Source organism: Antedon mediterranea, chromosome 7 (assembly GCF_964355755.1).
Source record: "Antedon mediterranea chromosome 7, ecAntMedi1.1, whole genome shotgun sequence".
NCBI classification, from domain to species: domain Eukaryota; kingdom Metazoa; phylum Echinodermata; class Crinoidea; order Comatulida; family Antedonidae; genus Antedon; species Antedon mediterranea.
This window is the reverse complement of record NC_092676.1, coordinates 15,543,571-16,120,286: the sequence shown is the minus strand read 5'-3', so window position 1 is coordinate 16,120,286 and position 576,716 is coordinate 15,543,571. Positions and strand designations below refer to the sequence as shown.

Here is a 576,716-nt window from a genome sequence, read left to right as displayed (position 1 = left end):
GGTATTACATGTTTTTTACTATGCTTATTTGCCCATCTTCTTTCTATCATCAGTATATACCATGTAATGCTATTATTTTAATATTCAATTTCAGTTTTATTCAAATATAATATTTCATATTTTGAAGGGTTTGTGCTACCCGAAAGCTTTGCAATTTCTTTCTGGCTGTTTTACTTTATCCTTTTGAATTAGCATTTTGCAGATTTTATTTGGATCTCCATTGATCCAGCCTCTGATACCCACAGCATTGTTGTTAAAATGACAATAAATAGTATTGTATTGTATGTTTTAATTAAACTAATACAATTATTATTATATCTGTAGGCTGCTAGAAGGGAGATGGAGAGACAAAGACAACTTGAACTAATAAAAAATAAAAAACAGGAGTTAGATTCTATCAGAATGAGAGAGCAAGAAGAAATTAGACATTTAAAGGGAAAGGCAAAAACACTACAATGCGAACTGGGAACGTTGGTAAGTCGCTCATAATATCATCATTGTAATGTTCTTTATCTAAAAAAATTTATTGTATTTCAGCTTTAAGCTACCTTCTAAGATTTTAATTGTATGAAATAAATATATCTTGAAATATAATTATATATAATAATCACCATTAACTGAAAAAAATTCCATTGCCATTAGCAAAATCTTTACTGTATCATCGTCAGGGTCATTGTCATCATTATCGTCATAAAATTATCAAAATCAATCACTATTGATTATTAGATATTAATTGATATTTCCTTAAATTGTTTTCTCTTTGTTACATCTGCTTCTTTAACATCAACTCGACATTTATTAAACCCTTCCATCAATATTGAATGAAGAATAAAGAAGCAATATATTTTCATTGTTGTTCTCTTACTAAAATTTATGTAATGCTAGCTATTTTTTTTTATTTTAGGAAGATAAAAAGAATGAATTAAATAGGTTGTTAGAAGAAAAAAAGAATAGTGTAACAGGCCAGCATACATCAATCATTCTGATGTCACAGAGTAGAGATGTCAAAGTTACTGATATAGATAGGCTACAGCAGGAAATTCAGGTAAGACATTCAATATAACTGGAATGATATATAGTAGAGCAGTTAATGACATGAGCTGTGCATTTTATTACCAAAGCATGAAACTTGGCACAAAGTTTCTTTGATGTATATAGATTCAAAATATCGGGGGGTGCCAAGTGTCCAACGTCCGGTATGGCGGCCATCTTGATTTCAAAATGGCCACCATAAAAACAAAAAATGTTCATATCTTGGCAACTATACACATTAGAGACTTAATTCTGGTCTCAAATTGTTCACAAACTATATATTTCTATTTGCTCTAATGAAAAGTTTCGTCCAAAAATGACCGGAAATGACGTTTCTTACAGTTTGACCTTTGACCTCGTATTTGTATATCTCTGTAACTACTGGTCATTTTCAATCGATTTTGGTGTCATTTTGTTCAGAATAAATACATTTATATTTGTAGTAATAAAACGTTTTCACATAAAATGACCGGAAATACAATTTATGACCTTTGACATTAATTTATTGATTTTTAATTATGTGAATATACTGTAGGTGGTTTTTGTTGGTCTAAAGTGCACCTAATTTTGAACTTTAACCTGATAGGCGTAATTATATTAAATGATTAATGGACTTAAATTGTATATAGTACATAAAATTGGTAAACATTGTGCTTGGTGGTACCATTAGTTCAATGATGTTGGCACCTTCTGATTCGCTAAAAGTTTTAATAGTTTGACAGAGGAAATAACATACATGTTATCGAAAAGGTGATAGTATGAGCTTCTTTTCGAGACAGACTGTAATTGATTGTCAAATGAATATAGTACGATGATCGTGTTTATATCAATATATTATTAATGACCTTACAAAGAACCCTTTCTATTTCAACAATTAAGCCATAGTTATTCTACAATTTATTGTTTTCCAAGTGGTAGGCCTATTTTGATTGCATCTTATTTTTGTATGCTTCCTCGGTTAATATGGTCCTAACCCTCCTTCTTTGTCTGTACATGATCTTATACCCCATTCTTTGTCTGTGGATGGTCTTTACCCGCTTCTGTGTCTGTTGATGGTATTATTACACCCCTTTCTTTATGTGTGGATGGTCTTACACCCATTTCTTTGTCTGTAGATGGTATTACACCCATTCTTTGTCTGTGGATGGTCCTACACTCCCTTCTTTGTCTGTGGATGGTCCTACACCCCTTCTTTTTCTGTGGATGGTCCTACACCCCCTTCTTTGTCTGTGGATAGTCTTATGCACCCTTCTTTGTCTGTGGATGGTCTTAGACCCCTTTCTTTGTCTGTGGACGGTCTTATACCCCTTTCTTTGTCTGTGGATGGTCTTATACCCCCTTCTGTGTCTGTTGATGGTATTATTACACCCCTTTATTTATGTGTGGATGGTCTTACACCCATTTCTTTGTCTGTAGATGGTCTTACACCCATTCTTTGTCTGTGGATGGTCCTACACTCCCTTCTTTGTCTGTGGATGGTCCTACACCCCTTCTTTTTCTGTGGATGGTCCTACACCCCCTTCTTTGTCTGTGGATAGTCTTATGCACCCTTCTTTGTCTGTGGATGGTCTTAGACCCCTTTCTTTGTCTGTGGACGGTCTTATACCCCTTTCTTTGTCTGTGGATGGTCTTATACCCCCTTCTGTGTCTGTTGATGGTATTACACCCCTTTCTTTGTCTGTTGATGGTATTAAACCCCTTTCTTTGTGTGTGGATGGACTTACACCCCTGTCTTTGTCTGTGGATGGTCTTACACCCTTCTTTGTCTGTGGGTGGTCTTACATCCCCTTTTTTGTCTGTGGATGGTCCGATGGTCATACACCTCCTTTTTTGTCTGTGAATGGTCTTATACCCCTTCTTTGTCTGTAAGTGGTCCTATACCCCTTTCTTTGTCAGTGGACGGTTCTACACCCCCTTCTTTGTCTGTGGATGGTCTTACACCCCTTTCTTTTTCTGTGGACGGTCTTATACCCCCTTCTGTGCCTGTGGGTGATCTTATACCCCCTTCTTTGTCTGTTGATGGTATTACACCCCTTTCTTTGTCCGTTGATGGTATTACACCCCTTTTTTGTATGTGGATGGTCTTATACACCCCTTTCTTTATGTATGGCTGGTCTTCCACTTCTTTAATTTGTCTGTGGATGGTCTTATACCCCTTCTTTGTCTGTAAGTGGTCCTATATCCCTTTCTTTGTCAGTGGTGGATGGTCTTACACCCCCTTCTTTGTCTGTGGACGGTTCTACACCCCCGTCTTTGTCTGTGGATGGTCTTACACCCCTTTCTTTTTCTGTGGACGGTTTTATACCCCTTCTGTACATGTGGGTGATCTTATACCCCCTTCTTTGTCTGTTGTTCTTTGTCTGATGGTATTACACCCCTTTCTTTGTCCGTTGATGGTGTTACACCACTTTTTTGTATGTGGATGGTCTTATACACCCCTTTGTGTATGGATGGTCTTGCACTCCTTTAATTTGTCTGTGGATGGTCTTATTTCTTTGTCTGTGGATGGTCTTATATCCCCTTCTTTGTCTGTGGATGGTCTTCTCCCCTTCTTTGTCTGTGGATGGTCCTACACCCCTTCTTTGTCTGTGGATGGTCCTACACCCCTTATTTGTCTGGGGATGGTCTTATACCCTCTTCTTTGTCTGTAAGTGGTCCTATACCCCTTTCTTTGTCAGTGGATGGTCTTGCACCCCCTTCTTTGTCTGTGGACGGTCCTACGCCCCCTTCTTTGTCTGTGGATGGTCCTATACCCTTTTTTTTTTGTCAGTGGATGGTCTTATACCCCCTTCTTTGTCTGTGGACGGTCCTACATCCCCTTCTTTGTCTGTAGATGGCCTTACACCCCTTTCGTTGTCTGTGGATGGTCTTATACCTCTTTCTTTGTGTGTGGATGGTCTTACACCCCCTTCTTTGTCTGTGGATGGTCTTACACCCCCTTTTTTGTCTGTGGATGGTCTTATACCCTCTTCTTTGTATGTGGATGGTCTTACAACCCCTTCTTTGTCTGTGGATGGTCTTACACCCCCTTCTTTGTCAGGACCCACTACTTTGATTGATTTGAAATTAGACATGGTTTCTTGTATGATTAGGAAACCAAGACCTTTAAAGTGAAAGTCCACAGGTGGATGCTTAAACAGGTCTTGTACAGAACAGTATATTGTAGGTCCATGTCACTAATTTGAGGATTACTTGAATAATTATATTGAGATGTCTTTTACGAATTGATTTAGTTCGGATTTTGCTAAAAAATCAATGACTAGAGAAAATCGAGGAAAAGGATTCAGATGAAAGGTTTACAGCAAAGGCCCATTACCATAAAAATGGAGTACATTTTTTTAGATGCAACGAAAAAACAATTGACACATCACAGTTTAGCAAACATGTCGGCATAGATGAGCTCAGTGATCTGTCATACTTTATGCCTATCCTATCACATCAAAAGTTAAAAATTCAGAATAATAATTCCGTGTCATTTATTTCGGTAAAAAAATTAGGTGCATTTATACCAATTTAACCACATACAGTATGTTCACATAATTATATATGTCAAAGGTTATAAATTGTATTTCCAGTCATTTTATGTGAAAATGTTTCATTACTACAAATATAAATGTTTTTATTCTGAACAAAATGACACCAAAATCGATTGAAAATGATCAGTAGTTACTGAGATATACAGATAAGAGGTCAAAGGTCAAACTGGAAGAAACGTCATTTCCGGTCATTTTTGGACGAAACTTTTCATTAGAGCAAATAGAAATATGTGGTTTGTGAACAATTTAACACCAGAATCAAGTCTCTACTCTTTATAGTTGCCAAGATATGAACACTTTTTGTTTTTATGGTGGCCATTTTGAAATCAAGATGGCCGCCATACCGGACGTTGGACACTTGGCACCCCCCGATATTTTGAATCTATATACATCAAAGAAACTTTGTGGAAAGTTTCATGCTTTGGTAATAAAGTGCACAACTTGGCTATTTTTATGGCGTTAACTGCTCTACTAATACAAATAATGTTTATGAGACAGAGGTGAGTGGAAAATAGAGCAGTCAATTTTTCACCTACTTTTATTCAATTTATCCATCATAAATCATTGACGAATGCTAGGCCTGAAGCTAAGCAATTAAAAAAAGGCAGTGCTCCAACTTTAGACGTGTAGTAGAACTGATATAGATGGCGCGCACAATTAGAACATCACATGGCTGAAATTCTCAACATTTGAACGTGCATTAGAGCGTGTTAATTATCGCCATTAGATATCACTTTCAAATGACACATGATTTGTAATTAACCAATCAAATTGCAAGAATACAATCAGGTGTGTTATAATAATCAATACTTAATACTACATTTCTGACATAAAACTATGACAGGACAGCAGAATTAAATAGTTTTTTTGCTGTACATACATTTTCAGTGGTTTGCCTATTCAAACAAATGTAATATTATTTGTAATCAAATCTATTAAATACTAAAAGCTGGCAAATACCCTCATCCTCAATCTAATCCCATCCAAAGTTGTAGTTTCCTCACCACAAGCTGCATAGAGTTGAGTCATGTTAAATGTATAATCAACAAATATGTCGGCCTCTTTGCAATATGTTTCAATTTTTCATAAAAAAATAAAACCCATACTCCGGTAGCTATCCCATCAACCTCTGAGAAGTTGATAAAATCTACTGTTAAATACAGTGAGTTATGCTTGGCAGAAAAATCTGAGCTTTTAATTGATTATATTATGCTATTTTGTAAGGAAATTCGAAATCGAAAGCAGTTGGCAGATCAAGAGAAAGATCAAGTACACAGTTCTTCCAAGCAACCTATTAGAGAGAGTGGTATATGTAAGTGTCATCAAACTATCACAAATTTAAACCAATTTATGGTCATTACAGTTTTATTTTCATTATCATACAGTAGAACCCATCCTTTGGGACACCCCTATACAGGGGACAGCTCTGAAGGAGAATGATAGTAATACATTATTACTAACCCCTATACAGGGGACAGCTCTGAAGGAGAATGATAGTAATACATTATTACTAACCCCTATACAGGGGACAGCTCTGAAGGAGAATGATAGTAATACATTATTACTAACCCCTATACAGGGGACAGCTCTGAAGGAGAATGATAGTAATACATTATTACTAACCCCTATACAGGGGACAGCTCTGAAGGAGAATGATAGTAATACATTATTACTAACCCCTATACAGGGGACAGCTCTGAAGGAGAATGATAGTAATACATTATTACTAACCCCTATACAGGGGACAGCTCTATTATGAGGACACTTTCTAATGAACTGAAGGAGAATGATAGTAATACATTATTACTAACCCCTATACAGGGGACAGCTCTGAAGGAGAATGATAGTAATACATTATTACTAACCCCTATACAGGGGACAGCTCTATTATGAGGACACTTTCTAATGAACTGAAGGAGAATGATAGTAATACATTATTACTAACCCCTATACAGGGGACAGCTCTGAAGGAGAATGATAGTAATACATTATTACTAACCCCTATACAGGGGACAGCTCTATTATGAGGACACTTTCTAATGAACTGAAGGAGAATGATAGTAATACATTATTACTAACCCCTATACAGGGGACAGCTCTATTATGAGGACACTTTCTAATGAACTGAAGGAGAATGATAGTAATACATTATTACTAACCCCTATACAGGGGACAGCTCTATTATGAGGACACTTTCTAATGAACTGAAGCAGAGGTAGTAATGATAGTAATATTACTAACCCCTATTCAGGGGACAGCTCTATTATGAGGACACTTTCTAATGAACTGAAGCAGAGGTAGTAATGATAGTAATATTACTAACCCCTATTCAGGGGACAGCTCTATTATGAGGACACTTTCTAATGAACTGAAGGAGAGGTAATAATGATAGTAATACATTATTACTAACCCCTATTCAGGGGACATGCTTTTGTTGGGTCCTAAAGGTTCCCCTTTAATAGGAATTCTACTGTATTTTTAAAATGTTTTTCAATGGTTTTAAAAGTATTAATAGAGGTGACATAACCTAATGTCATGGATCTGAGCAAATACTAACAGCAAGTTTATTTCAAATGAATACAAATTCTTTGATATATAATTGTTTTTTTTAGCTGACACACACGCAACAGTGATGCATAGCCTAAATAACAAGAAATCTACTTTAGAAAAATTAAAAGTGAATGTGAAGCAAGTAGAGAAAGATACAGCTACAGCATTGGAAACCATTGATCATACAAATAAATCATTAAAAGTAAGTCATTTTGATTTACATCTTATAAAATAAGAATAATCAAAACAATAAATGATAAAAGGCGCAGTTGGCCTAGAGATTAAACTTTTTTCCTGTTATCTCCAGCAGTCATTAAAATGGACCTGAAATGGAATTTCGATTTTCAAGAAATTCACACATGTTATTTAAATGTATCAAATTAACACAAACCCATACAAATAAAAACAAAATGTATAGTATTTTGAGTAAAAACGAAATTTTAAGATACCATGGTAAATTAGCGAAAATTACTCACGCCATTGCAATATTCTATTTCAACGGCCGTCGGAAGCCTCTATATTCACGACGTCACATATACACACGATGATATCGAGAGCGTGTATGCATGCCGCCCGATAGTCAGTGAATGATCGACGGCCTGGAAAGATACGCGAAGCGTTGACACTAATACTAATTTATTCAATATCTAATGTTGTTGAAATATAGGTCCCTAAAATGTACTTCGTTTGTTCTAAAACCCGAATTTAGAAGGCCTAATTCCCAAACCTTTACTAGGCCTAGGCCCCCAATCCAGTGCGTGGAGTCGATCCACCACCCACATCATGCGGCGAGGCTCCGTTTCATGTGCATCCAAGGACCAAAGCGATATCAACAACTTGCTGTGCTCATTGTCAAGCCAAAGTAAAATATGAATAAAATTCGTTTTCGAACTGCCTGATTCGTGACAAATAAATTATCATCTCATATTACTAATTTAATTCTGCTAAACTAAAAACTAAAAAAACTAACACATTTTAGCAGTATAAATTACGAACGATACAAAATACACGAACGGAAAATATGGATACGCATCATTGCGCACGGAGCTGTATCCCGGACAACGTTGCCAGGCCAACTTCGGTATTGCCAGAAAAAACCCGTTGATTTTAAGATTTTAAATCGTCATTTACTCGATGAATAACCGCTTATACGGTAATAATTTTATCTAAAAAAATTCTAAATACGTTTCTGCAAATGCACAAGCATTTTTTAGAAAATACTCCATAGATTTCAAGAGTTATAGCCAAAAAACTGCAAATTGTCCATTGGAGGGATAGGAATATATTCGCAAAGTGACGTCACCCGCAAATTTTTTTGATTTTCAAATGGGGCTTTCCCCAAAAGGGCCAATTTATATTTTGTAACAATATACATTCTAGCAACACCTAATAGCCCCCAAAACATCATTCTAAAATAAAAAAAAATCGAAAATCCATTTCAGGTCCATTTTAATGAATCAGCAGTATATTTATTAGCACTGGTTAATTGTTATCTTTTAGAAAAAAAGATTTTAGAAAATCTATTACGGTTTTTCACTAATTGAATTTAGTGCATTATGAGAAATGCCTTTTATGGCTCAGCAATGTTTACTCAAAGCTGTTGTTTTTTTTTATTATCTTTTTGTATATTCGATAAAGAGATTTTTATATCTAGTATTATATGTATTAAATAATGAATTACGGATATTATCTACGATCTATTATCTGTGATTTTTAAGGATAGACAACTGCAAATTTGGTACACTATAAAATAAACAGTATATAGCTCTTATTATTACACAAGAACAATAGCAAAACTATATTGATGAGTTGGGTACTTGGATATTCACTCTGGATATATTACTGACCAGATGTAAGAATACTTGATTTGAGAACTTGAATTTTTACTTTTTCCGGGGAAGAGAAAAAGAAACCAAAAATAACAAGTATTTTTTATTTTTTGTTGAAGAAAGGGCTTACTATTCTTAACTAATCACATTTCCAATGATGCTCTCTTTTTAGGAACTTCAGGCTCAGCTAACCAAAGAACAATCTGAGTTAGAAAATCTACGACGAAATTACAATATCAGGATAGATGCTGCAAAGCAAATAGAAAAAACCAGAAAACAGTGAGTTTTATTACCCATTTGATTTTTTTGGTTTTATTATGTTCAGAAATTCCTGGTTTTATCAAGTTTATCAATAATATTCTAATTTTTCTTTTTTATTCTAGTTTTTGTTTCACTGAAAAATGGACAAACTATTGTTAAATGATTTTGAGTTTATGTTAAACATGTTAATAAATAAAATTACATAATTCTATTGTTGTTTTACAGAGATGGTGAAATGGCTGCACAGGCTGAGAGAAAGCGAAGAGAAGATGAGGATAAAAAGGATAGAGAGAAAGCAGAGCAAGAGAGGCGGAAAAAGGAAGAACAAGAAAAGAATGATAAATTAGAAGCAATTAGGAAATTACAAGAAGTTGACAAACAAAAAAAGGAAATGGAATTAAAATTGCAGAATACATTGCCACAAAAGAGTAATTTTGAGTCATTTGCTAATTTTGGTGAGTCCCAGTCAGAATTTATGAAATCATAGCCAAACAAGATAGGGTTGAATATTTGTTTAGGGTAATTTATTTTTCGTCTTTAAACAACAAGTAGTAGAAGAGCCTAAATAATTAATGTGTACATATCAGAATGTTATTTTCTGGCATATTATAGTGCCTGACATTACTGGTTATATCATTTTTATATTTTATTTTTACAGATGCTTTTGGAAAAGATCCATTTTCAGATACACAACAAGGTATGTTTAACAACATAATCAATAGGCTGTTAGTATTATACCTATAAATAAAACATTTCAAGACAATATTTTGAACATTTTAATGTTATCGTTCAACTAAAAACTAAGTATAGATTTGATCCTTAATTTAAATTATAATAAAAAAAAAAGTTTTAATTCTTATAACATTTTTTTTTTTGTAGATGTTTCAACCAAGTCTCAAAATTCAACAAATTCCAATGATCCATTTGTGAATGTCTTTGGAGGTAGCTATTATGAATTATTATATGAAAGCAGTCAATCTTTCAACTCAAAAAATATTCTCGCCATACAATGCATAAACATTCATTATTTGTATGATAACATACCTACTGTTATACAATACTTTTATTCAAATAATTAGTCGCTATCATCTTAAATAGAAGGTCAAAGGCTAGGCCATTAAACAATTTAGCTCACAGATTTTTTGACGAAGGAGAAATTATAGGCCTCTAACACTACAGTTGAGCCATGTCTAGGCCCAATTTGTTGCACAATAATTTTAAAAAGCTGACCAAGCAATAGTACATTCACTAAATGCATGACAGAACACACTGTGTTTTGAAATCATATTTTTTTCTCTATAATTCATTTTAAGCATTTGCTTGATAATAATGAATGAATGAACACATGAAATCTATAGTATCTTTACAATCCATTTTTTTATTTTAATAGATCAGTCGATGTTCAGTAAAGAAACAAACAATGATGCATTCTCATCTTTTGGTGGTAAGCAAATAATACATTTTTGATAAACTTTTTTGTCCAGTATTTCAAAATTGAAATTAGGTAATCAAGTAGAGTAGTTGAATTCTCAATATATTTTCTCTAAAATTATTAGTTTAATCATGGAGGTATAAAAAACCTCCATGGTTTAATGATTTCATTAATATAAAATCCAAAATTATTTCAAATAGAATACTCCAAAGTCACATTCCACATTGTGCACAGCCCCAGGGAATAACAATTTCAACTTGATTTATTCATAAAGGTCCAAACCAACACAGGGTATAGTGTTAAGTTAATAGTGTTAAGAATGTTTTTAATTTTATTTATAGCTAATCAGTCATCAACCAAAACTGACAACAAATCAGAGGGATTCGCAAATTTTTCTGGTAAGATTTTTGTTTTTCCCTAACCAAATCCTCCCATCTGCAGCACAGCTGACCTTAACATGGCCTAGTAATTTAATCTGGTCTATCGTCCATTATTTTGGCTTGTCTACTCCCCATTGTATTTTTTTTAAATGCAAAGAAGTTTAACTGGTTTTTTTTTTAGATTTCAGTTCGTCAAACTTTGATTTTGGGAAAAATGAAAAGGCGGCAAAAACTAAACCTATTCCAGCAGCTAGGACATCACCAGTCAAATCACCAACTACTTCAGCATCGCCAAAGATTTCAGAAGACAAGCCTAGTTCGGAATACTCGCGGTATAAGGCACTATTCCAGTTTGGTGGTGAGAACGCTGAAGACTTGGAGATGAAACCGGGTGATATTATATTGGTAAGAACATTGTTGTTAGTTACTTACATGTTTCAAAGGTTTGCCAGTGTAGAACAATAGAAGAACGGTTAGGGGAGGAAGACGATTATCCTGTGTTCAATAGAGCGTAAAATCATATACAGTCAACATAGCTGTTTTATTAGTTATGCACTTTGCGCAAAGACGTCGGCCGGCTGTATTTCTCTCTCCGATCCCTCTCCTGTCTTGTGGCGCAGGGCCCTTCTTAATCGCTTGGCTCTGTTGATACAGCATAGGCCTTCCTAGCTAGGGGCCTTGCATTCAAACGCCGCTTTTAACACAGCCATTTTAACCTAATAAAAATGTTATTTCATTAAACAAATAAATAAGAAGTTCAAATATCATTTAGAGTTTAAAAATTTCACGTTTAATTAATTAATTTGAACTGTATATTTAAGGTTATATGTACACTATTTCTAGTAAATCTCCATAAACGGGAAAATGGCAACTTCATCATCCTCTAAACGGAATTTCACGCTAAGCTCCGTCCACTTAAAAGCTCATACATAAATTATTTATGAGCACTGTCCTGTGGCTTCCTGTTATGTTTCTTAAAGTCCCTAATGTTCCAACTAATTGACAGAAGTTGACCATGCACCTAGTGTACTATATTTAAAAGCTTTGTGAACTTGGCAAATTAAATGACAGGTTGTAGTCATGTGATCCTGCACATGAACAAAATGGCAGACTTCAGAGTCTAAGTCATTTCAAAAAGTTTTGTAATGTAGACCACAAAAACTGTTGTGACCGTTTTTGTTAAGTATTCTAGAGCACATTAAACTTAGCTATGTTGTTTAGTTATTCAGTTTTATATTAAATAATATTGTTGATAAGTATAAAATAATATCATATCATGTTCCTCACAGGTTGCAAAAGATCAGGCAGCAGAACCAGGTTGGCTTGGAGGAGAAATTAATGGTAGAAGCGGCTGGTTCCCAGAAAATTATGCAGAGAAACTACCATCAGGCACAGTAACGCCAGAACCAACAGTCTCAACGACATCGTCTGTCAAATCTATTGCGCAATCCTTCCAAAATGCATTTTCTTCTTCCAACAGCACATCAAATACTTTTGCAGCTGATAGCAATTTTGGAGACAGTAAATTTGGAAGTGATAGCAATTTTGGAAGTGATAGCCATTTTGGAGGCGATACATTTGGAAGCGATAACTTTGGAAGCAGTAGTAAATTTGGAACAGATTCTATTTTTAGAACCGACAGTAAATTTGCTGCTGATAATAGTAATTTTGGAGATAATAGTAACTTTGGAGACAATGATAAATTGAGTAACGATAACAACTTTGGGGATAGCACTGATGGTGCTTGGGCTAGCTTTGGTGACCAGTCTCAACCAGTGCAAGAAAGGTGAGACTGAATTCAAATATGGGTTTTAATTTGATTCATATTTCATCTTGCTTTCTTTGTAAATGTAAATGGAGGAATAACCTGCGACTTTGCAGCCTACTGGGCTGAATTGTGTGAACGACACATACCACAACTTTCTACTCCTCTATGGAAACCTTCCTACGTACATAAATGCATATGCATGATAGAAAAAAAAAACACCAAACTAAACAATTATGATGAATATAGGCACCAATGTATTAATGAAAGATTGAAAATTAAAAAAAATATAGGCACCTAGTAGGTACAGAGTATAATTAACAATTTAAGTAGAAACAGAAGAGCATTATACTTAATGCGGTATATTTATTTGTTTGCAGCATTTATGATACTTTGCAAGGTGCTCCTAAACCCATAGATAAATCAAAACAGACTGCTTTAGTAGCTCCAATGAGCTCATCACCTTTCAAACAAGTTGTACCATCAGAAACAACACCAACAGAGGTAAGAATTATTGTTATATTTGATTTATTTAGTATCATATACAATAAAAAAGAATGTAAGTGACATTTTATGAAGAATATTACCATTAAACATTGACATCGATTTGCAAAAATGGGGATGATGTTTTCTCAATATTCATTTGTTTTATATATAAAATAAAACAGCTTAAAATTTGTTTTTTTTTTCCACTATTTTTTATAAAAAAATCGTAATACTGTAAACGTAGTTATGCAATGTATATATATTTTGTTGCCATATTGATTATTTATTGTACTAGTACTAATTTACTATTATGTTGCTATCTATGTAGATTCAAACCATGAATTCAGACGCATTATACGCGCAAGCAGTGTTTGTATGGAAGGCCAAGACTGACAATCATCTATCATTTGAGAAGGGTGACGTCATTAAGGTCATAGAGCAACAGGATATGTGGTGGTATGGTAATGTGAATGGTCAAGAAGGCTGGTTTCCAAAATCTAATGTCAAGTTAATTGCTGCACCAAGTAAAACGTAAGTACCATATTGACCTATAATTAGTCACAATTCAAATGAACTACTCTATTTAATTCAAATAAATTCTCTGCTTTGAATACATCCCCTCTTGAATAAGTTCCACCTAGAACACCGTCTGGAACACCCTCATCCTTGTTTAGTTTATCCCTCTAAAAAAAAAAATTGAGGTTTAATATTATAAGACTGTTTAAAGTTATTATTTTATTTGATGTTTTTATCCGTGTCTATTTTAATTGTTGTTATTTTATATATTTTTTCACTCATAAGCCAGAATTGGCTGGTCTTGTAATTCAAACAAGATTGTGATTAAATAAATAAATACAAATAAATACAAAATATTAAATACAGTAATAAATACCAATATTTTTTAATGATAATATCAACACATCATCAAATGGTCGACATCCGCCATATTGTTCCGATCCCCCACTCGATAAAGAAGTTTTTTTAACTGGGATAAATTGCGAAATAAAAAGTTTGCAGAATGCTAATCTAGTATTATCATGAGTAAATGTGGTAGGTTTTGTAATGCCACATGCCTAACCCTAGTATCCTCAGTCATTGACTCCATTCCTCAAATAATCAAATCAAATCAAATGTTAATAATTGTATATTTATATATTTTGCAGAAAAACGAATGCTCCAGAAATAAATGTTGATAAGATAGCAACAGAAGTAGCAGCAACCACTGAAGTTGGTTAGTACAATGTATAAATCCATTTCTATGTTTTCATCAAGGGAAATTACATTACTCGGCTTTAAAACAGCAAAAATACAAATACAGATTCAAGTTTCTAAATGGATCTATTTATAATATATAAATTATGAATTTTAAGAGTTGGATGGTGAAAATATTTCATGAGTTTAATAATTGACTGCTCTATGTTGAATGAGGCAGAACCGCGTTGAAAGAGCAGTCAATTTTTCATCGAATAGCAGTTCTCCAACTTTGACAGGCAAATGTTGATTTTCGAACACGATCAGTCAACAAAAATTCTGAAACTTTTTACACAAAGCTGAACCTGCATAAGAGTGCGTTATTTATCACCATTAGATATCACATTTCTGTTAATTACAGTGAATTCCAAATGACTTGTGATGCGTAATTAACCAATCAAATCGCAAGAATGGTGTGTCAGGTGTTTTATAAACATATTTAATTAACAAATCATTTTTATTGATTTATTATCATTTGTAGAGTATGTGACACTCTATACATTTTCTTCTGAGGAACCTGGAGATCTTCATTTTGAAGCGAATGAAATTATTTATGTTACGAGTACTGAGGGTGAGTGGTGGACCGGTAGAATAGGACAGCAGACAGGTACATTCCCATCAAACTACGTTCAGAAGGTAGAGGGCGGTAAGCAAAAACTGACATTGTCAATGCCTGATTTCAGTGCAAAAGGAGGAACGTTACCAAAGAAAGGCATGTTGCATTCATATTCCTAATATGTTTTGATTAATAGATTTTAACATTTAAGTGCATCGTGCATATGATAAAGATCGCATTGTGTATTTATTTTTTTTTTAATACAACATTCATCAACTGCAAGTACATGACTTGTCTGGAAAATGTAGTAACAATTAAAAAATAATGAATGTTTATAAGTTGAATGGTACAAATATTCCATCATGGGTCATGAAATATTCACCACATTCAACAAATACAAAACATTCACTATTTTTTAAAACTAATTTATTTAATCCACCATGTCCATCCTAAAGTCAAAGGCTAGGAGGCTAAGGCCATAAAAAAAAAGCAGATCTCTTATTTTTACTACCGATTTATAGAGGCTGCACACTACAGGTTTTGAATACCCAACAATCAGCAGCCTCTTGAGGCACCATATTCCAATTTTTGTCATGTGAATGTTCAATAGACCTTTCACAGTACAAGTAATGAATGGCACATACAGTATAAAGAATTCAACCAGACACTCAGGTGTGTTATAACATTTATAATAAATTACTTTCTGGAAACAAAAAATAATCAACAAACTTTGTGATTGTTGTGTAGAAATTGCAAGAGTTATAGCAGCATACCAGGGTACTGGACCTGAGCAGCTTACGCTTGGTGTTGGCCAAATGATACAGATACGTAAGAAGAATGCAAGTGGCTGGTGGGAAGGTGAACAACAGGTAAGCTGGTTCATCTTGTACTACTAAAGGCCAATTTACACAGACGAGTTCACACGTACAATTTGAGCGGGTTACTGCTCCGCATTTTGTGTAAATGGTCATAAGCAATAACATAGATTCTGTTTTTTTTGTTTACCGCTTACTGTTACTGTTACACTATCAAAACTATCAATTTGTGTAAATTTATTGACTTTAATATTTGTTTGTATTAAAATATTATTGTTAATTTGGATGTTTGTTTTACATCATACATTGTACGCTACAAATCTCATTACACCCTTTTTCCTATTTCCATTATAAATTTAAAAACAGACCTAAAGTATGGCATCCTTGCTATTCTCATAACTAGCAAACAATCAATTCAGGGCTGCCTTAATTCATTTGTAAGGATAATCTGATTCGTTCATTCACTTACTGTACATTTCCCAAAACTTATATGACTAGATTCAAAACAATCCTGTTACACTATATTTGGAAGCTGTTCCTTCTGCACATCCATATCGATCTCTAAAGACCTCTTTTCCATGTTTTGATGATGTGTGTGTTCGTTCTATTAATATTCTCTTTGTTGCAATGTCTCAATATATTTCATATACTCCTCATTTCATTTTTGTTTTGTGTTTTCAATAGATACGAGGCCAAAAGAAGCAGATTGGTTGGTTCCCAGCAAATTATGTTACCTTATTAACCTCAAGTGGTGGTAGTGGAAAGACAACTCCATTGGGTGCACCCTCACCTTTAACCCTTGATGTGGTGAGTTTTAACCTAACTTTTTTATCAATCAATTCAGTTAAATTTATTCATCTTATCAACATACAACTATTTCATTATCTTGATTCTATCATGATAATAATTTATTGAACAAACATCTGCACACTTCAACATGAAGGTGCATTCTCTTACATACTACTAAAAAAACACATTACAGTACTATTACATAATAACAATATTAAAGCTTTGTCTACACTATCAAATTAGTTTGACAAAAAAAGTGTGATGCACCCCAATATGGTAGTGATATACCAAAATATGGTAGTGATATGACATCATCATGTCCATATATGGGCACATCACATTTTTTGTCACATAAAGTTTGATAGTGTAGACAATTGGCTTTATAATAAAAAATTTGATTGAATATATGTTGATATAAAGTTTTCAATCAATATACTTTGATCTAAATAAGATTGAATATACTTGTCTTCTTTTTGTTTGTAGTTTAGAAATGTTTTATTTTTTTAATGCACTGTACTGATTGTATTGTTTTTATATTTCAGAGGTCAACCACTCCAGCTGCAAACATGAGTAAGTTGCTACATTAAAATGACACTCTTGATCATTTGTATATTCACAGTCAAATGTTTGTGATATTTATATTTATTTTGACTGGTATTCCTTTGAAGTATAATTGCTACTGTAGTATAGAATCTAATAAATTGTTCATTTAGTTTCTAATGCACTCTACCCTGATCTTGCATTTCAAAAAACCCTGGCCAACTAACCGTCTCTTTTAAAATTTTCAATATAACCCATCATTTATGTATTTTGCTGTGTCTACAGCACATGTAGGCCAATTTTTATTGCATGAAATTATCCCACATGTTAAACTAGAGGGGCTAAAGAATGGGATTGTTCTTTGATGTCGAAACAATAATTTGGCTTTGTGATCATTGATGCATGACTTGCATTGAATTGAACTTGAATCACAATAGCATCAAATGCACAAACCTTTGCACTAACCAATTTCAGTGTGAAATATGATGCCTTATTTGGGCATTTATGTGTATACAGTAGAAACCCTATTGTAGTGTTAAAACATATACTTCCCTACATTCCAATAGATGTACTGATTATGTTTAAATAACATAGTATAAAACAGACTCCAAATAACAAGAGGCAATTCATGATTCAATGTTTCAATCTTTATTTGATCATCATCATCAGGAATCATCATCATTCCTGATGATCAAATAAAGATCAAAATGTTGAACCATGGCTTGCCTCCCCACATTTGTTTCATGGGAAAGTCTCCCCATAATAGGTGTGTACCCTGAACAGGGGCATCTAAAAGGAGGGGTTCTACTACATACATATTATTAAGAGTGATGAAAAATGGGCATTATTTCTATGGATGTAAATACTAATGCTAATCATATCTATGCCTTTTCTGGATGCACTAGATATATGCTCCTAGTGAGAAGAAGTTTATTTAATTTTATAATAGTCTTTTTTTACAATCGAAAAAATATAATAACCATCTGGTATTTGTTTCTTTTAGTTTGTCAAGTAATTGCTCTCTACCCCTACACAAGTCAGAAGGAGGATGAACTTACATTTCAGAAGAATGTTGTAATTAATGTGATGAATCAAGATGACCCAGACTGGTGGGAAGGTGAACTCAACGGTGCCACTGGGTTCTTCCCATCAAACTATGTCCAGGTGCTTACTGACTCCACACCCAATAATGATTGTAAGTTACGTTTTATTATTTTAAACAGTGCATGTGTGTATATTATTTATGTAGAAATCATTAAGCTAGAGCAAAAAGTTCATGAAAAAAATATCTGTCTCAGTTTCATCTATAACTGCAACTGTTTTCTTTATTCACTCTGATTCTTTTATACATATTAATATACAAAAATTATGTTATGCTAGTATTAGGAATAGATAGAATTTTATATGTATTATATTATGTGCTGACCTACTGCTGTTTTAGTGTTTAGTGCTCTACGTTTAAGGGCAATTTTACAGTAAAATTATCAGATGCAGTATACAAATCTAATGGGTGTTTGTCTAAACCTCTTCCACATGCCAAATAAAATAGATTTTTTCAATCAAAAAATAAGTATCTTGATGCAAACATTTATTTAATTTATTGAAATTGTATTTCTTTTTTATACTGGGTAACTTTTTTCAGTTCCAGTATATAAAACTTATGAGACAAATAAAATACAGATACAAAAAACAATGATACAAACAACAAACCTATTTATTGCTAGCATTCAATATCTCAGCATTCAAAAGCTTTTTACTCCAAAATTAAAATTCTACCAGATACAACTTTTAGAAAAGAAAATTTTACATGTTATAACTGATATTGAATCTGGTAGAATAATCAGAAAACATTAAGTTGGATCTCAATGATAATCATAATTTCTTCGATCCATAAATAAAGAAATCATGGTCATTGCTTGTATACTTGTCTTTGCCTGTTTGGGCAAACCTTGTTCCTTTCACGTGATTTAGGTACAAACTTAGCACAACACTTTTGAAGTCAAGATATTAATGATCTTACATACTTTTATTGGATTTTAAAAAAAATTATATTTATACCGGTGACCTCTTCAGTCAAAGACTGGTCTCTCGAAGTGCCCAGTCATGATGAGTGACTCTGTGTGACAGTGGCAATGTGTATACTACTAGTGCACCAGGGTAACCCCCTACTTGTCTCAAAAGATGTACCAGGTTCTTAAAGTGCACATGAGCTAGAGTGCACACTGGACTTGAGGTTTATAGTCCTTATCGAAGAAGACTACCACTAAACCATGGAGCAAGTAAGCCTCGAACCCTTGCTGATATTATGGCTACGTATTATGGTTCCACTGACTTAACCGCTCAACCATCTCATAATTATTTAACAATTTGTTATTAAAAAGACCACTATACGAAAACAATCATGATAACAGAACACTTTTTCTGTAATTTTTCTTGATATTTTGTTTAATTGATACATTATTTATTTACATTTAATTTCTTATAGTAAATAGCTACTCTTCTAATTTGCTTTATTTACACTCTCGCTATCTCTATTCTCTTTTAGGACAGAATTAAGTTTACGAACGACTCACTACCAAATTTGATTTAGGGAATACATTTCACGGATTTGTTTATTATCGTGCTATACGTGATGCAAGATGGCAAGACAACAAGATTAATGGAAAGTAACAAACACTTTGGTGTTGGAATCTTAAGCAATTAACTATTAGACATAAAACAAATGTCATTTTGTAACAAAACCATTTACAAAATGTATCCTTTTTGAAAATTGTAAAGTTTGGTAGTGGGTCGATTGCTTCCATCAAAGCAACTCAAGGATTTATTTTATTTTTTATTAGTTTCAATATATTAGACTAAAAAAGTAGAGAATTGGTAGAACAACTTTAGACCTGCTATCAAATTACCTAATAAAGGATACGCAATTATAATTCATTTTAATTTATGCTAATCAGGTTGAGTTCACTATTGTTTAGGGTAATAAAAATATACATATTATTAACAATATAAATATATGTTTACATTTTTCTTTGGTAGATACTATACCATAAAAATATATTTAATTACTAACAGTTAATGATGTTTATTTATCAATTAATATTATATATTTAGTTACTCACAGTACTTCAGTGAACTTTAAACAAACAGGGAATATTTTCAGAACAATATCTTTCTTTCACCTTACATTAAAAGTCTTTGAAGTTAGGTTAATTTACTGACTGACCATCCCATGAAAGCATATGTGGTCTAACAACCAGGCATTTGCATATCATGCAGAAGAGACTGAGTTCGAATCTAATTTTTTACATTTTACAGATTTCTCATCTTTTCTGTTGTCACCCATTCTTAAATCCCTTGATTCTTATTTAATATTAAGTAAATATATAATTAAATAATTATTTATCTCATCCTTAATATTATTTAGACCAAGTTTGCCGAAAGAAATCGTTAATACCTGTGTAAAATAATTAAACAGTAATAATGATGTACAAATTATATTATGAATATTTAATCTTATCATATTATAGGATTCTAATCCCACCAGTGTTTGGAATAAATTTTATTATAATAAATTATTATTAGTACTAGTATTACAAATTAGCTGTAAGGGAAATTTAAGGAAATTTTTTGGTTGGTTTCAGAATGAACTTCTAAGCGAAAAAAAAATAGATTAGGATTATGTGTTTTAACGAAATAAAGGCCTATCAACAATAACTAGATAAACATACATTTTTTTTTAGCAAAAGAAATTAGAAAAGTTCTCATTCTAGAACTATAATTAATAGGATAACCATTTATGCTGCTTTGGATAAAAATACTATTTTTAAAAATTCAATCAAATGACATCATGATCAATAAGAACAATAACATTTGTTATTCAATTGATCTTACTAATCAAATTTTATTAGACAAGGTAGCATAAATGGGTTATCCAAAAATAGTTGAAAAAAACTGATGAAAACTTGTATCAATTTCTTTTGTTTTATGTAGAAAAATGTATATTTAACTAGTTAGTGTTGATCGTTATCGTCCTATTATAAATAAGATAAGATTAGTAATTTATTCAAACTGTCATTTCTAATAAATGCCTAAATTGCCTACAAAACTTGAAATACAATAATGAAAAAAAACCCAGGGTAATCAAAGGCCTTTAACGAAATAAAACCCAACACAGAAAATCCTTGTACTCATATGGTCTGACTTTAACATTAATTTCACCAAAGTTGTTCTCAAGTTGTTGAGATATGTTGGTTGTAGAAGGCCCCTTTTAAAAGCTATACTGCACACCTTCCTATTTGTTGCATTATGTCATGGGTTAGGAAATATTTTTTTTAATAATCCTAGTGACTTCTATATGAGATTTGTTTTAATTTTCTCTCTGACATTTAGCATTTTATTGCAGTGCTCATGATTACAATTTTGTTTGAAAAATAATATTTTTGGGGTTTATTTTTATTATGTTTTTTTTTTTTATTTTTCAAATGGGTAATTTTACTACATGAGATGTTACTGTTTATTTAGGGAATTATCACTAGCACCAAAATATGTTACATATTAATGAATTGTAATATAATAATTGTATATTGTAGTTACATACTAAATAACATTACCTAGTAAGTGTTTGCCTTTCTGATTATTATTATTTTAGGAGAGGAATGATAATATCAATTTTACCTGGATGTTTTTTCGGTTGATTGTCGCAGTAGAACAGAAGGGTATAAAATGTTAATTGTTGTAGGAATTTAATATGGTACCAGCTCATTAACAATAACTGTATTTCAATGTTAATAATATATGTCTATATAGTATAAATAATTATATATTTTAACTGAGAATTTTAGTACTAACAAATGTAGTCTTTATTTTACACTATAAATGTTGTAGCACGTTCTGTCTTAACTTCTTATTATATTTTGTGAATTTTTTCAAATATTGTTTCTGTAATGCAATATTTGCTTAGAATGTTTTTCAATCGGAGGCATTGCTTAAGTGTTTAGCGCGCTCAGTAAAACCATATATGAAACAATTTGTTTGACATATAATACTTAACCTAAACAGTACTTTGTTATGAATTCACATATCAGAATATTTGACACGTCACTAAATTTACCACTGTAATTGGGTTTTTTAAACAAAATTCTGAATTTGGAATAATCAGAGCAATAGTGCCAGTTTACATTCAACTTTCCCAATACCTCACTTTCTGAAAACAAAAAACTTTCCCAAAAGTTGACTTTTCTTGAATTGTAAAAACTACTAAATTCGTTTTTTACCTTTAAAAACACATTTTGAATACCAGTATTTCTCAAAAAACAGATTAGGCCTTTTACAAATAACTTGCTATGACATCACACATATGTGTAAAACCTGTTTGTGTACTTGCTATGATGACATCACACATATGTGTATAAAAACCTTATTGTGTACACAAACTTAAATTTGCCATAATAACGAACCTTGAAGTAGGCATTTAATATTGTAGAGAAAGTACATTGAATCCTAAGAATGCTTCTAGACTCAGCAGTGATATTGCCTATTGATTCATGTAGAATAACAGCATTGATTCTCATTCCAATTCTGAGTATTTGTACCTGCCATCATATGTATTATTTAATTAAATTTTCTCACCTAAATACCTTCACTTCTATCAAGGCTGTCATGTTTGTAATTTCCACCTATACTATATTTTTATAAACATCTAGTCTTGTATCATAAAACAGTATTAAATAGCTTTATGTCTACAGCTTGGCCAGTGACGAGAAAATTGAAGCCCTGATTCTTTTTTAAATGTCTTTGTTATGCTTTTTTCAATTTCCTTTAATGACCAAGTAATAGTCAAAAAGGTTCTGGATATGAAATTGGCGAAAATGGGGGGTTGATTATACTTAGATTTCATTACAAATGGAAATGGTCAAAGTCCTACATAGGGGTAGAATTATACTTAAGCATGGGTTATATAAAGGATATTATCTTTATACTTGCCCCAATGTTTTTTATTTATCCACAACATTTAACAGCAAACACATGCTTCATAAAATATGTTTATCATTGGAATAACTTCCAAAATTAATGTGTCCTAATGTTTTTATTGATTAAAACTTCAATAGATTTCCCGAAAATCAAGTTTAGTTTTTTAATTATTTACATCCACTTTGTAATAATTTTGTCTAGATTCTATATATCCGAACTTTACCTGCACACTCTTGAATATTCATCTTGTATTTTATGCAACATTAGTAATAAGAGGTTGATAATAAATATATTAGAATATTAATGTTAAATATCATGACAATGTTTTAACATGTTTTATTGTATTTTATTTTTAGTCGTGTATGTATTAAAAGGTATCTTCATTGTCAAAATAAATAAATGCAGGTGTTGACATTAACAGTACAATAACATGAACATTGTGATTATTATTTCTGTAAGCTTGACCAGATTTCAAATACCGTACAGGTCACCAGTACAGTATGCCACGTTTCAACCTTTTTGACGAGACAAACTCATTGATAAATACTACTTTTCTCTTCCTATCACATTAATTTATTACTTAAGAGATTTTCCAACATCAAGGGCTCACGCTTTGATGGTCTCCAGACAACCAGGACTTGCTTGCTTTGCTCTCGTAAATGCACAACTTTAAGTCATATAGAAAGTCTATAAAAAGTTCAGCAAGTAATGTAATATATATTTATTTGACTTTTTCGCAACTTTTGAAAGTGGTTTCGTCATTTATGGTAGCATTTTGTCTTGTTGCTTTAAAGTTACAGGTTCAATTTGAATGAATAGACCCACATTTTCGGGCAAGTGGACATAATATATCGACACTTTTTTCGTGCCAATTTTCTTGTATGTGGTATTAGACTCGCACTTTGAGCTCATCTCATGGCTATGCTTTTTATATTTATCCCATACACACACAAGAGAAATTAATTTAACTCAGCAAATCTCTCAAACCAGCAAATCTCTCAAACTTTCCATAAGACGGCCAATTTATTTTGACATTTATAACATTCTATATTTTACCCAAGAAATTTATTTTATTATTTTTTCCCGGATTTTTTATTATTTTTTTGTCTTTGTGGAATTCCTTTCATGTGCCTTTTATCTAGTATCATATATTCAGAATGGATTATTTCTAATTCAAATTCCACTACCTTTGTCTTGCATAAATATTTCAATTGATCTACAGTAGTTGTAGCAGTTTGGAATGTCAATCGCGTCGCTAATTTACAATCAATAAGAATCAATAATTACTATATTAAATAAAACACTGAAGAGCTTCTGTTAAATTACAACCAATCAAATACAACGTGTGTAGCAGTTCCATCACCATCTATGAATAACAGGCATAATACAGTAAAAATCATTGTCATTCATTAGAAGTATTAAGGAGAGTATGCACACAGTTTGCAACTTGATGCATGACTGCAGACTGCTATCACATAATGTAGGAATTCTACCTACATGCTCATCATAAGGATATTAATAATATAATGGGATTATATTGTAATTACTTGCAATGAATGGTAAGATAATTACGATTGTTAAGTCTTTATTAATATTGATCATGTTTCATGTTGTGCATCTTATACATCATAGTATGATGTCTGTAGCAAAACAAACAAACTCGTCATGGTGACCTAATCTTCAAAATGTTGCTGATGATATGAAGATGCCCCTTGACATGAAGCTTACGTGTGTCCAAGTTTCATTTAAAAAAGGCTGTTAGTTTTTAAGTTATAGTCAATTTAAGAATTTCAGAAAATCAAAAAAGTCGGGTGCACAACTACATATATACGTGCACCTACTGGCCGAGTTACAGCTGAACAGCTTTCACCGTTTTAGAGATCTGCTGCGCACAAAAATGAGCAGAAAAAATGAATTTTTTGACCATTACAATAGGCTATCACTCTACAGAGAGGGATAGCCTAATAATAATATGCAATTACGATATTAACAAACAGTATTAATTAGAATTTAAAAGAAAGTTTTTGTTGCCTTAAATCAGTGTAACAACAATCTCAATAACAATGTGAACTCGTAATAATTTGGGCATGTCAATCTGGTCAAACTAAAGAATAATAAGTTGTCAATATGAGATTCATTTTAAAAGCCTATTTCACACATCTCTTGCAGCAACGAATCAGTATTCATTGAGCCACATCAAACACACAAAATGCATTAAATTTTAGGCATCTGTTCAAGTTGAAATTCATAGAAAACACAGATGAAATCTATACAGCGCAGGTTGAAAATATCTGCTACTTTACTATTAAACAAATTTCTTTCCATTCCATTATTCATTATATGTACTTAATTGTCATATGTTAATGTTATGTTAAAAAAGATGATTTTAAATCTGCCATGTAACTCAAGAATGATTTAGATATTATGAAAGAGTCATGAGTGGAACTAGGTCAGGATTGAACCCTGGACCTTTAGATTGGAAGGCAACCACCAAGCTACAGTGCTAAATATTTAAATATTTATAACAGTAATGTACATTAAGATATATTATAATATATCAATAATAAGAATATTATCATAGTCGTATAGTCTCAATCGCAATCATTGCCATGTACCTTTCCTTAATATGGATCAGTAATACTTGTATAATCTTATTATTTTTTAATCTTACTAAATTGTTTAGTTTTTTGTTGGTCTTTGGTTCCATGTTCCATGACTTTTGAATCTAATATATTCGTTTACATTTGAAATTATTCTGTATAATGCTCAGTAAATTTATGATCTGCTCATCATTATTATTTTATCATAATTATTATTATTAACTACAGGATTATCCTTATAAATTTAATTGTTGAGATATTAACTTGTCTTAGGCAGTCCCGCCAAAAAATATTTTATCTTTTTGAGTTCAATTTTTTACTTAAAAAAAAAATCTTATATTTGATTATAATATTGTGTTATGAATACGAATTGCACTGGCTGTAGTAATAATTACAAATTATTATATCATTTTAGTTGGTGCAATTTGATATTTCCTATTAAATTAATTCATTATTCACATCACGTCGTTTTAAATCAAATACATTGTAACCAAAAACAACTGTTGTTTTTGGATCTTTGAACACTGTTTTAACAAAGAGCTTCGGTTAAACTTGCTACAGACCTCGTTAAATTTATTACCTTTGATTCGGTTAATCCCCAGCTAAAATGCTTCGTGAGTTGACACGCAGTTCACCTTTGAATGTATTAGATCGTCGTCGTAGAAGCTGTTGCATGATGGGATTCAGATAAGGCTTTGAGTTCGTGTATTATGTGTGTGTGTTAATATATTGTTCTGTATAATATACAGTAATATTTACACAAGAAGAAATCAGAGGTTTTTAATATTTTCTTTCAGCTTCATATTTACGATGTAAGTACTTTAGCCACAGTGTAATAAATAAAAAAATGTTTTTAATTGTTAATTAATTAAATTTTATTGGAATAATTTTAAAAAAATAACCACTGTGTATAGTATAGGTTATTGACTTAAGAATATGGGATAGGCGCACATGCCACTGTACACAAAAAAAGGAATATATCTACATCTTTTCTTATCTAAAGATTACATAATAATATTTATTATTTTTTTAGATCTTTATTATTTATTTATTTATTTATTTATTCTTTATACTGGGTAACCTTCCCAGTAAAAAAAAACTGTTCTCCCAGTGGGATTATATAGAATTATAATTTTATAAATTATACTAATAACCCCACCATTTTAAAATTGTTTCATTGTTACTGAGTGAATGTACTGTATTGTGTTTTTTTTATTATTTAAATATATTATATTTTAAATTAGTATAATTATAATTTGTTTTTCTTTTTTTTTGACAAAGTTTTATTATAGTCAGTGTGGAATGAGCCAATTTCACCAGGTTAAATATTCTTCATTTACATACACCCCAGTTATTTTTGCTATTTTGGGTCATTTTATGTATGCTAAAAAATATTAGCAGCTTATTTGCATACTAATCTCGACAGGATGAAAATTCAAATCTCTACTCACAGTTGGCATTTGTGTTCACAAGTCATATGATCAGTTTTAGTTGGACATCACCAATTCTACCAAAATACAAACACTAATACATTTTTATTTTTCCAAAATTTCTTCTTTAGTGTCCCAAATTCTGGCCTACTATAAATGTATTCTTAAAACAATAACTATGTTTAAATGTTTTTTATTGATAATTTGTTAATAAAATGTGTACGTATTTTGCTAATGTCCCATACATTTATTTATTATATCCATTTCAACAGTACAAAAATATATAATCTAAAAATATAAATACAGTATACTGTATCAGCTGTAGGAAAATTCAGAGAGACAAAAGCTAATGCCGTCACCGGTAAGATGTTACTCCCCAGCTCTCCCAATATTATTATTGTATACTTTTTAAAATTAATTCTTGATTTTTGTCCATCTGCAATTTTACTTAATGGATTAATTAAAAGTAAAATGGTTGTAAGGACCTTGAATTGGACCATTAATATTCATATTTAATATCTATTTAATGATATCAGAAGACACATGTTTGTGATTACCGGTATTGATAAGGTAACCATTCATCCCGCTATTACCAGCATCTGCTGTTTGTAATGACAATATTTAGTATATAAAATTGGTGTTGCTTCACCATCATCATCAAATGAAAAAAATCGAAATCCCTTGATATTGTGTAGCAATAATTATGTTACAAAAAGTGCGATATATTTATGCAGTAAATAACTATAAATTATTTTAGTTTGCAGCAATAAGTAATTTTTTTCTCTTTTGTGGGGGAAACCCACTTTTATTGCAATGATAAACAATATGATACAGGTTATATTATCTATCTATCTATCAATAAATATATATAAGTAATATTACACAGTCTGAGGTAAAAAGATTATAGAAAATATTTTGGTATTGTGTTGAAATCTAAATATGATAAAACAAATATGTATACATAAGTAATGTATTGTATATATGTGTAAACATTGTTCAATCCTGTATAAATACCCTGTGTAATGTTTTACTACAATGAGTAAGAGCAGACCATATTATATCATTGAAGTAGGCTTATATGTTAATAATCTATTAGAATGACAATAAAAAGACAAACAAAACAAAAGCATATTATACATTGTAGATTATTGATGTTTATTATTTGTAATCAGGTTTAACAAGTATTTTATATAAGTTTGTGTTTTATTTTTTTGGAATTACTTTTATACAGGGTGTAAGGATATTTATTTGTTGGAGGCAATGTCTGAGACAGAGCAGAAGCGGCAAGGTCGTGTTCATGAGCTACTGGACACAGAGAAGGCTTACCTTGATGACATGGTTCTTGTGGTTGAGGTAATATTGTGTTGAGTCACCACATCCCAACCCAATAATGGAAACATTGTTTCTGTGGAAACACATTCATGGGATCCAGCAAGGGTCGTATGACAAAACAACTTATTCCCATTTTGAAACGTTTACACTATTTAATCAATTGATTCTTGAAACAAAAATTACCAATTCATTTTACTAATTTGAAAAAGCTCATATTAAATTCAATGATTCAAATTATTTCATCAGGTATTTAAAAAACCAATGGAAGAACAAAAGCGATTAAGCAGTCAGGAACTTGGAATGCTTTATGTTAATTGGAATGAACTTATACAGTGCAATACTAAACTTCACAAGTAAGTGAGATTATACCCAGGTCAGTACTTAACATTACCATTATGACAACCAATTGTCACCTTTTCTAACATTTTGCAAATAATGAAATTAGTTCTAAGCTACCTATTGACTCCCGTATAAAATATAAGATCCTTTTCCTAACATTTAAAGCGCTACTGCTTAATCAACCTACTTATCTCCTTGATCTTCTTCTCTCCTACATCCCTCTTGCTTGTCTTCGTTCGGCTGATCAAAACCTACTACCTGTTCCTAGAATTAACACCAAATATTATGGACAAAGGTCTTTTATGTTCTCTGCTGCTTCTCTTTGGAATTCTCTCCCTCGTCATTTTACTCATTCAATTTCTATTGCTATTTTTAAGAACTTAAAACGCATTTTTTTAACATCCAATATTTGGTTTAGTTGATTCTGGCGCTATACAAATACCTAAAGTATTATTATTATTATTATTATTATTAACAATTGCAGTTCACTAGCAAGGTTGCATACATAATTAAGTGTCTTTTGTATTCTATAATCTATAAGTATCTGTATCTGTCTATAAGATAAGTAAAAGAATGTTTATATTTACAGAAGAAGTTTAAAACTGCCCTGTGAATGTTAATTAATTAATTTTGAAATTAAATGATTTGACACCCCAACCGAGATTCAAAACTTCTGCATCATATGCAGATGTCCTAGCCATTAGGCCGGTCAATAGATTGGCTGCAAAACTAACTCATCGCCGACAGTGATGGAAACAGGAGTCTTCAAATTTGCACCAATATATCTTTTGAAAAAATTATTTCGTACAGTATATAAAAATAATAACTTAAAATATTAAGAAAATAGGATATAAATACTTTTCAGTTTTTATAAAATAACTTCTATTTGTACTGCAAGAAAATTATTGGTTTTTTGGTATTAAATTCTTGCATTTTTCGCATATGAGGATTGTATAAAGATAGATTCTTGCATTGATACACTCACAAACAGTGTGGTGCATGACTTAGTAGGGAACTCTACTTCAACTGGATTATCTATTTGGCCGATGTTATACAATCACATTGCATAGAGCCTCTCTGGAATTACATTAGACTCTTAACCAATATATTGAAACCTGTTTTAGAAAGATGCATCTAGAAATTGAACAATGTATTAAATAAATCATACAAAATCTTTCATACATTTTTTATTCGAAATAATTAATGGATGCTCAAAAACATTATTTATAAATTCTATTATTCTATTATACCGCTAAGAAGTTTTAACCTGTAGTAATCTGGCGTACACACATAACAAAATGATGTTAAAAGGCTAAGATATAAAAATGTATTTAATCATAAATAGATATATCTCTCCAAGGTTATTCTTTGTGATAAAACTAGAAACAGTGCAATATCTAGGACACTATCACCTGAGGGAATACATCCAAGCAGCTTACACATAGATTAATGCTGAAATTAATAATGTTCTTTTTTTTTCTAGAGCAATGCTTGTACGAAAAACTATGAGTGGAAAGAATCAACCCGTAGAACAGATTGGTGATATTCTATGTGAACAGGTAAAGCATGCTTCATGTTTGCTAATTGATTCTTACACTCTTATCAATTTGTAATACTATTATTATATGCTTAAGTACAGTGAAAAAAATCATTAAAACATTGTTATTTATGATGTGCACACAATCTAGGTGCAATATATGCTTTAACACTATGACCAACCCCTATTTAGGGGACACTTTATTGGGCCCTAAGGGTGCCTTAATAGGATTTCTATTGTAGTTATTAGTTTTTAGTTTTTTATCAGCGACACATATTGTCACTATGTTGCAACCAAAATAAAAACAAATGAAACAATGAAAGCAAAACATAACAAAACATAAACAGAAATAGCTAAGTGTACTTTAAGGTTTATCGCAAATTGCTTGTGCTACGCATGGTGGGAAAGGTTTGGAAGCAAGCATCACATTGTATACGTACATGATTTGTTGTTTGTATGTACACGTTGTGACGTTTGCACACAAACCCTTCTCGTGCATTGTGCAATGACGTTCCTCACAAAATCAAGCTATTTGCGATAAATCTTATGGGTGCATAACATGTCAAACATGGCACATCACATATGCCAGCAGATGACTTCATGGCCCTTTATCATTAATTTTTTGATGGATTTAGATTCTGTAGGTAAAATGTACAGAATTGCATATTATAAAGTACGACTTTGGTAATTGTTTAACAGTGTAACGTAACCAATCGGCTGCAGTCTGCATAGGCTAATAGGCTAGACAATCGCCTACTCTTTTTTTATTTAGTGTATGGCATTTATCTTCATGCATATACAGTAACCCCTTCAGTTTAATGTCACATCAAAAAGATGAGGCAATATATGTGTGCGTATTGCTTACAGCTGCAGACAAGAAGTCATAGGCATGTCTGAAACGTGCCTTTGCATGAAACTGATCTCTACCAATCGTGCCATTTTGTTTCTGAACAAATTTAGATTGAATATATCCATATTATCAGGTTTTTCTACATCTAGGTTTTACATAAGTATTGAATTAATGATTCTAGAAACTTGTCTAGTTATACATCATTTATTTACTAGTTATTTAATATGAATTTTATATGAAATATTCAAGAGGGAAATTGATGTGTGACAGTAATACCTACAAGGTTGGTTAAACGTGATGAATACCATGTGAAATGGAAACATGTGTTCCACTTCAAATGACCTGAATCCATAACATTGTCTGTCAAAAGCATTATGCTAAATATTACATGAAATGCCTTCAACCAAATATATCCGGCATATTTATGAAATATGGAAACTGCATTAGGAGAATAAATAGGTATTGGGGCTAATAACTGCAGGTTCAGTTTCAAGTAAATTTTAATGATAGTTTCTGATGAAAATTTAGCAAAAATGTTTATGTAAATGATGCTTATTTAAAAACAATCCATTTAACATTCAATTAAAGCCTCATGTATGTTACCCAGCATTAACCGAAAAACATAGTCAGAACATTTTTATCTGATTTTGCTTTTAAAAAAAAGCAATTACAGGGCCAAAATCTAAAATAAAAAGGGGTTAAAGGATAAAAATTCACTCATACTAAAATGTGTAATAATTAACCCTAGTTTTGATCACATTTTGTGTCAGTAAATCTTGGCAATATAATAATTCTTTTATTGTCATTATCAATGATTTTCTTAAATCGATTTTTACCTGAAATTCATATAAAAAAATAAATATCCTGGATTTATATAGCGCCTAATGTTGTGAAACCTCTAAGCGCTGTACATAAACTAACACAAAAAAGTGGATTCCGACCATGCCAAAAAAAAAAAACCAAACCGCAGTAAGAGGATATTCACATCATTGTCACCATGAAAATTATGTTAAAAAAAATTTGTTATACATATTGTTTTAATGTTAATATTTTTCCATATTTTCTTATTTTTACCTTTCCAAATTCAATAGGATCATAATTTTCTATCATTGATATCTTTATTCTACTTCTCATGCCGAATTCTCTTTCCCATGACTTTAGCTTTCTTAAATAAATTAGATGATGCAAATGTATTATTCAAAATTTCAACATGATGGATTGCTAATATTACCGGCATCGTTATCACATATCATTCAAGCACGACCATCTTCGTCTAAGTCTGAATTTAAAACTATCCATTTATTAGTGAATGCTTGAGGCACACTTTCACACATGGCACTACCCACCTTCGTATATCAGTCAGACATAATATGAATAAAGTGCATGTTACTGCTTCAAGGACTTTTTGTATAACAAAACAAAAATAAGTTACAGAAATTCCAGATGATGATTATTGTTGTTGACAAAAAAGCTTTTATTATTGAATGTTTTATCATAGTATAGTATAATATAGTATATATATAGTACTAATGTATTATCTCTATCATGATTTTTAAATTAGACGTAATTTGGTGAAACTTCAGTGCAGTATAAAATTAACTAATTAAACTGAAAGGATGAACAAAGAAAACTAAGAAAGTAATTAAATTATATGAAATTGGAAAGAGATAAAGGCAAATAAAACTAATATATGCGTGGAATATTATAAGGAGATGTTCAAACATACTGTAGTCTCACTGACTGAATTTCTCTTTATGTCATCTTTATTTGGCATTGATTAAGTTTTCATGACAATTTCATTCTGCTTCATTAAGCACATATATGACCCATGAACTGATGATAAATTTTGAAGATTTTGTATGTGGCAATTTTTTATGTGAGAATGAATTGCAATTGTTATGACCTTTATATATCAAAACAAATATATAAATAATTCTATTGATTACAAATAATTTTACAAAGGTATATGCCATTAATATAGCTTTTCTAGAGGCATTATTAGAAAAATTCTGTCCTCATGAAAGCCATATTCTTTTAACATTTCCTGAAGGCTTATTAGGCAAGATATGCAAAAAACATTCAAAAAAGGCAAATAATGCACTGTTTTTACAAAAAGTATTTTAGTACTATTAGTATTAATTTGTTATTAGCCAGTTGTAAGGTTTAAAACTGTATGTTTAACCCTGACATAGTTACAATTGCTAACAGGTAAAAAACATTGTTGACTTCTAGCTAGCTTAGCATACTTCCCAGATTCTAAACAAGTGGCCCACATTGGCTTATTAAAACAAAACTACAGTAGGCCCTATACAAGATTTAAAATCTACACCCTTTTAAAATTATGTCTTATTATGTTTTAAGGTCTGTCTACACTATCAAACTAGTTAAAAAGTGAAAATTTCAAGCTGGTTACGGCCGTGATTAGTTTGACGAAAATAGTGTGATGTCATGTCCAAATATGGTAGTTTTGGGACATCATTGTTTCCATATTATTGGATCACATTTTTTGTCACATGAGGTTGGATAGTGTAGACAGAGCTTTAGACTCGAAAGTATAATTTAATTAATTAAATTATGGATAAGGTTTGTCAATATGGAATATATAATTTTGTTTTCCACATAGAATAATTCATATCGTGCTTGTTTTTTTAGCTTCCTCATCTGACCCCTTACATAAGGTTCTGCAGTTGTCAACTAACTGCTTCTGCCATGCTGCAAAAGAAGATAGATTCAGACCCATCCTTCAAAGACTATTTAAGGGTAAGCTCATGGTGTTATATTCATTTGATAATTATTTATTTTAGAAAGTATCCATAGAAAGAAAAATAAGAATATACAGTAAGTATAATATAATATTTATTGGTTCATTGTAAAATATGTTGGAAATTTTCCAAACAGTGTACCATAAGTTCAGCGTCCGAAGCTGTATATACATACTATATGCAATAGAATATGTAAGAGTAAATCAATCTAGGTACAAAAAGAAACATGTTTTTCAATGAAACAGACAAGATGATAATGTACACAAATCTGAGGAAACTAAAAAATTCCACCATTTTCTATATAACTTCTTTTTTTAAATAAATTCACCTTTATTTATTTCCACCTTAAACAGCTATATTGATGGTACTTCAACCATCACTACTTTTCACAAATATTTTATTTTTATTGCTAGAACATCGCCAGAGACAAGAGAACCAAAGGAATGCCTTTGAGTAGTTTTTTAATCAAACCAATGCAACGTATTACTAGGTATCCAATGTTAATTGAAAAGGTAAGTGTTCATTTAAAATAAACGTACCCTAGTAAAGCTGTCCTGGCAAAATTTACATTTTACCTGATGGAATGGTGTGGAAAACCCAACTTCTTTGTTAAGGGTTAATTGGTTCAGTCTGAATCTGTTGTGTTTTCTGGCTTTATATAGATTTAAAAAAACAAACCTTCATTACACGATTACAAAATTTGTTGAAGTAAGCCACAAACATGCTGTTAGTGCATTATGTTTTTCTTCAATTCAAGTAGACTTGCCTCCCACACAGTCTTGCCTCTTGCAGTATGCCATCTTTTTGCATTCATTTGCATTTATAATATTGTCTTATTTATTGTTTGAATATTCCATTTTAATGTTACATAATTGATTCACTTTGACCAAAAAATTTGGATAAAGAATATATTTACCTGAAAAACTGTAATTTAAAGCAAAAAATACTTCTGTCAGATAATGGATATTATTATTCTTTATTCAGTCTTTTGATAAGTAAAATCATTATTGTTGTTTGTTTTTATTAAAACTTCCAAGATCTAAATTTAAAAATACATCTTTAATTATTTAAGATAAAGAAGAATCGTAGAAGAGATACACTTTTTGTTTTGATTAGTTTTGTGAGGCATGTTTAACTTGTCCATGGCACAATGTTATTCTTCACCAGACACATGTTATAAAATTCTCAATAGAATGCGTTTATATGTATATTTCAATAAAAGGTGTTAGAACTGCTGACAAGTTTTAATGAAATTTGGCACATATAGGAATCATTTAGTTTAGTTTTTTGTAGGAGATGCATTATATATAAATCAATATTAATCAAGACTATAGATATAATATATCGGTCAGTATAATTTTTATATAATGTCACATTAATTGACTTTCGCTTTTTTCAGCTCGACCTGTCTTTATACTATGAAAATTAAAATTTGACATTGAAAAATATGCAAATCAACAAATTCTTTCTTATTCTTGAAGATTTTAAAATATACAAGTGAAGATCATATAGACCATGATAACATCAAATTAGCTCTTGAAAAAGCAGAAGAACTTTGTCAGCAAGTGAATGAAGGAGTAAGAGAACGAGAAAACTCTGATAAGTTAGAATGGTTACAGTCACACATTGATTGCACAGGATTGCCAGAGGTACTATTATAATGTATATATATATAATTATAATTTATTTATAATGAATTATTCATTTTTATTTTACTTAAAATCACATCCAATGACCAAAAGCCAACTACTGTAATATTCTATTGGATGTATAACAATAATAACAGGCAGTTATTATATATGAATATATCCAAGGTGTGTCTAACAAAAAATTTGATATTACTTCTGCAGGAACTTGTTTTCAATTCACTAACCAACTGTCTAGGTCCAAGAAAATTTCTACACTCCAGTGTGTTACTTAAGGTATGTAAATTCTACTGTTTTGTATATACAGTACAGTAATATGGAATTTTTTAATTTTTGCGTGACAGCAGAATTGATTTAATATACAGTCAATATAAATACAATAATGTTAGTTGCAAATAAATCTGTAAATAAGGCCAAAACCAGAAAAAAAAACTTATTTTTCTTGTCTCTTTAGACCTTATATTTGATAAAAAAATACAGATAAACGATAACAATATAGCAATAGTTATGATTACCATTAGCATTATTATTAGATTAGTGTGCATCTCATATTAATCTTCGTGATACATCTGAAACTAGAAACCCACTCCGAGAGGGCATACCTCCGCCTACTGTAAAATTCTCCTACATAAGATTTCTCCGGTAAAAAAAATATATATATATATATATATTTGTGTGTGTCTTAATGCTGTTTGTGATTTAGGCTAATTTCATTACAAGCATGTGTGTTGGGTGTAATGGTTATGTAACAAGCCTTTCAATTAACAATAGCTTCAGTTGACTAACAATAGAACAGCAACGTGAAAATCAAACGAGTGAATTTGAAAAGAAATAGGTTTTCTAAACTACTCGCATCAAAAAACGGGCACATTAAATCAAATTATGTTTTAAAATTACAAATCACAAATTATAACTCTTGCCTCTTGTTAAAAAATGAAGTTTTTTGGACAAGTAGTTCTCGAGAAAATGCAATTTCAGTTTACTTGTTACTTTAAGACTGCTCGCCGGCTTTTGAAAAATTCTGTCCTATCTTTCAACACTAGCAGGTCTAAAAAAGTATACTAAAAAGTGGTCCAGAATCAGGACTGTGGTCCCAAATGGTCCCAAAATTTAATGGAATGGTCCTTGACCACATATCTATCTGTCTATTCATTTTGGTAAAGATCTTGTAATTACTTTTTGAGTAATCCTGCTAACAAACAAACAAACAAACACACGCTACCGATTACATATACCTCCTTGGCGGAGATAAATAAGAATACATTTTTTTAATGATTAAATTGATTATTCTAAATATATCTACTACCATTATACAGTATGTTACACAATGTCCCACTGCATTACTTTTTTTTAATCTATCTTACGGTATATAGTATATTTGTATGCTCCTCATTGCAGAGTGCCTTTGGAAGGAAGAATTATCTTTAAAAAGGAATGATTTTTATTTTCTAGTCCCATGTTAGTATATGAATAATATTAGAACCTCTTTAACCTTTCATTAAATCACTAATTGTATTATTATTATTATTATTAATATTTTATTATAATATGTAATTATAATATGTTTTGTTTTGTTATCAGGTTAAAAGTAACAAGGAGCTGTATGCCTTTTTGTTTAATGATTTCTTGCTGTTAACACAACCAGTTCGCCCTGGTCTTCTTTTTTCATTCTCTGATAACAAAAATGAAATGATGTACAAAATGTATCGACAGGTATGTCTTTTATTAATTTTTAAATATTATTATTGCATGAATCTGATATTATATGAACCAAATACTCATTGAGTAAAATTTGATGGAAAACTCCCTAAAAAACACCATCATTTTAACCTCATTATTAATTTTATCATTCATCACTGATATCATCATCATCATTCTCATTATCATTCAATATGTCTTATAATATATCTATAGGCCTACTATATTTATATTTAACATTTTCTTTGCAGCCTTTATTTCTGAGTGAGATTACAGTGAAGGTACCATCAGATGTACAAGATGAATGTGTGTTTCACCTTACTCACATTGAGAAAGTTTATGCTCTCAAAGCAGAAACAGAGAAAATTAAGTAAGTATTACCAAACATTGTATCAAAACTCAAAGGTAAATTATCTATAACTAGCGTAACAGCAACAGAAGTTGATCTTACATAACACGGGTATTCCATGACACAGTCACCTGCCTACCTCAACCCTCTTATCACAAGCTCACTACTTCATACAGGCATTGATGGCTATGCACTCACTGACTAAACCAAGGAGGTCTACAGGAAAAAAACAGGCATTAAAATATTTCGAAAAGGCTAAAACCACCCAAGGCCTCAGACCTGTGCGTTACATCACTGCATACATGCTCTACCCATCATAAAGACCTGTGATGGTTCTGAAATTTGTCATTACGGAGGGCAAAAGTATAAAATTAAAATGTGTATATAACTAATAATTTGCACAGTTGATCAAAATTTGATTATACTATGTTAGAATAAAAAATGTCGGATTATAGGTGGGGAGGTGGAGGGTGCTCATCCCTCGATATGCCACAATGAGAAAAGCAGTCCGGTTATTAAATGTATCAAATAAAGATTTCTGACTTCTTTTTTTTTAATTTACAGAAATAAATGGATCAAACAAATTGAAAATGCTTCAAAACACTCAATTGAAACAGAAAAGAAGAAGCGAGAGAAAGCCCAAAGAGGTAAATATTGTAAACTAGTGATTTAGTGAAGCTGTAACTTGGTGGCTAATATACTTGATTGACAGTGTTCAATCCTGACCACTGTAAGAGGGTTTTAACTCACCACTCTTTTCAATAAATTAGAAAATAGGTTATCCATCCTGTAATTGGTTGAGTTTACCCACTTTTAGATGCGTATGAAATAACATTTTTAAATCTAAAACAAGTAAATATTTACAGAGAAGAATAAACCCATTCTGTGTTATAGAAAGATTATGATCATGATTACCTTTCTTCTTTTGTGTTATGTAAATCTCTCTTAATTATTCTCTGTTTTAGTACGTTCAATGCGAAGCAAGGGAATTGGACGTTTGCTTGTCGTGATTATTGAGGGCGCTGATCTTAAGCCATCAAACTCTGTTACTGGTAAGGGAATGCGAGTTGTCTTTATCAATGATTAAAATACTTACAATCAAATTACAGTTAACAATTATATATTTCACACCCTACCCATTTTTTATGAACATTTTCATAATAAATTGTGTACTTGGACAATTTTCATTTGAAACTATAAAATCCCAGTATAAACATACAGTATCATTAGTTAAATTTGTTAATTAGTTAATTAATTATTAACCCAAGCTATTGTTCGTTTTAGTTACTGTATGCCAACCAAGCTTCACTTGTTGTGGTTGCCTTTTTTTGTGCAATTTTCTAATATTTTGGAATAAAGTTATTTAAATAGGTACTTATTGTCCTGCTGTTACAGACTTTTTAAATATATATTTCAACAGTTTTATCAATGTTTGAATGTTTGTATGCATTTTATTAGCAAATTAATTTCTCTCTTAGTTTTACTGATTATTGACACATAATATTTGACATTACATTTTATTGAAGGTCGTGCTGACCCATATTGTGAGGTTAGTATGGGAGGTGAGGAGAACCGTACACGTTTTATTCCAGACACATTGAACCCGAAATGGAACTATAATATGCAGTTTATTGTGAGAGATTTGAACCAAGATGTGCTATGTTTAACAGTCTATGATAAAGACTTCCTCTCTCCTGATGGTAGGTGTCTATTTCAATCATTCACTTTTAATAATTTTTCATTTAACGTTCATTTATTCATGAAGTATAGTACTTGTTTTGTTTGTTTGTTGATTAGCACAATAGTGCCTACAATTTTTAAGTTATCTTTCTACAAAAAGAAAAATGTGTTTTCTTTTAACAAGATCCGAAATATAAACATATACCCTCTGTGTGGCAATATTTTGCCAAGTACTTCACTCAGTTTCTGGGTTCTTTCATATATTTATTAGTGTGTTTGTTCTCTTAATTCAAAATGAATTAGGCCTACTGTTGTATCTGAAATACATAGTATTTATATACAGTAGTATACTAGTAGTACAGTACACTGCAATACCATCTTATATTACACAGCCTATGTAAATACGTGAACGTGATTGGTTGAAACTGCATCACATGACTACCGCTGCGAGGATCGTAAATCGTATATATCCTACCATCTGTGTATGCAGTTTATATTGTATACATGGGGTCTGATTAATCAAAATTACTCTTTCTTGACAAATGATGACAAAGCTTATTCCTTAAGATGAAATTATAGGCTTCAGTTTTTTACTTAAGCACTGCCTAACTACTGTATCTTGACTTAAGCAAAAAGATTATAATGGTATTTTTTCTTTGTATTATAGTGTAGTGTAGTTAGATAGGCCTACCTGTATCTTAATCATATTAAGAGTTTGTTTTACTGATACTCTTTGCAAATAGTCTGTATTACTGTACATCATTCATTACTCATTCACATGAAACAAATGTTAATCAAAACAATGTAATGTTGTAGTTTTTAAACTGAAATATTACAATTATTAATTATTTGGTTTGTTATTTTAGATTTTCTGGGAAGAACAGAAGTTCGAATAGCAGATATCAAAAAGGAAAATTACGGGAAAGGACCGATTACAAAACGATTACTCTTACATGAAGTATCGACGGGCGAAGTAGTGGTCAAGTTTGACCTTATTTTATATGACCAGACATGACAGGTTTACCGGTCATCTTAACCTACGCTGCTAGCAAATTTTTAGAGTAAAAATGTGCAAACATAACAATAATTGCTGTATTTTAAAGATGAGTTACTAGACATCATAGCTATATATTAGAAGATAATGTAATACATCCTCTGCAAAGCAATCTTTGTATATTTTTAAGATAGCATTATGAATAAAATGATGGTTGAATACAACATGTGTTCACACTACTGTATATTTATATTGATATATTCTTCATAATATAAGCTATTCTACATAAAAACAAATAGAGGCCTACAATAGACAGGGAGTTGCTGATTAAAAATTCCCTCGCATAATTATCTTGTATATTCTGATAAATTTATAAATATACTTTTAATGTGTTTTATTGTTTTTATTTTGTTCAGTAAATGTGTGATATATTTGTACAATTTTTGCTAAGTTGATAATGTAGATGAGATTTTAAGATTTATATTTTATTTTTCTATTGATTCTTATATTTCAATGGTTCTATTCCTTCACGTTTGTCACGCTTCTTATAAATGCATATTACAGATTTGATATTCAAAATCATGTCATTCAATTTAAGAGTATAAAGGTCAATAGATGTAATTTAAATATTGCTTGTCCCTATTAGGAAAAAAAGTGCATTTTCAATTCAATGGTGCAGTTATTTGGTAAATTGGCGCTTTGTAGAATAAGTTGTTTAATCATTTTATTTGTGTTTTTAGTACTATTCAGATAGTACTAACTCATTATTTATTGTAAAACTTTCTGATAAATACCAAATGCCCATATTTTCGCTCAAAACTTGCCGTGCTGAAGCTTCAAAATCATCTCTACAATTAGAACTCATTATGAAAATCTGATCATGGCCCAATTGTTTACAATAATGATATTTCATTACATACTTCTAAACACCTAACTTATGTGACCAGGTTTTTCTATTCAGTCTATGCTACTGTAGGTTCACCTCTTTCGTGTACCAATGCCAATATGTGATTTTTCTAGCTCTGTATAGTATTTGACTGTCAAACCCATGTTTTTACCAGAGGCAGAACCAGGATTTTAAAATAAGGGTGTCAGGCTACCTAATAAATGACCTATCTATGATCTATCTATTTTATCGGCCTTCCATCAGCTGATGTTTATTTTACTATTTTTTTAACAATGACCTTACATTGTTCTATTTTTGCCATATACAATAAAGAAGTAGGTAGAAAATAACATGCGGATGTGTAAGTTGATTGCTATGATACCGTGGAGGAATTTCCTAAAGTATGCTCTATGATCACCTTTTTTAAGTTTGTTTACTACAGTATTTCTATATGTAATCTTTTGTTTGTTCTATAGACTAAACTATATTGCATGCCAATCTTATTTAATATTTCTTTTTGAGGTACTTATAGAATAGTAAATTAGATAAGAAAGATTGCCAAATAGTTTTTTTGTAATTTGATCAGGGCTGAATATAATTGAATCATAAAAAATATAAATAAGTATTATTGTAAAGTAAATACAATTAATACTCACAAATTGAAGATAGTTACTAATATTTATTATATCACAAAAGAATGATAATAAAAATATGAAATTAACCTATGAATCATGTTAGGATTTGACAAATTATGAACAAAATAACGGTCATGCATTTTTAAAGGAACTTTGAAATAAATTCAGTGTTAACCTTTTCAATACTAAATTTATTTATGATATTTTTAGCTCTGTAAATTCAAGTTGTGTGCATGCATTAAAGTTTAAATACAATAGTAGCAAAATTAGATCAGACATATTTTTAATCAATAGTTTGTTTTAAATATTAGGTATATACTGTATTCACAGAAAACTAGATCAGTATATTACAATAAAACTACATGGATGGTTTACTGGCCAATAAGGCTTGGTTTAATTTTAGGAGCCTTAATTTTATTCAGCTTTGCATATATGTGCTATTACATGGAGACTAAGTCAAGTGCTTCTATGCTAAATAGTGTTAAGCTCTGTCTGCACTAATAAACTTTATGTGAATAGAAAATGTGATGTGCCCATATATGGACAAGATGACGTCATATCACTACCATATTTGGGCATACTTTTTGATAGTGTATATATAGCTTAACATCACATCCATATGAACACTTACCTTACCAGATAATATAAGTACAAATGTATAGTATATAATACAGAAGGCCTACTCCTAGCAGAAAAATGGCATGTTTCCTTGATTGCAAGCCTCAATTATGTATGCTATTAGAAGTCGATCAGGGGACATTTTGGCAATTACATTCATTTAATGATTTAACAGTATTATGGGCAAATTTCATTTGTATTTCATGTGCACATTTACCTTTACATGTCACAGTGCTATACCACATATGACAAAGTTACTTAAGTTATTCTAATTGCCTCTATAAAGAAGACAGAAGCCAGTGAATGTTTTAGAATTTAAAAGCACAACCTCACATTTAGTTGTATTGCGGCGTTAATCACTTAATTGATCTAAAATGTAAAAACGGAATAATTTTGAATATTAAAAATGTAAAAGATTTATAGCATATAAAGTCTGGTTATTTTAATTGTATCATCTGATATAGAGTCGAGCGGTTAAGGCATGGGCACTACAAACCATTGTACTGTAGCCATAATATCAGGACATGTTCTGGCTCTCCTGCTAGTAGAACAAGGTCCTGTTTCTGCTGCAAAAAATATGCCTAATAACGTGTGAATAAAGTGAACCAAGCAGAAACAGGACAACTTTAGTTGAAACGCAAAATAACAGTTATTTGATTGACATCCACTGACTTTGTGTCAACTACACTGCAGTAACTTTTGAATTAACGCCAGTGGCCATTGCATTCTGGGTAGTACCAAAAATTTCGGTCGACGACCACACACTGATAGGTTATTTAGGAGAAAACAATTAGCAGAAATGCAGTCGATATAAAAATTATATTTTAACTCTATTTTGATATAAACGGTTTATTCAGCAGTATGCAGCAGAAACAGACCCCAGGTCTTCTTGGATATAGGTCGGATAAAGACAAACATATGGTTCGTCTATGGTGCATCTTTCGGAAGAGAGAGGAGTTACCCCGGTGTACTGGTCAATCTCAGCCCCTGTCAGTCTTGGCAATGTAATGTGGCTTTAATGATTAATGTTCAACATTCTAATAAATAAACTGATTTATGTTGACCAAAAATGCTTCCAATATGCCAATTGACACCATTATTACCTCCCTGCTGCTTGATAGATGTATCATCTAATGGACGCATACATCATCACAATCATCTTCTACCATGAGATTGTGTGAACATGTTCTGTATGAATTGCTACATATCAGCTTACATACATTTAAATAGTACAAGTACTTAAATGAATACAAACACACAGATAAATTAAAGTTAATAAATTTTAATTTTAACATACATCAACAATTTCATCCAATCATATTATTAATTGTCTAGTGTCATCCACAGCAAAGGTATATGCTCAGTTTATGGGTAAATTATGGTTTGAAATATTTGAATTACTAAACCTTCTAAAACCATTTTTCTGTAGTAAGGATATTCAGTTTGTTATCATGCAATCTCGTATTGAGATACAGTAATACATTCTACCTATAGAATAACTAGATTTTCTTAAACATTTTCTTTTAATAGATTTGTCATGGTTTTCACTTTAGTAGCTGTAGACATATCAATATACTTGTCACCAACCTCTACAATCATACCGCTAATAATAGATGGATCCACCTGTTGGCGAAAAAAAAAACATTATACATTTAGGTCGTGTTCGTACGGTGGTTAAAATAAGCGCTTAATTTCACCCATGCCTCGGGTTATAAATTGAGCGTTGTTCGTACTTGAAATATTTAACCGCTTAAATTTTTAATCGACGAATCACAAACCGGAAATTACGTTTTAAGGTCAGTTGTCTTTTTACAACCTACGACCCCATTTTCGCACGCTAGTTTCGTGTTGTATATTTTATAGTCGCGATCTTTCTTTACAATAACAATTACTTGCTACCTTTTACACTGCTTATCCTTGCGACAAACCTTATGCCTCTTAACGCCGATAATCCTGCCGAAATATGCCTTCTCCTGACAACCATTATTTTACTCCTTGACAAAGAATTTGAGCCCAATGTTACACGAAACACCACCGACCAGCTAGGCCTACTAAGCGGTCTACACCAACAAGGACAGCACCAGCTGACGATCGCTCTCGAAGCGTGTATGGAAGAGCTTCGTAGGAGAAATGACGGGCCTAGGCAGCGAACGTTTGTCAAAATTTGACACATTGCCTCTATCGGAGATTTATTATCCTCGAAGGCCGAGTATAATTGGATTATCGCTGAAATAACCTGCAAATTTGGTGAACATTTTGCCTCAAATTTTTTGTAGCCTGAGGCAAAAGTTATTTGGGTCACGCGAACGGAAATCGGGAATAACCTGGTATTTTCAACCCCTACGAACAGGCCCTTAGACTGCAGTAATTAATAACCTAGTGGCATTGGACAAATGTAATCTTACTACCCATTCTCCTTCATTTCACATCAAATGGTTCATATGCTATCTCAAAGAGTTAATTTTCATGACTTCCATGACCTTCTAATTCTATTATTTTAACAGAGCTGATTGTATTCTTGCAATTTAATTGATTAATTACGCATCACATGTAATTTGCTGTTAACCCTACCTAAAGCAAAGTGATATCTATTGGTGATAATTAACACTTTATTTTTGCCACGCGACATTGACTAATCGTGTTCGGAAATTGTTATGTGCGCTGTCTTATAACTGTTCTACTCCATGATTAAAGTAAGCACTGTCTCTTTGAATGGCCTAGCTTTTCTAACTTTACGATGGATAAATTGAATAAAAGTAGGTGCTCATGAAATATCCATCCAACTCATAAATATTCATTATTTGTATACTATTCTGAAATTTTACATGAACTGAAAGGTTAAAATGTCAAAGTATAGCGAAAAAATTGTATGTTTCTTTCCAAAATACTTTGTAATTTTATTATTTTAAACTAAAAACTACAAAGAAACGATAAAGTGTTTACCTTTAAGGTCAGGTTGAGTGTTTCACCTTTCTTTATAAAGCCAGCCAATGACGTTTCTAGAGACTTTTTAGCAGCTGCATCAAGGGCCTGAAATAGAAATACATTATCAGTATGAGAAAATACTCCTTCTAAAATTAAACAGCTACTGTATTCTTTTACAATCCAATGTATGCAGGTAATATTCTATCATAATTGTTTCTACTATACATGGTATACATGAATGGTAATAACTAATCTGTAGGCCAAAAGAAAATTATAGGAGACGCAGAAAATTATAGGAGGCAGAATTTAATAAACAAGAATCTACAACACCTCTAAATATAAAATTACATTATTACAAAATAAACCAAGAGTGGGTATATCAAAGTCTCCTAGTCCATTAAACATACAATGTCATGATTTTACTAAAACTAAAATCGAGAGTGTATGTTTATAGTCACAGGAAAAGGTTCTATATCAGGTCTAACATGGCTAGAAATTTAGTTTTTTATCCACAAGCAAATCCTTGCTAGTTCTACAAAATATAACTAACAAAATAAAGAACACAACAACTGTAGCAAGCAAGCAAGCAAATGTTAATAAATACCATAAATAAGCATAACATAGTGTACATTTGCTGGACTAAAAAGAAAGGTTTTTTCTGTAATAAATTACAACCAGCAAACATTAGCTACCTTTGAAATTTTCAACTAGTGATAATATTAAAAATCTACTAGAAATTTGTTTGCTAGGGCATTAGAGGTTTCCCCTGAATAGGATTGTCGAAACATATTTTTTCTTGATTGTTTTTACAGTAGGCATGTCCCAAAGGAGAGGTTACACTATATATATTTGAGATAGTTTCCATCAGTCTGATTTCGTGAGTGTATTGTTTTTATACTATACTGAATCTTCTTACAGTAGCTGTTGTGATTGTAGAGACAACTTCTCCCTTGTGTGCTCCCATGATCTGGTTCCAGGAACTGAAGATATCATTCAGCTCTTTTACTCTATTGTTTTCAGTCAACATCGTAACAAAGTTTTCTGTAACCTTTGAATACTTTTTCTCCTTCATCCATTTCCCTAAGACTCCTGAAAAATGTTTTAACAAAATATTTTATTCAAGTTAATAATAAATATGGGAACAATTTGGTAACATATAGTAGAACTAACAAACTTTCAGAAAGGAATTTAGAAATATGGAGTTTAGATAATAAACTAAAATAGTTTGTATGAGAAGTGGATTATTATACAAAAAAGGAATATTTACGAGTGCAATGGTACAATTAATTTCACAGGGTGAAAGATGAAAGGTTATATTTTCATGTGGCAAGGATATTGCACTGTGAGGTAAGAGTTCAATAGAGTATTTAGTGAATATCATGTGACCCACAATCTTCTAATCAAATTAAAAACATCTATTCAGAAAGGAAAAATCCCAGTAACCTAATCTCAATTTTACATACCTGATTTATCTTGCTTCCTTATGACTGGATTACCAACAAAATCTGCCAATTTTACATCCTTCTTCAATAAATTCTATTAAACAATGAAATGATGTATATAATGTAGTAAAATGTTAAAATCAGTAACACAAATACTACTGAGGGAAGAAGGTGATCACTCACCAACACTTTTCTTCCTTGTGTGTGTTTGTTCATTACAGTCATCCTCTTAATGTGTATTCTCAACCATGGATGCGGTATATGCGGCATGGGCTCAGTGGAGGCTAGAGTGATTATTACACGCTTTAACATACATGTATGATTGGTGTACATTTGCCTCACATTTTGACAAAAGTTGGCATTTGAATATTGCGTGTACAGATACTAAAAGCTAACAATTGGACCACTTACTTGGAACTCTACAAGCTCTTTATTGACTTGATCAAGTTGTTTTTCCTTTGTAGCAGCTGAATAAAGGGCAGTAGCATACCGTCCACCAACTCCATATACTTGTAGAGGCGTCTAAATAAATATAACCAAACAATAATTTATAACATAAGTGGGTACATCCACTTTATACAGGGGTACATTTAAAGGTGAACGAAAAAAGTTAATGAAGTTTTTCATACCTTGACCAATTGACCCTGTCGAATGGCTGAAGTTGACAGCTTTCTTGCCTACATCCAGAAAAAAAAAACAATGAAACCAATTTAATGATGTGTTGTGGTGTTATGAAAAGACTAGGGAGCAAGCAAGTAGGATGACAGAAGACAGGAGGAGGAGATGGTTTCAGAATACTGTTTCAGTGTTAGAGAAGGCACGCTCTAATCAGAGTTTGCTTTGACGACGTTGTGGTGTTACAATTAAAACAAATCAAGTTTGTCTAAATTTAACAACCAAGATGATGCACATGCGCTATGCTTAGTTTTGATGATGTGAGCACACCGTGCACATACTATTCATCTCGTACAACAAATCTCCTTTCTTTGCGAAATGATGTGATGACACCGACAGTTTCTGAAGGCTAATTTAATTTACTAAATTATATTATTTCTAGGCCTAGATTAGGTCCAAGCCTAGCCTAGTCTAAACATATTGGAAATGGAAAATTAAAACTCTAGGCTATTTGGTTGAACTTGAGAGGATATAAATTTGGCCCTTCCATAATCGACAGCCGAAAAACTAAGCATATAGGTTAGCTATATGGAGATGGAACAGCGTTTTTACAGACAGTAGAGTAGCTACCAGATTCATATTCAGCAGGGCAGGGAGAGGGAGTATGGTCGAAGCGGCCGCCAACCAAAGCGGCCGCCAGTTTAATATCGTCATTTGTATGGAACGCCATGTGCGCTTTAATCTTTGATTGTCGTTGTCAACGCCATGGCCTATGGCGAGTTGAGTTACAGCTAAATAAATATAAGCCAACTCATGTACTATCAAATCTTTATATTTCTATAATAATTAAGTTTGCCTGCCGATAAATCAATGTATATTTTATTTGTATTTACTATTAACTAATACATATATCGAAATATATTTTGCCGAACCTTTATATCTCGTTTACATACTATTGAATCCTTATACAGTATTGCAATAATAATTTACATATACGGTATTGCCGAATCTTTATATCTCGTTTATATGCTATTGAATCCTTATACAGTATTGCAATAATAATAATTTACGTACGGTATTGCCGAATCTTTATATCTCATTTACATACTATCGAATTTTATACAGTATTGCAATAATAATTTACGTACGGTATTGCCGAATATTTATATCTCATTTACATTTAACTATCGAATTTTATACAGTATTGCAATAATAATTTACGTACGGTATTGCCGAATATTTATATCTCATTTACATTTAACTATCGAATTTTATACAGTATTGCAATAATAATTTACGTACGGTATTGCCAAATATTTATATCTCATTTACATACTATCGAATTTTATACAGTATTGCATTAATAATTTACGTACGGTATTGCCGAATCTTGATATCTCATTTGACATACTATCGAATCTTTATACAGTATTGCAATAATAATTTACGTATACGGTATTGCCGAATCTTTATATCTCGTTTACATACTATCGAATCTTTATACAGTATTGCATTAATAATTTACGTACGGTATTGCCGAATATTTATATCTTGTTTACATACTATCGAATCTTTATACAGTATTGCATTAATAATTTACGTATACGGTATTGCCAAATCTTTATATCTCGTTTACATACTATTGAATCTTTATACAGTATTGCAATAATAATTTACGTACGGTATTGCCGAATCTTTATATCTCATTTTTACATACTATCGAATCTTTATACAGTATTGCATTAATAATTTACGTACGGTATTGCCGAATCTTGATATCTCATTTGACATATTATGTACTATTGAATCTTTATACAGTATTGCATTAATAATTTACGTACAAATAAATTGCTGTCATCATGTTATTGTAATTAAATTATGATTGCGAACACTACTAGTTATTTTACTAATTAATTAATATACAATAACAAATATTTTTAATTATTAATATATTTATATATTTTGATATACTTTATTGATTGGTTTATTTATATATAATTCTTAATAATTGGCTTATTATTATATTATATTAATATACAATATAAACACCACAATGTATTTTAGACTTTATTAAACATATGTATATCATTTAGAACAGTTAAAATAAGTAATCATCGATTCGCCATTTCATTTAAAAGAACGTACGCGTATCACATTCAATCTGTAAAAAAAAGAGAATAAATTACATAATAATGTAGATTGTTATTTACGTCCGAGGTAAAGAAAACCTGTCGAAACAATGACAATCAAAGATTACAAAACAACGACAATCAAAGCGCACACGGCGTTCCATACAGATTACCGTTATTGAACTAGCGGCCGCTTTAGTTGGCGGCCGCTTCGACCGTAATCCAGGGAGAGGAGGCCTAAGGCTAGGCCTAGGACTCGGCAGTAATAAGTCACTTTTTTATCTGTATACGTTAAAAATATATTTATTACAGACATTGATAATTGATACTACTAAATACTTGTATTGTAGGCCTATATTAATCAGTATTTTACAACTTTACCAAAACAGAAAATTTTGCCGGTGAAGCCATGTTTTTAGTTTTTTCACGTCCGAGCGAGCCACTAAACCAATAGTATTTATATTTTGGGTTTTAATTACTGTAACGTTTTTGTATTGCTTCATTTAAGCTAATTGTAAATGTTTTATATTTTCTTTTAATTTATGACACATTAAAAATGTAAAATTTGATATAAGAAGAAGAATGTTTTATTTATTTAAAAAAAAATGTTGTTGCAGTATTTGGTTACGCCTGCGCACTGATGTTTTGCATAAAATGAAAGAATGCCTTTTTAAATGCGTGTACATTTGTGATCATCCGTCAAACTATATTTGATTTGAATTTATTTGGAAAATCATTATAAACAAGAAATATTTCTTACAAAAAACGCCATTCAAATTTTGACGTAATAGTTTACTGTTCTTTCTTTATTCATGCTTTTTTTTTATAGGTATTCTATTTGCTAATTTAAGAAATGATGATTTTATTATCAATTATTTGTGTTAACGATGGCAGTAGTAAACAATCTGAAATGAACAAAGTCGACCGTGGCCTACTCAGAACAAATATATAATCCTAAGTTATACTATACTGTACATATTCCGGCTCGGGTTGGGTCCCCACATTACCCCAACCAGTAAACAAAATTATAATTTCTAGTCGCCAACAATCGTAGGCCTACTCACTAATCAAACAAAAGTTCATTTACACCACCATTCGCCAAAATTTACCCGAAGAAGGATTTTTTGGACAATTATTCAATAGGCTACCCGCCCGGTCTACGTTGACAGACAAAACGAAATTGTTATTTAACAGGGTCTTCTTACAGAATACACTGTCTGCATACATCATTTCATAGACTCCCAAACGTGCTGTGGGGTTTTCGCATGCCCAGTCCGAGTTTACAAGTTCCGTTTTTTCAGCGTGATGATGTGATGGCAATTTCAGTAATAGTTCCGTCCTCTTGAATCCCTCTTGAATATAACTGCCTAAAGGCGCGGCGCGAAAAAACATTACAAATAAATACATTTATAAAAGATTTTCTAGGATAGCCCTAAAGGTCATTAGCTTCATTCTTCGCGCCTTCTCTAAATGATTTCTTCGACTTTGCTTTTTTATGATTCATTGTCTTTCTTCAATTTTTTATTGTTAATTTTAACTTTTTATTAAATGTTAACTTTTTATTAGGGTCTATAGGCCTATAGGTCTTTTATAATTCTTAAAGAGTTTTATATTTATTTTTGATGTTGTAATTTGTACTTTTATTGTAAGCTGATGTCATCCATCTCCTTCTTTTGTTAATTGGCCCATACATGGTGGAGGAATGAATAAATATGTATAGCCTAGGAGGCATACTGATACTATTCTATCACTTTCTTAGGATTTGATTCATTAAAATGTGCTTGATGAATGAACTCTTTAATTTTCTCTTCATTTAGAATAAAATGACTGTACTGTATTAACATGGCGCTATAAATTATTAATTAATTTATAGCTACATGTATTCACTAAAAAATGAATAACCCCACGCATACTAAAAACAAACTTCCTGAAGTTAACGCGCAAAACGTATTTCCTCTGATGTCAACGCATTTCAAACGGCGACACCAACCAACGATTATTAACGAAACACAACACATGGACTTTTTGCCTGTAAGGAAGTAGGCCTAGTCGTAAAAACAAACTTTAAAATGCCTCGATATGAACTGTCTCTTATAATGCGAGCTTTAGAAAGGGTTCGTCAGCTTTGATTTTTGAATTTCTTCTATGTTAGTGACTTAATAATATGGAAACGATAATTTAATTGTATGCTAGGCCGGCCTACTAACTAGCTAGGCTAGGCTAGGCCTCTATCTAGTAGGCTAGGCCTAGGCCTAGTACTACTACCTAGGCAGGCCTAGCCTAACTAGCTAGCTAGACTAGGCCCTAGCCTAGCTAGGGTGCAGGTCAAGTCGGCCCCAAACCGTCTCGGCCAAAGTCAAGTCGGCCCACGTCAAGTCGGCCCCAAGTCAACTCGGCCTCACGTCAACTCGGCCTCACGTCAACTCGGCCAAAAACTAATCGGTCAACTCGGCCACAATCAAGTATGGAACGCAAAAAGTACTTAATATTATTATGATTTATTATTACTATTTATCCACTCTTAAAAAAAAACGTTATGTCTAAAGATACGGTACCGTATCCATACTTTTAAAAACTAAAGGTACGGTAATTATAGAGGGCGCTATGTAATGTGGATGTTAATCAAATAGGTTATTGCATTGGTTTTCTGCAAGCCAGCTGTGTAGCCTAGTGGGCATGTGATGAGGCTTTGGCTTAAGGGGTTGGGGGTTCGATACTCTTCTTGACGTCTTTTTTTTTTTTTTTTTAGTTTTTAATTTAAGAGAGATTATTTAGAGGGTTAGGTTTTTAATATTTAGGAAGGAGTTTAATATTTAGGAAGGAGTTTTATATTTAGGAACGAGTTTTATATTTAGGTACGAGTTTTAGGAATGCAATTTTACCGTACTTTTAGCAAACGGAAGCGCCCTCTATAATTACCGTATCTTTAGTTTTTAAAAGCATGGATACGGTACCGTATCTTTAGCAACGGCGAAAAAAAAAATAAGAAAAATACTCATATACAAGAATATTTCTTACAAAAAACGCTGCTCGCTTATTGTTATTGCTAAGGTCAAGTCTGGGGATCGCTTCATCACGCCTAGATACTTCATTCAAGTATCCTATTACAAACAAAAACTTCAATGGACTGTTTTGATAATAATTCAATGATTATCTGACAGCGAATTATATCATGGGACTCATAAATACCAGAATGCTTTGGGATTTGTCGTTAGACTCTTTTCTCAGCCGTTTTTGGATTCAACAGGTGGTACCAATAAATTACAGTGGAGTTTCCATTTTAACAAAAATGTCAAAGTGTAGTACTATAAAGCTGCTTGATTTCATCTAATGAATGAGTCATCTTGTGTGACGTAGCCGGCTAGAGCAGCAGCGTGAAAAAAATGATGTCATTGCCGATATTATAGCTCCATGGTTCCACCATTTGGTCATAGAAAAATTATCGTACATATCGTTTTTGTCCATGATTTGCGTTTTTAAAAAAGGGGAATCCCCCGGTCAGCGAAAACACGTAGCACTTGTAGATATCGAAATAGCTGCCAAATGCGCAGCTACGAATTGGTTTCAGATGTTGTCGCCTAATCAAATGCATACACTGAAGAAATCTACGCGTGATTCAACCATGGAGTTAAAGCCCCCTTCCCTACATTTTTTAGATCTAATTTAAGATCACAAACTATATTTAATGTAAAAATAATACTATATGGTCCTATTGCGATAACTTTTTTCGTCTTTAACTTTTCAGCGAAAATACCGTGTTTTCCCCAATTTGTATCAACTGAGTCTGGCAAAAATAGAAAGACAATTAATGCAGCAACTATACAACGTCAGGCTAGGTATATAGCTAGCGTACGATGTTCGTACGTTACCGATGTTTACCAGCTAGGCCTACAAAACTAAGCCTAGCTAGGCTAGGCCTAAGACCGTCCACGAGAGGTCGATCGCCGCGAGCTACTTAGGTACTGTAGTGCATTGTTTCTCACTTTTTATCATAATTTACCATAAAACGTACATTTAAGACAAGGAATGACATGGTTTAATGTTTTTAAAGTGAAATATATGTATTATTTTCCAAAAAACGTCCAAAATTGCATGGAAGGGGTCTTTAACATTATTTAATACCTCAATGATTCAACCAAACAATCTTATTACACCTAATAAATGTCCTCGCATATCGGACATGTTTATTGAATTTTGACGCACTTACGAACATACGTGCCCACGTACGTGCATCATCATTATTGGGTCTACAATGTTCCAAATTCAAAATGTTTATATTGTAATCATTAATAATAGTATGAATGCTAGCTTATTAATCAATTGTTTGTTAATTTTATTAAACGTAAATAAAGGAAAGATGGTGAAATCCTCCTTATTTTTTTTGCTAAATGTAGTATTGTCTAAATATTAATATTCATTAAAAAAAAGTCATAGGTAAAAAATATTATTTTATCAATCCCCTTCCTTTGCACCTTTTGCATTCCATACTTTAACGGGGCCGAGTTGACCGATTATTTTTTGGCGGAGTTGACGTGAGGCCGAGTTGACTTGAGGCCGAGTTGACTTGGGGCCGACTTGACTTGGGGCCGACTTGACTTTGGCCGAGACGGTTTATGGCCGAAATCCCTAGCTAGCTAGGCCCTAACTAGCTAGGCTAGGGTTCGCCTATTACTACTAGCTAGGCCTACCCTGCATTGCCCCATAGGCCTATGCCTATTAGGAGATAGGGAAACGTCAAACTCAGTCAGCCTTCTGCTGGACCTACTTCTCTTAACTACTACACAGTACTACAACTAGGCCCTAGGCCTAGTCTAGCTAGAGTCTACTACTAGAGAGGCCTAGGCTAGCCATTTTTGCTTCATTTGGGGTTTTTTTCATCGTTTAAAAAAAATTTTAATTACACTAATATTATTAAAGAACTTAGAAATGCTACTCAATAGATGGAAAGGAAGAAACCTAACCTTTTTTGGCAAAGTTACCATTTAAAAAAGTTTAGCTTTGTTTAAACTAACATACAATGCATGTATAATTGATGTACCAGATGATGTTATTTTAAAATAAATAAATTGATATATAACTTTTTATGGAATGGAAAAACAGAAAAAATAAAAAGAAAAACTTTAATCGGTAAAATGATTAAAGGGGGCATAGGTATGCCTGATTTCGCATTACACATAAACTCTCTGAAAATGATATGGGCAAGAAAATTACTGTGTAGAAAACATGTAAGATGGAAACTCTTACCACTATACTATTTTAACAAATTTGGAAACGAACAACTAATTTTAAGTATGTCAAATATCAATTTAAAAAATAACATGGGCTTAGATAATATACCATCTTTTTATTATAATGTTCTAAAGTGTTGTGTTGAATTTAATAATATGAATAATGAAGGTACAATTAACAAGTATGAAGAAGTGATAAAGCAAAACTTATGGGGTAATAATTATATTAAATATAGAAACAAACCACTATTCTTTAAGAACTGGATAGATGCAGGTTTTAATCAAATTGGAGATATAATTATTTTCAGTCGTCTAATGAAACCTATAGAAATAATTAAACAACTACGTATTAAGAAAAACTGGATAGCTGAATATGTTTCTTTAACTAGAGCTATTCCAAAAGAGTGGTTAAGTATAATTAAACATAATATGCCAAATATGAACCAATATATGAATGTGAAGCTGGAATACAATATCAACAATATAATTAAGATGACGACAAAAGATGTTTATTCTAACTTTGTTAATAATGTTTTTATACCCCCGAAAAGCATACTTAAATGGAATAACATTTTTAACAAAGATATCAAGTGGTGTGATGTCTGGAAAAGAAAAGTGAAAAACGAAAAAACTAAGAAATTTGCCCAGTTGAATTACAAATTACTAAATAGAATTGTACCTACAAATCTAAAACTGTATAACTGGAAACTGAAAAATAATAACATATCTAACAATTGTGGAGTCATTGAAGACGAAAAACATATGTTTTACTATTGTACTGTAGACGTAATACTGTGGAAAAAATTGACAATATATTTAAAAAAGCTAGATAACAGCAGTAGCTCGTTCAAAGAACTCCTGTTAGGAAGTAAATGTCAATTAAAAAATCAATTGTATTCAATGGCTGTGTACGTCATATACATAATTAAAATTAAAACTGAACTTAAAAAACCTGTATGCCAGAATCCCTGGATTCAGTTTAAATAATATGAATACACTAGGCATGTTGTAACTTATAAGTGGCATCCATATTTGTATTTTAAAATGTACAGTATTATATCATGTACAAAATGAAGTGTAGATTTTTATGGTTTCTGTATGCATATAATTAAAACACTATGTATAAAGGTTAAAAGAGTAAAAATCAGAAAATAACGAAAAAAGTAGAAAACGGAAATTTAATGTACGAAAATGAAATGTGAACGAAATATGTATGAAATATTGAATGAATAAAGGTGGTGGTTAACCACAAAAGAGGGAAAAAAAATTATTATTGAAGTGACATACTATAGGCCTATATAACAATTCAACATGTTAACACATATGCAAATTTCAAAAATTAAAAAATATTATATTATCAATTATTATTACTAGGCCTAGGCCTATGTGTCCGAAATTACTGTCTGTAGACTAGAAATTTAACCTTTATAGGCCTGGCCCTAGGAGACCAAAAAAACTAAAATAAAAGGCCTAACTAAATATATAATTAATTAATATATATTATTATGCTTCAATTGTATACAAAGGCAGCAAGTGATTACAAAAAAGATATTTTAGCTTAAACGTCTCCAAACGGAGTGTTGGTAACACTCAAATTAGCAGTGATTTAGTGTAATGTTTAAATTTGGTTTCAGCCAACACTTGTTGAGGCCATGAAACGAGTTGTGAGTGAATTGATTAATCAAGGTGCCATTGTACGAGGTATGGAAAGTCTTGGAGAGCGACAGCTACCATATACAATGATGGCCCATGCTCAAAAGTTTTATTATGGACAGTAAGTAATGTATTAACAAAACCAATTGAGTAAAATTGGGCCTCAAAAACATGATTATAATATGTTTTAAAAAGTATTTTCAGGTTTTTTTTATGGGTAGTTGGAGAGGACCACAGCATTCCCATTGATAATAATGATCCTTTACAGTATAATGATTCCACTTCAGTTGTGTTTTTATCCTCAATTCATGTACATACTAGTCTTGTCCAAATAAAAAAATCAATTCCCGAAAAGTACCAAATTATTGACTATTATGATGTAACTAATCTACTAAATAATATACACAAGTATTTGTCTATCCAGGGAAGAGTGAAAAATACTGGTCTATACAATTGACAAAATATAGCCTTTGTTGCTCTTTGTTGCTCTGCTGTTTGTAATGGCTAGGCCTAACCTACTACTACTCTACTAGTATTGAGTTTTTTTTTGGTGAAAACAAATAAAATAACAAGTTTTTAAATATCAGACAAAAAATAAATATTAACAGCAAATTTTGATTCATCATCATGCTTAATGTTTTTGCTGAAAAATATATGTTAACAATTTGGTTTTATTCTTTCCTTTACAGTTACTTTATTTTAGATATTGAAGCGTCAACACGGTTATGTCACAATATCAACCCTTACTTCAAGAGGGATATTGACATCATAAGAAAACACTTTATTGTTCCACATTATATTAAATATAAACCGTTTGAATGTACTGGTCCCTATACTGGAATGTACGCACCAGAATCAAAGAAATTAGAAACGGACAAAAAGTTACGGAAGAAACTTGGTGTTATTGAATGATGACATTACACTGTAGTGCTGAATTACTAATAGAAGTCTAAATGATTTTATGAACAATAAATGTTGGTTAGACTTGACCTCTAACTAACCACAAGACTTGATCATGTTTATTCTGACTACAGTTGATGTGAATCATGGTCTGTGAAGATGTCAGTGTTAAGAGAATTCCAATCATCACACAGAACAACAACGGTTGCTGTAATAATGTAATATTATATGCGTCACCTATATAAATAACAAGTGATTTTTAAACATGTTGCTAAACTAATAAATGTTTACAAAATCGACAGTGATCACCACAAATGACACTAATTTTATGACAGACATTATGTATGTGAAATGGATTTTGTTTTTCACGAATTCCAACTAATAGCAATAATTTCCACTATATATTTAGGCTCAATATACTACTAAATTAATTAAGATTACAATTAAATTACACGTTTTAATAATTTAGCATGCATGCAAATAAGACCAATAAATGGAAATTTAATCAAGCTAAAGTTTGGTGTAGCACTATACATCGCGTTTTTCAGAAACGTGGTTAGTGTCACTGAGTCACTATGATTTAACAGTTTAACATACAAGTGTTGGCATTTGGAAGATTGGTTTTGACAAAGTTTTAAAGAAATGTTGAAAATGAAATACTGTATAAACGTATAATAAAATGAGTAGTGACAATATATGGGTTCCTGTTTTTACTCCGATATATTCATAACGCAATCCTATAATTGTCTCGCTATGTCTTAATTTAATTGCATATTCATTGTTGCACGGCTGCAGTGAATTTCATATTATAAACAAAATAGGTCTAATACTCTGACTTTTAATTCTGTTTACACGACAAAATTGGATATTTTTGCTAATTTTGATAACTTATTAAACAGTTACCGATGGGATATGTATTGGTTCCGCTTTTACTATGTATCTAATAGTAAAAACTTTACTTGTCATGTGGTATCTGTTCTTGCTTTTCTTACTTTAGTTCCACTTCAGCAAGGTTAGTCCCACCCTAAATCAGCTATTGGATGTTGGTATTTGTCTTATAATAATAGTTCATTCTTATATAGCGCATACGCAAGCTCTCAATGCATGTTAATGCTTTTATTAGTCCAAATCAAGTACACATTGTTGAAAATGTAGATAAAAAAGGCTTATTAATTTAGTATAGCAATATCACCTTGATTTGTTTCTGTGGGGAAATCGACCGATCTTTTAGCTCTTTAGATTTTACACTTTTCGTCATCGTTTCAATCTAACTCATGGAGGTATAGTTGACCCTGTGAATCATACACCATTTGGAGCCAAACTCCCTCGATTTGTATATGGATGGGCAGTTTCGTCGATCGCTTATTGTATCAGTTATAGATTAATAAATCCGAGTTTTTGTTGCCAGGTAATCATCCTGAAACAATGAAAGCTGTTGTAAACACAATACAGTACTGCGTCACAATCCTCCTCGCCCTCTAATTCGATAGTGTCGATTTTATGTATGTTAATTATTTATGATATGTAGTCTGGAAATTGAATATATAAAACTAGTTTAAAATAAGAACATATCTCACAGTATTCACTAAAGTGTGCAATCGAAGGAACAAGGTGTAACAAATAAGGTATGTATATGTTATGTTTTGCCTGTATAAACTGATCAATTTCCAATTACATTGTGTTTGATAACTCATTCGCGTTACATTGCTTTTCGTCATGCTCTGACTCGTCTACAAATCTAAAAGCAAATGTCAGAGTTGTACACTTGAGAAGATTTTTGTGCTAAAATTGTAAGTAAAATTGTTTACTTTCTTAATATCACGACCGCATAGTTTGTTAAACTTTACATCACTTAGTTTTTAAATAGTTTGTAAGCCCATATGTTTATAATATACAAACGGGAATCACGGAATAGGGCCTACAGTAAACAAACAATTTTTTGTTAATGAATTGAGTAGATTCATGACATTTTAAATGTATTTTGTATTTAAGGAAGACAATTGACTCAACATCGAATTGTATATGTCTCTATAGACGAAATGCAAATAAATAGTTATATTTTTGATATTTTGATTACGTTCGTTCATGCTAGATATATAACAGAAAACTCACAATGTAATAATATTGTACAAGATAAAAGCAGGAAAAATAATATTACTACATATTTTATTCATTTATATAGATATTTTGATTACGTTCGTTCATGCTAGATATATAACAGAAAACTCACAATGTAATAATATTGTACAAGATAAAAGCAGGAAAAATAATATTACTACATATTTTATTCATTTATATTATATTATTTATTACAAATCCGGTAAAAATAATCAAAGGCCTAACACAAAAATGTACAAAATCTTGATATAACAATAGGCTACAATAAATATAAAATGTTATTAAATGTTTAAACTTGAACAATATCTTGGCATAAATTAATACCAACTGTTAGTGTTAACACGTATTTCTTAAATATTTGTTGCCTTTGCTTTTCATTTTATCACATATTTACAAAGAACAGTTAATAACACAATAATAAAAATATTTTGTATTTAAACATTAGGCCTAATTTGAATAATAATTTATGTAAAACAAAATCATTATTTGTTTTGCTTCTTCTTCACATCTATTTAAGGCATTATGCATAACTTATATTTTAAAAAAAAACTGAAATCAAGTAGTAAATAATGTTGCTACAGAACACTGTAGTACCCCTTACGCATTGGATTGTAGTAGGCCTATTAAAGATTATATATTATATATAATATGTATATTATATATTATATGTAGTCATATAATATGTATATTATTTATTATATGTAGTCATATAATATGTATATTATATATTATATGTAGTCATATAATATGTATATTATATATTATATGTAGCCATATAATATGTATATTATATATTATATGTAGCCATATAATATGTATATTATATGTAGTCATATAATATGTATATTATATATTATATGTAGTCATATAATATGTATATTATATATTATATGTAGTCATATAATATGTATATTATATATTATGTAGTCATATAATATGTATATTATATATTATATGTAGTCATATAATATGTATATTATATGTAGTCATATAATATGTATATTATATATTATATGTAGTCATATAATATGTATATTATATATTATATGTAGCCATATAATATGTATATTATATATTATATGTAGTCATATAATATGTATATTATATATTATATGTAGTCATATAATATGTATATTATATATTATATGTAGTCATATAATATGTATATTATATATTATATGTAGCCATATAATATGTATATTATATATTATATGTAGCCATATAATACGTATATTATATCATATGTAGCCATATAATATGTATATTATATATTATATGTAGCCATTTAATATGTATATTATATATTATATGTAGCCATATAATATGTATATTATATATTGTATGTAGCCATATCAGTCATTCACAACGCCGATCACGCATCATTATGTAGTTCTTGGTAACGTACCATCAGTGACCACATCTTCAAAATACTGAATATTAAGAAAAATAAAATAATATGGTAATGAGTATTGTTATTACTCAGTGTACACTACAAACTACCATAAATAGTTTACAAAATGGCCGTAGGTTATGCTATTCTATGCTATAATTTTTTTATAAATTTGCCATAAATACATAATGATAAGCATAATGACCCATGTCCTAAATACAAGTGAAAGATAATCTTTTAATGTATGACGTACCGGTACGGTACATTTTTAGTCGCGTGCAACTTGACTCTATAGCTCACTATGTCGGTCGGTTGGTGGGTCGGTCGGTCGGTCGGTGTAAAGACTATTTGCGCACGCGACTGCAGCCATGTATATGGCCTTGTTATTTTCTTTGCCTCGTTGTTAAGCAAATGTTTGTGAGTTTGCGCAACTTTGGGGTTTTTAGATCATTGTGTAGTAGGCCTAATAAGCGGTCTATTTAAAACAGAAATGAAAATTATAATGTTCGCGGTAACATAATAATCTACTAGAATATATGACGATGATGTTTACAGTATTCAACATCTGTTGCTGATATTTCCAGAGATATTGTTTTCAAGTGTGACAACCCTGAATATTGTTGTGTTTATCCTTCAGACGGTGCTTCGTGAATTCTAAATAGATTATAAAAAAACAATTACCTAACTGCAAATTAAATATATGTTAACGTGCACAACAGTTGGAGAAAATTGTATTATGTTTAAGTGTTTAGCACAAACCGCATGAAGTGTCACTAAATGCACTCGCGCACAAAACCCATATAAGCCGGTTGATACTCGGTTTGTTTCTTTCCAGCGGCTTCTAAAAAGAACTTTAATGTTGATGTTCATGTAGTTATTAACGTAGGCGTTTTAATATATTGTAATAATCAGGAATAATATAAGTGAATACGTAACGACTATGCAAGTTACTTTCAACAAGCACAGGTCACCACTTTTTATAGTGTTACTTTAGTAGTTCGTCAAACCAACTTTCTTACAATGGTCATGTGACCTATAGGCCTATATTAGACACATTTTTCCTGTTCTTCAATTCCAAACTGGATTGGTGATAATTTCACAGTAACACTAAATTTTCTTCTATTACAGGAATATATAACTGCATTTATAAAAGAATTTATAAATGACTTCTACGATAGACATTATGCATCCACCACATATAATAACATACATCGTAGGATTTATAGTTTTATTGTGTTTTGTGGAAAATATTAAAACGCAAGATGTTTGTGCTGTGGAAGGTGTCTGTTCCTGTACTACAGAAGATGGCCGGCTGACTGTAGATTGTTCGAATCGAGGCTTAATAAGCGTACCAGACGGTATTCCAAATAATACTCAAATTTTGTAAGTGCTTCAATTTTGTTGTAATTGAACCTTTTCTGAATCTAGATTGAACAAACACTTTTTCAATTATCGTGTTTTGTGTGTTCGAAGTAGGAGTCGATATTAGTGTGCAAAGTTATTTTAAATTAATTTATTGTGTATATTGAAATGATATGATACCGTGTCAAAAAATGTACATATATTACTTAATTTCTTTACTGTAGAAAACTGAATAATAATGAATTGCAAAAGATTCCAGTGGATGCCTTTGCAAACCTTCAAGAATTGGTTCAGATGTAAGTATAACATCCACATTCATCAACAGTGGGGTGACTTTTTGTCAAAACTTATTGTTGTTATAACTGTATTATTGTAGGAGATTTTATTGTTTTTACTTTCAGAAATAAAATTATTTTTAATTGAATTAAATTCTGTATCGCAGTTACTTATTATTATATTGTCCATAAAATACCTTTTATGGGTGGATTGGAACAAACAATTATATTACAATGGCATAACTTGAAGGATTTCGAAACAGGAGGATAAGGCGTGGATATTTTAGATGAAGTAATGAACAACAACACATTTTCACTTAGAATTGCCTTTATTACAATTTTGTTGTTTTTGTTTGTTTTTTTTTTATTGTAGGGAATATTAAGTAAGTATTAAATATTAAACCAACATTGATAGATTCGATAAGTAATATAAATATGCATACATAAACTGGAACATGTGATAAGTTTGCAACAATAAGCCCACGCGGTAAAAACCAACATTAATAAGTTGATATTTATTTAATCATTTTCAACCGTTACAAAAACAAATAACGAAATATATTATAATTATCTTAAAATACAGAAACCTGAATGAAAACAATATTGAAACACGTTATTTAACGGGTGCCTTGTTTGAGCCTCTTGTAAACCTACACTCTCTGTAAGTATTACATTTTTGTGGATTGATATTGGCACATTATTACAATAAATTTGTTAAATTAATTTAGCTTAGTTAAATACTATTAATTACAATTAAAGTAATCGTTTTTATTACCATCACACCCTTTTTCAGATCTTTGACCAATAATCGTCTAACTACATTAGATGAAAGTCTGTTCAACGTCTTCTCTCAATTAAAGTTACTGTAAGTGTTATTTATCATCCATGTAAACATTGTAATCTTATTTAGTTGTATTTTATGTTTACTATAAATTACGTTATTAATCAATTAGGGCTTATTCTTTTTTGTTTCGCAGGGATCTTGCAAGCAACTTATTTGTATGTAATTGTGATATGCTGTGGATGCGTAATTGGCTGTTAAATAAGTTTCCTGCAGACCTCCCTACTGTCGCCAACGCTAAATGTTCCTCGCCGCCTCAAACTGCAACTTTGGACATAAGCGTCGCTGAGTTCTGTTTACAAAGTAAGAACAGTTTTGTCTACTCTATTTGTATTATTTACTTCGAATTTAAATCTATGTCTTTCTTTTAGTACGGTATGTGAACGTAATTCAGTGATGCTTTATTTGTTATTTTTATTGTTCAAGTTTTAGTAACACTACTAGTATACCTTTGCAAACCTTTGTAAGAAAACTCGGAGTTTGCCAGTGTTTTGGAGAAGTTCTATTAAGCTCTGTGTGCACTACCAAAGTTTATGTGACTATAAAATGTGATGTGCCCATATATGGATATGATGATGTCATATCACTACCATATTTGGGCACATCACCCTTTTTTGTCAAACTAGTTTATAGTTTATATTACTTACATTTTCAGATCCTTCTTGCTACACGTGTTCGGGGGCAAGTTCGAATGCAGAATGCAATCGACAGGGAGTTAGTGAATGTTCTGATTCAGAGGTAAACTAATTTAATTATACATATGGCTTTATAAATCCAAGCCATTCCAACATCAGTTCTATTCTATACACATAGTATATATTAGTAAAATGTATTATATTTACTGTTATTTATTGTTATGCATATTGTAATGTAGGCCTATTATACTACATCGACAATCGGTCAATTTCCGTATAACTCTTTTTTCATTATACCAATAGTCTGTATGCCTACTTTTTTCATACATATAATTATTGGTGAATTTCTTTTGCTGTTGGTTGGGTTGGGAAATAAAATAAAATAAAAAGTTGTTACTTAAAAGTTTCCATTCCTCCACATATCCACATCATACTTTACTTCATATTCTAGCTCCCACATTTTTTTTCCTTGAGATATCGCATTTATAACATTCCTCGCGGGTAACGACCTAATATAGGCCTATGGAATACAATTCGCTTTATAATTACTTTACCATTTCTGATATGAGGTCTGTCTGACGGGAATATTCCTCGTTGATTCTTCTACACGCATCGTATACGCCGTTGTATCAGGTACATAACTATTACATATGTAGCAGCATGATTGTATGTTTTCTGGTTTTGTAGCGTGCATATAGTGTTTCAATTATGTATATGAAACCACGGTGTGTCATCTGCATGTATGAAAATACTCATCCTAAACCTTGCCAAAACTTACTACTACTTACTACTGTTCGGTATAATACTGCTGTACGCCTATACTATATGTAATAATTATAAATTATTAGAGAATTCTTTACAATATCTCCCATTTCCATACTTTGCATAGTTACATGTATATTTGAAAACGTTTGATTAGGCCTAAATGTATGAATATTGGACTTAATTGGCATGTTCCACAATGTTTCCCATCATTGTTAACTTTACTAATGGCTCATATACCGTACTTTCTTGATTCTAAACTTCAATTTATATACACTGTTTAGGCCTAAATTACAGAAAAACCCTTGCATGATACTCTCATCACATCAATTAGGCATATTACAGTCTAGTTCGATAGCTATATTAAACACATAATTCTAAGCCAAGGCCTACACAATGTTTACTTTGTTCTTATTAGACTTTAGGTATTTAATTTATTTCCAGTATTTTGTAATTATTTATTATCAATGGGAAGAATAGATTCAAATATGTTTCATTGGTTCATCAAATGGTATGCGCGAGTAGAGACAACACCTAACTTTTACACGCAGAGGAAAAAGATCTTAAATTCAGACTAAAGGTAATATATAGCCAACAAACTCTACTATTTTTTTAAAAGTTGTATACCCTAACTAAAAGAAGACTCCATGATGGCGAATAATAGGCCTACTAGGGCAAATACTAAATCAATTGACTTAACAAGAAAAGCTAGACCCTCCAAAAGTCCAGAAGCAGATGATCCAATCGAAGCCTCCGGCGATCGAGAGGGGGAAACTCAAACGCTTGCCGATCAACTAGGTAGGCTATCAGAACAACTTAATGGTAAACTAGATAAAGTCCTAGAAAATAAAAAAAAAACTACAACAAAAGTCTTACCAAACTGGAAACAACTGTCAAAGATCTAGAAAAAAGTGTGGAATATGCGCATGATTCAACTAACAAAACGAAGGATGAAATAAAAACAAGGCCAACAGCCATTAAGTCGCGTGCTACAATGCATAGTGATACCGGACCGACAGACAGACCGACAGACAGACTGACCGACATAGTGAACTATAGAGTCGCGTCCACGCGACGAAAAAGGCATAATTTTGACGAATTTTTGAACTTTTTCATCAAAAACGTGCGCAAATTATTCAATTCGACGTGCTCATATGACGTAATTTTAAGTCGAAATTGTTTAAAAGTTGGTAAAATTATTATAAAAGGCTGCCAAAACATAAATCACGCGAAAAAAGTATGTATTTAACGTTACGTGCGCACCGCGCGCGTATGGGAATTTTTGACATGCTCAAAATGACAAGAAACGCGTAGAAAGTTGATTAATTGGAAATAAAATCAAGAAAATGGAGGAGTATGAAAACAAAATGGCGGCTTATCAGGATAAAATGGCGGACATGGAAAATTCAATCCTAAAACAAGAAAGATACAGTAGGAGTTTTAATCTAAGGTTTGGAGGAGTTATAGAAAATGCTACAGAAAACACCCAGGACTTATTACAAAAAGTACTACGCGAAGAACTCGGACTCTCGAGGACATCGAAATTGAAAATTGCCATCGCACCGGGAAACGCCGTTTAGATAAAAAACCGAGGCATATAATATCTAAATTTCTGTACCGTCCACAAAGAAACCAAGTCCTAAAACTAGGAAAAGTAAAATTAAAAAGTAAATCACAAAACGTATTTATTACTGAAGATTTACCTGATGCGGACATGAAGAAAAAGAGAGAATTATCTATAATTATGGCGCAGGCATATGCCGAAAAACGTAAGCCCGTATTCAGAAATGCACAACTGTTTATCGACGGTAAGCCATACAAGCCACTAAAATAACTATAATTAAGTCATTAAGCCAAATTAATTAATGTTCAATTAAACACAATTAATTAATGTTTATGAATTATATTTCATACCTACATTACCGCAGTCTTGTAGAACGTAGACTAATTATGTGATTGTAGATAGTAGTATTTCTACCGTTATATGTAAATAAACGCAGTTTGTTTGTTTATGTCGCGCACCTGGCTGTTATGTTCTGGATATCTCTGTCCATTCATGCTTTAATCAGGTGACCCACGGCAGGTGTGCGACGATAGTGTTACATAATGAGAAATACCAACAACAATTAAGTGGCTGTTGATGATGTAAGTTTCAACGTAGTTGTTTCCCGGTAATTCATCGATGAGTTACTGGGTTGATCAAACTCGTAAACGTTAAACACATCATTTTAATGAAACACAACACAACTAAATGTAAGTTACACTATCCGTACTTTACTAGTGATGTATAATGACAAATAATAACAACATTAAGTGGCTGATGTGATTAATAAGTGAGACCGTTTCAACGTAGCTGTTTACCGGTGATGCTTTGACCACTCCCTGCTTTGACACACCAGTAATTTGCCATAATAATACATTCTGGACATCGGTGAGTTAGATTGATCAAAATCGTTTAAGTTAACCAAATACTTAATTGGCGTCCATGATCATCATTATTGTTTTATTGCCTGTCGTTTAGTTGTTGTTGGTATGTCATGATAAAACAATTCATATTACATTGTATATATTGTAATTTATTGTACATACTTGTTAACTTGGGCTATATAGTGTTAACTCAATTGTCCTAAAATCACCGTATTCGGTTCAGAAACCATTATCTGCTGTAAGCAGCTTGCTCGGTTGTATTTATTTGTCATTTCCTTTTCTGTCTAATTTAAATGTTTAAATGTGACCTTTTTGATAATGTAAATGTGAGCATAGAATATTGTAACTTCACTGAACATTCTAATTTATCATCAAACTTTTCTATATTTGGACTAAACTGTCGTAGTGTTGTTAATAATAATTTGACTTAATCTCAAACTATTCTCCGTCATTGCCTTCAGTGAAACCTGGTTAACCGAAAAAGATAATATTAATCTATACCAGTTACCAGGATACAGTTTGATTCACAATGATAGGAAGGATAAGAGAGGTGGTGGGGTAGCGTTCTATGTTACCAACAAACTAACATATATTATTAGAAATGATCTGTCATCTTGTATGACTGAAGCAGAGACTATTTTTATTGAGATTGAGTTAGAATCAGGAAATAATGTTATTTGTGGTATAGTTTATAGACCACCCTCACGTTCCTTGCAACAGTTTGATGATGAATTAACATGTGTAATGCAAATGATTAATCTAGAAAAAAGGAAAGCTTACCTTGTGGGAGACTATAACATAAACTTACTCCAACAATCTACCGACAACACTATCCAATCACACTTAGACACAATATTTGTCATTTCAGCCAATCATAAAAAGTCCTACTAGAATATCCGATAATTGTGCTTCAATAATTGATAACATTTATTGAAACATCGATTCTTTTACTACGTCCCTTAAAAGTGGAATACTAATTACTGATATTTCTGATCACTTCCCAATATTCTGTGTAGATACTTTGGAAAAACATAATAAGCAATATCCTCGATTTGTATATAACGAAAATACTCTCCTCAACAAACGGAGTATTTTTTCCAAGAATTACAAAGCAATCAGTGGAATGATGTGCTATCCTCAAATAATGCGAATGTTGCTTATCAAAATGTTACAAACACTTTAAATAAAGCAATTGATAATTGTTTCCCTTTAAAACGAATTAGAAATAAGGCGACCAAGTTGAAATCTCCTTGGATCACAGCTGAAATTGCCAGCGCTATCTCTCAAAAACATAAATTATATAAAAAGTACAAACAAAATAACACCACTACTAATAAAATCACGTACATACATTTTAGAAACAAGTTAACCACTACTATTAGAAATCGGAAAAAAGAATATTATATGGTCCAGTTTGAACAAAATAAACAAGATATTAAAAAAAACGTGGACAATCCTAAATGATATAATGGGTAGGAAAAAGACAACCAATTTGCCTACAAAAATAAAATTGGGTACTGAGACTTTCTCTGATAAGGATGAGAAAGCTGATGCATTCAACTCTTTTTTTTATTAATATTGGAGAAAAACTAAATAATAAATTTAGGCATGAATGTCAAAATGATCAAATCACCCACAGAACTTTCTTAAAGGGAAATTTTACCTCTTCGATTTTTTTTTAAACCTGTTACTGAACATGAACTTAACCACTATATTTAAAAAACAAAGAATACTTCTCCTGGCCATGATGGTATAAGTGCCCAACTCATAAAATCTGCTTCCCCGTTTATTTTAAAACCTTTATTGCATATTATTAATACGTCATTATCATCGGGCTGTGTCCCGGCTGATATAAAAATTGCTAAAGTTATCCCGGTATTTAAGAATGGTGACATCTCAGATATAAATGATTATCGGCCTATTTCCATTTACCCTTTTTTCCAAAATATTTGAGACGATTGTGTATGATCAAACGATTTGTTACCTCTCAAAATATAACGTACTGAGTAAGACACAGTATGGATTTAGACAACACCATTCAACTAGTCATGCTTTAATACAATCGATTGAAAAAATCACAAACGCTATTGCGAATAAAGATTTCACACTAGGAGTTTTCCTTGATTTATCAAAAGCGTTTGATACAATCGATCATGATATATTATTAGATAAGTTAAGATTTTATGGTGTAAGAGGAGTTCCGCTAAACTGGTTCTCAAACTATCTTAAAAAAAGACTACAATACACATTTATTGTTAATACTGCATCTAGTAAAATGACAGTAAACACTGGAGTTCCTCAGGGATCCATATTGGGTCCATTATTATTTCTTATATTCATTAATGATATTAGTCTAGCATGTTACCATGTAGACATGATTATGTATGCAGATGACACAAATGTGTTTTATAGTACAGTCACAATGATATTAGTCAAGCTTTTGATACAATGAACCAGGAGTTATCTATACTTTCGGATTGGTTTATTGCTAACAAATTAACGCTAAATGTAAACAAATCAAAATATGTTATATTTAAGGCTAGAAATAATTCAGCTGACACTACCTCAGAAGAATTGAGGATGGGAAATGAATGTATTGTAAAAGCTACTGAAGTTAAATTTCTAGGCTTATTTCTGGATGAAACTTTATCGTTTAATTTTCATGTAAAAATGAGGTAGCAAACAGTATTTCTAGAATAATTGGTGTCTTAAACAAAGTGAAGTCTATGTTATCAAGTAAAATCTTGTTAACGGTATACAATGCACTTATATTACCTAGAATAACGTATGCTATCACAGTATGGGGTGCTACTTCTGCTACAAATTTAAACCGTATACATATTCTCCAGAAAAAAGCACTTAGAAATATTTGTCATGTTTATTTTATGCATCCTTCTCATCCACTTTTTATTTCGACCCAAACATTAAATATTGTTGACCTTTATATGAAACACACTGCTATATTTATGTATCAATATAAACATAATCTATTACCTGAATCATTTAATAACTTATTTAGTACATCTGCCTCATTCCATAATTACTCAACTAGAAACAGGTCAAACTACTGTCCACAACTAAAACGCACCAAAGTCGGAAAGCAATGTATTTCCTACCAGGAACACATATTTGGAATAATTTAACAGACTATATAAAACAATCCCCCACTTTAAGTTTGTTTAAACAGAGATTAAAGCAATATTATAACAATAGAAATACTTAAGTAAATCACATTATGTTATTTTGGTTTGTTCTTTTTGTTTGTACTAATTGTTTGATCTTTTTTGTTAGGGTTACATGCTTAAAGCACTTGTGCTTATTTTGTATCCCATTCCATTATCTTATTATCTGTATTGTATTTGTATATGTTTTTATTTTGATTATGGAATAAAAATGTCGATGAATTGAATTGATTGAAATACAAATTCTTGGCAAAAAGAGGAGAACAAGTTCGTTAAAAAAAAACACACTTCAATTAAAATATCATATCATGATTGATGACATTATGACACTTTTCTTCTCACCTTTTTCCAGACGGCGTGTAAGAATAAAATTTCTGTCGTCAACGGTGTATACACTATAACAAAAGGTTGCCAAGAACTCAGCTCATGCGTGTTCGAAACTTACGAAAACTATAATAGTTGTTCGGACAGCCCGGGCGTAACGTCTGTATGCCGTTACTGCTGCCAAGGAAGCGTGTGTAATGATTTGGAGAAGGCATATGGAGGTAGGTATCGGGCAGCTTGTATCTACTGTACATGTCCAAATACAAAGATATTATAAACTTGAATAAGAATGATAAGTGGGTCAAACTACTACAAACCATACTGCGTTGAAACACCGGTTCTCGTCAGATCACCGAAGTTAAGCAACGTTGGGCCCGGTTGCGTTCTGGATGGGAGACCGTCTAGAAATCGTGGCGGGTGCTGTATATACTGGAGAGTGATGGTGTAATGGTAATATCGGACTAGCATGTGATAGGCATGGGTTCGAGGTTATCTGTACCATACTAATTGCATCCTTAGGCAAGATGCTTTAACTCTCATTGCCTAATCTGGTAGGCGCTGCACTGCTGGCTGCCGTGGGTCCGTGGAGGGCCTAATCCGAATTTCCTCACTGAGGACAAATATTAATACAAAACACAAAAAAAAATACAAAAAAATAAAGGCTTTTGGAAGTTTTGGAGTTTGGAAGTCTATGAGAAATGTAACATGTTCACTGTTAACATTAGGCCTAATATAAATCCAAATTACTAGAGAAAATAGGTATCAGTGGCTGGATTAAAAAAAAAAGCAAAAAATCAAAGTGAAAAAGTAAAAACGACCAGAAAGAAACTAAACAATCTTTCCTCAGGGTTAATGAGAGAAAAACAATAAGCAACTAAACAAATAAAGCAATTAAACGGCCACCAGCCCATCACACATGATGACTATTCAGTCTGTTACAGTTTTTAATGACGCATTACTACGTCACCTTTTTCGTTTTAATGTTTCCAGTTAATTACCGGTAGTTATTGGAATTCAACAAAATGCAACTTTACGCCAGTGGTCTGCAACAGCTTGTGGAATCTCTACTAATATTTATCTTTTACAATTATCCTACTGAAGGCCTAATTATTTAAATTAAATAAAAAGCGAATGAATATCATATAACTTTACTGTGATATTATTTCAAAAATTAATATCTAAAATATTGATGCAATAAAATAGAGCTGTTAAATATAAATATTCTATATTATTTTCGTTAGAGACCCGCCCAGGATTGGTACTCGGAGATATTTTTATTTATTTGTGTTTAACTATTAATTTAACTGTTTAATCTTTTTAAATTATTATACAAATAATCATTTATCCGTACCGTTAAATGAAGAGAATATTTCAAATGTTGACTGCTTTATTTAACGATGCCGAGCCTTGTTAAATAGAGCAGTCAATCTTTCAACGAATAAAATATCTTCTTCATTTTAATTCAACGAATACAAACATTCATTATATATTTTGTTTTTTGAATTCTCAAAAATGTTTACAAAACCTGAACGTTCATTAGTAGGCCTACCCGTTCATTATCACCATTATATCATTTTCCGTTCAGTATAACTAATCATATAGAAAGCATACACTTATATATGTTATAATTCTTTTATATTATTAGTAAATGAGCTAACAACTTTACCGCCTATTATGACGACCACAGCGTCACCATGTGAACTTCCCGGTAACAACGATACTGCTGTCAACTGTACATTCCTTTATGTCGCCTGCAACCATACACTCGAAGATGTAATTGGATTAAATTGCACTGACGATTTTGATGATGACATCAGCGAAGGTGATGTTGTTGGTCCTGGTAATAGTGGTGGTAATGGTGGTGGTGGTAATGGTGGGGAAAATAATGATGACGATGATGATAGTGATGAAGAAGAAAGTAATGTTACCTCACAACCACTTTCTACTCAGCCTGGGGCAGAACCTACAGAACCATCATTGTCAACTACTCTTACTAATTCTTCTTCAACCACACTATCAATGAATAATACGACTGCCTCAACAACTCTAATGACCACATCACTTCAGAATTCAACAACTCATTTTTTTAATGAAACATCTGGACAAGAGACAGTGCAGACATGTCCAGGTGAAACGTTGACAGATCTCAAGGGCACATTTGTTTGGCTACAAACTGAAGGCGAAACCATAGCAAAAGTCGAATGTCCGTACAACTCAGGCAACTTTTCAACAAGAAAATGGTAAATACAACTATGACGTACTACCAATACAAATGTTTAAATATACATATCTATCAATTAACCTAAAATATAATTCTTTCAGAATTATTTTATTACTTCTCGTCTTATATTGTGTCCATGTCACCATTAGCTGAAAACATCTACAGAAGATAGTATTTCGTTATCGTTTACATTCTTTTAGTTTTTCTTCCTCTGCTTTTCAATCTTTCATTTATAACATCGAAAATGTTGCATACTTTCTCCTTTTTTTTTGTCACCAATATATCTATTTCTATATTTCATTCTTTCAAAATAAATCAGAGATGTTTTCTAAATTTAAATCGTACCAAATTCTCAGTACTTTCTAGAAGTTGATAAAACAAATTACAGGTAAACCTAGTTTGGAAATCAAATATGGAGGTCATGGGTCCCAACAACGAGTACGTCAGTAAGGGGTAAAGTGTTGGCAAAACATTTTACTAAGTTAAAGATGTATTGTCCCTTGAAACACAAAAAATGAAAAAAAAAATATTCTAAATTTTAATTAGCCATATCAAAGTAATATTAAAATCAAAAATTCGAGCCAAAAACAACAAGTTTACGTAATTAACAGGTAAATTAATTAGATTACATTTCGTCTGGGAAATCGTCGCAAGCGAAAGTAAACAAAGATTTTAAACCGTGAGTATGCATTATGCATGATGCTAATTAGGATTGTTTACAACTCGTCGCGGTTGAGAAGGTGTTTCACACAGATCGCGAGGAAGTTATTTATGATTATGCATACAGAGTAGCCAAACAAGCGCGTTGCATTATGAGATATGTTTAAATTGTAAACTTTGACTGGAAGTCAAAGTTATTTTTTGAACAAAAAAACATCTGTATTTCGGTTAAATTATTTTTTTTTTCGACTAATTTTTGGTGAAAGTTAATAACTATTATGATACTTCAAAATTACCCACTTTTTTTCAAAATAAAAAAAAAATGGGGGGGGGGGAGAATTAGTCAAAGGGACAATACATCTTTAAGTTTGCAAAGAAAATTGAAATCATTAATATATGTACTGTACAGCTTGATCATATCGGAATCTGGTGCGGTAGAATGGAGTGAGATGAACACCACAAATTGTGCTTACGAAAGCGTCTTGACACGAGATTTGCAGGCTTTGGTGTCCACAGAGGTCACTGCAGGTAAGTCAAACTTGCACAAAATAATATGCATATTATGAATATTTTTATAAGTGATGGTGATAATGAATAGTACAAAACGTCGTGTATCTTGTTGTTGAATGTTTGAGATTTTTCACCACTAGAGGCTGTTGTCTGCTCCGCTTCTGAGTGTGCGACGACGTTTATATTAGCATATATTCTCCATCTATCAGAAATACATACAATCGGATGATGGATCCCGCGCCTAACTTTCATAACACCAGATAATTTGTATCGACACAGAAATATTGGAGCAGCTACCAATATGTTCAAAGGTGATCAAAGTTAATCGATGGGTGTGGCATAGCATAATATGCTATGCCATAATATGCTATGCTGTCGGCGCAATATATTGCGCCAACAGTAAAGTTTTTTTTTCCTAAAAAATTGTTTTCAAACAACTTTACATCAGTGGTGTATCGGTAATTATTATACTTTTTTTTCAGAAAGTGCATTGCCACTTTCTACTATGCTGATGGATATGACGTCCTCTGCTGGTGACTTCACGGCCGATGACGTCGAGATTGTCGTTACGGTAATGGAAAACTTGGCAAACAATATTGCTGTTTATGAAAATTCTAGCAGACCGGTTATGGGGAACGTGATGGAAAGTGCAAGTCAAATGGCAGAAGATGTAGACCAGCAAGTACTGCATGACGGCGAGGAAGAATCACAATCCAGTACCAGGTATGCCTAAAAGCTGCACAAAGAAAAGCAGCAATTCGTACGTCATCAAAGTTTATAACACACCATCTTTGCCATTTTATTGGTTAATTAAGTATCACGTGTCGTTCAGTATTCGTTCTACTGAATGGCAAAGTGATGATGATAATGAATAGTACAAACCGCCGTGTATCCTGTTGTTAAATGCTTGAGATCTTTCTACCACGAGAGGCTGTAGTCTGCTCCGCTTTCGAGTGTGCGACGTTTATATTAGCATATTATTCTCCATTGCGTTCCCAAATGATTGGCGATCTTTCGTAAAACGACGACGACCCAGGTGAAAGGTTGTCACAAATACTGATATTTTGCTCAATACATTCCTCAATTCAGTTATTTTCACATTATTCCGGAGAAAAATATTCTGGAATATTAGTTCAGCAGCCTTAGATAAATGATCTAAGAAAGATATTCTGCATGAACTATTGTGTAATAAATATTATTAGTGATATGACACTCAATACTGATATCTGTAAATAAACGAAACATTGCCTGAAAAAGTATACTTTAAATAAATGTATATTTACAGAATATTACACAACATCGATGTGTTTGCACGTGATGTCATCTTAAATGATACAACCCTAGGTGTTTCTACGAAGACTTTTGATGTTGCCGTTCTTGATGTTGATGGCACACTCGATGAAAACGTTGTCTTTGTTGGAGGACCAGATTCACAGGTATGCTAGCACTATAAGTATGTATCGATACTAAATTACAAGCCATTGTCTAAGGCCACTGGAGTTAAATTAGGCTTCTATATATTTTTTTACTTGGGATAAAATGGAGCAAGTGAAACAAACAAGTTTAAAACTGATTCATTTAAATATGACGTCAGTTAAAAATATGTTGACAAAATAGTAATAAGCAGCTGCTTTTCGTTGTAATAATACTCACTATGTTTTTTCTCATAAAAGGCAAATATATTTGTCAATATTACTATTGATGATATTGCGAGTGATATTACATCTGTTACTATGCCGAGGTCTATATTCGAGCAAATCGGACCGATACCAAGATGCCAGTTTGTTATCTTTTCAGACACAGTTTACTTTGATGTAAGTGCTGTCAAAGTTCTTTTATGTAAATGAGAACGTTTTCATCTTTAACAAAAAATTGAATCGAAGTTAAAATTATTTATAACAAAATAATTATTATGTATTGAAAAAGTATTCATTTATAGTCATGTTTTTAATATTGTAACTTGTAGTTTTATATAATAATATTGTCAATCAGAAGTGCTGGTTTTTCTTTTTTCTAATTAGGTTTTATTTTATTACCAGTTATTCCTCTTCTAGTCATTATACTATCTCTTATTCAGATGTACTTATTCGTTTTAGGTAATCGGTGAAGTTGTGGATACAAACATGAATCTCACAGATCAACCAGTTTACATCACCAATTCGACAACAGATGAATTTTTAAACGAAACCTTTGAAGAACCAATTCAAACAAACGTACTGAACAGTTTTATTATATCGGCTACAATTGGGGACTTGAAGATAACGGATCTGTCGGAGCCAATTTCTATAACTCTTATTCACAGACAAACAGACGTAAGTTTTTAATCTGTGTTTATGCCATAGATATATTAGGTGAAGATACTGTGTGCATGTTTTTATTTCATTCGTAAAGCACAATGTACACTTGCATAAAATAGTGACAAGAATGTTTTTTATTCTAATAATAACGTTTCTTTGAATTATACAGTTTCGTTTTTTGTTTAACTTGAATTATTATTTTTCGTTATTTCAGAATGTTGGAAATCCAAAATGTGTATTCTGGAATTTTACTGCTAACGGTAATGTTATAAAATAGCAATTTTGTAAAGGTTTTTGCATTGGGGTAGTTTTGTAGATGGCAATCAGTTGCTCATTTTAACAATTTTCTTTTACAATCCAAAATTTCAGGAGGAATCGGAGGTTGGTCAACTAATGGGTGCTGGGTTGATTCAACAAATGATACAAGTACAACGTGTCAATGCAACCATTTCACAAACTTTGCTTTACTTATGGTAAGTGATTTCATTATATGAATAATTAGAGCTATGTGTAAAAAACAGAGAAATATTTATGAAAACAGCTTACAAAATGTGGTTGCAGCTACTAGTGGCTTTGCTATTTATAGACATCTAGCTACGTACATTGCAGCTGATACCTTGGTTATTTATAGACATCTAAGCATTAGTCCGTGTCTGATGCTATGTATAGACATGTTATAGCTACGTATATTGCAGCTAATATCTTGGTTATTTATAGACATCTAGGCATTAGTCCGTGTCTGATACTATGTATAGACATGTTATAGCTACGTACATTGCAGCTAATATCTTGCCTATTTATAGGCATCTAGGCATTAGTCCGTGTCTGATGCTATGTATAGACATGTTATAGCTACGTATATTGCAGCTAATATCTTGGTTATTTATAGACATCTAGGCATTAGTCCGTGTCTGATGCTATGTATAGACATGTTATAGCTACGTATATTGCAGCTAATATCTTGCCTATTTATAGACATCTAGGCATTAGTCCGTGTCTGATGCTATGTATAGACATGTTATAGCTACGTATATTGCAGCTAATATCTTGCCTATTTATAGACATCTAGGCATTAGTCCGTGTCTGATGCTATGTATAGACATGTTATAGCTACGTATATTGCAGCTAATATCTTGGTTATTTATAGACATCTAGGCATTAGTCCGTGTCTGATGCTATGTATAGACATGTTATAGCTACGTATATTGCAGCTAATATCTTGGTTATTTATAGACATCTAAGCATTAGTCCGTGTCTGATGCTATGTATAGACATGTTATAGCTACGTATATTGCAGCTGATATCTTGGTTATTTATAGACATCTAGGCATTAGTCCGTGTCTGATGCTATGTATAGACATGTTATAGCTACGTATATTGCAGCTAATATCTTGCCTATTTATAGACATCTAGGCATTAGTCCGTGTCTGATGCTATGTATAGACATGTTATAGCTACGTATATTGCAGCTGATATCTTGCCTATTTATAGACATCTAGGCATTAGTCCGTGTCTGATGCTATGTATAGACATGTTATAGCTACGTATATTGCAGCTAATATCTTGCCTATTTATAGACATCTAGGCATTAGTCCGTGTCTGATGCTATGTATAGACATGTTATAGCTACGTATATTGCAGCTAATATCTTGGTTATTTATAGACATCTAGGCATTAGTCCGTGTCTGATGCTATGTATAGACATGTTATAGCTACGTATATTGCAGCTGATATCTTGCCTATTTATAGACATCTAGGCATTAGTCCGTGTCTGATGCTATGTATAGACATGTTATAGCTACGTATATTGCAGCTGATATCTTGCCTATTTATAGACATCTAGGCATTAGTCCGTGTCTGATGCTATGTATAGACATGTTATAGCTACGTATATTGCAGCTAATATCTTGCCTATTTATAGACATCTAGGCATTAGTCCGTGTCTGATGCTCTGTATAGACATGTTATAGCTACGTATATTGCAGCTGATACCTTGGTTATTTATAGACATCTAGGCATTAGTCCGTGTCTGATGCTATGTATAGACATGTTATAGCTACGTATATTGCAGCTGATATCTTGCCTATTTATAGACATCTAGGCATTAGTCCGTGTCTGATGCTATGTATAGACATGTTATAGCTACGTATATTGCAGCTGATATCTTGCCTATTTATAGACATCTAGGCATTAGTCCGTGTCTGATGCTATGTATAGAACCGGCGGGGGATAGTTTATTACCATTAGTTAAGGTCTAATGTAATGCACCTAGAGGGGTCAGTGATCCATTAGGCGCTATATAAATACTGTTGTTTATTATTTATTTTATAGACATCTTATAGCTACGTATATTGCAGCTGATGTCTTGGCTATTTATAGATATCTAGGCATTAGTCCGTGTCTGATGCTATTTATAGACATCTAGCTACGTATATTGCAGCTGATATCTTGGCTCCTCCATTCCAGTTATAAACCCGTCAAAGCTTATTCAATTGTCCTCTTTATATTGCTTGATTATTATGAATTTCTACCAATTTTCTTTACCAGAGAAATATAAATGCATTTTGTTTTCTAGGATGTATATGGTGATACGGCAGAGCTGCCCGAGGAGCATCAATTAGCCCTCTCTTACATTTCGTATATTGGATGTGGCCTTTCCATTCTTGGTTTGTCACTGACACTCCTGACTTATGCTTGTTGCAGGTAACTATTTTAATCCAACACATTAAATCAAAATACCATGTGTACGTATTATGTTATTTGGTAATTCAATACAAATTTCAATTAAAATCTAAATGGCTGGTGATACAAATGTGTTCGTAACTGATGTTTAATTGTCTTAAATTTGCAACCATAGAAAGAAAGAAATTGTTACCTTTTATTTTTACTCTTCTGTATAATACTTAAATTTACATTTCTTCTTTTTCTTTATTTGCATTTTCTACGTATTTCTTAAGGTATTCGTTGTTCTGTTCGAATCGTTCATCGTCTTACGATATATTTGAATTGAATCAATCAGCAATTTTCCCCAAAACTAATGTCATTATTGGAAATATCCACAATGGTTCAAGGTACAAACATAGTGCTAAAAAATAATTGCAGTGCAAAATAATAAATGAACATGCTGATACACAATCTAATATCATTAATATTACTTGTTTGTAACGCATATCAAAATAATGCTTACTTGAATTGACCTTTGACATAGCCATGTGCTAGAGCTGTATTATTCAAATTGCTTGCGTGGTTAAAGGCCAGATTGTGTAATGTTGGTGGTGCATGTTGGGTATAACGTTTGTATTCTTTCTGTAAACCCTTTTTGAAATTTCCAATGCCTCCTGTGTTTCATAATATCTCACTTTTAAGAAAATTACCCGAATTTTAAATAAACGGACAACAAATACAGTTACACTTATATGTAAATATTACAAAAATATAGACTATATTTATTAGATAATTATTACATAATGACAACAGCACTTTCAAAACAATTATGTATTTCAACATTCTCTGTATAATTTTATCAAATAATAAAAGGAAAAAAATGTTTGAAAAAAGGTGAGACATTGGCCAAAATCGAAAAATGCGTGCCTCGCTATGCATGATGGAAGATAAAATAAGATAAGCACCAAAACATCAAATTTATTATGTTAGTAATTGCAAAATTTATTGAATGACGAACTATGGTTTTACGGGGTTAACATTAATTAAAAGTTTAAAACGACGTTCAGAAGCTGGTAGCTCTATTTTTGAACGAAATAATTAAACAATTCTCAAATCTTCTTATACTAAATAGTATATTCCACACTGTTGTGGTTCAAGACACAATAAAAATGACGCTGTGCCTGTTATGGCAATAATAGTAACAAGGTAATGTTGGCTTTGTAGTGGCTGGTTTTGTTATCGTTATCTTGCATTCTGTATGAATAATAACGTAATCAACATTTTATTTACAAGCTTACATTATCCAAAAGGAGATCCACGAAGGTGAGACTGATTATACTATAGAATTAAAACATAGCATTTGTTTTATTTTTGTATTTATCAGACATTTTGTTTGTTTTTTAACGTGCCTATCCTCCTCATTCATTTACTTGATTGTGAGACATTCTCAACCATACTTTTCTTCCTTTTTATTTTGGCAACACATGGTGTACCACAAACCTAATCTTTATTTTTGATTTCTTTTTTAAAAACATGCCGTAACTTTTTCTTTTTTTATAGAAAAACTAAAGCTGATAAACGAGTAAAGATTCTCCTAAACCTCGTGTTGTCGTTACTAATGGCAAACATCTTTTTCATCATGGCATCATTGACAGTCGAGTTTGAGGAACTGGATGAAGTCTGCCGTTTTATGGCAATATTCCTGCACTACTTTCTACTATCAACCATGACGTGGATGGCTCTTGAAGCCTTCAATATGTATCTGTCATTGGTCAAAGTGTTTGAGCAATATTATTCACACTTTATTCTAAAACAAATGATATTTGGTTGGGGTAAGACAATTATTTAGTTGTCTGAAATTGTTAGATATGTTCCCTAATCTATACTCTCAAATTTTTGAAATTCTATAAATCCCTTCAACGAATCTTTTTCAAAACTATACTCTCTCTTCTCTTTATATATTAAAGTTGTTTTAAGTTTATTTTGTACATCCTTATCTTTATCATTTATAAATTAACCAGGTTGTACAAAATTTGTTCTGTACGTCTTAATTTGTATATTTATATTTTATTATAATAATCTTGTTCATATTCATAATGTTTTAAGATTCCCAAGCACGCCTTAGCCAGATGGCGTGCCAGAAATACCTGTAACCAACGGACCCTCTGTTTGGTTAATGCATCATATTAAATGATGTTTGTCTTTTTTTTTATCACCAGGCGTACCATTATTATTCGTTATTGTCACGGTATCCATTGATGTTGACCACTATGGATTATACAGTGGAGCGTAAGTAATATTTAATTATTAAATAATTATTTCGTTATTATAGTATCTTTTAAATTATCAAAAACATCAAAGTAGGCCTACCCCGCAAACTGAAGCTAAACTAATTTAAATTTTAAAATACTAAGTTCAGTACCAGTAGATATACTTACTATACTGCAATTTCTTTTTTCTTCAGATGCTGGTTGGATCGAACGGCATTTTACTGGGCGTTTATGATACCGGCTTTGATTATATTAATATTCAACTTTGTAATCTTTACAATGGTTATGAAACAACTTTGTAATCTACGTCACACAAAAATTACCAAAACGGAGCGTTTCACGGCATGGGCCCACCTTCGTGGTTCAATTAGCTTAATGGTTTTGTTAGGTCTCACCTGGGCAGTAGCAATATTTGCTGTTAGTGAGGCCAGCCTAGTTTTTAGCTATTTATTTGCTATATTAAATACCTTTCAAGGTTTGAGCATATTCATTTTCCATTGCCTCGCGAAGAAAGACATTCGTCAACACTGGCGGAGACTCTGTTGTCCATGCTGTGGAGGTGATGATTTATCGTCAGGTGAGAGACATAAATACAGTAATTTATTTATAGTTAATTAACGTTAACCAAAATTATCAGACTATAAATTGAGTAAGATCTCTGTGAGATCGGTGCTATCGACGTCCATGGAGTGTTCTGGCAACTCATCCAACGGAAATTATACACAGTAGGCCTAAGATAAAGGATTTGAAGTGGTTTTGGTTTTTGGCTTTTGGTTTTAACAAAGCTTTTATTTCCCATGGTTATGTTTCCATGCCAGGTTTTGGTTCGTCAGGCAAGTTTCGCTCAGGCACCAAGCGGCAAAGAATCACATGGTCTACTGATGCTCGAAATCAGACGAAGAAGGGATTACCATCTGCTCATACAAATGGTTCGTCTGCGTCGGCGCATAACACTAACAGTGAGTTATCAACTACTGTATAACGGAGTCGTAGAAGAAGTAGATGTTCTTTGTTCATGCAGTATATGTGGCTATATTGTCTTTGCTAAACTAAAAAGTGTCTTCTGCTTTTAATGTCATAGTTATTATGTTTAGTGTTAAGTTTCTTTTATTTTCAATGCGTAGGCCTATGCCTTGTAAGCATAATGCTATTCTACGTTGAATACTTTTACGTTAAGTGTTGTAAAAAGGAGATTGTGTCGCACTTCTGTAACCAATATGCCAGGCTAAAGCTAATTTTGTACATACCCATGTAAAAAAAAATAATTTTTTAGAAATATGCATCTTGTTTTATTTAGGATATGTGTCTCGTACGTATACATTTTTCTTCTTAATGTTATGTCTATTCAACATTTATTTTAAACTTTTTATGTGCTTATTGCAGAACATCGTTTTGTTTTCATGTTTCTAGCTTAGTTAAGGTAATTGTTACGTCAGTGCTTGTATTATGTTTGTCCAGGTATAGGCATACAAACTTCTATTATTCTAATATAAAATACAACCAAGTAGGGATTTTGGGAACCATTAACGAATCAACTTAATATTTTTCGTAATGTTCTGGAGATACAAAGTCTTTCAATCAAACAAACGTTGAACTTTTGTGTAAAATTCTCAAATATTAATGATACCTCTAAAAGATACATGTTTATCTATTTCAAATGTAATAATGTTTATGTATTAAAATGCATACACCGATGTCTTTCTTGTTCTGAATCTGAATATTGGTTTATCTATTGTCAATTTAGAATTGTATTACCTAAATCGTCACTAGAATCTAAAATTCATTTTCCAGCTTCCGACTACAACTCAAGAAATAGTGGTAATTATCCATACACGAATGGCGAAGCGATGTTGAACAGACCACCATCATATACGATGCAACCAGAATAAAGATCATGGAATACATAGTATTCAAGCTATAACTGCGGTCTCACTGGCCACCTCTTTTAGTTGAGATAACGCGTCTAAAAGAAAATGGAAAGCTTGTAATCATGCCATATCGAGGACAATAAAATATTTATTTTTCCTTCATGAAAGTATTCCAGATTAACTTAGCATCAACGACAATTACGTAATCCCTTAATTCAGTTACGCACACACTGACGTTACACAGGCTTTAGCTTAGGTTTGTTTATTGTAAATGGTACGAGAGAATGAAAATGTGTCTTGGGTAGTTATTGTGGTTGATTTAACAGTAATATCATTTAAATGTAGAGATATTCATTTAAGCTACGTTAGTCATCACAAGTATGACTATATTATCTATGATTTACATCTTTTTTTGCACGGCAGGATTTACGAAGGGGGAAAGTACGTCGATGACATTGTTGCTGACATTGTTGCTCCTGATAATGAAAATCACGTATCATATTCATTCATAATGATATGAGTATTACCTAATTCATAATTATCTGTTAAAAATAACCAGAGTACCCTCTCTAAAATGGCTCGTTTCAATTATTTATATAAATAATAACTATATCAAGGTATCTTTAGACCTATTTCAGTCATAAAGTTACTTCACTGATATCTTTCAATATGTCAACAAAGTATATTTTCTTAGAGTAGTTATTATTTATTGTATTAATTCTAATTTTGAAATTAGTCCTGTAAATAATACGAACTAGCAGTAACCCGTAAGTATAAGCATTTATTTATTTGAGCATGTATCGGAAATTATTTTTGGTAGGGATTAAAAAATGCGTTTATACATATTACTATCATTTGATTATCTTATTTAATTCATATATTTAGTTTTTATATATTTTATAAATATTATATACTGTACTTTGTGGTGTAAGTAAACACATTTATCTATGTAAACAACTTCGGACGATAGTAAAAGTTACAGTAGGAAATCATTGCACTATTTTCATCCCATTCACTTCACTAAAATGACGTATTCCAATAGATTCTTCCTGCACTTTTCCTGGACTGTTAATTGCTATACTTTTTTGTCAGCATCGTCGTCGCCATTAAGAAAGTCAAGGAGTAAAAGTGGATGATTCTTCTACCTTTGTACTTGCTATAAATTCTTTCTTGAAACATTTTCATATATAGAAGTTTCTCATACATTGAACTACTGCCGGCCTTACATTAGGCCTATTACTGTACGTGGTCATAGATGACAATTTGGGTGGTTGGTTCAGTTGCTTGGTTAGACGTTCCTTTGTTTTGCTTCTTGGATGTTTCGAGATATGAGAAGCAATCTTCCAATTGTAACATTGACTGCCATTTTGTATTCATCGTCGCCAAGCCAAGGAATCACTTTAAGGAGTGAGAAGTTTTATGATTTTATCTCTTTCTAGACACACACGCCTTGACTGTCAAGCTACTATATGTTTTTAGTTTCATTTTCGTTTTACGTCCACAACCAGACGTTCACAAACTTCAACAAGCTTCAACTCATTTTTTTTATCATCTCTGTTTAAGATGTATTTCTTGATTTATTTTGAGACAATGTTTAGAAAAGTATTCATTTTGTTATGAATGTATTTTATGAAATCGTGAAGGATTTGTGTGTAGCTATGTCAATGGTCAATAACTTTTTTCTATATGACCAGCCGTTTTTAGATATAGTGCGATAAAGGTCAAGGGTAACTAGTAAACATTTAGTCAAAATTGTATATATTTCGAGTATTTAAATACAAATATCTTGTCAATAGACAAAGGAGTAATGGAGATATGACCAGAGACAACTGAATACAAATCCTGAAAGCTACTTCTCTATGTCCAAGGTCAATAACTTTGCCTCCGGAAATTTTTAAACAAAATATTGCATTTACAACAAATTTAAATATATAAGGTCTAAGCAGTTTGAGACCATATTTAAATTTCTATGACCAGCCGTTTTTAAGATAATATACAGTACGGGTCAAGGGGAAATAGTACAGAAAAATAGCATTTCCCGTTACATTTAGTAAAAATGTTCTATTACAGCGAATATAAATAAATATATATATATATATATATATATATATATATATATATATATATATATATATATATATATATATATATATATATATAGCCACTGATACCCACAGCATTGTCATTTTTTTCAGTAATTTGCCTTTGGATATATATATATATATATATAAATCCAAAGGCAAATTACTGAAAACAAAGCCATATAGATGGCTGCAGTCGCGTGCTCATTAGTGTTTACCGACTGACCGACCAACCTACCAACTGACCGAAATTACTGAACATGTTTAAAAATGTTGAAATGTTTAAAAACATTTATATTTTTTTAATTTACACGTGCGTAGCCTGTCACTTTTGACGTGCTCGTATAACGTAATTTCGAGTTGAAAAGCAAGTCAAGAAAACAGAAATCGGGCAAAAAGAGTGCGCAATAACATTTAACGCGCAGTGCGCGCGCAAAATTCTGCGCACTCATGGCAATTTTGTAAACGCTTAAAATTGCCTGAAACGTACTCTTATTTCATCGAAAATAAATTTTGAAAATTTTAAGCGCGCGTACGCATGCGTTACATGCGCTACGCACGTAATTGTATTGCCATATGATGATTTATGCCCTGAAATTTATGAGTACCAAATTTTATTCAATTGTGATTCATGGTTGTGAAGATATGATTACAAACGTGATTTCGTGAAATCGTGCGTACACCGCGTAATTTTTTATTGCGCACCGTAAAAACATAACCACATCGATTCCTGGCCATAAGGAATATACTGTGAAAAATTGACTTAGCTAGATTAAACTGATATCAAGATAAGGTCAGAAAGCGATAAAACGCATAGTGATACCGGACCGACAGACAGACAGACCGACCGACCGACATAGTGAACTATAGAGTCGTCCACGCGACTAAAAACAGCTTAAATAGTGGTTAATATTGAAACTTAAATTTTGGTAGTCAATGGAATAATTTTACCGATCTGGGAGTATGTTCCTAATGTTAAGTCCAAAAGGTTTTGTGGTTTTAAGTTGTAATTCCCAGTGGTTTTCTTTGTCTTTGTGAAATAATTTGATTATCACTACTAAAATGAGCGTAACGAAATCAAAAGCAGCGGAGCCAACGCCTAAGCCTGCACCAACAACTCAAAATTCCCGCCAGCTGTGCCACGTCAGCGGATACCGGCGATATCAACGCACTGAGGCGTGAGCTTAAAGACAAGGTATCGGATATTTATACCCGCATTGACTCCGGCCTAGCTGCTAGGGTGTCACGAAACCTAAGACCACGAAAGCTAAGACCGCCTAAGACCTAAGATCACGAAAGCTAAGACCCAATACCTAAGATTACAAATATTTATCTTTCGCACCTGCCTTGTACTTTAACTCCCAACATTTATTCTAAATACCACACCTTAGAATTAGCACTTTATGAAAAAGAATCACATAAAAAGTAACAAATACATTTTCAAATTGATGATTTTACAGACGTTTTTCTCGCACACATACTGTTTGCGAATTTCGCATGGCCTACACTACAGTTAGGCCTACATCATGTTCAATGTTTTTGTTTCTATGGAACGTCAATAGAGCAAAAATTATATAGAGGGCTGAAAACTCTGTGGAGTCCATCTACAGTGTGGATGGAACAATGTGAAATTAAAATTGTAATAATAATAGTATAATCATGCTAGTACGAAGAAATAAATACTCGCAAATAAATTTTAATTTAAAAATCATGATAATAAGTTTTTTTGTTTCGTTTTCTTTCTGTTTTTATACTTGTACTATTATTGTTGCTCTTTTGGCGCTTCATAGAAACAAAAACATTGAGCATTAGGAGTTACAGTATACAAAGAAACACGTCTGTAAAAACGTCAATTTAAAGGATTTATTTATTTGTTTTTATGTGTTTCTCCTTCTGAAAGTACTTATATAAGTCCTAATTTTAAAGTTTGATATTCAGAATAAAGTCAGTTAACAAATTTGGAGTCAAAATACAAGAAAGACAGGTGCGAAAGAAAAACATCCTCTGAACCAACACAATGGAGTAAATATATACCAACAAACAACCAGTCAAGTTTGTTTGTTGTAAAGGAAAAATATACATTTACTCAACGGGCGAAAATAATGTGAGTTTATCTATGTTTTGCGGTAGTATTTAATTATATTTATGGTAGTAAATGAAATCTACTATGTTTAAAATTATGTATGGATAAACAAGTATTGTTTTTAAGCTGTAGTATATCTTAGAATTTGCAATCTTAGGTCTTGGGTCTTAGCTTTCGTGATCTTAGGTCTTAGGGGGTCTTAGCTTTCGTGGTCTTAAGTTTCGTGACACCCCTAGCTGCTATTATTAAATGTCAAGATGCCCTGAATTTAAGGATGGAATCTGTGGAAAATAAACAAAAAGATGGGGATAACTCATTGGAATTCTATGCTGACACATCTATGGAAAATAAAGCCGCGGTAAACAGCCTTACTACCAACATGGAAAAATTGGAATCCGAATTGAATGATAAGCAACGGAAAATCGATGTACTTGAATCTGAATTCGCGTGGTTATAACTTGCGTTTCGGAGGATTGCCCGAAGAAAAGGGTGAAAACTCAATGCAAAAAATAAAGGATATCATTAAGAATGAACTTGCACTAGGTGATCTGTATTGAGAACGCTCACAGAACAGGTAAGCCGAACTCACAGTCAACTAAACCTCGTAAAATTATTGCAAAATTTTTCTACAGACCCCAAAGATGAATTATTAAAGAAGGCGAGATCTATTAAAACTAAATCATTTTTCTTTTTCGAGGACTTGTCTTATACGTTGACGCAAAAAATAAACATTGTATACTTGGCGGAGACTGCAAATATCGATTTATGTATGACCTTCATTGTTAAGAAGATTATTAATTGCATTTTATTATTTAATTCAATATGTTTTGTTACTAACTTTTACCTATGTTACATTTATCACAGTCTTGGTATATTTCATGTTCACTCCACACTAAAAATGTATTATTATGGTAATTGAAAATTTATTTTTGCATTTACCGTTTCATGATATCTGCATGGACTCCGATTTTATAAACCATACATCTAACTTAAACTTCAATCCTTTAACTGAAGATTTAGATAAATTTGATAATCAATCAACAGATTTGTTTAATTAAGTTAATATCAGATCTGATCTTAATTCTTCCAAGCTCTTCCTTTTCCATCTTAACATAAGAAATATAAACATGAAGATGGACTCACTTGAATTTTTGTAGATAATTTATGTATTAATTTCTCCATTATAGGTTTTTCTGAGACTTAGCTCAATGATGACTCGCCAATTCCTTCCTTGCAAAACTATTCCTACTTTTCTAAAAATAGATAGATTAGAAATGGTGGTGGGGTTGCATTATTTGAACGTAATGATTTAAATATTCAAATTGGACATGATATTTCGCTTTCTTTTCCATTTGAATCTAATTTTGTTGAAATAATAAAACCAAATAAAAAATCCATTGTTGGAATTATAATCGTCCACTCGGAGGCACAATTGACCACTTTACCATGGCCTTCAATGATGTTTTAAATCAAATAACTATGAAAATAAACAATGTCATATTACGGGTAATATCAATATTGATTTAATTAAATATCAAAATCATCACTGTACCAGTAATTATCTTGACACAATTATTTCAAATTCTTTTTATCCAACCATTTCGAAACCCACCAGAATAACGACAACGAGTGCTTCACTCATTGACCACTTTTATTCCAACATAATTGATTCTAATATTTGTTCTGGTATACTTATTTTTTACATTTCTGACCACCTTCCAATCTTCCAAATCATTGATGGGGACACATACCACCCACTTAAACCTGATGATAAACTTTCTCCTCACATAAAAGATATAAATGCATTTTGCAATGAGTTAGTTATTGAAGACTGGTCGAAAATGTACAATTGTGATTCAAAATCGGCATTTGATACTTTTTTTTTTAATTGTATAACATTCATGATAAGCATACTTCTCATAACACTATACCCTCCAGGAAAATACCCAAACAACCGTGGATGTCACCTGATTTAATAACAAGTAGTAGAAGGAAACATAAACTGTACAACAAACCTATTTTCTTTCAGAATCCCAATCACAAATCAATATATAATAAATATAACAATATGTTCAATAAACTTTGTCGTACAGAAAAGAAATGATTAATTTTCTAAATTTGACGCTATCAAAGGTAATCTTAAAAAAACTTGGTCTGTGATAAATTCTGATCCAAATAAGTCTAATAGAAATTACCCCACACTCATTGAAACAAATGATAAAACCATTAAATCTGATCAAGGCATTTGCGACTCTTTTAATAAATATTTTTCCTCAATCGGTTCTTCTCTTTGCAATTCTATGTCAGATTCTCAAATTGATTTTATGTCCTATCTTCCAAACCCAGATTTACAATCATTTTTCATTAATCCTCAGTGACCGAATATAAAGTTTTACAAACAATTAATGATTTAGATTCCACTAAAGGTGGTGGTCATGACAAAATTACGTCACGTATTATTAAAATAGCTTCCCCTTACAATGTCAAACATTTACCCTTTTCTATTAACTCTTCTTTTTTGACTGGCAATTTTCCAAATTATTTGAAGCTCGCCAAAGTTATACCTGCTTCTAAAAAAGGCAGCAAAGATATACTTTCAAATTATAGACGAATTTCTTTACTTAGTGTTTTCTCAAAAATAACAGAAAATTTAATGTACGTGCGTCTTTATGACTTTCTTGACTGCTATAATATTCTTTTTACACATCAATATGGTTTCCGTAAAAATCATTCTACATCTCATGCGATTATTGGTTTTGTTAACAATGTAACTTCTTCTTTTGAACAAAGAGAATTTTTGTTATCAGTCTTTGTTGACTTATCTAAAGCATTCGACGTTATTAATCATAAGATTCTTATTAGTAAATTACATAACAATGGTATTAGAGGTATTGCTTTAGAATGGTTTACAAGTTACCTAAAACATAGGAAACAATATGTTTCTTTGGGTAACTGTGTTTCATCGGAGGAGGAAATCACTTGTGGGGTGCCACAAGGTTCTGTCATTGGACCATTGTGATTTCTAATTTATGTGAACGATTTATCCAGAGCCAGTGACACCCTTCGGGTGATTTCCTTTGCCAATGACACTACACTTTTTTTTATTCCCATCCTGATTTAAATGTTTTATATGCTACAGTGAATAATGAGTTAATATGTATAAATGACTGGGTCATCTCAAATAAACTTATTATCAACTCACAAAAAACAAATTATATCTTTTTTCATACACAACAAAGAAAGGCTAATTATTCAAATCGATTTATCACCATAAATGAAAAAATTATTGAACGCATGCCTAAAACACTGTTCCTTAGTGTCTATATTCAAGAACATTTGAGGTGGACCTATCATCAAACTCACGTAGCAAAAAAGGTTTCTAAAATAATAGGAATTATTAACAAACTCAAATATATTTTCCCACAACGTGTTCTTCTTTCTTTATTGTTCGTTCATTATTGTAATATAATTTGGTGTGCTGATTACCCTTCAAATATTAACAAAGTAAACAAACTGCTTAAACGTGCTATTAGAATTATTACACTTTCCACTTATGAAACCCCATCTAAACCTTTTTTCAAAGAACTTAAGTTGCTAAATTTATTTGACATACATAAATGCCACGTGGCCTCTTTTATTATTATTTTTTAATATATTCACAACAATCTACCAACTTCTATAATTAATTTATTTAATAATGTCGTACATTATCATGATTATAAACTTTGTAACATGCATTGTAACTTCCAGTTAAATATTCCTTTTAGAAGACTTGAGAAGTTCGCAATTGTTTATTTCCGTTTCGGGTTCCAGACTCTGGAACGAGTTGGATGTCACTATCAAAAGTTTAACTTCTCTTTTTACCTTTCGTAACAAATTAAAAAGATATTATCTATCATTGTATTAAAGTGTTCATGAATTTTTACCATTATATTTTGTTTTTTGTTTTATTGAGTTTATTGATCTTATTTTTGTTTAGTCTGTAAATCAACAATGTAAATATTCTTTACTCTAAAAGGGTCTTACGACGTGACAAGATTTTTATCTTCTAGTATAGTAATGATCCTATTATGGTTCCTTTACATCAAATATATTTTATATCTTTTTACTACTTGTTAGTTATACTGAGCCATTGATGAAATAAATGTTGTTGAAATAAATGTTGTTGAAATGAACAAATTATTTTTTTCAGAGGGGCAATATATCTTGAAATATCTTAAAAAATAACATTTTCTACTGTTTGTTATGTTAGTAGTAAAATTTGGTTACGTTAGTGGTTAATGAAATTTACGACATAGTTTTGCGGCGATCATCATTGCATACTCGAATATTGGTCTAGTAGATGTGATGTAAACTTGGGCATGGTCTTCAAACTGTTTTAGAAGACTAAGCATGTGAAGACGTCTTCCCCCTTTACTAAGGGTATAGTCGACCTGGACATCACATTTTAAATAATCCTGAATGAAAACATCAATGATTTTTGCATAGTTAGTTCTCATTTACTGCCAGTAATATAGGTGTCATATAGGGTGACGACTTCATGAAACAAAATGCGAGTTGTTCGCATTTCGATGGGTTCAATTGAAATTTGTTTATGGTTGCCCATTCGACTAAATCGTCAACATCGTATTGAGACATTGCATTAGGGTTAACTACCTCACCCAGTGAAAAATCATCAACGAATGATGGCGGACCGGAACACAATTTCTCCAAGCTGTGTAACTTGTGGTACACCACAGGATAAAGTGTCCCAGTCGGACCAAGTCGATTGGTATCTGTCTCGTTGACGCCTTTCAGAAAAAACGTTACATATCCAATCAACAATCCAGGACTCGGCACTAAGCGCAATAAGATTACTTGCTGCAACTGTATTGTCTAGGCCTACACCGTTAAATGCTTTAGCGAAATCAGTTATAACCAAGCGCCCTTTTTTGCGCGGTTTGTCAGTTCCTTTGAAGAAGGTTGAGCTTGTCAATCAGATAGTGGGATGTAGAGCATCTTTTCGTGCACCCATACTGGCTAGTGTCCATATTCGGTCAAATATCTTTTATCACGAGGCTGTATACAATTCCCCTACTTTGGCAAATTGTGAAGTCAAAGAAACTGAAATATAATAATTAATTTTATCTCAACCGTAGGTTGTAATAGTAAATAATTAACGATTATTATTTACCTGACGTTTCGCCAACTATCAGTTGACTTTCTCAAAGGTAAGTTATTCTTCCTCGGTCACATTTGCCTCATTTGAATACACGGTCACACTAGACTGAACAACTATGCCATCAGAGTCAATTGACGTGACTATCCCAACCAAAATGTTTGGTCGAGTGGTAAAGGGTTTACTCTAAAACACTGGAACCCCTGGGTTCGAGGTCTATCAATAGCGTGTTTTTTTTTAATAGTTGAGAGAGATTATTTAGAGGGTTAGGTTAAGTACATTTAGGAAGGTAATCTCTTCTTCTGTCTGTACTGCATGACGATTGGTGTGTACTGCATGACCATTGTGTGTACTGCATGACGATTGGTGTGTACTGCATTATGTTTGGTGTGTACTGCATGATGTTTGGTGTGTACTGCATGACGATTGGTGTGTACTGCATTATGTTTGGTGTGTACTGCATGACGATTGGTGTGTACTGCATTATGTTTGGTGTGTACTGCATGACGATTGGTGTGTACTGCATGACGATTGGTGTGTACTGCATTATGTTTGGTGTGTACTGCATGATGATTGGTGTGTACTGCATGATGTTTGGTGTGTACTGCATTATGTTTGGTGTGTACTGCATGACGATTGGTGTGTACTGCATTATGTTTGGTGTGTACTGCATTATGTTTGGTGTGTACTGCATTATGTTTGGTGTGTACTGCATGACGATTGGTGTGTACTGCATGACGATTGGTGTGTACTGCATGGTAAATGTGAACTGAAGGCAGAGGAGGCGTTCCATACTAGAACACTTTTAATTTAAGCATAAAGCATGATAGGTTTTTTGAAAATCATACATAATTTACACACTCTTTTTAACAAACATACCAAACCAAATGTTAACAAGTTTTTATTTATCTCGAAATAAAAAACACCAAGGTATATCTCTAATATCTACCACGCTCAGGCTCACTATACCAACACGAATATGAAAAACCAATGTCGCCTATAATTACTGTGTTATATATATAAAACTATGCACTAAAAGTGTGTTTTAAAGCGTTATGACGGTACAGGAAACGTTATTCTTTGTATTGGCCAAGTTTTATTTTGAAAATCCTTGCCCTTAAAAAATAATGTCACTTTAAACTTCATGATATGACACAAAACCGCCTGTCACCGGCCAATTTCATAATATTCTCTAGTGTAAAAATTAAATATAATCCCATTTATCATTGTAAATACTGTATATTTTGGAGCCTTACCTATACGTTTAACGCATGTAAGTGACATTTTGACAAAAAATTAGTTTTATTTTTAAAAATTCTTCAATTAAATATGTCGCACAAATGACGTAACTTACGTTACAGACTTTAAAAATGCATTAAATATCAATTAATAATTACCTATAAGAGTGTTTTTCTTCGTATTATGTGATTTGTACTCTTGATAACGATTATATTGCTTGCGCGGATGAAATATAATGTAAATACGTTATAAAATTGCCTGGAAAGTGTTAATGAAAAACGATTGGTTAAGCGATGTAACCTACGTTACCCCATTTCTTCTTAGGATCCGGTTTGTGCACACACATGTTATAATAATTTATAAGATTAGTTACGTCAAGTTTAATTTTAAACTGATTATTTTGTTGTTGTTTTAAGATTTAATTATTTGAGCCTTTGAAGTTCATTTGAAATTTACGTTATGGTAACTTACGTTACCATATATATTGTTACTGATGAGTTTTAATATTGTGGACATTTCTAAGGAATACAGATATTCTTATGATCAAGAAAACGCCCTCTGACACAATAAAAAGTTTTAACCACGTGATTCGGCAGACAGCGGCAATTTTGACCACGTTTTTATAAATACGTTTTCACAATTTCATAGTTTATTCGTCATATATCAGATTTTCGAGTATATTTTAGTAAGTATTCAAATGCTTAATTCACTAAAGATCATTTAGAACAACTTTCCTAATGTTTATAATTTAGGAAATTAGACAGATATGCAAGTATGTTATTACATTGTACAATTTACACTAGTAAGCTAGCATAGGCAACAAAGTAACGTAAATTACACTACATGTAACGTAGGTTACCATTTTATATACCTCATTTCTAAGACGTCTTGTTTTTTTTCTACTCAGTATATTCAAATAATTTAAGTTATATTATACAGGCAATAATGAACATTACCTCCAACCGGAGTTGATTTTATTTAGGGTTATTTTATGGGAAGTTTCTTTGCCCTTGATACTATGGTAACGTAAGTTTCACATTGATGTTGTATGTCTATGTTGTTGTAACATTACCGAACATAGTGATATTAAGATAATATCTGTGTATATATGTTTATGAATATTCATTGTCAAACGTATGTCATGTACCTGGATACATCTTGTGTCTTTGTAATATCGATACTCACAAGTATTAATAGTATTGTTCATGGTAACGTAAGTTACATAATTTACTACATACAAAGTCAATGTATTTTTTTACATTATGGTTATTTAAAATGTAAAAATATAATTTAATATTTGTTTATTTTGATTTAATACTAATACATTTTGTTAAACACTAGGTGACACTGGTGATAATGGTAAAGTCACGAGCCGAGATTCAGGCAGCGTATCGGGAACGACAAAAAGAGAAGCGAGGAGCAGAGTACTTGCAAGCAGAAGCAAGACGTGTAATGAAATACTATGTTCCGTCAGCAGAACTTACAACAAAAGATAGAAATGCACGGAGAGCGACGGTGAAAAGAAGAGTACAGAAACATCGAAGGTACGTGAAGCAAGTTCAAGCCCAACTACAAGTACAACACCCAGAAGAAGCTGACGAACCTAGTAGTAGTAATGATGATTCAGCCATATCTTCCGATGTGGTTTCACCAACTTCTCCTCTACGCATCAAGATGTCGTTTAAGAGACGTATTTCTACTCGAAAACGTGTTGGCAGAGCACTAAGTCGAGCCCATCGTCGCATCGAAAAATTAAATCTGGAGTTACAGAAAATGACCAGACAAAAAAAAAAACCATAAACAAGCGCTATGAAAGAGCTCTGAAGAAAGTAAATAAGAATTGCATCCCATCTACCAGTCATGACTCGTCCATGAGTAGTACTGACTCTCCAAGATCGAAGCAAATCAGGATTTACGAAATGCAGGTAGGTCACGAATGAATGTACTGTTTTATTCACGCATAATTATTATTAATAATGACAATATTGGCTATTTATAATATAGAGCAAATATCCACAAAATGTACTCAAGGCCTTATAAATGATAACTTGTTCCATGTCGTGTATGGTGATGTGAATATACGTATTTTCTTTTTCTGCCCATTACATGCCGCTTAAACCATTATCTTCCTGGACATATCAATTGAGAAAATATTTAAATATTCTAAACCGTACTTAATTTAGTATTGATGTAATTTCCAATTTTCTAGGTATGTCACCAAGATCAGTACCCAAAGGGTTGAAAAAAACAACTCCTGCTTTCACATGCACTGCTTGATGAAATAAGAGAGAGCACAGAGATAAATCAAGGGCAGAAGGCCAGAAGAATGATTAGCAATGTTCTATCTGGAAAGATAATCAAGAAATACAGGTTAATCGCGCGTGTTTCAATGGAGTCGGGCCTTGGTCAACGTAACCTATCCAAGACGAAAAAGCAAAGAATCACAGCTGCGAAGTATGTAGAAAAGGGGTGGGGAGTTCTTTATAATGAAGTATTAGGCTTCATGGAAAGAGATGACAACTCCAGGATGATGCCAGGAAAACGAGATGCCTGCAAAACATCTTCTACCAAAGAAAAACGCCAGATAAGATACCTCAATGATTACATGATGAACTTGTTTGCCAAGTACAAAAGTGAAAATCCCGAGCAACGGAAGGTTTCTTTTTCCTCGTTTAAGAAAATCCGACAAAGAAATGCTAATATTAAACTTGTCAAATTCACAGCAAGAAACACAAGTCTTTGCCTAAAACATCAGAACTTTGCCCTTCAGTTAAAGGTATTAAAATCTCTAGGTGTGATCACAATCACAAGCCCCGATGAAGCAATCAAATCAATCACCGACACACAGATATCTGATCTTGCCAAGCGTATACCAGATCAAGAGATCCAGTATGAAGAATGGAAACGTGTCCCGGACAATTTCGGTAAGAAGAAAACTAAACTTGTTCAACAAAGAGTCGACAAAAGCACATTTGCAGACTTATTTGTAACTACAACTATTGATTTCCGAAAACATGCACAACGGGTTACAGCACAATACACTGCTATAAGAGAGTGTAAAGAAAACCTGCAAGAAGGAGAATGCGTCATACATATGGATTTTTCTCAGAATTACACATGTGTGCCGATGGAAGAAGTGCAAAGCGCCTACTGGAATCAGACCGGTGTTACTTTACACCCTATAGTTGCTTACTTTCATGATGGCGAAATTAAGCATCATAGCATGGTAGCGGTTTCAGACACCCGCGCACACAACGCTTCTACTGTGTTTGCAATTTTAAAGAAGCTGGTGCCAAAATTGAGAGGGATCTTGCCAGAATTAAAGACTATCCATTATTGGACCGATAGTCCAACATCACAATACCGGAATAAAACAATATTCTCCATCATATCTAATCACAACATACTTTTCCATAATATTAATGCCAGCTGGGACTACTTCGAAGCTGGGCATGGAAAAGGGCCATGCGACGGCATTGGCGGAACAGTAAAACGCTTGGCGGACGAAGCCGTAAAACGTGGTGCGGCAGTGATCCAAGATGCCCACGACTTCTTTGCTTGGGCTTGTCAAGAAAGAGAAAACCTCACGCACAGAGTACTTTTTTGTTACTAATGAGGAATGTGTGGCTGCAGAATCGGAAATACAAATGAAATGGCCAAACATAAGACCTGTTCCCGGGACTACAAATCTCCATGCAGTGAGAGGCATCAGTGGAGAAGTGATGGTACGCGATGTATCTTGCTACTGTAGAGCGTGTCAAGAAACCTCTTCTGCTAGCTGATAACATGTGCCCCGGATGGATAGTCCATAGCTTAACGAAACGTCAAAAGCAAAATACCAAGCAAAGCAGCAAAATTCAATTCCATGTTGATGATTGGGTATCGGCATTATATGATGAAGAATGGTACATCGGCAAAGTTGTTGATATAGATGATGAAGATGCGTTGGTGTCTTTTTTTAAATCTGGCAGCAGAATTAACAAGAACATATTTCAGTGGCCAAATAGTAAGGATGAAATATGGATTCCTATTGATAAAGTTATCTGCCGTGTTGAAATTGAAACAAAGGGTTGTACGGGTAGATTGTTCTACATTTCAGACCAGGAGAGGGAACGGATAAATCAAAATGTTGAAACATTAAAGGAAATGTAACTTACGTTACTAAGAAAGTTGAGACTGATATAAGCATTAGGCCAAGCAACTGTAAAGTTCACAGAATTATAATAAATAATAATAATCATATTAACCAAAACAATAGTATGTACACTAGCATTATAAAACTCACTAATTTACATTTTAATATGGGAGTTTTTATAATTATAATTAATAAAATATGCATTGAATTAAAAGAAAATAAAAAAAGGATGATTTAATGAACATATAATCTGTTTGCCTACAAAAGTGATGGCAATGATCTAAAATACCAATGAGGTTTATTGTTAAAAGTTACAAATGTTGTTTTTATTTAACTATTTTGATGACGAATTCATCTTTCAATTCAGTAATTTACGTTACTGAATACGTAATTTACGTTACTCAATTGTAACTAAGGCCCTGTTTCTGCTGCCAACTAAATACCGTATATTATACGGTATTTTTTGAATACCGTATATATACGGTATATTTTTGGCAGCAGAAACTGCGCTCATAAAAAATATACCGTATTTTGTATACCGTATTTTCCCCACAAAATTTGTGGATAAAATACGGTATTTACAAATTTATACCGTATTTTTTGTACCCGTTTCTGCTGCCAATAAAAAATACCATATTTTTTTTTACATGACAAAAGGTCAACATTCGTGTTTTTGTTTTCTGTCACTGTCAGCTGTTTTACACACGTGTATATATATATTCGGCGAAAATGTGGAGCGAAGACGTCACAGTTTTACTAAATAAATTTGTGTGGGGAAGCTAAAATGTCTGGCCAACTAAAAGGTAATAAAAGGGACAACCACATTTATAAAGACATTTCTAAAATAAAAAAGCAGGAGTATGGAATAGACTTGTCTCCAAAGCAAGTAAACTCAAAGCTGAAGAGCCTGCGAAAGCAGTACAACATTGCAAAATACAATAACTCGGGGAGGGAACGAATTAATTGTCCCCATTACGATGTTTCTGTGCTCTCACAACATCTCTATCACTAGGGCTAGGCTGTTGAAAGTGAGACGTAAAACTTCCTTTATTGCGACTTTTAATTATCGATCAAATAAATAAAATGGCAATTTGGGTAAAAAAGATGAAATTTAACACGACCACCCAATAAGTATTGTTAGCAGAAACGGGGTACTAAAAAATACGGTATAAAAAATACCGTATTTTATACCGTATTTTTATACCGTATTTTGAGCAGTTGCAGCAGAAACAGGCCCACAGTATACATTTTCTAAGAAAGATTACACCAGTTTTGTCATAATTATGACTATTTAATAGAGTACAATAATGAGTGTTATTTTATGTGAATTTAAGACAGGAATGTATGCGGACATACAAGAAATCAACAACAACCTTTGATTGACGACTCATTTTATTATGGATGGTAATAAAGTATAAACTATAAAATACAATATGTACTAGTGAATGTAACAATATGTAAGTTATTATAGGCCTACATGTTTTTGTTTGATTACATACACTATTTTATAGTTTCATATTCATAGAAATATAATGTTGCCTTTATAATCGTTTACATTGAAAGTCGAAAATAAAACATGTAACGTAGGTTACAACCACGATTCCAGTTGCGATCATTCATTTTGTTGACAATTTTACATTGATAAATATTATGTGAGGAAAATAACAGAGAAGTAAATATAGATGTTGCACTTTAGTTTAGTAACAATTATAAAATGTTTCGTCAACATTTGTTTTTGAGAATTTTCATTTCCTAATGTTGCTAATATACTGAGCCCGTTAGCATGTGGCACCTTTATTATATTTCTGACAAGAGACAGTATCTGTTCCATGACATGAAACCAATATGCACCGGTATATATCATTCTTCCTTATAAAGAGTATGACTGATTCTGACTAATTCAAACACATTTTGTATGCCTCGACCATTTTTATAATTAATTGTAACTTCACCACTTCGAACAACCACTTGAGCTTTTTTATCATTACTGAATACAGTATTTTATCCTGACGACATTGACCTCAGCTGATTGTCGAGGCCAACGATGTGATTAATGTGTTATATAACCTCAATCACCTGTTAACTCCACCACCCTTGATTGTTTTCATAACGCATATTATTTGTCTGTATTTTACTTTCATTGGACAGCCGCTTTTTCAACGAGTATTCACAGTTTTGGAAAGGTGTAGGCCTACACTGTAGTTTACGGTAAGTTCATAAAACTAGGCCTAGTTAAAAACATTTCCAGTACAGTTTCGGTCGTACATGGTGATAGGCCTACATCCCCACCCCAAACAAACAATTTCCTATTAGGGTAAGGGATAATTTCCTATTACAATTCTGGTCAATTTGATAACCTACTACCCTAGCCAATCCCCACCATCTTCTCAAACACCATGATATGTTTTTTGGCACTTATTCATTAAGGTGATATCAATATGTCAAGCAAGACAATATTCGCTAGTTATTAAAAATGTCACATGTGCTCCACGCAAAAATGTTTGTAGGCCTATACCAGCTATAGGTTAAATAATGTGTTTTTTAAACATTTTGTGTATTTCTATTGTATTAGAGCAAATATAAATACTCCTTTGCGAGTAATTTGCGACTAAAATACTAGTGTTTGCTGAGATATTAATATGGCTATTTTCTTGACCAAAGTGTCACGTTCATTTTTGGCAAAAGTTGTCCATTAAAGCATGGAGAAATAAGTTAGTTAACTTATTTCCATGATTAAAGTGAATAGAAATATGAGGCCTGGCATCACAAAAGCGGCGCAGAGTCGCAACCCGAACTTTTGAGATATTTAGCCTTGAAGTTCAGAATGTGAAAAACGGTCTAACCTACCAATTTAAAAATTTCAATAAAAAACGATACTATAATTATTAAACACTAATCTTTAACATATCAAACTCTTGTTTATAAAAAAAATATCACAAGTATGTGTATTTTGCAATTATTTAAGTCGTTTCCATTAAAATCATTAGAAAATTGTATTTTTGTTCACTCAAAAATCAACTTTTGTTTGGTACCTAATGGATTAGGTTAGGTTGCTGAATTTTCTAAGAAGAATTTATGAATCCTTGACTGTAACAAAAATGTTTAAATACTATGATATTAATGCCATGAGATAAATGTGAATGTGAATAAAAAAAATTATCTGTGTATTTTGACACTAACTACGACTAACAATTTCTGAGATATGAAAAGTGTGCTCTATGCTAAAAATGTTTGTGCCGGCTATATGTCAAAGGTCAAAATTAGGGGTATATTGACAGTTTATGATTTTTATTATATTAGAACAAATATTAACATACTGTATACTTTGCGAGTTTGTTGAGACCACACTTATCACTTCTGACCAGTGGTTACCGAGATATTCATATGGCCAATTTCTTGACTAGTGGTCAGAAAGGGGTTTCCGTCCACTTTGGGAAAAAGTTTCATATTAGAATGAATATAAATATGGTCTTCTGAGTAGTTTTTCCAATTCCAATACACCCAGTAGTTACCAATTTACGCAAAAACTTTGACCATATTGACCCCTGTAGTGACCAAGCATCCCAATATTTTTTTGGCCAATAGCAAAAAATGGATTCGTATTGATAAAGGAAGCAAAAAACCATAGCATAGTTTGCTAGAGGGTGCATCCTTTCTGGCTCCCAGTAATAGTAGATAACAGAAGGCCTGGTTGGCGGCTATACAACCAGAAAGGACTCTTTACAAAAGAGGGGGGATCATGCACAACGTGGTGGGGGTTTGGAATGTGGGTGTGGTGTCTCCAGGGAAAACCTTACATAACAATGTATGCGATATTTACGCGATGTGTTTTAAACGGATACATACTAATGGTTTTACATGACAGTATAGAACATAAAAACTGCCAAAATCTGCCTATATAAACGTTATGTACACTTTATTACTGTATAATGCATCCATCGTGATGGAATTGTGAGTTAAATCATTTAAAAACGTATTCTACTGCAATGACTGTACACTAATGTAGTACTTTAAAACAGTGCGATAAGTCCTGTTCAAGTCACGGGATCAATGAAGGCTACCGTATTTCGAGGAATGTGCTAAAACACTTGATTTTTATTATACACATTATACCCAACACGAAATTGTTAAATCATGAGTAAAAAAGCTTCCATTGTTAGAAAATGCAGCCAATTTAAATTAATCTAACCTTGACTTGTGGTGTGTACAACACGGAACCACAAACGATTTGCGGCAGGAGATGAATTATTTAGAATTACTACTGTAATTCTTTCATGGACGGATCAAAGAATTTAAGATTAAAAAGTGTGTCTTACAAAAATGTCTAATATATTGCTTTTGTTCTATTTAAAGGAGCGGCGCGATGATTACAGTTTCCACCGTTAACCGCATATTTCTCATTTTCATATTCATAAATGGCAATTCGTAAATTCAAAATAATCACATTTTCACAAAAGATGGTTTCACCAGGGAGTTGTAACTCCCTGGTTTACACAAATATATTTTGCCTGAGCATAATGATACTTGATATTGTCTTATAGTCTCATTATGCACATTATGTGAGCTAATTTGACCTCAAATGTGACCTCATTATTTTCAATTTTTCCCCACTCGGTAGAAACAATCATGGGCCATTAACGATAATGCTTGTAAACGATGGCCAGTATTTTACTGTTAAAGATGGGGATGGAACCATCTATTTTTCTATTTTATAAGTAAAAACATTATTTGTTTTCGTATTTTTTCAACGGAAATGAATAACTACAAAATAACCTATTCAAAGTTTAATTTAATTAAAGATGTAGGCCTATTGTCCCTTTGTCAAATTCCATAAAAAATAAAAATTAGAATATTTCGAAAAAAAGTGGGTCATTTTGAAGTATCATATTAATAGTTATTAACTTTCAACAAAAATTAGTCGAAAAAAAATAATTTGACTGAAATACAGACGTTTTTTTGTTCACAAAATAACTTTGACTTCCAGTCGTTTTTGATCAAAACATATCTCATCATGCATAATGCATACTCTTGGTTTGAAATCTTTGTTTACTTTCGCTTGTGACGATTTTCCAGACGAAATGTAATCAAACTAATTTACCTGTTAATTACGTAAAATTGTTGTTTTTGTCACGAATTTTCCACTTAAAGTGAATAATTTTAATATTACTTTGATATGGCCAATTTAAATTTAGAATATTTTGACCTTCATTTTTTTGTGTTTCAAGGGACAATACATCTTTAATCTTTTTTTAGAGGTGGGGGACAATACACCTTTAACTGTAGCAAATGATATAAAACCAGTTATTTTAGATAATTTCACAAAAATATAGGTAAACATGACAGAACATTATAACATCACAATAGGAGGAACTGTCGACAGTTTCCTAGAATGTATCACTGTGTGCATCACAATTTAGGTCTGAAATGTATATAGGCCTAAATCCATACCACCCATTACAATTAAAATGTTTTTCTTTTTCTGCGATCTCATTAATTTTTAGAAAATCTAAATTAGTTTTATTTACCTTAAATTTAAATTGTGTACATTTAATTTACATATATTTATTAGCTTAGTTCTTCGTTTTATTCAGTTTTACTGTTTTTGGAAAAGTATCAGTGACTATGTTTGGAGAGCTTCCTCTCCGCTCTCCCGTATATGTTCAGCATTTCGTCTTTATCACTTTTAAAAGATCACCGGTACCTACTAAAGCTTAACATTAACTTTAGGTGATATTAAAGTTACTCAATTGTTGTTTTTCCATTTATACATGTACATTCTGGTACATGATTATATTCCAAGTAAAATGTGTTTATTTCGTTTTTTTTAATTACAGTTGTATATCAAACAAGATAATGAATAAGAAAACAGCAAGTGAGATGATAAAACATTTTGAACTTCAAGTACATGTTGAAGGAGGATACTACAGAGAGACATACCGGACTGAGCATAGCACAGCTATATATTACCTGGTATCAAAAGATAATAGCATTGCTTTGCATCGAATAAAGGGCAAAGACGAGCTTTGGCATTACTATACTGGGGACCCTATCGAAGTTTCCATTTTGAAACCTGATGGAAAAGACCATTACAAACAGTATATATTAGGACCAGACATAGAGAAAGGTCATAAGTTCCAGCTGTTGATTCCAGCAGATCACTGGCAGAGTGCAAGATGCGTGGCCGGTGGAGAATGGACATTCTTTGGCTGCACTGTTAGCCCGGCCTTTGAATATAAAGATCTTGAGATGGCAAAATAAACGGATTTAAAATTAATCAACAACACAATTATAACTTTTAGTTAGACGATGGAACGTAGCACATATGATTAAGAGCACAGATGATTAAGAGCACGAATTAATTCTAATTTTTATAGATAGGCATATATAGCATAAGATATTAATAATGTAATTTCAATTATTTTGTTTAATATGGATAGACTCCATATAACACAAAGCAGTTGAGAAACACTTGTTTCTAATTCTTTTCCCAGACTGGCACTTTTAAGACTTATAGGGATACTATAAAATAAATTGAATAAAACAATGTTGATATCGATATAATTATATTGCTTTTTTTTGCTTATACAATCCATTGAATGTATAACGTCTTTGGTGCAGGGTTTCTTGTTTATTAAATGTTTCTATTCGAAACTACCAATCGCAAAACATTACTGTAGTAGGCATACAGTTTGAAATTTAAACACAACTATTTTAATGGAAAAATTTGTTAAAATCTTTATTTAAATTAACAACAAAGCGAGAAAAGAACAGTGTAACACTTTGATAAAACACAAAATTGGCATTAAATGATCATTAACTTTGGTTTTCGTTATTTAATTAATAATTATGAACCATTTTCTACATTTTCATACGAAAGCAAATAATCAGTATAATATATTCATCCGCAGACAAACCTACGCTGTCATTACGTTAAAAATAGTCTATGAAATGTTTTTCTTTTGAAGAATATGTACGTTTTAAATTCAAACATTCAAACTAAAATAGTGGTAAATAAACTACAGTGGTTTAGTTGGTAATAATGAAATAAATAAAGAGAAAATGTCGTTAGTGTTCGGAAACTGTTTTCAAAGCAAAGAAAGTTAGTCAAAACCAAGTTTAACACATTAAGTAATGGGTCATCGGAACTGTCGCTTGTGATTCATGGTAAAATGAAGACATGTACTAATGTTCTACTACAGTACAATAATGCCTATAGAAATAGCAATCATATTTATGATATGCATTGATTTAATAATTTCAGATCCTCCTGTGTTACATGTCTGTGGTTTACTAGGTCTACTAATTGATCCTGTATTTGTCGACTCCGTCGCTTTGTTCTTATCACCATCATCAGCAGTGCACGTAATACCATCCCCTGTGTACCCCTCCGGACATTGCGTGCACCAATACATATTAGGTAAATTAATGCAATCAACCAACGGATAGCAAGGGTGAGATTCGCATTCATTTATATCATTTTCGCATAGCGTTCCGAACCGTCCTTCTTGGCAATTACAAGTGAATAATCCCAAGCCTTGTTTTTGGTTAGCTGGCTGTGTACATATTCCAAACGGTTCACACAGACAATTAATTATTTCTAAAGTCAAATTAATGGTACGCTGGTGTCCCTCGGTGTTATAAAGTAAAACTTGAATGTACATGTTTTCACCGATGTAATTATCATTGGGAACAGTCCAAATAAATTTGCCATTTGTTGTAATTGAAGAAAGCGAAGGTCCATTGACGAATTGAAACATCACTGGTAATGACGAAATCTCATTTACAAATTGAATTCTTAAACTTTCTCCTGCAAATGCTCGGATTGTGTAATTCTCTGGAAAGATTAAATCAAGTATTTCACAATCTCCCGTAATTTTTTCGGGAAATACTATACATCCTGGTTCTACAACAGCGCATGCTCGTTCTCTTGATCTTTCTCCATCTATGCATTCTGTCCAATTGCTCCATTGGTTAGTGCATTCCACCGTTTTAGTTGATAAAACCTCCATATATGCGTCCCAACAAACTTTTGAATATGTTGCTGAAGTGTTAGAAGCATATGTAGTATCAATACAAACTTGGTCATTTGCTTGTCTGTTAAGTAAACGATCTCGAAAGAAACTGCTGAGCGGAGTCCCAGCACTTGAAATTTGATGAAAATTCTCAAGATCTTCTGGCTTCAACTTCATTCCCATCCAAAACATCTCAACATCAATGTCTTCTGATTTTTCCACTTCCGCCCAAAGTTGCTCATTTATCATGAAGTTTAACATGCTTTTGTTGAAAACTTTAGCAATATCATCAGCGGGGTACTGGTTTTCAGCCCACTTTATCATCTGACTGTAACTACTTTTTGCTCCATCTGTTAAAAGATTACATGGTACTGACGTATTATGATATATCCAATGACCATCTTGGCAACAAAACAATATTCGTGTGTTTAACTTGCCAAAAAGACAACACAACAACAACGTCCACAGAACCAGATGTTTAAGCATGTCGTAAACATTTCATCACATTTGTATTTACTGAAAAACAAGAAGTCTAGTTTGTTCAGATCTGACAGTGTAACTGATAAAATATTCTGTTTTATATACGTTGAACAATACAAACAACATTTATATAGCCCTATCCTATAGTATAGGCCCTATGTGTAGACTATAAAGAAGAATACGTTTCGATACAACTGCTGCTATTTTAGCTAGGCCTAGGGCTTACTACAGTAGCCTTCCCAGTCGCCTAACCGTTTAGTCTACTATACACTAGAACCTATCTAAATTAGGCCTAGCCTAGCTAGGAAGGTTTAGTTTAGCCTGGTAGGTAATATTAATAATATATAAATAGGGCCTACTATAAAGAAAAACCGTTGTGACAACACTTTTTCTACTGCGGTACTAGGTCTAGCCTAGGCCTACTACTACTGTGCCTACTAGGCCTAGGCCTAGTCTGTAGGTAGGTCAAAACTAGCTAGGCCTAGTAGTAGTAGGCCTACTGGGTGGGCCCATTTTGTAGGCCTAACTAGGGCCTCCTAGCCTCTAGTAGGCCTAACTAGAGGCCCTGGGCCTAGATAGTCTAGGCTACTAATAGGCTAGTAGTAGGCCTCTAGGCCCTAGCCTACTAGTCTAGAGGCCTTCTATCTAGCCTACTACTAGGCTAGGCCTAGGCCTGCTACTAGGCATAGGGGGCTAGGCCTAAATGGCCTTAGGGCTAGGCTAGGCCTAGCTAGAGGGTAAACAAGGCTAGGCCTAGCTAGTAGGCTAGGCTAGCCTAGTAGGCCCTAGGCCTAGTAGGAGGCCTACTGTTAGTAGGGCTTAAATACACTATTCTCTGGAGCCTCTCCACATGCCTACCTAATGGCCTGGCTAGGCAAGGACTACAACAATTTAATTTATTAATTTATTAATTAAATATGGTGGTAGGTACTTACGATTAGGAATGAACAATTTTAAAAAGATACGGTATAAAAAAAAAGTAAAACTAAAGCATGCAACAAACAACCATTTTCTCGCCTCGATTTTTGGTGTGATATGATTGGCACAAAAAGTTTTGTGATGATCATACGCGTACGGTACGCGCGTGTCGTACGTTTTTCGTGGAAAAGCTGGCCCGCCGGGTTTTCTGTCACATCATGAATATTCATGTATGGATTCAAGCCCTCTATAGTTTCTGCCTTAACCCTACTCACACACTATCTTTGCCTTCCGGCGTTGGCTTTACTTTGATTTGACCAAAAATTAGATCGAAAAAAAATTACCTTTAAAGTTGTATTGTCCCCCAAAACATGAAAAATGAAGATCAATTAAATCAAATTTTGAATAGACCATATTGTAGCTATAATAAAGTTGTTCACTTTCGCCGAAAAAAAATCCGAAAAAAATTATTAATTTCGCTAAGAAAAAAGCAAAATAAGTTAATCAATTTTCCCAACTTGTCAGCTCAAAATTTAGGCCGATAGAGCTAACTCATAAATATGCATGATATGTTAATGAGCATCGACACAGCTGGGATCTGATCTAACAAACATGGATGATGCACGTTGTGTACACAACACCCACAGCCAGATCGACGCGACTCGACTGGGGGTTTCCCCTGATCGTATGTAAAGCTAAGCTGTTAATTTGTCGGTAAGTAGGCCTAGACGGTTATTTTAAATATAATAATTATATATATAACGCAAACTAGACAGACGTTTGTAATAACAGGAAGGTAATTAATTAACTTAGCCTGGGATTTTTTCAGGGCTAGGCCTAGAATAATACATGCATAGGCCTAGGCTAGTAGTAGTAGTAGTAGAGGAGGCAGGCTGCTGGGACAATCGGGTCTCTGCAGAAAATGCCCAGCTAGGCCCTATACATTGTACTCTTCATAGACTGGCCTAGGCTAGGCCATCAATCCGAAAATACAGCCAGCCTGCTGTACCATATACATAATTTACAGTTGAATCTTGTTTAACTAGTTTTTATGATAAAAATAAAACAAACATTTTTTCAGGGAAAATGGTTACAATACAACTTACAAGCCTGAAGTTGAGAACCTTCCTCCAGCAGCACTGTACAAGTAGACAGAGGGGAAAAGCCAGCTTAGCCATTTTACCACACAAACTACTGTTCTTTACCATGTAACTCTGTACTGTAGTAAGTCAAATATTTGTTTTCTCTTTATTAAGTCTTAGTTGTAATGTGTTTTACCGTAGAAAGTTAGTGTACTTATTTGTCAAAGCAAGCAATTTCACTAGCCCACATTTTGCACTAAATGTGCATGATCTAGACCTATTTATAAATACCAAATTCCAGGTTTTCGTACTTTGCCGAAATTAAAAACTTTAGATTTTGTGAAATATTTAACTTATTTATACATCATTATTTAAACATTTTTATTTAAAGACGTTGAGCTGATGAAGACTGGAACAGAGGTCACATTTGTACTTCATAAAGACAACTGATGATAGACTCTGTATATGATTGGATATTGCAAGAAAAATATTTGTGATGCTGCATTCGGCCAATATGTTCCTGTTCAGCTTGTAAAATGTTGTATAATTTTTTTTATAAAGCAATAATATTTGTACAGTATATTATTTTGTAAACATAACATTCAATAAATAAAAAATACTACTACAACAGTACACAGAATAAATTCTTCAATTTTACTTACACTTCATAATGTTACTGTAAATATTACATTGCAAAAGGAGTTAATAAAAAATATATATAGGCCTATATACAGTTACAGTATATCTTATTGAATTCCTGTATTGTTTTTTGTGTCAATTTGTCTACTAATATCAATGTGTTGATTGTGGCAGTAATTACGGCAGCTATAGTCTTCTAAGATCGCTCATATCCATTACAAAGTGTCATTTTAATAGTAAGAAATGTTTCAATAAATTGTGAATGTTGCCGATACATTTTGTGTTTCTCACTACTTCACTTGCTCTTATTGTTCAATCAATGTTAATACCTGAAAAAAAAGAAGAAAATTGTGTCAAATATCTGCATAAAATGGTTAATTGTGCAAATGTTGATTTGAACCTATTGCATTTGATGCAGAAAATATTTTTAAAATACTGTACAGTAAACATTCAAAACAATATTTAGATTTATTTGGTAATTTTCTCTGCAGAATAGATAGTTGAAATCCTAACAAATTAAACCAATTTATCAGGATGCCAAACAAAATTATAAAAAAAAAATACATCCCTCCTGGTGGTGGTCTAGCCCTAGCTAGTAGTGTACTGCCTAGCCTAGGCCTACTACCTCTACTTATAGAAACAGGAGGCAGCAGTAAGGCTACTCGAGACTGCCTGCCATGTGGTTGTGCTAGTTAGTACTAGGCCTACTAGTATGTAGTAGACTAGTATACAGTAGCAGAAAACTCGGGCCTAGGCCTAGCTAGGCCTCTCCTGCTAGCGAAACAAAAACTCACCTAAATGAATAAGATTCAACATCAAAGTTACCAACTGCAGTTCTACTTAGTATTCTGCTAGCTATAGTTTTCGTGTTTTCTTCAAGATCGTCTCGCGTCACTACTCGACTCTCTCTATGCATTGCTATCGTCGCGTTGTTGGCTGTTTGTTGAGAGAACCATCATCCACAAGATGTATCCATACAATATGAATATTTATGAGCTAACTCAGGTCAAGGGTTAAATTAAACCGGAACACGTTTGTCTTCCAGACAAATAGCTTCCGGTTGGTTAATTTTTGCTTTAAATTACGATTTTCTCGAGTAAAACATTTTTTTTTTCGATCCAATTTCAGTTCAAAGTGAATAACTTTTATGTGCAATTAAAATGGCCTATTCAACAAAAATATTAAAAAAAAAAATGTTTTCAGGGGGACAATACATCTTTAAAAACTGCAATTTAAAGCAAAATAATTACAAGTCTGATTTTGATTAATCTTCATTAATTATACTTTTGAGGGACTATAATACAACTTTAAAAAATAATTTCTTCATAACAATAACATTAACCGTAATAATTATTAAAAACTATAAGCATTCTTTAACAAAAATTGGTATATATAAAGTGGATTTGCCTATGCCTATATAAATTATTAGAAGCAAAAATTATCAAAGTTGAACAATTGTCAGAAGAAATTATAATTATGCACTAAAAATATATTACGAATAACTTAACTTTAACAGTGGTGGCGCCAGCGGGGGGGGGGGGCTACGGGGGCTCTAGCCCCCTCGTCGAGAAGCCTAGCCCCCCCCCCCCCCCCCCCCCGTCGGGGAACACGGGTACTTTTTGTCGGGGAATATAATATACAGTAAAAAACGTTCGCGTTCACTTCATATAGCTTCAGCGCCTAGAAAACCACGACGTTCCATTGACCGTAAGAGTACGTCAGAGAGCTATTATGCACTTTTATGCATTCATTTATTGCCAGCGATCTAACTTACTACTAAACATTAGCTAGGTTCGCACTTGTCTGGCGGTATCCCTTTGTATACGAATCGTTCAACGTTGGGTCGAGACGCGTGATATCATGGTCCATCCAGGGACCAAAATGTGTACTGTAGTTATTTTCCAGGCGAAGTTTACTGACGGTTACGTCGTGTACTGCGTCGACGTACGCTACACTACAGCAAAAACGAATTAATTGTTCGTATGTTCACCAATTTTTTTAATTTACAAGTAACCTTCTGTACCGTGGGGCACCTAAAATAAATTTTTCATCCATTACTAAACAAAAAACATGCCATTTTCGCTTAGCCAACATCTTATTATAGCTAAGTTATTACATTTTCAATGTCCTGTATGTCATGAATTTCTCACCACTCGGAAGTCCAGATGGTACGCACGCATACACTTGGGAGGAATAAACTTATTTCCCCGACTGAAAAAGGTCTACGCTTGCGTTTTTTAAGCCTCTAGGCCTGATGTTTCCAACGTATAAAATGCAATTTTTTGAAGACCTGCAGCTCTAGTTTTAAACAGTTTCTTAGCTCAGCCCCAACAATAAAGCTGGTCATATTTCGAAGTACAAGAAGTCCATTTTCCGGGACCTAACATCTCTATTTTTCAAACATTTCTTAGCTCAGTCACAACCTTGATACTGAGGAACTTATATATTTTGTTTCATGTTTTGAAGTATAATAAGTACCTCCAACTCTATTTTTCTAAATTTTCTTTGAACTTTTATTTTTTAAATTGAAAAATATGGATTGAAACAGTCATCGCGCATCGTTTTTTTGCACGCAGTATTTTATTTATGCATTATAAAAAATGGAAAAAATGGCTACCCTAAATCTGATTAAAATGACCTCAAATGACGCTAGAACGCGTTGCTTCCGGGGGCTTCGCCCCCTCGACCCCCACCGGGGCCCTTGGCGGCCCCCTGGCCCCCAGCCTAGTGATGCTCGCTTCGCTCGCATAGCCCCCTCGTCGGGGAATGTAGCCCCCGCGTCGGGAAGATCCTGGCGCCACCCCTGAACTTTAAGACAATTAATAGATGAAACCATTCTCAAGAACAAAATAATTCTTCCATCTATTGGATTTGTTATGATCCAATCTAGCAAATGTCGGGGTAACACCGATGTTTTGGCAAAGTTGTAGAAAATCGACAGGCCTGCTCAGATTCAAACTTTGCCAAAACACCAGTGTTACCCCGACATTTGATAGATTGGAAACACTCTTTGTTATTGAGAATTGGTTCCATGATGGCTCCGAAACGTCGATCTTTTTTGTCATTAGATTTTATCTTAAAGTTATAAATATATTCATTAAGAAAATGATCAAACCTTTTATGTTAGATCGTTTTGTTATACTGAAATAAAGTGAGTGAAGACCTTAAAGAGAGAAACAAATATGGAGATACTGTATGCTAAAATGTAAAGGTTACAATGTGATAATTTATATTGTGATATTAAAAATATAAAAACATGTTATATGATATATATATGTGTTATAATTTATGATAGATAAGGAAAGATAACTAAACAAATTAAGGGGGAAATATAGATAGATATGTCGTTATAGATGACTGTTATATATATTACAATTTGTTAGCATCACTGTAATGTGATAGACAGAATATATAAATATGATTTTAATGTGGTAAATTATTATTATTTTTTTTTTTTAAACTAGTTTTACCTTTTATACATAATGTATTTATATATTTTTATCAAATTTTGTAAAATACTACTTTTCAGCCTTTTGGCTGCCGTTGTATTTTGATGTCTTTTTATGAATAAATATACCTAAATGATGATTTAATATAAATAATGTTCAATGGGTTGATAGTATTAATATAAGTATGATGTGTTAAAAATCTAAATAATATTTAAGTAAAAAAAACAGAATATTACGAAAAAAGGTAGAAGCTGAAACAATGACCTGACTGGTGGTTAACGAAAACCACCATTGGATACCATGTTGTTTATTTTTTTTTATTTAGGCCTACGATGTAATCAGTGGATCTTGATTTTTGTTTGTCTCTGATGATAAAAATACATACAGTAGGCCTACCAGAGCAATTTATACAAATAATGAATGTTTATGAGTGTAATTTACAAATAATAGCAAAATCATACAAACGATCTAAAGCTAATTTGCAAATCTAAAAATGTACTACCACCGCGAAACCAGTAATAACATTCAATTTTCGCGGCTAAAATACAAAATATGTGGCGCTGTTGTATTTCAAAACAAATATAGAGTACGCGAAAAGATTTTTTTCGTACACAAAAAAGTACTATTAAACGATCGTCTGATAGTGCGTAAATAGTGCGTACTATTGCACGCCATGTGACCCACAATCGTCCAATCAAATGACAGGAATTTATTTAGGTATATTATTATATATTATAATACTGTAGCTCTGTAGTAGAACACTGCTCTGCATCATGTTATCAAAGTTTGCGCGGCGGCTGAGTCATGTTCAAACTCGTCATTGACTGGTTATTACTTAAATCCATTAAATAGTTAATTCTTTAATGCTATATGACATTCAATGTTTTGTGTGGTAATAATTGCGGCGGTAGTAATTGCGAGAACTTTAAATCTTCGTTTTGTTGTGTGTGTGTGACGTGTGTACGTGTGGATCGTGCACACTTTTTTAGACAGATGATGACAAAAAATGCAATAGCGCCACCATGCGTGTTCACAAAGTTTTTTCGGCGGCTGAGTCAAAACTATCAGTGCATGCAGCAGCAGTGTGTGAGTGTGGATTGCACTACACGTGCAATGTGTGCGGTACTTGTCCTCGTAAAACAGCATCAAACCATGTTGTTAGGCTTGGCCTAGGCTTAGACTACTTCCCTTGATGAAAAATGATTTGCTGTACTTTTTTTGGTAAGTCCTTGAACATATTATATTCTTATAATTTCAGATGCATATAGGCCCAGGCCTAGACCTAACTACAGTAGGCTAGGATGGCCTAAAATGGTTGAAATCAAGGTTTTAGTTAATAAAATAATATTAATAAAAATTAGGCCTAGCTAGCTAGGCCTAGGCCTTTTTAGTATCCCTTACTACTAGCCCTAGGCCTAGCTAGGCCTACTGTACTACTAGGCCTAGCCTAGTACTAGCCCAGCTAGGAGGTAGGCTGTATGATTGAAAAAAATTACAAAAATCACTGCTTAAAATCCATCAAAAAATACGGTACTGTCACAATAAATATGGTCTGGGGCCAAAATCGGTCCGGCCGGACCAGTTTTGGCTCTAAAATTGTGGCCAAAAGCAGTCCGCCACTGCCAAAATCGGTCCGGGCTTTTCTTCTGTCGATTTTAATTGAATTACTAGGCATATGATGCTGTTTTAAGTTGTTTATGGCTAGAAAAATATCCCATGATATATATTAGTAAGTTATCTTGTCGGATAAATACTATAAATAAATGTATTTTATCTAAAAACATGACTTAGGTGTTCACTCATATTTCGGCCTGCCACACACTCACATGAACAGGTATGAGACGCTGATATTGCCAGCTAGATTTGATTTATGATTGAGGCCTTTTTCCTTCCTCAGCCTAATCAATATTGGATAATTTTTTTCTAATAATTGTATTGAATTGATATGTTGATTGATTAACCATAAATAATTAATAAATTAAATTGTTTTTAACATCATGGGGAAAGATGTTAAAAAAGAACAAAATGGATTAAAAACAGGCAGAGATACATTGTATACAAAAAGCCTAACATTTAGTACTTATTATTGATGAGTTATTACTAATAATGAGAATTAAAAAAACAGGCTTAATTTATAATATTAAAATAACAAATAAAACCCCATAGTTTTCAATATAATGACTATTCATGGCCTTTTTTTTAATGATATATACATTATGACTCATTTTGCGCACCATATATTTGTAAGACCGGACCATATTTGGCGGCCAAAAACAGTCCTACTGCCCGGACCGATTTCATCCAGGCCGGCCCAGTTTTGGCGGCCAAAATTGGTCCGGCCGGACAGGTTTTGGCAGCCATAAATGGTCCCCCGGACTGATTTTGGCAGCCAAAACTGGTCCGCCGGACCGATTTTGGCCCGGACTGATTTTGGTGTGACAGTACCACTTGTTTAATAATAATAATTTTAATATACTAGGTAGGCCTAATTACTAAATACTAAATACCTAAATACTAGGCACAGCAAAAAAACATACATTTTCAGTTATTTATTGTCTCACACATTTTCGACTGAAAAAGTTGGCAGGTATTATTATATATAAGGAATGCACACATAACCATCATGATGAAAATTTAATTATGGGAATGGAGATAAATACTACATAAATACATAGAAATTAGCAAAATTGGGACTAAAATTATGGGTAACCCCCAACAAAGCAAAATAGTTACAACCCGCACCACGTTTCTATACTAACTAACACTATAAAGCATATGTACTTTTTCTTTTTTGCATCCTGCCTTTCCTGTCTATTCACCAAGGATTGTTTCTTTTAAAATTAAAAGGTGTATAGATAACTATATGTATAATTTATTCTAGACTATCTTTCAATAGAATGATAAATTAAGGTAATAATTTGCTAGATTGCTTAAAATGAAAAATCATTTTGTTTATTTTTAAAGAATATCCATGAATTGAAGAGTTATGTATAATATTCAGTGATAATAGAATGCCAGTGAACCATGCCCACAAGCAAACCAGTTGAGAAAGCCAAGCCGATGCTAGGCTCAATGAGAGGACTGTTTGTCCGAACAGGCAAACAGAGACAACGAACACAATCAGAATCTGATACAAAAGCACTTCACAGACTTGAACTGGATGATATTGATCTATTTGATGAGGATGACAATACCTGCTTTGATGATTGGCAGAAACTGCCATCACATACTAAGTTTGGAAGCAAAAGAAGAGTACGCTCTGCTTCGGCCTCTGCCAATTCATTTTCTGTAAGCGCAACTTTACCAGATGGAAAGCAAACTTTGGTAAGTACTAAATTGTTTCGTATTATATGTAAAGTACCTGTATACGAAAAAAATGCTGATTGAGTCTAAAAGATAAGAAATATACACAAAAACAGACAAATTAACAAAGACCATCACACTACATTTGAACCCCTCATTTGGTACACCCCTATTCAGGGGATACCCTCATTAATGGTCAAACAGGGGGAAATATTTGTTACGACTACGGCCAACCCATACATACAGAGGCCCCCTTATTAATTAAGGTGACGACGACACCTTTGAGTGTGCCAATTGGTTGATTCAACCCCTATTTTTCCCATCACAAAAACAACAAAAAAGACCAAATAATAATGATTATGTAAATCGCTATTAATACAAAAATGGATTATTTAGGTTTTAGTAAAAACATTAAAATTGGCTAAAAACGCTGGCAGGCAGTGGCAGTTTCTAGTGGGAAAACCTCGGGCAGTCAAAATGTTAAGGGATGGTAGTGTCCCCTATAATTCAGGGGTTTGCAAACCTGCTCAAACAGGGAGGTTCGAGTTCATGAAAATAGAAAGATAAAACAAATAAATATGTTTTAGTACACATATTCAACATTATGAATAATGATTCCAACTATAATATGTAGTCAGGCGGAAAAACTACTGAGGTAATTGTTTTTTAAAGCTCTACAATTATAAAACAGCAAGTGAAGTCAATATCAATATGGTTGTATTATTTTAACAGGCATCCACACATTTAAAACTGACCTGGAAATAGTGCAAGTGACCTCAACTATTTAAACACCCCTGGGCATCAAGACTCTTGAAATAGAGTTATATTATACAACAAATGATAATAAAAGCTATGAAAACAAAAGGTCAAACAGACAAATATTACAATACATGTTTATACATCAATGCATTGTAATAGTTTAATTAATTTGTCAATGTCAGATCTTCCAAATCTATTACTAAATGACTGGGAGGGCATCAAATAATAATACTAGTTTTCAATGCTGATGTTTTCTCCCAAACAATTAACTGGTGTTAGTGAGTGGTCAAAAGTGTCACTTTTACTTTCAAGGTACTGTAAACCTTATATTAAATAGTGTATGTGTTTGAATTTTATCCAATTTCTGTAGAAAAAATGTAGGTAATTACTAATTTATTCATTTATTGTTTCAATCTGTTCGTAGCAAAAGAAACAGAAACTCATCCATCATCCAAAATTAATTTCAAAATAAATATGTGGGTGATATAAAACCACCAGTGAACCACTAATCAAAATATCCTTCAGTTCTTGTAGGCCTGTTTCTGTACGGTATTTTTTTAATACTGTATACGGTATATTTTTTGCAGCGGAAACGGTGCTCATAAAAAATATACCATATTTTGTATACCGTTTTTCCCCCATCAAATTTGTGGATAAAATACAGTATTTATAAATTTATACCGTATTTTGGTTACATATTTTGGTTACCCTTTTCTACTACCAATAAAAAATACTGTATATTTTGATTTTCTGTAAGCTTTTTACATTGGATGGATAACCTATAGTAGTCAACAAAAGTAAGGAACAACATCACAACACTTGCAAATAATCTGTTGGGGAAACAAAGATTTCAAGAAAATTAAAAGGGAACAAACAGGACAGCCAGATCAGAAAGAAATTTAGCAAAAATTAAAGGAGAGTATGGGGTGTGCAAACTTGTCGTTGAAACAAGTCAATAAACAAAACAGACAGAGACTGTGAAAGCACAGGCTACACCATTGCCAAAGATAACAAATTCTAATTCAGGCAAGGAAGGAATAACTTGTCCCCATTTTGGAGGAATCGAACGCAGTGGCGGATCTAGGATCTGACGAGCGGGGGTGGCCACGAAAGTGGGAAACGAGGTGCGTAGCACCGAGCGGGGGAGGGTTTGGGAGGGGGTGTCCCCCTGCCGAGGCTCCAAAAAATTTTGAAAAAATAGATGCTTACACACTGTTTAATAGGCTAGAGAAACTGTTTCCATCACACTTAATAACAAATATTACATAATGTAAATTTAAATACATCCTTCCTAAATACTGTACGGATCTTTTTCGACGAACTAATAATAAACTTTGATTGAAAAACCTTCAAACAAAATGAACATTTGGTAATGCGGTACTCCGAAAATGCCTCGATAGAGTGCATGTGTTGTGTACCGTGTTTTGGTGGTCTGTTAACCTCAGAGATATATACCCTACAGCCGGGTGAATAACTCAATGTAATTTGGTATACAATGATTGCAGTAATCGCCGTGTCTATAACACAAATCAAAAAACGCCAAATACGCCACATACTTTTTTCGGCCGTCCCGTGTACATACAAGACATTTCATGTTTATTTTATGCCTATAAAATAATAAAAGAACACCATGTTTCTCGTTTATTTTTATCGTTTATACTGCATACCATAATATTATACAAAAAACTTTCATGCGCGAGAAAAAAGTTCCCGATATTACACTCCACTCAGGGGTGTAAATATACCACGCTAACGCTTGTGCACACACGGACCAGGGCGGCGGAAATTAACTGCAATGGAAAATGGTGTATTTTGGAGAGTGATGACGTCAGCATTCACACGAGGAGCGAGCTTGACAACGTGACGCTGGTAGTTTTAGGAGTGCGTGTGTTTTGAAAATGGGTATTTTCCGAAGATTGTAAATCGTGTTTTCTTTTTAAACTCTTGAATTCATAATAGTAGGCCTAATTGAACTCTTAGCTCTTTCACTGTGTAGGCCTATTTACACACAACTATTAATGCTAACCCTAGCTCTAGTAGGGCCTAGCTAGGCCTACTCTTCTTAATTAAAAGATTAATCCACGTCTAGCGACGGTCAATCGCGATTAGGTTGCATCTTTTTTTTTTTTTTTTGAGAATTAAGGGGGGTGGCTAGCCACCCTATTCACCCCCTCTAGATCCGCCACTGGAACGGCAGGTTTGGTAAAAAAGAGGAATTTTAACACAACCACCCAAGATAGTACTTCTAGCAGAAACAGGTACCCAAAAATACGGTATAAAATATACTGTATTTTTATACCGTATTTTGAGGGTACTTTGTGCAGCAGAAACAGGCCTGTAGAAACTTGAATTCTTTCTGAATAATAATAACTCTGCTGTAAGTGTAATACCAATGGACATTATCCCTAACAACGGACTATACCATTTTCAGAACATTGGGTTTTACCACCATCCTACATACACAAGGTGTAACTGTCGGATAATTCAATTTGTAGTTGGTGTAATTTATTAGACACAATATGGTAGTTCAAATTACTTTAAATGGTGTTTATCTGTGAAGATAAAAAGCATGAAATATAACCTGTAATATAATATTAATGAGATGCAGTTTATAGGTACCGTATTTGTTAACCTAACAATAATTTCTTTTCAATATTTCCTTCCTTCCTTCCCAATTGATACAATGAGTTTGAACTCTTTCCTTGACCTTATATGGAAAATTAATAAAAGAAGGGACAAAATTACATAAACAACCTCATATTGGTGGCTTCCTCTCTCTCAATCTGAATCCTCTTTGGGGTAGTCTGGTTTTACCAACAATGAACAAAAAGTACGTCAGGAGGGCCCAGATCTGATTTGTAGTCCACATCTGTTTCTGGACCAATTGTCTTCTGTGTGATGTAGGTTTGATCAAAAGTAGGAGCCTGCCTATATTGAAATTGCAAGCATTTATTTTGTTCAATATTTCTAAAGTAATGTAGCGCCCTTTTCTGCTGCCAAGAAAATACCGTATTTTATACGGTATTCATACCTGTATACCGTATTTTTTTGGCAGCAGAAACTGCGCTTATAAAAAAAATACCGTATTTTGTATACCGTATTTTCCCCACAAAATTCGTGGATAAAATACGGTATTTACAAATTTATACCGTATTTTTTGTACCCTTTTCTGATGCCAATAAAAAATACCGTATTTTTTTTTACCTGCGACATGAGGTCAACATCAAGTTTTTATTTTCTGTCGCTGTCAGCTGTTTTACACACGTGTATAGATATATTTGGCGAAAATGTGGAGCGAAAACGTCACAGTATTTACTATATAAATCTGTGTGGGGAAGGAGGGTGTGGGGAAGGAGGGGAAGGGGAAGCTAAATGTCCGGCCACCTAAAAGGTAATAAAAGGGACAACCACATTTATAAAGACATTTCTAAAAAAATAAAGCAGGAGTACGGAATAGACTTGTCTCAAAAGCAAGTAAACTCAAAGCTGAAGAGCCTGCGAAAGCAGTACAACATTGCAAAAGACAATAACTTACTAATACTAGGGCTATCGTGTTGAAAGTGAGGCGTAACTTCCTTTATTGCGACTTTGAATTATCGACCAAATAAATGAATGGCAATTTGGGTAAAAAGGATGAAATTTAACACGACCACCCAAGAAGTATTGTTAACAGAAACGGGGTACTAAATAATACAGTATAAGAAATACCATATTTTATACCATATTTTGAGCAGTTGCAGCAGAAACAGGCCCTAGGATACCGATCAACCTACTGTAATTGCTTGTGGGGATTGGACAGTCCAGTTTAACTTTAAATGGGCTAAGATTTCTTAACGTTATGGAATGTCCAATCCACCTAATCTATCTCAACTGTAGTGTCATACTTTATTCAATTTAAACAATTATTTGAAAGTTCCACTATTTTTCAAAGCAAACTTAATCACACTCACAGTGTTCTTCTATTCTTCTAAAAGTAGATTTAGTACTTATTGGCATTCTTCCAAATTCTGACACCAAAATGGTTTATGTGTGAGAATTAGGTCAGTTTTGGGATGAAAAGTATATTTTTATTTTAATAACACACATGTTTGTAAACATGTGTATCTATCAACATTCATATTTCATGTTTATTTTGATATTCCCATGTGAATAAATGTATTGGTGGCAGTTGTTAAGCGATACTGAATATATGAAGGCTCTGCTTTATTATTAAAAATAGTAACTATAATATTATAAACATGTTTTGATATAAAAACAAAACCAAACATTTATAAAATACAGTACAAATTATATCAAAGGCTTGATAAATAAAATGTTAGATCATCTGCAGTCAGTACATTCTATACTGTTCAAATATAAATATGTTATATTATTGTGTAATCAATGTGGTGGGGACGTTTATTCAAGGAAAAGTAAGATAAGGAGACGTTTATTCTGCACAATGTTCCATGGGGGATGTTTAATCGAGGGAGGCATTTATTCAACGCAGGATGTTAATAGAGAAGCTTTACAACTCTTTTCAAAATTATATAACGTCGTGTACAGTACCACAAACTTTATATCAAAATGTTTAAATTTGATATTCCAGCCTCTATTTTATTCATTCAAGTTTAATGATTTCAAACTATTTAAAAAATATTGTCTTAATATACTTGGCTTTTCCCTTTATCCAAGAACTTCATGACCCAATAAAATCTCAGGCTGGACTCATTTGGTGTTTGTCCCAGTGGACCAGTTAAGTTCATTCAAAATACCATGTAATTCACATGTTCAATTTAGTTGATTTCCCTATAGACTAAATTTCATTCAGAAATGCCCTCCTTTATAAGTTACTTAATATTAGGTCAATATAGTATTTCATGGCAAAGTTCATGTCTAGTTTAGCATGAATTTTCAGAAAAAATAAATGTTTTAAGAGCTTTTTCTTACCAAAATATATCAGACCTAAAAAAAAGAAATGTATAAACCATTATGTTTATTTTGTGTATTATGTACAATATTTTACGCTGTGTTGATATTCCCACTAAATAAGTGCCTTAGATTTAGAAAAAAAGAAAGAAAAAACCCATGACCGATAACTGTCATCGTGTATACATTCAAACATAAAATTTCATATTTATTATTTTATATCAAGTGTATCATTGCCATTGGATTGGTTGCATTAAGGATTTTGTATTATCCCCTTTCAATGAATGGTATTGATATTCTCTCCATTCAACTCATACAAATGTAATTTATACTGTACTAAATACCTGTTATATCTTTTAAAGCTTTGTCTACACTATCAAACTAGTTTGACAAAAAAATGTAATGTGCCTTAGTGGTAGTGATATGATGTCATCATGTCCATATGGGCACATCATATTTTTTTGTCACATAAAGTTTGAGGTTTAAGCTCTGTCTACACTATCAAACTGTATGTGAAAAAAAAATGTGATGTGCCCATATTATATATGGACATGATGATCATATCACTACCGTACCATATTTGGGTATACCACTACCATGGGTGCATCAAACTTTTTTTGTCAAACTAGTTTGATAGTGTAGACAAGGCTTTAACCTTTAGTCACAATTCGTATTATTGTATATATCTACAGCACATATTTGTTGTGTGGCACGCAGACTAATATTCAGACAACCCAACCCAATCTACTTTTTTTCTCTAATCGTTTGACACTATTTGAACTTTCATCTTTTTTTTTAATATCTGAGAAAACTTTGTTTTGTGACAGTAAAGTAAGAATTGAATGTACAGTCGACTCCGCGCAAGTCGAATTCGCGTAAGTCAAAAAATCACGAAAGTCGAATTTTTAGGAAAGTCCCAATTCTTTCCTATACATTACTGTGTAATTTTTATTTGTAAGTCGAATTTTTCTAAGTCGAAATTCGTCTAAGTCGACGTCTTTTTGCGGTTCGAATAGACACATTCTTTAGTGATTTATATCGTGTAAGACGAAGTCACAAATTACGCGGCAACAACGCGCTAAAAAAGCCGATGAAACGTATGTAATTCGATAAACAAACGACAGAGGGGATAATGTGGGATCATATCGGTTCTCTCAAGCAGGTTGTATAGTATAGGCGGCGTCCTACAACTCGCGCTAGTGTATAGTGTATGAGTTGTTTTTCAGAGTTGAGAACTTGAGCGGTGTTTTGTGGGTACCTATTTTGTGCTAGACAGATGGCAATAAACAATGGATACCGATTTCAAATAAGAACCGAAATGTATTTAATATACGTTTTTGTATTGTTTCGGGCTTAAACCATAAAAGAAAATACAGTTTATCATTGCCGATAAAGAGGCTTAGCATTTATTAGGCCTAGCTAGCTAGCTAAGCAAACTCAATTCAAGAAGGCTCATCGCGTGGGCCGCGATCGCAACAGGACAGGGTCCACTAGGCCTAGCCATAGCGCAGCTAGTGAGTGAACCTAGGCCTAGCATTTTTTTTTGCAAATCTGTAAGTCGAAGTTCGCGTAACTCAAATTTTTATACCGGTCCCATTAATTAGATTCGACTTAGGCGGAGTCGACTGTATTATAATTCTTTGGATTGGTGACCCTTTCCTGACCTCTGAATTAATCTTGTTTTATTGGTAAATTTATAGCAACATGAGAATGGAATTGTGTCAGGCTATGATTTATTGAATGAAACTACAAAATTCTTTCACTTTACAAGCAAGTTTACACTTCTTTTATTTTGAGTGTACCTTGTAAATAAACCATCTAGACACAATAAATATAAATTTCTATCATTTTGTTTCAATTCAAAAATTTGATTTTCCACAACAAAAGAGACCTCCAACTTGTAGGACAAGGACACCTATGTTGAACTGGACTAGAAATGGGATTTGGTATTCATTGTAAAAACACTTTAAATAACATTAACAGGTTTTTTTGGCTCTAACCGGTATGGTTTCAGAAAATTACACATGAAATAAACCATTATCGCATACTGGTAGGTTAGGCCTAGAGCCATTAAAAACATAGACTATAAAGAGCAATAACAATTACATGTTAAATAGTATAATAATTCATACTTTGCTTGATTTACTGGAAATTCTTTCTAGTATTAGGATAACACTGGCAGAATCAAATTCATACAAAGAATAGAATACACTAATTTGTAGCTTAAAGAGTTTCAATATTTGCAAATGTGGTAGCTAGAGACTGCATACAAATAAAATCACAGACGGGTTCTTTGCTTCATTCGATATATATTATTATCTGGAACATCAAGTCACATTCATACTGTACATACATGTTCAATATAATTACACCTGCAACATCATCGGTTCACATTCATATACTCAGATGTTTACCAATCAGCATACACAAAGAAATATGCACAAAACATAAAAATGTACATTCAAACCCATTGCGTCGTCTGGTAAATTAAATGGCAGTTTACCGGCTCCGAGCAAACCAATCTCAAATTCTTCATAGCATTACAAGAAATCTATCCATAAACCTAGTATTACATTACAATATCATAAACGAATTCATTTATTCTTACAAAGTAGTAAAATAACTTTAAACACTATCCATTACAAGAACAGGAACATCCCATTTTAAACACTATCCATTACAAGAACAGGAACATCCCATTTTAAACACTATCCATTACAAGAACAGGGACATCCCATTTTAAACACTATCCATTACAAGAACAGGGACATCCCATTTTAAACACTATCCATTACAAGAACAGGAACATCCCATTTTAAACACTATCCATTACAAGAACAGGAACATCCCATTTTAAACACTATCCATTACAAGAACAGGGACATCCCATTTTAAACACTATCCATTACAAGAACAGGGACATCCCATTTTAAACACTATCCATTACAAGAACAGGAACATCCCATTTTAAACACTATCCATTACAAGAACAGGGACATCCCATTTTAAACACTATCCATTACAAGAACAGGAACATCCCATTTTAAACACTATCCATTACAAGAACAGGGACATCCCATTTTAAACACTATCCATTACAAGAACAGGAACATCCCATTTTAAACACTATCCATTACAAGAACAGGAACATCCCATTTTAAACACTATCCATTACAAGAACAGGGACATCCCATTTTAAACACTATCCATTACAAGAACAGGAACATCCCATTTTAAACACTATCCATTACAAGAACAGGGACATCCCATTTTAAACACTATCCATTACAAGAACAGGGACATCCCGTTTTAAACACTATCCATTACAAGAACAGGAACATCCCATTTTAAACACTATCCATTACAAGAACAGGGACATCCCATTTTAAACACTATCCATTACAAGAACAGGGACATCCCATTTTAAACACTATCCATTACAAGAACAGGAACATCCCATTTTAAACATTATCCATTACAAGAACAGGAACATCCCATTTTAAACACTATCCATTACAAGAACAGGAACATCCCATTTTAAACACTATCCATTACAAGAACAGGGACATCCCATTTTAAACATTATCCATTACAAGAACAGGGACATCCCATTTTTGCGCCATGTTTTGTAACTAGCATACCTACGGTATGCACATACTTGTGAATGACCATACATCATAATAACCATAATAATAATAATAAACAACATACAATATCATTTCACTAGTTTTGAATGATAGAACTGCAAATTGGAATATTGATAATAATAAAAAATGTAAATTATGCGGTACAAATTCGAACGAAGACATCCATCATTTCATCCTTAATTGTCCAGCTTTAAATAATATACGTAATCAGGAATTATTTAATTTATATGTGGATATGTATAGAAATTGCAGCAAAGATATGTTTGATACTTTTTATACTTCTCATGAAAATGACAAACTTAAATATATTTTGGGATACTCAGATAATTTAATTGATGAAGAGTGTGAAAATATTTTGGATAGTTTTTGTAAAAGATACCTAAAACAAGCATGGAAATTTTGAAATGATTCACTGAATTCCATGACTCAATAAACTATGTTATCTACATTGCTACATTAAGTAAATTGAAAAGGGGTGGGTGAGGGGGTTTGTGGGTTTACGTAATAACCTGTGTTTAGTCAGGTGATTTTATTTAATACACTTTTACTATATTTTGTTTTGTATTCATTTGTGTAAAGTAATGATCTACTGTATGTATCGATGTAAATTGGTGGGGGGGGGGGGGGGGGTAGGATAGGGGCTGATAGTTGCTTTTGCCTTTTTACTTTTCTGTTAATTGTTAATGTTATATTTTATATTGTTATTGTGAAGGATGCACCTTTGTGTGCCACCGATCTAAAAGTGCAATTCCAAATAAATAAATAAATAAATAAATAGTTAATTAACATGGTAAATATAAGTATAATAGGATTATCAATCAATCACAGAATCTTAAAGTATTCTATAATGATGTCAATGCATTTTATCTACAATATATTTCAACGTACCAATAACCTTCTATTACTCTACCTTCTATCGCCGGTAAAATACGCTGAACACTCGCACATGTAACCTTACAGTATATAGTACAGTACCAAAAATACATCCATGGCATAATATAATTCAATTAAATACCGCCCTCCCACACAAATGTTGACGTTTTGCAAAATTTATGTTCTTTTTAAAGTATTTAAATTCGTCTTTTGTGTTATTTGATAGGACTGCTGTTATTAGTGCTGCTTTAAACAGATTTAACACTTTGACTGCCAGAGGTTTTTCCAGTTAGAAACTGCCACCGCCAGCGTTTATAGCCCAATTCGATGTTTTTATTAAAGCTGATTGAAACTATGTATGTGATCTGATTTACATGTAATTTAGACTAAAATAATCATAAAGATTTTAGCTTTACAATGGTACCAAGAACGATTTTCAAATCGCAATATGTAAATCGTAATAGTAAAATGAAAGTAACGCACTTTTTTAGTTTTTCATAGTTTCGCGCAAGAAAGTCGAGATATTCGCGATTTTGTGCAAGACATCACAATATGAAAATATCGCCCGGTGAGATCAACAAACAACGAAAAAGTTACTTACACGGCACCGGTAGGCCTATAAAAACAAGTTATCACTATCGAAAAATGTATTACATTTTATAAATCATAAATCTTACATCAATGTTTCGCCAAAATCCACATAGTAAAGACACCAGGCCTGGTTAACTAGGCCTAAAGTTGGTCCGGAACCGTTTTCCGACTAGGCCTAGGCTATAGCCTAGTTTTACTATAGCCTAGCTAGTAAACTGATGATAATATTCATACCATTTCTAAACAAGTTTGTTGCGTGAAACTCGGCCACTTACAGTGAAACACCAAAACAATTTAGGGTATACATACAATAATAAAATTAAAGACTTCTTATTGAAAATTCATCCATTATTTTTTATTCAGATAACAAACAAACATGCCAATCCACATAAACCTTTGTAAATGCTTCGGCGGCATAGCTAGCGCGCGACCGATACACAATGCGCCAAACCATCGCTGTACGCGCTACTGTGATGCGCGGTGTATGTTATTTCGACAGGTACCATTTTGACAATCGTTCGTAACCAGATTAGTTACTTTCAAAAAGTAAAATATTCACGGTCCAGACCGAATTTAGTGTCCATATCTATAGTATATACCAATAATTAACCTATCTACCGGATTTCGTAAAAAAACGTGAAAAACGAAGATCTTCGTGTTTGGCAGTCAAGCGTTGTGTTTCCAAAAACGAAGATCTTCGTGTTTGGCAGTCAAAGTGTTAACAATCAGAAAAGTAAACAGTAAAAGAAGATGCATAAAAATACATAATTAGATAAACTTACTTCTTATGATGTGAACTAGTCTCATTTGGAACATGTTATTTTGTGCGGATTTCGTGAAATATTTTGATTATCTTGAGCATGATTATTACTTTTTACTTTTTTTTTGTACATATTGTTGTTATGTAGATGTATTTAAATAATAGTCACCAAACTGAAGAGTACTCGCTTATTTTTGGTGTACTGTTGGGTGATGTTGTAAAATTGTAATTTGTAAAAATTGTAAATTGAATTGAATTGAATTGTGAATAAAGTAATTATCACTTTAACTTTGTACAGTAGATCAAATTTAACCAATTAGTGCTGTGGTTATCAACAAGGGTTGTGAAATGCATACCCTAGCTACCACACATTTCTTTCTACATTTGTTTTCATACATTAGGTCATTAATAGTACAGTACTGTAGTTACAGTACCTTTCTCATAATTTTATCTTTCTTCCTTGAAGTTGCACTGGATGATGTGTGGCTTGTAACTTTGTATTGTAAACTTTGATCACATTGGACATTTGGTCAAATTAACCGAGTCACCAGCTAAAGTTACCAACAAAAGTCCAATCCGAATACTGGCTACAATTCTAATGGTTAATTTTACCGACCACTTTCTGCCCAGTAGAACTTACCAGAGTCTCTCTCAGTAAACTAACCACGATGGCTAAAAGTCCAATCCGGAACGTGTGACTCTTTGTTTTTTTACAGTAAAGTTAAATTCTGTTAAAACAAATATAAATAAATTTACTGAATGAAAATGTGCAAGTGCGATGACATTGGTATAGTTAACCGTGGTTAAATTTACCATTTTACCCAGTAGAACTTACCAGAGTCTCTCTAGTCTCAGTAAACTAACCACGATGGCTAAAAGTCCAATCCGGAACGTGTGACTCTTTGTTTTTTTACAGTAAAGTTAAATCAAACATAAATAAATTTACTGCATGAAAATATGCAAGTGCGATGACATTGGTATAGTTAACCGTGGTTAAATTTACCATTTTTCAAATCCATTGCGAAAAAAGGCTATAGCACTGTAGTAGATAAATTTAGCTGATATTTAAGTGTTTAAAGCCCCCTTCCCTGCGTTTTTTAGATCTAATTTAAGATCACAAACTATATTTAATGTAAAAATAATACTATATGGTCCTATTGCGATAACTTTTTTCGTCTTTAAACGGTTCAAAATGTGAAAAATAAGTCGATTCTAATAATTATAGCGGCCCGCTATAAATCCCAAAATGCATTGCGCGCGGATTGATATTTTTGTTTTTCACCTGTAATTCGCCCACTTTTCGATCGATCGTGAGGCCAAAACAAATGGAAGACTCCTAACTTTTCAGCGAAAATACCGGGTTTTCCCCAATTTGTATCAACGGAGTCTGGCTAGGTATATAGCTAGCGTACGATGTTCGTACGTTACCGATGTTTACCAGCTAGGCCTACAAAACTAAGCCTAGCTAGGCTAGGCCTAAGACCGTCCACGAGATCGCCGCGAGCTACTTACTGTAGGTAGTGCATTGTTTCTCACTTTTTATCATAATTTACCATAAAACGTACATTTAAGACAAGGAATGACATGGTTTAATGTTTTTAAAGTAATATACAGTACTGAATACATATCATATACCAAGCCCACACATTTTACACGGGTGTGAAAAACGCGTGACTCGCGTGTAATTAGGTACTAACAATACTGTCCATATTCACTCATGCATTACTGCATTGAGTAATTCAACTGCAGCGAACTGTATTTATAATTTGTTGATGTTTTGTTCATATATATTATTATCATCAAACAGACAATAACTGGAATTACAGTACAGGATAACAGCATTTTATATAACAAAATATAGGCCTATTTGAAATAAAAAATCGATTTATTTATCATAGTGCAATCATGGAGGTAAAAACCTCCATGAATCATGATGCAATCTGTGATTGAAAATACTAGGCCTAGTTAGTAGGCCTACTACCGGGATCGGAGTACAGTACTACTATTCTAGGCCTAGTTTGCTTTCAGGGTTTGTTTATATATATTTTTAAGTCATATTTATTAAGTATTTGAGAAAACTCATTAAAAAAAACAAGGTAGAAAAGACCCAACAATATCTTTCAAAACACGATCGTTGCTGGTGGCCGAATGACGTACTTTCTGTACGCACCACGTTGTAGAGTTCATCCATTGAGTACACACAGTAATTGCTAGGCCAAATAATAACAAAGGTTTTACCATTCCCCGTCGGGGAGGAAAACATTTATATAGTATTACAACGCCAGTATTGACATGCATGTATTTAGCGCGGTAACTAATGTACACCCCTGTTACGGACTGGACCATTAATCGCTCCACGAAACCACGTTGGAGCGATTCTCCTCCGCACACAGCCAGAGCGAGAAGCTGCGAGAGAGAAGCGAGGTCGAATAAATACAAGTTTTTACCATTTCCCGTCCAGGGGAAATCAGTTCTCTTATAATTACAGCCCCGATACCGTGCGCATATGTTTACGTTGATATTATTTAATTGCACACCTCATTTTGGACTGTACCATTTTCGGAACCTTGTTTTGTTTTCATTATAAACATGGGCTGATGTCAGACAAATATCTGCTTTAAACGTCAATTTAGCAACTTATTAAGTCGTTTCATAAGCAGAGAATGTATAAAGCAAGTATACAATGCAGACATGTTAGATAGAAATATACTAAAAGACATGTAATAAACGTGTTAGAAGAACGTAATAATTGTACTTTCTACACCGAGCGGCGGAAAACCCATTCACAGTCACAGTTATTTGAGCGAATACTGTACTTGGCCTAAAACACTAGCGCTGTATTTTAATTTAAATATTTGGCTTACGGTTACGAAAATACAAGGAAACATCATTTTATAATTTTACTATTATTAGGCTATTTATTGACCTATTAAAGATCGCTAAATATGTTTTTTTTTGTGGGGGGCTTAGGTACAGTAGCTCTCTATTCTAGCCTCCCTGTTGTACACTTCTCACTGTACGCCTCACATTATATAAAATAATACGACGTGAACTCTAAACAAAACCCCGATGAAAAACAATTTACATGAATTCTATAAACTTTCTTATTTATTGTTTGCCTAAACAATAGAGAAAAAATAAACTTTGTTACATACAGTAACGGGCGGGTTCAGATTACCTAAATATGATGGTAGAGGCCTAAACAATAGAAACAAAACAAACTGATACCCACGTGTGTGTTGTCGCGGGCGTCGTACCGGGAGTTCCATATTTTACCAGTAAAAAGCTACAAAGTGATGACGTCATGGTCCACACGGCAAATACAGGCACACGGCAATTACACATATTTTACACGCGCGACAAACGCGGGTTATGGTACATGATTTGTAGTCAGTACTGTATATGTATTATTTTTACAAAACGTCACAAATTGTAGGGAAGGGGTCTTTAAGTGATAATATTATTTATAGTGTACAAACTATAAAACATGGTAAACAATAAATGTGTCATTTATACGTCTCAGTGTATGCAAACTTTTAAAGTATCAATATAGTTAGATAAATAGTTTTTATTGTTTGTCTTGGCATAGTTACTTAACTGTAGGTCTAGTAGTATACACATTAGCTTGTGTGCATGTTTCAGAAATAGTAGGGTTACCCTAGCTGGTGTTTTGGTTCATTTGATTTTTAGTTTCTGTCTTAAATTCACTGCATCAGCTAAAGACTAGTTCAATCTGTTTAAGTGGAAACCACAAGAATGCAAGTATGTCCCAACCAACAAGGATTTACTTAATTAGCAGAAGACTGTGAAAAGTACAGGGGCCAGATTTGGATGAGCAAAACTAAAATTTTAGGATAGGTATGACCCATTTGACTAGCAGTTACTTTTAGAAAACTGTATCGGCTGCCAACAAAGAAAATTTATGTTATGAATTATGTATCTTGTCATAACTATTTCAATTCACTAAAGCCTAATCATTAGATACAAGGAATGACTGTCATACACTAAATTGGATTATCTCTTTAGTTTTGATCTAAGCTACTTTATTGAATAGAAGTACAGTCTATAATTCTCTGCCGACGTACTATGCAAGAACCAACAACCAGTAATCATAAAATAGAGTTTTAAACTACAGTATATAAAATGCTCTTGGGCGTTATTGTTATTGGAGGGAGGAGTTTCAGGAGGCGTTTATTTTTTGGGTGTAATATGGTAACATGTATAATCAAATAAATACACACGTAGAAATTAAAAAATACAGCTCAATTAATATTAAGAAGTGATAAATACAGTTAAAATTGCTTTGTAAATTGTAGATCATGTCAATCAATAAATTCTAATCCAAATAGAAATGTGTTGTAAAACAGTATTGTGTATATGCAATTTGCGGGACGTTTATTCAAGGAAAAATAAATAAACACCCGCATCCATTTATTCAAAGGGGAGTTTATTCAAAATGATGTCTTATGGGGGGAGGTTTATTCAAATAAATATGGTATGTAGAAAGGGTTTATATTCTAGTTGCACCTGTTCACAATGTATAATTGTGTGTGAAAGTTCACTGGTATTACTGTAAATAAAATTACTTTCATTCATGAACACAACAAATTGAGAAAGCATCATTACTGGTCATCATTATGCCTGTTATTAATTGGTCAGTTTCGAAACGATAGTTGATGAAGACAATCATAGGATATAAATTTCAAATTGGTTGTGATATTTTTAGAAATTTGTGTGCTGCCCTCTATTTTTAATATTGGCAAAAAGTAAATTTCAGATTGGTTGTGATATTTAGAAATGTGTGTGCTGCCCTTTATTATTAAGATTGGCAAAAAGTGATGTCCCTCAGAATATCATTCAGAATATCATTCATGATATCATTAATATAAAGTTCAATATACACCCTCAGGATCAGGAAATGTGGTCGCTTACAGGAGGTGACCGCTTACGGGAGGTTCCGCCAAAATTACGTATTATGACTATGTATGATATTTTTCAACGTTCATAACGAGACGGGCCTTTAAATTCTCCAGCTATTTGTATTTTATTGTTTATGATTAGGTGGTTTAGTATTATTTATGATTTTCAGACACATTTTAAAAGCTTTATCATGAAAATGGTCAGTCAAAATATGTGTAGTTTTCATCTCATCTAAAAAAACACAGAAATGTTCTTCACAGAAATGTTTTTATAACTGCTTCGAAATAAAGCTAATATATAAAGCACAATAAGTATCAAAATTGTATTTTTGTTGTCAAAAGTTAATACAAATTGTTCGAGAGGTGGTCACTTACAGGAGATAACAAATGCACTAATAGGATAGGAAGAACAAACAGGCTTTTGAAAGTGTGGTCGCTAACGGGAGGTGGCTGCTTAAGAAGGTTCAACTGTATTATAGTCCAGTCAAATATCACCCTCAACATGGCATAAGCTAGTACCCTAATGAAACTTACACAGCTGCTACTTAATGAGTTACCCGTTTATGTTGAATTTCTCTGACCTCTTGGCCCCTATACGCCACTGATCAAGAGTAGCCTAGTGTTGATCCTTCACTGGACCTAAAAGCCAACCCTGGGTATTCTGAATCATGATATTGCTACACACTGGCTCTACAGAATCCATACTCTGCAACTGATTCAGTAGCCATACTACTGTATATAGCCTATAAAGCTCTGTCTACACTATCAAACTTTATGTGACAAACAAAAATGTGACTCTTTTTTATAGTTGAGTTCCTATTCCCAAATTGCACTACTATTATTTTCAGCATCTTACATCCATATCTTGTGGCTATTGTTTCCTCTGCAAATAGCTGGAAATGTATGATTTCCAGCCATCTAGAAGGAAATGTTCCTAGGACAAAAACCCCTCACCCTTCTTCTGATAAGTATATTCAATTACTGATGCTATGGAGTTTATTATAATACACTTCTGTGTGGACTTTAAAGGTGATTACTATTATTTTTAGCATCTTAAGTTAATATATTCTAGGCCCAATGTGTGCTTGGTAAAGCCTCAATACAAAGCTTTTTAACACTGTTTATCTGCCCTTCCTGCTTGCCTTACATTCAATTGTTTAAGATGAATGACTCAGACATGAGCCTAACAACAAGCCTCAGTAGTGATTGCCAGCCATCTTTTTATGGCTTTACCGATGAAAGCATCAAGTTACAGAAGGAATTACTCTACTTCAAAGTTGCACGTGTATGTAAGGTTCTGGAATCTAAAAGCTCCTTTGTCACATCTACCCCTACTCCCAAATCAAATTCTACAGACTTCTCAACTGGAACTAAACAAGTTAATGCTGCCTCTCAAACCCCTGGTCAATGGGAAGAATCACCTACACTGAAATCAAAACTCAGGAGTCAAGAAGACAGAATTGCTGACCTTAAAAAACAAGTTTATGAACTTAAGAAAGTACAAACAAACTTTGTACAGCTGACATCAGCTTTTAATGAACTGTGCGGAACGAACGAAACTCCTGTCTTGAAATACAACTCAGAAGCTTTCAGGAAAAATCAAACAATGAATTTGTTCAACCAAAACATGTAGTTGCCAATGTTAGTGCACCAACCACTACTCAAGATGCAATTTTACAACCAACAAATCATTTCGTAATTCTTGACACCGAGTCCAGTGAAAATAACTGTCAAGATCAATCAGACGATGCAAAATGTGAGCTGGTTAGATCTAATGAAACTAAACAACGTAAGACAGATATCATGAATGAAACTGTTACTATCAAAAGCCATCAAATACCAACAAGAATTTAATCATCGGAGACTCAATGCTAAAGCATATTAAAACTAGAGGCCTCCATCAAACATCTGTCAAAACAATGAGAGGGGCTACAACTAAGCAAGTTTATGAGCAGTTGGATGAGGTAAATTTTAATGGTATCGAAAATGTCATAATACATGTAGGTACAAATGATTGTGCTGTTCCAGACATTAATCTTACAAGCCTAGAGAATGACTTTACTGACCTTGTAACAGAGTTGTGGACAAAAGTTTCCGGTGGAAATGTGTATGTATCGGCAGTATGCCCTCGTTTTGACAATGCCCACTACAACATGCAAGTGGAAAAGCTCAATGATTCATTAAAGCAAATGTACGGAAAATACTTTATCGATCATTCATATACCATTGGTTTGAAAGAAAGTTCTAGGTCTAACTTCACATCTCATGGCCTACACTTGAACCAACGTGGCACATCAACTCTCATCAAGAGTATAAACAACAGTATCCAAATCCTTCAGAAGAACAGCAAGAAACAGCAAAGAATGAAATCACCTAGATGTCATTTTTGCAGCGAAACCGGACATATTAGCAGTAATTGCCGTCATGGTCAACCAGTGTTTTGTTATATCTGTGAACAACTTGGACACAAAATGAAATACTGTAAAGCAAAACATGTCAAAGATCAATGAAAAGTAGGCGAAGAAGTTGAAGCCGGAACAGCTGTACAAAGTGCAAATACTAATATAACCAATTTTAATACTTCTGTTCCATTATCTAAGGATTATGCAAATGTTAAACCTGATAAAAATATTGTTACTAGTATATATAATTATAACAATAGCTCTTCTAAATGTAAGCAAACTCTTAATTTAATGTGTACTACAGTACTTGCCAAATTTGTTTATTATCTTATGATTTTTCTTGTTTTCCTAATCCTTCAATCAGACTTAATAATTGGTGGTGCGACAATTGTTTTATACAAAACGCTTTAATGGAACTACCTTTTTGTAATTACTTTAACAATTTTAATTATGAAATAAGTAGTAAAAAGGGCTTTAAAATTGCCCACTTAAATATACAATCACTTAGAAACAAATTAGACAATGTCAAAACACTTCTCCATGAATATAACTATGATATATTTTGTATAACCGAAACGTGGCTAAGCACCAATATTGATAACAATGAGATTTTAGTAGACGGATACAAAATTTGTAGGCTTGATAGACCAAATACTCAAGCTGGCGGTGGAGTTCTATGTTATATTAGAAGTGGTATTGCCTTTAAAGAAATCCAAGAGCTGAGATCTGAAAATGTTGAAGCTCTTTGTTGGATTGAAAAAAATTTAACATATTCTAAACCTTTACTTATAGGTAATATTTATAGACCACCTAATGCTAAAGTTGAATATTTAAATGAACTTGACAACATGTTCCAACAAAGTACATCATTATATAATGATGTGATCTTGGGAGACTTTAACTTAGATATAAATAATAATACTAACGCAAGAAAAATTAATAAAATAGCTAAAAATAGTAATCTTAACCAACTAATTAATGAATTTACAAGAATAACTAACACTAGTAAAACAATTATAGATTTGATTTTTGTCACTAATTGTAATATTTCAACAGCAGGAGTATCAAGCCATGGAATAAGTGATCACTCCTTAATATATCTAATTCGAAAAACTAAAAAAACACATATTCCTCCAAAGTTTATAACCTCTCGTTCTTTTAAAAAATTTGACCAAAACAAATTTATAGAAGATTTAAAATGTATTGACTGGGATCAAATCAAGCTTTACTCTAATGTTAACACTGTCTGGTTGCTATGGAAACACTTATTTGGTGAGTTATGTAATCGGCATGCCCCTTTAAAGACAAAGAGAGTGAAAGGATCACTTCCTGAATGGATAACCACTGATTATATAAGATTAACAAAAGACAGAGACTACTATTATAAGAAAGCTCACAAAACTAATGAACCTGTAGATTGGGACAAAGCGAAACAACTGAGAAATCAAGTTAATAATTTAAATAGGAATTTAAAAAGAAAATATTGTACAAATACTATTAACGAAAATGCTAAAAATCCCAAGAAATTATGGAATACAATAAATAAATTAATACCTAAAACTAAACCCAGTATAAATAATGTATATAAAGATAATAATAAAAACTATACATCCAATGATAAGGACATAGCCAATGTTTTCAATGCTCATTTTACTTCAATTGGAAGTTCTTTAGCAAATCAATTTACTAACTCCAATAATACTAACTCCAATAATACTAACTCCAATAATTATACTAGTAACACTTCAGAAAATTGTTTTGCGGGTAACAAATTTGAATTTGATCTTCTTACCCCTGATTACATTTTTAACCAGTTATGTAAATTGTCAACTAATAAAGCTATGGGTGTTGATAACTTTGATTGCAAACTTCTTAAACTAGCTGCTCCGATAATTTGTGACTCACTCTCATATATTTGTAATCTTTCTATGTTCAGTTCTAGATTTCCAGATGAATGGAAACTAGCTAAGGTAACACCTGTATATAAAGATGGGGATATGTCAGACCCTTATAATTTCCGCCCAATTTCTGTTTTACCCATACTTTCAAAACTCTTAGAACGTGCTGTGCATGATCAATTATACTTGTATTTAAGAACTAACAACCTTATAAATCCCTCCCAATCGGGCTTTAGAAAAGGTCACTCTACAGAAACTACTCTTTTAGATGTTACTGATTATATTTTAGATAACTTTGATAAAGGTATTTCATCTGCTGCTTTATTTCTTGACTTGAAGAAAGCATTTGATACAGTTAACCATGAAATATTACTTACCAAATTAAGGAAATATGGCTTAAATGATATTGCACTTCACTGGTTTAAATCATACTTAAGTGGACGATCTCAAGTTGTTTGTATAAATTCAACAAAATCTGAAACTATGAATGTTAATATTGGTGTCCCACAAGGATCAATACTGGGACCTTTACTATTTATTTTATACGTAAATTCACTTCCTGAATTTTTATCATGTAAATGTGTGATGTATGCAGATGATACAACACTCTTATGTAGTTCATCTGACCCTTTAATACTTCAGAATCAACTCAATATCAATCTAAACAAAATTATAGAATGGTTTGATCATAATCAACTCACACTAAATCTTAATAAGACCAAGCTTATGGTTTTCAGCACAAATCAGAAAACGGCAACATTTAAGAATATAACTTTACTTCATAATAATGATACTATTGAAAGAGTTGATTCTTTTAAGTATTTAGGTGTCATGTTTGATCCTCAACTAAATTGGAAGGAACATATTGACAAAATGTCTTGTAAAATAGCTAAACGTATCGGTGTGATTCGTCGTATTAAGATGTATCTTCCTATGTATACTTTAAAAATGTTAGCAAATGCTTTAATTATTCCATTATTTGATTATTGTTGCTGTGTTTGGTCCAATTGTAACATAAGTTTTTCAGATTCTCTTCAGGTTTTAATCAACCGATTATAGGTAGAATATTGTTATCAGTAGACATGTATACCCCTATTAATGATATCTTAAATACTCTTGGATGGAGTAGACTTACAGAAAAATGGAATGAAAATATTCTTATAATGCTATTTAAATGTTTAAAAGAAATAGCTCCAAGATACTTAACAATATTATTTCAATTTACTGTAGATAACCATAATAAATGCACTCGCTCCCAAAGTAATAATGATTTATCTATTCCGCTATGGAATAACTCTCAGGGTAAAAGAACTTTTGTTTATAGATCAACTAAATTATGGAATTCTCTACCAAATAACATAAAATCAGAACTCCATATGTCTTTGGCAACTTTTAAATCTTCACTATAGAAATCATATATGTATTAACCTTTTTGCCTTCACAATTGTAAATAGTTTTATATCTGTTTTCTTTCTTTTTGTTTTTCTTTTATATTTTATTTTTGTTGTAAATATGTTTACTGAACCACTTTGGAAATCAGTACATTTGTATTGAAAGTGTATTTCAGTTTAAAGAAAGAACAAATAAATAAATAAGTAATACTTAGATCTAGAGGTCAAAGCTCTCACCTTAATTTACCCTGGATCATTTAAGGAAATAAAATGATCAAATAAAGTCATCAGTTGCATTACACTGGTTTTATTTCATGTGTTTTAATCAATCAATTTGATTTTCCAATAAAGCACTGGTCATTTTTACACAGATTTTCAGAGAGAGTTTTATTTAATTGTTCATATAAGATGGCAGTAGACCGATTTTAGTTGTTATAACAAAGACCATGTTGCAGCTTAAAATAAATATAAGTTGTATGTGGTTGGAATTGTGTAATAACATTATTATCCATTTTGTTGTCTCATAAGGAATGATTAATTACTTAGTTTTCCAGGGACAACTCCAGAATGATCATCAAATTTTCGGTGTAAAAAATCAGCCTGGGCCTGGCCTACTAAATGGGTTTTTACTTTATAGTGTTGTTGAGTTGAGTCCATTGTTATTAGTACCTTAATATTTATTATTTCAAACATTCCAACCATCAAACATGTGAATGATATATTGTTAAAATATCGTCTATCAATTATCATCAGCGTGTACAGGGTTTGTTTACTAAAAAACCTTTGAACGCCTGCCCGGTGATGTTTTCATACGCCAAGTTCCAAGCATGCCATGTCTGTGAAATATTTATTAAAAGTGTTAAAAAACGTTATTTTCTCAATATCAGGCATTTATAATTCAAATCTATTAGATTAGAATTTTGTGAATATTCCTGTGAGAGATCGACTACAAAAACCATGATTTCACTGTAAGCCAATCAAAGCTGAGCTTTGCCATGATGATCGGCAGAGTTCATGGTTGATTGATTTTGGATTCTGGTTTTTGACGCAAATACCCATAAGCAGAACATTTTATCTCGCACATGGTCTCTCTAGACTAATCCAGGGCCGGATTCAAAGGGTGGCAGGGGGTGGAGATTGGCATAGCCGCACAACTTTGTATAAATATCTACTTAACCGCGTACAGCATTAATGCATTTATTGTAGTAAATGTTTTAACTTATCAATTTGTTGAGTGCGTCTATAGGCTATACAGTACGCATTGAATGCAAAACACTGACTCTGTTTGAAGAATGATCAAAACAATCAAACGATCGGTGGTTCCCACAAAACACACAAAAATGTTTCGTCACCTGTGTGATTACACAAATTACAATTGCTGATATCTGATTTCTGCGCAATACATGTACAGCCAATTAGAGGTGCCATTTATCACTTCTTTTTTTTTTATGTGCGAGAGTACCATTTCTGACCACAGGTTTACCCCATGGTGGAGGTTGTGGCGAGTGTACCTGGTCTGTGGTGCCCGCTCCCCCCCCCCCCCCATTTCAACATGCTGAATCTGCTCCTGTGATCAGTGCTGCACCTACACCAGACTCATGTTCCGGTTCTAACCTCCAGGGGGAAATTTCATTTTTAAATTTTGTTTAGCAATATTGCTAATAAAACTGATTTTCGAGTCGAGAAACATAGTTTTGTATTGTATTTTTTGCTACACAATTTTAAAAATGTGTAGCAAAAAGGTTGTTTTGTATAGCTTTTTGCTATGCTACTGTACACTGGCGAAATTATTCTCTGACCTCTCTTATTAACTTGTTTGGTAATTCCAGTCATTTACTTTTATTATTAGATTAAATTTCATAAAGTTTGTCAACTATTACTTTATTCCAATGATGGTTTAGGCAATCTGAATGCACTGTATATTTGCATGGGTATTTTTAGCTATACATCATCTTATAATATTTCAACAGTTTAATGTCATATTTTATTTCATTATTAAAAGCTAGTAGACTTCCAGGCTACTGTACATATGAATATTTACCTTATGTTGCACATTTTTTTTACACTGGAATGTCAACATAATGAGGCAATTGCTATGATTAAAGTCTGATCATGTGCAGTATTAAATGTGTACAGTAGGCCTACATGTTTAAGAAATTATCTAAGAATTATAATAGACATTTTCAATGTGTCTGTGTTCCTGCTCTACAGGCACATGCCTATGTCCCTAACTCTTAAAGACATTTTAAATGTCCTGTGTCACTGATCTACAGGCACATGTCTGTGTCCCTACTCTAGACATTTCAAATGTCCTGTGTCGCTGCTCTACAGGCACATGTCTGTGTCCCTACTCTAGAGATTTTAAATATCTAATCTAATGATATTTTATTTTTAAACGTGTTTATGCTCTTAAAAGATATTTTAAATGTATTGTGTCCCTTTTCTGAAGACATATTAAATGTTTCCGTGTTCTTATCTAATCTAAAGATATTTTATATTTAAGTGTGTTTTTCCCTACTCTAAAGACATTTTAAGTTTTTCTGTGTCTGCTGCTTTAAAGACATTTTAAGTTAATGTCTGGCGCTATAACATTTTATAATTTGAAAAAGTGTCCTGAGATTTTTTAGAATTTATTTAAAATGATATTAGTTAATAAGATACGTTAATTAGTATTCATAGTTCCTTGCAATGTATAATTAGTGTGAGTTCCCATTTAATATAAGATTTATTTGAAATCTTACATCATAACTTAAAAACTGCTTTTTTTAATGGAATATGTTGTACTTTGCAGTGAATACCACAAGGTACCGTTTTAAAAAAAGCTTTTAATGAAAACAATTACAATTTTGGTTAGGAGTGCTTGACCCTCAGTTTATTCTGAAGCATGGTTGTTTTTTTTTATCACGGATGATTAAAATCCGAACAATTGGCTACAAAAATAAAAATAAGCTAAAGGATTTCTGTAGACAAATAGTGTTCATTGTTGTTAAAAGTACATTTCATTGAATTCAATTACACAATCATTTTATTAGCTTACAATAACCACCTCTTATTATCTGAATAATTAAGAGGTGTGGTTATACTAGTTGATTGGTCTTTCAACATACAATTTGAATATTTAGTACATAGCTGTGATGGGTTGTTCCATTATATTGATGATGATGACGTGAGTTTCAGTTTATTTACCTTTTCTGTACCTGAATGTGTCAGTTTGTAAATATTTATTACAAATTTCTTCATGGAATCATGTTAAACTAAACATTATTTTGAATTTACTGTATACAAAATAATGATTAGATTTGTTTACACTGTAGAATTACGGATTTACTCAATTTAATTATTGGATTCTTTTGTTGATGAAGTTGTCTTTGGCAGAAGTCCATGAACATTATACTTTATGATTTACATAAACAGTTGATCGATTGATTGATTTATGCAGCTGAAGTGTTAACTTTCACCATCTTGTAATATAGTATTCATTACCGTATTTTCAATAAATAAACACCTGTGGAAATATCTTTGAAAGTTGTGCATTTCACCAGCTAACTCTGATAGGTAATGTCATAAGTTGATGATTTTTATTGCAAGACAGTTTATCATCTTGAATGCTAATGGTGTACTGTTTGCTTGATTTAGTTGCTAATAGTTTGGAATTATACTATAAATACTTGCAAAATGATTTACTGTAATAGAAAAAAGTAGAAGAAACTTTCGAACATATCGAATAACAGGAACAACACAGCACATAGAATATTCAGGGTTTTCAACATTAACAACAAAAACTTTGTCCACATCATTCACGAAGACAAAAACGGTAAGCATTCATGTTTGCTCAACACAAATCGTTATGAATCGTAAGTTACTTGCTCGACGGAAATCTGTACCGGTCATTTCTAACATCCAGGATGAAGAAGGAAAAACTCTAAATATTGAATGCACTTTGAAAATATTTCAAGAAAAAAGTGAGAGACAATGGAAACATAATGATTGGTTTCATAAATTTTCAAACAGACGTCGTTCATCAATGCCTGGTGAGCTGCTGGTTAACCAGACGTCCTCTGATAAGGATTATGATAGTAAGAGAAATTCGCTAGATAGCCTAAATACCAATGATAAAAAGGTTAGTAATGAACTTTGAAAGCAGTGGAATTTGAATGTAGAAAACAGTTAAAAGTTCTCATTTAGTGTATTCTAGTTAATAAATTAAATTGTAGTTAAGTTGTACAGTAAATCAGTAAATCCGCTTTCACACAGAGCTGTGATACTATATAAGGGCCTTTTTCTATTGAGCAGAAAATACCGTTTTTAATACCGTTCTTTTCAACGGTTTTGTCTTGCCAGGAGAAATGGGTCTCCACAAAATAGAACCGATCTTAAAAACGGTTTCAAATACCCCAACTAATTCTGGTCGATCGCAAAGAACCGTTCTGAAACTGGTTTCCGTGGAGCAATTTTTAGCTGCAACACAATTTCGGTCTCAATTTGACCCAAAAAACTTAACTCTGCTGCACTGACGATTGCGGTCAACTCGCAGTCAAAACCGCGCGATGAGACCTAGGCCTAGTCATTTTTATTTCTCTAGATAGTGAGTATTTTATTTAACTAAAAAATGTAGACCGATGCAATTACGAGGTTCGTATTAAATATGTGGGGAGAAGAAAAGATGAGGGAGAGGCTAGACGGGAGTCGGAAGAAAGACTTGCATGTTTATAAGAATATTAAAGTGTGTGAAAGACAAGTTCAACTTGACAATATTGGAGGGTGCGACGTACCTTCTAAGGCTTTTAGGAAATGTTTCTCATTCTTCTTTCTATCTCCCATACTACCTCCCATACTTCCAGTTGAAAAATTGACTGCTTTATTTTTCAACAAATGCCATTCTCCCCATTCAACGAATACAAAACATTATTTATTTTATAACACATCTACTTTATTCATTGTAAATCATTGATAAATGCTAGGACGGGAAGCTAAGCAATTAAAAAAAGGGCAGTACTCCAACTTTAGATACGGAGTAGAACTTACTGTAAAGCCTGGTTTCCATAAAATCGCTACATGACCAAGCGTAGCGATTCTATGGAATTCTAAAAGCCGATTGCGTCGGCGACATCTGCGCGTGTAGCGGTTTCAATGAAAACGCTGTAGCGACGGTGTAGCGATTTTATAGAAACCAGGCTTTATAGATGACATGCACAACAAGTCAATCAAACTGAATTCTCATTAGATAGGGCTAATTCCAATTGACACATTAATGCAGAATTGACTAATCAAATTGCAAGAATACAATCAGGTATATGTTATACATCTCATTTCACTGTGACCTAGTTCACGCTCTAATAGTAATAGTAGTAGGATAGAAAATATGTTGGTTTTACAATTTAGTGAAATTGAGTGAATACAAAGTTATGGTATTCATTTATCAAGGAATATTTGTAATTCCTATTTATTATGAGGATTTACTGTTAAATACAAATGGTATTGCTATTTTTATATAGCATAGTCACCTAGTTATTCAGTTTATAGTGAATGCGGCTTCGATTTAGTTATTGTTCTGTTTAAAAGGCTGACTAACTTTTAACCCTTTTAAAGTGAAATAAATATCTATCTTTTCACATTTAGTTTTATTCTATTTGCATCGTTTGAAAGCCTTTCTTCACAACTTTACAACAAGCCTGCACTTTCTTGTATTATTAAGTGCCCTTTTTAAGAGACATAAGACCACTAGTAAAAGGATGGTAAATAGTCGTAGCTAGCCTAGATAATGATGACTTTTGCCCTCTTTTTTTGGAAAAAAGTACCCTCCTTTAAAAATCGCTACTGGATTTTACCAAGAAACCAAAATGTTGTTTTTGGCATTAAAAAAAATAAATAATACTGTACCCTACCATTAACTTTAAAAAAATAAACAAGAAGAAGTAATTTTATTAATATATAAAAATACCAAAATGGACAGAGGTTGTATTATTTTGTAATTTTTCATTTTTCATAAATTCGCTTTATTCATTTGGATATGAAAAAGAAACAAAACAAAAACCAATTTGACAGTCACACTCACTGTATATGTATTTAAATAATAATTTGTTGGAAAAATATTACTATTGTTACAGTATTGCTCTATACACCTACATTTCATTTAATTACTTTTAGGCCAGGGTGGTATTAATAAAAATGCATACAGTGGAATGGATTGACTTTTTTATATATATTTGTCTTTTATCATGTACAACCGCAACTCTTTTTTTGTTTGTTAGCTGTACAATGATTTCTTAGATTTTAAGCTTCTTTTTTTTATGATGTTGGCTCTGAGCCGGTTGCGGCATAATAATACCTAAAGTGTAAAGTGCTTCCGGGAGCTTCCCCAGGAAATTTTGACAGGCCCAACCAATAGATTCTTACACACATGCCTCTCCCTATCTCATTTGGAACCTCCTGGCTGCCTACTGTAGTACTACTAAATGAGACATAAAGGTAAAGGGTAAAGGGTGAGTCCCGTGTTCTCTGAACGTAGGGGAATGAGCTGTTAGGAGCTCATTGTACTAAGCCTCGGCATTATGTGGTAGGGTGGCCAGTTCCTTCCCACACCGCCTTTTTTCTCCCTAGTATTTTCAACCAGGTACTCATTTTACAGCTGAGTGGAGTGGGAGTTGTCGGGCATTGAACCCGGGTCTATCTATACGACAGTGAAGTGTCCTAACCACTCAGCTATCCAACTCCTCAAATGAGACATACATTGATATAATATTTTAGGCCCTGTTTCTGCTGCCAACTAAATACCGTATATTATACGGTATTTTTTGAATACCGTATATATACGGTATATTTTTGGCAGCAGAAACTGCGCTCATAAAAAATATACCGTATTTTGTATACGGTATTTTCTCCACAAAATTTGTGGATAAAATACGGTATTTACAAATTTATACCGTATTTTTTGTACCCGTTTCTGCTGCCAATAAAAAATACCGTATTTTTTTTTACATGACAAAAGGTCACCATTCGTGTTTTTATTTTCTGTCGCTGTTAGCTGCTTTACACACATGTATATATATATATTCGGCGAAAATGTGGAGCGAATACGTTACAGTTTTACTAAATAAATGTGTGTGGGGAAGCTAAAATGTCTGACCAACTAAAAGGTAATAAAAGGGACAACCACATTTATAAACACATTTCTAAAAAAATAAAGCAGGAGTATGGAATAAACTTGTCTCCAAAGCAAGTAAACTCAAAGCTGAAGAGCCTGCGAAAGCAGTACAACATTGCAAAATACAATAACTCGGGGAGGGAACGAATTAATTGTCCCCATTACGATGTTTTCTGTGCTCTCACAACATCTCTATCAATAGGGCTAGGCTGTTGAAAGTGAGACGTAAAACTTCCTTTATTGCGACTTTTAATTATCGATCAAATAAATGAATGGCAATTTGGGTAAAAAAGATGAAATTTAACACGACCACCCAAGAAGTATTGTTAGCAGAAACGGGGTACTAAAAAATACGGTATAAAAAATACCGTATTTTATACCGTATTTTTATACCGTATTTTGAGCAGTTGCAGCAGAAACAGGCCCTTAGTTGGAGGTGCTTCAGCTTTTTATCTATTGACCTCATGTTAACTGTACTTTTGAAGGAATGTTAACACTCTTTGATTTTGTTTCTTAATTGTCAGCTTTTTGGTGAACATGGAATGCGTGTTCGTGATCTGATAGCTGATGTGATATTTCAACACAAGTTACCACATTTTCGCGTCAAGTTGGCTACAAGTCGTGCAGTTGTTAATGAGGATGCTGACGCAGTTTTACTCAATGACAAAGACATTTTAATAGAGTTTCCAAAAGATGATGATTTCGGAACAGGTAAACATTTTGTTTTTAAATCTAGAGAAACTATCAGTTCTTTCTACTACTAAAAATGATGCCTGTTTTTACAGTGCTATATATTGGGTACAAAAAGTATTTACTCAGGAATTACTTACTTTGCTTATATTTCCTACTTGTATAAATCATAATGGGTTTCTTAACTTTTCCATACTGCATTTTTTTCGTTTTGAAATTTGAATTAATTTTTAAATATTTACTAAACTTCCCTTTTTAGAAAACTCTCGCATTAAAAACCCCTATGTTACTATCTAATCAGTGCATAGGGTACATCTTGTACAGTAAGTTTATTACTCTCCATAAGATGACATACACTTTTTGACCAACCAATAATGAAATAAATAAATTCAAATACCTGGAGTATTGAGCAACACAAAATATCATCATTGCCATACACAAGCTAAAAGTTTGGTCTTCTTTCTAGCTAACAAACCTCTAGTAGCTTAACAGCTATGAGCGCTCACTGGCTAAGCTCCAGAGCCCAGATAGAAATTCAGGCATTAAAATATGTTGATAAAGACTAAAAAAGCCGAGGCCTCCAGCGTTGGAGGCGGGGGGGGGGGGAACTTGGGGAGCCTCAGGCCCCTGCATTACGCCACTGTAAACCTCTGATGGTCACCTCCTGTAAGCAGACACTTTCTTGTCCTTTTACAAAGAGTTCAACATTGAATTGATAACTCCAACTCCATTATTACTCTGATGTACTAAACTGTATAAAGATTGTTAATTAAGGTGATGATAAGGTGTTGTATCATCTGAAAGCTTTGGCCTATACTGAAGAAAGTTACTTAGATCTTTTAAAGTGTTTACAAACTACATATGCAAATCCAATAAAGTAAGTAAACAAAATAAGGTTTATTATAAATGTATATTTTATATCGTATTACTCAATTTAACATTTTTTACATCAAAAAAATATTTTTGTAATGTTTTGTTACATATTGGTGTTACACATACAGCATAAGAATAACATGGCTTATGCACGCGGTAATATAATCCATTGATTGAGATACCAAGGTGTTCACATGTACGGCTGGTTGTGGATCAGTACTTTGATTTTCACAATAGAAAACATTTTAGTATTAACTGAAGTAATGTTAATATTATATTTTAGAGATGAACCATTTTTGACAGAGGATGAGTATCAAGTAGTCTTTGGAAAGCTAGAATCTGTTTTAAATGCTAGTTCAACACTGTTATCTAAGGTAATTCAAGTTCAATATAATATTATTCAGCAAAAAGTTTGCTTTTTATAGAGGGCAGTGTTATACTTTTTTTTCTGGTTCATATCAGTCAATTTTGAAAATACATACATTATGTAATAGTTTATTCTTTTACCTACCTCTAGTTAAAGAAAATAACTGATGACTGGAAAGAAGAGGATACAACATTAGGTATGTTTTTAATTGAAATAATGTTCATTTTGATAAATGTATGCATAATATAACATTCTAATATTATTAAGATGTTCTTAAAATATGTCTCTTAATCTTGCTGTCCAATTCTGATGCTAACACTGGAACAAATTATTATTTATTTCGTCATTGCAGTGTTTTTTAGTCTATTGTACTGAAATGTGAAACAATTATGCACTACTATTATTATTTTATTTAATACAAATTTAAAGCTTTTTTAACAATTTTTGTTTAAACAGGATGTCTTTTTGGTGAAGATTTTTGGAAAATATATGTGGATTATTATACAAATTATAAGCAGCTTAGCAGGTATGTTACATACATTTCATACATATTTGTTTATCTGTTAAATTAATAAATATAGGCCTATACTGTACCCCTGGATACAAAACTTGCGATAAATCAGCTGTTTCTAAAACGTTCCAGCATTACTGGATTTTTCATTTGCACCTTAAACGCAAGCCTATTAATCACATGAAAATAAGAATCTGAGCGACAAGTTTCATTTCATTTCAAGGACATTTATTAATATCAATAATGGCAAAATAATACATATATTATTATATAATCATTTTGTAGACCATTATTGGGTATCCTGTATTAGAAGAAAACTAAATTTCTTGTCGCATACACTACAGGAAAAAAAAGATAACAATAACAAATCAACATAAAAAAAAAACTGCTTACAACTTATTTTAAAGTGTTATTAAAAAATTTAGTTGATTAGTTAGTGGATTAAGCATTTTTTAACTGTCATCCTTATCCCATGTTCGTAGAATTCTTGATCTAAAAAATGGTAGCAAACTTTATAAGAGGAACCGTAAATTATAGTTCTGAGGTGTTAGGCCTATGTGAGAAAAAACTATAAAATAATAAGTATCAGTAGATAGATTATTATGGAAGAATTTATAAATAATAGATGCAGCAGCTGACACAATAGGTCATTGACATTTACTGTAATATTAAAATCTTTAAAAAGTGGCTTAAGAAAGGAAAACATATAAAACAGGCTATGCCTACTGTATTTCATCGACAACAGGTTCCTAGCCTTGGCGCCGCACATGGGACATCACAGTACAATTTTGTCACCCAAGTATGAAATATTTTGTTGAGTTTACCTGAGTAAACTTTTGTATTCCAAACGAACGGTTCTTCTAATTGAGTCCAAAGAGTTACATGTTTAATTGATTTTAGTACAAACACAACCTATGAAATAATTGATACTCCTTGATTGTGTCGCACTAACGAGTTCAATTGGTTAAGTTTACTTCAGATTACCAACTTGTATGCTAAATAATGATTTGTATTGTGTGCAGTTTTTGGTTAATAAATCATGTGGCAAGTCAAGAAGGGTATAAGTTATTGCCAATGTGTATGTGAGATTCAAATATCCAGAATTTTATTACTGTAAAACCACAAATTAAGAGCTGTATAGACTTTTGGCTCCTTGTAGTTGTTATTTAAAATAGTGCCTATTTGCACCTATTAGACCCCATTTACACTTACGATTTAGGCCGGCCCTGGGTCGGCAATTGATAAGTGTAAATACTCCAAAAAGTTAGGCCGGCCCTGGGCCGGACGCAGATCTGGGCCACCTCTCCAGGTAGGTTCAGGAGCGGCTTTTACGTTTGGGCCGGCTTACGCAGTGAACCGTGAACAACGTTTGACCTTTTTATGAGGTTGTTGTTATGACGATCCGACATTCTCAGTACATACCGTACCTTCCTCCTTTTCGGGCGACAATTTGTTTTCTTCATTATATAGTTAAATTTATTTTCCGACATCTTCTTTCAATAAAGTATTCCTCCGCTTGTTTCGCATATACATAAAATATAGCCATATTATATATAAAACAGTGGAGTTCATTTTGTTTTTAATGGGACAAAAAACAACAATACAGTATAAATATAAAACGGTCGGTTCGCGCGGAGAGTTGAATTGACGATCGAGAGAGAAAAATGTAAACAAACTGTACTTCGTATCCCAGCATGCAATGGTACTTCCGATAAAATTATTTACGACCAGTAATCTGCGTCGCTAGTGTAAACGCTCTGGGGCCGGCCTAAAAGGTAAATATTTGCAACCGGCCCAGGACCGGCCCTGGACCCAAACGTAAGTGTAAATGGGGTCTTAGTCAGCACAGGGCTAATATTATGAGTCTAACTTTGCTCGGCTCCTCATATCATCTTGTTTAGTGTTACATTTCTAAATTTAATTCAGATTTATTGTTCACACAATCATACTCTGAGGTGGATACTGCATTTATTAACAAAATGACAGATTTATATGATATTTGTCAATAATCAAACATATTTTTAATGAGTTTTTAAATTATTTTAACTGAATCAAAAGTTGTTAAATGTTTGATGGGAGTTCATTCCAAAGAGAGGATGCAACAAAGAAAAAAAATGAAAACATCAATTTAGTTAAATTTACTTGTTATCATTTCAACAAACAAGTTGCATATTGTAAATGCTTTCGAATTTTTAAAAATGATTATATTATATGCTTTTAGAAATTTAATTAAACAATTGTAGTCCTATTGTATTAATTATTATTGTAATATAATTATTGGTTGTTGTGATTTCTTATTGTATACACACCTCTTTTCTTATCTTAAGTCTTCTGCATCAAAAGGTGGCCACAAGTCGGGAATTTGTCTCCTTTTGTAAATCTCAACGCGGTGCTATCAGGCATTCTGTAGAGTCTTTGCTTCTTCTACCGGTAAGTGCATTTGATGTTGTTCATAAAATATAGGAAGTTACTTAAATTGTAGAATGAGATTCTTAATGCAGAATATACACAAATTTCATGTTGGACTGGTGGTCCATATCGTCTTAAACTTCTCCCAATGTAAATTTATTATGAAAATTAAGATTAGGCCTCTACTGGCTCAAGGAGGCCTACCATGATCAACAGGACCAACAGATTTACATCCCAATCAAAGGAAGAGGCATTGAGAGTAAAGAATCTTGCCTAAAGGATACAATAATTATGGTATACACTAGATGGGCCTGGAACCCATGCTTCACAAATCTCCTACCATACTACTTTTAGTTTGGCTACAGGATCTACTGTTCATGTTGCATGTTGTATTATTTGATTAATGTGATTATAATAATGATGTTGACTATAAAATGGTGTGTACAGGTTTTTCAGTAGTTATTCTTTCAGTCCTTGAGTTTTTAAGTTCAAGAGAGGATTTCATAAAAATACACTGATACAAGCAACTTTAATTTCTGTATTGCAATTGAATATTAAACTATACGCAGCATGCAGATACAGCAGAACCCTTAATAAGGAGAAACTTTCAAAATCCAACCCCTCTTACTTGTCTCCTTTATAGAGGTTGACCCTAGTGCATTTTCCCTGTTCGTTTTATTGAGAATATAATCCTCTTTATAATGGGAGGTTGTACTGTAATTGAAAATAAACTACGTACATATTTATCCCTTTATCAATTTAAATGAAAAGTAATGCAAGACTACCTATGTGTTTATAACGGAATGCCCATATCACATTGCGGGTATTTATTAAGTTACAGTAGGTTTTGAGCAGGTTTGGTTAATGCCATCGACCTCTTTTAACAAAAAAACCTTAACGGCATTATATTCCCCGTATATATTCCCAGCACACAGTTCTATGAGAGAGAAAGAAACACAAAATAAAACAAAGCAGATACTCTAAAATAAGAATAAATCACCTGATAGATGATAGAGTTCAATTGATCACTGAAGAGGATGATGTCATCATTGCTCATGATGATGCTATTATTAGCACAATTTATATTAAGATAACATCATTAAAATGAGTTACTTGCTTGTTATTCACTAATTAGGGCAATACTACACCCAAGTAGAGAGTAATGATAAGGCTGTAGTAAAGTATGTTTACAGCTATTATGTTACCCTGCTGTAAATTAGTTTGTCTTTTTTAGGGGTTGTAGGCAGTCAATGCCACCTTCATCTTTTTAATTTTTATTTATTACGCTCATGTAAATCAACACTATTTTCTTTGTTATTCATGAAAGGATTATAAAACTATAATTACTGTAATCATAGAGTAGTTCACTAAGTATAATATCGCTATGCTGTAATACAGTAGTGGGTTGTCAATTCTTTCAGTACAGCTCCAATCTCTTGAAAAAATGGATACACACCACATCTGAAGTTTTAAAAACGGGAGGTGGTATTTTGTTAAGGTCAACAGCGCCCTTTATTATCAAGACCAGGGAGACATAAGGAGTTCTGTGTGACGAGCAAGCGGTATCTATGTGTGGGGAATTTCCTTTCCGTTCAGAAAAAAATAAAAAATTATCGTTAATGGCTTAAATATTGTAAATTTATTTGTGTGTATACTATAAAGGTGTTTTGTTATATTTGAATGTAGAAAACAACACATTTAGTAATCCGGGAGAAAATGTGAAAAACCAGGAGCACGATGTTAGGCCAGAAGACTTTTAAAATATGGGAGTCTCCTGGCCAAAGTAGATTAATTAAGAACTTTTGGAAATGGGAGAGGGGAAGGGAGAAGAGGAACTGAAAAATTATTACTTTTTTGATGCAAAAAATACATACACAATTGGTATAAATACGTCCTTAGTGATGTTTCGTTGACATGCTGTCAACTTCTTTAAATAACTGTTTGGATGGTCTGTACAGTCTTAGAGACCTTGTGTAGCGCGTCGTTGTCGTGTTTTGGTTCAACAAAAAGTAATAATGTTCCAGTTAATTATATTCGGAACCAGATGAATTTATTTAAGAGAGAAGGGGAACATCTAGTGTGTCTACATGACAACCAGACTTGTGTAATATTAACAACTTATTTCTAACCGTAAAGTGTAGCCATCAAAAAGTAATTATCCTCACTATATATGACCTCCCTTTTCTCGCGAGTCTGCGCCCATAAAACCAGAGTGTTCCTGATCAGTGATCCAGCACCACTTGTATAAATATTTCTTCCACTATTTCTTCAATGTTAGAACACAATTGCAACAGCAATGGTTTTTCTTGAGTTTTGTAGTGAGTGTCGATGTTTGTCATTGTTGTTGAGACAAGTAAAGTCTTTCATCCATTCAAACTTGGACTTAGTTTCAGGTTGAATCTTATAAGAAAATAAAATGAACTGTTTTAAGTAGAGTAGTATTCATTTAGTAATGATGAGTAGAAAAATATATCAAATTTTATCAACTAAAGGATAAATAGGTTATACTGTACTTGAAATCATACTATTGAACTTTCACATTGGCACGGTAAACGAAGGAGACAGTAACTTTAAATACAAAGGACTAAAACTGCGTATAATGCATATAAGCCCAGTACACTCTGTTCTGTTCATCATAGCGACTGTATTTGATTAATTTAACCATCACACTCTGTTAATTTACCGTCTCCTTTCGTATACCATCCCAATGTAACAGCTTATACATACATGCTGTCAGCACCTCCATGCTGTCAGTGTCATAGTCTTAGTTTGCACACACTTGCCATTTCCTTCAAACAATTAAAATGTGATTTGAACAAAAAAATTCTGATCACAAATGTTAACTTACCGAAGCAAGATATGTTAACAGGTGTGTAAATCTACTTTAAAAATCTTTCCATCCTCTTTTTGCCAGTATCTCTTGGGATTGTTTGGTCAACAGGTTTTTTGGATTTCTGAACAATAATAAAATCCACAGATTTAGATTTTGGATAATGTTTTTTCCCAAAAAACTCCATAGCATGGAGCAATTTGATAAATTAGTCACTAAATTATCATCACCCATTAGAATGCTGAATTCCATTTCAAGTTGGCAATCTCTTAGTGTCTTTAATTCCTTTCCTATCAAAGATCCATCATCACAAGAAGGCAAGATTGCTGCTAGTTCCTCTTTCAGATTAAACTGTTGACACCAGTTTCCATTGGCAGCAGATGCAATACTTTTTAAAGCACGCTTTCTTAAGGCAAGGTCTTTCATCTGTTTTGTTTCTTGTAATAGTCGCTTTGCACCTTCTAAACTTCCCATTTCTGTTGCACATGTAAACATTCTTATTGCTTAATGCTATCTCCAGCTGCTTTCTCTCCTTTTGCTACAAATAAGTCCATGGTAAGTTGACGGACATTTTCTTGATCTTTATCCTCACCTCTGATAATGGCTAACATGTTACTGCAAACATCAAGATTAACAATCTTCAAATTCACTCTGGCGAAACTAAAGAGAAGTTCTCTTTTTTGCTCTTGGTTTGGATTTGGTAAGCGTCCATAGTGAAATGCTCTCAAGGCTCCCTAATAATAACTATAAGCAATCTCAAAGTTACCAACCTTTTCATGAAGCTTTGCATTTTCTAAGTTTGGTACAAATTTTCCTTGGCCATTTAACTTTAGGATTTTGATATCAAAAGGTTTTTGTAAATATTTGATTAGTTTATCAACATAATTTTGGTACTCATCTATGAATTCAATAGGTCCATAATACCAGAAGTGTTCTTGACAAATGATTCAAGAGCAATATCTAAACAAACTTGTTTTCTCAAAGTTGCCTCTTCATATAGTTTTATTGATATCAAATAATGTGCATACTGCTGGTTGATGTCAAACTTTTCAAATGGATCGTCATCAAACTCAAGGAGGAGATTATCATACATATCACATATTTCGCTGTGTTCTCTAATTAAATGGAGGGCATTTACTTGTATTCTGGCTCCAATGTCAGATGGTTTGAGTCTGATGGCACTCTCAAGACATTGTAATTGTTTTCTTGTTTCATTCTTTTCCCGGTAAATAACTGCCTCTTGAACATAGATACAGGCTGCTTCACCACATGTTTCTTTAGCATGTTCTATAACATTATGAGCTTCTTTAAAGTATCTGGAGTCACATTTAGGCTGACTACATTTCCAGTTGTTTTTTTTTTCTTCTACATGTACAACTGCCCATCCGGATATAACATTGAGCAACAATACTCAATACTCTTGGTGTGGAAGCATGTTCTTGTGCTTCTTTGAGTAGAGTCATTATTTTGACTACAGCAGGATCTTCCTCTTTAAACACAAGTTGATGGTCGTCATCTTGGTTTGTTGATGCATTTCTTGTAGACTCTGTTTCATATTCTCTTCTGTATATGTCAGCTAAGATCACCTTTGCATAGGCATGATCAGCGTCTAGCAGTGGTGGCGCCAGCGGGGGGGGGGGGGGGGGCTACGGGGGCTCTAGCCCCCTCGTCGGGGAGCCTAGACCCCCCGTCGGGGAACACGGGTACTTTTTGTCGGGGAATATAATATACAGTAAAAAACGTTCGCGTTCACTTCATATAGCTTCAGCGCCTAGAAAACCACGACGTTCCATTGACCGTGAGAGTACGTCAGGAGGGCTATTATGCACTTTTATGCATTCATTATTGCCAGAGATCTAACTACTAAACAATAGCTAGTACGCACTTGTTTGGCGGTATCCCTTTGTACGAATCGTTCACCGTTGGGTCGAGACGCGTGATATCATGTTCCATCCAGGGACCAAAATGTGTAATGTAGTTATTTTCCAGGCGAAGTTTACCGACGGTTACCGAAGGGAACACGGGTACTTTTTGTCGGGGAATATAATACTGTATACAGTAAAAAACGTTCGCGTTCACTTGGTAGCTTCAGCGCCTAGAAAACCGCGACGTCTCATTGACCGACCGTGAGAGTACGTCAGAGTGCTATTATGCAATTTATATGCATTCATTATTGCCAGCAATCTAACTTACTACTAAACATTAGCTAGGTACGCACTTGTCTGGCGGTATCCCTTTGTACGAATCGTTCAACGTTGGGTCGAGACGGGTGATATCAAGTTCCATCCAGGGACCAAAATGTGTAATGTAGTTATTTTCCAGGCGAAGTTTACCGACGGTTCGGGTACTTTTTGTCGGGGAATATAATTCGTTCGCGTTCACTTCGTAGCTTCAGCCCCTAGAAAACCTCGATGTTTCATTGACCGTGAGAGTACGTCAGAGTGATATTATGCACTTTATATGCATTCATTATCGCCAGCGATCTAACTTACTACTAAACAATAGCTATAGGTACGCACTTGTCTGGCGGTATCCCTTTGTACGAATCGTTCAACGTTGGGTCGTGATATCATGTTCCGTCCAGGGACCAAAATGTGTACTGTAGTTATTTTCCAGGCGAAGTTTACCGACGGTTACGTCGTGTACTGTGTCGACGACGCTACACTACAGCAAAAACGAATTATGTTAATTGTTCGTAGGTTCACCAATTTTTTAATTTACAAGTAACCTTCTGTACCGTGGGGCACCTAAAATAAATATTTCATCCATTACTAAACAAAAAAACATGCCATTTTCGCTTAGCCAACATCTTATTATAGCTAAGTTATTAAATTTTCAATGTCCTGTATGTCATGAATTTCTCACCACTCGGAAGTCCAGATGGTACGCAGGCATACACTTGGGAGGAATAAACTTATTTCCCCGACTGAAAAGGTCTACGCTTGCGTTTTTTAAGCCTCTGGGCCTGATGTTTCCAAAGTATAAAATGCAGCTCTAGTTTTAAACATTTTCTTAGCTCAGCCCCAACAATAAAGCTGGTCATATTTCGAAGTACAAGAAGTGCATTTTCCGGGACCTAACATCTCTATTTTTCAAACATTTCTTAGCTCAGTCACAACCATGATAGGGACTTATATATTTTGTTTCATGTTTTGAAGTATAATAAGTCCAATTTCCAGGACCTCCAACTCTATTTTTCTAAATTTTCTTTGAACTTTTATTTTTTAAATTGAAAAATATGGATTGAAACAGTCGTCGCGCACCGTTTTTTTGCACGCAGTATTTTATTTATGCATTATAAAAAATGGAAAAAAATGGCTACCCTAAATCTGATTAAAATGACCTCAAATGATGCTAGAACGCGTTGCTTCCTGTCCCCCAGCCTTGTGATGCTTGCTTCGCTCGCATAGCCCCCCTCGTCGGGGAATGTAGCCCCCGCGTCGGTAAGATCCTGGCGCCACCCCTGGCGTCTAGTTTCAAAATTTTATTCATGATTGATTTAACATCACTTAATCCAAAACATTGATACTTTGCTAAATTTTTTGTGAATCTTCGCCATTTTATATGCCCAAGCAGAAACATCCACTCAACATTTTGTGGACATATTTCAGTTGCATGTTTCAGCTCATCTTCACTTTCTTTGCACCTTGATGTTGATAACATTGAAAGTGCAAACCCTTTGGTTGTACAAATACTCGCATCAAATTATGTTTTTTTGTCACCCTCGTATGCTGTAAGAAGTGCCTTGAGTTTCTTGTAACTCTCTTTCTTCTGCTTGAGATTGGTTGCAAACTTGCATTTTAATGCCCAGTATATTGATTTATAACCATCTTTGATTGGTCCATCAGGTAAGTTTGATATCTCCTGAAGAGCATCTTCATTCTTTTTCTTAGCTTCTTCTATTTATTGTATTTCCTTTAAACTTTGATACATGTAAGTAACTTTCAAATAGAAGAGTCTCAATGGTGAATGATCCTCTGTCTTCTCTGTGCTCTGCAATTGATTGTTTGACTGATTTAAATGATTTAGATGAATTTTCAAGATTCCAATTTGCATGAAATTCAACCAATTTCAGTAAATTGTTGTAGTCAGAAATGTTGATTTCCATTTTATTACTGTCAACAAAAATTAAACAAATATTAGGTGACATGACTGTTAAAATCTAATTCAATAATAAACATTTATTTTTGTTTTAATTGTTAATAAACATATTTCCCTATACAGTATGTCTTTCAGTCAAACAAATATAAATGTTTATTTTATTGCTGGTTCTGCTTAATAGTTTGTATGGTAACTAGTGCATTGTTTCTCTTTTTTTATCGTAATTACCATAAAACGTACATTTAAGACCTGGTTTAATGTTTTTAAAGTAATAATATATATGCATTATTTTTACAAAACGTCACAAATTGTAGTAAATGGGTCTTTAAGTAGGAAGCCAATCAATGATAATGGTAGTATACGGCTCCTGCCTCGCTTTAGGAAGAGTCTGAGAGTGATAATTTGTTTTCATATTTTAATGTAATGTATCTATTAGAAAATGAAAATGTTCTTCGTCGCCTATAATGTGCAATTGATCTGGAAATTCCCCATCCTGATGTATTCAAATATTACACTCTAGGGTGTGTTGTTGGACTATGATCTAGATCTCATAATCCAACAAAGTTCATTCTTCTAAAACTACATTCTATCATATCTTTGCAATATTACACAATAATAGATAAAAAGAATTTAGGTACCTGGGTCGACTGATGAGTAAACAAAAACAGAAAAAAAATTCAAAACTTTCTTCATTACTATTAGTACATTTGTTATTCTTTATTATATCATCAAAATTGTAATTTTTACTTTGGTATTCATCTATCCCACTTGCAAGGTTTTTGGGATGTTGCAACCTACATGTAAATTGGTACACACAAATTTGACTTTTGGGTCTTCTTTAACAAAACTTGTTATTTTAGATTGTGGAAATACATTGGATATGGTTTTAATTAAATCAATTTTCAACTGTCATGAACTCTGTTTTTAAAACTATGATTGGAATTCCCCCAATATTCATAAAATGAGGGAACATTATTACCGTATATTTCGGTGTATAAGTCGCACTTTTGACACGCAAATTTGACCTCTAAATTAAGGGTGCGTCTTATACACCGAACATAAATGCCTCACCACACAGATTGTACATAGGCCTAGGCTATCGTCACCTCGTTTGCTAGGCCTGAGTAGGCTAGGCCTAGCTACAGTAACTAACTAACGTAATGGCAACCTGCTTCTGCCTAGGCCTAGTTTTCAAGTCATTTTAGCATGATGTTATACTAAATATGATGAAAAGATTTGTTCATTATGGCGCTCCGATAAAATTTCATTTGTAAACGTTTACGTCGTACGATTGGAATAGTATTTATTTATACAGTAGTTATACGCACGATCGCCGTACCCCAAGCGCAAGCCCTTCTTTTGGTGGCACATGGTGTACGGTATTCGACTAGTATATTCTCCAGGTGATTATAGCATGGACCTAGCGTACACACTTCTCGGATACATAGATACTAATCGAATACGATTGTCCATGAAAACGTGCGCCCTCTCGAAATGATCGAGCGAGGCTAGCCCACACACGTGCGTGTTACACACACGGTCATGCACTCGATGTTGCGGCGAAACTCATGAATAACAAGTTAGAAAGAACTTGTTGAGGCTGGGCGCGGTCGAGCCTAGGTAAGAAAAAACCTAAATAAAGGACGCCGTTGTAGATATAACAAAATATATTATTACAATAATATTGATTACAATTTAAAAAAACATTGTTTTGATGAAATATAAGGTGCGTCTTATACATCGACGATATAAAAAATACCGATATTTTACTCTCAGTTGGGGGTGCGTCTTATACACAGGTGCGACTTATACACCGAAATATACGGTACATCTTCACTAGATATATATTATTACAGATATATTCTGATTTATCACTGTAATTTAATGTGTAACTATTTCTTTATTATAAGAGTATATCTTTAACCTTATTAAAAACACCACCATTAAAACCAAGCAATGTAATATTAATAGCATAACAAAAATCCTATTAATAAACATACAATTTATATTTAAATGACAAATTAATTTAAAGTTATAGACAAATCAAACCTACTACTGTAGTTATTTACAAAAACTATTACAGTATTATTACTACAGTACTCTGACTTCATTTACTTTTCATTATCAACATCCACAAAAACCTTAAGAGTTGTATTTGTACAAGATTTCTTTTCTGTTTAGGGAGAGCTGTTGAACCCACAAATGTGAAAACGACCACAAATGTGAAAACAACCACAAATGTAAAAACGCATTACCCACAAATGTGATAACGCCCACAAATGTAAAAAAGAAAAGATACTTTTTCGCCCATAAATGTAAAAAAAAATCAAATCAAATTTAGTGCTAGACTCAAACAATTTTGATCAAGTTAATATATCATGATTATATTGAGTTGTTTCAATACTTGTGTGTTCACGATACGTCTGTTAGGGTCGTCGTTAAGGCGTTGGATTATTACTATTTTGCTGCTCGTGCGTGCGATATTTCATTATTAACTTGTTTGTTTAAAGTACGTAATAGTTCAAGACGATATTTGTTATTTGCTGCGCACGCTCACGATACTACAAGGACAAGTCATATATCTATTGCTACTTGTAGTGTTTGGTTGTTAACTCGTTGGCTTACTGTTATGTACGTATTGTTCCCTCCTGGGTTTCTTATGCCTAGGTTTACCTGTGGAATAATTACACACACTTTTCGCATCACAACTTTAATTACTGATTTACACAGCAATGGGCAAATGTTTCATTAAGGAAGGATACGTTGAATAAAAATTCACTTAAGAAATGCCGTAAGCTGTTTTCAAACTATTAATCAGCCCACTATTTATTATTATTACCAAACACCAACATCATGTTTCTCGCGAAGTAGGCCGAAACGTCCATAGCGCAAAAATATACCTCCATATAATGTTTAAAAAAAAAAACGTTTTACAACTCCCTGGTTGAAACCCACCATGCAGGGAACTTGCAAGGTGATTGACACACCTTACCGTGAACCCGGAAATTACTTACCGCGCGTAGAGTTAATATTTACCGATTGAAATCAGAAAATTTCTTATAAAACCCTTTATAATATCTTCCTAAGATAGAAATATGGAACAATATCGTAATAGTGGAAACTAATGTTATCAAATCTACGTTTCGCGGTACATCTGAGATAGATAAGGTAGGTATCCAAGGCGGAGATTAGTACCGAAGTTTTTCCATTGTGCTCGCCTATGTCAGATTAACCATAATTATAGATTATTGATATTGACAAGTGCCCAGGTCAACCATAAGAAACTGCACTTATTAAACTTGCTCAGAGAGGAATAGCATTGCTTGTGTTTTATTATAAATAATATCTTATCTACAATATTTTACTGAAACACAAGCGCAAATACAATATTACAGTGCTATGTAAACACTGCAATGTTCAAAATGGTTGTAATATTATTACATTAACTGAAATGTACTGTATGTACACTTATATTTTTTTCTGGCATGTTTGAACAGATATTTTTTCTTCATTATTTTTGTGTAGAGCGCCAGTGAATGTAATTTACTACCTACAGTACTCTGTGCTATATAAATGTAGTCACAATAATTATGAATTTGAACACTAATTATGAAAAAGCGCCAAACAAATTTGACAACGTTCATTAAAGATGTACAGTATTGTTCCCCTGAAAAAATAATGTTTTTGTTGAATATGCCATTTTAATGTCACATAATAGTTGTTCACTTTGAACAAATATTGAACCAGAAAACAAATTATTTACCTGAAAAATTGTAATTTAAGACAAATTGGCTGCCTGCCAGCCAATGTGTTTTTGGTTGAAATTAACCATTTATTTTGTCATTTATTAAGTAATAACATTATTTCTTTCGTGTTTTTTTTCTACGGAAGTAATTAACTTTGTTAATATAAAACAACAAAATGGCCTATTCAAAGTCTGATTTTATTAATCTTCATTTTTCATTTTTTTTGGGGGACAATACATCTTTAACAGTTATATATATGTTATTCTATTCTAGTTACATTATTTGTATTAATTAGCTTATGTAATAATTTTGACAAATAATTCTGTACGTAATCGAAAATCTTGATTTATAATTTTGGAAAGTATAGGTTCTTTCTTAGTGTATACTGGGGAGCTGGAACCTGCTTATAACAGCCATTAGACTCATTAGCAATAGCCTGGCTTACTTCATTATTCACTTGTGTTAGGATATCTAGTATGTGATTGGTATGGTGGAATTTTTTCAAATTTTGTGTCAGCTTTGTAATGTACCATGATCCATAGGTCTTGCTCCTGTATGACACGTTGCCAGGTGCTGTGGCATATCCAAGCAGGAAATCAGCATCATCCGGGATATTCTCTGTAGGCCTAGCAGTAGGTGGAGCATCGTCTGTTTCCATATTTTGCACGTGTTGCTCAGCCCGTCTAGTTCCTTGGCAGGCTTGTAGAAAGAATAACTTTGGTTTGTTTGCTAGTGTCTTACAAAACCCTGTACGAAATGCACTAGTCATATCTATTATTTTACAAGGGACACTGTCAATGCCATAAACTTTTCCAAGGTCACCATGGGACAATATACAGCACACGAAACAATCGTACTTGGAATGATCCATTTTACGAACATCAATTATTTTATTCATCATCTGTTCGCCAGTTGCATTGCGTATCACCTCAACATCAAATCCCAAGTAGTTGAAAACATGCTTCAGATTTGCTGTTGAGGAATTAAATTAATTTAAATGTTACCAGTCCGTTAATTCAGTACAAACTAAAAAACAAACTAAACATTATTATTAAAACTAGAGGGTGAGCTCGCTTCGCTCGCTCCCCCTCTAGGAAGTGTAGACGATGGTTCTCGGAATGATAATGACTCGGGTAAAAGGTTTTAGAAGGACATTCTGGCCTGGACGATTTCGGTCGGTTACCATTATTTAAATGCTTTTGATATTCGTGAAACTAAACCTACTCACTAACCTGTTTCACAGTGTCTTAGATGATTAATAGCGTTTTACGTATAGTGTTTATTGTAGATGAAAAGTGGTAAAAAAAGTGGCGATAATTATTTTCATTGATGTTTTATTGGGGAGGTGTTCCGGGCGTTTATTCTAATAAATACCATCCTAATTGGTATAATTAATACATTATTCCGCGACACAGTGAGCTGTTTTGGCCTAAGAAGGAAGACGTTTTAGACGGCTCTCAACATGGGCAGAAGTATCCCAGGGTCCTGACGGGACACAGATAGTGCACAGTATACATAAAGTCCTGGCAGCTAACTCAACAACCCGGCTATTGGGTTTTCATTCGATTTCAAACAAAAGCTCTTATCATCTCATCAATGTGCAATACCACTCGATGTAGGAAATCATTTGTCCACAAATTCATTCATGTTTCCAACTCAACATTTCAAAGATAGTTGTTTTTTTATTCCTTCTGTAAATATAACTTGTTTACTAATATAGTTTTAATGTATTGTATTGATTTTTTAATGTTTTATATATTGTGTTTTTAAGCATGAAGGAAAAACCAATTTCATGTTCGCCTTGTTGTGTTCATGACATTGACTTATCTTATCTTATCAATTCTCTCGATGTAATTTTTATATAATTATTTCCCACAATTTACTCCTATGTTTTATGAATGTTTTATGAATATATTTAATTTGATCTTTATGTACTACTATACCTTCACACGCGCGGTCCGAAAATAAACAAATTAATAAAATGGCTACCAAGCACCAACTTAGTTGAAACAGGGAGTTGTTTTACAACTCCCGGGTTGAAACCAATGATTGACACACCTTACCGTGAACCCGGAAATTACTTCTACCTCGCGTAGAGTTAAAATTTACCGATTGAAATCAGAAAATTTCTTATAAAACCCTTTATAATATCTTCCTATGATAGAAATATCGTAATAGTGGAAACTAACGTTATCAAATCTACGTTTCGCGGTACATCTGAGATAGATAAGGTAAGTATCCAAGGCAGAGATTTGTATGAAGTTTTTCCATTGTGCTCGCCTATGTCAGAATTAACCATAATTTATATATAGATGAACATGAAGGCATTACAGTAGTCGCTATTATAACACGCCTGAGTCTATCCTTGTAGGATCTAATACTTGGACTAAATTCTAAGAATCTTTTTATTCATTTTACTGTTCTTTTGTGTGCTATATTTTTTACTATGTAATATCTAATAGATGTCAAGGAAGATAAGAAAGATGATGACATGAGAATTGATCAAGTAAAAATAAATGTGAAAAAGAAAAGTGAAGTTAAAGGCACCTGCTAAATCAGAAAGTGTTGATATAAAACCAGCTAGTCTTAAAAAGTGATCTATTTCAGTCTTTGATTGTAATTTAATTAAATACCATGGGCTAACTGTAGCTAGCTATGATACCAGGGAAGAGCTAGCTATGCTACCAGGGAAGAGTGAAGTGAAATTCCAATATTACATTTAAAGTCTCCTAAAATTGAAAGTAATATACCTTCGTCAACCTCTGAACCTTTTCTTTCTTTTAGTTGACTCTCTTTAGTAAACTGCATATTGTTTATAATGAGGCATATTCCACGTGTAGCGTGGGTCATACTGTATTCCTGAATCTGCAATCCTATTATAGTAAAAATAATAAATTAAATTAATCCTATGCAGCTTCAATGAATTTGAATAAAATTATTATGTATTTTTTTTATATCTAGGTAGTATTTATTTGATTATGCATGTCATCATACTACCCAAAAAAAATAAACGCTCCCCTAAAAACCCTTCTGAATAATAAATGCCCGGGGCGTTAATATTAGGATGAATTCGGTAAGTTACATCTAGAATTCTGAAAAAAACTGTTGAGCTCGACATTTCTATCAAAATGTGGTCAACAATACTTTCTAGCATATAAGCAAAAATACAATTACAAACAGTAAAAGGATTTGTTTTAAATCCTATAATGAAACAATTTAAAGCATACGTTATTGCATAACATTACTGTCCAAGGACAAGTTGTGTAGATATGTTTTTTGTTTGAAACAATCACGTTAGTAATGTATAGTATTTATGGTCATCTTTTAACCAAATTTTATATTAGAATGAATGTAAATATCATGTATATTTCGAACAATTTGATACAAAATTTAGTTTCTACGACCAGTACTTACAGAGACAGGAAAATGCCCTTGTATGTGGGTCAAAGGTCAAAAATGGCATTTCTGATAATTTTTGACTAAAATGCCCCATTAGACTGAATATGAATGCATGCCTTCTGAACATCTTGAAACCAAAATTGCTTACTGCGACCAGTGGTTGCCGAGATACAAGTACTTATTTATATTTGTTCATATAACCATTGACCCTGACCCTTTGACCTTTTGTAAAATTTTTAAAAATGTGTAACAAATAACAAAATGTATATTTCGAACAATTTAAGACCAAATTCAAGTGTCTACGACCAGTTACACATTAGGCGCAGGAGCCCCGGATAGCGTTACGTTTGAAAACCCCAAAAAGTGAGGTTTTCAACCATTAGCGGCATGACTGATGTGAGTGATTAATGTGTTTTACGGACGGTTTCAAGGACTATCCTACCAGTGGGTTGTTCACTGGTCAAATGATTGACACTTTGTATCACCGTTTGTAACTGGAGCTGTGACGACCTTTGTAACTGGAGCTGTGACGACCTTGCAAGAATACTAGGCCAGAATTTTTAATTGAAAAGTGCCTTGGTATTAACAATAACATGGAGATGGAAACAAATTTGTCTATCTTTCTTTCTAAAATAAATGGTCACTATAGTTTCAAACTAGGCTTAGTCCACCACATTAGTAATTACGAATCGAAACCTAAATTAAAATTGTTGGTATTCTTTGGCCGTTGTTTGATTAATTACATCTTCATGCCATGTTTTTTTTTTCTAATGATTTGGCGATACGCTCCTATATTAATTAGGCCTACTAGCAGAGGGTTTGATGAGTTTTGAAAAGTTATGGAAATGTGGTCTAACATTTAGCAATTCAGTTTTTTAAGGCCCTTCTTCCTTGTCCGAGCCTTTGGAAATATTAAAAAGTTATATTAATATAATATATTCTGTGTTTTCATGTTTTGAGAAATTGTATATCATTTCAGATGTTTCGCGCTGCGCTTTTATTTGTTTCGCGCTTCGTCTTGTTCGAGCTTCCTCCGTACAACCGATAATTAATATGATTTTTCATTTCATTTTTTGTACATTATTAACAAATAGCATACAGAACCCCATACAGAACATACCCTTCTCTGAGAAAACACTTGTGGGCGATTCCCCGAATACGACATGATGGAATAGCTTTGGAAACTTTGACTTTGGAGTAGGCCTAAATCGAAACGTCAAGCAACTCAACAGTTCTTTTCAGAACTAATATTATATTATTATATATATATATATTATATTATATATTATTATATAGGCCTACGTGGTGTACCGCAAATTTATATCAACAAATATGTAACTTGTTTAGCACGTTTAAAATGGATAGCAAAACATATTAAAAAAAAAAACCTGAATTATTTCAAACAGACAGCACATTAGTTCAAACGGATAGCACAATAGATAGCTCAATCAAATGGATATAACTATGATATAACTGTACTGTGCATTCTATACGGATTATCGGGTAGCACATTCTTTCAAATGGATAGCACATTCTTTCAAATGGATAGCACATTCTTTCAAATGGATAGCACATTATTTCAAATGGATAGCACATTAGGTAGCACAATCAAATGGATATACAGTAGTACTGTACATTATTCTATGATTATCGGGTAGCACATTCTTTCAAATGGATAGCACATTAGGCCTATTTCAAATGGATAGCACATTCTTTCAAATGGATAGCACATTATTTCAAATGGATAGCACATTATTTCAAATGGATAGCACATTGGGTAGCACAATCAAATGGATATAGTACTGTACATTATTCTATAAGGATTATCGGGTAGCACATTCTTTCAAATGGATAGCACATTAGGTAGCACAATCAAATGGATATAGTACTGTACATTATTCTATACGGATTATCGGGTAGCACATTCTTTCAAATGGATAGCACATTCTTTCAAATGGATAGCACATTGGGTAGCACAATCAAATGGATATAGTACGTGTACTGTACATTATTCTATACGGATTATCGGGTAGCACATTCTTTCAAATGGATAGCACATTATTTCAAATGGATAGCACATTAGGTAGCACAATCAAATGGATATAATTGTACTGTACATTATTCTATACGGATTATCGGGTAGCACATTCTTTCAAATGGATAGCAAATTATTTCAAATGGATAGCATGGATTTGGGTAGCACAATCAAATTGAGCACATTGGGTAACACATTGCATCAAATGGGAGCCTACTGTACAGTTATTCTATTGAATTGAATTGAAATAACCTCTTCAGTCAAAGACTGGTCTCCCAGAGGGCCCAGTTGGTGATCAGTGGCTGTGATGTACTAATACACCGGGGTAACCCCCCACTCGTCTCGAAAGATGTACTAGGTTCTTTAAAGTACACACGAGCTAGATGTGTATTCTATTATCGGGTGTAGCACATTAAAATTGAGAGGATAAGATGGACATCATAATTTATTATTAAGGGGAAAAACAGCAAATCCTTACTGAGGGGACACTCCTATAAAGCGGACATTAAGGGGACGGGGAACATTTAAGCTCAGTGCCAATGTTCACTCAATATATTTTCCATCACAAAATAACAAAAAAAACGAAATATTTATATCCATTTATCGTTATTAAATAAAAATGGATATCATGATAATTATGATACTTTGTTTGTCTTGAAAGTTTTCATTGGTGAAACGTTGCCTGCTACATTTTGAATTTCCGAGTCCAGATCAGTATTGGTATTGGTTTTCCGTGATCTATTCTAACTAATGAAACAATTTTTAGAAAATGATATATCTGATAGATATCATCTAAGTGATGTTTTACATATAAGTTATAACGTTTAACTTTTCATTCTCCATGCATTCAATTCTTTTAATATAGTTCTTGTATAACACCATATCAAGTAGTAGTAGAAATTATTGTAGGGTTTTCTTATTATTCAGTCAATTCAGTGTTTCTATACAGAAAAGAGTAGTCAGTGCATGGCCTTAACATCAATTAATTGTATAATTTGCACCCAAGGTCGAATAGCAAGAAACTCAGGTCCAGTTACATTGGTGTTCATTGGTCAATAGGAAATGAACAGCACACTTATGGGTGGTGACAAAGTTTAGTTATTGATAAATTGTCCTTGGGAAAAACACATTAGTTGGGTTGACCATGGGCTGACAGAGTTAACGACTTCGTAACGCTATCCAGGGCTCCTGCGCCTAATGAAAGATACATATATGCCCTGGGTTGTGGGTCAAAGGTTATAAATGGCATTTCCGGTCATTTTTTAATAAAATGTCCCATTAGACTGAATATAAATGTATACCTTCTGATCAATTTGAGACCAAAATTACCTTGATGTGACCAGTGGTTGTCGAGATTTAAGGACTTATTGGTGTTTGGTATTATAACCTTTCACCCTGACCTTTTGACCTTTCGCCACATTTTCAAAATGTGTAACCAAGCCAAAATTGATTTTTTGACCACCCAAAACCAATTTCTGAAGTTAAATTCTCTGGACCTCAAAGTGCACACGAAAGTTGATCTAGCTACTCGAGTATAATGTTATGATAAAAGTACTGTATACCACTACAAAAAATAATCGGCCTGAAAACAGGTATGATATTTCTACAGTATTATTAAATTTAAAAGATTTATTTAAGCTTACAAAAACAAATTACTGTATACAATTTTTTTTTAAATAGTTAAATTAGGTAAGTCATTATTAAGATATCTACCAACAGAGAATCACATTACTACATTTTAACTGAAGCTTATACTGTACATTTATCATTGTTTAATACAGTAAATGCAACAATGGAGTCAATTTTGGAATCATCATTTTAAAATGCAATTCAAATCATCTACAATGTAAATAGTGTAAACTTAGAAGCATTTAATGTTGAAATGCCATACATTATCCGTACATTAAAATACAAACTAGTACAATTTAAAATATGATTAAATTCAAGTTATTTACCTTTACATGCTTTTACAAAAGCATTTGGAGTTGTAACTGGAATGGTATCTTCAAGTGAAGCAGGTGTTTCACCTAAAAACCTCTCTGTTTTGGTGTCATCATTCAAATGAACTTCTGAATTTTCTACAAGTAGCTTTAAAAATGTAATTAAAATGTATGCTGATAATTTTGCGAAAAAAGGTTAAATGTACAAAGACCATGGTGTAAGAACAAAAGTAAAGATAGACTTTCCTAAATTTATTATAAAGACTTTCAATGTGTGATGCAAAATGTGATATTGGATCTACAGGAATGAAAGATGATAATAAAGTGATTCAAAATAATATTACAGTGTGATTTAACTTATAAAGTATGTGGGTCGCAACATAGAACCAAGACTAATTAAACAATTATTAAGGAAAGGACTTTAAAAAAAAAGTATAAGTACCTTGGCAAAAGCTGCACTTTGTATACACCAGTTTCCATTGGCAACAGAAGCAATACTTGTCAAAGCACGCTTTCTTAAGGCAATGTCTTTCATCTGTTTTGTTTCTTGTAATAGTCGCTTTGCACCTTCTAAACTTCCCATTTCTGTTGCACATGTAAACATTCTTATTGCTTTAATGCTATTTCTAGCTGCTTTCTCTCCTTTTGCTACAAATAAGTCCATGATAAGTTGACGGACATTTTCTTGATCTCTCATTTTATCCTCACCTCTGATAATGGCTAACATGTTACTGCAAACCTCAAGATTACCAATCTTCAAATTCACTTTGGCGAAACTAAAGAGAAGTTCTCTTTTTTGCTCTTCGTTTGGATTTGGTGAGCATTCATAGTGAAATGCTGTCAAGGCTCCCTGATAATAACTATAAGCAATCTCAAAGTTACCAACCTTTTCATGAAGCTTTGCATTTTCTAAGTTTGGTACAAATTTTCCTCGGCCATTTGACTTTTTGATTCTCATATCAAAATGTTTTTGTAAAAATTTGATTATTTTATCAACATACCTGTTATACTCATCTATAAATTTGATAAGTCCATTCTCAGAAGTGTACTTCACAAATGATTCAAGAGCAATATCTAGACAAACTTGTTTTCTGAAAGTTGCCTCTTCAAATAGTTTTATTGATATCAAATAATGTGCATACTGCTGGTTGATGTCAAACTTTTCAAATGGATCGTCATCAAACTCAAGGAGTAGATTATCATACAGGTCACACATTTCCTTTTGTTTCGTAAAAGAACCAAAGGTGACAGCTTGTTGTAATCTGGCTCCAACGTCCGATGGTTTGAGTGTGATGGCTCTCTCAAGACATTCTAATTGTTCTCTTGTGGCCTTCTTTTCCCGATAAAGAACTGCCTCTTGAACATAGATACAGGCTGCTTCACCGCATGTTTTTTTAGCATGTTCTATAACATTATGAGCTTCTTTAAAGTATCTGGAATCACATTTAGGCTGACTACACGTAAGGTTCTTTTTTATTCTTCTACATGTGCAACCACCCATCCGGATATAACATTGAGCAATAATACTCAATACTCTTGGTGTGGACGCATGTTCTTGTGCTTCTTTGAGTAGAGTCATTATTTTGACTACAGCAGGATCTTCCTCATTTTTAAACACAAGTTGATGGTTGTGACCTTGTTCGGTTGCTGCATTTCTTAAAGACTTTGTTTCATATTCTCTTCTGTATATGTCAGATAAGATCACCTTCGCATAGGTATGATCAGCGTCTAGTTTCAAAACTTCATCCATGATTGATTTAACATCATTCAATTCAAAACATTCATACTTTGTTAAATTGTGTGTGCGCCTTCGCCATTTTATGTGTCCAAGCAGAAACATCCACTCAACATTATGTGGACATATTTCAGTTGCATGTTTCAGCTCATCTTCACTTTCTTTGCACCTTGATAATGGTAACATTGAAAGTGCAAACCCTTTAGTTGTACAAACACTCGCATCAAATTCTGTTTTGTTGTCACCCTTGTATGCTGTAAGAAGTGCCTTCAGTTTCTCGTAACTGTCTTTCTTATGTTTGAGATTGGTTGCAAACTTGCATTTTAATGCCCAGTATATCGATTTATAACCATCTTTGATTGGTCCATCAGGTAAGTTTGATATCTCCTTCAGAGATTCTTCATTCTTTTTTTTAGCTTCTTCTATATTCTTCGTATTTCCTTTAAACTTTGATACATGTAAGTAACTTTCAAAAAGAAGAGTCTCAATGGTGAATGATCCTCTGTCTTCTCTGTGCTCTGCAATTGATTGTTTGACTGATTTAAATGATTTAGATGAATTTTCAAGATTCCAATTGACATGATATTCAACCGATTTCAGTAAATTGTCGTATTCAAAAATGTTGTGTTCCATTGTACTACTGTCAACAGAAATATTTAATAATAGTGTTTTGCATATTATTATAGTTACCTATTTTATTATTGTTATTAGTAATTTACCTTTGGATATGTATATTTATGTATTACTTATTTATTTTTATATATTTTTTTTTTTACCATGTTTAATGAGGGTGATCCATCCAGCAATTGCTTAGGGACCCTCAGAGACAAACATATACACAAGATGCTCTACATAAACTAAGTCTTATTACAAGTCTTTGGGAGTAGAGTTGTAATTTTGTCCTTAGAAAAAATTCTGACATGTGACAGGACTCGAACCCAGGACCCTTGGAGTGGTAGCCAAGCATCATAACCACCAAGACACAACTACACTCAAATATTTTAATATTGATATTTTTAACTAATTTGACTTTTGAGATCCAGAGCATGTTTCTCCAGTAATTTGACTTTGGATTTATAAATATATTACACCAATGAGTACTGTAGTCAATTTGATCATGTCAAAAAATAAATTATCTCAATTGATTGGCATAATATTCTACTTTATAGTATCACAATTTATAATACTTAGATGAGATACATACTTTGTTGTAAAACAGTATAACAATGATAACTCACCTCAATTATAGATTCTACTTTCTTTCGAAATATCTTTACCAGCAAATGTCATCAGTTCATACTCATTTATAATTTGGGAATGATCTGGAAATTCCCTGCATTATTTCTGAATGCGTGACAGTTTACACTGTTTTCTTTCTGTTATTCAAAATAGCAGTATAACAGGCATGAACAACAATAGATAATATCAATTGAGGTACCTGGCCCGACCAGTGAATAAAGAAATATGACAAAAGACAACAAATCAATAGAAAGCAAAGCTCTATCGATAGAAATGGCTTATGAATAGAGGGAAGTATAGTACAAGCCATATCATGTATGAGTTGGATAAACAAAACAGGACAAAAACTAGTTATCCTAGAGTTTTAGACCATGTAGACTGAAAACTATGTTTAAAGGAAGTAGTTTTGTAAAAAGGAATATGTATTTGGTTAGCTCTCCCAGTTTTGTGATTATGAAAATTATAATTGAAGTAAATAAATCATCAAATTTTTGGTTGGAAGGAGCGAGTTCGACCATGAAAAAGGCTGCTTTGTTCATTTTAAAACCAAAAGAGGTATGAAATGACTCCATAGATAAACAGGAATATTAAATAGAGCAGTCAATCAACAGATGAAATATTCTCTCCATTCAACGAATACAAAACATTAATTATTTATTTAACATATATAATTAGATCCTTGTCATTTTTTGGAGGATTGTGGATCACATGGTATCTATATATAAATTTACGTAAGGGCAAAATTCGGTAAATCGCGCGTTATTTCTAGAATGTTTACTCGATGGTATATAAAGTTGGTTCGTACTTTTGGTACTGATTTTAACCACCAGATGTAACCCTGTTTACTAATTAAATTGAGTTCGATAATTAGTTATTGACGATTAAAACGAATTTAGGTTCAACGATTTGCCCCAAATAGGGGTGTTTTTCGATCGCGGTATACACTGTCTAATGGATGTCCGTCTTGAAAAATACCCGCACACAATAATACGAGGATGCTTCGCATTTTCCTATCTCCTCCTACGATAATTGTTTTTAATGGCTGAAAACCGGTTGAACAGCTCGAGTACAGCATCATAATGTTGAAGACAGGCCGATTTAAAAAAAAAAATACTATTTTGATAGATTTAATATACGTTTATACAAATGTATTGATTTGCGATGAATGGAACATTCCAATCTCTGTTCCACAAGTGTCTATTCCCTCAGGCGTCGTAAAGGCAAGTACTGTATACTCATAACAGAAATTCGATCCATTTTTTTTCCAACCAACCCAACCATTTCAATCTGTGCTGCAGAGGTTGGATATACATTTTTTTAAACAGATAATGAGCTAGCGCTTTCACTCGCCGTATATTATGTACACATCTTTATTATTGCAGTTAAACCACCCACATCACCACACTTCCCTCACTGGCATGAGTAGCGTTGTAAAACCAGTAGAGGATGGGCCTACGGTACATCACATGCCCTAACTAAACGCAGAACAACTTTGGAGGGTAGGGTAGGAACCAACTTAAGTATGAATTGGCTCTAAGAAACAATTGAAAACCATTATGCCTACTAATTAAGTTGAGTTAGATAACTTAATATTTATTGACCATTAAATCGAATTTATGATTTTGCCCGAATAGAGGTGGTTTTCACAAATTGTTTTAAATTATATAAACATATACACGTCGTAGTGATGTATCGTTACATGTACTATACTATTTCAATCGACGGTGATAGTTTCAACAAAGTATTAAATCGCAATGTTTTACTGTGTATAGTGGTATATTATTTGTAAAACATGAAAACAATTAATATTTCGTTACTAAATGGATAAAGAATATATTTAAAAATTGTTCTTCTTTGCACCCATCCTCTTCCCCATCCCTCAACCCTAATGTTACATACAAAACACAAATTAAGTTTGTTTAAATTTGACTTAAACAATGTGTCTCATTTTGTGACAAGTTTCTCTTTCGGAAGTAATTCCCAGGGTGCTAATTTTAGTTGAGTACATAAATCACAGTGTCTATTTATTCGTTCCTGTAAACGACATGTATTATTGTCCTGCGGTACGTACATTTGAAATCGCCAGTTCTTTAACGCTGAAATTATTATGTATTCGATAACCATCTGTGGGCACGACCTAGATGGTACGCGAGCGAAGCGAGCGTACCATCTAGTTCAATAAATTGAACCATCATCAAGAGTGTATTTTTGTACAGTATAATAATTAACTAGAGCATCAGAAAAAAAGAAAAAGATATACATGCAAAAATACAAGTAAATTCAGTAATGCTTGTGTTCTTCATTAATGATGGTCAGAACATTTGAACAAAATGAAAATATTAACTTCAGTGCCACAATTAAAACTAATTCTTTGTTTAAAGAATTGGGGCTTCCAGAATCTATTATGTTTATTTACCTCCACCAAGGATGTATATGTAATCAATCGCGTGTGTCTGTCTGTCTGTTTGTTAGCAGGATTACTCAAAAAGTTATTGCAAGATCTTTACCAAAATGAAAATACAGATAGATATGTGGTCTGCTAGTGATAGGACAAAATTTTCAAAAGCCGGCGAGCAGTCTTAAACAGGTCTTGTACAGGTTTTTTGATGCGAGTAGTTTTAAAAAACCTATTTCTGTAACCTATTTCAACTGTAGCTTAGCTTCAAAGTATTTCTGTTGAATATTTTTCTAAGCTTGTTGCCGGCAGGAAAACAATCTTTTACTATAGCTAAAAACTTTTGCTGAATGGTGAGTTAAACCAAATTATGTTTCTGGTGCGCGATTTTGTGGGCTTCTGCTGTTCAGCATTGAACTCAAGTTGATGGTTATATCCGCTTTCTTTGAGGGCTTCTTGGTATAGGGGTACAGATGCATGAAATGTATCCTTGTCTGATGAAATGTCAGAAAGGCATCTATTTATAGCAAGTGGGATGTTGCGGATAATAGATGGAGGATGGTTGCTATCGTGGTGCACGTAGGTCGGTTTGTTATTAGGCTTAGTAAAAGGTCGGAAGATCCCTGCTCTTAGATCGAACGTTACATCCAAATAATTGACTAATTTCTTGTTAGCATCAATTGTTAGCTTGAGGTTGTTCTCCTGGAAAAAGAATATATATATATATTTCCGGAGAAATCTTATGTAGGAGAATTTTACAGTATGCGGAGGTATGTACTCTCGGAGTGGCTTTCTAGTTGTACTTAGATGTTTCATGGATTCAAAATAAAAATAAGCAATAAACAATATGAGTTGCATTTATATCTACAGCTTTATTAATACCAATAACCATTAATATTGTCAGTATAGCATTGCACAAAATGTAATGTAAATCTCAATAGTAACTACTGTACCATTGAACATTATCTATTCAAAGTTCAAAGTCACTAAATGTTAGTAAGTTCTCTAATCACTAAAATATTTTAGAATGAAAATAAAATTCCAATAAACCATCTTTTCAATGTTTTGAAGGTAAACACTTAATTTTCTTAATATTACACTTTTAAACATACAGGTGCATATCGAAAAACATTCTCTAATTTTGCGCCATGACAAGAAGCTGTGCACAACTCGTTTTTCCAACAGTTGCACGAACAACCTCATTAAATCAGTAGAATTTGAAATTAACTGATTTGTAAATAATTTCTAATCTTTTTTTAAGCCTATTTAAAATAATTACTACTATATAACATCATTATCAACATCATATAACGATCATTCTTCTGAAGAAGCTGTCCGAGCTGTCAAGCAGGTTTAGTTTCGCAAATTTTTGTTTTTTCGAAAAGAATTTAAAATTCATGAATATCCAAAACCAGATAAACATTTTTAATCTCGGTTATATCTAACTACTAAACTAGGTAAGACACATTTAATTCCAACATGATTTCTAACATAATGATCTAATGTAATCTTATTCAGGCCTTGCAATGGAAAATTGATCAGAAAATCACATAAATGTTCACCTTGTAAACTATAACCGGAAGTTAGCATTCCTTAGCAGTCATCCAGCACCACTTGTATATTTCTTCCACTATTTCTTCAATGTTAGAACACATATCTGCCCCTTTCTGACAGAAGGAAGTAACCCACAATTTCAAATATTTTTTTTTTTTTTCATATTTTTTTTTTTTTAAAGCAAGACCTAATATTTCTGATAAAAAAAAAAGTTCAACAGTCATTTGTTACAGAGATACATATCTTTAAAAAGAAGTAAACTACATGATCTTGTAATTTTCTTTATCACAAAAAGAATCAATGGCTTTTACTTCTTATGTCAGAACTGGTAAGTACAGTGTAACTATATTGTTATTCTGACAAAAAGAAGCAATGCCTTTTACTTCCTTTTATCAGAAACTGTAAGTAGTGTACTATATTTATAATTCTTACAAAAAGAAGCAATGCCTTTTACTTCCTTTTATCAGAAACTGTAAGTAGTGTACTATATTTATAATTCTGACAAAAAGAAGCAATGCATTTTACTTCCTTTTATCAGAAACTGTAAGTAGTGTACTATATTTATAATTCTTACAAAAAGAAGCAATGCCTTTTACTTCCTTTTATCAGAAACTGTAAGTAGTGTACTATATTTATAATTCTGACAAAAAGAAGCAATGCATTTTACTTCCTTTTATCAGAAACTGTAAGTAGTGTACTATATTTATAATTCTGACAAAAAGAAGCAATGCATTTTACTTCCTTTTATCAGAAACTGTAAGTAGTGTACTATATTTATAATTCTGACAAAAAGAAGCAATGCCTTTTACTTCCTTTTATCAGAAACTGTAAGTAGTGTACTATATTTATAATTCTTACAAAAAGAAGCAATGCATTTTACTTCCTTTTATCAGAAACTGTAAGTAGTGTACTATATTTATAATTCTTACAAAAGGAAGCAATGCCTTTTACTTCCTTTTATCAGAAACTCTGAGTGGTGTACTATATTTTAAATTGGGATTGAAAAGAAGCAATGGATTTTACTTCATTATGTCAGATAGTATAATATAAAAGTTCAAGAAAACTTTTTCTTATAAACAGAAAAAATCAAATTGGTATTTATTTTTGGTGGTTTTTTAAATCCTTCAAATTTGAAAACATGTCATGATATTTTTGAATAACCATACAATTGTTGATAAATATTTTAATAATCACTAATATTAATCAAATCTTGATTGTTCTGGGAAAAGGCTGAAAACTTTTCAAGCAATCAGCACATGTTAGTTTCTCCATGTGCAGAACTCTTTTTGTTCAACAATATTAATATTCTAAACAAAAATATTAATAGGTAAGTACCTTTACCTTTTTATTTTTTTTATCATTGCAACTGCAATATTCTATCATACTGCTAGGCCTATTATATTAGTTGTAGGCCTAGGCTAGGCTTATAGTATTAGTGTATTATGTAGTGCCTTACATGAACACCTAGGAACTTCAGATACAAAATTATTGAGGAAAACGTTCATTTTATACAGTGTTTCCAGAAGCTTAAAATGTGATTTTTATAGCGGCTTAGAATCAGGAACCTATCTTTTTTGTATTATTAGTAGCAAAAAAGCCACTGTAATTATAATTACTCTAAATATTCCTACAATTTAGTGGATTTATTTTTATTATTTCAGAAATGCAGAGGATAAGAATTAATTCTAGAGTGTCCACAGAGGCATGGAGGTGTGACCAACCAAATGTTGCTGATACTTCCCGTTGGTCTTACAATTTATTTGGGAACAAATGGAGAGATGCACGTTTGTTTGGGACAGTAAAAAGAAAAAATGGAAGTAAATGGATTGTCACATTTGATGTTGACGGTGAAGAACTTCCATTTGACTCAGATCATTTACTTTATGAATCACCAGATACTCCATTTCAAGATATTCCTATTAAAGGTAATGTGTGGAAAGAATGAGAATGCATTACAGCACTACTTGCCTTGACTAATGATAAATAAACAACTTTTATTTTTTTATTTTACAGCTATTCCAAATACTGAAGTCAGTGAATCTATTCCAAATACTGAAGTCAGTGAATCTATTCCAAATACTGAAGTCAGTGAATCTATTCCAAATACTGAAGTCAGTGAATCTATTCCAAATACTGAAGTCAGTGATTCTGTTGCGAATACTGAAGTCAGTGAATCTATTCCGAATATTGAAGTCAGTGAATCTATTCCGAATACTGAAGTCAGTGAATCTATTCCGAATACTGAAGTCAGTGAATCTATTCCAAATACTGAAGTCAGTGAATCTATTCCGAATACTGAAGTCAGTGAATCTATTCCAAATACTGAAGTCAGTGAATCTATTCCAAATACTGAAGTCAGTGATTCTGTTGCGAATACTGAAGTCAGTGAATCTATTTCGAATATTGAAGTCAGTGAATCTATTCCGAATACTGAAGTCAGTGAATCTAGTGTGAATACTGAAGTCAGTGAATCTATTCCGAATACTGAAGTCAATGAATCTATTCCGAATACTGAAGTCAGTGAATCTATTCTGAATACTGAAGTCAGTGAATCTATTCCGAATACTGAAGTCAATGAATCTATTCCGAATACTGAAGTCAGTGAATCTATTCCGAATACTGAAGTCAATGAATCTAGTGTGAATACTGAAGTCAGTGAATCTAGTGTGAATACTGAAGTCAGTGAATCTGTTGCGAATACTGAAGTCAGTGAATCTGTTGCGAATACTGAAGTCAGTGAATCTATTCCGAATACTGAAGTCAGTGAATCTGTTGCGAATACTGAAGTCAGTGAATCTGTTGCGAATACTGAAGTCAGTGAATCTATTCCGAATACTGAAGTCAGTGAATCTATTCCGAATACTGAAGTCAGTGAATTTGTTGCGAATACTGAAGTCAGTGAATCTAGTGTGAATATTGAAGTCAGTGAATCTAGTGTGAATACTGAAGTCGGTGAATCTATTCCGAATACTGAAGTCGGTGAATCTATTCCGAATACCGAATTAGATGAGTCTCTGAATATTGGCGCGAATGAATCTATTTTCAATATTGAAATTAATGCAAGTATTCTTGATTTTATGTCAAATATTGAAGCCACTGAATCTATTCTGATTGAAATTGATCCAAATACTTTAAATGTTGACGGCAATGAATCTATTCTGAATACCGAAACTGGTATTCCAAATATTGAAGTAGATGAATCTATTCGTAACATTGACACTGATGAATCTGTCAATAGTGAAGCTGGTGGAAGTACAGATTTGGATCATACTGCGTCTGACATGGATGAGGCCCTTTCAAAGCATCCATTATTACCTCCTTGTCAATGTTCGCAAAAGAAATGCTATACAAAATTAGATCTTGAAAATCGGAAACAAATTCACATTGCATTTTGGCAGCTCTCCTACAATGAACGTAAATCATGGATTTTTAACCACATTGAACAAATTAAACCAAAACGGCCATTGAAACATCAGACCAAAAATGTAACCAGACATTTTTGGTTACCCGGTATAGTACCTCCTGAAAAGGTGTTTGTTTGTAAATGCATGTTTCTGCACACTATTGGTCATAGAAGTGATAAAGTGGTAACTACTGCACTAAAAACAACATCAGCCATGGGTTTAACTCTCAAAGATAAGAGAGGCAAACATAATCCTAAGCACAAAATATCAGAAGATCAAAACAAATTCATGGTTAACCACATAATGTCATTTCATCCACATATCTCTCATTACCGTCGTGAACATGCCCCAAATCGCTTATATTTACCAAGTGAATTGACAATTAATATAATGTATGCTGATTATCAGGAGGAATGCAGGAAACAGGAACAAAGATGTCTAAGCTATGTATCGTATACAAGAGCAATTACTTCACTCAATATCAGTTTTGCAAAGCTTGGCACTGAAGACTGTGAGATATGTGGGGAACATAAACTCCATGTAAGTAGTTCTAAAGAAAATGATGATGTAAGAAGGCAGAAGAAACAGAAATTCAATGAGGACATTAAAGTATGTTCTGATAATCAGTGTGCGAAGTGTTCATTTTGGTTAAAACATAAACAAAATTATGATAAAACAAGGGAAGCTTACAAAATTGATAAAAGTTCAGTTCAAGAAGACAAAAATACATTATACTTATCAACCGACATGCAGAAAGTGATTCTCATTCCACGGTTGCCTGGTTATAAGGTATGCCTTTTCACAAGGCGTTTAGTTGTGATTAATCAAACTTTTGCCCCAATCAACAAACACTCTGTTCATAAAAAAGAAGCACTAGGCATCCTATGGCACGAAGGTCTATCAGGCAGGAATGATGAAGATGTGACAAGTGCTTTTGTGAAAGCCATTGATAATGTCAACTTTAGGAACCACTTTAACTTTGTCATTTGGATGGATAATTGTGCTGGTCAGAACAAGAATTGGACATTATATACTGCTTTAGTTCATTTAGTAAATACACCTCATGGGCCAAACAAAATTGCGCTAAAATACTTCACTGTAGGGCACACATTTATGTCTGCTGACAGTTTCCACCGCCAGGTGGAAAAAGAAATGAATGAAATGAAGGAAGTCGGAGACTGGAATGATTTTGTGATGTGTGTCCAGAATGCTGGCAAAGTCTATGAAATGAAAGTTGAAGATTTTATTTGTTATGAAAGCGGCCTAAGCCAAAGTAGGAAATCAAAGGAAACTAGGCCACTCCTAGAAAATGTTAGTGTTGCAGAATTTAGAAAGGGTTCAACATCTTTACATTATAAAACAGACCATCATGGACAGTTCAATGCAGCCATATTTTTAAAGAAAAAGTTAATCAGTAAAATAGAAGAGGGTTCACTAGTATTTCCAGCAAAGACAACTGCTCGTGGAATAAACAGTACAAAAAAACAACACATCATTTCTCAGTTAGGACCATTGATGCCCCCTTCCAGATTGAAATTTTACAAGGGGTTACCCTGCGATGATAATCTTGCTGATTTGCTGGCCACACGCTAACAATTTCTAGGCACTGTGAATGACCGATACGAATCAAATAAAGGAAAATTAGAATCTACCCCGATTATTAAAAGCTCATGCTAATAAAAATGTCTTTTATAATTATTGCTGTCTAGCTATTAAAAATTATATTAATGAATTTAAAAAGGAGAAACAAATACGACAAATTGTTATCGGCTTCAACTAACAATTTAACAATTCTTTCAACTTATATTATGTTATACTATAAAACTCTTTAAATTGTATAATGGCAGTTTTTGTTTGTGCTGTCATTGGTAAAATTGTTTGGACATTTTTGTGGTATGCTAAATGAATTTGTGAGAAACCTTTTGAAGGCGCATATTTATGAAATTGTCTATAATATGAGGTCGAAATTATTGTTACATCATTTTAATGAATTTGAGAACGATAAACAATACTGTATGACAAATCCAACAAAAAAAATGTAACAATACTTTCAATTTATACCATATGTTTTACTATTAACGCTTTAAACTGTATAATGGCAGTAATTTGTTGTGTTGTCGCTTTTGAAAGTTGTTGTTTTACAATAAATAAATTTGTGAGAAACTTAATAAAATAACAGTGATTGAAAACCGCAATGTAATTAACTTTGAAAACTCATGTTTATGAAATTGTCTTTTATAACAATTGAATTTGTAGTTATTACTATTAATAATTATTTGTTGAAATGATGAATAATAACACAATTTGTTGTATATTGTTTATCATTTCTTAAATTAATTCGAAATAAATCAATTACAAACAAATTTATATTATTTTTATTGGTGTATGTGTTTTAATACCAAAGAAGAAACATTACTAAAATAAAAATCTTCGCCTGAATAAAATTAATATACAGTAGCTGATCAAAATTTCCAATGAGATTCATTTTCTTCTTATCCAATGATGTTGATGAGGTTTTAGTTTTTTTATTATACAGACAAAGTCCACATTTAAAGGCATTGTTTTTCCTGACAAAAGGAAGCACAGGATCATACTTCCATTTGTCAGAAATCAAACATTCACCTTTTTTGTATTTATTGAATACAATTTTCTGACAAAAAGAAATAATCAAAAATATTCTGCAATCTCACTTTTTTTTTCTTTTTTTTTTTTACTAAAGTTTAATTTATAAATTTATCAATTATATTACACAATTGGCTATTCAGTATCATGTGCAGTTTTAACAGGAATTGAAGGAACATGTTTTGGTCAATTACTCAAAACCATGTTTTTGTTGATTACTTCCTTTTATCAGAAAGGGGCAGATATCTCTTGCAACTGAGATGGTTTTTCTTGAGTTTTGTAGTGGTTGTCGATGTTTGTCATTGTTGTTGAGATGTCTAAAGTCTTTCATCCATTGAAACTTAGGATTAGTTTCAGGTTGAATCTAAAAATAAAATGAATGATTGTAAAGTCTAATTTTTTTTGTGGCCCCTATGCCCCACCTGGATGCGCCCTTGTGCCCACCTGGATCCGCCCATAGCCCCACCTGGATCTACCTCTATGCACCACCTGGCTCATGTTTTTTTTTTCAGTTGAGAAAAGTTAAAGCATTTTAACTTTTATTCTTAACTAAACGTGGAATGCAAAAATAAACTTACCGATGAAAGATACATTAACAGATGTGTAAATCTATTTTCAAAATCATTCCATCCTTTTTTTACCAGTATTTCTTGGATTGTTTGGTCAACAGGTTTTTTGGATTTCTGAACAATAATAAAATCCACAGATTTAGATTTTGGATAATGTTTTTTCTCAAAAAACTCCATAGCATGGTTGAGTATATTACAGCCTTTAGTAGCACATTCGATAAATTAGCCACTAAATTATCATCACCCATTAGAATGCTGAATTCCATTTCAAGTTGGCAATCTCTGTCTTTAATTCTTTCCCTATCAAAGATCCATCATCACAAGAAGGCAAGATTGCTGCTAGTTCCTCTTTCAGATTAAGCTGTTTACACCAATTTCCATTGGCAACAGATGCAATACTTGTCAAAGCACGCTTTCATCAAGGTCTTTCATCTGGTTTGTTTCTTTTAATAGTCGCTTTGCACCTTCTAAACTTCCCATTTCTGTTGTACATGTAAACATTCTTATTGCTTTAATGCTATCTCTAGCTGCTTTCTCTCCTTTTGCTAGAAATAAGTCCATGATAAGTTGATGGACATTGTCTTGATCTCTCATTTTATCCACACCTCTGATAATAGCTACTGCAAACATCAAGACTACCAAACTTCAAATTCACTCTGGCGAAACTAAAGAGAAGTTCTCTTTTTTGGTCTTGATTTGGATTTGGTAAGCGTTCAGAGTGAAATGCTTTTAAAGCTCCCTGATAATATGTAAAAGCATTCTCAACGTCGCCTATCTTTTCATGTAACTTTGCATTTTTAAAGTTTGGTACAACTTTTCCTTGGCCATTTGACTTTGCAATTTTGATATCAAAATATTTTTGTAAATATTTGATTTAGTTTTTCAACATAGCTTTGGTACTCCTCTATAAATTCAATAGGTCCATTCCCAGAAATGGTCTTCACAAATGATTCAAGAGCAATATCTAAACAGACTTGTTTTCTTGAAACTGCCTCTTCGTATTGCTTTATTAATATCAAATAATATGCATACTGCTGGTTGATGTCAAACTTTTCAAATGGATCATCATCAAACTCAAGTAGTAAATTATCATACATATCACATATTTCGCTGTGTTCTCTAATTGAACGTAAGGCATTTACTTGTTGAAATCTGGCTCCAATGTCAGATGGTTTAAGTTTGATGGCACTCTCAAGACATTCTAATTGTTCCCTTTTTCATTCTTTTCCCGATAAAGAACTGCCTCTTTAACATAGATATAGGCTGCTTCACCATAAGTTTCTTTAGCATGTTCTATAACATTATGAGCTTCTTTGAAGTATCTGGAATCACATTTGGGCTGCCTACATTTCCAGTTGTTTTTTATTCTTCTACATGTACAACTGCCCATCCGGATATAACATTGAGCAACAATACTCAATACTCTTGGTGTGGAAGCATGTTCTTGTGCTTCTTTGAGTAAAGTCATTATTTTGACTACAGCAGGATCTTCCTCATTTTTAAACACAAGTTGATGGTTGATATCTTGGTTGGTTGCTGCATTTATAGACTCTGTTTCATATTCTCTTCTGTATATATCAGCTAAGATCACCTTTGCATAGGCATGATCAGCGTCTAGTTTCAAAACTTCATCCATGATTGATTTAACATCATTCAATCCAAAACATTCGTACTTTGTTAAATTTTTTGTTCGTCTTCGCCATTTTATGTGTCCAATCAGAAACATCCACTCAACATTGTGTGGACATATTTCAATTGCATGTTTCAGCTCGTCTTCACTTTCTTTGCACCTTGATGTTGATAACATTGAAAGTGCAAACCCTTTGGTTGTACAAACACTCGCATCAAATTCTGTTTTTTTGTCACTTTGATATTGTGTAAGAAGTGCCTTGAGTTTCTCGTAACTTTCTTTCTTCTGCTTAAAATCGGTTGCAAACTTATATTTGAATGCCCAGTATATCGATTTATAACCATCTTTGATTGGTCCATCAGGTAAGTTTGATATCTCCTCAAGAGCTTCTTCATTTTTTTTCTTAGCTTCTTCTATATTTATCATATTTCCTTTAAACTTTGATACATGTAAGTAACTTTCAAATAGAAGAATCTCAATGGTGAATGATCCTCTGTCTTCTCTGTGCTCTGCAATTGATTGTTTGACTGATTTAAATGATTTAGATGTATTTTCAAGATTCCAATTTGCATGAAATTCAACCGATTGCAGTAAATTGTTGTAGGCATAAATGTTGTGTTCCATTTTACTACTGTCAACAAAAATTAAACAAATATTAGGTGACATGACTGGAAACATTAAAAATCAAATTAAACAATAAACATTTATTTTTGTTTTAATTGTCATAAACTTGCATATTTCATTATATGTATTTCAGTCAAACAAATATCAAATGTTCATTTTATTGCTGGTTCTAGTCCAGTAGTTATTAGTTTGAATGGTAACTAAATATTAATTTATAACAATGAATTGTGTAGACACATAAAATATCATTATATATTTGTAAATCAATTAAAAATAATGGTTAAATATCCAGATGTATTGTAAGCATTACGAGATTTCAACAATACGAGATATTTACAATATTACTGATATGCTGTCTTCTTAGCTAAACCTCTAAAGCTGGTTTGTTCCTTATTTTTTTATGAGATAAACTCATTTGCATATTTAAAATAATAAAAATAACCATATAATATTATGAATCAACAAATAATGTAAGAATACTCTATGGGCCTGTTTCTGCTGAGCAGAAATAATCGATTATTAACCGATTGTTTTTTTAATCGATTATTTTTGGGCAGCAGAAACGGCGAAAAATGAAATAACCGATTAAAAATAACCAATTAAAAAACTCAATCCATTGCATGTTTTATACGATTATTTCTTGTTTTAACCGATTATTGCGGAGCAGTTTTGAGCTGCAACACAAATAGCGATTATTGACCACACTTTGACCCATAGAGCATGCTGTTTATTTGCGCGATCGACGACAATCGGCAAAACAAAGATGTGGAGCAATTAAATAACATTTGATTGTTATTATTTTGTGGGGGCAAATTATACCGAGAGACTCCAGGATTCTGCATTACAAGTACACCGTTACATCCCTCCCAGTCCAGGCTAACGATGTTTTGCATGTCCCTTTTTAGGCCTGTTGTTTTCGGTAGAAATTATAGCCCAGCTACTGGGCTAGGCTAAGCAGAGTAGAACCAACGACGAAAAGAACTTTCTCGCTGACATGCCATTATTAATACATCATTATTCTGTTGTATGTGGTACGGTAGATGTTTATTTTACAAATAATATAGCTTTACGTAAGAGTTCAATTTTTAATTTTTAATCCTACATGTGAGAGTTTTAGGCAGCGAAAGGATGTTAACAAACCAACTCTCATCGGCCTTCTATAACTTGAACTGCATGGTGGGTATGGATGACGTGATTTTTAAAAAGCGGTTACCAGATAACCGATTATGTGGTTTGTGGTACTTAGGAAAAATCGATTATTTTTTTTTTTTCAGCAGAAACAGACTCTATAACTCTAATAACACCCTTTTCCAATTGTTGAGACCTCTATAATTAGAATTATTGTAGTGGTGGCTGTTTATTTGCATATTTAACTTTAATTTATGCATATAATTGATTTTCATATACCTGTATATTTCTCTCACTTTGTAACATGTTTCTATTCAATTTATTTGTATGAATCAATGTTTAGATAGCAAATTCTTGAATTTAATCAATTTCATTTACGATATAACATATGGTATTATTGATGTTATTTACTCTGAATAACAATTATTATGGTAGCTAGATTTTATTTCTCTCTACTCCCTTTTATAGTCTAAATCTCCTCCATGTTCCTTGTGTTCCTTTCTCTGTGTCTTGTCTCTGATATTCACATGACCTAAGGTCCAAGTCACATTCATTATAGAGGGTTACATTAATAACAAAAACACCTTATTCTCATATGCAAATTAGTTTACCTTCCAAATATATGGATATTTTGTATCCACTAAATAATTTCAAATAGAATAGTACTTTTTGCCTTTTGGATTTATTTAAAAACATGTTTCCTATGGGTTTTTCATTTAATTTAAGGTCACAAACTGCATTTTATGTCAAATTAAATACTATATGGGCCCCGATATGATATTATTATATTTTTTTCGTCTTTAAACAGTTAAAAATGTGAAAAATAAGTAGATTCTAATAATTTAAGCGGCTTGCTATAAATGCACCATGCATGGATTGATGTTTTCATTTTGCTTATCTTTGATGAACCCACTTTTGGTGCGATATTGGGAAGATTAAAGATAAACTTTTCAGCGTAATGTTTTTAAAGTATATATTTACAAACTCAACAAGACAAAAGTGTCTTTAAGTAATGGTAAATGACAAATACTGTAATCAACTTCTGTAAAAAAAATATGTTTGTACTGTACACAAAGAGACATTTAGTATTCCTATACTATATAACAAATATAATAAATACAACTTACATTAGATTGTGTCAATTATACATCACCAAAAGCCTAATGTTTCCATTACCATCCTCTCTCACCAGTTCATATTCGTTTGTAATGTTTGATTATTCTGGAAATTCTTTGCTAAATGCGCATGTCTGATAGTTACACTAATAATGTGGATTTGTCTTGATCGTCCAATCATATGCCATTACATTTACATATTCATTTAAAAACTTCCTTATACATTTTCTCAAAATAACAGTATACAAGACATGAACAAACAATAGATAAAAATAACAAGGTACCTGGGCCGACCAATAAATAAAAAGGAACAGAAAAACAAATCACATGGAACCTAATAGTTTTAAATACAATACAACTACTTTTGTCTGAACTAAACTGAATTTTTTGTAGGCCTATCTTTTATATCAGAGGCACAATCTCAAGGAGATGGGTAACAAGTATACAGTAAATAAAAAGAAAAGATAATATTTACAAAAAATGCTGTGGCATGACGTTGTTAGTCAAGCATATTTGAAGGAAAAAGAAAGAAAAAACAAATTAAAACAATGAAAAATAAAATCATTTTAGTTGTTATTGTCATTTAGCCAATAATATAAATAGCACCCTCTATAATTGTGAATGACTGTTTATACTTGATACTTGATAGGCTTTCAATCAATACTATACCAGCTCGACCAGTTGATATTCAGGAGCCCTCTTTAGTTTAGAATTAGCAAGTTGTCCTGAGAGGAATTGATGATACAGATAGATTTGTGAATTGATGTAGTAGCTACAAAATGCTCGAACTACATTCTGACTAGTTAAGCCTTCACTGGGTTGTCCCAACAACCACCGGAAAGCATCAATATAACAAACTTTAACTGATTGTGAAAATATGTGATAATACCATTATGGCTCTGTGGTCTAGTGGTATGATACTCACCCTGTAAGCGAGAGGTCGCAGGTTCGAATCCTGCAAGAGACTTTTTTTCATACAACTAATAAATATAGAACTTTCGCCAATGAGCTATGCTCGACGTGATTATGAAATCATGTTCTGAATATGAGCACTGTCAATAATTTGACAGTGTAATTTATATATCATTTACACAGTGCTACGCAACACAATTGATTTATGTATGTATAAATTAATTTGAAATGATAAGATGAGGAAATCTGTGAGATATAAATAATAATAGTAAAAGTGATATTAGTATGTATTAGTAATAAAGAAATCCATAAGTAATAATATAAATAAATTGGATAAAATAAAATAAGGCCAATTTACCTAATAGTGGTAACGTTAAGCAGCAAACTTTGTTCCTTGTCCTACATAGAAGGCCTGTCTGCTTCATGTTTTGTGTAAATGGTCATAAAAAGTAACATATAGATTCTATTTGAATGAAAGTTCATACGTGCTGGTAAAAATATGTAATGTTTTTTAAACGAACTTATTAAATATTATATAGCACAAAATTCAACATACCTGTACCTTGAATTTTCGACATGTTTCACATGTCTTCATCAGAGGAATCTTATGAGAAACGTGCTGTAAGTTTGTTTCAAAAAAACATTTTATATAGATTCTATATTTTGTTTTGTGTTATCGTTTACCATTACCGCTCGTCTGTGTATTGGCCTAAGGAACATTTAACAACTCAGAATTGAATAAACTGTGTATAACTATAATGTAATGTTGAAATTCCAGAGAGGAGTGGAAGATTTCCAGGGAGAGCATAATTATGGAAAATATGTGCCCCCTTCCATTTTGATTCTGCATCTGCTATAATCTATTGTTGAAATAAATAAATAAAGCTTATTTTATAGTATTTAAACCTCAATGACCTGTGGTAAAAATATGTGTTAGATCTAATGATAAAGATGTATAAAAATAAAATAACACAAGGTTGAATTCTTCTGGTTGAATTTGTAAGTTGGTCTGAGTACAAATCCACATAAGCTTCAGTCAGGTTTTAGAGCACAGTGATCTTATTGTTGCATTCTAATTCATTTCTCTATGACTTGCACTTGAACTTACTGTTAAGTCCAGACTTTGTTTACTTTTAGCAAAAGATACCTTTTAAAATGTTTGCTTCCATTAAACTGTCTCAGATGCCTCCATTCATGGTCTATTTCTATACCTCAACTATTTTTTTATATTTTTAAAAGTTTATCATTTCTAATAGAGTTAATAATGCAAAAATGCAGTATTTATTTTATGGTACTGTAGATTAAGTGTATCCTTGCCATTTGATTGGTTTAATTTTGTATCATGTGCCATACATAATATTGCCTCCCATTTCAATGTCCTTCGATTTGACATTGATTCATGGAAAAAAAAAATGAAAGCATTGTATTAATTGAATATAGTTTACTCTGGAATAAATAATAGGTGTTAAAAATAATGTTATAAACAAAAAGATTTAATGTTTTGTACATATTTGTTTAAGAGGGAGAATTCATTCAATGACAGCCGTGACAGTCAACTTATGAAAATGTTCTATCCTCATTCAACTCATAAACTATATTTTTATTCTATATTAATTTATAATTTTGTTCAAATTTTGGTAATTGTATTTTGTATGTCAACACCACATTTGCTAACCTTGATCCTAAATGTAGTTTTAACTGCAGGTGGTATAAACATATCACTATAGTGTGTGTCAAGGTACCTTCCCTGGCACATGTAAGAAGTGTGACCATTACTTAACATTGGACATTGTTTACCACACATTAATTAATAGGTCAAGATTCAAGGTAGAGAAAGTTGCATGTTGAGATACATAAACAGTTGTAGTAGGATAATGAACTTACTAACAATAAATCTAAACAGTTTGTTTATGTTTCCATAATATATTTAAGTAGGAATGTTGTTTTAGGTTTTTATTCTTACACTATACGATATAGTTAGTTTAAAACAATTTCTAGTACTAAATATATGAATGACCCTACAAACAAGGAGTGAGTAATGTTGTAGGGGTGGGGGCATGACATATGCCCAAGGAGTGAGTAATGTTGTAGGGGTGGGGGAATGACATATGCCCAAGGAGTGAGTAATGTTGTAGGGGTGGGGGCATGACATATGCCCAAGGAGTGAGTAATGTTGTAGGGGTGGGGGCATGACATATGCCCAAGGAGTGAGTAATGTTGTAGGGGTGGGGGCATGACATATGCCCAAAGAGTGAGTAATGTTGTAGGGGTGGGGGCATGACATATGCCCAAGGAGTGAGTAATGTTGTAGGGGTGGGGGCATGACATATGCCCAAGGAGTGAGTAATGTTGTAGGGGTGGGGGCATGACATATGCCCAAGGAGTGAGTAATGTTGTAGGGGTGGGGGCATGACATATGCCCAAGGAGTGAGTAATGTTGTAGGGGTGGGGGCATGACATATGCCCAAGGAGTGAGTAATGTTGTAGGGGTGGGGGCATGACATATGCCGCCAATAGTTTTACGTACGATGCATTTTTATACCCGATGCATTTGATTCGCATATTGTGGTGAAGTTTGTATCATGTGAGGGAAAAATTTGTGAGGGAGCTAGTTAATTTTGTATTAGCAAAATAAAAACCAATAAATTTAGAGAGGATATACTTTTTTAAATACTCACATATTAATAATATTTTACAATTTCACTTTTTTTTTTTTTTTTTTTTTTTTTTTATTCATACTCATCCAACAGCGAGTAACTCGCCAATTACGGGATGGATAAACTATTTAATAATTTCAATCATATCAATCATATTATTATTAAACATTTTATTGTTTAGAAAAAATATGTTTATTAATTAAATTTAAATATTGTAATATATTTTTATATTGGGAAAGGAGCTGTGCAGTACCACTCATTTCTATCTAAAATCTAGTTCTTTCGATAGTAAAACATTTCTGTTTTATCACCAGACACACTAATCCTATTATTCATAATGGGTTTTTTTGCCTTCAGTCAATTCAACACAGTGCTTTTGCAAAAATTGTTTAAAAAAGCATTAAGGTCAAGTTTAAGATTATTTTAGAACAGTGAGTTGTTGAAATGTGATTAGGATTAAGGTGCAGATCAAGACGATTAAAATGGAAAAGAGTTATAAAAAGTTTATTGATCTAATTGATTACATTGTTTCTTTCTTAACAGATTAATCTGAGATATATATACATGTTTGTTGTTATACATGCACGTCAAACTTCCATGTTGTAATATACCTACTAACATAATTCTAATAAAAACAGAATTCTCTATACACAGAAAATTAAGAAATGTAAAAATGAATAATAAAATTTTTTTTTTTAGCATACGAAAGACATAACAACAACAGATTTGAGAAACCAGATTGTTAATTACATCAAAGTTAATTAATTCATTAACAAGTTCTATTTCTGGTTGTTTTGCACTGTAGGCATATATAGGTTTGTTTATAGCTCAGTACAGTTGTTTTGCAAATGGTTTCAATTTTACTATTCATGGGAGGTGTGGACATATCTTGAAATATTAAATTAAAAAATATGCATTAAGAAAACTTACTCCTTTGATCATTTACCATTTCCTAATGAAGTAGAAACTGTACACACTAATAAATCGTGTCATGCGTAACATTGGTCGTGTAAATGAGCAAGCATACCTGACTGTTTCATTGCCGATAAAGGCATGCTTCACGGTTATTAGGACAAGACAAATGTGCACGTAGACTCATTGTTTTGCTGCCTTGTTTATGATTTCCGTTCTTGATTCGTGCACGTGTTAAGAGAGCGCTGCTACAGTTTCCAGAGCACTTGTTTTTGTCTCATGAGAAATGAATATTGTTATATAATAGGTGATTATAGTTGAGTAGATTCCATCATAATTTAAGCTTGTTTTTCTTTTGCTATTGTTTTTTGGTTTTTTTTTTGTTTAATCCTGTTCAATGCGGTAAGAAGTAATAAAAAGCGTTAGTATACAATTCCAAATCTGGCGACAAAAATGTGTGTTTGTTTGTTGCTTTCATTGTTTACAATATTTTTTTCTCCATCAAGGCATATCATTTTGTTAGAATGGTAAAAGAAATCTGTATTATATTACACATTCTTATTGACTTTCCTTTTAACATGGATTTTCTAGCTAGCACTAAAATTCATTTCGTTAATAAATATCGTTTATATAAAAATAAATATACTTGCTCAACTATTTAAAATTCTTAATAAAAAAATTAAATTAAAAATAAATTTACCTTTCACAAGGTATGATAATAGTGTCTACATTAGATTGACAAAAAAAAGTGTGATGTTCCCAAATATGGTAATGGTGGGACATCATCGTGTCCATATGCCATGGCACATCACTTTTTTTTTGTACTTTATTAGTTTACCATCAATTTGTTATGAGTAGAGTAGTCTTCTTATTCAGTAGTATAGTTGATCCAATAGGCTGCTTCTGCACTCATCATCATTTCAAAGTTGTCTTTTTGAAAAATGAATATCAGTAAGGTACCTTGTAATTGTTTGATATTAGGGGAAATAGAAATTGTTTATATATGTATCTGTCATTAAACCCAAAGATAAACTACTCTGTTGTTTTAAATTGAGGAGGTAAACAGTTCTACCAATGGTCAAGGTGGCAGTTTCACCTCAGATGAACAAAATAATGTTATTTACTTAACATTGTATTCATTACTTAACATTGTATGTTATTTACAATCAATTATTTATTCATGGTCATTTGTAAGTGACCCAAGGTGGTGAAAGTGAGGTGATGATTGGTAGAACCAGTCCACAGTTAAAAGTGTGACTTCTTTAATTGATAGAATACTACAGTGTCATTCCCTGTTTTAAAGCAAATTTCAAACTTTTCTAGTCAAGGGCATGACCAATATTTAGCTGGTCAGGGCTGCGAACAGTTAACAGTCTGGAATTGATGAAGATGGAAGTGATTGAAAGTTTAAATGGAGAGAAAATTATTAAAAAAAATATGAATGAATTTTATTTTGGACCTGCTGAGCTGACCATTATATTTTATCGTTATTATATTCACTGCATTCTCAATGCTATGTGTCACAATTTTTCAGGCACTGCAATTTATGAATCGTTTTCTGTAATACATTACCATTTTGTTTATTCATTGATTTTTGGTAGCTGATTCTGAAAGGTACAGTAAATTATTATTATTAATTATGACCAAAAATAAAGACCTTTCTCATTTGATTATAAGGTGCGGCTGCTTAAGTTAAAAGAAGTACTAATTGCACTGGTATGAACAGGTTTTTGAATGACTATCTGTTATTAGATGTTAATTTTGAACTTTATGATTTAAATTATATATTTTTATTTTAATATTGAATTTTTTTTGTTAACCCAAAGTTTAGTAGCTAAAGATCTGTCGCCGAGGAGGGTACCTAAAACCCTGAATAAGTGAAATCAATTATAAGATGTGCCATATAATAATGTCATCAGTTTTACATTTAATTAATTCGCAATATTATTAACTGCAAAGTCATGAAGGCTACATATTAATTCATCAAATGCATATGGTTTTGGTGATAGATTGACTGTCATAAGGTTCAATGGTCATACATAACACATGTACATTACATTTTACAAAGGACTGACACTTTTTAGAGTGCTAATGAATTAACTCTCCATTCTTAGTAGTCTAGTTTTGATTTTTAAAATGATGCTTCATAAAAACAACTAGATACTTATAGAAAGTCTATTGAAAAGGGACAAATTTCACTGGTAAAACGCCGATTCAATTAACATCCTCTAATATCATTTAACCTTGAGGCAACTTTTAGCTGTCGCAATCTAAAATAATGAATGGAGGTAAAAAACTTTCAGTACTTTAATAACTTTTTTCGTTATTTTTGTTGAAATATTTTTCATGTTGTTTTACGAATTGTGAACGAACCACAATGTTGATTTGATGGGAATCTAATAATTATCATGAAGCATATTAATAATAATTTTATAATAGGTTCTATCTTTTGAAAATATAAACAAAAAACCTTAATATTTTTTTTGGATGAGAGGATGACCAATTATAACCAAGATAATCATGACATAAAAAGAACAATGTTGTCAAGATCTTTTGTTTTGTTAAGAGGTTGGAGCACTATTTAGAAACATCAGTGTTTCATTTCTCAGCTTGGTGTGACAGTTGCCATCTTCTTATGCCTCCTTCCTATTAATCAATCAATTTAGTAGCAGAAATATTTAGAGTAGAACAATTTTGTTTCATCATTACCATAAATCATACTACATTATAAAATTGTATTTCTGAAATGTTCATGGAAACATTAGAATTCAATTGAAACCATCATTAAAGTTCACCTTGGCACACTATAGCAGTTTCCTTAAACTTGGATCTAAATCCTTTACTTAGAATTTATGAAACTCATCTTTGATCACCACAAAAATTTGTTTTAAAGCTACTCATAATATATTAACTTTTTGTGTGTGTATATTGGTGCAGTGCCAACATTCCTGGACCCATTCACCATATATAATACTTTATAACTTGGTTTGGTCACTATACAAATCAAGTTATCCGGACACCATGTTATAAAAGGATAATAAACCTGGTAGCGTATCTTACTTGAGTCTTATGATTTTGGATCAATACAGTTATTTATATAAAATAAATAAGACTGTTTACTTTGTTTATTCACTCCACACTTTATAGGTCTTTGACCCATTTAAGGTGTAAAATAAATAAAATTCTCTAGTATAGATTAGAACATGTTTCATATGTCTGTATACCGTATTATATTAGAATTGTTACCTTGAAGAAATAATATAGTACTTTATTGATAAGAAGAATTAATAAAATGCTTAAAAACTTTCAATTTTTAATTGGATTTTATTCTAAAGAAAACAATTATAATTATACTAGGCTTCAGACTTTTATAATTTTCAACAATTGTATATTGTTGTGTTAAATGCACAAATGATTCCAAATGTTGATGGTTCATATCATATAGTCTATTTAAAATTAACAAATATTCCAAATCCGCATATTTTTTCCATCATTTGGAACACACCTTTTTAGGAATTATCTTTCATTTTGCTTTTATTTTTTTTTATTATTTCTTTATAAAGATAGGTAAGGTATTAAATATTCATATTTTAATAAATTGTCTTTTATAATTAGTTATGATTTGCTTTGATGAAATAAAAAAATAATCATGCAATCAGCAATTAACTGTATCATAAAAATATCTTGATTTATTTATTTTGTAAACTATTTTACAGATCAAAAATATTATTAAGTTAATAAATATTCATATTAAGTTTAGTAATTATGATTTGCTTGAATGATTTTAATAAATGATTACGCTTCAATAAAAATTGACAGCGCACTGAAATTCAGTTTTAGAATATCTTTTGTTGTGTAATTTGTGCAAAGTCAGTCAAGAATAAAAGTTTTGTTATTTGTTTACACCCCTTTAACTTGAATAGTCCTCTATAGTGCATTTTAATCTTTTAATAACTTTATTAGAGAGATTGAGATTTGCACTAAATTGCACAACAGACAAAGTACAGCAGTAAGAATTAAGTGTACTTGTCCACTGACAGGATAGATTATTGAGAAGAGTAGGTCACAAACACACCTCAAACCCTGGAAAAAATTTGTTATCTAAAGCAGCAGTGAACTACAGGGCTCCCTGCTATGTATTCATTAGTAGCAATTGAAGGAACGCTTGCTTAGAGGACGAGTGTTGTGATGTCTCCAGGTTCAAATGATGTACCACATGCAAGCCTTTAATTATCAAGCATTTGACGCGGGAATTATCGTTGATGTTGCCTCAAAACTTATGGGTTCAGTTGTGGATGGTAGATTGCGACGTTCCCTGAGTGGAACGAGGAGGAGTAGAGCTAGGCCTAAACTGCAAGAGAGAAGTTCTAGTCTTCCTTACCCTCTAACTAGGAATACAATGTCAATGAGGATTAAATATATGCGTTCTAATTCTGAGTCAAACAGCATCTTGGAAGAGGCTGAAGATGAGGATGATACTGGCGGTTTTAGTCAGAGACATTTGTTGACCCCGAAAGCGGTAAGTTTATCATACACATTTAGACATCCCCTACTGAGCATGGTATTATTATCTTGCCTACTAAAAATGCTATCCAGGGACCTGTTTTGTTTAGCCAGATTTAAAACGCTTGGAAGTTCTACATCACAAAGTTAACGTCATAAAGTTATTATGATTATTGTATGTTATAAATAATGGCAATTGAATCTCCATTTCACTTTTGATATGTAATCAGTAGATTACAGAATACAGTTCATTTTTAGTTAAATTTAAGCCTACACAGTCAAATGCCTCTAAATTGTGTAGTAGAAGGGTCACTTTTGGGTATTAAAAGTAAACTTTTTAACAGTTCTCCAACAAACTAGCTTCAGCAGAATTATATATATACAGTATATTATTACATTATAAAAATATACAGCAGAAACAGGGCCATATAATAGTGCATAATGCATTGCAGTACTGTATTAAATTTTTCATTGAAGATACTGTATCAAGAAATTCTAACAATTCATAATAAGTAAAACATGTAGATATTTTCGTAAATAGACATTTCATGGATATACAATATTAATTTAAATTTTACTGTTGGTTAAACAAATTGTGGTGATTTGTAAAGTTGCTGAAATTTTATTATTAATAATTGTAATTTTCAAAATTACGATTTAATACAATAAGCTTAGTCTTATTCTCCAATATTATTACCGTCATAATATGATGATAAGTGTAATCTCACCCCCTAATTTACTGTAGGCTAAATTTAAACATACAACTTTGGTAAATCTATCGCTCCAAATTAGACCCCTATTACTTGGTCATATAGTAATTCATTTTTTTATTCAATTCAATGTACAATAGTTACAGAACATAAATAAATTGTGTTTTAACATTAATTAGTTTTACTGTAAATTTTGGTATTTTTACATTTGTTATAGGCCTATGTGTCAGTCTTCAAATTGGTCAAAAGTAGAACATAACTGGGTTGAAAGCTGTTTTTCAAAAACAGTTTCAATTCTGCAAGAACCAACAATTTGAATAATATTTAATTTGAAAATTAACTGCCAAATTGGAAATATTGGAAAAAGACTTTCAAATAGAAATGTTTTTAAAAATAAACATTTTGTACTTGTTATTTACAACATAAATAAGCATTTTTGTACAGTAGTTAAGTTTCGATTTACTAATTGTTTGCAATGCTTATGAATGACATTTCACACTCATCAACCATTAATTAGTTTAAAACTATTTGTCAAGGGAGTTACCATTCTATGATTGACCATGGAGAAATTGACTATTATATAGTATTGAATCTTTTGATTCAATATATTATTCAAGAATAGTAGTAGAAGCTGTGATTGATTATTGTTACTTAAAAAATCATTGAACCATGTCAGAACTTAAGATCAATTTGTATCTGTGTACTCAGGTGTAAAGAACACCTGGTGGGCTAAGTACCTGTCTAACAAATTCATGACAAGAAACTTTGTAGAAAAATTGACTAATGGCGTTTGTAGAATAGCAAAGGTGTTTTTTATCAAATTAAATGTATTATGTAGACTTTGCTATCTATTGAATCCGTTTTCCTATTTATAAATGTTTTTGTAAGGTTTTTATGGAACTTTCCCATCACCCCGCTGTGCTATGATGAAAAAACAGAATACTACAATAAAAGGATTTCACTTTAAATGGTTCTGTTTATCCTACTACCATGATTAGACAATTTACTACAGAATTGACTATAATCCGTGTCATTGGTCATATTATTTTTTACAAAAGAAAAGAATAATGGCCAAAAAATGGTTATACTTTCTCAGTACTGTAAAAAGTCAACCCAAACCGCCAAACTTTTTGGTTTTCCAGAAAGTTTAACTTTCAGAATGCATTTTAGTTAAAAAAGAAATGTTGGACCATTTAGGAAATATAGGAGAGTGACTAAACTGACTGTATATCGAAAGTATTTGATTTATAAATTAAATTATCTAACGTTTGGGAGGAAAGAGACACCCGCTCACAAACCCACCTCCTCTCAGCGTTACACACCTTGATTACCACTTTTGTGAAATGCCCTTCCCTTGTTAAATCCTAGATCAACACTAAAGCTTGGTTCCCACTAGACGCAATGCAAGGACGTAAGCTCAACATAAGTGATTTAACCAATCACATGCGATGGATTATTCTAACTATCGTAATTGTCATTGGTCAACTCACTTGTGTTGCATCTACGTTCTCTAGTGGGAACCAATCAAAGGCAGACAGAAATGCCTAGGAAAGATGAAAAAGAATTATTTTTAGTATGCTCACAGAAAGACTTGGCAGCAAAATAAGAAAGTATTATGTTTTGCTGCTAATGATATAAGAATTCATCAATGATGACGATAATCCTGCTGACTATGTAAAGATCACACAGTGTGCCTATAAAGCAACTTGAACTAGGTGTTAGGGTAAAATATTTTATTACACCCAAAGGTCTCGTTAATTTTTTCACGTCATTAATAATTTCTCTTGGTATATCCAAATGAAAAAGGTGTTTGAATATCAGTTTTCACCCTTTGACAACTGTGCTATCTGTCACAGAATTTCTGCTTTCCAATTAAGTTTTTTGTTTAATTTACATTACTGTACATCATCCCAGAAGTGTTGATAAGGTTGACCTATTTTCAATAACTGTGTTGACAAATTTATGGAAATTAAAATGAGAATGTCAAACTTGGCAACATTTGATATCAGTTCTGAATAATTTGTGTTCTTATTAAGTAGGGTGTATATCCTAGTGGGAACATTACTATAACATTGTAGGTGCAGGCAATTAGTAGATGACGTAGGTAGGACTTTTTTTACATTTTCAGGCGTCATTCTCTTTAATACAAGGAATCTTTCGTGTATACAGTAATATTGACAATTTTTATAATGATTTTGGAAAAAAATCAATTTCCAAGTACTCTAGTTTGGTGAAGGAAAAATTGTTAGAACATTACGCTGACATAACCATGTATATAAAATGCGATGAGAACACAAAATATTTGGTTTAAAATAATGAAAACAAAGGCTTTTTTTCTGGTTTGACAGCTAAAACAATCAAATGATTAATTAAATGAACCAAAAGATATGTAAAGAGAAAACCTAAGCCCCGTGAATGTTCTCTATTCCAACATCAAGGGTAATCCTACTTTGAAAATTATAGTCCTTTTCCATAACCTATTGAAATAAAAGTCGGGGTGTATTATAACAATAGATATTATCCTAGGTATTCTTAACTTCTTTTTAAATCCATAGAATTGAGTCACTTGCCAGGGGGTATACTTGTTTTTTGGGGTTTCAAATTTCTTTTGGAATTTCACTGGATTTGAATCCATTGTTAGGATAGAGAAAGCTGATTAGGATGGCCCAGTGGTTATGTATAAACAATAATAACATGTAACAGAGGTTTGGATTATTACATAATATTTCACCGTTTTGAACCTTTAAACAGAAAGGTTACATTCCAAATAATTTTTCTATGTATGTGACATTTAGCTCAGTCAATTTTTCTTGATAGGCCTCCGCCAAATCAAAATGTGTAATAATGTAACATCGTTTCACTTTACTGTATAGTTTATACTCATCTATTATATCCCATGCTAGGTCAACATGTAGCACATCATTTAGACATGTTGTCAGTACATCAATTTACATTGCTTATGGAAATCAAACAACTTAATAGACACATAATCCTACATGAAAATTGTAGCACTATTCTATTGACGAAATAATAATGATATTGAAAGTATTTGATTCGTTCCTAGCGGAAAATGTAAGTTAGGTAATAAAATTACAACAAAAACATAATTTCTGTGCATGGACTGAATCTGTGTGAATTTTATTCAATGCTCAAATATCAAAGTCGGAAAATGTGACTTTGACTCACAAGTCAAGCATTGTAATTATTGAACAATCTCAAACACCTAGAGGGGATTTTTCCAGAGTCAACAATATAAACTCCCCCTATTTTCTCTTTTCTTTGATCCCATTCAACCCCTTTGCTATGCCTTTCGACTATTCTCAGTAAACGAGTTCAGCAAGCATTCATAAAGTTGACTTGTGTCAAAAGCTTCTTTAAAAAAAAATTAAAACAATACAATACAGACACAGATGAGGTTAGGTCGTAGTGTATCACAGGGTGTGGATGCTACATTGACAAAGTAACTGATAGGGTGGTTAGGAAGGTAGAGAGGATGTTGGGCGTGTACCAAATTGCGGTGGAATCAATCTACTTGCAGCAATTTTTTGATTGCATTTTGGAGGATGAAAGCTACCCAATGCATCGTGCAGTGCAAGATAGGCACATAGTTCGGACGTTTGAGAGCACCACCATCTTCTCTTTTTTTAACATCATTTTTATCATAATTTATATTTTGTGAAGTCCCGTGTAAAGTACACGCAATGCTCCTCTTGTTTGTAGGATGAATACATTTTGTTGACCTTGAGTATCGATTTTGAAGACTGCTTTCTGTCTAATTTCTTTGTTTCTTATCATCCGTCACAGTCTAAAATTTCATACAACAATATAAATCATTAAAAATGTTAAACTTGAATTAATCATACACTAATATTCAGTGCAAGATGTACATTAATATTAAGAGTAGCGGTCATTGACCTCTCCTGTAAAATCATAGAAGCCTTGTTAGTTAGAACCATAGGATCCTTGTCTAACATACTATGACAGATTTATAACATTATGTCTATATAACCCATAAATATTCATTTCATTTGGTGTATATTTCTGTCAAGGATAATTTTACTTAAAATGTAGTATTAATATTTTATTGTAGCGAAGTATATATAGTGTTCAATACATTCTTTTCTTGTTATTACATTTTTTTTATAGACTTTTGTCCAAAAGATTTGAATTGTATTTTTAGAATGTTATTTATAATACTTGTAGGCCTTTATAATTTAGTTTAAGTTTTCCATTGTTAAATTTTTTTTTTTTCTCTAACTTTTATTTTACTTACTCTGGATGCACCTTCATTCAAGAAGTGTGCCACTGTTTCAAAAGTGTAGCTTCCAAATAAATGATTATTATTACTGCCCTCTGTTTCAGTTTATTTTAGCAGTCTGTACTGAAGGTATGTGATGTAGCTCACCATTGTATTGTATCATCTACAATAGAATATTAAACCCTTGAGAATACTGTGCAAATAATCTACTGTACATTCATGTCAGTTCAATGACCCTATTTTAGAAATTGGAATTTTAAAAAAAGTTGAAAGCTTAGATACTGTAGTTAAGAAATCAAAGAAAAAAATGAAGTACAGTTTATACAGTACAATAATATGAAGTAAATTGTTTTTTTTAATGTATGTTATATTGTAAGTAATCATACATTTTTTATAGGATTGATAATTAAAGTTAAGCAACATATTTTTCAGACATATTTCTTGTTTAATCATTGCTACTTTTATAGTAAATCTATAAATACGGTACTATAATGAAATACCATAGCATTTACATGTGTTGTTGAGATTGCTTAACATGTGTTGTCCCCCCAAAACACGAAAAAATAAAGATGAATAAAATCAATTTTTTAATAGGCATTTAGAAGTTATTTACTTTAAACGAACTATAATAACGATGATTCACTTTAAAAAGACAAAATAAATGGTGATTTAACTAGGAACCTCCTGTTGTCTGACTATCCTTTTGGTACGGTAGACTGTTTTTTTCTTTAAATTAATTTTTTTTCAGATAAATAATTTTGTCTTCAATTCAATCCAATTTATAGTCAAAGTAAACAACTATTAATATGTGATATTAAATTGATATATTCAACAACAAAAAAACTATTTTTTTTCATATAACCTTTAATTAAGGAAAAAAAAACTTAGGACAACACCCACCATATAGGACTTTTTTTCAATGTTATTGAAGTTAATCGATGATGGGTTGAAAGTAAGGTAAGGCGTGAATTACCATCTAAAAGAAGTAATGATCAATATTATTTACCATTGATCTATCATTCAAAATAATACTATGGCATTAAATAAGAAAGGTATGCACGTCATTTGTAGATTATTAACTTAAAAGAGAGGGACTTGGCTAATCCTCTAACTTAACACTTGTGTCCTTGGTAAAGCCTCTTCTGATTAGACATTAAGCTTATGGTCCAGAGTATATAATAGTTTTCTGTGTGAACTGGATTAAGCCAGGTATTGATCTTATTGAGGTATTTAAGTTTAATAATAAAATGAGTAAAAAAAGGAAAAAGTATGTATTACAGATTAAAGTAATGCATTAAACTATGATTCATGAACTTTATTCAGTTCTTCTTTAATATCCTCCTTATAGTGCTATGTCAGGTTTCAGCGATTTTTTAATAGAAATGTGTTGTACAAAATGTTGAATATTGTAATTTTATTAATGAATGTTTACAATGCCTTTCACTAATCTATAATACCTTAATGTTTAACCCATCCATATAGCATTAGTATAATTTTTCTCTGGTTTTTCATTTGTTCCAAGTATTTTTTTATGATGGTTTACATTTAACATCAACAATATTCCAAGGAAAATTAAATAAATCAGTTACGACGTTTTCTTATAATTTGTTGACTTTAATGATAGCGTTCATTTTTTCTCTAAACTGTCATTGCCATTCTTTTGTGAATGACGCAAACTTTAAAAGCCACAATGGCATTGTTTTCTATTATAATATTACTGTTTCAAATACAACAGTGTTGTATCAGATTTAACCACTACAAAACACCTTTGAGTTTTTTAATTGTATTTTAATGATTAAATCAGTTCATACAGTACTTACTACACAACTGTAGTTGTTTCTGACTACTTGCTTTGGAACCACCAGTACAATATTATTTCTATTCAAGATATTCCAATAAATCTTGTTTCTGTGTTACCACAATACACACTTTATGCAATTAACAACGATTTCCATAAAAAAACTTTGAATATTCTTTGAAACCAGATTTTACAGTTTGATTGTAAATAAAGAAAGCATTGCAGCCAAAATAAAATTCTAATGGTCATTATGATGTCACTGGTGCCATCCACAGAGAGAACTCACAGGTTCAGATCTCCGCCACAACCCATAGGATGAGGAATTGGTTTTTTATTTTTGATATATTATTAATAATAGTGAAAGATAGGAGGAGGAGAAGGAGGAGGTCGAGGAAGGTTATGTAAAGAAGATTTTAATATTAAAACTAAGATTATTATGCAGTAAGCATGTCAATTTGAATAGATTCATCATCAGCTAAATAGTGTGCAAAACCTTGTTTGAGTACAGTTGCAAATGGGTTTGTCACATTTATTTTGATTTAATAAATCTACTTATGATTCTCTAACAATTTTTATTTTTTTTTTTCAACATTATCTCGGCATGATTGTTAAACATTACCCTTAACTTAATTAAGTCATGTTTACTTTTGACTTGCTTAGCTGTTTAACAATTATAGTTCAGGGTGAGGCTAGTCAATCAAGTCACACTTAACCCTATCTACACAATATTTTTAATCAGCTGTTTTTTTTTTGTTCAAGTTTAGGGAAAAATGTTTCTAAAAACAAATTTTCCTTACGGAATGTAAAACTTCAGATGTTTTGTGTTTCATAGATTTGCATGCTGTCTTTACTTTAAAGCCCCATTGCCTACGTTTTTTAGATCTAATTTAAGATCACAAACTATATTTAATGTAAAAATAATACTATACTATTAATACTAATAATACTAATAATACTATTGCAATAACTTTTTTCGTCTTTAAACGGTTAAAAATGTGAAAAATAAATCGATTCTAATAATTATAGCGGCCCGCTATAAATCCCAAAATGCATTGCGCCCGGATTGATATTTTTGTTTTTCACCTGTAATTCGCCCACTTTTCGATCGATCGTGAAGCCAAAAAAAATGGAAGACTCCTAACTTTTCAGCGAAAATACCGGGTTTTCCCCAATTTGTATCTGGAGTCTGGCAAAAATAGAAAGACAATTACCGTAATGCAGCAACTATACAACGTCAGGCTAGGTATATAGCTAGCGTACGATGTTCGTACGTTATCGATGTTTACCAGCTAGGCCTACAAAACTAAGCCTAGCTAGGCTAGGCCTAAGACCGTCCACGAGAGGTCGATCGCCGCGAGCTACTTAGGTAGTGCATTGTTTCTCACTTTTTATCATAATTTACCATAAAACGTACATTTAAGACAAGGAATGACATGGTTTAATGTTTTTAAAGTGATATATATGTATTATTTTCCAAAAAACGTCCAAAATTGCAGGGAAGGGGTCTTTAAGTATATTTCCATTTAACCCTCTTTTTCATCACTTTTTAAAAATGACTGTACTGACGTGTACCTGTGACTGAATTAAATCTAGGACAGATAGGAGTTTAGCAAATGCATTACCGTAAAAATCATTTATTAATGGAAAACATACTTTTATTTTACAATAGTGTATTATGTATATAGTTGTGATCGTAATCTTCTCTAGTTTAAGTTTTTGTTAATATTCTGTAAAGGTTACCATGGCACAAAACCCAAGCTATATACACAGTATATTAAATGAATAAATGCACGGGTCTGTTGTAGTGTATGAGATACATCCAAGGAAAGTACCATGACACAAAATTGTTTAGAAATTTACAAACAATTATGTAATGTGCCCTGTTATCTAAAAATTCAATCATTAAATATATATTTGTATATAATAAATTGTTTGTATTACAAACAAGATAGGTATCCTATTTCTGTCAATATTGACTGATACTTTGTATTTTTAAACCCCTTTAAATATAATGGAAGAGTCTACCTTTTGTTGAGATAAAAGACTTTACAATCCACAATGCATGGAAACTTGTTCATTGTACCATAACCCAAAGAAGTCAGTTAATGCAACTATCATTATACTTATTCTATAGTTATTCTAACAGCTAAACCTGTTTTTTGCTGCAGTAGTAACCCAATGGGTAGGCATATACCTTTTTTAGTATTTTCTTTTGAAATTTGAACTTTGAACTGTATCACGATGCAAGACGTATCTTGGGATCTTATGCGTAAATTTGTTGCCCTGAATGAGGTGAGAAGATTGAGCGAATTGAAGTCAAAAGAGGTAGGATTCAGCTTCATGTTTTTAGTGACATTGTATTGTCACTGTGAATTTGTACAACATTAGTTTTTAACAAAACCTATCTGTCAAATTTGAGCAAAAAAAAAACATCTATTTAGTATTAATAATATAGTAAATTTATGTATGATTAGTATAATTAATCAACCAAAGTAAGTTTACTACTGTAGGAGAGACATTATTTAATTTATGTCTCACAGACATTTAAAAGACAAGGATGTTTACTATAGAACCTAAACCAACAAGATTAACATGTGTTTTTTGGGGGGGCTACATCAAAATTAGAACATATTCGGATTACTATTTGTAATTACAAGCAAGTATTTCTTTTAACAACATAACATATTTCTCAATTCAAAATATAAATACATGAAATACTGTATAGAGTTCTAAGTAAATGCATTTGGAAGGCTGCCTGAAATTAAATTACTGTGGTCCTTGAATAAATGAATGAAGTGGGCCATATATGGAGACACTCTATGGAGATTCTAATGCCTGTGCAGGGCTATATTTTAAACATGTTTACCTTAAATTTTCTGTAAGAATTCATAATTAAAAATGAAAGTTTTGAAAGAAAAAAAAAATTAGCGATTTTATTTGTCATGGTATTGTATGTACCATGTACTTCAAGGACTTTCATACCATTCTGGCTACTGTATGTGGCATAAGTTGTGGGTCTCAAGAGGTGAATTAGCCTATTTTATGTACCACATGTACAATCGAAGATTGTTTTTATGATTTTATTCATATTTCATCATTATTCTACTCATATCTACTGCATAGTTAAACCCTATGATTAACTGTGAGAATTAACAATGTGATAAACATTAAAATATTTTGCATACTGTAGATAGTGTCAGTCCTTGGTGGTTAGGGAAGGTGGTTACCTGATGGCAGCGACACCTGCCCACACCCACCATTGTTGGCATAATTAACAATTATAAACCAAATACGCCCATACAGAATTAGTGTGTAATTGTTTTCAACGATTCAAATGGTAAATACTGTACCACCATTGTGTTACAAACTATAGTAACAACATTACATGAAATATAATTCCTTCATTATATAAAGTTCCTCTGGCTCGAAAATTATCTTGCTTCTCGCGTATATAAAACATTACAAATATGATAAATTGGGTAAAATACAAACAGTTTGACACCAAGGGTAAAATACAAAAGCAAGATATACAGAATTACATAAGGTTACAGAGTCGAAATCCATTGAAACAAGTTTTCAGTTTAGTTTGAGTAAACTGAATACCGTTACAGTTCTCAATTTACTGTTTAGATGTGCTTTAATAAAACAATATTAATGACGTCAAACATTACTGACAAAATTAAACCACAAAATATAAGTTATAGTCATTGAAAGTTTAAATACATAATCCAACAATTAATAAGCAAGAATAATGAATGAAAATAAGTGTGAAACATGAGTTTTTCAGGTCAAGGTGTCGCAGGATTATGATACTATCATAGGTATTTTTTCAGTCTTTTGTCTTTTTTTTATTATCCTGTTTAAGTACATTTCGAGTAGCTGGACGTCAATGAATAATGAACGTGACTCTAACATTATACTTAAGCCGAATTTTCTATAGAAAGTGTACAAAGGATTTTTGAAGTGGTAGACAAAAATAAACTTTGACACTTTGGTTTATTGAATGTGAAATATCAATTTCCTCACAAATCTATATTTTTTAAAGCTCAAAATAAATGAAATAGAGGTTTGATTTGTAAATGGGGGAGATTATTTGATTTTGTCTGTCAGTAATGACAGTTTGTTCGTCCATCTCTAATCCTTTGGTTAATTAGTGAGATTTTTTGCATCTTTGGTTTTAATGAAATAGCTTTCCTTGAACTCATGATGAAGAATGTTGATAGCTCTTGAATAAGGGTACAGTAGAATGATCATCCATTACTGATTGGCTTGACAAGCAAGTTTGAACGCTAAATTTGGTAACTTTTTAAAAATATCTTTTGATATGTTTGTGCATAAGGCTGGTGTAAGCTTTTGCGTATGCAACTTACTGTACACCACCAGAGTGACTTTCGGGAAAGAATTTAACTCAGGAATTGGAAATCAAGTTCTGACAATAATTACAAGATGGCCTTATTTCAAGAAATGGCTACAAAAGAACAGACTGTAAATTCGAAAATAGCCGCCCCTAGCTAATTTTATAAAGGAAACCATGTTAATTTAAACCATGGATTATCTTATGACTTGCGTACACGTCTAGTCTTATACCATACTGTACCCGTGAGCATACAAATTGTATCAATTCTGACATATCAGTTTTGATAACATTTTTACAACGTAAAGTTCTAACATGTGAGGTCCATAGAATAATTTTAATACGAAAGTATTCAACAATACTGTACAGTTCTCCCAAGTAGGAGAACAATTATAAAATAACTAAATAAAAACTAGTCAATAAAAAGTTTCAGCACTTTGTTTAGTTTTAATCCTAACCCCCCAAATTCAAAATCCTGAGTTTAATACATTTTCTACAGTGCTCCTAAATGTTCAACTACTTTCACATATTTGAAAAACTTTCATTTTGCAGATATGAAATCAACAGAACTATGTGGTTTTTACTCACTCACTGGTTTCTTATCTGTTTACTCATATTTGCTTTGAGTTTTTGTTTGTGTTTCATTTTTGCGGTGACGATTTTGAAGTTATTCAAGCAGGAATTAATGCAAGAAGAATGTGTTTTGTCAATTGTTGGTGATTTGATCAAGATTATGCCCTTGTTAACTAGATACAATCATATGATTTGTTTAATGCTTATGATTTTAATCAATGGTACGTGCGAAAAAACCATGGCTGTTATTTAGGAATAATTTTTAAAGTAGAGACCCGAAAACAAAACAAGAGAAGGTAGACCTTGTAACAAATTTGAGGGGTTTGAAGATTTGAGTGATTTGTTTATTTGTTTGTTATATTAGTAGTACACCTCATAACAAGCTTACAGTGTGGGCCTACTTAACCAGCCAAGGGCACTTTACAGTAGTGTTTTTTTGCTAGGGCCAGGTGCTGTATCAAATTGTACCGTCTGCTATATACTTTAGTACTGTAATACATTACTGTATATCGATGATCATTGTTGTTATTTATTTTTTACTCTGTTTTCTGTCAACTTTTACGAAACCAGATTTTTTTTTTTTAGGATTTTATTGTACATGTACCTGTAGATGCCAACTGACATTTACCAGCTTGGAAAAAAGTTTTCTGCAGTTTGCCAAAAGTATACAGTACTCTGTAGCAAACTTAGGTTGAAGTCTACAGTACACTACTGTAGCAAACTTAGGTTGAAGTCTACAGTACAGTACTGTAGCAAACTTAGGTTGAAGTCTACAGTACTCTGTAGCAAACTTAGGTTGAAGTCTACAGTACACTACTGTAGCAAACTTAGGTTGAAGTCTACAGTACACTACTGTAGCAAACTTAGGTTGAAGTCTACAGTACACTACTGTAGCAAACTTAGGTTGAAGTCTACAGTACTCTGTAGCAAACTTAGGTTGAAGTCTACAGTACACTACTGTAGCAAACTTAGGTTGAAGTCTACAGTACACTACTGTAGCAAACTTAGGTTGAAGTCTACAGTACTCTGTAGCAAACTTAGGTTGAAGTCTACAGTACACTACTGTAGCAAACTTAGGTTGAAGTCTACAGTACACTACTGTAGCAAACTTAGGTTGAAGTCTACAGTACACTGTAGCAAACTTAGGTTGAAGTCTACAGTACACTGTAGCAAACTTAGGTTGAAGTCTACAGTACACTACTGTAGCAAACTTAGGTTGAAGTCTACAGTACACTACTGTAGCAAACTTAGGTTGAAGTCTACAGTACACTACTGTAGCAAACTTAGGTTGAAGTCTACAGTACACTACTGTAGCAAACTTAGGTTGAAGTCTACAGTACTCTGTAGCAAACTTAGGTTGAAGTCTACAGTACACTACTGTAGCAAACTTAGGTTGAAGTCTACAGTACACTACTGTAGCAAACTTAGGTTGAAGTCTACAGTACACTGTAGCAAACTTAGGTTGAAGTCTACAGTACACTGTAGCAAACTTAGGTTGAAGTCTACAGTACACTACTGTAGCAAACTTAGGTTGAAGTCTACAGTACACTACTGTAACAAACTTAGGTTGAAGTCTACAGTACACTGTAGCAAACTTAGGTTGAAGTCTACAGTACACTACTGTAGCAAACTTAGGTTGAAGTCTACAGTACACTACTGTAGCAAACTTAGGTTGAAGTCTACAGTACACTACTGTAGCAAACTTAGGTTGAAGTCTACAGTACACTACTGTAACAAACTTAGGTTGAAGTCTACAGTACACTGTAGCAAACTTAGGTTGAAGTCTACAGTACACTACTGTAGCAAACTTAGGTTGAAGTCTACAGTACACTACTGTAGCAAACTTAGGTTGAAGTCTACAGTACACTACTGTAGCAAACTTAGGTTGAAGTCTACAGTACACTACTGTAACAAACTTAGGTTGAAGTCTACAGTACACTGTAGCAAACTTAGGTTGAAGTCTACAGTACACTACTGTAGCAAACTTAGGTTGAAGTCTACAGTACACTACTGTAGCAAACTTAGGTTGAAGTCTACAGTACACTACTGTAGCAAACTTAGGTTGAAGTCTACAGTACACTGTAGCAAACTTAGGTTGAAGTCTACAGTACGCTGTAGCAAACTTAGGTTGAAGTCTACAGTACACTGTAGCAAACTTAGGTTGAAGTCTACAGTACACTACTGTAGCAAACTTAGGTTGAAGTCTACAGTACGCTGTAGCAAACTTAGGTTGAAGTCTACAGAACACTACTGTAACGAACTTAGGTTGAAGTCTACAGTACACTACTGTAGCAAACTTAGGTTGAAGTCTACAGTACACTACTGTACCCTATACTGTACAGGTAGCAAACCTTAATTTGTAAACTATGGAAACTAAAAAATAAATTAGAAAGTTTGCAAACAAACATTTGTTTGAGAGTAGACTTTGATTGCTAGATTTACAGTAAGACCTGTTTATGATATGAGGGAATTATAACATCATTGGCAACATCAACACAGCCAATTTCAGTATTATATTATATTGTGTTCAGTAGTTACAGTAACATCTGTTTTCATGGTACTGTACTGTACAGTAAAGTTTTAATCTTACAAAATATAATTTTGAAACCTTTAAACTGCTTCTCTTTCTAAATCTACATGATCTATTCTTACACTTCAGTAGTTATAAATTGAAATTAAAATTTATCTGCATAGATTTTTTGTAGATCACCGAAGCAGAAGAATACTATGCCCCTACAGCATATTGGCCATAGTTAGCGGCCACTAAAATACTTAACTGTACACTAATTTGATGTCCAGAAATAACTCCAGAAAAAAGTAATCTCGATTTTCAACCATAGATGAATGACCTCTGAATAAATGCTTTTAATAGAATTTATTTATATATCGTAGTATTCCTTGATAATATACTTTTTATTTTTTTGACTAGAAAACTGAATTTGGATTTGAATAAAGAACGTATTAATATTTCTTTGACAAATTAACAACAAGGTCCTAATACATGAAAATGTAAAAGCTGCTTAAAACAATTCCAAATATTGCTGATCGTTATTGTTAGTAACATAGATTGAAAAAATGTCTACTTTGAAATACTGACAAATTTAAATTTTGAGTTGGTGTGGTATAGATTGTTTTTAACCACCACTAAAAGAAATGGTTTTAACCACGTCATTATACATTATATACCTTGGTTAGTGTATTACTAAGTTCATTATTAAGGCAAATACACAGATGAACGGTACAGTAATGGTAAGCGGAAAATAATTATGACCATTTGAACAAAACGCGAAGCAGACTGGCAGTTGAGCAGAAACCTCTTACAGTAAGATAGATAAAGATTCTACGTGGGACATTCATGCGGTCTTCCACATACAGTTACTGCTCGTCTTTGTAAATTGTCCTTTACAATGAACTTTCTGTAATATTCAATATTTCATTGGATACTATAACATTGGAATTTACTTGACACGGTTCTAATATTTTTAGTTAGCCTTGACGCATTAGTTGTGAAGGTGAAAAGTTTAGAAAAAAATTCATAACAATGAGCATATAATATCATGTTTTATGTAAAATGTTTTACTTGCCGCTCTGTAATCATAGTCTTAATGGTTGTTTGTAAAAATTCTGAAGGGGTGTCAAAATTACTTGTTATTCATAAAATTTAGTATAATTTGATAGGTTCAGTAAGAGGGCATCAGACAGTGTATAGATTATTACCATTGTTGTAAATCTCATCAAAATTGCACGTACACCCTTTTTTTTTTTTAAAGGTTTGCCAGTTTTCGAGTATAAAAAAAGGGGAAAATTACAGCCATAGTTATATTTGACACTGGTTGTGAAGTTGACCTACTTTATTTCAATCAAATTTTGAAAAAAATTCATTCTAATTAGGTTACGGCTATGTTTTGGTGTCAATGTTGGGTAAATTTACCGTCATATACAGTATATAGAAATAATCAATTTAAACAGTACTTCCTATATGGTCAAAAACTTAACTTTTTTAAAACTTAATCTCATTGATAACATTTTAATCAAGTTGATAATTTTTGGCTTAGAACATTTATGTATTTGATACTTTATAATTAATTCAGATTATTTTTATTTCACACAAAATGTTTACTACTGATTGTTAAACAAAAAAATTGATAATAAATATTATTTCTTAAATTATTAAATAGAATATCAATTAAGAAAAAGTCAAGCGGCATTTTTTTGTAAGAAATATTTCTTGTTTAAAACACAATACAAAACTATGTTTCTCGACTTAAAAATCAGTTTGATTAGCAATAGTGCTAAACAAAATTTTTAAATGAAATTTCTCCCTGCATTACTGTAGTGGGATGTGAATTGAATTTCTCAATTGAGTCTGAGGTTTCTGGACTCCTTGTTTGATCTTTCTTTGTCACCATAAATGTGGTGTGCATTTTGATTAGTACTGTATTTCTGCTTTCTCCAAAAACGAAGCTATATTTTTTAACACACTATTTCAAAAGTAAGTTTGTTAGCAGCAAAAATAGACTGTCTCACGAGAACAGTGTGGGTTGTGAGTTTTCAATGACAGGGACTTAGAACAAACTAACCGTAGGGTCAATGGCTGTCACTTGGTCCTTTACACAATATGGGTACATACAATACAATACATCTACTGTCTGAATAAGTCAACAAATATATGTGGGGGCCATTGACATTAAAAAGTGCCAAATCTAATCACAATCTCCTTCAGTGCGATCCTAGTCAAGCTAAGAAATTAACCCAGTCAAGGGTCGGACCCAGCATATATTTGGATGCTAGAGAAGACTACCTCTTGGATGCGACTGGCATTAGTGAGAGGAACAAAACTGTACTGTACTGTACTAATCTTTGTCTAATTAATTTCCAATTATATTATCACTTGTGTAGTCCATTCTTTCATTTTTGTAATGAATATTTAAGTATGTTTATGTTTTTTGTTGTAAATGGAAATAAAGAAACAAACAAACAAACAATTACAGAATCATTTCTGTTGTCCAATTACAGAATCATTTCTGTTGTCCAATTACAAAATCATTTCTGTTGTCCAATTACAAAATCATTTCTGTTGTCCAATTACAGAATTATTTCTGTAGTCCAATTACAAAATCATTTCTGTAGTCCAATTACAGAATCATTTCTGTTGTCCAATTACAGAATCATTTCTGTTGTCCAATTACAAAATCATTTCTGTTGTCCAATTACAAAATCATTTTTGTTGTCCAATTACAGAATTATTTCTGTAGTCCAATTACAAAATCATTTCTGTAGTCCAATTACAGAATCATTTCTGTTGTCCAATTACAGAATTATTTCTGTAGTCCAATTACAAAATTATTTCTGTAGTCCAATTACAAAATCATTTCTGAAGTCCAATTACAGAATAATTTCTGTAGTCCAATTGGAAAATCATTTCTGTAGTCCAATTACAGAATTATTTCAGTAGTAATTACAGAATTATTTCTGTAGTTCAATTACAGAATCATTTATGTATTCAGTCTGCCTGAATAAACAAGATTAAACAAAAATCTTTTATGACAATGCTGCCCTCTTTAGGGTTTTACTAATATGCAATATGACGTACAGCACTGCAGTAATGGTACAAAGATTAAGTAGCTATATTTATGCCTCCATACCGCTGTTATTAGCCACACTTATGCAACATTCTAAGTCCCTCTGGAATTCTAAAATTATTGTTCCTGCGATCACGTACTATGCATTTTTATTTTCGAATTTTGACAGTCGTGTGCAAATTTGCAATTCACTTGTCAGAAATATTTGATTAACGCGTAATAATCAGCATAATTAGTCAGCATATTCCTAGAATTATTCAAACTGTTCATATTTTATTGCTAATGTTAATACCTGATCTTTTTGACTGTTAGTGTTATGTTATATTTAATCACCTTTATTACTCTAGTAGCTAGATCAACTTTCGTATGCACTTTGAGGTCCAGAGAATTTGACTTCAGAAATTGGTTTAGGGTGGTCAAACAATCATATTTGGCTTGGTTACACATTTTGAAAATGTGGCGAAAGGTCAAAAGGTCAAGGTGAAAGGTCATAAGACCAAACATAAATATGTCCTTAAATCTCAGCAACCACTTGTCACAACGAGGTAATTTTGGTCTTAAATTAATCAGAAGGTATACATTTATATTCAGTCTAATGGGACATTTTAGTAAAAAATGACCGGAAATGCCATTTATGACCTTTGACCCACAACCCAGGGCATGTATGTATCTCCGTAACTACTGGTCGTAGACACTTGAATTTGGTTTTAAATTGTTCGAAATATATGTTTTGTTATTTGTTACACATTTTGAAAAATATTACAAAAGGTCAAAGGATCAAGGTCAAGGGTTATTTGAACAAATAAAAAAGGTACTTTTATCTCGGCAACCACTGGTCGCAGCAAGTCAATTTTGGTCTCAAAATGTTCAGAAGGCATGCATTTATATTCCATCTAATGGGGCATTTTAGTCAAAAATGATAAGAAATGCCATTTCTGACCTTTGACCCACATACCAGGGCATCTTCATATCTCATAAAGTACCGGTCGTAGAAACTTAAATTTGGTATCAAATTGTTCGAAATATACATATTTACATTCAATGTAATAGAAAATGTGGTTAAAAGATGAACAGAAATACTCTTACTAATGTCTCAAACAAAACATATCTACACAACTTATCCTTAGACAGTAATGTTATGCAATAACTGATACTTTAAATTGTTTTAATTTCAAGTACTAGTTATTGCTGTCCCCGAGGACATTTTGATAGAAACGTTAAGCTCAACAGTTCTTTTCAGAATGCTAGAAGTAACTTGCCATATGTATCCGATTAAACGCCCCTGGCATTTATTGTTCAAAATGGTTTTTAGGGGGAAAGGAGGCATCTTTATTTGGGGTATAATATGGTAACATGTATAATCAAATAAATACCACCTAGATGGGAAAAAATACTGCACAATTAATATCAAAAAGTGATAAAATTATGTCAAAAAGCTTGATAAATTGTAGATTATGGTAGTTAATGAAATGTGTTGACGTGATACAATTATTGTGTAAATGCATGTGGCATGTTTATTCCACATGGTGTTCTATTTGAGGGAATGGTGGCGTTTATTTGAAGGAATACTCTAATATTATTAATTGTATTTCGTTTCTCAACTGATAAAAGGTACTTTACATGATTCGATTCCTCTTTATGCTTTTTAACGAAATGTTTCTGTCTTTTAAAATAAAAGTGATAGATTCCATTAAATGGATCTTCACCTCCAGGTGCCAGTATAATGATATAAAACAATGACACATCATTATCCTGACACGATTGCACTCATAATGGATCTTCATTCTATCATCTATTTGTTTGTAACTACAATTTGACAACAATCTTTTGCATAGTTTTAAATGCCAATACATAGTTTCATTACTATTGTACAATATGTCCAGCTTTCCTGAAAACACCCTTGTGTACTGTAGTACAGTGTTGTAGTATGATTTTATCATGATAAACTTCTGATGCTTTTATTGTCAATGCATTCAGTACCTAAAACATGTCAAAGTTTCTAGTGGTATTGATAATAAATCTCCAGAAATATATATTGTTTTATTATCTACACTGGGAACAGACGTGTATATGTATAAGTTTGGTCGTTGACATTCAAAACTATTATGCAACAGTGTTACGTAATAATGACAATGACTTGGTCTATTATTGTGGTCTCCGATACCTTGTACTTACGATTGTACTTCCTCCAGGATAGAATGAGGTTTAATCCCGTTATTATTCTTATTATATAATATATATTTTTTTTATATATATATATCTGGGGTGTATTTATTTGATTATACATGTTACCATTATTACACCCAACAAAATAAACGCCTTCCCTGAATAAATAAATGCCCGAGGCTTTTATACGGGTAACTACAGTAAATTACTTCTAGCATTCTCAAAATGTTCGGGGGTAAACAATAATTTCTAGCATTATTATAAGCAAAAGTAGGCCTACAATTATTACAAACAGTAAAGGATTTGTTTTAATTCCTACAGTATAATGAAATCATTAGGCATCAATTATTGCATAACATTACTGTCTAATGATAAGTTGGGTAGATATGTTTTTCATTTAAAAGATTAGTAATTAATAGTATTTATGATCATCTTTTATCCAAATTTTCTGTTAGAATGAATGTAAATATGTGTATTTCTAACAATTTGATACTAAATTTAAGTTTCTACAACCTGTACTTACAGAGATAAGAAGATGCCCTGGTATGTATGTCAAAGGTCAGAAATGTCATTTCCGGTCATTTTTTACTAAAATGTCTGAACATTTTGAGATCAAAATTTACTCGCTGTGACAAGTGGTTGCCGAGATACAAATACCTATTTGTGTTTATTCATATAAACCCTGGCCTTGACCTTTTGTAACATTGTTCAAAATGTGTAACAAATAACTAAATGTATATTTCGAACAATTTGAGCCCAAATTCAAGTCTCTACGGCCAATAGTTACGGAGATACAGACATGCCCTGGTTTATGGGTCAAAGGTCAGAAATGGCATTTCCGGTCATTTTCGACTAAAATGTTTCATTAGACTGAATATGAATGTATACCTTCTGATCAATTTGAGACCAAAATTACCTCGCTGTGACCAGTGGTTGTCGAGATTTAAGGACATAATGGTGTTTGATCTATAACCTTTGACCCTGACCTTTTGACCTTTCGCCACATTTTCAAAATGTGTAACCAAGCCAAAAATGATTGTTTGACCACCCTAAACCAATTTCTGAAGTCAAATTCTCTGGACCTCAAAGTGCATACGAAAGTTGATCTAGCTACTAGAGTATATGTGTACAGGTATATGTTAAATATAAATGGCATACTTTGGGTATACAATAGTATGGTTGTTTACTTATTATTTTATACAAAATATGTTTTTAGATATTGAAAAACAGTAAAATATACTTCAACACAACTATTGTTAATGTTTAAATTGTTGGAAGAATGAAAATTAAATGTTATTATATTCTTTATTTGAACATAGATTATAAAATTGTCCTTAATCCAAAAATCTTTAATTGAATCTCTTGTTACAAACATCCATGCCCTGCCAATATTGACCCTTTTAATCCTCAGATAGAACAATTAATGTGGTTTACCTTGGTCAAAGTTGCTCATTAAGGGGATTTTACCTGACTGGGTTAATGAACTCCAGAAGAGTAGAGTAAAGCTTACAAGAACAATTTCAAAGCAGTATAAAAACAAAAGAAGAACATTGACAATATAAAAGGGGTGTCGCTAAAAAAGGGTCTATAAAGAAGGGTAACAAATAATAACAGGTGAACAAAGAAAACACCCACCAGGCCTAAATTACACGATCATAGAACATTAAATTCTTCAGTTGAAATAAACAAAAATTCACGTTTATTTATAAAAATCATTTAAGATTTATACATTTTATCAAACACTTACAAGTTACAGTATTAATCATAAGCAGATCCAGGAATCAGGCAAAACGATAACAAATACTGTGTATATAAAATGAGGTTAAATTGTTTAGTCTGCCAACCTCACTCCCTCTCCCCTCCCAACATATCAAGCACTCACTTAATTTATCATAGAAGAACAGTAACATACTAGGTTCATAATATAGAGCATCATTACTATATACAGGGATATTTTGAACCTAAATGACATTATTTTTATATTCGGCACCTTAACCACAATGAATTCAATATTGACTAAACTTTTGTTCTATAAGTGTGACTTTGAGAGGAAGTTGTTAATCAAGGATTTGTTGCTGGTGTTTATTTTGTGGTTCTTTATTCATTTAAGTTTTGTTGTTATTAATGATAGGGAGTACATTGGCTTTAAAGTTCAGTTTGCATTCTATTATCTTTGCTTCAATAGTTTTAGTTCCTAAGGTGTGGATATAGGAAGTACTAAATGTTTACCATTCTGTTTACTGACCTGAAAAGTCACGGCCATAGGCAAACCTTAATTTTCATTGTTTAACCAGGGAGTTGACAACTCCCTGGTTTAATCGACTACTGTATTAATTAAAAATTATAATATCTCAAGAACGATTACTTTATTCTTGCTAATGCTAATAAATATATTTTTATTGAACATTTGTTTTCAAAATACTTTAATAATAAATTTATTATTTCAATGTTCATCAACATAATTTGTAATTTTTTGTTGTTGGTACAGATTATGTAATTTAGATTACATCACACTGTATATATATTTTTATGGCAATAAAACAATCCATCCTGCTACTCAGTCACAATAACCCTACACAGCAACCATAAACATTTTCAGGAAAAGTTTTATCAACATTATTTTCAATACTGTACATGATGACATCAATATAGTTATTTTTGGTTACCAGGTTATCTGCTTACCATGTACTGTACTACTATTGCCACTCAAAATATTAGCCCTACAAACAGGGGGTTTTTGGAAGTTGTGTCCCATAGTAGTTTATGATATGTACAGTAATATAATCCTAAAGCAAAAGTGACAATTTATTGTAACTTTTCAATACTATATAGAAACACACTCATATAAGATACTATCTTTATGGTTTAAAATTGTTTACCTATTTTCAGTTTATTGTTTTCATATGCAAGGCTTAGCCACTATCAGAGTGTTGATTGAGTGTTTGTTTTCTTAAGCTGGTCAGATGGTAGATAGCGACACTCATACAAGCATACTTGACAGTAGCCCCATCAATTTTAGGTATCAAACTCTGCCATTCTTTTCATGTTGTTCTACTTCGGAAATAAGCAACTGAATCAATAGCTCAAGCAGATGTTTAGGAGTTGTTGTACATTCAGCATGAGTTGTATGTCTTATCTTCTGATAAGAGGTAACCTTATGATCAAACTATTTATAATGATGACTGAATTGGTTGTTCACTGTATTGATACTTGCAAGAAACCAGTGTTTAATTGGTAACATTTCATCAAAAAGACAACTGAGTTTGCTGTTAACTGTATTGAAGAAGAACAAGTTTACTTTATGTGTGTTTGTGAATAATACTTCAAAGAGAAAATGGAATCTGGAGTTGTTTTACTTAAATATAAGAGCAGGAAGAGTATTTCATTATCATCTATTGATACCACTCCTTCAGATATGGTAAGCAGTTTATTTCCTTATGAGATGAGGCAGGAAATAAGAAAATCATTGCAATAAATAATATAGGTAGCTTTTTGTTCATAGGTACAGTACAGGTTCTGTTCGAATAGTTACACATATACTGTTATCAGTTGATTAATCAGTATCAATAATGAAAACTTTGTGTTCTGTACTGTATGTCTTTAAATTCTCAATGAATAATATACAGTAGCTAGGCCTATAGTAGCCTCATGTAATATTATGGATAGCCTATTTGCGATAACTTAGCATCTAGAATCTATAGTGACATCATGTTAATTCATTGTCCATATTATATATTATATACAGGTATAATATGGAGATTTTGATTTACAACAACCAAACTATGTCATTTTTATTCACTTTGCACCAAATTTGGTGGTTCATTCAATTCAATTCAATTCAAATTTATTTCAGACAAACTGTCCATATGAAACACATAAAGTTTACAAAAACAACACATTATTATGGCTATACTGATACTAGTTAACACACGTAAAAGTATACATGAGATTAAATATACAAAAGTTCTGTCCATTTTCTATGCAACTTTGAATCTTTTAGAATACGAGAAAAAACACATTGTGGTACACATTGTTTGTCATCACAAGCGAAAGCGCGCTATTGTGACAAGATGCCGCAACATAGTTTTAGATTCTACAGTAGGTTAAGCTACGACCTAACAACAAAATTTTAAATAGGTTGTAGTCATAGGTAATATCATAAATCCAAAGGATGATGAATTATATGTACAGTCATTATATACTCATATAGTAACTGGTATTAAAATTCAAAACTTTTGCCCAATGGTTGATAGACAATATAAGACAAAAAAAGTTATTTATACATTTTGGTTACGACTATTTTGTCTAATTTATCGAAAATCAACTTGATGTGTTGGTTCTATTACTGTTCAGCTTGACGTCAGCGCCTTGCATAACTCTAAAGCCGTTTCTTTAATCTACTCCTGAAATAATGCATAAATGGGATAGTTATTGGGATTTTGATCCAGATCAAGATTAATGACAATACTGACAGATAAATTCAAACGAGAATATTACCATTGACAGTGGAGAATTGCCTAGTTAAGATTAGAATAATTGTGTCCAAGCTAAGGAACTGCAAGTCATTTTGTACTACTTTATACACCAAATGTTCAACACTAATAGTATATGAGCCTGTTTCTTCTCCTATAGTATTATGTTAAGCTGAAAATTAACAAATTGTTATCCATAGATCACATTTCTGCTGAATTTGTGCACCCCAAAAAACGTCTAATTTAGCAGGTGGCTGACTAAAACATAATAATAGATACCCAAAAATCATTGCTCGCAGGTTCGTGAAAAGGTTGTACATTAACGCTACAGCTATTATCTACAGTATTATATCCGGGAGTTGTAAAATATTTTACAACTCTTTGATTATATACTACAGTAGTACATAAGTTGCACACCATTACCATTTAAATGGCGTACCAACATGTAATCATTTGGTTGTTAACAGGAACAGTATTTTGAGAATGCCATTAAATTGGTTATTTGAAATGTTTGCAATTTAAATGTGTATGCAGTAATTTACGAGAATACTGCAACTTTACATATAACTACATTCAGTGGTGATGTGTGGTTCTGCAAAGCAAAAACTATCCATAAGTGGACAATAAGCAAAGTCAATAATGTTTGTGGACACAATACAGATTATCTTTATGTGTGGGAGGATAAGTACCTGCTCATCTTTCCTGCATAAATACATTCAATACAGAATCTGCTGATCTGTGTCAATAAGGTGTTACACTATACACAGTTGATAGTAAATGCTCATATCTTTATGTCTATAATTCAGATATTAAGATGGAGCCAATTACTGTTTAGTATTCAAGATAAATTGATACTTTCTGTATGCCTGATTTGAAAGTTTGATATTTTTCTAAATTATTAAAAAGCCATTTTTTAATCTGTATTGTAATTACCTTAAATCTTTGCCAACTAACAGAGCAGGAAAATTAGTCAAGAAAATATGCATACAAATCTGGTTTATTATAATTGCTTTTTTTAATTAAGGCTTCAAAAACCATTTGAATGAAAGAACATACAGTATTACATTTCTTATTAAAAAAAAAACATTTTAAATTGAAATTTGGTACCTTGTGTTTGACGTGCAGTATTTAAAATTTTAAAATAAAGACCCGCGTAGGAATTTGCTATACCTTTAAGAAATTATATTTATTTTATGTTCAAGTAATTTATTTTTCTTATCTTTCTGAGTTTCCTGTATGTACTCTAGTATTTGCATTCTTTTTCTGCTGTCAAGAGAGTACTTACAATTCTTCATTTTGGAATATATTATCTGATTGAATTGATTTGTTTAAGCTTGTCACATCTACTTCTTTCCAATACAGCTGTTTATAGCTAGATTTGTTATCATATTTCTAGGGTAAAAGCAATACTTCATTCTTCATAGTTTGTACCATTCGGGTCAAGTTCAGCTATTATTTCGGTCACCTATCTCAAAACAAATTTCTTGCTTTCCTGAAAAACTTTGAATTTTAAAAAAGAATTTTGGACTCTGAAATCAAATGTTTGAGGTCCTGTTGCTGCATTAAAAAAATAACTGGTTATTAACCGTGTGAATTAATTAACCCCAATTTCTTGGCAGCAGAAACGGGACAGATTTTCTTTAACCGGTTACTGTAAATAGCAGCCTAAAAATAATGGTTAAAAACGCCCAATTGATTCGATGTTAGAATGCATTTAACCAATTATTGCTGTGCAAATTCTAGCTTCAAAGCAAAATAATGATTATTTGATTGACAACCGTTGCAGTAACATTTGGATTGATCACCAGAACCCATTGCATTTTGTGTAATGCTAACAATTCTACGAATTTCCACTGATTTAAAAGTTAATTTAGAGCACAAATTTAACAAAAACCCTGAATCTGATCAAAGCTTATTATATAGTTGCACTATTATTCTACAACAAGGATGTTTTGACATTAGTAAATAGTATTGTTTCTTCACAGAAACTCCAGCAAAGTTTCTATTATGTTTTGTGTGTAGATTATTAACATTTATAATCATTTGATATCAATAATGCAGGTTTAACAGGAAAAGCGCCCAGTTAGAAGTACCCAGTTGAAGTTACTTTAAATTAGCTAATCCAATTTGAATTTTTAGAAGAGTTTGTAGTTACTGTAGATTGTTCTTTCAGGATTGAAATTACACTCTTTCCTGGTTCGTCCTTTTGTTTAAAATAGTTTAAGCAGCCTCTTTTGTAATACTTTACACTTAATTTTATATACAGCACCTTGCATATTAAAATAAGCCAGGTGTGTTCGTATTAACAAACATTGGCATATTAGTAGATGCTTGGTTACTATGCCTAGGCTTATAATGTTTTTGAATGATTTATCCGGATGTCATCTCACTGTAGAGTTGGACATGTGTTCATGAATACATTTCCTAGCAACTCAATTCCACACTGTATCATTGCTTTACGTCATTAACGTGTCACATATTTTAATTTAAAATTCATTCTTTGGAAATTCATATGTTTGAATTGATTTAATTGTTCATACAGTAAATTGAATGACATGGCATGAAATATGACAATTTGTCTATTTCAGATACTTTGTTTCCTCAATAGGGATTTGGCCATGATGATTGTCCTATTGCTTATTTCATAGAAAGTGCCCCCTTAAGCGTGGTTCCCACTAGCGACGCAACGCAAGGACGTAACGCAACGCAAGTGAATTGACCAATCACAAGCGGTCGCTTACCGTATTCGCTTGTGATTGCTAACTGTCTATAACTTCGCTTGTCATTGGTTAAAACGCTTGCGTTGCGTTTACGTCCTTGCGTTATGTTCTAGTGGGAACCAAGCTTTAATAGATGTGTCCCAAAAGTGGGGTTCTACTCTATTTATGTTATACTTTTATATAAATATGTTTCCATCAAATACAGGTACAGTACAGTCAGGTAATGCTATCTCTACATTTTAATTAAAAAAAGGAATACAGTAAAACAGTACAGTACCTTGACATTATTGTCAAGACAAGACAATAATTAAAAGTATATAGTAGAGGCTATTAAAAATAACTATTTATTTTATAAAATCTATTTAGAAAGTACATTGAAAATGACTGTAGTATGGTGTATTTATTAGCTTTTTATTAATGTAATTGGTTGACACTGTCAATGGCCATCTGCGGCGGCCTTTTGTTGTCTTTCTTAAAGCAATCAATACAAGCTGTTTCTATTTTCATGTAATCAATAAGAAAAAGACATCAAATCATATGCTTGGCTAATCACAACACAATTGCTGTAATATTGAGGGGAAAAAAACAAATACAGTAGTTCTTTTGATCAAGTCATATATAGATTCTTGCAATTTCTAGTTGTGGAATATTATACAGTGGCTGTGTGTACTCCTGTTTGCCTACAGAATATTTAATGCCACTTCACATTTTAAGATCCTATGGATTTACGATAGGCATTGAAAATCGTATTAGCATACGAAAAGGTGTTCTTGGCTTTTAGCCCATTGCAGTGTACAGTACTGAGAGGGTCTGATTTACATATGAATAGATGTCCTTATCTTGTCGTTTATGGAGTAGGATGTTCATCAGATGACCTCTGTATTATAATCAGTACCCCTTAGTTTACCCCTTTTACATGGTGCGTCAAAATGGATGAAGACTATGGGATTAAAAAACACCGTAGGCCTGAACATGTGGATTATACTCAGAGACCAAGGTTTCTCTATCAAGATGTGGATACATCTAGTAGTAGGTTGATCATGTACTCTCCTGTTAAGATGATAACAAGACCAATGTACTTTCCAGGTACCCCAACAATGGAGGTGAGGCTAATGTTTACTCTCAATTACCACAATTCAGTACTAAAAATAGTACGTTGGTAAATATACAAAGATTATATAACTAAGTTATGGTAGTCGTTAATACAGTTAATGTCTTTTTGCAGGGTTTGTTAGGGTTCTTTTAAGAACTAAAGGAAGTTGTAGTCTATTGTAATTGCAAATTTTCTTATAATTGGGTCATGGCATTGCCATTAAAAAGAGATGTAATCTCTTTGGTGGTAAAGGTAAAACATGTAGTTACGGTACTGTAGTACATGGGGAAGATTCAATATTTGTTAAATTAAACGTATAATTTCTGTCTGAACTTTAGATTTTAGAGAGTAGTTCACAATTCCAACACTGCTACCCGATGCAGGGATGTCACCAGCATGTCATGAGTGGTGGTCGGCGATTATCAGCTACTTTTTTTGGAGTTTAGTTATACAGTAGTATTATTATTAGGACTGGAACAGATATTATAATGCCAGAGTGAATTGACAATGTTTCATAGAAAAGGTTCCATACAGTGGCTTAACGTAGAGGCCCGAGGCCCCTGGTTTAAGCACCTCAAATGCTGGAGGCCTCGGGTGTTATTAGCCCTTTTCAACATATTTTAATGCTTGTTTTTCCTCTGGGCACTGTTTAGGCTCTCCCATAAGCTCTGGGGCCCCTGGGTTTAGCCAGTAAACGCTCAGCCCTTAGGCCACTGGTTCTATATGAGTGGATTTGTGGATACCTCAGATTAGAAACACTATATAATGAAATGGTATGATCTACTACGTATACAGTATGTACCATGGCATTAATTCACATTCACTGGCATGTAGTTTAAGTTTTGCAGGTAGACTGTACCTGCTCAGCTGTGACCACTCCCAAGAGTGTTGTTTTATGCTCCTAATTGAATCGCAACACTCTAGTATCAGCCATGTGCTTTGTCATATGTAAAGTAGTAAAATTAACAACATAAAAAGTAGGGCACTTTAACATGACCTAACATCACATAATAATGCTTTGACTAAGTCTTTATATTCAAAATAGAGAATTCTTAAAGTCTCCAATATATCAACATATCTGTAAATACTTTTTAATACCAGCTGTGAATAACAATATCATATTTTACAATCAATATAAATAGAAAATGTTGTTTGATATTTTCCTTGGTTTTTCTCCTACATATGATGACAGAAAGAAATCGGTAATAACCCTGTAGGGAGTTCCTCGTAAAAGTATTTAACTACCGCACACCATTAGTTTTGTATCTCCGTATTTAAACGTAACATGACATACATTAGTGCCGTCTAGATTGTTCTTATGATTTCATAGAATAGAACATGAAAAAAATAAAACTATGCTAGTTTAAAACAACAGGATACCTTTATGGGTGCATTAGCAGACAATCCAATTTTGTTTTTTATTCCTTTTGTAGTTGCTACATTGTAAATATATTACCTTACTGGACTGAATTGTGCACAGGTGTGACCTACATACAGTACATAACAACTTTGTGTCTTTCAGATCAAATGGAAATGTCACCAACTTTTCATAAATAAAAACCTCTGAACCAATCCCACAACATAGTTACCCAAACCCCTCAGATTTTAAATTACTTTTTTTTTATGAATATACAGTAACATTAAGTTAAAACTGGAGAACATTCAGATTAGGTCACAGAACCATAGCAGTCAGAGTACAGTGTCCTTTTATAATACTGTAGGAGTGTAGTTATAGACCAACATATCATCCATAGATTGGGAATGAAGCATTTTAACAACTTGTAGGTGATTGCTATAGCTGCCTGCATCTTACATAGCCCCACCATGCTTAAGGCGGCTAAGGTAATGGAGCTTCTCTTCCACTCCCTCAACTGTCTAGCTTTTATATTATTTCTGAATTTCAACTTTCAACAAATCAAAGTTATGCATGCAAGCAAATTAGCCTTTCCATCTTTGTTTGATCAGTATCAGGAGAAAAAATATTCAGTGATACTTCTGTACATTGTCAGTACTTGTTTTATTGTAAAAAAACCGTTAACGTGTATCAGAAGATATTACAAACATCATGGATTGGAAGCAAGCTTTCTCTACCTTCAATATACAGTAATAAACTAATTCTGAATTTAATAACCTGTGCACAATTTTTCAAAATAAAAGTAGCCCTACTGTACATTGTTTATTTACTGTAGCTTGTGCAATAGTTAACCACCACATGTTTAAACAAGATTTCATTTTAATCTGTGTACCTTGTCATCATTCCCTGATTGTTTGATTATGTAATGTTTGTTTTTAGTGGTTTTACTGTAATCCCTTCACAGTCATGTTAATAGTTTCCTATTTAAAATATTTGTTCAATTTCTCTGCTTATAATAACAGAATAATTATGTTCTTTTTTAGGTTCAAAGAATACCTCAATATGACAGACATCTTCGCCAACTTAAAGATAGTTTGCCACATTCACGCAATGATTATGTTGATTTAGAAAAAGATAGCAGTTATGTTTCAAATGTAAGTCTTTCCATTTGTTTGTTTTTCTTTAAAAATGCAATCATATATCATTGAATACAATATTGTTTAAAGCTTTTCACGTTGAATAAATACTAGTATAGTAAGGTTTGTTCTTCAATCTCGGAATTTGGTTCTATTCTATTCTATACAGGTTTTTATATGGCGCCCTACAAAAAACAGAGCGCCTAACAATACTTAGTAATTAATTTAATAGAAAAGTTTTAAGTTGACGTTTAAATAGATTTGCCGAATTCGCTCCTCTTAAATCGACATGTTCTCTATCTTCCTACAGTACATGTGTAACTATTAATTGTACCTAATAATAATATATCCTGGATTTATATAGCACTTAATGTTGTGAAACCTCTAAGCGCTGAGCATTATTACCCCAGTCATTCTTTTGGAACATGTACTGTACTCCCATAATGCAGCTAGTAGTCAGCGCAAAGTTGTGTCTTGATCTAACCGGGATCCCATTTATACACCTGGGTGAAGAGTAATCTTGCCTAAGGATACAAGCAATGTGGCAAGAGTTTCTACAATCAAATATAGTGTTTGCGAGATATCCTACACTTTTTGTTTTATGCTTAAAATGTACAGTACTCTACTGGTTATAACGTTGATATTATTTTGTAGTACAGACAAAAATTCTTGAAGAAAAAGTTTTCTTGTCTTTTTGACTTAATTCTGTAAATGTTTCATCTTGGTTGACTGTGCACATTTATCTATCTTTCATTAATATTCATCATTATCCTATTTTATACAGTTAGTTTTGAACATCATTATTCCTTTTATAAGTTATTTATCATTACGCTAAATTCAATTATTATAGGTCAAACAAACATACATAAATATCGCTAATCGTTTGATCCCTGCTGAAAATTAAATAATCACTGTACTTACGTAACTTAGCATTTGCTCTACTGTAGCAAATGCTAAGTTACGTAAGTAATACATATTAAAAGTCAATGAAGTCTAACAATTGATACAATACAGGTGTTGGCATTAGGATTATCCAACCTTCATTAGTGTAAATTCAATTGAATATAATTAAATGGTTTATGAGCTTACAATATCTAAAAATATCATCATCAAATTTAGTTTTTTAGCAATTACAATTACATCATTTATTTTATATTGTAAATCATTTTTTGATACAATGACAAGTCAAGTCCAATTTATAATTACTTGTCCTGTTTCTTGGTTGTGTAAAGTATACTCAGTATACTGTAAAGTACAGTTTAGTTATAATATTTGATTTATTAGTTAACCCTAGGCTTGTTACTTGTAAAGTTTTTCTAGCCCATATGTCATCATTTTGTAAACTGAAACTAGCTTTGAAAAACTAATGCTTTTAAAATATTATATTGTGTCCAAATCATGTCAAATGTACAGACTTACAGTAATGGCCTAGGGTAAAAACAAGAGTTAGTTTTTTCAAATATTGGGTGGAAATAATTTGCCCTAATCCTTTACATCCATAACATAAGAATGTCAATGAGAGAAAAAAGTTCAGATTTCAATGCACATTGTATCTGTTTTCAATTTATAATTATATAATAATAATAGTTTGTGGCATTACCTATATCTGCAGTCTTACTGATATGATACTTAGTAACAAACTAATGATGATAATCAAATAAATTGTAATTATTGAGATATAATATTGTCACATGATACATTTTGAATGTCATCTTTGTAATAAATGATGACAAACTAGGATTCAGTTACTTACAGTCTAGATTATTAGATTTACAATTCAACAATTATTCTTTTTAAAAATAACACCCAATAAGGTTATTGTTAGCACATACTTTAATTAGTAACAAATTATTTGTGTTGAAGTGTGAGATAATAATAATAATATCCTGGATTTATTAATGGGATGCCTCTAAAGCACTGTACATATTATTTCCTCAGTAATTTTTTGATATTTCTGTTATAACATGTTTTATTTACAACCATACTGGCGTGGAAGCCTTCATCTCCTTATTTGCTATTTTTACAGAAATTCTGCCAATCAGGTGCATTTGAACTCGTGAAATATAGTGTAAGCAGACCAATTTGGATCTGTTAGACTAGGCTAAGGTATTAGCTAATTATGGCAATCTCTGATTGTTGTTTCAGATGGTTAAAGATAGAGAAGAAGATGATAAGTTGGCTTCAAATGAAACAAAATTGTTGCAGATTCAGGAGCGCTTTCCAAGTGATGATCTCTACCTCAATGACAATGAATACTATTTATGCAAATCACAGGTGAGAAATAGTTATTGCATTAATTTATTATATCCAAATATGTTTAATATACTGTATAACTAATAGAAAATAAACAACATTAGAAAAATCAACAAACACATTAAATGTTCACTTATGATATGAGCCCTACAGACCAGTCAATAAGATTCCAGATTCTTACAAAGGTTTACTGTTTATTTGATTAAAATCACAATTGGCGGTGACGAAGCTGACTTGGGGTAGCCGAGTGGTTAGGACATACAGAAAGACCCACGTTCAATTCCCGACAACCTCCCAGTCTACTTAGCTGTAAATGAGTATCTAGTTGATAATACTAGGAAGGCAGCGTGAAAAGAAGCTGGCCTCCCAACACATAATGTTGAGGCTCAGTAAAATGAGCTCCTAATATTCAGAAATGGATAAGGGACTTAATGTTTTTATATACTGAAGCATGATCACTTAAATATCAAGTTTTAATGATGGATCCCAATATTTCAAGTAAATTACAAATTACTATTTAAAGGGATGTCAAAAAGTGAGAAGACAAATGTGTAGGTCTACTGTTAATTAAATTATGGAGATATTTCCTTGCTGATAATGCTACTGTAGGCTTAATTCTAACAATTTTACAGTAGTGTTTGTAGGTTATTTTTGTTTTTCAATAAACAAAAACTGTGTTTAATGTTTAACCTTTGCTCCATAACAACATTAGACTCCATTGTTATAAGATGCAAACTTCAAATTATGTTTGTTTAGGGCATACACAAACATGTTACATCAACCTAAGGTTAACATGTATCAGTATGTCGCAGCCTAATTATTCATAGACCATGTTAGGTCAACCCTTATACTGTACATTATTGAAAGTTATGTTTTGTGAAATACAGAAAAAATTAAATATCGGCATGTTTTCATTTTTTATCATCCATAAAGATGAACGAAGATTAAACATGAACTTTCTTTTGCGCGGGACAACATTTTGCACTTGAGTGGTTGACTATAAAACCATGACCTTATATGATATACCATTTCTGCCAATGTACTGTGTGATGTCATCTCTGACGTACTTTACTGTAATAGCAATATTCAATATTTGATCATTTGTATTCAAGACAGGTTTATTTGTTGAGAATGATTACCTACATAATGGCTGCAGACTAATTGGGCTACATATAGGCCTACTGCGCATTGATCCATCATTAATTATTAATGAACATAATAGATAATGATGTTAATCTTCTGAGCAATTCTAAAGACTTTGTGACATTCAATTTGTTGAATGAGACTTATAATTATACAGTATGTTCAGTTTAGTGTGAAAAGTAAATATTTTTTGTTTAAATTAATTTTTTCCTTTTTTTTTTTACTTTTTGCTGTGGATAAGTTTTCTTGAACTCAAAATTTAACTTCCTCTATTGATGATATATATTATTTTAACAGATAGCGCTAAAGAAAACTAGAATTTAATTCGTCACTTTGACGAATTATAGGTGATCATTTTTATCGCTTTACTTACATTAATATTTTTTAAACATGCACGTACGTTAACATGCAATAGGAAAATGTTGATGTATACCATCCTGTTATACGCTTACAGTGCTGAGTTGTTCCTATTATGTGTCATATACAATATGTACAGTATATACTGTATATCTATATACAGTGTAGCATAGGTGAAATTACGGGACACACATCATGTTCTAATTTTTTGGTATAATGGAATTATCAAAATAAACTCAAAGATGACAATTTTGAAAGATAATGAATTGAGCAAATAAATATAAGGATTGGAAGATAATTTGACACGTAGAAGCTCAATGCGCGCTCTTTGAAATTTGTATAACTTTGACTAAAGAAATTTAAAAACAACGTTTTAACTTCAACTGGCCATATGATAACATCACAACATCCGTTAGGCTTAATTTTTATATGAATTCATATCTAAATTTAATCAGCTTTCATAATAAATTATAATCTTCAAGGTCACCTTTAATTCTGAAGAGCTATAACATATTCAAATGTATGGTGTAGCTGAAATTGCACGACCTTGGTTATTAAAGTTTTTACACATGATGACGTCATCAAAATAAAAATGTTGACAACTGATGAGAAAGATAATTAATTGAGCAAGCACATACTAAAATTTCGGCAAAAATCGGGCTCAAATAACGGAGATGCGCTCTATTGAATGTGATAACCCACACAAAAAGATAAAAATTACTAATTTTTAAATTGAAGTGGCCATTTGATGACGTCATACCATTTTGTACGTCTAATGTGTACATGAATATGTATCTACAACCCAATGGCTTCCCGAATAAGTTAAAAAAATTTGGGGTCACCTGCCATTCTGAAGAGTTATATTCATTTTAAGAAGGCCTTATTTTTCACCATTTTCAGCACTTTGATGCAATTAATTTGCGCATTTTGTTATTTTTAACCTGCTCGTATAGCGTTATTTTAAGTCGGAACTGACTCAAATTTGGTGAATGTACTAAGGATGGTGAGTAGAACGCGATTTGTATAAAAAAATTGCAATTTTTACGCTTTGTAAGTATCGCGCGCGCAAAATATTTTTTTTGCGCAGTAATTTTTTGAAACACGCAAATGGCCTAATTCATGCTCTAAATTGATTAAAACGTAATTTTGAGCTTTTTAAATTTTTAATGCGCGATTCTACGCGCATGACCCTACTTGCGCGCGCGTTTTTACTTGCTAATATTTTTACCCTTGACCTGAAGTTTACGTGTAGTGAATTTCATAAATATGTGATAATGAGTTATGGATATATGATTGATAATGTGATTTCACAAAATGGCGTATACGTGACGTCACGGGTGAGAGATCACGCTGAAAAGCTTATTATGGCTAAGTTAAAGCATTTGAAAGACATTGTGAAATTTTTGTGATCATTGCTATTCAACTTTTTGAGATATTTGATGAACAAAAAGTGTACAGAAAGAAGAATAACTAGACATGAAACTCGTCACTTTGACGAGTTAGTTATCCGCTCGACAAACGCCACGTGCACGTCATACGTTAGTTTATTGCACACAGAAAAATATTAAGGCATTATGACCTGAACTGAAGAATATGATATGTTATTTCTGAATTCTGTTATTTTGTGTCATATACATAGTATACACAGTACAATCTGTATACATATCACAAACAGTGTAAAATAGGTGAAATTACGCGACCCGTATTTTATTGTAATTGTTAACATCTTGACGGTTTCAAAATGAAATGCAAAAGTAGAAATTTCAGAATGAAATTATCTCAGCAACAACATATTAACGTGTAGAAGAAATTTGAATACGTGAAATATTGATGCGCGCTCTTTTAAATGTAATGAAATATAACGCAAAAGATGAAAATACGACTTTTTTTATATAACTGGCCATATGATGACGTCACAACATTCGATTGGCACAATTTTCACATGATTTTGTATCTACAATACAATAGCTTCCTGAAAACGTTTTAATCGTGATTATCACATTTTATTCTTACGAGCTATAACAGATTAAAATTTACTGTAAAGATGAAATTAATGACCAAAGTAATTTAAATTTTTAGGCATGATGACGTTAAAAAAATTAAAAAATTTTAAATTCATGCAAAAGATAGTTGATTGACCTAGAATATATTAAAATCGGGGTGAAAATGGACAACGAATAAGTGGAGATGCGCTCTATTAAATGTGATGAGCTATGACGAAAGAAACAAAAATCCTATATTTTATATTCGCGTGTCCATACGATGACGTCACAATGTCCGGTTAGCCATATTAATGTATGATCCGATATCTACAACTCATCAACTTCCAGAATATGTAATTAAAAAAAAGTTCCCCATGTAGTTTAGAATCTATGAATGTTTAAAAATAGGCATAATTTTGACGAATTTTCGAACTTTTTCACCAAAAACGCGTGCAAATTATCTAATTCGACGTGCTCGTATGACGTAATTTTAAGTCGAAATTGTTTAAAATTTGGTACCATTACTAGAAAAGGCTGAAAAAACATAAATCACGCGAAAAAAATATGTTTTTAACGCTACGTGTGCACCGCGTGCGTAAAAATTTTCGCGCGCGTGGGAATTTTTGACATGCTCAAAATGACATGAAACGCATAGAAAGTTGATTAGAAGTTGATTTTTCGCTTTCTAAAATTTTAAACGCGCGTGCGCGCGTAACTTATTGTGAAACATGCTATTTTTAATCCATAGAAAGTTTGCGCTTGATATGACTTAAATTTTCACAAAGTGTCAAAACAAAATTATGTTTGGTTTTTAGTCTATGATCAATCATTGAAATTCATAAAATCGCGCGTAAGTCACGTTGCGCAACTCTGACGTCATTCAAAAATAGGAGGTGCACAAGTTCACGTAAATTTCGATATGTTGACAAAGTTACGATATGTTCTGTTTACAAGTTTTAGAGAAACGCGACGCACAAAAATGACAGAAAGAAAGAAGTATAATACAGGAAAAAAATTTGATGAAACAGGACGATTACAAGGAGTTATCCGCTACTAAGCGGATAACTAATAACAATAAAGATTTTGTACAATAACAATAGGTGATCATTTTATTCTAAATGATCACCTAATTATGAGAAGAAAGTGGGATTTTTAAAAATAGGTGCATGTTTAATTAAACTTAATTTCATTATATCGTAAACTATAACTAAAATATATATACAGTATATGTCAACTTCAGTAAATGATGGCCTGATGTTCTCAATCGAGAATGGCTAACCAAACAAGAACAAGAAACTAAGCATAGTAAATCCAGTGAACATGGTAGGCTCATCTGCCTCTCCTTTATTCATAACATGAAGAATTTTAATGATGGAAAAAGTTATTTGTATGCAATTAATACAGATTGTGTTTTTTAAATGCCACTAGCTAGAGTATAATCTATTGATACTACTAACATAATACAGTAATCAAATATGTAATATGATGCATCTTGAATGTCACTTGTCTTTAATAACAAATTAGGATTCTGTTACATAATTCTATGAATTTAATAAAAGTATATTAAAACATATGTAGTATACACCATAGATAAGTCATTAAAAAAGTTAATAAGAATCTTGAGTTGTTGTTTTAACAACTTGCTTTTTTAATTATTCATTGTCGAGTATGACGCTAGTAAACATGCTACAAGCAAACTGATCAGTGGATGACGTTAACTATATCATGATTAATTATAAAAAAGTATTGTAAAAATAATGCTGTGATGTCAGACTATGTTGATTCCAATTAAATTGCTCAACACATATACAATAAATTTGGTATTACACTCATAACAACTTGGTACTAAAAATACCCTTAGTTCCTGAATCACTAGAATGATGTCATCAGCGTCATGCAAATTGGATTTTAAGCTGTTGTTTCCAAGTCAGCATACTGATTTTTGCTGTATGATTATCAAGCAATTTGACGTCATTGTTGCATGTTTTCAAGTTGTTTTACTCTAAAATTGCATAAAACATAAGACCTATATTAATCAGGAAGTACTGTAATTACAGTATTAGCATCACAAACACACTATTATATCTATTATAATCAATTTAAATCGTTAATAGGGAAACAAATATATTTTCCCCTTTTTTTCGATTTTTTTTTTTTTTTTCTAATTTATTAATTTGTGCATTTCTAATTTAAGTACCTAAATACTGAAATTGAGACAACTCCAGTTAAATGTATACTACTTTGTAGTAAATCAGATTTTCAAAATATTGTTTTGATTTTGCTTTTAAACAAAATCAAAAGTGTTTCTCAATAATAAACTTATTTTGCCCTTTTTCCCCTTTTATTTGGTTTTCCGCCTTATTTTGTTGGCTTTTTGTTTTGCCTTATTAGACTTGCCAACTGTTTATGGCATTTATTATTAATAATAATACACTTATAATGAGTATACCTGAAGAGATTACTTCCTATAAGGTGTGTTTTTTTGTTCAACTTGGTAGAGGAAGGCCATATCAATTTAAAATTAAGTTTATGTTCGGAATCAAACACATTTTAGCAGTATTTCAAATTTGTTTTAAATGTTTATATTTTTTAAAACATTTCATATAAAATGTGATTTAAAATAAATCATTATACAGTTACGTAAAAAAACATCCAATGTTATATAGCAAGTACCAGTATCCCTATTTTAAAATGTTGGCGAAATAGCCAATATACTATAAACTTAATTATTTTTTTATTGAGACAATTTTAATAATTATATTAAGTGTGTGTTTGCCCATTGATAGTGCATGCTTGTTATATGTTTCATGGGATTTTTATAGTTTTACTTCACTGTTGGACTTAAATACATTTTCTAGCATTTGGAAATATTGTGAGTTACACTTGTGTCTTCGATATTAAAATAATAGATTACTTTTTTATTTTTTAAAAGATTTCAATATGTATGTATTCAGTATGTGGTCATCCTCATGAAAATAATTGCTAGGAGCCATTTTGTTCTGTTTGACCTTTAAAGAGGGCAAGAGGAGGATGGGTACAGCCAGTTCATTCCACATATGACAAGATACAGTAGATTCATTTTGTCATATATTTATATATAAATCCAAAGGCAAATTACTGAAAAAAATGACAATGCTGTGGGTATCAGTGGCTGGATCTCAATGGAGATATAAAAAAAAGCGAAAAGCTAAATCAAAACGATAAAGTAAAACAGCCAGAAAAGTTAGCAGAGCTACACTGCCCTTCATCAGTGCATTATATTTATTTAGTTTTATAGTTTTATTGGTCAAAATATAAATATATTTTTGTATTTTAAAACATCCATCACTATTGACCATAATTGTATTATTAACTTGATGTTTGATGCATTATCAAACCATATTGTAGACTTGGTTATACTGTAATGCAATTTGGCCAAAAAGTAACCAAAATTGAAAACATGACCAGTTAAATATATTTTGAAAGAATGAAACTTGCGTCAAGAATAGTTATTGGTATAATAAAGGTCAGTTATTTTAATACCTGTACGATAGGATTTTATAATAATGGTCAGCATATAATGGCCATGACGTCTTAGTACCATCGCATTTACGTAACCATTTACGTCACAACTTAAACAGTTGCAAGAAAAGTTGATCAGATTGGCACAATAAGAGGTATGGAAGCTAGCTAGATGGTGCAGCATTTGAGGGAATAGCTTGTTTCGGGAATTACAACAATATAAACACTCTTGGATATAATATACCATGACTATTGGTAGGTAAAAATTAACTTTTCTTTTTAGACAACTTCTGTCGACGTTTTGTTTCTTTGACACTTTCAGAAGTTATTAATGTTATCATTTTCATATGTCCTGTATTTTATGCTGTTTTTCGGATTCATGTAGAATCTCAATATGGTTTAATTTCCCAAAAGCAGAAACTTTTGGATTTTTTATAAAAGTTTGGCCGGTAGAGAACTAAAATTGAACACATAGTTTTATTTTGTTGGGTTTCATGTAATGGTTACGTTCATGTTTACACACATACCACATTGTATACAATGTTCTAGATATATTTTATATAGCTTATCTTGAATTGATGAATTACATTCCTCATTTATGAAATATATCACTTAGATTTTATGAAATATATGTTTGCAAATGTTGTTTGCTTTAAGTACCGCTTAACTTAGACTGCTTACTGTAGTGCCTAAACGATACAATTTCAAATCAGCTTTTAGTCTTCCTTTAAATTGTTCAATTCACCTTCACAGTGAACGATATTGCACAATCAACATTGTTTGTCAAACATAAGATGAAAAAATACATGCAAATCTGCGGAAATGCATATCCTAGTTTTTCTATGTGTGATCAGTGGCTTGTTTCAATTGCATGATTGATATGTGTTTTGCTTGTAGTTTTATCTGTATTTGTCCAGAAGAAAGAAACAATTGTTGTTTTCCCTATTTCAATCTTACAGTGTGTTAATATTATTCCATGTATTGCAAAATTGATAAGTTTCTTCTAAATTTATAAGAATTACTTATATAATATATTATTGTATATAAATTGCTTGTTTCTTGATTTGGTTGGTATTTGATGACTGTTCATGCAAGCCATCACAACAGAATGACTGTGTATGATGGTATTTCAAAGTTTTCACGAAGTCTTTAATTAAGAATGAACTCAATGAATCATCTTATTCTTAAGTACTGTATGATAGTCATCCCAATCACTTGTTATAATTGAATCACAATGGTCACACAATCAGAAAGTTATGCACAACTTTGTTTTCTTTATTGTGCACCAATAGATTTGTCAATGAAGTGTTAATAATTTGTGATTAGTCAAAATTTATCCACTCACCTTTCTAGAATAATGTATTATTATAAACTTTAAACTCATAATGACTAAAAATTTCTTTTTGGGATTGACTTTAACCTAGTTTTTAAAATAGTATATATTTAGTTTTTTTTCCAATTGTTAAAAAAAGATAAATATTGTTATAATAAGTCAAAATATTATTTTATTTATTTGTTAAGGCATATTAAGCAACATGGGGTATTATTTTTTCTGCAGGAAAAAAATAATAATAACCATGTGGAAATTTACCCAATTTCTTCTGATATTTTTCATCAAACAATCACCTACTAAATAATTAACACATTTTTAGTATAAATTTAGCATAAATATGGTTGATATTAAAATAATATTTTTTAATTCATTTCAAAATTAACGGTTATTCAGTATTATACAGTAGAAACATTACAAACTTACTTAAAATATCCTAGTATGGCACAAGGCTACCCAGTTACTATCACTGCAAAGAAAGAACGTACCTGATTGGCTGAATATTTCTGTCAAATCCTTGATAAGTGTTGTTTGTTTTCCTTGTTTTCAATAGTTCAAGACCTTTATTGTCATGTTTCTATAGAATTCTTAGTTAGTTCTTAAAATCATCAATGAAATCAGAATTCCTTTTTATATACAGTATGTCTGAGTACATTGGGGTGAAGTGGGTAGGTTTATTAAGGATTTTAAATAATTAATTAAACGAGTTACTTCATAATTGAATAGCTATAAGTCTACTCACTGTTTTATCTTTGTTTATTTACCAGGGAGAATTTATTGTTTCTTAAATTCATTTATAAATAAAGATACAATATAAGAAAGTTAAAAGGCTCCTTCAATGCTCATCTTTTCATTGAATTTTATTATCTAGAATTATTAATTTGATCCTAATGTCGGAATGTTGCACATGAATTTTTGCAAGAGATTGCTTTAGGTTGTATAGTAATTTTTTTTTTAAATTATGAATCCAGAATGAAAAAGATCCAAAAATAACTAAATTTTACGTACATTTATTTAATCTTTTACCTAAATTTCTATGATTTTGTTGAAAGTCAAGGTTCTTCTATAGTCACAAGTTCTATTCATTAGGTCATTGAACTCAGATAGCATTCTTAGTTGTAGTTGATGTATTACAGAGTAGATTTATTCAAGGCCACTGGCATAGTTTTTTTTTAATCCTCAAAAGAACTGTTGCAAAATTATTCCAAAAGTTCCAAACTAAAAGTAACTGCGATTAAGCACTAACGATATAATGACACATTTGTATTGAGATAGTAGAGAAGGAAGGGATTTGTAAGTACTTGGTAGTCAATGAACAGGACATATGGTTATTCCTGGTAATTTAGTGGGATTTATACAAAACGGAAGGAAGTTTTGTGGTTGAAAATTAATGGAAATTCTCCAAAAAAAAAAAAATATTGTAGCTTTACTTTTTGTCATATATTTATGTTTTAATAATTATAATATTGTGTTGTGTTTTTGTTTTCCTGGATCAAGACCTAAAGACAGGGATTTATTTTTATTCTATAGACATAATACATTTTATTTATTATTTCCATTCTAATATTTATTATGTAAATAAAATATATTAAATATGTATAAATATCAGTTTTGTGGACAAATTTAAAAATGATTATGTAAAGTGAAATTAATTAACAGTGTCCAAGTAAGGAAGAAGAAGTCAAATTCCCTAAATAAAACCTTTTGTTAGGCCTAGATAAAAAAAAAAACAGAAAGCAAAAAGCATTATTACAAAACAAAACAGATGATAAATATAGTATTTCACATAATTGATTTTAAAATCTAGAAGCAATGAGGAACATTAACATCATTTAATGAAACTTGTTTTTTGTTTAATATCATAAAATAACTTCCTTATGTAAAATTATTTTGAATTATTTTATAATGATTTTATTTTAGTCGATTTAATAATACAATTTGATTAAATTACAGTTTTGCCAGTGTGATTATTTTAGTAATGATTAAAGAATGTGATATCGGTATGTCATCATACTGTAGGTCATATGACATGCCTACACAATAACATTGATATATACGCTATTCTTCGTTTCCGCCCACTAATTATCTAATACTCGCAATCGTGATATTGAAACCGTTTCAGAATTTGCTTGAAAAGCCTTGTTGTATTATGACGTCATCTGACGAATGACAATGATTTCTATACAACACCCCCATTAGGACCCTTAGGAACACTCCATACAATTAAAGCCAAACTGAATTCCTCCATTCATAGATACTTTGTTAATAACAACAGCAGAAAAGATTTTACTTTGATTTAAACCTACTGAATATTCATGAAAATCATTGAAGCATGCATGAACTTTCTGTAGGAGTACTTTGAGCTTACTTTGGTGTCACAGGGCAATGGGTAACCAACACAATTTTTAAGTTCTCTGTACAATGTATTTTATGTACCCTCTGCTCCTACATCAATCTAGTTTTTCTAAATGTTCATCTAATAACAACAGTGGAAATATTTTAACTATGCCTGGAAATCATTGGAATTATCTTCGCATTCATTCTGATCCTTCTGGAAAATTTCTGCTTCCAATGTTGGACGCAGATCAAGTAAGTTTACCCTCGATATTTTCATGATAAATGTGTTTATTCCTTCTTCATTTAAATACTTATTTGACAAAATCTTAATCTTAATTGATTAATATAGGCCTATTATTAATATTCAGAATGGTATGCATTAAAAAGTATAACATATATAAAGGCAAAACATTTAAATTTGGTTTGAAAATATTTAGTTATTATAACAAAATGTTTTAATATTGATTCTTTCCCATTCATAGAGTTGTCCCTGCCATTTTATATCTTCTGTGTCTTTTCTTTCTTCTATTTAATCCCTCTTCACATTTTCCTTCATTTCATGTGTCCTCTTATCTCCTCTTTTGTACAGTATGTAGTAACAAAGTGAAAAAAAGCATTAATATGTATAACTTAATAGATTTTAATACATTCATCATCAAGATGCTCGAAATGACTGATTTCCTTATTCAAAATTTAGTTTTGATTGTATTTAACTTTTGTGGTACAAATAATAATAAGTATTAGTAGTAAGAAACTGGACAATGGTACAACAATTGTTTGTATTATTAATTATTGTTTTATATGGTTAATATTAATAAACTGTTGACCATAATTTATTATTTTTTGAATTACACTTTTAACTACTGTATAATTATTACTCACAGTAAAGTAGAAATATGTGTTCATAAAATAGAAGGAACATTATTTGAATAAAATTTTCTGTAAATGGATAATTAGTTCTTTTAGCTGAAGCATGACATGATTGTAAGCTTTGTCATTTAGTCTTTGTAAGTTCTGTCTTTACGTCAGATTCCTTGTATCCTGAACCTATTCAGGACCAATCATGTATTCCATATTCAATTCTGTATTAATTTCAATTTCGAACAAAGGATATAAAATTCAGCAAATATGATTCATAGTACATACTATATCAATATCATTTAAAAAGTGTTTGTTCAAAACTATAAGTTTGTTAAACTAACAAGTAAAGTATATTTAGTATTGTAGAATTTGTAAAAAGTCTTGTACACAGTAGCTCAACAAAGTGTCCTATTATTTGTTTCATAGGAAAGTGTTCCCATACTAGGGATGTCACTTGAATAGGGCGGTTGTCCAAATTATTTCTCTGCATGTAAAAGTACATACAGTTAAAACCTTATCCAACAAAGTGCCTTAGTGTTTTTCCTCATTCATCCCATGTGAAAGTGTCACCTTAGTATATTGCTGCTGTTAATAAGGTTTATTTTTCTTTAATGCGGTTTCACTGCATTCTATATCTGCAAGTTCCTGTAATAAACTTACATAAAACTAAAAATGAAAGTCAAAGTTTAGTCAGTAAGCAGGTATCATTGGGTGCTAACCATATCACATGATGTACATTCTGTTCTTAAATTGCAATTACTGTATAATTATACTAGAAAGAGGGACATACTAATGTCTGTTAAATTTGAGAACCATGCTGCAACTGGAAATGTGTCTCATAAAAGACTGTAATTATCATGGTGGTCTTTTGACACAGTCTGGCCTAAAATATGCCAATTTCATTTGAATATAACATGAAAACTTTAACAGATGTATACTATTGGCTGCAAACCATATAGCAATTGCCATAAAATAGCCCCCAGAGAATTATAAATTCCATTTTTTACTGAGACAGAGTAATTTTATGTATAAAAGTAAAGACAGCTGAACGCAAATCTGACCCGTATTTACTCTATTCTTAGTACATAACATTTGGTTTTATTCTGTAAATACATATTAAGCAATAGTTTTTTTGAATTAATTATTTACCCTACATGTAGTACCCATACATTACTCTACATGTACATAGTGTATAATTAACCATTTTGATATTATCATTTTCCTTCTATTGTTTTTACAAATCTAACTGGGGACCAACCTACCCCATAAATTTCAGGAATATCAGTAAAAAAGATATAACATATAGTAGTAGTAAGTTCAGTCTTTCATTTAACTATTTATAAGCAACCACTGAGTGTACAGTAAATCTTCAGTTGTGTTGTTTGTACACTATCTGTAAAAAGTAAATCAACTTAAAAGATTTGGATAGAAAAGACGACAATCCTCTTTACTATCTTGACACACATATTAAGCTGAATTATATGGATGACATGCCCACTATCAACTTTTACCCGATTACAAACACATTAGTTTGTTGCATATTTATTCAATAACAAAACTTAATGTTGTCAAAAACAACTTATGTAGTCCGTATATTTTGTTGATCTCGTAATGACGTATGTACATACTTCTTACAATACTAGTACAGCTTCTATCTCTGTCAATATATCCTGGTGTATTTACATTTAGTTCAATTTAACGTTCAAGCGTAAACAATAAATCTATTTATCAGGATTTTTTTTTCTTTATTTTCTATTTATTAATGAATTTAAATTTCTCTGCCTTTTCACATTATGACATATTTATTTATCTTTAAAAATTGATTGATGATCGATATTTTTCACAGATTTGTAACCTACTAATATAATTTGTTCTGATTTTGTACTAGACTGGACAATGAGTCTCCATTGAAATCATAATTGCTATTAAAATCTATTAGAATCTCATTAAATTATTTAATATGCCATTTAATCACTTAAACAAACACTAGAATTACTTCCTTGGACAATTCATGGAGACAGTGTTCCCATTTTTAATCAAATTTTCAAATTTAAATAAATATTCATAAGGGAAAAATACTCTTATATTGAGAGCTGCTCATTGGAGCATTACAACTGTTATGAATATTCATTAAAAATGGTACATGCTGTGATGGTTTGTATACACAGCTTCTAATGAATATTTATTAGTGGGTTGTCCTTGAACTTATCTTGATGGATTGCTTACAGTGAGTGTGTGTGTATATACAGTCAGATGTAATTGCTGAGCTTAGTTAGAGTTTGGATGTGATGGGAGTCAGGTCATGCTATTTTAACAATGATAGCTGTTAGCATGTTAAATAAAGATAGTAAACTACGTCGAAGAATCAGTGAATCTGATTCTTTAACAAATAATTTAAGGATTAACAAACATGGTGATATTAACAAGGTAAGTTTCTTGTTTTCTATATTCATTCATTTTTTAGGATAATCATATGTAATGTAATTTATCCAGAGATTTTTGGAAGGAAAGATTGCCAAACAAATGTCAAACTGTCATACTCCTGACAATGTTACAATTGTCATTAGTAACATCGGACGATCAAAATGTCTTACAGTGTATTTTTTGCATACAATTACTTAGATAGAGTATAATGTTTACTGTAAAGCAGTCACACTCATGGACTATAATAGTAATACTGAAATAAACATTAATGTGTAAAATAATAAAACTTTAAAAGATGGAAAAACAGATCATAAATCAAAATAAAATAAAAGCAATATTAATTTACTGTATGATTGGCACTATTAATGATTTTCATATAAAACTGTTTTGTTTGACCATATTAAAATGTTAGATCTAATTTTTAAAATTATATACTGTTTAATAAAATATGTCTTATTTTTAGCTTTAAAAAGTTGATTTGTAATATATACTGGCATTGAAAGTAATAAAGTGTGGCATTGTGGCATTTATTATAGTAATTAAATAATATTGCTATTTCTCATCATGCCATTATTCAAAATATGGAGGTAAAATACCTCAGCTTTTCAGAGCTTACAATACCCTTACAATTCATTATTTAATGTTACACAGTATATCCTTCAAAAGCTACAGCCCAAGGTAGGTATGAATTCTCTCACAATAGACATTTATCCCGCCCTTAATTGTTTGTCCATTTTGCCCATCCCCTGAATCATATTTGAAATTAAACAATCTTTACTGTGGTTTGATTCTATAAAAAAAACATATATATGAAGAAATATTTTTTGTTGAATATGTTATTTTTTTAATGTCACATTATAGTTATTCACTTTGACCAAAAATTGGATTGGCAAAAAAATTATTTACCTAAAAAAAACCTAATTTAAAGCCAAAAAAAAAATCAATGAGTTTTTAACTGTTTATTTTATCTTTTTAGATAGTGAAATCATCATAAACTATGACCAATTCTAGTCTGATTTTATTAATCTTTATTTTTCATGATTTTGGGGACAATATATTTTTACTAAATTCTACACAGCAGATAACGAGAATAAATGTAACCTCAAATAAGAGACAGAACACATTTTGAGAATTTTCCGTTTTAATCTATTCGATCATTTTCAAGAATCTTCAGTAGTAGAGTAGAATTTTCAGTAGTACAGGTATCGCAGTTAGTAAAATTGATTTAAAAAGTAATGTCAGCTTAATATTTGGGGTTTTTTTTCAGACTACTCTACGTGACAACTTTAATTTTTACAGATTCTATATTGCAAATTTTTAAAATATATGTGTATATATAGATGCTTCCTTATTTAAAAAAAAAATATTTGTAGGTGTTTTGGGCCGTGATATGGGAGGGAAAGAAGCATGTCTACAGTGTAGTTATTATTTCCTGGTTTGGGGATTAATTCATTAATACTAAAATAGTGTGTGTTTTATTTTAGACATAAAACGTACAGAACTAACTTGTAAAATGACTAGTTTAAGTGGAATTCTCCAAGTAAATTTAAATGAGTGGACATATTTAGTTTTTATTAACTACTACTGTATATCGTTCCAACCAGTAATTGCCCGAACGGTTTTAACTATTTTTTTGAGAATGTGATTTAACTGGTCATACTGTAGCCCCATTTCTACTGCTAAAAAATGAAGATAACTTTTAAAAAACTATTTAAACAAGTTTATTTCCTTCAAACAGAACTACTGTATACCTTATGATATAATGATCAATGTGTCTTTGTGAAGTCACAAGTTTACTGGTCATTGCCCTTATGAATCAACCTTACTGTCTTTATAAGATTTAAGGGCTTGGTGCCATTTGAAGTGTAGGCCAAGTATATCAGAAATATGATATTCCTTTGGTAAATTCCGGTTCAACCAATAGTTGAGTAGCAGCTGAGATTGAATTTTATGAGGCATAAACTGACATGGGAGTATGCTGAGTAATTTTCACACCTACATAACAAGGACAGACAATCTTAAGGTCATGTTTCTGCTCTTTAAAAAATTAATTAATATTGCTTTATGAAATAGGCAATAGTGTTTAATAAGGTTACGAAAATGTACATCTCCATCTCGATCATAAATGCAGTGTTTTCTAAATCATGTGACTGGGATCCATTTACATGCTCTGACATACAGCATAATATATTTTGATGTGATTTATTTTTTATTTATTACAATTTATGTTTATGAGTTCTGTATATCATATGATGTGGACTTATGTCACACTGTAAATGCACATGGTGTATGTGGCTAGTACATTTTTAAGAACATTTATTTCATTAATTCAAAGAGTAGAGGTATAATACTAGGGTTCAAATCAGTGAACAGTTTTGAGATAAATTGAGGAGGAATAGATTATGCATATTTATGCGTACACTGTAGTGTAGTGATAATATTAATTAAACGAAATTGAGCCAGGGGACACAATATTGTCATCGTTCATCCTTAGGCATCCTCTTTCTTTTTGAGATTCTTTTCCCAATTTTTTTGGCCTTATTGTCGAAAAAAGGGTTTGACAAAGAACTTGGTCCTTTCATCTGTACCGCCTCTGGTATTTCATATATCTGCCACTGGAGCCTATCCTACTAACCTATCAAAGAGAGTTTATGTTAAATTTTACACTTAACTAAACAGAAGAAATTTTGGTCTGCGGTATAAGTATGATGGTGATGGTACGAAAGGAAGCGTTTTAAATATATATTTTATTTGATTACATGATCATAGACCAGGAAATACTATAGTTCCTCTGGAGGTACAGCAGTGGGTGGTACAGTATTTCCCGGATGCTTTAAAGTTTGTTAAACCCAATTCAGAATGTTATTCATTGATAGTAATGTACAGTTAATGTTGTTATATAGTTAGCGCTTAATAATAATCTGTCGATTGTCCTAAAGGGCTTAAAACTAAAATGATTTGGATTATAAGAGAAACAAATGATGAAAAGATGAAGTCTATTCATTACCATGTCATCATATTCATAAAATTTGAGTCAATCAAATATTTTAATTAAATAAATAAATTATTTCCCCTGCTTTATATTACATTATCACTTAAACTAATTTACATACATTTACAAGATAATATTTTCAAAAATATTATCGGACACACAAAACAACATCAGCAAACATGTGCGCGCATGGCATGTTTTGTCGGCGGTGCCCGCCATTTTTTTTTTTAAATTCGACCTCTCCTCTATTTTATGAAGACAGTAAGTTTTAAATATTGCGCCTCTTCACACAGAAAACAGTAAAATTACCGTAATATTACCTTCTGTGTAAATGGGTCTAGACCGGCAATATTGCCAAAGTTTTGTGTGAAAAGGCCTATGGACAATAATAATAGGTGATTGTGGTACAACAGTTTACTATGCTATAATACCTTCAATATTATGTTAAGATTGCCATTAAAACTGTCAAATTAATGTCTATATAATCTGGCAAGCCAAATTTATTACTCTTCTTTTAGAAAAAAAAAAGCCTTATTCAAGGTTAAAATGCATTCAGGATTCCCAAGGAACATAAATGTGTGTTATTAGCTGAGTAAACTGCACACATAAGAACTGTATAATGCTTCGTCTGTTTTATAAATGTTCACCCTGTCTGACATGAGCTTCAGATCTTAATCATGAATGTATTATTTTCTTAAGATTAGATGTATGTGACATGCCTTGCTGTGTTTCTTTACATACCTTTACTGTTAGTAGCCAATCGTCAATCAATACTATGAAATAAGGTTAAAAACACTCACAATTGATAGTGAAGTCGCCGCAAAGTCTGCCCATTTGGCTTTCACTGTTATTCTACCAATAGTATAATATTTTATTTGAATTTTTTTCTGGACAAATTAATTTAAAATAAACATTATTTAGGTTCTCCCACATGGAATATAATAAATATTTTTGGATTTTGTGTATTAATAAGTTTTTTTATATAAATAAATTAAACATATTTAGATGGCATGTCAAACTTTGTATATTTACACCAAGTAAAATTATACAGGTAGTACTAGTTTAATTAATGCATAAGAAATACCGAAATGAAACAAAAAAACTATGCACTAAACAAGTTAAACTTAAAAAACAAATTAATTTAAATCTTTCTGATAAGTATAAGTGGTTTACTGTGTACACTGTTAAAAAAAACTAAAATAAAATAAGATAGTGAAAACTGAGGGGATCCCACAGCACCACATCATTAATTATCAATCCATTCATAAAAGAACGGGCTGAAAATATTATTATTATTTTCTTATTATCGCAATACACTGTATGCCAGCTATGAGTATAGTGTTGTACAGTATGAACATTTTGTGCCTTAATTAACATGTTTTTATACACTTTTTTTTAGGGACAATTTTTAAATTGTGTAAAGAATTTACTATTTTATGTTTAAAATGATTACTTTTTAAAAAGTGTTTAAAAAACTTACAGAAACATTTTAGATTCTACTAACCAAACAACAGCTGTATAGTGTACTTTTCAGGACAATTAAAACCAAAAGACAATTTAAGGTATATAATTAGTGGGTAGGGGGCACTTTCTGTTTGATATTTGTCCGCAACACCATTAAGACATTTTTTTAGACGTAATATCCAATTAACACAAGGCTCAGATTTCCTTAGGAAAATTCCTAAATATCGTTAAGGAGCCAAAGGAAATTAAGATCCCCCAAGGATTCAACTATCCATCTTCTAGATCAAATAAAAATATTTACACGGATGGCTGACAGACATTAGGCAAATAATTTGTAATACATCACTGACATAATATTTTTTTTTTCTTTAATTTTGAAAGGTTTCACTTGTACACAGCACAAGATGGAAATAGAGTGCTTTGACAATGCCTCATTATGTGACTTTAGATAAGACAGCTACAGTATTTGGATTAAAAACATTCTAACTCCCATCACATTCATTAGACTATTAGAATGATAATTAAAACCCATATGATTCTTAATGATTTAAATATTTTTTTTTAATATTTCAGAAATTCAAGGGGTTAGTAATGCGACGACGGTCGGCCCCTTCAGCGGTCATCCGCAGTGCGTTTAACAATCGGAATAAAAGCACAGATAAAAGGTATGTTTTTGACATGAAATTTATTGAGAATTATATAGTCATTGCAACCCTACTGTAATATAAATATTTAAATTTTTTCCATAAATTGTTATTTTACACTATATAACATATAGTACTTGATGTATTTTTTTTACTGAATGTACAGTATTCATGTGTAATGTAAATGCTCTTTTGTTACCATTATTTTATCACTGTCAGATGTTTTAATCAATATACATTCATACAGCACTGTACATTAGCTTTAATCAACTTGTTCGTGTTGGAATTTGACAAGCCTCTGTGTCTAATAAGAAATCTACTGACCCTCGTTCAATGTCTCGAGAATGTGATATTGTTAAAACAACTTCACTTTTGTTTTAAGAACTTTCCCTTCATGATTCATTAACCACACTGTAAATGATTCACTTGTTTTACATGACTTAGCTGGTATTGTGTTCTCAAATTTTAGTCTGCTAGAAATTGAATCAATTAATGTCATTCCATTCTTGAAACCGACCACAAGTGTGTGAGATGCTGATATATCTTTTATGTACTAAACTTTACACTGTGATTATTATTGTGTATTTGTTTTTTTCTAAGTCAATACATCGTATCATGTTGGTGTACGTGTTTAGCGTCACATTGTATGATAATCATCAGTAAACATTATCAGCATAAATACATAGATTTGACAATTTTTATTGATTTTGTTATTTACTTATTTAAATTAAATAGGTACACTATTAATTTTTACTACAGTATAGTACAAGCTACTGAAATATGTTACAACTTGTGACAGTCCAAAATATATTTAAAGATAAAACAACTTATTTTAATTTTATGTTGGATAAAAGTTAATAACAGAAAGAAAAACGAGTATCCTGTCCTTGTTTTATTATTTATTTACATAGTTTATTCTGTACTGTATGTACTTATTATAGTTTTATCATTCTTTTTTAATATTCATGTATCCAGACAATTACCCCCACTAAATAATGTACCCCTTGAAAAATAACCCCAAATAGCATTAATGATTTGGAATTTGGATGATTGTATACAATTTGCTGTATAAATTCTTTATATCTGTTCTCAAAGCATATTAAGGTATCTGTACAATGCAATCTTGAACAAACATTTTTTGTTAAGATGCATATACTTTATTGTGTACAATTGCAGGTTTTCACTTTGTGTCAATTTGATATTTATGCAAGTAATATACAGTCAGTAGAGAAGGCCAAATAAAAGCCTATACATACCGGTACTGTATTATCTGAAGGATGAAACTACCTGTATGCTGTATAATGTCAACCTCTAAATGCATAACCTACATGATATGGATTAGTAAAAAAAATACATTAAATAATAAATACATAACTAGCTAACCTAGCCTTTTTTGTAATGATGTCTGTACTTTAATTAGTCATCGAAATTGGTTTATCTGTAGCCTCTATTAAAGTATTACTTGAGCATTGTGTTCATTAGATTTAAAAGTATAAAATCAACAGTGGAATATTCATTGAGAAATATCAAATTTGCTAGAAATAGTTGTTGAGCACTCCCATACCCCTGTACACACTGCTAATAATAAAGTACTAATGCAGAAAGTTAGACATGAAAGGTGTACTTACCCTAACCTATGACCTCAAATTCTGAAGTCATGGTAACTATGATTTGTCATGGGAGACATGATCCTCTTTGGGTGTCATAAAATGGTTCATTGCAAAGTGATATTACTTGGGCTAGGCAGCATATCTTGGCAACCTGCCTTATTTTATTATTAAAAGATGTATTTATCAAAGTTGATTGCATTTCATTTATTTATATTCTGTACAAAAACGACACTCTAAAACTTCATATAGTTAGCAATGCCGTAGATTCAGGATTATTTTACCCATCATCTACTTCAAAATCAAATCTTTATTATATCTATTTAACATAGAATTCTGTTTATAAATGGCTTAACAATGATAATTTAAATTTGTTAAAAGTATAAAATACATGTCAATTTCATCATCTAATAATATTCCTTTTTTGTGTAAACCACTGTACAAGACTATTTCATGACAGAATTGTTTATACTGTGGTGGTAGTTGTGATGAATTATTAAAGAATGCGTAGTTTAGGATATGTTTGCAGCCTTTAATTCCACCCTAATCCATATTTTAGCTATTTGCATTAGTTGGAGAAGGAAAGATTTATATTGTTAAATCTTGTGCTGAGTGCTATTAGTATTTGCTTATTAGTATGTTTTGGTCAAGGAAAATGTGCATGTAAACATCAAAACAACTGTACTGTATGGTACAATATGAAGCCATTAACTTTCTATCTAGGTCTGAATAAGATAAGTGATTAGCACAGGCCTGGATTATCCCACTAATTAAAAAATTAATGCCTATGTATACAAGAATTGAACCAGGCATGCCTACCATAACTACAACCATGTGCAAAGCATAAAGTTATCCCAAAAAACCTTGGCCCAAATAATCCATTGTGATCACAAATTTACAATGATGATGATTGCCTAGGGTGTCAAGATAATGTAACCTTTAATATCAATTAAATTGAGGCCCACCTGAGTGTGAGCAGATTAACAGGCCCCTTGTACATCAACAGTAGGATAATTACATTGGGGAACACATGTGTCAGACAGACCATGGACAAACCCTACTTGGAACTCTTTTGATGTTGTGTTTATGGTGCCTTTTTGTTGGGCAAGCAGCAGACTAAAGTAACTTAAAATACCAGGAGCAACTCTATAATTCCAATTTTATAGCATTGGAATTTGTATGTGTAAATATTGAGTCTGTTTAAATACAAACAATTGCTGTATATTGTAATTTAACATGTGCTAATGAGTTGTATATTTATTATACTGTAGTTTATACTGAAGCACATCCCAATCAAATATAAACAGTCTTCAATATATTTAGGAACACTTACAAATACTGTTAGTTCTAACTTCAACTCAATAAGTTAAAATTCTTCATTTCCTACTCGAAAAACTATTGATTTAATTTGAAAACAAACGGAGAATGTTACTTAAAGATTTGCCATTTTTTCGAAGTTTAATACTAAAGTGTCACAATTTAATTTATTCTTTATTAATTTTAACACATGCCATGTAGCAGCAAGTCACATGTCATTTTGAATCTTTTAGACATATTGGTAAATTTGTTGTGATTTGTGAAGGAATGCGCTTATAGGCATTACTACACTAGTACACGTGCTTAGTTTTCCAATTAGGCTCCGTTCTATTATTAGTTTTTTTATTGAATTAGTTCCAAGTACGCCAGTGTATTCATGGAATACGTATTAGCATGTTTAGGTTAATTGCCCTAAATTTAGACTAAAATGATTGGATCCATGACTAAGGCAAGAGAAATTGTAATGATTATTTTTTCCATTGCCAATTATTATTTTATTTAACAATTAGAAAATCTAATCTATTGAGGTTTTTCTTTTTTAGTCCGACAAGTCCAAGTGCATTTCAGGTATTATCAAGTTTGGCAAACGAGAGTGGGCATCCATACTCAAATAATAACCGTGAATTCATCTCAGAAGTACCTGTAACGTTAATATCAGGATTACAATCGCAGGAAAGATATCTGTTTTTGTTTAGCGACCTTCTCCTGGTTGCCAAGCCCAAGTAAGTACAACCAAGTTACTGATAAAACAACACACTGGAAAAAAAGACGAAATATGTTTAAATATTCTGTGTGATGATTAAATACAATGAAAATAAAATATAAATGTCAGAATATGAATGAATATTATATGACAGACAAGATTCTTGACAACAGTTGAATTAATAATTTATAACATACATAGACAATTTTACAATCTTAAGTTTGCTTCTTGTCAAGTTTGATCATAAATTATTTATATATTAAAAATTATGGATTAATGCTGTACATTTTTATTTACACATGACCTTTAAGTCGTTTGTTTTACACATAAAAGTATTTTTCTGCAGTACTAGTTTTATTTTGTACTGGTATTAATTATGCATTTGACTCTAGTGTATGTGTTTTCCAAATGTCCGTCAATGTAATTGTATGTAATCATGAAATATACTCTACAATACAAATAAAAAAAAAGTTTGTGAATTGTCTGCTAGTTTTGGATCAGTTTTGTCAAAGTGGCTTAACTTTAATGCTCTTTACGTCATCACGATTCGGACATTCTATATTTAGAAAAATACCGACAATAAAAATCTGAAAATAGAACGTAGATTGATTGCGTATCAGAATGAGTTAATGTGTTGACATTTTTTTCGTCCATATCATTGTGAATTTTTTGTAATCACAGTACATATTTCTCAAAACTTACATTTCAATCTCTGTGGTAAACATTTTTTTTCGGAATACATTTGCAAAATAAAGAAATCAAGTTCTTATAAATGTTTTCAATGCATCCATTAAGGAGAGTATGGGAATAAATTTAACATTATGTATCTGGCAACAACAAGCCAAGAGAAAAGCTGGTAGATCTATTAAGTATGAACTGGTACAACGATTGTCGGCGGCGATTATTGATGCTGCTAACAAGCATTTTTTAACGGAAGCATGATATAATTTGTTGGATAATGCCCTTAAGGTGTGCTTTGGTACTAGTTGACTGTGCAAACCAATTCTTAGCCATAAACACCTACAAGCCAGTACTACTATTACAACATATAATATTTCACATACTAAAAATAAATCAGTATGAGTAAACGCCAATGTATGTATTTGCATCAACGTTGGAATTTATATATACATTTCAGTTGTGTTGGTAAGTGTTTAATAGATGCTAATGATGTGTTTATGTTCGTTTCAGTAAATCACATACATCATTCAAATTGAAGGCACGTTTGCGAGTAAGCGAGCTCTGGCTGTCAACCTGTATAGATGAGGTGTCTGAGGTGTCTAATCCCGCTGAGAAATCATTTGTACTTGGATGGCCTACTACTAGCTACGTGGTCACGTTCTCAAGTATAGCAATGAAGGAACTCTGGCAAAATCTACTTAGCAAGTCAGTACATTTGATTATTATATAAAAAGCAACAAAATGATGAAGTGTACTCCGTCTAAATTTAACTCCTCAAATTGAAGAATAGTTTTTAATTTAGCCTAACGATGTCTAATTAATTACTTCTGTGTTGTAAAAAAATGACAGAATTTAATATTGAGCATTGTACATAGAAACAGAGTGTACAATATGTTGACGTTTTCAAAATTAAATTGATCTAAATTCTCATGGAATAAAGTATTTTTAATATTTTCTATTTATAGTCTGCATTTCTTTTTTTATTAAAAATGCGAAAAATGTATTTTTCCTTAAAAAATGAAAGTGAACAGGCAAACAGAAAGGTGAAAAGTTTATTGACCAATTTGAAATAAGTTAATGATAAAACGAAAAGAAAAAAAAATCAAAACATACAGCTATGCTTTCTATGTAATCTAAACATAGCAATAAACAGGAAATATCTCGAAATATAAAATACTTTGAAACGGCGCTTGTGTTTTGTGCATCCTATGTCCTGCAACTTTGTTATTGTACTTTGGCGGGATGTCGTCTAACATGAAATAACTTGTGAAAACATGTATTTTATAATTAACTACGTCATCTGTGTATTGGATGATATAATTAACACTCGAATATTATATAAACAACATTTTTCTTTTAGACATATCACAATGGAAAAGGATAAAGAAGAACCGAAGAGCATTTCAGTCAAGATTCAGAGCAAGGAAACTAGTTCTGTGAGTAAACTGATTGTTTTATCAATACTTTTTGTTTTACTAGAAATTTAAACTATAGAGTATATATAAATTTACAGGCATAGAGAAACTCCAAACTGCCTAGTTATATAATCAAAATTAATTTTTAAATGATGGATCTGAAAAAAAATGATTACACTGAGACTTGATTCCTAAAACCTTCTGACTTTCTTACTGTACTTTTTTACCTCAAATTAATAAAAATGTACTTATATTATTATGTTTAAAATCAGAATTTCTTTTCTATAATATTATATAATTTCATAAAATAAAAACCATAATATCAAAATCACTTTGATACTTTACTAGAAAGTAAAAAAATTGACTTTTCCTTTAAAATTTAACATTATGTAAATGACCAATATTCCTAAAGTAATTAAAGTAGAACTTGAAGAAAATGATTATTAATTGGTCAACTTGTTAATATCGTATTACCTTATAAGGAAATTCTTCATTTGTGTTCAAGTTCAAGATAGGTGAATAAGCACAGTATGATCAAGTTATCACTATCACAACTATAAAAACAACTCATTTTAAATTTTTGTCATAAATAGGTGAAATATTTATAGATAAATGGTGAATAAAGAATTATATTTAACTCCATGACGTACATAAAACCGGTTTAAGTACGAGTTCTAAATTTGGAAATGTCAAATCTAACCAGAAGGAGGTTTAATGAGACGTCATCGTATTACTGGAGACTATTAACAACCGTTTCTAAGCTTGCTGCTATTTTGCGCGCCATAACTAATTACGAGTAGGTCATTCATTGGATTGGTCAGTATTTACTAACTTCTTTCACGTTTTCTTCCACAGTCCAAAGTATTTGAGATCACGAATACACAGAGCACGGAGCAAGTTCTTAGTTTGTGCTTAAATCAATTTGGAATTACAGACACGCAACTCAAGGACTATCAATTATGGGTGATGTCTGGCAAGGATAACCCATTTTACCCACTTATTGGACATGAGTTGCCGTTCTCTATAGTACTTAGTCATTTACGTGACGCTGCAGCAGCAAGTGATATATACGTACTACCAACAGACTTGACCATGGACACAGTGGCAGATGAATTTCAATGTAAATTTGTATTGAAGAGAGCACAAAATACGTCACAAGCAATAAACAATGGTAAGTTTATTTAATTATTTATTTTTAATAAAAAAAAATAATAAAAATAATAACTGCAACTTTAAATTTTGATAAACTCTTAAAAGCTTCTTTTTATATTTCTTTCAGACATTTCAAACAAAAGGGTGAAACCAAAACGAAAATCACCCTTGAAATTGGTATTCAGAAGAGGAACAAGTAAAACCGACTTGTTTGACACAACCCCATCACCATCTGCTGCTGGAAAGTAAGTAAACAATTTGTGGCGTTGTAGCTTGGTGGTTAAGATGCTAGCAAATAGCATGTTCAAATCATGCCAGAATTTTTTCCTTACAAAAGAACAAATTTACTTACTAATAACTTGTTAAAGACTTTGTTTTATATGTAGGGCAAATTTTTAATGCGTTGGCACATTGTAACCATGAAAAAAATTGGTGTCCTCAATTAAATAATTAAAAATAAATTTTTTTATAATTTTATAACAAAAGATTCATATGGAAATTAGTATGCAGGGTGTTTGTTGTAGTTTTTGAAAAAGAATATTATTGTATTATATTTCAGATTATTTGGTCTTCCGTTGTCTCAACTTTGTCCTGATAAATACCTTCCAAAGCCAGTGAGTGATATGCTAAGCCATCTCCATCAAAATGCTCCATTTACAACTGGTGTATTTAGAAAGTCAGCAAATGCAAGAATATGCCGTGAACTCAAAGAAAAGTTGGATGCAGGCATCGAGTGTTCTATGGATGATTATTCAACTTATGTGGTCGCTGCAACATTTAAGGTATGAATAATATTTATATATCTTTAAAGTTCCTTTACATTGTTGAGAATGGTAAAAGCATTTATTACACTATACTAGGTTGGTATAAATCACTATACTGCACATAATAAAAATTTTTATTGTTTAATCCCAATACTAACTTATATCTTTACTGGGCTCTCACATCTTCCTTTAGATGAGACATAAAGATGTTGATGCTATCTGCTAAAGACTTACTGATAAAGTTGCAGTCATTTAGTTTTCTCAAACTACAATGTTTGTGGATTAGCCAACCAATAAATGATTGCATTGCTTCCTAAATGATCTGAAGCAGAATCTAACTAGGATAATATTGTTGTTTTAATTGCACCTCAAGTTATATAACTTTTCCTTGAGTGATTACTAGTCCTTTAACTTCCTGTAATTGTCTTTTAAACTGAGGTGATTTAAAGATGTCCAAGTGTAGGTTTATTTTAACCTTTGTACAAACATGTTTTGATCTATTTATGATGACATGGTTTCAGCCATTTTGTAATTGAAACAGAAATGGTAAAAGTAGTAACATACATACATACTTGCCCATGGTCTGGGCAAATACCAGACCATAGAAATAGCATTTAACTTTTCATTGTTCTTTTACATTATGTTTTAACTTTACATATATTATATAGATTTTTTTCCTTATTTTGTGCATCTTTTTTAATGTAAGTTGAATAACCTCACAACCTGCCATAACATCCGAAAGAACATAATAGAATTAAATTAAATGTAATATGATAGAGTCATTTAGTTTAATGAGTACATTGTATTTCTATAGGAAACTAGATAACATTCTTATTATGGTTGGATCTACACATCACAATAGCATTTGGCTGCTTACAACCACTATCCATAACCACAAAATATAGTGGACATTATATTAAAATTGGACAATTTATTTGAAGGTGCATAGAACTACCCTGAGACATCACCCATACTACTTTAAATACATTTAATATTTATCAAACATGTTTGTCTGTTTTTTGTAGGATTTCTTGCGCAATATTCCCTGTTTTGTGTTGAACTATGACCTGTATGATAACTGGATGAACACTGTCAACATGTCTGGGGGAAAAGAAAAAACTGAAGCTGTTAGAAAGTAAGTTTGTTGCGTTTTATTTCTCTAATTAAAATAGATTATGTTCGAATGGAGTTTTAGAAGAAAAAACAAAGGTTGCACTACTTATGAATGACATCAACTGTATTAAATGGGTGTTACGGATAGGACAAAGTAAGTCACAAAAAGCAAAAGTAAATCATTTTATAATTAAGGATGACTTAAATAGGAATATAGAACTCAAGATCTAATTGCTAATGACAATTATTGGTTTCTTAGTCATTTAACATAATATAAGCGAAACAGTTAGACGATTGTGTATTTTATTTTAGGTGTGCACTCTACATGGGTCTCATAAGCTTTCTACCAAATCAGATCTCATATATTGTTATATTACATAGCCTATGTAAATACGCGAACGTGATTGGTTGAAACTGCATCACATGACTACCGCTGCGAGGATCGTAAATCGTATATATCCTCGAGAACGATGATATTGACTGTGTAATTTTCGCATAATAATCGTGTCCCCTGTCATTAATCATATAAATTCTTGAGTACGATGATATTGACTGTGTAATTTTCGTGTACAACACTCACGTTTGCCGATAAATAAACAAAAGTCATCTACTGATCTTGAACTTGCGATGCAATTGTCACTCCATCACAAGACAACGTTTCAACCGCTGTGCCACGAAACTTGCTTGAAGTAATTAATCTTCTAAACTATTTAAGCTATGCATACATAGCGCCCTCATTTGTTATTATTCCACCCTAAATGTGATGAAACACAGTTTGTGATTGGTCAATTACTCACGGTAGTAACCTAGTAACTAGTACGCGCTGAACATCCGGTGATTCGGCTCCTCGAAGATCGCGAGAAGAAGACGAATTGTTTATTCGGCCTACCTGATTATAATATTATTATTAATAGGCTTATTGATGGAAATTCTCCTGTTAATTTAAACGACCTAGGCCTAAGTGAATATTTTATTGCCAAGGAATCATTAATTAGTAATTATCTGTATATTATTCTTCGCAAGGTAAGGTGTCTAGGCAGGCTTGTTTAAATACAATACAAATACTAGTATAGGAGGCCTAGCCTAGCTTCACCCAACCCAGCAGACTTGTTCTTGGCTATATAATATAACAGATATTGCCTTTTATATCGGTTAATATAAGATTTGACATCCCCGAGGGAATGATATTAAGTTCGAGGGAATATATATTTCCTGAAGCGCCAGCTGAGGGAAATATATATTCCCCGAGAACTTAATATCATTCCCGAGGGGATGTCAAATCTTATATTTAACCTCTAAGCAGTCAATATCTGTATAATATTATTTAGGTGTGCACTCTACATGGGTCTCATAAGCTTTCTACCAAATCAGATCTCATATATTGTTATATTATTGTTATTGATGTTGGATTACTCTAGCCTTAAATACAATCCTGATAAGAGGGCTGCTCAGAACTTGTTTAACAAATTTGAATAATCATATTTTGCAGGTGCGTAGAACAGTTACCCAAAGAGAATTTTGAGTTATTGCGCCATTTTTTCTGTGTTCTGCATTTCATCAATGAAAATTCAAGTGAAAATAGCATGACTGCATACAACTTAGCGATCTGTATAGCTCCCAGTCTGCTCAATCCAGCTTCTACCAGTAACCCTATGGTACAGGTATGAGCATCATTTTCTTTATATACTTTTGTTTTCAGATTCAACCAATACACAGTATGTGAACTGCTATTTTAAATGGTCAGTGTGGCTATGTTGTGCTGAAAAGGGGTTATTGGTCACCCAACCAAAATACCACCTATTACTAGTATACAATTGTTTCAGTCCTAATAATATACTATTACTTTGATAGGCTCAAGCAAGTAAAATGGTTCCCAAATTGGTACAGTACATAATTGAGGAGGCTAGATCCATTTTTGGTGCTGACATATTACGGATATTTGGAGGCAAACCATGGAGGAAGCAAACGGAAGGAAAGAGGCTTGATTCTAGTGGTGATTCTGACAGTTTACATAGTGGTCATGATGTCAATGGTAAGGCAATACTATGTTTTATTAAGTATGTTTCAGTTATTGGTAACAGGAAAGAGTACATGGTAAAACGAAAGGGTACTGGAGAGGAAAAAAGACATTCTGATATTGGCTGATTTTTTTAAACAATCAAATCCCATTAAGGGCTTAGTAATGGTAAAGAGTAATGTTTCAGAATGCAGAAAAGAGCAATTAAATGATTGCAAAGATTGTCATACGTTTTTGCTTGCTTTTATGGGTTTTTTTGGTTACAGTTATTATCAACTATTTTTACATACATTTCATTTCAATGAAATTTACTATTATTAAATGTAAATAATAGATAAAAATATAGAATTAAAATTAAACAACTGCTAAAGCTAACAATTGTTAAACTTGTTTTTACAGGCTCATCATTGGACAGTCTTGATAGGTATTGCATTCAAGATGAAAATCACCAACATAAAAATTCAGCGATGTTATCACCCTCAAGTCTGAGTCGCGACTCTGGACTGACATTAAGTGACTCACAGTTATACCCTGAATCAGATACAACTGATACAACAGACTCTGGAGTTGATGCTCGTGAAAAATGCGGTTCCTATAATAGTAATAGTGGTGTGCGTCCACCATTGCAACACAGCATGAGTGCATCGCAGCTACATCCTCACCAGATTGAACACGACTCGAAACATCCTGTTGCTCTTAACCTGTCGGCTGAGTTACGTAGACAATCGGATCCAATTAAAAGCAAAGGAAAGCAGCCACGAATTAACAACAAATCAAGACGATATTTATTAGGAGAAGCTGAGCATGAATTGGATTTGACATCTGATGTGATTCGTACATTAGAGGACTTGGACCTTGAAGGAGCAAGTTTATTTGATGAGGGTAAATATGCATACCATGAGGAGGAAAGATCAAAAACCACTGCGTTGTCACTTAACTTTGCACAAAATAGAATGGGCAGTAGCGCATTATCTGAATCATTCCCATCACCCAGGTATTCAAGGCAGTCGTCGGAACAATTACATTCAAAGGTTGATATACGGCCAGCCACAGATATGGCAAATAGAAAGTATAATATTGATGACAGAAAAATGACCTACGATACAGTTTCCAGTCAAAAAAATATTTCTGATAAAAACAATTGCACTCCCGGTCATAGTCGACGGTCACATAATAGTGCTCCATCACATGAATCACGAGGGAATGTCCATAGAGTTTATCCATCTGATCGAGCAGGTGAATTTTTTCCATCACATGCAACAAAATCTGCATTCACAAGGCCGGCGCGCCAACAAAAACCTAATGGCAAAGAAGAAATTAAAAAAGCTCAACAACCAACTATTTTGAGATCGCAAAGTGAAACAGTTGTACGACAATACAATCGAAGATCAACGGAGGACAGTTTGGTAAATCCATCAACAAGTTTAAGTAAAATTGCAGAGCTTCAGAGATCACATCCACCAACATACCATGAGACAATGAGTCGCAAAAAACTTTTTGAACAGACAATGGAGTCTAGTGATCATGCGTTACTGATTAAAGTAAACAAACAAAATGAGAGAGATCAGAATGATAATTCATGGTCTAAGGGACCTGCTGAAATTGGCAAGCAGCAATCAAAGTTACAACTTGGTTTGAAGAGACCAATGTACAGGCTTCCTCCACCAAGAAGTTACAGTCAAGAGAAATTCTCAATGCATTACGAGGATGGTATATTATATCATGAGTCCGACTCTGAATCAAGTGAAAGTGGAACCATCAGCGCAGAAGACTTGCGTCTAACAATGGCTGATGTATCATGGGATAGGCATTTGCAGATCGCTCCTGTGCATCGAAGCAGCAGTGATCGTATCACAAATGAAGAAAAGCATGCTCCGTTGCAGAGGAGTTACAGTGATTCTATTGAGGCAAACAAAGATTTACCAGATCTTGTTTCAGATCAAAAGATAAAAAGCAAGATTGACAATGCACAAGTTGTGTCTACGTTGTTTTATGGCCAAGATCATGTATTTGACTCAACTAAAAATAGAGTTGTTAATAACACTGTACAGAACTCAAATAACAGTTCAAATAATTTCTATCCGGTTCAACGGAGTTCAAAGTTGAACTCAAATAGATTGAGTTCAAACAGTTCTACTTATTCTACAGATTCTGGACTGAGTCCACAGACAAAATACTTTCCAGATATGACACACAATTCAAAGCCTATTAACGGCATTAGCAAAGATGCATTACAAGAACGACAGACATTTAAGGGACGTAGTCAGCAAGGTAGCACCGACTCGGGTAGCTACATGGATGAAGTTGGCAATTATGAGTTTACCACTGAAGAATCGTATGTGTAAATTGTTAACAAATAATAGATATTAGAATATTGAACTACCTCAATTATGGGAAGTAATCTACATTCATAAACTGAAATGAAATATTGTAAAACAACGTGTTTCAGTTTTTAGATTACTTATTTTGTATGCATGTGTTTTCTATGAGTGGTAGGATGTAGTTGTAAGATTTGTTTATGAGGTGCTATTGTGCTTAGAAAAAACTAATTATATAGTAAGGAAGAGTTGCACAACAATGGTTTCAGTGATCAGGTATCTAAGATCAAATAATATGAACTCATAGTTAATATGGAGGAAAAAAATTCATACCAAGTACAATTAAGGGTGAATTGAGAGGACAGTTATTGAATTGGTAATTTACTGTAGTTAAGTAATATTAGTCTGAAATCGTGATACTGATTGGGGCAAGAAAGTTTTCCAAACCCAATCAATTTCAATATGCTGTTACTACAAAAAAAATCCCAAGATAATCAGATATGATAACAAATATTTTGATAAATTAATTTGTAGTACAGTATGTTAAATTGTTATATCACAATTATAAAAGTTGATTATAAAGAATTGAATATTACTACTTTAAGTTTATTTTGAATGATAATAAAGGTAGTCTGTGTCTTGTTATACAGTAAGTTTAATCAACAAATTAAGTTAATATCTGAAACAAAGTTAGAACACACCTCAGTCCTAGATTGTCAAGAGCCACTTCAGTTTTCATGTATAATATATTTTCGATAATGTGCCCTATTATTGGAATTAATTTCTCAAATAATCTTTGTACATAAAAAATTGCAGCTTTTATAATACCTATTCATAACAATTTTAAATTTACCATTTTGTTTGTATCTGAACAAAATGTTTGCACTGAAGAAATATTATGCATTATTGATAGTATTATGATCATATACACAGGGTATTCAATTCAAAATATTTCAATCGTAAATTAACACAACTCGACTGCATCATTTATTATTTTTTGAATAGAAATTATTTTATAGATAATTGTTATTGTATTCCTGCTTAAATCATTCAAATAAATGTATATCATAATCATGAATACACAATAAATTATATTTCCTGTATTGATTTTACCATTTTAACAGGTAATACCTTGTTGTATCTATATGTAAATATCAAAACTTAAGAAACATATGTCTTGCCTTTAAATGTGTAAGTTTTATTATATATTCATTTTTATAATAATTTTTTATAGATTTCAGCTTAATATTGTTTTTTTTTTCTATTGATGATGTATTATCTTAATGAATAGAAACATGTAATACGTTTTGTAATGTGAAATGTTGAACAAATGTTATGTTATCGATGTCATTTTTAATGTCAATATTGTAGTATTGTACAAACAAGAAATTCTTCCAAAATGTGTTGTTATAGACAAAACTGTACAATATTAAGTATACAATCTTTATCATATAATTTGATGATAAAATTATAGTATTTTTATCTATATACTGTCAATAGATAAATGTTAATTATGTTTTCCACATTTTTGGAGTCAATACTAGTTGTTAAAAATGATTAAAAGTCAACAACTCAGATGTACAGTAATATGCAAGTTTAGAATATAAACATCCATGTCAATAGAACTTCTGATTGGCTACTTATGAATGGTTGTCATTATAGCTAGCTTTCTTACTTAGTATTGTGTAATCAGGAACAACTTGTTCACACTAGTTACAACAGGGACTTGTTTCCTGGTTAGAATGTGTATTTGTGTATAGCATATATTTACAAATATTTTTATTTTCTTTCAAATGAACTTGTACATAAAGCGTTTCATTGTAATAATATGTACATACAAGTAAGCATTATCATTTCCTATATACCATACCTGTTTGCGTATGTAAACCGCATAATTTATCTCCAATAAAATGTTTCCAAACTCATTTTTAGTTTATCTAACTTTTGTGTGTTGGGATAAGATTATCAATGTTAGAATATTGCCCTTTTATTTTTTGACATAATGACATGCGTAGTGGTCTGCGCATGTTACCTCAATACATCATTTAAAAAATTTTCAAAAATATCCCTGTGCTATAGTACAGGAAAATTTTAGGAAATTGTTCAAATTTCAATCATCTTTTTTACATAATGATATGGATTTTCCCTCAGTACATCACCTTAAAAAATCGTTTTATTTTTTCGAAAATATCCCTGGAAATTTCGGAAAATGGTCAAATTCCAGCCCTTTTATTAACATTATTTTGGTACTATAACGACATGCACAGAATCAAATAAAGTGGTCTACGCATGTTACCTCAAAACATCAGTTTAAAAAGCTGTTTGACAATTTTTCGAAAATATCCTTAATTTTAGGAAAATGGTCAAATTGTTATCATTTTTTTTACATAATGATATGCGCAGAATCAAATAAAGTGGTGTGCGCATTTTACCTGAAAAGATCAGTTTAAAAAGCTGTTTGACAATTTTTCAAAAATATCTCTGTGCTATAGTACAGGGAAATTTTAGGAAAATGGTCAAATTTCGTCATTTTTTTTACATAATAATATGCACAGAATCAAATAATGTGTTCTGCGCATGTTTCCGCAGTACATCTCTTTAAAAATCTTTTTTTTTTCCCGAAAATATCCATGTATTATAGTACAGGAAAATTTTTGGAAATTTGTTAAATTTCGATCATCTTTTTTACATAATGATATGCACAGAATCAAATAATGTTTCCTCAGTTCATCACTTAAAGAATTGGGGATTATTTGGAAAATATTTCAGCTCTTTTATTTTGTTAACATAACGACAATCTCAAAAATTGCCAAATGTTTTTCATAATGGTAAAAATAAAAAACAAAATAAAATGATTAAAATTCTGGTATTTTTCGAAAAACTCATGGATTTTCTATCAAAAAATAGCAAAAATACAACTTTTAAAAATTAAGTTATTGTGTGCCAATACTGCTATACCTGTATTTTAGGCTTTTACTTATTACTCACATTATGTAAATTATTTTAAAAGCTTATCATTTTTTTAGCCATTTTTCGACAAATCACAAAATATGATTGAAGAGAGATTAGAAACGAATGTCTTTTAATACTGTTACATTATATACATTACTATTTAGACCTAATTAACATTTTATATGAGCATTCAAACGAAAAGGTTTTTTTTAGTTATTTTAAAAACAAGGGTAACAAAGAAACATAAGAACGTCGGAAGTAATTCAACGATAACATTTATAATTATGATATTCAATATCATCGTCTTTTTTTTCTAGCAGCAACAATTACTTCATATAATAATAATACAATTATAGATTATACAACTTTATCTATAGAAGTGTGCGTTGTAATTTTTTTTAAACAACCGCAAGCATGTATTTATTTTATTTCAAATATAAGTAGAGCTGATTTTGGTTAAAATGCATACTGTATCTGTAAACATGTACTCTTCGCTGTGTATATTACCGTATTGATTCTGTTAAAAAGTGCCACGCATCGATGTGTAACGATGTATTCAATAGAGAGCTGTTTGTCAGGACACTTTTGAATGGTTTGTCTATTCAGACGATGTATTCAATAGAGAGCTGTTTGTCAGGACACTTTTGAATGGTTTGTCTATTCAGACGATGTATTCAATAGAGAGCTGTTTGTCAGGACACTTTTGAATGGTTTGTCTATTCAGGTCCTGTTAAAAAGTGCCACGCATCGATGTGTAACGATGTATTCAATAGAGAGCTGTTTGTCAGGACACTTTTGAATGGTTTGTCTATTCAGGTCCCGGTTGTTCAATTTTCCTCTCTATTATTTACCTCCGCCAAGGAGTTTTGTTTGTTTGTTTGTTTGTTTGTTAGCAGGATTACTCAAAAAGGATTACAAGATCTTTACCAAAATAAATAGACAGATAGATATGTGGTCAAGGACCATTCCATTAAATTTGGGGACCATTTGGGACCACAGTCCCAATTCTGGACCACTTTTTAGTATACTTGTTTAGACCTGCTAGTGTTAAAAGATAGGACAGAATTTTTCAAAAGCGGGCGAGCAGTCTTAAAGTAACAAGTAAACTGAAATTGCATTTTCTCGAGAACTACTTGTCCAAAAAACTTCATTTTTGAACAAGAGGCAAGAGTTATAATTTGTGATTGTAATTTTCAAACGTTTTTTGATGCGAGTAGTTTAAAAATCCTATTTCTTTTCAAATTCACTGGTTTGATTTTCGCGTTGCTGTTCTATTGTTAGTCAACTGAAGCTATTGTTAATTGAAAAGGCTTGTTACATAACCATTACACCAAACTCGCATACACATGCTTGTAATGAAATTAGCCTAAATCACAAACAGCATTAAGACACACACAAATATATATATATATTTTTTTTACCAGACAAATTTTATGTAGGAGAATTTTACAGTAGGCGGAGGCATGCCCTCTCGGAGTGGCTTTCTAGTTGTCTTAATGGTCAGATTCTGTAAGTATCTAGAGTAGCCAAGTATAAAAGAGTAGGCCAATTTAAACCATTTTACGATATTTACTTTTTCCATCCTGCTTTTCTTTGTTCTGACTTTACATGTTTTGAAGATGATCCTGATTTCTTTTGTGTGCTATTACTTCCACCTTTATCATTTTTGTGTTGACCTTTGCTATTTTTGGGGTATATGCTAATTACCTTTGGCGAACCCTTCACGTCATTATTGAAAAGTCGAACTGATAAAGTGTGTTTACCAAGAGAAGTTGGACTCCATTCGTATTTGAATTTACTACCTGAAGTTGTTTCACCATTTAAAACTGTCTTATGGTCATTAGGACTCGTAATTTCCACATCTGGCGACGTTCCACAAAGTGCAACCTTTGAATCATTTTTATCTTTAATTACGATGTTAAACTTAACGTCAGAGCCAATCTCGGCTTCATCTGGACAACCATTGAGTTGTGAATGACAACCAACTGCAGATGTACAGAATACAGTGCAGATTAGTTCTGCTTTTACAATATCGTCTATTGGTTTCTCGTCCAGTTCCACTCTAAGGTACGAGTTCTCAATTGGCTCAACTTCAACTTCCGAGTAATCTGGTTTCTTTTCTTTAAATTGTTCGTACCATTTTTTACTAGCATCTAGGAATACCTCTGGGTTCTTGCATTGCATTAATGCGTCGATGTATGCCGTCGTCATGTCCATTTCATTCATGCGACGATCCATGTCATCGAGCTGTTTGTCAAGAACATTCACCTTTGTGTTGTATTTTGCGGTGATATCATCAGCTAATTCATTTTGCAGCCTGTCTATGTGTTTTCTCAAATCATTCGACCGTTCTGTTATTATTTTTATCGCTTCCTCTTTTGCTTTAGTGAGTTTTTCTCTTGTTTCAAAGATTTTCTTTTCAGCTTTGGTTAGTTGCTTGTATTGTGTGGCTACAAACAATTGTTCTTCGCTAAGTTCTTTTTTGTCTGTCTCGATAACCTCGTTCATGCTGTGTAAATTATGCTCTGTACGGTCATGGTCTGTCAACGTGCATTTGATGCACACCGGTGTATCACAAGTTGAGCAGAAATAGTCTACAGTACAATCTCCATGATGCGACTGCGAACACTTTGTTGGACGAAGAGAAAGACGCTCTGATGCCGACATCTGCTGGTATTCTTTCAGTTTCACCAGCGTGTGATTCATTGTTGAAGGAATTTTGCGATGGTTATCTGCATCTCGGTCACAAAGACAATGGTTACAGTGGAAGCATTTCTCGGTTGCTTCAGAGTCACACAATGAGCATACTTGATCAGAAAGTTCTTCATTTTTGCATTCAAGTGTACGATTAATTAGTACATCTGTTTGTAAATGCTCAATGTCTTTTTCAGAGCCAGAGAATTCAGTTCCGCATATTGTGCATTTCGGTTTCGAGCCGTCCAAGTCTTCAATATACAAACGTAAGCATTTTAGACAGAATGTATGTAGACACGACAACGTTCTAGGATCTTTGTATTGCTGTTTACATAAGGTACACTGAATTATACTGCATCGTGCTTCTTCTTCGTATTTACTGGCAGCGTCTGATGCCATTTCAATGATATTCTATATAAGAAAATAATTATAATGACGTTAACTTTTTGAAAAAACAACTAGCACATAGCAGTGTAAAATACAAATTTCATAGAACTGCTTGCATTTTACAGTCGGATCTTCGTCGGTTTAAAATAAAAACAAATAAACATATTCCAAACCAGAACCCTTTTATTGGGGGCCACCATTCTCGTATAATCTTACACCTCCCTTTCGCTAACATCGATGTTTCAGAAATAGTAATTTCAGACAAGCGTATAAAATACCTTCCCACTGAATTATGTATTTTTTTATCGTTTTCATATACAAAATACTGAATAACGAACAAAAAAGCCGCTTTATTTGCGATATAAATGAATAAATAAGATCGTGGTAGACTACAGAGGGTATACTCACGTTAGGTTTTATTCTGATGATCCTGATTTGTATACGTAAAATAAACTGTCGCAGGTTTCAACGGATAATATTACGATCTACACTGTTATATAGTAAATGAGGCATAATTGGCTTACTCTTTCAATTTATGAACTACTATATTATTTTGTTGTGTTTATATCGATTGTTACTATGGTAATATTTATAGGTTTCATTTGTTCTTTGAGTTTGTTGATGGAGGGTGAAATATGGCTATCAATATATCGCAGCACACACTGTTGCCGCGCTCAATCATCAGGGTGAAATATGGCTATCAATATATCGCAGCACACACTGTTGCCGCGCTCAATCACCAGGGTGAAATATGGCTATCAATATATCGCAGCACACACTGTTGCCGCGCTCAATCATCAGGGTGAAATATGGCTATCAATATATCGCAGCGCACACTGTTGCCGCGCTCAATCATCAGGGTGAAATATGGCTATCAATATATCGCAGCGCACACTGTTGCCGCGCTCAATCATCAGGGTGAAATATGGCTATCAATATATCGCAGCACACACTGTTGCCGCGCTCAATCATCAGGGTGAAATATGGCTACCAATATATCGCAGCACACACTGTTGCCGCGCTCAATCATCAGGGTGAAATATGGCTACCAATATATCGCAGCACACACTGTTGCCGCGCTCAATCATCAGGGTGAAATATGGCTACCAATATATCGCAGCACACACTGTTGCCGCGCTCAATCATCAGGGTGAAATATGGCTATCAATATATCGCAGCGCACACTGTTGCCGCGCTCAATCATCAGGGTGAAATATGGCTATCAATATATCGCAGCGCACACTGTTGCCGCGCTCAATCATCAGGGTGAAATATGGCTATCAATATATCGCAGCGCACACTGTTGCCGCGCTCAATCATCAGGGTGAAATATGGCTACCAATATACCGCAGCACACACTGTTGCCGCGCTCAATCATCAGGGTGAAATATGGCTATCAATATATCGCAGCACACACTGTTGCCGCGCTCAATCATCAGGGTGAAATATGGCTATCAATATATCGCAGCACACACTGTTGCCGCGCTCAATCATCAGGGTGAAATATGGCTATCAATATATCGCAGCACACACTGTTGCCGCGCTCAATCATCAGGGTGAAATATGGCTACCAATATATCGCAGCACACACTGTTGCCGCGCTCAATCATCAGGGTGAAATATGGCTATCAATATATCGCAGCACACACTGTTGCCGCGCTCAATCATCAGGGTGAAATATGGCTATCAATATATCGCAGCGCACACTGTTGCCGCGCTCAATCATCAGGGTGAAATATGGCTATCAATATATCCCAGCGCACACTGTTGCCGCGCTCAATCATCAGGGTGAAATATGGCTATCAATATATCGCAGCGCACACTGTTGCCGCGCTCAACCATCAGGGTGAAATATGGCTATCAATATATCGCAGCGCACACTGTTGCCGCGCTCAATCATCAGGGTGAAATATGGCTATCAATATATCGCAGCACACACTGTTGCCGCGCTCAATCATCAGGGTGAAATATGGCTATCAATATTTCGCAGCGCACACTGTTGCCGCGCTCAATCATCAGGGTGAAATATGGCTATCAATATATCCCAGCGCACACTGTTGCCGCGCTCAATCATCAGGGTGAAATATGGCTATCAATATATCCCAGCACACACTGTTGCCCCGCTCAATCATCTTCCAATTATTCATTGTAGGCATAATCTCCTAGGCGATGGATAAAACTGGATTAATGGTATCAGTTTTTAAAAAAGCATACACAACGAAATTAGAAACGCTTAACATGTATTTAGAATTACAGTAACGATGAGAAATCGATAATCCGGATAATGAATTTATTTCAATCGCACACATTATTGATACACCTACTGCATTCAATATACTCTTACGTCATTTCAATTGTTATGCCTCCTTTATACAGAGTCATAATAAAACCAACTGTTTAGCATTGGATACAGGGATACGTCGTCTTTTATTAGGCGTAGATTCAGGATCTCTATAATCTGGGAGAGTTATAATATTAAGATTTTTAAAGATCTTTCTTTTGTTATTTTCTCTCCAATGTGCAGCATCTAAGAAGAACACTAATGCGAACAAACACATCACTTTCTTACAAAATCAATATAGGCCTAATGTAAAGTAAAACAGCCAAAATGGAAGCGCGATTGTGGGGAGCGTGGAGAACGATAAGCATATTTTCAAAAAATGATATTGGAATACGCTAAGGCATAATGTGGGATGTGAACCAGTCAGTGGATGGCGCCATCAAAAAACGCCGCCTACCCTACCCCTCCAACCAATATTTTTCGGAGAGAAAAATATTTCTAAATACAAAAAATATATATTTATTAAAATAATCAAAGATTTTCATCTCTAAAAGCAACTAAAACTTCTCTTAAATGTCTAATGTCGTCGGATCCTCTGTAACCCCATTGACACTCCCACCACTCCACCACCACCCCACTCCACCACCACCCCCACTTCCCCCACCGTTTACTGTTCATAATGTCATTTTTAATTGCTTTGGCAAAGACCACTTTTTATTAATGGAAATATACAATATCCGACGGTGTAATAGATTGTTGATAAGAATAATACTCGAGCGGGATTTTCCGAAAATGAGTCAATCGACCATTTAAATAGTCTTGATTGGCATAACCTAATAAGCTTTGGCCAGGCCTACATCGAAAGAATTATGGAAGATACTTTGAATCAAGAACTGTGTAACTTACTGAATCCAGGAAACCTAACAAGGCAATCGTTGATAAACATTTTACAACAGGTAAAATCGATTATTTTTATTAAGAGTTAAGTCTATCAAGAACAATTGTATGGAGCACCATTGTTGCCCATTTGTGGTGTCGACTGTCTTTAGTTAAGTTAGTGTAATATAACGATATACTTTATGATTTATGTTTGAAGACCATTAGAACGCGATGAGTTGTCGCACGATTTGATGTATGTTCAATGTAACATACTATTTTTAAGTTTTGTATTTTTAGTTTCAACTGATTTATGTTTGATTTACGCGAATTTTATACCAAATTCATTTTTAATTTCATTTTTTTTAAGAGAGAGAAGAGAGAGAGTGAAAGTGATAAGGTTACACTTCAGAGTCAATGGTTTTGGCTAACTCAACTTTTGCTTATATGTATAATGTTTTTTTTTCTTTTATATAACTTTAATTTTGCATGCCACTAGTATAACCATTTTTATATTTAAAATAGATAAAAAAAAAAAAAAAAAGGGAAACAGAGGGATGTAATATAACGATATACTTTTATATTTAAGAAATTGACCTTTGTATCGGAATTCAAATAAGTTCACAAACTTGACCCAGAAAGTCCAGAGGAGAGTTTGTCCATATGTTTTAATGACCATTTAGTTTATAATAGAGTCCCTAAAGAAAACACTTAGCTTAATTTCGTGACTGTTCCCATCGTAAAACAATTAGATATTGACAGTTTTTAGCAGAGATTCGACAGGGCCAATTCATCATTGTAACCTCCCCAGATAAGATCAATCATTCCCACTTAAACACCCCTGGATCAACTTAGGACCAATCGTTACCCTCACAGATTACGTAGTGACATATGCAAATGAACCGAGGGCCAATATACTCCCAAGTTTCAGAAGAACATCTACACCTTACAGCCACTTCACGGAGCACACACCTCACAGCCACTTCTTCAGAAGAACATCCACACCTTACAGCCACCTCACGGAGCACACACCTTACAGCCACTTCTTCAGAAGCAGACTTACACACTTCACACCTCACCGACAGCATCATTGATCCTCCGTTCCTTATCTATACTTATAGTTGTATATTGTACTGAAGTATTATACTGAATAAACAATATGTGTTACGACAGTCAAGTGAGTCAGAGTCTTCATTAGTACCTCAACAACGCAACATTATATTACATTAGGTGCCACAAGTAACATGGGCGATATAGCAATTTGTTTTATTATTGATTATAAGTATTGTTTATTTGTTTGCATACACCTCTAACTATATTGTTTATTATGAATTTATTTAGGTTAAAACTGGTGACTCTTGGAGTTATAGTAATCTTTACCAATTCATCACTGAAATAAATGAAATGAAACTAAGAATGATTGTTGTTAATGATTTGGCAAATAAACAATATTACTATTGTATATTTTCACAAAAGATAGTTTGCACACATTATTTTGCATAGCAATTTCAAGACCTATATTTTGACGTATATCTGTGCAATTTAATACATTTAAAATTAGATATATAATAATTGTAAATAACACACATGACACAGATTGGATTCCACAGATTTAGTTTAGTTTTAACTAACTCTTGCATATTCATTTACATAACCATAAGACACGGCTTGCGCAATTTTTATGAGCAAGCTGTCGCTAAACAAAAAACAATCAGTATTCATGTCACGCACGCATAAAAACATGGTTTGGAATCTGTTCAAATTAATGTTTAAATGTATGTTAATATTTGTTTAGAATTTAGTCAATGCCTGAACAATTAAGCCATTGATAAGTTTGTTAATAATTACTTAATATCATTTATGATATTATCAACGTTATCAATAGTAGTTTCCAAAAGCTTTTCATACCCCTTATCAGTGGTCGCTCACGGGTTTTTACCATACTTTATCATTGGTTGGGCGAAAGCCAACGTCCACGAATATTTAGCTTTATTTAATATCAGTGATAATTATTTTTATTTTGTATACGTGTATTTTCACTCGACAAACGCATCTATATTGAGCTTCGGTCATTGTTAGTCATGACGCCGGCTTTTAAATCTGTATGTTTTAAATAAAGATAAGGAGGAGAAAAAGTAAACGTGACGCGTAAAGATGGCCAAACATTTAAGAACGTGTTCAGATGATTAAAAAAAACATATAGCCTAATTATATCGGACCATTTTCCATGATCGGACTAACATAGTAACGTTATCGTTGCTTCGAATTTTGTTCCTTTATTACAGAGGAAGGTGTTCATTGATGATGTAAATGTTACAAAAGAGTCCTTAGTAGATGTGTTTCGTCGAAAAATTACGCCTCGACCTCAACGAGAAATGCGCAACAATCGTGTTGGAAAAATGTTGAAAAGTATGCAGAAACAAATCACTTCAGTCAAAGCAAATTCAATTGAAGCGCATAACTTGCCTACAGGTTCTGTAATGCCTAGGTAATGGTAATATTTCAGATAGCAATTGTTTATCAAAAATGTAGTTCCATTCGATTTCACTTTTTTCTGATTATTAAAATCAATGACAAAATAAAGTAAATATGGACGTCACATATTTGGACATTTAATAACACTTGATAGGCCTAGATATGTTGACACATTTAATTTGACTCACGCCACTGACATGGCAAATAAAATGCAACATGAATATTTGACAAATCTTGAAACTAATATTTGCAGGTCGTCTCCTCAGGCAGCAGGTGATCTTGTGTCAGCAAAAATTCCATCTTCAAAGTCTGGTTCGGTGTTAAAACCACCACCACCTATTGTCCTAAATAAGAGAAATCGTACTGAGATTAAAAACACAAGTGGAAAGAAACAAGGCAACAAACAAGAAAAAATGAAAAAGTCAAAAAGACCTTCATCATCATTGTCAACGTTATCGCCACCTGTCGCAAAGAAACGCACACATTCATCAACAGTATCAAAAAATAAAAATAAAGAAAGTAAAAGAAATAAAAATCTTAAAAGGAAAACCAAACAGGTAATGTCTGACTTTCCTACTGTATCTGTCTTTACCATATAAATTGTTTTGAATGAACGTATGAATGAAAATACAATAGTTCTACTATTAAGATAACAATAATCAGTAGTATTAGGACAACGTACAACAGTTTGATCCATCGTCGCTTGGCATTGGTCAAATTACTTGGGTTGAGCATGGAAAAATAAGTTTATTTCTACATGGGTTGAGTGTACCGTACTTAATTGCATTGCGTCCACCAATTACAAACAATTAAGCTATACATACTCATCATCACCATCGCCACTACCACACTCATTATCACCATCGTCACTATCATACTCATTATCACCATCATCACTATCATACTCATTATCACCATCGTCACTATCATACTCATTATCACCATCATCACTATCATATTACATTATCACCATCGTCACTATCATACTCATTATCACCATCGTCACTACCACACTCATTATCACCATCGTCACTATCATACTCATTATCACCATCGTCACTACCACACTCATTATCACCATCGTCACTATCACACTCATTATCACCATCGTCACTACCACACTCATTATCACCATCGTCACTATCACACTCATTATCACCATCCGTCACTATCACACACATTATCACCATCGTCACTATCACACTCATTATCACCATCGTCACTTTCACACTCATTATCACCATCGTCACTATCACACTCATTACCACCATCGCCACTACCACACTTATTATCACCATCGTCACTATCACACTCATTATCACCATCGTCACTATCACACTCATTATCACCATCGTCTCTATCATACTCATTATCACCATCGTCACTATCATACTCGTTATCATCATCGTCACTATCATACTCGTTATCATCATCGTCACTATCACACTTGTCATCACCATCGTCACTATCATACTCATCATCATCATTGTCACTATCATAGTAATTATCATCATCGTCACTATCATACTCGTTATCATCATCGTCACTACCACACTTATCATCACCATCGTCACTATCATACTCATTATCACCATCTTCACTATCATACTCATCATCATCATTGTCACTATCATAGTCATTATCATCATCGTCACTATCATACTCATTATTAACATCGTCACTATCATACTCATTATTACCAGCGTCACTATCATACTCATTATCACCATCGTCACTATCACACTCATCATCTCCATCGTCACTATCATACTCATTGTCACCATCGTCACTATCACACTCATTATCACCATTATCACTATCACACTCATTATCACCATCGTCACTACCACACACATTATCACCATCGTCACTACCATAGTCGATTCATTATCACTATCGTCACTATCATATTACATTAACACCATCCGTCACTATCATACTCATTATCATCATAGTCACTATCATTCATTACCATCGTCACTATCATACTCATTATCACCATCGTCACTATCATACTCATTATCACCATCGTCACTACCATAGTCGATTCATTATCACTATCGTCACTATCATATTACATTAACACCATCCGTCACTATCATACTCATTATCATCATAGTCACTATCATTCATTACCATCGTCACTATCATACTCATTATCACCATCGTCACTATCACACTCATTATCACCATCGTCACTACCATAGTCGATTCATTATCACTATCGTCACTATCATATTACATTAACACCATCCGTCACTATCATACTCATTATCATCATAGTCACTATCATTCATTACCATCGTCACTATCATACTCATTATCACCATCGTCATTATCACCATCGTCACTATCATACTCATTATCATCATCGTCATTATCACACTCATTATCATCATCGTCACTATCATACTCATCATTACCATCGTCACTATCATAGTCATTATCACCATCGTCACTATCATATTACATTACCACCATCGTCACTATCACACACATTATCACCATCGCCATTACCACACTCATTATCACCATCGTCACTATCACACTCATTATCACCATCCGTCACTATCACACTCATTATCACCATCCGTCACTATCACACTCATTATCACCATCATCACTATCACACTCATCATCACTATCGTCACTATCACACGCATTATCACCATCCGTCACTATCACACTCATTATCACCATCCGTCACTATCACACTCATTATCACCATCATCACTATCACACTCATTATCACCATCCGTAACTATCATACTTATTATCACCATCGTCACTACCACACTCATTATCACCATCGTCACTATCACACTCATTATCACCATCGTCACTATCATAGTCATTATCATCATAGTCACTATCATTCATTACCATCGTCACTATCATACTCATTATCACCATCGTCACTATCATACTCATTATCATCATCGTCACTATCATACTCATTATCATCATCGTCATTATCACACTCATTATCATCATCGTCACTATTATAGTCATTATCACTATCGTCACTATCACACTCATCATCACCATTGTCACTATCATACTCATTATTATCAGCGTCAGTATCACACTCATTATCACCATCCGTCACTATTACACTCATTATCACCATCCGTCACTATCACACTAATCATCACCATCGTCACTATCATAGTCATTATCACCATTACCACTATCACACTCATCATCACCATCATCACTATCACACTCATTATCACCATCGTCACTATCACACTCATTATCACCATCCGTCACTATCACACTCATTATCACCATCGTCACTATCGTACTCATTATCACCATCGTCACTATCACACTCATCATCACAATCGTCACTATCACACTAATCATCACAATCGTCACTATCACACTAATTATCACCATCGTCACTATCACACTCATTATCACCATCGTCACTATCATACTCATCATCACCATCGCCACTACCATACTAATTATCATCATCGTCACTATCATACTCGTTATCACCATCGTCACTATCACACTTATTATCACCCTCCGTCACTATCACACCCATTGTCACCATCGTCACTATCATACTCATTATCACCATCGTCACTATCATACTCATCATCACCATCGCCACTACCACACTTATTATCACCATTGCCACTAACACACTCATTATCACCCTCCATCACTATCACACCCATTGTCACCATCGTCACTATCATACTCATTATCACCATTATCACTACCACACTCATTATCACCATTATCACTATCACACTCATCATCACCATCGTCACTATCATACTCATTATCACCATCGTCACTATCGTACTCATTATCACCATCGTCACTATCACACTCATCATCACAATCGTCACTATCACACTAATCATCACAATCGTCACTATCACACTAATTATCACCATCGTCACTATCACACTCATTATCACCATCGTCACTATCATACTCATCATCACCATCGCCACTACCACACTTATTATCACCATTGCCACTAACACACTCATTATCACCCTCCGTCACTATCACACCCATTGTCACCATCGTCACTATCATACTCATTATCACCATCGTCACTATCATACTCATCATCACCATCGCCACTACCACACTTATTATCACCAATTGCCACTAACACACTCATTATCACCCTCCGTCACTATCACACCCATTGTCACCATCGTCACTATCATACTCATTATCACCATTATCACTATCACACTCATCATCACCATCGTCACTATCATACTCATTATCACCATTATCACTATCACACTCATCATCACCATCGTCACTATCATACTCATTATCACCATCGTCATTATCACCATCGTCACTATCATACTCATTATCACCATCGTCATTATCACCATCGTCACTATCATACTCATTATCATCATTGTCATTATCACACTCATTATCATCATAGTCACTATTATATAGATGACAAATTTCGTTTTTGTAAAAGCACAAGTTAACGGAGTACTTACTCGAACGTTTCGATCTCTATCAGAGATCCTTCTCAACTGACTGCGGAGTGTTAATGCAGCTTGGTCATTCTTGACGTCATCTGTTGATGACGTTGTACGCCTCCGGTTGTAGGTTGGAGGTTGTGCGGGGCTCGGCCAGGTGATGTGTCTATCAAATCATTGTACAAATGCGAGAGTTCGTGGGCTCCAGTGTCCCGGTTCATGGTCTTCTCTTTATTTCTCCTTATATGTAATGATTCTCTAATCTGTCTGTCTTTGCGTTTAGGCTCTTTGGTTAAGATGGTAGCCTCCCAGTTCGGTACATGATTGTGTTTTATGACATGTTCTGTAATGGCAGATTTGTGTATGATCGAAGATGTGGATGTTCTGGAGGCCCTAGTCATTACTCCCCCCGTGTTTGTTGTAACATCTTTTTTGTGATCATTAATTCGTGTTTGTAATGCCCTCCCTGTTTCCCCAATGTAAACTTGTGGACAGTTGCGGCAGGTGACTTCGTAGATTACTCCACATGTATCCATCTTCTCGATTTTATCTTTTGGGTGGACGAGGCTATTCTTGATTTTATTTTGGGGTAGGAAATAGGTTCCGACATTGTGATAGGAGAGAGTGCGTCGTATTCTTTCTGCCATTCCTTTTACATAGGGGATTCCTATGCTACCTCGCATCTTGATCTTTTCCTTCTGTGGTTCGTGTCCTTTGTTCTTTTTCCTTTTTCGGTTTTCCATAACTCTCTGGAAGGACCACTCTGGATACTGGCAGTTGTGTAACGCTTTCTTGATGTTATCCATCTCAACTTTCCTCAAATCCATATCTCCCACTACCTTCTCAGCTCTGTCCACAAGCGTGTTTATAAGCCCCAGTTTGTGTTCGAGTGGATGATGTGAGTTGAAATGTAAATATTGGTCTGTGTGAGTGGGCTTCCGATAGACTGAGGTGGTAACTGTTCCATTGTCATTGAGTGTGATGAGCATGTCCAGGAAAGGTATTGTGTTGTTTGTCATCGATTCTGTGGTGAACTTGATATTGTCAGTTATATCGATGTTATTAAGATGTGTGTTAAATGTATGTACTGTACCTATGGGGATGATAGCTAATACATCATCAACGTATCGTTTCCAATACACAGGCTTGATGTTAGTGGGTGCCGTGTTTATGGCTTGATGTTCGAGCCACTCTAGATACAAGTTCGCCAATATAGGACTTATTGGGCTTCCCATAGCAATGCCTTGTATTTGCCTATAAATGTTACCATTGAACGAGAAATAGGTTTTGTTCACAATTAAACCGAGGAGCTCCATTATGTCTGTCACATGTAGTTTAGTTCTATCCAGAAGTGTCGGATCTGTTGTTAGGCGATTTTCGACAACTTTGAGGGCCTCTTCTACTGGTGTTTTTGTAAACAGAGATACTACGTCAAACGAGACAAATGTTTCACTTGGTTTGACTATTATTTCTTTTAGTTCACTCGCCAACTCTCCTGAGTAAGTTACATGATGTTCTGTGTTTCCGACAAGCGGACCCAGGATTTTGGTGAGGAATTGTGCAACGGTGTAAAAAACGGTGTTGATGTTATCTACTATAGGTCTTAATGGCCAATTTGGTTTATGTATCTTCGGAAGACAATACAACCTAGGTACAATTTCAGCCGTGGGAAACAGCCATTCTTTCTCTCTGTAGTTGATTTTCTTTTCTTTGAACAACCTGCCTATGATGTTGACCACTTTTCGTTTATAGTTTTGTGTTGGATTACGTTTTAGCAGTTCGTAAACATTAGTGTCGCTCACCATGGTTCCCACTTTATCTTTGTAATCATTAGTATTTAGGATGACAGTAGATCTACCTTTATCCGCTGGGAGAATAAGAATAGATTTATCTTTCTTCAAGTTGTTTATGGCCTTTCGTTCTTTGGGGGTTAAATTTGAAGGTGGTAGAGTGGTAGATTTTACAATAGCTACAATTTTACTGCGAACGGTGTCTTGTTCTTCCAGGGGGACAAGATCAGCCGCTTTTTCAGCCGCTACTATGAGATCGTCAATGGGCATGGATCGTGGGCTCGCCGCATAGTTCAATCCCCTTTGTAATGCTGATATTTCGTCTTCACTAACCAACTTACTAGACAGATTTACCACCCATTTTTCTCTTAAGATCTTACCGGATAAATCCTGTTCTTGATGTAAATCTCTAGCTGCGTTTTCTGCTTTGTTTTTCCACCACAACAGTTTGTTTTGTTGTCGTGATCGGCATTTTAAGAATTCCGCTTCACACACTTTGTTTACGTGATTACATACATTGGTGATGTCCCCTCCGTTGGGAATTAGCGATACGATTTCCTCATTTAAATCTTTCTTTTTGCCTTCTAACTCAGTGGTGGCGCCAGCGGGGGGGCTACGGGGGCTCTAGCCCCCTCGTCGGGGAGCCTAGCCCCCCCGTCGGGGAACACGGGTACTTTTTGTCGGGGAATATAATATACAGTAAAAAATGTTCGCGTTCACTTCATATAGCTTCAGCGCCTAGAAAACCACGTTCCATTGACCGTGAGAGTACGTCAGAGGGCTATTATGCACTTTTATGCATTCATTTATTGCCAGCGATCTAACTTACTACTAAACATTAGCTAGGTACGCACTTGTCTGGCGGTATCCCTTTGTACGAATCGTTCAACGTTGGGTCAACACGCGTGATATCAAGTTCCATCCAGGGACCAAAATGTGTAATGTAGTTATTTTCCAGGCGAAGTTTACCGACGGTTACCGAAGGGAACACGGGTACTTTTTGTCGGGGAATAAATTATAATATACAGTAAAAAGCGTTCGCGTTCACTTCGTAGCTACCTTCAGCGCCTAGAAAACCGCGACGTTTCATTGACCGTGAGAGTACGTCAGAGTGATATTATGCACTTTATATGCATTCATTATTGCCAGCGATCTAACTTACTCCTAAACAATAGCTAGGTTCGCACTTGTCTGTCGGTATCCCTTTGTACGAATCGTTCAACGTTGGGTCGAGACGCGTGATATCATGTTCCATCCAGAGACAAAAATGTGTACTGTAGTTATTTTCCAGGCGAAGTTTACTGACGGTTACGTCGTGTACTGCGTCGACGTACGCTACACTACAGCAGCAAAAACGAATTATGTTAATTGTTCGTATGTTCACAAATTTTTTAATTTACAAGTAACCTTCTTTACCGTGGGATACCTAAAATAAAATTTTCATCCATTACTAAACAAAAAAACATGCCATTTTCGCTTAGCCAACATCTTATTATAGCTAAGTTATTACATTTTCAATGTCCTGTATGTCATGAATTTCTCACCACTCGGAAGTCCAGATGGTACGCACGCATACACTTGGGAGGAATAAACTTATTTCCCTGACTGAAAAAGGTCTACGCTTGCGTTTTTTAAGCCTCTAGGCCTGATGTTTCCAAAGTATAAAATGCTATTTTTTGAAGACCTGCAGCTCTAGTTTTAAACAGTTTCTTAGCTCAGCCCCAACAATAAAGCTGGTCATATTTCGAAGTACAAGAAGTGCATTTTCCGGGACCTAACATCTCTATTTTTCAAACATTTCTTAGCTCAGTCACAACCATGATAGGGACTTATATATTTTGTTTCATGTTTTGAAGTATAATAAGTTCAATTTCCGGGACCTCCAACTCTATTTTTCTAAATTTTCTTTGAACTTTTATTTTTTAAATTGAAAAATATGGATTGAAACAGTCATCGCGCATCGTTTTTTTGCACGCAGTATTTTATTTATGCATTATAAAAAATGGAAAAAATGGCTACCCTAAATCTGATTAAAATGACCTCAAATGACGCTAGAACGCGTTGCTTACGGGGGCTTCGCCCCCTGGACCCCCACCGGGGGTCCTTGGCGGCCCCCTGGCCCCCAGCCTAGTGATGCTCGCTTCGCTCGCATAGCCCCCTCGTCGGGGAATGTAGCCCCCGCGTCGGGAAGATCCTGGCGCCACCCCTGTTCTAACTGTGTGATTTTGTTGGTGGTGATTCTTATTCTCTCACGTAAAAGCTGTCTTTCTGCATGTTTTATTATTTCCTCTGCTTTAGACGATTTGATCGGTCGATATAATTTCAGGCTCGGAGGGGTAATGTCCAACCGCTTACAATGAAGGGAGAATACCCGGTGATTTCTCTGCCGTGAAATTTTCTTCGCGATATTTTCCTGTTTGCGTACGATGTTGATGGTTTCTTGACCATATTTTTCTCTTAAATCTTGAAAAAATTTCATTTAGCTTCGATTTTGTATAGATGACAAATTTCGTTTTTGTAAAAGCACAAGTTAACGGAGTACTTACTCGAACGATAGAGATCGAAACGTTCGAGTAAGTACTCCGTTAACTTGTGCTTTTACAAAAACGAAATTTGTCATCTATACAAAATCGAAGCTAAATGAAATTTTTTCAAGAGTCACTATTATAGTCATTATCACTATCGTCACTATCATACTCATCATCACCATCGTCACTATCACACTCATTATCACCATCGTCACTATCATATTCATTATCACCATCGTCACTATCACACACATTATCACCATCGTCATTACCACACTCATTATCACCATCGTCACTATCATATTACATTACCACCATCGTCACTACCACACTCATTATCACCATCCGTCACTATCACACTCATTATCACCATCGTCACTATCATATTACATTACCACCATCGTCACTACCACACTCATTATCATCATTGTCATTATCACACTCATTATCACCATCATCACTATCATATTCATTATCACCATCGTCACTATCACACACATTATCACCATCGTAACTATCATATTACATTACCACCATCGTCACTACCACACTCATTATCACCATCCGTCACTATTACACTCATTATCACCATCCGTCACTATCACACTCATTATCACCATCGTCACTACCACACTCATTATCACCATCCGTCACTATTACACTCATTATCACCATCCGTCACTATCACACTCATCATCACCATCGTCACTATCATACTCATTATCACCATCGTTACTATCACACTCATTATCACCATCGTCACTATCACACTCATTATCACCATCGTCACTATCACACTCATTATCACCATCGTCACTATCATACTCATTATCACCATCGGCACTACCACACTTATTATCACCATCGTCACTATCATAGTCATTATCATCATAGTCACTATCATTCATTACCATCGTCACTATCATACTCATTATCACCATCGTCATTATCACCATTGTCACTATCATAGTCATTATCACCATCGTCACTATCACACTCATTATCACCATTGTCAATATCATATTCATTATCACCATTGTCACTACCACACACATTATCACCATCGTCACTACCACACACATTATCACCATCGTCACTATCACACTCATTATCACCATTGTCAATATCATATTCATCATCACCATCGCCACTACCACACTTATTATCACCATTGCCACTAACACACTCATTATCACCCTCTGTCACTATCACACTCATTATCACCATCCTCACTATCACACTCATTATCACCATCGTCACTATCACCATTGTCACTATCATAGTCATTATCACCATCGTCATTATCACCATTGTCACTATCATACTCATTATCACCATCGTCATTATCACCATTGTCACTATCATAGTCATTATCACCATCGTCACTATCATATTACATTACCACCATCGTCACTACCACACTCATTATCATCATTGTCATTATCACACTCATTATCACCATCATCACTATCATATTCATTATCACCATTGTCAATATCATATTCATTATCACCATTGTCACTACCACACACATTATCACCATCGTCACTACCACACACATTATCACCATCGTCACTATTACACTCATTATCACCATCGTCACTATCATACTCATTATCACCATCGGCACTACCACACTTATTATCACCATCGTCACTATCATACTCATTATCACCATCGTCATTATCACCATTGTCACTATCATAGTCATTATCACCATCGTCACTATCATATTCATTATCACCATCGTCACTACCACACACATTATCACCATCGTCACTATCACACTCATTATCACCATCGTCACTATCACACTCATTATCACCATTGTCACTATCATAGTCATTATCACCATCGTCACTATCATATTCATTATCACCATTGTCACTATCACACCCATTATCACCATCGTCACTATCATATTCATTATCACCATTGTCACTATCACACCCATTATCACCATCGTCACTATCACACTCATTATCACCATCGTCAATATCATATTCATTATCACCATTGTCACTACCACACACATTATCACCATCGTCACTACCACACACATTATCACCATCGTCACTATCACACTCATTATCACCATCGTCACTATCATATTCATTATCACCATTGTCACTATCACACCCATTATCACCATCGTCACTATCACACTCATTATCACCATCGTCAATATCATATTCATTATCACCATTGTCACTACCACACACATTATCACCATCGTCACTACCACACACATTATCACCATCGTCACTATCACACTCATTATCACCATCGTCAATATCATACTCATTATCACCATCGTCAATATCATACTCATTATCACCATCGTCACTACCACATTCATTATCACCATCGTCACTATCACACTCATTATCACCATCGTCACTACCACACTCATTATCACCATCCGTCACTATCACACTCATTATCACCATCGTCACTATCACACTCATTATCACCATTATCACACTAATTATCACCATCGTCACTATCACACTCATCATCACCATCGTCACTATCATAGTCATTATCACCTAATAACTTCTTGTATGCACTGAATGTTGGTACATATATGTAGGTAAACGCATTTCGTTTTTTAAAAATTCCACATGAACACTCAATATTTCATTCTATTTCAGAAGTTGGACGGCGAGAGTGCCTCAAAGAAGAAACCTCGTATTGACAACAACATGATTATAGGCCTATTGTTAATGTTAATCGGATTATTATTATTATGTCTATTTTTCTATTATAGCAGAAAGTAAACAAATTCAAAATCAATACACTGTAGGCCTACTTTCTATTTCATTGAAAGATTACGAAATTATAATTATTATTCAAATAATGAAATGTTTATGAGTGTTGGTACACATAATGACATGAGGTGAATGATGAAAGGTTATGTTCAACTAGGTTTCAAATGTCATTATTTGTACCCGCTCAAAGCGCGCCTAGCTAGGCCTAGTTATTTATTTAGGCTAAAAAGGCAGCGATACCATTACGAAACATCGACAGGCAACTGGAACTCATCTAGGCTAATTCCATTTTTTCAACGATTCCACGTCTTGCCATTAATTAATAAAAATCGTACAAACGATCTAAAGTTAATTTAAATGTGTTTTGTCCAAATTAGTACGTATAGGCCTATCTATCCAAATATCTATCTAAAAACATACTTCCGTCGCGATACGAGATCACACTCGAATCATCGCGGCGGAAGTACAAAATAGGCGGATTTCTAAGGTAATTAAATATAGGCCTAAATTAATCAATTGAAATCTTCATAAATAAAAGAACACTTCAAGTAAAGCGATTTTATTTTAAAAATTGTAGTGACTCAACATGGAGTTAGTTTCGCATCAACATGGAATGAGCGTATTACCTGAAATGGTGAACAAAATCTGAAATTCTCTAAGTAAGCCTATTATATGATCCATTTCTTGCTTTTTCTCATCAATTATGACAGAAAGAATGTATATAAATAACTACATCCGTGGTTATTAAATATATATTTTTAAACCTAAACGTAAACATCTGTGTGTTTTTTACCCCAATGGTTTGTTTTAGTACAGAAGTAACATGTTTGTAGGGATATTCAAGGTTTATACAAATTTTTATAGCAACATTAGAGTTATTTTATGATGTGTTCTAGCTACATTCCGCAACGCAAGAATGACGACGAATGCAGATAATTTAACCAATCACGACGCACACTCGAACTGTCTGCGTGCGAACCTAGCTTAATAATAAACGCCTCTCTCGAATAAACGTTCACCCCCCCCCCCCCCCACCCCCCATAACATCGTTTGGAATAAACTCCTCCTCAAATAAACGGCCCGGGCCTTTATTTTTTTTTTTTCAAATAAACGCCTCGCCGCATGCATATACAGTAATTTATTATAACACATTTTTATTTGTAGTAGAAATCATTCCATGATCTACAATTGATCGACCAAGTATTTTGACTGTATTATTATTATTATTAATTGTGTTGTATTTTTTCATATTTATTTGTTATACAAGCTACCATTTTTTACCCCAAAAAATAAACGCCTTCCTCGAATAAACGCCCTACTCCAGAACAATAAACACCCTGGGGCGTAACGGTAACAACATAAGTGGACGAATCCATTAATCTACACATTTCTAATGACAATATCGTCGATATACAATTAAATAGTATATCGAGTGATCGTCGTTCGCAACAATGGAATTAAAAGTGGTAGTTTTAGGTGCTACAGGGAAGACTGGTTCTCAAGTTGTACAAGGAGCATTAAAACGAGGTCATAACGTCCTGGCGGTTGTGAGAAATCAGTCTAAAATAACTCAAAAACATGACAATTTAAAGGTACTACTTTAACCTTCTTTTCTACTCCTATAACCTGTAAGTACTATACTGACTGTAAGGCAAGTACACACCTTGTTCTACCAACAATTATATGGAACGCCAAAAGGGCATAATTATCAACCTTAAATTAGTGTTCCAATTTAAAATATGGTGTTGCAAAAGTAGAAGTTTGATGACATATAAAACTATAATAGATCCGATTCCGATATACAATATGTAACGTTCTGATTGTCATCTCAATTATGTATATTTAATTTGTTGTAGGTTGTAAGTGGAAACGTCATGGATTCTGACTTTCTTGCCCAACAATTCAAAGGAAGTGATGTTGTAGTTTCATGCATAGGAACGAATACCCCAACTCTATTCAAAGTCACATTATACACGGATACAATGGGAAGTATCCTACAGGCAATGAGAACTGCTGAGGTGAAAAGGCTTGTTACGGTTACAGCGTGGGGAACAAAATGTAGGCTTGATACCAATTCACAGCTAGGATTTAGCTAGTCAGGTCTGTGGGGTGGGTCAAAATGTTAAGTTGGCAAACGGAGCCGTCTTGCGTTGTGTCCAAGTGGTAACCTGGCCTAAATAATGTCTGCTAAAAGACCTGTGACCTCCATCCACCCACATTTAATATATAAATTATATAAACAAATCAGGCACAGAACATTAATTCTAAACCGCCCGGTGATATACTGAAATTTAATTAATTAATTTGAAACGATAAACATGAGGAAATCTGTGAGAATGAGAAAAAGTCGCCCCAACCGAGACAATTATATATATATATATATATATATATATATATATATATATATATATATATATATATATATATATATATATATATATATATATATATATATATATATATATATATATATATATATATATATATATATATATATATATATATATATATATATATATATATATATATATATATATATATATATATATATATATATACTTTTTCTCATTCTTACAGATTTCCTCATCTTTATCGTTTCAAATTAATTAATTAAATTTCAGTATATCACCGGGCGGTTTAGAATTAATTTTCTTTGCCTGATTTGTTTATATATATAAAAGTATCTCTTCGGAGATCCCGCCTCGTGAATAAAAATACTGTAAGATGAGGGCGTATCAATTTGATCTCTGGTGCGCGTGCGTACAACTGAGGACTAGTGCTGTTCCGCCGTACCACGCCGAGAATGTTAAAGAGTCGCTATCCAATCGAGTTCGAACAATACCATGAAAGCCCCAGTGGTCTAATGGTTAGGACATCTGCATATCAAGCAGGCGGTCCGAGTTCGAGTCTCGGTTGGGGCCACTTTTTCTCATTCTCACAGAATTCCTCATCTTTATCGTTTCAAATTAATTAATTAAATTTCAGTATATCACCGGGCGGTTTAGAATTAATTTTCTTTGCCTGATTTGTTTATATATATAAAAGTATCTCTTCGGAGATCCCGCCTCGTGAATAAAAATACTGTAAGATGAGAGCGTATCAATTTGATCTCTGGTGCGCGTGCGTACAACTGAGGACTAGTGCTGTTCCGCCGTACCACGCCGAGAATGTTAAAGAGTCGCTATCCAATCGAGTTCGAACAATACCATGAAAGCCCCAGTGGTCTAATGGTTAGGACATCTGCATATCAAGCAGGCGGTCCGAGTTCGAGTCTCGGTTGGGGCGACTTTTTCTCATTCTCACAGATTTCCTCATCTTTATCGTTTCAAATTAATTAATTAAATTTCAGTATATCACCGGGCGGTTTAGAATTAATTTTCTTTGCCTGATTTGTATATATATATATATATATAGACAAACCTTCCGACCTTTCACTAAGCCTAATAACAAACCAACCTACGTGCACCATGACAGCAACCATCCTCCATCTATTATCCGAAACATCCCACTTGCTATAAATAGACGCCTTTCTGACATCTCATCAGACAAAGATACATTTCATGCATCTGCACCCCTATACCAGGAAGCCCTCAAAGAAAGTGGATACAATCATCAACTTGAGTTCAATGCTGAACAGCAGAAGCCCAAAAAATCACGTACCAGAAACATAATTTGGTTTAACCCACCATTCAGCAAAAACGTAGCAACCAACATCGGCCACAAGTTTTTAGCTATAGTAGAAGATTGTTTTCCTGCCGGCAACAAGCTCAGAAAAATATTTAACAAAAATACCTTGAAACTAAGCTACAGTTGCATGCCCAGCGTAGACAAAGTAATTAACGCACACAACAAATATGTGATAGCCAAAGAAAAGTCTACTGAAACCAATGCGAAAACAAGCGGATGTAACTGCCGCAATCCCAATGAATGCCCGCTCCCAGGTAACTGCCTAACAAAAGGTGTAGTTTACCAAGCTACAGTAAAGAGAGAAGATTCATCAAAAGAAGAAACATATGTCGGACTAACTGAAAACCAGTTTAAAACCAGATACAGAAACCATACGTCTTCATTCCGGAACGAAAAACTAAGAAATGCAACGGAACTCAGTAAATATATATGGACACTTAAAGACTCTAAAACAAATTACTCAATTAAATGGAAAATTATAAAGAAATGCAAACCTTACTCAAATATTAACAAAAGATGTAATTTATGTATATATGTCGAGTGGTATGATACTCGCCCTGTAAGCGAGAGGTTGCAGGTTCGAATCCAGCCAGAGACATTTTTTCATACAACTAAAAAATACGGAACTTTCGCCAATGAGCTATGCTCGACGCGATTATGAGATCATGTTCCGAATATGAGCACTGTTTCTATAATTTACAGTATGATTTATAATTTATACAGTGCTACGCAACATCATTGATTTATATATATATATATAAGTGAGTGGAAAAAATTAATAAACGAAACGAAAGTATGCGATCAAAAGGTTTTCCCGAATTGATACAATATTTTGATGTCTGCTATGTTCTAGCATCGACAGTGTACGAACAATCAATTTAGACACACTTGGCACTGCCATTCATAATTATGAATTGCGATCAATATTTCAAAGATGTTTTCAATCTATCAATAAAAAGCTATCAAGTTAGTTAGGTCGTTGGACATTCTGATTATTTATATTCAACCACTTCTAGTAATTTGATAATATCAATATTACATTTCAGATGATCCACAGGACCATGGTCCATTCTGGATGGAATGGCTTCTCAATACTTTTTTAATTGGTAGGATCCTTAGAAATATGTCAGAAATGGAAGACAATATAATGACGCAGTGTGGAGATATTGCGTACACGATAGTGCGCCCACCTGGTTTGCAAGACACGCCAGGAACAGGTAATAATAATATGTTGCTATTTTTCAACATGCTTTGTTTCTGCTGACCAATGCAAAAACACTCTTAAGAGTCGGTTTCTGCATTTCACGAGTGACAGGTGGCGTGCGTTTTAAAGAGGAACCCCAGGGCTCTCTAGCAAAATTTGCACCGTAATAGGAAGAAGATGTACATTTTAAGTACGAAGACGAGTTACCATCATGAATCTAGTATCCCAGTTTTGGCTAAAGCTCATTGACGTACATCGACATAAACAACTTAATTTTGATTGTTCTTTCAGATAAACAGATTATCGCCGAGGAGCGTAATGTTCTGCATCAAACGCCCTGCTTCATATCTCGTGTCGATGTCGCTAGATTCATATTAGATTCTCTGGAGAGCGAGCAGTGGTATAATATGGCATTAGCGATAGGAACAGTATCTTAAAATGAACTCATCAGAATATTGTAGAATTAAACTTTATTATATTGCAACCTTTAATTGATATTTAATGTTAGCATTGTTATGAAAGTTGATGAGAGATATGCATATATAAATATTTTCTAATTCTTTTCATAATGTGATCGATAAATATAATTGAATAAAAATGGAGATTAGGCCTATGGCCAATTGAAAGGCAATGGCGTGTCCAAGCAGGGCCAAATTACATTTCACACTTTGTTTTGTTTCACGGAACGGAATACGATGCTGTAATAAAATTAATAATGGAAAATTAAAAAGTGTGAATGTAAAATAGTTCAAGTCAAGTCAAGTATCATTTATTATCATTTGTTTTAGGAAAAACATAGAAATTCTGTTTGCTCTGTTGGCGGAGCACAATATCCAACGGACACAACACGAACTCAAAAACAAAAACATTACAAAAAAAAAGTGTCTACATCATATTTAAGGCTCTAATAGATCCGGGAAAGAAACTATTTGTAAATCGTGCCTTATTGGCCTTAATAGAACGAAATCGCCGACCGCTGCGCATCAACTGGAACATACTAGAGGCCGGATGAAATTGATCATCTTTGATAGCCACTGCCTTTTTCAGAAGACGATCCGAAAATATGTTCTCCAAAGGCAGTTGTGTAGATCCAATTATACGCGATGCGGTCTTGACTATTCTATTTAGGTCACGCTTTTCATTTTCGGCATACCGTTAAAGAATACGTTATTACACTCTCTATAACTGACCTATAGAAGGACGACATTATTTCAGAGTTTATACCAAATGATTTAAGTCTACGTAGGAAGTAGATTCTTCTTTCAAAGTACTTTCTGAACTTAACCAATGTTCAGTCTTTTTTATATATTTATATCGCTGATGCATGAGCAGTAAAGACTCATTTAACTGTGTTGGCTATTGACGCACGCATTCATTACAATACACTAGACGCAATTTTCCCGGACGCATGCGCAGCAATTAAAGGCAAATACAGAACACTAAATTACATTCGGTTATGTAAAGAGAAATCGCATATTCGATCATTCACACTCCCTGTGTCCCTTGTCTGACATAGCTACACATTTCAGAGAGGGAAGATGCTCTATCACAGTAATTCTATGTTAAATACACGCCAAAATTATGTTTCTTTTTCTGTTGGGTCACATTTGAAAATGTAATTTTTCGGGTGTTACGTCATTGGTATAAGGACGAGCTATGTTATTGCTATTACGTCATTGTTTGCCGGTTACTCATTACACGGTGCTGGCGCAACTGGCAGAACACGCCGGACTTTCTAAATTTATCGAATTCAGAATATTAAAACTCATATTTCATCTCGCATACACTTAATCTCTTTACCACAAGGAAGGAATGTAAGAGTGTTAAGCTTTGTTTTCGATGTAAGTATGTGCTTATACTTTCAATAGGCCTCACAACAGTACAGAAACACCTACACACCGAAATATCGATCCCATTATTTATGTACTGTATATTATTCACCATTAGTTAACTCTTAACTAATTATGTCTGCTTTCATTTAATAATAAACATAAAAACGAGAGGCAACATCATCATTATATTATTGTCAACATTGTTGCCTCTCATTTAATAATATATCCATCACAGCGCTCGTTTATACTGAAACGCATGCTCGTACATTTAATTAGTCATATATTAAAATAAGGTTTTAATACTGTTCTACGACACTAACACTAAAGTTATATAGTTTTGAATAATTCAATCATGTTGTATCACGACCACAAACCAAAAAAAAATTATATTTAAATTTACAACCAGAAAAACTCATACACTTGACAATTAATAAAGTAAAAGAAAAAAATAATAGTTTAGCAATCGATTATCGTGACGAACAGTATTTATCGTCTCTGTTCTTTTAAGTATTCAAAAACCCCTCATTTGCATGTGAACTGTGTATGCAGCTGAGGAGAAAACATTCAAAATTACGGAGTGAGACGTGGTGTATTCTGTATTTCATACATTTGACAAGACGTATTTCAGTTTGGTCAGGCCGGGTAAGGAAATGTCTCTCTGTCGACAGAATTATCACGAGGATGAAGAATCTGCTATCAATAAACATATCAACTTGGACATTTACGCCGCATATACATATTTATCATTAGTAAGTTTGATATCCGTTATTGCCTCTCCTATACTGTAGTAGTTTCAGGCAAATACCATGTGCACCATGTTATCTATGCACACGTTTGTTTTTCCAGGCATTTCATTTTGACCGTGATGACGTAGCATTAAAAGGCTGCTTTACATTTTTCAAAAACAACTCGAGTGAGAAAAGAGAAAATGCAATGAAGCTTATGAAATACCAAAATAAACGAGGGGGCAGAGTGGTATTAAACGAAATCAGTGTAAGTGAAATATAGAACAAATCGCTCGCCATTTTTATCATTGTTATATTAAAGATTAAACTTTATGTGGCCGATTAAAACGTTTCCCCATTTTTTTTTTTTGTGAGAAGTTGCAAGACCGCCGTCACGTCATCAACAAATTATGTGCTCAGCCCAATTCGATTCATGGGCATTAAGAGTAATGGAGATTGTGGCGCCTAAACATAAATGCGATACGTACCGTACGCTATTGTGTAGTGGGACCAACCTGTATGTATCTGTTAATTATTTATTAACAATGTTTTTATCATAGAAACCCGTCAAAGATGAATGGGGTACAGCTTTGGACGCTATGAACTCTGCAGTTGATCTTCAGAGGCATATTAATCAATCATGGATTGACATTCATAAGACAGCAGTAAAACATACTGACACACATGTAAGTACGCTTTTGACACATTTTGTCTTGTTCTTTCAGTTTTGGCAGCTCCATCGTGATCAGTGACTGTATTCACCATTCAGGCTAAATAAAAGCCTAGACGCAACGCAAGCGAGTTGACTAATGACAAGCGAAAGTTCGCATTAACCAATAGCTTGTGATTAGTCATATATTAAGCTTGGTTCCCAATAGAACGTAACGCAAGGACGTAAACGCAACGCAAGCGTTTTTACCAATGACAAGCGAAGTTATAGACAGTTAGCAATCACAAGCGAATAAGCCATCGCTTGTGATTGGTCAATTAACTTGCGTTGCGTTACGTCCTTGTGTTGCGTCGCTAGTGGGAACCACGCGTTAGAAACCAAGCTTAATGCTTGGTTCCCACTAGAGACGCAACACGACGTAACTCAGCGTAAGGGATTTGACCAATCACAAGCGATGAATTAACTATCGCTTGTCATTGGTCAACTCGCTTGCGTTGAGTCTACATCCTTGCGTTGCGTCCTAGGTGAGAACCAACCTTAGGAGATTTGACAAACAAACGATGGATTATTCGAATTGGTGTTTGCTTGCGTCCTCCTGAATTTGCATTTGCTTAATAAATTTAACCAATATGATTTTTTTTATTTTAGCTGATGCAGTTTGTAGCTACACGCCTTACTGAGCAGACTGAAGTCCTTAAACAACTTGCTGATTACGTAACATCATTCAAGCGTGTCGGTCCCGGACATGGAGAACACGCATTTGATAGAGAATTGCTTTCCAATGACAACTGCACGTGTTGTAATACATTGGAGGATACCAATTTATAGCTGGTGTCTATTTCGAATTGAAATGATAGAAGTTTATAAATAAAAAGTGCAGTTTGGCTCTTTACTAAAAATTATTTAGAATTACTACTTAATACTTTACTTCAATGCTTATAAACAATCTATGTACTAATCAAATGATTAAAATTAAAAATTCTTTAATGATGAACAACACAAACGTAGGCCTACCTCATTATTTAAAACGATTGTTAGGCCTATAAATAGAAATCCCAGCTCACGTCAAATAATTGACGGAAACTGGAAGGCAGATTTGGCGTTTCATATTTTTCTGAATACAACAAACACTGTTTGGCCGAAATTGTTTTTGGTTGGTTTTTGTGGTAAAATGTCTCGATGTCGCCAGAATTACAACGAAGAGTCAGAAGCTGCTGTCAATAAGCAAATTAACTTAGAACTTTACGCTTCATATGTATATTTATCATTAGTAGGTATCCTGTATTACCAAAAAATGCCATTACTAAACTACCCTAGGCAGGCCACGCAGGCAGGCAGGCAGGCCGGCCAGTCGCCGGTCCAACTAGACTAGGGAATCCGGGACGATTCGCCCCACTTTTGGGTCGAAACGTCCCAAAATGTATTTACTATTTGGCCTAATCAACGCCCGGTAGGGTTTTATTATAAAACATAAGTATCAACAAGTAGGCCTATAATTAACATGTTAGGCCTAGTGGTAAATTTAATTTAAATATTTTTCTTTCCGAAACAAGTTAAATTTATTTAAATATTGACATTGTTAAACTTCTCATCCTAAAACGTGTCAATCGTCTTCGCCACAAAACGTCATAGTCTTTGGAATAAACATAAGCAGTGCTTTAATGTATAATAAACGTACAAATAAATAAAATAATTAAAAAACCAATAACTTAATAATCGTAGCATGTACAGTACTCAGGGGTTGTATGTAACATTTTTTTTATAATAAAACCCTGCCAGGTAATACTGGGGACATTGTAAATTAGTCTTGACACCCGCTAGGCTTTTCTGGTTTTTTTTTAAAAACAATAACCAACCCTTTTGACACTATTGATCATGATATACTTTTATTCAAATTATCACATTATGGAATCCGTGGACCTTGGATTCTATCTCCAACTTTAATTATTCTACCTGTGGCATCCCCCATGGCTCTTTACTTGGTCCCCTTCTATTCATTTTATATATTAATGATATCTACCTCTCTTTCCCATTTTTCTTTCTGTATGCCGACGACACGACCATCATTTACTCTCACCCAATATTCAAACATTCATTCAAACTTAATCTTGTTTGGAACCCCTCAGAAGTTTACAAAAAACATTGACCAGTCTCTTTATAAAAATTACCCTGGACAATGTCGACATCCCCACGGTTGAATCCGCTAAATTTCTTGGTGTCCACCTAGACAGTGGTCTCACCTGGAAATCACATTAAATAATGTTGAAATTAAAATATCCAAAAGCCTTTTTAAATACATTATGGGAGGTAGATCGAAATCGAAAGATAAAGGTTCACATTAAGTTCAGTCGTATTATATTCTTTGGTTCGGTGACATTTTTTATAGAATAAAATATTTTGAAATGCAGGACACTGGGACACATCAAAAAGTGGGACATTACTATCAAAATCAGGACAGTTGGGATTGTATGATAATGTAAATAAATATTAACGTTAATCAATTATAACATTCTGGATCTGGTAGCTACTGTACAATCGCCATCATATAGGCCTCGACATTGCAGTGCCAGCCTCATGTTTACGAAATGTAGAATTCCTTCTTTTTATGAATTGTTAAGAAAATTAATATATGGCCTGATGTGTAGACTTGATGCAAGCAAAAATATTTTAATCTCAACGATTATAAGCAATGTCGAAGATGCTCTTCAGGTGGAATGTCATCCTGAGATGAGTAGTAGTAATTAGTCTTGTTTATTATTTCATTTATATGTAATTTTTTACTTTCTATGAACCAAAGTTTCTGAAATAAAAGATTGAATGAATGAATGCACAGGTTGCACTCCCATGGGTATAGCTGGTTGCAATTAAGTTTTTAAATTGTGAGCAGTCTGTGCACTGGTGGCAAGAGACATTGTAAATTGATTGATACAAATCATTTCTATCCATGCTGCATAGACGAGTCATTTTTTAAATGGAGTACATTTCTAGGCCAGAACAGTCCATTATTTAATAGACAGAATAAGAACATAATACAATTTTAAAACCTTTTTTTTTTACATACAGGCATATTATTTTGACCGTGATGATATAGCCTTAAAAGGCTGCTTTAAATTTTTCCAAAGTAATTCCAATGAGGAAAGAGAACATGCAATGAAGCTTATGACATACCAAAATCAACGAGGTGGCAGAATGGTTTTACAAGATATTTGTGTAAGTTTATCAATATTTGTGACATTAAGTTTCTATCTTTACGGATGTCTCTGTTGGGGTTTTTTTAACTACAAAAGCGGACCAGTAAAATTTACATTTTTACTTGTCCTCCACTCCACATTTACTGGTCACAGAATTTGGGCCTATAAGTTGGAGGCCTTCAATTAACTTTAAAAAAGTCAAAATGAGGTACAATCGACATTTAGTCTAGGTGTGAAATATCGTGAAGAGATGAATTTTATTATTGATGTTTTGAGATTTTATTGGCCAAGCGCAGGGAATAATTTCGCCAGTGTAGCATAGCAAAAAGCTATACAAAACAACCTTATTGCTACACATTTTGCAAATTGTGTAGCAAAAAATGCAATACAAAACTATGTTTCTAGACTCAACAATCAGTTTGATTAGCAATTTTGCTAAACAAAATTTTTAAATGAAATTTTTCCCTGCAAGCGGTCTTGTTATTTAACTGGTTATTGGCCAGCGGTTAATGTAAATGCTGTTATGTATATTAAATTACGTTTAGCGAGAAGCTGCTAGACATAAAATTATTTATGATCAAATCCATGGGCGTTAGGAGATTGTGGCACCCAAACACTTCACTAGTTGTCTGTTATTCGTGTAGCATGTTAAACAAATTATTTACATTTTTTTTCTTAAAGAGACCCGAGAAAGATGAATGGGGTACAGCATTGGAAGCTATGCAGGTTGCACTAGGTCTTGAGAAGACTGTCAATAAGTCATTGCTAGACCTTCATGCAATAGCTGAGAAGCATGGTGACAAACATGTAAATATACCTATATATTTGGCTGCATTATAATTATTCTTAATTATTCTTAATAGTTTGCTTCATGAGTTTTGCTACAGAAATTTGATTATTTTGCATGTGAAAATCAACCCTATAATTTAAATATTGAATAAAATATCCACGCTCATTCCAATGACTATCCAACCAATATTCTTAAAATTAAGGATAATGGAACGATTTTACTACAATTGCATGGACCAATCTCAATTTATTTTGTGACATTGTCTTATAGCTGGCTGATTTCATTGATGGCACATTTCTGGCCGAGCAGACTGAAGCCATAAAGAAACTCTCTGATTACATAGGATCACTGAAGCATGTTGGCACAGGCCTTGGAGAATACACATTTGATAAAGAAACTCTTGACCAAGACTAAGTGTCTGCAAGAGTTCCTTGATTAAAGTCACTGCCAGAGACCATATAAAATTCCTTGATAAAATATCATGCTACTTCATTTTATATTACATACCAAAGCTGTGGTGATAACAAATAATTGTGGTGCTTAATTTGTTTTATATTTCTGTATCTTTTTATAAACAATGTGTGTGTTATTAACAATTTCAGTATTGCATTTTGTATTTTCAGTAACATGGTAAATATAACAGTACTTTGATCCATGTACTTTATGTATTATTGCACAAGCCAGTGGCCAGTATAATATTCATTTTTATACAAAAGGTTAAAAAATAAATTGCTTAAATGTCCAAGAAATAGTATATGTGTAATTATTTAAACTCTTCTGTCAGTTTTTACATGGTAAATTGGCACGGCACATAATATTTTATCTGAATTGAAATTATCTGAATTGAAATTCTTCAATTCATTTAAAACATGGGCAAGCGTTTCTTACTGTACAACTACAATTCAGATTAGATATGTACCAGTATGTTTTTGCTCCGTTTGCTATTTGTTGCCTAGAAAGAGATATGAAGAAGTGGTGTATCTGCAAATGATCCAAAGATATATATTTCAACTATAATATTTGAGTGCAATGGAATTGTGCAAAGTGCAAATAATTCCATGAGGCGAAAATAGAAATATTCATTATTCACCATTTAACCATTTAAAAAAGGCAGCTCTCCAATTTTTTAAGTGGAGTAGAATAGACGGTCAGTCAACAGCAGACTCTTGTCGGTTGCTTATAATAAAAATGAATGCGCAAAACGACATTGCAGTCTCGATTAGCGTACCATATTTTATTGAATATCATGTGACTCACAAACCTCCAATCAAAGGTGCATTATAATACTGAAAAATGCCCTGCCATGGGACTGATTATTTAAATATATATGCTTTATGGTATGTTGAGTGTAACTCTGAGTGCCAAGCAATGAGTCTCAAACTCCCAATTCTACAATCAGTCCATTGCCAAACACAATGGTGTGGTGCGCCACACACCCTAAAACAATCCAGCCAAGATAAAACATGGGAGATCTGATTTGTTCTCAAACATTTTATTACAAATTCTCTGTTCAGGTCTTGCACAATGTAAAGTACAACTCTATACATCTTTACTGGATCCATGTAGTATTACAATTTGAACTAGTGAAAAATTCCCTTAATTATTAATTAAATTGAATAGTCTATTTACCTAAATTTGCTCTCAAGTTCCAGAAATCTTCAGTCTCTTCATATCAAAATACATATCTGGCATATCGCAAATGAATAAGTGATCCATCAATTGAAATTTATTTTTACAACATAAGTTGGTATAATTGCTAAAATGACAACAAGCACAGCAGTTTTACTCTATTAGATTAGCTGGAACTTAATGTTAGAAACACAAATTTAATTTATACTTTATTTTATATTTAAACTAAAAAATGTTAAAACTGTAGGAACGTCCAAGTAGCATGCATATCTTAGGATCTAAAATTGTGAAAAAATGTATACTTACAAGCTTGTTTTCATCAGAACATTGGAACACTTTGAACATTGCTAAAATAACTTACCTTAAATACATACCTAATACTCCTGTTGGTTATAAGTTACTAGGCCTTTTGCTTTCATAATATTATAGTTCCCATTTTATATAGCGGTTGTTATATAAAACATGACGGAATTAATTTTACAATTAATTATTTTCATAAGCCATGTGTCTTCCTACATTCACATTTTTAAATAGAAAACATTTTATTCATTTCTTGCATTATACTTCTAAATAGTGTTGTTTGAATGTTACAGATTAAATTCTGATTACATTAAAAATGATTTACCATATAAAGTACATCGCTCAAATAAAAAGTAAAAATTAAAAACTGTTCGGATCAAACATGTTCTTGAAAATACCTTGAAAAATTCATTAATAGTGTTTAGTTGCATATTAAATTTACCAGTTTGTGTTTTTACTTTATAAACATACTCGTGAATAGTTTTACAGTATTTTAAAAATATGTATGATGAACACAAGTACAGTATTACAATGGTGTCTAGTAAAAAAAAAAACAAATGATACAACATTATATAACCACTAAACTGTGTACTTTAATAACTGATAATCTACAAAGTAAAGCAAGCATAGTGCTAATAAACTTGATAATTGGTTATAGAGATTATGATATATACAAACACATATTAAACTAATGAAATTTAAAAACAATGTTCAAATTTATTACTCTGATTGATTTTTTATGTGCAAACATCGATGGTGAATATGGTTAAAAAAAAAAATCATGAATTAAGGACACAATTTGGAACAAGTATTGTACATGTTATAAAAAATGTGAAAATACTAATGTAATTATATTATACTACAAGTTTAGAAATCAAGATTGACAATATAATTCAAACTTAGCAGGTAGGTTTTGAATTTAGGAACATTGCTACTTCTAACTACCTCATGAGACTGTTAAGAGCATATTATGATTATCATAGGTTATTATCAAGCATCATTATATACATTAATACATTTAGATGCTTTGCTTGGCTACAAAACACTACTTAACTAACAGTAACACTAATGGCATCTTCTTCTTGCTACATTTATCTCAAAAACGACAAATTTCAAAATATACACAATTGGCTTAATAGTTCAAAAGAGATCAGCACTTGTTCTTTTCATACTGCTTCAAGAGTATTCTTTGGATGTTGGAGGTGCTCTCTGACAATGTAAACTCGGCACTCTTCCACGTAAATCTGATTTCTTGCTCCACTTCTAATATCCTTTAAAACATCTCAATTGTATTCAATGTCTTCAAATTTCACTTCATCATTTGTAATTATTTCATCTTCGTTGTTCTGTTACCTTCAGCATCTTCTAGTTGTCTGTACATTTAGAAGTTTAATTGTTCAGTTTTTACCCCACAAATATTAAAAGAAAAAATCATCCCATTCATAAAAGTTTTATACAAAGTTGTTATCACTGACGTTAGCTTGATTAATCTGTCAAAGAAACAATATTTAAGAGGTTATTTGCAATTAGCCCTAAACTATTATTTTACTGTAATAATAATAGTCAATAAAACAAAATATGAAACCAAATTCTGCAACACGTAAATAACCTTGTGTATTATTATGCTTGTTACAACATTGAACATCAAATAAGTTCATAATTTGTTACCAATTTGCAACAGATATTGAAATAACTTCCCACTGGCTTGCAGATTTTCTGTTATTTATTTTTCATCAAGGAATCATGTCAAAAATGATTCTAGTACAATTTTTTACTGCATTAACATTCTACAGTAGTTTTATTTAAATAAACAGTGTGTATTATAACCAAAAACACTTGCTATATGATTGCATAAACAGGTTAAACCCTTGCTATATGAATGCATAAACAGGTTAAACCCTTGCTATATGATTGCATAAACAGGTTAAACCCTTGTTATATGATTGCATAAACAGGTTAAACCCTTGCTATATGAATGCATAAACAGGTTAAAGAGTAACTGCAGTAGAATAAGTTTGACATGATCCTTAAACAAATCGGGTCAACATTACATTAGTTTCAAATTCTAAGTTGTCATTAGAGAGCCAACTGGGGTAAAAAATGCATTAGTTTCTTATGATTTTATTTATTAAGAGAGCCATTATTTAATATTACATTATACAAATTGCCATTTTTATTTTCAGAGGTAATCTTTAGTGAAAAGAAAGATAACCCCAACAGATTCAGGTCTCCTGACAATATTGTTGTAAGCATATCAGTTATATTAAACTGTCTTACAGTGTGCATGTTTGACTTTGTCTACACCCACTCTAGGTACACTTTGGGTAAACATCTTTTTTAACATTATACCTGTATGGATAATAACAACAAAACAATAACATTCCCAAACTAAAAATTTACTTAGTAAAGTATCTAATAATTTACGCATAAAACATTTTGGTTTTAAAATTTAAGATGTTATATTGACATAAAAAAAAAAACTTTTCTCACCAAAACAAGTAAAGTTTCTTATTTCCATTATCAAACAAAAATATAGTATATTGTAAAATAATTTATAAAATAAAAACAACTAGTACAATAACATGAATTAGTACAATAAAAAAAAACAAAAAACAAAAAACACAGACATCAAAATTTGAGATAAACAGTGACAAACATGAAACACAGTTATTTTAACACTTTAAAATACTGTATATACAGCAAAAAACTGGCACTTGTTTTTTTTTGGTGACAAAATAAAACTAAACTTTCTAAACATGTAAATCCCTTTCTCTTTCACAGTTTATTTAATGATGTTTGCATTCAATATCTGCTTATATCAAGCACATTTTTTAAAACAGTTTTTCATGGAATTTCTAACTTTAAAATTGAATCATTCAGTTACTTCCAAAAAACTAAAATCACACCATTAAGTGTAAATTGTAGTTCAAATAGAACATGTTTATATTTAGACAGTCAGTAGCAATGATTTTTAAAGTTTGCATGGTGAAGTATACCCCTACTATCCTTTAAGAACAACTTAATGCAATACCTTAAATAACTTAAGTGAATTAACCTTTTTTCCCTGTTTAGTTTAAGACTATTTATGGGAGGCCATTTTATTAAACACTAGCCTTAATGGCTATGAGTCTATTTGTTTCAAAACTTTCATGAATAAATACCTAAACTTTAATTTACTTTTTTCAAAGAATTACCAACAATCTGACTTTTCTACTAGCAATATTATTACTGGTTGAACACTGACCTAGATTGGGATCTTAATAAAAAAAATACTAATAGATCACGCATTCATTAAATGCTAACAGTATAATGTATTAACTATGGTGAATTTATATATTTATCAATTCTTAATTGTGAATCAAAATCAGACACTTTTATTGGTCTTCTCATGGAGAAATTCATGCGAAAATTGATTGCATTCAACCACAATCTCAAAACTTAAATCGAAAATACAGTCGATGTTGATCATCAAATATCTTCTATCCATTAGAATAAAAATACTATTTATCAGAAGAAAACAAATTAGAATGTTATGTTAAACAATTTTATTGAAGAACACCGAGTTAAAATCATCACTAAATGTATTATACAAATATTGACTGGGTTGAGGAACATGGTAAAAATATGGCCCAAGATTTCTCAATACAATGCTAGTCAATTGTTGAATTGACACAGTTACACATGCAGAACTACCTTCTAGTGACCTTAGGTTGTATTCACACATGCACCCTCTATAAAAAGAGTATTCTAAAGCAATCATTTAAACTCAGAGGGTGTGGATAAACAATTTACCAACATATCCAAAATGTTTCTTTCCCGCAACTAAAATATATTTTCCTAAAAAAATGTTTAATGTCAAAAGTAATTATTATTTTACTGGATATAATAGAAACTTGCTGTAGATTTCGAAAAAAGTAATGTAATACATATTAATGCTAAACTTTATATTGGATTATACATACAAACTACCAAGTACTTAATTTTGTTTTTGTTTATTACCATCATACAATAATTTCACAAATTGTTATTTCTATGTAAAACTGAAAGTTAATACACTAAATTTGACTTTACTAAGTGCAAGTGCTTAATTTCCTATGTTAAAAAAATAACATAGTTTAGCGATATAAAACTCTGAAATTTGATATAACTTAAATATTGATTGTTTTGATTTATTCATATTTATTCAATGTCATTAGCGGCGACAAGAAAACTATATAACAAAATTACTATTTGATTACAAAAAGTAGACAAATAAAATAAAGATTTAAAATTATAATTTAAAACACGATATCATTATTTAATTATTGGAAATAACATTTTTTGCTGTTAGAAATAGAATACCAGTTTAGTAATTATGTCAACAATACAAACGGGAAAAAACAAATGCAAATGGAAAATAAATCTAATATAAATTGGTGTGACGCTAAAATTAAAAACATTTATATTGAGTTAATTTAAAAAAATGATCAAAGCACATTGCAGTACTGTATGCTGAAATTTACAAAATAAATGAGGTTCTCAAATTAATTTTAAACAAATCAAAAAGTTGGTGATGTTCAACAAAAGGTTTGAGTTTGTTCCAAAAAGAATATGCATCAACATTATAGAATGTAGGTTCTAAAGGTTCATTATTTTTAATATCTACTCACTGGTATGCCCATAAGAATAAATCTAGTGAAGTATGGTATTTCAAATAATCAAAAACATATTTTAATTTCTATTACTTGATAAACAATATTTAATAAGTAGTAATTTTTCATTAAATTCCTAAACTAAAGAAAACATGATATTGTTGAAATCGATTCAGTTAATATTTGGGACTATAGTGTTTTGATAGTTGAAATTAATTGCTGTAAAAAAATCATATTCACCTGTCACTCAATAACATAAAATGTTATAACTCTGTAGATATTCAAAAAAATAATAAGTCTAAAATAAAAAGGTCTTGAAGGCTTGTTTATATAATCATTCAATACAAATAAACACATAAACCATAATGAGCCTGCAAATTGCACACATTTTGGTCCCAGAATACTAGTTTCTATGTACAATTAACAATATACCTAAATTTTAATTACAAATGAATCGGTAACTATGCATTTATGTCGGCTGTATGCTATAAATTGTAATGTACTGAAAAAGTCTGTTGTAGATTGTTTCATAATTTGAATACATTGTTTAATACATTAGTATTTCTTTTATATCTAGCTCTACCAAATCGAGCATTGTAACCAGACGTATTCTTTTACTCATACATTAATATTATCTATATTCATAATCTAAATATTAACTTATAAAATTTAGTATTTAATTTTTGTTATTTATTCAGTTGACAACCAACAGCGATGAAATTGCCAATAACAGATTGAATTGGCTAATCACAATCATTTTTTAAATATAAAAAGTAAAAATAGTAGTATTTTTGTTTCGTGCAAAAAGCCTGTAAACCTATAAACAGACATTTAGATATTAAACATTTTCAAATCACAGAAAGTTTTAAACCTTATTTTGTTTTCTTTTGGAGTGCGAGATAGTCTCAAATGAAATGTAATCATTTAATAGCTACTGTAAGCCCTACTAGGAATATTATGGTAGTACCTTAATTAATACTACTGTATAATATACTTCAATTAGCTGATTTTAATATCATTACATCATGTCACAACCAAATAGTGTACAAGCATTTAAATCTACAATATAATCCTATTTAATGACCAAGAAATAATCATAGAAATATAATTTCAAAGAAGATCGTTGCAATGATGTGAACTGAATATTTCACTTGCAAGTTTTTTACCTATTTATTGAACTAATATTCATGAGGAATAGGAAGAAAAAGGAAGAAGCACTTTTTTTAAACAATAGCCACATGTTTACACAGCCTTAAATTTCTTGGAATTAGTTGTAATTTTATAAACACCACATTTGAATTTTAAGAATTTAATATTGCTGAAATTAAATACTTCCCGAAAGCCAAGGTTCACTGAACAGGCTTATCTGTTTCTGTTAGGGCTGTGCAAATATATTTTTAAAGCGGTTTATGCCTAATAATTTGATATAGTGTACATTGAACCGCCATTGTAGGTGTTTAATTTTAAAACCATCTAATTTTTTATATTTTGCAATACTAACTAGAATAAAGTTATATATGTAAAATATGTTGGCAACAACTTTTCTATACCTAAATCTTAAAATCAAGATCAATATTAAATATGCTCTTTTCTAGGCCTTAATGTATAATACAATATTCAATAATACATTGTATGAAAAAATAATGAAAACTACTGATGACAATAAACACAAACAAAAAAAACATGATTATCCATGTAATCAAGTTTTTATACCTACCTCCACAGTACTCATAATCACACCTAGAGTTTCCATTAGTTTATCTTAATTGTTCTTAAAAAAACATACAGTACTTAAAAACAGATAAACACCATAGTATGCCTGGAGGTATTTTAAATAATCATTTTCCGTTACTGTTTAAAAATGCAAGGCAAATTAAATTATTCATACAGATACAGAATAAATAACAATACATACTGGACACTATGATCTATATATAATTACAATAAACTTGATATTCTAATAATCATAGAAATATAATAAATAAATATAAATTTACAGCTATTCCAACAACATTTTTAGTAGTTTTTATTAATTTTTAAATGAAAAGGATCATTGCAATTAATACTTCACCATTTTCTGCTTGTTTTAAAGCTTTGCATGGCAGATAGACACTAATACTGAAGTTAGGTTTATGGTAGACGACGTGTTTCAAAAAGGAAATAAAGCATGGTTGAGAATGTCTGGTGTTTCATTATTTCTCCAGTAGATGGTTGTAGCATAACAACCGAAACGTTGACACATTCTCAACCATATTTTGTTTCTTTTTGGAAACACATGGTGTACCGCAAACCTAACTTCACTTGTACAATAAACTGAACATTAAGGAATATTAACCTATCATTTATGTGAAAGATTCAATCAAATACAGTACATATACATTTAAAAAATGTAAGTAAATGTCTTTCTTATCTTGTCAAGTTATATAATAATACTTTTTGCCAGAATTAATTGCCAAATTACAGTCAGATGATGAGAACATAGGCCGTTGAAGTAAGTAACTTGTACTTCATAATAGATTAACTGTAAATAACTGTTAAACTACACTATAACAAAAAACAAATTACGTAATGGTACAAACAATATGTCAAATTTCTAAAATACCCTTTTTTAGTTTATAAACACAATTACATTCAATGCAAAAAATGATCTCCAAAACTTTTCATTTAAAGCATAAACACTATTTCCTTTTAAAGGTAAAACAAACAATAGTAAAAATGTTGATTATCATGTTAATAAATAAAATAAATAATATTGATGGTCGTGGTAGTAAGGACTTTTTTAAATAAAAAATAAAACTTATACATATTGAGATTTCATCAAACCTTGCTCGAAATTGTTTTTTTAACGCATTAATGAGCAACAACAATTATTATAAATAAAACAGGCAGGCTAGCCGATGAAAGTTACCCATTACTTGTTAACTAAACTCCTGCTACAACTTGATAATCATAAATACCTAATTCGTTATTTTGACCTTATAATAAATAATATTAAATTACAAAAACATTATTTAAAAAAATATAAAATGCACCTACCTTTTTAATACTTACCATTATCCACAGAAGAATAAATAGAGAAAAGAAAAGTTCACTCACCTCAATACTTAAGAAATTAACGGCGCCTATATTCACGATCTCTGTCACGTTCTCGATCGCTTCGGCTTTCACGTTCACCTCTGTCACGGTCACGATATTCACGATCCCGGCTTCTTTCACGGTACTCACGTTCCCTACTACCTCGGCTGCGTGATCTCTCACGCCTTTCTTTGTGGCGACTGCTCTTCGATTCCCTAGAGCGATGGCGCTCTTCACGATCTCTGGAACTTCTGTCACGATTTCTCTTACTACTGCTACTGCTTGTAGTAGTACTATTCCAAGGAAAATACACTTCATTTTAACTTTGAATTCATGGGAGGGCCATCATAAATAAAATGTACATTAAATATCAACATAACATGTACACCCAATTGGATTGGAGGATGAATTTTGCAAATACTTACACAGCACTACCATAGGATTTATCTTCTATGCCTCTAAGACAATCCTGTAGTGAACTGATGATTACTTTACAGCGATCATCAGATGCCACTTTAGATTGTTTGATCAAGGAGATTGCGGTGACCAATGTTTCGATAGCAGATGCATATTCCCCTAAGAACAGAAAACCATATACAGTTAGAAGTAACTTAATTATCATTCTTAAGGAAATAAACAGATTAATTCAGTAAAACAAAAGAATTTCAATTGGAGGAATATTAAAACAATCCAATCTGATCAAATTGCACATGTCTGTTTAATCAAGCAAAAAAAATCATACAGATGAAAGCACTCAGAAACTGAGTGAAGTACTGAATATTACATTGCAGGGAAAAATTATATTTGGAGAGAGAGGGCTCACTACTTGATATTTCGATCCATGTTAAAAGAATACAGACGTTCTATTTAATATCGGATATGGAAGATACAGGTAAGATTTTAATCAATAGGCATGTTCTGCAAGTACATACAAACATTCAGGATGATAACTTAGAAATTGTGGGCGTTATCGTGCTAACAAACAAACAAAGCAAGTGCGATACAAGTAATGACACATTACAGTAATGAAAACTAGTAAGAAAAAAGTGGGCGAGGGAAAGCTACACACAAATTAAGTTTACAGGTCAATACAGGACAGACATGGAAAAAACGATTTGGATGCATGATTGAAATCAGACTATTTTAGTTTTAATAGGTACTTTTTCTTACCTGAACTAGCATCCATGACTGCCCTTGAGATGGCACTACTGGAAACTGTTCGATTACGAGACATGATTTCTTCAAACTCTGTTTCACTGAGAGCTGGCGTTTCTACAGGTGCTGGATTCTCTCGTCTGAGAATATTAAACAAGAATAATACCGATATTTGTCACTTCAATTCATTTGTGTTTTTTTTACAAAACCAATATAGAAGAAGTAAATGATTTATATTGAGGCTGTAAAGAACACATGGTTACACAAACTGTATAGGGCTATAATAATAAATATTTCAGAATAGAAATTTAATATTTAAATAGATTAATAAGAAGACATACCGTTCTGGTGTCTTGTACTGGTCATCTGGATATCTTGGCTGTGCTGGTGGAGGGAACCTGTCTGATGTTTTATACTGATCTGGAGTGTAGTTGGCTTGTGAAGTAGGAGGAGGAGGGCCTTGATTCCCATGAAAAAATGCTGGGTTGACATGAGGTGCTGGAGGAGGAGGTCCTGGATGAACAGGTGGTGGTCCTGGATGTGGTGGAGGCCCAGAATGAGGAGGAGGTCCTTGTGGCGGTCCTTGATGTGTTGGCGGAGGTCCTTGAGGATGTGGCTGTTGATACTGTGGTTGTGGTGGTCCTTGGTGAGGAGGAGGTGGACCTGAATGATGATGTGGTGGCGGAGGACCAGAATGATGGGGTGGTGGACCAGGATGAGGAGGTGGAGGCCCAGGATGATGCGGCGGTGGCCCACCCATAGCTGGTGGTCCATATTGTTGGGGAGGGCCTCTCTGAGGAGGGGGTCCACCAGGTCCTGGAGGAGGCATCCCTGGCATAGGAGGTCCACGTGGAGGGCCACCTGGTCCTGGATGTGGTGGTCCACCAGGGGGAGGACCACTATGTGGCGGCATACCATGAGGAGGTCCACCGTGAGGAGGTCCACCATGAGGAGGTCCACCGTGAGGAGGTCCACCGTGATGAGGTCCACCGTGTGGAGGTCCACCGTGAGGAGGTCCACCATGAGGAGGTCCACCGTGAGGAGGTCCACCATGAGGAGGTCCACCGTGGGGAGGTCCACCGTGGGGAGGTCCACCATGGGGAGGTCCACCATGATGAGGTCCCCCATGAGGGGGTCCACCATGAGGGGGTCCACCATGAGGGGGACCACCATGATGATGTCCATGGGGTGGTGGTCCACCATGAGGGGAACCGCCATGAGGTGGTCCGCCATGTGGAGGTGGTCCACCAAATGGTCCTGAAAAATAAAACCAGATTGATTATTTACTATTGACATTCAATTAAAGTTGAGGGTAAAATTTACTCTTTCAAACACGTACTATGAGGTGTATCTAGTATCTTACCTGGCGACCTTTGAGGTGGTCCTCGCTGATCATGTGGTGGTCCACGTGGAGGTGGTGGTCCTCTCATTGGCCCAGGAGGCTAAATAATAAACATGATCTTATTAAAGATGTATTGTCCCAAAAAAAATTAAGATTAATAAAAAATATTGAATGGTTAATCACTTACAGGAAAAAAACAGTTTTCACCCGTAAAAAGACAAAATAAACAGTTAAGCCCATTGACTTCCAGTCAATTTGACTATATTTTCAGGTAAATATTTTTTTTCAACCAAATTTTGGTCAAACTATTATGTGACATTAAAATGGCATATTCATCAAATTGTTTTTTCAGGGGGACAATATATCTTGAAACCATAACCTGTAATGCTGTTCAAAATATTAAAAAATCTAATGAATTAGCAATATACACCATGCCTATCATTTGATTGGTTGAATTTATATCATACGGCATTGGTAATTTCATTTCATTGAACTAAAAGGTGATATTCAAAGATCAGCCTGCATAATTAGGAGATTTTGATGTAATATAATAAATACTGTAAACGTAAATTAGGTATGTTATAAACAAAAAATGTTGGAATTTGTTGAATGTTATATTTTCATTTGTTTTGCAGGTTCCATTAATTTAACATTTATTAATATTAATTATTTGTACAATGTAAATTTTTCCTTTAAAATGTGGTCATTAAATAGAAAAACCTTCAATGAAATTTATCATGAATAATAACATGATACTTACCCCCATGGGTCTTTGTGGCATACCAGGTGGAGGACCTCTAGGTGGTCCCCGAGCTATATGGAGAAAAATAATGTGCAATCACAGTAACAATTTGTTTTCGGTTATTTGTGAAAGTCAATATAAATAATCTGAAATAACCACTAAAAACATCAAACCAAATCAAAACCGTAATTAACAGTAACAATTTAAATTGTTGGTATAAATAGAATTTTGCTATTCATGGATTTTTGTGGATAAATTCTAGAAAGACTTAATCTTTGACTTTGATGCATTGCCTGACTTCAATTTTTTAACCGTTTCACGTCGGAGTTAAAATTGTTGACTTTACATGAAAGTGAACTGGTTTTCTTCAGTCAAAATGTGTATCTGTCTGTCCATTGGTCGGTCAAATTTTCTCAATATTGAACAAAGTCTAAGACAAATTGGAACATCCATATAGCATGGAGAGTCGAGTTTATGATGTTGTTGATTGAAGATATTACCTGAATTACATAAAATAAAATAGGTATTTACCAGGTGGGAAATTTTCCCGTGGTGGTGGTCCATTTCCTGGTCCTTGTGGAGGTCCTTGTGGCGAGGGTCCACGTTGAGGTGATGGGAAACGCATCCCACCACCATCATTGTGATGTTGTGGTGGACCATGTTGACGATGATTAGGTGGTCCATGACGAGGTGGAGGTCCCTCTCTATCATTAGCTATTCATACAATTTTACAAATTAATACTTGCACATCAAATTATAATAAAGTAAGCAAGAAATATTATTCCATGAATCTCGATTTGTAATATATTTGTGTTGATGCATTTCCCAAATTATTACAGACATTTCGATGTGCATGTCCACTGTTATCAACTGATGGCAAAGTCGACTGGCACGTCAACTATCAAATTTGAGAACATGTTCAGTGACATTTTTTCCCCATTGGTAATTAAACTTTAATCTGAAGACTACACTTAAAGATAATTGTACTCACGAGCTCTGGCCTCGCCTTTCCTAGATGCTGCCTCAAACTGAGTCAAGCTCTGTCGATTACATGGTGTAACAACTGGCTGCTGTCCATGTAATTCTCTGTAAAAATACATTTTTTTGCTAATTATCGCTACAAATACAATTTTAGTCTACTGTATTGCGTGAATGAAAAACATCAGCTTATAATGCATATTCATGTTTTGCGAAAACAAATTTGCAACCATTCAGAGCTTAGGAAATGAGTTATCATGAGTTCATGAAAATCAAAAAGCTCAGCAGACACACAATGGAAATGAAAATAGCACTTAATTGCTTTTTGAAAACATTTGATTCCCTGAATGTAAATAACTTTTTGCACTTTTAAAATAAATACTATATACTTGTACCGGTATGAAACCTTTATCACAGAAATTAAATAATGTTAACTTACTTTTTTGGTAAACCATTCATTATGACCCTATAAGAACCATCTGATCCAACATGCACAGTTGCAAATCCTTTAGACTGACCGTTAGCACGGTTTTCATGAAACTTAATCTCAATCAAATCATTAACACCAAGTTCAGAGATAGCATTACTTAGGTCTGCATCTGTAGTCCACTGTTATAAACAAGAGAAAACATTGTATACTGTAAGGTCAACTTTCTCAATACCAGACATCTTGGACTGGCAAAATATATCTGGTTTTCTGGAAAGTCTGGTATTCAGAATGTATTTTTAATGGTAACAATGCATTTGGGACCGTCCTTTTGAACCATAAAAAAATGGGGTTTTTGGAGACTTACCGGTATTTTGAGAGTTAACTGTAATACAATTACAATCAAAATGGCTGTCTCAAATTGCTGTCATACAAAACCATGACAACCGCCCAAACACCATGTTGCCTCATTCACTATTTACTTTTAAAACGCTTAAACTTGGTCCTTAATAGGTTACAATGCAAGGATGTAAATGCAACTAAAGTAATTTGGACAATTACAATGCAGTGTCGTTTGGTGCATGTGCTTGTTCAGATGTTCAGGTGTTCTTAGGTTGAGGGGTATCTTGAAAACTTACCCAGGTCAAATTGCCAATGTACAATGAACTTTTCTTGGCATAGTTATGATTAGTTGTTCCTTGTATGGTCTGTGTTTTTTGAGGTCCTGCATCACCACTCGATGACACACGCTAGATAAGAAAGTAAACAATTAGATTATTAGTATTAACAAAATTTAAGTTTCAAACATATAATAAAATCAGACATGGTTACAAAGTTAAGAACATACAGTAGCTCATTGAAAGTTGTTTATTGAGGTTTATGAAGCCAAAAACTTAGCCTACAGTATAGCCTATCTACGAAGCATCTAAAGTATGAAGCATCTACGAAGCTACTTTGTAGGTAAAGTTGCAGTATATTCTTTCTGTACTGTACAACTCGAAACCAAAACAGGCCAGTTGGTGTTTTTCTCCTAAGATTTCACAGGTTCCAATATATAATTTCTAAAAAATTGTCTTCACACTGTGCAAACCTGGTTGTGCAAAAAGGGTGTTAAAGTCCCAGAGATGTCAACATTGTAAAGAAAAGGCTGGAAGGTTTGTTAAAGATGCTCTGTAATGTATGTGCTAGACGGCATTATAAACCTTACGCAAACGATTTATTAATTAAATACTATTAACATCAAATTAATTATCCACAATTGAAAGGATAAATACAATTTGACTGGCAAAGTATCTGTCAAATGAAATTCAATTGAAATAACAAAAATACATTTAAAATATTTTACTACTGTACCTACTGAACTTTTTTTAGTACTGTGTAGTACAAACAACAATAACAAACCAAACAATATTGTGCTTAGCTGCAGACAATGAGTTACAAACAATGCATAGCATCCACTACTTACACGAGGTGGCTGCTGTGTGTTATTTGCTGGTGTTGTTATCACATCATCATATAAATCTACTGAGGCAGAGTTATAATCACCCTCCTGAAATTAATAAAAAATCCATGATAAAAAATCATTATCTTGGTGAAATTAATGAATAATGTTGTTGGGATCTAGCCTAGGAACTAGCGAAATTCTGAAAGAAAGTACTGTGCAGAAACCAGGCGGTCATGCTAATCTTCACCGGTATGCCTGGTATCGTCTGGTACGTAGGGTTTTACGATATAAAATGATCTCAAGTACATGTTAAGATGCTTTAGTAGTAAATCTTGTTATATTTTTCTTTCCAAAAACAAGTAAGCAATTAGCAATTACTTTTTAACCAAAAAATGATGTTTTATCCCAAAAATAAGTAAACAAAAACGAAATTTTTGACATATTAGGTATATTGTACACTACACGATTCACTGACTTTTATGTTGGTTCAATGGGGTTTGCTATGGATTTACGGCGTTTGCAGAATACCCATTTTCGGCGATGTTTTATTAGACAATATATTTCGGAAACTACAAATCAGATTTCATAATTTCTTTAAATTGTAATATTTAATAATATATACCCCTAAAAACCGTGAAATAAACTTTTGAATATACATTGCTATCCCTAATGAATATACTGTAGAACTTCTATTTGAACAAGAACCAGCGATAAAATGGCATATGATCGGTTGGGCCACTGACAAGTTGAGCTGCCGGTAATTTCTATGAAACACTTCGTCTTTTATGACATTGCGTGTAGTGATTAACAGTACTGTACGTGTATGTAGTACATAAGTTCATGGTCTTTAGGTTTATTGTGTTATAAAATAAATAATTACATACTACAATTTTGTCGGTTTGGGCCGCCATAACAACACAACAAAGGAAAGGAGTTTAACGTAATATTTAATAATTTAATTGTTTTTAATCTTTAAGTTAAAAATTTGGTGCACTCCATAATATTTTTTATTTATTGTACCACGTGAAGTCACGTTGTCTCCCAGCCCAGGACTAATAAAGTATTGACATATCGCCAATACCTTAATTTCGCGAGAAACGTCATTGCACAATGCATAATGGGAAGGGTTTAGGAGCAATAGCGTCACCGTATAATACAAACGTTATATATTGGTGGTGGCGTTATTGCTCCCAAACCCTTCACATTATTCATCGCTCACACAATTTGCGATAAAAAATAAATATAACTTTTTATTTACTAATACTTTAATTATTAAATTGAATTTTACAATGATCAGTTCCCAAGTATGACTAGACACCACAGTTTTTTTTGGTAATTCAATTCTTTTATTTTTTATTTACTAACTACTATTTATTAATTAGACCTACAGTACTCTAGACACTGTTGTGTTAATAAAATAAAACTTAAAAATGACCGTTATTTTTATCAAAATATTGAGCCGGCTAAAAAAGTCTAGGCTAGGCCTATAAACTGCTGAATTTTAAATAGACAATAAACACTTGCGTGACATTTGTCGACACTCGTGTAATTTTTTGCATATTGCGCAATAAAGAGGGACAAGTAAATTTTTTCTCGGACAAGTGAATTCCGTGCAGGTACTTGTCCTGGGACAAGTGAAAGAAATTGAAATTCCCTCACCCCTGGATCTTGTTGTTTTGTTTTTTAGTCATGCGAGATAATAAATTAGATAGTAAATGTTATTTTAGTTATAAATAAAAATAAATTATAATTGAAATTTTAAAATATGCAAAACTTTATTTAAAAGTTCAACTTCACTAAATCGAAGGTTAAAATGAACCTGAAATGGATTTTTGATTTTTTTCTTTTTAGAATGATGTTTTGGGGGCTATTAGGTGTTGCTAGAATGTATATTGTTACAAAATATAAATTGGCCCTTTTGGGGAAAGCCCCATTTGAAAATCAAAAAAATTTGCGGGTGACGTCACTTTGCGAATATATTCCTATCCCTCCAATGGACAATTTGCAGTTTTGAAATCTATGGAGTATTTTCTAAAAAATGCTTGTGCATTTGCAGAAACGTATTTAGAATTTTTTTAGATAAAATTATTATCGTATAAACGGTTATTGATCGAGTAAATAACGATTTAAAATCTTAAAATCAACGGGTTTTTTCTGGCAATACCGAAGTTGGCCTGGCAACGTTGTCCGGGATACAGCTCCGTGCGCAATGATGCGTATCCATATTTTCCGTTCGTGTATTTTGTATCGTTCGTAATTTATACTGCTAAAATGTGATAGTTTCTTTAGTTTTTAGTTTAGCAGAATTAAATTAGTAATATGAGATGATAATTTATTTGTCGAATCAGGCAGTTCGAAAACGAATTTTATTCATATTTTACTTTGGCTTGACAATGAGCGCAGCAAGTTGTTGATATCGCTTTGGTCCTTGGATGCACATGAAACGGAGCCTCGCCGCATGATGTGGGTGGTGGATCGACTCCGCGCACTGGATTGGGGGCCTAGCTAGGCCTAGCTAGTAAAGGTTTGGGAGGTAGGCCTTCTAAATTCGGGTTTTAGAACAAACGAAGTACATTTTAGGGACCTATATTTCAACAACATTAGATATTGAATAAATTAGTATTAGTGTCAACGCTTCGCGTATCTTTCCAGGCCGTCGATCATTCACTGACTATCAGGCGGCATACACGCTCTCGATATCATCGTGTGTATATGTGACGTCGTGAATATAGAGGCTTCCGACGGCCGTTGAAATAGAATATTGCAATGGCGTGAGTAATTTTCGCTAATTTACCATGGTATCTTAAAATTTCGTTTTTACTCAAAATACTATATATTTTGTTTTTATTTGTATGGGTTTGTGTTAATTTGATACATTTAAATAACATGTGTGAATTTCTTGAAAATCGAAATTCCATTTCAGGTCCATTTTAAACAAAACATAACAAGTACATTTCAGGGAGAGTATCCATCCGCTGATCATAAACACGTGGATATAAACAAACTGGGCGAATGAATTATGAATGGAGTGATCCGTCTCGATTTCTGTTGGAACAAAAATATCGTACCTACTTGTATTATATTATTTTGACATTTACAGTATTTAAACAGTCCATATTATCCAATAGTACTAAATAAGCGTAATATGTCATTTAAACGCAATTTTAAAACGAAACATCGTTCATTATATTAGCCTAGTAAACAAACATACTGTAGTTCAGACAGTAGAGCAGTACTGCGCGATACACACACGTGGGTAAACAGTAGCTACTGCGCGATACACACACGTGGGTAAACAGCAGCTACACGGCGAAAACTGACATATTGAGGAAATATCCTTCTGTTACTACTTAGGCTATACCACATTATTTCACATTTTCACGCCATGTACATCGTATTTAACGCTTGTACACAGTATGTATTATCATACAGTACTACTATTAACTAGGCCTATAAGTACTAGCTAGGCGTTCCACTTGTTTTAAAATTAAACTGTCGGTAGGTACAGTAACCCTACCTTTTTAGCTAGCTAGCTAGGCCTAGTCGGAGGTCATTTCACACAAACAGACATCGACCGCCGTCCTTGGCGTACGTTGGCCGATACTGTACAGTAGATGTACACTTGTTCTTCTTTCATAAAAATAAATGTCCCATTTTAACACAACACACAGTAATTAATACTAATATTAATACATTTATTATTACTTCACAGTAATTAACTCACATTTTAAATTTGATGAAAACTAGTATTCAAATTCCGTGTTTGGTGCATGCAGCACAGTACACAATAATCTGAACATTGGGATTTCCCCTCCTAGCTATCGCTTCGTAATCTACGCGTAGCATGTTAGCTTGCGTAGATTACGCCACGCGAAACCTACGAAACGTAGTGTACCAACCAAAGGTTGCAGTATTAATTATCTGTACTGTACTAGCCTAGTTGAACTTATAACAACGATTATTCTCTGTACCTTATTGAGATTATTCGATTTAACGATTATTGTGGCAACAATTTTCTTGAAGCAATATTAAGGATTGATTTTCGAAAACATTAATCTGACAGTATACATTAATTAAAGGAAATAGAGATTGTTAACAATATTAATATGTATTGGGAGTACTAGGCCTAGTAGTAGGGTTACCGAGAGTTGACTCCATTGTTATTGCCACGATTCAACTCCGCGTACGTTACCATGCGCGCTATGTCATTGACGCGATTATCTGTCCATTGGTAAACACATTTTTATGTAATATTATTCTGAAAATAATTGAACTGTAAACATAATTCTTTTGAGTATTTATTTATTTACATATCATTCCATAAGATCAACTATTTTTTATCGTCATTACATTCAACCAAACATGTACAAAATGTGGTTAAAATATCGTACTGTCTAGCGCGTACGACCATACGCGGTAGATTGTTTACTCAAAAACCTTCGAACGGTCCAGTGACCTAACCCTATTCAACCTTGTTTTTGTAGTTGAGCCTCTCATGACCTGGGATTTGTTTGTCTTCCTACGCCAAGATAATATAGTTCTACATGCCATGTGCTTTTTTCTCTGAGAAATATTTATTATAAGTGCCAAAAAAACGGTTTTTTCTCTATATGAAGCCTTTATTATTTAAATCTTTTAGAGAAAAATCACACATACCATAAAGAAGGTCCATTTATTTCATTTTTAAAATAAAATTGTGAAAATTACGTGAGGCTCAACTACAAAACCACCATTTTGTGATATGATGTCATCGTAAGCCAATCAAAGCTGAGATTTCCCGCGATCGGCAGAGCTCACGGATGAATGATTTTGGATCCTGGCTATTTGATTGGTGGACGCGAATCACCCACAGCGGAATGTTTTCTCTCGCGTGTACCGCGAAGTCACATGGTCTGTCTGTACTGATGTTACTACACAAATTTAGAGCAATGAATTTGTACGAATTCCGTTAAATAAACAATTTTATATATTTTGTAAACATTTAATAACATATTTTATTGATATTTCCAATGTTGATATATAAAATAAATTACTATAAAACGTAATTATTTGTAATTATTTTAGCGAAAAACGGTGTGGTTCATACAATTGTCGACTGAGGGCGCAATTTGTTTACAACGTTCGTGGCCAAAAACGATCATTTTCGGAGATGTTTTAGACCTTATATTTCGAAAACTACAAGTCAGATTTTCGTAATTCTTTCTTTATTGGAATATTGAAACAAAATACTAACATATAGTGTTTAAATTGGTTGAAAAATAACAACTTTTAATTTTGCATCGTTATCCCTACTAGTAGCCTAGCCTAGTAGTGTTTGACTAAAGCTTAAATGGGTGGACATGTTGACCATTAAGAAGTTACAGTAAATACAAGGCTGTACTGCTTAAGGAAACTCGGTAAAAAGAAACAAGCGCTGGCGAAAGTTAGCATTTGGCGTTTCATAGAAAATAACGTTTTTCTGGCGGCGGCGGCTCAACTTCTCTTCGTCTCGAGGCCTCTCCATCTCTACTAGTACTAGGCCTAGCCTAGCTAGGCCTGTAGGCTATAATAATTATTCTATCTAGGCTGGTATAGACTAGGCATGTGAGTAATGAATGGGCAGTCGGATAATTATACATTTTATTAATTTAGGCACTGACCGGCGGCCGAAAACAAATGATCAGACACCGGCCCGCGTGGTTTCTCTTCTTCACTCTCACTCTCCACAAAAAGAGTGCAGCAACAACCGAATCATCTAACACTGACACAGGCAAACAATAAACACTAATTTTACAGAATATGCTTGTATTTAAAAGCGCTGTTAATTGCGAACTATATGGAAATATTATAAAAAAGTAAGTTGGAGGTACTAGGTGACTTGAAAGAAAGAATTACCTGGTTAAATTCATCAACATCGTCGGCATACAAATCAATATCTACACCACCGTCAGCCATTTTAATTTTTTAGCACGCACAACATTGAGAGGGCAGCATTTTAAAAAAAAAGGACGCGTTTTCTTAGTTGCCAGAATATTTATCCATATTGAACGAATTCACAGGAAAAAAAACAACAATTTATACTGTACAAGTATTGTAATTTATTAGTAAAAGAGAAGAAGAGAATTTCGAATCTAAAACTAAAGAATGTGCCATTTGTGAGGCAAATGTGTTCCATTTTTTCAATACTGGTACCTCAATAAAAGTAGAATGTTTGGCAAAAATCAATGCAAGGCTAAGGTTAGCCACTTGATGATGATCCGAACAAACTCTTTGGCCAGCAACACCTCAGAAAGAAAGTTTTTTTCACAATTAATAAATTCATAACTATGATAAATGCATAATTGTTTATTTTTTATAAATTTATGATCTGAGAGATAAAAGAACACCAAGCTTGATTTTGCTGCATTTTTGATATGCCTGAATTTACAACTATGGTACTTGATGGCCAAAACAATTCAGGATATTGGAAAATCACTAAATAAAGGAGGAGACAAAAAACGGTAATATAAAAAAGTTTTTTTAATTAACAATTTAATTGTTTGTTTATTACACACTAATTAACAACAACAAATACTATCAGGAAACTAAAGTACAAAACTGTCCTGTATATACCCTACAAATAGTGTTGTGCTCTCAATAAAAAAAAAGCTACACTCCACAATTGATTGTCTAATTACAAAATATTCAGTGTAAGTAAAAATAGATATAGATCCCATGCTACAGCTGTGATAAGGTGCATGTGGGTAAAACTAAACTAGTTTTGGTGAACGACTCTAAGAATGCATTCAACAATCTCTCAGCCATTACCAAACATTTGCACCAAAAATTGTTTGCAAAAATCGAAACCGCTTGCAATGAAAATAAAGGTTATTATTATTATAATGATTATTATTATAGTTATTGTTAAAGTACATTTAGTAATACTTAAAAACACAATGAATTCTATAATTCTCAATTTAGTTAACTTTTGTAAATACATTTTTTGTTCTTTCTCCTAATTCGAGTATCATATCTATTCAAATAAATGCCTCAGGATTTTATTGTTCGGGGAAGGCATTTATATATTTGGGTGTAATATTGTAACATGTATAATAATTTCTCTCTAGATATAAAAAAAATGCAATACAATTAATATTTTAAAAAATACAGTAAAAATGGATTAAAAATGCTTGTTTGTAGATCTACAATAGAAATGTGTTGTAATACAATATTGTGTGTATATGCATGTGGCGGGGAATTTATTTGAGGAAAAAATATACCCCCAGGGCATTTATTCGAGGGGGGCGATTATTCCAAAAGATGTTCTATAGGGGAGGGGCGCATTTATTTAAGGGTTTATTCAAAGCAGGGCATTTATTCAAATAAATACAGTAACAATATAAGTGAACCTGAAATAAAGAATCATAACTTTTACATTAATACTGTACTTTACTACTTTAATCATGAATTAATACTTTTCAAAGTTACAAAAACTTAAATCATCTGGCATGTTTTATTCTTAGCTAATCATCTTTGAGGAGGAACACATAACAACGACTTAAGTTGGCATCTTATTTGTTGCATGGAATCCACATACAAGGCAGTGAGTAAAGATAAACAGTCTACTGTCGCTCCATAAATAATGTTACTAATCTATAATTAATGTATACAGTAGGTAAACTAATCTAAATCATGTAACTATAGTTTAAAAGTGTTATATTCCTGTGTGTATATCAAGAAATGGAAAAGTCTGTGAAGAAATGCATTAAAGCTCTGTCTACACTATCAAACTTTATTTGACAACAAAAAATGTGATGTGCCCATATATGGAAATGATGTCATATCACTACCATATTTGGGTATATAGTTTGATAGTGTAGACAGAGTTAAAGCGCCTAAACACATTACAAAGAGGCAATCTCATTGGGTGCGGACATATTTACTTTTATTAGTTACTATAAAAAGAACTTTATGGTTAACCTAATAAACTAATGAAGCTAGAGTTAATATTAATAATAATTAATAATAAAGATGATATTCATGGCCACAGGAAATAAAGTTTTCATGATTCATGATTTGTGTCCCTGTTTTAATTTGAAAGCTATGACAGTTACTCTTAAATATTCATATTAAAGTCTGATCAAAATACAGAACTTAAAGTTCATAGTTTCATTGGTTATTCCATCAAAGAGGTGCACACCTAGTGTTGAATCCTATGCTTCTTGACTTTAGACTTCTGAAAAGTGTTTTTGTTGCATGCACCTGTGCATGGATCAATGATTTTGTCTTGAAAGTAAACCGAGTATGGAAAAAAACTGTTGAGTCACAGATAAAGTAATTTCATAACCAAGATGCGTCCAACAAAAGAAACTCGATTCCAATCTCTAAATTGTATTCTTCTCAGCTGTCACTGGGCCCAGAGGCTTCTTGCTCAGCATCTGTGACTGAAACAATTAAGTAAATGAAAAATAATTAAATATCATCGGTCAGATTTATCAAACATGTTTAGCAAATCATCATCCAATTAATCATCATAACTTTGTTTTAAGTCAATGATTTTTCTTAAATTAGTCAACATAACATAAGCCTACATTTTCACATAATTTTCTTAAGGTGGGTTTGCACTAAGATGCAATAAAAGGATGTAAACACAGTGCAAGTAATTTGACCAATCACAAACAATGTATTATCTGAACTACCACTTTGTCATTGGTCAACTCACTTGTATTGCGCTTAAATCCTTTAAATCCTAGAAGAATAAAAAATGTGCTATTTTCATTTCTCTATCAAATAAGATTACATACAAAATTTCATGCAAAAGTCACAGTAATTTTTTTTATTATAGTGTAAAACATGAACAAGCAGCCTAAAGGTTAAAAACATTCAACTTACAAAAATGTAATTAAGATATAAAATAGAATAGAATGCACAGTACCAATATAAAAGCATTTTTGTAACTTTCTATGTGTCTATAATATTAATATACTGTACCAATATGTTCATACCTAATGCAAATGTTATGTTGTTTTCATTTATTATTCTTTCCATAGCAGCAACACCATATGAAGAGGGTCTGTTGAAGACAATACCATCTGGTAGTCCTGAAACATAGATCTTTCCACAGTCCACCTCTTTGTATGATACATGTGCTTTTCCAGTTGCCTCAACTACAATTTAAAAAACAAACATTTTTATTATAAATTTTAATTATTACTAGATATAAATAAATAACACAGACAGTCTTATTAGAATAAAATAAGTTATTCTATGAAAGAAAAGTAACATTATGAAATTGAATGGTTACTGATAATTAGTGTCAGTCAGCATAATGTTTTAATATTTACAATACAATGGTTTGTAATTACAATATATCGATTATCCACAAAAAAACATTCATCCTATAGCCTCGTGAAGTTGTCTATCAATGGTGCTGGAAGGAACTATAGATATTACTGTACTTGAGCTACTGTATATTGATTATCCTAAACCAACAATGAAAAGTGTCCCTCCTTTATCAAATTTGTATAAATGAATAATGTTAAATTCAGATTTGTCTCTGGGAATGTAATCAACAATTGCAACATTCAATTCAATTCAATTCAAAGCAACATTTATTTTCTCCTTTCATATACAAAATAGTTTTCAATGAACAATATATATGTAAACAAAATTTCGAAAGAAGAAGGTACAAACCCAGAAAGATGAAAAACACATCTTGTGGAGGACGTACCTATTACAAACACAGACAATGAAAATAAAAATAAAAAATAATAATAAATTTAAAAAAAAAAAAAAAACCACAGAGGAAAGTTAATATTTGGAAATAAGGTGACTTTTAAGTTTAGATAAAAATGATTTGCTAGAAACAGAGTTTAAGATGGGGAGTGGCAGATCGTTTCAAAAAGTGGGTCCGGAATACCTAATGTTGTGTTGAAAGTGGTTGGTTTTATGGGTGGGAATATGTAATTTTGAACAAATACGGGTATGATGATAATGAATTGAAGAATTTGGAGTGAACATGGAGCAGAGATGTTTGGGAAGGTTAGAATTAATAGAAGAAAAAATGAACAAGCCTTGTTGGGTTAGATTGATATCAGAGACTTTGAGAAGATGGAGCTTTGAAAAAAGATGAGATGAATGAGACAGGGGTGGGGCGCCAGATATAACCCTGATGGCCTTTTTTTTTAAGAGTTTGAAGTTTTTTAATACTGGAAGGATAAGAGTTGCACCAGACAATATTGCAATAGTTAAGATAAGGCAGGATGAGGGAGCAGTAAAGAATACGAAGAATGTTAGGGGGTAAAAAAGAAGAAAGTCTAGTGATGATGCCAAAGAAATTTTATTCTCAACAAAATTGATGTGATTTTTCCATGAAAGTCGACTGTCAAGATGAACTCCTAAAAATGTAGCAGATTGGACTGAGGGAATGTCATGATTGTTGATAGAAATGTTATAGTTTGCAGTATCAATGTTTTTAATTTTCTGAGGGGTCCCAAACAGGATGAAGTTACATTTTTTGTGGTTAAGAGAAAGTTTGTTAGCCGAAAAGTATTGAGATATAAGGGTCAGATTGGTATTAACAGTATTAAATAAGGTTTGAACATCAGGGTCAGAGTAATAAACAGTGGTGTCGTCAGCATATAGAAAAAAATTAAGAATTGAAGAAGAAAGATATATATCATTACTATATAGAATAAATAGGAGGGGGCCAAGAAGAGAGCCTTGGGGAACACCACAAGTAACAGGGTTGAAGTTGGAGACAGAATTAGAATACTTGGTACATTGGAAACGATTGGTAAGGTAACTTTTGAAAAGATCATATGCGGGCCCTCTGATTCCATAATGGGATAGTTTAAATAAAAGTATATTGTGGTCTATTGTGTCGAATGCCTTTGACAAATCTATAAAAACGCCGATGGCTAGATGACCACTTTCAAATGCGTCAACAATTTTTTTTGTTAAGTCAATGAGAGCCATGGGTGTGTTGTGACCTTTTCTAAAGCCATATTGATTTTTGTTAAGAATGTTATGTTTTGAGATAAATGAAAATGTACGATCGTAGATTACCCTTTCTAAAGCTTTAGAGAAAACAGAAAGGACAGAGATGGGGCGTTAACAATTTCCTTGCTTATTTCCTTTATATAGTTGATAAAAAAAAATCTTCTTTCTGTGCATTTATCGTTCCTTTATTACTACTGCTTATGTTGTCACAACTTCATAGTCTTTAGTGTCCTAACATTTGCCAAAAAACTATCTATCTTGGTTCTGTCTTTTCCAATCACTTGGAAATGTAGATGTAGATAACATTTACGCCTTTCACAATTTCACTCACTACTTTTACAACATTCACAAAATGGCAAAGTTTTATCTTTTAATGTGCCATGCTCTTCACAATACCACTTATGTTACTGCCAAAACTTTTCCATGTGAAGTTGCAAAAAGAAATTCCATGTCCATTTGATCCCCTAATACTGTAATCTTTTTAAAATGAGTTATATTTAAAAAAAAAGGTTTTTGTTTGAACTGCTTTGCCACCCCATCACTGTAAAAATATATATATTGCAGTAATTTCACCTTCCTTCAAAACTAAATTAAAGTATTTTCATGCTTACAGTTGCATACCTCCAGCATGAACACAGCAAGTGAAGATGGAAAAGATGATTCCAGTTCCTGCTTTGTATTTCATTCTGGTGTATTACAGAAAAGTTTTCTGCAAAAATCAATTTGAAAAACAGCTAATTTTGTGCTTCAAATGCTGTACTCTGTAGTTGTCTCACAAAGGCTAGTATAAACCAAAATAAACTTGTTGTTGTTGAAAGAGATCAATACATTCTAACAGTGTTTCTGATTTTCCATGTTTGAGAAGTAGAAAAGGTCATTGAATTTGGATCAACAGCCATCACAGCCCTGTAGCATGCAAACTTTATTCTATTGGTCACAAGTTATCAATCCAATACAACTGCGAAATTTCGTTCTAATGTGTTCATATGTTGTTGCAGTTTTAACAACTTGCAAAAGAAGCTTCACATTTTCATGGTATTTGAAAACATGAAACGTATGCAAGAAGTCCTTTGATAGGCTTACAAATGCTGGTCTATCTGATGACTCAATAGATAAAAAGATTTTGGCATTCTCTGAGTGACATCTGTAGAAATCTCTTTGGTACATGCCTTTTCTAACCATCTGTCGTTATCCATAACATCTTTGTGATTTGGACGAAATAAGCATCAACACAGTGTCCACATTTTCCTTTCTATACCATGACTACCAGTATTATTTCATGCCGGTAAGCTCAACATTGCAAAATTCTTTTGATAACACTCATATTCCTTTAAACTGGAGGTCTTTACAAGGAGTCGGAGGCAAATTCTTGTTTGCATGCCGTAACTACTTTACCAAGACTTTGCATAGAATATTTGGCTCCATCTTTTTCTTCTTCCTCAATCATTCTCTTTTTAGTTCTGTGGCATCTCATATTTTCTACCTGGAACATTTCAGTTTTTGCAACCTTCAAGATGCAATAGAATCTCTTTTTGATTGCTTTCTCTGACAACATTTTCCATTTTCTTTTATATACTGCCTTTCTTCTTTCTTCTTAGATCATAATGAAGTTTCTATATTTTCTGTTAATTAATTTGAATGAACACATTTTACTCAAATTTCCTAGCTATACAGTAGATAGGAAGTCAGGTGTCACTCAAAACAATTTCCACCCAATAGAAACAAAGCAGACAGTAGGTGTGGTCATGAATAACTAATTCACTAGGTGTGAAAACAAAAATTGTTTAAAATACTGTACTATATAATGGGAATTGTTCTGAGTGGAAATGAATAACAAACAAGTTAGCTTTGAGCCTGAGAAAGAAACTAGACGTTATGTAATCTAATTTATTCTGTATTGGAAATTAATCGTGTTTAAATAAAGTTCCTAATCCAAATGAATACTATGTTATATCAGGGAAGAGTGACTGGCTAAATATAAGGTTATGAAATTATGTAACTCGATAACCCATAGTTGGTTTAATACAGAATTAGTTTTCAAACTCCAATAACTTAAAAAATAAAAATATTCAAAAACAATATAAACAATATTAAACATTATATTCTAAGCCTATTACTCATGACTGATCTGCATTTGATATGAATATTTTATAAAACTTAGAAGTGCTTTTTTTGAAAAAAAACCAGAAGTGTTTTATTTTGTGACCAATGTACTTTCTATTTATTTCAACACCATCCACCACAAATATCATTGAAGTTCTTTACTTGGTAAAAACATACAGATTAGATGACATTTTTGTAGAATTTGTTTATTCATATTTAGCTGTTCTAACTAACTCAAATTATTAAATTTTAACTTTAATTTTACTTACAATATTTACGGTTAAAAAGCTTCTGTACTTCCGCTCTTAACCGTTTCTTGTTTGTGGCCTCTTTGACAGTGTTTACAGGCAATACTCCAGTTTCCGTTACTAAATAAAATAAAAGTGAATGATTAGTTATGATATTACTACATTTAAATGTATAAATTATTAAATATTTACATGTTTGCTTTTCTGCGAGTAAAAAAACCCATTTTCCTGGCATCAAAAACCGCTGGGCAAATTTCAAGCAGCAAAATAATGGTTAAAACCATTATTTTGCTGCTTAAAATTTAAATAAAAATTTGTTTAATATTAGGGTAAAAGGAGTTTGGTTCACTTCTTATTCGTTTTTAAACCAAAATCACACACAGTCATTTAGGCAGCTGGAATGTTAATAATAATAATAATTGACTAAAATAAGGGTTTTTTCAGCAGAAACACTCATACATACAGTGAACAAAGGCTGCAAATTTTGTGTTAGTGTTGTCTTGCTCTATAAATTGTTTTCCAACTTGTGTTCCTACTTCTACGATGCTCTTCATTGGAGTTACAAATGTGGCGATACATTCAACGCCTAGGTCAGAAAGCTTTTGAATCTGTAAAACAACGTTGAAAGCATCAACAATAATGCGATGTTAAAACAATTTCATCTAATTTTGATTTAGTAATAATATAGAATTCATAAATTATAAAGCATGTCACATGATCAACTCCTAACAACTGGTCTCCTAGACTATACAGCAAAACCATGCAGTGGCTGCAAAGGAGTTCAACTGTCATCTTAGCAACATAACAACTGACAGCAACTCTTAGCGTAAGTTTTTTCCACTGGTCTAAACATTTATGAACTCTTAGAAATTACAATTTTAAATTGTTCATGGGTTGAAATGTTACATAACAGACATATTTGTTAGAAGTTTATAAATCAAAATAGCTAAATCAAAAGCTTCACCTTTACGTTTACTTCTTTAATTATCAGATCTATTTGTTTATTTTTCTGTGCCTCAGACAATTCAGTAACATCTGGTAATTCCAGCTTGTTGGCCATACTGAAGTACTTCTCAGCCTCACCACTTTCTTTCAATTGGTTCCATACATGTGGAGCACCTTTAAAAATATCGATTTTTGTGTTTCCTTTGGCTAATTCTACAGGGAAAAAATGAATTTTGTTTGATGCTGACAGTGCTGATGAATGAACATAAACATGTACACATTTTAATAATAAAACAATAGGATATCAACAATCATCAGATGCGGTTATGCAGTATGATCCAATCAGAGACATAAGCGATCCTACCCAGGAGGATCCTGATCGGACAGAAGAGCACCTAACAATTTATTTTTTATTTGTCTATTCGAATGTTGATAAATTAATATGAGAAAAAAATGTAAAAATACATATATACTGTATATGAAGCACATAAATTGCTGGTTCCTCTCACTCAATGTCAAAGTCAATGCATGTCAACTGAAACCAGTCCATGACAGTCTGATGTTCTCTCAACAATGAATGAGGATGGTTATTAAACAATACAAATAAAAAATACTGTACCTTCAACATAATAGTCTTTAAAAAAAAGATTATAGCCAGAGGGGGTCTTTTTCTTGATGGTTTCACTTCTTTGATATTTCTTTCCTGTTACCTTTTTCCTGTTATTTCCAACCCAATCCTAGAAATTATAGAAACACATTTTACGCTTCAGCAATAAGTCACAATTTAAGTTTTGCACAGAAAGATTTGTCAACAATGTCCTTTAATAATAAACGACCGTTTGGTCATCCTTTTTCTTGGTTACCCCTTTTTATATTTATTTATATCTTTTATGTTTCCAGGGTACTTTTTTATGTATTGTTTTTGTTGTATATTTGTGTATGTCATTTTTTTCTTATTATTGCAATTTTTTAATTAACCATGAAATGAATGAAAATGAATTAATTTACTAAATAAAAAACATGTATTTTATCAATCACAATTGTGTGTGTTTAAAATAAGCTGTCAATTTAAATTAAAATGTAAATCAATGATATTACCTTCACCTGATTTTGGGTTATACCGCATTCTATGGCTGCATCAGCTATCAGTTTTCTCTTTCCTTCGCAGCCATAACTGTCCATTCCTCGCTCCCAGTAAGACATCAATATTTCTTTAACCTCATCATTTAAAGTATTGTACTTTCTAGATGTAAATGTTTTAATATAAAATTAATTTTGTTATAAAACTGCATCATGTGACAGTCACAAGAGTTAGACTACTAAAGGATATCACGATATATAAATTCATTATTAGTAATGTTAATGTTGTATACAGTATATAGCAATTTTAACAATCAGCAGATTGTCCCAAAGGACTAATGCAATACTATACAAATGATCAATGTTTATGAATGGGGATTGAAAAAAGATTGACTTTTCTATTCAACAAGGAAAATAGGACAGTAGGAATGAACATATTAATATAGAGTCGAATCATTGATTAGAACTCCACAATGTTACAGTACATACAAATAATGAGTTGAATGAGGAGAATATTTTCATGCATTTTGATTTTTCAGTTTAATAGTCTTTGTATTTTTTGAATGGAGATAAGATTTTAATCAATAGATTTTCATGAAAATTATTAACAAACAACTATTAACAAACACATTTACCTTTTGCGGCTCATTTCTAGTTTTGATGCTCTATAACTTTTAAAAATAGATGACTGAACAAGTTTTAACTTTTTTTAAATCTAAAAACACAGAATAAATAAAAATGAACTTTAATTAGGACAATAAATAGTTAGTGAAAGTAATTTATGTTTCGCTACAATACAATACATTTCTTCACGATGCAAACCTTTAAACAATATTAATAAGTTATTAATTGCACATAACTGTATAACCCCTCGTTTGAAAGGTATGAATAGGGGGAAAATGGCATTAATAATCATACCATTATGGCTATGGCTATTACCATGTACATGAATTGATCGTTTACTAATATTAGTAAATGGTAACCAGGCACTGATTGTGATTGTAGGCTTTAAAAATCATAGATTCTGGTCAAGTTATGTTTTTGATAAATTAAATAATGGATTTATAAAATAATAATAGGCCTACAGTTACTCTTAAACAAATTGTTGTCGACACATAAAGATCAATGAAATTTTTATTTCAACTTGTATATACTGTATTTGCAAATAAAAAGTAATCAGATATACAGTATTTTAAAAATAAAATAAATATATGCTATTATTTGCATACACTTGAAAAAATCTTACATATTTCATTTGAAAGTACTATCTTGCTAAATGGATTTATTTTTTATTCATATCATAATATACACAATACCATCCTTCAAAAGTACTATTATATAAGATTAAATTTGTTTTAATCACACCCAGAATGCACAGTACACGTGTATGTTGCATCACACAGTGTTCATCTTATCATACATCATGGCTTTCTCACTTAGACATTTGTGTCGAAAGCTGCAGGATTGTTGGCATGGTAATCCGCAGGCATTACAGAAGAAAGGTTTAAGAGAGCCTCTGCTGCTGGAAGTAGACCACTATTTAGAGTTTCTTCTCAAGTGGAAGGCTCATTGTCTATGCTTGGACACTCTACTAGAGTATTGTGTGGTGAACTCAATTTCAGTCTTTTTACATCACTGTTGTACCTGCTCATTTTGCTTTTACCATTTCTTGCAGTCGTGTGCCTAAACACAGATGGTGTATAATCTGGATGTGCAGGGTCAGCATGATTTGGCTTACCTGAATAATTAGATAATAAAAATGGTAATGTCTACTTTGGGTGTGGTGTGTCATTTAATTTTTTTTCTTTTGATGCTAGGCTATACAGAAAATAGGTCACACATATTATCTCTAAATCAAAGGTTTTGTTGGTACACTCCAACAAGCCTAGATCCCATGTACTGTACACAGTATTAATTATGGATGCCTGTCTAACCATCCAGCTGTAACTCTGTGTAAGAAAGTACCCTCTCATCTACAAACTGTATTCGCTGTATGACCAGATATCATTTGCAAATGAAAATGGGCGAAGTCAGTTAATATATAGGCCTATTAGGCCTACACTCAGTTTAACAAACATGGACCCCCTTTTTTTTTTTTAAGTAGTATATTTATATTACAGTATTTCTGTACAGTAACAGTATTCAGCAAAATGAAAATAAATTTTAATTTCTATTCTAGCCTACTACATTAGACCTACCATTAATCGCATGTTCTCCACATATCCTAGCAGTGATGGTGTCCATTCTGAACCATCACCATTCAATTCTTGTAGTAGTAGTGAATTTATCCACTTCTTTCTACGTTCATGGTCTTTAGGAAATCGATGGTTTATTTTCCATAAGTGTATGATTTGTACAACCTACTGCTTCACAATTGCCAGACATTTTAGATTTAAAATTAAAATACTACGGACTACTGACATTTGTGAATGCTCATTTTCAATTTCACTCCTCGCACACCTCCCACACCACCTGCGACAGCGGAGGAAGCGCGCGAGAGTATGCAGTGTTCAATGTTTTCACTCCAGCGGAAGTTGGGTCGTATTTAAATTACCGAGGTCACAAATAGATTATCCCGGATGTGTCACACAAACAGTATATACACAGCAAGCAGCTTCGAATGTAAGCCAGCCTGCCACACGCAGCCAGACCGTCCCGCGCCGCCGACAGAATTGCGGCTGTGTGCTGGTGGTCTGGCTAGTGTTAAGGCCTAGCCTAGGCTATAATGTAATAACAATTTCCACCTTACCGAAGGCGAATGCACACAAATTTAATCTCTGATTCTTTCCTCGGTTTTCGTCAGTACACCCTTAAATATCACTCATCTGTAAATGACCGTTGCATTAACCAATTTATCCTTAAATGTGCAACTGATTTTCAACTCCTGTATCTAGGCAAACACTATAACATGTGCATCACATGTGACTACGTGACAAATGATCGTATAAGTAGTGTGGCGGTATCATGGTGTGACGAAACATGTGACATCTATCACACATGAATTAAAGCGTAAAAAATGTATCGTTACCACAAATCATTCATATTCTGAAATATTCTTTTTTTTTTGGCATTTAAAAAAAAAATTTCTATGGCATATGCCTAATGAAACATGAAATTATATACTAAAATAGGATATTTAGGTGCAAGAGCTGAATATAAATAGGCGTCGGCCCGTTTAATAATGTCTGACCCATGGATTGAAATGCGTCCACTATTAAAAACTGTACGTGGAAATATTAGCGGTTATGTAAGAACCCGGCCGTTTTATGATAGGTGTTTGTGATTTGCATGCACTTGTCTTTTTTTAACGACCAATAATACTAAATGATGCCAAACTAGTTATTTTTTCTAATTAAAGATCACTTTGACTAAAACACCTCTAATTAGCGACCATTTATTATTTGGTAAGAGTAAAGACAAGAAGAATAAATAATTTTTAATTATGTGACAAAAACAAGTAAATGAAGTGGTACTCTTCCAATTAAAAATCACTTTACCTAAAACACCTCTAATTAGCGACCATTTATTATTTGGTAAGAGTAAAGACAAGAATAATAAATAGTTTTAATTATGTGACAACATTAAGTAACTGTACTGGTCCTCTTCCAATTAAAGATCACTTTACTTATAGATACCTCAAATTAGCGACCATTATATCAATTGGTAGGAGTAAAGACAAGAAGAATACATAGTTTTAATTATGTGACAAAATTAGGTAACTGTACTGGTCATCTTCCATTTATATATCACTTTACTTAAAGACACCTCCAATTAGCGACCATTATATTATTTAGTATGAATAAAGACAAGAAGAATGCATAGTTTTAATTTTGTGACAAAAACAAGTAATTAAGTACTGGTCCTTTTCCAATTAAAGACTAGGCCTACTTTACTTAAAACACCTTTGATTAGCGACCATTTTATTAATTGGTAGGGGTGACTACTATACTGGTCCTCTTTCAATTAAAGATCATTTTACTAACAGACACCTCCAATTAGCGACCATTATATATTTTTTTCAAATTACGTTCATTTACTTTAAATTGATATGTCTGTTCTGTAAACAACAGGTCGTATAATAATTTAAGACTATGTCTTCTGATATAACAATATGAATAATATTTAGGCCTATTTGGATCGACATATTTTTTTGTTTTGTTTGCGATTCAAGTTGTTATTTTAAGGAATCATAATTACCCTAATAGATCGGCAGCCCAGAGACATTTGGTTAGATGAGCTAGGTACCAATATCTGACTATTTAAGTGTGTTGGGGGTCACTTTAAGTCAATGAAAATGGGAGTCTGCCGGGTACCCCCTGCTGCGTCTAGACCGGGGGAACCCCGAAACGTGCTAAAAAATCGACCCCGGTTAAATGAGAGAGATACCATCTAATTTTACCCATTAACATCCTTATACCAGTATCACAAACGACAGACTTTTTCTCTGCTGCTTAAAGAGACCCCCAACACACTTAAATAGTCAGATATTGGTACCTAGCTCATCTAACCAAATGTCTCTGGGCTGCCGGTCTATAATGGGAGTTGGTAATGTCCAGCGGCCAGTTTTTACAGGGTAAGGTGATGTGACAGTCAATGGTCCTACTTTTTTATCGATGAAAACTGCCCGGGTGGTTGCAACCATTTTAAACAGCTGGTTTTACACTATTCAATGCTGAAAATTGTCCGGTGGACACTCAATGGCACCGGACACATTTCAATCTTACACCGGCTCAGAAAACGTTTTGTCATTTGAGTCTCAGTTCTATGAAGAAATTCATGGACTAGACCTAAAAACGAGACTAAAGAACATCCATGCCATATCAAAGAATTCCCATTTCCCTTTCAATTTGGTAGGTCTTGGTATTATATGGTCCTCCCATTTCGCGCATACCAAGGTCGGATTTTAATGTTCGCGTATTGAATTGCTGTTTTAGAGAATCCTACAAGTGTTAAAGTTTAGTACCTGTTCATATCTGAAGAATGGAGATTAAAAATTTTTAATACTAGGCCTAATAGTTCATTACGAATATTATAAATTCATAACTGCATACATTTTGAACATTCTCTATTAAAAGCACGGCATTATAATCGGTCAATCGATGTGCTACCAAACTAGACCCTCTCTATTTAATGAGCCTGGAATTGCAATAACGTCGTCTCCATGATCGTAAAATGTTTTAATACAAACCAGTGCACTTCAAATTGGTGAACTGCTGAAAAGTTATCCTTAAAATATAATAATCGTTAAACGTAGTTTTCTAAAATATTCAATATAAAGATTTTCTAACTAGACTATGGTATTGTATACAACATGTCTTTAAAGCTCGACAATGGCGTTTTAAATGATCAAGAGACCACCATTTTCTTTTGCAGCGTTGTAGGCCTATAGGCCTAGTACTATTCGTTTTATTTTGTTGGCTTGTTAATTGTTCTACATACATTTGTAAAAAAACTTTTAAAAAGTCATTTAAAAACGAGCCTTGAGGATCAGGGGACCATTAAAAAACCGTATTGTGAGTTGGTAGAAAGAAGAACGATTTATTTATTTATTTCAATATTATTTTACGAGGGTCGTCTATCTACTATCCAGCCAAAGCTGATCATTAGGGACCCTCACAGAAATACATCATGAAAAGACATAAACATGTAACAATAACAATTAAATTAAAATAAATATAAATTATAAAGATAAAATAAAGCACAAAAATTTAGAATAAAAAATTAAATTGGCCCTCTCAGAAGAGAAGAGGAAAAAGGAAGTAACAAACAAGAAGATGGTTCTTGAGCAGAAATTTGAAGGAAAAGTAGGGGATGAGGCAAGTCGTATATCTAAAGAAAGAGAATTAAAACTAGTTGGAGCATTGAAGCTAAAAGACTGTTTGAAAAGTTCCAAGTAACTTACAAGTGAGTAAGGTCTGGGTAGAAGGAGATCACAGTTAGTGATCTGCCGTATGGCCATTAGATGTGATCTTAGCAAGTAATTGAGAGATAGATTGAGGAGCAAGAGCTTCAAAGGTAAGACAGCCAAGTTGATATCGATATCTGTTATGAAGAGGAAGGGTATTTAGCAATGGTGAAGTGAAAAGAAGTTAAATGAGTAGTAGGAGGAAGATGGAGAAGGCTACGAATAGCTTTGTTTTGGACTTTTTGAAGTTTAATGGTAGAAGTAGATACAGTTAGTGAACTTTGTTTCTATTATGTTTTTAATTTCATTTTGACTTTACCAGGAAAATTTAGTTACAAATACGTTTTTTTTATTATTTTATCAGTTGTAACGGTGAAAGATAACGAATAAGGTACTGTTTTTTTAATACAAATTTTTTTAATGAACCTCTTTCATAGTTGCCTTTGTTATTACAAAATGCAAACGCCTTGAAACGTTGAAAGGAGTCCAATAATTGATTGAATGAAAGAAGACTAACATGAAATCATTCGTCATTGACTTAAATTATATCCTTCTGATTGACGCACATCGCGTCGTCAGTCGGCACTTACCCGAGTTTTGCACATATCAAATTATAAACAATATTGCGAAGATAGAGAAAAACTCTGACGCAAGTTAATCACGTAACTTGATGGAATGTCCTGGTTTTGGCAATAAGGTGGACCTTCACTGGGGACAGAAGGTCGATATGTTAATGCTTGTTTATAAGGGACGTTTGAAGGACCGTTTTCTAAATACAGTATACTATTATAGATTTTGTTATACTTAATTACTGTATTCGGATCTTTTTCCCCTGCATGCTCTGCGGTCCTCTTGAGCCGAGTAAACGATGCCACTAAACCGGTTTTGTCGTTAGGCATATTTTGGTTTATTTTAATTTTTACCAAAACCTTAACGATGCAGCGAATAGTCTTTGATAATCCACTCAACTTTACCGAAAGCCTTTTTAAAGTCAATGAAAAGAAGAAGATTCGGTAGATGCTTTTCCTCATAAATGTTTATTTTTGGGGTTTATCCTATAGCTCTGTCTACACTATTAAACTTTATGTGACAAAAAAGTGTGATGTGGCCACATATGGACACGATGACGTCATATCACGACCATATATTTGGGCACATCACACTTTCTTGTCAAACTAGTGTTGTGCCATGAAGCAGTATCGTTTTATTAGAAATATTATGATCAAAGAATTTCATAAAACTGGAAATATATGATGCAGGGAACTGATGACATCGAAAAAAAGGGAATCTCTGTCTGGTGGTCAAAAATAAGATTTTGTGTTCCTTTGTTTTAAGGAAATGGCTGCAATGGGAAAATAAAAAAACAGTACAACACAATAGGTGATCAGATTAGTGCAATCACCTAAAAAACTATAGTTAACAATTATTTTGTCTCCTGCGAACTTCACCCCATGTAATGTTTCATAATTACATTTTAACAATTCAATAAAAAAAACTATATTTTATTTAAGGTGTATACTTTATTTCTTTAAAAACAACAACATTTTAAATTAGATATTTTTCATTCGCGTCACACAATATGCCTATGAGATATTGATGCTATAGGGACTGGCATTCTTTAAAATATTCTCTTAATACTCATCCAAAAAAATACAGTACACACAGTAGTAACAGCTTAAGATAGTTTCTATAATCTTGTATTTATGAAGAATATTTTGAGAAGACTTTTCTGACATCTACAATATCTTTAAATGTGTTTGAGTTGTTTAGAAACTATACAAAATAATATTAACAGGTTAAATAATAAAAATAATAAATAAATGTTAACATTTTCGTTTCCTTAGCTACTTCTAATGAACTATAATATTTGGCACAAATTTAATAAAATAAATTACATATTAATAAACACTATTCATAACATTAAATTATGTCTGCTTATCATTATAAATATAAATACATTGTCTTTCTATACAAATTATACCCTGCATTACACAAAAATGTTTTTACTATCACATACTTAAGCAAGATATATTTTTTACCATTACAAGCACACAAAATGTGAACAATGTTCACAAAAACTTTGTTTTCACGTTTGTTTGATTCAATGTAGAATTTCCTTTAAAAAATTGTTACAAAATAAGTTTTCCTAAATACAATGAGGGAAACATTATATATTATTATACTGTTGAATTTCGGTGAAATCTGCAGTACAACCGTTTAGCAAGACAGTTCTCAAGACTACGTATGACATCATGATTCTGAACCTTGTTGGTAAACATCATCTTGCGGAATGATTCATTTGTCTCTAGTAGTTCTACCATGTACGTAAGAAGAAACGCATGACAGAATTCTTTTAAGCATTCAGCATTGTAAAGCTAAGAAAATAAAAAAAGATATAATTTAGCATTTTGTAACAAATTAAAAATGTGCCTGAAATCTTATTACATTGTTACATCACACAGGTTACTTAAATCATGTAGAAGGTTTTTCAAATGTTTATACAAATATGTACATTTGTGAGTTCAATAGTACGAATAATTTCATGAGGTGAAAAAAAGAATTATTTGTACTATTGCATGAATGTAAAACAATCATTATTATTATTCTACTTTAAGGAGTGGCTAGACCAGGGATAAACCACTTGAGAGGCAGCACTCAGATTTTGGACGATTACAGACGGCATGACACCACAGGTTGTTTTTTTAACACACAGTCAACAGATTAGCTGTTTGTCAATGGAGTAGTTATTGAATATCATGTGACCCACAATCCTCCAATGAAATGACAAAAATCTATTTAGGTGTGTTATAATACGTTTTACTATAGGCCATCTTCAGGACTACTTTATTCTATTCACAAGATTATTCATGAGAGTATCCGCTTATACTTACCATAGCGTGTCTGTAGATTGTAGTAATGTTGTCACACGTTATAAGGCGACTACACAAAATTTCACAATGTCTTTGTAATCCTTCTAGCATAAAGTAATTAGAAGCAGCCATCAACTGTACATTTAAAGATAAATAAAATATTCAATACAATAATAAGATCCATGAAAAATAATGATAGTGAAAATATAAGAGTGAAGTCGTAACTTCAGCTTAAAATGTTGGTTAAACACCATGGAAAATTAAATGTGGGGTTATGATTTATGGCAAAAACTCCAAATGGATTGAGATGAAGTCAGTGGTGTACTGCAGAGGCCTGAGGTCCCTGGTTTAGGGACCCTAAAGCATGGTTCCCACTAGCGACGCAACACAAGGACGTAACGCAACGCAAGTGAATTGACCAATCACAAGAGATGGCTTATTCGCTTTTGATTGCTAACTGTCTATAACTTCGCTTTTCATTGGTTAAAACGCTTGCGTTGCGTTTACGTCCTTGCGTTACGTTCTACTGGGAACCAAGCTTTAGTGGCCCTCTCATAAGCTCCGGGGCCCCTGGGCCAATGAGCTCATAGCCGTTTAAAGCCATTGGCTGAAGTAATATTGAAATTTACTTTAGAATAGTTCTAATAATACTTTCATTGCTTTCAAGTGGGAACCAAGATTATGAGACAAATATTGTTAGCCTACCTCAAGAACATCAACCTGGTCGATTCTGAGGGAATCTGGTGAGCCATAATACAAATACTGCATGACAAGCTGTAACAATCAAAGACAAAATATTAAATTAGGTTATTTTGATAACAATTATAACATTCTACATTTACGCTTTTCAATTCAAATCTAAATTAATTATTTACAAATTTACCTTAAATATCTGATATCTGAAGTCAACAATCTCTACACATGGTTGACTGCCCTCTGTGAACTTATCAGACAACATCGCCTTGAATCGTTTTGATGCGGTCACTAAAATAATCTTATGAGCATAAAATGGCCGTCCTTCAATAATGAATGTTACATCCGACATCTCGCGATTATTTACATATTGAGGATCTGTTATAAATAAATAGAAAATAAAGAATAAATCAGTTGCTGTAATGAAGAAGAACTGTTCTATTGTTTAGGAAGGTTCATCACATTAATATACTGTACATACCTATTCTAGCACTTTGTACAATCTTCAGTGGCTCAATTGGGCTTAGCGGTCCACTGCCATAGAGATTGGCCAATATGGATGCCACTTGACTTGAAGCAACGTCTTTCTACAAAGAACATAACATTAACATATTAGACTTTATCACTGAATGTGCAGTTTTTTTTAAAGCTATAAGATTTTATAAATGTTAAAAAATCCATACCTTGCTCTGTTTTAGAATGTTAAACAATAGCGGAATTCCTTCTTCCACGAATTGTTCATCATATTCATCAAACTTGATAGAGTCAAAGTCTCTTAATAGACATTGTATAACAGTCTTTCTACGGATATGCTTTGCCATAAGTATAGCATTTGTCCATGTTGTTATATTCCAGGCAACACCTATACTCCTCAACTCCATCGTAATGTCAAGATAACCATGCTCACAGCTGTTGTACATTGCTTCCTATAAAACAAGTAATATGATTGTTTATAAAATATAGACTGAAATGTTATTGTGTACCATTTAATTTACATTACTGACATAATGCTAAAACGAGACTGACAACAAAACTTTCAACGTAATCAAGTTTCAAATACATCTACCTGTAGAGCAGAGGTGATCTTGGCTGGTGATGACTTCCAATCATTTTCCTTTGAAGTACAATCATTTCCTTCAGCTAAAATCTCTTCTAACGACAAAATATCAGTTGGTTTGACAAACTTTGGCTGCTCTAGAAGTTTGCGCAGCACATTTCTGCCAATGGAAAATTTTCAAATTTAAGCAATTGTTCATAAGTATAAAATAAAGAAAATAAATACATTTCTTTACAGGGAGATGGACAGTTTTCCGTTTCTTTTATTGGATTTTTTTTTATCCGAATGAGCACAAACATCTCTGTTTAGAGACTGTAGCAAGGTCTACTAGAATATAGAAAAAGCTCTAGTATTGATCATTACCTGTGGCCATGGGCAGCAGCCAAAGCGAACGAATTACTGTGACCTTTGGTTGTAATTCCATTCTTATGCACCGTGGTCATGTAAGGGTCAGCACCATAAGACAACAGCAAAGAGACTAGTTCATAATGACCTGTGAATAGAAAAAATGGATTATTAATTAAATATGATGTAAAAAGAAGCATAAGTGAGAAAAGAAGATACGATTTCATAAACATGGCACAAATATGTTAGGCCTACATACTGTACTCTCCTAGCATATAGATTTCAGTGACCTCAAATATCTCTTATACCAGTTTATTATAAAGGTAACAAGCTAAACTGGAAGTATTTGACATTTGCTATAGAAATCGCTTCATTTGACATTAAAATTGATAACATAGTGAACAGTATATTGAAATATAATACCCTTTTCCCAAGCATAACTCAGGAGTTTATACACACCAGGGCGCACACCATACAAAACGCTGGTGTTAGGGATCTGGTGGCGATAAGTTATAAGTCATTACTAACCTGCTGCTGAAGCTAGTTGAAGTGGAGAATCAGTGTAGTTATCTTCAGCATCTTGTATTGAACCTTCAACGTTAGCACCAACTTCTAACAACAATTTAGCTACAGATACATGGCCATACGCTACAGCAAATGATAGCGCCGTCCAGTGCCGGATTGTTGAGTGAGCACACGGATAATTTTGATAAGAGCTTGGGACCTGAAAATATTTTGAACATTTAATTTTATATAATATAATTATATTGATTGATAAAATAAGAAATATTACTTTTTAGCATTGGTAGTGATCAGAAATCACTATAGACTGAGTAGGAATAAGCATAACTTTTTTGATTACAAAAGGGTAGACTGCAACCACTGGAGAATCACATAAATCAGAGACTCGTACTTCGATGCATGACATTATTGACCTGCACCTCAATGCATAACATTATTGACCTGCATCTCAATGCATGACATTATTGACCTGCACCTTGATGCACGACATTATTGACCTGCACGACATTATTAACTTACTGGAAGATCAGGATTAGCCTTGTGATCCAGAAGCGTTTGTACCATTGCCTCATCTCCTCTTACACAGGCAAACATCAAGGGAGTTAATCCCTGTAAAATATGAGAAACAGTACTTTTTACAGATCTCTCTATAAAATTAAAGAGGAAAAACTAAACCTAAAATTGAAGTGAAGAGAACTAATAATCTACAAAATATGTATAACAATACAATGTATGATACTACCATGAATACAGGATGCAATGGGTACTTGAAATTGGATAACATTCTAAAAGTCAAAAATATTAAAATAAAGTTGGATTTCACAAGCTTTACCTGATCATTAACAGTATTAATTCCTTTAGGCCCAAGTATTGCGATTGCTTGACCGACAAGGTCAGTCCTTCCACATGTTAGCATTCTAAAACCAAGGTCCTGCTGGAAACGACTGGCTGACTGACTGGCATCCAGATGACGAGAGGAACACAATGAATCATCAGTTCTATTGAATAACATAATGAAAAGTTTAGTTACAGGTTAGCTCATAAGAAGCTTTCTAGTAGCTGTCATAGGATATGTGTAATTAATAATGTGTTAACTAAATTAAGGCATGAAAAATAGAATTAGTTTACAGTACCTTAGGGTTCTTACAGGGGTATCAATGCCTGGTAAAAGAAGTCTGGCAGCTTGTCGTACATCATCAACATCCACTACAGAGCTAAGACGATGTTCACAGTTGGCAGCTGCTACACGAATCCATTCCATGAGAGGTGGGAGGACAGTGTATGGCCTGTAAATCAAATATTTGAATATGTAATTAGTATTGTTATATAAAATTATGAGTAGTAGTAGTAGTTCACCATAAGCAGATCATACAGTTTCTAAGCTAAGGAAATTTGTTGCACTGCAGCAAAAATAAAATAAAAATCATTACACTATTTACCTTTCTGAGTTGATTTGAATAGCAGGTGGTTCCAAGTTGGGATTTTCATTAATTTCTAGTTGATGGCAGCGCATATAGTAGTATAAAGTATGAAGTGCATCAGGACTCCATGCTGTACAATAACGACCATTTAAATTACTTGAGATTCGTTGCTTACTCTGTTGATAGTGCATCGCACGACAAACAAGATCACCTGAAATACATTAACAATTGAAGGTTAAAATTTGTACATAAATAGAAAGTAGGTTGGGAAAAATTGGAATAACAATAGGCCAACTGCTATGTAGGCCTACTGACATTGTTTTTAGAGTATGAAAACAAAGCATGCCTATATAGTACAATTATATTTTCAAGAACAATGAAGATAGCATCCTTGTATCTCAAAATTCTAGGCCTCTCATCTGTACTCTTACCTAGTTCAGAGATGCTTCCTACACACGTTGCTAGAAGACTTTGCTCAAGTGTTTTGGACATCTCCAAGCTTCCATTTGTTTTGATTTCCCTCCTGCTTTTCGTTTTATTTGCTTCATTTCCAGTTTTAGAATTCCCACTTACAGGTGGAAGAGCAAGAGCTCCTAAAGAAAAAAGAAAATAAAAAAAAAACTTAACATAATTAATGAACATGTCAAACAACATAATTCTTATCCTTCATTTATTCATTCATAAGCGTATAAACGGGTATGGAACAAAAATCCTGCACTAGTTAAGGTTTCTCCGAGTTGAAACTTGCATTGCTACAAATACCAGATTTTGTATAATTTATATTATTAACGATAATTACATAATTATTACAATTGTTTGCAATAAATAGCACTATGGTAAAAAAATTAACCAAGTATAAAATAGTATAATATATTGTGTATTAAAACAAATTGAAAATACAAACATTATTTTGGAAAGTAAAAGTATTCCTTATTAAATTGACAGACAGAAGTGCTTAGGCCTACAGAAGCACTTAAAAACTTATTTTAATATTTTTAAAAGTGATTGTTGCTGTTATAATTTTGAATTGCTTTGTTATCATTGTTACTTTAAATCCAATATACATTGTGTATGAACAGGAAGTTCAGTTAAAAAATACATATTTTTCTTTCAATCTTTGCTTGTAAAAGTACTTTTGTATTCAATAAGTTAAATCAGAAACTGAAACTAAATGTAGAGTATACAAATATCAACACCAGATACACGCATACACTTATATAATTAATCCATTGCATTTAATAGACATTTTAAAGGAAATATAAAAATCCCTAAACTATCCATGAGCAATAATATGTTGCCAAAAAAAAAGGTAAAAGCCGCCTCGACCACCAAATACTGAACTTCTACTACTGATAAAGTAATAGATAACTTGTTTACATAGTTTATTCAGACTTTAACACCTTATTGTACTCTTTGTCAGATATATTACCTTTATCCAGATGATCTTGTTAAAGCTACCAGTGTATATTATGTTTAATTATTTATTCAATGAGAAGTGGGTGTCTTATTTTAAAATATTTAATTCCTCAATATATTTATCCTACAATGAAAACATGATTAAGCGAAGATGTTTTAAATCAGTGATGCTTAAAGGTCACTTATTCTATAGTAGATCTTGGAATAATAATACCAAGTTCATTTCATGGTTGGTTTGGTTGTGTTTAAACAGATAATCATTGCCATCTCTAATAACCAATTAAATCTTCAAAAAACGATCACCAGCGGTGTATTAAGTGTGCTTGTTCATGCCGAAACATTATCTCTCAATTCTCAAGAGAACTAAACAAAACAATAAAGAACTGAAGATTTTCAATCTAAAATAACTTTATCACGGGAGAGGTAGAAAAAATAGTGAACACATAGATAGTAACAATAAATTAAATTATACTGTTTGTAGGTCTACTCATTCAAATAAGGTCCCCATAAAATATGAAAATAAGTTTTTTTGTTTTGTTTGCAACGGTTGTCCTTTGATTTATTCCTACGCCTACTATAATTACCACCCACATGAACCACTACCACTATACTTCTTACATTACTCATTTAAAGGTCTGTCATGGTTCTCATCACAGGCACTGATTATTGAACATTATCAATGAAAATGAAGTACTGCACCCTACATTTAGTCCTACTGTACATGAATATAGACACAGATGATTTTGAGCAGGTACCAGTTAAAAACCTATGCTATGTATGTACAGTACTTCTATATGTCATAGGAGGAACCAGAGGTGGCTCCAGGGGAACCCCCTGTATCATCTGTTCACTAAAGCTACATTTACACTTGTTCAGTTTCATGGAACAGAAGACAGCTCTGTACAGTGTTATATTATGATTTGACATTAATCAACAAAATGGTGCCATCTTCCGTTCCACGTAGTGTGAATGGTAGCTTTCACAACATCCTTGATCTGCCTCAGACGCACCTACAGTACAAAAGCCATATGAAATAACTTTTTAAAGTTGTCAAGTATGCCATGAAAACCACAATATTTGCTGTTTCAAAAAACTGAGCGAGAATGCCTATATCCAACAGATAATTCAATGATATCTGAGCTTTTATTTTGTAGGTAGTCAAAGTCAAAACGATATATTTAAATGTAGAAAAAAGTTACTGAACTTATTGTGATTATAAAATGGCAACAATGTGCTATTACCTTGCGTGGATTAGTGATTTATCAATGGATATGTTTGTGTCAAAAATATGCAGGGAATTGTATGTAGACTAGATAATATGAAACTGTATAGATCTTCTATTATTTTCAACTTCATTATCAATTACAATAATGGGAAGGATGGCAGCAGCTTTTAAAAAACAATCATAACTCAAATGAGGTGAGACAAAATAAGTGATGAGCAATGAAGCACATCTGTGACTCACTGCACTGCTGTTGGCAATGTAATTTCATATCTTGCTTGATCACATTATACTTTTGTTGACAGTGGGGGGCTTATTTAGAAGTCCATGGAGGACAAGTTGAAAACGTTTAAAATCACGTATACATGATCTATGAACCGGGCCAGGAACTATCAGTCGCACAACAAACACACCAAGCATACCATAACAGCTGTCATGGTGATCTGAGTTCAACTATAATACACTAAATATTACTGATAAATATATTAATATTCAATATTTATCACTAATTAAAAAAAAAATGGAAGTTTAAAATATAAACTACATAAACCTATAATTCATTTTTAAAAATTATTAAAAGGTTAACAAAAATCTTATATAATAATAAAATAAATTTGTTTCTAAGGTAAAAACAAGTAAATTGTAGGACAGAATCAAATTTATACCAGAATTGTTCAATACATACCTGTAGAATTACGTCCACAAACAAGATGTTCAAATGGCTGCAGCACTCCCCACAGGTCACAGTCATTGGCAATTCTATATTCTAGTAAATCTATTGTCAATGAAGGTCTATCCTGCATTTCGTAAGTGTTCATTGAAACTTTGTTATACATCTCCACTAATAGATTTTCCATACATGCTGCCAGATAGACTGCAGACAACTCATGCACTCGTAGTCCAACTTGTGTATCCACAAGCCACCTGTAGAATTTACCAACTGAAAAAATAAGACCGGCACGGGTGCTTTTAGTTTGTTTGTACTGTTCTCCATTCATTTGATACAACGAGAGAGCCTTGAGCGCAGAGTTTAAGCAACTTTCTGCCAACGTTTGAGAGAAGATAATCTTTATAGCTGTGTGGATTTCATTTTTACTGCATTTTTGATAAACGGAGCTTAAACGTTTTGCTTCCTTGGCAATTCTTAGCAAAGGTCTTTGGAGGAGATACGACAATCGTTGTACAATGTCTAAGGGTATTTTCTCATTAACGTGCCGTGTACGTGTATTTTGCAGCACCATCAATATGTGTTGGTTGTTCCATGGCACACGCTCCAAATCCACCATGCGACTAAATTTTTCAACATATTCATTGTCGTCTGTAAAACTTGTGTTCAATGTGTCAAAGTTTCCCTGATTATTTGGTTTATTTTCCTGCAGGATTTGAATGTTAGTCTTCGACATGGAAGAGTTTGAGCGGGAATGAGATGAATGACTTGTAGTACAGCTACTCAAACCAGAGTTGGAACCATCAACTGAGAAATGCATTTGCTCAAATGCTGAGCTTAGGCCCATCATACCTGCCATTTTAACATCTGCAACAGTATAACTTCAAATGAAGTTTCTTAAAGCACTGAATTTGAGACCTGAAAATAAAAACACAAGCATTTAGCTACATAAATTGCCAAAAAAGAAAAAAAAATATTAGAAAACCAAAATATGACAAATATAGAATTGTGGTGGAAGTTTAATTTCAACACAATATGTTGTGTAGGCCTACTATAATTTATAATTTCCATAAAGTAAAATGACTGTACATGCATATGAGCCATGCCCATAGCAACATATTGCAATTCTAAGCCCTAAAGATACATCTTTGCAATTATAGTAGGCCTATGTTCTATACCTCTAAAGGTTATCGGAGGATGTAGTAGCTTCAAGATCAACCAATCAATTTAAGTCCGGTCTTGAACGGGCATGGTCCAACCACCCTCTTAAATTTGCGCCATATTCAAGAGTTGATGTAATTATCAAGAGGGGCTTATAGGTATAGCCTAGCCTCGACTCTGGACCCAGCATTGCTGAGCTCCGGAAACAAGTAAGTAAGTAAGTAAGTAAGTAAAGCTAAATACATGTTAGCCAACAGTTCCTTGGGGAGAAAGTGAAATGTTCTTCTGTTACACGGCTCAGTGTGCCAATTAACTTTAAAATAAATTTACAACTTAAACATGTCAAATTGTATTTAATTGTAACATAAAACATGCATACTGGTTGGTAAAGACAAATTAAAAACAGATTGTAATAATATATATTACATTAGTTTGTGTATATAGTATTAATTAACATTGTGTTGTTCTGTATGAATAAAAATAAATGTTCTTGACATGCTTGTCTAGACATTTCACATGCCTAATTTGAAGCAAACTTATATGAATATAAAATAGGATGACCATGACTATTAATTTTTATGATAATACACAAAACTGATATGGATAAAATAAAATGATTCCATATAGTTGTCTAGCTGATTGTTTGTGATTCTAGTTTCTGGAAGGTTGTATATGAGACAAGTTTCAAGGCTTCTGAAGTTTATAGACATTGTTGTATGAAATTGTCATATATTCACAATAAAGTAATTTAAGTGTAGCCAGTCCACTTTTTGTTGATGAATAGAAAATTATTGTTATTTGTAGCATGGTGCGCAGGCTTTTCACAATTCACTCTACAGTATGTTTAGTGCTACAGTGTGTACACCTCTTTTTACCTACATTTTGCATAGGTTATCAGTTCTAATGAAAAGTATCAAGTATTTGGATATATCTGGACCAGAAACATCTTTTTAACCATTTTAGGCACACATAAAATTCAAAAGACAAATACAACCAATTTATCATGTCAAAAATCTGTACCTCAGTTTGTTGATAACATCATTTAAAATCAACTCGTAATACAATAATAATTAAACTATACCTTACCACCTAACATTTTGAATACATTTGGAATGTTACAAAATTCCCCAAACAAAGACTAGTTCAAGGTTTTTATAAGCAGATTTTCCACCAGATTTTCACAATCTATAGAATTGCTTCCATTGTAGCATTGTGTTTACACTATTTTTTCTCTAAACTTGTGGAGAATGGTATGCTATTGTTACAATATAAGCTTAGTGAATAGGCAGATTAAGAACAAAAATAAGACGTGTGAATGTTATTGAAACTTAATTTAAAAAGTAGCAACAAAACTGGGGTCGTATGATAATTCTGCAAACGCTTGCTACACTTAATGCACCTGGGAAATCCATGTTGAGCCGATTATGATGCAGCAACCTATTAGTATCCTAGTTTCAAAATATTTCTACTGTACTTCTCTCCAACAATGAGAAAGACAAGGTTTTGAAAAACGTTATGAAGCTACAGCTAAAACAAAAATGAAATTAGAGCCTCATTAACAGTTTTTGATGGTTTGTAAAAGCTACTCAGCTCCATCCATCCTCTAATACTGCTCCTACTACTAAACACCACATCCACAAGGTAGTATTTAGAGGGTATAAGTTCTGTTATATTTAGGAGTGAGGTAATAATTATTCAGGGGTTATGTTGATGATAGGGTTAGGGGCATGTTATATGTATCATTGTGTAGTGCTTAGTAGGACCCTTTATTGCTGTACTGGAATACCAGAATAAACCTGGGCTTTCTAAACGTAGGCCTCATATATGAGTTGTATCAGGCATGAGTAAAGAAATGTCCAGGCAACTGAACTGAAATAGGTCCTGGAATAGGAAGGCCTAACTCCACTACACTATCATCACTTTATTTTGTTTCAATGAAAAGTCTACTACTAATAACTACTATTACTATATTGCAATGAAATAACTTATATCTTACCTTTAATTACTGAAATTAAATTAGTAAAATCAACACACACATGTTATATCCTGTAGAATACTGATATTACATCATGTATTTACACTGCCTTACTAGCAACTACAAAGCAACTAGGTCCTTGGCTACTTTGATCTGTCTATTTTACTGGTACTTAATTAGTTAATATCTCACTAAACTCAAGCATCAAGACTTTTCACACTACTAAACTGTGCACTTCTCTGTATTTAGCAATGAAAACGAAAGTAGACCCTTAGGCAAGGCTAATTCTGATTGGCTAATAGGCAATGGACCATTCTCACTATTAGAATAGGGGTGTTATAGTAATTTATATATACAAGGCTTTATGGTACAGCTTGATGTGGGTTTACAAGGAATTTACATACTGTATAATTGAATAAAACAAAATAAATTTTTATAGCCTCTATTTTGGAACCTACTCAATCAATATTGCACACAAACTTTAGACTTTAATTATGTTTTGCCATGTTACTGTAGGCTTATCCCTTCTTTACTTTTTTGTTCATACAAAACGCCAAAATAGCCATAATTATTATTAATTAATTATTATAATAATTATATTGTTGGTTATGGATGCAAAGTACTTAGTAGTTATTAAATTGAGTGCTGCAATTGAGCAGGATCTATTAATCTTCATTTAGTGCTTGGCATATGGCGTTAGTGGTTAACAAATTTTATCAAGTTGTTTCTCTGATTCATCAATCATAATCTGCTTCTATGACAAATGCAACTTTTGTAAAGATTTCAGAACACTAATCCAGTTAGATTTACCACACCTCATATAAAACCCTTCAAATGTAATTCTCTCCTTTTGTGATGATCCTACCGTAAATGGAAAGTGTCAACGAACCAGCTCACAAACCACAAGTCATTCAGGTCCAAAATCTTCTTTACTAGGCCTATGTAAAAATTATATTTTTTGAGTGACCCATGGATGGTTCAAGAGAGTTGACTATCAATTAATCAGTCTAGAATATGAAACACTGTACTTGTAATAGACATTGATACATCTTTCATTTTTTAGTCATCTTTTAATACATAATTTATGAAAAGACCTGTTATTTTGACCCTTTGTACATTTAAGCTGCGAGTCTGAATGTACCCTAAATAAGTTATAGTAAAGGAAATACAAAAACCATTGTAAATAATGGGGGAAAAAACAGATTATATGGATTTCTATATAGATTGTTATCTAACAATCCAAGATAAATTTCTATTGAAAAGCTGTGGATATTTCACTAATTATTCTATTGAGAACACCTCAACAAACACAAACACTGTAGTGAAAGATAAACATTACCTGATAGGGGAATAAAGAGACTTAAATTTGCGACTTGTGACAATGAACCTGATTAAAGTTGACCAATTGTTACAAAAAATAAAGTAAACATACCTTTAATACTGGATACAGTAATACAATAAATAACAATGATTAATCTTATTAGTTTTTAGTAGCATTTCACAATAAAAACAGAGATTAAATGCCAAGAATATTATTTACTACAGAGTAGTTTTATACTATATCATTTTAAATGACATTCTCATTTTTTATTTGTTTTATAACTTTTTTGAATGATGTCCTACCAATTAACTGAGATTTTCAAATGTACCAAATATATCAAAACAGTTTTTTACTAGGGTAAAAGGCGCCCGAGTCCGGGATGACTGAGACACAACTGGTGCTCACCAGGGTTAAATTTGAGACCGAGACGAGGGCGTATCTCCATACTTCGGTTTGGCTTTAACTTTTTCTCTCAGTGTCTTGTACAGCGCTTAAAGGTTTCACAACATTAGGCAAAAAAATCCAGGATGTTATTATTTTAATGAAAAATAAAGTGATATTTAACAGTTAATAATACAGATAAATAATACATGGCAGTATAAATTTATATCAGCAGTTTAAAATTTACAAAAACTATTTCCTATAACCATTCCATCGACAAAACTTCAATATAAAGGTAATTTGGTAAATATACTTACCTAAGTTTCTTGAATTTTAACCAAACATCACACTTTTATTGTCTGGCTACGTTGCAGTATTATTTCCCGCGATAATCACCGGCTTATTCAACAACGATACTTGCTTGAATTCACATTTAAAACCGGTAATTTACAACCCCACCTCTGTATAATACCCATATTTAAAAAGTTTAAAGAAATATTGTATATGCTTCAATAACTCATAATACACATACTACTACAGCTATTGTTGAAGCCATTTAGTCACGTATTAGGAACTCAAAATATGTCATTTTACAAATAACACAGTATTTCAATGGCTTCTATTTATAAAATGTGGACTGCAATTTATGGTATAATTAATAAACACAAGACAGCATGAAATATTAGGAATTCACAAAACAAAACTTCTTTTCATTCAAATTATTCAAAGGTACATATTTATTCATCAATTAAAATCATAGAAGGCAAATGAAATATGTACAATTTTTAGACAGATGAAAAACATCACGTACAATTAGCATTCAACTAATATAATATGGTAAAAATAAGTAACTACATAAACAAACAATTACAGTACTTTGCATTGCATATAACCAACTCTGCCAAAACTGGATAATTAGGTTTCCTAGTGGTGTAACACAGTGGTGGGGGGAGGGGTGGCTAAGGCCCATGGTTTAGTAAACTTAAGGCCCTCCAACACATTTTATATAAACTTTAAAATATTCATAAAAAGAGAGAAGAAAATGTTTATATTACTGACAACAGTTCCTCATAATAGAAGGTTATAGCAAAATATTCTAAAACATTTATAAATAAATTATTATAAAAATACACAATTTAAACTTTTTTCACAAAATTTACTGATAGATTTGTTTAAAAATGAGCTTGTGGTTCCCCCACCACTCTCTTGAATTCATTAAAAAAAAATCATATGTACTGTAAATGATAACTTGTGTAAATAGTTTTGTAGTAACGGCCTTGTGAAAAACACCAATATGGTGATTCAAGTGTTGCATCTATTTAAAAAAAAAAGTTGTTATTATTATTATTATTATTACTGAAAAATCCTTAGTATAAATCATTAAATAAAAATAATGTCACAAGATGGCAATTACAAGATCAAAACCAATGCATAAAACATAACACTTTATACACATTTTATATCCAAAATGTACATATGTTGGCACAACTTGGAATGTTAAAGATGTTTCCAATTTATTTCTAATAATTGGTTAAATCATAAACTTCCTTGTCACACAATAATTTATAAACACCATAATGTCAGTAGTAAATCTAAAGCATTAAAAATAGTATTAATAATATTTACAACAACCAAATCATATGTTACAGTACTTTTCAGCATTGACCTTTAACCTATTAAGAAACATTACAAATTAGATTGGTATGAGCATGTCTTCTGGGAGTGTTCATTTTTTATCAAAACTTAAGGGTCTGTTTAAAAAAACCTCCAAAGAATGGTTTCCTTTCCAAAACTTATGGAACGCATTTAGTTTACAAAAAGAGCAGATGCGGAAGGCATTGAAACACGCAAAGCGAAAACTATGTGGTGCAGAGTATACAGCGTTTGCTGGACCAAATGCCTTCTGGCTAATGGATGGAAACCATAAACTCATTAGGTATAACCCTGTTTATTCAATAACACCATGTTTAATGGTTACCATATGACTGAAAAATATTAATTATTATTGTTTTAATTTTGTAAATATTATCTGTCGCAGATGGCGATTTGTGGTACATGGGCAATCAACGGTTTTACACGCTTGCAGGTTACCATATGACTGAAAAATATTAATTATTATTGTTTTAATTTTGTAAATATTATCTGTCGCAGATGGCGAATTGTGGTACATGGGCAATCAACGGTTTTACACGCTTGCAGGTTACCATATGACTGAAAAATATTAATTATTATTGTTTTAATTTTGTAAATATTATCTGTCGCAGATGGCGAATTGTGGTACATGGGCAATCAACGGTTTTACACGCTTGCCAGTTTTTGTAAGTGCAGCTCTAATAATAGAGCAGAGACCGTATTGAAAAGATTCCTGGGTGCTGTTGGTAATTACGGCATCCCTACAAAGGTGCGTACGGATATGGGGTTGGAAAACACCCTGGTGGCAAAATATATGGTATCACGTTATGGTGAAGACACATTTAGTGTTCATACCGAACATATTGAAAGACACTGGAAGGTATAACATTTAATTTCTTTAATATTTTTCAGTAGTACTGTATATATAGAATCGTTATTTTTAAGTCACTATCCTATGGATGAGCCAGGACGATCATGTAGCATATTTCAGTGGTCTTTAAAACACCCCAATTTTAAATTGAAATTTGAAACTATGCTAAAATTGAACGTAATTTATCATAATGGCTGGCAGGAAACGTACGCCATTCAAAACAATTTGGCATATATAATGATAAGTACCAACTGTGAGAATAGACTAGAATGTAACACTGATGAAGCAGAAGACGTAAAAGAAAGTGAATGTGTATTCAGATGGCTTACTATGTGACAGACACTTGAGAAGAAGAGGATGAGATAGATTGGAGTGTTTGACGGATGGATTGTTAATGGTTCAAGAGTGTTTGAAGTAATACAGGATTTCTTCGGCCATCTATTGAGCTACTTCAAGTAGTTAACAAGCAAAACACTGATCGTTACCCGTTGTATCACAGTAGAAGCATCTTTGCTTTAACAAGGCACATCCCAATGAAGTTCAAGAGTCATGATGGGATTGAATTGCCTCCGATTTACCTGACTGAAGCCCAATGTTAAGCCTACCCTGCCAACTGGGCAGTGCTAAACACTCCAAGTTAAGAAGAATGATGTCGTAAAACTCAACAAATATTTGAGCAAAGCAACCCAGCATCTCATACATGAACTAATAACAAAGGATAATGTAGGCCATCAGGTGAAAATCCTATCGATTAGAAGATGAAGATGAGCAGCTTGACAATATCTGTCTACATAAGCTGTCACAGTGTCATACAAACAAGAGTGCATAATTCAACAAAATATGATGTGGACTTGGGCTCTTCTAATATATTTAGAGGCATTCATTGAGTTGATGTTTATTTCGCATTCAAAATGAGCTAAATTATGAGTACGGTAAAATTGAGTGTCAGGTCATTTCATTAGCAAGAAATACTGTAAAAAATGAGGCCTTTATATTTTCACCTTCCCAAAAAAAACAGCGTCTACCCGTATTGCTATCAAGTTTGTTTCACATTCTTTGCATCGTCTATTAAGCCAAGTTTGCGTTACCTAATCAGTGTGTTTTGATATTCAAAGAGCTTTGGAAAACTAACTTTGAAAGTTGTATAGATTCCAGGTGATTGGTCAGCACTTATGTGATTATTCCAGGTGATTGAGTTGAACTAACCTGAAAGTTAGTTGTTTGTCGGTGCCAGCATTAAAGTGTATAATTGGCAGCAAGTATTACATGCATGAAAAAATCTAGCACAGAATACAAAAAAATACCTAAAAACTACATACAGTTTAATCAATGTAGCTAACAAATACATTTTTACAGTTAAAATGATTTCCTGTAAAAGATAGTTGCAATATTAATCTATGACCAAACAGAAGTGTTAACATTATATTTGTAAACATTATTTTATATAATTCATTATTTTAACATAGAATTCAAATATAAATTTGTACCGATAAATCATTTTTCCATTTCATGTTTCATAATACTATTAATTATAAAACACCTTGTTGCATAATACAAGGAGCACACTCCTATCCCACAGATGATATTTATTTCCAAAACAGGATTGAATTAGCCAAAATGTCCTATTACTATAGGGCATGCAAAATCTGCTACAAAAAAACATAAATTGTTACTTTATTCATGAATTTGTGCCATCTGCAGGCCCTCTGGGTGAACCCAAAGGTGCATATGTCTAGTTCATCAGAGGTGTTACTAATCCATTGTTCAACACAAAATTAGCTAAACTGCTAACTTTATTAAACAATGCACATATAAACTGTTCCATGACTCCTTAACAGACTTGTTCGGGTCATCAAAGTTTAGCCAGATGGTATTAAGAGAACAACATGGTTAATTAGATTGTTTATGTAATACTTTACAACAACCTACTTAAATTGAAATTATTGTATAAATGTTCAAAAAATACATAATATTTGGGCATGGGGTACGGTACATACAGAGCTGCAATATTCTGCTTCATTTTATTACTAAAACATGGCGATATTATACAAGACATCTAATCCACCAATGTAAATACTGGCTTTAAATAAACAAATTGTAAATAAATTTTTACCTCAAACAATAGTGGAGTTGTGGCTTTGTGGTTATGATGCTTGTCTACAACTCCAAGGGTCCTGAGTTCAAGTCACGTCACATGTCAGGATTTTTTCTAAGGACCAAATTACTCCACTCCCAAAGATCTACAGTAATAGGCCTACAATCCAAGGAGTCGAGCATATACATGTATAACCTTATTATTGACATCAAAGATATTTTCTGTGTAAATCCATACAAAATAAAGAGTAGGTATCTTGTGGGGTGCCATATGGGTGAGATTTTTTATTATTGGTTGATGTTTACTGTTAATGACTTATCTAATGTTTGTGACACACACACTTTAAGTTATCTAGTTCGTGGATCTTACTACATTATTCTATACAAATAATTCAATTGATGCTTTATTTGAAATCTTTATTAATGACCTGTCAATCACACTTGGCTTACTGCTAATAAGCTATACTAGTAAATGTTATAAAATACAGCAAAATCATGGAGATACCAACATGAAATTATCTTGGAACACGGAATAAAGTAGTAATTATGACGTCTTTCCGGAATAGAATTCCGTCTTTTTAAGATAATTTACGTCTTTCCACGATAATTACCTTGGAAAGACGGAATTCTAGGATAATTTATTTCGAAAACAAGGAAAGCTTTTCTTAAAAAGAAATTCCATGATAGCATGTTCAAACTTGCTTCATCGACACGCACATGTTGTTGACTAGCTACCGTAGACCAGCCATCTCATCTCATCTGATGATGGAGAAGGTAAAAATTTGGTAGAACGAACGAGTGGGAGTGTAAAAGAGGTACATTTTGTCAATAAGACAGATGATTTGAATGAGGTAAAAAGTATTTTACATTTTGTAGTGAAAAACAGTCCCGAGACATTCTGTGGACTGTAGAATATGGGCATATTTTTCTCAATTATAGCCCTCTTAAAAAGACAGAATTCTATTTATCTTTATTTCTAAATAAATGACAGTTTGGCGCGCCATAGCCTGGCCAAAAGATAAATGGCCTAGTTGACTTAGTAAATCCCTTGGACACTTTCAAACATATTTTAAAAATTGACCTTGGATCTAAAATTGACACACAAGACATGAGGATATCTTTACCTAAATGAAATACAAAGGACCTGGAAATTAAATTTCGCCCTCACTAGGAAGTATACTCACTGGTTATTGGTTAGAGCCGAAATCTTGTTTTACAAATACGTTTACGTTTTTTTCATTATTGAAACCATGAATGGTTAACCTTTGCCTCTTTCGTTCTTCGATAAAAAGGATGAAGATAAGAGGCAAAAAAGAAAGACATTTCTGTCTGGTGACGTTCATCCAAACCGAGGACCGGCTGCTTGATTGTTTTCACAAACAAATTGTCTCCAATCAGGCTTGTGTAAGAGTATCGCCTGTTTGATACCTAACAAATTAAATTCCAGCTCAACTAAAGAAAGAAACTGCAAGCAACAGGTGGAATAAAGCATTCGCAATTAACAATGATTTCATAAATTAATAATTCACCACTTCATTAAACACATGATGATATAATATTAGACAATCTTTTGTTGATCCTAAAACACTTGTTTAACAAGTCAATATCCTCACTGACACAAACCAAATATCCACATGACTAGTTAGAATAATGAATGTACAAAATGAATGTTTTGTTCTCTTGTGCCATACCACATTGTCTTGCACAGTAGACATAAAGATGCTAGTATCATATGACGGTGTTGATCTACAATTGATTTTGTGTAATTGACTGAACTCCTACAGATGCAATTGTTTGCCAATTGTGAGTCAAATATTGTGATGGACAGACAATAGGCTAGCAATATTTCATTTGTTTATAGAAACACTTCATTATTTGTCTAAAGTAACAAAATACCGTTAAATATTGAATTCAAATTATTTTATCTAAAAACTAGTTGCAACAATAATTAATCAGTTTACTTTATTTTTCAAAAATTGTTGACGAGTCGTGTTTACTGTGGCACGTAACAATAGGCTACAACAATGAGGCAGAACAAGGATGTTCATGTATATCCATTTAATACTGTAACAATAGTGACCAACAAACTACAGAATAGTTGGCCTCATATTAGGCCGCCACACGTGCCTTATCATAATGGTCATGTAAAATCTCCCTTCCTTATTAAAAAAAAAATTTGTTTAGGGTAAACAATACCAAAACAACTATAACTTTTAACATATTAAGATGTACGTGTGATGATATTGAATAAAGAGAAATGTCCAGCAAGTGTCAACAGGGATAAAAAAGAAAATTGCTTATGTGCAGGATTCTGATGAAGATTTCTCAAATAAGGACTGTGATAAGTATATGTAGGAGATAAAAAACACAGTGATCTGAAATATAAACTGATCAATAAGCAAAGTGTTATATTCTATATTGATACGGGAGCTACCATACCTATGAAATATGCAAAAAACTTACAACAACAAGAAAAAATGCTTACCATGTGGAATGGATCAAAACTCAGAACTTATGGTATCGCCAATAAATGTGTGCGTAATCCAGCAAATGGTGAGTCATAGAGCTAAAATTTGTTGTAACGGATAACAAGAAAAGTCCATTGATTGGATACACTGATGTTAGAAGGTTTAAACTTATACATGTTAATGATGAAATTGGTGTGGCAAAAAGAGAAAGAATTCTGATCGATCATCTAGATTACCTAAGGAAATCAAGTGAACAGCGCCATTGAAAATTAATCTCTAGCCATCTTCAAAGGATGGGCAAAGGAAAAAGGGTGGGAAAATAAGAATCCTTGGAAACCAAGACATACCCTTCTAATAACATGCATTCAGAAGAGGGCATCATTTCACTGAAAACGTTCACAATATTAAATCGGTTTATTGTTTAATTTGTGAAAGATATCACAGATGCTAGATGCAGAATTAAAAAAAATAATTTGGAGGACGACTCTCATCTCATAAGCGGACAAAAAAATGTAGTATCAGACATTCATGCATCAAAACTTCCCGTATATCATTTCATATCTCGTCAAAGAAAAATGAAAACAAATATAGATATAGAAATTCATTCGTCCCTGCTGCAATACGATTTTATAATGAATGACTTGTCCAAACATAACAAATCAACTTAATGACAATACAAATATAGAAAGTAATCAGCCAGTTATCATCCCTCCAGCTATATTTGACTTACCACATGTTGAAGATATTAATATTATTTAATTTAATCTACTTGGAATTTTTGGTTTTTTTTAACGATTTCTGTCATTTTTTAGAAATACAGTGTTAAATATATTCAAATATATTAAATGATAAAATATCTTTCTTTTTTATTGCCATAAATATTTTTCAAGCCTTAAACTTTACTGAATTTGATCCAATAATTCCATATAAAACAATATCAAACACTATGACACCTCAATTACAGGGAATACATTCCTAAATATTTCCCATAACGTAAAAACAAAAGAAAACAGGCGTTTTAGGAAGCCATTTTTGTATTGCTTCAGGCTATGACACTCAATATGATTAGCGGAAATATAAAATAAGTCAGTGAAATATAATGTTTACAAGTTTTTACAATAAATACAAACAAGTGAATACAGCTGAGGAGATGTTTTAAAATGCATTCAGGCATCTAATGTTCCTTTGTAAAGCTGAACTAAGAAGTTAAATTGAGAAGCAGTTTCCTACAGGTGTGTTGACGTGTAATCAAATGGAAAGGATTTACCGTTGAATCTTTTATTTTTCAAATAAAGCTGGCTGAAAAAAATTGAGGAACGTGGGAATTTGTGCCAGAAGACAATAAACCTGGTAAAGGTGTTGTTATTAGCAACGTTTTAATTGTATATTGTAGTCACAAAGTTACTAACTTTCAATAAAGAAATTAAAAGTCACTTGAAAATTAAAAAAATGTGGCTATATATGGGGGAAAAAAAATTAGTTCTTCATAAAATAGTGTTGCCAATTTATAAAACTAAAATTAATTATTTAAAATTTCCTTTTAAAAAACAAACTTTATAATATATATATTACAACATATATCTGGTAATATTGTAAAAAATGTCAATCAAATTATCATTTACACAACCAAATGATTTACACACCATAAATTGTTGTTTTACTGCTGTTTGCACAACTAGCTTGTTATAGTTATGTACAGTTCATGTAAAGCAACTAGTTAATACAAATCTAGGTTGAAATTTGATTGATTTCTATAGGTTCATACATTCTGCACTCAATCAAAACTATGCATGTGTCTAAAAATGTATCGTAATGGCAAATGAATTTATAGGCTAAAAAACAAAGAACATGTGAAAATTAGTATAGGTCTACACTAAGAAGATGTTGTGGCATAAAGTGAGCAAAGAGGAGGAAATTTAACATGGTATGCATCGGCAGCCTTTTTAGTTAGCCTCTAGGCTAGGCTACATCTTGTTATATGCCACACATTTTGTCAAGTGGTTTGATACCCATAAACTTGTTGTAAAGAGTAAGAAAATGAAAGAAATTATTGTTAATTTTAGTAAATCTGGTAGGGTTCATGCTCCTGTTAAGATACATGATGATGTGATTAAAATAGTATCTAGTTATAAGTATCTTGGTTTGACTATATTGATAACAAGCTTAACTGGTGAGAACACTGTAAAAGGCTTGTTGCTAAAGGTTTTAAAATGCTCAATCATTTCCATATTGTAAAATAAAAAGAAAAAAAAATTATTCAGAAATCACACTGGTCATTTAATATATTTTACCGAAATTCAATAACTTGCTTCAATCACTCAAATTTGCGATTCATTGATGCCACCACTAAATACCAGGCCTAGAATCCGGAATCGAAGCTCACTGTCAATATCGTCAGGTTAGTTATTATGAAAGTTGATAGAAAATTGGAAAATGTAAAGCACATGAAGAACATTTTGACTCCAGGGTAAAATTATCCTAATAAAAATAAAACAGCTGGGTACTGAATATTGCAGTCTAACCTACTTAGCTATTTTACACCCATCTCTCAAATGTTATTTCTATTGCATTTAAATAAAATTTAATGTTTCCTTTGGGTAATGGATTCCTTTGGGCAATGCAGTGGTGGGTTGCATTTATGTTCTGAATAGTAATCCAAATCTGGAAACATTGTAATGTAATATGCTGTGTAGTTTTATTGACATTATGATCATGAAAATAATACCTTCAAACACTATGGTGATGTTGAGTTTTAATAATCTTTCATTTCGAACACATAATATTTGCCTAATTAAATTTATTGGTCATTAACACTGCCAGCGGTTTTAGCCAATTTCGATGTTTTTATTAAAGCTAATTAAAACTATTTGATCTGATTGATATGTAATTTAATCATCATCATAATGATTTTAGCTTTACAATTGTTAATGGTACCATGAATGATTTTTAAATCACAATAAGTAAATCGTAATAGTAAATTAAAAGTAACCTACTTTTCGAGTTTTTTGTAGTTTCACGCAAGAAATTTGAGATATTCACGACTTTGCGCAAGACATCACAATATGAAAAAGTTATTCCGGAATCATTTTGCGACTAGGCCTAGGCTATAGTACACTAGACTAGTAAACTAATTTATACCATTTCCAAACAGGTCACTTAAGCCCCTTTCTCACAGAGCTGTGTGCCAGGAACGGATCGTCTTGGCACCATGCCGGCATCGACATGACCTGCTTTAGACCTAGTAATATTACTATGGATATTTCCCGCAATGCGAGACGGGGTGTCTCGAAAACGTAATATAGGGGGTCTCAATATTAAGTCAATATTACGTTATATAAGGCAGGGGCGGACGCAGGGGTGTTGCCTCAGTTGCCCGGGCAACACCCTTAATTTCATACTAATTATTTTTCATCACTATTAAAGATTCCATTTCCTGTCATATCTATAATAACGTCGTTATACCAGGGCTGTCAGAGAATATTGTATTGACCACAGCAGCGTACAATTTAACCAACAGTCAATTATACCGCGTACACATGTATTTGGCCCGGCCGACCAGTGTTTTGGGTCATTCCATCTCAGATCACCCAATGAGTTAAACCCTACCTCTTCCAATTTTGATGAAATTTGGTATATGGGTGATTCATAGCAATTAAAGCCAAAATTTCAAATTTTAACTTTATCGGACCAACGGTTTTCAAGATATCGCAATTTCAATTTTCGGTTTTTACGCAAAAAAGGGCGCGTCCGCCACGTTTCAAAGAGCTGTATCTCGGGAACTATAGGTTCGATTTTAAAAGCAAAGGTATTTTTGTAAAGGGGAGACCATAAGGAATCTAAATATACTAATTGTGTGTGTTTTATGTTAATTTTAAGTTGAATAAAACTTTGACATATATTTTGACCTTGAAATTGACCCCGTGGAACATGCCCGTTTTGTTGGTGACTATCATGAAAAATGTAGCCCTACGTGTCAACTACAACATATAAAAAAATTGGAGGGGTTTTTTTCTTTGTTTCCATGAAATTACAATTTGAAGTTGACATACCTCTTCCTTTTAGTGTATTTTTGGTGTCTGTCCATGCATTACTTCAATGTCAATTTGATGTATTCCAAAATTAATTTTATTTACAAACTAAATATATTATTATAATGTTACAATTGTCTATGTCTGGCCTTTACTCCTTGTCATCTGGACAATTCAAACAGTATTTAGAAATGTTGTGGCGATCATTTTGGGAAATACTGTAATTCCTAGTCGAAGAGGATTTTATAAACGGAGAGGATTTATAAACGGAGAGGCTATAATACAATGTACATTTGATTCAGGAATCCAACAACAGTCTTCTTTGGACGGCCAATAAAAGGTTTTCGCTGACCCATGAGGATGCATAAATTTAATTTGAAAATCCCCAAACTCTTCTGAGAGTGAGACATCCACCACCAAACCAATCCATGGGACACCATCATAACTACAGCACACAAAATTCTTAAGTCTAATAATGGTGGGTTGTGTATCAGCAACAATTTCATTTTCATCACTGAAAGATTCTTGAATCACTACCACATCCGGAGGGTTTATCTGGGTACTAAGTTTGTAGACCTGCATCTGTGCCAGAGAAACGGGAACAAAGCGATGATATTGTAATGTACCCTTGATGGTCTGGGCGAGGTTGAATCTCGGCTTTATTTCTTTTTCTACAGTAGATACCTCATCTATTCCCACATGAAAAAAGTTGATGCCTGGAATGTCCATATGAGCGAGTCATATGGCCGAGCGGTTAAGGCAGGGGCGCCGTTTACCGTACCTAAAAGAAAACAACATCGGCAAGGGTTCGAGGCCGACTCGCTCCTCTCTTCAAGTCTTCTCGGATAAGGACTATAAACCATAGTCCAGTGTACACAGTTATAACATGTGTGTACTTTAAAGGACCCAGTTCATTATTCGAAAAAGAGTAGGGGGTTACCCCGGTGAACTGGTTCACACAATAGCCCCTGTATCAGGGGGATTACCACCTATCTGATAGGACAGTGACTAATTCACTATTGATAATCCTTGGCCACATTGCCTAAAGACATAAAATAGAAATAAAAAATTACACAGTAGTCGAACATACTGAGAGATGTGATAATATGACATTCAGTCAAACGCTGTAAGCTTCTCTTAGTGACAAGCCTATTAACTGTTCCACCTATGCCATCACACGCACTCTTGCCATGTGATGTAGCAAAAAAATTCCACTCTGCGTCTAAACCAAAATCTTCCTGGTAGTGGCAAAGGTTAATAAAGTTATATTTGTTTTTGTATTGGCCGCCACATCCATCTGTGAAATAATGAACTTTTTTCATGGTTGGTAGTTTTGTTTTTATATAGGGGATGACAACCTTTAAAAAGGCATATACAGTAACTGTTGTATGTTCTCTGCAATCACTTATTATGCATATGTTAATGTGCATAATAACATAGTAAGGACACTAAACTATGTGTCAAAATTGATTTGAAAAGTATGTGAGTTACCCAGTATTTCTCATATCAAAATACATCTACTGTTTAAGTGGGCCTGATGAGAAAGCGTAACAATAAGACACCTTAACAGTTAGTGTTCACACTGTGTATAAGTATAACAACACCAAAAATACACTAAAAGGAAGAGGTATGTCAACTTCAAATTGTAATTTCATGGAAACAAAGAAAAAAACCCCTCCAATTTTTTTATATGTTGTAGTTGTCACGTAGGGCTACATTTTTCGTGATAGTCACCAACAAATCGGGCGTGTTCCACGGGGTCAATTTCAAGGTCAAAATATATGTCAAAGTTTTATTCAACTTAAAATTAACATAAAACACACACAATTAGTATATTTAGGTTCCTTATGGTCTCCCCTTTACAAAAATACCTTTGTTTTTAAAATCGAACCTATAGTTCCCGAGATACAGCTCTTTGAAACGTGGCGGCCGCGCGCTTTTTTGCGTAAAAACCGAAAATTGAAATTGCGATATCTTGAAAACCGTTGGTCCGATAAAGTTAAAATTTGAAATTTTGGCTTTAATTGCTATGAATCACCCATATACCAAATTTCATCAAAATTGGAAGAGGTAGGGTTTAAAATTCCATTTTTTTTGGGTGAACTGAGATGGAATGACCCTTTTATAGTCTTAACACGCGTGGATACGTGTCTCTACCGACCAGCAGAGCAGCACATGATCGTATGACTGGTGTAGCGCCACGGCCCACGTGACACTCATGTATTATTTGGTCTCTAATTAGAGGGCGTACGACCGCGCTTAATTTGGAAATCTCCCTGTGTCACCGTATATTTCGTACATTAAATAAAGTAAGGTTGTTTTTTTTTTTCAAAACGTTACTATTATGGAACCAAAATCGAAGCGGTTAAAGCAATCTAATTTATCAGGCTTTTTTGCTAAGACACCACCAGTCGATACTACAGCTGATCCAGGTAAATATAATTATATGATTATTTTTTATACTGAGAGATGATAGGCCTACTCTAGACTAGGCCTACTTGAGGCCTAGGCTAAACCTAGTCTATTTTGTTAATTTATAAAAAAAAATTGTTAGCAGGACGGCAGAAGTGCTAATTTCCATATAAATAATGATTGGTAGATTATTAATTTTTATTATTGTATTATTAATATTAATTAGGCCTACCTAGTAATAATTTATTAGGGACTTAATTCGCATTCCAATTCACTGGCACTCTGAAATTAAAGATGTATCATCATTCTATAATGTATTGATAGTCAAATCGTTGCCCCCTTTTTCAGATGTAGATATTAATATTGAGGATGATTATTCTGCTAGTACTAGTGGTACTACTGCTAGCACCAACAATACTTGTACGTCGACATGTGAAGATACTCCATTGAACACCATTGTACACGAAGAAGTTACTTGCAATGATCGAGCCATAAACATGTTGATAACACATGGCAAGGATGCATCGGACGAAGATCGGTTTAGGGTTGTGACAGAAGTTTAGACAGGTACAAATTAGTATGCATTTAACTATATAATGATGTATTCGGTTTTATTTGTAGATCGACATATATAAGTTTCCAAATATGCGCAGCAAGACCGTATTATAATCGTAAGCGTAATATTCACGTGCTTCCGATGGAGCCTTCTGCAAGTACTGTTGTCTTTTTGAAAAATCTTCTTTACGCGGAAAATTTGTTACAGAATTGTGGAGAATGTACCATAAAGGCATTTCTGATTTGCAAGAACATAGTGATCTGAAATATCATAAGGACGCCCAACAAAAAGTCCAAGATTTTGTAAGTGTAATGCAACAGAAACAGCCTACAATAGATGTCCAACTGAATACAGCTGCTGAAGACCGACGCAACTATAATAAAACAAATATTACATTCAATCATCGATAGGATAGTACTATGTGGAAAGCAAAATCTACCACTAAGAGGCCATTCCGATTCAATAAAAGACACCAACAAAGATCCAGAAAGAAACCCAGGTAACTTCATATCCCTTTTGAAGTTCAGAGCAAGAGCAGGAGACAAGTGCATCGCCAATCACCTTGAAACACAGGCTAAAAATGCTGCTTACACGTCTAAACGTATACAGAATGACATTATCTCCATCATTGGACAGCAAATCCAAGATAAACTTGTAGAAGAGACCTAGTCAGAGAAGAGCCAGCTCCCACCCAGGCTATTATGCTGATGCTAGGCCAGCTGGAGACGTGTTTAACACTCGACCAGAAGATGATGGTACCAAGCTCACCAGATGTATTGAAATAAACCTATAAAGGCAGTATACTTCTGTATTTATCTAGGCCTAGGCTAGCTTTAATTTGAAGTATGCCAAAGAAAAGTAACTGAACAGTACCATAGTGGACTCCATCAGGCTCATGTGCTTTGACCAAATAAATTGTATTATCATTTAGAACAAGGTTTTATAGTATCCCATGTAGTAGATAAAATCAAGTTTGAAAAAAAAAAAACTGATATTGATTGCATTTGTAATGCCTGTAAGAAACGCCTTTTAAGACAACCAAAGGTAAATAAAACTAGTCTAGTCTGCAATGTTGCATCCTGTGAAAAACCAGATATTGAACATATATTGGTACCAATGCTTTGGCTATAGGCTTGATTCTGGTAATACTGATAATGTTTGTTTATGTACAGAATTTGAATGCCTATAATAATTTTTACAGGTATCTTATATGCCAAAACTGTGCAATAAAACATTCAACTCAGTCAGTTAGAAAAATGTCAAAAAGCAATTTAAGTGAATTTAATGCATTCCGATCATCAATTGGTTTACCTTCCAGTAATAATGCCCAATAAGAATGACTTTTTGAAAATCTGTAAAACATGAAAATGTATAGATATAAACACATCATGATATACCAAGCACTAGTTATAGCAGTATTGATATTGAACCACCTACCACCTCACCTCTGGTCAAAAACTTAAAGATTTGTTAGTAGAAATCAGGAATGTTCAGTGTCTAGGAAAGGAGGATTTAGTATTATTATTATTATGTATTATTTAGTAAAGTTTAGTATTGTCACGAGATAAGTTAGATTTATGTTTTTCAGTTACCTTACGATCTTTTTTACAATACAATAGAAGTTCATCAGTGCAGAACACGCTTTATATTTCTGTATGTACCAAGTGGTAGTCTGTGATTGGATACTCACTTGCACACACGGTATCACTTGTTATGCAAATTAGCATGATAGAATGTTCTACCACGGGTTTAGATTAGCAGTTGCACAGTTCTGGGCGTAGAGAATAGATGTGGGCTAGGAGAGTGTTGATGTACACCTTAGCTAAGGCACATTATTCCGAATACGTAGATAAAAGGTAGCTAATGCTACACGTTAAAACTGAACTCAATAAGCCCAAGTGGGGAAATAACGACCGTGAGTACTACTATCGTTATAAGAATAATTGTAAACTATTTATTAGTATAATTGCGTTTTACTTATGGAATCGTAAAGATTAGAAAATGCATGTTTTATGTTACTATAGATGGTCGGAGAAGAAGCTGATCTCCGTATAAAGTTATTTGTAATAAGAAGTAGTGTAGAGGCACGTCGAAGATAAAGTCTTCTAGTGATCATCCCAGTATTGGAACACTGTGGAACAATTCATTGTGAACGCCGAAGTACACGGACAGAGTCACGTGGACTGTTATTTTGCGTTGATTATATCCGTTTGAAACGAACTGTATTTGTTGGACTATTAAATCATTTAAACATATTATTATTACTAGTTTGTGTTTGTGTCTGGCAGTAATATCGTGACAAGTATTTCTCGTGTGATGTTATTTGCTGGAGATAAGCTTAATTCAGGCAAGGCAGTACTTTTGAATTTGGTTTATAAAAAGTTTGGAGAGTTGTTTAGAGAAAGTTTAATTACGTTTGAAGATGGTTTAGTTGCAGTTGTCAAACCTTTCAGTAAAGATCAATTATTGCATTACTACTTTCTTTGTCAACTGCATATTTGTGCATGATTAGGCGTTTGGATACAAATTTGGAATTATTCATAGGACAATATTCGATAAAGATATAAACCAACTACACAATGAGTTAACGAAAGTGCAAACTAAAACAAACACACGTGAACCGGCCCATACCAAATTCTCAGATAGTTGCAGATGACATTAGAGAACGTTTAAGTTCACAAATTGACAGTATTGTTTCTACACGTCAGGCAAATACTATAGAGAAATTAGATCTAGATTCACTGCTTTCACAAGTTGATCTACTTCCTTGGAACTTTATAGTTAGTTTGAGAAAAGATGAATACAAATCATTGATCACCGGTATGCCTTTTTCATGGGATACTCCATATATGCAATGTAGAGAGAGTAACCAATTGTACAAACGATTGTTTACAATTTTCTCGCTTATGTATATTCAAAATGAACGCAGTTATTCACCTTTACATCTTATAACTGCTGTTGCAATTGACAAATACACTCATACTTTTCTAGGCTAGGTTTGACAGTTTCGAAAGATACTTTTAGATGATTTCAGACGGATATAGTCAAGTCTGAAATTTGTAGGAAGGAAAAGATTGTATTCAATAGTGTCTGTGTTGTTTCTGCTGACAATATTGACAAAAACACAAGGTATTCTGCTGTTAATGTAGGTCAAAGTGGTAGAGGGTTTCATGGCAAATCTGTACAACATGTAGAGTCACTTTAAATACACCATGATCAGTTTCTGCTTCCAAAAAACATAGGCAGGTACCATCTAGTGTTTACAAGTAACGAAGCTAGTCCGTAGTTTGACAAGGCAACAGTACAGGGGTAGGTTTCCATTAGCTATAGTAGACTTTAGTGAGCTGTTTCTGAAAAAGTAGAACTTACTAAGTTGGAAGAAAACATATTTTACTACATGCTTTCCAAACAATGCATGCACAACAAACATCCCGATGTATGTTTGCCTAGCCTTAAAGATGTTTTATTTGCCAATAGCTCAAAGGAAACTTCTAAATCAAACTTTGAAATGGTCTCAATTTTGGATTTGCCTACAGACAACAAAGATACAATGAAACATATTCTTGACCTTTTGTATGATAAGTATCAAGTAGGTTCCAGGTTGTCAAAACTTGTAGTAGTAAGTGATGGAAAAATATATGCCATTTTAATGTAAGACCGAGTATGGTGATGCACTTAGTTGGATGCTTCCATTTATAGGCGACTGGCATTTGTTAAAGAACACTCAAGCTCCTTTAATGAAGCTATAATTAGACCCCATTTACACTTACGATTTAGGCCGGCCCTGGGTCGCCAATAAGTGTAAATACTCCAAAAAGTTAGGCCGGCCCTGGGCCAGACGCAGATCTGGGCCACCTCTCCAGATAGGTTCAGGAGCGGCTTTTACATTTTGGGCCGGCATACGCAGTGAACCGTGAACAACGTTTGACCTTTTTATGAGGTTGTTGTTATGACGATCCGACATTCTCGGTACATACCTTTCTCCTTTTCGCGCGACAATTTGTTTTCTTCATCGTTTATATAGTTAAATTTATTTGTACCAATTTTTATAAGATGTCTGAAAATCGTGGTTCCAATTGGACATACGAGGAGGTACTTGGGTTGCTCGGGATTTGGGCCGAGGAAAAAATACAGGCCCAAATGGACGGTAGCGTCCGAAACGCTGGCGTCTATCGAATTATTTCCGACAAGCTCCTACGTGAAAGTGGGATTGTTCGGAACGCACTGCAAGTGCAAAGGAAAATGAAAAAATTAAAAGCGGACTACAAGAAGGTGGCTGATAATAATAAAAAGAGTGGGGCAAGCAGGAAAACGTGCAAGCATTTCGAGGAACTGGACACAATACTTGGGTCCAGGCCTGAAATGAACTCGCCGGAAATTGTCTGTTCCCGCCGGCGTCAACATCAACAACCTGGAACATATTTTACTACATGCTTTCCAAACAATGCATGCACAACAAACATCCCGATGTATGTTTGCCTAGCCTTAAAGGTGTTTTATTTGCCAATAGCTCAAAGGAAACTTCTAAATCAAACTTTGAAATGGTCTCAATTTTGGATTTGCCTACAGACAACAAAGATACAATGAAACATATTCTTGACCTTTTGTATGATAAGTATCAAGTAGGTTCCAGGTTGTCAAAACTTGTAGTAGTAATTAGTGATGGAAAAATATATGCCATTTTAATGTAAGACCGAGTATGGTGATGCACTTAGTTGGATGCTTCCATTTATAGGCGACTGGCATTTGTTACAGAACACTCAAGCTCCTTTAATGAAGCTATACTTAGACCCCATTTACACTTACGATTTAGGCCGGCCCTGGGTCGGCAATAAGTGTAAATACTTGGACATACGAGGAGGTACTTGGGTTGCTCGGGATTTGGGCCGAGGAAAAAATACAGGCCCAAACGGTAGCGTCCGAAACGCTGGCGTCTATCGAATTATTTCCGACAAGCTCCTACGTGAAAGTGGGATTGTTCGGAACGCACTGCAAGTGCAAAGGAAAATGAAAAAATTAAAAGCGGACTACAAGAAGGTGGCTGATAATAATAAAAAGAGTGGGGCAAGCAGGAAAAAAAAAAAAGTGTACCCACCGGCCTAGCCTAGCACGGCGATACTCCCTTGAGCGCCTGTCAACCTCTCTCAGAAAACGTCTTCTACTCTTTTGAACACGATCTTGATATTTTGTAAAAAGAACCTCCTCTTCATTATCCTCATCTGTGACTTCTTTCAATAAAGTATTCCTCCGCTTGTTTCGCATATACATAAAATACAGCCATATTATATATAAAACAGTGGGGTTCATTTTGTTTTTAACGGGACAAAAAACAACAATACAGTATAAATATAAAACGGTCGCTTCGCGCGGAAAGTTGAATTGACCATCGAGAGAGAAAAATGTAAACAAACTGTACTTCGTACCCCAGCAAGCAATGGTACTTCCGACCAGTAATCTGTGTCGCTAGTGTAAACGCTCTGGGCCGGCCTAAAAGGTAAATATTTGCTACCGGCCCAGGACCGGCCCTGGACCTAAATCGTAAGTGTAAATGGGGTCCCAGATGCGGGTCTCAAGAACTTATTAGGTTTATTCCATCATGGCGCAACAAACATTTTTTTGTTACAAACCTAGGAAGCTATATACTGTATGGAACTCAGTTAGGACAGTTTCTACACGATCAACCGTCGACTGTAGAGGCCACGGTAGTTGAGTGTATAAAACTATCTAGAAATCTTGAGAATATTAATGTGTTGTCAAAGGCTGAGCTAACTTCAGTAGGTTCAGCTGTATCATCTTTAGTGGATAAATTTGATTTGAGTTCTGTAGAACTAAAGCTAATAAGGATGCAACATTTCGTTTTTGGAATAACTTCACAAGACGCGATATGTTGGCTTATGTGGGCATATATTTATCTATTAGAAGTAGGAACTTCAGTTTGCACAACATGTGCATTCTCAATCTTGCACCAATTTATTTTGCTTTAGATAGACATCTATACTTGCGTTTGGTCCTGCATCATTGGCAGAATTGAAATGTTTCCCACTTGAAATTCTAGATTATTTTAATAAAAGTGCATTTTCAGTTAGTATTTCTGGTACTAGTTTTGCTAGTGTGGCTTTTGATGAAGCTCATGAGATGGTCATAAATAAGAAAGTTAAGATGGCTATGACATTAAATAGTATGGGAGAGCATACCACTCAAGTTCATTCATTACCTTTCCGTGCCAACATATTGGCAAATATTCAAAGTCAGTTAGTAATTCTAGTCAACAATCACAGATATGTCCCCTAGCATTATGAAAAGTGTAAGTAGTAATATTCAGGCGTATATGGCTAAAATGAAGGAATCTGCTCTACATGTTGATTCAGTAGATGCACAGAATATTTGTCACTTATGTACTTTTAGCATTCCATCAGCTAACGTTAGTAAAGACCTTCTGTCCTACTATGATTCAGGATATAGTGAATTTATTTCATATACATCTTGTGTTTTTCTGGCTGATCCAAATTCAAAGAAAATAGTTAGGAAAAAGACAAACTTAAAGATGTTCACACCTAGGAAAGTTACTGTTCACAAAAAAAAATGGCGAGATAGCAGACCAAAAACTTCAGATAGCGTGCCTTCGTCGGCAGGTAGCCTACTCAAAGTTACACGGCGAGGCGGTCACTACTCTTAGTCAGGTCAAAGTCCGACCGATTTGTTTGATAGTATAGTTAAGGATCATGGTGACGGTCTAGATGGACTTATTGCATTCGTAGATGAAATTAAGATTAGGACAAATTTCCATGGATATCTACAGAGTCTAGCTGGATGCCTACTTCATTGGCTTTAAAATTTCATTGGCTTACCGTAGGTGTTATGTTGCAGTTTATGGTCACATGCAGTTGACAGTCACTGCTAATAATGGCTAATTATGGTTAATGATCTCAATACAGTGGGATACTGAAGATAACATGGAGAAAGTAAAGGAAATATGTAAAGTACCTTAAACTGGGTTGTAAGTGTAAACTGCTTGCAATTCCAGACGATGCAAAAGCTTCTTATCAGATAGGGCATGTGCCTGTAAAGATTGTACTAACTTGCCAAAAAGTAATATGTCTTCCAGTTCAGTTGAACTTGGTGAAGAATCTGAATCTGATGTTTCTGATGTAGATAGTCTATCAGAATCTGATTCTGAATTAGAAGATTAGTCGCACATTTTTTTTAATGAAATTTCAGCAGGTGGCTGGTTTCAGTTTAGTAAAGTGGGCATGTGTGTACTTGATCAAAAATGTATTCCATTTTGTCTTTTGTTGAGTAATATTGATTAACATAATTAATTTCCTTTTGTTTCTTTTCTTTTTATTTACAAGTTTGGATGCCAGTGTTTGATAATTTTAGGATTTTAACCAAGTACCTAAATTAGTCAGCATACCGTACCAAGCCAGAATGTCTGCATACTGTAGGGAACCAACTTTTATGTGCATTTACTACACCAATTTATATTCAAGTTTAATATGTGTGCTATGTAAATAATTTATAGACCTATATGATATATTTGAAAACCTTGAAAGTTATTAATATTATTATAATAATTAGATTTGTTTGCATTAGAATAGTATAAAGCCGTACCAAAAGTAGTATTTTTTTATATGCACTATAAACCTTGAAAGTATTTATGCCAATACTATTTAGTTTTTTGAAGAATTTGTGGTGTGATGATTGCAGTGATAGATTGTGCATTGTGAATTAATATTTATTAATTAATAACAATAATAAATGGAATTTGAAATTAAACAACATAAATACTGTAATGCAGTCTAGTCTGACCTTGAAAGTTTTATTAAAAGCAGTCTGGTTCCCCTACGACTAATGCCATGACGTCATTTTAAGCCATCTGGTGCTGTAAGGCTATTGCCGGAAAATGGCTGCTATTTTAGAATTCATTCGCTTTTCTCAAACAAATACAGCCATTTTTTCTTAAAGAGAGTTTAACAATTTCCTTTGGTAGAAATGTTTGGAATATAAATTTACGTCACGAGTGGTTAACCGGATTTTTGAAAAGACATTCATACCTATCAATTCACAGACCACAAGCAACAAGTTTGGCACAAGCCAGCAGTTTTAACAAAACAAATGTTGCCACGTTCTTTAATCACCTCTCAACTGTTCTAACTCGACTTAACTTTGGCCTGCAGACATATGGAACATGGAGGAAACTGGCGTGCCCACTGTTCAGAAGCCAGCAGTGCCTGAAGATGATGAACCAATGGCAGAGGATAACCTTCTAATGTCATTAAATGACCCGCCAATGTCGTTAAATAACCTGTCAATGCCAGTAAATGACCTGCCAATGCCATTAAATGACCTTCCAGTGCCGTTAAATGGCCCGCCAATGCCAGTAAAGGATACTGAAGTAGTGCATGAAGATAAACCTTGACCTAGTACCATACCGGGACCCAGTGGTGTAATTTTCACTGCCAAAAGCAGCACCCCTGAAGAGCTACGACCACTTCCAAAAGCCGGACCAAGAAACAAAGACTCTAAACAGTCATAAGTCCTACAAGCTAGGCGATATTTTTAAAAAGATCGATACCGCCGGAATGGTTTGGTGCCAGGCATGCGAGACGAAACACAACTACGGATCGAAAGGCTTAGCAGCCTTGGTTGATCATGCAAAATCGTCAAAACACGTTAAAATCGTCGATCATCAATTCACAAACCGACGTTTAACCGAATTAATGAACTTTGTACCTCATGATGATCAAAGTACAGTATTTATTATAAAACTGACCGATTTTACACGATCAACAACAACGGCCGGTTTATAAACCGGTTAGATATTCAACTACCCAGGAAAAACAATTACCATATGAAATTCCTGGAATTGTAGCAACTGCTTATCCTCTTGCTGCAACACCAAACAACATACAGGCTGGCTTCAAAGCAACTGCGGTATTTCCCTACAACAGAGATATATTTCCAGAATCAGCATTTGCACCATCATATGTTACTGACCGTCCAATGCCTGAAAATAAGGCTCCAGTGCCTGAAGATGATGAACCAATGGCAGAGGATAACCTTCTAATGCCAGTAAATGACCTGCCAATGCCATTAAATGACCTTCCTGTGCCGTTAAATGGCCCACCAATGCCAGTAAAGGATACTGAAGTAGTGCATGAAGATAAACCTTGACCTAGTACCATACCGGGACACAGTGGTGTAATTGTCACTGCCAAAAGCAGCACCCCTGAAGAGCTATGACCACCACCACGGACCAAGAAACAAAGGCTCTAAAAAGTCGCAAACGCGACAAATACGCCTTTCAAAAAAACAGTTGAGGAAAAAAAGAGCAAAAGACTTAGTAGCTACTGTAAAAAACAATAAAATTTTAAAAAGTCTGTTTAAAAAAAAATTTTTAAAGATGTGTCGCGTAAAGTAAAAGGCTAAAAAAGCAGCCTGTGAAGGATATAATTAATGAATCATCTTCTGAAGAAGATAATGACAACTTTTGTCTTGTATGTATGGAGCCATATTCTAACAGTAGGTCTAAAGAAGTTTGGGTCCAATGCTTAGATTGCAAAATGTGGGCTCATGAAGATTGCACAACAGGCTTAGCCGTGTATGTTTGTCACAATTGTGAGTCTAGTGGTTCAGATTAGGACTGTTTGAAAAAAAAAAACATGTTTTAATGTAGTATTTATGGCGGCACTGTTAATAGTTACTGATTAAATGTTTGTTTTGATGTAAAAAATAAATGTGTCATAGTTTTCTGTTAAATAATCATTAAAATACATTGCGACAACCTGCCCCATATGTTGCGACGACCCCCAGAATGGGGCTGGTTGTCTCGGTTGACCGCAAAAATATCATATTTCAATTGGAGTTATATAAGTAAAATTCAGTAATTATATGCATAAGATGTTGTACTTCAACAAAACCAAGTAAAACAAATTAAAATGATCACACTAATTAAAAAATTAACAAAAACTGAAAAAATGTGACAACCATCCCCGGTCTTCCCATCTCTTATAAGTGTACAAAGGCAAATAAACAATGTCAATTATTGTACACTCTTAAAACAAAATACAAGACAAACACCAGTCTGGATAACATGGTGCTCAAAGCTGACCTCAAACAAAATATACTTGAGTATGCTAAAAAAGCAGCAGCTATTTGTTATGCCATTACCATACATGTTCTTTGCCAATTGGCCTATTCTTTGGCAGTTGCAAATAATGCTCCTAATAATAATATGGTAATCATTCTTTAATAATCATACTTTCTGATGAATTTTTTTTGTTATAATTGTTGCAGACACCCCAACAAGACTTGTGAATTACGCAGACGAAAATCATGCGACTGTTATCCCAACCACTTAGATTCATGGAAGTCTAGCCATTTGGCCACCCTTTAAGTCATTATTCAATCTGTGAGTTAATAAAATATTATTCATTCCTCTTGGACTAATTACTACAACAAAAGAACAAGAAAAATACAAATAATTTGACTAACATCAACATTAATACAATAATCCCTGCACTTAGCTATCCAAACAATACAATGTACACAATAAGAATGAAACAAGACCTATGAACATTCCATCTATTCAAAACTGAAGTTTAGCTTTTGCATGATTGGAAATAAGTTATTGAAATCCTTTGTTAGTAGAGAATGCAATAATTTACCTGTATCATAAACACCCTATTTATTAAAAAATGAATTTATTCAACTTTATCAAAGCAGACATTCACCTTGAATGAGACTGAAAATTGTCTAACATTACAAACCCATCTACAGTACACCAAATGTCAAGCAGACCATTTATTATGAAAACTATTTCATTTTTATACCAACATTGCAAGTTTATTTTCCCTGCTTTTCCATTCAATATCTTTGGATTTATATGTACACATTGGGAGCAGGATAGTTGTCGATGGACAGTAGCTATTAGGAGTTAAACGATCACATGATTTTCTGGTCATGTGTCATTGCGCCGGTTCTTTGTTTTCTTTCCATGTTTTTGTCACACAACGCTTTCTAGAAATTATTGAAATCTTTATATTTATAACTACCGCAGCCGTATACAGTAAAGTGTTCCAACATCGTTTTTTTTTATTTTAAAAGCATTAACAATAAAATATGGGCATATAGTATGTCAAATTTAGCGAAAGCTACAAGACGTGGCTATGCATTCAAGCCAGAAGCTAGGCCTATAGAAGGCAGTAATGTAAATACACCAAGGCAGCCCACTGTGCGTCATGCAGCAGCAGAGTGGCGACTTCGTAGGATGACTTGGTGCCGATGAGGACTGTGAAATAGGGAATAACAATTTCCTTATTCAATTCAGAATCCTTTCCTGATTATTCAAAGAATGGTATAAACTAAATCATAAACGATTCCTTAGGAGAAGTAGGAGACAATAATAAATGTTATTGTTAACTAGGCAAGCCTGTTCTCACAAAATAAACTAAATAATCAACAGAAAACAATACTACACTAGTCCCAAGTTCCTTTTGACAAGTGAATATGCCAGTAACATTACTAAGCCTATTCACTATGCTTACACAGTTATTCTGCTTCATTTACAGAACATTATAGATATATAGCATATCGTTGTTACATCTTGTGGGTATATATTTAAAACTCAGCAAAGGAGATAGAAGAGCAATTCCAGCTTTTTGTGTGTGGAAGATTAGAGACAAATATTCTGAGGAGAGTGAGAACTACACAGGATTTACAGATGATGAATTTCCTTTTGACAAGTGAATATGCCAGTAACATTACTATAGCCTATTCACTATGCTTACACAGTTATTCTGCTTCATTTACAGAACATATAGATATATAGCATATCGTTGTTACATCTGGTGGGTATATATTTAAAACTCAGCAAAGGAGATAGAAGAGCAATTCCAGCTTTTTGTGTGTGGAAGATTAGAGACAGATATCCAGAGGAGAGTGAGAACTACACAGGATTTATAGATGATGAAGTTCCTTTTGACAATGAATTTTCAGAATGAACAATTTTTTTAAAACTGGATAATTTATTCAAAAGTATTGTGAGACTAGTAGTACTGTATAATAATCTAAATTTTCAAAGGAATTCCTTCTATCATAGTTTTCAATAGAGGGAGCTATGTGGTCAGACCTGTTTCTCATGTCCGTAAAAATTGACTATTATTCAACTGTAATATACGTATATTACAATACGCCATTTCAGGCGCTCGAGCTCCTTTATTCGGAGGCTACACAACTTTGTTATTAGCTACAGAGGGAGTCTTAAAATTCATCACTACCCATCTTTCTTATTGCTTGGCCTGAATTGCTAGAGGTTGCAATTATACAACTGGTGAAAGCGACCTGGCTGACTGAGACAATTGCTACATAGTCCCATGCTTAGTCAACTTCCTGCTATGCGGAAAAGGTTGTAAACTCGTGATGATTTGTAAAATACTTAAACGATCGTCGACCGTAGTGGGTGGTCGCTTTAGTGAGAGGATTTTCAAACTTAACCAAACTTTAGAAAGGCTGTTTGCCAATAGGCATGAATTCATCCTGTGAACGCTTATGGGGCGATTTTTCTCATCATGTAGATGCTCCGCTGATCCAGTGTTACTTAGGTGGACCTCAGCAACACCGGATCAAGGATTTATTCAACAAGGTTCATGGATGACCTTATTTTATGTTGCTACTATGAGAGTTTCTGCTTACTCATCAATATAGCAATATCACAAAAGTCAACCAATAAAATAATCAATTACTATTTATTCAAATAGCAACTACGATTTTACTTAAACCCAATACTAATTAATATACGAATAATTTTTTTGTTTCCCTTAATTTTTCTTCAAATGACCAAAATTCCAATTAAATAAAACATTAGGTAGTACAGACGTCCGATTGCAGCTAGTCTAACAAAAAAGAGAGTGTCTGGGCCTATTCTAACTATAGATAACACTTCCCAAAAAGAAAATGTCAGTTCCAATAGAACAATGGACTTGTCGTCCTTGGTCAGATCACAGGTCAAGTCAACGTGACATAACAAACATGGTTTACAGTAAACTAAGAAAGAGAACAGACGATAAATGTGATCAAGTAAATTTGGTTTTTCAAATTTTCCAAGTTTGCCTGTAAGATGCTATACCTATGCTGTTCAAATATTGTTATGTTTTGTTTCAGGATACACAATTTTGAGATTTCCAGACAGAACAGGCTTGAATTCATTGGAAAAGGGCAGGTGTGGCTTAACTCCAGTGATGCTGTTTTGAGCTTGCTATGAAACATTGTCAAATCTGAGTCTGTGAAGTGAATACTTCCACCAGATGCAAGGCAGACTTCTATCATTTTCTCAATGCACTAAAAGCATTCAGTTGAAATACTGTATGTTGGAGTTAGACAATCATTATCTAACAATTGACTTAAACAATTTACTACTTTGTAGTAGTTATAGACTATCAACATGTTGGTGCAGTATCCACTGCTTTTTAGGGTTAGAAACAGAACATTGCTTTTTACACCTTGAGTCGTGTAAGTATGTGATGGTTGTCATCATATGTACTGTACATGCGGTATAAATGTCACACAGGTTAATTCGTACTTTGTGTAATTTATCGTAGAATTTGCCAAAAGAAAACGAATAGTTTCAAACCCTGTAATCTTGATTTTGACACTTGGGAATGAGTTATATTAAATATATTCAAAAAGATTCAACAATGAATGAAGAACTGCTATTAGTAATCAAATGAACTGAATGCTATTGTAACATTTAGAATGCATCATTGTATGGAGTAATTAATTTAGGCCAAGCTTTGCAACAGACATGCAATAATAATGCAATTTTTTTGAATTTTTATTTTGGCTATTATCAAAATGGTATTTTTTAACTTGACCTTTTCAGAAAAACTTTTGTATTACAGAGCTAGAGTTGCCTAAAAATTGCTACTGTCCAATTGTTCAAAGTGTCAGGATTAAAGACACAATACTTAACAAGGAAATTGTTGCATTATCTTCATCGTTATCAAGAAACATTGTGACAAAGAGAGGTGGTAAAACATTCAACTGGCCTGTGCGGAATGCAGTTTACTTTTGCCTTGAGCAAGATGTTCCAGCAACTAACATTACAAATGTATTACGTTTGCAGTTAAGGAACTTGGTGGTATGAGAATTGAGTTCTACCTGATGCGGTCTCATGTTTACGTATGCTGTGTGCAATGAGAGAGCTTTCAAGAATACAAGTTGGTGAGGTTTTGGAAGGCAGTCTTTAGACTGATAATAACTAAAGTAGTTCCCATATTATCTAGAAAATAACCATAATGCGACAGAATTTAACCAAATTTATCGGATGCAAGTGCCAGTAAAATCCAGAACTATGAGAGATCCTTGTGGTCAACAGATTGTGGGCGATCCAGAGAACCATCATATGTGGCACATGCAAGCAAAATCGCATGTGTAGATTGGATTCTGTTGAAAATAGTTTTTTGGCCGATATACAATGAGTAGAAAACTAAACATTGCTTCTGACTGAATTGATTTGGTGATACATTACAAAATATTAAAGGGAAAAGACAGAACTATCAGTTCTGGATAGGAATGGATTGGGTTTTTTCCCTTGTGTGGTAATCAACCACTTTTATTCATTTTTGGCAATCTCATGTTGATCATATCAAACCAAAAAATAACTATAAAACATCAAAATACATCAATTGACAACTTCAAAGATTAAATGATTAATTAGGATGGATTTTTTACAAGAAGAGTATTTAATGGTGTTCAATGCAGGATAGTAGATATACAAATTAAACATACCAGAGGCTAGTTGCCATACCTTTGCATGTACAGATATCATGCAGGTTAGTTGGTGGTACTGCTACAAGTTTACATTAAAAAATTTTAACTTTTAAGTCCCTTGTTAATGTTATGAAATTAGATTTAAAAACACCTTTTTTCAGGATGATTTTAATAAGTAAAAATATAGCAAGTACTATGTTTTGCGAACGTTCAAATAGACCGATGTTATTTTTAGTATGGTCTTATGTCACCTTGGTGTTGTTGATGGCTCTGTGTTTCACTGCATGATCATCATTACCACCCACCCCTTGATTTTACTTTAGGCCAGTATGATGTCATAACAAATATACGACAAGTTGTGTCCCTTTTTGGATTTTCTAATCCTGATCGATTCTCTGACTTTAAACCAGGATGATCCCTCCTTTCTGAAGATTTTAAGTGTCCAAAATTAGAATGTGGATGGACTGCGATGATAGCTCATAATAATGTGAATTGACTTTCTTGATAGGGTTTAAATACGTCTGTATTTTTTGTGTTCTCTTGGACATCAGACTGATGTTCTACAGTAAGTTCTTGTTTTAAGGGCTTGTTTCAATCCTGTTTCTTCAAGGCCTCCTCCAATTCTCCTTGTTGGCAGTTGAACTTTGTAAATGTAGCCACCATTAAGTTTCTTCTTTTTCTATATTTTGGGTACTATTCCAGTTCTTTCTTTTTCTGTGCTTTGAAGAAGAATAGTCTTCTTTTTTAAAAAACAAACATCTCAATCAGTTTTTTTTTATTTTAAGTTTTTGGAAGATGTTTTTTGTTTTTTTTGTTGCAGACTTTATGAAATGCATAATCCAGAGCTTGTCTGATGTTTTCCTTCCTTGTTTCCTCTTCTTGTCTGTTTATAGGTTGATATGTGTTTACACTGTAGTTCATCATGTTTTTGATGATTGAGGAAAAAAAGAGGTTGGAGGAAATTGTTGATGATGCAGTAAAACACAGTACTCTCAAAACCACAGTGCCGACAGATCAGATTAGAAGCATCATCAGTTTATTGAAAATACATTGTTAATGTATAGTAGTTGTAAATTCTTCATTTTTATCTTTTTTACTTTTGCTAGGATTAAGAATCACAATTAAATTCATTCTGATATAAGTGTTTGTAAATCACTTAAAAGTGAGGCAGTGTATTGGCATTGAAAGATGAAAGGTTGTGAGTAAACGATGTTTATGATATACAGAATATTTAGGAGATGGGGACACTTCTATTAAGAAAGTATGTGAAACAAACTTAATGTGTAAAGATGTGTAACCCGGCGGAGACTACTGAAAATTTAAAATTCAGTTTGGGAATGTCTAGGTGGTGCAGCAAAATTGATAGACCAAAAAATTGACACCTTACAAAATAATATGCAATGTTGTCAATTAAAAGGAAGGATAGACTACTGGGAAGGACACGTCATGGAAATTAAGCAACTTCTTTATCTCACTTTTCAGTCTGGTGGTTTTTGGTGTCTTCACCAAATCAGGACTGATTAAAAAAATAATGGAGTTGGCTATTGATCGTATTTTCGCGAGGTCGATAGCTAATTTTATCACCTTGCATTATTTTGTAGTTTAACATTTTTTACCATACTATTCAAGATTTGGTTAACAAATAAACATTTTATTGTTTGACCACGCTAAAAGTACAACAAAAATAGCTATAAAGAAGATTTTACTTATATTTAGTACAGTACGTGAACCAGGAAGTACTAATGGCTAGAGCTACAAACAGTAAACAAGCGCAAGTGAACAAAAATGATCGTATAAGAATGTGCAGGTGTACAAAAGCATCAGGCAGTTGAGATCTACTGATCTCACGAGATTCGAGGTAAGGCTTTGGCAATTTGTTTTTATCTATGGCTATTATATGAATTTGTTGTTGATGCAATTGAAGGATTTGCATTTTTTGAAAAGGAAACAATAGATGGGAAACGAAACATACTAGATGAATGCTGGAAAGAGCGCAAGCATTCCCAGGTACACATAAGATTCACTTCATTATAACTGCTAAGAAACATGTTGCTTTAAATATAGCCATTCCACTCAGATGCAACAGTTCATATTAAAGCAGTTAGCGCTTAACAATGCTATGCAAATTCAATTGGTTGCTTTCTCCATATGTGACAATTATCACTGAATTTTCAAAAACCATGAAATGCATCATCACCATAAAAATTAGAATGGCAGGATGAAAAAGGAAACGACCGAAACGATCAAAAGCACCATCACCAGCTCAAGCATCACCACCAGGATCAACTTCAACAGCTTCTCCTCTAACAACACCACATCCAGCATTATCACCAACATATCCCATCATTAACACAACATTGCCGCATTATCTTGAAAAGATTAACATCACCATCTGTTATCATCAACTTCTCCAGCATCATCTCTGTTACCAACATTCTCACCCATCATCTCAAGCGTCATCCCCATACCCATCACTAACACAACATTGCCGCATTATCTTAAAAAGATTACCATCATCACCATAAAAATTAGAGTGGCAGGATGAAAAACAAAACGATCAAAAGCACCATCACCAGCTCAAGCATCACCACCAGGATCAACTTCAACAGCTCCTCCTCTAACAACACCACACCCGGCATTATCACCAACATATCCCATCATTAACACAACATTGTCGCATTATCTTAAAAAGATTACCATCATCACCATAAAAATTAGAGTGGCAGGATGAAAAACAAAACGATCAAAAGCACCATCACCAGCTCAAGCATCACCACCAGGATCAACTTCAACAGCTCCTCCTCTAACAACACCACACCCGGCATTATCACCAACATATCCCATCATTAACACAACATTGCCGCATTATCTTGAAAAGATTAACATCACCATCTGTCATCATCAACTTCTCCAGAATCATCACCTTGTCCTTCACCGACACCACACCCATCATTAACACAACATTGCCGCATTATCTTTAAAAGATTACCATCATCATCACCATAAAAATCATCAGTCATAATGTCAAAAACAAATTGAACAACACAACGTGCGCGATCAATAACGCAAACACAACACAAGGATGAACTTTGTACACCACAAACAAAGCAAAGAGAGGAGATGACTATCATACAAACACATCAACAAGAAATGAAAATTCTTAAGCAATTACCTACTGAAAAAAGACAAAAAAATGGAAAAAGAATGGCAGGAGGAAAAAGGAAACATAAAATAGTGATTCACTTTCTTTTATTTTCCACTCATATTTTCAGCGTCTACCCATGTAATAATCTTGAAAAAAGAAATGAAGTATGGGATAGAATAGTGAAAAAATGAAAGACAAAATTCCTTCGAATCAAAATTTTTCGTTCAACCAACCTGCAGCAGGAAGATAAGGACGACGTTTCATGATACAGACGAAATAGAAAATTATGTCTCTCACCAATGAGAGACATTGGAAAACATTGGCATTGCCAATGCTGCAGTAATGGTTTGTTAATTATCACAAAAAGCCAATATAGTACTAGTAAACAGAATTGCCTTTTGATGCTATATATGGTAATATCAACATATGCAAAAGATTGATTGATGCTAAAGTCAACCTGCAAAAGACACAAATTCAGACATTTGCAGAGATTCTTTAAGGAAAAAAAAGCGTAAAAAATAGTATTTCCACAGCATTGTATTTCAGTGTTTATATGATAACATCAATGTTTGCAAAATCTTCATTGATGCTAAAGCTAAGGTCAACCTGCAAAAGTCAAAACACAGAGAGAGGCATCTGCAGACAGATTTTTTAGGAAAATTAGTCTTTAATATTCTCCATGGGCACATTCTGTAAACTTTAGGCTAAGTCGGTGCAAAAGATTTGTGTATAACAATCTATACTTATGACAATGGAATAATGGAATAGGACCTTAGTTCTATTGAGTTGATTTCGGAACTCGAGGTAATGATTCAGAGGGACTGACTGGGGCATTCGTATTGCGGTGTGAGTGGTGAAATTCTTGGACCGCCGAAAGAATACCAACTGGGAAAGCATTTGGCAAGATTGTTTTCATTAATCAAGAACAAAGGTAGAGGTTCGAAGGTGATGAGATACAACAATGCCGACATTCTGTAACCTTTAGGCCAAATTGGTACAAAAGATTTGTGTATGGAAACAATCTGTACTTGCATGAAAAAAAAAATAAAAATTTACCACATAACAGGGAAGACAAAGATCAATCTGACATTGTATGCAGAACAATAACTATGATATTGCCCAAACAGGCAATATAAATGAGACTCTCTCATCTATTTTGATATTAGGTCTGGAAATCCAAACTGTGAAAACACAAAAATATTTAATATTTCAATAGCATTTCAACAGAATTGCCTTTTGATGCATGCTATATATGGTAATATAAACGTATGCAAAAGATTGATTGATGCGAAAGTCAACCTGCAAAAGACACAAATTCAGAAATTTGCAGAGATTCATTAAGGAAAAAAAAGCGGGTGAAAACATTTTAATATTTCAATAGTATTTCAACAGCATTACATTTTAGTGTTTATTTGATAACATCATAGAGACTATTATAGTGAACTGGAGAAAAAACTGTTATTTTGTCCTTTGACGATCATTCCGATCGCCCTGATAATAATCTATCTATAATCTATCCTTGAAAAAATCAAGACTTAACCGATGCTAACTGGGGTACTTACACACTGACCCCTGAATTTGAAAGTGAATTAATGAAAAGGAAAAACCGGAAATAACTCCAATGGTAAGATTTTACTATTAATTTTATTTATTATTTTATTATTTAGGATCTAGCTAGGCCTACAGTAACTAGCTAGGCGGCATAGTTCTACTGTGCTTGGCGGATTCCTAGGCGGTTGCCTGCGGTAGACATGAACGGCGGTTTTAACTATGATTTCCTTCAATGCTGCTGGCTAGCTCTTTTTATATAATAAATAGTCGCTAAACAAATTAAATGTTTGAACAATTTTATTTACGTATCTGTGTAATAATATTTAGACTTAGATAAATTATTTGTTATTTTAAAAATTATTTTTATTGTTTAGCCTAGCCTAAAAACAGCCTATTCAGCCTATACTAGGTATTATTATATTATTTTCTAGGCCTAGGTGAAAATGAAGCAGAACATTCTGAGCTCTTAACTACAAGTAATGAATCGACTACAAGAATCTACACATTGTTTAATGTTATTCAATAGAGTTATTAATTACAAGGAAATAAACACTGTTCATTACGAAATAAGTAAGTTACTTACATTTTTTATTTATTACAAGTGTAGGAAAAAAGCGTAGTACATCAAAACCATAGAAGATAGATAAAACTAATCCATGACCAGAACCAATTATACAAGCTGATCAAATTCTGGAAAGATGTAACCTTGTTGATATAATGTCAACTATAAGAAGAAATCCTTTGTAATTGGATTCTGAAAACTATGTGAATTTGTCGAGCGTTTTGGAGCACCAACCAACCAAGAAAAAGAACTCAGGGTTAAATAAGTTTAAGGTAGAACTTTGTAAGAAGATTAGTAGCAGCGGACCAAAAACAATTGGCACATAGTCTAGTGACCTTTTGAATAAGGAAATACACAGATTAAATTACGATAGTTTAAGGAATGCATGGAAATCTATTCTACAGAAAGAGTGAATGCATTTCCAATTAATTTTGTGTATGGACAAATAATAACTGAACTGTACAAGTTATCTTGCCTCTTAATCATGAAGTCCAGTCATTGAAAGAAAGAATGAATGATTCCACTCTTGACGAACATGAGGAGCAGATTGTGCGGTATGTAGCTGGTTATGTGTCTTTTGCATCAAGGTTAAGCGATACAAAAGACAATCCACCGCAGTTGCAAAAGCATATGTACAAGTGCTGAAGACGGATGATAAGATGAACAACATTACACTGAAAAGTGGATAAATATACAGAACAGAGGTGGATTATTTAGAGTTAATGCTTCTGCATATAGCATCTTTAGCATTATGGAGAAAGTGGTGAAGTCAAGCCTTAACATGTGGATTATTTAGAGTTAATGCTTCTGCATATAGCATCTTTAGCATTATGGAGAAAGTGGTGAAGTCAAGCCTTAACATGTGGATTATTTAGAGTTAATGCTTCTGCATATAGAATCTTTAGCATTATGGAGAAAGTGGTGAAGTCAAGCCTTAACATGGATGACATCAATAAGTTTCGGACTGAAAGTATGAATAATTTCTTGACAGTTTAAATTTTGAAGAATGACTATGTTTTGAATGTGTAGTACGATTTCATAAATGGAACACTATCAGGAGATGCAAGCCACATACTGTTAAAAATTATTGCTCAATATTATGTCAAAATAAGGAGCAAAAGATTTGTGAAAGGCATAATCAATATTCGGAAACTGAACAAAGACCCAACTGTTTCGAAAAAGCAGTGAGAACAGTTGATAAATAATTTAGAGTTAACTTCCATGAAACACAGCTATCAGACTACAGAACAGAACACAATTTGAGTCAGACAACAACAGAAATGTCCTCGGCAAACAGTTGGTTTAGTGTTATCAGTGAACTCCATGCAAAGTTGATGTTTTTAAAATAAATTTTATGATTTCTGACATGACAGTCCAAATTATACAATTTTTTTTTTAGTTTTATTTAAAAGGGATGTCGATAATCACAATCTTTTTAAATGTGGTGTCATGATTTAAATGGTGTTTAAGTATGCAGATAATAATTTTTATAATCCAGTTTGTTATTGTGACAATATGATCCTTATTTTAACTTAGCATACATTAGTGGCAAGTTACGCATGGGCAGGAAATACTCCGGTGTGTTTTGAATTACTAATTATTATTTTATTGTTCCCAGGGTTATCCCATTGTATTCGTTTGTAATTCAATAGGGGTGCACTCTGTTACGGGGTACCTGAAATTTTAGCGCTATACTATCTTTGCTTCATTTACAGGCCTGTATACGCAAGCTTGTCCTTCTTCGCATTGTGGTGGTATTAAATGCTTAATAAATGTTAGTGTAGGCACAGTTACACAAGACTGACATGAGCAGCGACGATCGTCAAGATCCGCCATGTCTGGGTATTTTCTTAACAGACTTTTTATGGAATAACGGTGTATAACATAACTCTATTGCTAGATATTCATCTCGATTATTCAGAGTCAAAACTGTTCTTTTTTACATTAGCCCACAGACTATAAAGTATCCATTATACACTTTTAAAAACAACTATACCTCAGCACCATATAAAAATGAAAACAAAGCATGTGGCATGATGCTTGAACTGCCATAAGAGTATTATGTTAGGGAGACAGGATGAGAACTTAATTTGTGAGAAAAAATCCTAGCTAAATAATGAATAGATTATATAGTATAAACTGTTCTGTTGAAGAATGGAGCAGCACATCCACAAACCTATACTTGTATGAACCACAATTCACTTGGTTGCATTTGAGTCACAGTTGAGAGATGTGAACTTGTAGTAAATAAAGATGCAAGAACCGACCTGACATTAGGCAGACTTTTTGGTGAGCATTATGGACTGCATATCCTACTGTCAACTGAAGCATTTCATTCATCTGCAAAATAAGGATAGCAAATATCAGATGCCTACATATTATGATTGAATCATCTGTTACTCTAAATAGCCTCGTAAATGGGCGATTTAAACTGAAGGTACATTTTGGATTCTATGTAACCAACACTGTGCAGTCAAGTGTATCAATTAAACAATACTTGACAGTACTTGGGATCAAAATTAGTATAGGGCTCTCTGTCATTATGTTACTTTAGCAACACAGGATGAGAATACATTTTAAACCAAGATGATGCGTAGAAAAGTTAAGACAACTTATAATTTGAATATCAATATTATGAATCGATATAGACCCTGTTTATAATGATGTAGATTAACATAGTAATGTTACGCTGAGATTCTATCCTTAGATTATGAGTAATAAGTCACGTGACATAGGCAACTCAAACGAGTAAGACGTTCTGTGTGTGGTTACACAGTCCTTATAATTGACATGTGCGATTACACTATATTTCAGTATTTGTAAAAGATTTCTTATTGTCAAAATCATTTCATCAAACCCTTTCATACTGTATGGTTATCCTTGCTTATATACTCTTTATAGATGTTTCAACATGAATTGAAATGCCAAAATGGACAAAAGATACAGATTTTTTTAATTTTTTTTTTAAAGGCTTATATTCGCACCACTTTTCACAAGGAACAGAGGAATTTAAATTCTAAAATATATTTACCTTTGTTTAACATTTAGTCATGATGCTTGTGAAAGACAGATTAATGTTCCTGTAAATTCATCATTACCATAACAACACACCTGTTCAGCATCTTTAGAATCTAGTTTACATATAATCACAGGTGTCCGGCCCATACTACTTAAAACAATAGCTTGTGCTGTTTCCAGTTTCTTAGCAACTCCACCAGTAACATCATGAGTTAACTTTGATGTCTTGATGTTTGTTTGGAGCTCTCCATTTTTAGATAAAATCACCTTCGGCAACAGAACAGCACCATCTTCTTCTGGAGATTTGTTAAAAATGCCAGCAACATTTGTCAGGAAAATAACTCGATTTGGTTTTAGATTTTCAGCTAATTCCTGAAGAACAAATTAAAGACAAAACAGCTCAGTTAGACATTAAATTTGAATGACTATTTTGGATCCCCATTGAAAAGAATCCTTCAAAACACTCAGAAAGTCCTAGCTCAAAACTGCGGTTCTCAAATTTATTACAGGTAAAAAGCATACCTTAAAAATGTATTGTCCCTTGAAACACAAAAAATGAAGGTCAAATAATTTAAATTGGCCTTATCATAATATTATTAAAGTTATTCACTTTAAGTCGAAAATTTGAGCCAAAAACAATAAGTTTACATAATTAACAGGTAAATTAATTTGTTTACATTTCGTCTGGAAAATCATCGCAAGCGAAAGTAAATAAAGACTTCAAACCACGAGTATGCATTTTGCATGATGCTAATTAGGATTGTTTACAACTCGTCACCGTTGAGAAGGTGTTTTCACACAGATCGCGAGGAAGTTTATGATTATGCATACATAGTAGCCAAACAAGCGTGTTGCATTATGAGATATGTTTTGATCGAAAACTTTGACTGGAAGTCAAAGTTATTTTTTGAACAAAAAAACGTCTGTATTTCAGTTAAATGATTTTTTTTTTCAAAATATTAAAAAACAATTTGTTTTTGGAATTAGTCAATGGGACAATACATCTTTAAACACAGACAAATTTGAAATATATAATAACCTGTTTAAGTAGTTTATATCAGCTGCTGCTTTTACAGATTTTTTCGAGAGCTTTTCCAACTTTTATAAGTCCTTGATTGACACCTGATATCATGAATAATGATGCTGAACTTCTGACACCATAATAAAATTAAGATAAATTAGAGTTGTTTGCAAACATGTTTTGTTGTTATGCTGAATAACATCATCAGTGCAATTAAATACGGTCTGGGAGGTTCTAGTTATATATACCTTTATACAGGTGAGTATTTAAATGATCATTCATATTGTTCTTTAATCCTTGTCTTTAGATGTCGGGAAGGTTCGGTGTCAATCATGGACTTACGAAAGTTGGAAAAGCACCCAAAAAATCTATAAAAGCAACAGCTGAAATAAAAATTACAAAACATTCATCGTGTTTCCAAAATGTTTAAAAATAACCTTTATTATTAAATCTCCACTTAGGATGGTACATCCCAATGTTTGATCCAGTACACAATCACCATTGACAACTGGGATAAACCCTGCTTTCAAAAGGCTGCTTATAGAGTCTACGTCTGATTTAACTATCTTCCTGTTAGCTGTCTCCCAACTTCCAATACACTGTAACAACAGAAATGTCTTCTTTAATCACACATTGTTTTAAGCACAATATACCTATGTTGGTAGTGTCCGAGGTGATACAAGGATATAGAGAAAATAAAATTGTGTTACTTACAGAATAACTGACTGCTGGTAAACCATGCTTAACCAGCTCTTCAACAATTATATGGTTGAGCTGTAAAAAAAAACCCATCATAATTACTCACACAAAGGAATATATAAATTATGCTTTAGAAAGACAAATTAATTTTTCACAAACTTTATTTCGTCTTGAATGTACAGGTAAACTATCAAGAGAGTACAACATTTTTCACGAATAATCGGTGATTATTATACAATAAACAATCTCACTATACTAGTATCTTGTACCAGACTATTTCAAATGAATTAAGTGAAATAACATTTGAAAGTGTTTTTCTACCGGGATTTCCATCGCCTAGACCAGGCCTAGTCGGTAAGATTGCAACGCAACAAACCATGACTGCCATATTTGATTTGCTTCAGTCGACAGACCATAATGTACTTGGGCTAACTATCATTGAAAATTTGACGGAGATATTTCAATATCATAAAACAGAATTCACAGATTTTTATCTCTGAATTCTCTACTACTGTACTACCTCATCAATTAAACTTTTTATTAACAGAGAGGAACTTCATAGTAAATTGACGGCCATTTTTCCCGGGACTTAGAGCCGAGGGTAAGGAATTTTATAAACGTCAAAACATATCTCTCCTAGCTGAAGATATTTATGTACTAGGAAATAGCCTGTTAAACTAAAAAGCGCTAGTGTACAAAACAAGAACTGGTTTTAATGAGTCGGTCATTAAGAACACATAAGTCTTCTACATGTAGGCCTATTTTATACAATTACTACCTGGTCAAATCTGTCCTTATCATTTTAGGATTCATGCCTGTGCAGTTAAAATTATATCATAATTAAGCAATTATTATTTTGAAAATAAGTCATTTGGAACAGTAGAACTTAAAATAGATACTAATGCTAACAATTGAAATCATGTTTTCAGATCCCCTAAATATATACAATTACAAAAGGCTCATTTTTTGTGTATACGTGCAATTCTTTAATTTGCCCTTTTCTCATGATTTTGACAGTGGCCCATATGGTATATTAACAAACAAATTGAATACATAGTAGAATGGAATTATTAGAATTTAGCTTCAAAGTATATTGGATAAATTTGCATTATACAACTATATATTGTTGATATAAGTTTGAGGTACACCACGTAGAACGATCAAAGCATATTGATCGAAACGTCGAGAAACTCAACAGTTCTTTTCAGAACTAACATAAGCAGTGTCCCGCAAACTTATATCAACATTTGATTTCGCCATGCAAAACTTTACCTTAAGAACTGACATCCTTGTTAGTGCAAAGCCATTGCGTACAATGTCACAGTTAGTGTGCCCACTCCACCCTTGAGCTACACAGTATTTATTAGCCTGAAAATGACCAAAGGACCTTTGAAAGAAGAAAGTGTGTTAGAATATTAGTTTGTTAAACACTGAGGGACTACATCCCTCAATACAATGATTGCAGCTGAGGGAACAAAAAATACAAAATTATTCTTAATTGGATCTTACTCAAATCAAAATTAAACAATCAAAAAATCAAATTTTATGCATAATATAAAATGTTGAAATGAACATCACCAAGCATTCTGGAAAAAAAAAGTAGAGGGGCGCACTATATTTTTATTCGATGCCTTTTTAAAACTATTTTATACTGAAAATTTTTCCAGTTCATTCTTTTAAATATTTATGGAATGAATTTTAAAATCCCATCAGACAGACTATTCCATTCATGAATTGCTCTTATCGTAAAGAAAGATTTCTGTTTCTGTTGTATTCAAGTTTCACAAAATTAAAACCTTATTTCGTTCTTATTCATAAGTCAACATATGAGTAAAAATAGTTTCACAGAGCTTACGTACACCGATACGAATCATTTTGAACTTAAGTTCAAGTAGGAAATCAATTATTTAAACATTTCATTTGTTCGTTAATGACGTCAACCATGTCAAAACCCATTTGTAAAATCGATGATTCGTAAACTGAACATTCATAAAATACACTTTTTACTGTGTCTGAATGCAGCCTTAAAATTTAAATAAAGTGAGTCGGATTTTACTCAACAGGGGTGGATCCAGGATTTTTTTTAACAGGGAATTAAGTGCCAACATAATAATATTAATAGTTAGTCAAATAATAACATCATTTTAGCTGTCAAAGGGGGCAGGTGCAACTCAAGCACTACCCTCCTGGATCCATCTCTGCTTGAGCATGGGATTATATACGGTATAAACTGCATACATACCCAGCACCATGTACAATGATAATTTTCTTTTTAATTTTAGAAACCATGACAGCAGCTTGCTTGATTGCATCTAAATTTGGTGTTTCAAATTGCTCCTTAAAAGTAACAGCACTGCCACCCAACTTGATAATGCTATCAACTTCCAGCTCCATCTACTCAATAATGTTTACCACCTTTTAAATGCCTATATTGAATTTTTATAACAAACTGGAAAACAAAATTCATTTAGATGTTAGTCTCATACAGTATTTACAATTTTCGACAAATTGTTCTGTTTAATGAGGTGGTGTTCAGTACTAGATTATTAATTAAATCTCTACCCACTAGCAGTCAGAAGGTTAAGAGGAGACCTAATTGAAACGTACAAAATTCTTACAGGAAAAGTCAATACAAGTTCTTCAATATTTTTTACCTTGCATACGGATAGCATTACCTGTGAACATAATCTGAAATTATATAAGTTATTTTGGAAATATTCTTTTTTTTCAAACCAACAATTAGTTTATTTCTGAAGAAGCTGTCCGATCAGGACAGCGAAACTGTCAAGAAGGTTAGTTTACTAATTGTTGGTTTGAAAAAAAAGAATATTTCCAAAATAACTTATATCTACAAACCAGATGAACATTTTCAATCATGAAATTATATAGGCCTGTAATGAAGAAGGGTTTGGAACTGAGCTCTTTTAGCTTGAGAATAATAAATCACTGGATTACATTGCCATATGACTTAGTAAACGCACCATCTGAAAATGTTTGTAAACTGTGGGTCACAAGAGCCAAATGTAATTTATACCCACACACAATAAGTTTCAAGATACAGTACTGCTTATATAGCCAATTACACCACATGGTGTTTTTAAACAAGTATACTATACTTTACTGCTCACAATTAACTACTATGCTATTACATCCTGGCATAAACTATTGATTCGGGTTTCTCCAGATTATCAAACAGTGATGCAGGAATATTCAAGAGATGCATTTTCTTCGGCATGGACTATTCATGCACTCGCCATACAACTCTAAAGACCAATAAATGTCTATCTATCCACCATTAACGGTATCACAGATGCCAGTTTCAGGATTCTAAACAGAACTTTCAACCAAGAGTGCAACTAAATCAACAAGGGAGTCCACTCTCATTTATGTGAAGGCAAGTTTTGAAAAAGCAAAGAAAACATGGGCTACTCCTAGTAAATTGGTGCAATTGTTGGCTCTCTTGAAACCAGAAGTTATAACATTAACCAGTAGTCCTAAACCATGCACTTAGGTATCAAGGTACTAAATATTTCAATGGATAAACATTAGTAATTCAGGCTACAGCATATACTGTACTTCTCAACATGGTGCACTGAGACCATCTACATAGGGGAACCTCGCATTTGGGTATACCAGGGTACACCTCTATTAAAGGGAAACTTTACTATGGAACGAGTCAATACATGCTCAATACTACGCCAATCCTAATTCAAACAACAGCGATATTAAATGATTTTGTTTTGCCTTAATTTCTTATTATTTCTTAATAGATGTCATCGTCTGATGAAGATTCGCCGACAGTCGAAGAGGCTTTCTAAAAACAGAAGAATCGACAACCAACCAGACAGAAATCACCTAATGGCTCCCTTCTCAGAAAGGAAAGCATACTACACCCTGGCATAAACTATTGATTCGGGTTTCTCCAGATTATCAAACAGCAGTGCAGGAATATTCAAGAGATGCGTTTTCTTCGTCATGGACTATTCATGCACTCGCCATAGCACTCTAAAGACCAATAAATGTCTATCTATCCACCATTAACGGTATCACAGATGCTCGTTTCAGGATTCTAAACAGAACTTTCAACCAAGAGTGCAACTAAATCAACATGGGAGTCCAATCTCCATTATCTGAAAGGAAGTTTCGAAAAAGCAAAGAAAACATGGAACCTCTAAGGGACACTTTACTATGGAACGAGTCAAATATATGCTCAATGCCAATCCTAATTTAACGACAGCGATATTAAATGATTTTGTTTTGCCTTAATTTCTTATTATTTCTTAATAGATGTCATCGTCTGATAAAGATTCGCCGACAGTCGAAGAGGCTTTACAAAAACAGAAGAATCGACAACCAACCAGACAGAAATCACCTAATAAACCATCTGCGTCAACATTACAACAAAAGTGAAGATTACAGTTTTTCAGAGTACGATTTTCCATAACAGGTTTACTGATTTCACCAATGATGAAACGTTCAAACGCAATATGGACACAAACAATGAAATTTGTAAATATACAGCCAAAATTATGCTGATGAAGTTTTTATAAATTTTGAACATGTTGACAGACAGTTATGATTTCTTTAAAAAGGCATTATTCATAAAGGACAAGCACCTGCATTTGTGCTTTTTACGAAAGACCAAATAAATGACATTAAAAGATTCTGTTCCGGAAAAATAGTTCCAGGGATTGACAAGACCTTCAATTTAGACAAAACTTATCTCACGCTAATGGTATACAAAAACCTGCTGATTACTAAAATGGACAATGACCCTCCATATTTTTTTTACCCTATGTTACACCATAATAATTAGCTAATTAGCATTTGCAGAATTCTACAGTTTCTTAAAGTATAATTTTATTAGCAATGGTGTTAAGAATTGGAAAAGGTACACATGATGAATTAGCTATGCACAAAGTATTTATAGACGCTTTTCATTGCAAACATGTACTATGCAGAAAGCATATTCTTGAAAACTATTTAATAACCAAGTTCAACTTTTTTTGTTTTGTTTTGATATTGAAAAATGTTCTAGAGTTGATTTTGTAAGATATATAATACCCCTTTGTAATTATTTAAAATGCTGAAAGATCACAAGGAGCAACTAGGGGAGCACAACTTTTACAAATCTATTGGGAACAACAGAAAACTCCTCCTGAGCAATGGAGCCAACAAAGAGAGTTTAATTGAATTTATGTTCAATGTGTGAAGGAAAGCAATTTCAAAACTATGCCCAACACACTGGTTTTCTAGAATAGACGCCATTCAGGCTATAAAAAAGATATATTGACAACATATTATTCAGATGCACTGGGGATCAAAATATCCAGTTTTGAAAGTGATGATACTTCTTTACTGAATGTTGGTGAACACATAACTAATGGAGCTGTTTTTGAGATGAGAGACTGGGTGCTTAAGCGGAAAAAGCCTATTGCTACATACATTATTGCTTGGTTACTAAATATCCTAAAACAAAATGGTGTTGATGTAAGCAATATTAAAGATAGTACTTGTGATAATAACTCATACTATAGAGGTTATTATCCAGTAACCTTTAGTTACTCCTCTTACAGTTACACATACCATATGGTACCATGTGGCCTAGAAAAAAAGCCACAGACAAAGTTAACGGTAATTTTGTCTTAATTTTTGAAAAAGGCTATTACTTATCAAACTACTTGGAATATTGTTGGCCAATCAGAAGTCAGGGTGGGTTTTTTAAATAGTTAAGATGTTTTAAGTTTTGTTTTAGTTTTGGTAGCAAGGTCAGCAAGACATTATTAAAGAAATATACTTAAACTTTACTGCATTTTTGATGTTCATCTTTGTCTGATAACTTGATATATTAAACCACTCGGACGTTTCTCCTATCTGACTAAATTAAGTAAACCGCTCTGACTCATGCGAAGCCCGTAACATGGTGGCAGCGTGCTGGAAACGTGTTTAACCCGTTACTATTAACACTAGACAAACTGTGCTGTGGTGGACCGCTCGAACTCATGCGAAGCCCATAACAGTACTCTAAGCAAGATTACGAATGATCATAGGCATTGAGGCATTTATGTCAGTGAGTTTGCCATCCCTGTACCCAGTACAAGCCAAAAGAGAGTAAAGTGGCGATACCAGGAACTTTCTACCTGTAAAGATTAAAAATTTGCTGATAAAGTAGAAATGAAGTCAAAATGAAGGCCATGTTGTTTCGACAAAGTTTGAGTGGTGCTTTATTGCTGCAGTGTGCAAGCTTTGTTATCACAATGCTGTTGGTTTGTCCGCTGAAGTTGAAGGGAGTAGTTTCAAGCTTAGCGACATTATCCCCTATCATGGGAAACAATTTTCACATTTTATATCGAAATGCAATGGGTTTTTATCTGTTACTGCCACACTTACAAAAGTCTGGTCATGATTTGATGTGCCCACAAGAAAATGACAAGCAAGTTGAAGCTTTGCTACGAACACTTTTAGAGGTTATTATTGATGTTTGCAGATGACAGTTAGAAGTTAGGATTGTAAATCAGAAGGCAAACACTGCACTTTCTGTTTTTCATCTAAAGAGAAGCAATTTTCTGTTGAGCAGGTAAAAGAAAATTTGGCAAGCTTCATGGCTGATGAAGACATAGATAATGTTCACAAAAAAATGTCATTATGGATCCGCTGATTCTCCTAGGAAAAAAAATTACTCATCTGTGGTCAAATGAAAAGAATGGCATTGTATTAGAAACCTGGTAAAAAGCAACCATTGCAGAGTTTAAGGATTTAAAACAAAGGAGATTACCACTATTATATGGATATACAGAAGAATGGGGATCTTGTGGTCATATGGGATTAATGTTATCCAACTTTGCTGGAAAATCGTGAAAATGTTTTTTTTTCTTATGGAAGTGAATTAAAACTGCATAAATTTTATTTTTCATGATTTTGGGGGACAATACATCTTTAAATATGTAGTGTCTAGGCCTAGTGTTGTTTTTATCTTTTATTCATAACAATTTGTGATTAAAACAAATAAAACATGACCACAAGAATGTTAGGCGTATTTATTGTGTGTAGGCTCATGCTGGCCGGACACAGTAACGAGTCATCACAACCAAGTCAGGTGTGTAAAATCGCTGGTCGGCGTTAGACCTTAGCAGCCTAAGCCAAGCTAGTTTCTTACTTTGTGTTTTTACATAAAACAATAAATGAATAAATTGTTTTGTTTGTGTGTTTTATTTGCTCTTTATTCACTCATGTGTGGAATGTTTTCTGTCTTCACCATCACAAAAACATCACACATTACGTCGGATAAATCCAATGCACATGCTTGCGATTTGAAGTTTATTATTGGTGAAATCAGCGTCTATAAACATTAATATTATTAACTAAGCGATTCTGAAAACAAATTCTCGTTAGTCGAGTGTATACACGCAATTTCCAAAAACAGTCAGCACAGAATTTGTAGGGCTCTGAGTTACCGTAAAGGGAATGTTGTTTTAATTTACTCGATTGACACAAACAAGATGTGTGATGGGAGAAGTCACGCAATGTGATCTCTCTGGGTCAGTTTATTCAGAGCCAGGTCTAGATGGACGAATGTTCGTTTTTTTTAATGGAAATTCATTTTTACCAATTGGCAAACTCCAACTCTAACTAAGATGGAGATGAATCATTTAGATTTAGATGCATTAACCAACACACTATTGATAAATTTTGTCAAGAATTGTCTAGCGAACAATGGATTGACATTCTAAATACCCAAAACCCAGATGAAGCATACAACAAATTTGAACATACCTTTTCGTTACTTTACAATAAAACATTTCCATACAAAACTATCAAAAAAACTAAAACTAAACTCAAGACCTGGCTGGATGACCGACTCTCTTCTTAAGTCCATTAGATATGGGCAAAAATTATACTCAAACTTTCTTCATCGTCCCTCTGCGAAAAATGAAACAAAATATAAACAATGTCGCAACCGAATCAATTGTCTTATCAAAACTGCTAAATCATATTATTTTAAAAATACTTTTATTAAACATAAAAATGACATAAGGGCCACTTGGAAAACTATTAATTCCCTTATAAAACAATCCTCTAACAAACAAAGTAATACTTTTTTTAACTGCAATGGTGAATTGTCAAATGATCCCACCAAGATTGCAAACTCTTTTAATTCATTTTTTACTGAAATTGGTCCCACCTTAGCTAACCAAATACCCAAGACAAACACATCGTATAAAGAATTTCTTCCTAACCCAAATATTCATTCTATTTTTTTATCCCCAGTCGATGAGGACGAAGTTATTAAAATTTTGCGTTCATTCAAGAGTAATAAGTCCCCCGGTATTGACGACCTACATGCGAAAGTCATCAAACAAGTTACCGAACTTATCTCCCTCCCTTTATGCCATATTTTAAACATTTCTTTAACTAAGGGAATTTTCCCAAGCAGATTGAAGATAGCTCGTGCAACACCCATCTTTAAATCTGGCAGTAAATCTGACTTAACGAATTATCGCCCTATTTCTATTTTACCTGTTTTCTCAAATCCCTTAGAAAGAATTATTTACGACAGAACTTTTAATTTTATTACCAAATACGATATTTTATACGCTCAACAATTCGGTTTTCGTAAAAAATACAATACATCTATGGCTCTTATTGGACGCAATGATTTCGCTATTGGACCCTTTATTGATCTTTCTAAGGCTTTTGACACTATTGATTATGATATTCTTTTATTTAAGTTATCCCATTATGGTATTCGAGGGCCTGCATTAAATTTGTTTAAAAGTTATTTGAATTGAATTGAAAAAAAATTTCATATATATCAATAGGACATACAAGATGAAAATTCATTGATAACTGGTGCTGAATTTACAATAGACAAAACACAGTACAATTTTTGTATACACAAAAGATGTTAATTAATTAAACTTTACCAATACTTAATTTTTGCTTTAAATTGCTTTATTCAATTACTTTATTTCCTTACAAGCCATTTCAAAATGTTGTGTTTGTCGCTAATAATAAATACTAGCCTAACTAAGTACTACTACTACTTACTACTACTAGTTTAGGCCTAGCACCTACTACTACTGAATACAGATCACTCCGGCCGCGCTTCAGTCCGGTCGCTCTTTCTTTTTCACACTTACAACATAATATTATGCAACATACGATTCGACCACTTACGAAGTAATTTTTTTTAAATAACAATACTTTTCAAAACATTTTAAACCATACTGAACTCGCGGTCAACACACTGCGAAATGTTCGCCATCTTATATTTATCACTTAATTGCCAGAATGTATGCTTCATTCCCAAAAAATGTAGAAACTATAGAAGAAGGCAGTGTTATAAAATCCGATTACACATATTATAGGCCTATTTAGTTTTGAAAGGCAAGAAATGTTTTCAGCTGGCGAAATAGAGGTTAAATTAATATTTCATTATTAGTATTATTATTCATATTAAAAGGTCCTATCAATGTTTTATGTACGGACTCATATCATTGCCGTTTTGATATGTACAGCTGGTTCGTTATAAAAACCACTCTTTGCAGTTTAAAAATAAAAACAGAAAATAAAACATTGCTTTCTGCTCTGGCAATTTTCTGATTCTAAAATGGCCACAGTTCGATCAAAGTATTCGCGGAAAAGGAGCTGTTTTGAAAGGCATTTTTTATTGTGATAAGGTAATATAACGGTGGCTAAATCATGGGAACATGTTACAGAATGGCCCAAAACTGTATGTGGGTGTGAGAAAAAAATTAAGCGAGAAGTCGAAGATATAACAGTGTGGTGCGAAACTGCAGTAGCGCCGAATTTGTTATAACACTGAACAGTATAGAAAACGTAGATATGTATGGAACGCCATCGCTGCCTCCGGCAGCAAACCTTAATTCTATTCGGCTCTTTTACCATTACGTTCGGCTCTTTTAGCATTTGGCGTATTTCTATTCGGCCCATTTACCATTACGTTCGGCTCTTTCAGCATTCGGCGCATTTCTATTTGGCCCATTTACCATTACGTTCGGCTCTTTCAGAATTCGGCTCTTTTTTATTCGGCCCATTTACCATTACGTTCGGCTCTTTTTAATTCGGCCCTTTTTTATTCGGCTCTTTCTGCATTACGTTCGGCTCTTTTTGATTTGGCCCTTTTTTATACGGCGCAATTAAATTCTAACCTTTTACATGGGGTCAAATGGAAGAAAATCAACGGCTGGAAATGAGTTTATGAAAAGTTTACAAAACATATAGATGCAGCATGTAGAGTGTTTGGTTGGTTGAATTAAAGGGGGGGTTCCGGGTTTAAAATGAATAGTAAAAAATGTAAAATATATTTGTTTGTCTCTTGAACGGTAAAAGTTTCAATTTATATAAGCGCCCAGTAAAGCAGAACGAAGGCTGTGAAATAAGGCCAGATTACAAGTGCAGCTACGGCGATATGACACTGTGTTACCAGAAAAGGAAATTCGTGAAATGGTCAATCTTCCGACGACCCGTTATCATTAACCATATCAATTACTTTTGTAAAATTATACTTTTCTGATGTAATTTTAGTCGGTCTTTCCATTTATAAAGTCAATGTTCTATGAAAATTCATCAAAACAGTGAAAAATTAGATATGTTTGCACTTTACGTTTGCCGATTTTCGCACTGACTTAGGGAAAGCCTTCAAAATCAATGAAGCGTAACGTATACATTCCTGCTGAGCGAGGAGAGAGCGAGACGACGATCAATACGCGTGCTCTACCCTATACCACCTGCCCGCCTGGCAGCGTCACGTGATAAGCAGATACAGTATACAATACCAAACTGGTCGGGTCGAGTATACCCCGTCTATAATTACAACATGAACGATGTACAGTATTTGATTGAAGGTCGACTCGACCTACCGAAATGGTATAGATAATATAGCTCGAATGAGAGAGTTGGAATATTTGTAAACATAAGTATTGCTAATTTTAAGAAGTGTAGCCTAGTAAAAGGCCTGGTAGTATCAATTCGCATAGGGTCTACTACACTAGCTAGCTCAATTTTTAACTGGGCCGGATCGGCTAGGTCTCCTTCCTACTACCTGGTCTACTTGCTTGATGCAGTAGTATCCGCTTTTTTGGAGAGTAAACTAGGCCTATTTTAGGCCTACTTAGACGATCGGGAAACCATACGTGCGGACGGCGATATTTACAGCCGATTTTGTAGAATGTTTTAGGTTTAGATTGTTTAGGAGTTTGGTTGATAGGATGGGTTTGGAATCCACTGAGTTTTGTTATTTATGGGCCAATCGTTTAGTAGTGGGCCAATCGTTTAGTAGTAGGCTAGCTAGGCCCATGATGGGCCCCAATGTTTTAGCGTTTTAATCCCTAGTCAGAATGGCTCTCACCCATGAAACAAAATGATTTAGGCTAGGCCTACCCTAGTACGTGAAGCCGATAATACGATCTGTACTATTCGAGGTATAAAAATAGTATATAATTTATGACTCCGTAATCTGTACTAAATTTTGTATTTTGTCAAATAAATATATGCTACTACTGTTATTATTACACTTTAGGCATAGCTTAGAAAATCTACAAAAAATGTATTTCACAATGATCGGGTGGTCGTCGTTTGACAGGAGAGAGAGATGTAAATTTAGTTGACAAACACAACGTACATGACGTCGCGAGTTTGGAATCCACTGATGACGTGATTTTGTGAATATCTCATGAATATTAATGAGCTTCCCTAAGCTGCTGAAAAAACAGACTTTCCATGAATTTACCCTAAAATGTATATGAAATTTAATTTTTTTAATTTCTCGTTATTATTTCTTCATTCTGACATGTCTATATTGTTATAATATTTTTTATTTAATAAATAAACGATATTTAAAAGCAATTTTAAACCCAGAATCCCCCTTTAAATGAATTTGAAGGCTATTTCAATATGACTAATCATTTTATTGACATGATTAATGTGTTAGAGAACTTGCAATTGTCCCACCTTATTAACCATTAAATGGGCCGAATAGAAATGCGCCGAATGCTAAAAGAGCCGAACGTAATGGTAAAAGAGCCGAATAGAATTAAAGTTTGCTTCCGGAGGCAGCGATGGCGTTCCATAGATATGAGCGCTCCATACTAACGGCCCCTTTGCACACAGGAAGTCGAATTGAATAGCGGCCGGAGTGCATAACATCGCCATAAACTGATACGGCGGCCGGAGTGAAGCGCGGCGGCTTCCCTACTACTAGATACCTCCATGGCTAGGCCTACTGATGTTACCTCCTCTAACGCCTAAACAAGTTTTACCCCTATTTCTACACTACAGGCTAGTATAGTAGTAGTCTACAAGAACACTCCTACTCTAGGCTAGTCTCTGCTCTTCTTCTCTATTTAGAGGTTGCACGTTATCCGAAGTTGGTGTACCAAAGAACCTACCTACTTTCTTACATGTGACTTTGTATACATACATCGCCGCCGCGTGCGCCACCAGGCTTACGAATAGAGGGCGCTGTTCCTAAATTACAAGCAGAGCCATTATATTTTTTTTTTTCACGCTACTGCTCTAGACCGCTACGTCCCATTAGGACTACTCAATCAGAAGCTAAAGCAAGCAGCAGTTATAGTTCTAAGGACAGACAGTTTTGTGAAAATGGAAACTCCACTATAATTTATTGATTCCAGCTGCTACTGGTATATTCACTGTCAGATATTCATTGAATTATTATCGAAACAGTCCATTAAAGTTTGTGTTTGTAATAGGATACTTCACAATTGAAATATCTAGGGTGATGAAGTGACCCCCAGATTTGACCTTAGCAATAAAATTAACTAAAGTGACAGAAATTGAGTATTCACTTCTGTAACAAAAAAATAATATTTATTCACATATAAATTACATTTTTTTCAGGTACAATAACTATTATGTGACAATAAAATGACACATTCAAAAACATTTAAAATAAAAAATATTTTTCAATAAAGCGAGCAGCGTTTTTTGTAAGAAATATTTCTTGATATTTAATGATGGTGATCATTAAGGACTCTCAGAGGTTCACAAGACAAACATATACACAAGATGATCTACATAAACAAAGTCTTATTACAAGTCTTTGGGAGTGGAGTAATTTGGTCCTTAGAAAAAATACTGACATGTGACGGGACTTGAACCCAGGACCCTTGGAGTGGTAGCCAAGCATCATTACCACCAAGCTACAACTCCACTCCATATAATAATGGCTCTGATTATAAAGTATCAAGTTTTCCTACAAAGAGTATAATACCATCGTAGGGTAATAATTTTCCTCATCATCGTAAACAAAAACGGTACTGGGTTTGGTCTAATAGCGTTCTTTCCTGCTCCCAACCAGTCATCCATTCATAGAAGGCTTGATGAAGTGGGGATGAAGTAAGCCTACCTAGTGGAGGACGACATAGAACGGTTCCGAGATAACGACTATACTTTCGGCTTTAGTCGATAGAAGATTGAAATGAGATAGAGTACGGTGTTTGATTATGTGTAGATGTGTTCTATTATTCAAATGATGTTCCGCATAAGAAGATGAAGATAGTAGTTATTATTATTATTAGTAATGATTATGTATATAAAAAACTGTATATTATGCGATAAATATTATTTTATATATATTTTTTTGATATTTATTGTTATGATTATAATATTAATCAATAAAAAGATATAAATTGTTAGTATAAATTTAAAAATATAAAATATAGATATATGGAAGTAATACATCAGTTATTTCAGACGTACACACCAAAGAATCAATTGAATGCAAACCTCTCTAATCGTATCGGTGATTGAATGCTAAAACATTTTCATTCATTTATTCATGTTGGAACGAATGATTGCAGTGGGGATAACTTTTCTCTGGAGAAATTCAAAGATGATGTTGATGCACTCGTGACTTTGCTAGAAAACCGGAAATGTCTACATTTCAGCTATGTGCCAACGCTTTGATGAGTCAAAGGCTAACGAACAAGTGAAAATTGCTTCGTAGTATATGTTAAACCCATCCTCAATTATTGTAGGAACAGTGTAAATCGAATGGGTCCTGCCGCTGCCACTAACGTATGCTACTACTGCAACGAACCTGTTCATGTCAGTCATGCCTGTCGTCATCGTAGACCTGCTTGAACTGCAACATTAATCGCCATAAAGCTAAATTCTGCAACAAAAAAAAACTGTCTGCTGAGATGAAGGCGAAGCAATTGAAGCCTAAGATATTAAATATGAACTAGATTCTTCTTTTTCAACTAATAAGTTTGATTTAAACAAGGAAAAATTAAATAATAAGAATTGTAATAATGATATAACTGCATACGTGCAACCATATAGTTTCTAAACATAAGTAAGTTTTTATCAAATAATAATATTTTAAACCCATCACAATCTGGCTTTAGAAAGAAACATTCCACAAATACAACACTTTTAGATGTATCTGACTATATTCTAAATAATTATAATGATGGTTTGTAACTGCTGCAATATTTTTAGATTTAAAAGAAAGCTTTTGATTCTGTTAATCACAAGGTACTTATTGCTAAACTTAAGGAAATTGGTATATGTAATGATGCCCTAAATTGGTTTACTTCATATCTAAGTTATAGATCACAAGTTGTAAATGTAAATAGTTCAATTTCTGATTTAAGAGAAATTGACATTGGAATTCCACAGGGCTCTATTTTAGGTCCTTTGTTATTTATTATATATGTAAATTCTCTTCCTGATGCTCATTACAACAGATTGACTTTGAATGTTAAAAACACTAAACTCATGGTATTTGGTACTAGTCACTTAAATACTTAAATGATTCCACTCTTTCATTGTTAGTTCCATTATCATCAAGTATTTAGGTGTTATATTTGATCCTAAATTGACATGGAAGGATCAAATATTAATATACCAATAGATAAAAGTGTTACGGTCCTCTCTCCTTCATCTTCTTTTTTTGTGTGTGTTTTGTTTTTGTATTGTACCATATGGACAATTATCTAAAACAAAAGTTGAATTGAATTAAATTGAAACAAGGCCAACAGCCATAAGTCGCGCGCTCTCAGAAAAAAATGAACTTTCAAAAAGTAATGTACTTTAAAACTTGTCTGTACATCAAAACAGTTCAAAAAGTACAGAAAAACGCAAATTGATACCCGACAGACCGACCGACATAGTTAAAACTTGTCTGTACATCAAAACAGTTAAAAAAGTACAGAAAAGCGATAAAACGCATAGTGATACCGGACCGACAGACAGACAGACCGACCGAACGACATAGTGAACTACAGAGTCGCGTCCACGCGACTAAAACTTTTCTGTACATCAAAACAGTTCAAAAAGTACAGAAAAACGCAAAGTGATACCCGACAGATCGACCGACCGACCGACTGACAGACCGACCGACATAGTTAAGACTTCTCTGTACATCAAAACAGTTCAAAAAGTACAGAAAAGCGATAAAACGCATAGTGATACCGGACCGACAGACAGACCTACCGACCGACATAGTGAACTATAGAGTCGCGTCCACGCGACTAATAAATACCGTAGTGTATCATCAAAAGTTTCTAAACGAATAGGGGTAATACGGCGTGTGAAATACTACTTGACATCTCATACAACTATTAATTATTATGCTGGCAAATTCTATTATAATGCCATTGTTTGACTATTGTAGTGCTGTATGGACTAATTGTACAAATCAAAATTTAAATACGCTTCAAATATTATTAAATAGATTAGGAGAGTTCTGTTATCCGCAGATATATATACACACCAATAAATGATATTTTTAAAACACTTAATTGTGTTACACTAAATCAAAGATGGAGGGAACATCTACTATTTACAACTTTCAAATGCATTAATGGTCATTCACCATCATATATATCCTCAATGTTTAAGTTTAATGACTCCCTCCACCCCAAATGCACCCGTAGCCAAAGTTGTAAAACAATAATAACACCAAATTGGAAAAATTAATGCTCAAGGTAAAAGAACCTTCAAATACAGAGCAACAAAAGAATGGAATCTTTTACCAACTGAAACTAGAACAAAAGTAACTGGGAAAAATATTTATAAACTAAAAAATATAGCAATCTAATGTCATCTAATTGATCCTACATTTTTGTTTTTAACTGTTCTGTATATATCTTTTAAATTAGGCCTACTATGCTTTTATCTTTATGTATTTTTATATGTTATAATTTTTCTTTACTTTTAAACTGGACTATTTTGGAAAGCAGTACTGCGTTACTGAAAATGCAATCCATTCAAAAGAAAGAATAAATAAATACAAAATTTCAGCTCAAAGAAATTACCTTTTATTGGAATTCTGAATAGTCTAGTTGACGTAATCGAAATCGAAGAAAGCGATCACAAAGAAGATGACGTAATAGCTACTAAAACAAAAGGACCAAAATCGATACGTTGGTGAATATACTCGCCAAATGATTCAAAAGTAAGAGGTTCTTTTTTTAATAATATTGAGATGCAAATTCAAACATGTTGAAGATATGAATTGTATTCAAGATAAGCTACTCGATCAAAAAGAAAATCGGCCAACCTTTTTAAACGTATAGATTACTGGTTTGTATCAAAAAGTTTGCATGATACAGGAAACATTGTCTCATGCGCGATATTAGACCTGCAATTTCTACTAATCACCAAAGAGTTTCCATTAAAATAAATATATTCAAAGACTCTCGTGGTCCAGGATTATGGAAATTAAATTCCGATTACTTAAAAGACGAACAATTTCTCAACAAAATTAATCAGATAATAGATGGCTGTTCACAGCAATTCTATTTTCTTAACAACATAGAAATATGGGAACTAATTAAAATCAAATCAAATAATTTTCAATCAACTTTGGCAAACTAAAATAAAAAAATATAAATAGAAATAAAGAAAACTTACAAAAAGAAATTCAACAACTAAATGCTAAACGAATGAACAATGATAGAGGTGAATATGTGAATACAGAAATTGAAATTAAATCTAAAGAATTATAGGATATATATGCCTACGACGTAAAAGGGGCTCAAATTCGTTCAAGAGCGAAATGGGTAGAAGAAGGAGAAAAGAATTCAAAATACTTCCTTATAAAAAATAACGGGAAAAGAAAACAAATAAAAAGATTTAAAAATTCTGACGGAACATGCGCCAAAAAAGATATCCTGATTGAAGAAGTCAAACACTTTGAAAAGTTGTATGCGAAAGAGGGGTTCTAGGACACCTACCCCTAGACAGTTACCCCCCGGATGTTTACCACCCGGACAACTACCCCCTTATGACAACTACCCCCCGGACAACTACCCCCCGGACAACTACCCCCGGACAACTACCCCCTTAGGACAACTACCCCCTTAGGATAACAACCCCCCGGACAACTACCCCCGGACAACCACTCCCTTAGGACAACTACCCCCTTAGGATAACTACCTCCCGGGTAACTACCCCCGGTCAACTACCCCCGGTCAACTACCCCCCGGTCAACTACTACCCCCCCCCCCCCATCCAAAAGTAGACAAATATATAGGACCGGTTTCTGTAAAAATGAAATCATCTGTTTTTAACGGGTGTTTCGAAACTAGAGACCCGAGACCAGAGACCTGACACGACCCCCAATACGAAAAGGGAGACCTATATTTGGGTCTCCCATTTTGTATATTTGGGTCTCCATTTTTGTATATTTGGGTCTCCCTTTTCGTATATTTAGGTCTCCCTTTTCGTATATTAGGGTCTCCCTTTTCGTATAGTGGGGTCTCCTTTTTCGTATAGTGGGGGTCTCCCTTTTCGTACGTGGGTCTCCATTTTCGTATATTTAGGTCTCCCTTTTCGTATTGGGTCTCGGGACTCTGGTCTCTGCTCTCGGGTCTCTAGTTTCGAAACACCCGTTTTTAACCGATTATTCTGTTTAACAGCACGCTAGACCCTAGATGTGCTAGATTTAAAGTACCGTATTTATTGAAAAAACGCCCTGGACTGTTAATTGTTTAGGTGGTTTTTAGGTGGACATTTATTGGAAGAAAGTTGTTTATTCAATGGGAGGGGGTATAATCTAATGGAAATAGACGCCGATTATTCCATATGATGTTTCATGGGAGTGACATGGTCACCGTTTATTTGAGGGGAATTTATTTAAAGATCGCCGTTTATTCGGTGAGTGAACATTGAGGTCAAATATCAAAAGTGATATTATTCTTCAAGTGTACAAAAATACATATATGACAAATTTGAGACAAAAATTTATTCTTTTAAGACCAGTGGTTATCGAAGCATTGTCCTGACGCAAAAATTATTATTATTATTAGCGAACCCAGTCTTTACAGTAAATACAGGGAGTACATTATTCCATCAGAAGTAATTTTTTGTGGTGATTTTAATATCCACATTGATAAAAATGAGAATATCGCTGCAAATAAATGTAATCATCTATTGCAGTCTTTCAATCTTATACAGCATGTAAATGAACCTACGCATGATGGTGGTCATTGTCTTGATCTCATTATTACTAGAGATGTTTCTCTGATCTCGGGGATCACTGTAAAACCGGGTATCTCTGATCTACTTTGTAGTCTCGACTTCAAGAAACCACCTCTTCCTAAATCTAAAATTAAAATCCGAAATATAAACAGTATTGATACAACAATATTTTCAAATGACATACAAGCTCGGTTGTCTGATATGCATGATGGTACTTTGCAAGAAAATATTGAAAGATACTGCTCTTTAAGAGAAGTTATGGATAAACACGCACCTTTAAAAACAAAATGTATCAAACTAAATTCTTCAAAACCGTGGTATACTGAGGAAATTAGATCTGCGAGAAAACTCCGTCGCGTATTTGAGAGAAAATGGATGAAATCAAAAAATACCTTAGATAGACAGAAATATTGTCATCAGCGGTGTATTGTTAATATGCTTGTTGAAAGTGCTAAGAAACGATATTATTCTGATCTGGTTGAAGATTGCTCATGTGATCAGAAGAAGCTGTTTAAAGTTGTAAACAATCTTTTACACTGTTCTAAATCGTCGGTGCTTCCATTTTCTCACTCAGATGAGTTGCTTGCAGAAAGATTTTCCGTATTTTTTAAAAATAAAATTGTTAATATTCGTAAACTTCTTGTTAAAGATAGTGCTGGAAGTTTGTCTCATTACATTAATAACGACGTATGCTGTGAAAATTGTCCCTCCCTTTGTAAATTTGAACCTGCAAGTAAAAAAGAAATTTCTAAAATTGTCAAAAACTCGCCTGCTAAATCTTGCAGTCTTGATCCAGTTCCTACTCTGTTAATTAAGAGAAATGCTGTTGTTTTTGTTCCACTAATTACACGTGTCGTTAATCTGTCTTTGGAAACTGGGGTTTTCCCAGATATTTGTAAAATCTCGCACATACGTCCTCAATTAAAGAAATCGGGTCTTGATCCTGAAAAGCTATAATCCAATTACAGACCAGTATCAAATCTGTGTTTTCTTGGAAAAGTAATTGAAAAAGTGGTATCTAAACGTATACTATCACATGTAAAGGATAATTCTTTACTTGACCCGTTTCAATCAGCGTATAAAGCACATCACAGTACTGAAACTGCACTTCGTGCGATGGATGTTGGAAAAGTAACTGCTTTAATTTTACTTGATTTGAGTGCTGCGTTTGATACGGTAGATCATAGTATTCTGATTGAGAGGTTGCATGCTTCTATTGGTGTTGAGAGATGTGCACTAAGATGGTGTCAATCATACTTGGCGGACAGACCTCAACACATTTGTATTAGAGAGGTAATCTCTCAACCTACCACTTTAAATTACTCTGTTCCGCACGGATCTGTGTTAGGTCCACAATTGTTTACAATTTATGTATATCCTATTCGTGATATCATTAAGAAATATAATCTTAGCTATCATGTTTACGCTGATGACACTCAGATATATATATCGTTTAAACCTACTATGACACAGAGTGAATTATCAATTGATTTGCTTGAAAAATGTGTCTCTGAAATTCGTGTCTGGATGGCCAAAAACTTTTTAAAACTTAATGATGATAAGACTGAGTACATTCTATTTGGTTCGCAACAACAGTTAGAGAAAATTCCATCTAGGAGGGTTTCCATTGGTAACTTTTGTACTAAAAATACTACACAAGTTAGAAATCTTGGTGTAATTCTGGATTCTAATATGACAATGACGGCTCATATTTCTAAAATTACGTCTGCATCGTCATATCATTTAAGAAATATTCGAGGCATCAGAAAATACTTAAATCGTGCAGCTGCTGAGCAACTTGTACATGCACTTGTTAGTTCGCGTCTTGATATGTGTAACTCCTTGTTAGTTTGTCTCCCACAAAAACAACTCCACAGGCTTCAGCTGATTCAAAATACAGCGGCACGAGTTGTTAAAAAACTACCAAGATATGCACACATATCAAATACCTTGGAAACTTTGCATTGGCTTCATGTTAGGTACCACATTGTTTTTAAAATATTACTCTATGTTTTTAAGTCTATTAATGGCATGGCTCCTGAATATATTTCTGACATGCTTAGGCTGTATGTTCCCAGACGGAATCTGCGTTCTAGTGATACGCTGCTTCTACATCAACCTAAGTCTCACTACTCATGGTGAGACAGAGCTTTCACCGTTACTGCTCCTCGTCTATGGAATGCTCTACCGAGCTCTATCAGATTTTGCAAAACTGTTGATACTTTTAAAAAATTATTAAAAACACATTTATTCATTAAGGCATATGGAAATCATGAGGTTTCTTAAAGTTCTAGAATTTTATAGTATACTTTTTCCTGACCAGCATTATCTTTGGGGTGCCTCTGTCTTGGTTGTTGTCTCTGAGCACCCGGTCGTCTGTGGCAAGGCAAATGTGTATCCTGCTCCTTTGTTTGGTCACCTAGGTAGGGGTCCGGGACCGCGACAGAACGAGAACGGATGGGGACCCTCTAAAGAAATTGCATTTTATTTGTCAGGCATTTGTATGATTTGTTTGTTTGTTTTTTTAATGCGCCTTGAGCACTCTTGAGTGGTATGTGCGCTATAAAAATCCTGTTATTATTTATTTATTATTATTTATATAATACGTTCGACTATCCTATGATCATGTGTGACAATCTTCAGTTTATACCAGGCTATATTTATGTTCAATCTTTTACTTTTGTTTACAATAATGAATAGTAATTCGTCAAAGTAACGCATTAAAATATAGTTATTAATTCCTATTATACACTGTTGCAGAGTCAAGTTGTCCGTCCGCGGGGTAGTTGTTCTAAAGGGATAGTTTTCTGGGTGGTAGTTCTCCGGGGGTAATTGTCAGGGGGTAATTGTTCTTAGGGAGTAATTGTCCGGCGGGTAATTGTCAGGGGGTAATTGTTCTTAGGGGGTAATTGTCCGGCGGGTAGTTGTCCAGGGGTTAGTTGTCCTACGGAGGTAGTTGTCCTAAAAGATTATTTGCCCTCGGAGTATTGTCCAGGAAGTAGTTGTCCTACGGGGAATATTGTGTCAGAGGTATTTGTCCGCGGGGTAATTACCCGGGGGGGGGGGGGTAATTGTCCGGGGGTAATTGTTCCTAGGGGGTAATTGTCCGGGGGGTAGTTGTCCAGGGGGTAGTTGTCCTAAGGGGGTTGTTGTCCTAAGGGGGTAGTTGTCCGGGGGTATTTGTCCGGGGTGTAGTTGTCCTAAAGGGGTAGTTGTCCTAAGGGGGTAGTGGTCCAGGTGGTGGTTGTCCGGGGGTAGTTTTCCGGGGGGTGAATGTCCAGGGGTGAATATCCGGGTAAGAGGACATACATGCAATTGATATTCAAAAATGTTGTAATTTAATAGACGTTCCAAAGTTAACACACCTTTAAAAGGGGTTATGTGAAGGAGAATTAACCTCCATAGAATGCGAAGAAGCGATACGGAGTATGAAACTAAATAAAGGGCCCGGTATCGATGGTCTCTCACGATAGGATTCTATCAGACATTATGGCCCAAGATTGGCGTATTAGTCTGCAACGCTTTCAATCTATTTTTAAAGAATGGATCACTATCGAATACGCAAAGAAGGGGATTAGTTTACCTACTATTTAAAAAAGGTGATCCTGAAGACCTAAACAATTGGAGACCTATAATCCTCTTAAACACTGACTATAAAATTGTCGCCTTCGTTTTAACAAAGAGGCTACAAAATGTTATTAAAACAATTGTGAGCAATGATCAAATAGGGTATATTAGAGGCCGATTTGGTGATGAAAACATCAGATTAATCGAAGATGTAATTACATATTTGGATACCAGAAAGTTAACAGGGGCATTATTAAGTTTAGACTTTATAAAAGCTTTTGACACAGTAGACAGGAACCATTTAAATTGTACCATTTCAATTTTGGACCGTCTTTTATTGCATGGGTCAGAGTTCTATATGCTGAAATGGAATGTATTATTTTGAACAATGAATGGTGCTCAAAAAGCTTTAAAATGTTTAGAGGTATAAAGACAACGTTGTCCTTTATCTGCCCTTCTTTTCATCTTGGTTGTTGCTGAAATTATGGCGTTAAAGATAAAACAGGAAAAAGTGATTTCAGGTATACTTTTACAAACCCAGTTGTCAAAATTGCACAACTTTCAGACAACACGGTCTTATTAATAAAAGGTGAGAACAGCATAAAAAAAGTGTATTGAAGTTGTTGTTATAGAATTTGGTAGTGTAGGCCGATCTGGGTTAAAACTGAAGAAAGAAAAAACAAATGCCATGTGGCTTGGACAATGGAAGAAAAAGGACAAGCTATTTAATATTAATTGGATTTCTGACGGTTTTAAAGTTCTAGGTATTTATATTGGCTATGACAAGAATTTTGTTTGTTAACAACAAGGGTCTTTATCTTAAAGACCCTTGGCCTGGCGGAACTTGTTTATGTTGCAAGTATTATAGACACGCCTGAAAGTGTTCTAAAACGTATTGATAATATAATTTTTTGACATTTTGTGTGATGGAAAAAGAGAAAAGATTAAAAGAGTAGTTCTTATGGATGAATATCAGTGTGGTGGTGTGTAAGCGCCTGATTTCAGGTCACAGGTTAAACCTTTAAAAATATCTTGGCTTAAAAGATTGTTAAACAATGAGGATTCAAAGTGGAAATGTCTGCCAAACACGTATTGCAATAGAATAAAAGATATTATTGAAAACATATCATATATTGATGATACCAGATTTATATAAATCTATACTATGTATTTTAGTCAAACCTAATTGTGGTATGACTAAACGTCAATTAGGCCTATGTTATGATGATCAACAACTTTGGTATAACAAAATGATTTTATACAATGTCATTATTTTTTATAAACTGGATAAGGTCAGGTGTGTGAAATATTAAGGATATTAATAAATGAATTAATATGCTTAGGTATAAATCAAACTGGATTGCAGAATGGTAAATTGTATTAAAGACAATTAAAGAAAGAATCTTTTAAGATGAAAAAAACAAAAGCACTCAAAACCCACACATGTTCGATGTTTGAATATGAGTAGCAAACAAATATGTTCATTCTTTATTACGGAAAAATGTCTAGAACTATCCAAAAGTAAAACAGTGGGAAACATATTTTAACATAGATCGAACGATTGGTCTCTAACATGGAAAAGAAAAATTAAAGATATTGACGATAATAAACTTCAACAGTTGAACATCAAACTACTGCATTGTATAACACCTACCAAAAGAGGGCTCTTAAAATGGAAAATTAGTAACATAGATACTTGCCTACAATGCAACGTAGTAGAGAAGGGTGCGCATTTCTTTTACGAATGCACTGAAGTAAAACCCTTATGGGCCTATATTAACGTTTACACCCTACACAATTTGGGATCGAGGCAAATTATCGAAACATTGTGCTAGGTAGAGGAAACATATATGTCGACCACATGTTATCTATTGGATGCTTCTGCGTTTACAAAGCACTTATTTTGAAAAATGTAAACAAATGGACCGGATCACTGTCTCGTCTTTTTATAGCGGAAAAAAAAAATAGATCTTACCTTAACCGCCTGTTATAATTTACATTTATGTGAATCTGATTATTTAAGATATATATGTATGTATGTATGAGAATAGTTATGTACTACAGGTATAAATATACACATATGATATGTTACATAATATTATTGTATAATACCCATAGGCAGTTACATTTTATCTTATATAAAGTAATTTTTTTTAAACTAGACACAATAGTAAAAAAACCATTTTAAATAATTTTTTAAAGAATTCGCATTTTAAAATAATGTATATAGTCTGTAGGCCTATATAGGGTAAACAATGAATTATATTATATCTAAAAAATACATACCGAAAATAATTATATAATTACATTAGTAAATGTATCGTCTACAGTAATTTTAGATGTTGAGAATTATAGAACCAAAAAAATATTTGAAAATTATGGAAAAAAGGTGGATAACAGAAAAGAAATATTAATGTACAGATTCTAAGAACAGTAACATTGATACAATCACATATATATATATATATATATATATATATATATATATATATATATATATATATATATATATATATATATATATATATATATATATATAAACACATCAGGCAATGAACATTAATTCTAAACCGCCCGGTGATATACTGAAATTTAATTAATTAATTTGAAACGATAACGATGAGGAAAATCTGTGAGAATGAGAAAAAGTCGCCCCAACCGAGACTCGAACTCGGACCGCCTGCTTGATATGCAGATGTCCTAACCATTAGACCACTGGGGCTTTCAAGGTATTGTTCGAACTCGATTGGATAACGACTCTTTAACATTCTCGGCGTGGTACGGCGGAACAGCACTAGTCCTCAGTTGTACGCACGCGCAACAGTGATTTTATCAATGTTACTGTTCTTATATATATATAAACGTGCGACAGCTCAGTTATTGACAGCTCAATTGACAAAGTTCGAGGTTATCAAAAGTGCGACATTTATTACAAAGTTTGACGTAACATAGGCCTAGGCCTATATTCCAACATTTCAAATAATGTAACCAATCAATCACGACGCGATGGATCATCTCAACTATTATCGCTTTTTGGATTAATCAATCCATTTTTGCGTTACGCGTACGCCATTTCAGAGGAACCATGGAGAAATAAGTTATTTCTCCATGGGGGAACCAATATTGGTTAAATGCTATTTCCTGCTATTTCACATTTGACCAATAATAATTCACTGTTTATTTATTGTTGAAGTAGGCATTCACTGGTTCACTCATCCTGATCGGTTATTTGTATTATTTCCGTGTACAACATTTTAGTAGTAGATTGCAATATATAATCAATTATCTATAATTTTGTCAAAAAGCAACAGCAGAACTAAGACTAAGTTTAGGCATAATTGAACTAAAGATAGTAAGAACGCTAAAGATATTGTTGCCAAAAGTAAAACATTTTAAGTAATTATGTGGGATGAGTATCACCCTCTCCACCATTACAGTACCTTGTCTTTAGTAAGTCAGGGGGTTTAGTGTACCCAAGATGGAAAACCAATATATTGAGAAACTTGTTTATCCCTACTGCAATGAGGCAATTCAATGAAACTTGGAAATGTTGATCATTTTATGCTATACCCTTTTCACACACCAATCTTGCCTGTATTTTGTATTTTAAACGATGTGTTTTATCTGTATTTTACAAAATGTTAACCTTTTTAACTCATTTTTATATTTTTATGTGAATACAGAAAAATAATTTCAAACCTTGAACATATTTTACTGTGTTTGACCATGAATAAATAAATACTGAATACTAATTGACAACAAACCAAAGCACAATATGTTCAGACTAGAAAGCGTAAAATGAGCTAATAACTGGTCTTGACCTTCTTTAAGGCGCATTTGTATGTGCTGTGTGTATTTTTTTTGTTCACAACCCATTTGCAATTCGTCACAACATTTGGTTATTATTATTATATTGTTCCTCTATTCATTTCTAACATCACTTTTCTAGTTATATTTATTTCCTGGCTTAACGTTCTCATAAGCAGACTCCTGTACTGTATGTTGTAAGTCTTGGTAGGTTTGGTTGTCTGTGCCACTGTCTCCCATATATTCCATATAAGTCTATAAATATAATAAAATAATATAAATGAAATATAGATTATAATTCATAATAATAATCTGTGCCACTGCCTCCCATATATTCCATATAAGTATAAATATAATACTAAATATAAACGAAATATAGAATATTATTAATCATGGTAATAATCAGTCTTTAGATTGTCTGTACTAGTTGTTCTGTGGACAGTTCTTAAATTGATCTTAAACAAAAACAAGGCCAACAGCCATAAGTTGCGTGCTAAAACGCATAGTGATACCGGACCGACAGACCGACAGACCGACACACCGACATAGTGAACTATAGAGTCTTACTTACTTATACTTACATCCTGATTTCTATTTTCTGTACCTTGTTTCTCTGGCAATTTCCTCTAAAGAATAAATACATAATAATTAAACAGCATAATTGCCTAAGCGGAATCAATGTATTTCAATGTGTATACTTAGCCTAAATCAGTTCTTAGATTGTATTAAAATGAAATGCTCACATCTTGTTTTCTTGTTACGGTATCTTGTTTCTCTGCAAACTTCTTCTAAAGAATAAATAAATACCGGTAAACATTAATTAAAAATTCCGTTCAGGATGGATTCAATCTATTTCACAAATTGTAAAATATGTATACTTAAGTCATAAATAAGTTTATTTCTATAAATCAATAATTAAAGAATAATTAACACAATTATTAATTAATAAAATGTTTTTTGGTTTTCTTTTTTCCGCTATTATGAGATAATTATCTTTTTTTTTAAATAAAAAACAAACAAAATGAATAAACAGCAGATCCACATTGCGTACAAATAGTAGAAATAATGAAGTATTATGTTACTTTGAAGAACTTATGGCATTTTGTTATTATTTTCAACTCATTTAAGGAATTATTATATCAGTTAACTCATTAATTAAATTATCATACAGATAATAATAACGGTTTCATAAACAATGGTAAAGTGTACAAAAAGTATTATCGAGCAATAGGTCTACCTTTCTTATCGTATTGTAAGTGTAAAGTCCAATTGCACCTACAAAGACACCTACAAAAAACATCCCAATGACCAAACCCTTACTATCACTGACGTCTTTATTGTGTTCAGATTGCTTTGACGACTCTGCAGAAAAACACAAATCAAGTTAAATAAACACTCCTCTTCCACTGATTTTTATCTGTATCTGTAAGATACTGCACGCATTGGTAAAAGGTGAGGGAACATTTCTGTAAGTGAGGTTGCAAGACAAGTAATGACTTGTTGTTGTCATACTTAAGGCGTAAACTGCTTGTTAAACCATTAAAAGTTGCATGGAGATAGGTCGATACTTGTTTGTTTCTTTCACGATCGAATGAAAAAACATCCTTCTAACCTGAGACTGTAATTCGTACTTTCTTTGAAGTTGATCCAATGAGATTAGTAGCCTTCAGTGATATGTTATGAACTGTGCCAACAACCATTGATGAAGTAAATGTGAATGTTGCAGGGTTTGTGTCTATGTCGTTAACATCATCACTGCTCCAAACGTAAGTTACCTCTTGAGGGTTAGCTTGGATGTCAGGGGCGATAACATATGCCACACTAGGTTCAACACTATCGTTTTCTACTGTCTCAATTGTTGGTTTATCTGAATAATTATTAAGACATTTTTGAAATGTGCTTGAATACATTTAGGCCTAATTATAAAACAATCTTGCTTTTTCACAAGAAAATGTCAATTTCAGTGTTTGCAAGTATAATAAGACAATCTGATAAACATCTTTCACCGATTCTTTATATATTAAGATAAAGTTACAAAATAATATCATCAAATACCCGTAATTCTTATTTGTTTTTACATAATTGTTTACTTTCATCACATTTTAAATTAGTTTATTGTCAACAAACCACACATATATTATTGAAAACTTACGCAGTTCTAGTATAGAACTATTTGTTAAAAAAGCAGTGTTGTAAACTTCACACATGTAGATTCCTTTGTCATTCTCTGTTACACTGCTGATTATGTATGTTAGAGGTAATGCAGATTGCTCCTGAATGATACCGTCTTTATAGAGCTTTATATTCGGAACCGGGTTACCATCAACTGAACCAGAGCATGTAACTACAATAGCAGTGTCATTAGAAGTGGAACTAATGGTGACAGTACCGGTTAAGTCTGCAAAAACAAACACTTTCATTTCACATTGTTTACAAAATTAACACAAACATAATATACTTTGACATATTAGCTCTTGTGAAAAAGATTGATTGGGTTGCCAGTTATAGAGCTAGAACATGTGATTTTTTCAGCAAATTATTAGCATCAATCAGCAGACAACTACTGTCAAAATCTATAAAAGAAAGATACAATTCAATTAATTTTTTATTGGTCTAATTCATATATAAAATAATTATAATAATAATAATTAAAATACATGAACAATGTTTAAAACAATAAAACAAGTACAATACAATATATAAAAGTTGGTATATAATCTGTATATACAATTAAAAAAAAAATACAGTACATCCGTACTTTTATGTAGTAACGAATAATATGAAGACCTATGCTTTTTTTATTTTCTTGAAATTCAAAATCGTTATATTATGGGCCTACGTGAGATTGTGAGAACAACGAGCATCGGACAACATTAGCTCGTTTCCCCGTACAAATAATCGTAATTGAAACGTCATAATTGTCTTGCATATTCGATTTTATTAGAAATACTAATAATGACGTAATTTAATACTTACAGTGAACATTAAGTTTTCCAAAATGTGAACCAGCTTCTCCAAAGTAATAATCATTAATTCTACATACATAATAGCCGTCGTCAGATAACACTGTTTTTGCAATGGTGAGAGTAGCCATACCTCTATCAGGTTGTATTGTGTTATTGACTGTATATCTACCATTTGGATTAGAGTCCATGTTAGCAACAAGAATGTTTAACATATCTCCCGTTGAAGTACTATTGAACCATTGTATACCTATAAATGGGTTTATCCCAGGCCGCCTGAGACTGTAGACACAGTTGATAATAGCATCTTCACCTAATGTGACATTAGAATCTTGTACAGTAACAATTATATATGTATAAGCATTTATAACTGAAATTGAAAAAAAAATATTTTGAATTGAATTGTTCAATTACTAAAATACAATCTAATAACATGTTAGTATATCTGTCTTAAAATTCATATCTGTCTTCAACTTCGCAACTAAATGGAATAACGGCTGGTCTGTACTGCCAATACAATGTGTGACTATACTCAAATGAGGTTCTGCACAGTATAGGAAGATGGTGATGATGAATACTGGTTATGATTCGTACTTACCAAGGTATGAGAGCGCTATCAACAAAAATGTAACATACATTTTTTATATCAGCATTTTCCTACATACACATAATAATAATAATAATAATAATAAGATTTATACAGCGCACATATCCACTAAAGTGCTCAAGGCGCTTGTGAACATCTGAACATATCCTTTCAATTCTCGATTATTTCAAGTATATCCTAAAAGGGAAAGTCCCTTTCGTTATAAGGTTCATTGTTATTATCCTAGGCCTATTATTAGGCCCACTGTATCATACATCATGAACATAGAAAGCGTATTATGTAAACTTCAAAGCAAAATATTTCTCCGGATCTTAGGGCCTTTGTTTATTTATTCAATAAGCTAAACAAAGATGCTTTTATGTTCTGCCATTTATGGTTTAATAATTCATTTTACAATATCTATAGAAGGAAGTGAAATGAATTTAATGCAAATACATAGTAAGTAGCCAACCAACCAACCACAGAGGCAGCAATAACTCACTCACTAACTTTATAATGGACATTCGACAGTTATTTTCTCGTATCACTTCTCTGTTTGTCTATATACTTTCAATATTTTTACTGCGTGTATTGCAGTAGGCCTATATATAACAAAATCGTACAATGATGTGTAATTCTAATTACAAAACACTCCTATAAAACTAGATTATTAGGCAGAACAAGCACTTTTATGTCAGTTGCACACACATCCATGTGTATAGAAGAATATAATAATATATAATACTTTTAGCATTCTGAAAAGAACTGCTGAGTTTGACGTTTATATCAAAATGTTCTCGTGGACAGCAATAACTATAGTACTTTAAATTGAAACAATTTAAAGTATCAGTTATTGGATAACATTACTGTCTAAGGATAAGTTGTGTAGAGATATTTTTTTGTTTGAAACATTAGTAATAGTATTTTCTGTTCATCTTTTAACAACATTTTCTATTACAATGAATGTAAATATGTATATTTCGAACAATTTGATACCAAATTTAAGTTTCTACGACCAGTACTTACAGAGATATGAAGATGCCCTGGTATTTGGGGTAAAGGTCAGAAATGGCATTTCTGATCATTTTTTACTAAAATGCCCCATTAGACAGAATATAAATGTATGCCTTCTGAACATTTTGAGACCGAAATTGACTTGCTGCGACCAGTGGTTGCCGAGATACAAGTACCTTTATTTATTTGTTCATATAATCCTTGACCCTGACCCTTTGACCTTCTGTAACATTTTTCAAAATGTGTAACAAATAACAAAATATATATTTCGAACAATTTAAAACCAAATTCAAGTGTCTACGACCAGTAGTTACGGAGATAAATACATGCCCTGGGTTGTGGGTCAAAGGTCAGAAATGGCATTTCCTGTCATTTTTAACAAAAATGTCCCATTAGACTGAATATAAATGTATACCTTCTGATCAATTTGAGACCAAAATTACTTTAAGGACATATTGGTGTTTGGTCTTATGACCTTTCACCCTGACCTTTTGACCTTTCGCCACATTTTCAAAATGTGTAACCAAACCAAAAATGATTGTTTGACCACCCTAAACCAATTTCTGAAGTCAAATTCTCTGGACCTCAAAGTGCATACGAAAGTTGATCTAGCTACTAGAGTATATACTTAAAGCTCAGCTCAGAAATGCATGTTAGATACTGGTACTGGTACTGGTTCAAATAACCGTCTCACAGAGACATCTGGTAGCCATTCGTTTCGTTTCGTTTATTTATTTTTTCCACTCACTTATATATATATATATATATCATTTACATTTACATAACATAACATATATTAAATGTGGGTGGATGGAAGTTCACAGTAAGTTCACTGAACTTTAAGTCGTGACTCCCGTATGCCTAAGTATACTAACATTGCTACAGAGTAGACTAAAATATAAATATATAATAGTGAAAGTACATAAAATAAAGAAATAAAAAAAAAATTTAAATTATAGAAGTTAAGATAAACCAGGCAATTATATAATATATGATAAAAGGGATAATGATAACAATTAGAGTACAATATGAAATATAATTAAATATGGTATAATAACAAGTATAACGATACAATGTAGCGGAGATTATTGAATACCAGGGTGAAGGATTTAATGCCATGTATCACCACCAAATAAATAAGGATAAAAGATCGGCGAAAATTTATGTAGCATATTCTGACACCATTTTGTGTTTGAAATTAGATTTAAAACTAGAAAAAGAAGATTTCTGTTTAAGTTCATTTGAGAGTGAAGTCCAAAGTTTGGGACCAAAATAATACATAGAAAATCGTCGAGCCTTAACATTTAAATTATCAAAGATATAATTGTTAACAGAGGATCGGGTTTTATAGGAATGGCGTTCGTCAATTCTTGTAAATAAAGCATTAAAATGTGAAGGCAGTAAATTGTTAGATAAACGGTACATAAATGAGGCAACTTGTAATTTATTTAAATCATAAATGTTTAAAACGTTAAATCTTTTAAAAAGTAATTTTGTATGGGCTCTAAATGATTCTCCCGCGCAAATCCGAAGTGCACGTTTTTGTAGTTTAAAAAGGCGGTCAATTTGAGTTTTCTCTAGACTTGTCCAGGGGCATAACGTATTAAATTTATCTAGAGTAATTGCCCAACATAAATTGGCATAAGAAAGGTAAGGCAAAACTAAAGTATTATAAAGGGTTAATAAGGTTTTTTGAGGGAAGATATGTTTTAATTTGTTCAATATTCCAACATTTCTAGAAACTAGATTACTGATTTTATTTATATGTAGTTTCCAAGTCAGAGAGGCATCTATGGTTACTCCTAAAAATTGGGTTTCATTAACTCGTTTGATCATTTTATTATCAATGTATATTTGTTCATTTAAAGAATTTGAAATTTTACGTTTAGAAAATATTATATAGTTCGTTTTGAATGTATTAAGAGTTAATTTATTGTGTTTGAGCCAATTTGAAACTTTAAGTAACTCATCATTGACAATTTTAAACAAGGTATTTAATTTAGGATGAGAGAAAAAAATATTTGTGTCGTCAGCAAATAAGATAAAATTTAGTAATTTAGAGCTGTTTGGTATATCGTTAACAAAAATCAGGAATAAGAGTGGTCCAAGAATCGATCCTTGGGGAACACCACAGGTTAAACGGGAATAGGAAGAGTTAAAATTATTTAAGGAAGTAAACTGAACACGATTGGAAAGGTAGCTTTTAATTAGTTTTAAAGGAAGGCCTCTGATACCGTAATTTGAAAGTTTATGAATTAAAATATCGTGGTTAATAGTATCGAAGGCCTTAGATAAATCAAGGAAAATGCCAACAGAAAACTCATTTTTACTCAGGGCAATTGTAATTTTGTCAAAAATATCTAATAAAGCAAGATCTGTTGAATACTTTTTCCTGAAACCATATTGGCCTTTAAATAAAATGTTATGTTTAGTTAAAAAGGAAGAAATTCGATTATGCATTATTTTTTCAATTAATTTTGATTTATTATTATTTATTATTTATTGACTTAAAGTTGGCATTTGGATGTGTTACTTTTAAATGTAGGCCTACAGTATGAGAGTGACTACTACCAAATTACACAGTCACAAAACAACTTATATATATAATTGGTTAAATGTACATAAACTAAAATGTGTAACAGAGATCACAACTAAGAATGGTGAAATTCTGCTACGTAAAAAAGTGTTTCAATTTTTAGGTACAGTGATGACTCGCCAGAAAATAAAAAAAGAAACTGAAAAAAAATATAAAATCCAAAAGCACCAGCGAAGACGCCAATAAAGAACATACCAACAATAAGACCCGTACTATCACTAACGTCCTCATCAGATTCCTCTAGTACTGACTCTGGGGGGAGAAAATCTATAGTACTTGTAAATTAACAACAAACAACTTTTAAGTTGTTTGTAACATTCTGTTCATTATTTTGTTATCTTATCTGTAATATCTTTATAACAACCATGGTACCGAGCTTTTGTGGAGAGAGATGGTTAGATTAAGAGATTTTAATTTGTTGTTATCTCTTTGTATTTCGTATTATCAATTATAATTTATTGAAGGGTACCGAAATAACATTTTCGGAATAATTATTATAATTTAACCAATGCAATTAATTAAATCCAACCTGTGACCGTAATGTGTATTGTTTTCGAAGCTGAACCAATAAGATTAGTTACATTTACGGATATTGCATGAACTGCCCCTGCGTCCATTGGTGAAGTAAATGTAAAGGTTTCAGGATTTGTATCTGTATCTGAAACACCACTGATCCAAACATAAGTTACATCTTGAGGGTTAGCGTTGACATTAAGCCTGATTGCAACTTTCTCACCTGATTGGACAGTAAAGTCTTCTGTCATCTCGATTATTGGTTTATCTAAGTCAAAATATGTATTACTTTGTACTACTGTCAGTAACGTCGGTAAAATATAATTAAGCAATCCATTTAGTTTGTTTCTTCAATAGTTCAAATTCACAATCTAAAGCAACATACACACTTCTAATAGATACAGCTAGACAGGAAAGCGTTTCAGGCCTAGTTCACTGTAGTCACAATGGGCCGAAAGTATTAGAATAAATGCCAACTTGATTTAGTGTTTATAGAATATTCTATGTTGTCAACATCAGAAACATTTGACAAACCGTTCTTTCAATGCACAGTTTTGGTTATAACAATACAATGGTTAATAAATAGAAAGTAACTAAATCAAATAAAAACTAATGGTCTTTTTTATCCTACTTATTAAATACACAACTTGTTACTGTCAACTATAGGTACACTACACCAATTAACGGATACTTACGCAGTTCTAGTACAGAACTTTTTGTCGAAACAGCAGTGTTACTAACTGCACACGTATAGCTCCCATCGTCATTCTCTGTTATACTTCTGATTATGTATGTTAGAGGTAATGCAGATTGTTCCTGAATTATATTACCGTCTTTATAGAGCTTTATAATTGGAACCGGGATACCATCAATTTGACCAGAGCATGTAACTACAATAGCAGTGTCGTTAGAAGTGGAATTAATGGTGACAGAACCGGTTAAATCTGCAAAACAATAATAACATTTAAATTACTAACAATTTTTCACAAGAAACCGAAATAAATCATATTCTAAACATTAAATGTGTGTTACTATTATTAAAGTTGGCTGTTTTATAAGTGAGTGGCCGAGCGGTTAAGACAGTGGAACCGTAATTAAGTAGCCATAACATCGGCAAGGGTTCGAGGCTCACTCGCTCCATGGTTCTGGTGGTAGAACGAGTCTTCTCGGATAAGGACTATAAACCGTAGGTCCAGTGTACACATAGCTCACTTTAAAGAACCTAGTACATCTTTCGAGACGAGTAGGGGGTTACCCCGGTGTACTAGTCCACACAAACACAGCCACTGTCACTCACAGCCACTGTGCAAATTGGGACTGGACCGTTTTAGAGGTGTTTACCACCTGTTGGTCCAGATCCTTCACTAACTGAGTTAGTGAGAAGTCGAATAAATAAAATAATTGTTTGATATAGGCGTGGCCTAATGTTTGTATGTTTAATGCATACACTCATGTATACTTGTACTATGAGAAACTAAACACAATTCTGATTTGTATCAAGGAACTATTTTTTAAAAATTAATATTATTTATTTATAGTATGCCTATAGTCTATAATGAAAAGAAATCATTAATACTCTATATAGTTTTATGGGCCTGTTCAGACTTTTATTTACCAGGAAGTTGGTTACATTGGAAATAATGGTGGCTAGAAACCTACTTAACCGGGAAAATAACTAAACATAAACGGAACCTTACATACAATTCTCCATTCAGAAATTTCATTAAAGCATTACCTTATTATACAATAACTGGCCTAAATTACTAGATAAAAGTAATGCCAAACTTACAGTATGCAAGTCGTAATGTATTACTTGAAACAGTTTTAACTGTGTTACTTGCTTCACATCTGTATATTCCCGTATTGTTCTCTGATACAATCTCTACTACGTATGTTAGAGGTAATGTAGTCTGTGATATGATAAGATTTTCATCTTTACAAAGGTTTATAACAAAATTGCCATCTATAGAACCAGAACAGGTGATTGTAACATTATGTGCAGCAGTGAAAGAATTAACATCAATCAGTAGACTATTACAACTGTCAAAATCTGTAAAATAAATAAATGATACCTTTTCTGTGTAACAACGATCAACATTATTATTATTATTATTATTATTATTATTATTATTATTGTTAGTATTATTATTATTAGTGTTCTTATTATTATTATTATTAATAGTGTTATTATTATTATTATTATTGTTATTATGTGCATAATAAATTGATTATGTTTATAATTTTATCCTTTCAAATTTTATTTCATTTTGGTTTATTCATTTTGTACCACTACTAACAGTTGGCCTAGGTCTGCTGAAACATTGAATTGAAAAAAGATTGAATTAAAATCGTCAAAAGCCAACTAATGTTATCGCTGTGGCGGTGCCGGTTGTCCTAACTGTAAAAATTATATATTAATATTAAAACTTTAACTATAACATTATTATAATCTTCATACAACTTAGAAATATTAACAATAAATATATTAATGAATTAATTGGGCTCCTTTTCTAATTCTAAAACACTAATTTATTGTTAAAAACATTGAAAATTAAATTTAAAAATGAATGCTCACAATCAACTGTTAGTGTCCATATATCCGAATCGGCAGACGGACTATCTCCAACCAAACTCACATAACATTCATATGTTCCACTATCACTTCTAAGAATGTTGGTAACTACAAGAGTAATGTCATTTTGAACACTGAATCGGTCAATATATCCAGGTTCTATTGCTCCATCCATTCTGGTAAGTTGATATGGTATCAGTCACACCATTGGTAACATTGTACCATGTTACAGTTGGTGCAGCTGAACTGGTAGCTGGCACAATGTTGCATGTTATTCTTGCTTCAGAACCTTCAACGACCTCTACATCATCCACAGTTACTGTTACAGCAGTGATTATTTGTAATAGAACTGTCATTTACCAAAACACAAATAATCAGAAAACATTATAAACACAAGAAGCAAAACGTATAGTATAACAAATTATAGTATTATTATTGACAACGTTGGTTTAATGATTGTTTCTATTTGGTTAGACATAGGATTACTATTATTCCATTAAACCACAATAGCCATTGTTAAATACTGGTATATACTTGTACTCGCAGTTTAAAAGAAACATAGTCCAACCAAACGTTTTACTTTTTGGAAACATATTATTAATATAAAAAAAAAAAATAGACTTATTATTGTAGATATCTGAAGGTACAGGCCTACCGATATCTATGGAAAGTTTAGTATAATATATATTTTTTAACGCAAAAGAAAACAAATAAAGACAGAACAAAAAATCATATATGATATAGATATGCGATAGACCTATAGATATATTTCGGTACACAAATTCACTAACATTTTTGTCTTTGTTTCATTCAGGCCTATTTAAACAAATTAATCTAAATTATCTATAAAAAAGAAAAACAAACATAAACATCGTATACTTACTACAAAGACGAGATACAGCTGAGCTACAAAGCTATGCCTATTGACAAGAAGCCGACAACTGTCATTTCGGTACCGTAAATTTAAACAAAATTGAAAAGTATGAAGAGGGCGACACAAAGCAGTCAAGTGTCATGTAGATTAATAACATAGCTTGATGAACTGGTTTATGATTGCTTGACTGAACGCAAATTTTACCTTTAGGAAAACAAATATTAAATACTAATTTTTCCTGTTGTTATGGTATACAATGTGTACTATATACACAATGCAAAACGGCTGTTAGGGGTTATTTCAACTCAGACGTTATTCAACGCTACTAATCAAATTGTCGCATTTCTTTTTTTTTCTCCTCAAAAAATCGATCATCGACTGGAAAGGGGACTCACCATAGCCGTCTCAGATGTTCCTCCATAGGATTTGATAACACTTTATTCAAACTTATTTAAAGAAACCGCTATTGTTCCATTCTTTTAGCAGATTTAATTAGGCCTGTCAAATTTCTCTACCTTTAGACCCAATAATTATTTGGGCAGGGGCATTAGGCAGATTGAATTGTTTATTTTTAACTAGTCTAGTATAATAATTATTCCATTTCATTTGAATATTTATGAATGATTTCAATTTAGGCCTACTTCTAGACCATTCTCAAATAACCAATATTGTATTATTCCAAAGTGAATGTGACGGACATGTGAAATCAATCTATGGTTGTAGAAGGAAAACGCAAATCTTCAATTGTATGTCTACGTTTCAAAGCCACTACTGTTGGAAGATAAACAGACAAATTCACACAGAAAAGCAACCAATAGCAACAAACAAGCAAACATTTAATTCAAAACTATATTATTATCAATTAATAATAGATTTAAAAATTCAAATTATTATAGTTGAATGTCAAATGGTGATGATATTTTGATTTTAGTTGAATATGTGTTTGAGCCAATGCTGTTTGTAACTGTCAAATTTGCTAAATAAACTGCACCATCAACTTCCGCTGTTGCCACCTTCATTGTAAATGTGGCTCCACTGTCAATGGCATCTTCATTTCCAGGAATATCAGTGGTCCAAAGGTAAGTGACGTCAAAAGGATTAGCTGATAGTTTAGATGTAATTACAATTGTCTCACCAGGATAAACTATCAAATCACGTAGGCCTTCATCAGTCACAGGTTTATCTGATATGCAAAAAAATGAAAAAAGCATCCAGTACTTATCAACATGGTAATTTGCTTTCGCTCACACCAAGCCTGAATTTGACGTGGTTGCCGAATGAAAATTTGTAAAAAATCCTTCTAAAAAATAGTCGAACTTTTTATTTCCTAAAAAGTAGTTAGGTAGTCCAACTACCTGATGTAAATAATAATTTTATCTGGAATACCCAGAAAATAAAAAAGAGTTTCAAACTATGTTATACTGTAAGAGGAATTGCTCTGAAATGGATCACCAGTTACTTAAAAAAACTTTTTTTTGGTGCAGTAACAATATGTGTTACAAAATTGTTATTATTTATCAATGATATTTGCAATGTGTCAGACTCCGATAATATTGAAATCAGTACTTTTTCCTTACGCCACAAATGCCTTGTGTGTACACGAGTATATTCGTGAAAAAATGAATATGTGGTTTGCTATAAATAAATTATCATTAAATGTTAATTACAAAACAACATAACCCCTTTAATGTGTCCGGGTTCAAAACAATGATATTGAAAGAGTATAAAAACTAAGTTTCTTGGATTCTTAGTGTAAAGAGCGAGTCATATGGCCGAGCGGTTAAGGCAGGGGCGCCGTTTACCGTACCTAAAGAGCCAACAACAACATCGGCAAGGGTTCGAGGCCGACTCGCTCCTAGTTCTGGTGGTGGAACAAGTCTTCTCGGATAAGGACTATAAACCGTAGGTCCAGTGTACACAGTTATAACCTGTGTGTACTTTAAAGAACCCAGTTCATTATTCGAAAAAGAGTAGGGGGTTACCCCGGTGAACTGGTTCACACAATAGCCCCTGTATCAGGGGGATTACCACCACCTATCTGATAGGACAGTGATTAATTCACTATTGGTAATCCTTGGCCACATTGCCTAAAGACATAAAATAGAAATAAAAAAATAAAGTAAAACTGTAAAACTGCAATAATTCATAAAGCCAGTGTATTGCTAAATTCTGACGCACTTCACACGTTATATTATTCTTTATTTTTGCCCTATTTAAATTATTATCCTGAAATATGGGTAAATACTTTTTAATCGAATATTATCATGCCTTTAGTTTTAAAACAAATCAAGCAGGTTTTTTTTCTATTATACTGAACCTCTTCTTTAAAAAAAAAATCAAGGTTACGTTTGAAAATACTATATAGAAAAAGCATATGTTCTATTACCATCTGCATTACAGAACCGCGTTACATTTGGATTACATATTAAATTAGCAATTGTACGAACTACAAAAAGATCACATTGTGTTTCATCCGTAGAAATTCGCTTGATTTAAGAAAAAGGGAAAATCTCTTGAAGAGTTCATGTTCTTTAAGTGAGGATTTTTCCTTTTTAAACTTGATTGTATCTATTTTGTCTTACGTCATGAATAAACTATTACATTATATTTTTTTGTAAACAAAGGGGAGATGATCAATACGTTCCTAACTTCTTTTTGTTGACAAAATAAAAAAAATATATACTTTCTTATGTACTAAACTATAGTACTAACATTTTTTTCGGTGGATTTTTTAAAATGATATTTCCGAATATGCATGGTATTTGTTTAAGTAGCGCAACAGTAAAAATCTGAAGTTGAATACAACACTAAAAACATAACTTGAAAAAATTAGTAGAAACACAAAAAATATATATAGATATCAAATTATTGGAATGTATGATCAATAGAAATTGTGGCCTACGTACGTTTGCATTAAAATTTGTAAAACATGGAATTAGAATAACTTACAATATATTTCTAGGATTCTATTGTTACTTTTTAGTTTGGAACCAACACCATTGTCCGCCTCACACTCGTAACTGCCGCTATCAGTGTGAAACACTGATGGGATTGTAAACGTAGATGAATCACCATGTTGCAGTATCCCATCATCCTTTGTAAATGAGTACACAGGTTGTAGACTGGAATCGGCATAACATGACATAACAACGTCATCTCCTTCAATTACAGGGGTTACGAATCTAATTTCAGGTTTATCGACATCTTAAACAGAGAATAATATTATTAATTATTAATAATCTCTATTGATTTTGAGGTAAATAAAAATATAAAGTTATCAATTATCGAAAGTGCGGATACATATTTGACTATATTTGAAAAACAAATCGTGATTATTTTATTAAAATATCATACTATGTTGTCTTGGAATTAAAATCCCACGATCGCGACATATAAATTCACCGGAGGAATGCAAATAATAGCCATCTCTCTAATTTTCATTTCCGTACATTATAATGTTTTTTTAAATACCATTTTAGCAACAAAAAACCATACTTACAATTAACAGTCATTGTACATATATCATTATCAATTGGTGGACTATCTCTGACCAAACTCACAATACACTGGTATTTGCCACTGTCACTTCTATGAGTGTTGTTAATTACAAGAATATTGTCATTTTCAACACTGAATCTACCACTGTAGCCAAGCTCTACTGTTCCAAGTCCACTCTGATACGTTGCTATTATGTCAGTTACACCATTGGTAACATTATACCATGATACAGTAGGGTCAAATGAACTGGTAGCTGACACAATGTTGCATGTTATTCTTGCTTCAGAACCTTCAACGACCTCTACATCATCTACAGTTACTGTTACAGCAGTGCATGTTTGTAATACAACTTTAATGAAAATTATTGTTGTTTTTATCTTTCACATATCTAACAAACGCACAAACAAGTATATTATATTGCAGATACTCCAGAGAACACAATTACATATGTATACAATACATACATTGTACATCATATTCATGACAATACACTGTTACACAAGTAGTGCAAGTGCAAAGTCTAAACGTTTATTTCCTTCAATAGTTATTATTAAAATAGTTGTTATTAAATTAGAATAAAAAACCACAACATCAGTGTGCATAGTAAGTTAGGCCTAGTCTACAGATACCAAGCTTCATATTAATTTTTACTTACGATTTAAAAGTAAGACAACCCAAAATATGTTGTGATTTTCCAGGAGCATTATCAGCATATATGCACTTTTATACACCTATACAAAATTAAAAAAACACACAAAAAACATTTATTAAATACAGGATAGGAAGCAAAATTTTGTCGAAAATAAGTTATTGTTAACCTACAGTCTCGTGAGTGTAGCAGCGGACCTGATCTGACGAGAAAAAGATAATACAATTACATTATGAACTTTATCGGTGAGGGCGACAGTTGGCAAATGTGAGGTTTTGGCGCTGATTGGTGCTGATTAGTCATTGTATTTTGTGTTTTATAATATATAGTTATTTTTCTATGCTGTTTGTAATTGTGCCTCTTTTACTTTTAATTATATATGTATATTGATTGTAAACAAACGTTATCAGCCAATGGCTGCTGTTTTGTATGTGTTTTTAAACCTAAATAAATAAAAAAATAAATAAATAAATCACACTAATGATGCTTACCAAATGAGGCAAAGATTAATTACTGGTATCAAGGCAATCTCTAGATCGTCTTGCTCATTGCGAGTCGTGTTTGTTTGTGCTCTACTAATTGTAGACCTACTAATAGAAATATAGATGTACAAAAGACATTAAAAAAAACATGGATCTTGTAGGTTTCGCATCTACTGCATCAATCTTCAAGTCGTCCCTTTGCAGTGATACCGTTTGATTTTTATTTCAAATAAAAAGCATGAAAGTAGTAGAGGTTGTACCCTAGTCCTCTTTTGACCTTGACAGGGCAGAGAGTAATTTCATAATTAATTAATTAAATACATTTTTTAAATTTCCTGTTATTGTATTAATTTAATTAGTCATAATTAGTGAAGGTCTTTCTTTGTTTAGGGTGTTATTTATTAATTTAATTAATATTTAGGCGGTTTTTTATTTGTCCAGTGGTATATCCATAATTCCATATTTCTTTGTTGGAGTTTTATTAATCTAATTAATATTTTTTTTTTTCCGCTTAGACCAATGTTATTATTTTTGATGGTCAAGTTTAATTATTATTTCCGCCAGCTGTTTCTTTGTCTCTTAATTATTATTGTTATTTGGCATTTGTTATTTTAGCGCAGTTTTCCTTTGTTTATTAATTATTGCCTAGTACGTGGTGAGTGACGTAATTACTTTATTTATGATTTAATGGCCAGGCGTTGATCATACATTCCAATAATTACCGATCTATATCTATATTTTATTTGTGTTACACGAGCTTGTTGAAAATAAGTACTTTCTTATCAGTAGTTCAAATTACACAGTAAAATCTCTATTCTTTTGTACACAAATGTTGTAAATAGAGAGGCATTTTAAAAAAACTAAGAAAAATAAACAGTGTGTGTGAATGTTATCAGATGATTAAAAATAGGTAATAGAACTTGAATGGTGAGAACTTGGTGGTGAAAAAAGATATCGATACCATCCTTATAGATACTAGGTGGTGAGCTCGCTTCGTTCGCTCCCCCTCTAGGAAGTGTAGACGATGGTTCTCGGAATGATAATGACTCAGTGGCGATAATTATTTTAATTGATGTTTTATTGGGGAGGTGTTCCGGGCGTTTATTCAAATAAATACCATCCTAATTGGTATAATTAATAAATTATTCCGCGACACAGTGAGCCGTTTTGGCCTAAGAATGAAGACGTTTTAGACGGCTTGCAACATGGGCAGGAGTATCCCAGGGTCCTAACGGGACACAGATAGCGCACAGTATACAAAGTCCTAACTCGTCTATCAGGGGGGTTCATTCGATTTCAGTTTGCTCGATGTATTTTAAATAATGTATTCCTATGTTTTATGAATATATTTAATTGGATCTTTATGTACTACTACTATACCTTCACACACGCGGTCCGAAAATAAACAAAAAACAAAATGGCTATCGCCATCAAGCACCAATGGCCAACTTAGTTGAAACAGGGAGTTGTTTTACTCCCTAGTAGAAACCAACCATGCAGGGAAGTTGCAAGGTGATTACCTTACCTTACCGTGAACCCGGAAATTACTTCTACCGCGTGTAGAGTTAAAATTTACCGATTTGAAATCATAAATGTTCTTATAAAACCCTTTATAATACCTTCCTAAGATAGAAATATTGAACAATATCGTAATAGTGGAAACTAATGTTATCAAATCTACGTGTCGCGGTACATCTGAGATAGATAAGGTAGGTATCCAAGGCGGAGATTAGTACCGAAGTGTTTCCATTGTGCTCGCCTATGCCAGAATTAACCATAATTTATATAATAGATAATAAACGACACGGGAGAAAAGATTTCATTTCGACGAGAAAGGGTACTCGTTAAACTACATTTCAGACAAGTCAGATCATCGTATCTCGTCTAAAATAATAAGAATAAAAAATTGGTGCAGATGATTACGAAGATTACTACGTCAGACAGGCAGGAGGTGGTGATATACCAGTGTTCCAAGGGTCGTACAATCAAAGGGGATGCGGGCTGGGAGGTATCTTGTCCGGTCTCTTCAAGCAGGCTGTACCGTTGCTAAAGAAAGGTGCAAAGGCTCTCGGAAAACAAGCGTTGCGCACGGGTGGGTGGTGAATTAGTGGGAGATATTCTGAGCGGTAAAAACGTTAAACAAGCTGCTAAACGTAGATTTACTCAGGCTGGTCAACATATCGTTTCCCAAAATGTAGACGTAAAGGCATCAGTCGACCGAACGCAAAGAGAGTAAGAAGATCTTCCGATATATTCGATATCTAAAAAAATGGCTTTTGTACACAGTCACTCGTGCGAGTGTTTAAAATCGGAATTGGATTTGTTTTCTGTACCACCGACACAGACTAGTATAACCAAAGGACAATGGGTACAATATCACCCTTTCAACAGCATCACCGACGTGGGTCCCTTGCAATTCAACATACAGGGGTCCAGCGAGGAGAAATACATGGATTTGTCTCAGACGATGCTCAACGTCAAACTAAAAATTACTAAACACGATGGTACCGATCTCCAGCCCGCCGATCCGGTAGGCCCTGCCAATTTACTTTTGCAATCGTTGTTTAGCGAAGTTGACGTTTCTTTGAACGAGAGATTGATTACCCCTTCGACAAATACTTATTTGTATAGGGCCATGATTGAAACATTACTAACTTATGGATCTGATGCAAAGGATACTCACCACACGGGTGGGCTGTTTCATAAAGACACGGCCGGTAAAATGGATAAAGCTGACCCTACCCTGACCGAAAATGCGGTGAATAAAGGTCTTAAAAAACGGGCTCAATACATCGGTGGTAGTCGTTTTGTCGACTTGATTGGACCTATTCATTGCGATATATTTTTCCAAGATCGGATGATGCTCAACGGTGCAGATGTCAAAATTAAAGTGCATCGAAGTAAAAACGCATTCAGTCTCATGTCTTCCGATGCCGCGGCCGGTTTTAAGATCCACCTGGAAGACGCGTCCTTGTTTGTTCGCAAGGTCCGCCTGAATCCGTCTATCGCGCTCGCCCACGCAAAAGCTCAGGAACTAAACTACCCAATGTTTGTAGAATTGGTTTTAATATAAGTCCAAGGAAGCCGCCCTTGTGAAAAAGTAAACGCTTTCTCTTGGGGGACAAATGGGTTTTATTGATACTTGCACTCGACCTTTTAAAACATTCATTGCACATTCGCACAAAGCTGTTACCAGCTGATCTCGGCATTTTCCAGGATTAGTTTTCTTTGACGTGGTGAACAGTGGGCTAGGAAACGAATAGTTTCAGCGTTCTTTTTGATACGTTTCGACATGTTGTTAATAAACAGGTAAATGATTTAATAGAACGGTACAGGTCGCGTTTTATATTCTCGGTACGTAAACAAAGTGATTTTTTTGTGAAAATATATTACTTCTAACTCTCATTTCTTCCGGAGTATTTGCTTTTAGATCGATTAAAAGAAAGCCGTACGGTACACGGGTAGCGTCTTCAAAAGCCTTCTGTAAAAATCGTCCTTTGCCGGGGGGGGGGGGGGGTACATCTGTTTGGATAGGTTAGCTATTTGAGATTTATCCCGAGGGTTTTTAAACAGTATTATATAGTGAGCATTTAAAGTGATGGTACGGTTTTCCTTAGAACCGTAGAAAAAGTTTTGCATAATGAATATCAGGGGCGGTCGCAGAACTATTTCAAGAGTCCTCAGAGGGCCGTAGACACTGAGTATGAGTATTTGCGCCACAGGCCCACCATGGTGGGGCCTGTGGCGAGGGAATTTTTGTTAAATGACACCCCTAGATGGCCGTAAATGGTACGCTCACACGTACGATAAATAGAAATGATACTCTATATCGGGCTACACAGTAGCAAACAGATCGTATCACGCCTGTTTTTTTCCGCCGGTAAAACACAAGTGAAAAACAATAGGATAACATTGTTTGGTAGGTACTTCCGGTAATTTAATAAATTCTAGCAATTAAAATCAATGAATACAAATTAATTATTATCAATTAATAATTAAAACAATTTAGAAAAAAAAATGTGAAGCTGCTGCTATAAATATATTGAGAAAAGGTTAAACAAGTCAGTAAAACCACAATTTCCTAAATTCATTTTCATCTATCCACTATATACTGTAAAACCACCATCGAAATTTGCAGAAAGAAGCAATTTAACACTGTTTTTAAAAGTTCGGAACGTCCGTAATTATTACGGAAATTCGCCCAAATATTACGGAAGTAGGGAAATGAAGATAAATATAGTCTTTTCCAACCCTGGACTTCTATAACGTTAATAGTTAATCTATAATAATATGATGAAATGGGATCTAAATTTTAGTTTAGTGGCAGAAAAAAAACCTTTAATATGAAATTAAGGGCAACAGATAGTTTTATGTTAACATTATTGCGAAAATATCACGCAACAAAAACAACAGTTGTTGCTGAATGCAACCGGCAAAAATAAACCGGGAAAGGGGGTCCTTTCAAATTGAACAGACACTCTGTTCATTCTAAATTAAGAAATTTATTCCCTCTGTCTCTTTTGTATTGTCTCACATTAGGCATTATTCGTACTTAAGATAGCGAATGATTTGCTTTGGTAGTGGAAGCGAACTTAACTTTGATAAGTAATTTCGGCCAAAATAGTCGCGAATAAACAACATGGAGAGATGTTTCAAAGACCGGGGAGTATCGTTCACTGTAATCAGGTATGATCTTAGAGGCTCTTGCAGCTTCTCTGGAATGTTGCCATTGCTGTCATAAAGAAAAACAATATCTGATCATTCAATAACAACACTCACTGTCTCTGATATGTATGACAAACCAATCAGAAGTGGTAGGAGGGTAAATGGGTCATCTCGACTGAAACTTAATGTCCAGACGGCTCCGTTGTTAATCAGAATCCTCAATTTCTCGCTACACATGCTGTCCATGGCTTCCAAGTCGTTATTGAATAAGCTTTTCCACTTCAGCAAGACGTATTCCCCACTTTCTGTCTGCGCATTTTGGGTTCGCTCCATTTGAACGATTTCCGAATTGCACATTGCACTGTGACACACGCGCTCATCATTTCCGATCTGTGTTAGTACGCGCGCGTTTTACTAGTGAATGCGGGTCAAATTGTACTATGGAAACGGCAATAATAAACATTCAATTGAACAGCTAAAGCGAAGAAGATCGTTTTATACTGACCATATCTGCTATTATTAACTAGAAATCTAAGAGAATTAATAAATGGATATGCCAAATGGTAAGATAATTTACTTATGTAGTATTTTTATTATATAATACTGTAATTGCATTGATTATTAAATTGATTTAGGCCTATACTGTACAACAATTCATTTTCATTTATTTTGTTATTAAGGTCCTGTGCATAAACCTGGGACCCGTCGTAGACATGAACCAAACAACCGAGAGCGCTCTCTCGAATTACCTAAACAAGTTCTAGTAAATTTAACAAATGATTCTGATGCAGGAACAATCAGAAACTTGCTAGCAAATGCCCGTTCTGAGATTCAACGGTTTACTGATCTGATGTCCGATTACGTCGACTTCGCCGATCGACGAGTTAAAAATTTACAAGAACCACCAGCTGGTGCTTTCCCTGGAGGAACGACAGATGAAAAAATACAATATTATGAAAGCAGACGTCAGATGTGTGCACACGCATACGAAATGAGTTTGAAATCAAGAAAACGTGATGAAAATGCGAAGAATTTACAGATTTTCCCAGATGACGGTTTTAGAAAGAGATATTTTCTGAGAAAAGAAATGAGGATGGAAATGAAACGCGAAGCAGAGGAAGAATTTGCACAGCCATGCGAATACATAGTTGAAATCAGGCAACGTAAATTTAATCGTGCTAATAGTGTAGCCGATGTTCAAGAAGTTGGACATTCCCGCTCAAATGAGGAGTCACATGCGTTACTGACTAGACGACAGTTAGTTGAGAGCGAAGATAGGAATAGAGTAATGGATCATCATAGTGCTGGTGATGGAGCAACGAACCAACAACACCAAGGAGACGTAATGGCACGTCGTGACGAGACCACGACGCCAGCCATTGATGGTGATAATGCAACAGTAGGCAGTAATCAACAGGAAGGTACTACTTCCCAACCTCGCCGCCACCGTTGGCGAATTCGTGTGCCGTGGCTTCGACGGATCTGGCGATGGGCACGCAAGCATCGACAGCGAAACAGCAGAACTATCCCGGATGCTGCAACAGACAACCAATAGTGTGTTTTTTTTAAAACTTTCATGATATTTGTATTTCAAAATGTGAATTAAACAAGATTTCATAGCAAAACGAGTTTTAAGTATTATTGTTCACACACAAGAAGCTGGAAATAATTCCAAAATCAAAAGCTTAACATTTCTGTTAAAAAAAAATCCTAATAGCTTGGTATGTAATCTCATACCCGCCCAGCATACAAAAAAATACACTTTTTCCTTAACGTAAACAAACAACAATTTCGACACAACAGTGTACTGTACTTTTGTAGCCAGCGACTCCAAAGAACCTCGGTCCTCGCAATATCTTGTTTCTGAAAACAATACTATGCGGGGATCGAGGTTCTGGTACATGAATATGGTATACCAATTATTTATTCGACCCAACTCCCCACCCTTAAACTCAATAACCAAAATGTTTCTATGATGCGACCCCATTGTAAACATATTTACTACTCTTTTATCGCGGCTGCATTGGGTCATTAAATCATCGATGATTACTAAATGGGTTTTTGACGGCTCCATCGTTTCTATCGAATCCATAGGTATCCCCTCTATAAATTGAATGTTGTTAATAGACCCACTCAGTTCGGTGAAAAGGGGTTGATATTCCCAATAACACCACGTGATGTCATCGAGCGGCTTATCGAAATAATTGTTTTCCAATAATTGCTTCATGAAATATGATGAAAAGTTTTCTTTTGTTAACAATCCACAGCTTCCAACCTCTACACATAATAATCTACATGTACAATCTTTTAGTGTCAAGTCATTATTTAATGCTGCATACTTCGCTAATTTGCGTTTTATAAGCAAAGAATATAATACCAGAATATATACTTTGCTATAAGCTATTAAATTAGGCAGAAACTAAATACACTAATGGACATTTCATATAGGGCATTGAGTTATAGCTAGGATAGAATAGATTAGAACAGTAAATGTATCAGATTAATTGTTTTCATGTGGTGAACGTTTGTGGACAAATTTGTAATATACGTAGACTTTCACTGTCTGATTTCAACTTAACTCAAAGATAATAATCCATACAATCCGCCATTTTTGTTTTTACTATGTAGTTAACATCAATCTGGTTTTCAGTAATTTTTATCTAATTATTTGTTCATTCATTATGATGGGCAAATAAAATTAGACTACGACATGAAGACTAATACATTAACTGTTAACCCATGGACCTATAAATTAGGTCCATGGTTAACCAGCTTAAGCCTGGTTTCACTGCAACGTTTGTCAGTCAGTCAATTGTACAATTATTTAAGTTTCGACATTGTTGTCTGCCGAGTCTGGCTGTTTTTGCTTGGCCAGAAAAACCAGAAAGTAACATGTGGCCAATATACCTATTTATATCGTTGCAATGCCTACCATAGTAAAAGCAAGGCCAACAGCCAATAAGTCGCGTGCTACAATGCATAGTGATTTAACATTTAAAAATGTTGAAATGTTTAAAAACATTTATATTTTTTTAATTTACACGTGCGTAGCCTGTCACATTTGACGTGCTCGTATAACGTAATTTCGAGTTGAAAAGTAATTCAAGAAAACAGAAATCGGGCAAAAAGTGTGCGCAATAACATTTAACGCGCAGTGCGCGCGCAAAAATCTGCGCACTCATGGCAATTTTGTAAACGCTTAAAATTGCCTGAAACGTACTCTTATTTCATCGGAAATAAATTTTGAAAATTTTAAGCGCGCGTACGCATGCGTTACATGCGCTACGCACGTAATTGTATTGCCATATGATGATTTATGCCCTGAAATTTATGAGTACCAAATTTTATTTAATTGTGATTCATGGTTGTTAAGATATGATTACAAACGTGATTTCGTTAAATCGTGCGTAGACCGCGTAATTTTTTATTGCGCACCGCGAAAACATAACCACATCGATTCCTGGCCATAAGGAATATTCTGTGAAAAATTTACTTAGCTAGATTAAACTGATATCAAGATAAGGTCATAAAGCCATAAAACGCATATTGATACCGGACCGACAGACAGACAGACCGACAGACAGACCGACCGACCGACTTAGTGAACTATAGAGTCGCTTCCACGCGACTAAAAAAACAAGATGTTGACATATTTGCATTGTTACGTATATGATTCAACAGTTGTTTATAGCCTATACGTTTTGATTTAGCTTTTTGCTTACTTTATTTGTATATCCTTTTTCGGTAAATACCTTTTGCCTTATAAAAGAGTATAAGTTAAGATAAAAATAATTCGAATCATGCACACATTGAACAACAACAAATAAGCAAACAATAACCCTCGCTTCATTTGATTATATGTCTTTACTAAAACAATTAAAACTAAGAAAGAATGTGTGACATTTCAGGAATGAGAAAACCAGTTCTCATCTTCCTACCACCCCGGCTAAAATTTCATTTTTAATAAAATACATCTTGTATGCTTTTAGTAGTGATTTGTTATTTAAATCACGGAGAAACTTATTTATCCGTGTTTAACTTATCCACAGGATTGAGAACAATGAAAACATTAACAATAGCAGCGTGAATTCGATGTTTTGACCTCCGCTGCCTGGAGGGATCACTGTGGTAGAGTCTGGTGGACCGTCCGGCGGACCACCGTCTGGTGGACCACCTCCACCGTTTCCCAATGATACAGTTCCTCTGAAACAACCTAAAATGTAGGGGAAATCATCAGTAGTGTGGTAACGATATTCCCCGCCTGAAGACATTTTACCATGACACTCGTCAAGATCAGCTGATGTCAATCTTGTGCCGTCTTCATCGATGGGACCGTAGATAGGAAACCCATCCCGAGCTACTCCAACAATACTGGATGGCACACCTTCAGTTACAGTAAAAACACAAGTCGACGGCATCTTGTGATAGTGGTAGCTACCTCTTGGATCGGGGTGACCGTCGCAACTGTCAAAAGTCTCCGTTTCAACCGCGTCTTCACCAGTAATAGTATATGGATTAAACAATGGAACTCCATTTATTGCAAGTCCTGTAAATAATAGTAATGATTTCATTTACGTTTATAGATTATTGCCATGCAAATCGTAGAAATATTTGTACAGTACAACCATTGTATTCGTTCAAGAAACGAACTATAAAGAAATAGTTTACAGTACAATAAAATATGTATACAGATTTAAATATAGTGGTTACTAAAGGTTGTTTCTTTAAATTTCAATATAAATGGCGCACACACATATAAACAATCTCAATAGTTTTCAGTAAGTCCTTAATGTTTACCTATAGGACCAAGCGGTAGTTCGGTCGTTTCATCAGCAAACGCTGCATTTGTCGGAAATGTAAAACTAAAATCCTGAACTGTTATGTCATTTGGGTTATGTTGATTTGGGTAATCTGGTGTATCATGATCAGGTACGCCATTACTGGTAATTGTATGACTACTTCCATGTGAAACTATTTCGACAAAGCCGACAGTTCCTGTATTCAGCTCGGTGACACCACTAGTTTCGAAAGCTGCTATTTCGTCATCAGTCAGAGCATAGGCTAACGTCAGTACAGCAGACAGCAGGAAAATCTTCAGCATGGTTACCTAAAAATATTAAAACTCGTTTAAATAACTCATAGCATACAATCAGGATGAGCCTATAGGCCTAGAAGAATAAATTAATAACTGATAATACATTCAATTTTCTAAAATACAAATTATAAAAAAAGAAATCATCGACAGCCACTGTCATCCTAGAGGAATATTTGACGTATAAGTATATCTTGGTGCATAAAGATCGAGTACACATGGATTTCTCTTTAATTTTTAATACTTCTCTCAATGCTGCTAATATTACCTACCTTACCTAAGCATATAATCCACTTGTATCATTCGCAGTGCAATCACGGTGTATAAATGCTCAATGATGTAAATAATGGTACACTTTCTTTATAAAGAAATGGTACCTAGTCGAACCGTGCGCGTTATATTTACAGTATTCGGTTTTCTGTGATAAGACTTAAGAGTGTATTTAATGACTAAGCTCAACTTAAAAACATGCACATATCATATCTCAACCTGCCTATTATTCTGGTCTATTCAGCTGTATAGCCATTCTGCTGAATATAATAGTAATATTGATTGATCGGCATGCACCATTGAACTCCTTCAATAATCAGTGCACCATATCACATTGGCTGCGCACTATCAAATGGAAAGTACTAACACACTGGACTGCCTATATGTAACCCTTAAGCGCGGTTCCCACACTAGCGACGCAACACAAGGATGTAACGCAACGCAAGTGAATTTTTTGACAAATCACAAGCGATGGCTTATTCGCTTGTGATTGCTAACTGTCTATAACTTCGCTTGTCATTGGTTAAAACGCTTGCGTTGCGTTTACGTCCTTGCGTTACGTTCTAGTGGCAGCTTTGTTTATGCAGGACCCGCGTCGATCCTTTAGTTGGGAACGGGGAGAGGGGGGCGGCGGGAGGGGGGGCAATACAGCACACAACAAAAACAGAAGAAAACAAATCCCTCACATTTAGGCTATTGCACTTTAGGTTACAGGTGCATGTGAATATGCATGGTCTTTCTTTCCATGACAATATATTTGTTTCTAGCTATATTGGAATTTGAGTAATTTCTTAAGATATTGTATGCTGGTGATATTTTCACACACATTTAAGTTTCCATCGTAGGTAGATGATCAGATAGCTAACTCGTTCTCATGATGTTCAATCAGTGATGTGTATCTCGTTTTGTATTAATTACTTTTCTAATAGGCCTACTGTTTAAGTTAAGTCACTATATGAATACGAAACACGAGCTAGTCATACAATATCTATGTATTCAATTTTTCGAATAAGTAAGTTGATCATGATGACGTAATAACATACCACTCGTGATCAATCACATGATATAATAACGCATGATATTATGATAACACGTTATTTAAAGTGGTTATTTACCTATCTCGATAATGAAAATACAGGTATGCTTACAATGATAGCCATACCATTTGTAGCTCAAAATGTAATTGCAATAACAAGTTTATATCTCTGCTAAGCGTCGATAATTAAAAATGTTTAAAATGTAAGTCATGACGCACTAGCATTACATGAAACACGAAACATGGCGAAGCTAACAGGTTTAGTATGTCTTTTGGTCTGTGCTTCTCTTTGCAGTTCTTTAACTGTCAAAATCAAGAAGCACTGTAACAAATTAGATTCGGATTTATCTGATAACTTCAGCGAGAATATAGCACATGCTGTCCATTCTATGACTGTACAAGGTCTCCAGTTGTTCAATCCAAGAGCTACGGTCAAAAATTCTGTACCAACCGTAAACCTAAATGTCTCTGCACCAGAAAAAGTTGTGCCTTTTGCACCAGATGAGCCAACTGGTAGGTATATTTACATTACAAATATTAATTTAGTACAGTACTTTGGAAACGGCCAAGTATAAAAACAGGACCATGGACCTAATATCCTGTAACAAAACCTAGTGATACCATTTAAATTACTAGGTATAAGAAACAAATAAACAAAAATCCTCGACACCGGGTAGTGTTCAATGAAAAAACATGCTATAACGACAAACTATTTTTACAGGATCCGACTTTTCCACACCAACAATGAATGTTATTGACATGATCTTGAGCCATGTTGGCAAATCAGACGATGGTCTTGGAGAATTCTGGTCACCAGTTGAACGAGTGGTACACACATTCCACATGTGGGATCTTTGGAACAAAGTTCTAGAAGAGTTTAATGCAAACGTCAAGATGAACCCTCCAAAGGATGTAAGAACCAACACTTGTATTCAAACAATTTCTATCTTTTCTCACTTTGACTTTTTTTCACTTTTGTTTTCATTCATTCGATTGCGTCATGTATAGCGACTCGTGACTACAATATGGATCGCCAAGTACGGTAGGTCGGTATTTAGCTCATATCATTGATACATTCTAATATGTGTACTGTAGGTTGTCCAATCAAAGTGGTTATTCTGACAAACCGTTTTGAATTTAGACGTCCTGATGTCCATGTACCATCTATTTTTTCTTTGCAAAAGCAGGGAAGTGTCTTTTCTAAAGAGGTACCATCTCTTCTAACAATGATGGTTTATATCTTATGCATACTTTGTTTTTCGTTTTCATGTTCGACAATATTGATCTTATGTTTTCTGGATTTTTTTTCTTAAATTATTACTCGTCCTATTACTTTTCGTTAATCCAGAATTTCATATTGAACATAACAAATCTGAAGTTTCACAAATTTTAACCAGCATATATCATTTTATTTTCGCGCTATATCAACAATTATCCATCGTCCAACTTTGCCCCTTTTCTTTATCTGGGCATCATGTAACAGTATGTACGGTACTGAACTGCTGAAAAAAGTCTGATATTTTGGAGGAAAACTTCACCAAATCTTGTATTTGACCAATTTTAAGAGAACATCGTGATTAAATACTTTCAATTTAACCAAATATTCTATTTGAGCTTAAATAATTTTTTCCAGAACGTTTGCAAGTGCTTGATGAATACGGAGAAGAACGGCATTCGTGATTCTGTACAGTGGGTTGCTGAGCATTATAAATCTGGTACTCCAATTACTCTACTGAATCGACCAATCCCCAAGCTGAACGATGCAGACACATGGCAAGTATGGAAGGACCGTCTACTTCATTACTATGACACAGAATCTCTCCATGACGCTGCAAAGTACATTTACTGCGCTACTAAAGATTTCTAATCAGTAGTGAAGACATAATGTAACAATACTGATGATGTGGGTAATTTCATAAAATCAAAGTACAATGCACAATTTTGATTGTTACAGTCATTGGTATGAAATGTACTGTAATGTGTTTATAAAATACTTTATAGCTAGTATGTATTAATGCAAATACAAATCTAACTGTACACAGTGTAGCTAAAGCACAATTAAGAACAGTAATATATTGTTTAGAAAATTGATTGAAATTAAAACGCAACAAAAAGAGAATATGTCTTGTGTATTTACAGTATTTTTATTTTAATCTCCACAACTGTCCTTACCTACCAAAGCATAGCAAATAAGCCACCAATGTAATGCTATTTTTGTTTTACCTATATTTTTTATTTTCAAGCATGAAATGACAGTTGAATGAAATGTTTCCCATTCTAATTAACCTCAAATATACATTATACTCAGTAATCTGGCAGCAGAAGAAATATAGCTGAACATTTAAACTAATAAAGTGCATATAAAAGAATCAATGCGTGGTAGCCATTTTAACTCTTCACCACTTTACACAATTCCCAACACATCCATACATTGTACATATCATCACCCAATGTTGTCATTATTGTTTTAAATCACAGGCCTGATACTTGTTGTTTACACTATTGTTTGTAGATATGCATTGTATCCAGCCTCTCTGTAAGCTATTGCTGTTTTAACTGGATCATCTGCCTGTGAATACAAACATTTCAATAAACAATATCAATATTAATTCAATCAAAGAAACAATTAATTAGGCCTAAATTAAACCATGGAGCTATATGATTAATTATGTGCTTGGGAAACATTACAAAGGCAAGAGCAGATCCAGGAGGAGGGGGGAGGGGAATAGAGGCATAAAAATAAAGTAGCAGTTTTTGTAATGTAAGCCCTGGGTCGTACCAATAAAGACGCTATTTGTATTAAGTTACTTCAATCTTACTACAGACAATTTACTCCTGAGACGTCTTTACCTTGTATTAAGGCTGTTTTCCTGTCGACGTAACGTTGCGCCAATTTTACAGAAAAGGGGGTAAAAATTAACGTTACAAATCGCTTCAAAACACTTCACGTCCGTGTGTCCCAGCAACGCTCGAGAGAACCAAGAAACTATGACGATTGCGTAAAAATGTGTAAATATTAGTGGCCCAGCTCGATCATTGTTATTGCTATTTATTTTCATCTTTTAACGATTGGAAGATTCAATGCAAATCAATGCAACACACCGTAACGTTACGTCTACAGGAGAACAGGCTTTAATCATTTTGTGGACACTCATCGGAAGTATAATTTCATGTTTGACGTAACTTTACGTCAGATTTGAGGCCGTCTGAACATAAATTTATACTCCTTTTATAGACATTAAAAAAACCAAACTTTACCTGATAAATTCCTCTACCAACGATGATTATATCACTTCCCCTATTGACTATGACCTCTTCTGGGGTCAAGTATTGTTGTTCAAGATTATCCTTACCTACTGCCATTTTTACACCTGTCAAATAATTACAGTACTTTTTGATCGGACGATTGTGGGTCACATGGTGTGCAAAAGTATGCACTATTAAACGATCGTTATACGAAAAAAAAAAAAAGTTCACGGATGGAAAAAAATTCTAGTGTACAAATTACAGTGAACTACAACAGCGCCACCTGTTGTCTTGCCTCTATTTTGTTTGTAAACACCGCAATATGCAGTAGCAGCAGATTTTAGTGCATAGACTGTGGGATTGGGAATTCAGAATTTGTAGTAAATACAATTTCAAAATGAAAGTTTTCTTTTCAACCAATACCAATTATTAAAGGAAAAAAACAGAGAGAGATAGAGAGAGAAAAGTGTTGGGTGGGACTGTGGTTCAATTGAGGACTAACAAAGGCCAGTGCATAAATGAATTCTTTTTTTACATTACTGTACCTGGAGTCATGTGAAGAAACTTTGGATTTTGTGAGATTTGTGAAGTTGAAATGAATCCAAACACAAAATCTGAATGATTTTCCGCCATCAAGACAGATGCTAGAAAACAAAAACAACTACAAATATTGAAATAAATTTTGTATATATTTGAAACATTATCATGAACTTTATTTCATGAACTCTTTTATTGTAATTGACAGAGTGATTATTGTAATATGATATGGTTGATATCATGTTGTGCAATTGTCCCCTAGTAATATTTCAATAATACTGAATTGTTACCATCTGTATACGAGCCTGTTGCTAGGTTTCCTTTGGAGCTCATTTGACCAATCAATAGGCATCCTCTTTCCTTTGGTAACCCAATTTCTTTTAAGCCCTTCACAACACCATCTCCAGGCACTGTATGTGCATTAATAATGTGAGCCCATTCACTAGTTTTGTACATGCCTGATCCATATTGCAGTTTCACTATGTTACCAATATCACCATATTTTCTGATTTATAATGGAAAAATAAATGACAATTGTACTGGAAAACCAATTGATGTTGCACTAAATAATAAATAGTACAGTATATGGATAACAATTCATTGTGTAGCTAAAAATAAACCATTTACATTACTACTAATGATTGTTATGGTCCAAAAACATGTGGAAAGATGTAACAGAATTTTAAAAGGATAATGCATTATGAATTAGAAAGCATTTTATTGTCAAATTTGTAAAATAAAAGGCAAAAATTATGGAGGTGCTAAATTATCAGTTCTCTGTTTAATTGAATATACATGACATATGATGTAAGCATGGACACACTACAAAGAATGTTATTATTAAAATAGCAATTTTTTTTTATCTGAGCACATGAGGTGGTAAAGCTGTGCTTATGAAATGACATGGGTTTAACTTTATTAACATAAATGCTGTTGTGTGGAAGTGATATTAAGACTAATACCCTTTTTAAATCTGCATAAATTGTTACAAAAAATTGTAACCAGGTTTGATCTTCCGATTTGTTACACGTTTTCATACATGCATATGCTAACCGTATTTGATTACTATGATTGATAGCAGGGTGCATACACCTGCATACATCTCGGAACAAAAAACAGGCCTCTCGTTGGTGTACTTCCCCCACCCCCCTCCCGAGAAATCTTGGGAGATTTTTCAGGAAATTGTCTTCACGCTTTACAACTTGTTACTTTTTGCAGATGTGAAAAGGGTATAAGAGGGTTAGGTTCACCGTAGTTATTACTGAACTCAAAATGAAGATTACCGATATGTCCATGCATAACATCATACATATTCATGTTTCTTCCTAGATGTGGAAATAAATAATGAGAATGGGATATTTTGTTGTTGAGTTGAGTATGCATAACATCATTATATACCACACAATTAATATCAAAAGCTTGATTTAAAGAGGCTAGAAGAACAAATAAAGCAAAGTACACATTGAATCTGACATTTTACCTATCTTCAAATAACAAGAATTGATGTTTGTCTGCTAAGGCTTGAAGAGACTTGATAAAATCTTGATTAAAATCCTCAAGAATATCCACATGAGTTTTAAGGATACATATGTAAGGACCAATAAGTTTGGCAAGCTGAGTTGAGAGGGGAAAAAAGAATTACAGTTTAATTTATATTATATAATTAATTGGTTCAACTTTGTAAACAAACTCCGATTAGACAAAACTACTGTAGAACTAGAAAACAAGTAGAAAATAGGCAATGATATTGTATTGCTACAATTGCAATGAAACTGTAGTTCAATGTAATTTGTTGTGAGAATTTAGATTGTTTATGACCCCAGTGTGGTATCCGGTAGTCTGCCGATGAGGGTAGTAGAGGAGACCGCATGGGTAGAGGAGTAGAGAAAGGGAATGAGAATAAAAGGCTGTTATTAAACGTTAAACACTGGTTATTTCTAGTATCATTTCATTGCTGTCTCTACCATAATTGGCGACGAGGATCATTAACAAACCTATTATTAATGAATTATGGCGACTACAAGGATAGAAGCGCCAGTTCCATTTCTACCCACGCCAGTAGAACCTACCATACCATGGAGACAATGGCGGCGTCTCTTCGAGAACTACATGTTGGCTGCGGCGGCGGCTACAGGTGAGTCAGTCGAACGTAAGAAGGCTATGTTACTACACTCGCTAGGACCTGAGGGCCAAAGAATTTTTTATTCTTTACTGGAACTAGGAGAAGCAGACGAAAATTGTTATACGAGAGCATTGCTTATTCTAGAAACTCATTTTGCGCCACAAGTGAGCGTGGTTGCAGAACGCTACTGATTTAGACAACGATCGCAATTATTTGAAAAATAAAAAATTACAGATTTGAGAATTCTGATAAAGGACTGAGACTACCGAGAGCAGGACTGAATAATAAGTCGGGATAATGCTACCTTTGTTAATATTGATGATAGCTACTTACTGCATGCTGTAGTTTGGCTGAGCAACATACCAAGCTGTATGCGAGGCATACAGAGCCTACGTGCTCAAGCATTACCATAAAGGTGCCATTAGTGTTTGATGGCTATAATGGATCACCATCAATCACGTTGTCTGAGAAAAACAGAATGGAATCAATGTATTACAGTAAGAGTCAGATGCTGATACTTTAATAGTATCTAAAGCCTTTGGAATTGCTGAAACTTTAGAACCAGAAAAAGCAGTTGTATTTGTTGGAACAGATACTGATTTGCTAGCAATGTTGGTAGGACATGCCACACCATCGATGCACATTTTTATAGTTACAACCCAATGTCATTATATAGTGTAAACCAACTCCAAAATGCACAAAACAGCATCTTCCATTTATCCATGCAATGATGCAACATCATCATTGTTTGGACAAGGCAAAGTAAAGGCATTTAAACAAAATGAACATTTTTTCACAGCAATCCAGAACACACGAGGCTGCTGCTACTACAGGTTAACAATTCTTTTTCATATGGAGCTGAAAAGTTTGCAAAACTAAATAAATACAGATTTGTAGCATATAAAAAATCTGTGAAGGTGAAATTAACAGCAAGCAGCTATTTTAACATGTCAAGTCTTCCACCTATACTAGTGCAGCAGCTAAACAACACTCATACAGAGTATATCTCTAAGTTCAAATGGTTAGGTCACTCCGTGCTTTCTACATATTGGGGGTGGAGCAGCAGTTGCCACTGATCAGCCTGTTGCCCCTCAATCATTATTAAAATTGGTTAGCTGTGCATGCAGATCCGACTGTGTCAAGGCGTGGTTGCAGAAAGACAGGCATGGTTTGCTCGTATATATTAAATAAACAAGTTCGTTCATCGCATAATAATTGCAAATAAACAGTAGGGAGTGGTATAAGTGTAATGATCTGGAAGTTATTGAGTATTGAGGGCGCTGCGTAGTCATTCTGTAATTGGAATACAGGTGACACTGTGTGATATAAGGCCGTGCGTCAGCAGAGCAGGTCTTTTGTTCGTTGTGTTTCAGGCTCTCGCTATGTTACAGTTCTCATATAAGGCTCTTGCTATGTTCTTATTTTGTAAGTACTAAGCTTAACTTGTATATGTATAAGCAACTGATTTACCATATGTTAACTATAACAATTACAATTAATGAAACTTGCATTTACAATATTTATCTTAGATTCAGAGGTATAATAGTCAGGAGTTGTTATCACAAGTTGATGCTGTGTCATACGTTTGGTATTATATTGTGATTGTTCGTTGTTGGATTGCAGTTGCATTTATTTACTTATTGATATAATTGACTGTTAGATACAGTGTTTGTTATTTGTTTATTCATATTTTGCAGGGCTTGAATTCTTGTACTTGAAATGATTTGTATAATGATTTGATGCAGGAGTACAATACGAAACTAATAAATCGGATAGAAGGAAAGAATCAAAGTGTATTCTCCTTTATTTGTTTGGAACCACGACATAAGCAACCTTGTTCTTGTCTTTATTATCGTCTCATGTTTTGATTTTTTAACCAAGGCGCCAAACCTTTCAAACAATGTATACTAGGCCTAGGCCTACCTCATGAAAAGCTAAAGCAAAGGAGATTTTTGTTCTCGTAGTTATAGCGGTAGCGCGGTAGATGGGTACTAAAAACGGTAGTCTACCGCGAGTAGCGGTAGACTTGGGAGGTCTGCTCGTAGCAGGAGAGTCACTGCTTATTATTCTATAATTCTTTTCTCAGTATTTTTTTTCATGGTAAAGTTAAGTTTACCTTTAAAACTTCCTGGCATTTTGTAACATCGACTGAAAATGCTAAATTTGTTGATTTCTTTTCCATGATATCCAGTAGTTTTTGAGCAACAATGTGACAACACACTTCCTTCCTATCTTTGTATGTTAAACGCTGAGAACAAAATAAAGAATTATTCATTTCTACAATTCTTGCTTAACCCAGATTAACACCTATTTATTTCAATAACGTTTAAAGTAAACTTATACTTTCAACACACTCAACTGTAGTACTAGTAGATTATTAAGCTGGATGGTAGTATTTCTGATGCAATTCGCCAAAGAGGAAACTGTGTTTATCTAGGTGTGTATAATTCTATCATTGCCCAAGTAAAGTAACATCATTTATATATCTCACCATTCATTTTTATCACATCTCTAAACTGTGAAAGTGAAAATATAGTATTTTTTACTAACCTGTTTAATTTTCTTTTTCTCACTCTCTTCTTTATTTTCTTGTTTTCTCTTTAAAGCCACGGCACCATTTTGAAACTGATTTTTTACAATAAACTGTTCAACTTCATCTACAACTTCTTTGCTAAGCTTTCCTTCTTGCTCTAATATTTTACTGACTTGAGATAGCTTTAGTACACTAAACACCAGAATAAGAATGTTAAGAGGGTATAGATGGGTTATACAGTACTATTGTTTTTCTATTATAATCCCTTATTTTGCCCCATGGGTGTATACATACAAACTACTACCTGTGTAATTGAATTCCATTAGATGCAAGCATGTTCTTTCCTCCTTGTTCTCTATTAAGTAATACAACAGCATCGGTTACTTTCAAGCCAACCTGATCCAAACTCTGTAATCAAATAAAAAGATGTATACTAGTTACAAACAGTCTATTATTATTTTCCTTCCATATACACACACACTTAAATTCTGGGTACAAGTCTATTTTTAAGCTTACCTGCGCTGTTTCCATGACACTGGTACCACTTGTCACAACATCCTCTACTATCAAACATTTATCACCTTCTACAAAAACACCCTCAATCATTTTTTTAGTTCCATAATCTTTCGCTTCTTTTCGACGAATCAGCATTGGTTTATTGTATTTCACAGCCATACACTAAAATCAAATTTTTTTATAATGGATTGTTAGTTAATTAGTTGTTAGTTTAGTAGTGGAGGAGCCTGTATTTAAAGTTATATTCTTTTTCTATGGAAAAATGTTAAATATATACAATTTTACATTCTTCAATGCTTGGTCGAATACTCCATGCTCCATCGTCCTTTTTTTTCGGACAATTTCTAAATCTGAATGGTTTGTTAAAAATCAAATGTAGTAATAAAAATGTTCACTTACTGTAGCAAGTGGCAATGCAGTATATGGCACGCCACATAAATGCTTGAATTCAACATCAGAAGTAACAGCATCCCATAACAAGTCAGAAACTTTTTCCTAAACAATTTTTAAAAAGTAGTATTATAGGTGAATATATATATAATATAAATATTGGATTTATATAAATATATATATATATATATAATGAATTTTAGCTCGTGGGCGGAAACATATCCATTGCTGTGAACAGCGCCCGTTGGGTGAACAGACCACCCCTCTTGCCAAACGAGGGCGTTAATTGCTACAAAAGCCTGATTTGCCTAGAACAAAAACCGCTTATTAACTCTACTTGGTATTGCTCTACTATTTGTGTGATTATTAGGACAGTGGGACTGATACGGTAAGCCTAGTTGCTTTAACTATTAGGCCATTACAGTGCTACCTAAAGATCACAACATTGAAGATGCGAGCAAAAGTTCAAACTTTTAAATCACAACATTTTTTTTTTGGAGAGGTGGGAACCTTGATTGCCAGTTTGGCATTCTCAAAGTGATCGGGGCGATTGTAAGGGATTTCGTCTCCCCGAAAACTATTAACTTTATTGTACTCATGGTGCATTGTATTACTTTAATATGTATGATAATTTACGGGTAAATTTAATCATGCAATATTGTGGCATTTGGATACTTGCTGATTATTGTTATCGACTGGGGGATACATATACTAGATACATTGTATATGCCAACTAATGTGCCTAGTATAGTGGGTCGCAGTTCTCTAAAGCTGTAGCTAGGGGAGGCATACATGGTGCAAAATGATGGGGACCAGAGTGGTTGATACGTCCTTGCCCCAGGCCACTCATTTATTATACGTACGTTTATTATATGTATATGTATTACACTACAGGACTGGTTGGCTTAGGGTACTGTATATGTACTGTCCATCCCCAGGGAGCGGTCTGACCAGGACAGGAGTAAAAGTAGATCAAAACAAAGGAAGTGTTACATTAAAAAGCCATCTCCGATAAAGTTAGATTCAAGATTTAGCTTTGGGGAGGAGGATGAGGAGAGAGATCCCAAGAGACAATCTAGATCTCCTAAGTCTAAAGCTGAATATTTAGCAGTACGTATCAGAACATTTTTGTAATTATATGATCGCGACATACTGTTGTAATGGACGTGACATATTGACATATGAATCTGTTAACATTTTTATCAAGCGAATAAAAGAGAAATTAACATGGTGTAAGTTCGATGACAAGGATTCTGACTGACAAATGATTGAAGTGCTAACAAAAATGGTGTTGGTAGTTTAAGTGCTAGCTTACTTGGATAAACTGACATTGGCCTATTCTCTCTGAGAAGAGAGCTCCAATATAAACATTTTATAAAACACCCATATAAGATAATGGTACATTCTATGAATTCAAGTGGGAGCACCAACACACAACTGTTGGTGCTACATTTACTTATACCTTTAAACAAAGGTCAATAAGTGTATCTAATATCACCTCAAACTCATTTGCTAACTGAGAACCTTCATTGATAAACAAACCTTGTTATGGTGGACAAAATCACCAAATTTAAGATAAAACGTTTTTCAATCGGCGTATACTGTATGTGATTGATATCGTGAAAACGCGAGAGTCTAATACTATTGATTATTGAGGAACAGAATAAACGAAAGCAATGAAACTATATGAAGTTATTTATAAACACTCAAGGAGATAGTTCCTACGCTGGACTGTGAACGGACCAGTAAGACATACAGAATTGAGAAATGATGAACGTGTTAATCAAAGTCAAATCTTGAAGAGCAATTAAAAAAATATGCAAATCAGGACTTCAATGAACCAAGCCACAGAAACAGGGAAAGATATGTGTAGTTTTTGACTGTGCTGCCCTGTTCATGGGACTTTTCTGAACAACTGTTGAAAGTTTTTTTTTTTACCTTGATTCAAATCGGTTGCTACACAAGAAGAAGCATTTACCAAGAAAGTCTGATCACTTTGCTCTCAAGAGGTTTTAACATCACCAAATAGAGTAGCAACCAACGTAATGTTTTATAAAGCAGTAGTTAAAACATGTCAGATGCAGTTGTGTGATATCACCGAACATGTTTCTCCAGGTCTACAAGAAATAGTATTACTTCTGTCTTTTCTGTGGTTAATAATTAACCAACAAGATCATGCACATTTAATTGATAACTATTTTGTCGAGAATGATCAAAATGTATGTAGTTTGTTGAGTTGTCGTCGCATAAAAAGGAGCCGATGATAGGCCTAGGAGGAGACGGCTACACAGGCCTAGAGCAAATATTGTGTCAGTGGACTGGTGAAATGTAACCGTTTGTCAAAGTTATACAGACCAATTGTGAAGAGATAACTTTCGAATGTCTGAAGGTACTATTTGTTATGTAGGCTAGGCCTATACATAATTATTAAATGATTATTATTAGGTAGCCTACCTAGAAGTTGTACTACTAATAATATACTAGGCCTAGTTTGTGTGTAATGGTACCATGGTAGGCATATTTTATAAATATAGGCCTAAATGATCGATCCATCTCTATTTTGTTGATCAACTTTAATTAACGATTCTTATTAATTAGACATTATATCAAACAAAACTAATTTAATTAATTAAATAGAAATGTTGTAATTGTATTTAATAAATGTAAATTGCTGGTGGCAAGGATAAAGAAATACTCTCTGTATGTGACTATAATGTCGAGTATGCGATTATTTCTAGGTACAGTACATTTCATTTGTTACGCAATAGACTTCGACCTCACCTGGAAAGAAATGCTTCAAACTTCGGGAATGCAATGCATATGGAAAAAATTGTTGGCACACCTTGTGAATACCGCACCATTGGGAATCTGCTTGGCATTCAGCGATCAACAGTATATAGATGCAAGCATGAAGTTTGTCAGGTCATTAACGAAACAATGTTTAAGGACTATATTGTTTGGCCAAGAGGAGAGTGAATGAGGTCAACAATTGAAGGATTTACCTATCACCATTCTTTTCCGCAATGTGCAGGAGCCATTGACGGTTCACATATACCAATGAAAGCCCCTAGTTTTTAACTAGCAGATTATTATAATCGCAAAGGGCGATATTCAATAATACTACAGACAGTTGTAGATCACAAGTTGAGGTACATACACAAATAAACTGAACAAAAAGTACATTATTTGTGCACTAACTTTTTAAGCTACATTTTCAATTCAAAATAACTATTTTTTATGTTATTATTGCTGTTTCTAGATTCACAGACATCAATGTTGGGTGGTCTGGCAAAGTGCATGATGCACATGTTTTCTGGAACTCTTCTGTGTATCGAAGAGGTCAAAATGGTACACTTTTTCCAAGGGTATGTACATACAACAAATCAAGAAAATGAAATCATGACTTTAATTGCTCTTATTTTTTCAGAAGTCAAGTATCAGCACTTTTTCTTTTGTAGTTGGGTGTGCAATTTGATGGTGTTGAAGTGCCAGTTTTCATTATTGGCGACTCAGCCTATCCACTGTTATCATGGCTGACGAAATGTTTCCCGGAGCATAATGTAAATCAAAGGCATAGACGATTTAACTACAGATTGAACAAGATTTGGAATCAAACTACATTGAACAAGATTTGGAATCACTAATAAATATCTGGTTTAGTAAATTCACTTGGTTACATTTAATAATGTTAGACAAAGGAGAGAGTGTTTCTACAGAATTTAGGTAAACCCAAATTTAATTAAATTACGTTGCATTTTTTCGAATTCAAGAATATACATTCTTGCTCAGATTTACACATTGTAGGCCATACGTTAGAGTTGGTATCAGGACTGTTTTCCAGACATGTAGTTTTACATCTGTAGACGAACCATATTTACACATACCAGTTCCTTGCAATGAATAGAAAGCTCTCCGACATTTACTTATTCTATTCCTGACATGATTACCACCCAGTTCAATGCCTAGGTACGTGACGACATCAACACATGCCAAGATCTATCTTTCTATCTAGATACCATGTGGGATCTTAAGATTACCACCCAGTTCAACGCCTAGGTACGTGACGACATCAACACATCATGCCAATACTCTAGATACCATGTGGGATTTTCAATAAATGGTGATTTTCCAAACACAGTGCAGGTCATCAATAGTTTTATACCCGACAGTAGACCAACCATTTGCCCATCACACACCACAAAAATAATTACAAAATGATCTCATTTAGTATTTTTTTGCAATGTATTAAAAATTCATATGTTTCTCTTAAATATTATGCAAATAGGTGGGACTAATGCTGCTAATGAAAGGGTTAATATTGTACTACTATTTTTGTATTATGTTATTATACACTATGTTTGTTTATTTTGCATGACATTGTTTTTTTCACAGGTATGAAGTTGGTGAGGTAGATACCATGTGGGTATTCCTACTTCGTCCAGAACGGTCGTGTTAAGAGCGAGCTCCGCTAGGCCCCGATAGTTGCTTTCAACTCAAATATTCTCGCCTACACCATTGATTGTAAAAGGGGACTACAGTAGATGCCGATGACCTATTGCAACCGGCCTGAGTTATGACTGGAATTAATTCGCTATCACAATTTTAACGCTATTTTATGCTATACCTGAACAACTTTTATTGCATTTTAACCTGCTGTTTTTTATGAATTTTAACCTGCTGTTTTACCGAATCTTAACCTGCTATTTTTTTAGTTTTGATTGTTTGTATTATACCGGTAGTTTTACAGTGAAAGTTTGGACTCTGTAACTGTATTTCGATTGATTGTGTAGGCCTATCTGTGATGTTTTTCGTTTTGGTAACCCTGCTGAACATTGGATAAGGGTACTAACTAAGAATCTAGCTATTGACTTTTAACAACCAAATGACGAAGCGAATTCACTTGCATTCCATGACCACCTGGACACATTGTCATTTTGTTACCGCATAACTCGATACATTCCGCTGCAGAGCAAGGACGTGCTGGCCTTTGTTTTCGGCAAGCACAATTGGTGAGTGTACTTTTTCTTTCTATTTGTGTATAAGGATACATCATATGGCGGGAAGTATGAATGGTATTTTTCTGGCGCTGTCGCTATATGTTATGGTGTTGAAAAGATCACACCATCATCCTGAACATGAACAAGTCATTCATAAGTTATGCCCTTCTTCAATTTATCTGGATAACCATACATCGAAAGATTTCCAGAATGTAGTCGGTGAGTGTTATACGTACCTATTTACATCAACCAAAAAATTCTCGCATTATGATTATAATCTTCATCGGAACCCCAGACAGCTTGCATGTAGAACTTTAATTATCTGCTTACTATGGTGTGGTGACATCGAATCCAATCCTGGACCAGCGAATGTACCTGTATCAAACAATTGTTGTGGTAAATGTCAACGGCGCGTCACTACCAGAAGCAGAGCCATATCGTGTGATGAGTGTAATAAGTGGACTCATATAAAGTGTACTGATGGTTTCATGACGCCCAAAAGATACAAGTACATTGTAAACAACAATACTGAATTTGATTATGTATGCGTGGAATGCAGCTGGAAACATCTCCCATTTGATTCCTGTGGAAATCATAACGATGACATAGGATTAAGAACGCCACCCCCATTATTTAATTATAACGTCGCTCCTGAAGACTTCATGCGGTTTAAACAGAAAGGAATACACATTCTACACTTAAATACAAGATCAATGATCCCCAAACTACTGGAACTGCGCGATATTGCATATAAAAGTAAAGCTGGCATTATCTCCATTAGCGAAACATGGATTGATGATTCGGTATCTGACAACGAAATTAAAATTGAAGGTTACTCAGTTCTACGAAGAGATCGCGACCGCAAAGGCGGTGGCGTATGTACGTATATAAGGGATGACATCGCGTTTAACCGGCGTTCAGATATTGAATCCGACGAAGCTGAAGTACTTTGGATTGAACTGATCCTGCCTAAAACCAAACCCATTATAATTGGAACATGTTACAGACCACCAAAGCAAACGAACTTTCTAACTCTGTTTGAAAATATGTTATCTAAAATTGGAATGGACAGTGAATTAATTGTTGTTGGCGATTTTAATATATGTACTTTAACAAAGTCATCTTTATTGAATAGCTATAATCAAATTCTAAGTATGTTTAGTTTAAGTAACAAAGTAACTGAACCAACTAGGATATGCCCTACAGTTGCTTCATGCCTCGATCATATATTATGTAATAATGAGAATAAGATAAGCCAATCGGGTACAATCGCAATAGGTCTAAGCGATCACTTAATGACATTTTGTACACGGAAAACTATTAAACTTAAGTTCAATGGACATAAAAATGTATATATCAGATCACTAAAAAACTATACCGTTGATCAATTTAGAAACATACTAATAGATATCGATTGGTCAGTAGTTACCTCTATCGGAGATGTAAATGAAGCTCTGTATAAATTTAATGCATTACTTTTGGCTGCTATTGATTCCATTGCCCCCCTTAAAAACATTAGGATGAAACAAAGAACGGAACCATGGTTAACTAGAGAAATATTACAAGACATTGAAACCAGAGATAAATTATTAAATATGTATAATAAAAACAAGAATAATACCGACTTATTAATACAATTTCGCAAACTAAGAAATAAAATACAGCGTGATATAAATAAAGCTAAATCAAATCATTTGTTAAACAAGGCTGAAGAAAATAAAAATAACCCTAAAAAATTATGGAAAATGTTTAAAGGTCTAGGCTATAGTAATACATCTAAGGATAGTGCTAAAACGGTTATTGACCTGCCCAATGGTACTAAATGTTTCGACCCAGCCAAAATTGCTTCTTGCTTCAACGAATATTTTACTACTATTGCAGCCAATTTGGTCAGTAAACTTCCATCCCCTAAGAATGTGTATGACTGTACGTCGTCCAAACTTAAGGATTTCTATAGAACCGTTAGTGGCAATAACTTTATGCTCAACTCAGTGGACGAAGACTTTATATACAGTATAGTGAATTAAACAAACTTAATGCGACAAAAAGCACGGGTGTCGATAAGATACCTCCCCGCTTCATAAAAGATGGGGCTGAAATTCTAAAAGTTCCCATTACCTACATAATTAATTTATCAATTAGTACCAGTACAGTCCCAGAAGACATGAAAAAGGCCAAGGTCATACCTCTTTATAAAAAAGGTAGTAGAACCGATATTGGAAACTATCGCCCTATAAGTATACTCAGTACAATGTCTAAAATTTTAGAGAAGGCTGTTTTTATTCAAATCGAAAAATACCTTACTGAAAACAACGTATTGTATAAATATCAATCTGGATTTCGAGCTGCCTTCTCTACTGACACATGTTTGATAGACTTAGTTGATTCCCTTAAAACCCAAACTTCTAAGGGAAATTTCTCGGGTATGGTGTTGGTCGATTTAAAGAAGGCATTTGACACTGTAGATCATGACATTTTATGTAATAAGCTTAAATTAATGGGTATTGGATCTATTGAATGGTTCAAATCTTAATTATCAATAAGAAAGCAAATAGTAACTGTTGATGATCATTGCTCTCAATCTTGTACTGTTACATGCGGGGTTCCTCAAGGAAGTATCCTTGGACCCCTTTTGTTCTTATGTTTTGTTAATGACATGGTAACTTGTATTGATCCTGATTGTAAACTCCTTCTATACGCTGATGACAGTGCAATTGTTTATTCACACAGAAATCCAGATATTATTTCTAAGAAGCTAGGGTCAACACTAGACTCCTTGTGTGATTGGCTTGTAGACAATAAGTTAACAATTAACCTGGATAAAACTGAGTGTATACTATTTGGTTCTAAGAGAAAAACTAAAAATGTTAACAATTTTAATGTCTCAACAAATGGTAACAATATCAACACTAGTAATTGTGTCAAGTATCTGGGTATTGAAATAGATCAAAATTTAACGTGTTCTGAATATGCATGTAAAACCATTAAGAAAATTAATAATAGGCTTAAGTTTATGTACCGCCAACGTAAGATACTAAGTTGTAAGAATCGTAAACTATTATGCTCTGCTCTCATCCAATGTGTTTTTGATTATGCTGCATCTTCTTGGTTCTGTGGAACCAGTAAAGCTATCCAAAGAAAACTACAAATTGCTCAAAACAAAATGGTTAGACTCATAAAAGGAGTTGAACCCAGAAGACATATAGGTGCTGATCAATTAGACGATTATGGATTGTTAAATGTAAAATATCGAGTAAAGTTCTTGCAAATTAGCCAAGTTCATAAAATATTTATGGGCAGAAGTGCTTCATACCTAAACGAAAACTTTCGTAGAGTTAATAACTTACATGGTCACTTCACTCGTGGTAGTAAACTCAATTTTGTTGTACCTAAAGTCCAAGGCATAGAATGTAATACGTTCTATTTTAATGCAATCAGAGAATGGAATAACCTTCCTGACTATATTAAACAAATTTCCAACACATCTAAATTTAAAACTGAATTGAAACAATATTACAAAATTAAACATAGATAAATTATTATTGTGCCATTATATCAGATGTTTTGCTTATATGCTTATATATTTATGAACCCCGTCTTATAATGTTTGTTTTGTTAAAATTATAATTACTATCTTTTTAGGGACCACATTGGAATTAAGTTGTTTTACTTTAAACGACTTTATGTGTTTTCCCGTGCATCGTCAGACTTCATTAATCCCGCCATTTTTATTTGCTTTTTTGATGTACATGTATATTAATATTTAAGGTGATTTTATATATTATTGATGTATTTTTAATGTTATTTATTGAGATGCCAAATAAATGAAAGAAAAGAAAGAAAGAGGACACCATTTTACCAAATGTTAAGTATACATTTCTCTAGCTGAGTACATCAATAAAATAAGTCCACCTGATGTTTGCTGTTATGTCCTGGAAGAGAGCACATGACTACACTGCCGTATTGCAATCAGTTTGCGGAATGTTGCGGAAATGGAATGTTGTGTAGGTAGTGTCAGACTACGAGGCTGGAATATGGCAGCGTGTCCAAGTTATGTTTCCTGACGTTAATATGACCTTTTAAATTTTTTAATTGCTTTGCTAAAACCTTTTAACCTTTTTACTAAGCAATATTCAAGAGTTTGGACTCCAGTGTGCATACGTGGGAGATGCAGCCATAAGGACATTGCAGTGCAAAATAATGGCGTAGCCGGTGGTGTTCGTTGAGCACATTCAGTATTTAGATGTTTATGATGTGTTTTATATTGACTTTGTATAACGATATAATTATTGTCTGGTTCTTAAGATAATAATGTGGTTTTAGTGCGGTTTGTTGATGATTGTTTTGGTAACAAATAAGATGATCAGTTACTAGGCCTATCTTTTTATGCATTTGTGAATCAAACTATCGCTAATAGTAATAATAGTATTTAGATGACAAGACGAATGAGTTTTTTTATATTATTGTACTAGAAATTATTGGATGTGTTTATTTATCAGGTGTATGGTTAATGAGACCTGGCTTTGATGAACGACTATCCTAGTGTATTCTGCTATTGTATACCAGAGAGCATTGCAGGTACATTAATGTTTTAACACTAGTATAGTATCCAACCCAAAACAAACCCCCAACTTTGACCCTGTACCACCTTCGGATAGACAGAACTGACCGCTGGACGATTTCTCGGAATACTGAACTGAAACAATGTGAACTGAATCGACGTGGACCGTTTGCAGTGAAGAGGAGTCAACGCCAGTGCTGGAAGTCAAGACCAAAGTTTTTTTAATCATATACTTATATATTTATCATATATTTTTATTTGTTTTGTTAATATATAAGTTGTCGTATAACATTATTTTACCCGCATAAACATACAGTATGAAACTTGAAGCGTTACAAAAAGAAATTGAAGCTCTCAGGAGTGCTCTTGCAACGGAACAAGAGAAGTCTAAAACAGCTCAGCTGGATCCTAATGAGGCCAAAGACAAGGTGAAGCGGAAAGAGGCAGAGGCAGAGGCAGGTAAAGCCAAAGCGGTATATGTTTCATCTGGTAGAAAGTTGGAACTGTTCCAAGGAAGGCCCAAGAAAGCAATCGAGCCGAACGTAGAGGACTGGGTGGCCGATGTACGTGCCCAACTTGAGATGAGATGTTTGTCACCAGGAGCAGCAGTTGCGTTTATCAAAGAGAACTTAGCTGGTTATGCCAGAAAAGAGATCAACGGACGGGGTAAAGAAGTGGAAAAAAAACCCAATCAAATTCTAGAAATTCTTCTTAAGGTATTCGGAGATGGAAATAATCTACCGCATCTATAGCAGAAATTCACCTGGAACTTGCCTTTTTTTACAAAAATTATTTTTAAAAAAAACAAAACTCTACTTTCAGTTCTGCAATGGCAAAGACAAGATCCACTAAGAAGGCAAAAACCTGATAAGAAGAGGCCAAGAAAACTGGGGCAACGGAACTGGCAGAACTTACGGCGATTGTTAAAAACCTTTTCGCCGAGGTTCAACAATTGAACGGTAACCCATTGTCGACAGTTGATATTACTAACATCATCGAACGAAATATTTCCGAACTAACTGATATCATATCATGGTTAAAGAGATGTACTAACTGGGCATTCCCCAGGAAATTGATACAATTAGCGATAGTACCCCGCCATTATGTAAAAATATCCCTATCCTTCTGGCCGAAGGAAATCTTATTTTCAATCCTTTCCACTATTCCGGTGGGGTCAAGGCTGGAGCTCTTGTTTCCGAAACCATAAAGAATAAAATTCAGACCCATAGGTTTGCCGAAATGTGTGATCTTCGCCTCCGTGACCAACCAATGATGTTCAATATACAATACAATGGGGGTCTTAAACTTAAATTGAAAAGACAGGGTTAGATGAACAGGAGTGGTTCACAGCTTTCCTTAACTTTGCAGCCATATACCTGTCCGCCCACCCTCAAGATCTGCAAGAATTATTTACCTATCTGAAATTCATCCAAAGCCTCAAAAACAATATCTGACTTCATGGCAATTGTACGACCGTCACTTCCGCATTGCTAGAGAACACACAAAGTGATACACTGATAGACCGACACATAACGCATGATAACCGAGCTTTACACTTTCACTCAGATGCATGTCTGAAATCTTTTGGTGCTACATTTAGGGCCTCATGGATACAAGGGCATTACCCCCGAAGAGTGAGAAAACTATGATATCATGGTAAAAGAGATGTACCCAATTTATATCCTTAAAAGTAAGACTTGTAAAAACTTTGGGAAGTCAAATTCAGGATACCTCAACACGCTGAAACCGCCACTGAAAAACATAATAATGTTTGCACAGCCGGAGCCACTGACGAAGATAATGGTAGAAGTTAAAAAGGCATACAGTATTCTAAGTTGATCAAAATGGGTGAGGAGGATTCCAAATCCTTCATAACTGGAGTTGAAAAGATAACCAACTTCACTACAAAGAGCTAAGGAAACACCCAGTAATGCCCTTCTAATAGCCATGGTGTTGAAGGGATTGTATACGCTCCATTAAAAATATTTGTTAATACACAAGAAACACCCCCTGAAAATTTAAATTTAAAGTAAAAAATAGCCAACCGAAAACTATTTGTTTGACAAACGTTTACCGGTTAAATATAACTCTTGACATTATTTCATGTAGTAGATTTATTTTCAGATATCAAAAAGTGAAAACTTAAGACTTGCCTTATTAAACATTTATCTTGCATTTTATTTATCATTGTTATTAATTTCCATTAATCATTTGCTAATTTACATTTTAAAGACTTTTAAGAAGTGGTCACCTCAACAACAAATAGTGTTCACAACCAATAGTGAAACACAACCTACATGGAGGAGATTTAATGACATCACAACTGCAGTGCTGGCTTCAGGGAACAATTATGCAAAAATTGCTCTATTTGCAAAGTTTTTGAAACTGAAAATTGTAAATACCACACCTATTACAGAATTCAGAGACGTTATCTTGTTCCAGCCATCACTGAATTATTGGATAACAATCAGAAAAAAGTCACATAAAGGAAAAGATGTTGTTGTACTTGGTAAGTTTTGTTGAAAAGTTATTTCTATTTAATTTTTGGCAGTGCACTTTTGAAATAATATAATTTGTTTTGTTTATGCCAAGTAGAAAGCTTAATGAATACTAATACATCTTTTACAGTAGATGGTAAGATGGACAGCTCTGGTCATTAAACCCAATCCTGTACATACACAATAATAGATAATTCTGACATAAGCATTTTGTCAATTTTGACATTAGACTATAAACGTGCGACCGAGGGAAAAGCACCATTATGGAAAAATAGGTTAATGTTAATGAATGTGTGTTTTTTGCATTAATTTACGCTATCTTGTTCCAGCTGTAAACAAATTGTGGGATGACACAGAAGGATATTCTAAAAAGTCATGAAGGAAAGGAGGTTTTGCTTGGTAGGTTTTGTAATATACACTAAATTCCAATATATGGAGGGTTAAATGGTATAATTTGTAAAATCTAATAAATTTACTAACAGTTTATATTTAGGAGATGGCATTCTGCACAATTCTTTACCTACACCATGATGAATAATGCAGACAAAAGCATTCTGTCAATTATAACCCTGGACAAGCGTGAAACCGGTGGTAAGAGCAGTGCAGCAATGGAAAAAGTCGGTTTTCAAGACCAAAATTTCTTGAGGATTGAATACGTTACAGATGCACATATATGCAAATTGGTGCAATAATGAGTATGCATCGTCTCTCCCCTCGCATGTTTAGCTGTTGTACTGTTTTTATTTTATCGCTTTCTGCCGTTTTATTAATACCGGGAGCCAATATACCAAGTTATAATAAGAGCGCCTGAGCATGGTTTGGACCGTAGCCGCCACCAGTGCTTTAATAAGCATTTGGGGGAACGCCAAGGTTCAAGAAGGTCTCGACAGTACAAAGAGAAACAATGCTGTGTACGGGCAAATCAAGGCCCAGTTGACAGGATGGGGTTTGTGTATGATGTACCACAAAAGAAGAATAAATGCAAACATCTCAAAAGGCTGTATACCGAGGCAAAAGACAAGCAAGGGAAATCAGGACATGGTACAACAGAATGGCCATATTTTGAAGTAATATACGCCATGTTCGGCGATCGACCAGCTACCAAGCCGGTACATATTGCCCAATCGGAGATTATTATACGATAGGAAAATAATTTTTAGAAATATAATGTTCTCAAACAAGGTGTTATCACTTCTGGACAATCATGGTTCCCATATTAGCATTGAGGTACTAAACTATGCAAAATTAAATGGGATAGTAATGCTTTCATTCCCACCACATTGCTCACACAAGCTACAGCCACTCAACAGGTCTGTGTATGGCCCATTCAAAAGAGATTCCAGCTCTGGTTGGGAAGGCACTTCCTAGAGCTATGACACCTAGCAACATCCAGTTGTCAACAACATTTATTGTGTAATACAAAAATCTATTACTATTTTGACCAGGGAGGTATAAGAATAAGAGGAGAGAGCTCGAAAGCATCCGTTGATTTTAAATGTTTATTTTCTTATGTTCAACTTCATACTTTGAATTTTTACAAATGCTACAGTAAGTTTGGTTTATTTTAGGCCTCTCATATTATTAATTATTTTATCACTGTAAACAACACTTAACTGTTACATGGAGGTTTCTTAAAAAATTTATATTCATTATAACTCTCAAAACATAAATCATGATTGTTCTAAGATGAAAATGTTAATAAAATACTAAAAATAAGACTAAGGTATAAACATAATTAGGAAATATAAATAAATAATAAAAATAGTACCACTGTAAATAAATTACAAACCATGATTAACGTTCATAATAATAATACAGTACTGTATTAACAAGAACATAATAAGATATTAATAATGTTGATAATAATAATAATAAATATACTTATATAGGCCTATACTCCATCAAAAGTTAAGTGTTGTACTTTTTCACTATTGTATAATTCATTTCCTTTTCATGGGCTTTCCTTCTTCTCATAGTCTGGTTTTTTATTTTTCTGATTTTAATTGTTTTATTAAAAGATATTCAGTCAAAAATGAATTTTAATGAAGGAAAATTTTGAAAATGATTGTATATTGTTTGATTGTATATTACAGGTAAGAAAATGTATTTTTATATATGACTTTTTGCCTTTGTTGTCGTCCAACGCTGCCTTGAGATTTTGCAATTATTTATTTCTATGTTTAATTTTTTTTTTTAAATAAATAAAAAAATTATTTATAAAAGTGAACATTATGCAATTTATCATTTCATAATGTAATAAGTGTTAACTTGTCATTAATTAAAAAGATTTAATTAATATAATTATTAAATACGTATTTATTTAGAATTTGCTATAGAAATGGTGTTCATGAAAATAAAACTTAATTAATCTAATAATAATAATTATTAATAATAATTTAAAAGTTTAATCTCTTTAAATGAATGTTAAAAGAATAAATACATTAACATGATAACAAATATACAGATTTTATCAGACATTTTAACATAGTTTATTTATACTAATTAAAGTATACTCATTAGCATTTACTATGTAGATAATGTCTCATTGGCTGAAAGACATATAATTTCAAAATGTATACAGTGTTACTGTACATTGTTTTTACTTTAAAGGGATTTGGCTGTTAACCAAATAAGTACATTTCCAGCAAATGTATTTGATAGTTTGACAGCACTAATACACCTGTAAGTATTTTGATCATATCAATTTCTTTGTTTATTATTTTTTTTTTTAATATGATAATAAAATAATTTATAACAATGAATATTATGCATATTATTATTTTAACATTCATTTAAAAAGATTTAACTATTAAATACATTAAGAAATTGTGCTCATGAGAATTTTTGCCTAATTAATGAAAGCTCAACAGCATTTACTATGTAGATAATGTCCCTGAAAGACTATTAAAAAAAATCAAAATGTATATGAAAAATAAATGTTTACGATTATTAGCTTATATGCATTGTCATTATTATTTGTTATACAAATTGTGTTTAATAACACATTCTAATTATTTTAACATAGTTTATTGTTGCTTAATTAAAGTATACTCAATAGTATTTACTATGTAGATAATGTGATCAGTATTACAATATAAAAATGTATTATTGATAATGGGTATAATTATATTAAATACATTAGATAATTAGATGATCATGAGAATAACACTTTCTTATCTATAAATTTACGTAAGGACAAAATTCTAGAATTTTTACTCGATGGTATATAAAGTTGGTTCGTACTTTCGGTACTGATTTTAACCACCTGATGTAACCCTGTTTACTAATTAAATTGAGTTAGATAATTAGTTATTGACAATTAAAACGAATTTGGGTTCAACGATTTGCCCCAAATAGGGATCTTTTCTGATCGTGGCATACACTGTCTAATGGATGTCCATCTTAAGAAATACCCGCATACGATAAGGAAGTAATTCTTAGGGTGCTAATTTTAGTCGAGTACCTCAACACGCTGAAACCGCCACTGAAAAACAGGATAACGTTTGCACAGCCGAAGCAAGCCACTGACGAAGATAATGGTAGAAATGAAAAGGCATACAGTATTCTGAGCTAGATTGATTGAAATATATATTTATACTGGGTAACCTCTTCAGTCAAAGACTGGTCTCCCAGAGGGCTGTGGCTGTGATTAACAATGCAACAGACGACGGTAGGAAAGCTTTATCTATTTTGAGAACTGAATTTGTTTGCTAGCAAGTCAAAAGTAGTGCAACTCTTCACTAAAAAGAGCTAAGGAAACACCCTGTGATGCCCTTCTAATAGCCATGGTGTTAAAGGGATAGCCTGCGACATAATGCTCCATTCAAAATATTTGTTAAACACGACGAGACTTGCCTTATTAAACATTTATCTTGCATTTTACTTATCATTGTTATTAAATACATTTCATCATTTGCTAATTTACATTTTAAAGATTTTTAAGAAGTGGTCACCTCAACAACAATTAGTGTTCGCAACCAATAGTAAAAAACAACCTACATGGAGGAGATTTAATGACATCAACTGCAGTGCTGGCTTCAGGGAACAATTATGTAAAAATTGCTCTGTTTGCAAAGTTTTTGAAACTGAAAATTGTAAATACCACACATACAGTATTACAGAATTCAGAGACGTTATCTTATTCCGGCCATAACTGAATTATTGGAAAACAATCAGAAAGATGTCTTAAAGTCACATGAAGGAAAAGATGTTGTTGTGCTTGGTAATTAAGTTTTGTTGTAAAGTTATTTTCATTTGCAACCAATAGCCATTAAACCCAATTCTGCACATACTCAATAATGGATAATTCTGACATAAGCATTTTGTCAATTTTGACGATAGACAAACGAGCGACAGAGGGAAAAGCACCATTATGGAGAAAATAGGATTTCAGAAAAGTTTGAGGGACCAGACTACCCCGAGCCCATCCCTAAATTTGAATATACACATGGGTATTTCAAGGCGTTGAAACGTCAACAAGCAAATTTACCGTATAGAAACATCCATATTCGCAAACAAACTGCTAGGACGTGGATTGTTGGTCACTCTTGGGTACGAGTGCGCAGATTGCTCTATTCCGTATTTGGAGCCTGTAAAAGACCTTGCGGCATATGGGTTGCATGACAAAATAATAACGGAATAACGAGGCACGCCCTATAGAAGACCCACCACAAAGGGGAGCTGATTTTCCACCAAATGCCCCACGGCCAATTAACCCTAATATTCCGATGGTAATGTGGTTAAACTGTTAGATAACCCTGACGGTAATGTGTTCAAACCACTAGACAACCCTGATTAGTTGTTTGTTGTGTCAGGCCCACCAGGAAAATTTATCAAAACTTTGCAATTGATCTCATCCGATTCAACTTTATCTGAATTACAAGACGAAATACGAGAAATAATATGCCTTTAACTGAGAAGTCGTTTTCTTGATCAGACAGAAGTTTAGTGTAAGCATGAAAGATTATCTACACTAAAACCAGCACTGAAAGTTTTCTTGGGAGTCATCAACCGCTGCAAAAAATTTGAAATTATCAGAAGTACTGTATGAGGATATTATTTCTAAAAACTTTAAATGCAATACTGATCGTTCATAAAGTTAATTAGTTCTTTACTAATTATGTCTTATTGCCACAGAAGTTTCAAATGACGGTATGTTAGGAATTTGTTTCTACGGTACAAATGCTGGAACCGGAAAGTCAACATTATCACGCATAATACCTACCGGTACGTACAAATGCGAATGGCGTAGGCCGATTCTCGATGTCACGAGATGGATGGAACATCACTTACGAGACTAATCGGGTTTTGTAATGACCAGATTAGCACTCCGAAAAACCCAACAATGAAACAATTAGGCCAAAAGTTGAAAGGGATGTGACAAGAGGGAATGATATTTTTAAACTGATGTCAAATGTACTTAAAGATATCAGAGACGATACTGTAGTTCATCAGGAAATGTACACGATCAACACAGAGGATAGGCCTGTTCACCACTGTTCGTGCCCTCAAAGATAGTTTGTACACAATGTTGAAATCGATCAACGAAGATGAATTGTTTGTAGCTGTAGCCAAGTTACTGGACATCAAGTGCTAACAAATTTAACACCACAGATGAAATTATGCCATCCATAGCCATCATCAATGATAGATTTGCAATAGTCTTAGAGGCAAACAACGTAGATGTGCAGACTGCAAAGTTTAAATTAATCCATAACCACGATCTGATATTTTAAAAATCTACCAATCCATCAAATGTTTGGCCACAGCTCTGCGCACTGAAACCACACTTGGGATTGGGAATATTCTGAAAATTGCGGAGCTATGCATTTCTCTACCCATAGGCAATACAGTAACAGAGCGCAACTTTTCATACTTGTGCCGCATATTCTCCAGGACCGACAATCCCTCTCAAATGCCACATTAAACGATATCCTTAAGTTGCGCGCTGACGGAAATTTTGAAGAAAACCGCTACAAGCGAGCTATTGATCTGTTCCTAATACACACAAAGATGGCGTAGCTTGAAAAAGAAAAGTTGACGGTTATCGGCAACAATGGAAAAAGTTTTCAATCATCTACAGAGTCTTCTGATGATGAATCCAGAGAAGCTTCTGATTCATCTAGTTCACCATCATCATACGATTCTGACTCAAACTTCTAATTAGTAAAGAACAATCAAGGGTGGACGACGATCATTTGTTTAACATATTAAATGACTAATCAAATTTAATTATAATTTAAAGTCAGTCGGCATTTGGTTTTTAATTATAAGCTTTCTCTATCTATAAGTTAAATTTTAAATCAAGTAGTTGAATTTTTCCAATACATATAAATAATTTATAGCACAACACCGTATTTAATATATTGATTGATCTTTGCAATGTAAACGTCACAATAATAATTAAGACCATCCCATGTGTACATTTGTTGGGGATCTGCCGAGAGAACGTGATTGAGCGTAAATTTGTTTATTATTTTAAAAAAAATGCAAAAAAGTACTTGGGGTTATCCGCATGAACTTTAATACATCATTAATTAAATCACGCTTATATTTATCACTTGTGCAACCAAAATTGGAGTATGGCTGCGCAGCATGGTTTCCAAGTACAAACAAGGAAAGATACCGCTCCAAAGATCATGCAGCCAAATTATGCAAAAATGACTATTCCTGAGAATCAAGTGTCACATCAATAATGCTACATGACTTGAATGGCAAAGTATTGAGACAAGACGTACTATCACACGGTTAATATAGTTTTTTCCCATGGACAGTGAAACATTGGAATGAATTACCACACAACATATTAATATTGGACTTCTGTTAAAATTTCTCAATTTAAAAATGGATTCAAAAACACTTAATGTCAATGAACAATGAAATCATCACAGCCCACAATCAACCCAGTCATATCAACAACTAAATTCGGGTCAAACTCTAGTGTGATGCAGTTTTCCTGCTTTATTGGAGTATAATAATCCAGATCTAGAGAAGTTTCGGCCCACAAAGTGGGATGTTTCGGCCTAAAAGTGGGCCGAATCGTCCCACCAAAAGTGGGCCGAATTGTCCCGCGCCTAATCGTTCCAGGCTGAATCGTCCCGGGCCAAATCGTCCTGGGCCGAACCGTCCCGGGCCGAATCGTCCCGTGCCGAATCGAATATTTAGATGACCCGCTAATAATAAATAAAATACCTTTCCCAACAAATGTGTTTACTTTACCATTATTGCAGGGTAAGAAACAATAACTCGTAGATCGAAGTAAACTGGTGATTCGATTCCACTCTTTAAGGTAAACTTGCCAAATTTAAGAGCGTTAATCTCAAAGAGATCAACAATTAGTTTCCGTGTATTTGTTGCACACTCCATTTTTCGCTAATTCAATCTACACCGTCCAATTCCACACGCGTGTCTTTCCTTCAAACAACAAATGCCGTAATATCGAAAACTATGAAACGCCACTACTGCCTTCTTCCCCAGCTGCAAACCCTGAACGACATCGTCGTCATTCAAGTACTCAGCCCGGGATGCATTATTTTTTTTCCTATCCAATTAAGCCAGAAATCATGAATAATTCATTAGAATAATTATGACATAATATTATTTTGAATTTTGAATTTAATATGGAACATTATAGAGGGCGTTATATAAGCATGCAGAGCAGAGCCATATATATAAAGAGTTATGACTTTGAATGGATTAGAAGCCATGTTTGTGTCCTATGTAGAGTATGGAGTCGAGTCCTTTGCTTTTAAAATGAATAAGGCTTTAAATATCGAATTTAATATCAAACAATCAATCTGTATAAAGGTTTTTGTTAGAATAATAACAAAGTTATAAAGTTACTGCGAACATGATTTTAAACAACAAAAATAGATTTAATCCATTCAATTTCCGACTCTTTCCAATAAATGGCTCTGTGCGCTCCATGCACGCTTAGTTTGTACAGCGATTCTTTATAGTAATGCATTGTTTTTACATTATGTTGTTTAAAATCATGTTCGCAGTAACTTTATAGTTTCGTTATTATCTTTAAACAAATTGATTGTTTTGATCTTAAATTCGATATTTAAAGCCTTGTGAAAGTTATACATTTTTTAAGCAAATTACTCGACTCCATACTCTACATAGGCATAGTTGGACACAAACATGGCCGGCGTGCACCCTACGTGACTTTCTAAAATCTGTGAACGTAATGCCGTAACTCTTTATATATATGGCTCTGATGCAGAGAGATTAAATAATTTTGTGTAAACAGGGTTTGCCAACCAAAATGTTTGTCTAGTGGTAAAGGCTTTACCTATTACACTGGAGCCCTCGGTTCGAGGTCTATAATAGTTGAGAGAGATTATTTAGAGGGTTGGGTTCAGTATATTTAGGAAGTAGATCAGCTATCTTGCAATTCTTTATAATAGAAAATAATTAAGGTAATGAATTATTCATGATTTCTGTTTGGATAGGAAAAAAAATAATGCGCCCGGGACTGCTACGGGTCAAGCTGAGAAACAAAGTGATATGGTCTTGAACCATGACAAACTCAAGCCTTGTTCCTGTCAGAAACCCTGGGCGGGATCATTTATTTATGATTCAGTGCGATTATTGCGATGTTTTGTATCACGGCTCCTGCGTGAATATTTCACCGCTGATTGCCCTGAACTTCGTCCAGTACAAATACGCAAAATGTAGGGACTGAGCAGTTCCATCACACATGACAGTCTGGCATCATTGGTTTCAATGCTCCTTTCTTTCCTTCTCTACCTTTAAGCATTCATAACTCTTTTGAAAAAACACCTGTTTCTCTCTCTGATTTTATTTCTTTTTATCCTTCTTTTAGCCTACTGTATATTTATACATATATATATATTTATTTTTTATATCTTTGTTCATTTTGTGTTTTTATAGTTTATTTTGTATTTACTGTTTGTACTGTTTGTATTGTTTGAGGGTCCCTCATGATCAGCTGATGCTGGATGGATCACCTCATAAAAATATTGTTGAAATAAAATAAAAATAAAATTGCCTAATTGTTTTTATTGCTTTTTTTTTTCCGTAGGTTGATTTTGGCGCCACCGATATACGGTTGTGACAACGAAAGGTGGATGGAGAATGGCGGCCCTTGTCCAGCGGGAACCAAGAGGGTGCACGGTGGTTACTCCTTGAGACCCTGTGCACCACAACACCGACCCTCGCAGCAGCTACGGAAGCCGCTGCCAAGATCCAGAGCTGTCCCAGCGACCAAGAAAGAATAAGCGCATTTCTCGGATGTGGCAGGGAATTCATACATACCATCAGGAGGCACGTGTGGGCCAACACACTTCACCCTGTTTCAAGTACCCGTCGACCGAACGGACAACAAGGACCAAACTGAGCACAATCCAGAAATGGGCCAATGAGATTCTGGGCCGGCCGACACCACCCTGAACGACCTGGTATCTTGCCTAAACAAGGAGAAGGCCATTGGACTTCAGGAAGGGAGACTGGTCACAGAGACTGAGGCCGAGAATACAACCGCCCAGCCTGCCGCTACCATACACGGACCGGCCACCCGACCTTCGTCAACCATCTCATTCCAAGAAGAGACCAGAGCCTTTGACTCTCATTTTCATCTCGATTGGCTGCGCTCCCACCTGAAGTTATCCAAACATGCAACACTCAGGGACTTGCTACACATGAAGCCAGCCGGTCAGAGGATTAAAGAGGTAGAGTTGAGCGGGGGTGTTGCCATTTTCTGCGATCCTCCCTCTTATCCATTGGTAGGGGAGCTACATTGCCTCCGGCAAGACGGATTCGAGGTGGGGATTGGGGTGTACCCCAAGAAGGATGTGAAGCCTGGCCAGCTCTTCCACCTGAAGACCTTGGTGCGTTCTGGTCAGTGATTACACATTAAACAGCAGGGTGCCATCAATTACTCTCCTAACATAAACAGCAGGGTGTCATCAATTACAGATTAGCTTAGGAATGTGTAAATAAAAGTCAGTGATGCATGCATTCCACATTCACTAACTATTGAATATGGACATTTTTCCTGACATTAAAAATTAAATATCTTTACTTTTACTTGTCTGTTTTTCTTGATTCGAACTTTAAAATAGTTGTACTGTATTTGTATTTACTAATACATAGCCAACTAGTAAATCAGCGGTAAAAATAATTTAATTTCTCTTGTAAGCCAGAGCTACTTTTCATTGGGAGGATCATAAATCATTTTCACCAAGGTCATTTCTTATCTTATGTAAACAGTGAAAAGGGTGAAAGCAAACCCGAGTTTCAGGCCTAAACTCGGGTTTGGTTTAGATGAGATGTTTTCGTCATGATATCTGATCTTTTTGCGCAGCTTCTCAGTATGTGACACAGTTTCAGCAATTTCTGGATTTAGCTATGCAGCACTGATGTGACAGGGAGTGCAATGGATGTTTTTTTGGACATAAGAGACAAAAAAGAGGATATTATCAAAGTTGGGTGCGAGATATATACTTTACTGATATTCAAAATCACAGTCAAGATTTGGGATAAATGCGATTTGCATTATTTAGCAATGGTTACGAAACAGTTCCCATTGTTTCTAACCCTTCCATAAGTGGTTATCTATATATAAATTTACGTAAGGGCAAAATTCGGTAAATCTCGGTTTATTTCTAGAATTTCTACTCGATGGTATATAAAGTTGGTTCTTACTTTCGGTACTGATTTTAACCATCTGATGTAACCCTGTTTACTAATTAAATTGAGTTAGGTAATTAGTTATTGACGATTAAAACGAATTTAGGTTCAACAATTTGCCCCAAATAGGGGTGTTTTCCGATCGTGGTATACACTGTCTAATGGATGTCCATCTTGAAAAATACCCGCCACAAAAATACGAGGAGGCTTCGCATTTTCCTATCTCCTCCTACGATAATTGTTTTTAATAGCTGAAAACTGGTTGAACAGCTAGAGTACAGCATCATAATGTTGAAGACAGGCCGATTTTCTTAAAAAAATACTATTTTGATAGATTTAATATACGATTATACAAATGTATTGATTTGCGATGAATGGAACATTCCAATCTCTGTTTCACAAGTGTCTATTCCCTCAGGCGTCGTAAAGGCAAGTACAGCACTGTATACTCGAAATTCGATCCATTTTTGTTTTCAATCTGTGCTGCAGAGGTTGGATATAATTTTTTTTTAAACGGATAATGAGCTAGCGTTTTCACTCGCCGTATATTATGTACAAATCTTTATTATTGCAGTTAAACCACCCACATCATCACCTTTCCCTCACTGGCATGAGTAGCGTTGTAAAACCAGTAAAGAATAGGCCTACGGTACATCACATGCCCTAAACGCAGAACAACTTTGGTGGGTAGGGTAGGAACCAACTTAAGTATGAATTGGCTCTAAGAAACAATTGAAAACCATTAGGCCTACTAATTAAGTTGAGTTAGATAATTTAATATTTATTGACGATTAAATCGAATTTATGATTTTCCCCGAATAGAGGTGGTTTTCACAAATTGTTTTACATTATATTATAAACATATACACGTCGTAGTGATGTATCGTTACATGTGCTGTACTATTTCAATCGACTAGGACGGTGATAGTTTCAACAAAGTATTACATCGCAATGTTTTACTGTGTTTAGTGGTATATTATTTGTAAAACATGAAAGCAATTAATATTTCGTTACTAAATGGATAAAGAATATATTTTAACATTGTTCCTCTTTGCACCCATCCTCTTCCCCATCCCTCAACCCTAATGTTACATACAAAACACAAATTAAGTTTGTTTAAATTTGACTTAAACAATTGGTCTTATTTTATAATATAATAGGGTGCTAATTTTAGTTGAGTACATAAATCACAGTGTCTATTTATTCGTTCCTGTAAACGACATGTATTATTGTCCTGCGGTACGTACATTTGAAATCGCCAGTTTTTTAACGCTGAAATTATTATGTATTCGAGAACCATCTGTGGGCACGACCTAGATGGTACGCGAGCGAAGCGAGCGTACCATCTAGTATTAATAATTAAACCACAAACCACTCGCTCAAAATGCTTAAATGTTTTGATAAACAATCATCAATTTTTTAATCAATTGTTATTGTCTTTTTATTGCCATTTTGTTACTTATTTTATATATTTGAATTACTTTTTTTTTAAATGTAAAATAACGAATGCAAACAACGATAGACATGCTTTTTATGTTGGAAGAGGGGGAGTTGGCAGAAACAAGCTACAATAGCCTCGAAATGTAACATTTTTTTCAATAGCGAGTATTGATGTCTTTTTCAGGTCTATCAATGTTGCAAAATGGACCACTGCCTTGTTTCCTGGCCGAAACTGAAATTGAAGCAATGATGATAATACCATGTGAAGTGAAGGCTGAAGACACAGATGTCCTAGTCATGCTAATACATCATACTGCAAAAAATTTAAAGAAATATATTACAACATTGGAAAGATCTGTGATGCACTACCAGATAGATACAGGAAATATAATATCTGATCTTTTTGCACAGCTTCTCAGTATGTGACACAGTTTCAGCAATTTCTGGGTATAGCTATGCAGCACTGATGTGACAGAGAGTCTAGAAAATCTAGATTTCATGTGTCCGTATCATTCAGCAAACACCAATAGACTGCTTTTTATGTTGGAAGAGAGGGGAGTTGGCAGAAACAAGCTACAATAGCCTCCGAATGTAACATTTTTTTCAATAGCGAGTATTGATGTCTTTTTCATTATTGTTTGTGTATTGTAATCTATGTGTTTTTAATAAATTAAAAGTTTAAATTATGTGTGGTGATGTTAAAGGCTGGGGCTGCAACCTCTAAGGTTGTCTGGTCATTATAACTATTTGTTTTTTAATATATAGCTGGTAGACAGGGTGTTTGGGTGTTTGGAGTAGATCAACAGAGCCTCCAATTCTCGGGTTTGCTATGCAACCGAGAATCGTTTTTGTTGAGGGAAGAAGCATTTTCCTGTCAAGTTCAACTTGCACCAACACGTTTAATGTTTTTTTTTATATTTAAGTTGATTCGATCAAAACCGCTGGCAAATAACCACCCACAAAAGCTAAGCGAACTTGTCAACATTTTTGATACTGCATTCCTATCCAAAGCATTTTCCTGTCAAGTTCAACTTGCACCAATACGTTGTACCTGCCTACAAACATATATCCAAGACGAACAGCTTTACGAAAGATTTGACTTTAAAGTGAAACAACTATCATTTTGAGTGAGCAAAGACAACTACTAAGTAGTTGGAAGTCAGAAAAGGGTCTGAGACAGCTGAATGTAGTGTAGTAGGCATGTTAAGGAGCATATTTTAGGCAAATCCTTCAAATTGTGATAACATTTTGAAACTTTGCACAGTTATTCATTAGGGTGTCAAAAATATGAAATGGAAGGGTTGCAAAAAAAAAGCCGCCATTTTGGATTTCAAAATGGCTGACCTCAAATTTTCACTTGTCAGGTATATCTCTGCTAAAGAGGCACCTAGAGTTCTGATTTTACCTGCAAAATATATGGTAGTGGGGTCACCAAACATATTGGTATAATTAACATTTGATTGCATGGCGGCCATGTTGGATTTCAAAATGGCGGACTTCAAATTTTCACTTTTCAGGTATATCTCTGCTAAAAAGGCACCTAGAATTGTGATTTTAGGTGCAAATTATAATTATGGTAATGGGGACACCAAACATATTGGTATAACTAACATTTTAATTGCATGGCGGCCATGTTGGATTTCAAAATGGCGGACCCCAATAACTTTTCAGGTATATCTCTGCTAAAAAGGTACACAGTGCTCTGATTTTAGGTGCAAATTATATGGTAATGGGTCACCAAATATATTGCTATTTAACTAACATTTTGATTGCATGGCGGCCATTTTGAATTTCAAAATGGCAAGCTCAAAATGTTTCAGTACGGTACCTACAGTTATAATTTTAGGTACAAAGTATAATATGGTATTGAGGTCAACAAACATATTGGTATAACGTCTTTGATTGCATGTCGGCCATTTTGAATGTAGCTCAACTTCAACTTCGTTAGGAGGAAGAATTTTGCAGTTTAGATGCAATTTAGATGCAATTTCTTTAAAAACAGCCATCTTGTTGCCGGCGCTAGCTTTCCAATTTCTAATTTCTATCTTGTCTATAAATTCAGGGCTGCCCCATAATGAAATCAAATCAGCCACTTCTGTACTTTTCCATGTAACACGTTTCATTTTAATTCGAATGTTGCTGTTGATCTAAGCTAGCTCGAGGAATAGGCTATATTGTTTTGCTATTAAAAAAAACCTCGCGAATAGACTGCTGCTAATTGCGGTCGTGTCTTTTCATTGGCTGACGTTGACCGGAGGTTGAAATCACTGATGCATCAATGGATTAGCCTTATGAAATCTACCCTCTCCCGCTGGAGTTATTAACGCCACTGGCGCGGAGTAACAGCTCCCTAACGCTAATCCGCGGCATGGTTCAGACACAAAAATATGTACGCCGCGTACATAACTCCACCGTAACTCCGCGAGTCTGAACATACCCTAAGAGACTCCTAGAGGTATCCATGTGTGTGGTACAGAGGTGTGCCACCTGTCTTGTATAATGGCAATCAGTGAGGTTATTTAAGAGACTCCTAGAGGTATCCATGTGTGTGGTACAGAGGTGTGCACAAAGAAAATATGCTGTGATAAACTAAAAAAAATAGCAAAACTGTAAAAAAACAAATCCTAAAATTCTTATAAACTCTGAGCATACTATTACAAGGATCTACATTAGTTTGCATGATAAGCATACAAAGAAGTATTTTCAAAGACAAATTTGCAGAACGTGGAGTTCCATCCACACTGTATTCAAAAGTATGGAGGAGATGGCAAGGATGGCTGGCGAAGAAATAAAGATACTCAAAAGATGTCTATGCCAAACATTACCACGACATAATTCTGAACCACAATGGGGACTTCCAACCACAGAAAATGTTTTTTTCTTTTGTAAGATCCATGCTGATTTTTTTATTGGCTAAATAAAAAAAAAGGAAAAATGGCAAGAAAGATTTGAAAAATTGACAAATTTAAAAGAACTGAGTTTACTTTCAGTAGCAGCAGACAAACTAAACTGCAGAGAATTACATCACACATTCTTGTCTGTTAAGAGATCAGAGGCACTGTTAATAGACGACAAAGACGAAAAGAACAAATGCAAATGGCAAGAAAGTTAATCTACTGTAGTTTTACAGTGATTTATAATAACCATTACAAGTAAAGATAAAATTTTAGAAAAGGGAAAACAAGAAAGGGAAAACAAGAAAGACAAGACGTTTGAAAAATTGAAAAACTTAAAAGAATTGAGGTTCCTTTCAGTAGCAACAAACAGATTTTCTGGCGCATTTCTACTCTTTCTGGCCAGTGCTCAGTATTCACATTGAAGTGGCTAAAGAAATAATAGAAGGGAAACCGATCAAAAAGTACAAACCAAGAACGTCTGTGATTGTGTTCTCAAAGTGGAAGCAACCAATGCTGAAAGAGACTCAGTACTATATAGAGATTGGTTTTGTGCTGCAACATCTGATGTGACCTTTGAAGAATGGAAATCGGCTATGATTGCCAACAGTCATGAAGCTTTTGAGCATTGACTTTCAGTAGCAGAAAACAAACTAAACTTTATCAATTGCAGTGAATTACATCACAATGGGAACTGTTAATAGATGATAAAGACGTAAAGAACAAATGCAAATTGCAAGAAAAGTCAATACTTAACGATTTAGATTATATCTGAAGAATTGCAGCTTCACTAAAAAAAATTTTTTTCAATAGCAAATATATGTTTTCCTTAAAAAAGTATGTTTTTTGGTTACAGCAGGCAATCAGATTGATCTCGTATTTGTTGGCTTGCTGGAATCACTGACTTTAATAGCAGTGTATATGAACATTACTGCATTTACAGATATTCATTATCAAGGAAGATATGTAGAGATTGAAAAAACAGTTTCTTCTGCAGTTTTTTTGGTGCATTTCTACTCATTCTGAGTATTCACGTTGATGCTTTTGAGCATTGACCAAGCTCCATCCATTACAAAATGTGTTAGCAGCAGACAAAATAAACATCATCAATTGCAGTGAATTACATCACACATTCTTGTCCAATGAGAGATCAGAGACACTGTTAACAGAAGACAAAGACGAAAAGAACAAATGCGAATGGCAAGAAAGTTAATCTACTGTAGTTTTACAGTGATTTATAATAAACATTACGGTAAACAACCGACTTTCAACGGTAATTTACTTTAGATTTACAGAACTTCTCATGAACAGTACCTGTAATTCACATTATGGTAAATTAGTGCCGTCAAGATTGCCAGTAATTTATCATTTTTTACAAGAAATTTGTGATATCATCTGCAATTTAGTAGTTATTATCACGAACGAATAAAAAGGAATGTGATAGATATGATAATAAACAAACACTCATATATCACCAAACCTGACCTGTTGATGTTTATTTGATTCTTATTTAAGAGATTGGAAAAACAGTTTCTTGTGCAGTTTTGCTTAGGCTATTTCTAAACTTTCTGGTCAGTGTTTAGTATTTACATTCATGTTTATGAGTGTTGACCGAGCTATATACAGTACAAAACATCAATAATCAAACAAAAATTGCAGAATTATATAGTTTCTTCCAGTGACAGCAAATGAACTAAACTTCATCAACATATATATTTTAGATAATTACTAGGACAGTGTGTGAAGAAGAAGAAGACAAATTCTGGGGTAAAAAATGATTTATAAAGTATCCTATAATATGATACAATCAATACCAATTGATTAGGAAGATGTCCAAAGCCTTTGTTTTTTTCTAAAAAGAAAATATACTTTTTCCTTAAAGAAGTAAATTACAATAATTACATTTTTGGTCCAAGTAATTGGATTTATCTCGTGCTTGTTGCCTGAGATTTACTCGTCAGCAATTAGTGCAATTTCAAGAGAATGGGAAAACAGTTTCTTGTGCATTTTTTCTGACTCATTTCTACTCTTTCTAGCCAGTGCTCAGTATTCAAATTGATGCTTTTGAGAATAGACCGAGCTACGTTCAGTACAAAATGTCTCGATCTTAAAAAATGTAGAATTATTATTAGTTTTTCCTGGCTGTCGATTAAGACGTTTTGTACTGGACAGAGATTGGTTTATTCTTGTCCATAAGAGATCAGAGGCACTGTTAACAGAAGACAAAGTGCAAATGAAAATGGCAAGAAAGCTAGGGTTTTTATTGGCTAAATAAAAAAAAGGAAAAATGGCAAGAAAGATTTGAAAAATTGACAAATTTAAAAGAACTGAGTTTACTTTCAGTAGCTGCAGACAAACTAAACGGCAGTGAATTACATCTAATATTCTTGTCTGTTAAGAGATTAGAGGCACTGTTAACAGAAGGCAAAGATGCAAAGAACAAATGCAAACTGCAATATTGGCAACAAAGAAAGTGAAAAAAAAATGAAAAAGGTAAAACCACCCTGCAGTTGTGTTACTTATTACTATAATTTATCTAATTTATTATTTTTTTTTATATATTCAGAAAATTACATAACAACTTGCAAGTACAGATAACATTTTAGAAAAAGGGAAAACAAGAAAGACAAGACGTTTGAAAAATTGAAAAATTTTGAAGAATTGAGTTTCCTTTCAGTAGCAGCAAACAGATTTTCTGGCGCATTTCTACTCTTTCTGGCCAGTGCTCAGTATTCACATTGAAGTGGTTAAAGAAATAATCGAAGGGAAACCGATCAAAAAGTACAAACCAAGAACGTCTGTGATTGTGTTCTCAAAGTGCAAGCAACCAATGCTGAAAGAGACTCAGTACTATAGAAATTGGTTTTGTGCTGCAACATCTGATGTGACCTTTGAAGAATGGAAATCGGCTATGATTGCCAACAGTCATGATGCTTTTGAGCATTGACTTTCAGTAGCAGAAAACAAACTAAACTTTATCAATTGCAGTGAATTACATCACAATGGGAACTGTTAATAGATGAAAAAGACATAAAGAACAAATGCAAATTGCAAGAAAAGTCAATACTAAACAATTTAGATTATATCTGAAGAATTGCAGCTTCACTAAAAAAAATTTTTTTTTAATAGAAAATACTGTATATGTTTTCCTTAAAAAAGTAAACCACTATAAAATACTGTGGTTTTTTTGTTTGGTTACAGCAGGCACTCAGATTGATCTCGTCTTTGTTGGCTTGCTGGAATCACTGACTTTAATAGCAGTGTATATGAACATTACTGCATTTACAGATATTAATTATCAAGGAAGATATGTAGAGATTGAAAAAACAGTTTCTTCTGCAGTTTTTTTTTGGTGCATTTCTACTCATTCTGAGTATTCACGTTGATGCTTTTGAGCATTGACCAAGCTCAATCCATTACAAAATGTGTTAGCAGCAGACAAAATAAACATCATCAATTGCAGTGACATCACACATTCTTGTCCAATAAGAGATCAGAGACACTGTTAATAGAAGACAAAGACGAAAAGAACAAATGCAAATGGCAAGAAAGTTAATCTACTGTAGTTTTACAGTGATTTATAATAAACATTACGGTAAACAACCGACTTTCAACGGTAATTTACTTTAGATTTACAGAACTTCTCATGAACAGTACCTGTAATTCACATTATGGTAAATTAGTGCCGTCAAGATTGCCAGTAATTTATCATTTTTTAAAAGAAATTTGTGATATCATCTGCAACTTAGTAGTTATTATCACGAACAAATAAAAAGGAATGTGATAGATATGATAATAAACAAACACTCATATATCACCAAACCTGACCTGTTGATGTTTATTTGATTCTTATTTAAGAGATTGGAAAAACAGTTTCTTGTGCAGTTTTGCATAGGCTATTTCTAAACTTTCTGGTCAGTGTTTAGTATTTACATTCATGTTTATGAGTGTTGACCGAGCTATATCCAGTACAAAACATCAATAATCAAACAAAAATTGCAGAATTATATAGTTTCTTCCAGTAACAGCAAATGAACTAAACTTCATCAACATATATATTTTAGATAATTACTAGGACAGTGTGTGAAGAAGAAGAAGACAAATTCTGGGGTAAAAAATGATTTATAAAGTATCCTATAATATGATACAATCAATACCAATTGATTAGGAAGATGTCCAAACACTTTTTTTTTCCTAAAAAGAAAATATACTTTTTCCTTAAAGAAGTAAATTACAATAATTACATTTTTGGTACAAGTAATTGGATTTATCTTGTGCTTGTTGCCTGAGATTTACTCGTCAGCAATTAGTGCAATTTCAAGAGAATGGGAAAACAGTTTCTTGTGCATTTTTTCTGACTCATTTCTACTCTTTCTAGCCAGTGCTCAGTATTCAAATTGATGCTTTTGAGAATAGACCGAGCTACGTTCAGTACAAAATGTCTCGATCTTAAAAAATGTAGAATTATTATTAGTTTTGCCTGGCTGTCGATTAAGACGTTTTGTACTGGACAGAGATTGGTTTATTCTTGTCCATAAGAGATCAGAGGCACTGTTAACAGAAGACAAAGAGCAAATGAAAATGGCAAGAAAGATTTGAAAAATTGACAAATTTAAAAGAACTGAGTTTACTTTCAGTATCAGCAGACTAACTAAACTGCAGTGAATTACATCACATATTCTTGTCTGTTAAGAGATCAGAGGCACTGTTAACAGAAGGCAAAGATGCAAAGAACAAATGCAAACTGCAAGAAAGTTTATAGAGATAGGACGTCTGCCTTTCAACAAATGAAAAAATCTATATTGGCAACAAAGAAAGTGAAAAAAAAACAAAAAAGGTAAAACCACCCTGCAGTTGTGTTACTTATTACGGTACTATAATTTATCTAATTTATTATTTTTTTTTATATATTCAGAAAATTACAAAACAACTTGCAAGTAAAGACAAAATTTTAGAAAAGGGAAAACAAGAAAGACAAGACGTTTGAAAAATTGAAAAACTTAAAAGAATTGAGTTTCCTTTCAGTAGCAGCAAACAGATTTTCTGGCGCATTTCTACTCTTTCTGGCCAGTGCTCAGTATTCACATTGAAGTGGCTAAAGAAATAATAGAAGGGAAACCGATCAAAAAGTACAAACCAAGAACTTCTGTGATTGTGTTCTCAAAGTGCAAGCAACCAATGCTGAAAGAGACTCAGTACTATATAGAGATTGGTTTTGTGCTGCAACATCTGATGTGACCTTTGAAGAATGGAAATCGGCTATGATTGCCAACAGTCATGAAGCTTTTGAGCATTGACTTTCAGTAGCAGAAAACAAACTAAACTTTATCAATTGCAGTGAATTACATCACAATGGGAACTGTTAATAGCTGAAAAAGACGTAAAGAACAAATGCAAATTGCAAGAAAAGTCAATACTAAACGATTTAGATTATATCTGAAGAATTGCAGCTTCACTAAAAAAAAATTTTTTCAATAGCAAATATATGTTTTCCTTAAAAAAGTAAATTACTATATAAATAGTGTGTTTTTTTTTTTTGTTGCAGCAGGCAATCAGATTGATCTCGTATTTGTTGGCTTGCTGGAATCACTGACTTTAATAGCAGTGTATATGAACATACTGCATTTACAGATATTCATTATCAAGGAAGATATGTAGATATTGAAAAAACAGTTTCTTCTGCAGTTTTTTTTGGTGCATTTTTACTCATTCTGAGTATTCACGTTGATGCGTTTGAGCATTGACCAAGCTCCATCCATTACAAAATGTGTTAGCAGCAGACAAAATAAACATCATCAATTGCAGTGAATTACATCACACATTCTTGTCCAATAAGAGATCAGAGACACTGTTAACAGAAGACAACTTAGACGAAAAGAACAAATGCAAATGGCAAGAAAGTTAATCTACTGTAGTTTTACAGTGATTTATAATAAACATTACGGTAAACAACCGACTTTCAACGGTAATTTACTTTAGATTTACAGAACTTCTCATGAACAGTACCTGTAATTCACATTATGGTAAATTAGTGCCGTCAAGATTGCCAGTAATTTATCATTTTTTAAAAGAAATTTGTGATATCTCTGCAATTTAGTAGTTATTATCACGAACAAATAAAAAGGAATGTGATAGATATGATAATAAACAAACACTCGTAAATCACCAAATCTGACCTGTTGATGTTTATTTGATTCTTATTTAAGAGATTGGAAAAATAGTTTCTTGTGCAGTTTTGCTTACGCTATTTCTAAACTTTCTGGTCAGTGTTTAGTATTTACATTCATGTTTATGAGTGTTGACCGAGCTATATCCAGTACAAAACATCAATAATCAAACAAAAATTGCAGAATTATATAGTTTCTTCCAGTAACAGCAAATGAACTAAACTTCATCAACATATATATTTTAGATAATTATTAGGAAAGTGTGTGAAGAAGAAGAAGACAAATTCTGGGGTAAAAAATGATTTATAAAGTATCCTATAATATGATACAATCAATACCAATTGTATTAGGAAGATGTTCAAAGACTTGCAGCTTCACTAAATTTGTTTTTAAAAAGAAATTATTCTAATTACTTAAAGAAGTAAATTACAATAATTACATTTTTTTTGTTGGTACAAGTAATTGGATTTATCTCGTCCTTGTTGCCTGAGGTTTACGAACCAGTAGATGTCTGCTAAATTTGAAGATTTACTTGTCAGCAATTAGTGCAATTTCAAGAGAATGGGAAAACAGTTTCTTGTGCTTTTTTTCTGAATCATTTCTACTCTTTCTAGCCAGTGCTCAGTATTCAAATTGATGCTTTTGAGAATAGACCGAGCTACTTTCAGTACAAAACGTTATTATTATTTGTTTTGCCTGGCTGTCGATTAAGACATTTTGTACTGGACAGAGATAGGTTCATTCTTGTCCATAATGGGGTTCTTCTCGAGAAAAGAAACTTGATTTCTTCTAGAGAAGACCCCAAATGATGGCTTATTACCATGTTTTCATTTAAATAATGTACACACCTATATATTATACGTTAAAAAATATGCCATTGTTGAACAAATAAATGTTTTTTGAATAAAGAGATCAGAGGCACTGTTAACAGAAGACAAAGAGCAAATGAAAATGGCAAGAAAGCTAGGGTTGGTCATTTATTTACAGCATCTGTGATTTTTCTGCTGTGGTAGCAGCAGAAAAACTCAGCTTGATAAATTGCAGTGAATTACATCACACATTCTTGTATGCTAAGAAATGAGCGGCACTGTTAACAGAAAACAAAGGAGAAAAAAACAAATTCAAATTGAAAGAAACGTCTTAATCGAACAAAAATTGGATTTATCTCGACCGTTGTTGTCTAGTGGGAATCACTGAGGTTCACGATCCAGTAGATGAAATTTGAAGATTCACTCGTCAGCAATTAGTTATTATATTACGAAAGAATAATACCAACAATGCTAACAATCAAGGTCCAAACAACACTTATTACATTCATTCAAGAGAATGGAAAAACAGTTTCTTGTGCAGTTTTTCTGGCGCATTTCTACTCTTTCTGGTCAGTGGTCATTATTCAAATTGCTTTTCAGAAAAGAGCAAATAAAAATGGCAAGAAAGCTAGGGTTGATACAGCAACTGTAATTAGAACATTACGATTGACCACAACCATTGGAACCAACACTTGGGGAGTTTTTGATTTGATCAATTGCAGTGAATTACATAACACATTCTTGTATGCTAAGAAATGAGCGGCACTGTTAACAGAAGACAAAGGAGAAAAAAAAAATTCAAATTGAAAGAAACGTCTTAATCGAACAAAAATTGGATTTATCTCGACCGTTGTTGTCTAGTGGGAATCACTGAGGTTCACGATCCAGTAGATGAAATTTGAAGATTCACTCGTCAGCAATTAGTTATTATATTACGAAAGAATAATACCAACAATGCTAACAATCAAGGTTCAAACAACACTTATTACATTCATTCAAGAGAATGGAAAAACAGTTTCTTGTGCAGTTTTTCTGGCGCATTTCTACTCTTTCTGGTCAGTGCTCAGTATTCAAATTGCTTTTCAGAAAAGAGCAAATAAAAATGGCAAGAAAGCTAGGGTTGATACAGCAACTGTAATTAGAACATTACGATTGACCACAACCATTGGAACCAACACTTGGGAAGTTTTTGATTTGATCAATTGCAGTGAATTACATCACACATTCTTGTATGCTAAGAAATGAGCGGCACTGTTAACAGAAGACAAAAGAGAAAAAAACAAATTCAAATTGAAAGAAACGTCTAGAAACATCTTAATCAAACAAAAATTAGATTTACCTCGACCGTTGTTGTCTAGTGGGAATCACTGAGGTTCACGATCCAGTAGATGAAATTTGAAGATTCACTCGTCAGCAATTACGGTAGTTATTATATTACGAAAGAATAATACCAACAATGCTAACAATCAAGGTCCAAACAACACTTATTACATTCATTCAAGAGAATGGAAAAACAGTTTCTTGTGCAGTTTTGCTGGCGCATTTCTACTCTTTCTGGTCAGTGCTCAGTATTCAAATTGCTTTTCAGGAAAGAGCAAATAAAAATGGCAAGAAAACTAGGGTTGATACAGCAACTGTGATTAGAACATTACGATTGACCACAACCATTGGAATCAACACTTGGGGAGTTTTTGATTTGAAGTTCTTGGTCGTCACAATCCAAAACTCCCTAGTGTTGTTCTAAGAACCTAGGACTCAGGTGATGTTCCTTTATTAAAGATGCTATGGAAATGGTAAAAACAGACCTATTTTAAAAGCCATAGAAATATACAAAGTCGAGCTGAAGTACAGAAAAACAAAGCTGGTTCCAACATTGAGAAACAAGAAGGCAACAAACACATAGGTATTTCCAAATACAAATGCAAAAAACAGAAGATGATACAAGTATTCAGGTAAATTAAATACTAAAACATTATTCAGCATGCTATGTTTATATAAATAATGGCATGTTTTTTAATCTAATATGGCGACCACCATTTTGACAAATGACGCCTAAAACAGATGAAACGTAGAAAATGTCATAATGTTAGCCTTAAATATCATAAACATGGCATCAAAAACTGAAATTGAGAAAATGGTCATATTGTAATTAATACTGCAAAAAAGAAATAAAATAATGTTTCTAGGACCATAAGTAGCTTTTGTCAAATGCAAGTATTGTTTAAATTGTTTCCAAGTTTGTAGTGCAAACAAACTGTAAATGTCAGAAAATTTAAAATTGCAAATATGTCATAGCCAAAATTATTAATAATCAGGGAAATAAAGCACAAATTTAATCTGGAAAAAAAAAAAAAAAATGGCCAGCAGTATTGTATTAATAGGCCTAGCACTTTATTAGGATTCAGAAATAAAATCAGTATCAATAAATGTCAATAATCAATAAAATCATTTTGGGCTGCTTCTTTTCTGCATATCTATGTCACTGTCATCAAAATGTTCTTTAAACTTGATAATTATGAGTAGTCATCTATTTTTATTGAATGTGTCTGCCTAAAATATGTGAACTGCAGATAGCTGTCAAAATATGGTTTCAGCCTTGGAGATGTATCTTCATCAAACAAAAGCTGGGACACGTTAGCTTGAGCCGTTTCAATTTGTACTGTGAACAAAGTTTTTTTATAAAATGATTTTTTCCAGGAAGATTCTGCAAACTAAATTCCTGATTAAAACTTTTCCTTGGGTGACTCCATGGACAAGATCACCTGAATACAACTTTACTTTAATTTCCATAAAGATGACTAAGTGTTTAAAAAAATGAAAGCACTGATTTTGGTATTTGTTTGTTTCTTGCTTGCAATTCCTAGATACTCTTGTTTTGTTTTCCTCACAGAACACATTACTGATTAAAAGTTACTAATATCATCTTCTTTCAAAAAAGCACCAGTTTTTGTGACATCATCTTTGCGAATGTAGTCCAGTCCGCTTTTATTTTTGCGCCACTGTCTGATTTTTCATTTGGTGTTGTCACTGGTTTAATATCTCATAAAACAAACTCTTTGATTTAGTATTATTTATTTAACTTCATCATTACCAAATAAAAGTGAAAAGGAAGCACTAGGCTTTGCGAATGTAGTCCAGTTTGCATTTGTCATGACCTCGCAAAAAGATTTACCACTTGAATTTCGCGTAGCATCTGCAAGTATTAATTAATGTTATAATCTGCTCTTTAAACAGACTTTTATACTGTTCAGCAGCAATAAGAAAGAGATGCATGGATGTTGTAGTAAGATAATGCTCATAATTTACTAAAATGTTCATTTTCAATCTTCTTGCTTTCTGTGAAGTTTTGAGCAATGTAAACATTAGTGACCATTAGTGATGACAAATTCGCTTTGACGGGATGTAAAAAATCTTGAAGGGCATGATGATGGTCGCTATAGTGCTAGACAAGCCATCATGTCACCTGAAATTAGCATTTTGTATACTGGTATTATCATTTGCAGAATTAAATTGAATCGGACACAAACACAACAAAACAATGTTATCTTTTTGAGCAATAATTTAGCACTATCTTTAATTTAAAGCATGGAAACAATTACTTAATAAAAGTTGCTTATGGCCCTTTTCTGTATTAAATTATATATTTTTTAATATTTTAAATATACAAGCCATTTTTCTACAATTTCATCTATTTTGAGAACCATTTTCGTATAGTAGTCCCAATATTTGACTTGAAGCACATTACAGTATTACACAAAAATGCTTCCATTCCTCAAGGTACATTCAAAAAGAAATTGAAGGACTCCAACCACTTACAGTTAGAGTTTGAGAAGCTGGAAACACATCTGAAAGGTATTCGAAGAAAAATAAAATTTGCATTGTATGAATAACATTCTTAAAAGAAATTATTGAGCCAGCACACCCTAATAGCTGTAATAGTAATGGCAATGGACATTCTTGCACTAAGGCGTAGGATGGTCATAGCAATAGATAGCAAGGAGATGCTTTGCAAATGCTATAGTTGATATAGCCATAAATTGCAAATAGCTACCTTGTAATTGCTATACTTGATATATAGCAATAAATAGCAATTAAATACTGTAGCTTACAATTGCTATACTTGATACAGCAATAATAGCAATTAAATAGCTTGCAATTGCTATTTAATGTACAGCATTCAAACAGCTTCAGACTCTTGTTTACTCACACCATGGTGTTTGAAAATACATTAATAAATAACATTTATATTTTGTTAAACCTGTAGATGACAATGGCAGATCAAGGGAGTTTTGGCCAAAGCTCAAGGGCAGGTTGCGCGCCTCGCCGTGATTTACCAAGCCATCTTCAATGCGTGGGCAACGCCCGAAGACATAGACGAAAACACAGACACCCAACTGACACCAATGCCCGAACGCCTATGGCTAAATCAGTTAACACAAACAACCACCGGGAAGGCTTTCACAAACCAAACAACAATAACTGACACAACCATGGAACATGCCATAGCAACGGTCGAATACTGTATGGCCAAGAAATTCGCTATCATGCCAACCCCTACAACGAATTTCATAGACAGCAAGATGCATGACAATCTCTTTGGAAATGTTGTCCAAAAATATCCAGGCAAACTGGCCAAGCTACTTAACAAAACTTTGTCCACAAACAGAGTACACAGCATCGTAGATAGCTGGCCAGCATCTAATTCCAGCAAAACAGTGTGAACAGGAACTTCTGCACGAAGATGATACACCTAAGTAAGAAAAGGCCTAGAACAATGTATCCAACATCAAATGCAATCATCTTCTTGCAACAAGTAGCTACATTAGTCTTCAGCGAGCTGAAACACACAGGCGTATCCAAACGATTCATCAAAACCTCATTTAACGCTCTCAATACTGACGGCAAAGGTATACTCAACCAACTGAATGTAACTGAGGTGGAGTATGAAGAGAACCCATTACAAGCCAAGAAGGCCAAGATGTCGTCCACCTCTTCTTAACTACCAACAATATTTGCATTATATTTATTTCATTTATTTATATAAATTTATATATGGATGACATTTTCATTAAAAGAATGTTCTTAACATGGTTAACATATTTTTTAGATCTATCTATTTTTGCTTTGTGGCCAATCACTGAGATTGGTCTATAGTTACACATATCATTTTTTGCACCTTTATTTTATAAATAGGAGTAACTCTTGCTATTGTCATCTGGTATAATACCATTTATTAAACTTCAGTAATGTTATTATAATATTGTTGCTAAGTTTGAAAACAACCTTCCCACATTCATCCCAAATGATGAAAGTATGAACAAGGACACCCACAGGGAAGGTATAAACATATGCCTTTTAAACAATTTCCACAAAAGAAATACGAAGAATGCAAATCTTGAACCAAGTAAAGGCGGGAAGTATGTAGTACATTGTGGATCTGTCTGAATCAAGGACTGTTAGAAAGTGTCTTACCGACAAGACACGATTTAAAAGGATGCTTTTGAAAGACTATAAGAAACATTAATGACGGAGGGCGTCATCATTTAAAATAAATGAAAAGCTGATTAGAGAATACAGAAATCCAGCAGTGATGTTTATAAAGAAAATTAAAACTTTGCCTACAAAAAAACGACTATTGGTGCAGGAAAATGTCTCGTATATTGGTCGAACAGTGGCCAATAATAAACGAACCATTCATCTCTGCGATGGGGGTGACACAGGTTCAGGCAACTGCCTTAGCAGTAACTGAATATAACGATGTAATTGGAATCAACATCATAATTTACTTTTACTAATGTCATGGAAAAGAAAGAAAAGATATGCTCGGAGACATAATTGCTCTGTCAGATGATTTTTTTTTTTTTATTCTTTTCAACATGCCATAACTATTTATATATCACTTTATATTCCAAAATAAAAAAGAAAAGCTCATGACCATGCCACATTTATTTATGACAATTAATAACATGCTATGGTTGTCTTTGAAAAAATATCCATCAACAAAAGATGCAACCTATTTATAAGAAATGGCAAAATGCCAAATCCCCTAATATAAAGATATGGAAGCGATTAGCAATTTTAATATCAATCACTAGGCCTACTAAATCATGGGTAACTGTATTTAGAAGAGTAGAATTTGTTGAGAGGAAAGGATGGCAAAAAGAGCAGCAGCAGCAACAACGTAATGATAGTGAGAAGGAAAAACTGCAAAAGGAACCAGAAAAGGGGGTAAAAAAAAAACTTAACACACAAAATGAAAACAAAGAACCAACAGAACAACAAACTTCAGATTTTTGTGGACATAATGGATATTATTGGGATGACGAAGTTTGTACCCGTTTTATAAAAACAAGTTAAAACAATTGTTGATTACAGTTTTCTTATTTTTCATAATTTTAAGAGAATTTTTGTCTTAGCTAGATGTAAAATATGGTTACCCTATACAGAATATGATACACTAAATACAGCAAAAACACTGTTCACACTTTCCCTTTCCTCCCACCCAGTCATTATTGTTGTAAAGATATTTATTTGTTATCGATGCTACACACATTACTGCACTGCCTGAAAATGCACAAGACTACTTCAACCATTAATTGTCGTATTCAGGGTTATTACAAAGACTGATGGATCCCGATGCCAAATTCATGAGCACTTTGGCTTGTGAAATCCAAAACCATTTTTTAATATTGAAGTAAATGCAAATGATGCATTTAATAATTGGGGACTCTGCATATCCATTATTATTATAAGGTATATGATGAACTAAAATGTTCCTGTGTCATCTCATATTCATTAAAACATGAAATGTCTACAGTTCATGCTTTTATCACCACATTAGTTTCTCATATAAAATATGTCTTGCCACATATAAAGACAATAAGTATTTAGTGATGGGGCAGCTACCCAATACAAGAATTATAAAAACATACGTTTCCACAAGATCATGAGTGGCCTTTCTTTTTCTACTAGTCACGGAAAGAACCTTTGCAATTGTATAGGAGGTGCCACAAAGCATTTAGTAGCAAGGGCTAGCTTACAAGTAACTGAAACCAACCAAATCTTAACTGCTGGGGCACATTATATATTGGTTTGTGATGATAAGGAGTGGTATGCAGGGACAATTGATGACAGATCTGAAGAATACAATTCAAATTAACATTTGGATATAAAGTAACCAAGTATATTACATAGCCTATGTAAATACGCGAACGTGATTGGTTGAAACTGCATCACATGACTACCGCTGCGAGGATCGTAAATCGTATATATCCTCGAGAACGATGATATTGACTGTGTAATTTTCGCGTAATAATCGTGTCCCCTGTCATTAATCATATAAATTCTTGAGTACGATGATATTGACTGTGTCATTTTCGTGTGCAACACTCGCGTTTGCCGATAAATAAACAAAAGTCATCTACTGGATCTTGAACTTGCGATGCAATTGTCACTCCATCACAAGACAACGTTTCAACCGCTGCGCCACGGAACTTGCTTGAAGAAATTAATCTTCTAAACTATTTAAGCTATGCATACATAGCGCCCTCATTTGTTATTAGTCCACCCTAAATGTGATGAAACACAGTTTGTGATTGGTCAATACTCACGGTAGTAACCTAGTAACTAGTATGAGCTGAACATCCGGTGATTCGGCTCCTCGAAGAGAAGAAGACGAATTGTTTATTCGGCCTACCTGATTATAATATTATTATTAATAGGCTTATTGATGGAAATTCTCCTGTTAATTTAAACGACCTAGGCCTAAGTGAATATTTTATTGCCAAGGAATCATTAATTAGTAATTATCTGTATATTATTCTTCGCAAGGTAAGGTGTCTAGGCAGGCTTGTTTAAATACAATACAAATACTGTAGGAGGCCTAGCCTAGCTTCACCCAACCCAGCAGACTTGTTCTTGGCTATATAATATAACAGATATTGCCTTTTATATCAGTTAAATATAAGATTTGACATCCCCTCGGGAATGATATTAAGTTCTCGGGGAATATATATTTCCCTCAGCTGGCGCTTCGGGAAATATATATTCCCTTGAACTTAATATCATTCCCGAGGGGATGTCAAATTTTATATTTAACCTCTAAGCAGTCAATATCTGTATAATATAGACCATCTAATCATGGTATTTATATTAAGTTTTACTACCACTGGCTATATTTATTTTATGATAAATTAAGGTGAAACTTAAAGTCATATAATCAAAAGAGAATATAAACTTGAAAAATTGTTTTTAAATTTTAATAACTGAATATTTTGCTTTAGCAAATATTGTATTGTAGTTTTAATTTATTAAAAGGGGGGATGTGGATAGAGATGCTTGTCAAGGGGCCATAGCAAAATGAAACATGACACCGCTAACTTTAACTTGTCTTGACTTGTCTTAACTTGTAATACAACACCCATTAACAATACGGAACTAAAACTAATGCTCGATACTTTTCCAAACACAAACACCAAAGAGTATTTAATCAACAGACTTTCCCATGGTTTCTACACAGGCATCAAAAGTCTGCCCAAACAATCAATTGAATGTAAGAACTTCCGCACTGCAACAACCCGAAATCGTTACGGAACTAATCACAACTGAGGTGAGCAAGGGGTTTTGATTGGCCCATATAATAGTAATCCATATAATCAGTATCGCATAAATCTGATTGGTATCGATGAAGGTAGATACTTGCACAAATAAACTTATAGACAAGGACGCATATTCAATACGTATCAATAGATAACATGATAAAAATAATAAAACAACAAGGGCAGGATTATTAAGACTGATATCACGGACGCCTTCAAAATTATACCGATTCATCCTAGCTTAAGAAGTTGTCACGGTATCAAATGGGACAATAAATATTCCTTTTTTGGTAGATAGAGGTGCTTGTCACCTGTTCATCCCTTTCTTTTCGCTGCCTTTATGTTATGTGCAGTCTAATAAATCTAAAAAATAACTGTAATAATTGAAATTATAGTATACACATTTTGCATCATGAATGCAAAATTTATAACTATAATTTATTTATCTTCTATGAAGTGACAAGTAAAGAGTACAACATCTTTGCAAAATCAAACATCAAGTAGAACCTTTACATATCAATTGTTTTAGAATTTAAAAACAACTTCATAAATTTGAAGATTGTTTTATTATACACATTTTGCATAATAGATACAAAATTCATACCTATAGTTGATAATGGTCTCTTGTTGATAGTGATCTTCTATGATATGTTTATATAAGTAAGTGAAAAAAGAGTACAACATTGTCAATACAGCTGGTATGTTGATAGTGGAATTATGGATAAAAGAACAAAACAGTCATAAATAACATCTATATGGCCTCTTTGATGAATGCTGTTCAACTAACAATGTCAAGGACATACGGTAAGCATTATAAAATATGAATTTAATGCTTGTTGTAAATGTATCAAAAATACAGTAAAGAAAGAAAGTACTGCAACTTTTCCTACGAAGTAGCTTTGTAGGTAGAACGTAGACTAGGTCATTCACTTCGTAGGCTACGATGTTGTATTGTATTACCTCAATAAACAATCCTTCATATAGGCCACGATGTTGGCTTCGTAAAGTGAAACAGTCAGTGAAACAATCGTCGAATGTGGTGTGTGGCTGACCGGAAAAGTGAAGGAAAAAAAAATTGTCAGGTATTGGCTGAACAAACACGAACTACCATATCACAAATGCAACACACCATTGACATCCAACAGCAACTTACACAAGTAAAGCGACCGACTTCATTTTTCAAGCGACGGACGTAAGGTTGAAGAAGCCCACCAATCTGCCGAAGGAAGCGGCACCTCAGGAATCGAGTCAACCAAGCAAACGCGCTCTTCAGTCGGAGAACTGCCGAGGGAGAACTGCTGGGGGAGTCACTGCCGGGACAGATCTAGCCGAGGTCACGCACAGGGTGGTCGTGTCTCTGGGACTCGTGTAGGACCCCACCCGGCGCCCGCGGGAGCCAAACGACCGCCGACCGAAGTCAGACTAGGAGCCAGGTGAAAAGCCATAGCCCATCACCACCGAAGCAGCAACGACTACTGTTGCGAACAAGCTATCCCTGCCCCATCGCAGTATGTACTCTGAAGCAGGGTACGTCAAAGGATCACCTGCTGGTGCACGCCCCGGAATTCATAGGAAGTGCGAATGTCATGGACGACACTACGACCCACTGCTGTCGCTGGGATTTTGTCAAAGGAGTGGTCTCCCTGTTACCGAGGCAGGCCTCGATCTTGGAGAGAGCAGTGAAGCTGTGTAACAAGAAATTGTTATTCACCACCTGTCCTACAAGTGGATGACAATCCTGCGGTCGACCGCTCGGGCAGTGGGATGCGAGAACATCACGGAGCTGGGGTGTCCACTGGCGCTGCTATACCCACATTGCTTATTGGGGGGGGGGAGGGGCAATGGTTGATCTCTTGAATCGATTTACTCCTCACCGTGGGGCGTCTCACAGAGCCAACCTGCCACTCAACACTAACAGGACAGAGGACACATCCAGGTCAATGCCAGCCCGGCCCAGCAAAGGGACACCGCCAGCGTCCCCTAAGAAGGCAGCCGCCTCCACCAGACCACCACGAGTTTCGGCAAAGCCCGAGGGCTTCACCCCGAACCGACGTCCGATGACAAGACGGTTTCTCCATGAGGCCTACCAGACGAATCAACAGCTGGCTGATTGTGTCTGACGCTCAGCTCAACGAAGGACAAAGGAAGCAGTGGTCCGGATGCTGCAAGTATTCCTGGACGGGCTAACCTTGGACGGAGAATTGGGCAGCTAAAGAAATGAAAACAAGCAGGGTGATCACGCCACTGGGACTCAGATCACTGTTAGGTGAGTACACGATGAGTGTATAGAAATATACCGAAGAGACTGAATCTTCCTTTATATTGGGTATGAATTAAATATATAGTCTCTTTAATCTATCGCAATGACGCAGGTGCGTCAAAACTTCTCTTCAAGAGTATGTGCAAACTACAATGGCGCTGTGAGGGAACGAGATACTGTCAGTTAATTCGCGGACCCAATAAAGTTATACAGTGACCTGTATCCGTAACAGAGAATAATTCAGAAACGTTATTTTTACAGACGAATGTACTGTTGAAATTGACCACCATGCCAGAATAACATTTCCAAAAATTGGTGAACCAAAAAAACAAAGTATAGGCTAAAAATTATATTGACAATAATGTAGCACTTCTCACGGCAGATCAGTTTTAACAAAAATAAAATTACTGACCACCAAACACAAAGTAATTCGAATGAAAAAAACAGGTGCACAGAAAATAAAATGATTTATAACTACAGTACACATAATATATAACACGACTGGTTATTGTAAAACAATGACAATACATGAATTAACATATCAATACGGTCAACAACAAAAAAGCCCGAATCCGACCCCACCCAATAACAAAATACAGAACAGTTAAATTAATTTAAGCTTCCACAATTATATCAAGAAAAAATGGTACAAAACTGATATGTAGATTTAATATTAGTTCTCATATTATTATAGCCCACTTATTCAGTAGTAGCGTATATGATTATGCTAAGCTTAAATGTTTACATTTATATATTACATATTATTTAATGTACCAGAACTAAAAATAGTACGCAGTTTGTATTTTGTAATAACCGTATCTGGTTGCTGACCACATGACATGAAACACAATACTGTTTTTCACTCGAATTATTTTGTGTTTGGGCCGGTCGGTGGTCAGTAATTTTATTTTTGTTAAAACTGATCTGCCGTGGGAAGTGCTGCATTATTGTCAATTATTTTGCCCCTAGGCCTATTTAATTTTCATCTGTTGTAAATTAATTATGTACCTAGGCTAGACAGATTGGTATCAATGACGTGCTCAGGATAAGACGTGTATAGCGAGCGCTCCTCATTTGACTACAATTTACACGGCGTGTATGCATCATGGCCACCAAACCCAAGACTCGCTCTCGCCCAGCCGATATTGAAAGTGCTTGTTCCAACCCTGTGGACTTTAACAATTTTGTACATGCTTCCCTAAAATCATTATTAGATGGGCAGGCAAAAATTAAAGAGGATTTGAACCAAGCTATTGGATTTAACTCGGACAGAATCGCAGCACTCGAAGAAAACGATATTATCAAGGCTAACAAGATTGGTCAACTCGAACAAACGGTTGATAAACTATCATCTACGGTTGCGAAGCTCGAACTAGAGGCCAACAAATCCGAACGCTTCAGCCGACGTAACAACGTTCGAATTGTGGGACTTAAAGAAGAATCAGGTGAGGATTGTATTGTCTTGGCCAGGAACATTCTAATAGATAACTTTGAATTTAGTGAAATACCAACGATAGAGCGTGCACATCGAGTCGGTCGTGTACTGCCGGTGAGGCCCCGACACATTATAATTAAACTACTTAGTTATAACTCTAAAGTTCAAGTCATGAAACAGAAGAATATTGCCTTACAAGATAAACAGTTTTACGTGATAGATGATCTGACCTTAGTGGATTATAAAGAAAAGAAGAAATGGAAATTTCAAGTTAAAGCTTTATATGACAATGGAACTAAACTTAAATTCTCTGCTGGTAAATGGCGAACTTCTACGGGGACTCCCTATATATTCAAGTAACTTTTACGGTGTTTTGAGGAACTGGGATATGAATGGTTTCTTTTTCTCTGCCTTCTTTCATTTTGTAATGTCAGTATATTTAACCTGGCTTTGCTTGTTTAAATTCCAAGCATGTCCGCTACGTACCATTATGCAAATTATACCTTTGCATACCCGGTTGCATACCTAATGAATTATTCTCCGTTTTATACACGGGGAGTGCAACGCTTACGCTACCTATGTATTAGTAATACGGCAGCACTAAACAGAATTGTTTTATGTTTAATTATTGTTATATTTAGTTTTTTATTTTATTATATTATTGTTAACTTTTACCTAATGTTTAAATTATCTATGATACCTATAATTAATGTGCCAATCCAACTCTACAACTGATGTGAAATTTAACCCTTTTGTGGCATACGAGAACATGAATATTAATGAAAATGTTGATCCACACTCTCAATTTTATGCTAGTTTAAATGAATCTAATTATTTTGATCCAGAAACATTCTCAGAGAATTTCTCTAAGCATAACAATGATAAAAATATTTTGTCTACTATCCATTTTAATACACGTAGTCTCTTGGGCAAGATGGATTCTTTAAAACGTTTTCTTCTTACACTTGAATTTGACTTTGATGTTATTGCTATTACTGAATCTTGGCTACAGTATGACAATAATCCCCTAACAGATATGCCGGGTTATAATATTTTTTCTAGAAATAGGAAATCTAAGGCGGGTGGTGGCGTAGCCCTGTACGTACGAAACAATGTATCAGTTACTGTCCGTAATGATTTAACAACAGATGAATCAATATGTGAATCGATATTTATTGAAATAGAACAGATACATGGGAAAAATATCATCGTGGGAACAATCTATCGTGCTCCGTCTTTGAATATCAATGCATTCAATGATATCCTAGATAACCTACTTCATACTCTTTCAACTGAAAATAAGCTGGTATATCTGTTGGGTGATTTCAATATAGATATTTTGCAATATACTTATGAAACCACAACTAACAATTTTGTAAACACTCTTTTTAGCAACTTTTATTTACCGCTAATACTTAGACCTACTAGGATAACATCAAATAGTGCTACTCTTATTGATAACATATTAACCAACCAGCCTGATTTACACCTCGCTAGTGGTCAGCTCTATTGCGATATTTCCGATCACCTACCTGTTTTTTCTATATCTACCTTAACATACAAAAATACTCAAGCAGTCAGTAGACCTCCAAATAAACCTTTTAGGAAAATTAATGAAAATAACATCGAACAATTTAAACGAGAGCTTAGCGTAATAACATGGAACGATGTGAACTTATTGCAAGAACCTAATCAAGCTTATAATACTTTTGAAACTAAATTAAAACTTTTATATAATAAACATTTTCCAATGACTACGCAAAGTAAAAAAAACACAAAATTGAAACCTTGGATGTCAAATGGTCTGTTGCAATCTACTAAATATAAACACAAGTTATATGCTAAATACCTAAATAATCCTACCAATCATAATAAAATAAAATACACTAAATTCCGTAATACCTTAAATTCACTTATTAAACGTGTTAAAACCGAATACTATCAAAACAGATTTACTCAATGTCAACATGATATTAAAGGTACTTGGCGCGTAATTAACTCCTTGATTAAAAGGTCTCCAATTTGAATACGAAAGTTGTTCTAACAGGCAATAATGGTGAATCCATTGAAGACCCGTCTCAAATCGCAAATGAATTCAATAAGTTTTTTGTCGAAATTGGACCAACTCTTTCAAAAAAATTGCCAACCGATCAATCTGATTTTAAAACGTATTTGCCCTTACCTACTTTAAACTCTTTATTTATGTGTCCAGTGTCTGATACCGAAATTATAGATATTGTCAAGTGTTTTAAAACTAATAAAGCGCAAGGACTTGATGAATTCAGTCCAAAAGTTATTAAACAATCAATTTCCCTTTTGGTTAAACCTCTATGTCACATATTTAATCTGTCTTTAACAAAAGGAGTTTTTCCAAATAAATTGAAATTGGCAAGAGTTACTCCCATCTTTAAAGCAGGAAAAAAGGACACTTTATCTAATTACCGACCGATCTCAGTCCTTTCGCTATTTTCTAAAATATTAGAAAGAATTATCTATAATAGAACCTATGCCTTTATAGAAAAAAATAATATTCTATTCAATAAGCAATTTGGATTTCGCAAACATTTTGATACCGCAATGGCCTTAATTGATTTGTCCAATGAAATAATAGATGCTTTTGAAAATGATGAGTTTGCAATTGTTGTTTTTGTCGATCTATCGAAAGCATTCGATACCATTAACCATCCCATTCTTCTTTCAAAACTGTATCACTATGGTATTCGCGGTGTTCCTCTCAATTTATTTAAGAGCTATTTATCCAACCGCTACCAATGTACCAAGTTTTGTGATTCCCAATCTGACTATTTGCCTATTACCTGTGGAGTACCACAAGGTCCATTACTAGGTCTTCTTCTGTTTCTTTTATATGTGAATGATATTTACAATTCGTCAGTATCTTTATCTTACTTTTTATATGCAGATGACACAACACTAATCTGTAAAAATCGACACTTAGAGTCGTTATTTAACACTGTAAATACAAGTTTAATTAATGTATCCGAATGGTTTCTGGCAAACAGCCTTTCTGTAAATCTAAAAAAGTGCAGCTATGTTTTGTTTAGAAGTAGTACGATGCCGATTAAATTAGGTCCATTGCAAATTAAACTAAATGGTTCTGTTCTCCCCATGGTCAATCATGCAAAATTTCTGGGTGTATCCATTGATAGTCGTCTGACATGGAAACCCCATGTTATTGAGACAGAAAACAAAATCTCAAAAAATATTGGTATAATTTGTAGACTGGCATCTTTTCTTCCACATCATATTCTCCGAACACTCTACTGCTCCCTTGTTTTGCCATATCTTTTATATTGCAATATCGTTTGGTGTAACACATTCCCATCTAATTTAAATAAACTTCAAATACTACAAAAGAAAATCATTCGAATAATTTCGAATGTTTCACCTAGAACTAGTACAGATCCTTTATTTCGTTCTCTCAAATTATTAAAATTAACAGATATTAATATTTTCCAACAATGTTTATTTATTTACAAAAGCCAAAATGCTCTTCTTCCATCTCATTTACGCGATATGTTTTCTCCCAATTATGAATTTCACGGCTATTCCACAAGAATCCTCAATAACCTTCATATTCCTAAACACAAAAAGACTTCTTTTCAACATAATATTAGATTTACTGGACCCAAGATATGGAACTCACTTCCTAACAAAATTACAACTTCTGCAAACAAACATAGCTTCGTCTTTAACACTAAACAATATCTAATACAAAAGTAAATTAATTAACTAGTTATATTCTAGGTATCAGTTTTTTATTGTTTTCATATTCCGTTATGGTAATTACTTTATTCCTATATACCATTTACTATTATTTACTAATTTGATTTTAGTTACTTTTTGTTTTGTTCAGGCACTTTCAACACAAGCTTTTGCTTTTTAGAAATTGTGCCTCCTTCATAATATTGTTTTATTCATGTTAAAGATGAGAAAAAAAAATTGTATTGTTTTAACTATCTTTCTTCTCGTCATGAATTTTGTATTATATTATTTATTTTGTATATTATGAAGGAAATAAATGTTACTATGAAATGAAATGAAATGAAATGACCTTGTGGCATCTTGCCGTTGTATATGCGTGCGGCCGCGAGGGGGTATAGTTGAAAGGTAGGAGTTTCTGTATTCTAATCTTTAACAAGATTTAAGCAGTAGTAATGTATTTGCAAAATTGTTGCTCATGTTTCGATCAACTAATATAGCCTATACTAGGTACACACTATAATTATCATAATACATCGTAGGCTACGTTCAGAATAGTCTGCGTTGATGTAACAATAGTGTTTATTAACCCTACGAACCACCCTACGATCGACCTCTAGATAATTATCATAACAATACATCGTTCAGTTCAGTCAGTCACACAGGGCGGACGTGTTGTTTGGGAGCTCCCTAGGCCATTGGTAGACCACCCTAAATACTTCAACGAGCCGAGTCTCCTTGGCTGTAAGATGCCAGTGAAAGCCGATTACAATAGACTGAATAGGGTAGTGAAGACAGCTAGCAAAATCATAAACGTAAACATAAACCTCTTAGAAAACATGTGCAATGATCTTTAGAAATTTAAATCTATTATCGCTGATGATACGCATCTTTTGCATAGAGAGTTTATAGCTAATAAGTCTGGTAGACTAAGAATGATGCGTAAAAAAATTCGATTTAGGAATTCCTTTCTACCTTCAGCAGTCAGTGTATTTAATAAAAACAAACTTAGATAAGATTATATTGATAATGTTATTGTATTTTGCATGCTTTTTTTCTATTAATTAAGTGTATCTAAGACAAATTTCATACTGTACTATTTTGGTTTGTATGACAATAAAATATCTGTATCTGTTAAATAAAACAAAAATAAATGATTTAGTAATAAAGCTTCAATATTGTTTTATTTGGCATCACGATGGCTGCTCAGCTGCTAGGCTTAGGTACTACCATTAGGTAATAGTAATACTCCAATGCGATCTAGTATTAGGTAGGTCGATCCTAGCTGGGCCATGCTTGGCCTAGTAGGTAGGCAGAATCTTAGAGATTAGTTTTCTAGGCTAGGTTGAAGCCCAACAAGAGACCCCAACAAATCAATTTCGTTGAATGTGGTGAGCATGAGATAGGCTATGCGACGCAAATTTAATTTTTTTAATCTGATTTTAAGAAATACAATTTTGTTTTTGTGTAGTTTTTTTATACAATACAGTACAAATGTGTAGCGTTTAGATTAGTGCACCCACTATTGTACAACATTTCTGCATTCCTATATATGGCAGGTATGCTATCACGATGCGATATGAGTGGGCTAGTATGAACTCTGATTAAGTGAGTACGATATCCGTACTGTTATTTGAAAAGAAGCTACCTGAGAAGTCTAGTATAATGAAAATGAATACAAAGCCCATTATTCATGATGAACAGGATAAAAATGGAGCATAAATAATGAGACAAATAAGAAGAATAAATATCAACTTACCTGTTGGAAGTTTGATCTTAATATTTTATGTAGCACAGTATTTTTCCCACTGTCAATTAGCACACCTGGCCCTATTTCCTACTTTTCTTGTTTTTTTTTCTTAGATATCCAATGCAAAGACTGATTTTGTGTATGCAACACACTGATGTGTGTGTGCACAACATGATCTCATGTCATCTCAAATGATCACCGTAGCAAAATAAAATACATGTTAAAAACCAACTAAAAACATACTGGAATTTGCCATCCAGACAGAAAAGTTTGTTGCTGATATGCAGTTTATTAATTGTCAGATAGTAGTTGGGAAATCAATCAATTTTAACCTTTGCTAAAGGTCTGAACCATCAAACTTAATGTGACAAAAAAATGTGATTTACATATAGATTATATCACTACCATACTTGGGCACATCACACTTTTTTGTCCAACTAGTTTGACTGGAAAGGAATGGCAATCAGTACATTGTTTAGGCTTTACCAGTATACAGCTATTAAGCGCAAACTTAGGATGATAAATTTGTTGTGTAACTAACATGGATGTTTGAAAAACTTTGATAGTGCAACATTGTATACATTTATCAGTCTGTTAGTGGCAATGAATAGCTAGAGTAAGGATAAAGTAGTATAATGAAATATAGGTATACATACATTGATTTTTTAAAATTCATTGAAATCCAAGTCATCTAATGAGTCTTGTGTTGTAAAAATTTGAGATGTTGGAGATTTGTTGAACTCCGCTTGCTTGGTAGCTTCTCTTGTACACTGCTTATCAGGTGAGCTCATTTGTTGTCGCGTGAAAGTAAATGCACTTAGTTTTCTCTTTGTATTTTTACCAATCAAGGCTGCTTGGTTTTTATTATTTAATATCAGCACTTTGCTTTTCTTTTCTGCAGGTTGTATTTGTAGTACGTCATCTGCTGATCGTTTCTTTTCATTGGATGCACAAACATCGTCATTACTATCTTGAGTAGATTGTTGTGAAATCAAAAAGTCAATTGATACTGTATCATCAATTTCAGTTCCTTGTTCACTATTTTCACTTATTGACGAGTCTTTCATATCTTCATAAACTTCTTCAGCAACATTTGCCAAAAACTCTTCTGTGTCATCAGTTTGTTCATTATCTTCTATGGAATTTCTACTATATCGTAATGAGCTATCCTCTTTATTGTTAACTGACTTTTTTAATCTGGTTGAATTTGAAAGATCAGGCAATTGTTTGTTTATTAATTCACTGCTGTGACTTTCAGTACTGATATTAAATACATCAACACTACCAGTTTCGTTATCATTGTCCGATGAATTAAATGTATCTTGTCTATGTTCATTTCCCTTTAGGTTCTGATGATTAGATTCGAGTCCTTCCTCAGATTCAAGTTCTGTTAGTCTGTCCATCTCAGCTGTTAAAATGTCATTAAGGTTTAGATGGGCAAGAATCATTTCAGCTGAAAAATAAATTCCTCTTTATAAGTTCATGATAGGATCTATGAGAACCAGTACACTGTATGTGCACATGGCCAAGTGATGTACAACTGACCTACAGTTTAAATTCCGTTAACCAAGACTGGTTCAACCACCAGATGGAGTCAGACACGAAGGCATTATACATACAGTGTAGAAGCACCACCATTCATAAAGAATCTTAACCCATCACATACAATTCATGAATCTGTTTGCACCACCTCCATTTGTGAAAAACTATTTTAAACTTGTAAACATACCTTGCAATTTGTACTCTTGCTGTGGGTCGTCTGGGAATGATGTATGCAATGCATTTATACCTCCTAACAAAGCAGCACCATACATGCTAGATTCCATAACACTAACAGCCACCACAGCATCACATACTTGCACTTCACTGCGAAACATAAGCCTAGCGTGCGCTTGCGACAAACGTACCATGCTTTCCAATAGCCGTATTGTAGTACGTGCCACATTACGTTGATCTGCTCTGCGTTGTGCTTGATAGTACCTCGACAATACACTAAAAAGGTAAAAACAAGATTTTATATATTCAGTAAAGTTGTATTGTAGCATTCTCTACATTACATTGATCTGCTCTGCGCTGGGTTGTCACCACATTATTTAATTTACCTTAAAAAAAACTGTAATTTTTTGGTTAAATTTAACAGTTTATTTTGTCTTTTGATAAATGAAATCAATATTTTAGTTCAATTTTCTTTCTATAAGTGAATATCTTTATTAACTGAAAATGGCCTATTCAAAATCTGATTTTATTAATATTAATTTTTCATGTTTTTGGGGGAACAATACATTGTTTTCCAAACACACTCTGAATACTCACATTGTAGCATCATTTGACATAACTGGTTCAATAGCTGATACAAGTGTAAAATAAGATTGCATCTTGTCTAATGTCCAAAGCTCTCCACTGGGATCTGAAGATATGAAATATTGGCATATAACATAGACAATATTTAACTTTAAAAAATGTTCATTTTCCTACAGATGTCTATCTCCAGTCTTAATATTCAATTGTAATATCAAATTAGTTCTTTTAATTAAGACTATATTGGGTAAAAAGAAAGCAGTTATTCAACTAGTAGTATTGTGTAAAGAGCAAATAAAAATCTGTGAGAGGGAAAATGTCACCCAAGCAAGCCTCAAACTTTTAATCTTTTGATTGATATGAAGGCACCCTACTATGTTGTATTTTCAAACCTATACACATGCACAAGTGAGATCAAATTGTTAAGCCCTCATCTCTGATAAAAAGGTGGAATATCAAAAGAAAAACAACTATATAGCAGGTATATCCAGAAAATAATGGTTTTACCTTTAGAACCAGGTGTTTTATCTTCTAAAATAAAAGATGAAATAATCTTGTCCCATTCTTCATTTTGATTGTCCAATAAAACAAGTACCATATCAAACCTGCTTAGCAATGGACTGGCAAGGGCAATATTTACACTTAAGTTCTCTGACGGATCATATTTTCCTTTAGGATTTGTTGCTGCTAACACTTTAGTTCGAGCATTCAACTTGCAAACAAGACCTGCCTGGTAATATAAAAAAAAATGTAAACAAATATTTATAAACAAGGAAAAATGAGAGTTCATTATTTTAATCTATTGGTTGAAAGCTAAAATCTACAATTTTTGTTATAATCTTTTTGAGAAATGTACCTTTTAACGACTATACATATACACTGCATTCATGATAAAATATGTAATTTGAATATTTGCAAATATTGTTAATATTATTACCTTAGCTACACTAATTGTTTGCTGTTCCATTGCCTCATGGATACTTGCTCGATCATGTTCACGAATACTATTAAACTCATCTAATTTGAAATAAAAGTTTTTTAAAAATTGTATTAAAAAAAAAAGAAATGTTCTTTCAGAAAAGATAAATGTGCTGAAATCAGACATGAAAGTGACGATAAGGTTAAAGAGGGCAGTATTAAAGAGTTTTGTCGTTGTGAGGTACTAGGTATGTTCCCAACTAATCATACTGATGAAGAATTCAATCTGTGACAATTATATAATAAACCCGAGGTTCTTAGTGTAATATAACGATATACTTTTATATTTAAGAAATTGACCTTTGTATCAGAATTTAAATAAGTTCACAAACTTGACCCAGAAAGTCCAGAGGAGAGTTTGTCCAGATGTTTTAATGACCATTTAGTTTATAATAGAATCCCTAAAGAAAACACTTAGCTTAATTTTGTGACTGTTCCCATCATAAAACAATTAGATATTGACAGTTTTAAGCAGAGATTCGACAGGGCCAATTCATTGTAACCTCCCCAGATAAGATCAATCATTCCCACTTAAACACCCCTGGATCAACTTAGGACCAGTCATTAGCTCCATAAATGATGTAATGACGACATGCAAATGAACCGGAGCCAATATACTCCCAAGTTTCAGAAGGGCCCAGACACACCTTACAGCCACCTCACGGAGCACACACCTCACAGCCACTTCTTCAGAAGCAGACCTACACACTTCACACCTCACCGACAGCATCATTGATCCTCCGTTCCTTATCTATACTTATAGTTGTATATTGTACTGAAGTATTATACTGAATAAATAATATATGTGTTACGACAGTCAAGCGAGTCAGAGTCTTCATTAGTACCTCAACAACGCAACATTATATTACATTAGGATAGAAATGTATGATACATGATGTATATACATTCATTTAAAATTGATGACATTTTTTAATAACTTTGTATATAAATTGCGATGAGAAACAGTTTATTTGATCATTAAATACTTTCCTTAAATATTATTAACACAATTTGTGAGTATAAACTTAATGAGAGTAAAGATATCATGAAGAAAAGAACAGCTGTTCCAGAATATACAAAATTTAGGCAATCTTGTTAAAGGTCAAGTGCTTCAGCCTGCCATGAGAGGATAACAAATTTAAAATTTACTTTGGGTTTTAAACTGAATCGATGGTAGTGTTGTTGTTTGGGATTTTGAAAGTATGTTTGATAAAGGTGTGTGTGTGTGCATTAGAATAAAATGCTTGCGTGCAATAATATTGATTGCTCTGTTACCTATGCAACATATTCCTCCATCAGCAAGAACCAATGCCCCTGCTTCTAACTGCCATTCTCCTGAATCTTTCACAGCAGTCACCGTCAGCCCAGCATTAGTTGACCCAATGCCTGTAGTCAGTACTGAACGCGGAATCACTTTTGCTGCATATTTCAAAAACTGTGACTTGCCGGTACCTGCAAAAAGAAAACATCAACGTTGTTGATATTGAAATGTCATAAACATACCGTATATTTCGGTGTATAAGTCGCACCTGTGTATAAGACGCACCCCCAACTGAGAGTAAAATATCGGTATTTTTTATATCGTCGATGTATAAGACGCACCTTATATTTCATCAAAACAATGTTTTTTTAAATTGTAATCAATATTATTGTGATAATATATTTTGTTATATCTACAACGGCGTCCTTTATTTAGGTTTTTTCTTACCTAGGCTCGGCCGCGCCCAGCCTCAACAAGTTCTTTCTAACTTGTTATTCACGAGTTTCGCCGCAACATCGAGTGCATGACCGTGTGTGTAACACGCACGTGTGTGGGCTAGCCTCGCTCGATCATTTCGAGAGGGCGCACGTTTTCACGGACAATCGTATTCGATTAGTATCTATGTATCCGAGAAGTGTGTACGCTAGGTCCACGCTATAATCACCTGGAGAATATACTAGTCGAATACCGTACACCATGTGCCACCAAAAGAAGGGCTTGCGCTTGGGGTACGGCGATCGTGCGTATAACTACTGTATAAATAAATACTATTCCAATCGTACGACGTAAACGTTTACAAATGAAATTTTATCGGAGCGCCATAATGAACAAATCTTTTCATCATATTTAGTATAACATCATGCTAAAATGACTTGAAAACTAGGCCTAGGCTAGGCAGAAGCAGGTTGCCGTTACGTTAGTTACTGTAGCTAGGCCTAGCCTACTCAGGCCTAGCAAACGAGGTGACGATAGCCTAGGCCTATGTACAATCTGTGTGGTGAGGCATTTATGTTCGGTGTATAAGACGCACCCTTAATTTGGAGGTCAAATTTGCGTGCTAAAAGTGCGACTTATACACCGAAATATACGGTATCTCTAATACAAAGGAGATAGAAATTTAGAATTATCAAAATAATTCTTGAATGTATCTAAAATGGAGGATGTACTGAATTGTTTTGTCTTCCACCTTTTCGAGAACCTACTCAAAAAAAATCAATATAAGGCTTACCTGGATCACCTACAAGAAGCAGATGGCATTCACCCCTTGTTCTGGTTCCTGATTGGTCAACTCTTTGTACACCTCCTATCATCACCATAGCAACTGCTAGTTTAACAACATACAGACCATAAATTTGTGGACAAATACTTGATACAATCGTATTACGCGCCTGTAAAGTGAACATTATTTTTTTAGAATGTAAATTAGAGTTTAAAAACCTTGCAATATTAAGATGTATTGTCCCCCAAAACATGAAAAAATGAAGATTAATTAAATCAGACTTTGAATAGGATATTTTGTAGTTTAATAAAGCGAATCCCTTCTGTAAAAAAAAAATGTTTTCTTATATAAAATGAATAGATAAATTGTCAAATTCAACCAGAAACCTATTGGCTGGCAGCCAATTTGATTATTTTTTTCATGTAAATACATTTTTTTTTATTAAATTTTTGTTGAAAGTAGATAACTATTATAAAATAAAATGGCATATTGAACAAAACAAATTGAAACAATTATTATTAAACCATGTAACAAAAGGTGAAATAAAAAGACAGTTCTTACAGAGAATGGTGTGTGTTTTTGTCTTTTCCAGAATTCTTCAAATTCTTTTTTCTGTAAAAAAGTTTAAAAATCAATGCAATAGATTAATAAATCAAAAATCGTTTGAGAATATTTTTTGCATGCTCTCTCAAGCCTGGCATGCAAGCTAAATACCGAGCTGGCATTTAATATGGTGCGTTCGATTTGCGATGTGGGAATATTAGGGCACGTACACAGGTTTGATGTCGACGACTGACGACAAATCAATTGCCCTCACCTGATTGTGGTCTTCGGTTGCGCAAATCAAAAGCTCCCTAATGACTAAGATTATAGGGTTACCGGAAAGATAGATAGGATGAAAGGTAGTTACAAGTCACTGTTATACTTATCCTTTGACAAAAAACATAAACTCAAAATATGAATATACATTATGATATATAACATATTTATTTATTTTTTATTCACTTCTTTTTTAGCTAAAAAATCATTAAGAACAATTATAAAAAGATTATGATAAAAACACCAAAATTATTTTAATTTACAATACTCACTAATTCATCAGTAACAGATAATGCCCCATGTTGTTCATTGTTTACTTGGATATTGTTAGCCTTTACTACCAGCTCAATTTCACACTTGCTCTCTACTCCCAAATGATTCCACCTTCTCATGATAATACCACTGTAAATACAACATGTTTTTACTAAAACATCTTTTTTAAAAAGATACTCTTAAATGATAGATGTTTATTGTGTGATCAGTACACCAAATATATGGTAAAATAATCGGCATAGATGTAGCGGTATCACTACATCTATGGCCACTGTTTTTAACATACAATTTGGTGTAAAGTCACACTTGTCGCGCAAATTGCATTGCGTCTTATACACAGCACAAGCCAAACAAAGTTAAACTAAACTAGAACTACTACTGTTGCACAATGATTTAGCCTAGTGTTTAAAAATTAAATTTACTAGATAAGTTTCCATCCTACGCATTCATTTACGATGTAATAATTAACATTATTCAGACAAATGTCAACAGGACTTATGCTATACAGAGCAATGATTTATAAAATCTGCTCTCTAAAAATGAATAATTACCTAACTGTGACATCATCTCCTGCCTTACATGTGTCTACTAAGTCATCTTCCAATACTACACACATTGACCTTGGTATCTGTTCTTTATTTAAGCAAAATACATATTTTTGTCAAAATAATAAAATCTATAATAATTAACCACTAGCATCATAAGCATAATTATGAAGTGTATGTGTTTACATTTGGGGCACATGTCCGTAAATAAAACAAACAAAAAACTATATCGTACAAAGTAAATAGTATTGAAGCTGTAGCTTGGTGGTTAACATGCTTGCCTTCCAATGCCAAAATCCAGGGTTCAATCCTGACCTAGTTTCTAATGACTCTTTAAACTCCACTCCCTAAGCCTCAAATGAGAATTATAAGCATGATAAATTATAAAATAGTTTATACATCCTGAAATTGGTGAGTTACTCGTTGTTGGATGCTTATAGAGAAAAAAAAAAGAGTAGATTATGTATATATAACTTCACAATTCAACTAAATTCATTGATTTCTGTAGATGTTTATTATGTAGATAAATGATTGCTATAATGAAAGTATACTGTTCCCACAGCCAACTTCTGAACCTGTTCTTGGATTTTAATCTCTTGGTAATCCCGACAACGAGATGGACCGCCGTTGGAGTCACTGAGACAGGTAAATTTGGTTGAACCACATCCTTCCTCAAAAGGGCACCCTTCAGGTTTGCAATCACGATAAAACTGTTCAAAATCAGCCTGTATTGGAAAAGCAACCAATTTACAAAAATGTTAATCATTTGATCATGTTTCACAACACATTCAATGTTCTATTAAGATACAAATTATTCCAAATGTATATATAATTAAAACTAAATTGTATTTGAAGATAATATAAATGATTCTATTAATGTTTTTAAGGAATGTTCAAACCAAACTCCGACAATATTTTGGTCGTCTCCCACTGAAATATAATTTCTCTAGATTTGTTTGGATATAAACATAAAAAATCTCCCAATAATATGACAATTTTAATTTCTACAACCCTATAGGCTCTGGAAAGGGAAAAGAGATTAGAAAACATACTAATAAGATATTTATAATAAATTCATGCATTGATTTTTAAGTGAAATTTAGTAAATTTTCCATGCCATAGCATTTTTCAATGTTGGGAGGTCTGAATATCATATTGTGAATGTTGCAAAAGACCTAATTTATTCAAAGAAATTGCACATAGCAGCCAAAGGATTAAATGAGTGAATTGCAAAGTTTCATAAAATACATAAGTAAAAATAAAACAGCGGTTCATAAAAGTTTAAAGGATCATAACGTGATTGGAAATGCAAAAACAAATTTGACTGTCTTATCTATGAAATGTTGTATATCAGACAATTAAAACCTAGTCTGAATAAATAAAGTGACTCTGTAAAAGCTAAGCTTTTCATTTGACAGGATGTATTGTTAGACAATAGGTCTTTTGTTATTTAAACTTTGACCCTTGGCTTGTGCTATTTAATTAGTTGTTGTTTTATATTTTATTCATTGGACTTGATAATGACCCCATGATGGAGTCGAAACGTCGTTCTTTTTTAAGCGTTATTTTTATATTATGTATTTACAATAAACGTACCCTCATTCAGAAAAAATAAAACCATCATAAAATTACAAAATAGGGAAAAACAAATGTACAAATCCAAATTTCAATTCATTCACTCCAACAGTGCAATGTGTCTTGAATTGTTAATATTTTGGATTTTTAAACTAAAAGTGAAAACAATTTATTCAGCCTTTTCATGTCCTTTTCTTGTCAATAAACAATAATATTAATTATTTTTAATAAATCCATAAAGGGCACAATATAAATAAATAATTGTGCATTGATCATATTTTCACTCGAGATTCCATATCTATAATTTACTTGATATATGTCCTTCGGCCAGAAGGTGTATGTAGATTTTTATTGCAATTGTTGTTGATATAAGTAACTATATAATTGATATTAATTATGATCAAGGTTTCTTTGTAAATTATATATATATTTAATTTGAAATAGTTATTGTTAAAAAACTGGGTACAATACAGGATGCAATTATCATAAAATTTGCATAATTCTACAAAAAAGGAAAATCAAGTTGGCATCACGTTTGTTATTCATTAACCATTATTGTAGGAATGGTGAAGTTCTTCCAATGTAAATTAAGACCATATAATTAATAGTTATGGTATAATTTAACCCAACTAGTTCTTACCTGTACAGTGAACACAGTCTTGCAACGAGAACACATGAAATCTTTCTCAAATTCTAGAAGTTTAATTGAACCTCCTCTAATGACAGTACCTATTTAAAAATAAAAAAGAACAAAATATTTTCAATATAAAACCTTTTTGTAGTTTTGTCAATTTGCTAACATTTTTAACTTTATCTAAGCATTAAACATGTAAGGTAACAATTTTAGGAAGATAGCCTAAGGAGGCTGGCTCATTTGAGTTCACAGCAATCCAATTTTCTTAAGCTGCCTCTGCTTAGCATTTTTCATTTGTATATGTTGTATTGTATTTATTGTGTTGATATTATGCTGGTCGAATAAATAATAAAACGGATGCAGTCAAACTGATATTTTTTTAATGAATGTGATTCGTTTACCTGAAACGGATACAAATTTGCCAACATCACAGTTTTTAGGTAATGTAATTCTAATAAGTTCTGGACAGACTGGGAGACTAGTCATTCTGGCGTGAAGATTTACTTTCAATATCTAAAAAACAAACAAACATAGTTGTTAAAAACAGTTAGCAGCACTTCAAAGATGATGACATACAGTTGAACACCCTCAAATCTAGTAAAGTGTCAGTCAAACAAACATGTTTTTAACTAGTTCAACTGTAGCAAGGTGTCCACATAGAGAACAATTTAATTGGAGTAGAAATACTGAAAAACAATTTTTCATCAAACTGTTAAACTCCAATAACAATAAAGTACACTTTTATTGCTAGAAATGTGTTTTATACAAATATGTAGGTAGCAAAGTACACAATGTGGATATGGATCATCATTTGCAAAAATAAAACAAATTTTTAAAATGATTAATATACTTGCCATTTTGTCTTTACTTGGGTTATTCTTACAAATATTTCTGGCAACACTTTTCAATGCATTGTCAATGACTGGCAGCCCTTCAAGAGGCTTTTGCAGAATTAACTCACTTAATTTCATGTTATTTTCAAATAGGGTCATCGAACTAAAAATAGTGGATAAAACCAGACACCAAGATTTTACATTCTGTAGTGATCTTATTTTTTTTAAATTAATTCCATAATTATTCCATATATTCCATAAATATAAAAACAGTTGCTGCTGTAGGAGGAATGCACGCGTGTGGCTTGTCTCACAGATATGGCTTTGTGGTTGGTTATTGTTAAATTGCGCCCTCAATGTAAAAAAATAACACCCTATTTTGTACAGTAATATCATTGGTTATTTTATGAATACGTAAAATCCAGGGAATGTAAAAAATCAGGGTACGTAAAACAAAGGTTCTACTGATTATTAAATTTGTAAAAAAAATAAAAAATCAGAATACAAACTCAATGTAAACTGGAAAGTGTTCGTTTTCTTCTGAGTGAAATAAAATGTCCACTAGGTCTTTCTCGTGCTGTGTTTTGATATATGCTTCAAGCATACCTACAGAAAGAAATTTAATATTGAATGTTTAATGTTGGTCATTATTGGAAATGACTATTGTCACGATCAATGATGCTTCACAGTCAACCATGTGTTCAGAAGCCTGGTTCACTGTGCATTTAATGTGAAGTTTTATAATACTATGGTTGACTATACTAGTTCTCTGTACCAACAGAATAAAAGCGCATATGGTTAACATTAGGAAAAAACCCCAAAGTATTAGATACACGGTTGACAGTGCTGTTAAGTGTATTTTCTTTGTCATGGTTGACTGTACCATAAAACTTTAGTTCAGATAGTCCCATCCATAGTTGCCAATTGCCTTGCACCATAATTTTTTTGCCAATAAACACTCTCTTAAAAACATTATAAAACAGCCTAAAAGTGCCACATTTGTCTTGAGCCTACAGACAGGGGGTGGGGGGTGGGGGGTTCTAGATTTCTTCCTCCCAAAAAATTAGTTTTTTGCAATTTACTTGATTTCACTTGACATTTTTCGTTGATATTTTTTTATGGTGTTAAATAATAGGAAATTCAACAAAATTGACTCTTATTTATAAATTTGAGACATTGAGTGTATTAAAATAAAAATAACAATCAATTTTACGTAGGAAAATACTATTTTTTAGTTTATAGCATTGTTGAAAAAATATGTGGGGTTATATCAATGTTACATTTTAAACAAAGAGCTATATGTAATGGAAAAAAGGTAACCTACTCAGTATTAAAAATAAATGAATGATTACTGCATAATTTAATTTACTCTACCTGATAATTGTAAATCTCCATCAAGGCTATTGGTTGTAGTCATATTTAATATTCTTAATGCATCTCTACAAAATATAAAAAATGTATTACCATTATCCAGTAGTACAGTTGTTAAAATGTGTGTGGACGTGTCAATCGTAGATATTGTAAGAAGTATGAATTTACTTAGAGATCAGTCCACCGAATAATTTATCAAATTCAGAAATTGCGGAAAATTTATTTATTGGCCAGTAGTGAGTAAAGCTGCCGAGTCTCGAAATAGTGGGTCAAAGTACAGATCAAAATCTTCCCAACAGAATGGAAGGAGAGTAAATGTAATTGATTAGATTATTGGTTTGAAGGTAGTTGAGACAGAACCTAAAGCAGAAAAAGATGATCTGAAATGCAAAATAGACACTGTACACAATCAAATAAAGAAGAAGATAGGATTTTATGAATAGCCATGGACCTACTGTAGCCAACAGAACAATTGTACGCTAATTTAAAAAATCTTAGCATTTAAAAAGAGTCCAAAGTTGTCCCACTCATTAACAACTTAAAATTGTTTGTAAGATATAATCTGTGTATAAAGCTCTTTAATATTAATGTAACGTTTCAAGGTACTGTTTTATGTTTAGTGAATTAATACCATATAAATTGGTTGCCAAAAGCAGTCCACCGCTGCCAAAATAGGCCCAGTTTTTTCTTCTGTCGATTTTAATTAAATTACTAGGCCTACAACAGTAAGTATTTTTGACTAGAAAATATCCCATAATTATTAATATAATATAACTAATTCACACTTCCAAAGCAAATATATTATATAAACAAAAAGGACTTTTACAACATCTTGTAACAAAAATAGACTTATGACCAGTAAAACTCTTTTCTACGAAAAAAAAATGTTTTAATATAACGTCATTATGAAGATATACTGTACACAGTTTTACCGTGTCACGGACTAACAGCGTCTTTTTTAGAATAACTAAAAATGTGACTTCATATTTAAATTTAAGCTCACTGGAAAACTAAAGATGAACATTTAGTGTATTTACATTAAAACAAGTCTATTCTACACTAAATGGATAAAAAAAAGTTTAAAATTATTTTCCCAATTTTAATTAATAGCTACTTAATTAATTGTAACATAGGTGTCACGGATGCGACAGAGACAATCAATACTTACTATGAGTACTTAATAGTTTATTAATAATGGGTAGCAACATTAAAAGATTGTTCAAAAGACAAATTTGTGCGTTACCCTACTACATGACTACTTACAAGATTATAACTTTTTAGTGGGCTACAAGCCTTTGCCCAGATTATTAAAAAAGTTGGAAATTGGAAATCATAATCAAAGCTTAAAATGTTGGTGATTGTTCCATGTAGGCATTGGTAGTTATTAGACATTATCTGTGATAAGAAATGTTATTTTGTGGCCAAGAAAATGTCTGGCTATCACTAAGTTTTAAAAAAAGTTTACCGTCAATGGATTTTTTTCAATGACGTAGACAACAAAATGTACGTTTGGCAGATTTGTATTCTACCAACTGACCAATCATCAATTTTAATTTTTTTTAAAGTGCCAATTTACATGGAAATTACATTTACAATTGGAGAATGTGAGTGAGCAGCAGGCTGCGATCGGATAAGTTAACGGTTAGCTCACAGTCAGGATCGCAGTCTGCTAGTGTGAACCAGGCTTTACTTATTGAAGTCAGATAGGTGTGGCTAAAATTAGTCTATTATGAGGTGTAACTTCCTATAAACAGAGCTTTGGAATGTTGATGAGTATACAATGTTTAGCCAAGGATACTTCTACTACTGTACTATTTAGTACCGGGAAATAGCATGCCTTTTATCATTCTGCCACATCCCTGACAAAATAATGTCAAGTCCGTTCGTAACACATTTTGTCAAGTCTGTGACACAAAAACATGATATTAATATTTGGACTGCATTTTTTTTCTGGTTACATTAGAACAAGCATTTAATCTAATTGTCTTTTGAACATTTTGACTATTGTAGCTCTAATATTTAGAAATAACACCTTTTCTGTTATTTTGTAACAGATGTGACATTTGATATTACAATATTTAATAATTAATTTTCATACAATTATGATTTTGAAGTTAAAATTATGAACTGTATTTTTATTGATGTGTATCAGAGGGAAAAAAATTAACTTGTTGCACCTTTTATAACAGATCTAAAAGTATAGATAAATATATAAATTGTTAAAAAGTTTGTTTTTTTTCTCTTTTGTGGCGCAAACACCACTTTTATTCACATTCATATTATCTCATATTACATAAAATCGTATTATTTAACTTGTAAATGTCGTTACAGTTCATAAGTAACATTTTTACATATATGAATTCTGTATTACTCCTTTTTTCATTAATTTTCGTATATTTTGTTATACACTTGACAGGATCATCATTATCATCTATCCCGTTTTAAAATAGTTCACACATTTTCATTTGTTTGTTTTCATTTTACAACCCGGATTATACAATATATTTATATACATGATAAAAAAAAACAATAATAGCTCAGTACCACCAGTAACCTGTATCACTGTAATTCTTTTTCGATTAATCGTATCAAATTAGAAATTATATTATCATAATCGTATTTCTTAAAGCTACCCATTTTTCTATACTTGTTTCTTTATTGTTATATGTTTCACATTCAATGTTATATAACATATTGCTTTTAAATGAATTCCATAAAGATTTACCCACTGGCTTATTTAGTGCAGATAACATTTTTATTCTATAAATAGTAAATGCTGCAAAAGTGTAAATATAATCTATTAGCTTATCTCCACATTGTTAATAAGAACACTTTTTTAACATCAAACGAAATACTGGTGAAACTACAATGTAAAACAAACTGGTTAAATGAGTATTTGTGCATTATTAAGGCAATACCAATTCAATGGAAACGTATTATTAAGGAGGTAGATATTTTCAATTGTGATGATAATGATGAATTAGTTGGGACCATGTATGAGATTAATACTACCAAACTAATATACTCATGGTTTGTGAAAGAATATTTCATTATTCCAATGTCACAACTAAAATGGGAAGAGTACTTCAATGATAACAACATTGATTGGAAAACTTCTTGGTTACGGAAAGTATGTAAAATGAAAGATAAGAAACTAGCACAATTCAATTATAAGATGTTACATAGAATACTGCCTACCAACAAACGGCTGTATCAGTGGAAAGTTAAGGAAACACAAACGTGTGACAAATGTGGAGAAATTGAAAATGAAAATCATTTGTTTTTTAGTTGTAGATTTATTCAGAAATATTGGAGGAAAATGCTTAGTATCTTTGTAAGTTTAAATCACAATAATATATCATTTAAACAATTAATACTAGGAACGGGAAATTGTTAAAAAGTTTATGAATATTTATTAATTGATACTACTGTATTACATAAAAAAGTGTATAATTTCGACATTTGTTTAAATATGATTTTGGGGAAAAATAATATCTTATAGAAAAATAGAGTTTTCTGGCTTTCTAATTACTGTATATATAACAGTTAACACAAGTTGATTTAACAACATTCTAGTTTTTATCTTATGGTAGCAGTTGGAAGCATGGAATTGCCCTAATACAAACAAATGTATTTTATCTAAAAACATAAACTTGGTGTTCAGTCAAATTTCAGCCGTCCAGTCTACACACCAAGGCTATCAAACAACAGGACTGGGATATACTGTATGGACTGGTAGTACCAAAACGGTACCTTCCATAATACATACACTATATAGCCTTGATTTACAAAACCCTTCCCACTTTCAATATAAATTATTCAATGCCAAAATTAAAAGAATGTATGAAAGGCACTTTCTAAGTTTTAATTTCATACAATTAAACAGCAATAAACATAGTTTAGAATTTGAAACCTACCTAAAACCTCATGTTCGTAAAATATCAGATGTATGTGGCCTTTTACCAAAATACAATTAAACAGCAATAAACACAACCTAGAATTCAACAACTTTGCGTGAATTCGTCGACGCCAAACCGCAGATCAAAGTTTGTTAAGATAGCCTACCTTGGCAAGTCAAGCTTAATAGTATCCTGTTGTTTGATAGCCTTGCACACACTCACAAGAACGGGTGACTTATGAGATGCTGATATGCTAATAAACAATAGATAAGCAGTGTAACAGGCCTAGGCCATTCTTCCTCGGCCTAGTCAATAGTGGTATAATTGTTTCATAATTAATGTTAATTTATCAACCATTATTATCATTAATAAATTAAATTGTTTTTGACATTATTGGGAGAGGAAGATTGATTGATTGATAAATCATTAATAATTTAAAATTGCTTTTAACATCATTATGGTGAAAAGATGGAAAACAAAAGAACATAAATAGATTAAACAGATATATGTTGATACACAAAAAGCTTTGAAACTAATACTAGTAATTATTGATGAGTTGCTACTAAATAATGATACCATTCTAGAAATTGCAAAGTGCAAGCGAGTGTTATGAGCAGATGTTCTCCAAAAAAAAATTTCAAATGGCAGATCAAGGGAGGAGATTGCAATCTGTGAAATTTTAAGGTTTTTTTAGGAGAATTATTTGTTCACATTTTACAAATGAATTTTAGCATGTGAATCTGTTCGTTTATGTGAATTTGAATGGCTTGAAAGTCGAAAAATTTAAACTATCTTTGTACTTTTTACAAAGACAAATAAAGTTTATTGTATTAATGTGTACACTACCTACTCAGATTGCGCACCGACAATCCAAATGATTAAAGACACACTGTACACTCTCCAATATATCATATATTATTATTATTTGTACGAATTAAAACACAATGATGGCCTGAAACATCCTGCTCTTAATAAAGCGTAGGAAAGCCACTGAGCCTAAGGTCTAGAATATGAACAGGCTGAATTTATATTAAAAAATAATAAATATTTAAGTTAAAAGCCTTAGTTTTCAATATATTATTTATGGCCTGTTTTGAATGATACATTATGACCGAACCATATTTTGTGGACAAAAACAGCCCTACTGCCAAAATTGGTTTACTCAAATTTAATGTCGATAATGCATGAACACAGTCACATAACTCTGAGATTAGCGTTACAATTGGTCTACATGTGAAATGGTATAAGGGTAAATGTAGTGTAAAAAAGACATCTGTAGATATCAAAGAACTAGTCAGATTGAGTCGAAAGAAGAAAAGAGCCTATAATAAAATTGTTTTATTGCTAAATCTCATGTTGATCAGTCAGAACTTCATGAATTAAGACTTTTAAATGTGGTAAATAGGGTTAATTTTTTAAAGTTTAAATTAAATGCTATGTTTTAAGATTTTTAACGACACTGCTCCATCTTACCCAAATAAGCATTTTACACTTCTCAGGGATTTTCATGAGAGGGTGACCAGAAGTAGCACTATGTGTAACTTCCGTATCCCAATAATTAAAGGATATGCTAGCAAAATTTTTTTTTTAAGCATTTTAATACAAATTTTAAATCTTTTAAATATTCGTATTTTACATTTTGGATTTTTAAATTTTAATCTATTCTTTTTTTAGTATAAGTAATCTGTGCAATTTGTTTCTTTGTGTTTCTGGACCCTAACTCTACACTATAATATAGTTAAATTGGTAGTCCATCTAACCAAACGTCTCTGGGATGCCATATGTCACACAGGGTTCTAGCCACGGTGGTCGGCTATGGTCAGCCCCGTTCACCACTCAGAATTTCCGACCACCACTTTCATGATGCTGACCACCACTATATTTATATATGTAAATCGTAGCCTATTGTTCTAAACCTAACTAAACAGTACGATGTATTGTTATTATAATTATCTACTGGTGGTTTGTAGGGTTAATAAACACCATTTAAATTGTCATCCCCTTTGGAAAAAGCATGGACAATGCAAATTAGCAATGTACTGTTCACTAATTAAAATCGGCTCCGCCTTAAAATCCTACCTAGGCTAGGAGACGACATATTTTGTAGCCAACCTATGTTACTAGTTAGCCTTATTTAGCCAGACAAGACGACATCGTGGGACGAATCGACATTGGAGTCGAGTCTACAGTAGTTTCGGTGGCCTAGGCTTACACTATTAATTATTTAATACCTCATTGGCTTAGCGAATTATAAATATACCGTTTATAAATACACCGTTTAAAAATATGAAAAATAAGTAGTCGATTCTAATAATCTATAAATCCGCATGCATTGCGCGAAAATACCAGGTTTCCTCCAATTCTGGCAAAAACAGAAAGACAATACGGCAAATTGACAATATCAGACAAGACCTATAGCTAGCATATGATGTTCGTATGTTACTGTTGTTTACCAGCTACTGTAGTCCTACAAAACTAATATTTTGTTCTTCCTATCTAATTAGTGCATTTGGTACATTCCGGCCGCGACCACTTTTTCTAAACTAAAAATTAGATTTTTTGTAGGGTAAATTACTTCCCATAAACAAAGAGACAAAAAAAATGAATTCATCAGAAATGCGATACATTATAAATAAAGGTTATGCACCCAATATATAATTAATTGTTTACAGGAAAAATTATAATATAAATATTCACTAGCAATCGAATATAAAGTGGATGTGTATATGATATGCACCTGAAAAATGTAGGTTATCAGTGTTTGATCTGCATAGATTTTAAAAGGGGAACCCTGGGCTGGCTTTGATCAGTAAAAACATGTACAAAGAGGACTCAAGTAGTGACAACGCACAGCTAGTAAAATCTGACACGACAATTATTCTCAATATGTGTATCTCAGAACAATTACAATCAGACGACAAATACATAATAATTATTAGATTTACTAAACTAAATATTATTCTCAACAAATTTCATCTGGTTTCAAATGGATATTTAAAAAATAAATGTTAACTTTTTGGTTAAACCAGTTGACAAGTACTTACTTGCTACGTTTCAGCTACTTTCAGTAGCCTTGGTCACGCAAATGACGTTGACACGATGTTCTGTCATAGTTCGGTGAATTGCGCCATCTTTCGTCTGATGTTCAGCTTTCTGCTGGTGTCCCCCTTTGGATGCTCGGGTGTCCCTTTTTATTAAGTCATCAGACGAGAGATGGCGCAATTTACCGAACTATGACGAATGACAGAACATCATGACAACGTCATTTGCGTGACCAAGGCTACTGAAAAATATTAATATTAAGTGCTAAAAACAGAGTTTCATTCCGATATGAGGCCTTTATGATTCAAATATTTCATAGTAACAACCCATCGTGAAATATATCCCTGAAATATTTTTTGGAAAATTCCGAGGGGCTCAACTACAAAAATGCCATTTTGTGGTATGTTGTCATTATAAGCCAATCAAACCTCCGCTTTCAACTGCTTCGTAGGGCTCACGTTTAAAACGATTTTGTATTTTCGGCCTTTGTTTGGTTGACGCGATCAACACACAGCAGAAGAATTTTCTTGTGAGTGCCGTGAAGTCACATTGTCTCTCAGACACAGGAAAATAATGTATTTAAATTTTTTAATGAGGTTAAAGACACCTTTCCTACGTTTTTTTAGATCTAATTTAAGCTCACAAACTATATTTAATGTAAAATTAATACTATACGGTCCTATTGCGATAAGTTTTTTCGTCTTTAAATGGTTAAAAATGTGAAAAATAAGTCGATTCTAATAATTATAGCGGCCCGCTATAAATCCCAAAATGCATTGCGCGCGGATTGATATTTTTGTTTTTCATCTGTAATTCACCCACTTTTCGATCGATCGTGAGGCCAAAACAAATGGAAGACTCCTAACTTTTCAGCGAAAATACCGGGTTTTCCCCAATTTGTATCAACGGAGTCTGGCAAAAATAGAAAGACAATTAATGCAGCAACTATACAACGTCAGGCTAGGTATATAGCTAGCGTACGGTGTTCGTACGTTACCGATGTTTACCAGCCAGGCCTACAAAACTAAGCCTAGCTAGGCTAGGCCTAAAGACCGTCCACGAGAGGTCATTCGCCGCGAGATACTTAGGTAGTGCATTGTTTCTCACTTTTTATCATAATTTACCATAAAACGTACATTTAAGACATGGAATGACCTGGTTTAATGTTTTTAAAGTAATAATATGTATTATTTTTACAAAACGTCACAAATTGTAGGGAAGGTGTCTTTTAAAATAAACACTCTTTTTTTATTTAATAAACAAGTAATATCATATTTTATTGAATTTTACAATGTTGATACAAAACATATTACTTTAAACCAGAATTTTATACAATTATTTTTACGAAAAATGTAGTTCATACAATTGTTGACTGAGGGCGCAATTTGTTTACATCGTTCATGGCTATAAACGATCATTTTCGGCGCTGTTTTAAACCCTACCAAGTCAAATTTTCATAATTCTTCCTTTAAATTATAATATTGATACAAAATACTAACAGGCAATGTATAATTTGTTTGAAAAATATTAACTTTTAAGGGTCACACTTTTCTTTCTATTCCCTTGAAATTTCTGCTGCCCTCTAGCAGTTTTGCTAGTCGCTACTTAGATATATTTGTGTATTGCCATTGTAAAATTCAATAAAACATGATATTAAATGATTAGTAAATAAAAATAATATAATTAATAATAAAAAATAACCTCATTCAAAGAATGTCAATACTTTGTTAGTCCATGAACTGAATTTTTAACTTGAAAGATTAAAAACATTTAAATTATTAAATATTATGTTAAACTACTTTCCTTTGTTGTGTTGTTATGGTGGCCCAAACCAACAAAATAATAGTATTAGTATGTATAAATTACCTAGGCCTATATAATTATTTATTATTATAAAATAACACAATTAAACCCTAGAAAGACCATGAACTGCCGAACTTACGTACTACATACACATAGTACTTACTCTACTGTAATCACTACGCGAAATGTCGTAAAAGACGTACTGGGCGTTTCATAGAAATCACCGGCGGCCCAATCGGTCATATTGATTGTCATGGAACTAGAGGTCACTTATATACAAGTTGTACAGTATAAAAACAAGTTTAGGCTTAATTCCAGGCAGTTTTCCTTCAGTTGTAGAGTTGTGGACTCATGGAATAGCTTACCATCTAATGTTGTAATGTTTCAAGTCACTCCTCAATGATCATTGGAAGTCTCTTGACTGCAAGTTTACTTTTTCACACTTATAAACACTACACAGAACATTGTGCGTACACCCGGAGCCCTAAGCATAATGTATTTTGGTTACATTACAAGAAGACATGAAGGGTCATATAAGCTATATTTAGCTTGTAAACCGAACCGACCCAATAACATCAAGTAAGCAAGTATATGCCGTGCAGCGACCGAAACGCGTAACATCGCGACCGAAATGATCCTTTACCAACTAGCCTAGTAGGCCTAGCTAGCCTAGGCCTTTAATAACAAGCCTACTATTACTAACTACCAAGGCCTAGCCTAGTATTGTAGATAGTAGTGTATTAGATAGCCGTAATACTTCTAGGCTAGCTAGGCCAAATACTTACACATAAAACTATAACACTAAACAGGATAAACTGCCAATGGTAGTTGTGGACCGACAAAAGTAATTATCTTGTTTATTTTCTTTTTAAATAATTATAGAAGTTCGCGCTTCCTCCCGTCTCTCCTCTGTGACCGCCACGCGGTGTGTGTTGTTGTTGTGGATGGTGGCTGCTGATTGATGGGTGGAGAGGGAGCAATCCGCGGTTTTTCCCCTGTAACAGTAATATTGCGGTAGGGCGCCGCCATAAGTCAGGATGTACATAAAACTTTTTGTGACGGTCACATTAATCAAGCCTGGACCACCGGTACTGTTTTCATGATAACAAATGTTATAATCAACTACATACTAACTTCCGATTTGGCTTCATCTCAAAACAAGAAAGTCGATGCAGTGCTTCTTGTTTTTTCGAAAGCTTTAGACAGAGTTTCTCATACCCGTTTGCTTTTAAAACTTGAAAACTACGGTATTACAGGACACACTCAATTGGTAGATGTCACATCAAGTGGCACGGCCGTGGGACCTCTTTGTTTTTTAGTCTACATTAATGATATGCCAAATTGTGTTTAACCATGAGCTAAATCCCGTTTGCGGACGGTCCCCTTGTTTATATAGAGAAATCAACAGTATTAAGGACAATTACAAATTTCAAAATGATCTTTATGCGCTGTCCAACTGGGGTTTGGATTGACAGATGGCTTTTAAACACTGATAAGTGCTAATGCACTTTTCAAAAAAATAATCTCCTAATAGAGCCACATACAATGTAGCAATATATTAAATTCAGTGGACTCACACCAATACCAAGGTATCACATTTAGCACAAATCTCAAATGGAATAATCATATTCAAAATGTCACAAATAGCTGCAAAAAGGTACTTAGGGTTATCCGCAGGAACTTTAAGTTATGCACATCCGACATTAAATCACGCTTATATTTATCACGTGTGTGCAACCAAAATTGGAGTATGGCTGTGCATCATGGTTTACAAGTACAAACAGGGAAAGATACCGCTTAGATATGATTCAAATATCAGCAGCCAGATTATGTAAAAACGACTATTCCCGGGAATCAAGTGTCAGATCAATGCTACATAAACTCGAATGGCAAAGTCTTGAGACAAGACGTAATATCACGCGGTTAATCAAGTTTAAAATAAGTCACTCATTGGTGGACATCGATTGGAAAAATTATTTGAAAAAACCTGTGCGTCAACAAAGAAAGACCCATGAACTAACATACCAACGTCAACAAACAAGAACGATCACTCTGCTCGAATATAGTTTTTTCTCTCAGTGAAACATTGGAATGAATTACCACACAACATATTGGACTTTGTTAAAATTTCTCAATTTAAAATTGGACTTAAAAAACACTTCGGCATAATAGACAATGAAATCATCACAACCCACAATTAACCCAGTCATATCAACAACTAAAGGTCGGGTCATAGTGTGATGCAGTTTTCCTGTTTTATTAGAGTAGAATGATCCAGATCCATATTAAATGCTATTTGGATATTTAATTATTGTTCGTTTTATGCAATTTATTTAGTAAAAAAACTGCCGAATAGACAGTTCACGTCAACTACTGGACGCCGAGCGCGTTGTTTTTTCACGAAAGATAGTTTAATAATATTTCTATATTTAATTTGTTTATGGTAAAGGAATAAATATACAATTTCAATTTAACTTTGTATCGATTAAACCGTTTCACACAAAAACATCAAAGTGCTTTGAATAGCCTCAAATCGGATTTCAAGATGTTTTAGACCATGTTGAAAATTTCGATAAAACCTTTTCACACAAAAACATCAATAAACGTACAATAGCCTCAAATTGCATTTTGAGCATTTCGATAATACCCTTTTTATAAAAGAATATCAAAGCGCACAGAATAGCTTCAAATCGCATTTAGAGACGTTTTAGTACATTTTGAGCATTTCGATAAAACTTGTTCACATTAAAATATCAAAGTGCGCAAAATAGCTTCAAATTTGGAGAGGTTTTAGACCATTTTGATCATTTCCATAAACGTTTTCACATTAAAACATCAAAATCGCATTTGAAGCGGACCTTCGAACCATTTTGAGCATTTCGATAATACTGTTTCATATATAAAAACAACAAAGCACACAGATTAGCTTAAAATCGCATTTGGAAACTTTTTAGATCATTTTGAGCTTTTCGATAAAACTTTTTCACATAAAAACATCAAAGTACACAGAATAGCTTAAAATCGTATTTGTAAACGTTTAAAACCATTTTGAGCATAACTTCAAAATCAGGGAATTTAAAAAGTTAAAATAATGAAAGGTCATGATCATTGTGGTCTTTGAAGTTGGCATAAAGCAAACTTCTTCTAAACCGAAGGGCCTCACTGCGGGCAAAAATGACTTACTTGCTCTCTTTTGAATTCATTAGATTTCTTTTAATTGAATTTAAGGTGGGATTCCAACTCGGAAGCATATTCAGGAATGGAAGGCCGCACAAACATATTGATGAACTTTCACAATTATTTGTATGGGAAATCCAATTTGTTTGACGATAAGCACCCTGCATGGTCCTCGGTACTGTATAAGAATAACATTAGTGCAGAGGCCTTCCTAGCTTTAACGTATACATTTACCGTTTAATACTTGGATCTATATGGGCAATTAGTGTCCTATAATAATAATATGGTGTTCTGTGTTCGTGATTGAAAAACATTTAGATTTAAGCTCAAATACCCTGTATACAGATCAGAAATTAAAAAGCAAATTATGGTGTAATCATACTACAGTATATAATAATTATATATAATAACTCATTGAGAATGCTGTTAGATTCATTAAAGCATTGTAGTGACATTTTTTAGAATACAATCTTTTTATGAGTGTATTCATAAGTTTTAAAAAAAACATATATCTTACAAAAAAACACCGCTCGATTTTTTTTATATTTTTGTTCTTTCTTCATTAAATTAATGATGCATGCCCAGTCCGATTTTCCAAATACCCATTTTGTTCAGCCGTAGAACTATAAGCTTCTATACTATAAGCGTGATACAGTTTCCTAATTCCGGCGCGATAAGAGGTATGAATTATGAATATCTTGTTATAATGCACTTCGTGCAGTATCTGTTTTCAACAGAGAGAAAATCCTATTTTAGTGAAATTTTCGTTTTCTTTGCATTATTATTTTTATGATATAGATATATTGTTATTCTGAAATAAAGTGATCAATCAATATGAAAACATTATTTTGCTTCCTCTTGTAAAAGTCTGTTCTGTAAAAATACGAGATACTGAAAGAATACTGTATTGTAACATTCAGTACAAACTACTCAACATACACAACGATGCCATTCTTCATAGTTTAATCCTAAGTGTTTATTTCTTATTTTTTCTTATTTGTTTAAGAAAATCGATGCTTAGTTACACTACTTGTAGTTCAAATGATTTTAATTAAGCCGAATACAATTAAACATTCGGGACGGACATTACACAGGGGCAGAACTCTCGTAAGAGAATGCTTGTGCGAACCTGTACCTATCGTAAAAATATGTCAACATCTTCCATCTTGTTTGCTAACATAAGTCACCATTCAAACTATTTAATACAGTACAAACCTTTAGTAAATAAAATCAGTTAAATTATGATAAGAGCATGAAAATATTTGATTTGATGCTTACTATTGTAACATTTATTTTGAATTTGACATATGGCCTCAAACTGATGAACAATCAATTTCTGTGTAACATGTGATAATAAATAATGTCAATTTCATTTAACAAATTAATTTAATTTAGTTTATTGGTACTTCGTAAATGTAATTAAATTTCACATTTTATCGATGTTAAATATCTCATTTTACATTCAGGCAATAAACACATTGTTGCTCAGATACTAAGGTGTGATTCAATATAAATGAAGCTCCTGTGTTACATCATTGGTCCAGGATTAGATTGCACTTGACTTGATAGCAACCTTGGAAAAGAATAATGTTACAGAAATAAATGTATTCACAGCAAAAATTACACTATAATATACAGTACAGACAATACAAGACTCTCTAAAAAAGCGCAAACTTCCCAAAAACCTTACTTTTCTTGAGTTGAAAAAATTCTAAAATAATTTCTCGAAAACCAGACATATTTGTCCAGCCCAAGGGTTTCCGGTATTGGGAGTGTTGACTGTATTACTTTGAATACTATGTATTTTGTAACAAATAGTATTAACTTTTAGTCTTTAAAAAAATATTCTATTAAATAAGTAAACAATGTTTGTTTCATCATATTTGTCATAACATTCTTTAAAAATTGCACAGGTGGCTGGATTCTCATCAATGTGCTACATTTTAATACTTTTTAACAGCAACATAATAACATTACACATTTAAGCGGCACATCAGCTATTGTGTCATTTACTCAATATTATTTTAAAAAACTTCAATTTCAATCCTAAGGAGACATTAAATTTGAATTAGAACTGTGTAGAAGATAAATGATATATACATTAACTATTGTAAAAAATATTAACAAACATGAAATGAAGTAGAATACCAAACAGTACACTGAACACTACTGCACATTAACAAATATATACATTCAGATTTAAATTGGCAAATGAATTGGTAGCCATTCCAACTATTCCCAAATAAAATGTTGCCTTAAAATAAAGGAACAGTTTTAACTGTATAGCAATGATTTGCTTTTAAATCAGAGAGAAAACCTCTAGAATAAAAACAATTAAATTAGTGTATGGCTAAAGCTTCACAAACACACTTTTATTTACAATGGCCCCTCAAAATACTTGGAAATATACTCTAAAGCTTGGTTCCCACTTGGACACAACAACAGTAATTTGACCATGGATCATTAAAACTGTAGCTTGTGATTGGTCAACTCACTTGCATTGTGCCTATGTTGTATTGAGTTCAAGTGGAAACCAAACTTAATGTTCTCTAATCACTAACTGAAATAGAGGTGGTGAGCTACTTTCAATAGCCTGGGAGAGCAGGTTTCACAATTCTCCATTTCGTTTGTATATTACTTTGCTCACTGGTAAGAAATTGATGTTAATGCAATTCTAGTGAAATTGATCACTCCATAATTTACCCTGTTAGAAGACTTAAAAGATTAACCATTTAAAATTATAGTAATTTATTTTCAATAAACTTAATTCATTTTTCACTTATTTAAACATTGCTACTATTAATTAATTATATCATGAAATGTTGAAAGGCTAAGCCTATTTGATGTGTAAAATATCTTGAGGACGCCGTTTGCGTTTGTTGAAGCGGTCTTCCTGGTAATTGCTTGACATATCATCTGTATAATCCGGAAAAAATTTCTTCAGCTGTTTCAAAAAGAAACGTTCAATATTTCTAGCAACACGACCAATATCTGATGTTTCCTGTAATTAATGACAGTAGTTTTAAAATGCTTAAAATGACAAGGTTTATGTATTTTGTGACAAGTGACTTGAGTGTATCTTTACAATTTGATTGGTTAATTACATGTCAGTTTAATGAACTGTACTATTGAACGTAAAAATAACAGGTTATTGACTGATCAGCGTGAACTATCTATAACTGTTCTACTCCCCACCCTTATTTTTTAAAAGTTTGATTTAGAATAGTAGGCGTGGTATATTTCATTGAACAGAGAGAATATTTCCTTCATTGCCATCCTCCTATTTTTTCCTATTTAACTCCGCTCTACTTCATTAAACAGTCAATCTTTTTTTAACTCTGGAAATATTCTACAAATTCAACTCATAAAATATTCACTATTGGTACCATATTATTAAAATAAACGCCCCTGGCTTTATTATAATATGTTATATACACCTAAATTATTAATATAATTAAAGAATATATAGTTATTAGTTTCTGGGTGGAAAGCTTTAAAAGACTTAACATAGCTGACAAGCCCACATGCACAAAGACATCCATAAACAAGAATATTTCTTACAAAAAACGCTGCTCGCTTATTGTTATTGCTAAGGTCAAGTCTGGGGGTCACTTCATCACGCCTAGATACTTCAAGTATCCTATTATAAACAAAAACTTCAATGGACTGTTTTGATAATAATTCAATGATTATCTGACAGCGAATTATATCATGGGACTCATAAATACCAGAATGCTTTGGGATTTGTCGTTAGACTCTTTTCTCAGCCGTTTTTGGATTCAACAGGTGGTACCAATAAATTATAGTGGAGTTTCCATTTTAACAAAAATGTCAAAGTGTAGTACTATAAAGCTGCTTGATTTCATCTAATGAATGAGTCATCTCGTGTGACGTAGCGGGCTAGAGCAGCAGCATGAAAAGTGACAAATATGAATGAATGAGGTACTTACACCGTTAAACAGTAAACAATTACTAAACATTAACTTGACATCTTCTACAAAGTCATCTAATGTTTCATATTGTTCACCTGATGTTGGCTTTAACTTCTCTTTAATTGTCACCAACTCCATTGGTTTACTTATTACTTTGTAATAGTTAGGAACCTAAACAAAATTAATCAATCAATCAGTTTTCCATAATATAATTCAAATTTAAAACAGAAGAAATGATTTAAAAGTACTAATACATGCTCAAAATCATTGTACATATAGAAAGTGAATATTCCTATTTATATAACACCTATATAAATTCCTGTCATTTGATTGGACGAATGTGGGTCACATGGCGTGCAATAGTACGCACTATTCAACGATCGTTAAATAGTACTTTTTGAAACATTTTTGTTTGTTATTTAGATGTTATATAAAACAAATAATGAATGTTTTGTATTCGTGTAATGGTACAAGTAATGGTACAAATAATGGCACTTGGTGAATGATGAAAGGTTATATCAACTCGGCTTTGCCTCGTTGATATAACCTTTCATCATTCACCTCGTGCCATTATTTGTACCATTGCACTCATAAACATTCATTATTTGTATACTAAATAATATTTAATCAAACTAGAAGTATATGCAGTCACTGTGTAAATGTTAAAACTGTTGTATAAAACCCTGTAACACTTACAGTTCTATCAACCGGTTCATGAAATGGGTAACTTGATGGGTGACAAAACAGTTCAAGCAAAATACGTTCACACGCCTAGAATGAATAATGAAACAACAATATTATATAACAGCTATCCATTAAATAGGCCAAGTATTCTTTTATTTGACTCACTTCACACTTACCATGTTAGGTGGAAAAGAGGCTTTGTTTAATTAACATTGTGTTGTAATTTAAGTACAGCAGAAGAATTCTAAATATACATAATGATGATAATTAATGTTGAAATAATGTTATTGTTATATTTTTATACTGTATAGAAGAACCACGCCTATGTAATTAATGTACAAAGTAGTTTCCATTAAGTCTGAAAACATCCTGAAACATACATTGGTGGATTTAAAATACAATATTAACATTTAAATGAACTGAAGAAATGAAATAATATGTGTATTTTTTGACAATTTCATATTGTAAATCAAAACATAGAATTGAAAAAATAAAAACTATAAAGAAATAATAAACAATAATATAGCTTACTGCTTGGTACTTTTGCGATAATTTATCTGGAACTTTTCGCTTTTGCGAACCATTTATTGTCTCAGTTTCATCATCGTCTTCAAAGTTTTTACATAGAGTACATTCAAATGCGTCACTATAAAACGAAATGTTAAAAGGCTATATTTTATGAAATAAATAATGACAATGAATTGAATAAAACCAAGTGAAAATCTAAAAAGGTTATAAAATTGTTGTTATCTACAAGCACAGTATTATTATTTAACGACAAACCAAGTTGATATCTTTATAGTTCAATAAAATTAGGTATTTTACAGTAAATTAGATTAGAGGTACTGTACTGTATCTAATCTACACAGTTTATAAAGTTGACAGATTAAACGTATATAATCATGCTGTACAGTAAATGTAAATGTGAGAAATGATGTATTGGATGATTTAAACTTTTTGAGTGTAGACAGAAATAAATACACATTTCAGCATGTTTCCATCAGATTCACCCCGTTGTATTGTATATAGAATGAAAATGTGAATATTTTTACCTTGGTGTGTCTGGAAGCGTCGGAATATGACAATTAAGATGAAAAACACGAGGGCAGCTATCACAGCATAGTAGGTCTCCTCCATTTTTACACACAGCACACCAATCTTCATTAGGATCATTACTATCTTGACTAGATGAAAGGCCTACTTTTTGCGGTACTGTTTTAGTAGGTGCTTCAAAAGTTGGTTTAGTTGTAAAAATTGACTACAGAAAATAAAAATAATTATTTTATGTTCAGTACATACTTATCTAATATTATTGTTGTCATGGCCATTATTCATTTCTGAATTAAATTTATTTCACAATTGTGCTGCAGAGTGATTGACCGTGGTGATAAGACAGTGGAAGTGTAATATATAGTGGGTTCGAAGCTCACTCGTTCCATGGATTTGGAGGTAGAACAAATATGACTTACTATAAACCATAGGTCCACTGTACACAAAAATAATCATGTGCACTTTAAAGAACCTATAAATTAGTAATGTTACAAATAAAAGTTGTCAAATACATCTGAAATTAATTGTTTGTTTTTAATTTAATTATAATAAATTGTAAAACTGACTTACATCTACAGTGTTATCAATACTAAATGATGGTCCTTGAATGTCAATAGAACTGGTACTTGGTAAATCATTTGAAGATGGTGGTGGTGGTTGGCTACCTGTTTTAGCCATCATAGCACAAGATGATGTCTCTTCACTTTTTACTTCCCCTTTTACTTGAAGACTGACAACATTCTCAATGCGAATTGGAGCAAAGGTTACCCCACTGTCACTTGAATTCTCAGAATTCCTACAAATATAGAACAATATTTTATTAAAATTGGTAATGTTAAATGAAACATAAAAATGATTTCTCTAAACATATTAGTATTACTGTAAATAAAACATAATGATGGAAGCTTTTCAGTGTACAAACAAATGTTCAAAGTTAAACAAACAGCCATTTACTTTGCTTGATTTTCTCTAGGCAAAGCCTGACCATCAGGTTTGTCAACAACAAAAGGAGAGGTAGCCGGTGGATTTTGCACTGGCGATGTAGGCTCTTTCTTGGGTTCTATCAATGGTGCATTCGGACTTGCTGATGCAGAGGAATTGCGGGCACCTGGTGAACTATTATTTGTACTTTGTACCGGTGCTACATGCGACATCATATTCAATCTTTCTTTAGGTATTAGATTGTCAACCCGCTCTCTATAGAGAGGATTGTGTACTAGATTACTATTATGAATTCCAGCAAATCGGGCATTTGTATGGTTTTTCGTTTGAGATAACATTTGTATAGCTTGCGATGTTTGCGGTAATGTTGTAACTGTTGTACGTTGTAGATGGATTGGAGCCACTGCCTGCATCGGATAAGAACCACGATTGTGTCCCATTGCAAGAGAAAAATTTGGTTGCGCTTTAAGATGAGGGTTTGGTGCTGTTGAAGACTGGTGGTTAGTATCAAGTGGTTGTTCTTTCACTACTAATGTACCAAAATTCCTAATTTGGGATAATGACTGACTGGTCAAATTAAACAGGTAATTAATATCTAAACCAGTAACTGGTAGTCTTGTACATCCAGTCCTTAACACAAGAATCAATTGTTTGATTATCTGTTTCTTAGTTTGTAAAAGTGCAATATTACTGGAAGACTGAACAGCTTGCGATGTAAATTTAAGACAATGTTGCAATATTTTCTCTAGTTTGACAGCCTCCTGCATTTGCAATGACAACATGCTTCGTTTTTTGTCGCACTGTGTTGATAATTCAGCAATAGACCGGCGTGCACTTTCATTAATTTCGAGTACAATTTTTGATGTCAGGTTTTGGATATTCCGGACTGTGTGCTCTTGTTTTTTATTCACTTCATTAACCTTCACGTTAATAGTGTCTTTTGTTTTTGTGATTGTCTGCTGTTTCTCTCCTAATTTATTTACGAGCACTTTTAAAGATGACTTATGACGTGCAGATGCCTCGCTTACAAATTGATATCTAGAAAATAAACATATGCAAATTAATTAGTTAATAGGATATCATTCAGTACAAAAATGAGAAAGCAAGACTGAAAACAAAATAGGATAGGCAGTATAATAAAGTTATTTAAAACACACTTAGAAATAAAGTAAATCATTTTAAAATATCACATTAAAGTAACCATAAACTATAATATCTGACTATCCATACTTGTGTTCTTTATGATACAAAAGCTGGCAGTCCCGGCAAGTTAACCTGTCACATGTCTCACAATAAAGTTGTAGTTGTTCTTGTTTATGATTAGGACAAAACAATGGTTTGTCGCCAACACGAGCTAGCGCTCTTTCTGCATCTGTTTTCCGACTGATGATATGGTCCTTGGTGACACGTACTCGGAAATGGGCCTGGACGCACGCATCACAAAGCCATTCCTGACAATCTTGACAATATGATGTAGCTTCAGCACTGTCTTCACAACTTGTACATAATGTCTCTTTATTTGTTTCAGACTTAATAGCAGCAGAAATGATAAAGTAATCATCAATGATGTCAGTGGAATTACGGCATTCTTGGTTGCAAACAGGACACCTTGATGCTGAAGAAACAACAAGAAAATTTACAAATCAAATGTAAATAAACAAACTAAATGGAATGATTAAGCCTAGGCCTAGGTTAGAAAAAGAAACTTGAATATAAGACTTATAAATAAATAATACAGATAGTAGGCCTAGGCCCTATCTATCTAGTATAGTACACACACAAAACAATTCAATAATGAAAAAAATATTTTAATACTAATAGTAAATGCTGTTGTGTTGAATTATTAATAATTGCTCACTACTATCTAGCTAATCTACTAACTAGGCATGCCATAGCCTAGCCCTAGGCCTAGCTTAATTACGTAGACCTAGCTAGACTCAGTACAGAGTTCTATTTAACGTAGAGGATCATTATGGTGATTGACAGACTAGACCTAGGCTAGGCCCTTGGTTTTATGTATGCCCGGTCTCACAAACAAACAGTTACTTACTCGAGGTATCTGGAATCACTAGAATGCAGGTCTTGCAGACTGTATGAAGACATGGCATCAACTTTGGTTGCCTTGATGCCAACTCTTGCTTACAAATTGGACACGAAGGAATGCTCACATGATCCATTTTCAACAAATCCAATCTAAGTATTCATATGAATATAATATTTACATGATAAATAAACAAACAAAAACGTAAACAAAATACTTTACGTCTATTTTCTACCGCGTAAAGTTGCTCGACATCCAGCAGAGGCGGCCACCACCATTTTTAAAATTTCAGGCTTTTTGATTGAAAAAAAGTATTAAAATGATAATGCTGTATACAAATAATTAATACAAAAAATAATTTGAAAAATATATGATATAAATAAAACATTATTTTTAGTTTGGTTTGTGTTTTCTATCGAGTGGTAAAAACTTACTATTGATTGTAAAAAAATGTATGTAATTTGACCTTTGCGTTAACTCGGCTGACCTTTTCATTTCGGCAAAATTGCAAAATGGTATGTTGTTTCAAATTAGGTTAACAAAATCGAGTAAAATCCCACAAATATACAACTAAATGGAAAATATCTTTTTGAAATATTATACATCTGGTATAATTTAACATATATAGCATAGTATTTTTCAAAATATAAGTAATATGACCATCGAAATATAAACTGTTAATGTTACTGTTTACTTGTATGTGAAAACACTTTATTTGTTAGACCACCAAACTAAAGAAGACCCGAAAATTACGAGGCCATGTGAGCCATGGGCATGGACGTATCGGTAAACATCGAAAGCATCCTGGTGGTCGTGGTAACGCCGGTGGTCAACATCACCACAGGATTATGTTTGATAAATAGTAAGTTTGGCCTAGCTAGCTACTAGGGCCAGGCCCTACCTAGCTAGGCCTAGCTAGTAGAGCTAGGCATAGTAGGCTATAGTGCGCTACTGCAGTTTCCCACCACACCGTTATATCTTCGATTTCTCACCTAAATTTTTCTTTTTCACACTTACAACAAACATAATATTATGTAACATGTTTATACGATTCGACCACTTTACGAAGTAATTTTTTCAAAAACATTTTAAACAATACTGAACTCGATGTCAACACACTGCGAAATGTTATTGCCAGAATGTATGCTTCATTTTCCCCAAAAAATGTAGAAACTATAGAGGCCAGTGTTATAAAATCCGATTACACATATATAGGCCTAGGCCTATTTAGTTTTGAAAGGCAAGAAATATTTTCAGCTGGCGAAAGAGAGGTTTAATTAATATTTCATTATTAATATTAGTATTATTAATCATATTAATAGGTCCTATCAATGTTTTATGTACAGACTCATATTGTCGCCGTTTTGATATGTACAGCTAGCTGGTTCTTTATAAAAACCACTCTTTGCAGTTTAAAAATAAAAACAGAAAATAAAACATACATTGATTTCTGGCAATTTTCTGATTCTAAAATGGCCACAGTTCGATCGAGGTATTCGCGGAAATGGAGCTGTTTTGAAAGGCATTTTTTATTGTGATAAAGGTAAATATAACGGTGGCTAAATCATGGAAACATGTTACATAATGGCCCAAAATTGTATGATGTGGGTGTGAGAAAAAAATGAAGCGATAAATCGAAGATTTAACAGTGTGGTGCGAAACTGCAGTAGCGCCGGCTATAGCCCTACAACAAGTACAATACATGCCTTCCCTAGCTTAGCTAGGGTAACGGGACGATTCGGCCCTGAGACGATTCGGTCCGGGACGATTCGGCCCTGAGACGATTCGGCACACTTAAATTTATCGGCTTTGATATGCATTGCATTTTATAAGCATAAAATAAGCTTTTTCCCAAAACTTTAGTTTCAGAGAGACTATGTATGGGGTAGTACTACTAGGGATAAAGATGCAATAAAGCAAACATTTTGAAAACATTGTCAAAAATGATCATTTTTAGTCACACAAACGATGTAAACAAGTTACACCCTCTGTTGGCCACTTGGCGAATGCACGAAATAAACAAGGTTTTCGGAGTAATAAATTGAATATAAAATTACGTTTTTTTAGTAATTTATTATATATATTAATTATTATATCAACATTGTCAATATCAATCAATCAATTCAATTGATAAATACCCAAAAAATGAATATGAATTTGGTCTAAAGTGAGACGTTTCGGCCCGAATAGTCCCAGGCCAAATCGTCCTGGAACCCTTCCCTAGCTTACCTTTAGGTTAGAGTAGTAGGGGCCTAAGTATTACTATTATTATCGATGGTAGCTATGCTACTAGCTAGGGATCTCCCTAGCTAGCAGGCCTAGCCAAAGCTACCCAACAGACAACTCTACTAAAAATAACACCAGCTTCATTTTATTCTGTTAACTTTAAGTTATTATTAATATATAATTATCATTACTTGCATTATTACTAATAATGTAGGCCTAGGTCTACCTACTAGAGGATATTGTAACTTAAAGTAAGTAAGATTATTGAGCTTTGGTTTTATCAAATAATACTGAAAAATGCTTTGCGCAGTTTGAAACTTAGTACAGTCGACTACGCCTAAGTCGAATTCGCGTTGTGTAATTTTTATTCGTCTAAGTCGACGTCTTTTTGCGGTCCGAATACACACATTCAAATCCGATAAACAAACGACAGAGGTGATAATGTGGGACCATATCGGTTCGCTTACACAGGTTATTTAGTATAGGCGGTGTCCTATAACAGAGGTGATAATGTGGGACCATATCGGTTCGCTTACACAGGTTATTTAGTATAGGTGGTGTCCTATAACTTGCGCTAATATACTGTATACTGTATCTGTAGAACTTGAGATTAAAGCCATTCAATAAAGGCAAAGGTAAATTAATGGAGAAAATGTGGTAGTGATGGACATTGATCGATCAGAGTCTAGCATGGCACCATCCAGACATTCGGCTCGTTTACAGCAATGGGATTTTATAATCTATTAGTTATTTAAATCAAGTGTCGAGTGCCCTCTATGGATTGATCGATCGTCATAAGCACAGCGTGTGAAGTATGTAAATTATGACTTGTCGTAAGCATGACACATGTATTTTTAAGAAATACTTTTGATTTGATCCAGATACATTCATTTTCGTAATAACACATACAATTAGATTGAATAATGTCTGACTATTATTGTGTTTGTTTCTTCAGCCATCCAGGTTATTTTGGTAAAGTAGGAATGAGGCACTTTCATCTTACAAAGAATAAGTATCACAGACCTGCCATCAACTTGGATAAGATCTGGTCTCTAGTAAGTGAACAGACAAGAACAAACGGAGCAAAGAATACAGACAAAGCCCCAGTCATTGATGTAATCAGAGCTGTAAGTAAAAATGTGTATAGTACAATTGTAATTAACTACAGATAAATACAAGCAAATTATAAAGAAAAACTGTTTATACTGGTCACCCACTGCGCTCCCTCATCTGGGATTCCTGACTGGCTCCATTTTATAGTCATTAATAAAAAAAACTTTGTTAAATATGTTATCCACCGACTGGCACTTCTGACATGCTGTTGAAAACCCTGTAATCCGTCGTATTAAACCGCTATGTTGGGGAGTATTAACTGAGGGCTGAAATGCAATGTGTGATTCAGTGAAAGTCAGCTATATTTTATTTATATGGTTTTATTTTTCCTTTCAGGGATATTACAAAGTTTTAGGAAAAGGTGTTCTACCAAAGCAACCAGTGATTGTAAAAGCAAAGTTCTTCAGCAGAATTGCAGAGGAAAAAATCAAGAAGGTCGGCGGGTGTTGCGTTCTTGTCGCATAGATGATGGTATTAAACTGTTATTAAAATTGTAATAAAAAATAAGATCGTGTACAAGCACTTGTTGTTTCAGAGTTTATTTTATTTATTGCATTAGCAAGTTTTCGCATCAGGATGGTAGACGAAAGTGACAGTAAATTAACAGAGAGTGACAGTTGTATAAAGCCTCATCCTAGACCCTGTAAACACAGGCTTGGCAGACATGTTCAAATGGACGAACTAAAAAAACACCTAATCAAAGTCAGAGGGCTTGGATGGAAAATTATTGCACAGTTTATGCATACTATATAATTAAAATACAATATGGTGTTTACAGCTAAAATGAAAAACATGGACATTTTCTTCACATTGATTGGCCATTTTTTGTTGTTGAAAAGTTTTAAAATGACTTGTTAAATCAACCAAATACAGTAATAACTAGAAAGCCACTCCGAGAGTGCATACCTCCGCCTACTGTAAAATTCTCCTACATAAGATTTCTCCGGTAAAAAAAAATATATATATTTGTGTGTGTCTTAATGCTGTTTGTGATTTAGGCTAATTTCACTACAAGCATGTGTATGCGAGTTTGGTGTAATGGTTATGTAACAAGCCTTTCAATTAACAATAGCTTCAGTTGACTAACAATAGAACAGCAACGCGAAAATCAAACGAGTGAATTTGAAAAGAAATAGGTTTTTTAAACTACTCGCATCAAAAAACGTGCACATTAAATCAAATTATGTTTTAAAATTACAAATCACAAATTATAACTCTTGGCTCTTGTTAAAAAATGAAGTTTTTTGGACAAGTAGTTCTCGAGAAAATGCAATTTCAGTTTACTTGTTACTTTAAGACTGCCCGCCGGCTTTTGAAAAATTCTGTTCTATCTTTTAACACTAGCAGGTCTAAAAAAGTATACTAAAAAGTGGTCCTGAAATGGTCCCAAAATTTAATGGAATGGTCCTTGACCACATATCTATCTGTACATTCATTTTGGTAAAGATCTTGTAATTACTTTTTGAGTAATCCTGCTAACAAACAGACAAACAAACAAACAAACACACGCTACCGATTACATATACCTCCTTGGCGGAGGTAAATAATATAAGATAATGAGCAAAACTGTATGCTTAAATGCATGTGCAGTTAAATCTTTGTATAAATTCCCTCTACTGTCCCGATGCAAAAGTTTACTATTGTCTTTTATGGCGTACACTGCAACAGTAACACATAATGTTAACCAGATTACCTGCAAGAGAGCTCTATTTACTATCCTTGTTCTAATGGACATTACAAGAATGCCATCTTTTAATGAGTCTGGTCTGCAGATAATCACAAAAACGTTTTATGAGTCAACAAAAATTAAGGTAATAGTTTCAGAGTCAAATATACCAGATAGCTTCCATGCAAAACTATTAACTACTGTATCTACAATCGTCAGTCATATGTGGAAAATTTAAGAAAACTTAAATTACATATAATTGGACTCATCCAACTAAATCAATATGTACCTATACATTTATTACAATCTCTTGAGATCTGTCAAAATCATGGAAAAGCTTACTTAAAAACTGTTAATTGTTCTAATCACATTACTCAATAATCAATGTTGTGCAGACCTTCCCGATATTTTGAGCTATCTACTTATAAAATACAATTTCTCTAATCGACCTGATCTGTATAATTTTATTATATCTTCTCTGTTCTGCGACAAGTCATTAATTAACTAATAATGCATTTTTCACCTGCCTTTACCAGACATGGCATATGTACATATTATTAGACTGAATAGATTCTTGTGATTGAACTTGATAATTGTGGGTCACATGATGTTAAAAAGACATACTGTATTAATCAACTCTGTCAGAGTGTATATAGTGTCTTACATAGTGAGAAGAATGTGTGATGCGAGGCTGCTGACTGCATGTTTGAAAATCAACCTGTAGTGTAACAATACATTGCCTATAATTGTTTTACTCCGCGTCCAATTGGATTGCTGCCTTCTCAAATGGTTTAGGTCTAGCTTCTCATTAAAAGTAGGCTTTCTAAAACACATAATGCATTTTTTATATTCGTGCAATGTCCACCTCATGAAATTATTTTTGTGAAAGCACCATCTCTTGCTTTGCTTTCATAAGTTCTCCCAATATTTCACTTTCTAAGTTAGGACCTGCGCCATTTCCATAGGCACTGGCAATTCGAATTATAAAGTACTCCATTATGTTGAATAATAAAATGAGTCTTATACAATATTCTCTGTTGAAAGCTGGAAGATGGACTAGATTATCAAATTATTTTTAAAATTACAATCACATAAAATAGCCTTTGCTGTTAAAAGATTTCCATTTCATTTCCCTCAAAATTACACTGCCCAGTTGTAGAAATAGATCTTCTGCCAAATTGGAAGGTACTCCATCAATGGGTCTATAGAGTTGCAAAAAAAATAAATAAAAATGAGATTGTTGTAATATACCCTCAATACATAATCACACAATAACTAATTGTATAAACTGCCAGCACAAACCCAGTAACTCAATTCTTTACACTCTTATTTAATAGATTTTAATGCATCTCAATTCCTTTGTGCCTAGGCTTCTAGATTAGTGTGGCACATTTCTTTGTCACATAAAGTTTGATAGTATAGACAAAGGTTTAGACAAAGTAAATTAATTTTGTTTACCATTATGTAAAACTAAAAGATCAAAATCATTTATTACAAATCCTGGTGCTGCTAAATGTTCCCAATTTTTCTTTTTTCTGAATTCTACATTTTCTTTTTCTATGAATACTTATTTGTATAATATTCCATGTATTAAATACATTACCACAAGCTAAGGAATGGTTATCTATTACTACAGTATCTACAAATTACAATCAGAAAATACATACTAAGAATCAGGCTGGAGGCTGGAAACCGCTTTGAAAAGCCCTTCAAACTTTGTAAGATCTTTATTCTGAATAAAAAAAATAATCAATCATAAATTTCCAAACTAGATTTACCGTACAGTATATCCTCGGGTATAATCCCACTTTAGGTTTAATCCCACCGCCTACTTTATATCTGATTTCAGAAACAGGCATATCCCCAGGTGTAGTCCCAGTATTGACTTTTGATCTGGATTGATTGTAGGCCTCTTTCAGATTCAGATGAGTTTTTACAAGAAATTCTTACTACCGGTAATAATTTTTTTCCTGAACCAGGGTTTCCCCGGGTATAGTTCCACCCTCCTCCCCAAAGTGGGCCCAATTTCGTGTCCTAGGGGGGTGGGATTATACCAGAGGATATACAGTATTTAATAATTTAAATATAGTAGGCAGATCCTAACATAAAAGTGTATGGACAAATAGTACAAGAAAGATGACAATATTATTCAAAGAGGATACAGTACTGTAGTGAATAAAAAGCTGTACTTTCCACCGGATTCTCGGTTTCCGCGAACATAGTCAAACATACCCCACGGGCCAAGAGAGGTATACATAAATAATAACAAATCGCAAATCACTTCAAGGCTTCATCAAGGCGTTGGAGATGTAAACTGTCGTGTATTAAGACATGGGTGATTGGTCTACGCGCATTGATATTATTGGTAGAATAGTATAATAGGCTGTTGTTAATAAATGCCTCGTTCACTTGGAATCCACACCTGACTGAGTCGTGTCTATTATACCTGTGTACTGTTGTTAGTGTCTTTAACGTGTACGAAACATAACATTTGGCGACGAGGATGGGAGAGCCGGATGGAGACATGGAGAGCCGGATGCTGATGCACGTGGTAATGTGGGAGCTAGGGTAGCAGCCATTTTCCTGAACGCAATAGGTCGTAAGTACTACGGTATTTTGAGGGATTTGGTTAGCCCAAAGGCACCAAAAGATATTCCATATGATGAATTAAAGTCTACACTTACATTTTACTAAGCCGATAATTACCATCGGCGAAAGACATAAGTTTATTCAGCGTAATCAACGTCCCGATGAAAAGACTTCTGAATACATAGTTGCTTTAAAACATTTAAGTTTGAATTGCAAGTTTGGCGAGAAGCTGGACGAGCAACTACGTGATAGATTCATAAGCGGGATGAGGGACCAAAATACGTCATTAAAATTAATGGAAAAGGCGGGTGTGACTGCGTTGAGTTTTAATGAAGCAGTAGAAGTTGCTTTAGCGAGAGAAAGTGCTAAGGATGAATCCAAGTATCTGAGAGAGTCTGCTATAAATATAGAGGTTCATAAAATTGGTACATACTCTAGTGGTGGTAAACAGGGAAGGGTGAGCGTAGGAATATGTATAAAAGTGATAACGGTAAACATAAAAAGCGGAATAAAGAACTCAAGATGTGTAACCGGTGTGGAAGAAAATCACATGATCAACAAAATTGTTGGTTTAAAGACAAGAAGTGTAATGTGTGTCAAAAAGTTGGACATATCAGTCGCGTGTGCTACAAAAGGTCACAAGGTGTACGTGCGTTAAATATTGATAGCGGGATGGATGATAGTGATATTGAAACTGCATTACCTTTGCCTATTTTTACGACAACTAAATCATCAGATGCTATTTGTGTTAATATGAATGTGGATGACCGAAACTTTCAGTTTGAATTGGACACTGGTTCTGCAGTAACTTTGATATCTGAACAGACTTATAAAGAACATTTTAAGTATAAACGTTTGCAAGGGAGTTCTCGGACATTTACTAGTTTTACGGGGGAGATTGTAAAACCCCTTGGTAAAATCAGTGTTAAAGTGGTATATGAATCACAATGTCATTATTTATTCATGTATGTTGTTGCTAATACTAAGCATTCTCTTTTAGGGCGAGACTGGTTAAATGTTATCAAGTTAAATTGGCAAGAATGTTTTCATAATAATTATGTTAATAAATTGGAATGTAGGGATGCTCTTAAACAACTCTTGGATAAGCATGAGGGTCTGTTTAAAGAGGAACTGGGTCTTTTAAAGCATATTAAAGCTGATGTTTTACTTAAGGGAGATGCCAAGCCAATGATTAGTAAAGCGTACCGGGTTCCTTATGCCTTAAGGTCTGATGTTGATACTGAGTTAGATAGATTGGTCAACATTGGGGTTCTGACACCAGTGACGCATAGTCAGTGGGCCAGTGGTATAGTAACCGTTCGGAAAAAAGATGGGTCCGTTAGATTATGTGGAAATTATAAGCCCACAATCAATCCAGTGCTACAATCTGTTGCTCCACCTAACATTAACGTTGACGACATTTTGTCTAACCTTGCGGGTGGTGAAACCTTTACCAAATTAGATCTGGCACAAGCCTACAATCAGATGGAGTTGTCCGATGAGTCTAAAAAGGTACTCACAATTATTACTGAAAAGGGCTTGTTTCAGCAAAATCGATTGGTTTTTGGCATAACGTCCGCGCCAGCAATTTGGCAAAACGCAATGAATGTTATCTTAAAGGATCTCCCGGGTGTACAAGTGTACCTTGATGATATCTTGGTCACAGGGAAAGACGATCAAGAGCACCTTGGTAATTTAGAGAGGGTCCTTGTTCGTTTGCAAGATTATGGCTTGAGACTAAAACGGGGAAAGTGCGAATTTATGAAGCAGTCTGTTGAATATTTGGGACATTGTGTTGATAAACATGGTGTTCATAAATCCATAGACAAAATTGATCATATTTTGCAAATGCCGTTGCCTTCGGACATTACTACTTTAAGATCGTATCTGGGAATGGTGAATTATTACCGTTCATTTGTACCTCGATTAGCCACAATATTAGCACCTTTAACTAGTATGTTAGAAAAGGGTAGAGAATTTAAATGGACAGAATTAGCTAGAAATGCATGGGTGAAATCTAAGGAAATGCTAAGACATTCTGGGTTTTTGGTTCACTATGATCCAAATTTACCTTTAACAGTAGCTACGGATGCTTCATTACCGGTTGAGGGTCTCCCACGTCATAGCAAAATTTCGGTTGCGCATATTGGTTCTAGTAAGATTCTTCCGGTAACTAGCGCCGAAATAAGAAATAATACCCGTAAAGATGTAATATTATCTAGAGTAATGCGTTATCTTATGGATGGAAGTTGGCCCCAAAGCGATGAGAGTTTGAAACCTTACTTTAACAGACGAAACGAACTGACTATTGAAGGGGGTTGTTTGTTATGGGGTGTCCGGGTAATAATTCCACCAAAATTGCGACAACAGGTTTTAGAGGAATTGCATGTAGGCCATATTGGGGTGGTCAAAATGAAAGGGTTAGCGCGTTCTCATTTCTGGTGGCCGTTGTTAGATGCGCAAATTGAGGAAACTGCAAAAAAGTGCGACTTATGTCAGCGTATACAAAATAATCCTACCATTGCGCCTATGCATCCTTGGTTACCTGTTTCTAACCCTGGGGAACGGGTACATGTAGATTTCGCGGGTCCTTTTGAGGGTCTTACATATCTGATTGTGGTCGATGCTTTTTCAAAGTGGCCCGAAGTTTTTATTATGCAATCTACGACTTCACATGGTTTGCCCCAAGTTCTAGTGTCTGATAATGGTCCACAGTTTACGTCTGGGGAATTTAAGAGTTTTATGGCTATGAATGGTATTAGTCACAAATTATCTGCACCTTATCATCCTAGTACGAATGGACAAGCAGAGCGTTTTGTTCAATCGTTAAAACAAGGATTAAGGGCTGCTCGAAATGATTCAGGTGATCCGCAAACTAAATTAGACAGGTTTTTGCTTTCTTATAGAAATGCTGAACACTCATTGACTAAAGAGACGCCTGCAAAGTTGTTTATGAACCGTTCTATAAGAACTAGATTAGATATCCTTCGACCCAATATTAATGATTCTGTGAGAAATAATTTACACAAAGCCATGCATAAGCGAGATCGAAAGTTGCGTTTATACGAAACAAACGATTTGGTTTATGTGCGAAATTATATAGGACAAACTAAGTGGGTCCCTGGTGTTGTTGTAAACCAGGAAGGTCCTTTAAACTATAAAATTGATGTTGGAAACAAAATGGTTTGGAAAAGACATGTTGATCAAATTAAAGATAGAGGTGTAAATGTAGATTTTGAAAATAAAGAAGGGGAGGATATGGATACGGAATATGTAGATAAGAGAGTAGAAGAAATTTTGAGTAGAAAGATTAAAGAAAATTGTATAAATGATAATGTTAAAAGTAATGATGCTATTGAACAGACTAAAGAAAATTGTATAAATGATAATGTTAAAAGTAATGTTGCTACTAAACCAAGTGTGTTAAGAAGGTCAACCAGAGTGTGCAAAGCGCCAGATCGGTTTCATTATTGAATGATAATGTTTTATAGTATTGTCTGTATAGCAGCATGATTGAATTTGCTTTGTAGTCATTTTAAAACATAACTCTATAGACAGTCATCTTTGCAGTAGTTACTGTAGTATTATGTTTGGTTGTACATATTTGATAACTAACGTTCATTGATCCATTCGACTATTCAGCGTATAAGCTCTGTGTTAAGATTTTGGTGTATTGTTAATTTTAATAAAATGTATTGAAAATCTGTAAAAAAAAAATATATAAAATGTGAAAATAAGTTTCCAAATTAAAAAGGGAGAAATGTCGTGTATTAAGACATGGGTGATTGGTCTACGCGCATTGATATTATTGGTAGAATAGTATAATAGGCTGTTGTTAATAAATGCCTCGTTCACTTGGAATCCACACCTGACTGAGTCGTGTCTATTATACCTGTGTACTGTTGTTAGTGTCTTTAACGTGTACGAAACATAACATAAACAACCCAACAAAAGGGACAGTGTATAGTTGCGAATGAATTCTCGATTCTCACAAAGGGAGGGTGACCGCCTCATAACTATGCATTTTAGTCCCTGGATGCGTGAGCTGGGTGATTATAGAGTTACTGTATAATGTTAAATGATTCGCCAGACAAGTGCGTACCTATCACTCAAGAATACTGGATTGTTATAAAGGGACTAACCGTAACTGTAGTTACCATGACATGTAACTACATATTTTGGTCCCTGTAACTTGTATACAGCCCAGATATCGACATTTATTTATTTTATTCAATTTTCAGGCACAAAAATACATACAAGACAGCGGTGCAGCACCCTGGGGATTGCCATGAGTGCAAAGCACTATCGAGATGGCTCTCCTACTTGTGATCCGCAATGAAAATGCGTTTGTGAATTAGACGTTTTACCGTAATATTAAATATGGTTACTAAAAATGACTTTGATAAAATATATTTTACAATATTAGTAGGTCTAATAATTTTCCCCCTCAGAATTTACCTGTTGCACATGTGATGGATCTGCCTATGATAAGGCCAAATGAAAAGTAATCTGTACTTACTTGGAGTACTTGTCAAAGAATGGTGATCTGAGTAGGTAAAGGAGTAACATCGTTGTTCGTCTTCTCACCTCAGACTTTTCTTCTGTGTTCAAATCATCAGTTTCACCAATAAAATGTAAACTACGGGAATAATAATACATTATCTTCACTCTATAAACTAATTTATTTACTAAATATTATTTTTTAACTGTATCAGTATATAGTTATAGCCTATGTAAATAGGTGAACGTGATTGGTTGAAACTGTATAACATGACTACTGCTGCGAGGATCGTAAATCGTATAAATTCTCGAGTACGATGATATTGACTGTACCTAAAGATCCAACATCATCGGCAAGGGTTCGAGGCCAACTCGCTCCTAGTTCTAGTGTACAAGTCTTCTTGATAAATAAGGACTATAAACCATAGGTCCAGTGTACACAGTTATAACCTGTGTGCACTTTAAAGAACCCTGGTAAATATTCGAGAAGAGTAGGGGGTTACCCCAGTGAACTTGTTCACAATATAGCCCCTGTATCAGGGGGATTACCACCTATTTGATAGGACAGCGATTAATCCTTGGCCACATTGCCTAAAGACATAAAATAAAAAATAAATAAAATACTGTACATACCTTGATAAATCCAAGCCCAATGACATTAGCCAAGGTGTCCAGGAATTCATACCAAAACAAAACGTGGATGATACTACAATTATTACGTTAAGTAAATAATAATAGTTTATAGTTGTAATTGAATACTTTACTGTTATTTCTGAAATTAACTATTGTTTTGGCATACCAATTACAATATTTAAGTCAGTAGTTTATACTAAAGCTTGGCTCCCAATAGGGTCCAACGGAAGAATGCAAATTACTTGGTGTTGCACTTAAGTCCTTTAGGTGTGTCCTCCTAGTGGGAAACAAGCTTAAATACAGAAATTATATCATGTTCTTCTTTATTGCAACTGTACAAAAATAAGAAACCAGGGCAGATTCTCCAAGGGAAACATCCTTTGAAGATTCCATAGTTGGTGATATTTTTTTTGCTCACTCAGTATGGATTCTAAGAAGTGTAAACTGGTTTACATTTCAAAGACATTAGAGAGGTTTCGCAATCTTACGAATACAATAACGAAAACGGATACGTCACGCACACGTATTCGTTTTCGTAAGCCATAAAAAAATCTGTTTCGCATGGCAACGAAATATTAAGGCGTGTCCAAAATATGACTGCGGTAAATTTGAGCGAAGCGAAGGTACGTGTTGCTTGGTGCTTGGCTGCCTAGGCCTAGCATAACATCAAAGCGAGTGAGGTCTTTAAAAACTGTTATTTATCTAAATTTACCTGGCATTTTAGTAAATTACTTTAGTAAATTACTTTCAATAAATCTATAATTATATTATAATCATGAATCATTCCTAATTCAAATGCAAAATGTGCAAAATAGATCAAAAACTATACTCGTTTTGTAGTTACGAATATGACTCAAAAGTTTCACAAATGTATGACGTATCCGTTTTCGTTATCGTATTCGTAAGGTTGCGAAACCTCCCTATTATTTGATGTCCCGTTTGCGGTAAGTAACTCATTTAATCTATGGGATGGATGTTTAAATTTTATAAAGTAATTCTTGCAAATTCGGTTGCGGCACTTGAATGAGGAACTAGACTTAAGTTGGCTAGCTGTATACAAGGATACAATGAATAAGTGGTCTAATGATGTGGATGCTTTCACCAATAATGCGTCGTTTGCCGAGTACTGTTGGTTCTGATGAAACTTTAAGTTTGCTGATCTCTATTTTGTCATTTGGTAATTTCCAAGTTCTTTGATTCAATGGGGGTGCTGTAAAACATAAGACAAATTTAATTATATGTAATTTAGCTGTCAGAGAGCTATATTTTTTACAGTACAGTAAATATTTGTTTTATATAATTACCAGACCACGCATTTCGGCTATATGCTAGGTCAAAGCGAACGCATAACAATAACATATACTTGGTTGGAGTAGGCCTACCGTAGCTAGTGACGAAGTTTTTCTTGCGAAGAAGCAAATATCAACAAAAGACCTAAATTTGATAATTCGTCGCTAAGCTTACTAAATTCTCAGCTCCATCTATACGACCAAGTTAACCTTCGTAGGCTAGAATACATAGGGCTAGCTATGCAATAAATTTTACTAAAGCCTACTTTTATTTGATTATTCATATTTTAACTGGCTGCTAAATCCTTTAAGTCAGCTACAATGGGCTTCTTTAAAAAAAAATTGAACTTTTAGGTAGGCTTCTTTTCGAGATGGGCTTCGTTTCGAGATGGGCTTCTTATCCAAATTACATTTGTAAACCAAAGATAGTGCTTCTTTTAAAGATTATACCCCTTTGGTAAACTGTTTAACCCTCAATAACAATCTTATCTATAGACTGATTGAAATAGATATTTATACTAGGCGACCTCTTCAGTCAAAGATTGGTCTCTCAGAGGGCCCAGTTATGATCAGTGGCTGTGATTACACCGGGGTAACCCCCTACTCGTCTCGAAATATGTACTAGGTTCTTTAAAGGGCACACGAGCTAGATGTGTACACTGGACCTATGGTTTATAGTCCTTATCCAAGAAGACTCGTTCTACCACCAGAACCATGGAGTGAGTGAGCCTCGAACCCTTGCCGATGTTATGGCTACTTAATTACGGTTCCACTGTCTTAACCGTTTGCCACTCACTCGCTTAGACACACACACATGATAAGACGTCTATGACCAAATCATACAATGGTTGGTGTTGAATATATAATAGCTGGTTTAACATGTAGGTGTACTGTAGCTGACTTAATGGATTTAGCAGCCAGTTAAAATATGAATAATCAAATAAAAGTAGGCTTTGGGAAAATTTATTGCATTGCTTGAAGCGACGATTTATCAAATGAAAGGCCTTGATTATGTTTCCTTTATTGTATCAAAACATAGCTAGGCCTATTCCAACCAAGTCCATGTTGTTTGTTTACTTTGGCCTAGCCTACAACTTGTGTGGTACTGTATGGTGTATGAAACAAATATTGACTGGGCTTTTATTGGAGCATGGTTAAAAATATAGCCTTTGGTGATCTGATGACATATTATATCATATAGTCTCCTGATAACTTATATATTTTTTAACCATGCTCCTCAGCCCAGTCAATACGTATATACTGAAATAGATAATTAAATAAAGATGAATAATAATTTATCGTTTTATCTGATCTTACCTGATTTAAGAGTCCTTACAGTGCGACCATAACGTTTGCCTTTAAATACTTTTTCTGTAGGAAGTTCTTCAAGTTGGGATTTTTCTAAATCCCCTTTGCTTAATGATGAAGATAATCTTGTACTTAAATCTGTGTCCTCATGAGTATCATCAGTCTCAGATTCTACTTTGATATCTTCTCTTCTTACTGGGCTAACTGCAATTGGTTTCTGAATTCCAGACTTATATTTAAAAAGGAGAATCAGCCTTAAAATGGATCTACAGTAAGAAGAAAAATGCATAATTTAAAATTATTATGTATTTGTATTATTTGTATTGTAACAACTTTATTTATGTCAAATAGAAACCAAGTTACCTTATTATGTAAACCACAATAGTGATTCTATGGTAAGTCTCATGATGAAAAAGGGACCATTTTCTACTATAACCAACAACATATCATATTATTGATTATATTCAAATTCAGAAAAAATGCGAAAGGATGTGAAAAGGGGTTAAAACTGTAATATGTATTAGTCAATTAAAATTTGAGATACAATTATACTTAAGACAAATTTGAAAAAATATAGCTATAAGTTTTATAGTACTACAAAAGATTGCCGGACACTAACCTCTATTTTAAAAGATTAATTCTTTCGAAATATTTCTACTTTCTTTCAATGAAAATGTATTTTTGCGCCGCTGCTCTAGCCAGCTATGACCCATGAGGACATATTCATTAATAAGCTGTTTCATAACGGTAGCTTTAGTATCTAAGGCCAACAGTTTTGCTAATTTGCAAACTCGACTATAATTTATAGGTCCTAGCTGCTGGACCCAAAAAACGTCTGGGAAAAGAGAGTCTATGAGGGCTTATGGTTGAACAATTTTGGATTCTTGCCCTTTGATTGTGGAATAATTTTCACTTGTACCACCTTTAAGTCACGTTGTCTCTAGAGGGTATTCAGTTGCATGCCTACAGTTCAGATTGAGGTCACACACAAACAGGCTACAGCACATTAAAGTTCAAAATTGGCCATTTTTAAATTAGTAGATTAATATTTGTTGGCAAATAATACATTGTTGGAAAGGTACACATGTTTTCAAATGCTGTGTCTGCAATTAACTAGTGAAAAAATGGGCATGTGATTCATAATTAAAGAACTATCTGTGATTTGTGTGCATCTTTGCGATTAAAGGACATCATTTTAATAATTAATCATAAATTAATCAAAAGAACAATGATTAATTTTTAAATGTTGAGCGGCGTTTTTTGTAAGAAATATTTCTTGTTTAAATTATGCTTACTTGAATATTTGAACTAGAAGTATCATAGTCCACCTGGTGAACTCTCCACCAATACGTGAAGCAGCAAGCTCAATAAACACTTCTATGTACGATATCACTGTCACCCACTGCATCAATTTAGCCTGCGACAAATCCTGTCAAAAACGACAACTGTTAGAAAATTGTCTGAACAAAGAAAACTTATATTAAAATTACTTTTTAAACATATCCAAAGGAATCCAATAGATCTATCCTATAATATCCTTTTTAAACCTGCAAAAAGTAACAACTTGTAACAATCTTCCCGAGATTTTACAAGGGACCCCTGTGAAATCTCGGTAGAAAAACACACCAATAAGAGGCCACTTTTTTTTTTACTATTCTCTCTGTCATGATTTCTCATGGTTTGTGTATGCGTGTATGAAAACGTGTAATCAATCAGATCAAACCTGGTTACTATGCAGATGTGAAAAGGTTATAAGAGAACATTTGTTGTTCGTTTAATTTCTACTAGGGCATCTGGGTGGTGTTCTTCCTTATTAATATTAGAGTTTGTTTCAATCATGATTTCACACCAGAAGTATAACTGTAGTGTATTTATGTTTGTTATAAATTCCTTTTTGCTATTGCATGCATCAAATCATAACGTAATTTAAAAACAATTACAATCAATATTTATTTCTACGAAATGTAAGCAAATGTTTTAATTTCCAGTGCCAATAGAGGTCATCTCATGTTTTGTGAAGTTTTAATAGTCAGTTAAAATCAAAGAACAATTCTTAGAGCAAAAAAAAATAAATACCAGCTTGTTTTAATTACTACTTACAATATTAGATTTGAATATTTCTAGTGATTTTCTAAAGATGTTGTCATGGAACAATACAAGTAGGTTAGATGCTGCAAATACTGAAAAAAAAAAACCAAAATATATATGACACACATCGTTATGGATTTGGATGTATTGTATAGAGGACGGAGGGAAATCACCCCGAAGAAGCTAAATGCTAACTAGATTTAATTCGTCACTATGACGAATTATAGGTTATATGCATTGATTTAAATAAAGATAATTGATTTTTAAAAGATATATTGATTGATTGATTTTCTCAGAATCTTTAATTATTTATAATATATGATAGGGCGTGACCTGGCCTTGCTAACGCGACCACCATAGCCGGTATCACAATCCGATCAAAGATCCATATGCGTATAATGTCATAAACCACATATGTTGTTACATAATAATAAAGACATAAGTTAATTTTTATCTAGATTTCATTATAAATCATGTGTATAATCTATACACTAAGAAATAAATTTGAACAAACAATACGGATATTAAAAAAACAAAATCTTATTTCGTTTCCCAAGGTGAGACTCGATCTCGGTACCTTGAATGCCATAGACCCGAGCACAGACCATCGAGCCATACACCACTGACTAAAAGTTGTAGAAAAATTCCTCCGTGTATTTACTATGCAGTAACCAGTTTGGTGCAAATAGATTATTACATACCGCAATGAATTATAATTTTTTACTATGATGACATCTTTAAAATGTAAACAAATGATGCACTGTCAAACTATATACTTTTAACTTTAATATATGAACTTTGGAAGGAAGAAAGTTAATGTTAAGTTTGTTATTTTGGCCTAAGAAAATGTCATAATTATTTTTTTTAAATTTAATATGCAATTAATGAAGACTTAATCAACTTTTGTTCTCTTAATTTGATAATAAATCACACATATGATACATACACTTCAAGAAAATGAAATAAAAAATAGGTGTTCCCCTGCATTCTGACGATATATATTAATTTTAAAATTTAGCATATTTTCACCATTTTGTTAACTTATACGTGCGTAGCCAGTCCCTTTCGACGTGCTCGTATAACGCAATTTCGAGTTGAAACGTGAATCAAATATGATGATATTATTAAAGAAAGATTGTAAAACAGAAATCGGGAAAAAAGAGTGCGCATTAACGTTTAACACGCAGTGCGCGTGCAAAAATCGGCGCACTCATGGCAATTTTTTAAACGCTTAAAATTGCCTGAAACGTACTCTAATTTCATCGAAAATTAATTTTGACAATTTTGAACATTTTAAGCGCGCGTACGCAAGCGTTATATGCGCTACGCACGTAATTGTATTGCCATATGATGAAATATGACCTGAAATTTATGAGTACCAAATTTTGTTTAAAAGTGATTCATGTTTGTGAAGATATGATTACAAACGTGATTTCGTTAAATCGCGCGTAGACCGCGTAATTTTTGATTGCGCATCGTGAAAACATAACCACATCGATTCCTGGCCATAAGGAATATACTCTGAAAAATTGACTTAGATAGATGAAACTGATGCCAAGATAATTCACGGACAAAATAGTGCTAAGGAAAGAATAAATAAATAAATAAATAAAGATTTAGGTTAGAATCAAGAGGTTATATGCATGATAATGCATATAACCTAATAATTATAATCAATTAAATGCAACTTATAATATTTTTTTATACAAACCATAAAAACCCTCCTGATTTTACTTTTAATTTCTATAAATTGAAATGCTCACTATATTTTTGTTATCCATGTCGATTTATGAATAATGTTGTTAAATATATAGTAAGTTGAATAGTGCACAATGAAAAAGTTTTTCTTTTATTATCAGACTTTAAATATTCTACACTTTAAAGATGTATTGTCCCAAAAAACATGAAAAATAAAGATTAATTAAATCAGACTTTGAATATGTTATTTTGTATTTTTAATCAAGTTAATCACTTCAATAGAAAAAAAAACGAAAATTTACAAAATGAATGGTAAAATTCAACCAAAAATCCATTGGCTGGCAGCCAATTTGACCATTTTTTGCTTTAGATAAAAATTTTTCTGGTAAATACATTTTTTTTCGATCTAAATTTTTTGTCAAAGTGGATAACTATTATGTTACATTAAAATGAAATATTAAAAAATTTTTTTTTCAAGAATTATTTTTTCAGGGGGACAATACATCTTTAAATATTCTAACACTTTGTGAATTTATCACTTACTTAACTCTGACATGACTTGCGAATCTTCAAAACGACCTAAACCATGAAAACAAAGAAGGAAAAAAAATTTACTTGATGACTGAATATAAAAACATACAGAAAAAAATCTGTTAAATTAAATTAATGAACCAAAATAAAAATTGATTAGTATAACAATTCTTTTAAATGGCAACCAATTTAAACAAAAATATATTTTACAATTTAGCTTATCGGTTACAATACATTTAAAGACACCTTCCCTACAGTTTTTTGGATCTAATTAAGATCACAAACTATATTTAATGTAAAAATAATACTATATGGTCCTATTGCATAACTTTTTTCGTCTTTAAATGGTTAAAAATGTGAAAAATAAGTCGATTCTAATAATTATAGCGGCCCGCTATAAATCCCAAAATGCATTGCGCACGAATTGATATTTTTGCTTTTCTCCTGTAATTCACCCACTTTTCGATCGATCGTGAGGCCAAAACAAATGGAAGACTGCTAACTTTTCAGCGAAAATACCGGGTTTTCCCCAATTTGTATCAACGGAGTCTAGCAAAAATAGAAAGACAATTAATTCAGCAACTATACGTCAGGCTAGGTATCATATTATTATCATAATTTACCATAAAACCTACATGTTCCGGAGATAATAAGACTGATAGAGGGCGCCAGATATGTGGTTGCCGGGAGGAATGAGATGTGATTTGTACTGATGTAATGTTTGAACACGTTCGAAGTTATACGAAATAAAGTGACAGTATCTGTGAAATTCTTCCGTATTGAATTTAATTATATGAATGGTGAGACTTCTCCATAACACTACATTTAACCCAAGGAATGACCTGGTTTAATGTTTATACAGTATATATATCGCCGTGGCTAAAGATACGGTACCGTATTCTAACTTCTGTTTACTAAAGGTACGGTAAAATTGCATTACGTCATAATCAGCCAATGGGGTGCTGGTACGTGTGTGACGTCATCGTATAAGGACTTTGGATTTTTTTTCATATCGCGTCTGTTGTTGGTTGTATATATGTAGAGAATTCCTATCGGCGGCGCCAGGCTGCGTGGATGTGTGTGCGCTGCAGATGAGGGTTTTATTTTTATTCAAAATGGCCTATTTAGGCCTATATTTTTTTAAAACTTTGTTTACAATGGTGACCATAAACAACAAGCAAATGCGGACAATAAAGGGGCCCTTAAATACTATGATTTAGACAGCAGTGTAGCCCCAGGGCTGACGAGTCACAGAAATCAGCGCACAGCACACATATGCAGCTGGCCACAGCCTGGCATCGCTTTCCCTACATAATGATAAACAAACTCATATAATGCATAGTACGTAGTAAGTAGGCCTAGGCCTCTTTTAAAACGGTTTTCTCTATTCTAGAATTAAAATCAACATGGCTTTTCAATAATAATAACAGACGTAGGCTACATTTAGTTTTTGTCACACACGACGGCGATAATAGCGATAAATAAAGCATAAAGAAAATGCGGTTGATCACTGTTTTCGCCATACCTCCATGGTTTTCGCGATATGAAAAAAATCCATAAAGTCCTTATACGATGACGTCACACACGTACCAGCACCCCATTGGCTGGTTATGACGTAATGCAATTTTACCGTATCTTTAGTAAACAGAAGTTAGAATACGGTACCGTATCTTTAGCCACAGCGTATATGTGTTATGCGCAATTTGAAACACATGTTTCAATTCAAATTGCGCAAGGATTTTTTTTGCGCAATTTCAAATTGCGCAAAAAAAATCCTTGCGCAATTTGAATTGAAACATGTGTTTCAAATTGCGCAAGCAACGTATTAAATTGCGCAAGTAATCTGCAAATTGCGCAAGGTTTTTCGACAGATTGTGAAATCATGCACACCCATATTTTTATAGTAATTTCTAAGAATGATTCAAAATTAAAGATAAATATCGCATTTCCTTATTTTAGTAGTGCAAATATTGTTATAAGTTAGCATACCGTCGAAGAACCGACGAAGGAAAACGAAGCGGTGGTATTCCACCAGGCGGGCGCGGCGCGGGCGGCCGGCTATACTACTCTAGCCTAGCTAGGGTGTGGACTACTGATACTGACTAGGTTACATGGCCTAGCTTAAACTAATATTAAAAACTTAAAAAGTGAGTATTAACATTATCTTCATTGAAATGGTCTTATTCTAAATTTTAAACTCCTCTGCCTAGGCCTAGCCTAGCCATGTATGGGAAAATTTACAGTTCGTTTTCAAATTGCGCAAAGGTGTCATATTGCGCAAGAACTATCTTGCGCAATTTACAAATTGTGCAGCGCAATTTAAAATTGCGCAAAGATTTTCTTGCGCAATTTGAAATTGCGCAAGTTGATTGCGCAATTTGAAATTGCGCAAAAAAATCCTTGCGCAATTTTAAATTGCGCAAGAATTCTTTGCGCAATTTCAAATTGCGCAAGGATTTTTTTGCGCAATTTCAAATTGCGCAAATCGTTCAAATCGCGCATAACATATATATTTAAAATATATATTTGTATTATTTTTACAAAACGTCACAAATTGTAGGGAAGGTGTCTTTTTAATGTAATTATTTCGAAATCTTAGTTTTTTTAAATACCTTATTCATTTAAAAATCTAGTCAAGGATTCATCTAACCATGGAGGAATTAGACATGGTCTAACCTAGGCTAGGCCTAGGCCAGGCCCTAGTTATTATTATTATTGTTAGTCCTATCGGCCGTACCTACCTGCTATCATGTACGACAACATTCTGAAGGTATTTTCAACTTGAGCAACAGTTGTTGGATTCTTTGATACCCATTGTTCATACCATAACCAAGTCTCTTTATATCGTTCAAATACCTTCTCCCATACAGTATCTAACGTCGTAGAAGTAGCCATTGTTTGTTAGTAAGTTGGACAATTTATCTGAAAAAACCCCAGATGTGTAGGCCTAGGCCTAGCGGTAGGCTACGATCAACCAGGATTCTCAGCCCACTATAACTGGCCCCAGCCCAGGCAGGTCATGCCCAGTAGTACCACACACACACACACCGTCAACTTTCAAACGAGGGCGCTGTTTAAATTCTAGCATTATGGAACGCTAAAAGTGCCTTCTTATCCGAAGTCTCACCAATAGGTCCATGGTCTCACACGTACACTATCCTCTTGTTGTTGTAGAAACGATCTATTATCTATAACGGTAGCCTAATTCAATGTCAGGTTAGATTTATATTTTCTTTTTTCTTTCTTAATTTATGTTTCCTATCCATGCTGAATTGGTCAAATGAAGAGCTGAAACGTCAAATGCTATCCGTATTGGTTTATTTAAATTCGCTACATTATGATTGGGTTCGGATGTCATGTTATGTTATGTTTCGTAGCACGGAAATCATTAATGCAACATGCACCACGTATTTAGTGATTAAACTATGTGGTATTACCCACAAAACATTTAATATTCTCATTATGCACAACTTCGTGGATTTAAAAACCAACTCAACCAAAGAGATTATTTTAGAGTGCATAATGCATAGTGCATAACACAACTCCTTTAGGCCTTGAAAGGAAGTAATAATATAACTACTAACAATTGTTCGATAGCCTTGGCAAAAATAACCGAAATTATTCTACATGTGGATCGCTGTTGGTAAAATACGGTAATAGCAATTAATAAAAGTATAACATGTAGTAGGCCTACCATTTTCATCTATGCTGCCCTCCTTGAATTTATATTATTACCACCGCCATTTATAAATGTCAATAATATCAAAGTATATTTTAAGGAACTGTGAAACAGTGCATTATGTCATTATGCGTGGCTGGTTTCAAATGATGACCAGACTGAAATATACCGAAATTGGCATAATTACCTCATTAAACGACCTCCAGTTATCGATAGGCCTATATTTTCAAATACAGAAAAACCCAACAATGTGCTATTTATAGCCTATAATCTGCCTATAGCTTTACCATGATTAATAATGACTTGACTCATAAATATTTCATGAATATGACATAAAAACTCACTAGTCGCCAGTTATATACCTGTACCTTAGTTACATCATACAGATATTTTGAACATAATTTCTATGTATATTTTATATGAAAATGACAATAAATGAGGTAATTTTTCACTGATTAACGAATGAATACCGTAAATCCTCTAATAGTAACCCACACTCTAATAGTAACCTACCTCTAATAGTAACGGTAGACTTCTTTTTGAGATGGGATTCATTTCGAGATTACTTTTGCAAACTTAAAAGGGAGCTTCTTTTCGAAACAAATACTGTACATTCTTTGAATTACTACTAAAATAATTAGAGGATTACCTGCCATTTTTGCATATTTCGCATAAAGATACCAATTTTAACTGTGTAAAATGAATGTATGTATAAACTCGATCATTCATTTTATCTACATCACAAGTTATCTGGCATTAAATCACCTTCTTTCTTTGATATTCAAATAGTCTATCTCAAAAATAATTCCTCACCTACCTTAAGTTCGAGATGGTCTTCTTTTAGATTACTTTTGCAGGCCAAAGGGAGGGGGACTTTTTTTCTGGGCTTCTGGGTTTAAGGTATAGGAAGATGATACACCATTTGACGGTGTTTATACAATTACAGGCCTACTCTAATAGCAATACTAAACTAAACAAGGTAATATACATGGCTGCAGTCGCGTGCTCAAATTTGAGTTAGTGTTTACCGAACGACCGACCGACATAGTGAGCTGTAGACTGTCGCGTTTGCACGCGACTAAAAGCCAACGGGTAGACATTATTACGCCTGTCTTGACTAAACAGCATTTGAATAAGTTTGTTAGTAGGCATATCGGTTGTTATCCATTGTTATCTCATATTCATAATGTTACGGTACGATTAATTATTGTTTAGCTTTATTTTTAATAGATTTCATTCTTGAATTTTGTTTTTAATCAGATGTTACGGTGTGACGCGTACTGTTGATGTAATTATACTCGTATCTGTTTTGCCACTAGGCCTACCTACCGGAGATGGTCATACAGAAGTGGGTCGTGTCTACTGAGGATTAATTATGCATACGTTTAACCAATTATCACACATTTTGTGTGAACAAATTCATTCTTATTATATAGGTACACCAAGGAATCAATTACTTAAAAGAAGATGAACATTGTATGCGAACGGGTCTGTGTAATAAAACCATTAATCTAGTGAAAGACAATTGGACTGCACCAATGATAATATTTGTCTTTGTAATCCAATATGTCGCTAATGAAGCTTTTTTACTAGATTAAGAACATGCTATCGACTTTTTGGAATAGATACTTTGACCGAACGCTAATATCTGAGCCTTAGATAGTTCCAATACGCTATTGCCATATTTGCAAGTGTTTAATATTGCTAAATAATACAATAATGAAGGTTTATGTGAGTTGAATATGTTCATGAGCTGGGAGATTGACGAGAGGCGGAGTGAGTTGAATATGACTTGGGCTTTCAATGAATTCTTCTCTATTCGAAAATGGTTAGATAAAAACATGAATTCTACTCTATTTAACAACATACTGTTAGCGAAACATAGACTTTTTTTGTATTCAAGAACATTATTTATATATAAACTTTTTCGGAGTCGTTGCAGATAATACTGTCGGTGAGGCTTCCTGTAGATGTGGAGAATATATCCAGAGATTATGTCACGTCATGCTTCACGTTATATGCAAGACATTATTTTATGTCAACACGACTTTGTATTTTACCCATTCGTAAAACCCATGGTGCCATGAGTGTCACCCTGGAGTTTCCGTATCTCCAACTTGCACTCTTTGCATATTCGCACAATGATATGTTATTGTTAATGTTATTTTTTTGTTTTGTTTATTTTTCTTGTACATAGTTTATTTTAAGGTTCCTTATACTGTAAATAGGCCTAAGCCTATTGTTAAATCATTGTTTAGGCCTACTTACTCCGGACGGACCTTCATTCAAGAAGTGTGCCACTGTTTCAAAATTGTAGATTCCAAATAAATTATTATTATTATTATTATTATTATTATTATTATTATTATTATATAAACCCAAATTCAGTTTAATTAAATAATAATTTAAATTCGCAATAAAATTCCAAGAAAGGCAAATAGAAAAAAAATCAGATTATCAGATACAGTGTATCTAGAAATATTTTCATTCGCGGAATGACAGGATTTGAATATGTGACAGGCTTTATTCCGGTATGCCACTAATCCGATAGATTAGCCTGCCGCGCCTACAAATGATATTCCGCCGGGGAGTATACGGTTATTGTTAAGTTTATGCACTGTTGGAATATCATTATGAACTATTCATATATTCCCAAATCTCCCTCTACTTGTCGCTATTAATGTAATTAACATGTAATTCATCAAACTGGTATCGGATGAAAATGAGAAAATAAATCTAGAACCTAATGACGTGCTGAACTATGAAAGACACGCATATTGAATTCACTAAGGATGCAACCCGTTATTAACCTAAAGTATATAATAAAATTCAATCACAATTCTACTTAAAATAATAATTACTACCGCTTACAGTTTATAATTTTGTTTGCATGAATATGGAAATAATCGATAAGCACTGTTTATACATGAGTACAGTTTAACAACACTAGGCCACCTCTACAATATTGAGTGCCCTGAAAAAAACTAAATGAATGATGGTGGTACAGGTAAAGGCCTATACCATTTTCGTTTTACAAACTTTGCTACATTTAATTCAATTTCTAATTGCTGAGTTGCTTCGCGGTGTACTTAACAATATTAAACGTTTACTCATTGAATGTTAAATTGATAGATGAATAAACGAATACATTATGAACAAATGCCACAGCTTTTAAAATTAATTCAAGTCAATAAGTAAAAGCCTTAAAAGTCAACATGAATTAACATGAGTAAGCTTAGGGCTAACATTATGCTGAATCTTAATCCTAAGCAAGGTACTTGAATCCTCTAGCACAATTCATGATAGATTATTTATTATACGTAACTAGTAAAATAGCAATTGTAAGTGCAAAAGTCACGAGTTTTCTAATACTAATAGATTCTGATCCTTGAGAACACCGTCTTGAAAAAATATCTAACTAATCATTACACAATCAAGCGGAAAGCATGACGCGCCAGTACAAAAACCATGTGTCATCAAAATTGTGTTTCTTGGATCCAGTGCTCATCAATGATCAGAGCCATGCCATACACCGGTGCCATAGCTCTAACAAAAATTATAACGTCGATGAACATTTTGAACAAACGCGAAAGCGATGCGTTAAATCGAAGCGTATGAAGATTTCAATATTACGGAAAGCAGAATGCGTTGGCGTTGGTCGATTTTAATCTCAATTTCAGATTTTAACTCGCTGGTGAATGTAGAGGGAGGTGGAGTTGAGATCAAGATGTAAATTAAGAATTGGTCATACATGAGCAACTCGCGACGTTTACAGGTGGAGCTTTCTGTTCAACGAGAACCGCCATTGATCTTGTTTTCGTTGAAAGTTCCTCTATTTAATAAGCAATTAACAATGAACTCAAACACTCCTGTTGAGGAACATTCGGATTGATGTTTCAGGTATACTGTAATTAGGAACCATTTTAAAGGCCCATTATATCAAAATATATTTTCGGGATTAAGGCTTCATTACAATATTCAATTCAATTCAACTTTTATTTTAGACAATTGTCCATATGGTATAATACATTACAAAAAAAAAGATGAAGGAAAGAGGACCAAAACTTTTATTTATTGGTATACAATGCCTCTCTCCATTTGTAGTACATGTTTGAATCCATCAACAAATATTTATATATACAAATTAACATTCTGTTTTCGCTTTTCATTATTCTTGTAAGAAATCGGTAAGTCGAAATCCTCAAATATTCATAAAATGATGGAATATTGTTTTCCACAAACAAATTCCTCGCACTAACAAAGGTGGGTTGTCCGGAAAGCATCATTATAACAAACTTTAAGTCGGTTGATATCAATAGGTCCATTGTGCACTGTTTAAACATTGATTAAAAAATTAACTATTCTTATTCATCATATAAAATGAATTCATATAATATTATTGTTACAGTGTTAACGGCGTATTTGATATACTTCATATCTCAAGGCATAGAATAAATAAATATTAAATAAAAACGATCATCAATTTTCCGAAAGTCATTTTACTTACAATCGTACCTGTGATTTTGTTACTCATGTTGTGAGGCCTACCCAAGAAAATACCTTAAAGGGCTTGCGTGATAATTCATAAGATGACGTCACGTGCCAATTAAGAAGCAATTTTCAGAAACTGTAATGCATAGATGTTTGTGTACGGAAAAAAAATCGATAATGATTTATCAAATAGAGTATTTTTGCATTAGATTATGTATTATATGTCAGGTTTTAAGTCGAGAAGCCCAACGGCACTTCGCGGAATTTGATATTTATTTACAGACCATTAGCTGATAATTTCTAATATCACGTTTAGAAACAAACGATCTATTATAAAAACAAATTTCGTGGATGAATTAATTTCACAAATAAGCCGACTCTGGGAAACTTATTATGTTAATTGTACTAATAAGGCTAACTAATGTGTTTCACAATTTAATCACATTCGCAAAAGAATACAAGTTTACAGAGACTTCAAAACAAATACTTACTGAACATTCACATTCGCAAATTGCAGTTATAATATTCAAATTATCTTTTTAAACTTGGTCAAAATGATCGTATATATATCCGTACATAAAATGTAGGTCTATCCTCACGCAAGGATAAGCACTTTATTCTAGTAATAAAATAAGATCACAAAAGTCATTACTAGGCCTAATTAATAATTTAAAAAAAACCGTAACTGTATTAATTTTCAATTGAAAAAATGGGAGATTAAATTTAGTTAATTTTACCGTCAGTCAATGTAAAACCTTCTGTTGTATGTGGGCGGAGGGAGGAGAAAGAGAGTAAGGTCGGGGAGAAGAGATGTGGGTTATAGAGAGTGACGTTGATAGAATTGACGTTCAACCATACCAGTCGGCGCGGCCAGTCCAGTACACGAAGCAACGATTGGACTCATCAGTGTATTGGGGATTCCACAATACTGATAAAGTGTTTTTAATATCCAAAAATATCAAGGCGCAAATTTGAGTTAGTGTTTACTGACCTACCGACCGACCGACCAACCGACCAAAATTACTGAAAATGTTAAAACATTTTTAAAAACATTTATATTTGCCTCCAAGTATTAATATCCAGTGTCAAAATAACGAAAAAATATGAATATGAGTTAGTGTTTACCGACTGACCAACTGACCGAAATTGCTGAAAATGTAAAAGAAATGTTGAAAAATTGTTTAAAACATTTATATTTGCCTCGAAGAACTAGTATCCAGTGTCAAAAAATCAAACAAGGCCATATACATGGCTTCAGTCGCGTGCTCAAGTTAGTGTTTACCGACCGACAAACCGACTGACCAACCGACCAAAATTTTGAACATTTTTTAAAATGTTGAAAATTGTTTTAAAACATTTATATTTGCCTCCAGGTATATATAACTGTAAAAATAAAGAAAATATGAATATGAGTTAGTGTTTACCGACCGACCAACTGTAAATGTTTAAAAAATGTTGGAAAATGTTTTAAAACATTTATATTTGCCTCCAAGTATTAATATCCAGTGTCAAAATAACGAAAAAAAATATGAATAGGCCTATGAGTTAGTGTTTACCGACTGACCAACCGACCGAAATTGCTAAAAATGTAAAAAAATGTTGAACAATATTGTTTAAAACATTTATATTTGCCTCCAAGTACTAGTATCCAGTGTCAAAATAACTAACAAGGCCATATACATGGCTTCAGTCGCGTGCTCAAGTTAGTGTTTACCGACCGGACGACTGACCAACCGACCAAAATTTGAAAAAAAAAAATGTTGAAAATGGGTTAAAACATTATTTATCAAATAATAATAATATGTATAATAATAAAATTTCATGTATATTTTCACGCTGCTGCTCTAGCCCGCTACGTCACACGAGATGACTCATTTATTAGATGAAATCAAGCAGCAGTTATAGTACTACACTTTGACATTTTTGTTAAAATGGAAACTCTACTATAATTTATAGGTACCACCTGTTGAATCCAAAAAACGGCTGGGAAAAGAGTCTAACGACAAATCCCAAAGCATTTCTGGTATTTATGAGTCCCATGATATTAGTATAATTCGCTGTCAGATAATCATTGAATTATTATCAAAACAGTTTTTGTTTGTAATAGGATACTTGAAGTATCTAGGCGTGATGAAGTGACCCCCAGATTTGGCCTTAGCAATAACAATAAGCGAGCAGCGTTTTTTGTAAGAAATATTCTTGTTTACTTAGAGAACGCCATTCATTATTTGTGATCATAATTGCATAATGTTTTTAAATAAATTAAGTTTAATTTTATGTTTTATCAAAAACTATTGGCCTACAAAAATACTCCCGAATCAATAATGTATAATGCTATTCCAATAACATTTATCTGTTGTTGTCATCGGTCAGTAGGAGTCCAAATAATACACCTAACATTTATCTGTTGTTGTCATCGGTCAGTAGGAGTCCAAATAATACACCTAACATTTATCTATTGTTGTCATCGGTCAGTAGGAGTCCAAATAATACACCTAACATTTATCTGTTGTTGTCATCGGTCAGTAGGAGTCCAAATAATACACCTAACATTTATCTGTTGTTGTCATCGGTCAGTAGGAGTCCAAATAATACACCTAACATTTATCTGTTGTTGTCATCGGTCAGTAGGAGTCCAAATAATACACCTAACATTTATCTGTTGTTGTCATCGGTCAGTAGTAGTCCAAATAATTACACCTAACATTTATCTGTTGTTGTCATCGGTCAGTAGTAGTCCAAATAATACACCTAGTTCAAATAGTTGTTTGTTTCAATGTCCAAGTTAGCTATACATTTAAAGTCCAAGTCTATGTTATAAATATCACATCAATTATAATCAAAAGATGCTGAAAAAATACAACTCAAAAGTAACGTAACCCTAACATTTCCTAATGTTAGGCCTATACCTTTTTTAGTGTGAATAAGGCCAGAAGTCTTTAAATTTAGTGACCTTTTGGACGGTCAGTATCATTGGTTTGGATTGGAATACAAATATTATATCTCCTTAAAATCTGTCACAAAACATATTGACAAACATGTTCAATAACACATGATTCAACTTACATACCTTTCGTGAATTATAACATCCTAATGGCTTCGGTTTAATCATAATAGTGAATAATTTCACTCTTCCTTGGTTTAATAAATAAATTTGGTTTATGAGCTATAAAAATAATGTCTTTACATAAAATGTCTTCAAATATATCGACAAACCTTGGAAATAAATTGAACTGAAATGCATAACTGAAATATTTGCATATTAAATTACTGTTTTGTGTGAATTCATTATTGATTGCGGGTCATTTTTTCAATCGAGACGTTTAAAATGCAGCTACGTTAATACCCATTTCTATTCACTTCAATAATCTAAGCATAAACTTTTTGTGACTGTTAATTTGGTCAATTGATGTTATTTCATCTTGAATTTAACCATTCAATGCTTTTTGATTCATTTTTGCCCATGGCCTTATCAACGTGCAATCAATGATTGTTAAAATGTTGAAGATATGATACAAAACACGTCAACAGAAAAAACATAATAAGATTTCCTGATATGTCGCTAACACCGTACATATGCCACCAACGTATAGACCCATCTATTGACAAGAGTACACATTAAAACAATAGTAAACGTACAGCATTCATTCATTTTCAAAATATATTAATTTTTTAACCTTGTATTTATGTAATCATAAATTATTTTTTAATTTTCATAAAGTAATAATTCATAATTTGATGACTTTGCGTTAGAGATCGACAATTTAAAAAGCATTAACATGTTGGTGAACATAGTGAAAGTTGTATCCTACACGGAGATGCTGTATCCTACACGGAGATGCTGTATCCTACACGGAGATGCTGTATCCTACACGGAGATGCTGTATCCTACACGGAGATGCTGTATCCTACACGGAGATGCTGTATCCTACACGGAGATGCTGTATCCTACACGATGATGCTGTATCCTACACGGAGATGCTGTATCCTACACGGAGATGCTGTATTCTATGCAAGAGTGCTGTATTCTAAGCAAGGAGACTTTATATCCTACACGATGTGGTATCCTACACGATGATGCGGTATTCTATGCAAGAGTGCTGTATTCTAAGCAAGGAGACTTTATATCCTACACGATGTGGTATCCTACACGATGATGCGGTATTCTATGCAAGAGTGCTGTATTCTAAGCAAGGATACTTTATATCCTACACGATGTGGTATCCTACACGATGATGCAGTATTCTATGCAAGAGTGCTGTATTCTAAGCAAGGATACTTTATATCCTACACGATGTGGTATCCATACACGATGATGCGGTATTCTATGCAAGAGTGCTGTATTCTAAGCAAGGAGACTTTATATCCTACACGATGTGGTATCCTACACGATGATGCGGTATTCTATGCAAGAGTGCTGTATTCTAAGCAAGGATACTTTATATCCTACACGATGTGGTATCCTACACGATGATGCGGTATTCTATGCAAGAGTGCTGTATTCTAAGCAAGGAGACTTTATATCCTACACGATGTGGTATCCTACACGATGATGCGGTATTCTATGCAAGAGTGCTGTATTCTAAGCAAGGAGACTTTATATCCTACACGATGTGGTATCCATACACGATGATGCGGTATTCTATGCAAGAGTGCTGTATTCTAAGCAAGGAGACTTTATATCCTACACGATGTGGTATCCTACACGATGATGCGGTATTCTATGCAAGAGTACTGTATTCTTAACAAGAAGACTTTATATCCTACACGATGTGGTATCCTACACGATGATGCAGTATTCTATGCAAGAGTGCTGTATTCTAAGCAAGGATACTTTATATCCTACACGATGTGGTATCCATACACGATGATGCGGTATTCTATGCAAGAGTGCTGTATTCTAAGCAAGGAGACTTTATATCCTACACGATGTGGTATCCTACACGATGATGCGGTATTCTATGCAAGAGTGCTGTATTCTAAACAAGGAGACTTTATATCCTACACGATGTGGTATCCTACACGATGATGCAGTATTCTATGCAAGAGTGCTGTATTCTAAGCAAGGATACTTTATATCCTACACGATGTGGTATCCTACACGATGATGCGGTATTCTATGCAAGAGTGCTGTATTCTAAGCAAGGAGACTTTATATCCTACACGATGTGGTATCCATACACGATGATGCGGTATTCTATGCAAGAGTGCTGTATTCTAAACAAGAAGACTTTATATCCTACACGATGTGGTATCCTACACGATGATGCGGTATTCTATGCAAGAGTGCTGTATTCTAAACAAGGATACTTTATATCCTTTACGATGTGGTATCCTACACGATGATGCGGTATTCTATGCAAGAGTGCTGTATTCTAAACAAGGATACTTTATATCCTACACGATGTGGTATCCATACACGATGATGCGGTATTCTATGCAAGAGTACTGTATTCTAAACAAGGATACTTTATATCCTACACGATGTGGTATCCATAAACGATGATGCGGTATTCTATGCAAGAGTGCTGTATTCTAAACAAGGATACTTTATATCCTACACGATGTGGTATCCTACACGATGATGCGGTATTCTATGCAAGAGTGCTGTATTCTAAGCAAGGAGACTTTATATCCTACACGATGTGGTATCCATAAACGATGATGCGGTATTCTATGCAAGAGTGCTGTATTCTAAACAAGGATACTTTATATCCTACACGATGTGGTATCCTACACGATGATGCGATATTCTATGCAAGAGTGCTGTATTCTAAGCAAGGAGACTTTATATCCTACACGATGTGGTATCCTACACGATGATGCAGTATTCTATGCAAGAGTGCTGTATTCTAAGCAAGGATACTTTATATCCTACACGATGTGGTATCCTACACGATGATGCAGTATTCTATGCAAGAGTGCTGTATTCTAAGCAAGGAGACTTTATATCCTACACGATGTGGTATCCATACACGATGATGCGGTATTCTATGCAAGAGTGCTGTATTCTAAACAAGAAGACTTTATATCCTACACGATGTGGTATCCTACACGATGATGCGGTATTCTATGCAAGAGTGCTGTATTCTAAACAAGGATACTTTATATCCTTTACGATGTGGTATCCTACACGATGATGCGGTATTCTATGCAAGAGTGCTGTATTCTAAACAAGGATACTTTATATCCTACACGATGTGGTATCCTACACGATGATGCGGTATTCTATGCAAGAGTACTGTATTCTAAACAAGGAGACTTTATATCCTACACGATGTGGTATCCTACACGATGATGCGGTATTCTATGCAAGAGTGCTGTATTCTAAACAAGGATACTTTATATCCTACATGATGTGGTATCCATAAACGATGATGCGGTATTCTATGCAAGAGTGCTGTATTCTAAACAAGGATACTTTATATCCTACACGATGTGGTATCCTACACGATGATGCAGTATTCTATGCAAGAGTGCTGTATTCTAAACAAGGATACTTTATATCCTACACGATGTGGTATCCTACACGATGATGCGGTATTCTATGCAAGAGTGCTGTATTCTAAACAAGAAGACTTTATATCCTACACGATGTGGTATCCTACACGATGATGCGGTATTCTATGCAAGAGTGCTGTATTCTAAACAAGAAGACTTTATATCCTACACGATGTGGTATCCTACACGATGATGCGGTATTCTATGCAAGAGTGCTGTATTCTAAACAAGGATACTTTATATCCTACACGATGTGGTATCCTACACGATGATGCGGTATTCTATGCAAGAGTGCTGTATTCTAAACAAGAAGGCTTTATATCCTACACGATGTGGTATCCATACACGATGATGCGGTATTCTATGCAAGAGTGCTGTATTCTAAACAAGAAGACTTTATATCCTACACGATGTGGTATCCTACACGATGATGCGGTATTCTATGCAAGAGTGCTGTATTCTAAACAAGAAGGCTTTATATCCTACACGATGTGGTATCCTACACGATGATGCAGTATTCTATGCAAGAGTGCTGTATTCTAAACAAGGAGACTTTATATCCTACACGATGTGGTATCCTACACGATGATGCAGTATTCTATGCAAGAGTGCTGTATTCTAAACAAGGAGACTTTATATCCTACACGATGTGGTATCCTACACGATGATGCAGTATTCTATGCAAGAGTGCTGTATTCTAAACAAGGAGACTTTATATCCTACACGATGTGGTATCCTACACGATGATGCGGTATTCTATGCAAGAGTGCTGTATTCTAAACAAGAAGACTTTATATCCTACACGATGTGGTATCCTACACGATGATGCAGTATTCTATGCAAGAGTGCTGTATTCTAAACAAGGAGACTTTATATCCTACACGATGTGGTATCCATACACGATGATGCGGTATTCTATGCAAGAGTGCTGTATTCTAAACAAGGAGACTTTATATCCTACACGATGTGGTATCCATACACGATGATGCGGTATTCTATGCAAGAGTGCTGTATTCTAAACAAGGAGACTTTATATCCTACACGATGTGGTATCCATACACGATGATGCGGTATTCTATGCAAGAGTGCTGTATTCTAAACAAGGAGACTTTATATCCTACACGATGTGGTATCCATACACGATGATGCGGTATTCTATGCAAGAGTGCTGTATTCTAAACAAGGAGACTTTATATCCTACACGATGTGGTATCCTACACGATGATGCGGTATTCTATGCAAGAGTGCTGTATTCTAAACAAGGATACTTTATATCCTTTACGATGTGGTATCCTACACGATGATGCAGTATTCTATGCAAGAGTGCTGTATTCTAAACAAAGAGACTTTATATCCTACACGATGTGGTATCCATACACGATGATGCAGTATTCTATGCAAGAGTGCTGTATTCTAAACAAGAAGACTTTATATCCTACACGATGTGGTATCCTACACGATGATGCGGTATTCTATGCAAGAGTGCTGTATTCTAAACAAGGATACTTTATATCCTACATGATGTGGTATCCATAAACGATGATGCGGTATTCTATGCAAGAGTGCTGTATTCTAAACAAGGATACTTTATATCCTACACGATGTGGTATCCTACACGATGATGCAGTATTCTATGCAAGAGTGCTGTATTCTAAACAAGGATACTTTATATCCTACACGATGTGGTATCCTACACGATGATGCGGTATTCTATGCAAGAGTGCTGTATTCTAAACAAGAAGACTTTATATCCTACACGATGTGGTATCCTACACGATGATGCGGTATTCTATGCAAGAGTGCTGTATTCTAAACAAGAAGACTTTATATCCTACACGATGTGGTATCCTACACGATGATGCGGTATTCTATGCAAGAGTGCTGTATTCTAAACAAGGATACTTTATATCCTACACGATGTGGTATCCTACACGATGATGCGGTATTCTATGCAAGAGTGCTGTATTCTAAACAAGAAGGCTTTATATCCTACACGATGTGGTATCCATACACGATGATGCGGTATTCTATGCAAGAGTGCTGTATTCTAAACAAGAAGACTTTATATCCTACACGATGTGGTATCCTACACGATGATGCGGTATTCTATGCAAGAGTGCTGTATTCTAAACAAGAAGGCTTTATATCCTACACGATGTGGTATCCTACACGATGATGCAGTATTCTATGCAAGAGTGCTGTATTCTAAACAAGGAGACTTTATATCCTACACGATGTGGTATCCTACACGATGATGCAGTATTCTATGCAAGAGTGCTGTATTCTAAACAAGGAGACTTTATATCCTACACGATGTGGTATCCTACACGATGATGCAGTATTCTATGCAAGAGTGCTGTATTCTAAACAAGGAGACTTTATATCCTACACGATGTGGTATCCTACACGATGATGCGGTATTCTATGCAAGAGTGCTGTATTCTAAACAAGAAGACTTTATATCCTACACGATGTGGTATCCTACACGATGATGCAGTATTCTATGCAAGAGTGCTGTATTCTAAACAAGGAGACTTTATATCCTACACGATGTGGTATCCATACACGATGATGCGGTATTCTATGCAAGAGTGCTGTATTCTAAACAAGGAGACTTTATATCCTACACGATGTGGTATCCATACACGATGATGCGGTATTCTATGCAAGAGTGCTGTATTCTAAACAAGGAGACTTTATATCCTACACGATGTGGTATCCATACACGATGATGCGGTATTCTATGCAAGAGTGCTGTATTCTAAACAAGGAGACTTTATATCCTACACGATGTGGTATCCATACACGATGATGCGGTATTCTATGCAAGAGTGCTGTATTCTAAACAAGGAGACTTTATATCCTACACGATGTGGTATCCTACACGATGATGCGGTATTCTATGCAAGAGTGCTGTATTCTAAGCAAGGATACTTTATATCCTACACGATGTGGTATCCATAAACGATGATGCAGTATTCTATGCAAGAGTGCTGTATTCTAAACAAAGAGACTTTATATCCTACACGATGTGGTATCCATACACGATGATGCAGTATTCTATGCAAGAGTGCTGTATTCTAAACAAGAAGACTTTATATCCTACACGATGTGGTATCCTACACGATGATGCGGTATTCTATGCAAGAGTGCTGTATTCTAAACAAGGAGACTTTATATCCTACACGATGTGGTATCCATACACGATGATGCGGTATTCTATGCAAGAGTGCTGTATTCTAAACAAGGAGACTTTATATCCTACACGATGTGGTATCCATACACGATGATGCGGTATTCTATGCAAGAGTACTGTATTCTAAACAAGAAGACTTTATATCCTACACGATGTGGTATCCTACACGATGATGCAGTATTCTATGCAAGAGTGCTGTATTCTAAGCAAGGAGACTTTATATCCTACACGATGTGGTATCCTACACGATGATGCGGTATTCTATGCAAGAGTGCTGTATTCTAAACAAGGATACTTTATATCCTACACGATGTGGTATCCTACACGATGATGCGGTATTCTATGCAAGAGTGCTGTATTCTAAGCAAGGAGACTTTATATCCTACACGATGTGGTATCCATACACGATGATGCGGTATTCTATGCAAGAGTGCTGTATTCTAAACAAGGAGACTTTATATCCTACACGATGTGGTATCCTACACGATGATGCAGTATTCTATGCAAGAGTGCTGTATTCTAAACAAGGATACTTTATATCCTACACGATGTGGTATCCTACACGATGATGCGGTATTCTATGCAAGAGTACTGTATTCTAAACAAGCAGACTTTATATCCTTCACGATGTGGTATCCTACACGATGATGCGGTATTCTATGCAAGAGTGCTGTATTCTAAACAAGCAGACTTTATATCCTACACGATGTGGTATCCTACACGATGATGCGGTATTCTATGCAAGAGTGCTGTATTCTAAACAAGAAGACTTTATATCCTACACGATGTGGTATCCTACACGATGATGCGGTATTCTATGCAAGAGTGCTGTATTCTAAACAAGGAGACTTTATATCCTACACGATGTGGTATCCTACACGATGATGCGGTATTCTATGCAAGAGTGCTGTATTCTAAACAAGGAGACTTTATATCCTACACGATGTGGTATCCTACACGATGATGCGGTATTCTATGCAAGAGTGCTGTATTCTAAACAAGAAGACTTTATATCCTACACGATGTGGTATCCTACACGATGATGCGTTATTCTATGCAAGAGTACTGTATTCTAAACAAGAAGGCTTTATATCCTACACGATGTGGTATCCATACACGATGATGCGGTATTCTATGCAAGAGTACTTTATTCTAAACAAGGAGACTTTATATCCTACACGATGTGGTATCCTACACGATGATGCGGTATTCTATGCAAGAGTGCTGTATTCTAAACAAGGATACTTTATATCCTACACGATGTGGTATCCTACACGATGATGCGGTATTCTATGCAAGAGTGCTGTATTCTAAGCAAGGAGACTTTATATCTTTACACGATGTGGTATCCATACACGATGATGCGGTATTCTATGCAAGAGTGCTGTATTCTAAGCAAGGAGACTTTATACCTTACACGATGTGGTATCCATACACGATGATGCAGTATTCTATGCAAGAGTACTGTATTCTAAGCAAGGAGACTTTATACCTTACACGATGTGGTATCCATACACGATGATGCGGTATTCTATGCAAGAGTACTGTATTCTAAGCAAGGAGACTTTATATCCTACACGATGTGGTATCCTACACGATGATGCGGTATTCTATGCAAGAGTACTGTATTCTAAACAAGGAGACTTTATATCCTACACGATGTGGTATCCTACACGATGATGCGGTATTCTATGCAAGAGTACTGTATTCTAAACAAGGAGACTTTATATCCTACACGATGTGGTATCCTACACGATGATGCGGTATTCAATGCAAGAGTGCTGTATTCTAAGCAAGGAGACTTTATATCCTACACGATGTGGTATCCATACACGATGATGCGGTATTCTATGCAAGAGTACTGTATTCTAAACAAGGAGACTTTATATCCTACACGATGTGTGGTATCCATACACGATGATTATTCCATACAAGGATACTTTATCCTACACGACGATGTTGCATCATGCGCAAGAGTAGTGTGTCCTACACGAGGAAACTGTCCTACACGATGATGATGTATCCTACAAGAATATACTGTATCTTACACAAAGATTCTGTATCGTATTCAAGGACACTGATCCTACACGAGAATGCTTATCCTGTAGACGCACGTTTGTTGTATCCTACACAAAGATGCTGTATCCTGCGCAAAAGTGTTGTACTCATACAACATATAAGCATATACTTGTTGTAGCCTTAGTATGTATAGCGCATGTTTGCAGAAACTTAATATGAGCAATTGTCATGCATGTGTTAAACAGGGATATCAGAACATGCATTGTATTTTAGCATACCTCTTATATATTTGTACCCTACAAATACTTGCATTTTTTCGATTTTTTATATTATATATCAAAGTGCTGATTTTGATAAACAATTTATGGATAAGAAAACAATTAATAAGTAATGACATAGTCCTAGATGATTTACATTCGAGTGAAGCGGATAATACCTCAAAAATATAATTGTGTGTAAGGAGTGCTTTATGCTACTCGTAACTTCATATAACAATTGAAGTAGGATTTACGAAAGCAAATCTCATACGGCTATCGCTAATATTAAAAACACTTCATGATTAATGAAGAAAATCCAACAGATGCATGCTGTGTTCATTTATCTTTCTTTCTTTTCAAAATTTAAAAAATATTCTTTCTCTTCATTCAACTGTTTTGAGAAAAAAAAAATCACCTTTTCAAAAAAGTCAAAATCTGTAGTTACTTTTAAGTCATACAATACACTACATACAAAATACAACAATCATCTTTCGAAATGCGATTTTACATTTTTTTGCCCTTAAGAATTTCCAGTAGATAAATAATTTGTATTAGATTAATAACTCTTAAACATTTATCTAATATCTTAATTCTAGGTTCACCTGTATAGATTAATCAAGATAAGATCTAAAGTTAGAATCTTTCAAACTACAATTTACCATCTCTCTCAATGCATCACCTCTTTTCAAATTATTTGATGAGTAATGAACTCCTATTTTCAATAGCGCTTCTGTAAAAATGTATGTACACCTAAATGTAAAATATTTTACAGCTCACTATATCGGTCGGTCGGTTGGTCGGTCGGTCGGTCGGTTGGTCGGTCGGTCGGTGTTCGGTCGGTAAACACTAACTTGACCACGCGACTGCAGCCATGTATATGGCGTTGGTAATATAAAAATCGAAGTTAAGTTTGAATTGCCAGCACATCAAGACCTTCTGCTGGAAATGAACACAACAATGTCTACTAGCTAATGGCCCACACACAATCCGAGGCATAATTCTGCATTAAAACGAAGCAAGCCTACATCTAAGCCTGATCGATCAAAACGTACATATCTGTGTCAAATTTAACCAAAAGACCAACCCTAAAATACTACCAAAATAAATTAAATAAGTCATACAACCTAACCTAACATATAGCAGTTAAAGTTAGAGAAAACTAAATGTCTACTTACCGTAACCTGAAAAAATGATGTGCCTATAGGCCTATTTATTTGTTTTATTTCGAATCCGTAAACAATAAACCATAATAAAAAATAATTCAAGAGTTTCCATTTTCATTTTAAAAAACAAAGCATGGAATGGTAATAATTATGGAGTTTTAAAAGTTAGAGAAAGAGAATTGGTATGAAAATAGCGGATATAATCTAATGGCAGAGGACGAGGACAGAATCTAATGGCAGAGGACGAGGACAGAATCTAATGGCAGAGGACGAGGACAGAATCTAATGGCAGAGGACGAGGACAGAATCTAATGGCAGAGGATGAGGACAGAATCTAATGGCAGAGGACGAGGACAGAATCTAATGGCAGAGGACGAGGACAGAATCTAATGGCAGAGGACGAGGACAGAATCTAATGGCAGAGGACGAGGACAGAATCTAATGGCAGAGGACGAGGACAGAATCTAATGGCAGAGGACGAGGACAGAATTTAAAATTCTTTAGTAACAGGTTACCATGCCAACAAATCCAAACCAATGAATATATGTATTTTGTTTTAGAATATTCAAGTTTTCAATCTTGTCGTATTTGTATCGTGTACAATACTGACTGATGACAGTTTTAACGTTATTCTTTAACGTCTGATAACGATAAGACAATTTCGACCATACACAAAATGCGAAAATGTCGAAATCGATTTATAAATTTCAAAAATAAATGTGGTTGAGTTTCAACGTTCAAATCTACCATTTCAAAATTTCGATTACATTTAATGAATGAAGTCAAATTACACGAACAACATCTAGGTTCTATTTCAAAATTACAGTGATTCAATGATAAATGAGGTATACGATATTGTGGAGACGATGCTACTTTTCTTAATACCGAAAGTACGTGTTTGAACATAATCGATATGCAATTGACTACGGTATTTAACGTGGTTTTGAAAAAAAAACATTGGATAAATAAGCGAGAAGGAAAATAAAATTCACGTCTTAGAATTTTCTATAAAAGTATTATTAGCATAAAAACAACTGTTTACATTTGTAGTTTTTCAAATTTACGGGGTAGCTGGTGGTTATGTCGTGGAAACGTTCATCACCTGACGTAAAAGTTTTTTTATCAAATCATTTTAAGATAATTCTGATGACATACAGTTACGGATATGAAAATACAGAACAAATGCGGCTGGGTATTGCTCAATGTTAAGTTATTATACTTTCTAATTTATTATAACAACTCTTCGTATTGGATCTTGTTTGATTTATTGTATTACTTCTATCATTATGTATTACATTACACTGTACTGTACACTTCTGTATTTCAAACATTGAATATTTGACCCACAATACATTCATACATTATTTTTAAAATTATACCGGTACTGTAAATTATTTGCAATACATTATAATAGATATGTATTTTAACCATGTTTCAAATGTTTCAAGGTTAAGAATAATTATAATTTGTAATTAGTATAGAGCACTGATACTGTCGAAACCTAAGCATTAAGTCCCATGCCTATAAAACAACAAAACATTCACTATATTGTGTTTAAGCGTTGTTTGGTTTTAATGTGTAGGCCCTACTGCTTTTACGCTATTGAAGCCTGATATTTGGTTTACGTTTCCTATAGTTTCTTTTCTAATTTCATGGTTTTTTTTATACCAAGTTTATTAATGGTACACTAACGGTGTATTTGTGAAATTGGAAGACAGTAATGGATCAAATCAACATTGATTTTCTACGCCTTGAGCCGAGGGCCAAAATGTTCAAAAGCATTTTTGCTTTTGCGTACGGCGAATCAGAGTTTGTGTATCTGTGCCTTTACGTTATCGAGGCCTGATATTTGGTTTACTTTATCTAGTTTATTTTTTTTACTCGTTTCATGATTTTTATCAGTCCTATACCGGAAAACTAAATTGGAAGACTGTAATGAATAGAAGAGCTATCAAAATAGGAGTCTGATTCTATTAAGATGGGTAATATCTAACAAATCAACGTTGGTCTTTGTAAGCCGCAGAACCAACATTTGTTTTCTTCATAAATTAAAGCATTAAAAAAAAAAAAACGTTGACTCTGTCGTTAAAACCTAGCTTGATGTCGGTGTTTTTTTCTTCAAGACGGGTTTGAACCACATAAATGTAACATTTTATAATCCTAATAATCTGCAATGTAGTAATGATAGTGATTAGAATAATCTTTCAGACAATGATGGATGGTAAGTTAATATCATGAACCTATTAACTTAATTATCAACTGTATCTCGGCACAACGCATTAATTATACACTATTCATTACTATATCGTACACGCAAACATGATAAAGCGTGGGGTGCGTACTATGAACATGGACGTACACGCAAACATGATAAAGCGTGGGGTGCGTACTATGAACATGGACGTACACGCAAACATGATAAAGCGTGGGGTGCGTACTATGAACATGGACGTACACGCAAACATGATAAAGCGTGGGGTGCGTACTATGAACATGGACGTACACGCAAACATGATAAAGCGTGGGGTGCGTACTATGAACATGGACGTACACGCAAACATGATAAAGCGTGGGGTGCGTACTATGAACATGGACCGGTAGTACTATTTACATTACAATGACATTATTTATTTATTTAGCAATATATTTATCCAGGATTACACAATCAGGTAAAAGAAACCTGTTTTACATTTCAGTTGGTCTAGGTTATTGATTAAAATTCAATTTACTTGAACTTCTCATAAAATGAAATATTAATAATATTAACTAAAGTCCAACTTGATTTCACCTAAAAAATAGCAAAAAACAATAGAATATGTTATATCATTGTCTCCAACTATTCCATTCGCATGGTCTGCTGAACACCATATCTAAAACAACTTGTTTGATATAATTATGTACAAACCTGTAATAACCCTTGCAATCGCAAATGCTAAATACGTCAAATCTAAACAATTCTTGATATCTGTACAACCCTGTACAAACCCTTTCATTCGCAGATGCCAAATCTAAACAATTCTTGATATACTGTACAAATAGATAATCAAAGCAATTGAAGACATTTATTTATACATAAAGTAAACGCATTTTATGTTTTCACTAATAGATTACACGATTGTAGAGTTATGACTAAACCTTAGTCGGATTAAAGTAATTCTACCTAATGATCATCGTTCATGTAACAATATATCAAGTTGGAATAGTAATGCCCGAACAGTAATTGCATCTTAAGATAGAAAATATCATTTTGTTTTGAATATCTGAAACCTTATAGTTAAGAAACCTTGCTTACTTAAAATTCTGTAGCAGGGAGATAATGATAGACAACCTGGTTATAAAATATAGGGCGTGACCAATACCCGATCTTCTTGATTATGTTGCAAGCTGTGTCCGAGCATTTGATAGCATTCCTTGACTGTAATAACTACTCTCCGGACAACCTACTCTTATATGAGGGCAACTACCTCATCCCAATACGCTAAATACCCCTGGGAAACTATCCCTTCCTCAAGCAACTGTCTCTAGACAACAAATATTGATGCACACCGCCGACGATTATTACAAATTGAATTAACCTAACCCTAACATAATATTAGCTCAATTTACCTAAATGTTGTCGGTGGAAGGAAGAAAATAGGGTGGGGGAGGGGGCGGTGTCGTGCATATGACTTGACATTTAGAAGAAATTCAGCAACAAATCGATTGTATTGTTTTTCTGTATTCGTATTAAACTTATGGAATGGAATATAAACGATGACAAATAAATATTTTGAAAGACGTTCGCTTCGCGTCAACGAAATGTTTATGTATATGAAAATCACAAAA

General features: G+C 33.3%; 27 protein-coding genes and 2 long non-coding RNA genes across 40 annotated transcripts in view; 12 read left to right on the top strand and 17 right to left on the bottom strand.

Moving 5' to 3' along the window:
- The window catches only part of LOC140055143 (intersectin-1-like), a 52,417-nt gene extending 9,487 nt beyond the window's left edge, over positions 1–42,930 (top strand). Inside the window, exons 10-42 of the mRNA XM_072100369.1 lie at positions 325–474; positions 905–1,045; positions 5,793–5,880; positions 7,181–7,320; positions 9,120–9,226; positions 9,434–9,663; positions 9,867–9,905; positions 10,088–10,150; positions 10,599–10,652; positions 10,982–11,038; positions 11,202–11,425; positions 12,310–12,806; positions 13,166–13,289; positions 13,600–13,802; positions 14,435–14,502; positions 15,004–15,234; positions 15,826–15,947; positions 16,578–16,700; positions 17,225–17,252; positions 18,226–18,417; positions 28,454–28,575; positions 28,801–28,907; positions 30,377–30,452; positions 33,933–34,040; positions 34,456–34,554; positions 35,524–35,691; positions 35,893–35,964; positions 37,270–37,401; positions 37,638–37,756; positions 38,300–38,382; positions 38,701–38,787; positions 39,262–39,435; positions 40,282–42,930. Coding sequence (XP_071956470.1) covers positions 325–474; positions 905–1,045; positions 5,793–5,880; positions 7,181–7,320; positions 9,120–9,226; positions 9,434–9,663; positions 9,867–9,905; positions 10,088–10,150; positions 10,599–10,652; positions 10,982–11,038; positions 11,202–11,425; positions 12,310–12,806; positions 13,166–13,289; positions 13,600–13,802; positions 14,435–14,502; positions 15,004–15,234; positions 15,826–15,947; positions 16,578–16,700; positions 17,225–17,252; positions 18,226–18,417; positions 28,454–28,575; positions 28,801–28,907; positions 30,377–30,452; positions 33,933–34,040; positions 34,456–34,554; positions 35,524–35,691; positions 35,893–35,964; positions 37,270–37,401; positions 37,638–37,756; positions 38,300–38,382; positions 38,701–38,787; positions 39,262–39,435; positions 40,282–40,430 — 4,377 coding nt within the window. The 3' untranslated portion in view covers positions 40,431–42,930. The remainder of the gene's footprint in view (positions 1–324; positions 475–904; positions 1,046–5,792; positions 5,881–7,180; positions 7,321–9,119; positions 9,227–9,433; positions 9,664–9,866; positions 9,906–10,087; positions 10,151–10,598; positions 10,653–10,981; positions 11,039–11,201; positions 11,426–12,309; positions 12,807–13,165; positions 13,290–13,599; positions 13,803–14,434; positions 14,503–15,003; positions 15,235–15,825; positions 15,948–16,577; positions 16,701–17,224; positions 17,253–18,225; positions 18,418–28,453; positions 28,576–28,800; positions 28,908–30,376; positions 30,453–33,932; positions 34,041–34,455; positions 34,555–35,523; positions 35,692–35,892; positions 35,965–37,269; positions 37,402–37,637; positions 37,757–38,299; positions 38,383–38,700; positions 38,788–39,261; positions 39,436–40,281) is intronic.
- Positions 42,931–43,814: 884 nt separating this feature from the next.
- On the bottom strand, positions 43,815–50,097 carry LOC140054146 (ATP synthase subunit O, mitochondrial-like). Its single transcript, XM_072099031.1, has 7 exons — positions 50,041–50,097; positions 47,545–47,592; positions 47,327–47,437; positions 46,937–47,009; positions 46,390–46,562; positions 45,492–45,578; positions 43,815–44,171 (listed from the first exon to the last, which is right to left on the bottom strand). Exons 1-7 carry the CDS (start codon positions 50,068–50,070, stop codon positions 44,058–44,060), a joined length of 636 nt encoding a protein of 211 aa, XP_071955132.1. The 5' UTR covers positions 50,071–50,097; the 3' UTR covers positions 43,815–44,057.
- A 1,513-nt stretch (positions 50,098–51,610) lies between these two features.
- Positions 51,611–58,286, top strand: LOC140054670 (small ribosomal subunit protein bS6m-like). The gene is made up of 3 exons (XM_072099745.1): positions 51,611–51,773; positions 56,522–56,661; positions 57,230–58,286. Exons 1-3 carry the CDS (start codon positions 51,729–51,731, stop codon positions 57,450–57,452), a joined length of 408 nt encoding a protein of 135 aa, XP_071955846.1. The 5' UTR covers positions 51,611–51,728; the 3' UTR covers positions 57,453–58,286.
- Positions 58,287–61,762: 3,476 nt separating this feature from the next.
- Positions 61,763–84,458, top strand: LOC140055439 (adhesion G-protein coupled receptor G4-like). The gene is made up of 22 exons (XM_072100778.1): positions 61,763–62,331; positions 62,535–62,606; positions 63,169–63,246; positions 63,379–63,450; positions 63,563–63,729; positions 64,082–64,164; positions 70,785–70,977; positions 72,402–72,996; positions 74,047–74,165; positions 74,630–74,870; positions 75,433–75,583; positions 75,821–75,961; positions 76,244–76,459; positions 76,659–76,704; positions 76,814–76,917; positions 79,020–79,147; positions 80,402–80,431; positions 80,669–80,940; positions 81,328–81,397; positions 81,573–81,955; positions 82,197–82,337; positions 83,170–84,458. Exons 1-22 carry the CDS (start codon positions 62,111–62,113, stop codon positions 83,265–83,267), a joined length of 3,621 nt encoding a protein of 1,206 aa, XP_071956879.1. The 5' UTR covers positions 61,763–62,110; the 3' UTR covers positions 83,268–84,458.
- A 19,337-nt stretch (positions 84,459–103,795) lies between these two features.
- On the top strand, positions 103,796–104,200 carry LOC140055438 (uncharacterized). Its single transcript, XM_072100777.1, has one exon. It carries the CDS (start codon positions 103,796–103,798, stop codon positions 104,198–104,200), a length of 405 nt encoding a protein of 134 aa, XP_071956878.1.
- Positions 104,201–104,658: 458 nt separating this feature from the next.
- On the bottom strand, positions 104,659–107,463 carry LOC140054777 (uncharacterized). Its single transcript, XM_072099863.1, has 2 exons — positions 107,370–107,463; positions 104,659–106,470 (listed from the first exon to the last, which is right to left on the bottom strand). The coding sequence occupies exon 2, from the start codon at positions 106,438–106,440 to the stop codon at positions 105,136–105,138; it is 1,305 nt and encodes a 434-aa protein (XP_071955964.1). The 5' UTR covers positions 106,441–106,470; positions 107,370–107,463; the 3' UTR covers positions 104,659–105,135.
- Positions 107,464–107,938: 475 nt separating this feature from the next.
- LOC140054409 (uncharacterized) lies at positions 107,939–109,176 on the top strand. The gene is made up of 3 exons (XR_011846514.1): positions 107,939–108,066; positions 108,434–108,576; positions 108,826–109,176. It is a non-coding gene; the product is annotated as an uncharacterized lncRNA (long non-coding RNA).
- On the bottom strand, positions 109,075–110,232 carry LOC140054410 (uncharacterized). The gene is made up of 2 exons (XR_011846515.1): positions 109,868–110,232; positions 109,075–109,402 (listed from the first exon to the last, which is right to left on the bottom strand). It is a non-coding gene; the product is annotated as an uncharacterized lncRNA (long non-coding RNA).
- Positions 110,233–115,740: 5,508 nt separating this feature from the next.
- LOC140054178 (uncharacterized) lies at positions 115,741–261,527 on the top strand. The gene is made up of 20 exons (XM_072099072.1): positions 115,741–115,846; positions 145,642–145,828; positions 146,582–146,684; positions 146,964–147,054; positions 147,198–147,243; positions 147,504–147,573; positions 149,886–149,988; positions 225,141–225,251; positions 227,379–227,507; positions 246,451–246,542; positions 249,988–250,167; positions 251,340–251,534; positions 252,190–252,265; positions 253,100–253,415; positions 253,524–253,641; positions 253,956–254,178; positions 255,186–255,295; positions 256,763–256,934; positions 257,125–257,305; positions 257,690–261,527. Exons 2-20 carry the CDS (start codon positions 145,660–145,662, stop codon positions 259,633–259,635), a joined length of 4,431 nt encoding a protein of 1,476 aa, XP_071955173.1. The 5' UTR covers positions 115,741–115,846; positions 145,642–145,659; the 3' UTR covers positions 259,636–261,527.
- Positions 159,034–171,045, bottom strand: LOC140054824 (uncharacterized). The gene is made up of 5 exons (XM_072099917.1): positions 170,992–171,045; positions 168,461–170,390; positions 168,034–168,166; positions 163,395–163,517; positions 159,034–161,616 (listed from the first exon to the last, which is right to left on the bottom strand). The coding sequence occupies exons 2-5, from the start codon at positions 170,384–170,386 to the stop codon at positions 160,991–160,993; spliced, it is 2,808 nt and encodes a 935-aa protein (XP_071956018.1). The 5' UTR covers positions 170,387–170,390; positions 170,992–171,045; the 3' UTR covers positions 159,034–160,990.
- Positions 261,528–264,129: 2,602 nt separating the features above from the next.
- Positions 264,130–265,653, bottom strand: LOC140055437 (E3 ubiquitin-protein ligase TRIM71-like). Its single transcript, XM_072100774.1, has one exon. It carries the CDS (start codon positions 265,651–265,653, stop codon positions 264,130–264,132), a length of 1,524 nt encoding a protein of 507 aa, XP_071956875.1.
- An 18,578-nt stretch (positions 265,654–284,231) lies between these two features.
- LOC140054555 (uncharacterized sugar epimerase YhfK-like) lies at positions 284,232–288,391 on the top strand. The gene is made up of 4 exons (XM_072099590.1): positions 284,232–284,435; positions 284,700–284,901; positions 287,577–287,747; positions 288,026–288,391. The coding sequence occupies exons 1-4, from the start codon at positions 284,295–284,297 to the stop codon at positions 288,169–288,171; spliced, it is 660 nt and encodes a 219-aa protein (XP_071955691.1). The 5' UTR covers positions 284,232–284,294; the 3' UTR covers positions 288,172–288,391.
- Positions 288,392–290,085: 1,694 nt separating this feature from the next.
- Positions 290,086–292,046, top strand: LOC140053924 (soma ferritin-like). Its single transcript, XM_072098675.1, has 4 exons — positions 290,086–290,315; positions 290,413–290,559; positions 290,852–290,977; positions 291,610–292,046. Exons 1-4 carry the CDS (start codon positions 290,217–290,219, stop codon positions 291,787–291,789), a joined length of 552 nt encoding a protein of 183 aa, XP_071954776.1. The 5' UTR covers positions 290,086–290,216; the 3' UTR covers positions 291,790–292,046.
- A 23-nt stretch (positions 292,047–292,069) lies between these two features.
- LOC140053925 (soma ferritin-like) lies at positions 292,070–295,691 on the top strand. The gene is made up of 4 exons (XM_072098676.1): positions 292,070–292,231; positions 294,025–294,171; positions 294,834–294,959; positions 295,213–295,691. Exons 1-4 carry the CDS (start codon positions 292,133–292,135, stop codon positions 295,354–295,356), a joined length of 516 nt encoding a protein of 171 aa, XP_071954777.1. The 5' UTR covers positions 292,070–292,132; the 3' UTR covers positions 295,357–295,691.
- A 735-nt stretch (positions 295,692–296,426) lies between these two features.
- LOC140055253 (cleavage and polyadenylation specificity factor subunit 6-like) lies at positions 296,427–316,629 on the bottom strand. Of its 2 annotated transcripts, none has more exons than XM_072100537.1 (13): positions 316,540–316,629; positions 310,687–310,770; positions 309,860–309,970; positions 309,234–309,403; positions 308,808–308,902; positions 308,348–308,530; positions 307,835–307,887; positions 307,096–307,174; positions 306,074–306,989; positions 305,748–305,872; positions 305,003–305,153; positions 304,599–304,870; positions 296,427–298,361 (listed from the first exon to the last, which is right to left on the bottom strand). In XM_072100537.1, the coding sequence occupies exons 1-12, from the start codon at positions 316,597–316,599 to the stop codon at positions 304,615–304,617; spliced, it is 2,283 nt and encodes a 760-aa protein (XP_071956638.1). In that variant the 5' UTR covers positions 316,600–316,629; the 3' UTR covers positions 296,427–298,361; positions 304,599–304,614. The 2 variants fall into 2 exon arrangements, with proteins under 2 accessions (XP_071956638.1, XP_071956639.1); XM_072100538.1 differs by having other exon boundaries at positions 296,427–296,627.
- Positions 316,630–317,198: 569 nt separating this feature from the next.
- Positions 317,199–332,007, bottom strand: LOC140054802 (uncharacterized). Of its 4 annotated transcripts, none has more exons than XM_072099893.1 (10): positions 328,199–328,515; positions 327,247–327,738; positions 326,636–326,715; positions 326,019–326,163; positions 325,540–325,657; positions 324,940–325,133; positions 324,439–324,583; positions 323,997–324,095; positions 319,629–319,790; positions 317,199–319,067 (listed from the first exon to the last, which is right to left on the bottom strand). In XM_072099893.1, the coding sequence occupies exons 3-10, from the start codon at positions 326,647–326,649 to the stop codon at positions 319,024–319,026; spliced, it is 921 nt and encodes a 306-aa protein (XP_071955994.1). In that variant the 5' UTR covers positions 326,650–326,715; positions 327,247–327,738; positions 328,199–328,515; the 3' UTR covers positions 317,199–319,023. The 4 variants fall into 4 exon arrangements, with proteins under 4 accessions (XP_071955994.1, XP_071955995.1, XP_071955997.1 ...); XM_072099894.1 differs by having other exon boundaries at positions 327,645–327,738; XM_072099896.1 differs by lacking the exons at positions 327,247–327,738; positions 328,199–328,515 and adding an exon at positions 331,903–332,007.
- Positions 332,008–332,935: 928 nt separating this feature from the next.
- On the bottom strand, positions 332,936–383,273 carry LOC140055251 (ankyrin repeat and BTB/POZ domain-containing protein 2-like). 2 transcript variants are annotated; one of them, XM_072100534.1, is made up of 16 exons: positions 383,221–383,273; positions 342,137–343,036; positions 339,245–339,406; positions 338,832–339,024; positions 338,526–338,678; positions 338,225–338,390; positions 337,912–338,001; positions 337,399–337,594; positions 336,889–337,018; positions 336,535–336,685; positions 336,152–336,394; positions 335,950–336,055; positions 335,659–335,846; positions 335,481–335,549; positions 334,797–334,910; positions 332,936–334,280 (listed from the first exon to the last, which is right to left on the bottom strand). In XM_072100534.1, the coding sequence occupies exons 2-16, from the start codon at positions 342,975–342,977 to the stop codon at positions 334,083–334,085; spliced, it is 3,000 nt and encodes a 999-aa protein (XP_071956635.1). In that variant the 5' UTR covers positions 342,978–343,036; positions 383,221–383,273; the 3' UTR covers positions 332,936–334,082. The 2 variants fall into 2 exon arrangements, with proteins under 2 accessions (XP_071956635.1, XP_071956634.1); XM_072100533.1 differs by lacking the exon at positions 383,221–383,273 and adding an exon at positions 345,276–345,461 and having other exon boundaries at positions 332,937–334,280.
- LOC140055259 (large ribosomal subunit protein uL15-like) lies at positions 370,578–535,805 on the top strand. 3 transcript variants are annotated; one of them, XM_072100546.1, is made up of 4 exons: positions 370,578–370,583; positions 532,667–532,806; positions 535,126–535,297; positions 535,620–535,805. In XM_072100546.1, exons 1-4 carry the CDS (start codon positions 370,581–370,583, stop codon positions 535,746–535,748), a joined length of 444 nt encoding a protein of 147 aa, XP_071956647.1. In that variant the 5' UTR covers positions 370,578–370,580; the 3' UTR covers positions 535,749–535,805. The 3 variants fall into 3 exon arrangements, with proteins under 3 accessions (XP_071956647.1, XP_071956648.1, XP_071956646.1); XM_072100547.1 differs by lacking the exon at positions 370,578–370,583 and adding an exon at positions 472,137–472,141; XM_072100545.1 differs by lacking the exon at positions 370,578–370,583 and adding an exon at positions 532,428–532,459.
- On the bottom strand, positions 383,281–398,153 carry LOC140055255 (uncharacterized). Its single transcript, XM_072100540.1, has 8 exons — positions 398,115–398,153; positions 388,437–388,457; positions 388,025–388,231; positions 387,055–387,169; positions 385,798–385,857; positions 385,521–385,682; positions 384,076–384,434; positions 383,281–383,384 (listed from the first exon to the last, which is right to left on the bottom strand). The coding sequence occupies exons 3-7, from the start codon at positions 388,174–388,176 to the stop codon at positions 384,093–384,095; spliced, it is 831 nt and encodes a 276-aa protein (XP_071956641.1). The 5' UTR covers positions 388,177–388,231; positions 388,437–388,457; positions 398,115–398,153; the 3' UTR covers positions 383,281–383,384; positions 384,076–384,092.
- On the bottom strand, positions 410,400–414,848 carry LOC140054420 (uncharacterized). Its single transcript, XM_072099399.1, has 7 exons — positions 414,607–414,848; positions 413,783–414,028; positions 413,243–413,497; positions 412,868–412,992; positions 412,374–412,418; positions 412,212–412,256; positions 410,400–411,885 (listed from the first exon to the last, which is right to left on the bottom strand). The coding sequence occupies exons 1-7, from the start codon at positions 414,806–414,808 to the stop codon at positions 411,769–411,771; spliced, it is 1,035 nt and encodes a 344-aa protein (XP_071955500.1). The 5' UTR covers positions 414,809–414,848; the 3' UTR covers positions 410,400–411,768.
- LOC140054823 (uncharacterized) lies at positions 418,554–422,049 on the bottom strand. Its single transcript, XM_072099915.1, has 6 exons — positions 421,878–422,049; positions 421,092–421,352; positions 419,998–420,246; positions 419,319–419,570; positions 418,989–419,056; positions 418,554–418,601 (listed from the first exon to the last, which is right to left on the bottom strand). Exons 1-6 carry the CDS (start codon positions 422,047–422,049, stop codon positions 418,554–418,556), a joined length of 1,050 nt encoding a protein of 349 aa, XP_071956016.1.
- LOC140054872 (junctional adhesion molecule A-like) lies at positions 423,618–432,286 on the bottom strand. 3 transcript variants are annotated; one of them, XM_072099970.1, is made up of 6 exons: positions 427,387–427,490; positions 427,069–427,097; positions 426,902–426,977; positions 426,248–426,595; positions 425,698–425,952; positions 423,624–423,931 (listed from the first exon to the last, which is right to left on the bottom strand). In XM_072099970.1, exons 3-6 carry the CDS (start codon positions 426,957–426,959, stop codon positions 423,639–423,641), a joined length of 954 nt encoding a protein of 317 aa, XP_071956071.1. In that variant the 5' UTR covers positions 426,960–426,977; positions 427,069–427,097; positions 427,387–427,490; the 3' UTR covers positions 423,624–423,638. The 3 variants fall into 3 exon arrangements, with proteins under 3 accessions (XP_071956070.1, XP_071956071.1, XP_071956072.1); XM_072099969.1 differs by lacking the exons at positions 427,069–427,097; positions 427,387–427,490 and adding an exon at positions 432,157–432,286 and having other exon boundaries at positions 423,618–423,931; XM_072099971.1 differs by lacking the exon at positions 427,069–427,097 and having other exon boundaries at positions 427,387–427,494.
- LOC140054812 (uncharacterized) lies at positions 432,498–433,788 on the top strand. Its single transcript, XM_072099906.1, has 2 exons — positions 432,498–432,605; positions 432,723–433,788. Exons 1-2 carry the CDS (start codon positions 432,590–432,592, stop codon positions 433,595–433,597), a joined length of 891 nt encoding a protein of 296 aa, XP_071956007.1. The 5' UTR covers positions 432,498–432,589; the 3' UTR covers positions 433,598–433,788.
- LOC140054813 (uncharacterized) lies at positions 435,888–437,600 on the bottom strand. 2 transcript variants are annotated; one of them, XM_072099908.1, is made up of 3 exons: positions 437,407–437,600; positions 436,840–437,149; positions 435,888–436,588 (listed from the first exon to the last, which is right to left on the bottom strand). In XM_072099908.1, exons 2-3 carry the CDS (start codon positions 437,141–437,143, stop codon positions 436,077–436,079), a joined length of 816 nt encoding a protein of 271 aa, XP_071956009.1. In that variant the 5' UTR covers positions 437,144–437,149; positions 437,407–437,600; the 3' UTR covers positions 435,888–436,076. The 2 variants fall into 2 exon arrangements, with proteins under 2 accessions (XP_071956009.1, XP_071956010.1); XM_072099909.1 differs by having other exon boundaries at positions 437,412–437,600.
- LOC140055257 (uncharacterized) lies at positions 438,672–440,545 on the top strand. Its single transcript, XM_072100541.1, has 3 exons — positions 438,672–438,953; positions 439,162–439,352; positions 440,074–440,545. The coding sequence occupies exons 1-3, from the start codon at positions 438,683–438,685 to the stop codon at positions 440,305–440,307; spliced, it is 696 nt and encodes a 231-aa protein (XP_071956642.1). The 5' UTR covers positions 438,672–438,682; the 3' UTR covers positions 440,308–440,545.
- Positions 440,566–446,554, bottom strand: LOC140055258 (uridine 5'-monophosphate synthase-like). Of its 2 annotated transcripts, none has more exons than XM_072100542.1 (5): positions 446,462–446,554; positions 442,514–442,728; positions 442,232–442,330; positions 441,699–441,811; positions 440,566–441,009 (listed from the first exon to the last, which is right to left on the bottom strand). In XM_072100542.1, the coding sequence occupies exons 2-5, from the start codon at positions 442,677–442,679 to the stop codon at positions 440,935–440,937; spliced, it is 453 nt and encodes a 150-aa protein (XP_071956643.1). In that variant the 5' UTR covers positions 442,680–442,728; positions 446,462–446,554; the 3' UTR covers positions 440,566–440,934. The 2 variants fall into 2 exon arrangements, with proteins under 2 accessions (XP_071956643.1, XP_071956644.1); XM_072100543.1 differs by lacking the exon at positions 446,462–446,554 and adding an exon at positions 443,507–443,555.
- LOC140055252 (DNA helicase MCM9-like) lies at positions 447,876–511,428 on the bottom strand. Its single transcript, XM_072100535.1, has 17 exons — positions 511,378–511,428; positions 510,513–510,609; positions 510,025–510,166; positions 509,572–509,683; positions 509,177–509,265; positions 507,513–507,686; positions 506,968–507,044; positions 506,416–506,545; positions 505,886–505,936; positions 505,334–505,493; positions 504,120–504,296; positions 502,804–502,883; positions 502,374–502,596; positions 501,882–501,975; positions 501,298–501,560; positions 500,225–501,021; positions 447,876–447,889 (listed from the first exon to the last, which is right to left on the bottom strand). The coding sequence occupies exons 1-16, from the start codon at positions 511,418–511,420 to the stop codon at positions 500,234–500,236; spliced, it is 2,700 nt and encodes an 899-aa protein (XP_071956636.1). The 5' UTR covers positions 511,421–511,428; the 3' UTR covers positions 447,876–447,889; positions 500,225–500,233.
- Positions 525,218–532,210, bottom strand: LOC140054719 (E3 ubiquitin-protein ligase TRIM33-like). The gene is made up of 9 exons (XM_072099797.1): positions 531,954–532,210; positions 531,134–531,518; positions 529,916–530,941; positions 529,532–529,757; positions 528,964–529,169; positions 528,443–528,557; positions 527,924–527,998; positions 527,246–527,398; positions 525,218–526,296 (listed from the first exon to the last, which is right to left on the bottom strand). Exons 1-9 carry the CDS (start codon positions 532,078–532,080, stop codon positions 526,132–526,134), a joined length of 2,478 nt encoding a protein of 825 aa, XP_071955898.1. The 5' UTR covers positions 532,081–532,210; the 3' UTR covers positions 525,218–526,131.
- Positions 535,806–537,227: 1,422 nt separating the features above from the next.
- LOC140055254 (peroxisomal membrane protein PEX16-like) lies at positions 537,228–554,635 on the bottom strand. The gene is made up of 10 exons (XM_072100539.1): positions 554,327–554,635; positions 551,598–551,633; positions 549,369–549,448; positions 548,564–548,697; positions 547,278–547,534; positions 545,738–545,881; positions 544,672–544,744; positions 544,058–544,177; positions 538,617–538,681; positions 537,228–538,151 (listed from the first exon to the last, which is right to left on the bottom strand). The coding sequence occupies exons 1-10, from the start codon at positions 554,478–554,480 to the stop codon at positions 538,090–538,092; spliced, it is 1,125 nt and encodes a 374-aa protein (XP_071956640.1). The 5' UTR covers positions 554,481–554,635; the 3' UTR covers positions 537,228–538,089.
- Between the last annotated feature and the right edge of the window lie 22,081 nt (positions 554,636–576,716).

Bases quoted from the DNA above. Each gene is read 5' to 3' on its own strand.
- LOC140054146 (XM_072099031.1), bottom strand. From the start codon at position 50,070: ATGGCTTCACCGGCAAAATTTTCTGTTTTG. The intron at 47,438-47,544 runs GTATGAAAAACT...ATATTTATTTAG, and splicing joins GACAGGGTCAATTGGTCAAG to ACGCCTCTACAAGTATATGG. The intron at 44,172-45,491 runs GTAAACACTTTA...TTTCGCCAACAG, and splicing joins CACTCAACCTGACCTTAAAG to GTGGATCCATCTATTATTAG.
- LOC140054670 (XM_072099745.1), top strand. From the start codon at position 51,729: ATGCCTCGATATGAACTGTCTCTTATAATGCGAGCTTTAGAAAGG. The intron at 51,774-56,521 runs GTTCGTCAGCTT...ATTTGGTTTCAG, and splicing joins TAATGCGAGCTTTAGAAAGG to CCAACACTTGTTGAGGCCAT. The intron at 56,662-57,229 runs GTAAGTAATGTA...TTTCCTTTACAG, and splicing joins CAAAAGTTTTATTATGGACA to TTACTTTATTTTAGATATTG.
- LOC140055439 (XM_072100778.1), top strand. From the start codon at position 62,111: ATGACTTCTACGATAGACATTATGCATCCACCACATATAATAACATAC. The intron at 64,165-70,784 runs GTAAACTAATTT...ACCTTTTTCCAG, and splicing joins GTGAATGTTCTGATTCAGAG to ACGGCGTGTAAGAATAAAAT. The intron at 80,941-81,327 runs GTAAGACAATTA...TTTTATCACCAG, and splicing joins ACAAATGATATTTGGTTGGG to GCGTACCATTATTATTCGTT.
- LOC140055438 (XM_072100777.1), top strand. From the start codon at position 103,796: ATGAATAAGAAAACAGCAAGTGAGATGATAAAACATTTTGAACTTCAA.
- LOC140054777 (XM_072099863.1), bottom strand. From the start codon at position 106,440: ATGCTTAAACATCTGGTTCTGTGGACGTTGTTGTTGTGTTGTCTTTTT.
- LOC140054178 (XM_072099072.1), top strand. From the start codon at position 145,660: ATGCGTGTTCGTGATCTGATAGCTGATGTGATATTTCAACACAAGTTA. The intron at 227,508-246,450 runs GTGAGAAATAGT...TTAATATTTCAG, and splicing joins ACTATTTATGCAAATCACAG to AAATTCAAGGGGTTAGTAAT. The intron at 251,535-252,189 runs GTCAGTACATTT...TTTTTCTTTTAG, and splicing joins TGGCAAAATCTACTTAGCAA to ACATATCACAATGGAAAAGG.
- LOC140054824 (XM_072099917.1), bottom strand. From the start codon at position 170,386: ATGGAACACAACATTTTTGAATACGACAATTTACTGAAATCGGTTGAA. The intron at 168,167-168,460 runs GTACTTATACTT...ACATTTTTAAAG, and splicing joins AAAGTGCAGCTTTTGCCAAG to CTACTTGTAGAAAATTCAGA. The intron at 161,617-163,394 runs GTATATTACTTT...ATTCCTCAACAG, and splicing joins AGGTTCAGAGGTTGACGAAG to CAAATCTGAAGCATGTTTTC.
- LOC140055437 (XM_072100774.1), bottom strand. From the start codon at position 265,653: ATGGCATCAGACGCTGCCAGTAAATACGAAGAAGAAGCACGATGCAGT.
- LOC140054555 (XM_072099590.1), top strand. From the start codon at position 284,295: ATGGAATTAAAAGTGGTAGTTTTAGGTGCTACAGGGAAGACTGGTTCT. The intron at 284,902-287,576 runs GTAGGCTTGATA...ATTACATTTCAG, and splicing joins TACAGCGTGGGGAACAAAAT to ATGATCCACAGGACCATGGT. The intron at 287,748-288,025 runs GTAATAATAATA...TTGTTCTTTCAG, and splicing joins GCAAGACACGCCAGGAACAG to ATAAACAGATTATCGCCGAG.
- LOC140053924 (XM_072098675.1), top strand. From the start codon at position 290,217: ATGTCTCTCTGTCGACAGAATTATCACGAGGATGAAGAATCTGCTATC. The intron at 290,316-290,412 runs GTAAGTTTGATA...TTGTTTTTCCAG, and splicing joins CATATACATATTTATCATTA to GCATTTCATTTTGACCGTGA. The intron at 290,560-290,851 runs GTAAGTGAAATA...TTTTTATCATAG, and splicing joins TGGTATTAAACGAAATCAGT to AAACCCGTCAAAGATGAATG.
- LOC140053925 (XM_072098676.1), top strand. From the start codon at position 292,133: ATGTCTCGATGTCGCCAGAATTACAACGAAGAGTCAGAAGCTGCTGTC. The intron at 292,232-294,024 runs GTAGGTATCCTG...TTTTACATACAG, and splicing joins CATATGTATATTTATCATTA to GCATATTATTTTGACCGTGA. The intron at 294,960-295,212 runs GTAAATATACCT...ATTGTCTTATAG, and splicing joins AGAAGCATGGTGACAAACAT to CTGGCTGATTTCATTGATGG.
- LOC140055253 (XM_072100537.1), bottom strand. From the start codon at position 316,599: ATGGCTGACGGTGGTGTAGATATTGATTTGTATGCCGACGATGTTGAT. The intron at 309,971-310,686 runs GTAAGTAGTGGA...TTTCTTATCTAG, and splicing joins ACACACAGCAGCCACCTCGT to CGTGTGTCATCGAGTGGTGA. The intron at 308,531-308,807 runs GTGAGTACAATT...TTGTATGAATAG, and splicing joins GAAAGGCGAGGCCAGAGCTC to CTAATGATAGAGAGGGACCT.
- LOC140054802 (XM_072099896.1), bottom strand. The intron at 325,134-325,539 runs GTACAGTATTTT...TTTTCCCTGTAG, and splicing joins TAAAGACTATTATGTTGAAG to AATTAGCCAAAGGAAACACA. The intron at 324,096-324,438 runs GTATGTATGAGT...TATTTTATTTAG, and splicing joins ATTTGCAGCCTTTGTTCACT to TAACGGAAACTGGAGTATTG.
- LOC140055251 (XM_072100534.1), bottom strand. From the start codon at position 342,977: ATGGCAGGTATGATGGGCCTAAGCTCAGCATTTGAGCAAATGCATTTC. The intron at 339,025-339,244 runs GTAAGAGTACAG...AATGTATTTCAG, and splicing joins AGGAAGCATCTCTGAACTAG to GTGATCTTGTTTGTCGTGCG. The intron at 335,847-335,949 runs GTATGTACAGTA...TATTTATAACAG, and splicing joins TGTACAAAGTGCTAGAATAG to ATCCTCAATATGTAAATAAT.
- LOC140055259 (XM_072100546.1), top strand. The intron at 532,807-535,125 runs GTAAGTTTGGCC...TTGTTTCTTCAG, and splicing joins AGGATTATGTTTGATAAATA to CCATCCAGGTTATTTTGGTA. The intron at 535,298-535,619 runs GTAAGTAAAAAT...TTTTCCTTTCAG, and splicing joins TCATTGATGTAATCAGAGCT to GGATATTACAAAGTTTTAGG.
- LOC140055255 (XM_072100540.1), bottom strand. From the start codon at position 388,176: ATGGAGCTGGAAGTTGATAGCATTATCAAGTTGGGTGGCAGTGCTGTT. The intron at 385,858-387,054 runs GTAAAGTTTTGC...TTTTTTTTACAG, and splicing joins CAAGGATGTCAGTTCTTAAG to CTCAACCATATAATTGTTGA. The intron at 385,683-385,797 runs GTAAGTAACACA...CTGTTGTTACAG, and splicing joins TACCAGCAGTCAGTTATTCT to TGTATTGGAAGTTGGGAGAC.
- LOC140054420 (XM_072099399.1), bottom strand. From the start codon at position 414,808: ATGTTAAACATTCTTGTTGCTAACATGGACTCTAATCCAAATGGTAGA. The intron at 413,498-413,782 runs GTAAGTTTTCAA...ATAATTATTCAG, and splicing joins TAGTTCTATACTAGAACTGC to ATAAACCAACAATTGAGACA. The intron at 412,257-412,373 runs GTGAGCATTTCA...TTTATTCTTTAG, and splicing joins CCGTAACAAGAAAACAAGAT to AGGAAATTGCCAGAGAAACA.
- LOC140054823 (XM_072099915.1), bottom strand. From the start codon at position 422,049: ATGGATGGAGCAATAGAACCTGGATATATTGACCGATTCAGTGTTCAA. The intron at 421,353-421,877 runs GTGAGCATTCAT...TTTATTTTACAG, and splicing joins ATGGACACTAACAGTTGATT to ATTTTGACAGTTGTAATAGT. The intron at 420,247-421,091 runs GTAAGTTTGGCA...ATTGTTTTGCAG, and splicing joins TACATTACGACTTGCATACT to ATTTAACCGGTTCTGTCACC.
- LOC140054872 (XM_072099969.1), bottom strand. From the start codon at position 432,279: ATGTGTAGCGAGAAATTGAGGATTCTGATTAACAACGGAGCCGTCTGG. The intron at 425,953-426,247 runs GTAAGTATGGTT...TCTCTGTTTAAG, and splicing joins ATGTACAATGACTGTTAATT to ATGTCGATAAACCTGAAATT. The intron at 423,932-425,697 runs GTAAGTTATTCT...TTTGCATATCAG, and splicing joins TAGAATCCTAGAAATATATT to ATAAACCTGTGACTGATGAA.
- LOC140054813 (XM_072099908.1), bottom strand. From the start codon at position 437,143: ATGCTGAAGATTTTCCTGCTGTCTGCTGTACTGACGTTAGCCTATGCT. The intron at 436,589-436,839 runs GTAAACATTAAG...TATTATTTACAG, and splicing joins ACTACCGCTTGGTCCTATAG to GACTTGCAATAAATGGAGTT.
- LOC140055257 (XM_072100541.1), top strand. From the start codon at position 438,683: ATGGCGAAGCTAACAGGTTTAGTATGTCTTTTGGTCTGTGCTTCTCTT. The intron at 438,954-439,161 runs GTAGGTATATTT...CTATTTTTACAG, and splicing joins TGCACCAGATGAGCCAACTG to GATCCGACTTTTCCACACCA. The intron at 439,353-440,073 runs GTAAGAACCAAC...AATTTTTTCCAG, and splicing joins AGATGAACCCTCCAAAGGAT to AACGTTTGCAAGTGCTTGAT.
- LOC140055258 (XM_072100542.1), bottom strand. From the start codon at position 442,679: ATGTACAAAACTAGTGAATGGGCTCACATTATTAATGCACATACAGTG. The intron at 441,812-442,231 runs GTACAGTAATGT...ATTATTTGACAG, and splicing joins GTTTCTTCACATGACTCCAG to GTGTAAAAATGGCAGTAGGT. The intron at 441,010-441,698 runs GTAAAGTTTGGT...TTGTATTCACAG, and splicing joins TTGGTAGAGGAATTTATCAG to GCAGATGATCCAGTTAAAAC.
- LOC140055252 (XM_072100535.1), bottom strand. From the start codon at position 511,420: ATGACTACAACCAATAGCCTTGATGGAGATTTACAATTATCAG. The intron at 501,976-502,373 runs GTAAAACCATTA...TCATATCTTCAG, and splicing joins TAAAACACCTGGTTCTAAAG to ATCCCAGTGGAGAGCTTTGG. The intron at 501,022-501,297 runs GTATGTTTACAA...TTTATTTTTCAG, and splicing joins GCAAGAGTACAAATTGCAAG to CTGAAATGATTCTTGCCCAT.
- LOC140054719 (XM_072099797.1), bottom strand. From the start codon at position 532,080: ATGGATCATGTGAGCATTCCTTCGTGTCCAATTTGTAAGCAAGAGTTG. The intron at 528,558-528,963 runs GTAAAAATATTC...TTCGTTTTATAG, and splicing joins ACGCTTCCAGACACACCAAG to TGACGCATTTGAATGTACTC. The intron at 526,297-527,245 runs GTAAGTACCTCA...CATTAATTACAG, and splicing joins ATTGTTTACTGTTTAACGGT to GAAACATCAGATATTGGTCG.
- LOC140055254 (XM_072100539.1), bottom strand. From the start codon at position 554,480: ATGGCTACTTCTACGACGTTAGATACTGTATGGGAGAAGGTATTTGAA. The intron at 551,634-554,326 runs GTAGGTACGGCC...TTCATGGTTTAG, and splicing joins GTTGTCGTACATGATAGCAG to GTCGTTTTGAAGATTCGCAA. The intron at 548,698-549,368 runs GTAAGTAGTAAT...CGTTTTTGACAG, and splicing joins AAATATTCAAATCTAATATT to GATTTGTCGCAGGCTAAATT.